The sequence below is a fragment of the Cryptomeria japonica genome, chromosome 2 (assembly GCF_030272615.1).
Source record: "Cryptomeria japonica chromosome 2, Sugi_1.0, whole genome shotgun sequence".
Classification (NCBI taxonomy): domain Eukaryota; kingdom Viridiplantae; phylum Streptophyta; class Pinopsida; order Cupressales; family Cupressaceae; genus Cryptomeria; species Cryptomeria japonica.
In genome coordinates this window covers 542052615-542629330 of record NC_081406.1, presented here as the reverse complement: position 1 = coordinate 542629330, position 576716 = coordinate 542052615, and the positions used below count along the sequence as shown (strand labels likewise).

The 576716-nt window shown below is 36.8% G+C and overlaps 3 protein-coding genes across 6 annotated transcripts; 1 reads left to right on the top strand and 2 right to left on the bottom strand.

Annotated features, from left to right (window-relative positions):
- The first annotated feature begins 3796 nt into the window (after positions 1-3796).
- On the top strand, positions 3797-18458 carry LOC131066760 (uncharacterized). Its single transcript, XM_058001593.2, has 2 exons — positions 3797-4834; positions 17976-18458. The coding sequence occupies exons 1-2, from the start codon at positions 3897-3899 to the stop codon at positions 18259-18261; spliced, it is 1224 nt and encodes a 407-aa protein (XP_057857576.2). The 5' UTR covers positions 3797-3896; the 3' UTR covers positions 18262-18458.
- Positions 18459-219321: 200863 nt separating this feature from the next.
- Positions 219322-223660, bottom strand: LOC131066785 (probable protein phosphatase 2C 9). Of its 3 annotated transcripts, none has more exons than XM_058001635.2 (5): positions 223546-223660; positions 220862-221114; positions 220191-220463; positions 219828-219982; positions 219322-219723 (listed from the first exon to the last, which is right to left on the bottom strand). In XM_058001635.2, the coding sequence occupies exons 2-5, from the start codon at positions 221112-221114 to the stop codon at positions 219577-219579; spliced, it is 828 nt and encodes a 275-aa protein (XP_057857618.1). In that variant the 5' UTR covers positions 223546-223660; the 3' UTR covers positions 219322-219576. The 3 variants fall into 3 exon arrangements, with proteins under 3 accessions (XP_057857618.1, XP_057857617.1, XP_057857619.1); XM_058001634.2 differs by lacking the exon at positions 223546-223660 and adding an exon at positions 222815-223496; XM_058001636.2 differs by lacking the exon at positions 223546-223660 and adding an exon at positions 222592-222613.
- Positions 223661-281346: 57686 nt separating this feature from the next.
- Positions 281347-544313, bottom strand: LOC131066784 (uncharacterized). Of its 2 annotated transcripts, XM_058001632.2 has the most exons (26): positions 543878-544312; positions 512943-513023; positions 485186-485323; positions 481994-482104; positions 481841-481891; positions 481583-481683; positions 462640-462727; positions 458260-458397; positions 457858-458130; positions 457396-457474; positions 457191-457288; positions 456967-457050; positions 437791-437865; positions 437649-437696; positions 412532-412627; positions 412141-412370; positions 407759-411420; positions 403466-403557; positions 403245-403328; positions 372559-372630; positions 372312-372420; positions 372122-372182; positions 325021-325149; positions 324688-324805; positions 283875-283957; positions 283215-283793 (listed from the first exon to the last, which is right to left on the bottom strand). In XM_058001632.2, the coding sequence occupies exons 1-26, from the start codon at positions 544040-544042 to the stop codon at positions 283322-283324; spliced, it is 6738 nt and encodes a 2245-aa protein (XP_057857615.1). In that variant the 5' UTR covers positions 544043-544312; the 3' UTR covers positions 283215-283321. The 2 variants fall into 2 exon arrangements, with proteins under 2 accessions (XP_057857616.1, XP_057857615.1); XM_058001633.2 differs by lacking the exons at positions 283215-283793; positions 283875-283957 and adding an exon at positions 281347-281817 and having other exon boundaries at positions 543878-544313.
- Between the last annotated feature and the right edge of the window lie 32403 nt (positions 544314-576716).

Below are 576716 nucleotides of genomic sequence, written 5' to 3'. Positions count from 1 at the left end.
GTCCTTGGTCAATAATTAAATGAGCCTTTACTTAAGACATAGGGTTACTCCATTGAACACTTCAACTAGGTCGTGTGCATGACATACCACACCAACTTAATGGATATAGTGGAGACTAGTCAGGGTCTTTAGTTCTTGAATATTTTTTGGGAGATAAATTGGATAGAGCGGGGGTGGTCAAGACTAACTTAACCCTACAACACAATATCTTAAATTAGATCTTCATTGATAACTATATGCTCAAGGCTAAGCTACATTCTCTTCAACCTTGCATGACCATGGAATATCCTATATTAAATTTTGAGTCAGAGTAGTGGGACTTAGTTACTGAGGTTTGTAAAATCAAAGGAGAGAATAAAATGTGTACATAATAAGAAGATTGTTAGGATTTATAAAAAGTTGGGCAATATAAAGTGGGATTTGAAGAAGGTTTAATATTTGAATAGAAGCACAATAAAAAATGTGCAACAATTTTTAGAAAGACCACAATAAAAAATGTGCAACAATAAAAAATGTGCAAGAATTCACATGCTTTAGGAAAGGATGGTGTGGAAAAAGTAAAGGATGATTTTTAGAAAGACCATTTGTAATTCTTGGGGTAAGAGTGGGAGGTTATTAGAAATCTCCAAGTCCCTCCTCCACTAAGTGATATGTGTCTAGTTGTTCTTATGCCATGTTGGTGTTGGTTGGTTCCATGTTTGTTATTTTCTTTAAAAAAATTCCTAGTTTTATTTTTCCATGCTTTGGAACCCTTTTGATGTAAGTTCCTTGATTTTGGGGCTCCTATCTTGCTTCAATCTCATGTAAAAGTGTTTGGTCCCATTCAAAATCTAATATTTACTATTTTAATGAAAAGACATAATACAAATTAAAATGATTTGTACCTACATTGTTATGCTCCAAAACTATATTAGATGTAATAAAAAAATGCAAAAGCTAAGTATCCCTATGAAAAAACCAACTAGATCTGATATTATTCAAATGCAAACAAGATGATAACAACATTCTAATATCTATATTGAAGGTATGCAAAACAAACAAAACGAACTACAATATATACATTATAAGATGCACAATTCAAGGTAATATGTGTCAAGGAGATTAATGAAATATCTTAAGATGAGGGAGAGATGTGAACTAACTATCATTTGTCAAGGAGATTAATGAAATAGAGACGGAAAATAATCCCATCAATCATGGGAGTCAACATGTGCTCTTATTTTCTAATTTACCTACATAAATTAAATGAATTACTAAGTAAAAACATTGTGAGGTGCAATTACATAATTAGACCAACACATGAGACTTAGAACTCCTCATAGATTTGGACCTTCTGTTATTTTTCTTATCTTCACTCTCCTTTGAATTGATTGCTAATCGATAATGTATATTTGATGGGATCCAAAGTTTTCTATCCAACTCCTCAAGCTAAATCTTTGTGTTAATACTATTGATCACCATAACCAAGTTATCCCTCAAATTTAACTCAGAGCATAACAATGTAATACATTGATCCTCATCATCCATTTTCATGCATTGGAATTGGAATTGAATCACAATAATATTAAATGCATTCATGTACTCTACCACAAAGTCTTCATCACTCATCTTCAAAAACTACAACTTCTTTTATAGGAAAAAGTTATTCACTAGCGACTTAGCTTAATAATGGTTTTTAAAATTCTTCCCTAAGATAGTGCAAATTCTAACAAGCTCATGTCTTTTTGGCCCAACAATACTCATTCTTCATCCTTCACACTTGAATATTTTGACTAGATATTGTAGCCCATAGATCTCTATCATTGAGTGAGTCCTTCATTTAAAATTTGATAACTCAAATTTGTGTTGCTAAAACTATCGATTTCCACTTGTGATATACTCACTATCTTTCACCTAAAATAAGATCACTCCTTCACAAATCTCACACTTAAACCAAGGTTAATAGAAAGAAACCTTTTTTTCTAGCTATGAATCGGCTAGAATCTAATACCAAATGAAAGGAAACTAGAAATTACTAAACATATTCCTAGTTCACCCTAAGAGAAGAATAGATATAAATCTAGTAATTTTAGAAAGTAATACATAAACATGCAACACAAAGCAAGAAGGAAGACCCTTCCAAGAAAGAAATAATAATATAGTAGCACTTAATGTATCATCACAATCCTTGTATTTCACTGCACTATTAGAGAATCCACTCCTTCAATACAAATACAAGTGCGTCACCATCTACAACCCAAGAATGTCTTAAATAGATTGAACCCAAAAATCACTATTAGAGAATCCACTCCTTCAATACAAATACAAGTGCGTCACCATCTACAACCCAAGAATGTCTTAAATAGATTGAACCCAAAAATAGAAATCACAAATGGTTTCCAAAATCATTCTAATAAGGAATATAACTGTAATGTAATAACTCCAGCTATCAAATGAGATGCTCTATTTCAGACATGTTCTTCATTTACAAAGATTCATTTTTAAATGAAGAACATAAGTGGTAAAAGATTTTTGTGACTTTTAAAATCCACTTTATAACTCTTTACATACTTCAATGTTTCATATAATCTCTTATGCATTTCATAATGTCCTACATACTCTTATACATCTAACATGATGTCGATTATCTTTCATGATGCCATATTAAATTATAGACCAAATAATAAAATTAACTTTAGAAATTGCAAGATGTACAACACCTATCCTAACAAAAAATAATAGTTGGAGAAATAATGATGACATGAGATATTGAAAGTAGATGCAAGATTTTTTTTTTCTCAGATATAATGAATAAAATTATATAAAATAAAAATATAATGATATAAACATTAATTTAACAGTTTTTAGTTTTTTAAGTTTTTTATTATAATGATGGCATAACAGATTGAAAGTAGATGTTAAGAAAATCCATTTTTTCCTCAAAGGTAAAAGATAATTATTAAAATTATATAAAATAAAAATATAATGATATAATAATAATAATTTAATTTAATAATTTTTTGCTTTTATTATTTATAAGGAAATTAGTATAATAGTATTATTTTTTTGCTTTTGTAAATAGTTTAATAAGAAATATAGAATATTAAAGAATAATATAATAAATAAGATATTTTAATATTGATTACTACATAATAATTTAATAATAATATAGTCTTAATTTTTGTTTTCTTTTATAAAGAATTCAATATCAATATTTATGCAAATATAGTCATTTTCATTTTAATATAAAGAGTTTATTATTAAAATATGATTATATTATTATGTTTTAATATATTATTATTTTTTATATTACCAAATTATTATTACTATATTTTTATTTTATCTTTCTTCTTTATCTTAATTCTAGAGAAAAAAGTGGACTCGTGTAGCGAACTGATTGCATGACAAATTGATTGATCATTAAACTAGGAGTTAAATAATTAAAAACTAGATAATTGACTACATAGACGAGAAAACCAATACCTTCCTCGTAATAATTATATAATAATCATAATTATAATAATTTAATATTAATTATAATAATTAAAATAATAGTTTTTCAAATAGAATAATAGACAAATATAATTGTCTTCACAATGCCATCTTTAAACCTATTTTACATTAATTTTTTTAATAAATAAATATATAAATTTAATTTTTTATAATAATAATTAAAAATAAATTTATATTTCCATTATTGGAAAACTTTACTTAGATGATAAGCATTATCTTCCCACAAACTACTTATCCTTGTTTTTTGGATAAAAAAGTTCTTCTCCTCTTAAATTTAGAGGCTATCCATAAAACACAATAAAAAGGTCTCAAATAAATTGCATCCTTTATTGTTCTGGAGTGCCCAAGCTTTTTTAATGGAGTAATCTGAAGCTGTTCAATCGCTTTTGTTCAGGATTTGTAACATGGGTAACTGTTTGATCAGGTTTTGTAACATGGGTAACCGTTTACCACATGATCACAACAAAAATAACAATAATAATAATAATGAGGAAGGTTATGAATATAGCAGTGACAGTGATAATAATGGAGTTTTAACATCTCCAATAAATGGAGAGAATATAGTTGGGGGGACTGATACAGAAACCAGAAAAATCAAAAGGAATTCAATTACAGAAGAAACTGATATTAATATTCATGGGGCTTTAATACCTCTAACAAATGGAGAGAATACAGTTGTGGAGACTGATACAGAAACCAGAGAAATCAAAAGGAATTCAACTACAGAAGAAACTGAGGATAATATTTATGGGGCTTTAATATCTGTAACAGATGGAGAGAATGCAATTGGAGAGACATCTGCAACAAATGGAGAGAATACAGAGACTGATACAGAAACCAAAGAAATCAAAAGTAATTCAGTTACAGAAGAAACTGATGATAATAGTTATGGGACTTCAACATCTGCAACAGATGGGGAGAATACAGTTGGGAAGACTTATCATCATTATGGGACTTCAATATCTGTAACAGATGGAGAGAATGCAATTGGAGAGACATCTGCAACAAATGGAGAGAATACAGAGACTAATACAGAAAACAGAGAAATGAAAAGTAATTCAATTACAGAAGAAACTGATGATAATAGTTATGGGACTTCAATATCTGCAACAGATGGGGAGAATAGAGTTGGGGAAGAAATAGTTTTAGAGGAAGACGAAGAGGAAGAGTGCCCCATTTGTCTGAATGGCTATGAAGTGGAGAATCCAAGAACAAATACTCCATGTGATCACTGTTTCCATTTTCAATGCATTATTGAGTGGTCACAATGGAGTCATTTATGTCCTGTTTGTGCTACAGGCATTGTTTTCAATGAGGAGGGCCAGCTGGTGAAACTTGATGGGTAAGATTTATTTTTGGGCTGTTTCTCATAGCTAAATTGTTTCTTTTTGTTGGGCTTAATTACTGAATTCAATATTACTCAGAATGGGATTTGATCACTTAATAGTGAATAAAATAAAATTTGATTTTTGAATGTCTATTTTATCTTTGGCTTTGTATGATGGATGATCAATTCAGAATTTAAGTTTTTATATAAGCATCTTATGGTATCTCACTGGAATCATTATTGAATAAGATGGAGCTTAATCAGTACTGAACTCATTATTAAGAAAGATGGGGTTTGATCACTGAACTTGTACTGAATAAGATAGGATTTGATCTCTGAACTTCTATTCATTTATTGGCTTTGTATGATAGTTTTCTAACCAGCACTGATGTTTTTAATTTGAAACCACCAGAAGCTTCTATGTCTGGTTGCTGCTTATGACTATTTAAGAAATATTCAAATTTGCTCCCAGTGTCCCCATCTAGGAATTAAGTTCAGAGATTTGTAGTCATTGAGCTGAAATATGTCTCCAAAAAAAGCCACTTGTATCCATTGATCCAAATTCAGCGCCGGGTTGGCAGCTCGCGGGCTTCAAGTCCTTGCTGGGCTGTAGTGCTCGCAGGTCTGGACCTCCATACAAAAAAATAAAAATTCAGCCTGATTGAACTTGATTCTAAATCTCAGGCAGAATCCATAATCTCTAAATTTAGCTCAAAAACTGGCTAAATTTAGGATTAAAGTAACAAGCTCAGTAGGGAAAAGGCTGGCCAATGGATTAACTACCATCTTTGTATGATAGTCAAATTTCAGAAATTACAACACCTAGTTCTAACAAATAGTAATATTTGGAGAAGGTATGAGAGATGGAAATAGATGTTAAGAATTTTTTTTTCTCTAGATAATGATTAAAATTACATAAAATATAATGATATAATAATAATTTAATTCAATAGTTTTTAGTTTGTTTTTTAATAATGATAGTACGAGAGATTGAAAGTAGATGTTAAGAAAATCTATTTTTTTATTTCAAAGATAAAGGATAATGATTAAAATTCTATAAGATAAAAATAATGATATAATAATAATTTGATTTAATAGTTTTTTGTTTTTTATTATTTATAAAGAGATTAATCTAATAGTATTATTATTTTTTTTGGTAAAGAGTTTAATAAGAAATATTAAATATAAAAGAATAATAAAAAATAATAGAGATGGCTAGGACACTATGTTAGTTTATGAGATGAAGGATGGGTACCAATGGAGAAGGATTGAGGAGAACCAGGTTGCCTTTGAACATGCCCTTTCCAAGCTACCGAAGGAGATAAAGAGCAACATAGGACTCTCCTATGCTCATGTGGAGATGCTGTTGCAGCTTCAGGTCTGCAAGAAGATGTCTCATGATGAGATCCTTCAATGAGCTATTTTTGCTACAACACTATATCTTTTCTGATTATGTATGATACCTATGGATATTTGTGGTATAGCAGAGGTAAGTGTGTGATGTAACTATTTTGGTTCGGGCTTAACACTCTGACTCTCTTTTTTGGTTGAGGCTTGGCCTCCCCGGATGTACTTTTTGCTTTAACTAACAATTTTTAATACAAAAAAATAATAATAATATAATAATATAATCATGTAATAATCATAATTAAAATATTTTAATAAATTAATTAAGTTACATAATAATATGATAATAATTTAGTTTTACCTTTTGTTTTCTTTTATAAAGAGTTTAATATGAATACAAAAATATGCAAATATAATCATATTCGTTTTAATATAAAGAGTTTATTATTAAGATATGATTATAATATTATTTTTATATTACCAAATAATAATAATAATAATTATATTATTATTATATAAAACTTTTTATCTTTATTCGGAGAAAAAAGGACTTATGTAGGGACACTTTCATTACCTAGTGTGAACTAATTGCATGAAATTAAATTAAAAAATAATTTTTTTTTTTTTTTTGCATGCTTCTAATTTTTAGTATGGAACGTTTTTGCATTCAATAATCATAATTACAATAATTTAATAATTATTATAATAAATAATATAATATTTTTTATGTAGAATAATAGACAAATATAATTGTCTTCACAATGCTATCTTTAAACCCATCTTACATAGAATTTTAAAAACAAAAATATACTAATTTAATAATAATAATTAAAATAAATAATATTATATTTCCATTATTGGAAAACTTTATTGGATGCACAAACAAATCCCTATTTTTTGGATCTAAATAAGTTCTTTATTGAAATAAATCCTAGGAGCTTAAAAAATTGGTCTTAAATTTAGAGCTCTCAAATAAATTGCATGCTTTATTCTTCTAGAATGCTTAAGCAACCACTCTTGAGTCACTCCTATAGTAACCCAACTCAAAGACTAACTTAACTCTACAATACAATATCTTAAATTAGATCTTCATTGATAATTATAGGCTCAAGGTTAGCCTAGATTCTCTTCAACCTTCCATGACCGTGGAATGTCCTATATTGAATTTTAAGTTAGAGTAGCACAAGACTTAGTTATTGAGGTTTGTAAAATCAAAGAAGAGAAAAAAAAATACATAATAAGAAGATTTTTAGGATTTATAATGAGTTGGAAAATATAAAGGGGATTTGAAGAAGGTTTTATATTTGAATAGAACCACGATAAAAAAATATGTAACAAGAATTCACATGCTTTGGGAAGGGATGGTGTAGAAAAAAATTAAAAATGATTTTTAGAAAGGGAGTTTGTAATTCTTGGAGTAAGAGTGGGAGGTTATTAGAAATCCCCAAGTCCCTCCTCCACTAAGTGATATGTCTCTTGTTGTACTAATGCCATGTTGATGTTGGTTGGTTCCATATTTTTTATTTTCTTTACAAAATTTTCTTAGTTTTACTTTTCTATGCTTTAGAACCTTTTTGACATAAATTCCTCAATTTTGAGTCTCCCATCTTGCTTCAATCTCATGTAAAAGTGTTTAGACCCATTCAAAATCTAATATTTACCATTTAATGAAAAGACATAATACAAATTAAAATGATTTGTACCTACATTGTTATGCTCCCAAAAAAGCAATAACTAAGTCTCCCTATGAAAAAACCAACTAGATGATTATTATTTGAATGCAAACAAGATGATGACAACACTCTAATATCTATATTCAAGGTATGCAAACCAAATAAAATAGACTACAATATATACATTATAAAGTTCACATATCAAGGAGATTAATAAAATAGAGGTGGAAAAGAATCCCATCAATCACGCGAGTTAGCATGTGCTCTTATTTTCTAATTTACTTACATAAATAAAATGAATTTCTGAAATAATTTTTTTGAGGTGCAATTACATGTCCATTTGGTCCTACCCGCACATCATGAGACTTATCTCCTTGAAGATTTGGACCTTCTATCATTTTTTTTTGGTCAATAATTAATATTGTATATTAATTCATCAAAAAAAAACTACATATGTTTGTAGAGATTTAAAGTTCAGAGTTATCTATCCAAAAATTCAAAACCTAACTTCCCTAGCCTTCCTATCCATCTTACCACCCTATACTTCTGTATGATATGTGCAACAAAGGTTCATCCAAATAGATTACAAAAGATGATAATAAAGTTTCAAAAACATTCTTCAGCATTCAATTATTCTGCAATCACGATTTCCTTGCCTCTATTTTGGGAAGGTGCCTTTTGCTCTCTGGTTTGAGAAGGTCCCACAGTTGCATGATTATCTAGAGGAAATCCAATCCAAATTGTCCTTGCCTTCTTCTTCGATCCTTTTGGCCGTCCACGTCTTCGTTGAGAGGTAGCAACTTCCAACGCTTTAGGTGAGTGCTCACTATAAGGTCCCCACTTCTGCACTTCCCAGCGGAGATACTTTTCTTCCTCACTCTTCAAAAATATCTTCACCCCAGTCATACCAATTTGCGTTGAAGTCCTTCGTGCCTCCTTATCACTAGTAGTACTCCATATGAGAAAGGGATGTAGTGGGGGAGTAAATTCGCTCACTTGGAGCCACACACCCTTAGTGTATATGAAACCTTTCAGCTCTAGAGCCATGACCATTAGGGATTCAAATCCACCTCGCCATTCCTCTCTTATGCATCTCTCCACCAACCACCTAAGATTCTCCTTAGTTTCCAATTTGAAGCACCAGGCGGCGAAGATAGATGCACGATGTTTGCATTGCATCTATATTTGAAAGGACCAAACATTCATCCGATATCTCCCCCCAGTAAGTCATCATCGGCTTGGCTGCTGTTAATGAGAAGTTTGCCTCCATTTTAGACTTGGAAGAAATGCGCCTACTCACAGTGCCTTGAGGGTTAATGTTTTGAACAAGCTATACCGAATGTCGCTTCTTATGGACGCTAGCTACGACGTACACTTCTCTAGTTGAAATTAATGCAAGCCTGTAGAGCTTAAATCCGGACGCAGCTATTGTGGCTCCAAAATGTTAGCGCCGTATCAATGGCATGCATAACATACATGCATACCCATGATCAGTTGCAGGTAGGCCCCTGCATGGCCTGTGACAATGTGGACATAGCGGGACATCGCGTGGGCTGGGGCTGTGACGATATAGACTCGCTGGAAAGGACGTCCATAGAGCACGTTATGTCGCCAGCTTTGGAGGGGCATATAACACGCAATCGGTCAAACCGCCAGGAGACCGCATAGTGCTTTGTTGGGCAGGCAGGAAAGTAGTGGGAGACAACTATCTCCCACAACTGATATCGTACTATAACACGCAGGTAATTAACTTAGAGAGTTAGGTCAGGTCAATAACAACGCATTTAATATATCTCTTCATATGTTGTGGCCAATAACATGCCAAGCCATCAACTTGGAACACAAGAAAGAGCAGTCATATATTTGTGGTCAATAACATGCAAAGCCATTAACTTGCAAGGCAAGGAAGAGAAAAACAGGAGCAGAGCAGATATCTGGGAAGGTTAAACGTGCGTTATACGATCGTGATTAGCAACAACAATGTGGGTGAGGGCTTGGATGTTGTTGAAGCTACCAGGTATGCTAAGAGAATTGTTCACAAGATTTTCCTTTTCCTTATGTGTTCATACGATTTTCCTTTGCAACTTATGTTCATATGTTTTTCCTTTGCAACTTATGTTCATATGTTTTTCTTGCAGAGGGTTGGAAATCGAAGACTAGATGCATGTTATAGGAGCAACGAGAGCAGCTGAGGGGGAGGGTTTGAAGAGGAAGTTAAAAGCGTCGATTATATGAGCGACGATACTAGTGCGGGCTAAGGTTACATTGGATCTGTGAAAGGTATTTATTCTCATGGTCGGCTCTAGTTTTTATCTATTCTTGGTTGAATTTTTGGTAGAAAAATGGCTAAAGTCCCATACTCCTATTGTCCGCACTACTGCAACAGTAACACTATTGTATTTTACCTAGAGGATTTTCCTATAACATGTATCATTACAGGGTGGATATACTTTTAAAAAATACCACTAATACTAGCCAAAAGTCCGAATTCCTCATCTCGACCTACATGAAATAGTTGTACCCCACCCCAATAAACCTCAGGTTAATTTAATGAGGCCACATCTTTCAAAGTTTGATATGGAGCAGGTTTTGGTGATAAATATAAAAAAATTAAAGTGTTGTGATTAGCTTCTTCACGACTGTTCAAGTTTCTTTCCATGGCCATGGCTAAACTGGCTCGAAAATGGGGTTATGAAACTCGTGTTATTGACTTTTTTGAACTTCAATAACATGAGTTTCATAACCCCATTTTGGAGCCAGTTTAGACGTGTCCGCAATTAACAGGCATTGTTTATGTTGCGTACAACTTGGATTAGACAGTGTGTGTTTTGACGTATTTATCTTATAATTTGTTAAAATTAAGTTTTTTTTTTGAAGGTAAGTGCTATCTTTAATGGGGATAGCTCCCTGTATTACTTCATAAAAACTTACATATAGATTTTCACTCTCTTTACATATAATAGCAACATCCCAAAAAGCTGCAGACTCTCTAACCTTCCTAAGATCCGACTCAGCAAACTATCTTCCCATACAATAACAACATCCTTATCCCAAAATAGGCCTGACACAATTTACAATCAACATGCCAACAACAAATAAAACCACCATCATTACCCATTCATCAAAAAGTGTAGCAATTGAGAAGCCAATTCTCCCAGATTGAATAGGTTATCAGAGGATGCCTCTGACAACCACCAATCTTTAGAGTTCTTGAGTTGCCTGAAATCAGTCAAATCACCATTCCCCACCCCATCTCTCAAGATCGACCATGCCTTCATGACAAAATCCCTCTTCCTCCTCTTCGCAGCTCTTCTCATCCTTTCCTCCCTTTCCTCATCGCTGCCATTCAAAGTTTGTGCGTTGGAATCCATATTACCCAATCGATCCTCATCTGCCTCTGTTTGGTCCTCGTTCGCTTTCGACTCCTCTTCTAAATATGAGGAATAGTAGTTCGATGGGTTGAAGTAAACCTTCAGGATACTGTCCTTGACTCCATCTTGCAGTTTGCACAGAGCGTCAGCCACCGCGTTCCCATTTTCTTTCTTCACAAAATCCCCCAGCATTTTGACACACCTCTCCATTGATACCAAAATATCGACCAATGACACTAACATAGCCTCATAGATGAACCCATCACACCAGTGTCTCTCCAAATTCAATGATATATCAACCATTTCCAAAATCACCTCATGTATATATCCTCTTGTGCATTAAAAAGGACTATACATTGACTCTCCAATGTCTCTTTGCAGTTCATGCAAACTATACTTGCAAACGACGCCATTATCTCGGCTCTTATGTTTTCTTTCTCTAGAAATTGCCTAAATCTATCTAACAAGTCTCCAAATATAGTCTCGTGCTGCTTCTAGATCCTACTAAAACGGTCTCCAATAATCAATAGCATGTCAAATCGCGTATCTAAAGAATCTTGATCAAATCTTACATAGAATCTCGTTTATCTGCTATCTCTGCATCTGCTGCCATCCTTGAGTTGTCTTATCTTCCTAGAAACCGCCACCTCAATCTCCAAATCCATGTCTCTGCCTCCTCATAGCATGGTTTGTCGTGATAGTTTTTTTTACTTGGTATTCATCATTGTTCTGTTCCCATGTTTGCGAATCTTTCCCGGGTTTCTGATTTCCAAGTACACTTAAGAGTCCTTTTGAAAAGATGCGCTGGTCACCTCACCTGACACATACAAGATTCTACCACTACTATTAAAATTAAGTTAATAGGTTGGTATTAACATAAAATAATTGAATGATCATTGATTTCAAAAGCCAGTCATCACACCATTCTTGCAAGAAACGCGTTTGGATCATTGAAACAAACGAACAACTACCAAAAGTACTAGAGCACCGATTGCCATTAACCAAATTCCCGTCTTCCATTTGGTTAATGGCATTATAAAAAAAAAACAAGAAGATGTCAATAGAGAAATGAATGCAATAACACGAAATACACTCAAATTCAATAACACGAAATAACATGCAAAGTCAATAGCATGAAATACACGCAAATTCAATAACACGAAATAACACGCAAAGTGGCTCCAAAAAGGTATGTCCATAACATGCAAAGTCAATAACACGAAATACATGCAAAGTCAATAACTATAATTTTTTCAAAAATTACAGATTGTGATAAAAATCAAAGCCACAGCTAAATTTGATGGTCATGATCAACAATCTGTAATTTTAGAAAAATTTCATGTTATTGACTTTGCGTGTTATTGACACACCTTTTGGGAACCACTTTAGCTACAACCCAGATTTAGTTGCCGATGTGATTTTTTGATTTTTTTTGGTAAACTCAATAACACGTGTTTTATAACACCTTTTTGAATTGCATATTATTGACCGAAATCAAAGCGGATTACTTGTTGTGATTATTGATCATAATGTTTTTTATACCCAACGTGAACATCTGCTTTCTAATATGTTAATGTTTGTTTGTTATCACCGATTATACATAATCGATAGTATTTGCTTTCCGGTTTGTTCGTTTATATTCAAGTCGGTTCATGAACAACTAAATATGATTTGTTAATATCCGTTATGAAACTGATTGTATTAATAATCGATTATTATGGCACGATTGATTTAGTTTATCAGTTCTACATAACCGATCATATTGTTTTCGTTTTTCTTATAATACAATTTGTTTTATGAATTGGTTTGTGACCAATTAAGGTTAAAAGACACCTTTCAGTTATCTAGAGTCACGTTGTATACTTTGCTATTGGTTGTTGTATATTAGCAATGTACATTTCCCTTGGTAGGTTGATAAGTAATAGTGATAATATAGGAAATTTATATATAGCAATCTGTGTAGAAGCAATCCATAATTATTACGAACTGGGAGGGATTGGCAAGTATATACAACAATCGGTAGATATAATAAGATAGAGAAAAATATACTATAGTTCGTGCACATATAGCAGTTAGTTGATTACCACAAACTTGGAGGAAGTCAATTAAATACAGTGGTCTGTCTTAATGAAGAAGTCATGGACATACATGAACTTTGCAGATTGGATCATCTATGTATTCCGTGGCATACTGAATAAACATACAACAGTTCATTATATACACTCATTGTGAATTCAATATACACACTGCAGATTGAATTCATGCCTCTCATAATTGAATTAATATCTAACTTATATCTAAGTGAAAATAGTGAAATAAAAAATTTAAATTATATGCTTACCCTAATCTGATCCTAAAATTCAACAATTTCCAATTATCTCATTCAGAGTTATACTAATAGAAGCATAAATCAAGAGAAAATTGTGCTTTTTTTTTACGATATTGTCCATCGTGCTGTATCCCCCAAGCCTCTTATAAACTGAAAGACTTTGCATGAATTATTTGTGTATTAATGGTTTGTGATTAGTCACAAACACAATGATGTCGACATCAAAATTCAATATTATTTTGAGAGGTTTTTGTTTGCATTGTATGTGCATCCCTATTGTATGTTGCCATGGACCGAATTTGGTTCTTTACAATTGTTACGGTGTCTATGACTCTATTTATGAACCGACTATTTGTATGCTCTGTGTACTTGTAATTATTGGCAATTGGTGTGTAATTCAATGATATTGGCTGATATGTAGTTCACTAGGATGCCGATTCACCGAAAATGGCAGCTGATGTTGGGATTGGAAGTGCACGATGGTGGTGAAAGTCTCCATCACTTCTCTTCATGAGATATTTGGTGGACTGAAATTTGTGTTGACGATGATTTGAGTGAAGACTTTTGTGTGGTGATTCCATTTGCTAGATTGGATGCATTCCTCAAGGGGGAATCGTTGGTTGAAGGTTTTGAAACCAAGTTTGTCCGAAAGAGGCATACTGAAGATGATAATAGTAGTGTGCACGACAACCATATGACAAAGATGTACAACTAGTTAGTAGTCACATTCTTTGGTATGCTTTGTCTATGTTTAATGACATATCGACTCTTGCTGAAAATATGATAGTTTTTATGTTTAAGGTATTGGTTTTCTTACAGACCAAAAGACAATAGGAATAAGCCGTCGCCTTTGAAGCGAAATCGTGTGTATCAGAAAAAGAGAGGTTGTACATGCCATTTCATTTTCAAGGTATTATATGGTAGGGCAGACATGGCCATCTTGATATACAAGCAGCCGTTGCATGTAGACAACAATGGTGCATTTTGTCATGGTGTGCATGATACCAACAACGAATTGCGCTTGCAATTTGCACCAAATCTGTCTGATGAATGCAAAGCGTATATAGAGAGCTTGTTGGCGATGGACGTCAATGTAGATGCTATAATGGACAAAGACCTTAATGATCTTGTTTTTTGTAGCATGTTGAGGAAGAGAGATTCATTCCTAACATGGAAGGACATTATGAACGTAGCGGAAAGGGTCTGCTCCATTCCATCATGAAAGCATGCGAACGATGCCACAAGCATCTTAAAATGGAAAAAACAAGATGAGGGTAATTTTTTATTTTTTATTTCCAGCAGCCAGAAGGTCTCGACACACCTTTCATTATGGGAATACAAACGCCTTGGATGCTAGATATGATGGTTTGACACTCACATGAGTCAATCATCTTGATGGATTCCACATTTGCAACAAATAAATATGGGGCAAGTCTCCTTAAACTCCTTGTAATGAGTCTTCCTCATATTTTGAAGTTGCCCATTGCATTTAATTGCAGATAGAAATAATTATCGCGTTTGTTGCTAAAAAAGATACCAATTGTATTTGTTGCTCATGTTTGATGAGGGGCAATTAGGGGTGCTTGTTGCATGGGCAGTGACATCGAGGACCTTGAGGTGTGGTTGGTGGAGTTGCAGAGATGAGCAAAGGGAAAAAGGTCTGATTGGAGGATCAATGCATTCATCACAGATGATGCGAGTGCAGAGATTCAAGAGATATAGTATGTGCATCTTTCAATTGTTAGTCTACTTCAGATCAAACAATAAGATATGTTTCTTTACCATTTTTTGTATATTCATCAGACACGATTAATCATTGACTTCGAAACATGACCGTTTTTCAATGTCGTGTGATAATTTGTATCTGGCACGTGTGGCGAGCATGGTTGAAGAATGTCTACAAGTATGTGACAAAGGAAAGAGCAATGGACATTTTTCGCCATTTAGGGCAGATAATGATGGCAATGCATGAAAGTGAAGAGTGCACTATTTAGCAAGTGCACAAATTCTTTGTTGAATTCGCTGATCAACAACGTTTTCTAGAGTATTTCTACAACACATGGTATCGAGATGGCTGCATTGGTGAGTTTTGTGTTACCGTAGATTTTCCCTCCCCAACTTGTTAAGTCTTTCATTGGGACAGTTGTCACATTCGTTTGTTCATTGACATCTTCCTTTTGTTTTCATCTTTTGGGTAGCAATGTGGGTGAACAACTTTAGGAATTTCCCTCACGCTAACCAGGACACAAATAATGCCATTGAATCATACCATAGAAAATTGAAGGTGCTGCACCTAAGAGACAATAAGAAGATGTGCACAAGGAGGATGGACAATCTGTATCACAAGCTTGCCTATAAAGTGGAACCATTCTACAAGAAAAAGCAATTGTTGCAACATTATGGATTCATTAAAAACTATAGGTTGTCACATTTGAGAACTAGCATGGAGAGGGCAAAGGAAATTCTTGATGCTGATTTTGTTCCAGATGACACAAATCTTGGTTTGGACTGGGTGAAAAGTCAGTCCTCTTGCAATTGGTACGTGGTTACAAAATGCGGTGATCACTTGTAGATATGTGACTATCAGTGGAGTTTGTAAGGAAACACATGCAAGCATGATTTGAAGGTTGCTGCAATGGTCGACAACTCATTTAATGATTCACATCTCCTAGGTAAGTTGATGTCAAGTGCAACCCAAATTCTTTGGTTCGTCAATGTTTATGTATGGTGATTTAAAAACATAACCTATTCCTATGTCAACTCCAATATCTAATAACGTTAATGAACACCCAACACCTCTGTCGGTTGTTCATACCATTTCCAGTGTAGAAGCACATATAGAGGATGCTGACATCTTAATGTGGAATGAAGGGAGCACAAAGTTGAAGATGGTGTTGCAAACAATGTCACAATCACGTGAAAAAATAATGACATTTGTAGGTTGTGTGGAGAGGTTCATGGTTGATCTTGACAATTCTAGTGCCATGGCATTTGATTTCAGTCCCCATATCGATCCAACCGCTGCAAGTACTGTTGGAATGCAACCTTGGTTGAGTGCAAGTAGGGATCATGGTCAGATTTGGAGGCAACCTAAGTAGAATACGAGCACTGAGATCTTTGATGATGTTATGCACCTTGAGGCCTTTGAGTTCCCCTCAGAGACTACTAGGAGGCGTAAGGGCAAGAGGCTATTCGACGAAGCACTTAAATCACACGTCCTTGCCACAGGTTCTATTGTAGTATCTAATATAGGTTGGTACACAACTATGTTACGTTTAAGTGGTTTCCAAACATGTCAATAATCTGCCATGTGTAAGACAAAATGGTCAATAATATGCCATGTTGAAGACAAAAAAGGTCAATAATCGACCATGTTTAATACGAAAATGGTCAATAATCTGCCACAAAATTGTCAATAATATGCCATGTTTAAGACAAAAAAGTTCAATAATCTACTATGTTAAAGACAAAATGGTCAATAATCTGCCATGTTTAAGACAAAATGGTCAATACAGGTTGGTACACAAGCGTGTCATGTTTAAGTGGTTTACAAACATGTCAATGGTGTGTGTGCTTACTTAGTAGTTATGTTTCGCAGTTGGTGAAAGTGGACCACAAACATACGTGACAATGTTCACTACACCCTTAACATCTGGGCAGAGGAGTCCTTGCTGACGATTGGCTTTTGACTTTGCTCAATCCGGACAAGGATCACATAATTTCCCTCGCTAACACAACATTGGTATTATATGTTAAGATTTGGATATGCACTGTTTATGTACCTTCCATATCTGCGGATGACTACATGACGTTTTCATATTCGTGTCAACAACTAAGATGTGCTATAGAGGTCACTCGATATTTTTTTTTGTAACGAATAACATGTTGCGTTATGCTGCTTTGACCGTGAAATTTTTTGTTTCGCTTTGCATGGGAGGTGGTGATCACTATTTTATCTGTATCATATTTTAAACCATGTGTCAGTCATTACCTTCGTACTACATTTTTCTTAGCTCCATGTTTAGCTTTTTATCTTTCAACATGTTTAGTAATATGGATTGGATTTGTTTGTTGCAATATTGTTGTAATACTTTGTATTATTGTCCCCAATGTTTTTACAAACCGTATCTTTCTCAACAAGTGCCTTTTAGATATTTGTTCACCTTCTATAAAGAAATGCCAACCACGCAAACCAACGACGACAGGAGGAGTTTGTAATTTTGATTCAACCACTTTATTTTTTCAAGTATTGCACCTTTATGTATCACATTTATGGAATGCTATGGTTAAATAAGTAAGACTCTTATTGTATGAATATGTCTTACAATTATTGAATGGTTTAGTTAAATAACTGACATGCTTATTTTAGGAATATTTGTTGCATTTATTGAATGCCATTGTTAAATAACAAGCACTCTTGTTGGATGAATGTGCAGGTTACATCAACATATGGAAGAGCACAAACAAGAGGCTGCACGATTGAGGACACATTCTCGCCTCAGAGTTGGATGGCGGGTCGACGTACATGAAAATGGCAATGGCCAGACATACTGTACTATCCACATAACAAACCTATTCTTTTCGTTTCGTCTTTGGAGACAGACCAAAATATATAGGGTGCTATGGCCCTTTTTCAGACCCTTTGACAACCAGCCCAAGGTTCTCCTGAGGGTGCACATAATGTGCACCATCAGCCGAGATTCAGATCCACAGAGGGGGTAGGTCCGATTGCCACACTCTGATGATGACGTTGCTGTTGCCAGTGCCATTTTTCCCACCAATCTGGTGGTTTTGGATTATACGCACCTCTTCACGAGACAAAATAGTCCCCGCCCACCGATGAGGTTTGAGAGGATTGAAAGAAGATTATCATCACGGAGGAGGTCTCTCCCATAAAATTGTATTATCTTTCTTGGCTGTATGACTATTGTTTTTAATAAAACCATTGAAATTTATGTTTACAGAGGGACATGATGGTATATTTTCGTGGACAAAATTTATATTTTTGGTATCCTCCTACAACTTTTGTGAATGAATATTTATTTATAGTGAGATTGGTCCATTTTTATTTTGTTTTCTTGCATGTGCAACCTACATGTCAAACTTCAATGTTTCTTGCATTATTAATAAGAATTTAAAAATCACTCCATGTATATAAAAAATAATATCAATAGAGAGACCACACAACTGGTCCCTATATTTTATACATCAGAGTAACACGATACTGTATATTACATACATTACACTAACATGATACGCTAAATTACATAAATCACAATAATGTGACATGCTATATTATTTGTTTCTATCTTTCCTTTACAACATGTTATAATGAAAATTTTGAGGAAGTGTGGTGTCGTTAACAAACTTGATGTGACATTGATGTCCTTGAAATAAGATTTTATGTATGTGATACAATGCCATTACTAATGCATATTAATTGATAAAAATGAGGATGTCTTGTTCTTAAAAAATTGAATGTCCGCTTACTTGCAAAGCACATTCATTGTAACCATAACAATACTCATTGAAAAGGTCAGATGTTACATGTATGAATCCATAAGACTATGACTTCTTCTTGGGAGGATATTGGGTTTCAGACAAAGGAACATTAAACTCATACATAGAGATGGAAAAGTTAATTAAATATAGAAGTAATAATCATTTTCTTATACAATTGATATTGCAACAACAATTAAGTGTTAAAACAATTCAATTTATCAATAGAATGATCAATTAACTCATACACTTTATGTTACTATGTTATTGACAAAATTTGGTTCATTTGCTGCAAATGAAACCCATCAACACACATATATTTTTATTTGAAAAGACAAGTTGAAAATGCTATAAGTAGATGAAACTCATATAACATATGGACAACAAAATGAGATGAGAACAAAAAATGATATCTTTTATTGATCTTCAATAAATTGAGTGTTGGTACTCAAATCAACAGGTTCCCACACTCTAGAGAAATAACCACTAACTCATGGTTAAGTGGTAGGAGTACTGGATTTAGGTTTTAATCCCCCGGAGATCTTTGAACATAAATGCCTTTCATAAACATTCAACTCAAGAAACAAAACCTTAACTCCATCTCACACTAGTTCACCCTATGTTGCAGTATTTTTTCATAGAATTTAATTCATTTGTTGCAAATGCAACCCATCAAATCATACACATAATCATTTAGAATAGACAAGTTTAGAACACTCTAAGAATTTGAAACTAATACAACACTTGAACACAATAGGAAACTAGAAGAGAGAATGTATTCTTTATTGATCTTCAAGTCGAAACAAGTACATTCACAGAATTGTGGTGCAATACTCTTGTAGAACTATGTCCTTTTATTACTTGTAAGCCTTTCTTTAGTACATGATCACAAATTTTTTGGAATAGTACTTAAGGCCCTAAATTCCCTTTTATGACACAAGGTAGCAAAACAAGCTTCAGGCCAATGAGCATAGATGTCAAAAAACCCTAACTAGGAAGAAGTACATCAAAAGATGTCCTTGTTGATAGCGTGGTACCCTCCTTGTTAATCATTCATTCCTTGCTAGTTGAGAAGTCACTAACTGGTGTAGCAGGCCTGCAAGGAAGGGAGACAAAATGACAAAAATAGAGACTAGTCCTCTTCTTTTTCTTCTAAGACTTGTTGGAGGACAACACAGTACTTGATGTACCACTCCTCCATCTTGTCAATTGGCCATTCAAAAGCTTTTAGGCCTTCCAGCCTATTCATAGCTGTCCTAGTTGCCTGTGCTGGTACCCCTACTGCTTCCACAACAAACTTGTGGTACAACCCCTCAACATCCATGATTCTATCCAAAACTATACTGTATGAGGCCTCCTAGTTTGGATCTGATTCCAAGGCTTCTAGAACCCCTAAAATAGCCTTTTTAAATTTTGCATGCGAGGAGACCAAGTCTTTAATGTGTTGCATGGGTGTCAAAATTGAAGGGATATCCCATCACTGCAATCCTTTGAATGATTCAAATCTATCATTCATTGCTTTCTTCTCTTTCTCAATGTCAGAGAGATCTTTGATTAATGTATTATAATTCTTCCATGTGACTTGTATTTCTTTAGCTTCACTCCCTTTCCTTTGTGAAGCAACCAAGAGAACCTCCTTTAGTTGCTGCCCTTTAAGAATCCAAGTAGCTTTAATGGGCAAAAAGAATGAAAGAATGGAATCTAAATCAATGTCAATTTTTGCTAGGGAGGAATAACTGGCATGGAACTCCTCTAATCTATCCATGACTTTTCCAGATACCTTCAAAATTGTATCTCTCCCGATTTTAAAATATGTCCTGGAGGCTTATTCCTTAGCCTCCTGAAGCTCTGTGGTAGCCCTTTCCAATTCCTCAGGTCTTATTCCCCTAGGGTCCCTGCCTCTGCTTTATTCAATTTCTCCTTTAGTTTACAATTCTCAATGAATAACAAATTATAATCATGATACTACTTGGACAAACTATCCCTCAAAGCATTATGTTTTTCTTCTAAGTCTTGGACTACCAACTGAGAAAATTGTGTTGCATGGGAAGTTAGAGAAACAACCTCTCTTGTTGTGGTGTCACTGGTTGTCATTAAGATTTCTTCTCCCCACTAGTGCTCTAGCCCAAAAGAAAGAATTGACCTATTTACACTTGATCCCCTTGCCCAAACAACAAAGGCTTTGATATTTACATTAACTCCAGACCCATAGTTTTCATATTCTTTCACATACCTTGGGTCATTCTGCCTAACAACTTGGTCTAACAAAAATAGTTTCATGTGATCCCATCCAAGAACTAGAATTATGCCACTATTGGTCACCATTTCTATGGATTCCTCAAGAGTGCATTGAATTTTATTGGGGTCAATATTTACTTCTTCCCTAGAAGCTGGATTTCTTAGTTTTTCTTTAAGCCAAAAAGACATAAACTCCTGGGAATTCACAAAATTGTCATCTCACATGAATTCCCTTGCATCAACCGCCCTTTCATCATCCACTTCCTCAGCTAGAATAACACCTGGTACCAGAGCTCTGTCATTTTCATCCAATTTCTCGACGGGTGCCTCTTCATGGAAAAAATCCTTTGGAGGGGAAGGAGGGGGCACATTTGGATCACCGGTCTCAGTGATATCAACAAAATATGAGATCCTAGTTTTACCTTTCTCCACCCTTCTGATCTCTCCCACCATTAGTCCTTTACCCTTGGTGCTTGACCTTGAAGCCTCTGGCTACCCCTCTAGCTTCTGTCCATGTTCTCCCACCATCGACCCTTTACCCTTAGCTGTTGTCTTTGAAGACTCAGGTTGCACCTCTTCCGTGATGACCACCCCCTTCTTGGAAAATATGGGGATGTGTGCAATAGGATTATCTTCAAATTTATGCCCTTTTTCTTTGGTCTCTCTCCTTTCAATTTCATCTTCGATGATCTTATCTATAGACCAGAGAAGGATAATCATCCTTGCAATATCAAATTGGAACTCTTTTCTGAGTAGCCCTGTGTAGTTCTTATCTTCTTCCATCCTCTCCCTTTGAATTTTCTTCAGCATGTCCCATTTTTTCTTACTTTGGATGACTTCCCTGGGAAGAGCATTCCTCAACAAATCTTCAATTTCATAGAATTCATGATGATAGTTCCTCTCCTTTAACTTATTTAAACTTAAGTAACCTATATACCCCTTAGGGTCATAATTCCTAGCACTTCTTACCTTGAATCTATAGTTTGTGACCAAAAAATCTTGGATCTTTTCCAAGTTATCACAACCAATTTCAAATTATCCGAATACAATGGCTTTAGGGAGATGCCTCCCCTTCCTCTTTGGGATTTGATCCTTGTCAACCCACATCATTTTCCACATGAATAATAAGAATGCAACCCTAGGAGAAACAAATATGGGCAACCCGTGGGGAGCCTTTTCAAAACCATAGCACCTAATGATGGTGTAGTCCTGATAGAAAAACAAGTCTCCAAAATTATGGCTAAATGCCCCCTCTACATATTGTACATTTGGATCTCTGCATGCCTAAATTATCAACACTTTAACTATATGCCTAGGTAGCCTTGGCAATTCAACACTCAACATATCCAAAATTTTCTTGACAAAATAATCAGAGAATAAACAATACTCTCCAAGATGAGAGCCCTTGTCCCACACTTGTATCCATCTTTGAACCAGCCATGGCAACCCTATCTATGGATCCAACATCTTGATATTCAGCTTTGGGGACCAGTCTGACCTGTTCTGATACAAAAGGAGATGGCACACCAAAGAATAGTGCTTGAAATTCAGTGCAGTCTTTTCATCTTTTTCTTTAACCAGGCTCTCACATAACTTGGTCTGAAGAATGGTTGCAAAGTCATAAAGCACATTGGTAGCCATGTGCTAAATGAATACTACTAGCATCATGTAATCTACTAGAAATAATGTAAGCCCACAATCTTGTCCCAAGACCTGGCACAAGGCATAATATGTTCTTATAAAATATGTCTCAAATTTGTCCAGTGCAAATGGCTCTGTCTTAGATCGCAAAATGTAGCTGGGGGTAAACTTGGAGATCTTTTTGTTGGCATTATGGATGAATTAATTATGTGTTGCATTGATGTTTTGTCATTGATGTCAACACTAGTTGTTATGGTTAGTTACCGATAGACAGGTTTTGGTTACCGGTAGAAGAGACTATTTGTTGGACACTTTCGACATGTTTGGATCTATGGAATGTGATTGGTTACATGTGGTACGTGCTTCTGGAGCACGTCTTGGCCAGATGGTATTGACTTGGTAATCAGATGCTATCATACACTCTGGTAAACCCTTACCGACATTGGTTTGAGGCTCTATCGACAGAGCGCTCACTGAGGAATCTTGACAGGATGCATAATTGGTGTTGGTGCAACTTCTAGATAGATTTCAAGATGCTGAAGATGTTCTTTGATCGTGCTTCAACTGCTTGAAGGCATTCCTTTGGCGTGGTGGACCCAGAATAGGTCTGGTACCTATCTAGGTTATGGACCAGTATCATGTTAACGTGTACTCTACACATTATTGGGATGTTTTGGGATGATCTATGGATTTATTATTGTTGTTTTGGTCTTAAGCCGACATGACATATCATTGTAATATGGATCTATGTAATGATCTTATTGTAATATCTTTTAGGTGGCCGACCTAATTGGTTGAGGCCTTAGGGTTTGTATAAAATGATGTAAGATCTCATTGTAGATTGTGGCATGTGTGGTATGGGAATGGAATAAGTGTTTGTGGTCTTGAAATGCAATATCATATGTGAAGGAGACTTGGTCGATCATAGGTGATCGAATTGGGATTAAGAAAGAGGCCAAAGGCTTTCGGTATTGAGCTTAACATGGACTGTAATCAGGCATGGTAGATGTTATTTCTAGCAGTTCTTTATTCTGGATTATTCACTGATTATCCTAACAATTGGTATCAGAGCTTTGGCCCTCTTGTGTAGAATCTTAACCGCTTGAGGTAGATCCTATGGTAGCTAACACTTCTAATCCACTGACAACTATTTTCAGAAGAGAAATCCCTAAGCTTGATGGAACAAATTATGGGATATGGAAAATTCGAATGGAGACTCATCTTAGATGTCTTGGCAAGGATATTTGGGAGATCACTGAGAAAGGATACACACCTTATGTTTCAACATCTAGCAATCTTTCTCCTCCAGACTTGGACAAGAATATTGAAAATGATTGCAGAGCTAGAGATGCCCTCTTATGTGCACTTACTGATCAACAGATCATGGGATTGACTGATAAATCATTGGCTAAGGTTATGTGGGATAAATTGCAAACTTTGAATGAAGGTGATCCTACTATCAGAATTGCTAAACTTGATGGTTACCGGGTAAGATATGAAAACTTGAAGATGAAAGATAATGAAAGAATTGTTGTGTTTATGGAAAGCGTAAATGATATTGTTATGGGAATTAAATGTTGTGGAGGATTTTTGAGTGAAGATGAAATAGTTTCCAAAGTCTTGAGAGCCCTTCCATCGGCTTACAAGATGAAGGCAACTGCAATTAATGAGTTGAGAACAATTACTAATTCTTCTAGTTAACAGAGACATTCTGATTGGGAAATTATCTGCTTTTGAGCTTGAAGAATTTGGATCTTCTAGAGTTGTAAAGTCTGAACCTGCTTTTCATGCATCATCATCATCATCTACCGGCAAAAGTGATTGGAAAGTCTTATATGCAAAAGAATTGGAAGACATGAGGAAAGAAGATGAAGAATTTGAGCAACTTGAAGCCTTATTTGCTAGAAGAGTACTTAAAGGTTCGACAAGAAGTAAGTATGAAGGAAAAACACCTTTTAAATGTTTTTCATGTAATAAGATTGGTCCAGAAGGCAATAACTGATGAATCTGGAGATGAATCGACAAAAGACCCTACTAGTGGATCTAGCAATGGAAAGGAATGGGTGTTCTATGCTTTAAAGGAAGATGAACCAAAACCGGCAGTGGAAATGATCATTAACTAAATGGGCAATGCCTCAACCGGTACAGGAAACTGAGATAGTTACATCAACACAATCATAAAATTCAACTGTGACTGATGATCAGAGCAGTGAACCTGAAGTTCAGAAGACACCAAGGTATGTAAGATTAAATAATTTTGAAGATCAAATCATTGGAGATAGGAACAAGAGAGTTATGACAAGAAGAAGATTGGCAAATGAAGAGGTATGTCTTATTTCTCAATTTGAACCAGCATCTATTATTGAAGCTTGTAAGGATGAACATTGGTTAAAGGCTATGAAAGATGAATTAGATCAGATAGAAAAGAATGAAACTTGGTCTTTAGTTCCCTGACCTAAAAACAAGAATGTTATTGGAACTAAATGGGTTTTTAGGAATAAACTGAATGAGGATGGTCAAGTTGTAAGAAACAAGGCTAGATTGGTTTGTAAAGGATATTCTCAAATGGAAGGAATTGATTATGGTGAGACATTTGGACCTGTAGCTAGAATTGAACCTGTTAGACTATTTCTTGCCTATGCAGCTTATAAGAACTATAAGGTTTATCAAATGCATGTTAAATGTGCATTTTTTAATGGTGAACTTGAAGAAGAAGTATACATTGAGCAACCTGACGGATTTTCACTAACACATGATAAAGATATGGTTTGCAGATTGAAGAAAGCTTTATATGGATTGAAACAGGCTCCTAGAGCTTGGTATGCAAAGTTGGATAAATATCTTTTGAAGCTTGGTTTCACTAAAGGTAGTGGTGATAGTAATTTATATTATAAGATCATTGGTAATGATATTTTGATTATTGAAGTACTTTTTGATGATATCACTTTTGGAGGAGAAGATAAATTGTGCATGGAATTTGCTAACAATATGAAGAATGAATTTGAAATGTCCATGATTGGTGAGATGAGATTGTTCTTAGGTTTGCAGATTACTCAAACTGACAAAGGGATTTTTATTTGTCAAACTAAGCATTTGAGGGAATTGTTGAAGAAGTTTGGTATGGATATTTTCCAAATCGGTAAGTACTCCTATGGTGACAAGTGAGAAATTATCTATCAAGGATACTTCTACACTAGTAAATCCAACAAGGTATAAGTCTATGATTGGTGGTTTGTTATATTTAACTCAGACTAGACCAGATATTATGAATGTAGTAAGTATTGTTTCTAGATATCAAAGTAATCCTAAAGAAAATCATGAATGTGCAGTAAAGAGGATATTCCAGTATTTGCAAGGAACAATAGAATATGGTTTATGGTATTCTAAAAATGATGATTTCACTTTATGTGCATATAGTGACTCATATTGGGCAGGACATACTGATGACATGAAGAGCACTTCTGGGGAGCTTTCTTTCTTGGAAAGAAACTAGTTTCATTGATCAACAAAAAACAATCATGCATTTCTTTATCTACTGCAAAAGCTGAGTATGTTGCAGCAGCAACTAATTGCACTCAAGTCTTTTGGATGAAGAAAATGTTGAAGGATATCAAGCTAAATTGTAGTGAACTGGTAGTTATGTATTGTGATAACTCTGCAGCTATTGACATGTCTAAGAATCCGATATTTCACTCTAAGACTAAGCATATATCAATAAAGTATAACTTTCTGAAGGACACGATAGAAGCAAAGGAAGTCAAACTGGTTTATGTGAACACTAAAGAATTGATTGCAAATGTATTCACTAAACCGCTATCTAAGGAATCATTTGAGTATTTGAGAGACAGGTTAGGGGTTTCTGCCCCTCTGGTAGAGACTTGATTGATTCAGTTTGTCATCAGTTCGACATGCATTACCAGAGACATTATTCATTCTGACACTAATGAGTGGTGCTACTACTCAGGGGGAGTAGTCAGCTTTGAGATACAAAGGTTTATATTCTTGCTTTGATATTTTTGTCAGATTTCTGGCATTGATGTCAAAGGGAGAGAGATAGTGATGTGAAAAAAAAAATTCAGAACTTTATAGAGATATCATTCACGGGGGGAGAGTTATTGATATTCAGGAGATTATTGGTTGTCTTCCATAGGGGGAGACTTGTTTGGCATTTTTTGGTACTTAGATGTTTTTCACATCTAGTGTTGCCATCAATGCCAAAGGGGGAGATTGTTGGTATTATGGATGAATTGATTATGTGTTGCATTGATGTTTTGTCATTGATGTCAACACTAGCTATTATGGTTGGTTACTGACAGACAGGTTTTGGTTACTTGTAGAAGATCTAGTGTTACCGACAGAAGAGACTATCTGTTGGACACTTCCAACATGTTTGGATCTATGGAATGTGATTGGTTACATATGGTACGTGCTTCTGGAGCATGTCTTGGTCAGATGGTATTGACTTGGTAATCATATGCTATCATACACTTTGGTAAACCCTTACCGACATTGGTTTAAGGCTCTACCGGTAGAGCTCTCATCGAGGAATCTTGACATGATGCATAATTGGTGTTGGTGTAGCTTGTAGATGGATTCCAGGATGTTGAAGATGTTCTTTTATCATGCTTCAACTACTTGAAGACATTACTTTGGCGTGGTGGACCCAAAATAGGTCTGGTACCTATCTAGGTTATGGACCGGTATCATGTTAACGTGTACTCTACACGTTACCAGGATGTTTTGGGATGATCTATGGATTTATTATTGTTGTTTTGGTCTTAAGCTGATATGGCATATCATTGTAATATGGATCTATGTAATGATCTTATTGTAATATCTTTTCGGTGGTTGACCTAATTGGTTTAGGCCTTAGGGTTTGTATAAAATGATGTAAGATCTCATTGTAGATTGTGGTATGTGTGGTATGGGAATGAAATAAGTGTTCGTGGTCTTGAAATGCAATATCATATGCGAAGGAGACTTGGTCGATAATAGGTGATCAAATTGGGATTAAGGAAGAGGTCAAAGGCCTCTAGTATTGAGCTTAACTGAGACTATAATCAAGCATGGTAGATGCTATTTCTGGTAGTTCTTTATTTTGGATTGTTGTCCATTTATCTTGAGATGGTTGTAGCCTCTCTGTAGTCAGTGAGACTCTTTTATAACGAGCAGTATGCTCTAGGTAGTGTGCCTTCCTGCATGTGCAAGCCCCTCATTATATCACATACTTTCCACAGAAGTATCATCTAATTGTGGGTAGGCTTCCCACTATGGTTTTTCCCTTTCTGGGTTTTCCACGTACAAATCATGGTGTTATGTGGTATGGTTGCTTTGCATTCATTAGCTGTTTAATTGTTAAGTTGCATTGTTTACCGGTATCTATTTCTGCTTTATCAGTACTTAATCATGTTAAAGGTTATTAAGTGGATTAAATGTTATAATCTGTTAACAACTGATTCACCCCCCCTCCCAGTTGTTCACCGGTTATCCTAACACTTTCTTAAAAATATTGGTAGATATTCTCTTCTTATCCTTCCCTTATTCTTTTCATACATTTTCAACAAGGCTTGCTTGTTGATCCCCTTGATGGTTGTCCCATCCATCCCAAAACATTCTGTGATAGCTTTCTGAGATATGTCCAAAATAACTTGCCCCTGGAGGTTTGTGACATAGAGGCTGTTGGCATATGCACACTCAAATGAGACATTGTAGGTGATTGAAGGTTTTATCATTGATGACAACCTTACAATCCTATGGCACCGACAAGGCATTTTATCGGCACTAGCAAGATCGGACTCTACATCGACACTCAGACCACTGACACTGGCAGAGAAAGGAAGCATACCGACATAGAGACCGACATGATTTTTGTTATATTATATTTTGTTTATTATTGTAAAATATTTGTAAGCCGACTTGGCATCATTGTAAAATGACTCTTATATAAGAGAGATCATTGTAGAACATTTAATAGTAAGGAAGAAGATTGTATTTAGGTGAAATAAGGCAGACCTATTATGCAAATTATAGGTTAAGGGTTTATGTAAGAAGCAGAGAAGAAACCAGTATTGGATCTGGCATTATAGATGTTATTTTGAAGCAATACAAGATACTAGATTTATATAATCCATCATTGTAAGTCAGTGAGACTTCCCATTGAGCAGTGAGCTCTAGGTAGTTGGCCTTCCTGCATGTGCAGGCCCCTCTTGTAGCAATAATATTCTCTTATTGGCCAGTAAGTGAATATTGTGGGTCACAAATCCCATCGAGGTTTTTCCCACACTAGTTTTCCTCATTAAATCATTGTGTTATGGTGTGTTTTTCATGTGGTTGCTTTTAATTCTGTTTATTGCATTATTTATTGTATACCGGTACACTGTTATAATATGTTCTACATGTTTTAAGTTAAGAAATTCAATTCACCGGTTAGATACTGATTCACCCCCCCCTCTCAGTATCTGTGGGAATCCTAACAATTGGTATCAGAGCTTGGTCCTCTATTTTCAGAAGCCTAACAACTTGAGGAAGATCGACACTGGTAGATATGGAAAATCTGATGAAGCAACTAGAAGCAGCTCTTTCAGACTATGATGCAGAGAAACTGAAAAATATCAAACTAGAAGATGATCTAAAGGCACCCCATGATATCATTCAAGCACTTCAAGAAAATCTTACCATTTCAAGAAACAAGAGAAGATAACTTTGTGAAAAGATGCAAAATGAGAATGATGAAAAAGAAACTATTAATGATATGTTAAACAAGCCAAAACAAGAGAACATGCCAACAAAGAATGAGATGCAGGATATGACTATGAGAGTTTGTAAAGAAATTGAAGATAGAAAGAAGAATGAAGAAGATTTGACCAGAAGACTAAGTGATGCTGCAAATGAAAACACAAGAATTAGTTATGAAAATGATTTGTTGAAGACAGATTTGATGCACACTCAGAATGACTCCAATGAACTGATGAGGTAGAAAGAAGTCTTAGAAAGATAACTAGATACTGCAAATCAACATAAATACAAATTCAAGAAAAGCTCAGAGGAACTTGGTAACTTGCTGAAGAATCAAAAACCTAAAGGTGACACTTCTGGAATTGGCTTTGAAGCTGGTGAAAGCTTCGGTACTGCAAATACATAGGATCATAGCAAACCGGTAAGAAAACCTAATGCTTATAAATTCAATGGAAAATGCTTTAATTGTAATAAGTATGGTCATAGAGAAAATGAATGTAGATCTAGAAATTATCAGAATATCAACACACCCACTGGTCAATGTTCAAAATGCAACAAAGTTGGTCACAACTCTGAAAATTGCAGAAAGAATGTGAGATGTTATGTTTGTGGAAGATTTGGGCACCTATATAATCAATGCAGAACACAAACCAGAATAGGTTATGAGAAAGCTATTCAGAATAATAATGTGACTTGTTATGCATGTAACAAGATTGGGCATATTGCAAAATTCTTTAGAAGTAAAGGATCACCGGCAGACAACAAAAGTTCTAGCTTGAAAGGTAAAGAAAAAGTTGAAGAGGTTAAGCAAGAATTCTCAAAACAATGGATTAGAAAGTCAGACCTAAATATTGTTGGGAATACTCCTCCACCGGTAGAACCAATCAACACTTCACCGGCAGGACAGAGTGATGCTTCACCGGCAGGACTGAGTAATACTCCATCGGTAGGAAGCTCTTCATTAAATTGAAGAAAAATTTCTTGAGGGTTTGGAAATCAATGAGACATATGCTATAATTCCCTCAGTTAATGGTGAGAAGTTGGAAATTACTTCTATACCAACAGACAATGTTAAGTGACTACTTAACTGACATACTTTAAATGTGGTAGATGGCAAATAAACATTATAAATTTGTGGTTTTGGCTCCATTTCACTTCACCGAGATTTCAAACATTCAAAGAGCGTGAAATTTGCAGAGCTAAGGGATTTCGAGCAAAGAGGCAAAGCACTTCAGCAATCAATCCATCCAAAGGCAGAAAAAGGTATTTATCATCATGGCATCCTCCTCTGCACCTGAATTCATAGAAAACCCTACAGTAGTCGAGGTTATAAAATGCCCTAGGCCCGTATTTCAGCTAGTTCCTGAGGTAGCTAAGAAAGATGACAATGTAGGTGCTTTTTCCCAAATTCCAAAGGGAGTTGTTTTCGCATAAGATCCCCGAATATATATTCATTGCAACATAGAGGAATTAGGAGATGAAGGAATTAAAAGCATGTATAAGACTGTTATATGTGACAATTCCGGTAATGTAAAACCAAAACATAAAATTGTTGAAACCCTAGGATTCACTGAAATCCTCTGCATTCCTGAATTTCCCAAGGAGGTGATTAAGATAGTTTTAAGTAGGGTACATGGTTCATTCTTTTGGCTTGATTCAGTACACAAAATAACAAAGGAAGATGTGAAAGCAGTAACAGGGTTACCTTCCACCGGTAACAGACCAGACAAGACTAAGAAGGTCTCCAATGACCTAGTAATGAACTTAACTGGTGCAACATCAGACAGAAGGTCTCTGAGGGTTAATGATGTGACTGATATAAATGTGAGATTTGTTAGCATGATTTTAGGGTACAAAGCAACTCATGCAAATAGACTTAACTCAGTTTCTAGTTTATGCATTAAAAGTGCTTATGACATGGTTAAAGACAATGTGAAAATTGATGTATGTGAATGGTTAAAAGATGAGTTGATTGATAACTTAGGCAAAATCAAGAAGGATAAGAAAGGAACATTTAGATTTGGAAATCTACTTGTATGTTTGATGCTACACATAACTAAATAGGTTCCTGGTATTGGCCATAAGAACTTTGGATTTGATATATCGGTAGGAAAACAGTTAACAGACCTATTCAACAACATGGGTGAGAACAAAGAAAAGAACATTCATGACTATTTTCAAGCACTAAAGGTTAGGATGAACAAAAGAATCAGAATATCACAGAAAATTGTCAACAAATACAAAGATGATATATGTTTTGTAATAAAAAAGGATGAGATCTGGATGGAAGCAGTCATCCCAAGAACAATTTGGGTAACAAAGATGGGTTATAAGACTGATGATCATATAATTGAAACTTATGCTAAAGCACTTTTGGAAGAACCAAATGAACCAAAGGAAGAAGTATTTGGTAGTGCTGAGACCATAGAAAAACAAATTCAATCTAAGAAGAGAGTGAAAAAGGTTGAAGCAGTTGTGAGAAGAGGTTCTAGACAAGCTAAGGCTATTAAAGAAGATGTATTAAAACAAATCGGTATCACTGAGGATGAGTTAGGAACTCTATAGCCTGAGACTCACCTATCATCGGTAGCTACTTCTTTGGAGAGTGACATGCCTACAACTTTCAAAAGAGTTTTAAGGAAAAGGGATCCTTCACCAACATCCACACCTTCACCTAGAAGGACAAGACAAAAACAACAGGTAGTGAGGTCTCCGGTTAGAAAGACAACACCAAAGAAGAAGTAGACTAAACAAAACATGGCCCCTCTTGACAAATTGCTATATGAAATCATAGAGGAAGGGAAACTCAAAAACATAGGAAAGGTCTATGATACATTGTCAGCAGATGACAAAGAACAAGTTGAAAACAGTGTTTTTTGACACATTGACATCTATAAGAAGTTCTTAATGGAAGTAATAGATGATCTACCAGATGAATTGTTCAAAAGACTAGAAGAAAGAAGACAACCTGTTGTAGAGCTTGATAAGAAAATCAAAATTGAAAAGTTACTTGCTGTTTACCCAGTAAACTCACCTAAGGAGATAGATGACTTAATTGCAGAAGCCAACAATTCAGTATTCTCTACTGCACACTGACATACTGCATTAATGGTTGGAAGAGTGAATAAAGTAACATAGGAAACAAAAAATGCATGGGACATATTTCTTGTTGAGAAAGAAAAATAGGAAGAGTACAGGAACCCCAAACCAATAAAGGTATACCGAAAGGAGAGAGACAAAGGAAAAGGAAAGGTTGGTGGACCTCCGAGCATCAAAGTAAAAGATAACTTATCCCCACCACCTTGAATTACATCACCGGTAACAACTACTGAAGATCAACCGACAGATGAGAGTATGGACATAGAGGATACAAATCCTAATCCCGAGGTACTATACATAGTTGATCTTGATACAAAAAAGGTCAACATTGTGATAGACAAAGAATCAACTAGCAAGACAGATATGACTAGTGAGCCACCGGCAACTGACGACATTGACAATACTGAAAGGAAAGTTGAAGTTGATAACATGGAGCAAAAGGTAGAGACTTAGACTGAGACTAAAATAGAGCAACAGGCTCCGGAATAGGAACAGGTTCACATGGAAACAATGCCATTGGCAACAGGAGAAGATCAAAAACCATTGCTTACAGAAATGGAAACACAGACTGACCTACCAGAGGTCATTGCAAGCTTGGTTACTTCCTCCACCGGCAGAATTTAGAATGTTGGTTCCTCCTCAACAGGTTACAAATCAAAAAATGTAACTGAAGTACTTTTGGACTCCATCAAAAAGATAATAGATTGTAGTTCATAGGCTTATAAATCTATAGATGACACAATCCCAATTTTGAAGGTAATAGCTCCTAACTGTAACATAGACAATAAGGTTTCTTTAAGACAACTTGATACTTTATGTAAATACATCACTGAGAACATAGTGACTATTGAGAAAATAAAGGAAGAGACATTGAAGGGTAAGGTAGAAATTGAAAAGCAAAAATTCTTTGAAGATCAGATAAAGAAGTGTACTAGGGAATTTGACACACTTCTACCGGAACTATGTAACTTATTAAAGGAATTTAAAACTCTGTACAAAGATACTTGCAAGACAAACTTTTTGACAATAGACATAGATAAGAAAATGAGCAAGGTACAGGATGAAATCAATAAACTTGCAGACAATTTTTTTAACTCACTTGATACATTATCAATTTTTGAGCAAAGGATAACAAGTTTTGAGGAAGAATTACTTAAGTTAGAAAGAGAAAAGGAGAGAATAGTAAATAAGGCAAAACATTTGAGACTAAGACTGAGTCCAAGATTGGACTATCTAGCATCATTATGGAAGGAAATATCTGAGGCACTAGTACAGGGACAGAGAAAACCGGCAGAGCATATTCAACACCTCACCGGTACAGTTAAAAGAACAAAGATGACAATAAAGGACAACAAGAAGTTTATGGAAAGTATAAACTTGATTTTGGCAGATCTTTTTCAAATTGTAACCACCCAGTTACAAGGTTGAGTGAGACTATAACTCTACTAACATCTTGGCAACCTTTGTCATTGATGCCAAAGGGGGAGTAGTAGTATGAGAAAATAATCAACAGAAGACTTATCTGCTCAGGGGAAGCTCTTATATTTTTTGGTAGCATATTTCTGGAAACATTTTTGGATAACAAGTTTTGGATACACTTTTGAATTTTCTCATGAGTGTTGCCATCAATGCCAAAGGGGGAGATTGTTGGCATATGCACACTCCAATGAGACATTGTAAGTGATTGAAGGTTTTGTCATTGATGGCAACCTTACAATCTTATGGCACCGACAAGGCATTACACCAGCACTAGCAAGATTAGACTCTACACCGGCACTCAGACCACCGACACCAATAGAGAAAGGAAGCATACCGGCATAGAGCCCGACATGATTTTTGTTATTTTATATTTTGTTTATTATTGTAAAATCTTTGTAAGCCGACTTGGCATCATTGTAAAATGACTCTTATATAAGAGAGATCATTATAGAACATTTAATAGTAAGGAAGAAGATTGTATTTAGGCAAAATAAGGCAGACCTATTATGTGAATTATAGGTTAAGGGTTTATGTAATAAGCAGAGCAGAAATCGGTACTAGATCTGGCATTATAGATGCTATTTTGAAGTAGTACAAGATACTGGATTTATATAATCCATCATAATAAGTGAGCGAGACTTCCCATTGAGTAGTGAGCTCTAGGCAGTTGGCCTTCCTGCATGTGCAGGCCCCTCTTGTAGCAGTAATATTCTCTTATTGGCCAGTAAGTGAATATTGTGGGTCACAAATCCCACTAAGGTTTTTCCCACATCGGGTTTCCTCGTTAAATCATTGTGTTATTGTGTGTTTTTCATGTGGTTGATTTTAATTCTATTTATTGCATTATTTCTTGCATACCGGTACACTGTTATAATATGTTCTACATGTTTTAAGTTAAGAAATTCAATTCACTGGTTAGATACTGATTCACCCCCCCCTCTCAGTATCTGTGGGAATCCTAATAGAGGCTTGGGGTGTCAAACTTCTTGGCCAGTTCCCTAATCATCATTGACTCCACAAACACATTTGGGACCACCAACTTCCCTATGTTTAGCTTCCATGGGTTGCAAATTGGGCTTGGTTGGTCTCTATTTCCATAGAAGGCATGAAAAATATCCCACCCCCTGTGCCCTATGATGGAATATCTCCACCAAGCCTCCTTGTCTCCCAATCTTATCTTTGTCAACTCTAATGTGCTCGAGCCGGGGAACAACTCTAGCAAATCTTGGCTTAGGACCTGGGTTGCTTTGGTTTGCTTCCAGGCTAATTCCTCTAATCTTATCACAGTTTCCCTCTCAACCTCAACAGCTATTTTGGGAGATTCAGATGAGGCAACTATTTCTTCATGTGACTATGGGGTTTCTTCTACAATAGAGGTAGACTCGGCCTTGTTTTTGGGAGGGGTCTTGATGTAGAGTCTTGGAGCTTGGTTCAATACACCTTCTTGAGTGGCTTGTCCTACTCAACCTAGCAAGTACATAATTCCTTTCGATGGCATTTAGCAGTGGTTAAGATAATGAGACCTCCAAGGTCTGAACCTTCTTGACTTGCCTCCTAGTTATAGCCAATGGTTTATGGACAATCAACTCTACTCCTTGAGGTTGCCGCCTCAATGACAGACACACTCCTCTGTTGGGCTCCAACCACTCCTGCAAGGATCTTAACACACAACCACTTCCTATGGTTTCCCAATGCATCTAGTAGGTTTCTTTAATGTATTTTGAGGCTTAAGGCTCACCAAACCCATCGCTCTAGCTTCCTAGCCCTTCTAGGTCCATACCGACACAAAATAGGCCTAATTGCATTAGCCCTCCCTAGGCGGTTTTAGGGTCTTAGTTTGCAAAAGTCCCAAACAAGCATAGAAATAAATCATGGATTCAAGTACTCTTTTTGAAGTTATAGACAATAATAGAAAAGTGCATTTGGGTTATCCGTACAAGTGGGTTTTCCAATGCTGCACTATTTTGAAGGGTTTAAGCCTCACCAGTGACTTGGCAAGTTGGGACTAAAACTCTTCACCAGTCAAATATCCTGGTCCAAAAAATTTGGGAATCTTCAAGGGAACTCAAAGGTATTTCCATTCATGTATCACTTGGTCCTGCACTAAACCCCATGTGCTCATAAAACATACCTTTCTTGCTGTCCTAACTCACCTACTCCTAGCGGTGAGCCTAGGGCTTCATTGTTTCTCCCCCTTTTGGACCTACAACACCACACACCCTATTCTAAAGCTATTTACAAACCCTAACCTAGTATTCTTAGTGATTTGAATAGGTTCCATCAAATAATTCATAGGTTAGAGCCATTTTCTTGCTCTTAAACCCTACTTGCAAGGGTTTTGCTCCTAGTTGCAAAGAATGGAAGAAATTTCTACAACTTAGGACAATCAAACCTGCAAATCAACCTTAAATAAGAAAAATAAAATGAACACTCATAATTGCAATGAATTAAACCATCTAGTTTGTACTGGACCATACAAGCAATGAAAACAAGAGTAAAACTGTTAAAAACCGGTGGAAACAAGGTTGCTTCACAAACCAAAAACTTGCTCTTGCATTTCCAATCCTCCAACCCATACAATGAAGTGAATTTTGGATTTTATGCTCTTGTTTCAGTCAGTTCAACCAACTTTTTAATGCCTATAGCCAAAAATGCAACTTTTGCAAGAAATTGCAAAATGTTGCTCAACAACTTTTTACAACTTTTGGCTCCAAGATGCAATTTTGAATTCTAATGCATTTTAAGACTCTTGAAGTTCCTAAAACACCATAGAAGACCTAAAAACAACTAAATTGACCCCTAATACATGAATACATTCATCTGGAGTACTTTACTTGTGAGCTACCTAAGCAACTCACTTCTCAAGCTGTCAACATCTTGAAACAATTGACTCAAATCAAAACTTGGACAACTCAACCATGGCTCTACTAAGTCCTTAATGGTTGGTCCATTATTACATAAAAAATATAACACACAAACATAAAAGAAAACAAAAATTTCATACTTGGAGTGTTAGGTGCCCTGCACCATACTCCCCTGGGACAAAGAACCCAAGTCTCTTGAGTTATAAGGTCTGAAATATCCACTCCATGCTGAAGTATATTTGCCTCTGACATCCACATGGCATCTGAATCAAGTAACCCTTTCCACTTGACAAGATAGTGTTTGTATACTCCATTCCTTATCTTCTTTACTATCTTGGTATCCAAGATACTATCTAATTCAACTGGTTGACTAGGTGGCAAATTCTTTATCTAGTCTTCATGAACTGGTGATGGCATGTCTATCTGATTTGTTGATGACTCTCCCTTGTATGGATGGAGATCACATAGATTAAAAATAGGAGATATCCCCAAGGTAGGAGGAAGTTCCACCTCATATGCATTATGCCCATACTTGTGCGCCACCTTGAGAGGCCCAATTTTCTTCATCATCAGCTTGATAGGCTGTCCTTTTGGAAGAATCTCCTTCCTAAGGTATGCCAACACTAAGTCTCTCACTTTAAATTGTACTTTCATCCTTGTTTTATCAGCTTGAACCTTATACTGTTCATATTTTTGTTGTAAGGACTGCCTTACCTTATCATGCACCTCTTTAATACCTTCTGCAAAGTTTTCCCCTTGTGCACTCTTGGGTGCCATTAAAATAAGATCTTTGAGCTCTAATATGCCCCTAGGATGGAATCCATACACTATCTCAAAAGGACTTTTACCTATTCTACGTTTCACTGAGTCATTATATGCATATTCTGCCTGTCCAAGTATTAGATCCCAAGTTTGCCCATGTCGTTTTGGAAGACATCTTAGCAAATTACCCAATGACCGGTTGAATACCTCTATCTGTCCATCTGATTGAGGATGATAGGAAGATGAAAAAGATAACTTGGTTCCCAACTTCCTCCAAAGTGTCCTCCAAAAGTGGCTCAAAAATGTCACATCTCTATCACTAACAATGTTGATTGGAAGACCATAAATTCTGACTATCTCCTTGAAGAAGAGGCCTGCAATATAGGTGGCATCATTGGTGCTCTTGCAAGGTATGAAATGTGCCATTTTGCTGAACCTATCTACCACCACATACACACTATCAAATCCTCTTGGAGTCCTAGGCAAGCCTAACACAAAATCCATGCTCAAACATTCCCAAGGCCTCTGAGGTATGACCAAGGGTTGATATAGACCCACATTACTTGAGGTTCCTTTTTCTCTTTGGAAGATGGTACATTTCTCTACAAACCTTCTCACTTCTGATTGCAACTTGGGCCAATAATAAAACCTACCAACCTGCTCCAAAGTCTTATCAATGCCAAAATGACCTCCTAGACCTCCTTGATGCTTCTCTTGGACAATATTTTGCCTCATAGAAAATTGAGGTATGCAAAGAAGATGACCTTTGAATAGAAAATCCTCTTGTATCATGTATTCTGAATAAGAGACATGTGAGGTATTAGAAAAATCAGTACAAACATTATATATCTCTGCAAAATCCTTATCATCCTTGTAGAGGTCTTTTAACTCACTCAAACCCACATTTTGCAATTGTACCTCCTGCATAGTCATGACTTTCCTACTTAGTGTATCAGCTACTTTGTTGGCTATCCCTTTCTTGTGTTTGATAGTGAATGTATAGGATTGTAAGTACTCAACCCACTTTAGGTGTCTTTGGTTCAACTTCTCTTGCCCACTGAGGAAACCAAGGGCATGGTTGTTAGTGAAGACTACAAATTCTTTGGGCAGTAGGTAGTGATGCTATTTTTTCAATTCTTGAACCATTGCATACAACTCCAAGTCATATGTGGAGTACCTTTTCTTAGCTTCATTTAAATTTTCTGAGAAGAAAGATCCCTCTTGGCTTAAAACAACCTCCATTGCCCTTTGGCTTGCATCACATTCTACTGTAAACAACTGATTGAAATCAGGAAATCTAAGGGTTGGCAACTTTGCTATCTTGGTTTTCAATATTTCAAACCTTTTATTGGCTTCCTCTGTCCACTTAAAGTGACACTTATTCCCTCCTTTAATGATATTGAGAATAGGAGCACAAGCATGGCTAAAGTTCCTCACAAATTTCCTATAAAAAGATGCCATTCCATGAAAGCTTCTAACTTCACTTATACCCCTAGGGATAGGCCAATTAAGTATTGCTTCTACCTTACTTGGATCCATCTTTAAACATCCATGAGAAATAAAAAAACCAAGGTATACAAGCTCTGTTTTCAAAAACTCACATTTTTCAAGGCTATTCTTGAGTTGAGACTCCTTCAACTTCTTCAAAACCATCTCCATATGCTTGAGGTGTTCCTCCTTTGACCCGCTGTAGGTCAAAATTTCATCAAGATACACAATAATGAATCTACCAATAAACTCAACTAAGACTTCATTCATGAGCCTTTGGAAGGTACTAGGTGCATTGGTGAGGCCAAATGGCATCACCAACCACTCATATAGGCTTACATTGGTTCTAAAGGCTATCTTCCATTCATCTGCAGGTTTGATTCTGCTATGATGATAACCATACTTCAAGTCCACCTTTGTGAAGTAGATTGCACCTCCTAGATTGTCTAATAGGTCCTCAATCCTTGGCATAGGGAACCAATACCTTATAGTAATCTTGTTGATTTCTCTGGAGTCCATGCACATTCTCCATTTGCCTCCTTTTTTAGGCACTAAAATAGTAGGAACAACACATGGAATCAAAGTCTTCTTGATAAACCCTTTGTCTAAGAGTTCTTGCACTTATTTGGCGATCTCTTCATTTTGACTAGGTGTCATTTTGTAGGCAGCTTTGTTTGGCAAATTGGCCCCTGGTATTAAGTCTATTTGATGATTCACATCTCTCATTAGAGGCAAAGAATCAGGTATGTCATCCCCTATCACTTCTGCATATTGTTTGAGTAGACCTTGCACCTCTTGAGGCATTTCACTCATTGGACCTGCCTTAGCTTCATCTCTAGGCTTCAACACTATAGCATGGCCTTGATGACCTTCTTGTTTCAACACTTTGAGAAACTCTTTACCTCTCATCAACATCACACTGGAGCCTATTTTCTTTTCTTCCTTTGGATCAGGTAGTGGATCCATTTGATACTTGTTCCCACTCTTGGTGATAAGATAGTTGTTCTTTTATCCATTATGAGTAGCTCTCACATCATATTGCCATGGATGACCCAACAACAAATGGCAAGCATCCATAGGCAATATGTCACATAGCAATATGTCCTTGTACTCACCAATTTCAAAATCCACCCATTCTTGTTCATCAACTAATACATGTTGACCCTGGTTGAGCCATGATACCTTGTAAGGAGTGAGATGAGGTAGTCTTTTTAGTTTGAGTTTGTCCACCATTTCAACTAAGACAATATTCTTAGTGAAACCTGAATCTAAAATCACTTTACAAATCTTCCCATGTGATCTACAAGTGGTCCTAAACAAACTTTTCCTTTGTGGTGGCTCTTGAGCATTGTTCTCCTCATCATCAAGTTTTCTCCATCTGTCACTGGCCCTGCCTTGCTGATTGAAGAAGTTACACTTTGAGTGTCCTCCTCTTGCAAAAATTGAGTTCTTCTTTCCCCCATGTATGAGATTTTTGAGTTTGAGGCTTTTCCTGGGCACTTACTCATGGTATGCCCAACTTGATTGCAATGATAACACCTATTGGTGAAGACTGTGTTTCCTCTTCTTGAGTTTCCAAACCTGCCCCTAAAATTGCTCCTTCCTCTATAGGATACTCTAAGTGCTCCTCTCTGAGAGTCCCCACTGCCTTCTTGGCCTTGCTACTCTTCATTTCTTGGTGATTGCTGCCCTCTGCCAAAGTTTCCTCTACCTCTGAAATTCTTACCACCCCTATGTTTCTAATTTTGTTCACTCCTCCTTTTGATCTTCTCTTCTGCCCTTAGGGCCAACTGAAAACACTTATGGATAGTGTCTAGTGTGAGGATACTTATCTCATCTTGAATATTCTATCTAAGGCCATTCATGTACCTGACCAACTTCTCCACTTCATTCTCATGCTTCCTAGCCCTCAAACTGAGTTTGTGGAATTCTTCAGTGTATGCATTGACATCTAACTCCCTTTGTTTCAGATTTTGCAGTCTCTTATGGATTTGAACTTCATAATCTCCCGGAAGGAATTGTGCCTTAAGTCTGATCTTCATACGCTCCCAAGAAGTTATCTTCTTTTTGCCTTCTTATATCCTTTCCTCTGGCATCATATTCCACCAAACCAATGCTGATCCTCTCAATATTGATTTGGCCACATGGACTCTTTTCTCTTTTGCTACCTCTTTGTAATCAAAGTGATTATTGAGAGCCTCTATCCAATTGAGCAACTCTTCTCCATTGAGGTTTCCTCCATAGGTGGGTAATCCATCCAAGTTGTCTTTAGAAATGGATTTGATTGCATCCAAGAATAGTTTTTAGTCTTGAGGCATGGCTACTGCTGCTGGTTCCTCTCTATCTTCCACTTCTTTGTCAGTCTCATCACCCCATTCTATCTTAACCTTCCCCTTCTCCTTCTTAACTGGTTCCTCTACTTCCTTCTACATCCTTCAATCCTTCTATCATCTCTACCACCAACTGCCAGATGGCTTCTAGAGTCATTGCCTTTGGAGGCATTGAACTTGCTTCTGATTCTTCACAATCTGACATACACCAAATATTTAAAAGAATGGCTTTGATACCACTCTGATGCAGAGAGTCTTGGAGCTTGGTTCAATACACCTTCTTGAGTGGCTTGTCCTACTCAACCCAAGAACTACTCAAGTCCTTCCTATGGCACTTAGTAGGGGTTACGATAATGAGACCTCCAAGGTCTGAACCTTCTTGACTTGCCTCCTACGTATAGCCAATGGTTTCTGGATAATCAACTCCACTCCTTGAGGTTACTACCTTAATCACACACACACACACACACACTCCTCTCCTGAGCTCCAACCACTCCTGCAAGGATCTTAACACATAGCCACTTCCTATTGTTTCCCAATGCATCTACCAGGTGTCTTTAATGTATTTTGAGGCTTAAGGCTCATCAAACCCATTTCTCTAGCTTCCTAACCCTTCTAGGTCCATATCGACACAAAATAGGCCTAATTGCATTAGCCCTCCCTAGGCGGTTTTAGGGTCTTAGTTTGCAAAATTCCCAAACAAGAATAGAAATAAATCATGGATTCAAGTACCCTTTTGGAAGTTATAGACAATATTGGAAAAGTGCATATGGGTTATTTGTACAAGTGGGGTTTCCAATGCTGCACTATTTTGAAGGGTTTAAGCCTCACCGGTGACTTGGCAAGTTGGGACTAAAACTCTTCACCAGTCAAATATCTTGCTCCAAAAAATTTGGAAATATTCAAGGGAACTCAAAGGGATTTCCATTCATGTGTCACTTGGTCCTTCACCAATCCCCATGTGCTCATAAAAAACACTTTCTTGTTGTCCTAACTCACCTACTCCCAGCGATGAGCCTAGGGATTCATTGTTTCTCCTCCTTCTGGAATTGCAACACCACACACCCTATTATAAAGCTATGTATAGACCCTAACCTATCATTATTAGTGATTTCAATAGGTGCCATCAAAGAATGCCCACGTTAGAGCCATTTTCTTGCTATTAAACCCTACTTGCAAGGGTTTTGCTCCTAGTTGCAAAGAATGGAAGAAATTTCTACAACTTAAGACAATCAAACCTACAAATCAACCTTAAATAAGAAAAATAAAATGAACACTCATAATTGCAATGAATTAAACCATCTACTCTGTACTAGACCATACAAGTAATGAAAACAAGAGTAAAACTGTCAAAAACAGGTGGAAACAAGGTTGCTTCACAAACCAAAAATTTTCTCTTACATTTTAAATCCTCCAACCCATAAAATGAAGTGAATTTTGGCTTTTATGCTCTTGTTTTAGTCAGTTCAACCAATTTTTTAATGCCTATAGCCAAAAATGCAACTTTTGCAAGAAATTGCAAAATGTTGCTCAACAACTTTTGGCTCCAAGATGCAATTTTGCATTCTAATGCATTTTAAGAATCCTGAAGGTCCTCAAACACCCTAGAAGACCTAAACACAACTCAATTGATCCCTAATACATGAATACATTCATCTGGAGTACTTTACCTGTGAACTACCTAAGCAACTCACTTCTTAGGTTGTCAGCATCTTGAACACAATTGACTCAAATCAAAACTAGGACAACTCAACTATGGCTCTACTAAGTCCTCAATGGTTGGTCAATTATTACATCACAAATATAACACAAAAAATTAAAAGAAAACAAAAAATTTCATACTTGGAGTGTTAGGTGCCCTGCACCAGGTCTTCTTCTTCACCTCCTTTCTCTTTGGTGTTTCTTTTTCCTTCTCCTCCACCTCAATTGGCTTCTTTGCAACTTCCTCCTTCTCAGTCACTGGAGCCTTTGCCTCACCATATTTATTTGATTTTATTTTCTTGGGAGTTATATTTCTTGCCTTTGGGGCTGGGGTTTCCTTTGCAACAAAGGTAGACTCTGCCTTCTTTTTGGGAGGGGTCTTCTTCTTCACATCCTTTTTATTTGATGTTTCCTCCTCTAATGCCTTTGACACCTCAATTATCACCTTCCTTGAACCCCTCTTCCTTTTGGATTGCTTTGGGGGAGCACTAGCCTCACCCTTCTCAGTTTGGGTAGGAGCTGCTTTAGGGTTGGGCTTAGGGTTTGATTCTACAACGGGGGTATCTTGCATCTCTTGCAATGGGGCAACCATGCTTATAGGAAAAGGCGCAGTAATTTTTGGGTCACTAGAACTGGCTTCAGCTTCCTAGGATTTCTTAGTAATGGGACTAGTGGCTTTCCTAATTGGGGAGGCCATGACTAAACTTGTAGAGAGCAAAAAATAAAACCTAGGGCTCTGAAAAACACTTGCAATTCCTACGGGCACTTCAACTAAAAACACACAAAAAAATATTGAATTTTACTTACTAGTTTGCTGCTCGTGATTGGACACCTTTGAACTAGTTGAATTCACCCTCTGCTTTCTCTGCAAATTCTCTTTGATCGCCTGAATGCTTCGCGAAGAAGAATGCGACATAGTTCTTTCTTCTATTGCGGTGCCATTTAATTCCTCCCTGCGAAGCAAAGTGGTCGTTAGCTTAGAAGTTTGCATTTCCACCGTTGATGATCATTCAAACAACAACGATCATCCCTTGACTCCCTCTAGACCGCAAAGTTTCCCCTATCCTCTTTCACCACCTTTTCATGTCATTTCAATCACCACGTGAGGCAATAAAAGCCTTGAAATCACCATGTTTACTTATCCCGTGCGATCTTTTGCAAGTTTATTCACTACTCCAGGATAAAATTTTACTATCTTCGGCTTTATTTTTTTTTAATCTTGAGGCTATTCTCTCTATCTTTCACATCTCTTCAGGATAAAATTTACATTGAGTTTCATTCTTTTCTTATCCTGGAGCAGAGCTTTGTCTTTCTTTTATTTATTCTCATTGAAACCCAAAATCCCGTCGCAACTACACCTTGTGCCTCCCTGGATAACTTTTCACTTTGCCTTCATTTGTTATTTTTATCCTGGAGCTTCTCAGGAAGCCTTTCTCTGCCCCCTGAGATAAGCCTTCTTTTGTATTTCTCTTCACTTCTTTATCCCGGGCCATCTTTCTTTGATCTATGCTACCCTCCAGGATAAAGATTTCACTGCTTATTTACTAACTCTCTTATCTCAGAGCCCCAATTGCCATATGCATATTCTCATTGAAATCCAAATTCTGGCTCCGTGTATTCTCTCTTCCTCTAGGACAACTTTTTTTGGTTTTCCTTTATATTATTATCCTGGGTCCATGAGAAATGCTTTACTAACTGCCCTGGGATAAAATTCTCTTTGTCTCTCACTTTACATTTTTTTACCTCGGGCCCCACTTTCTTTTCCTCTGGAACCTTCTGGGATAATCTTTTCCCTTTATATTTTCTTATCCTGGGGCACAATCTTTATCCTTGAAAAGTCACCCGGGGTAAGGAAAGCACTCCACATCTCTTTGTAAAAATTGACGTATCAATAACATGGCGTGTCAATAACTCGACGAGTCAATATAATGACAAGTCAATAACATGAGCCAGGTCAATAACATGATGTGTCAAAAACATGATGACTCAAAAACATGATGTGTCCATAGCTCGACGAGTCAATAACATGTCGGTCCAATAACATGACGTGTCTATAACTCGATGAGTAACATGATGAGTCAATAATATGACGAGTCAATAACATGATGGGTCAATAACATGACATGTCAATAACATTACGAGTCAATAACATGACTTGTCCATAGCTCGATGAGTCAATAACATGACAAGTAAATAACATGACAGGTCAATAACATGACGTGTCAATAACTTGATGAGTCAATAACATGATGGGTCAATAGCATGACATGTCAATAACATGATGTGTCCATAACTCGATGAGTAGCATGACGAGTCAATAACATGATGGGTCAATGACATGACATGTCAATAACTGTTGGCCATTTGGTGGAATTGATTATGTGTTGCATTGATGTTTTGTCATTGATGTCAACACTAGTTGTTTGGATGCTTTACCGACACCCTTTTGGTCTCAGTAGGTTGAGTAGTCTTTAGTTAACTTGGATCTGGCATGATCTGGTTGACTCTGGTATAATCTGGTGATGGAATTGGTTTGTTCATGACACTTATACTCATATTTGGTCAGTTGGTTTTTGTCTGGTGATTGGATGATATCTTGCTTGCTATGAAGATTGGTTTCTGGTTCCGATGAGGGTTTCACCAGTAGAGCTTTTGGTGGAGATCTTTGATGCATTGCATAATTGGTGTTGGTACAGTTTCTGATGGAGTTTCAGGATGTTGTTGGTGATCATGTTTGAGACTTGGCATTTGGAGATCATTGCTGAAGCATGTGGACCTATACTTGGTCCCGGTTGATCTAGGTTATGGACCGACATTGATGTAACGTGTGGATAGGACCTATTGTTGTAGTTTCAGGATGTCTTATGTGTTGGATATTATTTGTTTTGGTCTAAGGCTGACATGGTTTGTAATTATGTAATTGGTTTATTGTTTGGTAGCCGACCTGATTGTTTATGGTCAAGGGTTTGTATAAATAAGATGTAAGATCTCATTGTAGATCATCATGGTTACTGTAAGAGGTCATGGTCAAGGAATGTAATGTGTGAATAATGTAATATCATTCAGGCATAGGAGATGCTATCTTTTGCAGTTCTTCACTTCTTCAAATTGTAGTCTAGATTTGTATGTAGTCAGTGAGACTCCTTTTGTGATAAGCAATGTGCTCTAGGTTGTTGGCCTTCCTGCAAGTGCAAGCCCCTTCATTGTAAATTCACATACTTACTGCAAAAGTATTATCCGAGTGTGGGTAGGCTTCCCACAATGGTTTTTCCCTTTACCAAGTTTTCCACGTACAAATCTTGGTCTTGTGTGGATGGCTTTTATTCTGTGATTATTGTTTATTCTTAATGGGATTAGTTTTTATTCCGGTATTTTTGTTTTAAATTTCTAATGCTTCTGGTAATCTGTGACAACTGATTCACCCCCCCTCTCAGTTGTCTTTCGGTTATTTGAACTATCTAACAATTGGTATTAGAGATTTGGTCTTTTTTGCAAAAATCTTAACTAATTGAGGAAGATGCTATGGTGACTAACAGTTCAAGTTCATCCAGTTCTTCTAGAGCTATTTTTTGAAGGGATATATCGAGGCTTTAAGGAACAAATTATACAGTATGGAAGATTCGGATGGAGACTCATTTGAGATGTCTTGGCAAGGAGATTTGGGATATCACACAAAATGGTGTCACACCCTATAATCCAAGATTTGGCAATCCTCCTCCAACTAACCTGGACAAGGTGCTGGAGAATGATTGTAGAGCAAGAGAAGCCCTCTTGTGTGCACTTTTTGATTAGCAAATAATGGGATTAACCGACAAATTATCTGGAAAGGCTATATGGGATAAGTTGCAGACTCTAAATGAAGGTGACCCTACAATGAAGATTGCTAAACTTGATGGTTGCCAGGTGAGATATGAAAACCTGAAGATGGAAGAATATGAAATGATTACTGCGTTCATGGAAAGGGTAAATGAGATTGTTATGGGAATTCAATGTTGTGGTGGAACTCTGAGCAAAAATGAAATTGTTTCTAAAGTCCTGAGAGCCCTACCACCAGATTACAAAATGAAGGCTACTTCAATTAATGAGTTGAGAACAATGGCTAATACATCTATCAACATAGATACTTTGGTTGGGAAACTATCTGCTTTTGAGCTCGAGGAATTTGAACCTTTTGGAGCTATGAAAACTGAACTTGCTTTTCATGCATCTACATCTACAACTGGTAAGCAAGATTGGAGAGCTTTATATGCAAAATAATTAGAATATATGAAGAGAGAAGATGATGAGTTTGAGCAACTTGAAGCACTATTTTCCAGAAGAGTACCAAAAGGATCAATAGGAAGTAAGTATGAAGGAAAAGCATCTTTTAAATATTTTGCATGCAATAAGATTGGTCATTTTGCATCTAGATGTCCTGAAAGGAATTCAAGATTTGAAGAAAGAGTTAAGAGATCATTTAAACCTAACCCTAGATATCTGAACAAGTATAGATTCAAGAAAAACAAAGACAAATCATGCTACATAGTGGATGAGGAAGGAATTACTTATTTAGATGATGAACCAACAGAAGAATCTGCTAGTGGATCCAACAATGGGAAAAAATGGGTATTCTTGGCTATCAAGGAAGATGATCTGGTACTGGAAGAGAATGTCTAGAACATCTTCCAGAACCTCTTCCTGAGGCATAAGTAGTATCATCATGAATTTTGCCTACCCCTAAGGCATCTGCCTTAGTTACCGGATGAGCTTCCTGCTGATGCAGGAGCAACATCCTATGTCAGTTGAGTAATCAGAGCATTCCCATCTATTGATTGATCTTCTGACTTCCTGACCCATTCTTTATATGATCTTTCCAGATTTGAATAACCTTCTCTTTTCCTTTCTCTTTTGATCCTTCATTGTTAATTGATGGATTTCTACTTCTACAAAACTTAGCTATGTGTCCAACCTCATTGCATGCATAACATGTAACATTATTCTTTTGAATTGCTTTGCTAAAACCGGTATAATTGCTTGACCTGCACTAATTAGCCATATGTCCAAATTTTCCACATGCATAACATTTAACATTCATTCTGCAATCTTTTGTCTTATGACCATACTTATTGCATTTAGAACATTGACCAGGAGCAGAGTTATAGTTCTGATTTGCTCTATTTCTACATTGCCTAGCCATATGACCAAATTTATTACAAACAAAGCACATACCATTGAATTTATAAGCATTAAATTGTCTTACCAGTGCCTTATAGTTTTGATCTTCATTTGCAGTCGCGGAACTCTGAGCTTGTTCATATCCAAGTCCACTAGAATCTCCATTTTATCTTTGACTTTTCAATTACTCATCAAGTTGTGCTGAACTAACCTTGAATTTTTTTTATACTCACGTGTAGTAGTCAAATCATCTCTCAAAATTATTATTTGTCTTTCAAGTTCTTGTTCATTACTTGGGAATTGTACTAAGTCTATTCTAAACATCTCATTCTCATGAACCAACCTACCACATTCCTCAAATTTGTCTTTCAAAGATATAGCAAGATTTTCTTCCTTCTTCTTAGGGTCCTCAATCTCCTTTGACATCCTCATAGTTAAGGCTTGCATTTCATTCCTTATGACTATATTCTCTTGACTTATATTTTGACATCTCTCATTAAGGGCATCTTTCTCTTGATTATCCTTACTCTACAAAAGTTCCTTCCTCCTAGCCTGAACAAATGGCAAACTCTCTTGTAGGACAATAATGAATTCCTGAGCAGAATTCAATTCATCATGTAAGCTCAAGTTCTTCATCCTTTCAGCATCATAATCTTCAAGTGCAACTCAGAGATTACTTTAGTGGCAAATATTCGCCAATGGCAAATTTTTCACGTCGGTGACTTGGGAAATGGCGAATATTTTGTACCGAATGGGGGTGTCTATGTCGCCAGAACATTATCAATTTCCATCAAATTCGTGGCCTGATTGCCATATGTTTTATGTAATTAAATGTTTCTATGTGAGGATTTCGCCAATAAAATATATGGTGGACACATGGTAACTTTAATTTTTTCGCCTACACTCTTTGAGGTTGCCTTAATTAATTCACCTATAGGCATACAAAGATTTGTTAGACAGGAGGACCCAATTCGCCCAACATTTTTCTGATGCATGTCTCCATTCACCCCAACTTTCACTAACTATATTGTATTTGCCAATTATTTGGATGACCCATAATCACCTCGAAAATTACATGTTGTGTTATAATTACGTGGGATTCGCCAAATATTTGTATACCATATAAAATTCCCACGGAATTTGCCATATAAGGATTGGCATAAATACATTCAAAAATTAGATCTATCTCTACACAATTCGGTCGGTTCTAGCCTATGAATTCGGATCAATAGCAAAGTTTCAGACCAAAGAAAATCATTGTTGTTGACTGCATTGGTGACTGTTAGTGACCTAAAGGTGAGCGATCATATTTTTGAAGTGTTATAATATTATTTTGAATTTATCTATATATGTTTGCACTATTGAGTTCATTCTTATTCAGTGGGGACCCGTTAGTGCCAAGTGGTCATCTGGGAGATTCAGACCTCAAACATCTAGATTATAGGTCGCAGGGCCAATGAAACATAGATTATACTTTATAATCTATTATTGCTTCTTCAACAAATTGATTTTTTTTTTTTGCAGCCTTTATTTTGTTGGAGATGTCGAAAAGGAAAAAGGGTAGGAAAACTGAATGTGGGGAAGGCCATGAGAGGCCAACAAAACACAGAACATTGTCTTCGTACTTTGGCTTTGGAAAAGATTGTGGTGAAAATCAGGAAGGTACATCATCACAAGTACAAGTACAAAATTCACAACCTACACTGCATGTTGAAGATGGCAGCGAACCTGATATCTCAGATTAGGATGATCTTGAAGAAGATTATTTGGTATATGCCCAAGTTAGCCAGAATGATATAATCGACTTAGGTGATAATGCCATTGATGATAATGCACAAAAGGGGAAAAGAAAAGCCAGATCAAAAAAGGATCAACTATTGGCCATTTGGTGGAATTGATTATGTGTTGCATTGAATTTTTGCCATTGATGTCAACACTATCTGTTTGGATGCTTTATCGGTGCCTTTCTGGTCCCCATACGTTGAGTGGTTTTTGGTTAACTTGGATCCAACATGATCTGGTTGACTCTAGTATAATTTGGTGATGGAATTGACTTGTTCATAATGCACATACTCATATTTGGTTAGTTGGTTTTGGTATGGCGAATCGATGCTATCCTGCTTTCTATGGAGATTGGTTTCTGGTTCTGGTGAGGGTTTCACCGATAGAGCTTTTGGTGAAGATCTTTTGATGCATTGCATAATTGGTGTTGGTGCAGCTTCTAATGGAGTTTGAGGATGTTGTTGGTTATGAACCGGCATTGATGTAACATGTGGATAGGACCTATTATTGTATTTTTGGGATATCTTATGTGTGGATATTATTTGTTTTGGTCTAAGGCCGACATGGTTTGTAATTATGTGATTGATTTATTGTCTGGTAGTCGACCTGATTGTTTATGGTCGAGGGTTTTCATAAATAAGATGTAAGATCTCATTGTAGATCATCATGGTTATTGTAAGAGGTCATGGTGAAGGAATGTAATGTAAAAATAATGTAATATCATTCAGGCAGAGGAGTTGGTCGATCATTGGAGATCGAATTGGGTTTGTAAGAGTATTTAGTCCTCTGATATTGAGCTTAACTAGATCTATACTCAGGCATAGGAGATTCTATCTTTTGCAGTTCAAGACTTCTCCGGATTGTAGTTTGGATTTGCATGTAGTCAGTTGTCTTTTGGTTATTTAAACTGTCTAACAATTGGCATCAGAGTCTTGGTCCTCTCTACAGAAAGCTTAACCGCTTGAGGAAGATCCTATGGCGACTAACAGTTCAAGTTCATCCAGTTCTTCTGGAGCTAACTTTCGAAGGGATATACCGAGGCTTGAAGGAACAAGCTATACAATATGGAAGATTCAGATGGAGACTCATCTAAGATGCCTTGGCTAGAAGATTTAGGAGATCTCATAGAATGGTGTCACACCCTATAATCCGGGATCTGGCAATCCTCCTCTAGTAAACCTGGACAAGGAGCTTGAGAATGATTGTAGAGCAAGAGAAGCCCTCTTGTGTGCACTTTCTAATCAGAAAATTATGGGATTAACCAGCAAATCATCTGGAAAAGCTATATGGGATAAGTTGTAGACTCTTAATCAAGGTGACCCTATAGTGAAGATTCCTAAACTTGATGGTTACCAGGTGAGATATGAAAACCTGAAGATGGAAGAAGATGAAAGGATTACTGCATTCATGGAAAGGGTAAATGAGATTGTTATGGTAATTCAATGTTGTGGTGGAACTTTGAGCGAAGATGAAATTGTTTCTAAAGTCCCGAGAGCCCTACCACCAGCTTACAAAATGAAGGCTATTGCTATTAATGAGTTGAGAACAATGGCTAATACATATGTCAATAGATATAGTTTGGTTGGGAAACTATCTGCTTCTGAGCTTGAGGAATTTGGACCTTCTGGAGCTGTGAAAACTGAACCTTCTTTTCATGCATCTACATCTACAACTGGTAAGCAAGATTGGAGAGATTTATATGCAAAGGAATTAGAAGATATGAAGAGAGAATATGATGAGTTTGAGCAACTTGAAGCACTATTTGCTAGAATATTATCTAAAGGACCGATAGGAAGTAAGTATGAAGGAAAAACACCTTTTAAATGTTTTACATGTATTAAGATTGGTCATTTGGCATCTAGATGTCCTTAAAGAAATTCAAGATTTGAAGAAAGAGTTAAAAGATCATTTAAGCCTAACCCTGGATATCAGAACAAATATAGATTCAAGAAAAATAGAGACAAATCATGCTACATAGTGGATGAGGAAGGCATTATTAATTTAGATGATGAACTGACAGAAGATTCTGCTAGTGGATCCGACAATGGGAAAGAATGGGTATTCTTGGATATCAAGGAAGATGATCTGACACTGGAAGAGAATGTACCTAAGGAGAAGGCACTTGCTGCTAAAATTGAGGATAAGGATGAATGGGTAATTGACAGTAGTTGTTCACATCATATGACTGGAGATAAAGGGAAGTTTCTTTCTTTGCAAGAAATTGATGGTGGACTAGTTAGATTTGGAGATGACAAGGCATGTATGATTAAAGGAAAAGGAACTATATCATTGGATGATAAGAACAATACTAACAATGTTTATTATGTTGAAGGTTTGAAGCATAATCTTTTGAGTGTAGGACAATTGGTAGATAAGGGATTTCAATTACAGTTCAAGGATGGAAAATATAAAGTCATTAACAGATCTGGCTTGGAGATTGCAATCGGTATGCAGACAAAAGGTAACATATTTCATTTGAACTCTGGTGATAAGACATGTTTGATTACATAGATTGAGGAGAGTTGGTTATGGCATAAAAGGTTGTGTCATGTAAATTTTGATTGCATTGTGAATATCAGTTCAACTAAGGCTGTTAGAGATATACCTAAGATTATGAATCCCTATAATCCGGTATGTAAAGAATGTCAAATGGGTAAATATGTTAGAACCTCTTTTAGGAGTATACAAGATAAATCAAATGATGTTCTTAATTTTATTCATATTGATTTGTGTGGCCCTGCTAGAGTTAAAAGTTTTCATGGTGATTGATATTTCATGCTAATCATTGATGATTATTCTAGAATGATGTGGGTTACTTTTTTAGAGAAAAATTTGAAGCATTTGAAAAGTTTAAAATCTTTAAGGCTAAAGTGGAAATTGAGACAGGATTGAAGATTAAATGTTTGAGATCAAATCATGGTGGAGAATTCACATCCAGTGAGTTTAATAACTTTTGTGACAAGCATGGTATAAGAAGACAATTTTCTGCTCCCCGGACACCTCAGCAAAATGAAGTTCTAGAAAGGAAAAACAGAACTATCTTGGATGCTTCTAGAACAATGATGATGGAAGCTAATATACCCTATATCTATTGGAGAGAAGCAGTTAGTACAACGGTTTACACATTCAACATAGTACATATCAAAGGAGAAACTAGTAAGACACCTTATGAATTATGGTTTGACAATACACCTACAGTTAAGTATTTCAGAATTTTTGGTAGTAAATGCTATATTAGGTGAGATGATACTATTGGGAAATTTGATCCTAGAAGTGATGAAGGCATATTTCTTGGTTATTCTAATAAAAGCAAAGCATATAGATGTTATAACAAGAGATTGCAGAAAATAGTGGAGAGTGCTAATGTCAAAGTAGATGAGCTGAGAAAAAGTCAAATTAGAATTTATGAGAAGGAACTGGTAGTGGAAATGATTATATCTGAACCGGTAGCACCTTTACCAGAACATAGAGTTGAACCAGTTACTCTGGAAACATCAGAGAATTCTACAGTAACTAAAGAACAGAGAAGAGGAACAAAGAGTCTGAAGACTCCTAGGTATGTGAGATTGAATCATTCTGAAGATCAAAACATTGGGGATAAGAGAAATGGAGAGATGACAAGAAGAAGACTGACAACTAATGAGGCATATTTAATTTCACAAGTTGAACCGGTATCAATAATTGAAGCATGTAAAGATGAATTTTGGTTAAAAGCTATGGAAGAAGAATTAGATTAGATTGAGAAAAATAACACATGGACTTTGGTTCCCCGGACTAAAAATAAAAATGTTATTGGAACTAAATGGGTTTTTAGGAATAAATTGAATGAGGATGGTCAAGTTATAAGGAATAAGGCTAGATTGGTTTGTAAAAGATATTCTCAGAAGGAAGGAATTGATTATGGAGAGAATTTTGTGCCGGTAGCTATGATTGAAGCTGTAAGACTATTTCTTGCCAATGTTGCGTATAAAAACTACAAGGTTTATCAGATGGACGTTAAATGTGCATTCTTGAATGGGGATCTTGATGAGGAAGTTTATATTGAGCAACCTGACGGGTTTTCACTATCAGATGATACTGATATGGTTTGTAGGTTAAGGAAAGTTTTTTATGGATTGAAACAAGCACCTAGAGCTTGGTATGCAAGGTTGGATAAATATCTTTTGAAGCTTGGTTTTACTAAGGGCAGTACTGACAGTAATTTATATTATAAAATCACTGATGATGATATACTGATTGTTGAAGTATTTGTTGATGACATTACTTTTTGGAGGTGAAGATAAATTATGCATATAATTTTCTAGGAATATGGAGAAAGAATTTGAGATGTCTATGATTGGTGAGATGAAATTTTTCTTAGGTCTGTAGATTACTCAGACTGACAAAGGTATTTTTATCTGTCAAACTAAGTATGCTAAGGAATTGTTGAAGAAATTTGGTATGGGAGATTATGAACCAGTAAGCACACCTGTGGTTACGAGTGAGAAATTGACAAGGAAAGATGTTTATGCACCGATAAATACTACAAGATACAAATCTATGATTGGAGGTCTACTTTATTTGACTCAGACTAGGCCTGACATTATGAATGTTTTTTGTATTGTTTCAAGATTTCAGAGTGATCCTAGAGAAAATCATGAGATGGCGGTGAAAAGTATTTTAAGATACTTGCAAGGTACATTAGAATATGGTTTGTGGTATCCTAAGGATGATAACTTTACTTTATGTGCATATATAGATGCTGATTGGGTTGGAGATGTTGATGACCGGAAAAGTACTTCCGGTGGAGCTTTATTTCTTGGAAAGAAGTCGGTTTCATGGATCAACAAGAAACAGTCATGTACTTCTTTATCTACTGTTGAAGTGAGTATGTTGTTGTTGCTACTAATTGTACACAATTTTAATGGATGAAGAAAATGTTGAAGGATATAAAGGTGGATTGTGATGCGCCGGTAGTTATTCATTGTGATAACTTTGCTGCTATTGATATATCAAATAATCCGGTATTTCACTCTAAGACAAATCACATATCTATCAAGTATAACTTTTTGAAGGAGAAGGTGGAAGCAAATGAAGTTAAACTAGTTTATGTGAACACTAAAGAATAGATTGCAGATATTTTCACTAAACCCTTCTCTAAGGAATCATTTGAGTACTTGCAAGACATATTGAGGGTTTCTACCCATCCGACAGAGACTTGATTGGTGCGGTTTGGCATCAGTCTGGTATGCATTATCAGATATACTATTCATTCTGACACTGATGTGGGATGCTACTACTCAGGGGGAGTAGTCATCTTTGAGATTCAGAGGCTTATGTTTTTTCTTTCATATTTCTGGCATTAATGTCAAAGGGGAAGAGATAGTGATGTGAAAAATAAATTGAGAACTTTACAAAGATATTATTCACAGGGGAAGAGACATTGATATTCAGAGCTATATGTAGGAGATTGTTGGTTGTCTTCCACAGGGGGAGACTTATTTGGCATTTCTTGGTACTTAGATGTTTTTCACATCTAGTGTTGCCATCAATGACAAAGGGGGAGATTGTTGGCCATTTGGTGGAATTGATAATGTGTTGCATTGATGTTTTATCATTGATGTCAACACTAGCTATTTGGATGCTTTATTGACACCCTTCCAGTCTCGGTAGGTTGAGTAGTCTTTGTTTAACTTGGATCCGACATGATCCAGTTGACTCTGATATAATTTGGCGATGGAATTGGTTTGTTCATGACACTTATACTCATATTTGGTCAGTTGGTTTGGGTCTGGTGATTGGATGATATCCTGCTTGCTATGAAGATTGGTTTCTGGTTCCAGCGAGGGTTTCACCAGCAAAGCTTTTGGTGGAGATCTTTGATGCATTGTATAATTGGTGTTGGTGAAACTTCTGATGGAGTTTTAGGATGTTGTTGGTGATCATGTTTGAGACTTGGCATTTGGAGATCATTGCTAAAGCGTGTGGACCTATACTTGGTCTCGGTTGATCTAGGTTATGGATTGACATTGATGTAACGTGTGGATAGGACATATTGTTGTATTTTTGAGATGTCTTATGTGTTGGATATTATTTTTTTTGGTCTAAGGCTGACATGGTTTGTAATTATGTAATTGGTTTATTTTCTGGTAGCCGACCTGATTGTTTATGGTCAAGGGTTTGTATAAATAAGATGTAAGATCTCATTGTGGATCATCATGGTTATTGTAAGAGGTCATGGTCAAGGAATGTAATGTGCGAATAATATAATAGCATTCAGGCAAAGGAGTTGGTCGGTCATTGGAGATCGAATTGGGTTTGTAAGAGGATTTAGTCCTCCGGTATTGAGCTTAACCAGAACTGTATTCAGGCATAGGAGATGCTATCTTTTGCAGTTCAACACTTCTCTAGATTGTAGTCTGGATTTGTATGTAGTCAGTGAGACTCCTTTTGTGATGGGTATTGTGCTCTAGGCTATTGGCGTTCCTGCAAGTGCAAGCCCCTTCATTGTAAATTCACATACTTACTGTAGAAGTATTATCCGACTGTGGGTAGGCTTCCCACCATGGTTTTTCCCTTTACCGGGTTTTCCACGTACAAATATTGGTTTATATGGATGGATTTTATTTTGTGATTATTGTTTATGCTTAATTGGATTAACTGTTATTCCAGTATTGTTGTTTTAAATTGCTAATGCTTCTAGTAATCTGTGAAAATTGATTCACCCCCCCTCTCAGTTGTCTTCTGGTTATCTAAACTGCCTAACAATAACATGACGTGTCAATAACATGATGTGTCCATAACTCGACGAGTAACATAACAAGTCAATAACATGATGGGTCAATAACATGATGTGTCAATAACATAAACAATGGAGACAAAGGATGAAGAGTTATCGCAAGAAGCACAAGGCAACATCCAAAGGCCGCTCGGGATAACTCTTAACAAAGAGTTGGAAGGGGATAATGTTCTATCTCGAGGTAAATTATGTAGAGTAAAATCACTATAGAAAAGTTGCCCCGAGGAGGTTTCAAGTTGGCTTTGAAGGGCCCTGGGATAATTTTATTAAGAAATAGAGAGGGCTTTCTTTGCCCCAGGTGACTTATCAAGAATAAAGGTTGGGTCTCGAGATAAGAATATAAGGCAATGGACAAAAACAATATTATCCCGCGGTGGTTAGCGAAGCATCTCTTGTGGTCCTGGGATAAGGAAGTGGGATGGCACAAAGAAAAAGTTATCCCAGAGGAATAGAGGACATATACAGAGCAATACTTTGGGTTTCAGTGAGAATATGCACATAGACACTTGGGCTCCAGAATAAGAATATTATTAAATGAGCAATGAAATCTTTATCCCGGAGAATCACGAAGGTAAAAGAAAAGATGCCTGAGATAAGAAGACAAGAAGAATTTCAAAGTAATTCTTATCTCAAAGAGATAAAATAATCAGACAAATGAGCCCCGGGATAAGAAACAAAGCCGAAGGTGGTGAAAAATTTAACCCCGAGCGGTAAGTAAAGTTACAAGATGACGCCCAGGGAAAGAGAATACAATGAATATGGAATTTATTAGAAAGGTGGCCAAAGAGGAAATACAAGGGGGCCAACTCAGTGGTCATACAAAGTCAAGGGTTGATTGTGGCCATTCAGTTGATCATCTACGGTGGAAATACAAATTTTTGAAGCCAACGACAACTTTGCCTTCCATGAAGGAATTAATGGGGTCACAATAAAAGAAGAAACTCTGTTACGTTCATCTTCACCAAGCTTTCAAGCGATTGAAGAGCAGTTGTAGAACAAAAAGAAAGTGATTTCAAGCAATCTAAAGGCGTCTAAACACAAGCAGCAACACAGTAAGTAAAATGCAAGTGCCCTTTGTATAAATTTGGTTGAATTGCCCATGTAAAGTTGTAGGTGTTTCAGATCCCTAGGTTTTTTATTTCCTACTCTTCATAAATTAGCCATGGCCTCCCCCATTGAGTAAACCACAATCCTTGCTATTGAGAAAACCCAAAAAACTGAAACTAGCTCAGGTGCCCCTAGTGTTACCCATGCCATCTCTTTGAGAATGGTAGCCCCATTACAAGAATTACAAGATGCCCCCACTATTGAGCCAAGCCCTGAATTAGCTCCTGCACAAACTAAGGAGGTTGAAGCCAGTGTTCCCCCCAAGCAAATAAAGAGGAAGAGGGAAGCAAAGAAGGTTGCAACTATGGTTTCAGAGGAGAAAATAGAGGAGGAAGCCCTGGCCCCAAACACAAGGAATCCCACTCCTAAGAAAATAAAATCAAAGAAGGATGGAGAGGCTGGAGCTTCCACGGAAGAAATACCTGCCCAACAGACCCCTCTTGTGATTGAATTGGAAGTAGTTGTAGAGAAGGTAGAGGAGCCACCAAAAAAGAGGGAAGCAAAGAAGAGAACCCCTCCTAAAAGGAAGGTTGGATCTTCCTCCATTGTAGAGGAATACCCATAACCTTAAGAGAAAACAATAGCACCAGCTGAGCCTCCCAAGACAGTTGCTGAAGTGGTAAGGAAAACAATGATTAAATTGAAAGAATTGGCTAGGAGGTAGACAGAGAAACCCGGGTCTTCAGCCAGGATTTGCTAGACCTATTCCCTGGATCAAGCTCATTGGAGTCGACCACGAAAGTGCGGGACGACACAAAGGCGGGATGCCATCATGAGACATAGGGGGTGGGATGTCTTCCATGCCTTTTATGGAAATATGGACCAACCTAGGCCAATATCCAACCCCTAGAAATTAAACTTAGGAAGGATAGTGGTCCCAAATGTATTTATTGAACCAATGCTGATTAGGGAATTGGCCAAGAAATTTGACCCCCCAAGCTTTGTTGTCAGAGACCTTCAAGGACAGGTTATTTTGGATATCTCTCAGAAGGCTATTAATCAATTCTTTAGGCTGGATGGGTAAGCCATTAAGGGGATCAACAAGAAGGCCTTGTTGAGGATGTATGAAAAGAACAAGATGAAAATCAGGAGGGACTATCTGCCCATGTTTTTGAAAAATCTCTCCAAGTTTTCCCCAAGCTATATCCAGATTCCAACCCATCCTACCCTCCGAGACTAAGCCTTTTGCATTAGATAAGTTTGAGACTTATTTTATAAGGACATACTATGCTCTATGCCAAGTCTTAGGAGAATATTGTGGGTGTAATTTGTTTCCAGTAGTTTACATGATGCTGGCAATATCCATTCAACACCCTACCACCAATGAAACTTTTGATTTTGCTACAATTCTCCAAGCCAAGTTACAAGAGAGCCTAATAAAGGGAAATGACTGTATATGGTGAAAATGGATAACAATAATAATGATATTGAAATGCTAAATGAATTCAACCACAAAACCCTAGCCTAACAACAACAAAGATCCACCATAACATATGAAGATTACCTAAGATAATGCAAATCAAATGAAATCACAAAGATTATACCATCACATGTCCAATAGGGTTTGGATCTCCATTCTTCCTATCTCCATTGATCTTGCTTGATATATTTGCTCTCAGATTTTATGTGCACAAGAGCTCAACAAAGAACAAAATGTGGTTGCAAGTAGGATCGCATATGCCAAGTAGTCAATTGATCAAGTGGTTAGGGTTTGATAATGAAGGAAGCATCTCCTTATATAGAAGACACTATATGAAATGGAGGGATAAGATTGAGAGGTGTAAAAGGAGGTCGGCTATGATTAGAGGGTAGGTAAAAGAAATAATAAAATAATGAAAGGGGTAGGTAGTGTATGAATTAAGAGATGAATGACATGTGTCATGGGTAGAAAAGGTTAATGACTTAATTAAATAAATAAAGATTTATATAATTAATAGAAGAAGTGGGATAATTAAAATAAGGCTAGAAGAGGATAAATGAATTAATTAAATAAATAAAGATTTATTTAATTAATAGAAGAATTAAGCTTAGATAATTAAATAAATAAAATATTTATTTAATTAGACTGGACAATTTTGGGTGTCTACAATGACAAAAGAACTCCATTGGATTTCAAGCACTATTATTTGGTGTGCCATCTCATTTTGTATTAGAATAGGTCAACATGGTCACCATAGCTAAACATCAGAATGCTAGATCCACGGATAGGGTTATCATGGCCTATTCAGAGATGGACACAAGTATGGGATAAGGGATCTCACTTTGGGGCTTATTGTTTATTATTTGATTATTTTGTCAAAAGGGTTTTTGATATGTTGGGTGTAGTGATAAGAAGGCTGCTTCCACATATAATTAAGGTATTAAGAATAAAAGCCTGCATAGCTCCAGATGTATAGTATGTAGAGGGGGCTTTTAGCCATAATTTTGGAGACTTCTCCTTTTATGATGACTACACAATTATAAGGTGCTATGATTTTGAGAAGGCTCCTCATAGGCTACCAATTTTAGTATCTCCTAGGCTTGCATTCTTGGAATTCATGTGGCAAATGATGTGGGTAGATAAGGACCAAATCCTAGAAAGAAAGGGTAAGCATCTCCCCAAAGCCACTAGCTTCAAAGAATTCACCATTGGATGTGATAATTTGGAAAAGATCCAGGATATTTTGATCAAAAAATACAAGTTTAAGGTGTCTATAGCCATAAATTATGATCCTGAGGGGTACATAGGAGACTTAAGGCTAAATAAGCTCAAAGAAAGAAGCTACCACCATCAATTCTATGAGATAGAAGACCTTCTGAGAAATGCTCTGCCAGGTGAAGCCATCCAAAGGAAGAAGAAGTGATAACTGCTAAAAAATATAGAGCAAGAGAGAATGGTAGAAGACAAAGACTACAAAGGGCTTCTCAGAGAGGAATTTCAATCTGACTTTGCCAGAATGTTTTGGCATTATTGGATGAATTGATCATGTGTTGCATTGATGTTTTTTCATTGATGTCAACACTAGCTGTTATGGTTGGTTACTAGTAGAAGATCAAGTGTTACCAATAGAAGAGACTATCTATTGGACACTTCCGACATGTTTGGATCTATGAAATGTGATTGGTTACATGTGGTATGTGCCTCTAGAGCATGTCTTGGTCAGATGGTATTGACTTGGTAATCAGATGCTATCATACACTTTGGTAAACCCTTACTGGCACTAGTTTAAGGCTTTACTGACAAAGCTCTCACTGAGGAATCTTGACAGGATTTCAGGATGCTGAAGATGTTCTTTGATCGTGCTTCAACTACTTGAAGACATTGCTTTGGCATGGTGGACCCATAATAGGTCCGGTACCTATCTAGGTTATGAATTAGTATCATGTTAACATGTACTCTACATGTTACTAGGATTTTTCGAAATGATTTATGGATTTATTATTGTTGTTTTGGTCTTAAGCCGACATGGTATATCATTGTAATATGAATTTATGTAATGATCTTATTGTAATATCTTTTAGGTGGCTGACCTAACTAGTTTAGGCCTTAGGGTTTGTATAAAATGATGTAAGATATCATTGTAGATCATGGCATAGGAATGGAATAAGTGTTTGTGGTCTTGAAATGCAATATCATATGTGAAGGAGATTTGGTCAATCATAGGTGATCGAATTGGGATTAAGAAAGAGGTCAAAGGCCTCCAATATTGAGCTTAACTGAGATTATAATCAAGCATGATAGATGCTATTTCTGGTAGTTCACTCTATTGGATTGTTGTCCATTTATCTTGAGATGGTTGTAGCCTCTTTATAGTCAGTGATAATCTTTTGTAATGAGCAGTACGCTCTAGGCAGTGTGCCTTCCTGCATGTGCAGGCCCCTCATTGTATCACATACTTTCTGCAGAAGTATCATTTGACTGTGGGTAGGCTTCCCACTGTGGTTTTTCCCTTTCTAGGTTTTCCACATACAAATCATGGTGTTAGGTGATATGGTTTCTTTGCATCGATTATCTATTTAATTGTTAAGTTGTATTGTTTACCGGTATCTATTTCTGCTTTACTGGTACTTAATCAGGTTAAAGGTTATTAAGTGGATTAAATGTTATAATCTGTTAACAACTGATTCAACCCCCTCCTCTCAGTTGTTCACCGGTTATCCTAACAAAATGATCATTATCCTCCAGAATGCCGATGATATAATCAAGAACAACATTCAGAGGAAGGAAGCTAGGGATAAGGGAGAAAAATTTAAGGAGTAACTTGTTGTTGATATCCCCACATTCTCCAAAAAAGGGGTGATTATCATAGAAGAAGGGGAACCCGAGTCTTCCAAATTAGTATCCAAAGATAAAGGGCCAGTGGTGGGAGAAATAAAAAGGGCGGAGAGAGGAAAAACAAAGATATTAGATTTTGTAGACATCCCTGAGACTGATGACCCCAATGCGCTCCCTCATTCCCCTCCTAGAGATTTGTTCAGTGAGGTTGAAGCAACAGAGCAACTGGATGACATGGATAGAGTTTTGGTTCCTAGTGTCATCCCTACACATGAGGTGGATGATGAAAGAATGGATTTCTCAAGGGAGTTCATGTCTGATGACAATTTTGTGAACTCCTCTTAATTCAAATCTTTTTGGCTCAAAGAGAAATTGAGAAATGTGGCTGAGGGGGAAGAAATAAATGTAGACCCCGATAATATTCAATGTAACGCTGAGGAGGAGAGAGAAATGATTTCCAAAAGTGGCATGCTTCTAGTCCCAGGATGGGACCATAGACAAATATTTTTGTTAGACCAAGTAATCAAACAAAATGACCCGAGATATGTTAAAGAATATGAAAACTATGGGTCCAAGATAAATGTCGATACCAAAGCCTTTGCAATTTGGGATAGAGGATAAAATGTCAACCGACCAATTTTTCCATTTGGATTGGAAGAACAAAGGGGGGAATCAATTTTGATGACATCCACTGACACCACTACAGGAGAGGTTGTCTCTTTGACTTTCCATTCAGCCCAATTTGCTCAGATAGTGGTACATGATTTAGAAGCAATGCACATTACTCTCAGGGACAATTTGTCCTAGCTTAATCATAGTTATCATTTATTATTCATTGAAAATTTCAAATTGAAAGAAAAATTGATTAAAGATAAGACAGGGACCTCAGAAGGAATAAGGCCTGAAGAATTAGAAAAGGCCACTAAGGAGGTACAAGAAGCCAAAGAGGAAGCTTCAAAGATTTACTATGAGATCAGAAAGGCTTCAAATTTTGAAGGTAGTTGGTAGAGTGATGGACAAATTAGAGGAGGTCCATGCTAATTTTTCTTCTCTAACCAAAATCGATAGTGATTTGGATTCTATTTTTTCATTCTTTCAACCTATTAGGGCCACTTGGTTTCCAAATGGGCAACAATTGAAGGAGATTCTTTTGGCATCTGAAAACAAAGGGAGTGAGGCAAAAGAAATTGAAATAACATGGAAAAATTATAATCAATTGATTAAGGATCTCCCAAACATTGAGAAGGAAAATAAAGCAATTAGTGATAGGTTTGAGTCACTCAAGGGGCTAAAATGGTGGGACATCCCATCAATTTTGACACTGATGCAACACATTAAGGACTTGAACTCTTGGCATGCATATTTTGAAAAGGCTATAGCAAGAGTCCTTAAAGAATTAGAATATGATCCAAATCAGGAAGCTTCGTATGGTACAATTTTGGATAGGATCATGGATGTAGATGCGTAGTATTATAAATTTGTTGTGGATGCAGTAGGGGTCCTACCTCAAGCGACTAGGACTACAATGAATAGGTTGCAAGGCCTAAAATATTTTGATTGGCCAATTAGCAAGATGGATGGATGGTACAGTAAGTTTTGTGTCATCCTCCAACAAGGATTAGAGGAAGAGGAAGAGGAAGACTATTCTCTATTTTTACCTTTTTGTCCCCCTCCAATTTTGGAATGACAGTGTTATTTTTTGGAAGGCTACTAACAAATTTCACCTGCCATCATCCCAGTTTCCAAGATATTAGTAGCCAAAACCCTCAACCCACTTTTTGGACCTAAAAGGATACAACACACAAGGATCACAGGGAATAGTCATCTGTAGGCCTGCAACCTCAGATAAGGACTTCTCAACAATAAGGAATGAATGACTCAACAAGAGAAGGACATGCCTACAAGGACAATTTTTGATTGTACTTCTTCCTAGTTAGGGTTTCATTTTTGTCTACTCATTGGCCTGAATCTTGTTTTGCTCCCTTGTGTTATAAAAGGGAATTCAGGGCCTTGAGAATTGTTTTGAAATTTTTGTGATCATATGTACTAGGAGAAGAGCTTAATAGAAAGACAAAGTTATCGTAGAAAGTTGAACTATAATTTTGTGAATGTACTTATTTTACTTTGAAGATCAATAAGAATACATTTTCTATTCCGATCTCATACTATTAGTTCATGTGTTATATGAGTTTTAAAAACTAAGAGTGTTTTAAGCTTGTCTTGTCAAAGTGAGAATGTGTATGTTTTGATAGGTTTCATTTGCAGCAAATGAATTAAATTCTATCAGGAATAGAGTAACATAGTATGAGTTGGTATGAGATGAGTTGAGAGTGTGTTTTTTAGGTTCAATGTTTATGTAAGACATTTATGTTCAAAGATCTAAATCTTAAAAGCTAAAGAGCACATTGTTGTGAGTGTAGTGACCTTTCTCTGACTCTGTAATCCCTAAGAGATAAGCACTGGTCATGTTTCCCAAGTTTCAAAATCAATCATTAAAATCTATTTGCTTTCAGTATAAGGATTAGTTTAGGAGTAGCATAGATTAGAACCAGTCTCAATGTACCAAAAGATGACATAAGCTAAGGTCTGAGCGAAGAGCATGAGTTTTTTCATTCTTTCCTTGGTATATTTTCATTAAAACATCTTCTTAAAGTACAATGTCTTGTCAAAAGAGTGAGAATATCAAAGCAACACTATTATAGGGATACCCACCTAGGTTTTGCAGGGCCTAAAGAGTAGAAAGTTGTATTTAGGGTGCTACACTTTGTTCATTGGCCAAATCTAGTCCTATTGCTTAACCATGAGTCAGTGGCTATTTCTCTAGAGTATAGGAACCTGTTGATTTCAACACCAACACACATGACGTATCAATAAATCGATGAGTCAATAACATGACTGGTCAATAACTCATCAAGTCAAAAACATGATGAGTCAATAACATGATGTGTCGATAACTTGATGAGTCAATAAAATGATGAGTCAATAACATGACAGGTCAATAACATGATGTGTCAATAACTCGACGAATCAATAACATGATGAGTCAATAACATTGCAGGGGTGTTACAAACAGATTGCACATGGGTTTGAAGAGATTTGATGATTGTTGTGTCTCTCAGTCAGAGAAAGAGTAGTGTTGAGAGGGTTTGGTGTCAACGTGTGTGTCAGATGATCATTGTGTGTGGATTCTGGGCATCATGATGTAATATAAAAAGGAAGTAAAAATATCCATGAAAGATGTTTAAATTCCTTGAATACGATAAAACATTCAAAATGTATAAATCAACTCAATCTGATGCATTGAATATTGTAACCGTTCAAGGTGTTTAAATGAACTCAACCATATTTGTAACTAGTGAAGATGTGTAAATATAATCTATCATATTTTTTTTTAATAACAATTAAAAAATGTTCAAATCAAAACAATCTGTTTTATTGAAAATAAGCATACATAAAACTAGTTAAGGAGTTCAAAAGAACTCAATATGATTTATTCAAAATTATCGTTGAATATGTTTGAATGAAATCAATCCGTGATGTTCAAAATAACCATTCAATTTGTTTAAATTAACTTCAATGTGATTTACATATAAAACCATACATGATACAATAAACATGGGATTCATTAAAATATAATTCCCATTTCAATTCAAAATGTCTTTTTATTTTTTGGCAAATAGTTTGCATCATTTCTGACGTCTTATTGAAGAGAAGCCAGCCATATAATCTAGATAAGTTTTATAGTATAACAAGCCTCTTATAAAGGAAAACAACAACTAATTAATAATTTTTTTTAGTCCCCCACTCCTCGCCATAATAGGAGGAACACCCTTTTCATCAACTTCATCACTTGCCAGACCAACTGCCTCCTTTAACCTCCATTTCCAGTGTTCAATGTTTGTCTCACATGCATCAAACATGTTATTAAACTAGTCAAATAAAAAATTGTTTTATTTTATTATCACCTCACGCGCTACCTCCACTTTCTCCATCAACATCTGGTGTTTACATACTTCCATCTCCAACTCGACATTCCTATCAGTCAACTCCATGATATTCTTTGTGAGTTCATTGAATCTCCTTTCCAGATCAGTAACTAGTTTTTTCAGCCTTTCACTTTCAGTCTCGATAATTTGAACCTTGTCCATTAGTAGTTGTACATGTAGGGCATCAAACTTCAGATTGGCCATGCAATGAGGGCTCGAACGATCCTTTGACTCTGGCAAGTGGGGTGTTGCTTTTGTTGCTGTCTTCCCTTTCTCATCAGAGGTGCAAACATCTGAGGCCCCAAGCTTGGTGAACTCTTTGCAGGATTTCCATCCACCTCAAGATGTGTTTTAGTGACCTTTCTTTTTGCTGCCCCTGCTTTTCCCATTGTCGTCCTTGCAAACATTAACAAAATAAAGCATATTAGTAGACAACAAAGGAAGAAAATGTAAAAGACAATGAAAGATGCATGAAAGAAAAGTATGGATAAACATGAAATGACCAAGTTTGTCTTCCATTTTTGTCTAAAAAATGAGAAACTACAATTCTAAACTAAATATGTGATGCTCAATGGCCCAACAATCAGGGTTGTAGTGACTCTGCCTCCAAAATCTTAAAATCGTACATCGTGTTATTGCCATTTTGCAAAATCACATCACTTACACACAAAATCAATTGGAAATAACATGTGAAAAGGTCTATAACATGATGTACGATTGTAACATTTTGGATGCAAAATAGTTGTCAAGGGGAGGGGGTAGTTGGTGCGATGGTACCTTGGAATTGGGAGTGCACTTCTACGGAAACTGACTCCATCACTCACTATTCCTCCATCTGCTATTTTCAATTGAATCATTAAACATATTTTTCATGAAAGTTTTATGTTGGTCTCATAATTTCGTGTGTTTATATTGTTAATTTAAATTATTAATTCGTTTCACATGGTATGTTTAAAAAATAGTCAATAAGAAAATTTTATTCAACTGTCATAACTTACAATGGAAACAAGACATGTTCAACAATTACAACAAACAAATTCAGCATACACTTGGACAAAAGAAGAGACATGGAAAACATGGCAGTAACATATATGAAAACAGATTATAGCAACACAGAGAAATTTGTCAAGTACGATAAATTAAGAAAAAGGCTATGTTGCATTATATTACAAGGTAGATTAGGATGTTGCACCACAGCATCCCCTGGGATGCATTACAATGTACACACAAATAAAGAAAAAATGCACAAATAATTATTCACATGTACACACAAACAAAGAATAAATGCAAAAATAATTGTTCACAAATACACACAATGTTTAAACAAATTTCAGCTTCCAAGCAGCTGAGATAGGGTGCAAATGGTTTATGAAGAGTATTCTTCCACTAGAGTATCTGGCTATAATTATTACTATCTACTATCTGAGCTTTCAAGCTTCTATTTTGAGTCCCATAAGGGGGACATACACAACAAAAATATATTTATTGCCTCCTCTGCCTATTTTGCGCAATGAAGTTGACACCAGAGTAGAAGACTTGACGCTTCTTCGGGTTCTTATGTAACTCAAGAGGGGTGATGCCAAGTGTTCGTAGCCTCACACTTGTCTGTCTGATCGCAGGATTGCATTTAATATCCTGATTTTCTGGCTCAACAATTTCAACAACTATAACCTACCACATAAAAGTGACATCAAATGATTGCTACCAATATTGTTGCATTCAAAAAAGTTAAATGGTTGCATGAGAGAACAGAGGAAAGGATATTGCAATATTACCATAGATGGGACACATACAAGGTCTTTGATATCCCACACCTCCCACGACTTAAGGGAGTCCGATAATGACTCGGAGAAGGAATGCGGATAAAGTAGCGAGGCATTGCCATCAAAGACATCCATGATTCAGACTTTAGCACAACCTTGCTGGAGCGGATTTCCATGACATCACAAACCCCTCCCAACCCCATCAACAATACCTTTACCAACAACTTTCCCATCGAGTTGAAGGTGCACTTCATCTCCAACAGCAAGAGTGTGCTCATCTTCATCGATACAGTCTTCCTCGTCTTGCACAATTGGCTACATGAGTAACATATCCATGTGCTAACATAAATGACATTTTTGTATAGTTGTCCATCAACATAACTAAATCAATTCATTTCAACACAATAGAACAATACCAAAATAGGTGGCTGACACACATTATCCCCTTCATCCCCATCACAGTCTACAGTTGCAAAGTCACTGCCGTTTCCTATGGAACATTTCTTCCCATCAACATTTCCTTCTGTCACAATATGCTACAAAAGAGCACACATTCAAAAGGAGTGTAACTAAAGAATTAAACCATAGGAACCCATATGAGGGAAATCTAGTTGCAAAACTGCTCGTCAAGAACACGAAAAATTCAAAAACATGATTTTTTTCAAAAATTAGAGATCCTTGATCGAGATGGGCAGATTTAATAGCGACCTTTTTTTTGGAAATTTTTTGGAAAAGTGAATAACAAGAGATTTATAACTCCTTTTGCAATTGGTTTAGCCATGTAAAACTACATGTATTACTTGTTGATGTTTGCTAGCATCCTCCAACGTCTGCCCCACATCAAGAGACTTCCCTGCATTCTTCTTGTCTCTGGGTGCACTCAACTTTTTGTTCATTGTCTCCTTCTGCCGCTTCTTCCTAATGGATGTTCAAGGTTTGTGGGATACTTTTTCTAGTCCACTATATATAGTGTCAACCGGAGCTTTGGACAACTACGAGCTCCCTCCACTAACCCCATCAACATCAACCTAACATCACAAGGATGGAATAATCAACGTAGAAGCCTATGGAGTAGAAAGAATAATATGCAATGCAAACACATATATGAACATACATTCACCTTTGATAACAAATATTTGACCTCAATAGAAGTCAGCCTTTTTTTCATGGCAGCCTTCATCTTCTTTTGCCTACCTAACGAAGAAGGTGCATGGTCATTGAGTTGCACATTTTTTGTAGGTAGTGCATACAATCCCATATTCACTTCAATATCACCTCTGCTATTACAAACCACTTGCCCAATAGCCTAGGATAGCTCAATTATGCATACTTTGGAAAATTGCATCCATTATAGTGAAGTATAAAATAAAACAATCACTTGGAATTAACTCTCTTCCAAGTTTCTTTCTTTCCATTAACTGTAAAACCTTCTTCAATCTCTCCTCCCTCAATGGACTGCTATTGTACACCTACATTGCTTCGTTTATCTCTTCCTTCCCTTTGGTAGGAAGCTCATCAAATGTTTCTGTCCCATAATCTTTGCACACCCGATTAATGACACACTTTTTTTTGCATATTATATCGTACTGTCATATGGTACTCAACATCACCCACCTACTTATTCATGTATCTCTGTGTTGTCTCTATGCGATGCCAGTTGCATTTATTGGTAGCGCGTATTGCACGACTACATCTTAGGGCCTCCAATAATGGGAGGTTGTGCATTGACAATCTATGTAGGTTCAATCTCCCCAGATCCCAAAATCTACGACCTCCATTATACGAACATTCACCAAAGAGACAAAAGTAGAACAACCTGCCATTGGCATATTCTCTTTTGTGGTCGGACTTTTGTTGCACAAATCATACACGACAAAACATTGCGTTCAATTTTGATGGAATAAAGTATTATAGAGATGATACGAAATGTAATAACAAATAGTACACCTCAATACTTCACCCTCGTTGTCCCTATTCGTGACCATCAACACCCTGCCCTTCATTGTCCGTGGTCGTAGCCTCGTAATCGCTACAAACGTCCTCTTTTTCACTATGACCATGATCCTCAACCATATTCTTGCACTCCTCTACATTCCCAATGGCCTCATCATCCTCACCAATAGATATGTTATCATGTTGCTATTGAATAAAAAAGCAGACATCAACAATGCTTTTAACTCCATAAAGTAGTCTATTTTTTCCACTTATGAAGCCCTACTTCCAATAATCACATCAGACACATGTGGAAATAAATTGTAATACAAACAAGAGACATGATTACTGATATGTTTGTGCAGTCAGTTTGAAAACCACCCGTTGATGGCTTCAAAATTGAATGACCATCAAACGTCTACTTCAGATTTGAAGCCCTAGCTCCCTCCTGAGTATACAAATTCGACCTCCCAATCACAAGAATTAAAAAGTGTGACAAAATCAAGAAAAAATACATGTTGTCTCATTAATTGAATCTGTTGCACTTACATGCAAGAAAGTGTCATGTGGCACAAATAATCGAGCAACACGACCAACTCTTGGTGTGTCATTCAGTTCGGAGAGAGGTGAAGCAGTAGCAATAACTTCTTTGAACATAGCTTTGAACACATGTGACATCTTTGATTTGAAAAAGGAACAAAGATCCAATTTATATCAAAAGACACTATCAATTGTAGACGAATAAGAATGCCATGTTCATATAAATAAATATTTTATTTATTTAATTATTATATCCTAAGTGTTGTAATAATCATAAATTTTAAATGGCTTGTCCTTTTAGCTATTTTAAAGAAATGAGGTTGCATTTATTGGTTTGTCTTGTCAGAGCTGAGTTGAAAACACATAGATGGTTCAAAATATGTTGGAATTCTAAGCCCGACTCACATATAATATTATAATCAAGTGCTTTAGATTTGGGAATAGATTTTCAAAGCTTCAGATAGATAGTTGTAGAGATTTTTCCTGGATTCCCGGTATGTTCTAGATATTCATCAGCCTTATATAGAGAACAAGTTGGAGAGGATGGGAGCATACAAGTTTTTTATAGTGTAGAAGCCAAAGAGAGGGAATAGAAGATGGTGAACTTTGTAGGGCTTAGTTGCTAGAATTGTGAGAAGCTTCTGCAAGTCCAGATCAGAGACCTTTTTGTCACAAAAGAATATATGATGCAATCCGTGGCATGATGGAAGTCTCTTTGAACCTAGATAGGCATTGGTGTGATGGGTTTATATATGAGGCTGTGTTGGTTCCTCTGGTGGACATATTAGAATCAAGGGAAAGGTGTTTTGAGCTAATGGATGGATTTGTGAAAGGAGTTAATGGAGATGTTGTGGCGGAAGCCATTTTTGAGTTGTAGGAAGGTGTTAAAGAGAGTGTACTGAAAGTATACTTCAACCCTGAAAATTGTTTCTCCTCGGATTCAGATGAAGGTAGTGAATCAGGTGGGTTTGAAGAAGGCAATGAGGAGGATTCAAAGGATAGCGAGAAAGAGAGGGTAAGAAGAGAGAAGAGGGAAAGGGAGGCTAAGAAATTTTGGGGAGGAGGCGTGGGAAGTGTTCAGATGTGCAATGATGAATGACAACCTAGCTCCTTTTCATAGGCTTGGGAACTCAGAGGATTGGTGGATTTCGAAGGTATCTACAAAAAAATCTCTTCAATTTGGGTGAGTATGCAGCGCTGATCCTCCAATTCATGAGAGGTTAGGAACTATTTGAATGCAAATGTTCATGTGGGCTTTAAAATGTAGCGGCTAAAGCCTGAATGCAGAGTATTGATGATATGATTTGTAAAACATGTTATGTAAGTGTGTCTTGGAAGGTTGTGTAGTGAATGATAGTGAGGTTGATTGTCTGTTTAAGTATGTTTGTTTTTGGTTAGGGAAGGATGGCAGGTATTTCAAACTGCTAGTATGAGTCAAGTTGAAATATGTAATCTCTTTTTTGAAGCAATATAGGGAGCTATCCCTATTATAGATAGCACTTATCTCAAAAAAATAAAAAAAAATAAAAAATAATTTATATAATTAATTCATTTTTCCTCTTCTAAGACTTTCATCATTCAAATAAATATTTTATTTTATTTCAATCATCATTTCTGTAAATGAAATAAATATTTTATTTATTAAATTGCTCCCACTTCCTCTATTAAATAAATAAATGTTTATTTGGACAATTAAATCATTTAGTTTTCAGTCTATGACACATGAAATTTATCTCTTAATCTTTGTCTGCCCAACCTCTTCATTATTTTATTATTTCTTCCACATGCTAACTTATTATTTAATCATTTTGTATACGTACCCTTTAATCCTAGTCAACCATCTTAATTCTATCCCTCCATTTTCTAAAAGGTCTTGTATATAACAAGATTATTTCATCTTCGTCAATCCTAATCCACAATTTAGCAATCTGCCAATCTAGCATTGGAGCCTACTCTATGCATTCCAACATATTTATTTTGCATTCGTCATATCTCATAGATTCATTGACCATACATTCTTGTGCATGTGCTTTTCAGAGCATCATTTTTTGAACACAAGGTCCTCGTTGATACAAGTGCAATGGAGTAGATTTTACTATATGCGTGTATTGCTTAATTCATTTGGCTTTGCATTGTGTGGGTATTGCAGGTTCTCTATGGACAATGATCAAGTAAGTCCATATCATGTCTCCTAAATTTTCATATATATTTATCTCTATACACCTCAATAACACTACAAATTGAAGACAAAGGTCAGAATGGCGGACCCAGAATGGCAACACAACTGGTTATTCACACATTGCAAAATGAGGCCTGCAGATGCCAATATTATATACGACTAGCAAGTGGTGACCCTCCTAATTAGTATTTGTATGCCTACCACTCGAGATCATCATTAACAGTAATAAGGAATGGTTTCATTATATTTGCAACAAATAATGGATTATGATCCATCGAGCATCTTCTCAAAAAGGGTGCATGTGATGTCCCCATCCAAATTATAATATAGTCACTATACTTCGTTAACGATCGATAAAAAAGAATACAAAACACTGATAAGCATTCCATCACAATCTACTGCGTAGCAATTCAGTTCCTCCCTCTTTGACGCTAATTTTTTTTAGTTGATAAATAGATGGATAGGCCAACACCTTGTATTGATGTGTAGGAAAAATTTACAAGAATTAGAGATGTCTATATGTTGTTAAAACCTCTATCAAAGCAAAAATGCCCACAAACTCCTCATGCAGGCTGTATCCTATAGATTATAAACTTTTAGCAAAGGTGTCTATGTACCGTTATCCCCCTATCACATACAAGATAAAACAAACATCAAGAAATCATAGCATTTTGCCTGCTCAAAGTGAGAATAGGGAACAAAAAGAGAGCCAGTATGCTCCATATCTACTATTAACTGCTTAAAGTCCAAAGATTACAAAAAAAATTCTAAAACCAAACAACAAGAAACAATAATAGATCTAAACACATGGAAAGAGAGGGCCAACATCATTCCTCATTGTCGGAGGACTCAGATATAGCTTCATGTACCATCTATGCAGCATGAGCTTTCGCGATCATCGGGCAATCCATTCCACAATTAACATGGGTCAGACCAGCAAAAATTTCTTCAATGACCCTCATGTCCTCCGACATCCATATTTCACCTAGGCCCAAACCCCAATTGTTTCCCTCCTCAATCTGACCATACTCGGTCACACCAATATCTTGCCTCCCTTGAATATTTTTATCATGAACAAACTACCCCATGTCAAGGAAATCCAGGTGCGTCATACAATCTACCACATAAAGAAGGAAATTCAAATTGCATTATCTTTCTAGCTTGTTCTGGTTGAAATCCTCCAATTCCATGGTCTGAATTAACTCAAACTTCCTAACTTCATTCACTCCCTCACACAACATGTAATACTGATTAGCCATGGGGATACATTTTCTGATCATCAATGTTGTCCAACACCGAGTCAATTTCCCCAAAAAAATAGTGGCGAAAAAGCTTCAGACACACTAGCTTCGTTTTGGGTTTCCCAACACCCATTTCGATGCACATAGCCAAAAACATAGAGGTGATATTCTTCTTTACTTGGTATCTATGATTGGCACAAAGAAATTCTTGCCCTAGCACCTTTTTGAAGACATGAAGAACCAAAGGATGATTTGACTCTAGAACCATCAAAAAATGCTTGTTCAAAATATTCCCAAGAAAAGACATTTTTTGCTTTGTGGATTCCAATAGAACAAGAGTGTCCATCGTGACAATGTCGAAACTCAGAAAACACTCTTTGATGCTAATTAATGTGAATAAAGAGTACCAATTTATTATTGGAAAGACATTTCTCTTTCAAAATAAGTATATATTCTAAAGATTCTATCTCTTACTTGCTATGGGGATATTATTAATAACCTGGTGTGAATGATTCAATGTAGAAAAATGGAGAACAAGGGTGATAGACAGATGAGGAGGGCTCGATCATGGATCTCCATCACTGCAACAACATGCATAAGATATCCCCTCATCTCCCACCGCACTCCACATATCATTTCAAATTGGTATTGGATTGTCAAAAACACATGATACTCTTCCATTGAGGAACATTACTAATCTATATTTATGCAAAAAGTTAGATGAATGTAACCTCTCTTATCCAGATGAATATCATATATATGGAACAACTGTTACAATTCACCCATCATCTATAGGAATTCAAATATAAGGTTCATGTAACTAACATTAGTTTCATGAGGCCAAATTCCATAAATAACATTTCTATGGATTTCAAAACGGGGAATAATATCTTATTATCTAAGATGCACACGTGCAAAAAAGACTATAAGGCAACACACAACTACATTGATCATTTTCTTCTTTCACTAACGCATTAAGCTAAGGACCATCAACATTACTTGATAAAATACATGAATTTTATTCAAACGTTTCTATCGAATGAAATAATAATATGCATCAATATATATATATATATATATATATATATCCTCTTCTAAGAAATTACACAAGCCTTGAACATTATTAATAAGGAGATAGTACAGTGCAAGTAATATCAAAGCACGTAGAGGGAGCAAAAACTTGGAAATTTTGGATGTTTCAGTGGACTTCTCAATTGTCCTTCTAAATGAACAACCTACGTGGATAACTAGTGTTAGTGGTAGTCTACAGTGGGAAGTAAATGCAATTCAAGACACATAGAATGACCCTATACGTTCAAATCTGAAATTGCATTTAACATTCAATATAAACTAACACTAAGTAATGCATATCGCCAAAACTATATGTGTCAGTTAGCCATAGTGCCAAAGCTATGACGAAGATAGCGTACAAATGCGTTTTGTATAAGTGCTTAAAACATAATACAAATCTAATGTGTCCTAATAAGATAGCAGTGAAAAAGACAAATATTATTAGTCCATGAACAATGAATACAACAAATAATAAAAAAAGTAAACAAACATAACAAGACCACAACTGTCTCTATGCAACTCATCTTGGGTTTTCCTTCCCCACTTGCAATGCAACCATTCCTTTACTCCTACAATCATGCAAGCTTGTGCATTGACAATCTATCCACATTCAGCTTCACTAGATCCCATAATTTATAGACTCCTCAATTTCTGGTCCCAACCCTAATAGTTTGCAAAAGATCGATTGTGTGTTATATGCACCCAAAAATCTGACGACCTAACATACGGTGTGGACATTTTTTATGCCGACTCCACGTCATTAGGTCCCACACAATGTCAACATCATCACTGTCCATGCGATGGACATTCTTGCCTTCCAAGTTAATGGCTTTGCATGTTATTGACCACATAACATGAAGAGAAAAACATTAAATGGGTTGTTATTGAACTAACCCTAACAAAGTCAAGTCTCCAAGTTATTGTCCCCAATTACCTGCATGTTATAGTACGATATCAGCCATGGAAGACAACTGTCTCTCACTACTTTCCCACTCGCCCAACAAAGCACTCTGTGGTCTCTTGGTGGTTTGACCAATTGCATGTTATACGCCCCTCCAAACCAAGCAACATGACGTGTTGTGTGGACGCCCTTTCCAGTGAGTCCACGTCATCACAACTCGTGCATGGGCCCCTCCTGCAACTGGGCATGGGTGTGCATGTATGTTATGCCTACCATCGATACGACACTAACATTTTGAAGCCCGGATAGCTGGGTAGTCCAGGGCTAAAGTGGCTCCAAAACCGCACATCAATAACACAAAAAAAATAATAATGCACAAATTTTGAAAAAGTACAGATCGTTAATTGTGATTGGAAAAATTAGCTGTGACTTTGATTTTTAAAATAATTTCAAAAAACTCAATAACATGAGTTTTATAACACCATTTTCGACCTAATTATGCTGATCAGAATCAACCATCTCAAATCTTTTGACAAATTTTACGTTATTGACTCTTCCTACCTTTTTCAGGCCAGTTTAGCCGAGGAGTGCCTGGAATAAGTGGTAAGAAACTTTGTGTTATTGAATTTTCTAAAAATCTCAAATAGTTGTTTGTGATAGGCAGAACAAGATATTTTTAATGTTTCTAGTCATCCAATGATGCATATGTCTATGTGTCTGTGTTTGTGTTTGTATCATTCTCCATATCTATTACATGCAACATATAATTGCCTATGTATATATGTATGTTAATGTTTGTGCATGTCCATGTGCATGACATATAGAGAGAGAATGACATATGCATAATTGGCTGAGTAGAGAAACAAAACACTAAAAATACGAGTACCAATGGATTGAATAGGAAGGTTAGTCAGTTATTTTGGAGCACATAGGTAATGGCAAACACACATTATATGAGCATCAGTGACAACAAGGGCAAACACACATTATACGAGCAATGATGACAGCAAGGGTAGACACGGGTGTGTGCATGATATATATAGACAGAGACTGAAAGACATACAATCACACAAATATACACACATACATATGCATAATTGTATGACTATAGAAATAAAACACTAAATCACATGACACATTACAACAAGGTTACTAGGTAGACTGAATCATTTTTCGTGTCAAGCTTTAGGGTTTACTAAGTAGGCTATTAATATGAGAGTTACTTGTCTGTACCGATGAGGGATTCTTTTGCATAGGTCAGGAGGATGTCAAAAGGTTTGATATTTATGTGTATATATGCATTTTTATGTGTGTGTGAGTGCATGATATATAGAGAGAAAGAATTGCAGACACATAAACATATATACACACAGACATATGCATCAACATGATTTTTTCTATGGTATTTTGTTTCTTAAGTAGCAAAAATTAAAGAACATAAATTTTGTAACCAACATAGGGATTGAAGACGAATGTTTCATTTGTGTATATATGTATGTTTATGTGTGTGTGCATGATATATAGAGAGAGAATGACAGACACAAACATATATAAACAAACATATGCATAGTTGGTTGGCTAGAGGAACATAACACTTACAAAAATGAGGCATTGCAACAATTTCAAAGTTATACAAAGCCAATATAACAAATAAAACAACACATTGGGCCCTATCATCCAACCTTTTGAAAAATAAAACAACATTGTTATGTTTGGTTGGCACAAGGAAACAACAAACACTTTAAAAAAAATTCAATTTTAACATACATAAAATGAAAAAAATGGCATTTCATCTTTCACAGCTCCGCTCACTATGGAAAGCTGGCACATGTGATTAGGAAAATATACGCACCTTTATACTCTTCTTCACCTAGACACTAGACAAACATGCACGCTTGGCTTCCTCACACCTCCACTTCAATGCTGCAAATTACAAACAAAATTCACAATGAACAAAGTAAATTTTAGAAAACAAAAGAATGTCATGTTATCCATTAGGGTTTCAACTACTTTCACTGAACATGAAATTTACTGTGAACATGGTAAGGTAAATGTTAAAAAATAAAAAAAATGTCGTGTTGTCTAATGGTTTAAACTATTTTTGCACAACTTGAGTGTTACTTGAAAAGATTTTGCACAACTTGAGTAATACTCATGTTATATGTAAGGGTTTGAACTTACTGCTATCACCAAACCCAAATCCCTGATCTCAACACCTCCTACCCAGACTTGCGCTACAATACCTCCTCCTTGCACATGAAAAACATGCGTGTTAGCAGGTGATAACAATAATCGCATACAACCCGCCTTATTGTTGTGGCCGACTTTGTCCTCACCTTCGCAAATATCTCCACTAGATATGTAGGTCCCTCGCTCCATGATTCAATGACTTCCTAATTCAATTAGGGACATTCAACCTAAACGATCGAGATGATCTCAAAATCCCTTGCAAAACACTGTTTGCGTCGTGGATGCAACATGCATATGAAAAGTAATCCGAAAATTTCAAATGACCGGGTTATTGACTCTTTCTATTGGTTGGACATTATATTTTTTAAAATATATTTTTTCAGCATACATGATGTAGTGCCCATAACCGCGAGAGCGGCGAGGTTTAAATTTTAGTTGCGTGCCTGTAACTGCGAGAAGGGTCAGCGAAGTGGTACCCATGTGGAAGCTTTTCTGTTGAAATAAAATGACAACATCGTCCACGTCATGGGAACCCAAGTTTTGTCCACGTCAATGGTGGATCCCGAGTACTAGGCTTATGAGATTATGTCCGGATGACTATGATGTACTATTGTATCATGCAGGGGCATAACATTTTGGAGCCCAAGGAGCTACAACCCTTAAATCCAGCTTAGACACCATCTTCAAGTCTTTACAAGCTTGATGCCATTTAATTGACAAGACCATTTGCAACATGTCTCAAAAGCATTATTTGTCCACTAACCACCCCATGAGATGCTTCATGCCACCCAAGAATTATATTGCCCGAGTCTCTTGGAAGGAGGGCTCTTAATGTTCACACACATATCATCATACTTGTGCAAGATATATGCATTTCACAAAGTCGTCTACCACCCTCTATGCATTAATGTCTCTATCCATTTCAAACCACTATAGTCACTTCATGGAGGGAGCCATTGATTTGGGTACCAAAAAAGTATCAATACTCTCAAATTGACATCAAAACATATCGGTCATCTAGCTGTTGGGGCCAAATAGAATAATTTGAGTTTTTCTTTCTTGTAGGTGGTCTAAAGCAATATTGGCACATCATTTGCATCTCGGTTACCTTATCTTTTGATATGAGATACTTTGAAAGGAAGAAATTAGTAATCTAATATTCTGGATGTCTCGATCTGTAGCGTCCTAAAATTGTGACACTTGCAATTTTGACTGCATTTGGGTCTTCACGATGGCGATGCAACACGGAACCTGAATGGAGACCCCGAAACTTGCTCATGACATCAAAAACTGCATTTTTCCAGCACCCTGGCCTGATCCTCCTTGCACCCTGCTGTCTCGGGAGGTGGGACCAGAGCGCCCAGCGCCCTGGTCCCCCAGGACCATGGCGCCCAGCGCCCTGGTCCCTGGCCCTATTTTGGGCCCGGTCTCCTATGGGACTTCGGGCCTTTTTGTTTGCAAATTGGAAAATAACATTTCCTGGTCGGCCTAAGGTCGGGAAAATCAGTCTTTTAACCCTAATTGACAAGTATATAAACTACATTTTCCTCTCCCATTGGGGGAGATAAAAAAAGAGGAAGGACATATGTGTACAAGACGTGGAAACTCTATTCAAACATTCAAGCATTCAAGCATTCAAGCATTCTTTCAAGCAATTGATCATTCTAAGTCTCCATTCAAGGCTAAGTGTTGCATTCAAGACAAGGATTCAACCATTGAAGAGGGGATCACATATTACAACATACAACATACAACGTACAACAACATCTATACCTTCGCATATAAGGATACAAACATCCTTACAACAAGGTATTAGTACTTGTTTTACATTACATTTACAACATTTCTCATTTCTTGGTTAATTCCAAAACTGGGGTTTGACCTAAAGGCAAACCCCTCATCCCTAACCCCCCAATCGTCCTCTCTTTTCTGTGTGTAGGTTGCAGGTACACAGCTGTAATTGAAGATCTAGAATCCTTGTGCAGAGATGAACAGATCCCCCTTCGTTTCGTGGATTTTTCGGAGGACCGTGTGCACGCCGGGCGCCATCGTCCTGTCAACTTTTGCTCAAATTTGCAGGACAATGCCGTATCGACACTTTACTGCTAATTCCAGGTCCGCAGCTTCATATCATATCCCTATCTCTATTTATAAGTAAATCTTTCTGGCTTCTACATGCATTCCTAGTTCAATCTTTCTATCTACATTCTTTACAAAAGAGGGTATCCTTGATGTCTTATCCCTTGAAACTCATATAGAATCCAATCTTGCATTGCGTGGGATTGGATCTTGTGGGTTTCAACCCCTCTTTTGAATGTAAAGTCCCTCCTAAGTGAAAACCATCAACCCTAGTGACTCCCCCTTCTCTCTCCTCGGAGTTGGGGAGGGGAGAACGACTAGGGTTGAATTCTTCCGCTTTACATTTTGGTGAACCCGACGTGAATCTTATTATTGCTTTCTCTTGCATTACATTTGTTAGATCTAAATCTAGATTTAGCGTGTTTCATTTAAGTTTCATTTTCATAGAAAAAAAAGAAAAAAAAAGAAAAAAAAAAAAGGGGGAGTGTGTTTTGGTTTCTTTGCATTGTGTGTTTAAGTTTTATGCAATCTTTATTTCAAAATGTCAGATTTTTATTTGCAAGATGTTCATATTTGTGATGATTATGAGTTAGATGAAGCTTTAGATGAGTTTTTGAAACCTAAAGATACCAAACCTTCATTTTACCAAAAACTCATAAACATTGTTACTATGCCATTTCATTGTGATGAGAAAGATAAGTCGAATGATTCCTCTCAAGGGTACATTCCTATCAGCTCTTCCACTAAATCTAGTAACATGGTTGTTTTCAATGATCCCCTCTATGAAGAGATATCTCCTTTTGAATCAAAAGATAAACCTTTTAATAGATATGATCATGCTTTGTTGAATGATGCCCTTGATGCCTTTGTGTCTCCTAAAAAACACTCCCTTCATGAGGATCCTTTTGTGCAAGAAGATGACATTATCCCTACATTTCCTAGTGATGGCCTTTCCTTTTCCAACAAAATTCCTACTAGAGATGATGAATTAATGATAAATGCTTACCCTTCTCCTAAAGTTGGTCTTACCCATAAGCATCCCTTAGAGAAAGAAGATGAAATAATAAGCAATTTCTTTAATTCTCTCTCCCCTATTGAACATACTTTGAGGAAAGAGGATGAGTTTAACACATCTATTGATGCTCTCCCTCCTAAGGATGGAGAATTAATAAACAATGTTATCTCCTCTCCCGAAATTGACAACACTTCAAACATTCCTTTCAACAACTTCACTATTTGGGATGAACCATTAGAAGAAGGTATAGATTATTCTCTACCCCTAGCCAAAGGGGATGAAATCAAGATTGAAAACTCCCTTGATAGTTTCTCACCTTCCTTGAATCTCAATTATTATCCCTCTCCTCAACTTGGTTCTACTCATAAGGATACCCTAGTTCAAAGCAAGATGGTTAACATCTCTTTCAAAGATCTCCCTCTCAAAAGTGAGACTTTAGAGAGTAATGTTGATCCTTCTCCTAGAGAGTTTATTCCCCATGTAGATCCTTTGATGATAGAGGATGATATGACCTTTCCTAGTATTACTTTTCCTACTAGAACATCAATGCCTACCCCTTGTCTCTCTCCTAAAATTGATTTAATCCGTGATAAGATTTTAGTGCAAGAGAAGACTATCAATAATTCTTCCAACACTTTTGTCCATTCCTCTAAACCATCCTCAATCAATTTGGTACATGTGAATGAAACATCTAACAAACCTCTCTTCACTGTCCAAGGTGCTTGTCCTTCTCAAAATTCTCAACCTTTAAATAAGCCTATCTTAGTGGTTCAAGGTGGTTATGCTAATGATTCTTTTTGCACTCCTAAGAAACCTGTTATTACTGTGCAAGGAGGTTATTCCTCTAAGAGCCCTTATGAGTATGCTAAGCAATTGACTAGAGAGAGTTATCATGCGGTTGCCCATACTTATAATACTAGAAACAATAGGCAACCTAATCCTCCTCCAGTTATCCCAACTTCACTTCCTCCTTCCCAACCTATTCTTCCCCAAGCTCCATGTATTTCACAAGTTCTTGGTAAGGAATATGATCTCATAGAACAACTTAAAACTACTCCTGCTAAGATATCCCTTTGGGATTTGATCCAAACTTCTTCCGCTCATCATGGAATGTTACAAGATGCCTTGAAAGATTTGAATGTTCCTCCACCTAATACATCTAGTAATATAGTGTCTTTGGTTAACTCTGTGATGAATCCTAAAACTCAAATTGTGTTTACTCAAGATGAGTTGCCTACTAGTGAAATTCAACATCAATATGATCCCTTGATGATTGTGGTTATCATAAATGACACTGCTATAAGACGAACACTGGTAGATAATGGCTCTGGCCTTAATGTGTGTAGCATTAATCTATTACATAAGATGAATGTGGATACATCCCTTATTGAGCCCGACTCTCGTCCCATTCGAGGCTTTGATAATGTGGCTAAGTCTTCATTAGGTATTATCACCTTACCCATCACACTGGGACCCGTTACTTTTCCTACTCCTATCCATGTTATGTCAGGAAATCTAACATACAACTTGTTATTAGGGAGACCTTGGATTCACGGTATGCAAGCTGTCCCCTCTATATTGCATAGACAAGTTAAATTTATTTATAATAATAAGACATATACCTTGATAGGTGATACTAATTTTCAAACTTGTTTGCATACATCTACTTCCAAAGGGAGTTCTTCTAAGCCTTCCTCTTCTAGTGATGACTCGTTAAACAAGATACCTATGGATGAATCCTTACCCTCTGATAATCAAAATTCTTTGGATGAGTTTGAAGCTCCTGAAGAAGATCCTTCTCGACTTGAATATACGCATAAAAAGGCTTTTGATCCTGAGAAGGTTCTCGCAGATGACGATTGGGGATCTCTTGACTTTAATCCCACCTTTGTAGGTGAGTATAGGGTTCCTCCTAGAGAGTTTAAAGTTAAAAAGAAGTAAGAAACTAAAAATCAATCAATCTTACCTGAACCTATGAGCAATAATTTTGTGGCCGCTTCTCAAACTTCTCCTCCTCACACCTCTAATTATGAAGAGTTTGATTCTTTGTCTTATGAAAAACCACCTTCTCTTCCTGAAATGGCTGGTCGTTATGGTCGTAGTTTTCGCATTTTTGCTAAGCATGGGTATCATGGAAATGGTTGTGGCGCTCATGAACAAGGGATAAAAGTTCCTCTAGAGACTAATTTTCACAATTATGCCTTTGGACTCGGCTATAATCCCTGCAAACGTACCAAAGCATCTAAAAGACCATCTCTCAATGTGAATGCTATATTTAGTAGTGATGATGATCTCACTTCAACTAAATCATCTTCTACTTCTATCAACTCTCATTCCCCTCATAAGGAAATCTTGGCAATGAACAAATCTCTTTATGAATCCCCTCAAATTTCTAAATCCACTTATGAATCTTTATCTCCTATTCATCATAAAGTCCTTTCCTCTAGGGATAAGGCTCTAATAAATTACACTCATCCCTCTTCTAAGATTTCATGTGACTTTTCTTCTTCAATCTTTATCATTTTATACATGTTCTTGATCTCACTTATAGTTGAGCATTTAACATGTCATATTCAAATACCTCATTTAGTCTATCATGTCTTTAAATAACATTAATGGCTATTATGTTGCTCATCATTATGTGACATTGGTAGCTCATTTACTGGGGGCTCATTGTCATTCATGATGGTACAATTTCAAGTGCAATCATATTTTTTGAAGCAACATAATAGCCTAATTTTCTTGTTCCTATGGGGACAAGAATGATTTCATACATCTCTTCTTTTGCTTATGTCCAAATCTCTCCCTAGAAGATTGTGTAAGTCCTTCTCATTGTCCTTATCCTTGGGAGGCAATGATCTTTCCTTATTTTTATCTAAGGATCCACTTTTTCCTATTTCGTGGATGGTGTGAACTTTATTATTTGATGTTATTCCTTGTATGCATTTGTTGTTGTTTGTTCAAGGATTCTCTCTTACAAGAGGTGTAAGTCCTTGAATACAACCTCTTTTGCACTTGGTAAAATACATCCATAATGAATTCACTCTCCCAATTGGGTTAAAAAGAGCGTCATCCTTCATTAAGAATCACTTTCACCTCACAAAAGAAGGAAGTATTGCATTCTTATTCTCTTCTTTGTGTTATTCTAGAAGATGTTATATTTGTCTAAGACAATTCCTCTCGGGGATAGGTGTCTTTTGTACAAAGATCTCTTCTCCTCTAAGGATCTCCTTTACACATACTACAAGAAATCCCTTTTCAACTATCTTATCCTTGCTTAAAGAGTGCAAAACTCTCTTGCTTGGATCTATGACATTGTTGCATTTTTGGGGTATCTTCTTTTGTGATGAAGGTAGGTATCCTTGTTCTACTTTTCTTATGACATAAACATTACACTTTTTGAGCAATGGGTCATTCTCGGAACCAGAGCACAGACTCTTAGAGCGAGATGTCTCCATTTTTCTTTTAGGCAAGGTGATTATTCTCGGAACCAAAGCACAGACTCTTAGAGCGAGATGTCACACTTTTGTACTATACATATATAGGTTGTAGCATACTCGGGCATAGACTCCTATGAGGTGCTTCTAACCTCCTTACACACACATGCACGAGGTTGAGTGGAACTAGCGGCATAAGGCTAGACTTTCTCACTCTCCCCCCTTACATGGATCACCTAGACAGACTCTAGGGGCTAGTTTTCCATGTCCTTTTTCCCATGGATCACCTAGACAAGATCTAGGGGCGAGAAGTCCATGTTCTCTCTCTCTCACTATTCTTCTCATGGATCACCAATGTGTGTATTCATGGTTTTTTCCTTTCTTTTCTTCTCTTTGCATTTTGTTTCCATTTACATCCTTCATCTTGTGTTAGAGAACTCTCAAACCCTCGCACTCTTTGTTGTGTTGGAATTGAGATTTAGTCCTCTTTCTTACCAAATGATTCTCCATTAGTTTTTGATCTCATATCAAATCTTCTTGTGAGCATTTGTCATCAATATTCTTTAACAATTCGAAGTGGTAAACATGATACCCTGTTTCAACTCACTAAAATTAGCAAGCCGAAATAGGGGGGGGCATATAGCTACCCTCGAATTTTCATCACCTTCCTTAGTAAGCATTAGGTGATTTTGTGATCTAACGTGTGTTTTGTAGGGTGTGGTTCCTAACTGTGTACTGCAGATACCGCTGGGGGCTTCGTTTGACAGACTTATGGATATATCCTTTTTCAAATAATGTTTACTTTTCTATACTTTAGCTTGCATATGCACGTAGTGTTCATATGACCGCTAAAGTGGGGGCTAAATGTAGCGTCGTAAATTGTACGCACTTGCTAGGGTGGTACAATTTCACACCTAGTTTAGCACCCGCCTTGGCGCATTTTGTATTTTGCATTGCATTTCCCCTTTAGCACTTAATTAATTAAATTAATTAGGTCTAAGGTTCTATTTCATCATCTTCCACATCATAAAGTTGGGCCCTTTCATTAAAGTGTGCCCTTTTCATTTTATTCCTCCAATACATCATTTAATCAAAAACCCTAATTAGGTCCTATTTTGAACTTGGGGGCTTGATTTCGGGGGTCAAAACATCTCGAAATCAGTTGTAACTTTGGGATTCTCTCTAAAATCATCATATCCGATGGCCCTAAAAATTTGGTGAAAAGTTGTCGGGACCATGGCGCCCGGAGAGGACCATGGCGCTCGGAGTGCACATGGTCCCGGACATTTTTCCCAAAATTTTAGGAGCGCGATCCAATCATAAAATAAAGCTTAACCCCAAGAAATTGGCGGGATATTCAATCTCTAGGTCGGCCAAAAGTTGAAATTAAGACCTAGGGTTTCATATATAAGAGCTCTCTTTCTTCATTTGAAAGGAGGGGAATTTTGGGCTTTTGAGGACCTTCTGTAGTCACATAAATTTGTCCACTTAATTAAATGAATACTTAGTATTTATTTGATTATTTAACCATCAATTAATAATTAATTAAATTAATATTTAATTAATTCATCTTAACCCTATTCTCCTATTAATTAAATAAATTATTCAATTTATTTGATTTAATTCACTTAACCAAATTCAGACCATTAATTAAATAAATAAATCATATTTATTTAATTAAATCTTCTCTCACATTTAAATAAATTAATATTTATTTAAAACCCCCAAAATCCCACCTCTCACATTTAAATAAATAAATCATTTATTTAAATCACCTTTATCCTCCACCCACTTGCATTTTCCTACAAATGCAAGTTGCACAATTATTTTAAATAAATAATTTATTTAAATCACCTTTATCCTCCACCCACTTGCATTTTCCTACAAATGCAAGTTGCACAATTATTTTAAATAAATAATTTATTTAAATCACCTTTATCCTCCACCCACTTGTATTTTCCTACAAAAGCAAGTTGCACAACTATTTTAAATAAATTATTTATTTAAAATCCTATTTATCCTCACCCACTTGAAACCTTTAATGGTTTCCCTTAAAGTATTCAAACTTGATGGCTTTAAAGTCTTCAAACTTGATGGCTTCCTTCTATAATCTTCTTAAGACTTTAATGGTTTTCCTTAAAGTCTTCAAGCCTTTAATGGTTTCCCTCAAAATCTTCAAGCATTTTAAATGCTTTATCTTCATTTTTCTCATTTAAATAAATTAATATTTATTTGAATATTTATCCAAATGCAAATTACACCATTTAATTGAAATAAATGATTTTATTTTAATTGAAAATACCAAAATTTCTCCCACTTGCATTTTCCTACAAAATCCACTTGCATGCCTAAACCCCTTCTAAATTCTTCTAAACCCTTCCTAATTAGCCTAATCCATCCCCTAAATATTGTCACATTCCTAAGCAAATTGGAGTCACTTCTCAAAGACTCCAAAGTCTTTGAAAAGCAATTAATGCTTTGTGTGTTCAACAAATTAACCCTCAAAGTCTTGGATAACCTTTGAAAGCTTCCAACCTTCAACCACTAAATGGCTCAAAGTCTTTGATAACCATTGAAGGCTTTCAACCTTCAACCACTTAATCCCCAAAGTCTCCAATAACCATTAATGGTTACCTCAAACCCTCCCACATGGTTAAAACATTTGTTTTGACTCAACCTCTACCCAACCCAAAGGTCTCATCAGGCCATTAATGCTTTGACCATGATTATCTCTTAAACATTTGCACAAAGGTTTATCCTTGGATTAACTATTAATCCAGTGGGTAATCTTAATTTAGACTTGACCCTTGCCTTCTAGATAACCATGAGGTCTTCTCAGGCCTTTAATGCCTCCAACCTCTTCTCTCAACCCAATCCTATGTTGAAACTTGTCACCATTTTATTGGTGCCAATTGTGCACATGGATCCCCAACTTTCAATCCTAACCCTTGTTAAGATTGCTCAATCTTAACCCTTCATTTCCCTATTTCTTCTATAAATAGAACCCTTCTCCTCAAGCAAAAGAGAAGCATTTTAGAGTATTGTTGTTATACTGGCATTAGCATAGAGCTTTTTCATAGCATCACTATCTACTCTTGCATAGTATTTGCTTATCATATTCAACCATCTTGAATCTCCATATGGCATCCATGGCTAGTGCTAAAAGCTGAGAGCTACACTCATTTGGGACTTGGAGAGGAGAGAAACAAGGGAGAAGCATCAAAAGGCATCATGGAAGCATCTTAGGGAGGCTCTTCTCCTTTCTTTTATTTTGTTAAACTTCTTTCATGCTTTTTGAAATCTCTCTTGATATGTTTGGAATGGTTTTTAGTTCTTTGTTTTGTTTTTATGGTTGAAACTAACTTATTAACATTGAACTTTGTTGTTGCCTTGTCCCCATTTCCATGACATCACCTTCTATGCAGCGAAAGAGTAGATCTTTGAAGACTTCAATAACATTCAACATCCATCCATCAAGCATTCATCAATTTCATTCATTTAGGGCTTGGGAGACATTGAAGAACAATAGGAGATTACCGACTGAAGATTGGCTTGTACTCCTCCCTTAAGGGTTGGGTATGATTTCATGTTGTTTTCATGTCTTTGCATAAGCTTCAATATATCCTTTATTCATGCTTCATATCACTTTGCATCTTGATTTAGAGCATTTACATTATCATTTATGAGCAATTAGGGTTTACTTTCTAGGTTGCTCTAGTTTGCTTACTTGCATCTTAGGACCTTGCACACACACTAGGTCTGCACACACAATACATTTTACAATACAACTTGGCTATTTGTGGAGGTGGAAATCACCGAAGCGGGGGTTTGACTAAGGCAAAACCCTATATAGCCGCCCAAACATCTTTTCAGATATAAGTGCAGGTTTCGGGACTCGGACGACGTCGCAGGTTGCAGATCCGGGAATAGCAGGTCGAGACAACACTCCGCACCAAATTTCAAAGCAAAAGACCAGGACAGGGGCGTGGGGCACCCTGGTCCTGCCAGGACAGGGGCACTGGGTGCCCTGGTCCCTGGGACAGGGGCGCTGGGTGCCCTGGTCCTCCTGACAGACAGCATTTTCAGCATTTTTGACAGCTTTTCCAGAGTGCAAAAACAGTAGTTTTCGGAGCAGTTTCAGGGGCAGAATTAGGACAGTGGCGCCCGCGCCCCCGTCCCGAACATTTTCACTCAGATTTTGACTCCAGGTATGCATTTGCATTCTTTCCTTGTCCTTGTGTTTACAACTTTCCATTGTTTAAGTTCAATTCTGCAATCTTGTTTAAGAATTATATTGCCCGAGTCTCTTGGAAGGAGGGCTCTTAATGTTCACACACATATCATCATACTTGTGCAAGATATATGCATTTCACAAAGTCGTCTACCACCCTCTATGCATTAATGTGTCTATCCATTTCAAACCACTATAGTCACTTCATGGAGGGAGCCATTGATTTGGGTACCAAAAAAGTATCAATACTCTCAAATTGACATCAAAACATATCGGTCATCTAGCTGTTGGGGCCAAATAGAATAATTTGAGTTTTTCTTTCTTGTAGGTGGTCTAAAGCAATATTGGCACATCATTTGCATCTCGGTTACCTTATCTTTTGATATGAGATACTTTGAAAGGAAGAAATTAGTAATCTAATATTCTGGATGTCTCGATCAATGATCCAATTGTCCACATTACCCTTTGCAATCGAATGGATGATAATATGGGAGTCTCTCTCCGAATGTAAATTGGCCACCTTCAGCCTTTAAGCCAATTGTACCACTAAGAGTGTTTCTTTGACTTCTGCCATGTTGTTTGTGTTCTCACCTATATTATGCATGCCTTTAGCCAATATATATCCCTTCTCATCTCGTGCAATACATCACGCGCTTGCAGGACCAGGGTTGCTGGAAGCTGCACCATCAAAGTTTAACTTGATCCAATTTGGCTCTATAGGGGACCATGATGTTGTTTGAGTTTGTAAGCATGAAGGATTAACCCTTGAAAGCCCATTAATGGGATTCAATTTGAAGAGGGGCCATTGTGCTTGCATTTTACTATCAAATTTATTGTAAGGATGTCTTGCAATGTTGGTCTTCAAAGCATCTTAGCTAACCAATTCTGAGATATAATTCTCAATTTTTCTCCAAAGATGATTTCTATTCTCCTCGATTTCTTGAAATATGCATCTATTGCATTCTTTCTAGATTTCCCATATGAGAACAAAGGGTTCAATTTGTCATATACTAGAAAACACTGATTTTTGAACCTTTTTCCTCCAATTTTGAAACCAAGACAATAAGTCAATTAACAAACGGATGCTCTATTCTAATTTGTTAAGCAAGTTTTTCCAACACTTCCACACTATGGGGCAGTGAAGGAGGAGTTTATCGACCACTTCCATGTCATCTTTGCACATGATACATCTAAAGAGGCCCCTAATACCCAATCTAACCAATCGGTCTCTTGTAAGAATTCTTCCTTTTAGTGCCAGCCTTGGGAAGACAATTTCCATCCCAGCAAAGGTGTGTTGCAATTTTCCAGCTCAATATCAGATGCAAGTAAATTGTATCCAATTTTGAAAAAGTACCTACCACTTTTAGAGCCACACCAAATTAGTTTGTCATCTTCCTTTGCAAGGGAGATAGGTCTAGTCTTAAGCAGATCTCTTAACTGATCCTCTTGCTCCTTTGATAAATTAAGCAACCCTGGATCATTCCATCTCCATCTCACAATACCCTAGTGCTCATCTTTCTGCACAATGTCCTCCACTTTCTCTCCCCAAGCTCTTGTCATTATGTTCCTGATATCTTCCCAATATATATCTTCATCTAAATTTGGATGGCCATCCCACGTCTCCTTCCAAAATTTATCTCTTCTTCCATTCCCAATTCGCCATGTGAGGTGGTTGACAATAACTTTCTTGCAATCAGGGCCTAGTGCATTGTCTCCCTCCATAGATAATATTGTCATTTTGACTTCCTCCATAGAAACCTTTTGCATCAGCATGTCGATTTGCTTTTGTGTCACTAAGCTTGGGATAAAATCCACCTCATCTAGATCTCTTTCCCAAGTCATGGTTGGCCCCTCTATCAACAAGTTTTGAAAGTATGAAATTTCCTCATTATTGATGTCTTCTGCCTCAGATAATTCCAAACCTTTCTTGTTTCTAATATAATTAATCTTGTTCAATCTTCTTCTGGCCTTTGTAGATGTATAGAATTTTTTTGTGTTTTGGTTCCCCTCTTTTAGCCAGCACTCCAGAGACTTATGTCTCCGAAATACTTATTCTCTTTCCAGTAACTTTAAAAGTTGTTTTTGAATATGTTTCTATTCCTGGTATTCCAAGCTAGACATCCCATCTTTTATGATTTTTTCATTTATCTTTGCTAGCCTTGGCTTTGAGCCTCTCTACAAAGATGTTTCCAAAGTGGATCATGTTCCACTCCTTGAGTTTACCTTTAATGTATTGCAATTTCTTAGCCACTATAATTGCCTTTGTTTCCCTACAAATTAGAGTTTCATTCCACCATTTACCAATAAGGTTGTGTATTCTTTCATCCCTGTAGCATCCTAAAATTGCGACACTTGCAATTTCGACTGCATTTGGGTCTTCACGATGGCGATGCAACATGGAACCTGAATGGAGACCCCGAAACTTGTTCATGACATCAAAAACTGCATTTTTCAGCACCCTGGCCTGATCCTCCTTGCACCCTACTGTCCCGGGAGGTGGGACCATGGCGCCCAGTGCCCTGGTCCCCCAGGACCATGGCGTCCAGTGCCCTGGTCCCTGGCCCTATTTTGGGCCCAGTCTCTTATGGGGCTTCGGGTCTTTAAGTTTGCAAATTGGAAAATAATCTTCCTAGGTCGGCCTAAGGTCGAGAAAATCAGTCTTTCAACCCTAATTGGCAAGTATATAAACTACATTTCCTCTCCCATTTTGGTAGATGGAAAAGAGGAGGCGAAAGCAATATTCAAACATTTAAGCATTCAAGCATTCCAGCATTCCTTCAAGCAATTGATCATTCTAAGTCTCCATTCAAGGCTAAGTGTTGCATTCAAGACAAGGATTCAACCATTGAAGAGGAGATCACTTACAACACATTACATACAACAACATTTACACCTTCGCATGTAAGAATACAAGCATTCTTACAACAAGGTATCAATACTTGTTTACATTACAAACATTTACATTTATAGCATTCTCATTTCTTGGTTAATTCCAAAACCAGGGTTTGACCTAAAGGCAAACCCCTCATCCCTAACCCCCCAATCGTCCTCTCTTTTCTATGTGTAGGTTGCAGGTACGCGACTGTAATTGAAGATCTGGAATCCTTGTGCAGAGACGAACAGATCCACCTTCGTTTCGCAGATTTTTCGGAGGACCGTGTGCACGCCGGGCGCCATCGTCCCGTCAACTTTCGCTCAAATTTGCAGAACAACACTGTCTTGACATTTTACTGCTAATTCCAGGTCCGCAGCTTCATCCTATATTCCTATCTCTGTTTATAAGTGAATCTTTCTCACTTTTCATGCATTCCTAGCTTAATCTTTCTATCCACATTTCTTTACAAAAGAGGGTATCCTTGATGTCCTAACCCTTGAAACTCATTTAGAATCCAATCTTGCATTGTGTGGGATTGGATCTTGTGGGTTTCAACCCCTCTTTTGAATGTAAAGTCTCTCCTAAGTGAAAACCATCAACCCTAGTGACTCTCCCTTCTCTCTCCTTGGAGTTGGGGAGGGGAGAATGACTAGGGTTCGATTTTTCCGCTTTACATTTTGGTGAACCCGACGTGAACATCCTCATTTTGATTATTCATGGTTAGATCTGAAAATTTTGCTTTCCTAATTATATTTCCATGTTTGATCTTTTGCAAATTTTAGAGGTTGATTGCATAAAAACCCTAAAATTTTCTTTTAAGTAATTAAACTTGTGAAATGTTTAATTGTTAATGCTTGTTTCAGATCTACCCTTCTATTGCAAATTGTCAATTCATATTTGTGCTTTAATTCTGAAAATTAAGTGGTTAAATGTCAAAACCCTAATTTTTAAAACCTTCTTGATTCAACCTTTGACTGATAATTTCACTAATCAAAACACCTCCAAATCGGCTATAACTTTGGATTCCGCAATAAAATCACAATATCTTTCATCCCTGAAAATTTGGAAAAAAGTTGCGAGGACCATGTGCACCCCGAGCGCCATCGTCCCCGACATTTTTTCCGAAATTTCAGGAGCTAGATCTTACTGTATTTTTCTGCTAAAATCCAGAATTTTGGCTGATTTTATCAATTTTAACACTTTCAAAATTACAGTCAAAGTTGGTCTAGCGATTGCTTGGATTGAGGCTTTTAATCATTCAAAAATTGTTGAAATTAAAATTCATATCAAAATTGTGTTTCTTACTGTCCTAAATCTGAAAAGTGTGTTGGCATTCATTCGAAATTTCAGTGCTTTATTCAAATTTTTGCAATTTGTGACTTTTGAAATTAAGTGTTTAATTGCGACAACCTTGATTTCCACTTTCAAAATTGAATTTTGCATGAAATCAAGTCAACTTTTAAATTTCAAAGCCTGCATTGCTTTTAGTATTCCCTCTAAAATCATAAAATTCAAAATTTCAGTTTCCCCCTCTTTTTCAAAATTCAAATTTTACGTTTTTCAACAATCTTGGTAGGGTTCAATTTTGAGATTGCAACTTTAATTTGGCCTATCTATAGATCGTAAAATCACTCAATTTTTTCAGATTAGCTTTAAAATCATCATAACTTTCATCCCTGAAAATTTCAAAAAAATTTGCGAGGACCGTGTGCACTCCGTTCGCCATGGTCCCGGACATTTTTTCCGAAATTTCGGGAGATTGTCCTGATTGCATTTAACAGCTTAAATCTAGGAGATTGGCTGATTTTATTGAAATTTGCTACCTCTAAAATTCAAAATCTTCTCTCTCTCTTTAGTGCATGAGTTTTACAACAATAAGTCCTACTTACACTATTCCTATTAGACGAAGCCTTCGAATTAAGTCTTTCCAAGGTGTAATTACCGAGGAGAAGGAACCTAATTTGAATGGCCTTTTTAACGAGGACATGGGTAATTCCTCTAATCCTCTTAATGATGAAGAAGCTCTCCATGAGGTTTTTGTAGAACAACTTTCAAAATTGGATAACCAATTTGATGATTTTCGACAATGGATGTCTCAAGAATACCCCGATAGTGAAGCTCTTTCATTAATTGAGGGTCTAAAACGTATGGTTCAAAGTGATAAGAATGGAATTGATATTTTGCGTGGTATTGCACACATTGTGGATTCGAATGTGATGCCTATGAAAAGTTGTGCCGAAACCTTAGGTTATACACAACCTCCTACTCAAGTTAATCATTCTATTTCTTTGACAACTCCTATTGCTAGTATACCTACTTTTACATCAAACATAATGACTACTTCAATACAAGACATTCCTCCTATGATCACCAGTCATGGGGGCAATCCTTCTTCTTCAATCAACCCTCTTCCTTCATTCAATCTGACTTCTTCATTCATTCCTTCAATGAGTGTTCCTATTATATCTCCACAAATAAACATGACACAAGGGGGCAATTCATTTAACCCTTCCATTCCTCCTTGTAGTGTTCCTCCTTTCCAATCATCTCCTATGACTAACTATCATAGTGTCCCACCACCTTACTCTCTACCTTCTTTCAATAACATAACACCTCCATCACAATCTAACACATCTAATATGAACTCTTCGACTGAAGCGACCATTAACAATCTTGCACAAATTGTCTCTTCTTTACAGCAACAAATTGCCTCTATGAACCAATCTAAGTTTAGTGTGCCCACATTTGATGTTGCGAGCCCACTTTCTCTTGACATTGTTAGAGCTATCCCCCCTAAACATTTTGAAATTCCGCATTTGGAGCTTTATAATGGTAAGGGTGATCCTCTAACACATGTTAAGACCTTTCAAACAATATGTACTGATTTTGCTTATGACCAAAGGTTTCTTGCAAAACTGTTTACTAGAACATTAAGAGATAAAGACCTACAATGGTATTGCTCGTTGCCTTCTTATTCTATTACTTCTTTCGAACAACTTGCAAATCCTTTTATTCAACAATTTCAAAACAATATAAGTCCTAAAGTTACTTTGATTGATTTAATGCATTGTAAACAAGGTGTTAAAGAAAAAGTGACTGATTTCATTGGTAGATATAAGTATTTGTATGCTCAAATTTCTTTTCCCGTACCTGACAATGATATTCAAAGAATCTTTATTTCTAATTTACAAAAAGATATTAGAGAAAAACTTCTATTTTCTGAGTTTACTTCTTTCCAATAGTTGTGCGCAACTCTTCACAATTATCAACTGACTGTGAGTCAAATGGAACAAGCAAATCCTATGGCTCCGAGTGATAAGGGTGATAGTAGTCAACAACCATTTGGGAAGTTTAAACCGAACAAAGAGTCCATTAAATTTAATGAAAACATCATCAATAACAATGTGAATGCGGCATCGTCCAAGGGGTTGAGCTTAACTGGTTAAAACACTGGGTTCTCACTGTGGAGACCCAAGTTCAATTCCCAATAGGGACATCTGAAGTGGAATTCTAAGTTGTGACTCTTGGCCTTCCATAGGATGGGTAAGGTCTTGGGGTCAATCTAATCAAACATAATAATAATAATAATAATTCAAAGATATGTAATGGGGATGGGGCCCCCTACTGTGTCCCCACTGGTTCATAGCTCCAGTCAAAAGCTATTCAGGCTTCGGCCAATTATCGATCGAAAAAAAAACAATGTGAATGCGGCATCAGGTGTGCCTCCTATTTCTAAGTTTTTCAAGAGAGAAAGAAAGTTTACTCCTTTGAATGAATCATTGCATAGTATTATGAATAAGTTATTGGAACAAAATGTGATTACTCTTCCTCCTATAAGGCAAATAGATCCTGCAAATATTAATTCACCCTATTTTGATAACAAATCTTTTTGTCAATTTCATCGTCATCCTAGGCATGATACTGAAAAATGTTTTGCTTTAAAGTGTAAAATTCAAGATTTGATTGATAATAATACTATCTCTGTTTCTGGTGTGAATGATAAAGGCAACACATCTGTAGCTCCTCCTAACCAAAATCTTCAGATTTTTACTGATCCATTGCCTTCTCATACCTCTAATGCGATTGATACTACTGACTCCTCTGTCTCACCTGATGATCTTGTGTCTATGACTCCGAATGTGATTAAATTTGTGGAGTAGTAGAAAATCCCTAAAGAACCTTCCATCACATTTGATTCCAGTGAAACTATCAGGGCACCTGATGGTCCTTTATATATAGTTGCAAAAGTCAAGAATACACCTTGCCGTGGAGTGCTTATTGATCCTTCTTGTATGGTTAATGTCATTACTAAAGAATTTCTTTTTACTTTGCAATTGAATCAAGTGATCTATGACGAAACAAATGTGGTTGTGAAACTATTTGATGCATTTTCTTCTCCTGCAATTGGTTCTATTACATTACCTATTGAGGTCCATAACAAATCCCTTGATGTGGACTTTGCTATTATTCCATCGTCCGAACAATTTCGTGTGAAGCTAGGCTATCCTTGGCTATCTTCCATGAAAGCTATTGCTTCTCCTATTCACAAGTGTTTGAAATTTCCCCATAATGGTGAAATTTTTACTGTCAATCATAGTCTCTTTAAACCAGCTGAAAGAATTTCTAGCGTTCCTATTGATTATTTTTCGCCTAAACAATTCCAATCTCTTCCACCGCGAAGTGATCATCTTTTCAAATCTTATCAAAAGTGGAAAAAAGATATGATCCTATCTCTAAGTGAACCTAGAACACCCAAACTTGACATTCCTATCATTCTTGAGAAGGAAGTTCTTCCTTTGAAAGATAAAACTAATGTCTTTCCTCAAGAAGATTCCCAACCCATTCCTATGAATGTGACTATGCCTATGTCTAATAAAATTTCTAAAGGTAGACCTATACCTCCTCGTCATGATGGGCTTGGTCTCCTTCCTAAACCAAATATTCCTCCTTTATATGGAGCAGTTCCTCCTCCTTCCTCTTATGGAGAGAAGAGACCTTCCTCTTCTCCTATTATTCAACCTAGGAGACCACAACCTAAACACCCAAGTGATAAGGATGAGAACATTCCTCCTCCTCAATCTTCTCAACTTCCTACTAAGACTAGACGAAATCGTTCTGCACGTGAACACCGACGAAAGCGTCATCTTAGAGCTCAGGCAGCTGCTTCTCAAACTTTGCAATCCCCAAAAACACCTTCAGCCAGTATTATTCCATTTTCTCCTCAGTTGATGATTGAGCCGAAATCTCCTAAACATAAGATGCATGATGGTCTTGATCCTGTGCGAGTTAAAGATCCTATTTTTATAAATCTTGATGATGATATAGATGAAAATGTTATTCATGATGAAAATGTTACTCCTATTCATTCTGATAGTGAATATGAATATGTTGATGTTGATAACCATCTATCTAACAAATTTTCTAAGGCACTTATCCTAGCTCCTAGACAAGAACAACGTGGCTCGGAACATGAACATAGCCCTTGTTTGGATCTTGTGATAGCTCCATCTGCTGTGTTGGATGTTCCTCCTCTAGCGTGTTTCCTACCTTCCCGAAATATTGATCAGCAAGATCGAGGGGTAGATGACGTGCTAGACTAGTTTCATTAGCATAGCAGACTCTCTCCTCCTCTCTTGATCTCTTTTATTACTTCTTCTATGTGTTATTCTCATTCTTCCATTTGTTGTCCTTAGTGTTGTCTACTTGAGGACGATGCAAAGCATTGAGATCTCTTGGTCTCTCTCATGTTGACTCAAAAGACACATGTGTTCCCTTCTTCTAGGTGACCTTCCTTGATTGGGGAATGAAGAACAATTATGCATACATACATATGATATACATGAATTATCATACAACATACTGACCCCGAGGAAAGCGAAGTCACCTTGTGCTTTGTGTTTTGTGTCTATTATCGTTGGGCTTATCTCACACTTGGGGGCTAAATCCTTGTGATAACGTGCTCCTTTCCCTTCTCATTTCTTATATGTATCACTACCTTAAAGCAATCACCCCCGCTGAGGCGTGTGCGATTGCTTTAACGTAGGGGGGCATACATCCTGTTCATATCTTTTCAAGATACTTGAAAATTTCTTGACAAATTTAGCTTTGCCTTGAAAATTTTTGATATCTTTCTTGCATGACTCATAGTGAGGGAACCTTACTACTGACAGTCATGGTTCTCCCTCGTGATCTTCCCTTTTACTTTGTCAATCAAAGTCGTAAGATCCTTAGTCCACTGGGGGCTTTGTGTATCTTGCCTCCTTGACATGGTGAAAGTTTTTCAATGTTGTTTTAATTGTACTTTACCGGAAGTATGAGCGTACGCTTATACTCCCGCTAAAGTGGGGGCTAAATGTAGTGTCCTAAAATTGTGACACTTGCAATTTCGACTGCATTTGGGTCTTCATGATGGCGATGCAACACGAAACCTGAATGGAGACCCCGAAACTTGTTCATGACATCAAAAACTGCATTTTTCAGCACCCTGGCCTGATCCTCCTTGCACCCTGCTGTCCCGGGAGGTGGAACCATGGTGCCCAGCGCCCTGGTCCTTCAGGACTAGGGCACCCAGCGCCCTGGTCCCTGGCCCTATTTTGGGCCCAGTCTCTTATGGGGCTTCGGGTCTTTAAGTTTGCAAATTGGAAAATAATCTTCCTAGGTCGGCCTAAGGTTGGGAAAAGCAGTCTTTCAACCCTAATTGGCAAGTATATAAACTACATTTCCTCTCCCATTTTGGTAGATGGAAAAGAGGAGGTGAAAGCAATATTCAAACATTCAAGCATTCAAGCATTCCTTCAAGCAATTGATCATTCTAAGTCTCCATTCAAGGCTAAGTGTTGCATTCAAGACAAGGATTCAACCATTGAAGAGGAGATCACTTACAACACATTACATACAACAACATTTACACCTTCGCATGTAAGAATACAAACATTCTTACAACAAGGTATCAGTACTTGTTTACATTACAAACAGTTACATTTACAGCATTCTCATTTCTTGGTTAATTCCAAAACCGGGGTTTGACCTAAAGGCAAACCCCTCATCCCTAACCCCCCAATCGTCCTCTCTTTTCTGTGTGTAGGTTGCAGGTACACAGCTGTAATTGAAGATCTGGAATCCTTGTGCAGAGACGAATAGATCCACCTTCGTTTTGCGGATTTTTCGGAGGACCGTGTGCACGCCGGGCGCCATCATCCCGTCAACTTTCGCTCAAATTTGTAGAACAGCACCATCTCGACATTTTACTACTAATTCCTGGTCCGCAGCTTCATCCTATATTCCTATCTCTGTTTATAAGTGAATCTTTCTCACTTTTCATGCATTCCTAGCTTAATCTTTCTATCCACATTTCTTTACAAAAGAGGGTATCCTTGATGTCCTAACCCTTGAAACTCATTTAGAATCCAATCTTGCATTGTGTGGGATTGGATCTTGTGGGTTTCAACCCCTCTTTTGAATGTAAAGTCTCTCCTAAGTGAAAACCATCAACCCTAGTGACTCTCCCTTCTCTCTCCTTGGAGTTGGGGAGGGGAGAACGACTAGGGTTCGATTTTTCCGCTTTACAATCCCTCAGCCACATCTTTTCAAAATTTGAAAGGACATCTGATTGGTGCAGAATCTCCATTAATGATTAGAGATATAGGGAAATGATATGAACCAGATATGGGTAATATTGAAGCTTCCTGAATATTTTGACTATTATTCCAACCCTTTGATAATAGGAAATGATCAAGTCTTTGAGCAATCCTATTACTACCAAACTGTTTATTAGTCCATGTAAATTTGTCGTTTCTTGGAGCTGGATAGATGAGATCATTACCAGTAATAAAATCTTGGAAATCTTGTTGGGCTCTACTTATCCCCTCCACCCCTCCATATTTCTCAGAGGGGAGTTGAATGGCATTGAAATCTCCCCCTAAAATAACTAAACTATTTTCCAAAGATTGTAAGATAGTGGATATTTAGGACATACCTCAACTTTGTCTCTTGCAAGCATTGGCCCATAGACATTGATTAAGACAATTTCCATATTCTCTACGTAAACATATATTTTGGTTGCCAACCAAGATTTTTCTTTACTAATCATCTCTCCTCTGACAAGATGTGTCTTCCATATTATTCCAAGGGCCCCCAAAGCTCGTTTAGCCTCAAGAAATGATCACTGCCAACTTTGCCACTTTATCATAAAAACATTATGTCCTTTTTTAGTTTTGTTCCTTGGAGTAGTACTACCTTCGGAAGCATTTGATCAACACCTATTTTGACCAAACGTCTCTTGTTAGGGGCATTGCAGCTCTTGACATTCCATGAGAGGATCTTCATGGCCCTCTAGGAAGGGTTGTTCCCTTCCTGAATCTTAACTTCCTTTGACCTTTCGCAATTCTTGCCAAGGCCAGGAGATCACTCTTAACTTCTTTCCCCTTTTCTTAAGTTCTCCTCCCTTAGGATTGAATAAAGTACTCTCTATTTGTTCAATAGATCTTATTTATGTTATGTCTTCTTCATCTTCCAAGTCAAAAGGGTCATCTTACTCATGCTCTGTATAATTTGTGTTTCCAAAGCTAAGTCTCCTTGGGAGATATCGCACACACACTACTATTTAAGATACTCTTTGGCATCTAGGAAAGAACATGTGCTGAGAGGGCCTTCTCAAGTTCTGCTTCAAATTTGCTGCGCTTGAGAGGAGATTTTCTATGATAGACTTTATTTTTTACAAGTTAGGGAGACTATATTACTTTGCATCTCTCCTGGAGTTGAATTGGACTCCAGGCTCATCCTATCATGGACCCATCAATCATCATTCCCATTCCATTGGTCTGTTCAAGCCTCTAAAGCTCTCTGATCGGAAACAAATTGATTTTGACCTCCATTGAATGATGTACCCTGAAATCCTCTAGAGTTTCTGCTACCAGATTTTCCTATGCACATTCTATTCTCGTTCCTACAGGGGTGTTAGAAAATTATTTCCATGGTTCCACCTCCTTAGTGGAATTCCCCCTTGACATGGCTTCATTCTCTAAAGTTTTGGGACTATCGCTACCCATAGGCTGCATGACCATGATTCCTCCATGCCTCCCAAGCCAACACATTATACTTCCTCTCCCATTTTTTGCTTTCCTTTGCTATTTTTCAAGAATTCATTTGTTGTGTGACCTTGTTGTTTACATTGATTGCAACTATCCTTTATGTATTCCACCTATATTTTCTGAACCCAAATCCCTTCATTTGCAATCAGTTTGATTTCATGAGGGAGAAGGGGTAATGGTCACCACATGATGCATATCCTCATATATACACTCGAATCCCATTTCTCCACTGCTTTATCAAATTTTATATATCCACCCAATTTGTTCCCTATTTGTTGCAAAGTTTCTTCTTCCTAATATTCTCTGGGCAAGCTTCAGAGTGATCCAAATGGGAACCTCCTCATTTATTGCTTTAAGGGGGTTGAAGTCCAGTTCCTAGTTTTTGATGAAAGCCTCCATACCAACCATCATATAAGGTCCACCTTGTAGTATCTCCTCTTTGAGTTTGTCATCTTTGCAAACTACCAAAAAGAATCCATTCGGTAGAGATTTTATAATGCACCTAGTTCCCCAAACGTCCTTGCACCATCTCCTCACTTTTGGTATTGTCGACCAATCACCAACCCATTTAATGAAGATGCCTCTCTCCCATAGCATTTGGACAAATTCTCCCCAACCCACTTCTTCCACTTGTAGGGAGATGCACCTCTTTTGAGAGAGAAGGATCTTTTTGTATTTCCCTCATTGTTCTGAATGGGCATTTTCAGCTTCCACATTTTATTGGCTATCTTCCCAAAACTGTTAGGGTGACCCAAAAGGATCCCAACATTGTTAGGATGAAGAAATGAATTTAAACAACAGATAAAACATAATTATAAACACACAACACAGACAAATGAGACACATAGATTTATTGTGGTTCGGCAACTGCCTACGTCCACACTTGAAGCAGGAGAATCAATAGATTAATAACCAATTTGGTTTACACACATACATAGTTGCAAGAAGCTCTAGAATATGCTCTACAAATGAAATACAATCAACTCTAAAAGAGCTTGCAAGGAGAAGTTGAATAGCCAAGAGTTTTGGCGGCAAGAGGAAGGAGTCTGTTGGAATTCACTTCCAACAATCTCCCACTGAAGGCCAACAAACTGCTGCAACAAGTAGATTCCCCCACTCAGTCCTACTATCAGTTATTGGAAAGGTCGAGAGAAGCTCAACAGAAATTGAACTTCTCCCACTTAACCAATTTAGTGAGCACATCAGCCGGATTCTTGTCGGTATGAATTTTATCTACATGAAACTTGCCTTCTTCGACCATATGACGAAAATAATGACTGTGAACATCAACTTGTTTTGACCAAGGCTGAGATGTCTAATGTTTAGTCATAAAGATGGCACTACTATTATCACAAAACAAAGCGAAATATAATTGCTTCAAACCCAACTTGCTGAACAAGAGTTGTAACCATACCATCTCTTTTGCTCCCTCGGACAAAGCTATGTATTCAGCCTCCGCAGTCAATTGAGCAACTCTATATTGTAATTTTGAAGCCCAAATAATCACTGCCTCGATGTATGTGAAAGCATAACTTGAAGTAGACTTTCTTTTGTCTAAATCTCCGACAAAATCAGAATCAGTAAACCCTTGCAAAATTGCCTTGTCCTTTCCAAACCATAAACAAAAATCAGAAGTACCCTTGAGATACCGCAAGATATACTTGACCACCTCCCAATGTGATTTGCCTAGATTAGCCATAAATCTCCTCACCACTCCCATGAAATGAGCAATGTCTAGACAAGTAGACGCCATAGCATACATAAGGCTGCCAACTGCAGATTTGTATGGAATTTTGTCCATAAACTCCTTATCTTCTTGTGTTTTTGGACACAATTGAGAAGACAACTGAAAATGAGAGGCTAAGGGTATGCAAACGGACTTAGCATATGCCATACCAAATCTGTCCAATACTTTTATAATGTAATCTTGCTGAGATAGTTTGAGTTCTCTCTTTTTCCTATCCCGAAAAATAGTCAGTCCTAGAATCTTCTTTGCTGCCCCTAAATCTTTCATGGCAAATTCCTTTGCTAAGTGAGTTTTAAGTTCACTCACAATCTTCATGCTTGTGTTGACCACTAGCATATCATCCACATAAAGGAGAAGTATGATAAATTCACCATTAGGAAGATTTTTAAAGTAGATACAAGGATCAAACTCGCTGCGAGTAAACTTGTGATCAATCATGAATTTGTCAAATTTAAGATAACATTGCCAGGGGGCTTGCTTAAGCCCATACAAACTGTGTTTCAATCTGCAATAGAGGTGTTCCTACCCCTTTTTAATGAACCCTTCTGACTGATGCATAAATAGTTCCTCATCAAGATTGCCATGGAGAAATGTCATCTTCACATCCAGTTGTTCAAGTTCAAGATCCTAGGCTGCAACTAAGCCCAATACTACTCAGATGGTAGTCATTTTTATTACTGGCAATAAAATTTCTTTGAAATCAAGGTCTTGCTGTTGAGCATATCCCTTTACAACTAGTCTTGCTCGAAATCTTTTGTAACCACCGGCTTCATCTTTGAGTTTATACACCCATTTATTTCTTAATGCCTTTCTATCAAGCGGAAGTGGCACCAAATCCCATGTCTGATTTCACAATAGTGCATCCATTTCTTCGCACATTGCAGCGTACTGGTTATCACAGTCTGCAATTTTACAAGATTCTTTGTATTTTGCAGGCTCTATTTGATTAGAGATTAGCAAGGTAGGTTTAGCTTCTTCACAAAACAATAAATCATAATTGAAAAACTTTGCAGTAGGTCGCCTCTGTCTGGTAGATTTCCTCAATTGACTCTCTATTTCGGTAGTAGAATCATTCAATTTATGTGATCCATGTTTATGAAAATTGATATCTCTCCCAATGTTAATTTGCCTAGTAGTTTTATTGTTAATTTCCTTGTTTGTAGGGCAATCAGCGACCTGTGGATTTTTGTCCATGTTGAATGTAGGCAAGTCACGAGAGGAGGAATCCGCAGTTATATTTTGCATTGCCTATGTTCTACGAGTGTGTAGGGAGATGGGTGCCAAGGCGACATCTTCGACGACCTAGGGTTTTCAGGAGTGCAGGGAGTGGGGAGTCGTGGTGGCATCCTCCATGGTCTGCACGGGAGGGTGACTCCATGGTTTGACTACGGAGGTGGAGCTTGTAGGGAGCCTGTGGAGAAGATTGCAGGGAGCCCACGGGGGAGGTGAGCAAGCTGCAGGGTGTGGGGACAACTGCCGTGGAGATGGAGGTGGGTGTGCTACGTGGTTTGAAAACTTCGTCGCATTTTGTGGGGGGGTGAAACAAAACTTGCAGGATACGATGGAGATTCAGACCACCATGAAGAATGCCCAACCAAATGGTGATGATATGAGCCAAAATTCTCACCTTATGGGTGTTCCTCCATATTTTATGTGCCATGAGTGTTAGGGTGAAGAGGATGTGCTTTGTTCTACAGACCCCCAATTTCAGAATTAAATGGAGAGCAAACATTGTCAACACTCACTTCTTCATTCTCAGTCTGAGAATTGTATTCAACTAAGGTAGATGTCATAGGGGCTCCCACTGAATGAGAGACCGAAGGCAAAGCGCTGGTAGTCAAATTCTAAAACAAAGACATAGGGACATATTCTTTGTCTAATTTATTTGAATCTTGTAGCGCAGGGAAGGAGGTTTCATGGAAAATTACATCCCTACTGCGAACAATCTTTTTGTGACCTAGATCCCACAATCTGAAACCAAATTGCTCTTTGCCATACCCAACAAAAATACATTTCAGCGACTTTGGATCCAATTTGGTTCGCTTCTCCTTGGGTATATGCGAGAAGGCTTCGCATCCAAACACATGAAGATGTGAGTTTGAAATCCTCATCCCTTGCCATTCCTCTTCAGGAATACCAAAATCCAATATAGATGAGGGACTTCAGTTGATTAAATACACTATCATGTTACACACTTCTACCCAAAATTCCTTGCCTAAACCTGCATTAGACAACATACATCGTGCCTTTTCAAGAATTGTTCTATTCATCCTCTCAGCTACACCATTTTCTTGAGGAGTGAAAGGAATGACCTTGATTCTTCTAATCCCATTATCAGCACAAAAATCATCAAATTCATGTGAACAAAATTCTCCACCATTATCGGTTTGTAAACATTTAATCTTATGCCCAATCTGATTTTCAACTAAAGCCTTGAAAATTTTAAATTTTGAAAAGACTTCAAATTTCCTAGAAAGCATATAAATCCATACTTTTCTTGTACAATTGTCAAGAAAGGTTACAAAATATTTATCTCCTCCAATGGAGATTACCTCGGTAGGCCCAAAAACATCCGAGTATACAAGCTCCAACAATGTTGTCTTTGTGTCACGCCAACCTTTCAAAAAATTGACTCTCTTTTGTTTTCCATAAAGGCAATGTTCACAAAAGGCTAAGTCGACAAGTTTGAGGCCTGGAAGCTAATTTCTTGTATGAATAGCATGGAGACCTTTCTTGCTAATGTGCCCAAGTCTTTGATTCCAAAGATCCGCTTTACTGTCCTCAATATCCATTGCAACTCCCACTTCACCATGAGTTTTAAATATGTATAAACTACCCACTTTATTACCATTTGCATTCAGCATGGTACCATGAGTCACCTTCCATGTATCGGGAAGAAAATTTACATTAAGACCTTGATCAAAGAGATTTCCAATAGATATCAAATTCCACTTCAATTTTGGGACATGGTGAACATCTTTGAGAAGCCATGTTTTACCACCTTCTAATGGCAGCAATACATCCCCTTTGCCTGTAATTTCACAAGCTTTGTTATCTCCCAAAAAAACATTTCCAAAATGACCTTCATGGTAGTTAATGAACGCTTCAAGACATGAGGTAGCATGATGGGAGGCACTGGAATCAAGCACCCATGAATCCAGAGTAGTGTCGGTTGTTGAAAGGATTAGTACACTATCATCTTTATCGTAGACTGTATTTGCTTCACTGTCCCGCACCCTCTCTTGTGCCCTTTTGAAGTTTCTACAATATTTCTTTAGATGACCAACTTTGCCACAAAACCAACATTCACCATTTCTGTTTCTAGACTTCGATCTCCTTGTTGATTTCGAACATGTATGGTAATTATTTATGCCTCTATTATGACTTCTACCTCTATTTTCGGTGCTGACCACCGTTAAGGCTTCATCAGATGAAGGTTCATCATTCTTTCTTCTCAAATCCTCGCTGAGAAGAGTAGCTACTACATCATTAAAAACCAACTTATTTTTACCGGATATAGATGTTCTAACTACTGTTACAATGCCATCCCAGCTGCTTGGCAAAGAACATAATAAGAGAACAACCTTTCTCTCATCATCTTGTGTCATCCCCATTGAAGTCACTTGACTAATCAATGTATTAAATTCATTGATGTGGTTTACCATAGCACAACCTTCCTTCATTTTCAGTTTGTACAAGCACTTCATGATAAACACTTTATTTATAGTTGATGCCATTTCATACATGGTCGTGAGTCTATCCCATACATCTTTTGTTATTGCATCACCTATGACATTGAAGAGAACATTGTTGGACAACGAGAGAAAAATTGTTGCTCTTGACTTCTTGTCTAATTTTTCCCATTCTTCATCAGCCATCACAATTGGCTTCTTTGCTTTCCCTTCAAGCGCGAGTGAAAGGTCTTTCTTTATCAGCAAAGACTCCATCCGCACCTTCCATAACCCGAAGCTTTGTTTGGAGAACTTCTCTATCTTTGCTTCTTCCATGATTCTGGAATTTCAACCACCAAAATCTTAATAGCGATGTAACCTCACTCAAATACCAATTGTTAGGATGAAGAAATGAATTTAAACAACAAATATAACATAATTATAAACACACAACACAGACAAATGAGACACTCAGATTTATCGTGGTTTGACAATTGCCTACATCCACACTTGAAGTAGGGGAATCAATAGATTAATAACCAATATAGTTTACACACATTCATAGCTGCAAGCAACTCTAGAATTAACCTCTACAAATGAAATACAATCAACTCTTAAAGAGCTTGCAAGGAGAAGTTGAATAGCCAAGAGTTTTGGCGGCAAGAGGAAGGAGTCCGTTGGACTTCACTTCCAACAAACATAACCCCATGAATTTGGTGGAGATAGGTGTTTCTTTTGAATTTCCGGTCACATTCTACTGGAATCTTCAAACCCATGTCACAGATGTTGTTCCTCCCAAGCCTTCTTCGGTGAGCCCCATGGGAGATCACGTCTTTTTTGCAAACGTTGCCCACGACCCTGCAAATTCGACCATTTGAACCTTCGACTCTCCATTTTCATAATATTTTCTTGTTTTCACTCTCCTTTGAATTGATCCCTAATGGATAATGTATATTTGATGGAATCCAAAGTTTTCCATCCAACTCCTCTAAGAGTAATGAAACCGCAAACTCCTCAAGCTAAATCTTTGTGTTAATACTATTGATCACCATAACCAAGATATCCCTCAAACTTAAATCGAAGCATAACAATGTAATATAATAATCCTCATCATCTATTTCCATGCATATGAATTGGAATTGAATCACAATAATATTGAATGCATTCATGTACTCTACCACAAAGTCTTCATCTTGAAAAATTACAACTTCTTTTGTAGGAAAAACTTATTTAGAGTGACTTAGCTTAATAATGGTTTCTAAATGTCTTCCCTAGGAGAGTGCAAATTCTAATAAGCTTATATATTTTTGGTCCAACGCTACTCAGTCTTCACCCTTCATACTTGAATATTTTGACTAGATATTATAGTCCATAGATCTTTATCACCGAGTGAGTCCATTTAAAATTTTGATAACTCAAATTTGTGTTACTAAAACTATCGATTTCCAATTGTGATATACTCTCTATATTTCACCTAGAATAAGATCACCCCTACACAAATCTCACACTTAAACCAAGGTTAATAGAAAGTTTTTTTTTTTTAAGCTATGAGTTTGCTAGAATCTGATACCAAATTAAAGGAAACTTGAAATCACCTAGAAATCACTAAACAAATTCTTACTTAATTGTGAGAGAAAAATAGATATAAATCTAGTAATTTTAGAAAGTAATACATAAACATGGAACACAAAGAAAGAAGGAAAAGCATTCCCAGAAAATAATGATAATATAAAAGCACTTAATGTATTATCACTATCATCGTATTTCAATACACTATTAGAGAATCCACTCCTTCAATACAAATACAAGGGCATCACCATCTACAACCCAAAGACATGTATTAAATAGATCAAACCAAAAAATAGAAATCACAAATGGTTTCCAAACTCATGTGCATATACTATGGACACATATGACACCCAAATCCTAGGGCATAAATTCTAATGCCCAAATTAGGATGGGTTAACAATCCTAATAAGGAATCTAACTATAATGTAACAACTCTACCAAACGAGATGTTCTATTTTAGACATGTTCCTCATTTAAAAAGTTTCCTTTAGGCATCATAAGTTGGTAAAAAATCTTATATGACTTTTTAAATCCACTTTGTAACTCCTTATATGTTTTTATGTTTCATATAATCTCTTATGCATTTCAAGATGCCATACATACTCTTACACATCTAACATGACATAGCTTATCTTTCGTGATACCATATTATATTTTGCAAGTGGCATAGAGTTCCACTCCAAGTAGAACACCAATTTTTCATGTGGTCATATCAAATTATAGACCAAATAATGAAATAACTTTAGAAATTACAAGATGTACAACACCAAGTCCTAATGAATAGTAATAGTTCGAGAAATAATGATGGCATGAGAGATTGAAAGTAGATGTTAAGAAAATTTATTTATTTTCTTAAAGATAAAGGATAGTGATTACAATTATATAAAATAAAAATTTAATGATATAATAATAATTTAATTTAATAGTTTTTAATTTTTTATTATTATAATGATGACATGAGAGTGTGAAAGTAGATTTTAAGAAAATCCATTTTTTCTCAAAGATAAAGGATAATGATTAAAATTATATAAAATAAAAATATAATGATATAGTAATAATTTAATCTAATATTTTTTTGCTTTTTATTATTTATAAGGAGATTAATCTAATAGCATTATTTTTTGTTTTTGTATAGAGTTTAATAATAAATATTAAATATAAAGGAATAATAAAAACTAGTATACCTATATTTTTTAGAAATCTAAGTAAAACGCCGAGAGATATCAAGTTTCAAAATATGGAATATTTATATATTCAATGATAAAGTATGAGGTGCAATTAAATTCAATGATTGATGATGTTTTTAATTTAATTTTGGTTAAATTTGAATTAATGATAATTAAAATGAGATAAAGGCAATATCATACTTTTTAGAGGTATAATAACAATATTTGTAAAATATTATGCAAATTAAAAATTTAGAATCATTTATCTAGATGATATTTACAAAAGGGAAAAAAATTCACTTGACTAATCATTCAGGGAGTAGTAATGACTATTAAACAAGATGTATACTATATTATAATCATTGAATTTAGTCATAGATACTGCTAGGACCCGGAGGCAACTGAGAGGGGGAGGGGGGGGGTGAATCAGTTGTCTATTAATTTCAACCCAAATATATGTGTAGGTCGACTCACTAAGAATATTACAATAAAATCAATTAAAAATGAATCAATATGTGATGCATCATGTCGACTCAATGCATTTACAATAATAACCAATCAATAAATCATCTCCATAACGTGTCGTGCTGATCTGGAATAGATAACGCATGCCGGTCCATAACCTAGACCAATTTGCTAGTGACAACAAATATGCCAACTCGATTAGACCAATAACCAAATCACCAAAACCAAGTGTCCAAACCATGTCTTCGACATAACCAAGTAACCTCCAGATGATAACAAGTCATCCTCTATGCCGGTGAACAATATAACTTGTTGGTGAACCAGATACCGGTGACTGTGCATAAGTCACTGAACATTCCGGTGAACATAATGTGCCGGTTCAACATAACCAAAGATCTCCAAAAAGATAAGTGTTGATAAGTGTTGACATCAATGACAAAACCAATGCAACACATCCATAATACCAACAATCTCTCCCTTTGGCATTGATGGCAACACAAGATGGAAAAACCATCTAAGTGCCAATAAACCAAAAACCAACAATCTACAGAAGAGATCAATTACCAGAAATCAAAATATAGATGCAGAGAGTAACAATCTCTCCCCCTATGAATAATCTCTCCCCAAAAGATAATGTGTTTTTTCATAGATATCTCTCCCCCTTTGACATCAAATGCCAAAGCAATACAAAAACCAGATACAACCAGTTCATAGAACTAATTACAAATACCAACTACTTCCCCTGAGAAGTAGCTCTCCTTCATCAAAGCCGGGAAAAGGTTTCTCTGTGAATTCTGTCGGTCTGATGTCATTCTCCAACTGTCTAAGTCTCTACCGATGAGGGTATTACCCCAAGCTGCTCTATGAGATATTCAAAGGTTTCCTTAGGCAAAGGCTTAGTAAAGATATCTACAATCTACTCTTTAGTATTCACATAAACCAGTTTCACTTCTTTTGCTTCAACATTCTCTTTCAGAAAATTGAATTTGATAGAAACATGTTTAGTTTTAGAGTGAAATACCGGATTCTTAGATATATCAATTGTTGTCATATTATCACAGTAAATAATTATAGGCTCTTTGCATTTTACCTTTATATCCTTCAACATTAGTTTAATCCATAATACCTGAGTACAATTAGTTGCTGCTGCAACATATTTTGATTCTATTGTTGATAATGATGTACAACTCTATTTCTTGCTCAACCATGAAATCAATCTACTACCAAGAAAGAATTCTCTGTCGGTTGTGCTCTTTCTATCATCAACATCTCCTACCCAATTAGCATCAGTGTATGCACATAAATCAAAATTTTCATCTTTAGGATACCATAAACCAAGATTTGTTGTGCCTTGTAGATATCGAAAAATCCTTTTTACTGTTGATTCATGATTTTCCTTAGGATTACTCTAAAATCTTGAAACAATACATAATGCATTCATAATATCAGGTCTTATTTGTGTCAAATACAGTAAACCTCCAATCATAGATTTATATCTTGTCAGATTAACAGGTGCCGAATCATCCTTCAATGATAGTTTATCGATTGTAGTCATAGGAGTACTTACTGGTTTAGAGTTTTCCATACCAAATTTCTTTAGTAGTTCCTATTAGCATTTCACAAAGGGAGATTGTTGGCATTCCAGTAAGTTTGTTTGTATGAGGATATTGAGAAGGTTGTTGAAGATTGTGGATATAACTGAGAAAGGATGATTACTGTCTTAATAATATTATTTTGTCATTGATGTCAAGCAATTGATTTTCTGATTTAGTATGATGTTGCCATATCTTAATGAGTATGTTTTCATAAGTATAAAGATGTTGGTAAGTGACACAGAAAGAATGAAAATGAAGGGGAGTAATAAGTTATTCAATGGGAAACTATTACTGAGTTAGACAATGATGAGATTTTGTTGTTTTGATTATTTTGATATCCTATATATATATGAGTATTCTAGGAACGAGAAAAGATTTCATTCATTAGATGAGTTAAGGTTTGATATTGTTCTATGTTACTGAGCATGAAGCTAGTCGGTAAACACTAAGGTTATCGATATCGGTTAAAGAAGGCAGAATATCTACTGAGTAAAGGTTCAGTATTTACCAAGTAACAACTGAGTAATAATAGAATGCATTGGATGGATAAAAGCATTATTAAATGAAGAATTCCAATCAGTTGGAGATGTATAGATGTTTGGTATGTCGTGAAAGAAGTTTGTTGAAGATCTACAACAATGAAATTACAAGAGTTAGATCTATAGCACAGATTGAACGGTCATAACCTAGCACAAGTTCCAAGGAAGGAATACAAGTTCCAAGGCGAGATAAAACATTTTTCATATTGAAGGATACAATGAACCTAGTCAAGTTTGAAGATCTGATGGCTAAGATTAAGCATGGGAAATGTGATCAAGGAGATTAAGCGGTTAGGAATTGTTTATAAATAAGAAATTATTGATGAACAATAGGAGCGAGCAAATAGAAGAATAGTGATACTACAATAGTGATCATCGAGCACAAAAGATTGAATATCTGATTAAAGAACAGATTGAGAAGCCCAGCAAGGAGCACGATAAGTCTTATGACAAGATTATTTTGAGCACATAGAGTTTGCTTTAGCATTTCAGATGTGAAGTTGCAGATATATTTTATACTATTATTTATTTTGTAAGTGACATGAAATCTCTTAACTGAGTGGACCTAACAGTCTTATTTGTAAATCCTCTAGCAAGGCAACATTCTGAATGAGTGTTTGAAATCCTTTGACAAGGTCACTTCTAACAAAGTGCAAGATTCTAACAAGTCGGAGGGAAATCCCTTAACCGGGTCACATCTAGCAATGTGTTTATGTAATCTGGAACAGGATTGGCTTTTAACTAAGCATACTCTAGAAGGGTATATTTCTTAGTGGGTCTGAAATCCCACAGTGGTATTTCCCTATTTAGGTTTCCACGTTAAATTTGGTGTTAAATGTGTTATGATGTTTTAAGTGTATCTGATTATGAGTTTGAATGATTTACAGTCATAGTTGCAAATCGGTAAAGGCTACCGAGGTTGAATTTGATGAATACATTGATTATTGAGTTTTTATGATTCACCCCCCCTCCTCTCATCTTACTAACAATTGGTATTAGAGATTTGGACTCCGGAAGAAAAGTTTAAAGGTACTTGAGGCAAGATCCGAAGATGTATAAAAGGGATGCACCAAAGCTGAACAAGTCTAGTTTCTCCACATGGCAGAAAAGGATGAAGATGCACTTATCAGGAATTGGAGAATATGCAATATATTATCTGGAGAATGATTACATTGCACCTAGCACCTACTCGATGATAATGGAAGAGATAAAGGCAAAGCAAGAGCATATTCAAGCAATGATTGAGATAACATCAGCATAACCGACTCAGGGTTTAATGATCTAGAAGGTTGCACTGATGCCAAAGCAATGTGGAACAAGCTTATATCTGTGTATGGTGGTGATGAACATTTTCAGAGATCAAAAGTAGACAATCTAAGAGGTCAACTTGAATCCATGAGAATGAATGAAGATGAGAACATAACCCAATACAGTACAAGGTTAAAAGAAAATGTCAATCAAGTCAAAGGAGCAGGAGGAACTATTGAAGAAAAGGATGTAACAAGTAAGTTGCTCAGAACACTTCTACCTGCTTATGCCATTCGAGTCTCTGCAATCAATGAATTAAGGTCTGTACCAAACATGCCAGTCTCTTTGGATGCTACTATCGATAAGCTACATGCATTTGAGTTAAGTAATTTTGATAATAGTGGGTCTTCAGTAAATAAAGTTGAATCTGCACTTGGTTCTTTTCATCTTGGTGAATCTGATGATTACAATGATAGAATGTATAAGTATACTAAAGGAAATCACAGTGGAGAAAGTGAGAGATTTCGCAAAAACATGGAAGAGGTACACAAACTATATGAGGAGATCAGAAAGCAAGAGGAGTTCGAAGCATTATTAGCTAGAAGGTTACCAAGAGGCAAAGGTAAGTATAAAGGAAAGTTACCTTTAAAATGTTTTAACTGTGATAGAATAGGACATATGGCTTCTAACTGTCCTGACAAAGAATCTAGTGAAAAGAGAGAATACCAAGATAACAGATAAAAAGACAACCAATACAAAGGACATTGAGACTTCAGAAGGAGAGATAGAAATGCATGCCTAGTAGCTATTGAGGAATCCAATGATGACAAATCTGATGAGACTGAGATAGAGGAAGTTGTATATGTGGCTATCAAAGATGGATCAGATGAAGAAAGGTATGAGGAAAAAGCCTTGATATCTCACATAAATAAAAATGATTCTTGGATCATAGATAGTGGATGCTCACATCACATGACAGGTGATAAACACAAGTTTGTTAAATTAGAAGACTATGATGGAGGTTATGTAAGATTTGGTAATGATGCACCATGTCCGGTGAAAGGTAAAGGTTCTATCACACTTCTTGACAATGCTAAATGTGATGATGTATATTGGGTTGAAGGTTTGAAATACAATTTGTTGAGTGTAGCACAACTAAACAATACAGGATACCGAATAGAATTTCAGAAAGGAAGTGTCAAAGTTCTTGACAAACAAGGAAAGCTGGCTGCTACAAGGACACAAACAAAAGACAATACATTTCATATTGACTCAACTCAGAACAATTGTCTGTATGCTAAAATAGAAGATACCTAGTTATGGCATAAAAGGTTTTGTCATATAAATTTTGATAACTTGATCAATTAAATAAGTAAGAAGCACCGAGTAAGAGGTCTACCGAGCTTGGAAAAACCTGAGAATGCAATATGCCAAGGATGTCAGATGGGTAAGATGAAAAAGTCAAGCTTTACAAGTAAGTCCTACACTTCTAAAGGAATTTTAGATCTTGTGCACACTGATCTCCATGGTCCTATGAAAGTTCAAAGTTATTATGGTGATAAATACTTTACATTATTTGTGGATGATTACTCAAGGATGATGTTAGTTATGTTTTTAAAAGAGAAATCAGAAGCCTTTCAAATTTTCAAATGGTACAAGGCTAGAGTGGAAAAAGAAATAGGAAGACAGTTGAAACTTCTAAGATCTGACAGAGGAGGAGAATTCATTTATGATGAATTTAACTTATTTTGCAATGATCATGGTATAAAGAGACAAGTATCTACACCGAGAACACCTTAGCAAAATGGGATAGCTGAAAGAAGAAATAGATCAATTGTAGATTGCGCCAGAACACTGATGATAGAAAAGAGGGTACCTCAAACATTTTGGAGAGAAGCGATTAGCACTGCAATTTACACCCTGAACCGAGTACAACTGAAGAAAGGAACTTTGAAGACACCGTATGAAATCTGGTATGACAAGAAATCTAATGTAAGTTACTTAAAAATATTTGGAAGTAGATGTTTTGTTCACAAAGATGATAGAAATGGAAAGTTTGATTAGAAAAGCGAGGAAGGAACATTTCTTAGTTATTCTTCTAGAAGTAAAGCATTTAAATGTCTTATCAAATCATCTAACAAAATAGTGGAAAGTGCAAATGTGAAAATTGATGAATTTGCAGAAAGAAATGATGAAGGAAATTCCAAAGAACCAGAAGATTATGAAGAGTTTGTATATGCTCAACCGAGAAGTCCTACTAAGAAATTTGATGAAGAAAATGAAGAAAATACCCAGTTACTGAGTGATGAAGAAGATCATACAAAGCCTACCGAGCCTATATTAGCCAAGTATGTCAGAAGAAATCATGCATCGAGTCAAATTATAGGAGATAAGGATGATCCAGTGATGACAAGGAACAAACAGAGACAAAACACATGTCTGATATCTGAATTTGAACCGAGAATAGTAAAAGAGGTAGTTAGTAATGAAGATTGGGTAAATGCTATGACAAAAGAGATTGAACAAATCAAGAAGAATGAAACATAGACACTAGTCCCAAGACCAAAAGAGAAAAATGTGATCGATACAAAGTGGATTTTCAGAAACAAGCTAAATGAAAAAGGAGAGGTCATTCGGAATAAAGCAAGACTAGTTTGCAAAGGTTATGCTCAAGAAGAAGGAATAGATTATGGTGAGACTTTTGCACCTGTGGCAAGACTTGAAGGAGTGAGAACATTGTTGGCATATATTGCTTACAAAATTTTTAAGGTATATCAAATGGATGTTAAATCTGCATTTTAAATGGTATACTAGAAGAAGAAGTTTATATTGAACAACCTGAAGGATTTATTGAAGACAAGAATAAAGATCAGGTATGTAAGTTGAACAAAGCTTTATATGGTCTAAAGCAAACACCTAGAGCATGGTATGAAAGACTGCACTCTTACTTAATCAAGATTAGATTTATAAGGACAAGTGAAAACAACATGTATATGAAGAATGATGAAGACAATGGAATACTGCTTTCAGTCATATTTGTTGATGACATTATTTTTTGTGGAAATGACTCTTTATGCAAGAACTTTGGAAATGAAATGTGCAAAGAATTTGAGATGTCATTAATTAGTGAAATAAAGTATTTTATAGGTTTACAGATACTGCAAATGAAAAATGAGATTTTCATTACTCAATCCAAGTATATAAAGGAAATCTTGAAGAAATTTGGAATGGAGGATTCTAAACCTGTAAGTACTCCTATGACTACCAATTGTAAACTATCAAAGAGTGATGAATCTGCATCTGTTGATGAGACACTTTATTGATCTATGATTGGAAAGTTGCAATATGTGGTTCACAACAGGCCAGATATAACAAATGCAGTAGGTATAGTTGCAAGATTTCTTGCAAATCCCAAAGAAACCCATATAACAGCAATCAAGAGAATTTTCAGATACTTAAGAGGCACTGAAGATTATGGTTTAGTGTATAAAAAGAGGAATAATTTTGATTGAAAAGTTTACACTGATGCTGATTGGGCAGGGAACATTGATGATAGGAAAAGCACAAGCGGTGAAGCTTTCTTTCTGGGAAACAAACTAGTAAGTTGGCTTAGCAAGAAACCATGATGCATTTCATAGTCAACAGCTGAAGCTGAATATGTCATTGCAACATTGAATTGTACCAATATAGCATGGATCAAACAACTGTTGGAAGGTATGAATGAGAAAGTTACCGAGCCAGTAACTATACTCTGTGATAATACTAGTGCCATTAACATTTCAAAGAATTTGGTAATGCATTCTAAGACAAAGCATATCTCTATAAAGTATCATTATCTCAGAGAAGAAGTTCAAGAGAAGAAAGTTGCACTGGAATATATTAGTTCAAAGGAACAAATAGCAGACATTTTCACAAAGCCACTGCCAAAGGACACATTTGAGTATCTCAGAAGTAAGTTAGGGGTCCTACCCCTATCTAGTACTCACTGACAGAGTTCGGTGAAAGCATCAATTCTATGAATCTACAGATTAACTATTTATGAGTTGATGCTGATTTACACACTTTAGGAGGTTACCTAAAGTTGTGGAGGCAATAGTGATTGAAGACAAGTTGCTCTGACCGAGACTGAGATGATACATTAGTATTTGCAGCAAGCAAATTACTTCACAACATAAGGAATCATGAATTAGTTTTACTTTTTGGCATTGTTGTCAAAGGGGGAGAAGACTAATTAGTGAAGATTAATAGGTGAAGATGGGAGAAGACTAATGACTGGGGGAGAATTCAAGGATAACAACAAGAGAATATTAACAACAATCTGAATCTGAATCAATTGAAATAAAATCAAGTTAGGTATTGCCATTAAAAGTTGGTTTTTCCATCAATGCCAAAGGGGGAGATTGTTAGCATTTCACAAACGAAGATTGTTGGCATTCCAGTAAGTTTGTTGGTATGAGGATATTGAGAAGGTTGTTGAAGATTGTGGATATAAATGAGAAAGGATGATTACTGTCTTAATAATATTATTTTGTCATTGATGTCAAGCAATTGATTTTCTGATTCAGTATGATGTTGCCATATCTTAATGAGTATGTTTTGATAAGTATAAAGATGTCGGTAAGTGACACAAAAAGAATGAAAATGAAGGGGAGTAATAAGTTATTCAATGGGCAACTATTACCGAGTTAGACAATGATGAGATTTTGTTGTTTTGATTATTTTGATATCCTATATATATATGAGTATTCTAAGAATGAGAAAAGATTTCATTCATTAGATGAGTTAAGGTTTGATATTGTTCTATGTTACCGAGCATGAAGCTAGTTGGTAAACACTAAGGTTATTGATATTGGTTAAAGAAGGCAGAATATCTACCAAGTAAAGGTTCAGTATTTATCGAGTAACAATCGAGTAATAACAAAATGCATTGGATGGATAAAAGCATTATTAAATGAAGAATTCCAATGAGTTGGAGATGTATAGATGTTTGGTATGTCGTGAAAGAAGTTTGTTGAAGATCTACGACAACGAAATTATAGGAGTTAGATCTACAACATAGATTGAACGGTCATAACCTAGCACAAGTTCCAAGGAAGGAATAAAAGTTCCAAGGTGAGATAAAACATTTTCAGATTGAAGGATACAGTGAACCTAGTCAAGTTTGAAGATCTGATGGCTAAGATTGATCATGGGAAATGTGATCAAGGAGATTAAGTGGTTAGGAATTGTTTATAAATAAGAAATTATTGATGAATAATAGGAGTGGGAAGATAGAAGAACAGTGATACTACAGTAGTGATCACTGAGCACAGAAGATTGAATATCTGATTAAAGAACAGATTGAGAAGCTCAGCAAGGAGCAAGATAAGTCTTATGACAAGATTATTTTGAGCACATAGAGTCTGCTTTAGCATTTCAGATGTGAAGTTGCAGATATATTTTATAATGTTATTTATTTTGTAAGAGACAGGAAATCTCTTAACCAAGTGGACCTAACAATCTTATTTGTAAATCCTCTAGCAAGGTAACATTCTGAATGAGTGTTTGAAATCCTTTGACAAGGTCACTTCTAACAAAGTGCAAGATTCTAACAAGTCTGAGGGAAATCCCTTAACCGGGCCACATCTAGCAATGTGTTTATGTAATCTGTAACAGGATTGGCTTTTAACCAAGCATACTCTAAGTGGGTCTGAAATCCCACAGTGGTTTTTCCCTATTTGGATTTCCACGTTAAATCTGGTGTTAAATGTGTTATGATGTTTTAAGTGTATTTGATTATGAGTTTGAATGATTTACAGTCATAGTTTCATATCAGTAAAGGCTACCGAGGTTGAATCTGATGAATACATTGATTATTGAGTTTTTATGATTCACCCCCCCTCTCATCTTACTAATAGTTCCTTCAAGTACTTTGATTGACATATGAATATACCTTTATTAGTCTGTGCAATCTGCAATCCTAAAAAGAATTTCATCTCCCCAATCATAGACATTTCAAATTCATCCTGCATCTTATTAGAAAAGTCTTTATACAATCCATCTTCTCCTCCAAAAATGATATCATCAACAAAAACTTCAATAACCAAGATGTCATCATTAGTCACTTTGAAATATAAGTTGTTGTTAGCATTAGCTTTAGTGTAACCAAGCTTCAAAAGATATTTGTTCAATCTAGCATACCAAGCTCTAGGAGCTTGCTTCAATCCATATAAAGCTTTCCTTTGTTGGCATTATGTGAACCGACATGAAGACATAATGATATTGTATGTTGTCATTGATGTCAATATGAGACATGGTGTGAACCAGCACATGTGATAGGTGAAGAGAGAGAGGAACCAACATATGTATGCACCAGTTTATATGCCAAAGTGAAGCGGCATATTTGTTCAAGGTGAACTGGCATGTAGTTATGGGAACCGACACATGGAAGCATTGTATGACTACCGGTTGGTAGGTAGCTTCCACTTCAGGATTTCCGGTTGGAGTACCTCAAGTCTATGTGACTCAATCGGTGATCTCTGTGTGATGAGTTAGTAGTATGATGGAGGACAGATCATGTTGCCACGTAAGCTCTATGTGCATGAAGGATCTTGCATGAAGAAGACTATTCTTGTCTACCTCGGGAATGTGCGAAGTCTGTCAAACGGTGATAACGCGTGATGAGTTATCAACCGCCAAGAAATTCGTGGATAATGGATGATGGAGAATGTCTTGAGATCGATTCAAGATTGTTGCATTTAATGCAGTATGATTCAACAGTCATGATTGAACCGCTTGAATTGCTTAACCTAACAGGTTTAGGGTTTAGAGTTTTTGCTACCGACCTATATGTTTCCTATAAGGTTGATGTTGTGTTTCTTTCTAAGGTTGTTGGAAAAAGTTGTGAGTGTGTATCAAAGGGAAGTGATACATAATTCTTTCCAGACCAAAGGAGAGAATAGATACCTACAAAGTGAATGTGTAGAAAGAAAAGAGGAGCCTAAACGGATCTGCATTAGCATTGAGTGTTGTTAATAGATCATTGTAATACCTGTTGATCTCTAACCACTTCAACAATTGTAAAATCCCCTAATAGGGTAGCCTTAACTGGCTTGATTCAAAATCCCTTAAATCGGGTAGTCTTAACCGACTTGATTCAAATCCCTTAACTGGGTAACTTGAGGCTAATGAGTTCTGAGAAGCTAGAGAGCTTAGGAGATCCTTGCAGCTATTGAGTTCTTGAAATCCTCTAACAAGGAGACCCTACTAGGTTTAACCCTTAATTGGGTATCCCTTAACCGGGTGATCCCTAACAGGATCGGTTCCTACCAGAACCTATTGTAATGTCCTTAACAGGATAGGGCTCCTAACAGAGCAGACTTCTAAAGAGTTCAAAAAGAAGCTTGTGGGTATTCATCCCCACCGTGGTTTTTCCCAGTTGGGTTTCCACGTGAAAAAATATGTGTGTCATGTGAAATGCTTTTGTCTTGTGATGCTTTGTTTTACCTGTTAAGCACATGAAGGTTCTATGTTTTATGCCCGTCTATAAAACATATTGAACTCACTTTTGTGAAGATCTGATGGTTAAGTTTACTTGTTTATGCATGAGAATATAATGATACTGTAGTATTGAGCTAAGAGGAAAGCTTATTGAGTGACCAGTTCATGACTGATTGAGCTGTACTGAATGTTACCAGTTGCACTCTGTTTTACTGGTATCCCTATTTATCAGTCATTTGGAGTATTTGTTGTCAAACTAGTTTTGGACTGATGTTGTGTTGGTACTAATTCACCCCCCCTCTCAGTACGAGTTTGGTACTAGTGGTTCATCATTGAGTTATCATCCTTAACCTGCAAACCATATCTTTGTCATTTGTCAAAGAAAATCCATCAGGTTGTTCAATGTAAACTTCCTCTCCAAGATCACCATTTAGAAATGCACATTTAACATCCATTTGATATACTTTATAGTTCTTGTGTGCTGCAAATGCTTGGAATAGTTTAACTGCCTCAATTCTAGCTACCGGTGCAAAGGTTTCATTGTAATCAATTCCTTCTTTCTGTGAATATCCCTTACACACTAATCTTGCTTTATTTTTGATTACCTTGCCATCTTCATTAAGTTTATTTCTAAATACCCATTTAGTTCCAATTACATTTTTGTTTTTAGGTTGGGGAACCAATGTCCATGTGTTATTCTTTTCAATTTGTTCCAATTCGTCTTCCATGGCCTTAATCCAATGTTTATCTTCACATGCTTCATTAACTAATGCTGGTTCAATTTGAGAAATTAAACATACCTCTTCATTTGCTAGTCTTCCTATTGTCATAACTCCTTGATACTTATTCCCAATTATCTGACTTTCAGAGTGATTCAATCTTACATGCCTGGGTGTATTCACTTGCTATTGTTCTTCAGTCACTGTGGAATTCTCTGATGATGTTGGTGTGATTGGATCAACATTATGTATCAGTGCATTCTATATAGGTTCATTTGTGATTATCTCAATTGTCGGTTCAGAGTCCATAGACCTTGAATCTCTTCTAAAGTGTTCATCAATCTTCACATGACAAAGTCTCTTATGCCATAACCAACTTTCATCAATATGTGCAATCAAGCATGTTTTCTCATTGTTATTCAAGTGAAAGATATTACCTCTAGTCTGATTACCGGTTGCAATTTCCAAACTAGTTCTATTCATGATTTTCCATTTACCATTCTTGAATTGTAACTGAAATCATTTTTCAACTAATTGACCAACACTCAAAAGATTATGCTTCAAACCTTCAACATAATAAATATTGTCAGTATTGTGCTTACCATCAAAAGATATAGTGCCTTTTCCTTTGATCAAACAAGCTTTATCATCCCCAAATCTTACTAGACCTCCATTGTATTCCTGAAAAGTTAAGAATTTACTTTTATCACCAGTCATATGATGTGAACATCCAGAATCAATGATCCATTCATCCTTTTCTTCAATTTTAGCTACCAGGGCCTGCTTTACCAGTTGTATAGTAGGTGTCGGTTGATCTTCTATTATTGCAACAAAATCCCATCCATTGTCTGCCGATTCCTCATCAGAATCATCAGTAACTCCTTCATCAACATATTAACATGATTTGTCTCTATTCTTATTAAATTTGTATCTCTGATATTCAGGGTTAGGCTTATATGTTCTTTTAGCTTCTTCTCTCAATATTACATGTCTATCAGGACATATAGATTCCATATGACCAATTTTATTGCAGTTCAAACATTTAAATGGTGCTTTACCTTCATACTTACTTCCAATTGGACCTTTAGGCATTTTCCTTGCAAATAGTGCTTCAAGCTCTTCAAGTTCTTCATTTTCTCTTCTGATGTCTTCAAGTTCTTTTGCATAAAGTGCTTTCCAATCAAATTTCTCAGATGATGATGATGCTTTGAAGGCTAAATCTGTCTTAACTGTAGCAATAGGACCAAATTCCTCAAGCTCAAAAGCTGAAATTTTTTCCAACCAAAGTATCTCTAGATACTGATGTATTAGGCATTGTTCTTAATTCATTAATAGCAGTTACTTTCATTTTGTATGCCAGTGGCAATGCTCTTAAAACTTTAGAAACAATCTCATCTTCACTTAGGGATCCTCCACAACATTGTATACCCAAAACAATTTCATTAACTCTTTCCATAAAAGTATAAATTCTTTCATCTTCTTCCATTTTCAGATTTTCATACCTGACCCGGAAGCATTCCAGTTTTGCAATTTTGACAGTGGTATCACCTTCATTCAAAGTCTCCAATTTATTCCAAATAGCTTTAGCAGTGGATTGGTCTGATAATAGCATGATTTGTTGATCTGACAATGCGCTCAAAAGTGCTTCTCTTGCTTTGCAATCATTCTCCTGATCTTTAGCCAAGTTTGGTGGATTAGGTTGACTATGTGTAGGACCAACATAGCCATTCTTTGTAACATCCCATATGTCTCTTCCAATGCAATTCAGATGTTTCTCCATTCTGACCTTCCCTATACCATAGTTAGTTCCATCAAGTTTCAGACTGTCCTTCCTGAAATAGTTAGTTGCCATAGAATCTCCTCAAGCTGTTAAACTTCTACAAAAAGAGGACTTAGCTCTAATACCAATTGTTAGGACCTGAAGGCAATCGAGAGGGGGGGGGGGGGTGAATCAGTTGTTTATTAATTTCAACCCAAATATAACTTAATCAAACTTGATGCATAATACTGGTAAACCAAACTTAATGCCAGTTGGCAATTTAACAATTAATAACAATATCGGTGAAGTTTAATGCATGAAACAAAAAGAGAAATATCATCCACAACACATAACACAGATATTTGTACATGGAAACCCTATAAGGGGAAAAACCACAGTGGGAAACCTTACCCACAATTAGATGATACTACTGCAGAGAGTATGTGTGTACAAATGGCGTCTGCACATGCATAAAGGCTGACTGCCTAGAGCTCACTGCTCAATCACAAAATGAGAGTCACACTGACTACAATAGGATAGTTAAATCCTAGATAATGTACTGCTCAAAATAGCATCTTCATATGTTGGATTCAGTACCAGTTAGGCTTAGATTATCTCCTTTATACCTTCCTTGAATCATCAAATCATGTCTGCGGGAGTAGCTCTGCTTATATTCACATATACCTTATGTCATTCCTTTCCCATATCATGTTAATCTCATAAATGAGATCTTACATATATACCAAAACCTAAGACCAAATGTGTAGGTCAGCTCACTAAGAATATTACAATAAAATCAATTACAAATGAATCAATATGTGATGCATCATGTCGGCTCAATGCATTTACAATAATAACCAATCAATAAATCATCTCCATAACGTGTCGTGCTGATCTGGAATGGATAACGCATGCCAGTCCATAACCTAGACCAATTTACCGGTAACAACAAATATGCCAACTTGATTAGACCAATAACCAAATCACCAAAACCAAGTGTCCAAACCATGTCTTCGACATAACCAAGTAACCTCCAGATGATAACAATTCATCCTCTATGCCAGTGAACAATATAACCTGTCGTGAACTAGATACCGATAACTGTGCATAAGTCACTGAACATGTCGGTGAACATAATGTGCCGGTTCAACATAACCAAAGATCTCCAAAAAGATAAGTGCTGATAAGTGTTGACATCAATGACAAAACCAATGCAACACATCCATAATACCAACAGATACAATGTGTAAATAGGTTTTCAAAATTTGTATCAAGTTTTACTTTGTTAACCATTTATGCACTGGTAATATCTCTTCATTTTCAATATCATGAAGAAGAGCACAAACTTTGATTGTTATGTTGGACTTCATAGCATATAATGTAGGTATCCCATAGTGAGCATCTAACAACCTGAATGATAGCATGACTTGGTGTACTGTGAATTTGATTGAATAATTAAACTTAAGAGTAGCAAGTAACCATTCTTCAAGTGGTCCTATGTGAAAACTAATTTGTGATTGTTCCTTAATAAATCTCATGAACTTCATATTGAGTTGTTCAAATAGGTTGTGGTTTTTGATTGTCACTATTGGCCTAATAGACCTTCCACATACATCCAACAAGGCAAAGGTCTCAAAGCTTATAGTATTGAGAAATTGGCTAGTCACATAAATTTATAATCTCAATTTGTAGATTATAAAATTTTACATCTAAGTTCATTTTCACCTTGGAACCATAGATAAAGTTAAAGTATAAAGCATAATTATTGATTTTTTTTTTTTAATTCTTTGGTCCTTTTTTGTCCATTCTATTGATCATTTTTTCTCTCAACTAGTAGCAGACACTTAATTCCTCTATACGAAGGATGGCATTGAGTGGAAGATGGTAGTGGTACTTTTTCAACCAATTGGACGCCCATGCACCTGTATTATGTGACGTTTTGCTCACCTGCAAGGAAATTATTTAGCTTTTAAATCAATATTGGATAGTAGAAGATAAATATTTTAAACTTAAAGCCAATTTATGTTAAGGTGAGGTAATTAGATAAATTAATAGAAATTTCTTCATTTGAAGTAAATGTATGTTGTTAAATAGGAAATAAAGTAGAGCAACATATATCTAGCATTTCTCTTATCATAACAAAAAAAATGATACTTTAATATTAAATTATTATTATTAAGATATTAATTAAACTGTATATATTTATCAATATCAAATTATTGTTGAAATATTACTATACTTTTGTATTTTTAAATTTTTATATTTGTATTAAACTCTTCACCATTCAAAAAAAAATCTATTAAGACTAATTATTATTATATTATTATATATTTATATTACTATATTACTCATAGTAAGAATGTGTAAATAGGTTTGTAAAAAATACAAATGAAGAAGCGATACAATGATGTTAGCAATTATTATCATGGTTGAAAATCACACATTTATTAATGATAACTTATTTAATATTATTTGAAGAAATATATTACATCAATTATCTTCTAAATATTTTAATTTATTTTCTTTAGTCTTTCGCTTTCCAAGTTGTCTACCTTTTTCATTTTTTCATAATGATCAAATGAGAATGTTGGTATTATTCTGAGACCTTCCAAAGACTTTGCACAAGACACTACCACAAATGTTAATCCTATTCTTTCTTGTTGTCCTATATCAATTGTGACTTTTGATAGAGTCAACCCTTGAGATTTATGTATTGTTAATACCCATGCCAATCTTAATAGTAATTGAAGTGTTCTGCCCTTTTGTATTGCTATTATTGGAATTATATCTGGATGATGATTGCCAAATGTATTCCTGAATAATTGTCAAATTCAACCATGACATATGTTGGTGGTTCAGGTGTAGAACTTCCTGGTTTATAGATAATATTTTGAATATATCCTAGAGCTCCATTTACAAGTCCTACTTGTATCCAAAGAATTGAAGTCAACATCACTCTTGAATTCTCACTGATTAAAATCTATAGATCAAGTTCATCATTATAAAAATCTTTTGGTTGATTTACGCTTCCTACTTTTGTTGCAAGGATCCATGCAACATGACATTTCAATGAATATAACATTTTTTTTATATGATTATGGACATTTTCATTTGTGGAGAACAAGTGGATGGCATTGTCAAACTCATCATTACTTGCAACATCTATGCTACTTGGGGTTCTCATCATAAACAACCTCTAGTCATCTATTTTTGGGGTTGCATCTCCTAGATTTGTCAAAAGTTGACAAAATCTTTGTTGTTGGTTATTTTCTCCATCTTGTATTGAATATTTTATCCAATGTAACCACAGTTTTGAAATCATTCCATAATAAATTTGCTTATCGGTTGCGGCGATATGTCAGTCTATCTTTGACTGGAAGTAATTGACTCAAATCTCCAACCAAAATCATAGATTTACCCAAAAGATGGTTGACAAACTGTATTTTAAAATTATGGAGTGATATCATATAAACGTTATAGATATGAATTATATTAAATATAATATCAAATAATTATCTTCATTATTCATAATAAAAGGTCTACCTGCAAAACTTATGTGTGCATTTTGTGGGAATTCTTGTGGAAGGCGAGAATCTATGTTTTCTAACATTTTTTGACCAATAAAGCTCATTTCATCAATCAAAATGTATTTAATATGTACTATATCTTCTTGAAAACTTTAAGTCTTGTTCCTTCTAGCTGAACAAAATCTCATATTGGGATTCTGAAATTTGTAAGGACTGTAGAGGCCCCTATATTGAATGTTGCAACTCCTGTTGGTGCAAGTAGTAGAAGGGGAGAATGACATGGCATTGTTGTATTTTCAAGAGCTTGACTAATGACACCAATTAGATATAACTTTCCTATTCATATTGCTACTTGTATTATCATGAATAAAGGCTCTCCATCTTGATGTGTATGTTAGTGTGCCATAATTATGTCGATTGCATTTATTTGTTTATCACTAAGGGTTGTGTAGTTGATGCACTCTGGTATATCATCATGTATGAGACATCCATGATCTCTCTTATTTCTTATGAAATTGATTGCTTGAACTGTGTACTCTTCACCTTGATATTCGTGAGACCAATCTGTATGTCTATCAATGTCTCTTCTGCCCAACATATCTGCTTCAAAAACATGTATATTTTGGCCTTGATGCAATCTAGATAAAATTTCCCGTTCATGATTTGTGGTATTTCTTTGAACAGGTTCATTGTCTTCAATTTCAGAGTCATTGGTATTTTCAACATTTTTTACTATTGTTATTCATTGCACATGCCAAGGAGTATAGTTGAGTGACACCCACATTTCTATTATGGAGTTATTATCATGACCAATATCTCTTTCTATGTCATGAAATGGTTTGTACAATAATAACTATGAGAAACAAAAGTCAATCCATTTATTCGAGTCTCATGGATGAATAGATACAAACCTAGGGATAACTCTGATGACAGATTTACTTTGCCTTGGCTCCTATTTCTTGTCTCTTTTTTGTTTAGGATTATATATCCATGATCTGACCACATCAAGCAATGAGGCACCTTTCATAGAAGGAGGCTTTGTTTTATATCCATCAATGAGAGATATTGTTTTATCTTCATTGTTCTCTTTAGTATGCATGGCTACACGTTTGAAAAACTTGCCTGAAACATTTAGATTAACAAATTTTCTACTGCTCTCAACTAATGGAAGTTCTAATAGCACATGGCATGTTTCTTGAGCTCCAATGTCTCTTTCTATATTTGTCTCAACTAGAATCCTTCTATATGCTCGTGCAACTAAATCATCAAGGTTTTCAATGTTTGAAAGGTGCATCAACATTAGGCTATATGTTTCTGATCTTTTTTCTGCTTTTGCTACATACTTTGCAATATATTTGATTACAACATGCTTGGAAAGAACAGGTTGCCAATCTGTATTTTCTCTCCACAATCACAATATGTGGTGATTATGTGAATTCACTATTTCATCATTCCTTGTTGGTTAAATTTTTTTGTCTCCTGTCTCTATGTCTCCATATAATTTAGACCCTCCCAAATTCAATGGCCAGGGGGCTTTATATCTAGAATGAAGATAAAATTATATATTTTATTAGTTGGCATTATTTTATATATATTAATTGTTAAAATATTTTGAGTAATTAAATAGTCACCTACAAACCATCCTTCCTCTTTTTTTTCATAGGCATGCACCCTCCCTACACACTGTGCGTCATTCCACAAAGTTTAGTATCTCTTCATAGTCACGTTCAACATCTATCTCTGCAAGTTGCGTTATATTTTTTAAACATGGATGTTGGTGAAAATTTTGGAATGCCTACAATTGTAAACAAAAATTAATGTATTAGTTTTTTGATCTACTATAAGTACTTCATTTGAGATATTAGATGTTTATGAAAAAATATTTATGTATATGCCTGTATATTTTGCCGATGTGGATCTTGTGTAGGATTCCATGCATGGACAATGGAATGAAAATAACTCTCAACATTTTTCTTTTGCTCCTTATTTGACCAATCGATGTTGTCCATATTTGGTGCTCCATGCATCTAGATGAACCCATGCACATGTGGTGACCCCCTATGTTGCCACTCATATCTAGTCCAGTAATATTTAACTTTCATTCCTTTTTGTAGAATTTATTTCCTGAATATTGAATGTATTAATTACATGTATTGCTCAACAATATGAGGATAATCTATAACATTTTGTTTACACCAATTTTGAGCTTCACGTGGAGTGGGCAGTGGTGATCTTTGCATTAATGCATGCAAATCAGGCCAATGCATGTCTGCAACACTCAATGTAAAGAATATTGTAGGAGTGCTAATTTGATGAAGCATATTTGTCGATTATGCATGACATTGAGCCCAATAAGCCCTTGTACCCCTTAATTTTTATTTATATATATATAGAGTAATATAATAAAAAATTTAAATATTTAATTTGAGAACTCTTATTAGAACTGGTTGACTAGATTAAGGTTATTTAAAGTTTTTTTTTTTGGCTCGCTAATGATATTTTTTTTATTAATATTCAAAAAGAAGTACAAGAGTCTAAAGTTCAAAAGACCACTCTCCATCACATCAAAACTGACTCCACAACATAATCCCGTTCTAACCACCTATCCATAAATGACATATACATCATAAAAAACTATAGAATTCATATCAAAATTTATCCCTCGGATCAGAAAATATAATGATCATAACTATTTTACATGAAAGGTGGACAAAAACATCATGATAAAAAATCACTAAAAGTCAAAAAAGCAACTAAACCATATGACATTATTGCTTCCTCGAGGAGCTTGCTTTACCACCCAACCTGGAACATGCACTCGGCTTCCTCGGACACAGAACCCTCCTCCCTGCTCCCTCTTTCTCGGCCTTTGCTCTTTCGATTATTTCATCCAATTCCTTTATATGTACTAGAAGCTTTAGGGCTTCCCATCCACGTCGAGCCTCCATTCTGTGGTGATACTTGCATTGCCTCAGCGACCACCTCACAAATGGGATTATGACTTCTTTAATCCCCTGTCCATTGTGCTCCACACCTTCACCTATGTCAAATCCCTCTCTGAGTACCGCCCATTCCAACAAGGATTCCATTTCTCCCAGGTATTCATTTGAAACCAGAGCCTCCATTACCCACCTCACCGTTCCAATATCATCTCCACATTCCATACCACACGCCATTACCAAGGAATACACATCCATTCTCATTTTGTATCTATGTTTTACTCCTTCAAACACCTTACCAACAATGAGGAGTATACATGGTGCTAGATGTTCATCCCAAAACTTGAAAAAACTATGCACTCTCCTCAAAGTTAACTTCTCGTGAAAGGGGCATAATTGTTTTTGAGTTCGCAGGGTAAAATTGGCCTCCATGTCGCCACCCTGCACACCGCAACCACCATCTCGCCACCGCTTCACCACCACTACACTTTTGCAGAGCTCTGTTTCCACACTTCTCTGCCTTCATCTCTATCTTAAGTACAAATGAAAAAAGGATGTGAAGTATCTAGCAATTAAAACCAACTCTTCTTGGCTCTCTTTCCTTCATTAATGAGCCTGCTCAACATTTTTACCTGTCGTCACCAAAAAACCTCACACTTGCTTTGGTTGTACTCATCAAGTACCCATTAAATGATTCTTAATCTTAAAAAAGTTTCATTAAATTAACAATCAATACTAAATCTCCTCCATGCTTATTTGCCGCATGTCCTCGAATCTCAATTTACCTATCTCTTTAAAAGTTAAAGCCCATATAGACAAGATGTCTGCCTCCACATTTCCTGGCCTTCTAACATGACTCACTTTGAAGTCATCAAATTTATTTAACTCTTCCACAATACTGAAGATTGATTTCTATAAATGTCAAGCCTCAATCAACCCCTTCATTATTCCCTGAATTATAATCAAAGAGTCCCCCTCTAAATGCAATTTCCTAACTCCAATCTTCCTACAAAATCTTATTGCAATCAATGCAACAGAAACTTCAACAACATTATTTGTCCCTGGTTCAAGTTTTTGTGCTCCCAAAGCCATCACACTCCCTTTCCAATCTTGGACAATGAATCTTGCACCCGACGGTCTAGGATTGCCTTTAGAGTCTCCATCAAAGTTAATTTTCAACCACCCCTCCGAAGGTCTCTTCCAAATCTCCTTAAGTTGAGAAGTAGAGCTAGATTGAACCCAGCCACGCCCATTAACGTGCATTATTTAAAGCATTTTTATTACAATACTACACATGCAATTTATTTTAATTTAAGTTATTTAATTTAGTTTTATTTATATTATTTAATTTCATGCATTAATAACTGGATAGAGTTGAATACAATTAAATATTAAACCAATTCTAACTTGTTACAATACTAAATATACAATTTATTTTAATTTAAGTTATTTAATTTATTTTCATGTAAGTTATTTATTTTAACTTAGTATATTTATTTTAATGTAAGTTATTTGATTTATTTAGTTTGATTTAAATTATTTAATTTCATTAAAGCTATTTAATTTATTGGGGATCTCCTTGTAGCGCAACAATTATTGCGAAGCCCTGTTGATAGGGCAATACAGGTTCAAATCCTTGTAGGTCGAGCACAAAGAATGGTGTTTCAGTGAGGCCCACACCTTGGTGACTTTGTCCTTTGTAGACGTCCAGATTGTTGATGAAGCAAGGAGGTGCAAGTGAAAGGCAAGGAGGAAGGTGTCAGGGGTCGTATCCCTGATGTTGGAAATGATGTATGGCATGTAGATCAAAAATTGTTGGGGTGTTAATACCCACCAAATGGAGACATAGGCATGGTGCAGGGTGTTGGAGCTTAGAGGATAGAGTTGCGTAGAGCGATAAGGGTGGGAGGTATAAGGAGATATGTGGAGAGATAAGGAGCAATATGGAGAGATAAGGGCAACAAAGGGAGAAAGGAGGTGCTTGGGATAGGTGGTTGCACTAAAAATATAAGTTCTGAAGGTGTTAATACCTCATAAGAATGTAACCATGGGGAGGGGGTCCCCCAATTGTGACTCTCAGTGGTTAGAAACTCCAATATAAAAAAAGAAATTACCAATAAAAATAAAAAGCTATTTAATTTATTTTCATTTAAGTTATTAAATTTAATTTAGATTATTTTAAATTTTTTAATTTAATTTATTATTTTATATTTTTACATTAATTTGAAATAAAATTTAATTTAGACTAATTTAAATTGTTTAATTTAATTTATTATTTTATTTTATTTACATTAATTTGAAATCAAATCTAGTAAATATTTTATTAATTTCTATTTATATAGAGACAGATTTAATTTATTTTCATTTAAGTCATTTAATTAATTAATTTAATATACATTAATTTGAAATAAAATCTAAAATGTATTTTATTAAATTCTATTTATACTTTATAATGAAAATTTTAAATATTTAATTTGAGAACTCTTATTATAACTAGTTGACTGGATTAAAAAATATTTAAATTATTTTATTTTTTGTTAATTTTATTTGTATTATTACTGTTAAATATTAAATTAATTCTAACTTTTTTTTTATCGATAATAAGAGTTTATTTTATTGAAGATAATTTTTTTTACATACTTGCAAGTTTAGTGTCTATCCAGAAAACACATACCACCCATCCTCAAAATCAACTAAAACTATTGACTAAAACCACTTGACAAAACACCCTACTAGAGCACTAAAACCATTGTATTGAGCTCCAAAAAAATGCTCAAAAAACCACTTTTTTGTCCATCTAAGCTACGAGAGACATCTAAACAAATTACTAAACAACTTAATAGTCTGCAGTGAAAGATGAAAAACCCAAATTCAACCCCCGAGAGAATTATACACAAAGAAGAAACAAGAATACTAAACAAGCTACCCATGCTTTTCTCCAACTTCAATGGCTGCCACCTTCCTCTTTCTCTATTGTCAAACTCTGGATTTTGCATGCCCGCTTCCTTCTTCGCCCTTTGCAATTTGGCCTCAATCTCCATTAGCCTCACAAACATTTTTAGCGCCTCCCATCCCTGGTAGGCCTCCTCTCTACAACGAGCTTAAAATGGTCCCTTTGGCGACCTCACAAATGTAATGCTTCTTTCAAACAATTCATGATTCAAATTTTCAATGCCCTCCCGAACATCGAAAGCAACACGAGGGATTGCCCATTTCAAGGTTGACTCCATACCTTCCAAGTAGTCACGGTGCACAATTGCTATCATAACCCCTCTCACGACCTCCACTGAATCACCCAAATCCAGCCCCCATGCCATTATCAGGGAGTAAACATCCATATTTTTTTGATACCTATGTCTTAAGTCACCAAACAAGCCTCCAAAAATCAATTGCACACATTTAATCAACCTCTCATCCTTGAACAAGAACATTCCATTCAATCTTCTTTCTGAAATAGAGCCAAGAAATGGGCATAATTGTTTCCTTGATTTAAGTGTGAAATTTGCTTCCATCTCTCTGCAACTACGGTGGCACCACCTCATGCAATCTCTCCCAATCACTTTTCTTCCATCATTTTCTCTACTCAAGCATCAAGAAAAGGAAATAAAAGGATTACACCTACCTTCCATCGCACAATCAATTAATTTCATAAATGCTCAATACAAATTTTGTGTCATCACACTTCATGAGAGTCCATTCTCCAAGCACATTGCAATTAATTCAATAGCAAGTACACTCTCATCAGTTTCACAAACATTAAAGGCAATAACTACATATGCTAACTAAGATGACCAAAGTACTTCCTCATCGGCTCTACCCCACCATCAGGTTACAAAAGGGTCCAGCTCACATGCCACATTGGACAAAAAATCCGCCACTCCATTCCCTATCCTTTTGATATGTGAAATTCAGAAATCTTGGAAAGAGAGTAATTTTGAGCAGATGATTGAAATGAATTCACTTATCCACCAACATGGAGAGGAACCCTTCAAAATTGCATCAACTATAATTTTGGAGTCTCCTTCTAAGTGTAACTTCAGAATTTTAAGGTTGCAAGCCAACTCGATTGCAAGCAATGTTGCTTCTGCCTCCACGTCATTGTTAGTACCATCTTGCAATATTTGAGCTCCTTTAATTAAAACATTTCCTTCTGCATCACAGGCCACATATCCTACACCTGAAATTTCTAGATTTCCTCTCGAAGCTGATAGTTCTAATACTTAATATAAGTACAGATCCAATAGCCAACAAGATGAGAGGGAGGGTGGCGGGGGTGAATCATACAAACTTAATCATCCCTAAAAACATCAGATTCAACCTCGGTAACATGTATATCAGTAATATAACCAAAACTATCATCAAACATGCAAACTCAAAAGCATATGAACATCATAAACCTCATAACACCAGATTTAACGTGGAAACCCAAAAAGGAAAAAACCACTGTAGGATTTTGGACCCACTAAGAAATATACTCTTCTAGAGTATGCTCAGTTAAAAGAAAATCCCGTTAAAGATTACAAACACATTGCTAGATGTGACCCAGTTAAGGGATTTCCCTCAGATTTGTTAGGATCTTCACTTTGTTAGAAGTGACCTTGTTAAAGGATTTCAAACATTCAATCAGAATGTCACCTTGCTAGAGGGTTTTACAAATAAGACTGTTAAGTCCACTCGGTTAAGAGATTTTCTGTCACTTTCACAAAATAACAGTAATAAAATTTATCTGCAACTTCACATCTAAAATGCTAAAGTAGATTCCTATTTGTTCAATACAATCTAGACATAGAACTAATCTTGTCTATCTGCTGGGCTTCTATACTTTGTTATTCTAACATGTCTTCAAGCTTCTGTGCTCAGTAATCACTATGTAGCATCCCTGTGCATACACTTTCCCGCATACATTGTTTATCAACAGTTTCCTATTTATAAACAATTACGTAACCGCTTAATCTCCTTGATCACATTTCCCATGATCAATCATAGCCATCAGATCTTCAATCTTGTCTAGGTTCAATGCATCTTCCGATCTAAAAATGTTCTACCCCACCTTGGAACTTGTGCCAGGGTATTGCGGTTCAATCTGAGCTGTAGATCTTCATGCCAACTTTTCATTGCCTTAGATTCGTTAACAAACTTCATTCACGACTCACCAATCATTGATCAGTTCCATCTCATCAGCTTCCTTCATTAAATATCGCATGTAAACATTTAATGCATTCTGTTATAGCTCGGTTACAACTCGGTAACAACTTGGTGAATACTATCACTCGGTAGACATTCCATCTTCATTAACCGATAGCGATAACCTTAGGGTTTACCGACTAGGTTCTTTGCTTGATAACATAGTATAGTATTAACCTTTACATTTACAACATATGTATGATGTTAAAACAATCTAAAACATCATGATCTCATCATTGTCTGACTTGGTACTAGTTGCCCATTGAATACCTTATTCTTCTCAAGATATGGCAACATCATATTGAATTAGAAAATCAATTTCTTGACATCAATGACAAAATAATAATATCAAGACAGTAAACATCTTTAATTAGTTATATCCATAATCATCAACAACCTTCTCAATATCCTTATTGAAATGCCAACAATCTTTCATTGTCTGTTATAAAGCTATGTTACCAACAATCTCCCCCTTTGACATTGATGGTAAAACCAATTGATTTGACCTTAAAAGATTTGGATTGTTGTGATTCTGAAATGCTGAAATTCTCTCCCCCATACATTAGACTTCTCCTGGTTTTAGTCTTCTTTCTAATATGTAGTCTGCTCAGTTTTCTTTTAGTTTTCTCCCCTGATAGGTCTTCTTCCTCTATATTAGTCTTCTCCCCTTTATAGTAGTTTTCTCCCCCTTTGACAACATTGCCAAAAAGTAAAGAACTAAAACATAATTACTTTCTGTAAGAAGTTATTTTGTTGTGTATCAACTGAGTCTCGGTCATAGCATTTGTCTTCAGTTCCTATTCCCTGTAATATTTCCTATATACCTTTAGAAAACATCCTAAAGTGTATAAATCTGCATCAACTCCCAAAAGATATTCATTAGAGTCATTGGATTGATGCTTTCACCAAACTCGGTCAGTGAGTAGAAGATAGGGGTAGGACCCCTAACCTACTTCTGAGATATTCAAAAGTGTCCCTTGGTAGTGGCTTGGTGAAGATAACTGCTATTTGTTCCTTTGTGCTAACATACTCCAACACCACTTTCTTCTCTTGAGCTTCTCCTCTAAGATAATGATATTTGATAGATATGTGCTTTGTCTTAGAGTGCATAACATGATTTTTTGAAATGTTAATGGCACTAGTATTGTCATAGAATATAGTTACTGGCTCGGTAAATTTCTCATTTATACCTTCCAACAGTTGTTTGATCCATGCAATGTTGGTACAATTCAATGCTGTAGCAACGTATTCAGCTTATGTTGTTGACTGTGAAACACATCCTTGTTTCTTGCTAAGCCAACTCACTAGTCTTTCTCCTAAAAAGAAAGCTCCTCCACTTGTTCTTTTTTTGTTATCAATGTTGCTTGCCCAATCAGCATCAGTATAAACTTTTAAACCAAAATCATTTCCTTTCTGATATACTAAGCCATAATCCTTTGTGCCTTTCAAGTATCTAAAAATTCTTATGATTGTTGTCATGTGTGTTTCCTTAGGATCTGCAGAGAATCTTACAACTATACCTACTACATGTGCTATGTCTAGTATGCTGTGAACAACATATTGTAGCTTTCCAATCATGGATCGGTAAAGTGTCTCATCAATAGATGCAGATTCATCATTCTTTGATAATTTATAGTTGGTAGTCATAGGAGTACTTACTGGTTTTGAATCCTCCATTCCAAATTTCTTCAAGATTTCCTTTATGTACTTGGATTGAGTAATGAAAATCTCATTTTTCAGTTGCAATATCTGTAAACCTATAAAATACTTTATCTCACCAATTAATGACATCTCAAATTCTTTGCTCATTTCATTTCCAAAGTTCTTGCATAAAGAGTCATTTCCACAAAATATAATAGCATCAACAAATATGGCTGAGATCAGTATTCCATTTTCATCATTCTTAATGTACATGCTCTTGGTGCTTGTTTCAAACCATATAAAGCTTTGTTCAATTTACATACCTGATCTTTATTATTGTCTTCAACAAATCCTTCAGGTTGTTCAATGAAAACTTCTTCTTCTAATATTCCATTCAGAAATACAGATTTGACATCCATTTGATATACCTTGAAATTTTTGAAAGCAGCATAGGCCAACAATGTTCTTACTCCTTCAAGTCTAGCAATAGGTGCAAAAGTTTCACCATAATCAATTCCTTCTTCTTGAGCATAACCTTTGCAAACTAGTCTTGACTTGTTTTGAATGACCTCTCCTTTTTCATTTAGCTTGTTTCTAAAAATCCACTTTGTATCGATCACATTTTGGTCCTTCGGTCTTGGGATTAGTGTCCATGTGTCATTCTTCTTGATTTGATCAATCTCTTCTGTCATAGCATTTATCCAATCTTCACTGTTAAATGCCTCTTTCACTATTCTCGGTTCAAATTCAGATATCAAACATGTGTTCTATCTCAGTTTGTTCCTTGTCATCACTGGATCATCCTTATCTCCTATAATCTGACTTGGTGCATGATGTCTTCTGACATACTTGGCTAATACATTCTCAGTAGGCTCTGTATGATCTTCTTCATCACTCGATAACTGGATATTCTCCTCATTTTCTTCAACAGTCTTCTCGATAGGACTTCTGGGTTGAACATAGATAAATTCATCATAGTCTTCTGGTTCCTTGGAATTTCCTTCATCATTTCTTTCTACAAATTCATCAATTTTCACATTTGCACTTTCTACCATTTTGTTAGATGATTTGATCAGACATTTAAATGCTTTGCTTCTAGAAGAATAACCTAGAAACGTTCCTTCTTCACTTTTCTGATCAAATTTGCCATTTCTATCATCTTTATGAACATAGAATCTACTTCCAAAGATTTTAAAATAACTAACATTAGGTTTCTTATCGTACTAGATTTCATATGGTGTCTTCAAAGTACCTTTATTCAATTGAACTCGGTTCAGGGTGTAAACTGTTGTGCTTATTGCTTCTCTCCAAAATGTTTGTGGCACCTTCTTTTCAATCATCAGTGTTCTAGCACAATCCACAATAGATCTGTTTCTTCTCTCAGCTATTCCATTATGATGTGGAGTTCTTGGTGTAGAGACTTATCTTTTAATACCATGATCATTGCAAAATAAGTTGAACTCATCAGATGTGAACTCTCCTCCTCTATCTGATCTAAGACATTTTAGTTGTCTTCCTGTTTCATTTTCAACTCTTGCCTTGTACCATTTAAACATTTGAAAAGCTTCTAATTTTTCTTTTAAAAACATTACTGACATCATCCTTGAATAGTCATCCACAAATAATATGAAATATTTATCACCATAATAACTTTGAACTTTCATAGGACCACAAAGATCAGTGTGCACTAGATCTAAAATTCCCTTAGAAGTGTAAGACTTACTTGTAAAGCTTGATCTTGTCATCTTACCCATCTAGCATCCTCGACACATAGAATTCTTAGGTTTTTCAAGACTCAGTAGACCTCTTACTTTGTGCTTCTTACTTATTTTGATCAAATTATCAAAATTGACATGACAAAACCTTTTATGCCATAACCAGGTATCATCTAACTTTGCATGCAAACACTTATTCCGAGTTGAGTCAAGGTGAAATGTGTTACCTTTTGTTTGTGTCCTGGTAGCAGCTAACTTTCCATTCTTGTCATGAACTTAGACAATTCCCTTATGAAATTCTATTCAGTAACCTATGTTGTTTAGTTGTGCTACACTCAACAAATTGTATTTCAAACCTTCAACCCTATAAACATCATTGCATCTTGCATTATCAAGAAGTGTTATAGATCCTTTACCTCTCACTAGACATGGTGCATCATTACCAAATCTAACATAGCCTCCATAATAATCTTCTAACATAACAAACTTGTGTTTATCTCCTGTCATATGATGTGAGCATCCACTATCTATAATCCACGAATCATTAGTGTTTATGTGAGATATTAGGGCTTTTTCTTCATACCTTTCTTCATCTAATCCATCCTTGATAGCCACATAAACTACTTCCTTTGTATTAGTATCATCTGATTTGTCATCATTGGATTCCTCATCAGCTATTAGGCATGTCTTTCTATCTCTTCTTCTGAAGTCTCAGTGTCCTCTGTGATAGTTATCTTTCTGTCTGTCATCTCGATAATCTCTCTTTTCAGTAGAATCTTTGTTAGGATAGTTAGAAGCCATATATCCTATCTTATCACAATTGAAACATTTCAAAGGTAGTTTTCCTTTATACTTACCTTTGCCTCTCAGTAACCTTTTGGCTAATAGTGCTTCAAACTCTTCTTGCTTTTTGATTTCCTCATACAGTTTGTGTACTGCCTCCATGTTCTTACGAAATCTTTCACTTGCTCCACTGTGATCTCCTTCAGAGTACATGTACTTTCTTTCATTGAAATCATTAGATTCATCAAGATGAAAAGAACTAAATGCAAATTCAACTTTATTTACCTAAGATCCACTGTTATCAAAATTACTTAACTCAAATGCATGTAGCTTACAAATAGTAGCATCTAAAGAAACTAGCATATTAGGTACAGACCTCAATTCATTGATTGCAGAGACTCAGATTGCATAAGCTGGTAGAAGGGTTCTTAACAACTTACTTGTTATATCCTTTTCTTCAATAGTTCCACCTGCTCCTTTGATTTGATTGACAATCTCCTTTAGTCTTGTATTGTACAGAGTTATGTTCTCACCTTCATTCATCCTCATAGATTCAAGTTGTCCTCTTAGACTATCTACTTTTTCTCTTTGAACATGTTCATCTCCTCCATATACTGATATGAGCTTATCCCACATTGCCTTTGCATCATTGTAGCCTTCTAGATCATTAAACTCGAAATCAGTCAATGCAGATGTTATTTCAATCATTGCTTGAATATGTTCTTGCTTTGCCTTTATCTCTTCCATAGTCAATGGATAGGTGCTCGGTGTGACAAAATCATTCTCCAAATAGTATACAACATATTCTCCAACTCCTAATAGATGTAGCTTCATCCTTTTCTGCCATGTAGAGAAACTTGACTTGTTCAACTTCAGTGCATCCCTCTTATACATATTTGGATCTTTAACTCAAGTGCCTTTAAACTTTCCTTCCAGAGTCCACAGCTCTAATACCAATTGATAGTTCTGATACTTAATATAAGTACAGATCCAATAGCCAACAAGATGAGAGGGGGGGGGGTGAATCATACAAACTTAATCATCCCTAAAAACATCAGATTCAACCTCGGTAACATGTATATCAGTAATATAACCAAAACTATCAAACATGCAAACTCAAAAGCATATGAACATCATAAACCTCATAACACCAGATTTAACGTGGAAACCCAAATAGGGAAAAACCACTATGGGATTTCGGACCCACTAAGAAATATACTCTTCTAGAGTATGCTCGGTTAAAAGCAAATCCTATTAAAGATTATAAACACATTGCTAGATGTGACCCGGTTAAGGGATTTCCCTCAGATTTGTTAGGATCTTCACTTTGTTAGAAGTGACCTTGTTAAAGGATTTCAAACATTCAATCAGAATGTCACCTTGCTAGAGGGTTTTACAAATAAGACTGTTAAGTCCACTCGGTTAAGAGATTTTCTGTCACTTTCACAAAATAACAGTAATAAAATTTATTTGCAACTTCACATCTAAAATGCTAAAGCAGATTCCTATTTGTTCAATACAATCTAGACATAGAACTAATCTTGTCTATTTGCTGGGCTTCTATACTCTGTTATTCTAACAGGTCTTCAAGCTTCTGTGCTCGGCAATCACTATGTAGCATCCCTATGCATACACTTGCCCGCATACATTGTTTATCAACAGTTTCCTATTTATAAACAATTAGGTAACCGCTTAATCTCCTTGATCAAATTTCCCATGATCAATCATAGCCATCAGATCTTCAATCTTGTCTAGGTTCAATGCATCTTCCGATCTGAAAACATTTTACCCTGCCTTGGAACTTGCATATTAGTCTTGGAACTTGTGCCAGGGTATTGCGGTTCAATCTGAGCTGTAGATCTTCATGTCGACTTTTCATTGCCTTAGATTCGTTAACAAACTTCATTCACGACTCACCAATCATTGATCAGTTCTAGCTCATTAGCTTCCTTCATTAAATACTGCATGTAAACATTTAATGCATTCTGTTATAGCTCAGTTACAACTCGGTAACAACTCAGTGAATACTAAACTTCACTCGGTAGACATTCTGTCTTCATTAACCGATAGCGATAACCTTAGGGTTTACCGACTAGGTTCTTTGCTTGATAACATAGTATAGTATTAACCTTTACATTTTACAACATATGTATGATGTTAAAACAATCTAAAACATCATGATCTCATCATTGTCTGGCTCAGTACTAGTTGCCCCTTGAATACCTTATTCTTCTCAAGATATGGCAACATCATACTAAATTAGAAAATCAATTTCTTGACATCAATGACAAAATAATAATATCAAGACAGTAAACATCTTTAATTAGTTATATCCATAATCATCAACAACCTTCTCAATATCCTTATTGAAATGCCAACAATCTTTCATTGTCTATTATAAAGCTATGTTGCCAACAGAAGCCCCATCAATGTTAACTTTAACCAATCCCTGCTTCGACTTGACCCAAACATTGTCTGAGTCCCCTCCACCACTAAGATTAACCCTAGAAATCCCATGAATGGGTCTAAACTGATTTTAACTTGTTACAATACTACATGTGCAATTATTTTAATTTAGTTTATTTAAAGTTATTTAAATTATTTGTATTTAAGTAATAGTAAAATTAATTGTAATTATGACGAGTGTCAATTTTAATCATAGGGAATTTTTAATCACCGATATCTATCAATCCATTATGTGTATTAATACACCTCTTGGCGTAAATAATATAATAATTTAATCACATGATAATCATAATTAAAATATTTTAATATTAATTCCTACATAATAATATAATAATAATTTAGTCTTAATTTTTGTTTTCATTTATAAAGAGGTTAATATGAATATAAAAATATGCAAATATAATCGTATTTGTTTTAATATAAAGAGTTTACTATTAAGATATGATTATAGTATTATGTTTTAATATATTATTATTTCTATATTACTAAATTATTATTATTATATTTTTATTTTATATTCCTTCTTACCTTTATTCTGGAGAAAAAAGTGGACTTATGCAGGGACACTTTCAATATGTGATAGCTTGATCAAGATAGACAAATTGATTGATCATTAAACTAGGAATTAAATAATTAAAAATTAGATAATTGACTACATAGAGAGAAAATTAATAAAATTAAATTAAAAAAAAAAATGATTTTTTTTTTGCATGCTTCTAATTTTTATTAAGGAATGTTTTTTCATTTAAACCTTCCCTGTAATAATCATATTATAATAACCAACATTATAATAATTTAATATTAATTATAATAAATTATATATTATATTTTAATTAGAATATAGACAAATATAATTGTCTTCACAATGCTATCTTTAAACCTATTTTACATAAAATTTTAGAAATATAACTATACTAGAATAATATTTATAGTAATAATTAAAAATAAATGATATTATATTTTCATTATTGGAAAACTTTACTGCATGATAAGCATTATCTTCCACATGAACAAATGTCTGTTTTTTGGATAAAAAAAGTTCTTTATTGAAATAAAGCCTAGGAGCTTAAAAAACTCTGGTCTTAAATTTAGAGTTCTCATATAAAATGCATGCTTTATTCTTATGCTTAATCTTTTTTTAATAGAGTAATTTGAAGCTATATCACTTGTTCAATCATTCTTGCTCATGTTTGATTAGATTTTGTGATATAGGTAATTGTTTCCCACATGATCACAACAAAAATAACAACAAAAATAATGTAGGAGGTCATGAATATGGTAGTGGCAGTGATAATAATGGAGTGCAAGAAGAAACTAATGATAATATTCCTGAGGGTTTAATATTTGCAACAAATGGAGAGAATACATTTTGGGAGACTGATACAAGAACCAAAGAAATCAAAAGGAATTCAATTACAAAAGAAATTAATGATAATATATATGGGTCTTTAATATCTGCTATAGATGGGGAGAATACATTTGGGGAGATTTATACAGAAACCAGAGAAATCAAAAGGAATTCAACTACAAAAGAAACGGTTTTAGATGAAGAGGAAGAGTGCCCCATTTGTTTGGATGGCTATGAAGTGGAGAATCCAAGAACAAATACTCCATGTGATCATTGTTTCCATTTTCAATGCATTATAAGTGGTCACAATGGAGTCATTTATGTCTTGTTTGTACTAAAAGAATTGTTAACAATGACGAGGGCCAGCTGGTGAAACTTGATGGGTAAGATTTTTTTGGTTGCCTCTGGATTTTTAGTGGCTAAATTGTTTCTTCTTGTTTTCTTTAGATTGCAGGCATCAGGTATCTCTTCCTATAAACTGTTGTGTGCCTGATAAAACTTTTTAACATGACTGGTGAAATAGTTTCTTCTTGTTGAACTTAATCACTGAACTCATTAGTCAAATAGGATTTGATCACTTACTCAATAGTCAATAAGATGGGATTTGATATCTTAACTTATATTCTTTTTTGGGCTTTGTATAATATGTTTTCTTACTTGATCAATTCAAAAAAGTTGGAGTTTGTTAAGTTATTTATATGAGCATCTTGTGGTACCTCACCCAAATCATTGTTGGATAAGATGGGGCTTAATCACTAAACTCACTACTAAGATGTGGTTTGATCACTTAGATCAAATTTTTCTTTTTGGCTTTATATGATATGTTTTCTAACTTGATCAATTAATTCAAAAAAGTTGTTGTTTGTTAAGTTTTCATATGAGCGTCACTGTGGTATCTTACCAATATTATTATTGAATAAGATGGGGCTTAATCATTGAACTCATTACTAAGTAAGACGGGGTTTGATCATTGAACTTAGTATTGAATAAGATGAGATTTTTTAATTTATGATTTTATGCATTTTTAAGCTTTATATGATATATTGTTTTGCTTGATCGATTCAAAAAAGTTGAAGTTTGTTAAGTTTTTATATGAAGTTCCTATGGTTTCTTGAATCGACAGTTCAAAGTTCATATTATAGACCTAAAGCAACCTAACAAATGAAATTAATTCTTAAAGAAACCCAAGTACTGAGATATGAATTATATTGCTATTTTCTTTTTGTTAAGGTGAAATTGGTAAAATGATGTCAATTTTTATTTGGTTATGTATTTAGTGTAATCATATATCAATAAATGTCCTACTTTTGGGCGAAGTCATTTTTTTCCATGTCTATTTTATTCCTATTAAATCTATTATCATCAATTTATCTCCTTTAGTGGGTGAATAAACTAAAACCCTAATAGGGGAAGCCTCAGGGGTTAATAAAGAAAATTTAGATGCTTCTTCCTCACCTCCTCGAAACCCTAGTGAGCATAAAGAAGAAAACATAGAACATGGAAACACTAGTGACAGTGAGTTGGCATCTTTACTCGCAACATCATTGAACACACCTACAATTTCTGAAAAAATTACCTCCTCATCATCAAAACAAAAATATTTTGCAAGGAAGAGAAAAAAATCTCTTCCTCTACCTCAAAACAAAACGGGTCGAGGGTTGAGCTGTCAAGTGAGAAACACGTGACAAATATATAGAAAGCTATAGAGGATTCTTGAAAAATGTCCACAAAAAAGGTAGAGAAGAAGAAGTCTTAGGAAGAATGTGAAACTTCAAAGCTTGTAAAATAGTCTAAGCAACCAAAATTGAAGAATAAGGGGATTCAAGTGAAAAAAGATTCAAGGAGACGTTCTACCCATATCAATAAAAAGAAAACCTCATTTAATCAAGAAACCCCAACATAAGATACTGTACATGTGGACATTTGATACTAATTTTGAGAGGGAAAATTTGTTCAATAATAGAGGAAATAAGGGTAGAGATGCAGGGGGGCCTGAAATAGGGATTGTGAGGGAGGAAGATCAAAGGGGACCTAGTTAATATGATTCTAACCAAGGAATGAAGGATGAAGATTATTTCGACCCAAGGAAAATACCTGCAAGAGAATCTAGTCTTGTGGAACAAGGGATCATTCCCCCTATGGAAGAACTTAATGATGATGGTCAAATGGAATTAGGAATTAATATCTCTATTGTTCCTGAGTATAGTTTGGAAGGAAAAAAAGTAGACCTACAAGTAGCTCAAGAGAAAATATATAAATTTTTGGAATAACAACTGATTGAATATAGAGAAAGAAAGATTAGATTGAAAGACAAGGTGTTAGAATTGGAGACACGGTTGACCATGCAACAATAGGAAGGGGTTGGATTGTTAGATTTAGCTAGCATGGTTATCATAGAATTATAGGAAAGGATACATTTGCACTATTGACTATAGTTAAACTTGGGAATGCTTTATGGAAGCAACATTTGAAGTTTGAATGGCACATGACACAATGGGAAAAAGAAAAATAATTGCTTCAAGAAAGGTATGAGGCGGAGTTAGAAGAGAAGAATGATAGGTCAAGAATTTGACCCTTAATCTAACATAGATGGCTGACCTAGCCAATCAATTAAGAAGTTGCTACCCTCCTGCCTAGGTATATGTCTTACATTTACATGAAATTTTTTTATTTTTCTGAATTACTCAATTGCTAAGTCATTTACCAATCTCTATTATATCTCCAAGGTCATTTCTAATTTCTTATTCCAAGGCTAATTTAGACACAAAAGATGAGATATGTGATTTTTATCTACACAATCTAGTTGTTCCCTATAATACTACATGAAATTCCTTATATTATGTGGGGATCTACTATAGGAAGCACTCACATCCTATCTTAGGAATAAGAAAGAGTGAGGAGAAATATATTAGTAGTATTAGGAATATGAATAGTTACATCCATTGAAAATAAGGGTTGAGTGTGAAGAACCAAATATTATTGTAGTGGAATGATTTAAAATGATTAACAAGTTGAAGGCTGTAGAAAAATTTATGAGCTTAGGAGATAGACTATCAGAGGTTCAGAACATTTGTGCATGGACAACAAAATAAAAGACTTTGGGATATTGTTAGCACAAAAGGATGGAATTGCCTTAGGAGCTTAGAAGAAGGGAACCACATTCCCTACACAACTTTATTGCCCTAAAGCTTAGAGCCCAAAGGTACATGAAAGCCACAAAGGACATGGGAATACCATGGATACCACTCAAGTTCCATCCTCAAATCCTTCTCTACCTAATGCCACATTGGACGGGGCATCACATGATCAATGCAAATAGAGAAAGGGAGTGCTTGAATAGGATCACTACAGATAAAGGCTTCTACTCAAATCAAACTTCTAGAGTGACCTAGAATATAGATTATAGACAAGATATTTTAGGACTTAATCTTAGCGGACATTGAGATGTTATTGCATTATGGAGATTGATGGATTTGTGCATCATTAATCCTAAATTAATGAATTAACCATGTTCCCAATTTCATGTTACTACTCAATAAAAGAGTTTTGAAACAGACACATGTAGGCTTAGTTTGTTGTTTTTGTTTTCCCTCTTAGAATAAGTTGTCTTAGTGCTAGGGAGAAACAATATTTTGTTAGAATCAGTTGGAAGGATTTAATGGTGTACTTTATCTGAATGCTTTAAAAAGGGAAAGTGTCATTCTAGTTGTGTGAGTAAAAATGTGAGTGCAAATATAACCAGATTGAAATATCAAAGATAACAACCTAGAAAACATAAATTAATCAGACACTCAAGATAAGGACACTAAAACGATATCAAGAAAGAAAATGATAACAATAAATTAGCAAACTCTCTTTGAAATCCTTGATTTGGTTGTCCTTCGTGTTGGCAACAATGCAACAAACTAAGAGGGGGGGTGAATAAGTTTGAAAAAAAATTGACTACAACTTAAACCACAAAACTGATCAGATAATTAACAGTTAAAGCATGAAACAATACCACATCAATAACACAAATAAAACCAAGATTTTTGACATGCAAAACTCGATTAAGGGAAAAACCATGGTGGGAACCTACCCACACTGGGATAATACCTTTTAGGAGTAAATGTGAATATTACAATGGGAATGCACATGCATTTAGGCACACTGCCTAGAGCTCACTGCTCAAAATAAGAAACCCAAAAAGGATACAACCTTAAGGTAAGGCTCACTGCCTTATAGGAAGTCTCACTGACTTACAAAAACATTCATACTACAATCCGAATCATATGAACTATGAAAATAACATCTCCATATGCTTGAGTATAGTTCTGGTTAAGCACGCAGTCTTCTCTACAACACTTCCCTTCTCCACACTTCTGAAAGATTGAATCATGTGTTCGCACATCCAAATCGATCATTCACTCGCATATATAATGCAAACACTTGCAAACATACATCTTACATGATTATTACATATATTTATACAAACCCTCAACCTATATTTCAAGGCTAGCCAAACTCTTAATACAAATTATAAAATAATATCCTCACGTTCTACAACAATAAATGTGGACCAAAACAATGTAAGCTAAGTCATAGTCTGAACCCAAATCAATAATGCAAATAAGAAACACCTCAAACAATTATTCCTCGATCATCTGCAACACGCTACAACCACCAAGAATGCCGTATAACTTGAAGAACATCAAAGGACAAGGAAAATATTCAACAACACACACAATAATCAATGCAGCCCACCAATACACGTAGAACATGATCTAAAGACATTCACAAGCAACGTTAATTACATCACAACAATTGCAATAACCCAGATCACTAGAATCATCATCATCTCTCTATCAGAGCTCAAGAACATCAACATAATTGACTATCAACCTGAAATATTCACTTGTGGATATCCAAATCATGAACCAAACTAACTAAGGACAAACATCAACATCCAGAACACATTCCACACATCCACAACCAAAGATATAGCATTTCTGGAGCAATACGGAGCACAAACCAGAATACCGAACAACTACATAACATCCCAATACCGGATCTCATAACTCGATCAAATCATCATGCAAAATTTTGTAAATGGGAATGAACCATCTACAAACAACATACCAAAAACCCTTTAAACTGCATCATCTCATTTGCAATACACAAGCTAAACCAACTCATCCACTCAAACTACAACACTAATTTCCTCATCAACAATCTCCACATATGTTGACATCAATGACAACATATTAGCCAATATCCAACAATCTCCCCCTTTGGCATTGATGGCAACATATGAATGTGAAAATCAATGCAAAGAAAGAAATCAACTCATAACAATCTCCCTCAAAATCACAAGGATCAGCTCCCCCTTTGACAAACAACTCAAAATACTTCAAGGTTTTCCACATGCTTCTCTCCCCTTTGAATTAGCTTCACAAATATGAACATCTGAACCATCAAAACTGACATTGAATACTCCCCCTGAGTAGCAGCCACACTCATCAATCTGGAGTATAAAATATCTCTGTGAAGTTCATCAGACTGATGCAAATCCATGCACTTTAGTTCTCATCAAGAGGGGTAATTACCCCTAACTTCTCTCTGGGATACTCAAAAGTATCTTTAGGCAAAGGCTTCATAAAGATATCTGCAATTTGTTCCTTTGTAGATACATACTCCAGTCTGATTTCTTTCTCATTCACCTTCTCTCTCAAGAAATGAAATGATATATGCTTTGTCTTGGAATGCAACACCGGATTCTTTGAAATATTGATAGCACTTGAATTGTCATAGTATATAGCAATAGGATCTTCATGAATAACTCCTATATCCTTCAACATATGCTTCATCCAAATTACCTGAGTACAATTTCTTGTAGCAATAATGTATTCATCTTCTACAGTAGATAAGAAAATAACATTATGCTTCTTACTTGCCCAAGAAACCAACTTTTTTCCCAAAAATAATGCACCACCAGTAGTACTTTTCCAGTCATCAACATCACTTTCCCAATTAGCATCTGTAAAAGCACTCAAAGTAAAGTCATCATTCTTAGAATACCACAAACCAAAATCAACCATTCCTTTCAAATATCTGAATATCCTTTTTATAGCAGTAACATGAGATTCGTTAGGATCATCGTGAAATCCAGCAATATGACACAACATTCAGTATATCAGGTGTATTCATGATCAAATACAACAAACCACCAATCATAGATCTATATCTGGTCCAATTAGCTTTCAGAGAGTCACCATCCTTTGTCAGCTTACATCTGGTCACCATAGGTGTACCAATAGGTTTAGAGTCCTCAAAACCAAATTTCTTCAACAATTCCTTCACATACTTAGACTAAGATATGAAAATACCTTTGTCCAATTGAGTAATTTTCAATCCCAAAAATAATTTCATTTCACCAATCATAGACATCTCAAATTCATTCTGCATCTCTTTAGCAAAATTCTTACATAGACTATCATTTCCTTGAAAGATAATGTCATCAACAAAAATTTCAACAATTAAGATATTATTCTAATCAAATTTGAAATAAAGATTACTGTCAGCAAAACCTTTATTGAATCCAAGCTTAATCAAATACTATCCAATCTGGCATACCAGGCTCTAGGGGCTTGCTTCAATCCATACAATGCTTTCTTCAATTGAAAAACCATGTCCTTTTCATTTGTTAGTTGAAATCCATTCGGTTGCTCAATGTAGACTTCTTCTTCCAATTCTCCATTAAGAAAGGCTAATTTGACATCCATCTGATAAACCTTGAAATATTTGTGAGCAGCATAGGCAAGAAATAATCTAACAACTTCAATTCTAGCCACCGGAACAAAAGTTTCCTCATAATCAATTCCTTCCATCTGTGAATAACCTTTACAAACCATTCTAGCTTTATTTTAGACAACTTCACCATGTTCATTCAACTTATTCTGTAATACCCATTTAGTTGCAATTACAAATTTATCCTTAGGTCTAGGAACAAGAATCCATGTATTATTTTTCTCAATCTGATTCAATTCTTCTTCCATAGCTTTAATCCAATTTTCATCTTTGCATGCTTCATCAACATTCTTAGGCTCAATCAAAAACATTCTTAGGCTCAATCTTAAAAATCAAACAAATTTCTTTAGCAAGTCTTCTTCTAGTCATCACACCTTTATTCTTATCACCAATAATCTGATTTTTTGAATGATTCAACCTTACATACCTGGGATTTTTAGGATTTTCTTGAATTTCAGGTTCTTGAACTCTTTCTTTTGCGTTAACATCTGCAACTTCTCCTTGATTCTTTTCTAGATCAACTTGAACTTGATTTTGGGTCTGCATTGGCTTTCCTTTATCTGAACTGGCATCTTGATCATCAGAATCATATCCGCAAGATCTATTATGTCTTATATTTCCTTCATCAACCTTCACATTAGCACTTTCAACCATCTTTCTCAATCTTTTATTATAACACCAGTAGGCCTTACTTTTAGTAGAATAACCAAGAAAGATTCCTTCATCACTTCTAGCATCAAACTTTCCAAAATCTTCATATCTTTTGATATAGCATTTACTACCAAAGATTCTAAAATATTTAATAGTAGGAGCATGACCAAACCAAACTCATAAGGAGTCTTACCAGTATCACCTTTGACATTTACCTGGTTAAGAGTGTATATTGTAGTACTCACAGCTTCTCTCTAAAATACATGCAGAACATTTCCTTCAATCATCATGGTGCTAGTAGCTTCTTGAACTGTTCTATTCTTCCTCTCCATAACACCATTCTGCTGTGGTGTCTTAGGAGCAAATAACTATCTCTTAACTCCATCCTCTTCACAGTATGCATTAAACTCACTGAAAGTGAATTCTCCACCTCTATCAGATCTTAGACACTTCAACTTCATTTCAGTCTCAGTTTCAACTCTAGCTTTGAAAATCTTTAACTTCTCCAATGCTTCAGACTTATCCCTTAAGAAGGTAACCCACATCATCCTTGAGTAGTCATCAATCAATAGCATGAAATACATGTCACCCTAAAAGCTTCTCACTATAGAAGGACCACACAGATTAGTATGCACAAGATCCAACAACCCATTAGAATTATATTATTTTCTCTTATAAGTAACTCTTGTCTGCTTCCCTAATTGACATTCCTTACATACCGGACTAGAAGGCTTTATTAACTGTAGTAGATCTCTTACTGCCTAATTAGAACTTATCTTAACCATGCAATCGAAATTTACATTACACATCCTTTTATGCCATAACCAACTTTTACCAATCTGAGCAATCAGATAACTTTTACCACGAGCATTCAAGTGAAAGATATTACCTTTAGTCTTTGACCTGATGCAATCTCAGTTCTGGAGCTCACTGCTCACTATTAAGAGTAAATGTGAGTACTATTCTAGTTAAGTACACAGTCTGCTTTGCAACACTTCTCTTCCCCACACTTCCAAAAGATCAAATCACTCGTTTGCACATCCAACTCGACCATTCACTCACATATACAATGCAAACACTCGCAAACATACATCTTACATGATTATTATATATATTTATAGAAACCCTCAATCTATATTTCAAGGTTAGCCAAACTCTCAATACAAATTACAAAATAATATCCTCACATGATACAACAATACATGCGGACAAAAATAATGATGGCTGAGACATAGTCTGGACCCAAATCAATACCGCAAATAAGAAACACCTCCAACAATTACACCTCGATCATCTGCAACATGCTACAACCACCAAGAATGTTGCATAACACGAAGAACATCATCGAACAAGGAAAATATTCAATAGCATGCACAATAATCAATGCGGACCTCCAATATGCATAGAACATGATCTAAAGACATTCGCAAGCAACGTGAATTGCATCACAACAACCACAATAACTTGGATCACCAAAATCATCATCATCTCTCTACCGAAGCTCAAGAATATCAACATAACTGACTGTCAACCTGAAAGATTCACTTGTGATATCCAAATGATGAACCAAACTAATTGAAAGAAACACATCAATATCCAGAGCACATTCCACACATCCGCAACCAAAGATATAGCGATTCCAGAGCAATATAGAGCACAAACCAGAATATTGAACAACTACATAACATCCCAATACTGGATCTCATAACTCGATCAAATCGTCATGCCGAATTCTGTAAATGGGAATGAACCATCTACAGACAACATACTAGAAACCCTTTAAACCGCATCAACTCATGTACAATACATAGGCTAAACCAACTCATCCAATCAAACTATAACACTAATGTTCTCATCAACAATCTCCATATATGTTGACATCAATGGTGACACATCAATGATAAGATATCAACCAATATCCAACACTTCAATTTGATGTGTGCTCAATTTGGTGCTTCCAAGGGTGCTAGATGTGCTCCATGATGATGAATATGTGAATTAAGCTAATATGAATGAAAATGATGGATTGATGAGGTTGCAAATGAAAATGATTCAGGTGGTTAATTTGACATTATGATGGTATGATTGTGAAAAAGTGGGTGAATTGCAAAATAATTGGAGGGATTAAATAGGCCAAGATGGGAGATGAGAGGATTTGAAAATAAGACACTTGCCCTCAAAGAGGTCAAGTGACAATCTCCAAAATGCCATGTGGAATGGGACTCCACAAAGAGGACAAGTGGCTCAACCGAGGAGGACAAGTGTCCTCATGAGGGACAAATGTCTTGGGGAGGAATGTCATGTGTCCATAAGGGCACATGTTCATTTGGGAGATAAACACTTAAATAAACAAGATTCCCAAATATTAAAGATATTAGGAATGTGCACACACATGTGAGAGGGAGGTTAGAAAGGATAGGATTGGTTGAAGGGATAAGGTTGGTTACAACCCAAGGGTTAAGTAGTGGGTTAGGGTTAGATGAAGGGTTTAGGTTAGGAGACATGTGGAGAAATAAGATTAATTAATTCTAAAATTTGAGGAAAAGGACAAAAAGTGAATTAAATAAATCAAATTATATTTTTAATTTATTTAATAAAAGAAGGGGCCTCGTTTAATTAATTAAATGATTTGTGGTCATCAAATAATTGATTAAGGGGACTATAACGTAATTAATAAAATTAACTAGCTAGAAGAGGGGTGAACACCAATTGATTAAATAATGTGTAATTATTTAATTTAGAAGCATTTGGGATATTGAAATCTGATTAATTAAATTAATCAGATTTAGGTGTCTACACTAGTTAAGATCTTCTCTAACTTTTAGAGAATTAATCGACTTTTGTACTTACTAGTTAGATACGCAATGCAAAGAATACATCTTATGTTTATTGCTAGATCTTCTACGTAATTATCATCTGATTGTTCTGAGCATGAATTAATAATGTTGAATGATTATTATTCTTTGAGTTAAAGCCTACCATTATTTTTCACAGAGTTTACATTCCTCAAGCTAGGGCCACTTGAGGTAATGTGAGCCTTTGACATTCTTTTTGTTATTTAGTTTCATGATTACAGTAGATAGTTATTGTTAATCTTCAATTGTTATTTCATGGTTAGTAATGTTGTTGTAGTTATAGTTAAGTGTGTTGGTTGCAACCAACTTCTAATTTGTTTAGTTCTATTGTTAGTTGTACCCACAAGCACTACTGAGTCACTCCTAGAGTAACCCGCAACAACTGTTGTGTTAGTTAGTGTCTAGTTTCAACATTGTTTATGTTTTCAGTAGATTAGTATATTTAATTAACACAACAATAAAAATATTAGGAATTTGTTGTTGCACATATAGTGTTAGTGCCATATTTGAAGATACGTCCCTGGTTGATAATTAAATGGGCCTTCACTTATGACATAGGGTTACTCCATTGAACACTTCAACCGAGTTGTGTGCATGACATACTACACCAAATAAATGGATATATAACAAGGGAAAAACCATGAACTCTCAAGGATAACTGTCTATGTGGAAAACCCAACAAGGGAAAAACCACAGAGAGGGTTAACTCTCAAGATCTAATATAACTAGTTATATGGGATTACAAAAAAGGCTCATTGTTGGAGGGACCACTGCTTAGAGAGCTTAGTGCTTTGATACAACGGCTTACTACCAAAATGAAGTGAACTAAGAAAATTGCATCTACACATGCATGGAATCAGTTCCAATAAAAGCTTTGTCAATACACTGACTACTTGCAATAGATTCTGTTAGGAACCTCTGGAAAATGCTTCACTATTTGATTGCACCAATTGGCTCACACTAAATCAACTTTCTTGCACTGTCGCCTACCACCTTATCCTTCGTTCATGCTTACTGTCTCCTTCACAATATATCCTTCTCATACTCTCTTATTCACTCACTACATAGATATGTATATATGTATATTACAATCAAGAGTCCTACATTTATGTGTGTGAATAAGAATTATACATTAGGTCGGCCTCAAAAAGAAATCTCCAAAGGAACATTTCAACGATCAAGATACATGTTGTAATCACCAGACCAAAACATCAACTTTCAATGTCAGCCAAGCCCAAAATAAACATATCCTCAAAGTACCAAAACAACACACTAATCGAGTGCTGCAATCACTAGAGCACAAGGTAGAATATCTAGGAAAACAAACCAAGATAGAGCATAGCTAAGACTAGAGGCAATAATCTTGATCTAGGTCAACATTGCAAGATTCAAGACAAGACTAACAAACCATCAAACGAGTATCACCAGAAATCAAAAGAACCAAAGGGAACCAGAGCACCATAATATGCTCATTATTGTATACTTTGAACATACAACTAGAGCACAACATTAAGACAATGACTTCGGAGCACAGAATCAAATGCCACGACCAACACCATAACTCTCACATCCAGATACATATATTCTCATGTTGCTAATACACACTTCTGGACCAATAAAAGACTACAACATCAACAACAACATCCATAGCAACATACATAGCTATCTTCCACTATCTACAACATACATACCTATCTTCCACTATCCGGAACATAACATGCCTATCTATCTTCTACTTCAATACATATTGTTCTTCACCATATCTAAAGCAATCAGGATTACTGAGATTGAAATTAATGACAACTTAGATAAGTATTTCTAACAATAAGAAGATTGTTAGGATTTATAACGAGTTGGACAATATAAAGGGAGATTTGAAGAGGGTTTTGTATTTGAATAGGACCATGATAAAAAATTATGCAATATTAATTCCCATGCTTGGGGAAGGGATGGTGTATAAAAATGTAGAGCTGCAAGTAGCTCTAGAGAAAATAATGTTTTTTGAACAACTGGCTGAATACATAGAAAGATAGATTAGATTAAAAGACAAGGTGCAAGAATTGGAGACAGAGTTGACCATTCAACAACATGAAAGGGTTTGGATTATAAAATTTAGCTAATGTAGCTATCATAGAATCAGATGAAAGGATACCCTCCTATTACAACCAAGCATAGATTTGCACCAGTGATTGTAGTTACACATGGGCATGCTTTATGGAAGCAACATTTGAAATTTGAATGACATATGACATAGGACACAATGGGAAAAGGAAAAACAATTGCTTTGATAAATGCATGAGGCGGAGTTAGAAGAGAAGAATGCAGAGGTCCAATAATAAAAAAAGGTTAATAATAATATTATTTTTAAAAATAATAATAAAATGTTTTTTTTGCATACTTCTAATTTTTATTAAGGAATGTTTTGCATTCAAACCTTCCCCGTAATAATCATAAAATATAAATAGAAATGACATCTTCACAATGCTATCTTTAAACCTATTTTACCTAAAATATTAAAAATATAAATGCACTAATTTAATATTTATAATAATAATAAAAAATAAATAATATTATATTTCCATTATTGGAAAACTTTACTTGATGATAAGCATTATCTTTCACACAAACAAATCTCTGTTTTTTGGATTAAAAAAGTTCTTTATTGAAATAAAGCCTAGGACCTTAAAAAAATCTTGTCTTAAATTTAGAGTCTACCTATAAATATATAATAAAAAGTTCTCTTAAACAAATTGAATGCTTTATTGTTGTGTAATGCTTAAGCTTTTTTAATGGATTAATTTGAAGCTGTATCACCTATTTAATCTTTCTTGCTCATATTTGATTAAGTTTTGTAATATGGGTAACTGTTTCCCACATGATCACAACAAAAATAACAATAACAATAATGAGGAAGGTCATGAATATTGTAGTGAAAGTGATAATAATGGAGTGGAAGAAGAATTGATGATAATATTCATGAGGTTTTGATATCTACACAAATAGAGTGAATACAATAGGGGAGACTAATACAGAAACTAGAGAAATCAAAAGGAACTCAACTATAGAAGAAACTGATGATAATGTTTATGTGGCTTTAATACATGCCACAAATGGAGAGAATGTAGTTTGGGAGACCAGTATAGAAATGAGATAAATCAAAAGGAATTCAACTACACAAGAAACTGATGATTATGTTTATGGGGCTTTAATACCTGCAACAAAAAGAGAGAATATAGTTGGGGAGACTGATATAGAAACTAGAGAATTCGAGAAATTCGAAGGATTTCAACTACACAAGAAATGGTTTTAGAGGAAGAGGAAGAGTGCCCCATTTGTTTGGATGGCTATGAAGTGGAGAATCAAAGAACAAATACTCCATGTGATCAATGTTTCCATTTTCAATGCATTATTGAGTGGTCACGATGGAGTCATTTATGTCCTATTTGTGCTACATAAATTGTTTTCAATGAGGAGGGCTAGTTGGTGAAACTTCATGGGTAAGATTTTCTTGGGTTGCCTCCTTAGTAGCATAATCATGTAATAATCATATAATAAACATAATTACAATTATTTAAATTTTTTTAAAAGGGTGGTAAAAATTTATTAATCAAGAATTCATTACAAAGCAAGAAGAGAACATCGACTCATAACTTACAAAACACCAATCAAATCTCAGCTCTTAAGAAAATTCTCATGTCATCTATAATAAGCTCCTCTAGCATATGTGAATATTCTAAAGAAAAGAAGCCCCAATCCTCAATATTTCAGCTCCCCAACTAATCCAATGTCCACTTAGCCAGACAATCTGCCACCTTGTTTCATTCACGAGGGGGTGATCCCACAATACTGGGTTACACTTTTTTGTACATCCTGATTTTTGCTAAAATCATAATTTTTTAAAGCATAATGATTTAAGCCTTGATTAGGTACAATTTGAAGTAATTAATTGAAGAGAGTTAGACCAAAACCTCTTAAATCAAAATCTATTAGATAGAATCTCTCTACTCTTAAATCATACCTACAATGGAGTCTCCTTCACACCTATCAAAATGTTGATAAAAAACCACCTTTACATTAGCTTTTGGGGGGTCATATGAATTCATTTAAACATTTTTAAAAAAAAGTATCTAGTCCTTAATAGTATAATTTTTAATATATTTATGTTTTTATTTCTTTTTAATGTAGGTTTTTCATCAAAAATTTAGGATTGTGTTTCACACATGTGGAAAAACTGAAAAATAGAGATTTTTTTTTGTAAAAAATATATTTTCCTTAGGTATTGATATCTTCATTTCAACACAAATTTTTTTTAACTCAAATGCATTAAAAAAAGTTATGCATTATGGAATACACCTTTGTCCAAATTAATATTACTCTGAATTCAAAAATTAACTTAAAAATATATTTAGCAAAAAATCATGAAAAAATATCCATCCACTAGATATTGGTGTGACAAATCTATATTTTAAAAATTAGAATTCCCTTCTTGTTATAAATAATGTTATGCATTACAAAATAAATGCCACTTCTAAAAAATGTTGATTACTATAATCATTAATTTATTAAAAGTTACATAACAATATGAACAATTCATTTCTAATTATTTTAAAAAAATATATATTTAGAATCTATATGAAAAATCTCACAAATCAATACTTTACTTCATCTTCAAATGCTTAATGGTTTAGCAGCTATAAGTATTAGAAAGTAAAGATCTAGTGCAAAATGTGATTTCAATGTCAAATTTGGCCTAAAAGTATAACCCAGTATTGTGGGATCACCCAGGGAATATGAAAAAGGTGACGTTATCCAAGGAGATACACAACTTCCAAATTTGAGTAATCACCACAGCCAAATGCCAGTCCATTCCCTCCACCTATCCCTTATTTAGCAAATCAATCACAAATTGTGAGTTTGGTTCATAGATAATCTCTCTCTAGCCAAGAGCACAACCCTTCTCCAAAGCATGAATAATGGAATAGGCTTCCATAATATTATTAGTGTGTCACCCTCTAGTATACACACAAAACAAGAATTGGACCACTCCATATCAATTCCTGCCAACCCCACCAATCCCAACATGCTTAGGATTACCTCTAGAAGAACCATTAGTATTTATCTTAAGAACCCCTAGTTTGGGGGGTGACCAACAACCATCTCACCAAACCTTGCTCTTATAATTTGGAGCCATATTGACCCTAGGGGGCCTTAAACGCCAATCCTCTAGTCCCAACCTTTAAAGAACAACAACATCACATGGGTCCACCAGGGTAGACACTTCATCATTAGCAAGAAAGGTCTCCTATAAAGTACTAATAATTCTCATCCATAATTAGTGACTCAACATCCTTTTGTCCTGAAAGATTTTCAAGTTTCGCTCTAACCACAATTGCCACAGAATAAAAGTAGGGCCAATTTCCAAGCAATGTGCAATACCGAAGACTTGATAGGAGAGCACAACAATTCACCCCCATAACCCCCACTAGCAGTGCCAAAATTATCTAGCATAGGGAAACTGAAAGAAAATATGAGAAGAACATTCCTCACTACTATTACATAAGGTACAGATAGATGGATCATGTAACCCCCTCTTTCTCAAATTATCCCAGGTGAGACATCTATTTTGAACAACCAACCACATGATGAAATTGCATATTCATCATGCATAACTACTCCACACCTACTTCCACCAAGGAACTTTCATTAGACCAAAGTTTTGTCTAACTAACTCCTGATACCCAGACACCATAGAGAATTTACCTTTTGGATTAGGGCTCCAGGCTAGAATATCACTCTCCTCTAAAAAATTACATTCTCTAGTAGCCAGAATCTTATCAAGCTCTTTATGATCCTCCTTAGAGTCCCCAGGGGGGGATTCATTAAAATCCTTCCACCTAAAAACTTTGGCCTAACCCACAAACCTAAAAGTCTTAAAATCCTCCATCTTGTTCCACCCAGCCTCCTAAAAAATGGAGCATAAATTTTGAAGATGAGGGAACAAAAAAATAATGGGACAAAAACCATCCCAAGAGTCAAGCCAAAACAAAGCCTCTAAGCCATTATTCCAAATCCAAAAAGACCCTACTTCATAAATTTAGAACCTCTTTTGAGAGTACTCCAAATCATAGAACCTCTTCCCTCAAGGTTACACCGGGTAATATCCTTACTCTCAACACCTTCTAAATACTTCAAGGATAATATTATAGCTCAATCTTGATCTCGATGGCAACACCACCTCCAATAAAGTTTAGTTGCCAAAGCCTACCCAATCAACTCTGTGTAACAAAGACCCAACCCACCAACTTGCCTCAGCCTAAAACCAAATCCCACTTAACCAAGCTCCATTTCTTGGATGATAAATTGCCTACCCATAAAAACTATTGAGAAAGGGCATCAAACTCATGAGAGAAGCTAGAGGGGGCACCCTGAACAAAAATTCTATGGAGAAGAAGAGCTTGAATGATCGACTTTGAAAGATCACCCTTCTAGTAGATGAAAGCCACCTATAGGTCCAATGAGTAACTTTCTTATGAAACTTCTCAAGAATGTCTTGGAAATTTTTTCTAGACAAAGGACCAATAGCAATAGGAATCCCAAGGTACATCAAAGGAAGTGTCCCAATTTGGAATCTAAGAATATGAGTAATCCTATTTTGAATAGGCTATGGAGTGTTGAAGAAAAAAAATAGAAGACTTATTCTCATTAATCCTTTTCCCAGAGGCAGACAAGTAAATATCTAACAACCTCCTAAAATTGGTAGCTTTAGTAACTCTATCTAACCCCATCAAAGCAATATCATCCACAAACTACAAATGCAAGTGAAGAGTAATAATGTCACCCCAATTCCAACCCTGAATCAAGCCTTGCCTAACCCAAGATTTAATAAATCTCCCAAAACCTTCAGCCATTATAATAAATAAATACAGAGATAAGGGGTCCCCTTGGCGAAGCCCTCGAGAGGAATTAAAAATCTCTAAAGCTTCACCATTAAAAAGGACCGAGTAAGGGGGAGAAGTAACACAACTCAAAACCCACATAATCCACTCATTGCTAAACCCAAAAGCTTTCAAAACCTTGTACAAAAATGACCATTTGACACAATCATAAGCATTAGTCATGTCGAACTTAAAAAACATAGCCTTCTCTTTGGATGAATCTATAGAATGAATATCCTTTGTAGTCACCACAAGCCCATCTAAGATTTGCCTTCCTACAAAAAAATCCCCCTAATCCTTTGAAACTAAAGCACCCAACCATGGACTCAACCTTTCAACAATCAACTTTGCTATAACCTTATAGACCACATTGCACAAGGCTATAGGCTAAAAGAGATCCAAAGAATCAGCTCCTTTTCTTTTTAGAATGAGAGCCAAGAAAGTAGCATTTATTGCTTTCAACATCTCTTTATTTCTTCGAGATTCCAAAACCACCTCCAAGAGATCCAACTTGACAATCTCCTAGAATGCCTGATAAAACACTATTGGAAAACCATCTAGACTTAGAGATTTCCCTTTTTTTCATTTGGAACACAATCCCTTCCAACTCTTCCAAAGTAATAGCTTTATTAAGAGAGGAAACCATTTCATTAGTTACCAAAAAAGGAATACAATTCAGAATGAGATCCTCCTCCTATAGGGCTAAAGGAGTATCCTTCGTAAACATCCTAGAAAAGTATTGAGTGATCTCCCTAGAAAAAAACCGAGTAGAGGAAAGTTGATTCCCATGTAAAGACCTAAGAGAGGAAATAGAGTTACCTTGCCTCATGTCCTTCAGAAAGTTATGAAAAAAGATCATGTTTCTTGTTAGAATTCAAGATTGATGAATTCCCACAAGCCCAGATAATCATCTGCAAGAATACCTATTACATACAAAGGAGAAATTGCACAACAAACATGAATATTGAAGACAATAATAATAATTGAATGCTTGATTGAAAATTGCTTGATTTATAATGAAGGATATGTTACCCTTATAAAGAAATCTAATTCTAAAGATAGAAACCTTAAAAAGAAATTAATAACTAATAATGAATTAATTATTAATATACCTAAGGGATGCATGCATATTAAATGAATATTAAATGCCTAAAAAGCTTCCTAAATTTAGCTTAAGTGCAAAAAGAAAAAGGTGACTTAATTAATTAATCAATATGATTAAATTAATTAAGTAAATAAAACCTTTTACTATAACACCCCCCCTTAAGATGAATTTAGGGAGAAGCTAAAAAGCTAAGTGCATGAATGCAACAAAGGCAACTACATGAAAATTTGGGTCCCGACAACAAGGCCTGATGAGGTACCCAATCACAACATGAAAATCTTCGTAAAGTGGAGAAAAGGAGAAAACCTAGTGGGAACAAAACTCCTCTCCAAAAAAAGACAAAGGAAGACCATGAAGCCCTCCAAAAATGTAGAATCTCTTGTAAATGTTCCTCCATAGGAAGAATGAGAACTAATGTTGCACCAAAAACATCAAAGAGTGACAAAACCAAGTACTAATGTCGATGACGATGAATCACTCACCGTAGATGATAAAGATTAGGGATGCAGACTAGGTATGGGAACCATCGGTTACACAAACATACTGGCATGCTCAATAGAGGAGACAACTCAAAGGTCTGATATCAAATTCCTAATCTACAATACAGAAGGATTGCATAATATGTGTCATCAAAAGACGAAGGACAAAGAGGTGTGGCACTTTATGATAGTGTGTGTACAACATAGCTCAAAGAAGAAGATGCAACATGAAATCAAAGTGTGCAAAACTAGAAAATATATAGATGAGGTTGCCACCAAATGATGCCCTATAGAAATATGTGCAGATGATATGCCCTCTGGTCAGAATATAGCCAAGGGTGAAATTAAGGAAGCCAAAACTCCCCCCCGCCCCCCAAGGTTGTCAGTTGGAGAACATTGCATGGAGGTTAGGTGAAAATAAAATGTGTTCCCAATTTTTCTTATTAGGGTAAAATTAGTTTTATTTATTAAAAAAATGCCCCCCCAAAAAAAACAATCTAAAAAAAAGAAAAAAAACAATTTGTTTTTTTATTTAAAAAATGCATGCAAAAAAATTGATTAAAAAACCAAAAAGGCACATCCAAAAAACATTTTGAAAAAAGAAAAAAATAATTTTTTTTTTTATTATTTAAAAAAATGCATGCATAAAAAAAATGATTTAAAAAATCAAAAAACGCACACAATCAAAGAAGTTTTTTTATATATAAAAAAACTAATAAAAAAAAGTTTTTCATTAAAAAAAACAAAAAAAAATTAAGTTTTTTTGATTGAAAAAACTTTTTATAAAAAAAAAGTAAAAATAAATAAATTAAAACCCCTTGTGGGGTGGGGTCTGCAAACATGCGGAGCCCATAGTGCCTGTAGTGTATCTGTAGGCCCTGCGAGGCCGCAGATCGCCTGTAGTACCTGCAGGTACGACGGGCGGGGGTCGCAGGGAATATTCCCTATGGCTCCCCCAAAAAAATTCATTGTTTTTAAAAAAAAAAACAATAAACAAAAACTCACACCCCTTTTTTCGATTTAAAAAAAAATCAAAAAAATCAAAATTTCCCTGTACTATACATGCGTCCGTACAGCTAGCCAAGGAGGGCAATTTTTTTCTCCAAAGCAAACGATGTCCGATCTAAGTGAATGAATAGGTGATCTTGGGGTTTTTGGACATTTTGAGTCCAATGGCAGTGTTGGTTTGAGCCCAAAGTGCTCCGATTGTTGGAAATTGCGAATATCTCCTAAAAAGGCAAATAGGGTCTTTAGATTTGGAGCTCTGATACCATGTTAGAATTCAAGATTGATGAATTCCCACAAGCACAAGTAATCATCTACAAGAATACCTATTACATACAAAGGAGAAATTGTACAACAAACAAGAATATTGAAGACAATAACAAGAACTTAATCCCTAATTGAATATTGCTTGATTTACAATGAAGGATATGTTATCCTTATAAAGAAATCTAATTCTAAAGATAGAAACCCTAAAAAGCAATTAATAATGAATAATGAATTAATTATTAATATACCTAAGGGATGCATGCATATTAAATAAAAAATTAAATGCCTAAAAAAGCTTCCTGAATTTATCTTAAGTGAAAAAAGGAAAAGGTGACTTAATTAATTAATCAATATGATTAAATTAATTAAGTAAATAAAACCTTTTACTCTAACATTTCTATCTCTAGCCTACAACTAGTCAAAATGGGACTTTTACTTCCAAAAGATCTTCTCCCTCAACTCTCATTCTTCAAAGTCTTTGACAACAACTGCTTCTAATTTGAACAATCCTCAGTTAAACCATGCTCTCTAATATGGCCAGTAATAACATTCAAACGAGACAAAGCCACTTACTTGACCCTGAAGACATTGCCAAAGGAATGCCAAATCTACTTCTTCAGCTTGTACTTGACAAATTGGAGATGCTTGGAAAAAGAATTCATTGTAGTCCCAAACGTAGGAATCCCCAAGGCGCACCATTCAACAACCAAGTTATGCAAAGAAGAATCACAAAGCCACATGAAATGAAATTTGAACAATGGATTTTTGGAGGTCCCAAAGAGAGAAGTAGAAAGTTTGATTGGCCAATGATCTGAACCCCTCCAGTCCAAAACCTCAATGCTAGTGTTCCAACTATCTCTAATCCAAAAATTAGACACCAAAAACCTATCAAGCCTTTTAGAAATAGCATTAGAGCCCTACCTCCTATTTTTTCAAGTAAAAAATTGATTAGATGATCTTATGTCCACAAGATTTAGAAAGTACATTCTCATTGAACAACTCAGAAGATTGATCAAGTCTAGAAATTCCTCCCCTTTTCTCATCCATGATTAAAACATTAAAGTCACCAATCAAAATCCAAGGAAGATAAGGATCATGGGATCTAACCATCCTAATATGGGACCAAAGTAAAGACTTCCCTTGAAGATTAGTAAGAGAATACACATTAATAAGCAAAATAATTTCACCTAATTCCAAACTTGAGGTCAGAAAAGACAAAGAGGATCTACTAGAAACCTACCACATAGGAACAACTTTTCTCAAGTTCCAAAGACAAGCCACACCTCCTGAATTGCCCTTATCCCCAATACACTAGCACTGGTTTCTAGCCCAAATCCTAGGAGCCAAACTCATTATTCCCTCAATAGACAACTTAGTCTCCTAGATGAAAATAATATTTAGAGAATAAGCATGAATAAAATCTCGAATAGCCTTTTGTTTAGGTATGCTATTCATACCCCTTACATTCCACAAGAGAATATCATTTCTAGGATTGGGAAAAGTGTGAATCAATGGGCTTCACTGGTCCAGACTCAACCAAAGTCTCTCCTTCCAGTTTCACTTTTTCTTGATCTTTCTTTCTACCTCCCTTAGAGGGCTTCTCAGGAGCTCCATTCTTGATTCTTTTTGGAGTAACCCCAAGGCAAGTGGGATACTTCTTCCTTTGCCAGTTTCCTGAGACTCTTTCTCTAGAGTATCCATAGAGCAACCTCCTCCTATACCATTTGAATTTTCCTTACAACTTACCATTGCCATTCCATCCAGAGATGGAGGATATATATATATATATAAAAGAAGCAAGTCCTTCAACCAAAGGATCCTTAGGAAGAGAGGAGTCCTTCCCATCATCTGTAAGATCCAAGCTCATAGGAATTTGACTAGAAGGCAAATCAGCTAGGGGCACATCAAATTGATCTGATTCCTCCAAGGCATCAAATGTGTTGAAAAATTTATCAGATTGTCTATCTTTCAGAGTTCTTTTATGCCCTCTTCCCTTGCCCTGAGGCTTGAATAGAGTAAAACCCTCTTTGTCTTCCACTATGGGAGTCTTTCCATTATCCTATTTAGGAGGAGGCCGAGAAGATTCTTTACTAGTAGGACTTGCATTGTTAGTCTTAGGATACATTTATTGCAAATGACCATATTCATGACAAATTTAATAGAAAAATGGAAGGGTTTCATAATCTAATTGTTGGATCCAAGAGGTGGCACCCATCTGAATTTCCATAGATTTTGGCATATGCTTACTCAAATCAATCTCAATATAGATTTGGGAATGAGTGATTACCTTTTTCTCCATAGTTTGTGTCGATGGGCTCACTGGTTTTTCGAGAAGCAGTGCCACCGAGTGAAAAATGTCATGCCTCTAGAATTCCAATAGGAACCACGACAATTGCACCCAAACTAGAACTCTTGACGACAATTCCTCTATGGGGTTAAAGCCAACATGCCAAGGCTTAATAAATAAACCCACGATTAAAAAAGTATGACCCCCCCTTCAAAGGCCTTATTCCTATCAGAGATACAAGGAAAAACCACCAGAAAATAGTTGTTGGCAGTCAACATTACTTCCATCTCCCCCTCTGGATTCCAAGTTTGATGAGCCCATGATTCCAAGAAAGGTAGAGATAACCTTATCCACATCAATTTACAAATTAGAGCATGATTAGAAAGATAATCAACATTGTCCTCCACCATCCCAAGCGAAATTACCAGCACAAGCTCGTACTCACTCCTAGGAAGACACCCATTGACCCTTTGAAAGTGGAATTCTCCATTATGAGAAGACCCTACCTCAAAACCATTCTTATTTTCCCCAAAACCCAAAATTTGCAGTCTAAGTAGAAGGCAATTCACCCCTATGCACAACTTCATTGAAAGGAATCATCTTCAATAAGGAATCTCCACCATGCATAGTCATGCAAGGCCTAGCACAGAAAAAAACAAAACCCACAAAAGAAAACACTTCAGAACAAAGACAAGGGGGCACACACCAACTAAAGCACAACCCTCCACAACTAGGAAACAAACAACCCAAAACGCCAACAAAAAAGCTACAATGAGAAAGAAGACCCTAAAATGTTGTACGAACCCCAAAACACCATCTTTGTCCTCCAACACAACACTCTCCCAGCCAGATCACTCATAGATGCCCCTCCTCTCCATGACACAACCAAATCCCAACATGGAAAAATTGTGGCTAGGGTTTGAAACCCTAGCCTGCAATGAACAAAGCTCCACCAACCATTTTTTTATATTCAACCACTTTCATATCACAATTATTTAATATTAAATATAATAAATAATATAATATTTTTCATGTAGAATAATAGACAAATATAATTGTCTTCATGATACTATCTTTAAACCTATTTTACATAAAATTTTAAAAATATAAATACCCTAATTTAATATTTATAATAATAATTAAAAATAAATAATATTATATTTCAATTATTGCAAAACTTTACTAGATGATAAGCATTATCTTCCGCATAAACAAATCATTGTTTTTGGATAAAAAAGTTCTTTATTGAAATAATGCCTAGGAGCTTTAAAAACTCGTCTTAAATATATAATAAAAAGGTCTCTTAAACAACTTGAATGTTTTATTGTTGTGTAATGCTTAAGCTTTTTAAATGGAGTAATTTGAAGCTATATCACCTATTCAATCTTTCTTGCTCATGTTTGATTAAGTTTTGTAATATAGGTAATTGTTTCCCACATGATCACAACAAAAATAACAGTATCAATAATCAGGAAGATCATGAATATTGTAGTGACAATGATAATAATCGAGTGCAAGAAGAAATCGATGGTAATATTCATGGGGTTTTTATATCTTCCCAAATGGAGAGAATAAAGTTGGGGAGACTAATACAAAACTAGAGAAATCAAAAGGAATTTAACTACAAAAGAAATTGATGATAATGTTTATGGAGCTTTAATGCCCACAACAAATGAAGAGAATGTAGTTGGGGAGACTAATACATAAACCAGAGAAATAAAAGGAATTGACTATAGAAGAAATTGATGATTATGTTTATGGGGCTTTAATACCCGCAACAAATGGAGACAGTATAGTTGGGGAGACTAATACAAAAACCAGAGAAATTAGAAGGAATTCAACTACACAAGAAATGGTTTTAGAGGAAGAGGAAGAGGAAGAGTGCCCCTTTGTTTGGATGGATATGAAGTAGAGAATCCAAGAATAAATATTCCATGTGATCATTGTTTCCATTTTCAATACATTATTAAGAGGTCATAGTGGATTCATTTATGTCATGTTTGTGCTATAGGCATTGCTTTCAATGAGGAGGGTCGATTGGTGAAACCTGATGGGTGATTTTTTGGGCTGCCTTTGGATTGTTAGTAGCATAATCATGTAGTAGTCATATAATAATCATAATTAAAAATAATTTAATATTAATTATAATAAATAATATAATATTATTTCATGAGAATGTGTGCGGTTCTTCTATTCCAACAAATGATGTCATTTATCCCCATTCTTTACATAATTCTCATGATGAGGGTGAATCACTAACTAGGGTATCCATTGACCAATTGGAGAAGATTGATAATATATTTGAAAATATTTAACAATGGACGAGTCAACAATACTTGGAAAGTGAGGCCATCCCATTGATTGAAGGATTATAAATAATGGTTCAAAGTGATAAAATTGGTGTTGATTTGTTGTTTGGCCTTGCTCATATTGTTGACACTAATATCATGCCTTTTAAAAGTTATGTTAAAGCCCTTGGTTACACTCAACCTCCTACTGAATTTAATCATTCTATTCCCATGCCTACTTCTATTCCTAGTGTGCCTACTTTCACATCCAACATCATGGCTACTTCCACACAAAATGTTATTCCTACACATGTTTTTCAAGAGGGCAATCTTAATAATCAAAACTCTTTCATTCCTCCTTCCATGAGCCTTCAATTTGTTACCCAATCATATCCCATACCTACCTATCATAGTGTCCCACCTCCTTATTCTCAACCTCCTCCTTCATTTAGCGATGTTACTCCTCCATCCCAATCAAACATGTCCAATTTCAACCCATCCACCAAAGCAACCATTAATAGCCTAGCTCAAACTGTGTCATCCTTGCAACAACAAATAGCTTCTATGAACCAATCAAAGTATAATGTGCCCACATTTGATGTAGGAAGTCCATTATCTAATGATATTGTTCATTTTTTCCCCCATAAACATGTAGAAGTCCCTCAATTGGAGATTTATAATGGAAAAGGCGATGCTATGACTCATGTGAAAACATTTCAAACTTTGTGTAGTGATTTTGCCTATGATCAAAGACTTTTGGCTAAATTGTTTACTGGAGCGTTTAGAGATAAAGCTTTGCAATGGTATTGTTCTTTACCTCCTTATTCTATTACATCATTTGGGTAAGTGCACCAAGATGGAGTGCAAAAAGGGGGGTATAAGTGGACACTTTTTTTCTAAAATCAGGTAAACCTGAACTTGGAGGAGAAAGTTGAGAACCATCCACTCAAGATATGAAGATATTCAAAGAACAAAGATTGTAGTAATTTGAATCTAGTTTCCAAACTACTAATTTTTTTCAAAATTGGATAATATTAAGGGGGTCAAATCCTTTGCACACAGAAAATAGACCCTTATTTTTATATGAAAAACATAACATAGTGTCTGACGTGCGAATCAAAAAAGTCATAGTTAGATTTAGTATTTTGACAAATCCTTTGGCAGAAAGATAGGTAAGAGTGAGCACTAGAATTTGTGTATTATTTTGTAATTTTTTGTTGACTATTTTTTATTTTTTATGATTCTTTCGATCGAGCACATCTTGAAAATCAAGTACTTGTTCATGCACAAAGCATAACTCGCACCAAAACAATCGAAATGAAAAAAAAATTAAATTGTAAAGAATCAAGTACACTACAATAATATATAATTTTTTTAAAATTTGGATAAGTAGATCAAAAGTTATTAAAAAAATGGTACACGTATGTCTCTGAGAACTATGGAGACACTAGTAAAACAAATTCAATAATAATATGTTATTGTTGTTCAAATTTAAAGAAAAATTATATGGTTAGAAAGCTCAGAAGATGAGTGAAAATATGGTGGCAATTTTAGAAATACCCACTTGATGAAGTGTAAACCTGATGATGAAAAAGTCGAGAAACCAAGTTCATAAAAAAAAACACGTCAAAAAGGAGGGAAATGGAGGGAAATCAAACTTCCAAACCGTAGCTTTGTCATCCAAGCCTATTTGCAAGCCTAAATAGACAAGAGCGCGTACGAGGTTTCTTTTGAATAAGAACCGCATACGGGGTTTTATTTGAATAAGTAGCGCATACACGGTTCTTCCTGTGATACTATAACATAAAGAAATTAATGTGTATGTTTAAAATGTGTGTGTGTACATACATATATGTATATGTATATAATATATGTATGGTGTATGTATACATATATGTATGTTTATAATATATACATGTATAATATATATATAATATATAATATATATATATATATATATAATATGAATGTATGTGTATTATCTTTTGATATTTTATGTGTATTATATGTATATGTGTATGTAAATGTATATGTATATTGATATATATTGTCTTTTGATATCTTATTGTACATTATATTCCTCTCTCTCTCTCTCTCTCAGGATCCCACATAACACCTAATGACATCATGTAAGGTCCCTTAGCACACATATGACCCCTTAATATCATATGATGTCCTAAGGGGTCATATGATGTTCTAACACGTGTGACCCCATTATGACCCTACATGACCCCCAATGATTCCATATGACCCCTTCAGACCATGTATGATATCTTAAGGGTTCATATGGTGTTGTAACATATGTGTGGCTCAATTATGACCCCACATGACCCTTAATGACATCATGTGACATCTCTTCCTCTCCCCCCATCTCCCTCCCTCCCTTTTGTATTCCTCTCTCTCTCTCTCTCTCTCTCTCTCTCTCTCTCTCTCTCTCCTCACCTAACACCACATGACCCTTTAGGAGCATATGATGTTCTAAGGGGTCAAGATGGCAAGAAGGAATTACGGTGTCGTAAGGTGGAAAGATGAACCATTATTACAATATAAAAATTAGTACCAATACTACTTACAAGAATAAAAAACTAGCATGCTCCCCCTCTCTCCCTTCCTCCATACCCCATCCCTCTCTCTCTCTTCTTCTCTCCCTCCCCTCTTTCTCTCTCCCTACCCCCTTTATCTCCCTTACTCTCCCATCCCCCCCCCTCTCTCTCTCTCCCTTAGGACCCCACATAACACCTAATGACATCATGTGACCCCTTAGCACACCACGTGACCCTTTAGGAGCATATGATGTCCTAAGGGGTCATATGGTGTCCTAAGGTGGCAAGATGAACCATTATTACAATATAAAAAGAAGTACCAATACTGCTTACAAAATTAACAAACTAGCATGTTCCCCCTCTCTCCCTTCCTCCATACCCCATCCATACACAAATTCAACTTGGTAAACAACTTCTTTATCTGAAAATTGGTTGCAAGCCTTGCAAGTTATTTATAATTGGAAAAAATTTCATTATCACCCACTTTTCTTGTGTAGAGAAAATTCAGAAGCACTTTCAAGCTTTCTCCTCCTACCTCCTCCACTATCACTTCTACTCTTCCATTCTCCATGAAACCTGCAACCTGAAACACAATACTTTCTCCTCCTACCTCTTTCATCACTATATTCTCTTTACCCATCTTTTAATATACCACTTGGAACATAATCTTATCTCCCACCTCCTTTATCACAATCACTCCTTTCTTTTGAACCATCAGATCCCCTTCAAACATGGCCCAAAAAGCATCTGACTTATTCACCTGCCAATATATTATAAAATAAACGACAATGGAATGTCCTTAATCTAAGCTATCTCTCTCTCTCTCTCTCTCTCTCTCTCTCTCTCTCTCTCTCCCATCCATCTCTCTCTCCCTCCCTCTATCTCCCTCCTCTCTCTCTTCCTATATCTCTCCATGCTCTCTCTCTCTCTCTCTCTCTCTCTCTCTCTCTCTCTCTCTCTCTCTCTCTCTCTCTCTCTCTCTCTCTCTCTCTCTCTCTCTCTCTCTCCTTCTCTCCTTCTGCCTCTCCCTCTCTCTCCCTCTCCCCCTTTCTCTCCCTCTCCCTCTCCCTCTCCATCCTCTCTCTCTCTCCCTCCCTCTCCCTCCCTCCCTCCCTCCCTTTTCCTTCACATTTTCTTTACTGCAAGTAACACGTACTAGGTTTCAATAAGTTAAAAGCGTGTACGAGGTATTGGGAATATGGATGTTGGCCTGCTGAGAATTTCTAGGGACTAATAGCACGCACGGGGTTACTGAACATACCACATATGTGGTTCTTGAACATACTTTTAGTTGCCCAACAACCTCAACGGCCTCAAAAGAATTTTTTGAGGTCGTTGAAGGCCCCACTATAACTATTATTGCGCTTCTGTGATAGTTTTATATGTAGAAGTAAGTGAATTTTTTGTTTTGCATGATTTCAAATGATTGAATTGTTGTTCTTGTTAGTTTGGTCAATGTTATTGTGATTGTTTAATAGTTTTGATTTACATATATATGTAAAATGATTTTATTTAGGAAAACAGGTATTAACGATGGGAAAGAACTAGCGAGGAACAGTTGAACAACGAGAGGCTGAAAAGGAATGACAAAGGCAATGTATGAAGAAATTACATGACATAAGAGAAATGAGACAAGAAGGCGCCTCATCCTCAACATCTCAATTCGATTTACCAAATGAACATAATGCAATTGAAGAAGATATCACAATGAATATTCAAACAAACGATGAAGATGCACCAATAACATTTGATTTACCGTATGAAGCTAATGCAATGAATGTACCTAATCCATGCAATGATGAACATACACCGGCTCTATTTGATGTGATGAATATACCTAATGCACCAATATTAACACCTCCTAGAATCATTCATAGGAAACCAAAGTATCTAATTGACATCGATGAGAATATTTTAAAGCCAATGCCCGATAAAATGAATGAACGAACTTGTAGGAGAATGGTTAAAAGAATATGGCAAAACTATTTTAAGAACTTAAATCAAACTGCAAGATGCCAATTAATTTTTGAAATGATTAAAATTTTAAATTTTAGAGAGAGAATGAAAATTCTAGGCCTAAGATCATCCAAAAGTAATAGCGAAAGAACTATTGTGAGAAATCAATTTGATGTATATCAAGCTATTGGTTCAAAATCATGTACTAAAGATTCTAATGTTACTAGATGTGTTATTACATCAATCATAATGAGAAAGAAAATGAAAAAAAGATCATTTGATAAGAAAAACAAGTCATTAAACATAAGTAGAAAAACATTGCGTAAAGCATTAGATAGGCAGGAGAAAATAGAGGACCCTAACAATAATTCTCTTTGGGTGTTCTTGGATAGACTACCATGCAAAGACAAGGTTTTTGTTGATGCATTAAGAACATTAATTGAAACTTTTGGCATGACAACACAAGGGTTTTGCCTAACCAAAGAGATGTTGTTAGAAGGAGAATTGGATCTAGAAATCGTGAGCCACATGCCAAACACTATTTGGATATGACTCAAAACAAGATTTTATGAAAGATTCCTTCAAAAGTTTCCTCAAATAAGAATTAGTCAAAGATTTTTTGAAATGGAAAAACTTTTTTATGTTAAGATTAATCATGTATGCACCACGTGTTGTTGTAGGATGCATATTGAATTTTTCATGTGCTATGATATTTATCATCATATATGTTGTACTTTGCACACTAACGATGTTTTGCAGGATGCAATATACAACCACCTCCTAAGTCACCAAGAGAATTTATTTCAAGTGTGTTATGTAAAAGAGATGATGGTTGCATTTATTATAAGATGATGTGTTTGAAAGGTTCTTGTGCTACATGTGGTGGTTTGCAACATTTGCCAAGATGTCTACATTTGGATAGAACACATGAAATTGGTAAGAAACTAGTATCTTTTGGAAAGTACAAGACACATATGGGGTTAAAGATGGAAAAGAATTGAAGAGATGTGAGTTAGTGAAAAGCGATATATGTGTAGTTGATTTTATGAGAACATTTAATGAGAAACTAGTTTATGAGTACATGACGCATACACATGGAGCTTGGTGGTTAGATGAGGAATTCAAGTTATGCAAGGACACATTTCCTCTTGGTACCATTATCTCTATAGTTGACTTTTTTGAAAATTATACACTACAACCTCAAAATGGAGTGCAATCTATGTATTACCATTCTATGTAAGTTTCTTTTTTTGTAAACATAGCATTCATGCATGCAGATGATAGCACATAAGTGATGATCGTACACATTCATCAGAGTTTGTGCAAGGATGCTTTAAATTTATCTATGATAGTTTAAGAGAAAGGAACATACAATACAAGAAATATATAATATGGTCAAATAATTGCACCTCGCAATTCAAAAATGCAAGGATGTTCTATTGGTTGAGTAGGATGCATGTGACAAGTGGTGTATAACATTTTTGGAATTTCACTGAGGCTAGACATGGAAAGGGAGAGCACGATGGTGCAGAAGCATGCATAAAAAGAGCCCTAGCTAGAGAAGAATTGAAGTACGAAGGTGGTGCTGAGTTGATAGATGCAACAACAATTGTGTGATGGTGTAACTCTACAATGGGACTAGGTAATACAGGTATGGCAATGGTTCATAGATATTTTTGGTTGATCACTGAATCTGACATTGAAAACTATCAAGATTGTTGTATAGTTGCAGGATCCAGTTGTTGGCAATAACGACAAGGTATAAGTCTATGATTAGTGGTTTACTATATCTAACTCAAACTAGACCGGACATTATGAATGCAGTAAGTATTGTTTCAAGATATCAAAGTAATCCTAAAGAAATCATGAATGTACAATAAAAATGATATTTCGGTATTTGCAAGGAACAATAGAATATGTCTTATGGTATTCTAGAGATGATGACTTCACTTTATGTGCATATACTGATTCAGATTGGGCAGGAGATACTGATGACAGGAAGAGCACTTCTAGTGGAGCTTTCTTTCTTGGAAAGAAATTAGTTTCATGGATCAGCAAAAAAACAGTCATGCATTTCTTTATCTACTGCAGAGGCTGAGTATGTTGCAACAACAACTAATTGCACTCAAGTCTTGTGGATGAAGCAAATGTTGAAGGATATCAAGGTAAATTGTAGTGAACCGGTAGTTATCTACTGTGATAACTCTGCAGCTATTGACATGTCTAAGAATCCGATATTTCACTCTAAGACTAAGCATATATCAATAAAGTATAACTTTCTGAAGGACAAGGTAGAAAAAAAAGAAGTCAAATTGGTTTATGTGAACACTAAAGAGTAGATTGCAGATATATTCACTAAACCGTTGTCTAAGGAATCATTTGATTATTTGAGAGACAGGTTAGGGGTTTCTGCCCCTCCGACATAGACTTGATTGGTGCAGTTTGTCATCAGTCCAACATGCATTATCAGGGATATTATTCATTCTGACACTGATGAGTGGTGCTACTACTCAGGGTGATTAGTCAGCTTTGAGATTCAGAGGTTTATTCTTTCTTTGATATTTTTGTCATATTTTTGGCATTGATGTCAAAGGGGGAGAGATAGTGATGTGAAAAAAAATATCCAGAGATATTATTCACAGGGGGAGAGTTATTGATATTTGGGAGATTGTTGGTTGTCTTCCATAGGGGGAGACTTGTTTGGCATTTTTTTGGTACTTAGATGTTTTTCACATCTAGTGTTGCCATCAATGCCAAAGGGGGAGATTGTTGACAATATGGAAGAATTGATTATGTGCTGCATTGATGTTTTTTCATTGATGTCAACACTAGCTAATATGGTTTTGGTTACCGGTAGAAGATCTAGTGTTACCGGCAAAAAGACTATCTGTTGGACACTTCTGACATGTTTAGATCAATGGAGTATGTTTGATTTTATGTCTTACATGTTTCTAAAGCATGATTTGGTTAGTTGTTATTGACTTGTTAATCGGATTCTATCACACACTCTTGTAAACCCTTACCGGCATGGGTTTAAGGTTTAACTGACAGAGCTTTCACTAAGAAATATTGACAGGATGCATAAGTGGTGTTGGTGCAACTTCTAGATTGATTTTAGGATGTTGAATATGTTCTTTGATCATGCCTCAACTGATTGAAGACATTTCTTTGGCATGGTGAACCCAGATTAGGTCTGGTACCTATCTAGGTTATGGACCGGTATCATGTTAACATGTTCTCTACACATTACCGAGGTGGTTTATGGATTGGTTATTGTTTTTTTGGTCTCAAGATGACATGGCATATCATTGTAATATGGATGTATGTAATGATCTTATTGTAATATCTTTTAGGTGGCCGACCTAATTGGTTTGGTCCTTAGGGTTGGTATAAATTGATGTAAGATCTCATTGTAGACCATGAATAGGCATGGAATGTGGATGAAAATGTAATATCATATGCGAAGGAGATTTGGTCGATCATAGGTGATAGAATTGGGATTAAGGAAGAGGTCAAAGGCCTCTGGTATTGAGCTTAACCGGGACTGTAATCAGGAATGATACATGCTATCTCTGCCAATTCATTATTCTGGATTGTTGTCCATTTATCTTGAGGTGGTTATAACCTCTCTATAGTCAGTGAGACTCTTTTGTAATGAGCAGTATGCTCTAGGTAGTGTGCCTTCCTGCATGTGCAGGCCCCTCATTGTATCACATACTTTCTACAGAAGTATCATCTGACTGTGGGTAGGCTTCCCACCATGGTTTTTCCCTTTTCGGTTTTTCCACGTACAAATCATGGTGTTATGTGGTATGGTTACATTGTGTTGGTTATTTATTTTATTGCTTACCGGTATCTGTTTCTTCTATTCCAGTACTTAATGTTTATGTGATCTGGTTAAAGGTTATTAAGTGGTTTGGTTGATATAATCTATTAACAACTGATTCAAACCCCAATCTTAGTTGTTCACTAGCTATACTAACACCAGTGACATGCACTCATTTCAAAGTTCAAATGCAAGTTCACCTGTATTTTATACTAGACAGATTGTATGTTTTTGCTCTTCATGTATGTATTTTTTGTGGGAAGAATGTGGATCACAAGAGTGGGTTGGCAAATGGTCTTGTAGACTGTTGCTTCCCATTGATACCTATCAAATTCCCAGAGCATTGCAATTGAACTAGATGGAAGCATCAGTTGATTTCGATCATGTATCCGACCTAGTGGAACCAGGTGATTTTTTGGGTAAATTTTTTGGCAGTTGTTGCAGAAGAGAACAATGAAGAAGGAACATATTACTTTTTGTGTCATTATATTGAGCCTAAGAGAAAATTGACAACCACAATCATTGATGGAGAGGGTATTGAGTATCTAGTAGGATCTGTTGTTGTGACAAGCACATGGATTAGGAGATACCCTATCAAGAATTTTGATGTTTTGTTGTTCAAGGACTTTGAAACACACAGACATATTCTTTATTTCTCCAACCTTGTTGTTGCAACGAATATTCATTTGATTAAGTATCATGGTAGACCTCATAACAAGATTTTATGGAAAGTTCGTGAATCTGACCACGAGACAATACTTGACACAATACGGGTTAGAGCCGATCTAGAAGGCTCACTTGATTGATTATACAGTTCAGGGTAGAATGATTTTGAGAATTTTGTATATATCATCGGCGAATAGTTCTATATTCATTTTTTTGTATATATAAATGCCCATGAGCTGATTTGTACATATTTAGGGGCATAATTTTATATATTTAAATGACCATGAGCTGATTTGTACATATTTAAATTGCAAAATTTGTATAATTAAATGGCGATGAGCTGATTTGCACATATTTAAATGCCAAATTTTGTAGAAAAGCCCATGAGATGATTTGTAAAACATTTTTTGAATATATGACCATGAAGATAACTGAGATAGGTCATTGTAGATGAGCCTCACGTGACCTTATAGGTTCAAACGGATCGATCATATGCATTTTTTGGACTCAGGGCACTTGAGAGATCGCGACAGTAGGGTATGGATCTCGATGTTTCGATGTATTGGGAGGCACAACAAGAGAATGCCTAGATTAAAACTACCCACCTGAACGTGCTCATGATGTTGGTTTATGCCCACGGTGAATAGAATCAAATCTAGCCTATCTTGCAACTTTGGATTGCATGCCATTGACGATTTTTTGCAGCAGGTGAAAAACCGCTACCATTTGAAAATGGATTTGAGTCATCATAAACAAAGATAGGTCATTGTAGACAAGACTCACGTGACCCTATAGGTTCAAATGGATTGATCGTATGCATCCTAGATTGCGAGAAACTGTCCATCAAATTTTGATAATTTTTTGGACTCAGGGCACTTGAGAGATCGCACTGGTAGGGTATGGCTCTTGACATTCTAGCGCATTGGGAGGCACAACAGGAGCATTCCTAGCATAGAAATTCCCATGCAGACATGCTCATGATGTTGGTTTGTTCCCACGACAAACAAAATCAAATCCATCCTATCTTGCAACTTTGCATTGCATGCCACTAACGATTTTTGCAACAAGTGAAAAAATGCTACCATTTGAAAATGGCTTGGAGTCATAAAAAATTGAGATAGGTAATTGTAGATGAGCCTCACGTGACCCTATAGGTTCAAATATATTGATCGTATGCATCCTGGATTGCGAGAAACTATCCATCAAAGTTTGACAATTTTTTGGACTCAAGGCAGTTGAGAGATCGCGTCGGTAGGGTATGGCTCTCGACGTCCCAATGCATTGGGAGGCACAACAAGAGCATTCCTAGCATAAAATTGCCCACCCTGATGCGCTCGTGATGTTGTTTTGTGCCCATGACAAATGGAATCAAATCTAGCCTATCTTGCAACTTTGCATTGCATGCCATTAATGATTTTTGCAGCAGGTGAAAAATGCTACCATTTGAAAATGGCTCTGAGTCATCAGAAATTGAGATAGGTCATTGTAGACAAGCCTCACATAACCCTATAGGTTCAAATGGATCGATCGTATGCATCCTAGATTATGAGAAACTATTTGTCAAAGTTTGACCTTTTTTTGGACTCAGGGCACTTCAGAGATCGCACCGGTAGGGTATGGCTCTTGATGTTTCGGTGCGTTAGGAGGCATAATAAGAGAATTCATAGTGTAAACCTACCCACTTGGACCTGCTCATTATGTTGGTTTGTGCCCATGATGAAACTTTGACAACATTGACAACTTTGATAATTGAGCAACTTTTACATCTTTTATCCAAATGAGCCCAAACTTTCACAAATGACTTCAAATGATCATTAATGGTCCCAAATCACCTTATTTAGATAGAACAAATGGAAAACAAGACAAAAAAAAATTTGATGAAAGGAATAAAAAGCATCTAGTGATCATTACCACAGATCAAATCTGACCATTGTTGTTGAATTTCATTTTGATTGAGACAAGGAGTTTTGTAGGGTTAATTCAATATTTTACAAAGCTTATCAAATCATATTCCACAATTTCAATGCTTTATATCATAGATTTTTGTTGTTTATATTCATATTGTTGATTACATAGGTAAATATTCATTTAACTTTATAAAAGGGTAGCCACCAAATACACCAAACAAATTATTTATAAATAATCATTTATATATATCAAAATGCACATGTAATGGCCACCCCTATTTTCATTTTGAAAGAGACTTGCAAACTACTATATGATATCAATTAAACTGCTTAATAATCAACATGGCATTTTATCAAACACATGACAAACATACAACAATATATGCAAAACCCAAAACTTCTTATTTGTTGTTAAATACTGATTTGCAATATAAATGTGAACATTCAACTGCCTTATGGGCTGTGACAATTATTCAGGTTTGTATTCAACAATTACAATGCTTAGTTATGAAAATATGATAGAAAAAACATGGAATTGAATGTTGTAGTGGTTTGTAGATGTAATGGTAGCCTTCCAAACTTCTAATCAGCAAGAAAAACAAGTAAACTTCATACCAACATTGTTCATGCACTATAGCAGCACTATTCATGGCACTGTAGCATTTTTACTATTCATGCTTACTGTAGCAAAACACTATTCATGTGACACTGTAGCAAAAACACTATTCACATGGCATTGTAGCAAAAACACTATTCACATGGTAACGTAACAAAAACACTATTCATGCAGCACTGTAGCAAAAACACTATTCACGTGTTATTGTAGCAAAACACTATTCACGCAGTACTGTAGCAAAATCACTATCTTCAAATCTGCACTTTCAAACCCCTGTAAAAACTTCATGTGAGAGCACCATATGAAGCCCAATGTGTTTCCTGAATGAAAACACCATTAATCCTCCTGACTATGTCTTTCAACAGCGAAGAGAATGCTAACAAAGAGGGATTCCGTCCTCCAAGCCCAATAATCAGATCTCTAAGAAATCCAATAGCATGACATTAATCTCATCCAAGCATACCCCAAAAGAGAGCTCTTAACCTCAATTTATATCTTCTTCCTGGATGCAAACACTTCGTTTCCTAAATGTGGGATAATACATTTTACAATAAAATATTATTTCCCACAATGCACACATTAAAGGGAACTTTTAATATTTTAAACATTACTTTATATTCCCAACCTTATAATATAACGATAAAGTTAAATATTTAATTTAACTTAACACTTTATCGTTAAATATTAAAACATTGTTGATAATCCCTTTAAATCATTGTCGCCTTCAAATATTTTTTTACTGATAATTATGCCAACCAGGGAAACACTAAAAATTTCAAGTGACTGCTTGGAGACCAACTTACTATAAATAGTAAGTGTCTAGAAACCCTTTCAGAGCAGCACCGATTGGCCTGAAACTGAAAACACCTAGGCCAAAACACCTCAGGATCCCACCAATGTCCTTGTTAGCCTTCGGGACCGTGGCAGAATAGGCTAACGACACCCTATATCATGTTGCGCTAAAAAGGGGACATTACAACACATTAAACAACACAATGAACAAATTTTGTATGTATCAAATATTCCTATCAATATCAACAAAATGCATAATAATGAACACAATACACATTTACTGGATCGAATATCAACATTTATATATATCAAAAAAGTCATATATGCCAAGTCAATACAAGTTTTACAAAAATGTGGCATATGCCTGTCCAAATCAATATACAATAAAAATGTAGAATATATCTACATGATTTGGTCATTCAATGACCACAATTAACTCTATGTGATCCTATACTTATGGTGGATCATCAAAATCGAGCCTCTTTGACGTGTTATGTGGCTCTATAGATGGCTACACAACCACAATTCAAAAGCCAAGTTAGAATCCCTTTGTAGAAAATAGTTCACAATTATCAACATAACTATGCATTTAACCATAATTTCTTTGCAATTAAAATGTAGACTACCTCATATGCTAATCTAGGATGTATTTTCTTCTTTCTCTTCTCCTTGTCAGTCTTAGGAGTTTTCTTGAACACAAACTTGAAAGGATCCAAGTTATGGCCGAACCGCGTAGGGGCCTATTGTAGATTAAAAATAAATAATACAATGTACTAACATATATAGATCAAAAACACTAAAAATATACAATATAGAGAACAAAAGTGTACTGAAGCCTCAGATGCTTCTCCAGTAGTCTGAGGAGTGCTCGCCATTGATAGAGCAGTTGTGGCTATTACCCATACGAAACACGATTAAAGATTAAATGCAATTAATTTTAATGATAAGTATTGTAGGTTAAATACAATTAATGCAATATATAAAATAAAAGTGTACTAGAGCCTAAGATGCTTCTCCAGTACACAAAGGAGGGCTTGCCATTGATGAAGTGGCTATGGATATTTTCTATATGAAAAATGATAAGATTATAATTTATCACAAGTTCACATGTACACGTGCATATAATCATCAAATCAAGAAAATAAAGTAGAGATACATACCTCTGCCCTCTCTCGATCCTCGGGCGTATTAGGTGCATTCAACAAATCTACAAAGCCCAATGGCCGTTGTATATAAAAAACACGAAAAATACTAATCAATCTACAAATTCCAACTAAGACAATTTCAACCTTTTCAAACAATTGTACATTTAAAAATGCTTTCAATTACCTTCTTCCCACATTTAAGTGTTGTCGAGGATTTCTTTTGTTGAGGACGAGGCCTAGACACGGAGGGGGTACCCTAAAACAAACAAAATTAACACAAGAGATATTAGTAGATACTATTAAACATAATTTAATAAATCTAAAATTAAATGACTTACATATTCCATCAAAAGAATGCATAAAATAAGGTGTACAAAATATGATACCACATAGCTTTGTAGGCCAAAATCGATTGCTGAGAGTGTGACATCATCAATGTGGGACATATGGTCCCCTGTCAACACCTACAAAACAAAAAATTGTCAAGAATTAAAGAGGGTTAGTATATCTTATAATTTTTTTAAAATTCAAAGTACTATTCTATTTAACATGTTACAAAATTTATACCCCAGGCGTCGAAGTTGTAGCAGCAATAACTACGGGAGGAATATTAGATGGTGTATTAACACCCACTACTGCATCCCGAAATGCATATTGTTTGTATCTATTTAAATCAATCTATAAATAAAAATTCATTTACAATTACAAATTTTAAGTGACTAATAAATAAAATGTTATGAATTCAAATTAACACACATGTGTCTACGATTGACTAGCAAACAACATGTCCATCAATTCATTTGTTAGCGCCAAATCCTCAGTCGTGTGGGTCTGACATCTACTCCTGCAAATCGTGCATAGATGGGACATGGAACCATCTACACTAGTCTCGACATCCATCCCTATGCATATGCTTGAGCAAGTGGGACACGCATGCTCAATGGGCTGACTAGCATTAGTTGCCTAATCTAATGGATCATCATCTGGGCCAAGAGGGTGTGCTAACTGTGTCCCATGTTGGATGATCGTGTCAGTCAATGTTGTGGCCACCTGAAGAGTCTGTAGCTCCATCAAATCTTTCAAGTCTACTAGGACCGTTGCATGCACCTTGGGTTTGGGTGCTAGGGGGCGACGACTCTATGGGTCTAATACCCTATGGGCTCTAGGTCTATCTTGGGCTGAGCCACCACCTCTACCATGGAACTCTCTCACATCAAAATAATTAGGCCACTCATTAAGGACAAACTCACAATATATTTTCCTTAAAAAATATAATGAAACCTCAAAATTATTACAAGGTGGTTCGTCAAAGACCATCCACCACCCATTCCAAAAAAGATTCTTCATCTACACATTGGTACACCAATGTGTGGGAAACCTCTTTGCATTAAGTGGTAAGGACTCACTAGTTCTAGGATAAAAAAGAAAAAGAGCACATATTTGTGCTTTACTTATGTTTTTATTTTTCACTGCATCATATGATAACCCATCAACATAATAAGTGCGACATCTATCCCTATAGTTTCCCCATTTTGTAATCTAACTCGAAACTGTAGTGGCACCACTAGGCAATGTTTCTAGGATAGTGGCAAGGGATAAATGATGCTCAAGCTCAGATGTTTTCAATCTATTAATCAGTCTAGTTATTTTAGCAGTGTTTTGCCCTAACTGATTAAGCAATTCCTCCTGTGTAGCTGATGTATGGTCTAAAGGAGGAGTAAGAGGTGTATCTTGAGGGTTTTATTATGGGTTTTGAGATGCATCTTGTTGTGGTTCTTGATTTCCAGAATCTGATATTAGTAACAAAAAATTAAAAAACTAATCAAAATCAACGAATTTAAATTGAAAACAAATAAAATTTATCAAATGTGTAAGAAAAACAAAAAAAATGCATAACTAACCTCTTTCCATGGTGATTGGGTGTGAATAAATGGAGTTCATGTGTGGTTTCGAGGGTAAAACACGCCCAAACTCACTCTCGACCGTGGGGTAAAAAAGTTAGAGTCGACAGTTAAAAAAATAATTTATTAGCAGGGACCGCGTACGCTATCCTTTAGGAACTAAGACAGTGTACAGGGTCCTAGTTCCTAAAGGACCATGTACACGGTCTTATTTCCCAAAGGACCCCATACGTGGTTTTGGCCCTTTAGGCTCGACCACAATGAACCTAATCGCGTATGGGGTATTTTGAAATGTTTAAACCGCGAACGCGGTTACTATTTTTTCAAGTTTTTTTTTCGGGTGTGTCCACTTTTTGGCACACCATCTTGGTGCACACACCCATTTCAACAATTTTCTAATGCTTTCATTCAATAATTTCACAATAATATTTCTCCTAAGATTATTTGATTGATTTAATGCATTGTAAGCAAGGTGTTAAATAAAAAGTGACTGATTTTATTGGTAGATATAAGTATTTGTATTCTCAAATTTGTTATCATATACCTGATCAAGATGTTCAAATAATTTTTATTTTTAATTTGCAAAAATTCATTAGGGATAAGCTTCTCTTTTTTGAGTTTACTTCCTTTATGTAGTTGTGCGCAATACTTCACAATTATCAACTTCAAGTGACTCAATTTGAATCATCCCCTTCAATGGCTCTGGTTGATAAGAATGAAAGTGCTCAACAACCTTTTGTGAAGTTTATAACGAACAAAGGATACATCAAGTTCAATGGAAACAACAATACCTAGGTAGCAACCGCGACAATAGGTGTGCCTTCTTTATCCAAGTATTTTAGAAAATAATTTACTCTTAAAGAATATTTGCATAGCATTATGACATAGTTGTTGAGCAAAAATGCATTGAAATTTCCTCCCATCAAACCAATCGATACAACTAAACCTTTGCCACCTCATTATGATGTCAATTCCTTTTTCCAATATCATCGTCAACCTGGTCATGACACTGAAAATTTTTATTCCCTAAAAAGTAAGATCCAAGACCTTATTTATAACAATACCATATTTGTAGCTGGTGTGAATGACAAAGGAATCAAATTTGTATCTCCTCTAAATCAAAATCTCCAAATCTTTACCAATCCTTTGCCTTCTCATTCTACTAATGTGATTGAGTCCAAACATCTTTCCTTTTCTCCTAATGATCTTGGCCTTGAGTCTAATAATATAGTGAATCTTATTGATAAACCTACACCTCATAAGGACCTATGTATTACCTTTGATCCTAGTGAGATTATTGAAGTACCTGATGGCCCTTTATACATCACTATGAGGATCAAAAAATGATTTCACGAGGTGTGTTCATTGATCCCGCGTACATGGTGAATGTCATAACTGAAGAGTGTCTTTATACCTTACAATTGTATTGTGACATATGCTAAATCTGATGTGATAATTAAGATCTTTGATGGTTTCTCTTGTCCCTCTATTGGCTCTATTACCCTTCCTATTGAGGTTGGTACAAAATCTTTAGATGTTAATTTTTCTATTATTCCTACATTGGAACAATTTCCTATGAAGTTGGGACATCCTTTGCTCTCATCCATGAAAGTGATCCCTTCTACTATTCATAAGTGTTTGAAATTCCCTCTTGATGAAAAAATTGTAACAATTAATCATAGCATGTGCCAACCCACAATTAGGTTAGGAGATGTTAATCTTGATTAATTTTGGTCTAAACAATTCTAACCTCTTAAGCCTCGAAGTGAAGCTCTTTTTCAATCTTATCAAAGATGGAAGAATGAGATGATCCTATCCTTGAGCAAGCCTAGAGATCCTAATCCCATTCCTCTTCTTCATAATAGACCTATTCCTCCTCATGATGGACCCGGTCTTCTTCCTACACCTTCTACTCCTCCTTTATATGTTGTGGTTCTATCTCCTACATCATACAAAGGAAAGTGTCCAACATCTCCTATCTTTCAACCTAAAAAACCTTCTCTTTTGCGTCCTTCTTTAAATGAAGAGAAGAATCCTATGCCTATTGATCCCAAACCTTCACAACCTTCAGCTAAAACTAAAATAAATCATTGTGCGAGAGAATTCCTATGAAGATGTTGCACTAGAGCTCGTGATCTTGCTTCTCAACCAATTTCCTCCCCGAAGACTCCAAATGTTGATATGATCCCATTTGTCTTGCCTTCGCCTAACCCTAGGGAGGAAGTTCAACCTAAATCTCCAAGACATAAAATGCTTAAGAAAAATGATGATTCATGCTCTATTCCAATTAAAGACCCTATTTTTATTAATCTTGATGAAGAGATGGATAGAAATGATTCTCATGCTAGCAATGTTGATTCAAGTAATGAATATGAATATGTTGATGTTGACAATGATTTATCTAAAAAAAATTCACAAACATTAATCCTAGCTCCTAGTAACAAAACAAAGTGATGCATCAGTAGAGCATGGTCCTTGTTTGGAACTTGTGATAGATCAATCTATTGTGCTCGATGTTGATCCTCTTGCATACTATCCACCTTTTGAAAATAATGTTCAGGAAGATGGTGAGGTGGATGAGTTGCTTGATTAGCTTCATTTGTGCCATAGATTCTCTCTCTCTCTCTCTCTCTCTCTCTCTCTCTCTCTCTCTCTCTCTCTCTCTCTCTCTCTCTCTCTCTCTCTCTCTCTCTCTCTCTCTCTCTCTCTTGTTCGCAACCTTCTTCTATTTGTTTCTCATCAAAGCGTTGAGATCTCTTTTGGTCTCTCCCATGTTGACTCAAAAGACACATGTGCCCTTCTTCCATAGTGCTTCTACTTTCTTTAGGGGATGAGAAAGATTCAATGCAAACATATACATGATATACATTATTTATCATAAGAGCATGCTGACCCCAGAATTAAGTAGAACCCTTATGTGTTTTGTGTTCATTATCCTTTGATTTGTATCCTTCTTGGGGGCATATCATTACGATAATGTGCTTCTCTTTTGGATGAATGTACACTACCTTAAAGCAATTTCTCCTAATAAGGTGCGTGCAATCACTTTAACATGAAGGCATACAGTCTTCTCAATGTTTCTCTCTTTGCATATCTCGATACTCAAGTTACTTAGCAAACTTAGCCTTTTATTTGTAATTTTGTTATTTTTCTTTTCATGAGTCATGGTAAGTGAACCTTACTAGGCTTATAGTCAGGGTTCTATTTCTCTTTCTTATGATGTCCCTTTTATCTTGATCTTTAAGTCGTAAGATACCTAAAGTCAACTAGGGGCTTGGTGTGTCTTGCCTCTGTAGCATCTTGATGAAAGTCTTTCAATGTGAACCTTTGTACTATACTGAGAGTATGATTAACCTCATACTCCTGTTAAAGTGGGGGCTAAATGTAGTGCCCTAAATTTTACTCCCTTACAATTTTGACTGTATTTGGGTCCTCACTTAGCGTTTGCACCCCTAGGCTCGATGAGGACCTGATTTTGCTCATGTCATGCAAATTTGACTTCATATTGACCTTATACATTGTTTAAACCCTTTGTCCCAGCCCCTAAATTGGGTAGGACCAGGGAATGGTGCCCTCATCCCCAATAGGACTAGGGCGCCATGCCTTGGTCCTCCCAATTAGAGCCTTACTTTGGGCCCCTTGGCCATTTCAAAAATTGAGCAATAAATCCAGCCCTGTGTTGGTTCATGTTACAAAATTAATATTTTTTTTTACTGACAAGTATAAAAGGGGGCTTTCCCTTGTCATTTGAAGGGACACAAACATGAAATTCAATTCAACATCAATAAATAAAAAATTCAAGTCAAGTGAGCAAGAAATTAGTCTTCCTTCAAGCATTGGAGTTGACATTCATGTTCCATATTGTTGAAGACTTCATAAAACCCTAATTCAATGTGGAGACAAATAAAACTTCACAAGGAGGTATATCATTTGTGTTTTCAATCATTATTTAGTATCTCCCTCAAAATAAAAACATTTCTATTACTGCAATTCAATTATCTTTCATTTCTATTTCATGGTTAATTCCAAAACCAAGGTTTGACTTAGGCAAACCCATATTCCCAACCTATTTCCCCTTCTTTTTGTGTGTAGGAAATAGGTACGGAGTTGTAATCTTCAAAATAAGTATTATTTATAGTGATGAATCAATCCCCCATTGGCATGTGAAAAGTTCAGAGGACCATGGTGACCACCACCATGGTCCTGACATTTTAGGAGCTCAATCTGGGAACAGGTCTCAATCTACTTACATTTCTCAAATCCAAGTTCGTCACTTAATCCCACAGTCATAGCTTACTGTTTATGCATTTCTTACTTCAATTTCCAACACTTTTACCCTAATTTCAGCAATTCAACTTACAAAAGAGGGTTTATCCACTCACACCAACCCTCCACCAATCCAATCAAATTTTTGAATCCTAATCCTTGTTGGTTTGTGACTGGATCTATTGGATTGGGATCCTCTTTTGAATGTAATATTCTTTAGGTCATAAAATTTGTGGTTTCTTCCTTCTATGGTGAAAACCCTAATTTTTCACCATTACAGATATGTTTTCTTACTTTAGCAATTCAAAAAAGTTTGAGATTGTTAAATTTTTTATATGAAGATCTTGTGGTATCTCACCGAGATCATTACTAAATACAATAGGGCTTAATCACTGAACTCATTACTAAGATTTGGTTTGATCACTGAATTCATTGCTGAATAAGATCGACCTTTTCTTTTTAGCTTTGTATGATATATTTTACCAATATCAAAACTAAATAAGATGGGGCTTAATCACTTAACTCATTACTGAGTAAGATGGGGTATAATCATTGAACTTAGTACTGAATAAGATGGGATTTTTAAATCTTTGAACTTATGCTTTTTTTAGCTTTGTATGATATATTTTTTAGTCGAATCATTCAAAAAAGTTGGAGTTTATTAAGTTTTTATATGAGGTTCATGTGGTTTCTTGAATTGATTGTCCAAAGTTCATAGTATCAACCTAAAGCAACCTTACAACTGAAATTAACGCTTAGAGCAACCCAAGTACTGAGATATGAACTATATTGCTATTTTCTTTCTATTAAGGCAAAATTTATATTTTGATGTCAATTTTTATTTGGTTATGTATTTAATATAATCATATATCAATAAATGGCCTACTTTTGAGCCAAGCCATTTTTTTTCATGTCTATTTTATTCCTATTAAATCTATTACCATCAATTTATCCCCTTTATCCATATAGACACATAGTTTGATAAATTAGTCTAGATTATTCATCTATCACTTGCTTAGAACCGCATACTTATTCCTTAATATTCTCTTACCACCTTTAATCTAGCATTTTTTAAATTTTCGTTTGATCTTGTGAGTGTGGGATTGATGCCCACCTATTAATCTAACAATTGAGATTTCAAAATTCAATTCAAATAGTTTTTTCTATATTTTGATTTACTTTTATTGTTGTCTTCATACTCCTCAAATACTAATGTATTGCTTTTACTTTATATTTCATGGTCCATTTATCCAAAATTGAAAAAAGTATAATATTAGTCTATGTGTCATTCTATTTACACATTCAAAATGTTATTTTATATTGTTTTGGTGGAAGTTATGTGATGTGCATATTTGTGCATCCACTTTGCAAAATCACAAAAAAAAAATGACAAATACTAGCTCTTAGCTATCTTTCCACCAATTGGTTTTGAAAAATATTTAATATAAAAGGGGGTAACATCGAATAATATATATTATATTTTAGTGATAAAATGGGAACGCTTGTGTATTCTCAATGTTTGACCCTCATAATATTATCTACTTTTTAAATGTCATGGTAATTTAAAAATTAGATTCTTTTTAAATGTCATGGTAATTTAAAAATTAGATTCAAAGTAGTATAATTATTGTTGTAATCAAATCACCGAATAATGAGTTAAGAATCTCAAATTATATATCCAAATTTAGGTTCATTTGATATCAAGAAAAAGTAACCACTTTTGACCCTAAAGTTTATAAGAGGGAATTGATGTCTCCAATGAGTTGGTGCTCAAAATTTTTATAAGAGGGGATTGGTTTCTCTAGTGGGTTAGTGTTCACATAGTTTACAAGAGGGGATTGTTTTCTCCAATAGGTTGGTGCTCACAAAGTTTATAAAAGGGGATTGGTGTCTCCAATGATTTGGTGCTCATAAAGTTTTATAACAGGTAATTGGTTTCTCTAGTGGGTTGGTGTTCACAAATTTTATCTGAGGGGATTGGTGTCTCCCATTGGTTGGTACTTACAAAGATTGTAAGAGATTTATATATATAAAAGCATTATTATGTCATGGTTTTCTCTTGAAAGGGTTTCCACATAAATCTTGTGTGGTGGTTGTGATTGATATCATTGTGATTCTTAAGTCTTGAAAAAGTATAAGATCACATTATATGAATTCACCTCCCCCCCTCTTAATATAATCATGTGCTCTTCAATTTCATTAAAGTTTTCAATATCTGACTAAGATGAGTATATAGCCATGGATTCTACACAAATCTAAAAAATAAATTCAACCATAACTCCCTCTATAGCTCAAAAAACCTTTACACTTCCACCCAAGAAACAAAGCTAGCCAGACTCTGATACCAAATGTTAGAAATAAAGGTGAACAACTATAAAATGAAAATCTAATTTCAACTATAAATTATATTTTATCCAATCACAACCAAATGGATATTGAAAGAAAATAAATGTACAACATAGATAAATATGGAATTGAAGATCAAACACATAGCATCATATTTACATGAAGAAACCCCTTAAGGAAACAACTCCACAAAGAAGAGAGGCCCAAGTCTGTACATTATCTCCAATGATAAAGGTTATGTTCAATCCTTCCTTTCTTTTATTTAGTCTTCATTCCTTCAACACATGCAAATATTTTTTTCACACTAATTCATAATTTTTACGTTCTACCACCATAATCCTTGTTTATATAGCATTTTCACCCTCTAAATATGGCAACCAAGTTGGTTATCACATCCCAATTCCTCCCTGGGGTAAATTCAATCATTTAATTTATAAAACAATATTGGTTGTAACTCCATTACTCACCTCTTACACATGGACAACTAATTTGTCCTTATGAACACCTAATTTTTCCAATCTTGCAATGTAGTTATTGTTTTCATGTGAAAGTGTTATAACCATCCAAAACAACATCAAACGTGTTCAAAAAAACTTGATGGGGAGTTGGGCATACATGACAATGTTAACCTTCAATATTCTGTTTTGATAAATATTAACTTCATGCTAGCAAATAATTAGTTATCAACTCCTAGTGAAAATTAATTATCATACCAATAAGTAATGATGGCAAAAAACATATACAATTGATGGTGAATTCCTCATCCCTCTGGATTATTTACAAACAATGTTATGAGTAATTATATACATAGGATTTAGAAGTTTGGTGGTTTGATATTGTACAGGTCCATCATGGTTAATGTGTTCTACATTATAAGGAAAGTATTTCACAAATTTATCTATTGAGCCTTAGAATGTGGTAATGGACCCTTTGGGGAGGTGTAGAAACCATTCAAGTGCATGGAATGCCAACTTTAAGAAAATAGCCTAAGTAGATGTTATCATAAGTGACCTCTTGCCATGTCATATAAAATTCTTTAACATTCTCTATTTGATCTATCATCCCTTTGTACTTCTCAAATTTGGGTATTTTAAAGGAGGGAGGAAAGGGGATATTTTATATGGTTTGATGTAGGGGTAAGGACATGGTTATTCATATTTATATGTTTTGTGTTGATTGTCTGTCTCTACTTATAACCTTTAAATGGAATCCTTCATGGCCTACCACTCCTAGCCAAATGGGTTGTCGAGAGGCTGTGATGATGGGATGAAATTTGAAAGTTGTGGTTGAAAATTTTGAGTGAATGAATAGCTTTTGTGTTGTTGTTGATTGGGTTTCAATTGATTATTTAAAGTGTTTTAATTTTGATAGTTTTTTCAATAACTTGTATTAAGTTGATTGTGTTGATAAGTTGGATATTTTTATATGTTGTCTTGTCTGGATAGATTGGGTTTTGTTGGTTGATTGTAATTTATACTTCTTGGAGTTGGCTGATTTGATTGATGATTGTAATTGTTTGATTTATTTTGGTTAGATTGGTTTGATTGATAAGGTTACCATAATAGTTTGGGTGATGATGGTTGTGGCCGTTTTTGAATTTTAGAATCATGTGATAAGGTATTTTTTAATGATGGATTAAATTGTAAGGTTGTGGTTGAAAATTTTGAGTGAATGGATAGCTTTGATGTTGTTGTTGGTTGGGTTTGAATTGATTATTTAAAGTGTTTTAATTTTAATGGTTTTTTCAATAACTTGTATTAAGTTGATTGTGTTGATAAGTTGGATATTTTTATATGTTGTGTTGTTTGGATAGATTGGGTTTGGTTGATAGGTTTCATTTCTTGACTTTGATTTATTGTAATTTATATGGCTTGGAGTTGGCTGATTTGATTGATGATTGTAATTGTTTGATTTATTTTGGTTAGATTGGTTTGATTGATAAGGTTACCACAATAGTTTGGGTGATGATGGTTGTGGCCTTTTTTGAATTTTAGAATCATGTGATAAGGTTTTGTTGTTAATGACAAAATGTACTTTTAGGTTTTCATCATTATTTTTAAATAGATGGTTATTGAAGTTATCATGGTGTTTCCTTGAGGGTTCTTACTTTGTATGGTCATTAGTGTGGTCATGGTCTTTTTATGGTTCAATATGCACTATGTTGTTAAGGTTTTCAAGGTCATAGTTAGCCTCCAATTCAATTAGGTGATTAACTATGACATTTTTGTTTAGTTTTGCAAGGAAGCACCATTGCCTAGAATCAAAAAATATACTATAGCCATAGGAGTACTCACTTTGGTAGGGAGACCATAACTATCACTATACTATAATGTATTCTTAGGTGAGAAGGTTCTCCAACAAACATAGTTTGAGAAAATGGTTTTCCAAGGAGGAAGGAATTGTGTTCACAACATTACATGTTCAATTTAACTTGACAACTAGTGATAGGTGGCATAAAAGTGTGTCTTGGGATTGTTGGCCCTTGGTTGACTTTAAGATTTTTTATTGAAAGTGCTTTATTTTGATATGGATTCCAAACAAAACAATACAAGGGAGACATAATAAGAACTTATACAATTTAAGTAGGGATTGTATGGCTTGTGAGCTCAAAAATATACTTGACCTAGTCATATATGTATTTCCCAATATCTCAAAGCACTAACTATGGAGGATTAGGACTATACCTATAGAATTCTATTTCAGTATAGCTTGAGTAACTTCTTGGGCTAATTGCTTATCGATGCATCACAAGTGACAAATGCCTAATAATTTTCTCATGCTGGATTTAAAAAGGTTCTTCTGGGGATTCCTTATTATACTTGAATGTATGTGAGGCCCAAATCAATGGAATTAGGGAATTTAACTAACTTGTGTGATTGGAGTAAAGTCCCTCCTCACTTTTCTCTATCCTTTTGGATTAGAGCTACACCAAAAATGATTATTCCTACCCTGAGGGATAGTGAATAAGGCTCATACATTGGTGGATGAAACTCACTTCATGGCATGCTTAAAACAAATGATTGTTTAGTTAAGAATGATAATTCCCCTCTCAATTTTTTATGCACCATGAGAAAGTGGGATTTGTCTTAGTTCTTTGAATGTCACTTCCAAAGGTCACTAAGCTCTTAGTAAAGGAAAATAAAAAGGAGAAAATCTTTTTAATTTCTAGGTGTGGAGGGGAAAAAGCGAGATCGGGTAACTAGGACCTAAACCCACCTTAGCCAACACATTGGGAATACGAAAGATCCTAGGGAGATAACTCACTTTGGCTACTTCTTGTGGGAAACAGAGAGCCAAGGATTATCTCTTAGGGTTTCTATTCCTCTTGTTGTAAATGAAGGTAAGATATGACAGATTGATCAACTAGACTACTAGGAGATGAACAATGAAGGGTACATAAACTGAAATTGCAGAAACTTGTAGAACTAGAACTGAGATACTTGAAAGTAGATAAGGGGAAATAATTTGAATGTGTACCTAGTGTTGAAAAATGATTCAAAGAAAATTGCAACTGAAGACCTTTAAATCTGATGTTCTAATCTTCCACGCTGCTAAATTTCACTTGAAACTGGGTGGACCAAGGCGCATGAACAGGGCGCCCAAAGAGAACTAGGGCACCCAGACAAAACCAGGGCACTCAGGGAGGACCAGGTCATAGGACTAGGGTGCCACACCCCTGTCCTGATGATCTCTGCTTAAATTTAATCTTCAGAACTATGTTTGTATGCTCGACCGAACCTAAAATTTGCAGCGACGATCAGATCCTGTACCTGCACCTGCAACTGAAAATAGGGTTTTGGGTGGCTATATAGGGTTTTTACTTAGTCAAACCTTTGTGTTGGTGATTTCCACCTTCACAAATAGCTGATTTGTATAGTAACATAGTGTGTGTAGGAATCTTGTGTGTGTGCAAGACCCTAAAATGAAAGCAAATAATCTAGAGCAACCCTAAAGAGTAAACCCTAACTTCTTATAATTGACAAAGTAAATTCTCTAAATCAATGATGCAAAGTGATCTAAAGCATGAATTTAAATATTTAAATTGATGTAATGAAGCTCATGAAAATAACATGAAACCATACCCAACCCCTAAGGGAGGGGTACAAGCCAATCGTCAGATGGTGATCTCCTATTATTCTTCAATGTCTTCAAGGCTCCTAATTGATGATGAATTCTTGATGAAATATTGTTGAATGTTGTTGAATTTTGTTGAAGACTCCACATAGGCTTCTCTTTAACTACACAGAAGGCTCCTTGTGCTCCAAAAACCCACTCTTAGATTATTAGATCCGATAGATAGATAAATCTTAGTTGCCTTCAAATGAAGAAATAGAGCTCTTATGTATGAAACCCTAGATCTTAATTTCATCTTTAGGCCGACTTAGAGATTGAATTCCCCACCAATTTCTTGGGATTAAACATTATAATATCATAGGATTATGCTTTCAAAATTTCGGGAAAAAAGCCGAGGACCATGTGCACTTTCAACATGGCCCAACCAACTTTTCACCAATTTTTCGTGGCCATTAGATATGATGATATTAGAGAGAATCCCAAAGTTACAGCTGATTTCAAGGTGTTTTGATATGCAAAATCGGGCCTTAAAGGTCAAAATAAGACATAATTAGGGTTTATGATTTAATGATTTATTGGAGGAATAAAATAAAAAGGGGCACACTTAGGGTAAAGGGCCCAATTTAATGATGTATGAAGTGATGAAATATAAATTTAGATTTAATTAAATTAATTAATTAAATGCTTAAAGGAAAATTACAATGCAAGATGCAAACACACTAAGGTGGGTGCTAGACTAAGTGTGAAATTCTACCACCCTAGCAAGGGTGTACAATTTATGACACTACATTTAGCCCCCACTTTAGCGGTCATATGACACTATGTGCATATGCAAGCTAAAGTAAAGAAAAGTAAACGTTCATGAAAAAGGATATATCCACGAGCTATCAGACAAAGCCCCCAATGGTATCTGTAGTACACAATTAGGAAACGCACCCTACAAAACCACATGTTAGATAAAATCACAAAATCACCTAAATGCTTACTAGGGAAGGTGACGAAAATTTGAGGGTAGCTATATGCCCCCCCTGTTTCGGCTTGCCAATTTAGTGAGTTGAAACAGGGTATCATGTTTACCACATCGAATTGTAAAAGAAGATTGATGACAAATACTCACAAGAAGATTTGATGCAAGATAAAAAACTAATGGAGAATGATTTGGTAAGAAAGAGGACTAAACCTCAATTCCAACACAACAAAGAGTGTGAGGATTTGAGATCTCTCTAACACAAGATGAGAGATTTAAATAGAAACAAATGACAAAGATATAATCCAAAAATGCAACTCCATAAAGGAAATTGGAAAAGAATGGAGGATTGAAATGACATCAAAGAGATTATTTATAGCAACACTCTTCTAAAAGAAGACAAGAGATCCTCATCAGGGACATACACATTCACAAAATAGAAGGGTTTATTATAAAAGATACTACTCAATGAAGAAAAGAAATTGATGAGAGATCAAAGACTTCCAACACCAAGGAGGAGGTCCCAATTAAGGATATGTACTTAAGATCCCCATTAGGGATGCTTGTTCCAATATGAGAGAAGGAATTCAAATATGAATACACCTCTACAATCAATAAGAAATCCTTATAGAAGACACTACTTCACAAAGGGGAAATTTTAATCTTAAGAACGGGAGATGTTTGAAATCACTCTTGCCCCCATATATATAGGGAGAAGAGATGAGATAGAAATAGGCTATTATGTTGCTTCCAAAAGTATGATTGCATGTGAAATTTTACCATCATGAATGACAATGAGCCCCCAGTAAGTGAGCTACCAATGTCACATAATGATGAGAAACATATTAGCCATGGTTATTTAAAGACATGATAGATTGAATGAGGTATTTGAATATGACATGTTAAATTCTCTACTATAAGTGAGATTAAAAACATGTATAAGATGATGAATGTTAAAATGTCTTTAGAAAGAAAAACATGTATAGGAGAAGAATAGGCCACTAAGTCATACTTTTCGTGGACACAAGAAATCTTAGGAGAGGGATAAGTATAATGCATTAGAGCCTTATTCCTAGAAGAAGGGATTTTAGAATGAGTAGAAGATAAAGTTTCATAAGTGGGATTAGAAATCTCTTGAGGAGATTCATAAAGAGATTTGTTCATCACCAAGATTTCCTTATGAGGAGGATGAGTGTTGAAAGAAGTAGAAGATGATTTAATTGAGGTAAGGTCATCATTACTACTAAATATAGATTTCACATTGAGAGATGGTATGTCAGATGCTTTGGTGTGCTTAGAAGGATTATATCCAAGTCCAAATGAAGCTTCATGTGTGTTATGTTCTAAAGGAACTTTAATTCCTTGCTCATTTGCACCACAACCATTGCCATCATATCCACTAGTCTTAGCTAAAATGTGAATACTAGGACCATAAAGGGATGCCAAATCAAAAAGAGATGGTGATGCCTCATAGGTCTCAGTGCTATATGAATTAGAGGAAGGATTTGAAGACTCATTTGAATAAGAAGCACTCACAAAGTGGTTACTTAGTTGTTTAGACAAAGTGGGTTGCTCTTTAGGTTCCTCCTTAGATTTCTCCTTCTCAGTCTTAAATTCTTTCCAAGATACTCTATACTCTCCTGCAAAAGTAGAGTTAAAGTCTAGATATCCCCAATCATCATCTAAGAGCACTCCTTTGGGAGAAAAGATATCCTTGGGAGGAGATTCCGGTTGAGTAGAAGAAATAGGATTACTAGAAGGAACAAGATCATTAAAGGAAATAGATGTATTTGAAAAAGTGGGAATATTTAGAGAAGAATGGGAAGTAGTTGAACAAGAAGATCTAGATTTTAATGGTTCTTGAGGTTTGTCAACTAACAAGGTATATGTCTTATTGTTATAAATGAACTTGAATTGCCTATGCAAAGTTGAGGGGACAACTTGCATGCTATGAATCCACGGTCTCCCTAATAGAAGGTTATATGTCAAATTGTCAGGCATGACATGAATAGGTGTAGGTAACATAACGAGACCTACCTTAACAGGAAAGGTTATGATACCTAAACATTGTTTAGCAAAATTATCAAAGCCTTGAATAGAAAGAGAAGTTGGTTCGATGAGAGAATGATCCACATTAATCTTATCCAATAAGTCCACACCACAAACATTAAAGCCAGATCCATTATCCACAAGGGTTTGTCTTATAGCACTATCATTGATAATAACCACAATCATAAGAGGATCATATTGATGTTGGATTTCATGAGAAGGTAACTCATCTTGTGTGAATACAATTTGAGCTTTGGGTTTGTTTGCAGGATCAATCAAAGAATCCATGTTATTAGGTGTCACTGCAGGTGGGACATCTAAGTTTTTCAAAGCATCTTGTAACATCCCATGGTAAGCAGGTGAAGTTTGAACCAAATCCCAAATAGAAATCTTGGCAAGAGTAGCTTTAAGTTGTTCAATGAGATCATACTCCTTACTAAGAGTTTGTAATATACGAGGTGCTTGTGGAAGAGTAGGTTGAGAGGGAGGAAGTGAAGTTGGGGTAACTGGAAGGGGATTAGGTTGCCTATTGTTTCTTGTTTTGTAGGTATGAGCAACCATATGACGACTCTCTTCAGTGATTTTCTTAGCATACTCATAAGGGCTCTTAGTAGGATAACCTCCTTGTACAGTAATAATAGGTTTCTTAGGAGTGCAAAAAGAATCATTTGCATAACCACCTTGAACCACTAAGATAGGCTTACATTGAGGACTTTGAGAAGGACAAGGACCTTGAAATGTGAAGAGGGATTTATTAGGTGTTTCATTCACATGTATCAAATTGATTGAATATGGTTTAGGAATATCAAAGGTGTGCTTATGAATTTTAGAAAAAGAATGAACAAGATTGTTGGAAGAATTATCAATTTTAGGAGGTAGATTAGAAGTAGGCATTAATGTTTTAGCAGGAAGAATATTATTAGGAAGGGTCATATCATCCTCTATTATCAAAGGATCTACATGGGAAATAAACTCTCTAGGAGAAGAATCAACATTACTCTCCAAAATTTCACATTTGAGAGAGAGATCTTTGAAAGAGATGTTAACAATCTCTTCTTGAACTAAGGTATCCTTATGAGTAGAACCTAGTTGGCAAGAAGGAGATGCCCTACCTTCAAAGGGAGAATGATTGAGATTCATGGAAGGTGAGATACTATCAAGGGAGTTATCAATCATGATTTCATCCCCTTTGGCTAGGGTTCTCTCATGGGGTAGAGAATAATCAACACCTTCTTCTAATGGTTCATCCCAAATAGTTGTTGGCATTGCACACTCCAATGAGAAATTGTCATTGATGGCAACCTTGCAATCCTATGGCATCAACAGGCACCGACACCGACAGACTCTACACCGGCACCGACAGACTCTACACCGATAGATAGTTTACCGGCAGTGGCAAAGATGATTACTGGCACCCCAGCCGACAAGATTTTGATTATTGTATTTTGTATTGTGATTGAAGGTATTGTCATTGATGGCAACCTTGCAATCCTATGGCATCGGTAGGCACCGACACCGACAGACTCTACACTGGCACTGACAGACTCTACATCGGCACTGACAGACTCTACATCAGTAGATAGTTTACCGACAGTGGCAAAGATGATTACCGGCACCCCAGCCGACAAGATTTTGATTATTGTATTTTGTATTTAATTGTAATATCTTTTTGTAAGCCAACAAGGCGTATTGTAATAAGACTCATATATAAGTATGAGATCTTGTAGATCATTTAAGATGCGAACATGAGAAGATTATTGCAAAAGTAATGTGTGAATATTAAGGCAGATTTTGGAGTAAGGTTTATGGTTATTGTATGAGCTTAAACCGGCATTGAACCTAGCATAGAAGATGTTGAACTAAAGTAATACATTATATTGGATTTGTATAATCCATTTTGTAAGTCAGTGAAACTTCCTTTTGTGATTAAGCAGTGAGCTTTAGGCAGTTGGCCTTCCTGCATGTGTAGGCCCCTATTGTAAGTAATATCCATTCATTGGCCAGTGACTGAATATTGTGGGTCACAAATCCCATTGAGGTTTTTTCCACACCGAGTTTCCTCATTAAAAATCTTGTGTTATGGTGTGCTTTCTATGTTATGTTTATTGTTCATATTTACTGCATTAATTCTTGTTTACCGGCACACTGTTTTGGAATGCAATTTATTTAATAAGGTCAGAAAATCTATTAACTGGGAAGATACTAATCCACCCCCCCCCCCCCTCTCAGTATCTTTGGGAATCCTAACAATTGGTATCAGAGCCTGGTCCTCTATTTTCAAAAGCCTAACAACTTGAGGGAGACTTTGACACCGGTACAAATGGAAAACTTGAGAAAGCAATTGGAAACAACTCTTGCAGATTATGATGCAGAAAAGTTGAAAAATATCAAAATTGAAGATGATTTGAAGGCTGCACAGGAAATCATTCAAGGACTTCAAGAGAATCTTACTATTGCTAGAAACAAAAGAAGAGAACTTCATGAGAAGATACAGAATGATGATGATGAAAAGGAAACTCTTAATGATCTTATAAGCAAGATGAAGCAAGAAAACATGACCTTGAGGAATGAGATGCAAGCTATGACTATGATATTTTGTAAAGACATTGAAGATAGAAAGAAGAATGAAGATGACTTGACTAGAAGACTCAATGATGCTAGAACTCAAAATCTAAGACTCAGTCATGAAAATGATATGTTAAAGACAGATCTGATTCACTTGGAACAAGATAAAACTAAACTCATGAGACAAAAGGATTTCTTGGAAAATGAGTTGGCTACTGCAAATCAACACAAAGAAAAATTCGAGAAAAGTTCAGAAGAACTTGATGACATGCTGAAAAATCAGAAACCTAATGGAGACACTAATGGTCTTGGCTTTGAAGTTGGTGAAATCTCTGGTACTGCAAACAATCATGATCATAGTAAACCGGTAAGACAGCCTAACGCCTACAAATTTAATGGGAAATGCTTTAACTGTAACAAGTATGGTCATAGAGCAAATCAGTGCAGATCTAGAAACTATCAGAACACTAATGCACCCACCGGTCAATGTTCTAAATGCAACAAAATTGGTCATAATTCAGAAAACTACAAAATGAATATAAGATGTTATGTTTGTGGAAGATTTGGACACTTATCTAATCAATGCAGAACACATACTGGCATAAGATATGGAAAAGCTATTCAGAAAAATAATGTGACTTGTTATGCTTGTAACAAGATTGGACATATTGCAAAATTCTTTAGAAGTAAGACATCATTGCCAAATAACAAAGGACCCAGCTTGAAAGGTAAAGAGAAGGTTGAAGAGGTAAAGCAAGAATTTTCAAAACAATGGATTAGAAAGAGAGATCAGAATGTTGATGAGACTATTCCTTCACCGGTAGAATAGAGTATTACTCCACTGGTAGGAGATTCTTCATCTAACTGAGAAGAAACTTTTTGGGGTATGGCAACTAATTGAAAATCATGCTAGTTTACCCTTGGTTAATGGTAAGAAGATGAAATGCTTCTTGACCAGTAGATGAGTTAAGTTTCACTTAACCGATAGGCATTTATTGTGGCAGTTGAAGGAAATGACATTATAAAGCAAGTGTTTTTCACTCTTTTTCACTCACTGAGCATTCAAATTTCCTAGAGTGCGAAAAACCCAAGCGAAGGCATCCATAGCGAGAAGTGAAGCAAAATCTTTCAAGCATTCAAACCTAAAGGAAGATTAAGGTATTTATCAAATGGCTTCCTCCTCTGCACCTGAATTCATTGCAAATCCTACTGTTGTTGAAGTGGTTAAATGCCCTATGCCCGTATTTAAAATCATACCCGAAGTAGTGAAGCAGGATGATATCCTAGGTGCATTCTCTAAAATCCCTAAAATAGTTGCATATGTAGAAGACCCTAGGATATACATACATTGTCATATTAAGGAACTAGGTGTTGATGAAATTATGAACATGTATAGGACTATAATCTGTGATGAGAATGGTTTTGTGAAACCAGAACATAAGATCATAGAAACCCTAGGTTTTGTGGAAATACTTGATATTCCGGATTTTCCTTAGGAAGTTGTGAGAATTGTATTCAGTAGAGTTCATGGAGAATTCTTTTGGCTTGATTCCATCCATAAGATCACTAGAGAAGAAGTAAAGGCAATGGCTAGCTTACCTTCCACCGGTAGCAGGCCTGACAAAACTAAGAAAGTTCCAAACAACACTGTGATGACACTAACTGGTGCAACCCACGATAGCAGATCCTTGAGATTCAATGATGTGAAAGATATAAATGTTAGATTCATTAGCATGATACTAGGATACAAAAATACACATGCTAACAAATTGAACTTTATTTCTAATTTATGTATCAAGAGTGCTTATGACATGGTGAACAATAACACTAAGATTGACATATGTGAATGGCTAAAGGATGAATTGATTGATAATCTGAAAAAAATTAAAGGTGATAAGAAAGGTACTTTCAAATTTGGTAATCTACTTGTGTGCCTAATATTATACATTACTAAGGAAGTTCCAGGTATAGGCAGGAAAGAATTTGGTTTTGACATACCAGTAGGTAAACATCTTTTGGATATCTTTACCAACATGGGAGATGACAAGGAAAACAACATAATTGAACACTTCCAAGCATTTAAGGCTAGAATGAAAACAAGGGAAAGACTATCTCAAAGCATAGTTGACAAATATCAAAAAGAGATATGTTTTGTTATAAAGAAAGATGAAATCTGGATGGAGACAGTGTTTCCTACAACTGTTTGGGTGACAGAAATGGGTTATGAGGTAGATGAAAACATAATTGAGACATATGCTAAAGCCCTACTTGAAGCCCCTAGAGAACCTAAAGAGGAAATATTTGGTAGTGCTGAAACCATTGAGAGCAAAGTGCAAACACTAAAATGAAGGAAGAAAAGAGAGCAAACTATCCAAAAAAGCAACAAAACAGGCCAAAGAGATCAAGGAAAACATATTGAATATCACCGATATTAAGGAAAGTGACTTGGAAGGGTTACAACCAGAAGCTCACCTCTCACCAGTTGGAACTTCATCTGACAGTGAAATCCCAACTAAACTTATAAGAGTAGAAAGGAAAAGAAAACCTTCACCAACACCCTCTCCTACACCAAAGAGAACCAAAAGGAAACAACAGGCAGTAAGGCCCCCAGTAAAGAAAATGACACCAAGGAAGAAGAAGGAAAAATAGGTTATTCCTCCTTTAGATAATCTTTAAAATGAAATAACATATGAAGGAAACTTGTCTAATGTCAGTAAATTGTATGATACTTTTACAAATGAAGAAAAGGAAAGCATAGAAAATAGTATCATTCTACAAACAGACATTTACAAGAAATTTTTGATAGAAGTTGTCGATGATTTACCGAGTGACTTGTATAGGAGACTTGATGCAAAAAGACAAGCTATCATGGAATTGGATAAGAAGATAAAGATAGAAAAATTACTTGCAGTTCATCTAGTTAAATCAGTAGAAGAAATTGATGAATTGATAAGTGAGGCAAATAGGACAATATTTTCCACTGGTCACCGGCATGTAGCTTTAATGGCTAGCATAGTGAATGAAATATCTGAAGAGACAACAAATAAATGGGATATCTTCTTTGTGGAGAAAGAAAAGCAAGAAGAACTTAAACGACCCAAATCTTTTAGAGTTTACCAAAAGGATAAGGACAAAGTTAAAGGCAAGGTAGGTGGACCTCCAATCATAAAAGTAACAGATAATTTGCCCCCACCTTCTTTTGATACTCCACCGATTGAGACTGTTGACACTCCACTGGCTTTTGCTAATGTTGAGTTGGAATCAACACACGAGGACACCAATCCTGATTCTGAAGTGTTATATACAATGAACATTGATACATAAGAGGTAAACATTGTGGTTGATAAGGAAACCACTGGAAAGAAAGATGTGGCTACTGAGCCACCGGCTGAGAATATTGCAGTGGAAACACATATTGAGCATACAGTTGCAAATATTGAAATTGGGGTTGAGACACAAACTAAACAATCAATTGATCCCCTGGCTTCTGGAATGGTGACTAATACCAATGGTGCACACATTGAAAAACCCACTGAGTTAGAAAAACTGGCAGTGGATTGTTCAGAGGTGCATACTGAGAAACTGACAGTGAATACTGAGACAACATCAAAGAAATCGGTAGTAGAAAGCACAGAGAAACAAACTGAGGTACACACTGAGAAATAGGAAGAGAAAAAGGTTGAGACTGAGACAGTGCCACTGACAATAGCTCAGAAACCCAAGCCTTTTCTAGTTGAGATGTAGACACAAACTGACCTATCAAAGGTCAACACAAGCAAAGAGGTTACTCACACCAGTGAAATGTAGATTATTAAGGTGGTTGGACAATCATCTGGTTCTTCCATGACAGAATTCAAACCAACTAATGTAATAGAGGTATTATTGTGATGAATAAATGATGAACAGTTAGTACCAAACCGGTACTAAGAGGGGGGGGGGTGAATTAGTACAGGCAAAAACACTTTTCCTGAACTAGTTTGACTGCAAACAGTGCACTTTGACTAGCAAGCAATAACACCAGTCTAAATCAAATTACTACTGGTAAAACACAGTGAGAATGTGAAAGACATAAACCGGTAACCCTTAGCTTTCCATGCAACCTAATACCTCATTTCCACTTCACCCTTATGGATAAACAAGTAATCTATCATAAAAAATATAATGATTGCTAGTTCAACATATTTTACCAGTTTGACATAAAGCACTAAACCATCACATGAAAGGCATCACACATGACAGACTGATTTTTCACGTGGAAACCCAACTAGGAAAAACCACGGTGGGGATGAATACCCATAAGATGTTCTTGAACTCTTTTGAAGTCCGCTCTGTTAGGAGCCTAGTCCGGTTAAAGACTATTACAATAGGTTCTACTAGGAACTGGTCTTGCTAGGGATCACCCAGTTAAGGGATGGCTAAATACTCGGTTAAAGGTTAGAACCCTGTTAAAGGTTACCTCGCAAGAGGATTTGAAGAACTCATTGAATTGAGTCACCATGTTAAAGGATTTACACAAAAGCTTGTTAAAGCTACTTGGTTAAGGGATTTTCCAACTACTGAAATGGTTAGAAGTCAACAGGTAATACACTAATCTGATAACAACACTCAATGCCAAGGCAGATCCACTTTAGCTCCTTTTCTTCTGCAATCACACTCTGCAGGTATCAACACACTTCTCCGGTCTAGAAAGAATCAAGTATCACTCACTGGGATACACACATACCATTTGCCAACAACTTCAAAATGAAAAACATCATCGACCTTTTGGAAACAGATAGGTCGGTAGCATAAACCCTAAACCCTAAACATTTAGGTTTTACAATCCAGTCAGTTCAATCCTGACTGTTGATCACACTGCATCGAATACAACAGTCTTGAACATATCTCAAGATGTTCTCCAACATTCATTCTTTGCCACTTCAGGAAGGTGATAACTCATCATGTGCTCTCCACCGTTTACAAAGACTTCGAACATTCTTGAGGTAGATAGGATCAATATCCATGCATTATCCTCAAGGAAATCCTTCACGCGCACAAGGCTGATGTGGCAACACTTGTCTGGTCTTCATTACAATACTAACTCATCACAAGATGTCATTAGTTGAATCACACAATCTTGGAATGCATCAACCGGAAACCCTGAAGTTGAGACTACCAACCGGTAGTCATGCCAAATGAAACCCTGATACAAAACTTCCATATACCAATTCTCATTCCAACATACCGGTTCACCTTGAACAAACATACCACTTCACTTTTTCACAAATATTGGTTTACATCATCATACCGGTTCTCTTGCCAGTTTACTTACTACAACATATCGGTTCATACTTCAGCATATTGACATCAATGACAACATACAATATCATCATGTCATCATGCTCTGCACATATGCCAACAATCTCCCCCTTTGGCATTGATGGCAATATACAAAGATATCTTTCTGCTTCTACTTCACATCTTCTCCCCAATATGGCAGATATGTTTTCCGCTTCACATCTTCTCCCCCTTTGACGACAATGCCAAAGTGGAGGCATACACATCTATGTTCTACTTATGATGCTCCCCCTAAGGAGTAGCATCCTTCAACACCAATCCTGAAAAAGATATCAATGTAAGACCTGACTAATGTGGAGCACACACCTTTAGTTCACCTCTTGAAGGGGCAACACCCATAATTCACCTCTCAAATGGGTAAAGGTATCCTTTGGTAGAGGCTTGGTGAATATATCTGCTTATTTGCTCCTTACTGGAAACATGTTCCAGTACAACCTCTTTGTTCTGAACCTTCTCCCTCAAGAAATGATACTTGAGCTTGAAGTGCTTGGTTCTAGCATGTAAAACTGGATTCTTGGAGATGTTAATTGCACTTGTGTTGTCATAAAATATACTTACCAATTCAGATACAAGAACTTTGAAGCCATTTAATACATGCTTCATCCAAATTGTCTGGGTGCAGTTCATAAATGCTGCAACATACTCCGCTTATGTTGTAGACTGAGAGATACAACTCCGTTTCTTACTCATCCATGAGACTAGTCTACCACCAAGAAAGAATGCACCATCAGTTGTGCTCTTCCGGTCGTCCACATTACCAGCCCAATCAGCATCTGTAAACACTTTCAGGTTGAAATCATTACTATATGGATACCATAATCCATAGTCAATAGTTCCCTTCAAATATCTAAGAATCCGCTTGACTGCTACCAAATGGGATTCTCTTGGGCTTTTCTGGAACCGTGCAGTAATGCCCACTACATGTGCAATGTCCGGTCTACTATGTACTACATAGTGCAATTTACCAATCATTGATCAGTATTCCTTCTCATTTACCAACACTGAGTCATCCTCTTTTGATAATTTACAACCGGTCACCATCGGTGTACCAACCAGTTTGTTGTCTTCCATGTCGAAGGTCTTCAACACCTCTTTGACATACTTGGACTGAGTGATAAAGATTCCATCTTTCATTTGTTGAATCTGTAGTCCAATGAAGAACTTAATCTCCCCTATAAGTGACATCTCAAATTCCTTTTTCATCTCATCTACAAAATAATGACTCATCTTGTAATCTCCTTCAAAAATTATGTCATCAACAAATACTTCATAGATCAGAATCTGATCTCCTTCTGATTTCAAGTAGATATTGCTATCTTCACTTGTTCTTTCAAATCCAATCTTCACAAGATGGGAGTGCAAGCATTCATACCATGCCCTAGGTGCCTGCTTTAGTCCATACATGGCTTTATGTAGCCTACACACCATGTCACTGTCTTCTGATAAGGCAAGCCCATTTGGTTGCTCTATATACACCTCCTCTTCTAGTATTCCATTCAGGAATGCAGATTTTACATCCATTTGATATACTTTGAATCCCTTGAAGGCTGCATATGCAAGAAGCATATGAACTCCTTCCAATCTGGCTACTGGAGCAAAGGTTTCTCCATAGTCTTCTCCTTCTTCTTAAGCATATCCTTTACACACTAGTCTGGCTTTGTTTCTTACCACTATGCCATCTTCATTCAGCTTATTTCTGAAAACCCATTTGGTGCCTATGACATTTTTATGCTCAGGTCTGGGTACCAAAGACAATGTACCATTCTTTTCTATCTGGTCAAGTTCCTCTTCCATTGCCTTGATCCAGTCTTCATCTTTATGTGCCTCTTTGAATGTTTTAGGCTCAAGTTCAGAGATCATGCAAGAGTTTTCTCTGACCTTTCTTCTTGTAAGAATTCCTGCATCCTTATCTCTTATGATCTACTTTGGATCATGATTCAGCTATACATACCTAGGAATGATCTTAGTTGTTTCTTCTTGCTTTTCTTCTTCATCCTCATCTTCATCAGCATCAACGTCTACCGATGTAGGAGCACTATTACTGGTGCTAGGTTGTTTTGCAACCGGTTCCCAGAAGGTTACTATCGATTCATCTCCTACTTGCTCACTGTTGGTTTCCTCAGGTTTCTCAAAGGTTTCATCAACTCTAACATTGATGCTTTCAACAATTCTCTGAGTCCTATTGTTGAAACATTTAAGATCTTTACTCTTGGTGGAATATCCTAGGAATATTCCTTCATCACATTTTGCATCAAACTTGCTCTAATGTTCGCTCCTCTTGATATAACATTTGCTACCAAACACTCTAAAGTAGCTTACCACAAGGGTTTTACTGGTCCAACACTCATAAGGTGTTTTATCCTTACCCTTTTTAATGAGTACCCGATTCATTGTGTAGACTGCAATGCTCACTACTTCTCTCCAAAAGGTGTGAGCAACTTTTCCTTGGATCAACATTGTTCTGGCTACTTCAACTAATGTCCGATTGTTTCTCTCTGCTAGGCCATTTGTTGTGGAGTCCGGGGGGCAGAAAGTTGCCTCTTGATGTCATTCTCTTCACAGTACTTGTTGAATTCACCAGAAGTGAATTCTCCTCCTTGATCAGTTCTTAGGCACTTAATCCTCTTACCGCTTTCTTTTTCAACCAGTGCTCTGAAGGATTTGAACTTTCCAAAGGCTTCAGACTTGTCCTTCAAGAATGTGACCCACATCATTCTTGAGAAATCATCAGTAAGAATCATAAAATACCTATCTCCCTGCACACTCCTAGTTTTCATAGGACCACACAAATTAGTATGCACAAGATCAAGTAAATTGTCTGTAGTGAAAGATTTACCTTTGAAGGTTTAGGAAGACATTTCCCCAGTTGACACTCTCTGCACAAAGGATTCTCCGGTTTGCTCAGCATAGGAAATCCTCTAACTGCCTTGATCTTACTGGCCTTCACAATATTATCAAAGTTTACATGGCAAAGTCTCTTATGCCATATCCAGCTATCATCAAACTTAGCCATTAGACATGTACTGATGTTTGCATTCAGCTGAAATAGGTTACCTTTAGTATGCATACCGGTGGCCATCAGTTCACCACTCTTACCTTTTATTTTACACACTCCATCTCCGAATTCTAGAGTGAGTCCATTATCATTCAGCTGGGCAACACTCAAAAGGTTGTGTCTGAGACCTTCTACCCAATACACATTATCAACACTGCTTTTTCCATTCAGAGAGATGGACCCTCTGCCTTTTACCACACATGGTGCATCATTACCAAAATGAACCACACCACCATCATACACTTCTAGAGATAGAAACTTACTCTGGTCACCAGTCATATGGTGAGAACAGCCACTGTCAATGATCCACTCATTGGAATTATCAAAGTGGGAGACAAGAGCCTTCTTGTCTGACACATCTTCCTTAACTGCTACAAACACAATGTCTTCACTTTCTTCATCTTCTGATTCCTCATCAGTGACACCTTCATCAACTGCTACAAAATAGTTTCTCCTGTTTCCTCCTTTGAACTTCTTGAACTTCTTTGGTTTGTCCTTGTTATCACCAATAGGACAGTTTACAACAATGTATCCTATCTTATTGCAAGAAAAGAATTTCAAAGGGAGCTTACCTCTATATTTACCAGTTCCCTTAGGAAGTCTCTTGGCAAGAAGAGCTTCAAACTCCATCAGGATCTCCTCATCATCCATTTCTCTGCTTTGTCTTGGTTCACCACTGATACTAGCTCCTTTGCCCTTTCTAGATGGTGCAGTAGATGCTCTAAAGGCTGATTCAGTCCTCTGAATACTGCCATCATAATTATTTAGCTCATAAGTTGTCAACTTAGCAATGATGGAATCTAGGGATACCTTTGTCTTGTTTATAGACCTCAACTCCTAAATAGCAGCAACCCCTATTGCATAGACTGGTAATAAGGATCTCAAGACTTTGCTAATGACAGTGGAATCATCTATTATACCACCTGCACTCTTGATGTCTCCAACAACAGTTTTGATTCGTATTCCTTATTGTTGAATGGTCTCTCCTTCAACCATCTACATGTCTTCAAACTTTCTCCTAAGGCTCTCTTCCTTAGCTTGTTTCACATGCTCATCACCACCATAGATATTCTCAAGAGCATCCCATACTGCTTTGGGATTGTCTTTATCTTGAACATCAATAAACTCAATGTCAGAGAGACTGTTGTTAGGGCTTCCATGACTTGCCCATTCTCCTGAATCTCTCTCTTTTGATCATCAGTTAGAGTATCGATAGGGATAACATAAGCATTCTCAACATAGCTCTAGTGTTGAGCACCCATGCTTCTGATGTATATCTTCATTCTGTCCTTCCATATTTTAAAGTTGTCTCTCTTGAACTTTAGACCTTCCCTCTTCATCATTAGAGTAGGATATTTTCCTCAAACGGTTAAGCATACAACACAGAGGACCTGGAGGACGCTCTGATACCAATTGATGAATAGTTAGTACCAAACTGGTACTGAGAGGGGGGGTGAATCAGTATAGGAAAAAACACTTTTCTTGAACCGGTTTGATTGCAAACAATGCACTTTGACTGGAAAGCAACAACACTGGTCTAAATCAGATTACTACCGATAAAGCATAGTGAGAATGTGAAAGACATAAACCGGTAACCCTTAGCTTTCCATACAATCTAATACCTCATTTCCACTTCACCCTTATGCATAAACAAGTAATCTATCATAAAAAATATAATGACTGCTAGTTCAACATATTTTACCAGTTTGACATAAAGCACTAAACCATCACATGAAAGGCATCACACATGACACACTGATTTTTCACATGGAAACCCAACTGGGAAAAACCATGGTGGGGATGAATACCCACAAGCTATTCTTGAACTCTTTTGAAGTCCACTCTGTTAGGGGCCTAGTCCGGTTAAAGACTATTACAATAGGTTATGCTAGGAACCGATCCTGCTAGAGATCACTTGGTTAAGGGATGGCTAAATACCCGGTTAAAGGTTAGAACCCTGTTAAAGGTTACCTAGCAAGAGGATTTGAAGAACTCATTGAATTGAGTCACCTTGTTAAAGGATTTACACAAAAGCCTGTTAAAGCTACCCGGTTAAGGGATTTTCCAACTGCTGAAATGGTTAGAAGTCAACAGGTAATACACCTGATCTGATAACGACACTCAATGCCAAGGCAGATCCACTTTAGCTCCTTTTCTTCTATAATCACACTCTACAGGTATCAACACACTTCTCTGGTCTGGCAAGAATCAAGTATCACTCATTGGGATACACACATACCATTTGTCAACAACTTCAAAATGAAAAACATCATTGACCTTATAGGAAACAGATAGGTCGGTAGCATAAACCCTAAACCCTAAACATTTAGGTTTTACAATCCAGACAATTCAATCCTAGCCGTTGATCACACTACATCGAATACAACAGTCTTGAACAAATCTCAAGACATTCTCCAACGTTCATTCTTTGCCACTTCAAGAAGCTGATAACTCATCACGCGCTCTCCATTGTTTATAGAGACTTCGCACATTCTTGAGGTAGATAGGATCAATCTCTATGCAAGATCCTCAAGGAAATCCTTCACACACACAAGGTTGATGTGGCAACACTTATCTATTCTTCATTACAATGCTAACTCATCACAAGATGTCATCGGTTGAATTGCACAATCTTGGAATGCATCAACCGGAAACCCTAAAGTTGAGACTACTAACCGGTAGTCATGCCAAATGAAACCCCGATACAAAACTTCCATATACCGGTTCTCATTCCAACATACCGGTTCACCTTGAACAAACTTACTGCTTCACTTTTTCACAAATATCGATTTACATCATCATACCAGTTCTCTTGCCAGTTTTCTTACTACAACATATCGGTTCATACTTCAGCATATTGACATCAATGACAACATACAATATCATCATGTCATCATGCTCTGCACATATGCCAACATATTGGATTTGATTAAGAAAATCATAGAATTTAATGCTCTAGCATATAAGGCTATTCATGATAACATCCCTATTCTGAAATTGATTGCACCCAAGTGCAATGTGGAAAATAAAGACTCTTTAAGTCAATTAGACACATTGTCTAAATATATCACCGACAGCCTATTAACATTTGATCAGATTAATGAGGAGACATTCAGTGAGAAAATGAATAAGGAAAAAGATAAATTCTTTGATGAGACAATAAAGAAGTGCATGGAACACATTGGCACACTCCTACCGGCACTAAGAAAAACCATAATGGAATTTGAGGAGTTGTATAGATACACATGTAAGACTGATACTTTGACAGTGGATATAGACAAGAAGATCAGTATTGTGCAAAAATAAATAAATGATATAGCTGATAATATCATCAATTCATCAGAACCCATATCGATTATAGAGTAGGAAATAGCAGGTTTTGAGGAGAAAATTGAAATATTTGAAAAAGAAAAGGAAAGAATAAAGTTCAAGGCAAAAGAGCTTAAATGTAGACTTGGTCCTAAACTTGACAACCTCATCTCTTTGAGAAAAGAGATCTCAGAGGCACTTGTTCCAGGACTAAAGACATAGGAAGAGAAAATGCACATCCTCACCGGTACAATTCAAAGGACTGAAGCAACATTGAAGGATAGTGAAAGGTTCACTCAGAGCCTAAATTTTGCATTGGCAGATATATTTCAGATTGTAACCAACTAGTTACAGGGTTCAGTTGACATTTCTGATAGCCTTTGTCATTGATGTCAAACGGGGAGTGGTAGAGATGAGAAAAATAATGGACAGAAGAGATCATTTGCTCAGGGGGAGCACACAATTTTGGCACATTTTTTGGTAAGATTTTTGGACTTCAATTTTGGATACATTTTTGGATTTTTCTCATGGGTGTTTCCATCAATGCCAAAGGAGGAGATTGTTGCCATTGCACACTCCAATGAGAAATTGTAGGTGATTGAAGGTATTGTCATTGATGGAAACCTTGCAATCCTATGGCACCCGTAGGCACTGACACCGACAGACTCTACACTGACAAATAGTTTACCGGCACCGGCAAAGATGATTACCGACACCCCAGTCGACGAGATTTTGCTTATTGTATTTTGTATTTAATTGTAATATATTTTTGTAAGCCGACAAGGCGTATTGTAATAAGACTCATATATAAGTATGGGATCTTGTAGATCATTTAAGATGCAAACATGAGAAGATTATTGCAGAAGTAATGTGCGAATATTAAGGCAGATTTTGGAGTAAGGTTTATGGTTATTGTATGAGCTTAAACCGGTACTGAACCTGGCATAGCAGATGTTGAACTAAAGCAGTACATTATATTGGATTTGTATAATCCATTTTGTAAGTCAGTGAGACTTCCTTTTGTAATTAAGCAGTGAGCTTTAGGCAGTTGGCCTTCCTGCATGTGCAGGCCCCTATTGTAAGTAATATCCATTCATTGGCTAGTGAGTGAATATTGTGGGTCACAAATCCCACCGAGGTTTTTCCCACATTGGGTTTCCTCATTAAAAATATTGTGTTATGGTGTGCTTTCTATGTTGTGTTTATTGTTCATATTTACTGCATTAATTCTTGTTTACCAGCACACTATTTTGGAATGCAATTTATTTAATAAGGTCAGAAAATCTATTAACCGGCAAGATATTGATTCAACCCCCACGCCCCCCCCCCCCTCTCAGTATCTTTGGGAATCCTAACAATAGTGATTTATTTGAAAAAAGTATTAGAAATATCTTGTACAAAGATGTCCTTATTATTATTGCCAATTTTGGGAGAAGGGATAACATTGTTCATTAATTCTTCATCCTTAGGAGGGAGAGCATCACTACATGTGTTTAAATCATCCTCTTGCCTCAAAATGGGTTCAATAGGATCTTTAGGGGAGAGAGAATTAAGGAAATTGATTATGATTTCATCTTCTTTTTCTAAGGCATCTTCGGGGCAAGGAGAAGCATTTCTCATTAATGCATCATCTCTAGCGGGAATTTTATTGAAGTCAAAAGAGGAAATGCCATCACTAGGAAAAGTAGGGACACTACCATCTTATTCCACAAAATTATTCTCGTGAGGGGAGTATTCTTTAGGAGGGAGATGAACATCTTTCTCCAAAGATTCATGCTTAGGAAGGAGATCTTTGAAATAAGTGCCCATAACCTCTTGTTGCACTAACATGCCCCTATTGGTAAGACCAAATTTAGGAGAAGATAAGTCAATGTCCATTGATACCTTTTCACTTAGAGAGGTATCATGTAGGGAAGGTAAGGTAACATTAAGAAAGGTGTTTATGATATCATCCTCTTCCTCTAAGATAGCTAGATGGGAAGGGCACATTTTAGGAGAATTGACAAGATCACTCTTCAAATCTTCATCCTTAAAGCATGGAAGAGTTTTGAAAGGGTTGGTAACAACTCTTTTAGGCACTAAGATGTTGTCATAGATAGGAGGAGGTTCTTTAAGATGGAAAAATTGAAGCAAGGGAAGCCAACCCATTATCACATTTATGAAATGAAAGCATCATGACCACAATTTTCCTCTTTCAAATGATAACATATGCAAAATAGAAGGAAATGTTCAATTTTAACCAATTCAAGCACTCTAAATGTTGATTTAGAAAATGAAATTTATGAGTAAAATGTGTACCTAAATCAGATCTGAACTTAATGATCCAAATCAAGCTATCCACAAGTTCAATTTTGAATTAAAAAATTAGGGTTTTAACAAAAATTGACCTCTAAATTTTTTAAATTTGCAAGGAATTGAAACTTGTAAATGTAAATTTGAATTTGAAATAGCAAAAAGACTCAGATATGAGAACATAAATCAGAATTAAAGAAGATTGGATTCACGTCGGGCTCACCAAAATATGGAGGGGAAAAAGTGAGACCGGGTAACTAGGACCTAATCCCACGTTAGCCAACACATTGGGAATACGAAAGAGCCTAGGGAGATAACTCACTTTGGCTACTTCTTGTGAGAAAGAGAGAGCCAAGGATTATCTCTCAGGGTTTCTATTTCTCTTATTGTAAATGAAGGTAAGATATGAAAGATTGATCAACTAGACTAGGAGATGAACAATGAAGGGTACATAAACTGAAATTGCGAAAACTTGTAGAACTAGAATTGAGATACTTGAAAGAAGAGAAGGGGAAAGAATTTGAATGTGTACCTGGTGTTGAAAAATGAGTCAAAGAAAGCTACAACTGAAGACCTGCAAATCTGATGTTCTGAGCTTCCACCCTCCCAAATTTCACCTGAAACTGGGTGGACCAGGGCGCCCAGAGAGGACCAAGGTGCTCAGGGAGGACCAGGTCGTAGGACTAGGGCGCCACACCCCTATCCCGATGATTTCTGCTCAAATTTAATCTTCGTAACTGTGTCTGTGTGATCCACCGGACCTGAAATTTGTAGCGATGATCGGATCCCGTACTTGCACCTGCAATTGAAAATAGGGTTTTGGGTGGCTATATAGGGTTTTGCCTTATTCAAACCCCTATTTTGGTGATTTCCACCTTCACAAATAGTCGATTTGTATAGTAAAATAGTGTGTGCAGGAATCTTGTGTGTGTGCAAGACCCTAAAATGAAATCAAACAATCTAGAGCAACTCTAAAGAGTAAACCCTAATTGCTTATAATTGACAAAGTAAATGCTCTAAATCAATGATGCAAAGTGATCTAAAGCATGAATGTAAATATGTAAATTGATGTAATGAAGCTCATGAAAATAACATGAAACCATACCCAACCCCTAAGGGAGGAGTACAAGCCAATCATCAGTTATCTCCTATTATTCTTCAATGTCTTGAAGGCTCTAGTTGATGATGAATTCTTTATGAAATGTTGTTGAATTTTGTTGAATGTTGTTGAATACTCTACATAGGCTTCTCTTTCACTACATAGAAGGCTCCTTGTGCTCCAAAAACCTGCTCTTAGATTCTTAGATATGATAGATAGATAGATCTCAGTTGCCTTCAAATGAAGAAATAGAGATCTTATGTATGAAACCCTAGATCTTAATTTCATCTTTAGGCCAACTTAGAGATTGAATTTCCCATCAATTTCTTGGGGTTAAGCATTATAATATCATAGGATTATGCTCCCGAAATTTTTTAAAAAAAAGCCGAGGACAATATGCACTTTCAACATGGTCCGACCAACTTTTCACCAAATTTTTGGGGCCGTTAGATATGATGATATTAGAGTGAATACCAAAGTTACAGCTGATTTCAAGGTGTTTTGATATGCGAAATTGGGCCTTAAAGATTGAAATAGGACATAATTAGGGTTTATGATTTAATGATTTATTGGAGGAATAAAATAAAAAGGGGCACACTTAGGGTAAAGGGCCCAATTTTATGATGTATGAAGTGATGAAATTGAATTTGGATTTAATTAAATTAATTAATTAAATGTTTAAAGGGAAATTACAATGCAAGATGCAAACACACTAAGGCGGGTGCTAAATTAAGTGTGGAATTGTAGCACCCTAGCAAGGGTGTACAATTTACGACACTACACTAGGATCACAATAATGTGCAAGGGAAGGGAATGGACACCTTTATTTGAGTTCAACAAGTGAAGGTAACACTTCCGATCCTCAAGATTTCTATAAGGCATGTGAGGGTATGTGTAGCCTAATCATAAAGGCACAAAAATATAAGAAATCAAGTAAAGTTGTTTTCGATTTTAAAGATCATCCTAGGGTGAAAGAAGAGAGCATACACAAATTGCTTGCACAAACACAAAAAAATAATATTGAAATAAAGGTTAGTTCTTCTTAAGAAAAATTAAATATGTGATTAATATTAGGGAATCAAACTTTGATAAATAGTCCTTAAAAAACACAATGTTAATACTTTGCAATATTTAAGGCATGGACAAATAAACCTACAAGAAATAGGGTTAAAATATTAGAGAAAGTCTAATATAATAAAACAAACAAAGATTAGAGGGTTAGAACTAAAAAAACTAAAAAATAGTAGAAAAAAATAAAAATGCTAAAATATAGAGTAGAAATGCTAAACATTATATATATATATATATATATATATATATATTCTTATGCATAGAGAAAAAATATTGACACAAAACATAAAAAGTTAAAAAGTAGAATCATTGGTGATTGGGTAGAAAAGATAAAGATTTGACATAAATGCTCCTAAATAAAGCACAACTGCTAATCAATAAAATAGTGTGATGAAAGCAAAAACATTGATAATTTGATGGAAGTATTTTGGATGGAACATACACATTGCATAATAAAATGGAAACACAATTATTCTATAAAAGAAGAATTAGAAGGAAAAGGAAAAAATAAAACCCTATAAAATTTAATTAGGAAACCAATCTACAAACAATTACAAAGCCTACAACAAACTAATTGGTTATAAAGTTACATCTAACCTTACAAAAGTTGATTGAGATGACAAACACCTAGAAAAAGATTAGTGAAAATGTCAAAGTTGATATGCAAACACCTAGAACTAGAGAAAAAATATCATTCCAAAAGCCTACAAAGTTGAAAGACATAAATACCAATTATTGAGCATAAATGATAATTATTGAATGGAAACACTCATTCATAGAGAATATACATTTTTTTAGGAAACACATATAAGAATATAGAAATACATGCAAAAGTAAATATTATATTGGGACAAGGGTCCTATCGGGCATGGCAAAATGTGAGGTAAAATCTAGCATAAAAACCTAGAAGATGGAGACAAAATAAAATCCAGTAGTATTTATGTAACCTACACCTCTGTTATAACAAAAATAACATAAAACAATGAAGAAACAAACAAGTATCTTTCCTCTCCCAAGCCCTTTGATTATTTGGATATGCTCACGATGATTGTGATTCTATGTGTGTGATTGGGACAAGGGTCATATCGCGCATATCAAAATGTGAGATAAAATCTAGCATAAAAACATGGAAGATGGAGACAAAATAAACTCCAATAGTATATCTAACCTACACCTCTAGTTGAGAAAGAGGAACATAAAACACTAAAGAAACAAACAAGTATCTTGCCTCTCTCAAGAGATTTTCTAATTTGGTAGTGCGTACTTGAACTTCTGTGTAGTGCGTAAAATATCCTTAAGAGATGGTTTTTATATATTTTTTAGGGATGATTGTGAATGGTTGAGATTAGATCATGGATTGGATGGTTATGATGAATTAGTATGTGAGGAAGGGATGAGATGGATGCAAGTGTTCAACAATGGGATGAAACCAAATGAATGAAAAGTTAGGTTTGCCTTAGTTTGCACGTGGAGATGAGATGTAAACAAGGTGGAATCTTGGGGTGAGTGCAACTAGATGAGAGAGATTGAGTGCAACTAGATGGGAGAGACTAAATCATGCGATGGATGGCCAAGCTTGCCTTAACTAGAACGAATGAAGGGTAGATGTAGAATATTGTTTTGTCTGCTTTGTTAATTGTTACCTTTATGCCCTTAATAACATTTATTAATTTGCCTTTATTAATTAGCTAAATTAGTCTCTTTCATTGTTGGATGGATACCCTTATTTTCTAAGTCAATCATATCAAATACCATTGTTACCACCTCAACTCACTATATATGTTTTCTATATGCCATCATATACAAGGGTTATTTGAGCCACTTTAGACAATTCAACTACAACCACCACTCTATATGTATATTTCATTAACTTTCTTAATGTTTTAGGTCAACTATAAATAATTTAAATGTTTTGTTAAAATAGGCATTCAAGGTATTTGGTGCCCTAATTCCTCCCATTTGTAATGTCCTTATCCTCAAAAAATCAGAAATATAATTCAAATCTAGAAATTATATTTATAACAACAAACCAAACTATGCCAAACAATGCTACCAATCTACTCAAAACTTCTCCAACTGTAATAGATTCTTCATCAACTAAAAATAACAATAAATAGTACTAATTACAAACTCAATAAGAGTGGCATACTACTATAATATGTTCATAAACTCACAATAGAAAAATCACAAAACTATGCTTCAAAAGCACTCTGAAGAACACCCGCAATAAACTTGGAAACTAGAGAAGAAGCAACAACAATCCACCAAATTTCCTTCAACCCAAATACAATCTCAAAGTGAGAATGCCCTCTATGAACACAATTTTTTGTCCTTTGATTGTACAATGCTCATGGGTTTCCGTCCACAAGCTCTCTCCTTCAACGGGGTTCCATCCATTGAAGAAGCTTCATACAAATCTGCAAATGTAGAGAAGAAAATGATAACCAATAACCCTCAAAATTACCAAAATCCCAATATTTGTATTCATCATGTATGCAAGATTTGGGTGCCCAAATTCAAACTACCTCCTTTGGAATTCCTACTAATTTAATTATGTCTCTTGCCAAAAGTTGTCATTGAGTTATTAAAGATTCACCTCCACTTGTAACAACAAAAACTTTCTAAAAATCATCCCGCAACAACTTTTCCAAAATGACACAAATTCAAATTCAAACTCCCTCCTTTGGAATTCTTGATAGTTGCCAAAAGTTGTCATTGATCCACTTGTAACATCAGAAACTTTCTAAAATTCATCTTGCGACAACTTTCCCAAAATAACACAAATTCCAATACCCTACTAAAAATTTCTAAAAATTTAATTTAATATTTAAATGTCCTTTTGATATTGAAAATATTTGAACATTTCTAAATATTAAATTAATTATTCTCCCCAAAGCTTATCCAATCAACCCATGGAAGAACAAATAGATTAATAAATGCCAAAATTAAACTTTAAATAAAAGGCCTTCAATTTTCTATCAGTACATCCCTTGCACTTCCTAAAATTGCAAGTGGTGCTTTGTATGAAGTTTTGCAAAATAGAATTATCATCACATGTTTTTACATGTTTTTGTCTCCTTTTTTCAAAGTATTCGTCTTGCTAAAACTTACATACTATATTTGTAATAGAAGCACGGTCCGACAATGACTAAATCAGATCCCGACTTACCCCATGTCCACAGAACGCCATAGACAAACTTAAATAACTAATTTAATTCCCAACATCTCCATGGATGCCACTTACCAATATTCCATTTCAGAGATTTAAAATAGAGAGGCAACTTTCCATACTATCCATACATACTAAATCATGCACACAGAAAGAGTACATTTTTACTTGCTTGCATGCAACACCATCACAAAGGGCTTTTCCTCGATCAACCAGAGTTAGCCATTGACTCTTCTGATCAATGACTTTAGCCATCTTCACTAACACAACCGAGTAGTCCCCAAACTGCATTGGCCATTGTTGGCATCACGGGTATAGTAATATTTTTTCTTGTTTGATGAAAATGATTGCTTTCACATAAAAGTAGGCAAGAAGGAAATCTATCATGTCATAGTGTGCCATGGAACTGAGCGCACTGCAAACCATTGCAAAGCATCTAATTTTTTTATATCTTTTAAGTGACAATGAAGTTTGAGACACAAGCATGGTATGGCATTAGATAGTTAAAATATACTAAATATTTCTTGAGATTATTGGGTTTTAAAATTTGTTTTCGGACATGTAGTGTCACGGTTAAAACACTTCGTTGGTGAAGTGGCCACCAAGGTTCAAACTCCTGCTAGACCATTGTGCTCGCAGGCCTTGTGTCTTTGCTGGGTCGTTGTGCTCGCGGGTTTGAACAGGTGAAGTGTGGGGATGAGGTCCTCAATTGTGGCTTCACCGGTTCATAGCTCCGGGTCAAAAACGTTTCACATGGAGCCGGAGGGCATGTCATGCCAGCGTCGCCGGTCACGTTAAAAAGTTTACCGGGCATGGAAAAAAAAAATTTAGAAAAGTCAAAAATAAAATTTGTGTGGACTTCTTTAAGAAAAGCCATTAAATTTTTTTGTCTTACAGGAGTTCCAGTAAGCTTAAACCTAAAACAGCTACTCCCCTTCCATAAACTACTACGTGTTTAAGCATTGAACTAGCTTTACACAATGAAAAAATGTGATATATGAATTTGTTTTGGCTGTAAGGTTTTTGGTTTGATGCCTGGTGATGAAAAGGGAAATCCAAAATAAATGCATGCCTCAGACAAACAACATTCAAATTTTAGTCCAATAACAGCAAATTTAGCTCATGGAATAACCTGATGAATCTCGTTTACAGATAGAACACCATGACATCCATTAAAAAAACCATTAGAAAATAAACATTGATTAAACATAATTTCACCACTTGTTACATAGATATGCAATACCACATTCATGAAAATTTGCCAAAATATATGAGCCCCTCTCAACCTGGATTGCAGAAAACATTGGGTTTTGTAGGGATATTTTTACAATTATTTCATATTTTATACAGATGTCTTGAGCAGAAGCTATTATAATACAGAAAAAGCCAATTCAACTACAGGTGCCCTTAGGCAAGCTGTAAAGCAATCATCTTAAGTTTCTGAACTGCACTACAATACAAGATATATCATCCTTGCTTTCTCGTTTCAAGGCTTCTGAAGTTAATTGCTTTGCTGCCATTTGTGGATCCTTGATTTTGCTAACAAAATTGGTGGCTTCCTCATTATCCATTACCTGTATAAAATGAATATTATGTTACAAATCAGAGTACAAAGATATGAAACTCTTGATACAGTTTCCAACCCTATGATAGACTATTATAAACTAAGAGAACTGACCTTCCATAAGCCATCACTGGCAAGAATTAGAAACTCTGTGTCTGAATCAATGTCCCATTCTCTCACATCAGGATCTGACCGTAGATGTGACTTGAGACTCCTATCTCCAAAAGCTCGGGAAACTGCAAGTTGACCATTCACTCTTGGAACATCCCCTGCAACAACAATGATATTCATAAGGTTGCATTTCAGGTAGCAATGTTGCATTTGTTTCAGATAAAGCTTAGAGTTACCAGGCATACACTTTTTGGAAGTTAAATTACATAGGATTGAATTGACACCAACTTTTTCCAAAAGATTGAACCTTCCTACACCCAAATACCAGTATTCAAAAAAAAAATACCATACAAATAAACCAACCACCTGGAAAATTTGAGACGAAGCCGCCCTTATCTTCAATGCTTACACGTTCAGTACTAGGCTCATGATCAGTGGAGAGCTGAATAGCTCTTCCTCTTTGGCACACAACTGCTCTAGAGTCACCGACATTTGCAACCAAAAGTTTTACGCCATCTATCAAGATGACTGTGACAGCAGTTGAACCTCCTCGAGCAAAGTCAGGAGTGTGTCTAAGAATGGCCTTATCTGTCTTATCATAGGCTTTCATTATGGCCCTAATGGGGTGAACCCAGAAATCTTCCTGGAACAAAACATAACCTAATCAGAGGCAGTTGACCCTAGCCTCATTTACTCTGGAAAAAAATATTATCAACCAGAGTGCATAAGAAAGTCCTCTTCATTCTTAAAATATGTAAATGCAGACAAAAATACATCAGACTCAGTACTGATATCTCCATTACGAAACAACATCCCAGCCCTAAATCAAGGGACTACTCAGATTGCAATTTGAAAATCATATGTTAGAGCCCTACATTAGATTGAAATTAAATGACAAGAATGTTTCGAGGCATGTTCCTAACAAACAGGATGGAACATTATCTTGCAAATTTGACTAGCAATCAAAAGCAGAATATAGACAAAAATAGCTTCTCTCCAACATCTTTAATAGCTCCTTTAGTAAGAAATTTAATCACTTGCCTCACTAAGAATATTTTGAAATAAATTCTTCTGTAGGTATGAAGGCACATTGTCACCCAAATGACCATCAAAGATGGCATATAAACCCAATTCATGGCCATTGATTTGAGTGAATTCTGCAACATGATAATCCTCCATGGGATGACTAGCTTTTCCTTCGACTAAACTGAATCCATAAACAATTTTATTGGGACTAAGGTGGCTCTTCCCTTTCCCAGAACTGCAAGAAGAATTCCCTCCTGCCACCATCTACACAGAAATAAACAAATCTTAGGTATAATAGAAACAAACAAAATCCCAATAACAATTCTGCATATATCTAAGCTCGAGAATGAAAGACAGAGAGATAATGAATTAAAGTGCAAAATAACAAAAAAGTTTTTTAACAATAAGTTTTCATCTCTTGCATAAGAAGGAACTACCAATCAGTTTAAAAGTCTCCAAAATAATGTGGAGGAATAATATCTAATTCACCTTGTATAAATTGAACTGATTTTTCCATCCAAGCAATTACTTTTGTTGTTTTTCAGTTTTTATTTGATTTTTCAACCTAATGCCAATAACGGGGCACATCTTGAGATTGAATCAGCATTCCACAAATGAAAGGGTACACACAATTTTCACGACCAGAAAAGTTCTCCTTCATTAAGCTTCCAGCTAATTATACATCATGCACTGTGTACAACTAAGCATATGAAATAATGCATTTGATGGACAATTCATAACCTTCTTGCACACAGCATCCTGAATCTTAACAAAAAATGCACTGATCACTAAAATTAGGACAAATACATATGACCTTCAAATTAGAAAAAAGAGATAGGTCTCAGTTTGGATTGAAAGATATCCATTATGCAAATAAGGTGACATCAAAGAGTAAGACAGACTTACTGCAAAGAGCCATGCAGAAATGATTGTGTTCAGAATAATCAAAGCATGTTCTGATGCAAAGGATCCCTTGGAATCCTATCAATGAAAGGTACACGAAAAACCTCTTCAAAGATTTGTGAAAATCAGACAAATGCAATAGTGAAACAATCCTCAAACTCAAGTACAATATATCCCCATTGTTTACTAGAACTTAAAAGCTAAACAAGATCATACATCTGTTGCTTTTCAACAAATTTTGGTAACTTCCTTTGCCAAATAAAAAGGAGGTGCTCTAAACTACAATGACCTCTGCTCTTATGTATTAAAGCTACAATGTTTATGATAATTTGTGCACTCATGCAACTGAGACAGGAGCCCTAGAAAGCAAGTACATATCAAAGAAAGATGTACACATGAAGCTTTCAGAAGAAGTGTAAAGAGATACAAATCTGTGTGCGACATATCAGAATATACAATAGAATCCATACGCCCATTTGATTGTTTCATTATTGAGCCTAAAAAATTGCAGAAGCATTCAATAAACACATGAATCAACCATTGTTTGATGTTGGCAAAAAAATTTAAAGATACTGTGCACACATAAGCCTAAAAAGTTGCAGAAGTATTTAATAAACAGATGAATAAACTAACTCTGCTCTTTGCTGCTGGAAAAAGAATCGACGAGACTGCCTACACACAAACACATACACCAGACATATATGTTGCATGCAACGACAGAAATTGAAGATTTTTCAAACCTCCAAAATGATTATTTCATAATATTTGAAACAGCAATCTAAATTGCCCCTCTAATTGAAAAACGCCCATCTTAAAAATTAAAGGAAATTTCACATACCCAACATTGAAAACCCAAATTTTTATATCAACCAGTCTTAGCAATAGCAAATTTTCAGATACCCAAGTACCAGTTCGGAGTTTACAAATTTAAAACAAACTTTTAAAAGAAAAAGAGGCTCCAAAACATCCCCAAGAGATGAGATATATTTAACTTTTTTATTTTTTTTGGAAAAAACCCATCTAACAGAATCAAATCTGCAGGCTCCAAAAAGTGAGCTGACCTTGGAATAAACAATGTGAAAGCAGTTCAGACCATTCATACACATCTTAAAAAGCTTCTCCTGCTGCTACTTAGCATTTAACATATCAAGGAGTAGAGCTCGCAGCCTCCAGTTTATATGATATGCGTCTCACAAGCAACTGCCACCGAATATTGCATCAAATCCTAGCTTTGAAGAAAAGGGGAAAATTCCTAGAGGAAAAAATAATCAGAGAGCCCAATCATGAAATAATTCTGGAAGTCCCAAAAACTGAAAATCCGTGCCCAAGGTTAGGTGTCTAGGTCACCAAAGCCTTCCCTGGTCAGAACTGACCAAGTCATGTCTTGTCCAAAACACTCCTCTCGTTTTCTATGGCTGGCGAGAATCTAAGCCCATAATTTTTTAACCTCCCAAATCATGATTTGACCAAGTGACTTGCATAAACAATTTTTGTAGCCAATAAAACTTGGAATTGAAGGCATTTTCCTGTTCACAGGATTGACCACCAGTAGGAATAGGAAAGTTCCTCTTGTCTATCCACTATGGTAGTGTGTATGGAGTTTTGGAGACAAATCTTAGCAAATGTTCTTTCAATTGTAACTTGCAGTGGATGCCAATATTTCTAATTAGCAATGGGGTTACTATTAATTATTGTATAAGGCTTTGAACCCTAACAAAAAGAGTATGAAAAGAACCACTTTTTCTACCACTTTGACATTTTCCTGGTTATGGATATGATTAGCATGTGATACCTTCCAACACAGCACTTCAATTATACTAATTTTACAGCACCATTGAAGATTGAATCAGAAAACTCCATACTGGGACCCTGCAGTTGACTTTAGTGAGGATTTTAGTATTTTAATTTTTATGGGGCTCTGTATAGCTAATGTTTGAGGGCATCGGATAAAGTCAGGAATCCCATCGTGTGTGTATTTGGGTCGATGTCTACAACGTCTTTGAAAACTTTCACCTTGACTAGTCTCTTTCACATGAGATATTAAACACGTATTCAGTTAGCCATTTAGCAAATTGTAAAAAGATTCTTTTATAGTTTACTATATCCAGCTGTCTGTGTACGAGTCAGATGGTTAATAATATGAGACTATTCTGTATTTTTTGAAGGAGGTAGTATCTAACTGTATTACAAATGAGGTATATATATATAATATAGAAATAAAAAAATAATATGAGATTATTTTGTACTCTTTGAAGGAGGTATCTAACTGTATTACAAATGAGGTATACATATAATGGAGAAATAAAAAAAAATAAGTGCAAGAAAAATTCAAAAAAAAAATGTGGGCAGGTCAAATAGGGATGAAAAAGGAATACTACATCAAATATTTCAATCCCACACATGACCACACTTGAAAGAACTACATAGGAATTGACATAAAATGGAAGGCAAAAATGCTAATTGTTGAGATAAGGACCAACTCACATCAACTTAGATGTGAAACAAGGTGGTGGATGATACCCAAAGAGGAATGGGAAGATAGAAGATGTAGATATTGCACTCAAGGGGTGGTGGAGACAAAATGGCATTATATCATGCAGTTTTCAACATATGATGATATCCGGATCAACTATGTTGAGACACTAAATATAAACACCTTGAGTAACCTATTTGACAAAGAAAAGATAACAAGAGTTGCAGATTTCCTAATCAAGATACACAACAAAAGATCTAAGATGCAAAAGGAAAAGGAGGTTTAGCAACCACGTTATTTTGTTTGGGTTTTGCATGCTTCCTTTGCTAGCTATATGTGGGTCTCATACGTTGTTTGTCATCGTGGATATTATTAAAAACATTCATTCATTCATACCTTACACCCCCTTGGAATAATGCCTTTTTACTTAAATCTAGGCTAATTGAATAAACATAAACAAATAAGTATACAATTATTTTATATTTAGTTAGGACCTCAGTTGGTTAGGAGGATAGGTGCATTTAGTTTTGAAAATAATAGTGAAGAATTATTGTTGATGTTATCTCAAAAACATTCACTTTAGGAACAAAAATTGATGATTTTAGTTTGGGAGATGTTTTCTATTTTGTATAGGCTTAGAGTTCAATGTGATTCACACCTAAGTCGTTTGGATTTGAACCTAAGTATCCTAACCTTATATTGATGAATATGAATGAACTAAGAGAATGTGTGCTTAGAGCTTTGTTTGCCTTTGCCTTCACCTTCCTTGTGTTTGAATCTATATGGTAGTGGTTATAGACACTTTAGGGGAGATTATTGAAACAATAGGGTCAAATTCTCTTGAGTCAACCCCTTATACAAATAAGCTTTACAACTTTAATTGAATGATTAAAAACAATATGTGTAGACATGTAGATGGCCTATATAAATTTTATAATGTGATGGGTTCCCTTTAATCTCCAAACCGAAATGTTCCTAAGATAATTGAACCTTGTTTTTCTTCTATCCAAAATCCATATTCACATATGAATTAATAGCATAAATGGATGTCTTTAAATATCAAAACATTGCTATAAGCTGCACAAATGCATGTGTCAAGTCAATTCACAACAGTTAGTGAAAAGGGAGAAATTTTTGGAATTAGAATTTGAGGTTCAATTTCCGCATGTATTGGAATTGAACTGGGTCAATCTTGAGTGGAGCAAACGTGAAGTAGATGGGCAAAGAGATTAAATTGAGGTAAGGAGAAAATATATGGAAGTGCATGAGAATAGGGATAGATAAATGGGCAACAAATGAGAATATGTGAGAATTTATGTGTAAAGAGGATGATAAGGATAGGGAAATGTTTCAAGTTGTGAGTGAAACTTATAAGACATTCCATCAAAATGAACCCAATATCAAATGGGATTCAACATCAGCATGCTACTTTCACCATTACATTTTTCTCCCACTTTAAGGGTTGAAAATCCAACATGACCATGTATTTCAAAGAATATGTACATTCTTAGCTAGCCTAAAAAGTAAATATCCAAACATTTTAAAAGAATATTTGGTCCAAGTAAAATGAACCATTCATGAAATCTTCTTGTAATCCTCTCCTTAGCATAAAAAATCTATAGGAACCTACAAAATAGAGATAATATATGCAATAATCAAATGAAATAGGAAAAATAATAAATAGTTTTAATTATTTAGGAAAAATGAAAAGTAGAGGAGAGAAGGATAAGAGATTCTACTTGTATGGAAAGTGATGTGTTAATACTCTACTCAATGTATTTATATAATCAATATTTCAACCATAAGAACATGTTAAACACACCATAGGAGTAAGAGAGGGGGGGAGGGAGGGGGTGAATCAGTCTGAACCTTAAAACAACTTCCTTATAATCTTCTAAACTTCAAATCACAATTAACTTATCTCTGCAATTATGAGACATGAAACCATAAAGCACAATACACACAAGAACTCCAAAGTTATGTGGAAAACCCAATAAGGGAAGAGCCATAGTGAGAATCACACTCACAATATGAATAACTAATTACAATGTTCTAGACTCAAGGCCAAGGTAGCTCATTGCACCTAATATGGACTTGCAAGATCGAGGTCCACAACCTCAGGGAAAGATACAAGGGACTTGCATTACTGAGACACAATTTTTGGACAAGATACAAAGGACTTGCATTACTAAAGAGCACTTCTCTTGGGCAAGATACAAATACAGCTGCCAAAGGGACTCAAATTGTCTTCCAATAGGTACAAGGAAATGATGAATTGAAATGAACAAGATCTCTCGATCATGAAACTGTCCTTGAACCATTGTGTCAAATGAACAATACCATGGCAAACATATCTCACTTCATTCACTATCTCAAAATATTATCATAAGATATGATTATCAAAGCTCATCATAAACTAAAATTTGCACATATGCTTCTTCACATACACTTGCATATCATTCACATCCAATTCACAACAATCCACATGCAAATTCACATATCCGCACTTCCATTTATACTAGGTTATTCATTAAAACCTCAACTAGGCCAGCCACAGACAAAATATACATAAATTGCATAAAGTCGACCGCCACAAATAACTATGCGGAATGCAATCCACTTTAGGATGTAAAGGGGGCCCAAATACATCATAACACATATTTCTAAGTTGATTCCAATGAGCCACACATGTTAGAACATCCTCCAAAATTGGCATCAATATAACGTGTAGGAAATCAATAAGGCTCGTTAAATAATCTACCCAAAATCAATCTTTCAAGGCAAATTACTCAATGTAGAACTACACACGCTGCAGTAAGATCCATACCAATCTTCTAGCTTAACCTCCAATGTATATCCAGACCAAAAAGAGTGATCCAAATTAGATAAACTAACCGAGTCAGTCAAAGACCAACACAATTGAACATGTTGAACCACATATCGACATAAGTTCACTTGCAGATCAAACCAACACATGGAATTTTAACTATAACACTACATGAACCATATGAACATGTCCTCCAAGCCACAACACTTGAACCAAGACATCAGAGCAATGCAGAACATTCTCTGGACCAATCCTAACAGACAACCCCACTGTCAACAAAGCACCACAACCAACTTCACCATTTGAGCAATTGAGGACCTAAAGACATGATAGTACAACATCCATATAATGTATACAATATATCCATCATCAAGAACTAGAGGAATGCAAAACATTCTTCCATTGGGACACTAATTACTCTTTCTTGCATATTGTGACTTCCACTACTGTAGCCTTCTAGAAACACCTCATACTTACTCAAAATTACCACTATACAACATAACAACATTTGAACACTCATTTTCAGATCATATACTACATCCAAATAGTTGAATAACTTCATTTTCCTCTTCACTTCTTCTTCATTAACACACACTATGACATTAATGACAACACCAGACAAGTTTGACATCAATGACAATACAAGACAAGTTTGACATCAATGACAACACAACTCAAGTTTCTAAGAGAACATTAGTAAAATATATGCCCTCCTCCAATTGATTACATACATAGTGTGGAAGGAATTGGAAGAGATTAGAAATGATCTGTAATGAAACATGAGGAAAAATATACTAATTACCATTGTGCAAGAATCAAATAATAGTCATATAAGCACACAAAATATTTCATCTTGTTAAAAACACTTAAGAACATAGGTTAGTGATGATTATCAAGGAAATGTATGCTCCTATGTATGCCAATCATATAGGAAAAGATGACCCTAAAGGCTAGATAAAAATCGTAAAAGCATATCAAAATATAATCAAGTTGAATAGTAGTCATATATGATGAAATAGATTTGATAATCGACATACAACTGAGAGGGGGGGGGGGGGGGTGAATTAGCTGTCTCACAAATTTACACAAATCAACTTACTCTCAGATCTGATAGTAAAGCATGAAAGCATAAATCAACAACACATCAAGAGCACACATAACACCAAGGTTTTTGACGTGGAAAACCCAGTCAAGGGAAAAACCATGGTGGGAACCTACCCACAATATGAGATACTCTGTTAGAAGTATATGAAATATTACAATGGGGAATGCACATGCATTCAGGCACATTGCCTAGAGCTCACTGCTCAAAAACAACAAGGGCTACAACCCTGGGGAAGACTCATTGTCTTACAAACAAATTCAGATTACATCTGGAAGATCATGAACTAATAGAATAACAACTCCTAATGCCTGGTTATAGTTCCAGTTAAGTGCAACTTTCTTCTCTCACACTTATTCTCAATCTTCGAAAGATGTATACATTCAGTGCACATACATGTTCTGATTCTCATCTATACACTCTTTTGCACACTCAATTGCAAATATATTACATTTATTTATACATGACATCAACCTTAACAAGGTCGGCTCAACACACAACACCTAATTACAAAAATATAATTATGCATGCTACAATATCATATGCGGACCATGCAATGTTGGTTAAGACATAGCAGAGACCCAAACCAGTCACCACGAACATGCTACATCTCCAAGAATTACGCCTTGATCATCTGCAACACGCTATAAGCATTTGATCAGCCAAGAACTGAATAACACGAACATATTGAAGAAAATCATCAATTACGCACACAATGATCAATGCGGACCACCAACACAAAAGGCACATGATCCAAAAACATCCACAAGCATCATGAATTACCACTGCAACATCCGCAACAACTCAAATTACTAAAATCATATCATCATCATACTGAACTTCAAGAATGCTAATTGAAATGACTGACAACCTGGAAAAATCACTTGTGGAGCTCCAAACCATGAACCAATCGAATTGAAGATACACATCAATGTTCCAAACACATTCTCCAGATCCGCAAATCAAGATATTACAATGTGGAGCAATACAAATCAAAATACCAAACACTGCCATTACTGAACAATAGAAAAACTAACTACACCATAGATACTCATAACTCACTCAAATCTTCATGCGGACCTCTGAAAATCATATTGAATCATCTATACACAATCCTCTACAAACCCTTTAATCTACAAACTCTGATCATCAACATGCAGAACAAATCAACTTACTAAACTCACAACATCATTGCCACAAACAGAGAAATATGTTGACATCAATGACAACACATCTCTCAAATATCATTCAAGCACATATTTGTAGCAATCTCACCACACATCCAACAATATAACTACAAATAACTAAGATGCCCATATAAGAGGACATGTGATGGTACATTATTGAAATAAGATAAGACTCATAAATGTAACATAAATTTAACTATTACTTATTAGGCTGGATAGTCTTGCCAGTCGAGAACTTAAGTTTTAATGATTATCATGATACTTTCTATATCGGCTTGGAGATCCTTTGTAATGAATTCCAGTTATGTGTGGCATGTGAAGGACACCCCTTGGGAGATTAGCATTAATTACTTTTCTAGAGCCTTCCTTTCGCACGTTTTCTGGGTGCGAGTGGGATTAAACGGTGCACAAACATTTTGGGTCCATTTTCTTGCATGAAGAGATACAGAGTCTGGGCAGTTTGTAGACAAGTTTTTGGGCACGGTAGTTTTGATAGAATGGGGGGGCACTTGAATCAAGTGAAGCCCATGGATTGTACAGGGATGAAGAATAACACTACTATTTGGAGAATCCTGGAAAAAGGTGGTTTTACCACCTATATTGAGAGATTACATGGAGGCAAAGCCAAGGTTACAAGTACCTTTGTTAGAAATTACAGTAAAGGCTTTGTTTCTCTTTTCTGCAGAGAATTCACTATCAATGAGGACCTCATTGCTCAAATTATTGGTCTCTCTACGGAAGGTGCTAAGTTCCACAAAGATAGGAAGTTCTCTAAGAATGTTGTGAAGCTTTTCCCCAAAGACGAGAAGGAGAAGCATGCCTTAGTTAGAGAGGGGTCGACAAGCTATAATACGACGAAGATCAAGACTATATGGGGTGATGTTCTTAAGGTTTTAATGGATTATGTCACTCTTGACGAAAAATATAATGGGGCTTTTGCCTATCATTTTTCTCTCCTAAACCATTTCAGGCACAAGGTGAGAATTTCCTTCCCCTTTTTTTCTAGCAAGCTCTTTAAACGATTGCTTAGCTAGATGTAAAAAGGACCCGGTAAAGTACCCTATTTTACATTCTGGTCTCGTCCTTTTGATTTTGGAACATGCCAAATCCTTGTCATTTGTGTCGTCCTCTCCCCTTGAGGTTAATACTGATTCAGAGAATACTCAGTCTCAAGAGGATGATTACCACACAGAGTCCGATGATAAGGATTTTTCCCCTCACATGGCTTCCACTAAAAGCAAGGGGAAAGCCATTGCAACTTAAAGCCCTAAACCTAAAATTGGCCCTAACCCTATTGTTGTTCCTAGTGCTAATACTCAGATTTAGGGAAAGATTCACTCTTCCTCAACCTCTTGTGACTCTCCTCCCATTCAAAACCCTGAGAGCCGCCAACCCTTTCCCAGCAATCTTGATCCTTCTCCAAACTTGCTCAACTTTAAGAAGGAAATTGTTACGGATGTTTTGGCTTTGGCTAGGGATGGGGTTGTTGACACTTTTAAGATCTTTAAATGGATCTTTCATTAAATTAAGGATATTCAGTTAAAACAAAGGGTTAATAGTAGCAATTTAGAGATGGTCAAAGACAAATTCAAGCAGATGGAGAAGTTGCAGGTGACTGATGAGATTAGCCCTAGGTCATTGAAAGATAAGGCTTTGGTCATAGATTGTATTAAATCCACTATGAGTCTTTTGATGACTTCAAAAAGGGTTATGAAGCTAGGATGGCCACTCAGGAAGACCAAATGGATAAAATCAAGAATGCAATCAAGGTGGTTGTAAAAACAAGTCATGGGGTGTTGAGTGACACTGTGGATAGTTTCAAAAATATGATCAGCAGTCTCGAGGAGCAATTCCAACTGAAGGACATTGTGGATGTAGATATAAGCATTGAGCAGGATACTAATTTTGGACCAAGTAAAAGGACTAGAGGAACGGTGAAGAGAAAGGTTGTCGCTCCTCCTCCCAATTTTCAAAAGCTCAAGAAAATCACCACCACTATGATGGAAATTGAAAAAGATATGGAGCAGTCCATGAGACTATTGGATTAGTGCTAGATCAGTGTTGCTTTTGTGTTGGTTCTCTGCTGGTGTTTTATTCTCTGACTTTCTGTCTATTTCTGTGTCTTGTATCTGCTATTTTTGTTATGCCCCTATTATGTAATGTTGCTTATGGTTTGTGTGGGGCCTTTTTGATCTACTTGGTGTTTTTAGGCTTAACACCTCGTTAAGTCATCTCTTCTCTCTTTTGTTAAAGGGTTTTGGGTCCCTTCAAAACTATTTTCGCTCTATTATATTAATTAATGTTGGATGAGAATGTGTGATGTATAATAGATATTTTTCTATAAAAAATAAAGAGCTTGGACTTGAACATTGAAGCTAACTAGTCAAGATGCTTGTGCAACATACTATAGTCTATATAACTACCACAATTGTGGACACTGTAAAACATATTTTTTCTCCTTGAATATCACAACCAACCTATATACAAAATGAGAAACACACAAAATAACTACTCCAACTATGGTAGAAAATTAAACAAATTAATTTGACCTATAGACATGATAAATAAAATGAAAGAGGAAAATGAAAGAAGAGTGCAAAGCCTAATTTTATGAAGAGCTCCAAATAAAAACCAATAGGCTGAGAAAGGAGAAATGTTTAGGGCCACTAAGGATCTTGCCATGAATTATCACACCTATTTCAATTTTTTAACCTCCATGGGCAACTAAGATGAAATAAAATAGCTTATACTTTTATTATTAGTGTGTTTATGAAGGTAAAAGTAGTGACAAAGCTAGGAATACAACATCTAGTTCTACAAGGACTGTAAACTAGTGAAAGAGAGAGAATAACAAGGATATGGAGATCCTAAGGTATTAAGTGCAACAACAAATGATTCAATAGTAATCAAGGAAATACATGAGAATCCAAGAGCACAATAAATAGTAATATATCACATCAAGAGCTTAAAGGAGCCAAGGGAGAAAAGAATATTATAAAATGTTGCTAAAACCTTCAAGGAGACTGTTGAAACAATGAAAGAGGGCTCACATGAGAGTAGCAATGCTAAACAATAATGTAGGAAGATAGAAATATTGGTAAAACCTTAAAATTTGTGAAATATGGATAGATTGAGAGTGTGAATGACATATAAGAATTCAAAATGAGTGATAAGGGAAGGGAAATAAGTGAGTCTATGGGCTAGAGAGTTGCTCAAATTTTTTCCAAGGCCACTAACTTGAACAAGTAGCAAGTGGTAAAACACTAAAAAATAACTATTGAATAACAAACAATTATGCTCAATGTTATTATGTTGCAAAGATTTTTTATGTGTTGTGCTAGCATCTAGCTAATTTCAACTCTTGGAAAGGAAAAAAACACTAGGAAATTACAGGGCTAACACATCTGAAATGTGATTTTTCACAAAAAGACCATAAGAGGAATGATCTTATCACCATTGATAGAAAAAAGGTTAAGGAAAAGGCCAAATGAACCTAAAAATATGCTAGGGGAGTTGGATGCCAAAGTGGGTCCTAAAAGTAATGTGAAATTATAAATGTAGACACTAAAAATTATCCAACGCCTATGAATGGCATTTTCATTAAGTAGGCCTCTAATTAATTAAATATTTTTATTATTTAATTAAGCTAATATTTTCTCTAGTAAATTAAATGATTTAATTATTTAATCAGTCAAATGTTTCTTCTAAATAATTAAATAAATTTGAAATTATTTAATTGTTTCAAAAATTAACATTCACTCCACTTTTCCACATTTATTGAATAATTTTGAATTATTATATATAATTACTAATTACCATTTTCTTCCAGATAATCAAACAAATTTAATTATTTTCATATACAATAATTAAATAATTTTAAAATTATTTAATAAAAATATGTCCTTAAATTTGAAAATACAAACAAATATCTTTATTTGTTTTAAAATTACTAGTTACTATTTTATTCTAGATAATTTAATAAATTTAATTATGTATTTAACTATTTTCCTATGCATTAATTAAATAATTCTTGAAATTATTTGATTAAAAATTGATCATCAAATTGAAAAATAGAAACATCTTATTTATTTTATTAATTTCTCAAAAAAGGCAACTCTACCAACTTACTTCCTTTCCAATTTCAAAAAAGGAAGCAACTATATTTATTTATTTCTATTGATTTTCAAGATTAATCACTTTTGCAACTTATCTCTTTTATTAATTTCAAAATGAAAAGAAAGATATACTTCCTTTCCAATTTCAAAAAAGGAATCAAATATATATTTTTGTTTCTATTGATTTTCAAAATTAATCACTTTTGCAACTATCTTCTTTTCTCAATTTCAAAATGAAAAGAAAGATATACACATCTGAAAATCGTAAACTTTCTATCTTTTCCCTCAATGAAAGCTGTCATTTTTTATTCTTCTTATCTTCACCTTCTCATCTTCAAGAATCTATGAGTTCAATCCTTCTTCCTCATTTCAGGCTAACCAGGCTCTTCAAAACTTTAGTAATGGTAATAATCATCATCTTTGAGCTTTTTATGTTTTTGTGCACATTCAAAATATGGGAGCCAAGCCTAGAATTTGACGGTCACCCCTACCTGTCACATGAGTTTTTTATGATGGTCACGCCTTTCATTTGATGTTTTTAGAAAATATTAATTGGCAAAAATACATAAAAAATAAATATAAAATTAGAAAACAATAATAAATTAATGGTAAATGCAAAAATATTAAATTAACAAAAATTATTCCAAATAATCGTATTTATAATCATATTCTATTTTGAAAAGATTCTAAATTAATATAACTTTATAATACATTATAGAATCATATATTATATATTAAAGTTAAATGATAATTAATTAATAATTATTAATAATAAATGCCAAATTTAAATTTTATCTATTATGACAAGTTTCTAAATTCATATCTAAAACAATCTTGTTAAAAATATTATTAGAATTAAATTTACTAAGTTTTTAAATTCAAATAAAAAATAGTAACTATTTTAAAAATTTATATTAAAATATGTTAAAAATTAGAAACAATTATATTTTGTCTTTTTAAAAAATTGTAAATTAGTTTTTATCTTTATAATAAATATTATAAAATAATATATTAATATTATAAATAAGGATATTATATTGTTTTTATTTATAACAATTTTTTATGGTTTATTCATAACTTAAAGTGTCATATATACGATTTCCTTAGAATATAGCATGTCAATTCATATGCTCTAATACATTTTTAAGTTGTCATATATGTCCAAAAGTGAAAAACGACCATTTAGACCATCAAATTCATGGCTCACTAGGAGCAACAACACTATAATTTTAGGAAGTGGAGAAGAACAATGGAGGTGATTTGAAAGGATGTAGTTTTTGGTATAATCTTGTGTTTAGTTTCATAATTGATTGCATGCTATTTAATTCTTCATTGCATAAGATTTAATTGTAGCATTTAAATTTGAGGTTTGTGGTTGCCTTTTTTAGGATTTATTGTATGTTCCTAATTTATCTCCTCACAATAAGAGTATGCAGCTTTTGATATTACATTTTCCCCCAACATTAGCAATATTATGATATTAAGTGATATGCTATGATAAATTACATAAATAAAATGTTTTAAGTAACATCATGAACATTCCAAAAATGATATCTTAGAGTGTTGGATCCTAAAATAAATTCTAGAACATGATTTCACTTTCAAGGCCAAGGGTTGCCATAATGAAAGTAAAACCAAGGTCAATCTATAGATTATGCATGATCAAATACCAATAAATGAGAATGAATAAGGTCTCTTGCACTTTGGGCTCAACTTAAACCGAAGAGGGTATTCCTAGAGGCAATTTTTAATAGAATCGGAAGTGTTGAAATGTAGAAATATAAAATAGCTTTACAATTGTATCAAAGGAAAATTCAACCCCAAAAGTTATCACTAGATTAAAGACTAGCCAATTGTACATATATATATTATATATATACAATAACATCATCATAGGACATGCAAGATGATGATATAAGGACATTATCAATGAAGTATTTTATTTGTAAGGCTCATTGATAGTATTTTCCCTACTTATTATAACTAAATCATGAATTGCAAAGATATGAAAACTAACTTTAAACGACTAGGTAATGATTTTGTTTCTTTACAAGCATAATTGAATAATTTATCTTAGGATTAGTGCCTGTTCAAATGGGTAACAGAGTCGCAATTTACAATAAGGGAAAATTATGAAATGAAACATAGAAGGGTGATCTAAACATAAATGCATTAGAGAGTAGACATCAAACATAAAACATATTTAATTATCAAAATTTATTATGCACAAATCCATATGCAAGAAAATAAATGATCAATGCAAGGTTTACAATATTTAAAAGAAAGTTGACAATCAAATTAAGGGCATGTGTAGGGAAATTGGAGACTAAAACAGGGTCTTAAGTGCCCACTTTTTTTTCTAAAATCAAGAAATATTAATATTGGATGAGAAATTGATGATGCAACAAAAACAAGAGTCACAGTTCCCTAAAATCTACTATCTAAACTGCTATTTTGTTTTTAAAATAGTGGAGATTAAGAGATTCAAATAGGGGCACCACAAAAACTGCTTGTAATTTTATCAAAAAACATAACATAATTCGGTGAGAAATTAGCTAACACTACGTAATTTATACCCAATTTTTCTACTAATTTTTAATGAATGTTAATTTTTTACTAATTTTCAAAGTAGACACATCCTAAAAAATAGAACATTGAGCATTTTCTCCCATAAAAGTTTTGAAAACTAATGGAAAATAAAAAAATTTAATGTGTAGAATAGAGCCTAGTTTCTAAAAATGTAATTTGTTTAAAATTTTGATGAACGGGTAAAAAATGAAACCAAAAACATTGTACATAGGTTTTTGACAAAAAAATGGGGATACTAGAAAAAAATTAAAGATCAACACCTTAACACATTTGAAATGTGAATAGAATTTATTCTCGGAAAGATATGAGAGTGCTCTACATAACTATGTCATTTTTTTACTTACACTGAAATATGTGCAAACCTAATGGATAGCATGCTCGACATTATGTCATTTAAAAAAAATGCAAAACCACATCTATAAACATTGACATATAAGTTTGACCCTTTGGGTTAGATGTCCAAGGCAAACCCAATCTTAAGGGTTGGAAATACCCAAAGAAGATAATAATGTGAGTGTGTTATAATGTGCCCACCTTTTGAAGAACTCTCTCTCTCTCTCTCTCTCTCTCTCTCTCTCTCTCTCTCTCTCTCTCTCTCTCTCTCTCTCTCAAATTGTATACATGAAATATAAAATTTAAGTATAAATGAAATTTCAATATTGTTTTTTTTTGGTAGATAAATAATTGAAGGGGCAACACTCACATATTATTAAGGAAAAATTTCATAAAATATAGCTGACCACCATGCCATATGTTGGACAATATATGCAAATTTCTACCCCAAAATGATCATATCCTACCAATAATATGCCCATCCCCAAAACTTTCCTACATGACTCAAAATTAGAGGCATATACATTTATAGCCAACCACCTTATATCAAAATGGTGATAGAAACAACATACTAGCTAACTATAGACTTTCTTATCATAGACTAATGAAAAACAAAATTCAAAATCGGGGTAGAAAATGCCAAAAAACTAGAGCAGGTTGTCCACGACTTGTTCGATTATTCATCATCCTTCATCTTTTTCATTGCTAGGGCTCTGACTACCACTATATACTCAAGCTTGCATGCATCATGGGCCGCAATGTTGGCCATCTCTAGGGGGTTGCACATATTATTCTCCACCCATTCTTCTTCTTCACTAATAGTCCCAAAATTCAGCTCCAAATTTAGCTCAAGTTCATCCTCTTTCAGCAAACCTTCTTGCACCATGTATTCCTTAATCTGCTCGTCCTCCATGACCATGAGAATCCCCATCAACCTCTATAGAAAGACAATTCTTTTGAAAACCTTCGTCCCACACCTTTTAAGGACATCTGGTTCCAGTGTATAGATGAGGGGGGATTTCTTCACCATACCACCACGATCATGCTGCATATAGTAGTTTTGGGGCAATGGGATGCAAAAATTTGCATCCATGTTGTCCAAAACAACATCAATTTCCCTCAAAAAGGCATCCTTTGTAACCTTTTGATATAATGTCTTAGAATCAGCCTTCGTCTCACCCATAATTAGGACAAAAAACTAGGGACATGACAAACACATCTATGTTCACCCTATATTAGTGGTAAGCCATGAGGAATTCCTCCCAGTATGACCTTGACTACGTGAATAACCAGGGAATGGCCCATGGTCAGTATGGCCAGTAGTCTTTTATCAAAGATCTCCCCCAAGAAAGGTATTTGTTGCTTTGTGGACTCTAACAATATTGGCATGTCCATAGCTCCTTCCTTATGATCTCAAAAAATGACACAACAATGTGATGTATAAGCCATCACACCCACTCCTTTTATAGTCATCTATCTTGTGTCAATATCATGATGCCACACTGCCTTTCACATTAATCATCTTGGTCATCCTTGCTATCTTAATCACTCCAATAAACAATCTAGGAGGTTGACATCTAGCTTGTCCAACACATTTCTCCTAGAATTCGTAGCATGTGGATGCTAGATATCTAATGCCACATCACTTTAGGCAGTACCCTTTATGCGTGACACCATGCTCACATTCCCAATAGTTTAACTAAAGTTCAAAATGTTCTCCACCATATGATCTCTTGCTTCAATCATCACCCCGTCCTTAGTAGGATTGCTAAAATCATTAGACCTCCTTCGTCGCCACCCCATGATTTCTCATAGCTGTTTTTTTCTAAAATTTCATCTGCTAAGGTATTCCCTTCTCTCTATATATGTGTGATTTTAAAATCCAGGAACCTCCGTATCAATGTTTTGATTGGCACCAACCATCTGTTAAGCTTCCGATTTGGACATTTTTCCAAATAATGTTGATGGTGATTTACAAGTCACCCTCAAGGTGTAAGTTTTCAGCATTTAATTTTTTCCCCACATCAAGACTGAGCAGAGGCACGCAAAATTCTGCCAAATTGTTGGTGGTCACCCCACATGATCCTAATCTTACCCCCAATATTCACTCTTCATGGTCTCTAGCCACAAATCCAACGCCACTTGGGTTCAGATTAACCATTGATGCACCATCAAAATTAGCTTTCATCCATCCAATCTCGGGGGCAATCCACTGAATGCCACTCCTATAATTGTCAAGAAGATCAACCTTCCTAACCCCATTAATGAGAAATTTCAATATGTGTTTTTATTTAAGTTATATTTCATGTATATATTTGCAAGATGCTTGAAAATGGTTTCATATCTATAGGAGTTATAATGCAAATTCTATATCTTAAAATATCTTAAAAATTGTCAAACTTAATCAAATTTAAATACCTCTCTCTCTCTCTCTCTCTCTCTCTCTCTCTCTCTCTCTCTCTCTCTCTCTCTCTCTCTCATATATATATATATATATTTCTCTCCATCTCCCCCAATCTCTCTACCTCTCTATCTCACTCTCTCCCCCAAGATCTAGACCTATCTCTCTCCCTATTACTCTCTATTTCCCCCCATATTTGTACCTCTCTATCTCACCCTCTCCCCCAAGATCTAGACCTATATCTCTACTTCTCTCTCTCTCTCTCACTCTTAACTCTTTACTCTCTATCTCCCCTCTCCCTCTCTCCTTCACTCTCTACTTATCTCTATCTCATATATCCCTCTCTCCATCGATATCCCCCCCCCCTCTCTCTCTCTCTCTCTCTCTCTCTCCCCCTTCTTCCCTCCCTAATTCTCTCCATTTCAACTCTCTTGCACCCATCTCTACCTCACTAGATATATCTCCTTCACTCTCTACTTATCTTTATCTCCTCTCTCCCTCTCTACATACCTCTCTCTACCTCTCTCCCTCTCTCTCTCCTTTCCTCTCCACTTTTCTCTCTCACACTCTCTCCCTCTCTACTTATCTTTATCTCCCATCTCCCTCTCCCCACCCTCCTTCCTTCTCTACTTCTCTCTATTTCATAGATAGAGGGAGGGAGAGGTGAGATATAGATAAGTAGAGAGGGAATTATAGATACAAATAGAGAGATATGTGAGGTAGATATAAGTGGAGAGGGAAGGAGAGAGGGAGGGAGATAGGGATAAGTAGTGAGGGAAGGAGAGAGAGGTATGGATAGAGAGATATATAGGTAAAGAGAGGTAGAGTGACAAAGGGATAGAGGGGTGGGGAGAGAGAGAGAGGGGGGGGGGGGAGAGGTATGCAGAGAGAGAGGGAGGGAGGGTGAGGGAGAGATAAGTAGAGAGAAAAGTAGGGAGGGAGAGAGATAAGTAAAGAGAGAGAGGTATATAGAGGGAAGGATATGGGAGATAGAGATAACTAGGAAGGTAGAGAAAGAGAGAGTCTTCTAAAATCAAATTTTCATTATAATTTCTAGAGATTTGAAACCATTCTCAAACAACTTGCTAATATATACAAAAAAATATAACAAAGTATAAGAAGTAAAAAAATAAATTGAAATGTCACTTAAATGTTATAATTCATATATAGTTTGATGAAGAGAAAGAGTGTGAGATGTAAGGAACCAAAGAGAGATGTGAGAAGAGAGAGAGAGAGAGAGAGAGAGAGAGAGAGAGAGAGAGAGAGAGAGAGAGAGAGAGAGAGAGAGAGAGAGAGAGAGAGAGAGAGAGAGAGAGAGAGAGAGAGAGAGAGAGAGAGAGAGAGAGAGAGAGAGAGAGAGAGAGAGAGAGAGAGAGAGAGAGAGAGAGAGAGAGAGAGAGAGAGAGAGAGAGAGAGAGAGAGAGAGAGAGAGAGAGAAGATTCATTTGTTCTTCAAAATGTGAGTGTATTATAATGCTCAAAATGTGAGTGTATTATAATGCATTTGCATTATGCCTTGGATGGGATCAACAAGTGGTGTGGCCACTTTTTTGTGCCCCATCTTTTTGCACTTACCCTAAAATATTCTTTATGTATTCACACCAATAAATATGATAAGAGAAATTATATAAACTATTATAAATTACCCTAAAGACATACATATAACCCTAGAGACACTATATACTAGACAACCACAATAGTTTTTGACCTTCAGATTATTTAAAAGGCAAGTAGACCCACAATAGTGCATCCCACTTGTGGGACATTTCAAATGTGCATAGTTAGGGAGAAAAAATTAGCAAACACCTTCAATTGAAGTTTTTCTTTAAATGAAGGTAGACCTTTGTTCATAGATCTTTCAAGATTTTAATATTTTAATAATTTGTTATGTTATGAAAAGGACCTTATCTTGGATACCTTGGAATGACTTCAAATGAAGATACTTGGAAGGGCCTTTACATATTCTTGGTCCTCAAATTTTCTAATTTTATTCATATTTTTTTTCAAACTTTGGGCTATTAACTAGCAAATAGAATCAACATAACATTATAATTTTTAGGTCATAATGCTTGGAGTAAGCTTTCTAAAAAGTATAGTTTTAAATATATTTATTTTTATTACTATAATTATTTCATTAATTTCTAGTGAACATAGGCTTTCACTGAGCATCAAAGTCTTTATTCCACACAAAGGAAAAAATATAAAAATAGAGAGATTTTTTATAAAAATATTTCCTAACTATTGATTTCCTTGTTTATATATATATAATGCATTATCGGGTTGACCTCGTGGTGTGATGGTGAAAAAGTGGAATTGCTAATGGTGCCACAAAGGTTCAAACCCCACAAAGGATGAAGAGAGAAGGAAGAAGAAGAGGAGGAGGACAATGCGAACAAGGAAGGAAAATGAGGATGTGATGATGAAGGACAATATTAATGCCAAAGAGGAGAAGGAAGGTGACCAAGTGTTAATGTCGTGAGGAGATCCCTTGTTTGAGGCCTCACTTGGATCAAGGGATAAGCTAAAAATCCTTAGAAACTTGAGTTGTTGTGTTATGTTGTCATTGATGTCAACCTATTTGGTGTTGTCATCAATGTCATTGTGTGTTGTAGTGGTCCAAAAATGCATGTTCGGATGTTATTGAGTAGTTTGGTAGTGAAATTGAGAAAGTTTGAGGTGTTTCTGAAAGAGTGGTGTAGTGGAAGTTTCAATATGTAGGAGACAATATTTATGCAAGAAAGAGTTTTTAATATCGTAGTGGAAGAATGGTTTGCATTCCTCCGGTATGTGAATATTATGGAGTGTGGTTGTGGATATAATTTTTATGATTTGTGTTTGTTGTACTATCAAGTTTATAGGTCCTTTGTTGCTTAAATGGTTGAGTTGTTTCTAAAAGTAGGGTGTTTATCATAATTGGTCTAGAGAATGCTTGGCATTTCTTTGATATGTGGTTGTTTGTGTATCGGATTTAAGGACATTTTCATTTGGTTTATACAATGTTCCAATTCAATTTAATAGTAATGCTTTGATTGACAAGCGAAGTTATGTTGTTCTGAGTTTAGTATTGTTTGTTGGGTTGGTTTCTGATAGATTGTGGTTGTGTAACCTATCTGGATCATGTTCCTTTAGTCTGGATATGCTTTGGTGATTGATTTAAGATGTTGATATGGGTCTAATCATGGCGTATGTAGATCCACATTCAGTTTTGTGCATTAGAGAAAGGTTTTGGGACCACTAGTTGGCATGCTACATTGTTTATCTACATGTTTCATTTGATGCCAACTTTGGAGGATGTGTTAGCATGTGTGTTTCATTGGAATCATTTAGAAAGGACATGTTGTAATGTCTTTGGGTCTCCTTTATCTCTTGGAGCAGACTACAATAGATGTTATAGGTTTGAGTGGCCGAATTTATGTAATATTGTATATTTTGTCTATGGTCGACCTAGTTGAGAGTTTCAATGAATTATCTTGTATATATAGGAAATCAGATGTATGAGTTGAGTATGGGATGCATGTGAATTGATTTGGAGTGGATATGAATGATGCACAAGCAGATTTGGTGTAGTAGAAGTAGGAAAGACAATTTATGAAGAGCTTTGAGAAAATGTTTGTTGTCAGATGTGTTTGCCATTGTATTGGTCGCTTGACATAGTGGTTCAAGGATAATTTCATGATTGGGATATCTTGTTCATTTCAATTCATTTGATCCTTTGCACTTGTTGAAAGAAGGTGTATTCCTTTTAGTAGTTTGTGCATCTCTTTGTATCTTACCCTAAGGTTGTGTGCCTTAGTTTTGCAAGTTCTCCAGTGGCAGTGAGCTCCTTGGCCTTAGGCCTAAACATTGTAATCAATTATTCATATTGTGAGTGTGATTCTCACCGTGGTTTTTTCATGTTTGGGGTTTTCCATATAAATCGGGTGCTCATGTGATTGTTGTGGTGTTTACTTTCATGTTTCATAATTATAATAATAAGTTATTTTTTGTTTGTTTGATTGATCATAAGTAAAGTATTTTGAGGTCTAGACTGATTCAACCCCCCTCTTAGTCCTATGTTGTGCTCAACAATTGGTATCAAAGTTTGGTTCCTCGTAGAAAAACTTAATCACTTGAGGAAGATCCAAAATGGTGTAGGAAGTTAATTTCAAAGCATCGAACTTTGATTACATGAGCTACTCTTATTGGAAGCAAATAATGGAATGTCATTTGGAATCTCTACATATTGGAATATGGGAGAGTATCCAGAAGGGGTATACTGCTCTAACAAATGGTCCTCAAACTCCATATGAGATTAAGGCACATGAGAACAATGTGAAGGATAAAGTTGCACTTATCAACTATTTAAGAGATTCAATATTTACTAAAATTATAGGGTTGAAGTCAGCTAAAGAGATTTGGGAAAAGTTGAGTAGTGTATATGAAGGTGATCAGAAGACAAAGCAATCCAAGTTGACAAACCTAAAGCACAAGTTTGAGAATTTGAGAATGTTTGATTATGAGAACATTGAAAGCTATATATACTGAGTAAATGAGATTATGAGTGCAATTAAGGGTATTTGTGGTAAATTTGAGGAAAGTGAACTTGTGAGAAAAGTAATGTTGACACTTCCTAAATGCTACAAACCTAAGAAGTATGCTATTGAAGAAAGTCATGATATGGAAAAATACACCTTGGATCAGTTGTATGGTTCACTCTCTTCCTTTGAGATTGTTGAGCTAGATGATTTACGGAAAGAGAAGAAAGAATCAACATTCAAAGCTATCAAGAAGATTGAAGATGAACCTAAGCAAGCAATGACATGGATGAGATTGAAGCAAAATTTATGAAAAGACTAAAGAAATGATCCATAAAGTACAAAAATAAGTTACCCTTCAAGTGTTTCAATTATTGAAGAATTGGTAAAAGGAAAATTCATTGATTTTTAGAAATATGATGGTAGAAGGCCCGATGATGATAACAAGGGAAGAGATAATCATAGATAGAATAATAGAAATAGGAGAATAGATGACAGAGACAAATCTAAGAATAATTTTTATTTAATGGAGACTTATTCATCTAAAGAGAAAGATGGTGATGAATGGAATGAAGAATTATTATTTATAGCTATAGAGGAGAAGAGTGATGAAGGGTCCGGTAATCTAGAAGATGTGAAAAATAGTGAATGTGAATATTGCACTACATATGGAAGTAGAGCCTAAGGCATGGATAATCGACTCCAAATGTTCAAGTCATATGATAGGTGATAAATGAAAGTTCATTGATTTTGAGACTTATGATGGCAAATTAGTAAAAATTGCAGGCAAGGAAGCTGCACCTATTTGTAGTAAAGGTACTATTTTGATTGATTGTAAGGATAAGTTTGATGATTTTTATTATGTTAAGGGTTTGAGACATAATCTTTTGACTATGAGTCAGATGTGTAGTAAGGGCTATAAACTCATATTTAATGGATTCAGATGTGAGATCAGAAAAGAAGTTCTGGAAGATTAGTTGCAGAAGGCATAAGGACTAATGATAATGTCTACTATGTGAAGGATAATAAAGGAAGAAGCTATATGATGGCACAAAGCAGTGAATGTTGGCTATGACACAGAAGGATGGGACATATCAAATTTGATAATATGGTGAAGATTAGTTCTACTCATGTTGTGAGGGATTTACCTTAGATTATCAAACCTATTGATACTATGTGTAGGGAATGTTAGTTGGGAAAGCAAACAAAGAGGAGATTCAAGAACAAGGAATATTTAACTTCAAAGCCTTTGGAGCTGGTGCATATAGATCTATTTGGACCTAAAAGGACAAGATGATTGAATTGTGAAAGTTATTTTATGTTGCTTATTGAGGATTATTCTAGAATGACATGGGTTACTTTCTTGAGAGAAAAAATTGAAGCATTAGGATAGTTTAAAATATTAAAGTCTATGGTTGAGAATCAAGTTGATGCTAAGATCAATGTAAGAGTTTACTTCAAATGAATTTGATAGATTCTACGAGGAGTATGGTATTAGAAGACACATTTATGCTCCTAAGACCCCTGCATAGAATCAAGTTGTTGAAAGAAAGCATATGACTATTGTTGAAATGGCTAGAACTATGATGAAAGATGCTAACCTACCTAATGTGTATTGGAAAGAGGTTAAGGATACTGCTATTTACTTTCTCAAAAGGGTTAAGATAAGAGTGAATCACACAAAGACACCTTATGAGTTATGAAATGGAAGACTTCCTACAATCAAGTATTTCAAAATCTTTGGAAGCAAGTTCTACATAAGGAGAGATGAGGAAGATATAGGAAATTTTGATGCAAGATCATATGAAGGCATATATTTGGGATATTCTACAAGGAGTAAATCATACTAGTGTTACAGCTAGAGGTTAAACAAGAATTAAATTAAACTGAGATTCTACATGAATCTAAGACTGAGGTAGAAGTTATTTCAGTGGTTGTAGAAGAGAAGACTGTTCTAGAAGAGAAAGAACAAACAAGTGCAAAAGAAAAGGAATTTGAGTAGAATCCTAATACACCAACAAAGTATGTGCAGAAGAATCACTTAGAGGAACAAATCATTGGAGAAAAGAATAAAGGAGTACATAAAAGAAGAAGACTTGCAGAAACCAATGAACAAGAAAACTATTGTTTCTTATCTCAAGTGGAACCAAAGACCTATGCGGAAGCTAACAAGGATGAAGGTTGGATTAAGACAATAGAAGAGGATTTGAATCAAATAGAGAAGAATAAAACATGAGAACTGATACCTCGATCGATGGATTAAAATGTTATAGGAACTAAGTGGGTGTTCTGGATTAAGCTGAATGAAGATGGAAAAGTTACAAGGAACATGACAAGATTTGTATGTAAGGGCTATTCACAAGTTGAAGGCATAGACTTTGAGGAGAGTTTTTCTCCAATTTCAATAATGGAGACTATAAGGATGTTTATTTGCATTTGCTGCTCATAAGAACTTTAAAGTTTATCAGATGGATGCCAAGTCAACATTCTTGAATGCAAAACTTGAAGAAGTATACATTGAACAACCTAAAGGATTCAAGTTATCAGAAGATCTGGGTATGGTTTGTAGACTCAAGAAGGCACTTTATGAATTGAAGAAAGCTCGTAGAGATTGGTATGCAAGGTTGGATAAGTATTTGTTGCAATGAAATTTTAAAAAAGGTACTACATATAGCAATATTTATTTCAAAGTGGAAGGTGATAAATTATTGATTGATTGTTGTCTATGTTGATGATATCATATTTAGAGGAGATAATAATGTTTGTAGGAAGTTTGGAGAAGATATTCAAAAAGAATTTGAGATGTCTATGATATGTGAGCTATCATTTTTCCTTTGTCTTCAAGTTAGTCAAATACAAAAAAGGCATTTTCATTTCTCAAACCAAGTACATCAAGGAGATGTTAAAGAAATTTGGGATGAAGAACTCTCAACCAATTGCAACCCCTATGACTATTGGTTTGCAAGTTAAGAAAGGATGATGGATCTCTAGATGTTGATTAGAAATAATATAGATCTATGATTAGGGGATTATTGCATTTGACTACTTCAAGATCAAATATTATGCAAGTTGTTTGTTTGGTTTCCAGATATCAAGCTAATCTTAATCAATCTCATGATCAAGCAGTGAATAATATATTCAGATACTTGAAAGGGACTCTAGATTATGGATTATGGTATAAGAAGGATGAATATTTCACTTTGAAAGCATATACAGATGTTGATTGGGCCGGATGTGCTAATGACATGAGAAGTACAAGTGGTAGTATTTTTTCTTGGGAGACAAATTGGTCTCTTGGTTGAGTAAGAAATAGGATTCAATGTCATTATTTTGTATAAGCAAAATACATTGTAGCAACATCTTTCTATACTTAGGTTATATGGATAAAGAAAACTCTTAGTGATATTAAGGTGAAGTATGATGAGACAATTCTTATTATGTGTGATAATACAAGTGCTATCAAAATTTTAAAGAATCAGGTAATGCATTTAAGGACTAAACACATTGCAATCTAGTATTGTTTCTTAAGAGAAAAGGTTGTAGAGAAGGAAGTAATATTGGAGTATGTACCTACTAAAGAACATATGGTAGATATCTTTAGTAAGGATTCGGAGAAGGATACCTTTTAGTATCTTCGATAGAAGTTGGGGGTTATCACCCCTCCTTTAAACTAGATGCATTTAGATGGTGAATCTATCTAGGGGGAGTTCTAAAGTTCATCTTTTTCTCCTAGATTGATGTGGTGGCTACTCTTAGAGGGAGAGGTGAGTGTTGTAGTTATCAAAGCTTATCAGTAAGGGGGAGAGAGTTTAGAAATGTACCCATTGGCCTTGATGTCAAAGGGAGAGAGAAATATAGATTGGGAGATAGATCAGTTGTCTTTGTTGTTGGTGGTACACACGTGTTATCATCAATGACAAAGGGGGAGAATATTGGAAACTTGAGTTGTTGTGTTATGTTGTCATTGATCTCACCTTATTTGTTGTTGTTATTGAAGTAATTGTGCATTGCAATGGTCTATAAATGAATGTTCTAATGTTGTTGAGTATTCTGGTAGTGATATTGAGCAAGTTTGAGGTGTTTCCAGAAGAGTGGCGTCGTGGAAGTTTCAATATGTTGGAAATGGTATTTATGCATGAAAGAGTTTTTAATGTCCACGTGGAAGAATTCTTTACATTCCTTTGGTATGTGAACATTATGGAGTGTGGTTTTGGATATAATGTTTATGATGTGTCTATGTTGTACTATCAAGTTTACAGGTCCTCTGTTTCTTAGATGATTGAGTTAGTTATTGGTGTTTCTAATAGTAGGGTGTCTATCAAAATTGGTTTTGAGAATACTTAGAGGTTCACTAATATGTGGTTTTATATGTTGCAACTTGAAGGAAATGTTCATTTGGTTTGCACAGTGTTGTAATTTAGTTCTATATTAATAGTTTAATTGACAAGTGAAGTTATGGTGTTATGAGTTCAGTATTGTCAATTGGGTTGGTTATTGACTGACTATGGTTGTGTATCCTATTTGGATCATGTTCCTTTGGTCCAAAAATTCTTTAGTGATCGAGTTTAAATGTTGATATTGGTCTCACCATGGTGTGTGTAGATCCACATTAAGTTTTGTGCATTGGAGAATGGTTTCGAGCCGACTGGTTGGCGTGCTTACATTGCTTATCTACATGTTTTAAATTTGATGTCGATATTGGAGGATGTGTTAGCATGTGCATTTCATTGGAATCATTAGGAAAGGATGTGTTGTTGTTTTTGGGCCCCCTTTTATCACTTGGAGTGGACTGCAATAGATATTATAAGTCTAGGAGGCCGAATTTATGTAATATTGTTTATTTTTTTTGTGGTCGATCTAGTTGAAAGTTTTAATGAATTATCTTGTATATATAATAAATTAGATGTATGAGTTGAGTATGGGATGTATGATAATTTATGTGGAGTGGATATGAATGATGCACATGTGTAGCAGAAGTGGGAAAGATAGTTTGTGGAGAGCTTTGAGATAGTGGTCGTTGTCAAATGTGTTTCTCATGATATTGGTCGCTTGACATAATGATTCAAGGAAAATTTCATGATCAGGAGATCTTGTTTATTTCAATTCATTTGATGCTTTGCACTTTCTAGAATAAGGTGTTCTCCTTTTGGCAGTTTGTGTAACCCTTTGTATCTTTCCCTAAGGTTGTGCACCTTGGTTTTGCAATTCCTTCAAGGGCATTGAGCTCCTTGGTCTTGAGCCTAAAAATTGTAATTAGTTATTCATATTGTGAGTGTGTCTTTCATCATGTTTTTTCCCTGTTTAGGGTTTTCCATGTAATTTTGGTGTCCACGTGATTGTTGTGTTGTGTGCTTTCATGTTTTATAAGTGTAGTAATAAGTTAATTGTTTTTTAAGGTTTGATTGTTAAGAAGTAAAGTATTTTGAGGTCTAGATTGATTCACCCCCCCTCTCAATCCTATGGTGTGTTCAACATATAATGCATTATGGAATAAAGGTGTGTATAAATTATAATTATTCTCACATAAAAAATTAATAACATATAAATATACAACAAAAACTTATTAAAAAAATCTACACACTAGATATTTCTTGCTTTGTAATAAGTGATTTTATTGATAAAAAAGTAGTACAAAAGATAAGTTCTGCTAGTGAGGTAGACAAGCCCAATTCATCTCCTACCCACAAAAGCAAGCCATAGAGGCCAAATGATTGCACACCCAAATTAGGGGTACAATAAAAATCTAATCTACCCATCCCTCCTGCACCTAAATAAGGGACTACATTCTCTAAAGCAACACTTATGGCTATACGTTATCATTCCATATTTTTACCCTTCTTGGAGGATCTTAATAGCATTTCATGCTATGAGTTATGATTCCTCATCTTCAATTGATCATTTGGATTACTTCCCTCTCCTTCATTTAGTGCACTCCTGATGTGTACTTATCAAGACAATTGTCTTTTGCAAATGAGGGGGAACTGCCATATTGCCCATCTTTGGGCAAACTCCAATAGGTGATGATTGAGCATTAAGAGAAGCTAGTGTACCAACCATTTTATCACCTAAAGAAGATAGAAGTTATTCAATATCCATGAGTGTATTGGGCGAAATGACACAATGTTGAGGCTCAGCCCCAATCCACCAAGATGGTTTTTCTAAGGCCAAATTCCCCAATCTCATTGTTTCTAGAATTGAGACGTAGAATGTTCCATGGAGAAACATTTCCTACACATGAAATCAAATTTTTCATAATCAACTGATTGCCTCCTACCTTTATTCCCCATCTTTAGAAAAATTTCTACACGAAAGCCAATGGATAAATCCATTTCTACACAAATTTGAGCATAATTTGAGTTCTAGTAGTTGATATTTTCCTTGGAGGAGAAATTATACTTCCCTAAGACATTCCCAATGGCCCTCAAGTAGTTTAGTTCCTAGAACTGAATGGGAGGCTATGGCAACCATACCGATAGGAAGAAAAATGTAAAGTTTTTTGTACACGAATTGAAATCCAAAAACCAGAGTTTCATACAAAAAAATCTACTTAGAATATCTAGGGATCAGTTTCCATCACCACATCCTTGTTTATGAGAATCAAATTATAGGATGAAAACCCCTTTGCACAAGGGTAAATACTTATTTCCCCCTCCATGTATTCTCTCCATTTCTCTAAGACCCATGGATGCAGGTCACATAATTTTGGCCAGGTCTTCGTGAACTGGCATATCAGGGCATTGTCCTAAAAATCCTTCCTATTCTTAGCTAGTTCATCCAAGCTAACCTCAAGGATTGTTGAGGATGGATGGATAGAAAAATGAGAGCCCTCCCAAGTAGTCACTCCATTTTCGGGAATACTTTATGAAGAAAGGAATCCCTTATGACCCTCGTCTACCATTTTTCCCCCCAATAGTAGATCCTTCTTGAAATTATTTAGCTTGCAAGATAGAATCTTCCAAAAAAGAACTAGGGTTTGATAATTTAGGTTGGTCAGAAATCACCCTGTGCACCCAATGGCAATCCCTTTCCGAAGAAACTCTAACCTTTAGTTTGGACTTCATCACACAAACTTCTTCACATACTACAAGCATAGAGCATCCAATGCATGACAAAAAGAAAAGCCGAAGGAGGAGGAACATGCAATAGGAGCGATGCGATCCATATAGAGAATTTTTTAAACTAGCACACTAGATATTAGTGTTATCATTCTATGTTTATGTAGCATCGTAAATTGTCACCAGACCAATTTATACCTCATGTTTATGCCCCTACTTTAGCGCGTCTCCCCCTCATCTCCTATCCAGGTTTTTTTAGTGCCTTAACTCCAATTTTTTATGCCATATGCACTTACCAAATGATTCTCTGGAGGGGTGTCCTCTCCGGGCCTTAATTTTGGTCCCTGATTGAGCATGACTGGAGCGTTAGTGCCCTGGTCCCCCTCAATGGGGTCCAATTTTCAAGAGAGGGATGAAACCTATCTCTCTAATGGGAAATGAAATCAGTGGCTCTATATGACTGTTGGAGGTCAGCCTAATCAATAAATTGACCTAGGATCTCATATATAAAGGCATTTGATCAAATTAATTTCATCCCAACAATCTATCCATTCAAGAGTTCAACCTAAAGCATTCAAACATTGAAGAATTCATCATCAAGCATTTTTAGAGATCTTCAAGGCTACATTTCCTTCATTCAACCATTATGGAGCGAAATTACATCATTCATATGCAAGCATGTGTGTGTGATTAGGGTTTTGTCATGTTCATGTCATTTCATACAACATATGTGATTACATTCAAGAAGCAAAACATCATTATTAGTCATTGTAGATCTAAGGTATATCTTTCCATTGTTTATTTCAGTATTTACAATATTTTATTCAAGGTTAATTCCTAAACCAGGGTTTGAATTAGTCAAACCCCTTTTTCCAACCTATTTCCCCTTCTTTGTGTGTGTAATAATCAAGTATGGAGCTATGATATTCAAGATAAGATTTATTTATAGAGATGAACAGGTTCCCCTTTAGACGACAAAAAGTGTGGAGGATTGATGCGACAGGCATACTGGTCTCGACATTTTAGGAGCTCCTTCTGGGAACAGATCCAAATACATTTACATTCCTCAGACATTCCTCAGATCTAGGTTTGTGGCTCGATCCGACAACTGTAGCTCACTATTAACACATAATTACTTCAATTCCAACATATTTACCGTAATTTCAACATTTCCACAATTCAACTTAATAGAGGGCAATCAATCCAAACCCAGTAAACCCAATAGAATTCTTAGCCCTATCCTTGTTGATTTGTGGCTAGATCTATTAGATTTACACCTCTTTTAATGTAATGTTCCCTAAGTAAAAATTAGTGGTTTTCATATATCTAATTGTGGAAACCCTAATTTCTCACCATTACAGTTTATAATTTTACTCTTTTTTTTGTTAATTTTTTTAAATTATGGAATAAGTGTCACTTTTTAAAAATACTACTAACTATAAAAAAAATTAAAATTACATAAAAAAAATTATGTTATTTTAAATTTTATTTTAAAATATACTTTTAGAATTTATACAGAAAACACAAAAGTCACAAGTTCATATTATCTTCAAATCCTTAATAGTTTATCTGATATAGATGATAAAAGGTGAAAATTTGGTTAAAATTATTGATTTCAATGTCTCACTTTGACCAAGAAGTGGGGCACACTATTGTGGGATCACCCTCCATTGTACTCCTGAAAACTTGACATTCAACAATTAGAACCCTAAAAATGATTTCACACTCATAAAATTTATGAGAAATTACAATGACCAATCCCCCAAATGAAATAAGAACTTCCACATATAAAAAATGGGAAAGTGAGCACTTAAAAGACCACAAAAATCTATAATACATTTTGCAATTCAAACCAACCAACTACATTAATTGTAGTCTGCATTAGAATTCAACAAAGCAATAAAAATCTATCTACAATATTTTTTGTTCCATCAGATCTCTTTTATTTGGTTGAGAAATATAGATTTGAAATGGAACAATTCAAATTAGACCATAATTGTGAACTTGTCAATTGTAGTATTTGGATGTATACATAGTCATCCACTGTGGAGATAAATAGCATATTTTTCTTGTAAGAGCACTACATAAGTACTAAATGCCTACAATAAGGAAGAATTAAGAAAATAAACAATTAACATGGACATACATTGGTGAATAAGACAAGGGGCCAACAGAACCATCACCCCCAAGGGAGTTAACTATAAAACTTAAGTGATTACACCAAACAAACTAGACAATGTGAGATTAGAACAAATACACCAAAAATATACAAAAGGTAAAAAATCAAAGCTTTTTGGGTTTTAGAAAAAGACATAAGAAAAAACCCAACGACCTGCATAGAAAATTGAATGATCCAAAAATGATGGCTCTAGTGGGGGACTTGTGTCTCCTGCAAGGACATTGATAATCTAGAAGAATTCTTCAAGAGAAGACCATAAAAAAGAACGAAAAGACAAAGGGTCATGACAAAACACCTCATTATGAAAAATAAGTGCCATGACTACACAAGGGGAAAATATGAGCAAAAAATTAAAAAGATGTAACTTGTATTCAACGATCAAAAGCCACATTACTTATAAAAAGTTTTGCTTAAGATATTAACCATGCACTGATAGCTCCTCAAATTCTAAAAATAAGTTCTTGAGATGGTATATATTAGCAATCTCATATGGACCTATCCATAAAGGATCAAACTTCTTGTGGTTTCCCTCATCTTCCAATTCGGTATTCCACCAAAAAACCACATTACTAATTTGGAAGTTTCTTTATAGAGTCTTCTTGTCAAAGAGATGTTTTTTTTTTCTTGTAACAAAATCTTTTCAAGTGCAACTCTTCTACTTCCATCTAGCTCTGTCAATTCAAGTATTCTTTGAGAAACCACACCATCTCAATCTTCAATATCAAATAGTAGCTGGTATACAAGTATCTTTAAACTAGTTTCAATTTTGACTTTTAGTCCATAGACTAAGTCAAATGGTCTCTTTCTAATAGCCTACCTAAAAGTTATTTTATTATCCCAAATTGCATACCTCAACTTATCATCTCGCCTCTTCTTATTCATATTCAAATTTCTTCTTATGATCTTCATGAGGCTTTAGTTGCTAGATTTAGCCTATCCAATACTTTGAAGATGGTAAGCAAATGAATATATCGGATTAATTCCAAAATTAGAACATGTATTCAACATATCCCAGGATTTAAACACAAAATAATGAGCAATAATCCTTGAGGGGGACATAAAAAATTGTTATTATATTTTTGATCAAGAAGTCTATCACCATCTTAGATATAACATTGTTAGTTGGAATTTCTACAACCCACTCGGTGAAGTAGTCAATAGTTATAAGAATTTTCTTATAACTATTGGTTGAATTTTCTTGAATTTCTCCAATAAAGTCTACTCCCCATTGTTGAAAATGAGAACCAAATATGATGATTATAAGGGGAAGAGCACCTATAAACTTCAACTTACCAAAAAAATATTAAGCAAGCATCACATTTTCTTACCATCTCAACCACATCCTTAACGAGGTGGACCACTAATATCTTACCCTTATAATTTTATGAGCAATGTCCTTAGCTTTAAAGTGCCCTCTACAAACACCTTCATGATGCTTAATAATTATATTTGTTTGATTGCTCTTGGTCGAGGAGTTTCAGAAACAACCCGTCATGATTTCTCTATAGCAAATCATTATGTATCATCAGTACATAACTCTATGACTACAACTTTAGTATTCTTTATTTATTTTCATTCATCTTAAGAGGGAAATTCACGCTTTCCAAATAAAATATTATACTTTGATACCATGAGTTATCTTTTAGATGAGAAGAGATAGAAGCATTGTTGAATTCTATCTCATTTATCTCTTTTACTTCTAAATCAACATACACCATCAGTTTGGCTAGGCATTGACCCCTAACCAATTTTGTATCTTGCACTTCCATGTTATCAACTTGGATATTGTTGATCGAACTACATCTTAATAAAGATGTTATTCATTGTTGAATTAGGAATCTAAACAATTACCTTTGCACCTATTGAATTAATTATCATTGATGTCAATGTACATGAATGCCATTGATGTCAAGATGGAAAATGTTGGTCCAAGAAGAAAATTGCTAATGAAGATTGAAACACCAAAGGCCATTACTCACTATCAATGGGAAGACTTTATCTACACTAAGGCAACACCCAAACAATTTGAAAGGAACAAATTTATAATGAGCCAAATTTTCCTTAATGTGGGAAACAATGAAATGGAACTAAACTCATTTGTATTAATGATGATTGATCGCCTTTGTTAGCCTCCAAATGAAGGAAGCAATTATAAATTAAAGTTTACAATTAAATTATTTATAATAGAGTGCTAGTCGAATATGTGTGGAGCATTTATTATATTTGAATTTGAATTGTTTTGCTGGCTGACCATTCTCATGTAATCGTCCACTTTTGGATTTAAAAGTAAATAATTATATTGCAAGTGTGGGTGACCCCTCTTCGATGGGTCATCTCTTTTAGGTGAAGGGGTATATTGAAAGGTATATATGCAAGATAAGTTTGAGATGTGATATGCAAGCAATTAATGAGTTTTCTTTCAAAATTAGAGCAAAACTATATTCTCCATTAATAGATCTATAGCAAACCTTTCAAGGAGATTTATAGTATACTTTTGGAGGCAATTTATGACAGATTTAGAGTAGACCTGAGAGTAGATTTGGAGCAGACCTAAGAACAGATTTATAATAGACATAAGAATTTTTTTTAGTAAAATTAAGAGTATATTTACAACAAACTTAAGAGTAGATTTATAGAAAATTTTATCAAGCAGACTCTTATGCTTTGAAGAAGGAATATCGAGAAGATGAAAGTGTTGCTATGCTAGAGATTGGCGCTTCTCTATAAAAGAGATTGGTGTCTCTTATTGGGTTGGTGGTCAATAGTAGGGATTGGTGTCTCTAGTGGGTTCGTGCCTACAAAGTTTGTAAAGATAAGTTTAAAATAAGAAAATTTTGTCACGGTTTTTTCCTAAAAGGCTTTCCATGTAAATATTTTGTCCTTGTGTTTCTAATTGCTGATATTATTATGATTATTAATTTAAAAAAATAAAAGATTACCTTTACTGATTCACCCCCTCTTAGTATATATGTGTGTGCTCATCAACACCAACAAGATAGGGTTTAGAATTCTTTGTCTTTTACAAGGGCATAGATGCTCTTCTCCATAGTTGACTATATCAACTCAACACCTTGTAATGGTTTTCTAAATAAGACAATGGGTTATTCACACCCCTCTATTTTCTTTTGAAGTAAGATAATTAAAACAACTATAATGGTTTAGAATAATTTGGGCTTATTATAATAGGTGCCTCCTTAAAAGTTGATTTTATACCTTTAAATGTTTTAGCTTGTTCATCACTCCATACAACTCATTGCCCTTTATTCAATATTTTGGAGATGGCCTTAGTATTCAAAGAAAAGATAGGAGTAAACCTTGTAACAAAGTCTATTTTCCCAAGGAAGGAGTACACTCCCTTGATTGATTTCAACCAAGGGATAATACAAATTGTCTTATCTTTCTTGGGTCTATCCTCACCCCCTCTTTTGACACAAAGTGTCCTAGCAATTTACCTTCTTTGATACCAAATATGCATTTTTGGGGATTGAAAGAAATTTCTTATTCTATACATCTCTTGAAAATCAGCTCTAGGTGTTTACAATGACCACCATTTTCTTTTGAAAATGCAGTGAGATCATCTTGGTATACGACCATGCTCTCATCAATAAGACAAACAAAGGAAAAATATATTAACCTTTTGCTACACCCTTAATCTTAGATTTTGCATAAAGTTATGAGTAGTCAACTTGTGGCTACCTTAACTCTAAATTAAGTCATATTATCATTATTATATTCTTATTTAGTTATTTAGGTCGATCTAGGGATTATTTATTGTTTTTGATAAAAAAAGGTAGCGTTAACAAGGGCGCTGACCCTTAACAAAGAGACCTCAATCCCTCTACAATTAGCGTTAACTATTACTAATTGTTTTTGAAACAAAGCAGCGTTAAGAAGGGCACTGACCCATCACAGAGCCAAAGGCTATCAAAATTTAAAGACCAAGCAGGGGTGCAAACTCCAAAAGGACAAAGTCGGACCAGCCAAACCAACCAGTTAAACCATCAACACCCAAACCAAATCAAGAGTGGGGAGAAAACCCCGACTCTTGAGAAAGGAGGGCTTGGGAAAGGTGGTTAGAATTTCCTTTCCGCCTACGACAAACCACCATCCAAGCAACACTATCAGTAGGAACTTTTGCAGAAGAAACAAGCGGGGAATACCCTGCAGAGTCACTGCAAGACTGTTGTAGTGGAGCAACAACAAGAGAAGGAACGCCAGGAGCAGAGATATGTTGTTATCTATGTTAGCTTGGGTGATATCCTAAGCATAAGTAGGGTAGATATAGGAAGTAGTGATTTTGATTTGATGATTTGATTGTGAAATATGTTTTCATTGGAGATATTTAGAGGTTTCCCCCCTCAAATTGGCTTGCTATTCTTAATTATTATCAAGTATTTTCATAATATTTCATATCATATTACTCTTTTGTGCAAGTTATTTAATTACAAGTGGTATTAGAGCATTACCTTGACATCATGAAGGAAAGAAGTTTTTTTCAATTTTGGAGGTTATTTTGTTAAGCACACATCTTCCAGATTTTGTTGATTTTTTTATTTATTTTTTTTGTAAATTTTGGATTGTTTTTTAAATATATATTGAGGTGTCTATAGTAAAATTTTTAGGGAATCTTGATCCAATTAAGTGATTCATTATAGATTTAAGGTTTCTACCAAGTTTATTTGGGAAGTGTATATCTCTTTATTTTTTGTAAATGTTTTATTAAATTTTAGAGGATTGTTCAAGAATACATTGAAGCATCTGCAGTCCAAATTTTAGAGACATTAGAGCAAAAGTATGAAATTTATTAATTTTTTCTATTGATATATTTTATCTCCTTTGAAGTCAAAAGATCATTTGGAGCCTCCAATCTCATTACTTTATGTTTCAATATCCATTTTTGTGATTCTTACAATGTTGGAAAGGTATTTCAAAACCTTTTTTTGTTATCCATGCACTTCTCTAGAATTTTCTCCATGTATTTTTTATGTAGTTTATTGTTATTTTACATTTTGGTTGATTACTTGGACATCCTGACATCTAAATCTATTTTGTTTACTTGAGATGCCTTTATTTCAACTAACCTATATGTATTGAGATTATTGGACTTTGAGTTTATTTGAGATGTACACAAGAAGCACAATTACTATGCTTTAACTGCATAACCTGTTGACCCATTGTAATCCCAAAAAAATCTTCCCAACCTAGAAAAAAAATGAAATATGAGGATGAGTGCAATGCTAATCAAGTTAATCAATCTCTTTCTAATATGCCTAAAGTTGAAAGATGGTTTAAAAAGGAAAGTACTAGGCTTGGGCGTGTCTAATTTGTAGGCTCTATGATACACTTGGATAGTACATAAATATAAAATTGAACCCATATTCCATGGTTGTAACTATAGAGGATTCTACCTTCTTGTACCTACATCATATCATCTTCAAGATTAAAAAAGATAACTTTATAATGCTAATCACTAACCAACGTATTATCTATCCCCATTAACTAAAAATATGTTGATTTTTAAATATTTCTTAGGTGTTGCTAAATAATGTTATAAGAGTAATAAATTTGTAATAAAGGCTAATATTTTATTACATATTTGTGGCCATAGTTTTGGAGGAAAGTTTGACTAGGTGGATCAAATTTGAATTTAGCACATTTTAGTTCAAACCTGGAATATACCTTTTTGGGTGTGATCTCTTGGGAGTTACCATTTTGGATCATTCATATTCTTCCTTCTAAGTGATATTTATTCAAAATGGATGCCAAGAATGAGTTACTGATTATTTTCTAGGTTGGGAGTCATGTTGAGTGGAGTGGGTGGCCTAGTTGATTGATAGTATTGGCACGTTTGGAGGTGAAGTTGGAAATGGATCTATTGTCATTTAATAAAACTTATAAATCATAAATAAGCTTCCCTCTTTTTTTGGCATAATATTCTAGGAGGTTACCAAAGTATAGTTGGAGGTAGCTCAGGTGGAGTTTAGCAACTTCAACACCCATTCTTTCATTTCCAAACTTAGAGATTTGAAGGGTTGAAGCTATAGAAGCAAGAAACGAAGGAAAAACCAAATTTGAGAGGGTATTTCCTATGGTAGTTCCTTCTTGTAGGTTATGAAGACTTTGTAATCAGATTTTCATGTATTAGATGTAAAGCCAATAGGCTCAGAGATTGATATCAACTTATGTTTCTATTTTTCAATCAAAATTTTATGTTTTGTCTTGCATATTTTAGACCAATTGTCTTTTGATTTTGTCGATTATTTCAATAGAGGTTTGAAGGGAGGCAATCCCTTTTCATAAATTTAAGTCATGTTATCATTATCATATTCTTATTTGGTTATTTAGGTTGATGTAGGGATTATAGGTTGTTATCCATGTTATCTCAGGTGATATATTAGGCATAAGTAGGGTATATATAGGAGGTAGTGAGTCTCATTTAATGATTTGATTGTGAATTGTGCTTTCATTGGAGATATTTAGAAGTTTTTCCCTCAAAGTGGCTTGTTATTCTTACTTTTTGATAAAGGGTAAAATCATTTTTGAGGGGACCCAAAACCCCTTACAATAGGTTTTTATGGGGCCTGAAACCTAGTACACAAGCAAAACATTGCCAAAAGATTACACACAAACAACCAACAACCCAAACACAATAGACCATCAAGATAAGAACATCAGAAATATGTCTACATAAGAGAGAAGGCTAAAGCCATCAACTAGATAAAATGATAAAACCATCAAATAGTAGAGCTTAGAAATAAGGCTCCCATAACAAGAAACCATGGGTTTTAACAAGGCTCCCATAACCTTAAGGCCTAGAGAATTAGACACATAACACATAAAGAACATTTAGGTGGCTAGGTTTTGAAAAGGCTCCCATAACGTTCAAACTAATAACATCACCAACTCCTCCCAGGTAGTTGAGAGTGATGAGTACTAAGAGGTGGGGGTGAATTAGTATGCCAAAAATCTTTGCACTTAAACACTTTGCAAGACTGACAGTAAACCGGTAAAATAATTTAGCAGACAAACCGGTTAACAAACATGAAAACCAAATAGCTAATAATGCATTCACCCATAGAAGCACAAACACCATAACACAAGATATTTTGACGTGGAAACCCAAATGGAAAAAACCACGGTGAGATGGAACTCACAAGTAACTATCTGCAGAATAGAAACCAGACTGGTTAAGGTCTTACAATGTTCTTCACCAGAACAGATCCTGTTAGGAATCTCAATCTCTGTTAGGAGATAAGTCCGATTAAAGACTACCTTGCTAGAGGATTTTAGATCCACAGATGTGAACCACCTTGTTAGAGGATTTACAAGAGGCTTTTGGGCTTACCCGGTTAAGGGCTACAGACTTGTCAAAGATGTGAGTAATCAACAAGTGAGTGATCTAGCAAATAGCACAGATTGCTTGGTTAGATCCTTGATAGATCAATCTTAATGCATTACATCATTACTTCAGTCTTCTACACATTCATACTCTCTCTAACTCTTTAGCTACCTTGAACCCTAGTAACAACATCAACCTCAACAACAACCCTAGAACCCTAGACATGATGTCCTTATAAAGGAGTCTGATTTCATGTCGGTCCAATAGGATTACAATACAATTTCCTAGGTTCAATGCATCTGGACATATCTGGTAACACGACACAAAAAGCACCGCCAGAGAGTTGGCACCGTCAAAAGATAGATGGATGGTAACTCATCATAGAATGCTGGTTGGTAACTCATCACAGAGTATTACCGGTTCATACAAAATACATGTTGCCGGTTTGTCAAAATGAAGACTGGTAAAAATGTGTTATGTCGCTTTAATCCCTCGTACCACTTGGTATCCACGAACCGCTTGGGATCGACATGCCGCTTCAGACCGGTAAACACATTCTGCAAAACATCAATAGTCTAAAGACTATAATACAACATACTGGTTGGAACAAATATCGGTTGTGCTCTAACTCACACATATAAAGAGGATCTTAATTCAAGTGTGTGTCCATCAATGACAATCACAACATGAACATAAAAAATGCCAACAATCTCCCCCTTTGGCATTGATGGCAACACTTAGGAAAATAAAATTTTGACATCTAAGTGTTTTACAACAAAAACATGCCATTAGCAAAATTGCTCCCCCTAAGCATATACACTATCCCTTTAACAATATGATGTATAACAATTTTGCATATAGAGCATAAACATTGAGATATCAGGGCATATATCAAAGCATATAGCAAAATTTTTAATCCAGATACTTCTCCCCTATACTTCTCCAAAATAGATAGAGTACTTCTCCCCCTTTGCCAACAATGACAAAGTACCGCTGAACAACCCTATTTCCATTTGATATTAAAATAATAGAAGTTTATGACAACAAGGAATAATACTTGTCAAAAACAGATTTATAGCCCTACAAGAATTGTTTCATCGATAGAGACCAGGACTCAAGTAGGGAGGTGGCTACTTCTTTCTCTGTTTGCATCTGGGAGACCTGTTCTTCCATGGCATCAACTATGCTCATCTCTTGTGTAACTATCAAGGCATCCAGGTTTAGATAACACTTTTGAAGAATTTGTAGACGTGGGAGTAGAACCATTTGTAGCTCCTGCAAATCTCTAGACCGTGTGCTGATCTCTTGCTCCATTTTGGCTGACTGGATGTGAAACCGGGGAACGGTTTGCCCATAAGTTGCAAACGAATCATAAGGCATCTTGAATGTGCTCTTGTAGGACTGTAAGTTTGTTTGAAGCTTTTGCTTCTGAGCTAGCACATCATCATTGAACATATGGGGTTGACAGATTTTGCTAAGTAGCAAATTCCCCTCATCTAGAGCATCCCTTATATCCTTTTGTTTTTTCTTCAGTTCAGTCCGAAGCTCATTCAACTTCTTCACTAGAGCTATATTAAGAGCTTTTTGATGCTCCTTCTTGGCATTAGCCTCTGCTGCCTCTTCAAGGCTCTGCACCTGATCATCTACTACTGTTCATAGGAGCTTAAGTCTAGCTAGTGATGAATCGGTGTTTGGAAGATTTGTACCGGGTATCAAACCGGTAAGCGTATCCACAGCTGCTTGGATTACATCCTTCTCCTTCTTTCGTCCAATGATTTCAAGGCGCTCTTGAGCTACCTTGATGCTCTGCATTAGCTCCATTTCACTTGCAGACTGGAGATCTATAGGACTGGTGAGATCAGCTGGTTTAGCTTGACTCCCGGTTGCCTTCAGAGTCTCCATCTAGGTGCTCTTCGCCGCTTCTCCTGCATTGTCCTCTTCCGTTTTCTTCTTCTCCGCTTCTCTCCTCTTCTCTGCTTCCTTGTCTTCCTCAACCTTTTTCTTTTATGCTTCCTTTTTCTTCTCTTGTTCCTTATCTTCTTCTTCCTTCTTTTTCCTCTCTGCTTCCTTCTTCTTCTTCTCCTCTTCATCTTTCTTCTTTTTCTCCTCTTCATCCTTTTTCTTCTTTTCTTCTTCTTCCTTCTTCTTCTTCTTCTTCTCCTCTTCATCTTTCTTCTTTTTCTCCTCTTCATCCTTTAACTTATTTTCTTCTTCTTCCTTCTTCTTCTTCTCCTCTTCATCTTTCTTCTTCTGTTCAGCCTGATGCTCCTATCCTGTTGCCTCAGATGGTGTTTCCTGAGTAACATCTTCTTCATCCAGGGCATCAACATCAATAGTGTCGACCGGTTCAACAACTAGATTTCCTTCGTCATCAAATGCTTCATCCGGTTTGGATATAACCAGTTCTTCCTCAGCTTGTCGGTTGGCTAGACGCGCTTTGTGAGTCTGGACAACAGTTACCATATACTGATGAGTGTCCTTTTCGACATCATCAACTCTTCCTTCTAACAGCCAGAGTCTTCTTCTTCTAGTGAAGAAGAGTCCTTTATTTTGGTCAATAACATCAAATAATTTAGAATTTGACAAATCGGGAAAGCACCGAGCAAAAACTTTCTCCTTAATTTCCTGTTCCTTTTCTATGGCAATGCGCCATTTATTATCTAATGCCTTATACAAAGAATCCGGTGTCTGAGATTTAATCTATGATGGCGATCGGTCATTTGTACACAAATAAACAATAATCTCCTGTAGCACTTCTTCTTTCTCCTCATCACTAAAATCATCATAGTAGTCTACTAAATCATGTAGTAATTTTCTCCTAATATTCTTTATTGCTCTTTGACAATGTGTCAAAGGTTTTTGTTGAGGAGATATCAATATTTACCGGTGCAGATGATGCCGGGTCATTCTTTGTTTTCTTTCTTGTCTGTCTCACCTTCTTTAGTTGCTCCTCAGACACAGTCTCTCCAGAGTCCAGTGTATTGCTCTTTGTCTTCCTTTTCCTCTCGAAGACTTTAGCCGGTGCTACTTCCGGTTTCTTTTTGGCTGGTGACCGCTTGGTCACTTTTGGAGTTGCAGTAGTAATCGGTGCTGATGCTGTAGACACTGCCTTTGCCTTCTTTACTGTAGGTTCTTTTCCTTTCTTTGCAGAGGGTTCCTCAACTGGTGTAACCCTTTCCAGATAGGTTCTGATCCTCTTTGACTTAGGATCAAGAGGTGAGGCAATAAGGGTAGAGGCATACCCTTCCAACATATCATACATCACCTCATAGCCCATTGGCTCCACTTCTTCCATTGTAGGCTCAACAGCCTCCATTATGCATTTGTCCACCTGAATGGTGAAACAGATGTCATCTTCATATTTCTTGACGATATCACCTGAGATCCTCATCCTTTGGCTCATTTTTTGTCTAAACTCATCAAAATACTTGTTCAGAACATCAGGGTAACCGGTTCCAATTGCTTGAATACTCTCCTTGATTTGCTTGGTTACCGGTTGGTCAAGAGACCACTGGACATCTCCTACTCCTGGAAAGTATCCTTGAAAGTAAAAGAACAACCCAACCAGTAGTTGTCCGAACTTAAACCTTTGTGCATTATCCTGTTTGATCAACTTCAGATTTGACAGGAGTTGCCTCTGCATACCGGTGCACAGGTCAAATGATGCGTCCTCCTTAATCATCTGGTAAGCGGCATTTACCACTGCAATAGATACAGAGTTAATTCTGCTAGCAGAGAATGTCCAGTAGCCTATCACCATGCAGGCATACTTAACCAAATCATCCTTGATGGAGTTCACTGTCATGCCTTGTGAGTCACTCACTGAACCGGTGAGCCTTGTCATTTCAGTTTTGCTTATTGTCCTTAGGGCTGGCACTTCCCCTGTGTTGCAGAAATCGATGACTACATGAATTTCCTACGCCGTGATATCATGCGTCCTCTCCAGGTACATCTTGTCACCGTGGACTCTTCTCAAAATGATCCTTATGTGATCTTCTGTAAAATCTTCCAGGAAGTAGACAACATTGTGGAGTTTCTTCTTCTCTAAGATATTATACTCTAGTTTGATTTTCTTATCCTTGCCACAAAACAAACCTAACTGGGAGTGGATAGCTAGAGACCCTAGGTCTTCAATCTTGCAGTCTATGTAGTCAGAAATTCCCTCTTCTACTATCACACCAGCTGGAACTTGTGATAGAGCATTATACTTGGACTTTCGTTGAATAAAACTTTCAGACTCAATGGATGCACTAGAACTGGTATGAGATGCGGAAGCCATGATAGAAACTTTAAGAACTTCAAGAAATACCTCTTTAAAACATGTGAATTTAGGGCTTTTCGATTCTCCTTCACTCCACCCTCCGTCGGTTGCTGAATCACCGCTTTGTGTTCTCCACTTGACCGTTTGCAGTTTGAATTTGAATCTCCTTCGTGGTTTGTCAATTTCTCAAGATCTCAGCTCAAATCCCCTTTTCATCGCTCTGCTCTTTGAAAATCTTTTCTTCGCTCGAAAACAGATAGTGAGAAATGATTTAAAAAATGCCTTTAAACATATCTCTCACCTACTGCCATTAATGGTCCTCTATTAGGGCGTAAACCCTAATTTGCCTTTTTACCGTTTCTGGTCTTCTGCCAAGCGATAGGTATCACATACTGGTTAAGGTCTTTTACCAGTGTAAACTGGGGGTTTGAAACATTTTGTTGTTTGCTCCCCCTAATCTTTTCTGAAGCTTAGTTTGTTGGTTTCGTGATTTCCACACTAGGTGCAGAAACCGGTTCCTCTTGTAACATCGATGGTTTCTTCTTCCAAGTTTTGTTCATATCCACTTGAACGGTGTCAACATCAATGTCTCCTTCTAGAGTGACCGGTATATCATTAGATATGTCCTTTCTTGATCTACAAAATCTGGCAATGTGACTCGGTTTGTTGCAGTGATAGTAGACCAATCCAGGTTCTCTCCAAGGTCCATTGTTCATGTTTCCATTCTTCCTTCTGCATGTTGCAGCAGTGTGACCATGACCATGATAGATCATACAATTTTCTCTCCATCCGGTTGCCGCTTGATAGCCACAGCTTCTTGGCTGATGATTGAAGACATTAAACCGGTTGTGATTCTAGTTCACAAAAGGTTCAGGACCAACTCCTTGAGTCCTCTGAGGATATCTTCCAGTGTCATTCATGACTGACCTGCATTCAAATGCTCTATGCCCATACTTGTTGCATGCATAAAAGTTACCATTGAATCTATAGGATCTAGGCTTATCATTTAGGAAATAAGGAAAATTGTTGTAAGCCTTACTCCTACACACATTTGCAGTATGTCCTTCTTTAAGACAGTTAAAGCAAACAGGTTTAAACTTTTGCTTACCTTTATCCTTTGATGTCGGTTGTTTCTTTGATGTTCCAGCATTTGTACCAGAGGTCTCACCTTCCTCATGACCGGAATAACCAAGTCCATTGGTATTCTTGACCGGTTTGGCAGATTCAAGCTTTTGCTCTAGCTTGACAGTACTCTTGTTGAACTTAGCAAGTATTTCCTTTGACTCAGAGAGTTCTTTGGAAATAGCAGCATTTGTTTCCAACAGGTTTTCATTCTCCGAGATGGTAGTGTTCAGTTCTCCTTGCATGTCTTCCTTTTCCACCTTGCTTGCATGGAGTTGAGCATTTAGGGCACTCATCTCTTGTTTCAACTTGGAGATCTCAAGATCTCTTTCTTTCACTAGGTCTTCAGCTTTTCTCTAGTTCTCAAGCTCTTGACACATCCGGATAGTCAGTCCTTCAACTTGTTTACTTCTGCAATTAGGGCTTCCATGTCTGCTTCATCTGTAGAACTATTTTTAGATAGCTCCATAAGCTTTTCTGCATGTTCTCTCCTTTTTTTCTTGAGATGCCTTGTATTTGACCATAAGATCATCATAGGCTTGCTCAGACTAAGTGAGCCGTTGAGTAAGTTCCCTCAAGGTGTATTCCCCCATATCTCTTTCCAAGTGGTTAAACTTATAGAAAGGTAGGCTCTGATACTAATTGACGAATACTAAGAGGGGGGGGGGGGTGAATTAGTATGCCAAAAATCTTTGCACTTAAACACTTTGTAAGACTGACAGTAAACCGATAAAACAATTTAGCAGACAAACCGGTTAACAAACATGAAAACCAAATAGCTAATAATGCATTCACCCACAGAAGCACAAACACCATAACACAAGAGATTTTGACGTGGAAACCCAAATGGGAAAAACCATGGTGAGATGAAACTCACAAGTAACTATCTGCAGAATAGAAACCAAACCGGTTAAGGTCAGATCGGTTAAGGTCAGACCGGTTAAGGTCTTACAACGTTCTTCACCAGAACAAATCCTGTTAGGAATCTCAATCTCTGTTAGGAGATAAGTCTGATTAAAGACTACCTTGCTAGAGGATTTTAGATCCATAGATGTGAATGACCTTGTTAGAGGATTTACAAAAGGCTTTTGGGCTTACCCGGTTAAGGGCTACAGACTTGTCAAAGATGTGAGTAATCAACAACTTAGTGATCTAGCAAATAGCACAGATTGCTTGGTTAGATCCTTGATAGCTCGATCTTAATGCATTACAGCATTACTTCAGTCTTCTACACATTCATACTCTCTCTAACTCTTCAGCTACCTTGAACCCTAGTAACAACATCAACCTCAACAACAACCCTAGAACCCTAGACATGATGTCCTTATAAAGGAGTCTAATTTCATGTCGGTCCAATAGGATTACAATACAATTTCCTAGGTTCAATGCATCTGGACATATCTAGTAACACAACACAAAAAGCACTGCCAGAGAGTCGGCACCGTTAAATGATTGGTGGATGGTAACTCATCACAGAGTATTACCGGTTCATACAAAATACCGGTTGCTGGTTTGTCAAAATGAAGACTGGTAAAAATGTGTTATGCCGCTTTAATCCCTCGTACCGCTTGGTATCCACGAACCGCTTGGGATCGAAAAGCCGCTTCAGACCGGTAAACACATTCTACAAAACATCAATAGTCTAAAGACTATAATACAACATATCGGTTGGAACAAATACCGGTTGTGCTCTAACTCACACATATAAAGAGGATCTTAATGCAAGTGTGTGTCCATCAATGACAATCACAACATGAACATCAAAAATGCCAACATAGAGCTTGATAAAGATAAGTTACAACAAAAGGTTTTGACAAGCTCCCCAAACTTGCATAAAGGGTTTTGGAATGGCTCCCATAACCATCAGGAAAAAATCAACAAAGCCCCCCAAACAACTAGTCCTCACCTTTCCTACAAAGACCATCTCCACCTTGATAGAACATGACCCAACTTCCATAAGAATAGCAGAGGAAGAAACCAACCATAAAAAGATCCATAACCGAGTCACTCCCACACACAAAATCCAATGCCCAAAACAAGAGAAGCAAAAGCCTCTAAATATAAAAATCTAACCTCACCCACAACGCCATACTCCATCTCAATAGGAGACACCTCCACCTCAATAGGAGAAATGAATGAGGAAGAATGAAGCTAATAAAACCAACCCCTAGCGCAATCCATAAGGAGGTTCTCCACCTCAATAGGAGAAGACCCCATTGCCATAAAAATGACATAGAAGAGGACCAAACAAGGAGCATCCTGATCCCACAAAAGGAAATCACAAACCTAAAACCACTATGCTATAACAAAACTCACCAAGCCAAACACCTCCTCAAAACCAGATAAAACCCTGAAACCAAAAAGTAGAACAACAAAAATGGTTCCCAAAAAAAGAGAAGCCAACAACTCCAACATAGAGAAAATAAAAATGATCCCTCCAAGAGAAACACAGATGGGTATGAAAAGAGATGAACAAAAATAGATCATACCCCCAAAAAAGAGCAGGTGACAAACCCTAGAAGGGACAAAATATGCCTCAACCATGCAAGCCAAAGACAAAAACCTAACACAAAAAAACTAAGGATCTACAAAAATATAGAGAACCCACCAACAATCCCTTAGCCAAAAGCATATATCCACTAACAAGACAACCAAAGGCCAAAGAAGAAACAAAACAAGACACCAAGTCAACAACCCCTCTATAGAGACGGGCCCAAGAGGATCTTAAAGAATCAAAGCCAAAACTCATAATATACACTTCCATAACTAGGCTAGAGATCCCTAAAAGAACAATAGGACCCATCACACTTGCAAAGGAAAAACACATTCAAAACATGGTAGATATGGACAAGACAAGGGAAAAACAAAAGACCCAAACCCTTGACACCAACAAAGCTCCTCCCAATGTAGCAGAGACACCCTTAAAAGAAGCATCAAAGCCAACCCCTACAGACAGGCAAAGTAGAAAACTCGTAGAAGCCCCATCATCTCACCATCAAAACGTATAGCAACACAAGGAGGAACTAATAGAAAAGAAACATTAGTTATGAGCCCTTCATCATCCCCATCACCATCTTTAGCCTCTTCCCCAACACTAGAAACCCTACTACTTCCTCTGGTGCCTCCTCCCACACGCTCTATTTCTCCAATAAGGTTACTCTATTATTCTTAATTATTATCAAGTATTCTCATTATATTCATATCATATTCCTATTCTATGCAAGTCATTTCATTACAAGTGGAATCAAAGCATGATCTTGACATCATGAAGGCAGGATTTTTTGTTTCAAAGCTAGGAGGTCATTTTGTGAAGCACACATCTCTCAAATTTTGTTGATTCTTTTTTGTAAATTTTGGATGGTTTTTCAAATATATATTGATGTGTCTATAGTAAATTTTTAGGGAAATTAGAGCCAATTAAGTGATATATTATAGATTTAATATTTCTACCAAGTTTATTCCGTAAGCATATATCTCTCTATTTTTTGCAAATATTTTCTTAAATTTTTGAGGGTTGTTCACGAACACATTGAAGCATCTACAATCCAAATTTTAGAGAGATTAGAGAAAAAATAAGAAATTTATTGATATTTCTATTAGTATATTTTATCTCCTTTGAAGTTAAATCATCATTTTGAGCTTCCAAGGTCATAATTCTATGTTTCAATATCCAATTATTGTGATTCTTACAATGTTGTAAATGTATTTCAAAAATCTTTTTAGCTATTGTTATCCTCAATTTGCAGTTGGCTCAAATCGTGGGATAGCCCCTACCAAAAATGTCTGTTTTATAGCCCATGGACTCTAAGCACACTTTACAGGGTGATTTTAGTCTCTGTCATGCATGGTCTAATCCCCTCAAAAGTCCCTTTGATTAGATTAGACACCAGTCTTTCTTTTTTGTTACTCTTTAGTTTTGAAAGTTAGTCATTTTTGTGCTTTTTGTAATTTTGGGGTTCAATCCCAAAATTAGATCTTTTAATTTCAATAATATATATTTTGGGTTTCAAAACCCGAAATGTAGTCCTTATGTCACATGCATAGTAATAAATGTGTTCCTTAGTTATGTTTTTAACCTTTTAAACCTTTCTTATGCTCATTTTAGTTCACTCTCGCCATCATTCTAGCTCCCCTATTCTTGTGTGATAATCTTCAATGTCGGGTTGAGTAATTTCTTCGCTTTTCCTTTTACCTTTGTAGGTATTTTTTGGTTATTTTCCTTTTTCTAGGGTTTCGTTTCATTTCTTTTGTTTTCTTTGGAGAGGGAGGGGTTCTTCCCCAACCCTTTTCTCAAATTTATGTACCCATGTTGGGTGGAGTTTGGGTTGAGAAATTTGAACTACACTCGTGTTTGAGTGCAATCTAGATTTCCCAACCTAGATTCCATTGGATCTTTATTTGTTTTAGGGCACAACACAACAGTGTTGGTTGGGCTTCATAGCCCGACCAACATGTGATACCTCATGTTGACTGGGCTATAAAACCCAACCAACACTCCCTAACAACCTTTGCACTACTTTTGTTTATGTAGTCTTGATCGAGTTATGTCTCGACTAACCTAACACATAAACCACCTTCTGCAATATTGATAAGGGTTTGAAACCCAATCAACACATATTTTGTGTTGATCGGGTTTCAAGCCCCAATCAACACTTAACTAATTTTCTGATGTGATGAACATATGTTCATTGGGTTTCAAACCTGATGAACATATGTTCATTGGGTTTCAAACCTAATGAACACATAAAGTTTTCCTGAATTGTTCATCAAGTTTTGAAACCTGATTAGTATGTATAAGTCAATTTAAGTTGCAAATCAGGTTTTGAAACTTGATTTGTATGCTTTGCACGTTTTGATCTATACTATGTGTATAAATCGGATTTTAAAACCCGATTTACAAATTTTACCAAAATACTTGATTTTTCTAACTCTAGGAGGTATTGTTAAATAGACTTGTAGTTCTCTTCTAAATGTCAAAACCATCTCCAAGTCAGAAAATGAAATTCAAGTATCAGAGTGTGTTTCCAGAAAGTTTGGTACCTTCTAATGTCATCAATAACAAAGACACAAAAATTAGACATGTCAATATTTTTTAATTCTTGGAGCAAACATAAAAGCAACCACAAAGCTTTAACATACAAGCAATTGTCAAGAGTGGCATCCATTTTGCTGCATGTTTACCAGTAGCAGTTCATGATCCCAAATTTGTCTTGGCAATAGCTACACATTTTGATAAGGAGACAAGGAGTGTAAAGGACACAAATGGGAAAGTAATAATCAGACTTGATGTGCAGAATTATTTAAAAGGATCTTTAAGTGTCCCAAGGTAGAAGAACATGCAAACATTACCATGGAGACAACCCAAGACCACTATGATAAAGTTACTGATAAATATAAGAGGAACATAAGTTGTAATTTTCTCGAAACATCTAGGCCAACAATCACAAGGTGGCCAAAGACTTTTTACTAAAGTGATTTCAAGGAGGAGATCAAAGATATGATAACTCTCCTTGGTAGGATTAAAGGTTTGCTAGTTTTTAATGTCTTTCAAGAATGGATGTATTAGTACATCTAGGCCAACAATCACAAGGTGGCCAAAGAATTTTTACTAAAGTGATTTCAAGGAGGAGATCAAAGATATGATAACTCTCCTTAGTAGGATTAAAGGTTTGCTAGTTTTTAATGTCTTTCAAGAATGGATGTATTAGTACATCTGGGTAATTAGAAAAGGAAAGCATAAGATCTATTAGGGAGAGAAAATTAGTGATGCAATCTGAAAATAGTTGTCTTAGGTAACAACTACCTTGAATTTTTATATGACCTCTTAATTAGTATATGCTAAAGCCTCAATGAGACATTTTCTAGGTCTCACATCAGAATGAGACAAGAAGCATGTTCCCGTTTATAAATACTATCCTCAATTGACCCTCAAGAAAATCATGAATCATTTAAGAAGGGTGAACAATACATTTTTTCGTGTGCTCATGTGTTCTCTTGACAAAGGGTTAGAGAAAAGAAGAGTATCAAAGGACACATGGAATACTGTCAAAAAGTATAGCTGTATGTTCCTACAGTTCCCCACATTTTCATATATTAGGATTGGTTGTTATGAGGGATATCCCTTTATGCTCCCAAGATATCCGAGTGACAAGATTGTGCTTATGGAGTTGTGCCCCAAATAATGATTGTTCATAGTCAATAGTTAGAAGCACATAAAGTTGGGTTCATATTTTATCTGTCTGTTGGTAGATACTTAGTGAGCACATCATATAAAGCTAAATACATGGAAATTGAAATGTTGCGGGTCATAATGAAAAGGTTTAAAAAAAGAGAAGGCTTTGACTATAGAAGAATGGAAGATAGACTAAAAAAGAGCTATACACATGTACACCAGATAAAGGACATATGGGCTAAATGTAGGACTGAGGAAGACATAAGGAATATAGATTACAATTGGCTCACATTGGAGAAGATTGAGAATCTTGAGCTTGCAGATATTCCTGATACCATGGAAATTGATGAAGACATCATGGACCCTGAGTACAAACAGAACAAGATTGTTGATACTCCTCTCCCATCGATCCAATGGTCCAAAGAGGAGTCAACTTCCACAAGGGAAAATTTCAATTGGTTCTTGCAAATACCAATGTTTGGTTGTAGAAAAAGGGATCAAGTTATAGCCTTTCCAAATAGGATTAGAACAAGACACTGCAAAACCTACTAGAAAGAAATCAGAGCTAAGGACAAATAATAAGGAGGATTCTCTTACTCCGAATAAAGCACCTAAGTACAAATTTATAGTAGGGAAGGATAAGATGAAAGATAAAGGACAAATATTCGTTCAAGCTCAAAATCAGGTTTATGAGCAAGTTCAAGAACAAGTGGATGAGCAAGAAGAGGAAGGACAAGAAGAGGAATATCAAGAGGGGGACCTTCCAAAACCTCCAACTACAATAGAGCAAGAGTGTACCCTATAAGTGGCTCCAAATGTCTCCACCTCAGTTTCTACCACGGTCACTTCCCTTATCACCAATGTGCAATCTCTCTCTTATGCTTCTATTGTATCTACTATACAATTTTTACATACTATTTTTGTTGTTGCATCCGTACCCGTTGTATCTATAGTCCCTATTTTCATACTAACAATTTCTATTCATTCCTCCACCACAAGTGAATCAATTCTTGATAATTGCTAAGATAATGTAGGAAATATTTTTGGTTCACTTCCCTAATTTCCCAATTTGTCAGAGGTGTCCACCACCATGCTTGATACTGCTTTCATTGATTTTGACAAGTTCATGTTCGATGCTTTTCCAAGTATGTTAGCTATAGAAATACCATTTATAGTTATGACCAACACTATACCCATTGTAACTACCACTTCTCAGATAACAATTGAAAGTGTAGAAGTGGATCCTACCCTTCCTCCTTGGCTACAATCAGCGACACCCAAAAGAAAGAAACAAGTCATCTCCCTAGATAACATTGATTTTGGTAAGCTCATTTCTATAAAGCCAAAGGCTATAAAGAAGGCCAAAACTATTTCAAGGGTTAAAATAGACCAAGCGAGAAATAAATATGCAGAAGTGGTCGTACCCCAACCTAATAAAACAATTAAGGAACTCCAGGCTTCTGCCTATGTACTAAGTAGGATTGAACTCAGGAAATAGATCCATAAGAGCACAAAAGAGGATGCACAAGTTGCACTTAAAGCATTGATTGAGAGGTACGATAGAGATAAGGTCATCAAAGATAAAATCAAGCTTCAGGTGGAACAACTCATTGTTGTGCTGATCAAAATCAATCAGTCTTCTTAAGTGATTGAACCAGTGGGGTCATCAGTTGATGAAGAGGCCATTAGACAAGCTAAGTGGATTGGTTCATAGGGAAGAGTTGTCAGTGCATGGATTGACAAAATGATGTCACAAGGAACACGCCTCTTGAGTTCTTCAATTCAGTTGTTGGACAAATTGGAAAGTGTGAAGTTTGAATTGGGCCAAACACTTGACGTTCTCACACAGGAAATGCAAATACAAGAGAAAGAACTTGAGACTTGGACAAAGCTTAAGGATTTCAAGTTACAAATACTAGTGGACAACGAAGTAATTTCCACCAAGAGAATGTCCATTCAACAGAGGGAAGCGATGATACATCATATAGACATTCTTGAACAATTGATAAAGGATTTGCAAGAAGCACAGGAAGAATGCAAAGACAAAGCACTTGACATTACCACCAAGACTTCGGAACTCACTTGTAACCTGTTGAATGAGGATCAAAAAAATCTTCCCATTGACATTGTTGTTTATGATTTTAGTGCACTGAAGAAGGTGAGTGGATTTCCAGGTGAGCTTGGATAATTTGGAAACAATCCTGAAAAAGCACAAAAAGGATATATTAGCATAGAAGATTCAATCTCATGGGTTCTTTGTCATAACCCCTCTTTGGACATTGGATTATTGTGATTAAATAAATACGATAATTAAAACATTTATTAATTAACATTTAATAATATTGGAAAAACGTCTCATTTATGAGACTTCATGATTTTCCTCTAAAGTGAGAGGGTTATCATAACCCCACATCCTGGTGATGTAATTAATAATAGATTTTGTGATTCTTAATCATAATAATAAATTATCATTTATTAGGTAATTAATTATTGATGTTAATAGTAATATTAATCATTCATTAATATAAAAATAATATTAATCATATCAATATTAAATATTATTTTAATACAATATCATACCCAAGAATGTCCAAAATTATTAAATGAATAACGGATTAGGGTATTAGAAGCAGTGTGAATATGACAAGGTGGAAGTGGACAATAATCAAGGAACGAATGTGAAGGACACCTAAAAGTGGGTGGAGTATTCATAGGAGTTAATTATGTTGTCTTTGACGCAAAGGAACAACTTCATGAAGTCTCTTAAAGAGACGAAGTTGTAGAAGAGACAACCGAATACACAGTCATACCATGTGACAGTGATAATATACCTATTCCTCTAGCACGAGCACCATCGATAATAGTATGCCATGGGGGAATCGGCAGATACATATACCATTCGTGGGTTAAATACACAGTCTTCATGTCGGACTGGGACAGACAATTACGGAGAATATGTTGCCATTGAAACAATAAGTATTGATTACTGATTTCCATCTAAGGATGAAATCGAGCATGGTTAAGGATTGACCACACCGATTGCATTAACTAATGACAATAATCGATTAGTTTATTGGATAGATGTGATGGTTGTAATTAATTCCTACCATTATTGTAACCTAATCTGAGATGACTTCTTGTTTTATTTTAATGTAACGTTCATATTTCAATTATTAATATTAACTATTAAAGAAGCTTTACCATAAAATATTATTAATTAAATAAACATAAAATAGATATATTGATATATAATATAATATTACATTTACCATATAACGTGTTATTTAATAAATATAAAATATAACATAAATTGTCAAAATACATTATAATTATTATTTGGAATAATATCATATTAATACGATATCATTAATAGAACCGATATACAATATAAATTATTTATGATACTACAATTAACGCTCTCCTTAATGACACTAAGGAAGAGCGTATCACTTCTAAACGAAAGCATTAAATAAAATGCGATGAAGACTAGTCTAAGGCGCCGAGAGGAAGTGCGGGTCAAACAGGGAGCGGTGACTCCAACAATCACCACCGCTCACCATTCCTTCAGCGGCCACGACCCTTGGATGGGTCCACTCCAATATGTTCCCCCCCCCACAGGTATTAAAGGGCACACCGTGACGAGGAAAGGGGGGTGTGAAGGATAGCGACAAAGGAAAAAGCGGCAAGGGACGCAGGTAAGACACTTACCCGCCTTTGTTTATTTTGGCAGTAGGGTTTCATAAATCAGTAGGATTTACATAAATCAGTAGGGTTACATACATATAGATAGATATTCAATCAATTCATTAGTACACAAATATATGTAGTTATTAATTCAATACGTTTGCATATACATAGATGTGGCAAAAATACATTTATATATAAATGGAGATTAATATAATGGATATTAATATAATACATTAACACATAATATATATATATATATATATATATATATATATATATATATATATATATATATATGGGTATACAATGTGTATGAACGAATCTCCATATGCTCAATTAACTAATGAATGAATCACAACTACAAATTGAGAATAAATGGCATTGTTCGATTAAGGACTCGTAGGAATGGATTAAGATATTATCATGATGACGAATGAGGCAATTGCATATCCAAAACCCAGTGAGATTTATGAAGAATAGAGCAACAAGGATAGCAGGAACTAGGCCTCTGTCAGGTAGGCCACCCACTGCAGATGACTAAAGGTTTGCCGTCAGTTGGGCCAAGGGGGAGTGTACCGCTCTTAGGCCTGACAAGCGCTACAGGCATCCTATTGCATCTAGTCCTCTTGATCTCATTAGGAACTAAATATGGAATTGACTTATTGATAACAAGTAACCATTAGAGAATTTGCTAACTACACTTTAGATCAATCATTCATATCGCAAACAAATGTGGAATTGTATTGTTTATATGTTTTTTTTATAGACTGCAAATTTGGGACATTACATTCTTGCCATCTCAAGTCATACTGCAGGGCTCAATGAATCTGAGATGCACACTACCATTCAAAGATTCGAGGAGTTCATGAAAAAGAATGAAGTTGAAGATGAAGTTATGCATCTAGGCACTTAATCATTCTTTATGCTTTCTAGTTTTGAAGTTGTAGTTTTGTTATCAACATTTTACATGCCTTTTTGTATACATGAAATTACATGTAAAAATAATACAAGTCCTAAATCAAATCCGACTGTACTATTGAATAAGTCAAAGCAGTTGTAGAATTCCTACTTTTGCTCAATGCTTCACTCTATACAAAGAGGAAGCTTCATTGTAAATAACGATCTTTATTTTATGCATCAAAACTCTGCTAGTTTGAGGAACACTTTGAGACTTTGTGCTTAAGTTGTAAATCAAGATTTTAGTCAATATAGAAAGAAAATTGGCATCCAACCTTTGTTTTGGATTCAATGTGTTGATGAAGTGAGATTGTTCTTATGTCCTTCTCATTACATTATCTTATATTGATTGAAATGTGTGTTGTGGAGAAGATATTTGTTTAAAGATAGTCAGATTTGATTTTGTAGACTTTGTGCTACATCATTGAATTTGAAGTTCTTGATATCTGTAAATCAATAACAGTTTGGAGACTTTGTGCTGTAATTTGTTATACATTTAGAGTAATCGTATTGTGATACATGCGAAAGACATTGAGCTACTCGTTTATTACCAATTTATTCTTGTGATTGGTTTGGAGAAGCTACGTAAGACTTGCGCTTATGTGGGTTTTCTTGTTAGTTAGGAATCACTGGTACATTCTCGGTTATTCTTTTGTATAACCCAATTTTATATTGGCTATTATTGCTTTAGTTAGTGTCTTTTGCAATCATATATTTTGTAATCTGCTTAAGATTGTGTTATAAGTTCTATTGTGAGGAAAGGAAAATGTACCTAAAAGAAGAGGATATGTTGGATGTAACACCCTAGATATAAATTAATGTATATAGTTTAGTTTAGATACTAGCTAAAAATAGTTAGCAATAAGAATGTAGCCTCCCCTTTGCGAGGAGAGATACAATCTCATCACAACTGTGGTTGAATCTACCATTTCATAATCAATCACTTGATTACAAAATATCCACCCAACAACTATCCATGCACTTTTCTAGAATCTTATCCATCTATTTTTATGTAGTTTATTGCTATTTCACATTTTGGTTGATTACTTGGCCATCTTGACACATAAAACTATTTTGTTTACATGAGATGCCTTTATTTCAACTAATCTATATATCCAGAGAGTATTGGTCTTTGAGTTTACATGAGATGCACACAAGAAGCACAATTCCTATTTTTGAATTTCATAACCCATTGACCCATTGTAATCCCAAACAAATCTTCTCAATCGAAGAAAACTTGAACTGGGGATAGGTACAATGTTAATCAACTTAATCAATCTTTGTCCAATATATCTAAATTTGAAAGAGGGTTTATAAAGGAAACTACTAGGCTTAGGTGTGCTTGGTTTGTAGGCTCTATGATACACTTGGATTGTACGTAAATAGTAAATTGAACCCATATTTCACAATTGTAATGATAGAGGATTCTTCATTCTTGTATCTACACTATAACATCTTTGATATACAAAAAGATAACTTCAAAATTATCATCACTAACCAATGTATTACAGATTACAATTTATCAATGTCTTCTTATGGTGATATTTCGTCTAATCTTATAGGGTCTTTTAATATACTAAAAGGACTACGCAAGCTCAAGTTTGTCTATAATTGTTATATGAGGCCTAGGTTAGAGTTGCAAAAACCCATTGCAATATACCTTTAATGGGAAATCCACCTTATCTAAAAACAACTCTCTACAATATTCCAAAACCTTAGGAATATGGTTTCTGATCTAAACAACTACTTCAAAAAAATAAAAATAAAAATAGAATTAAAGAAACAATTTTAGTACCCCATTGCTTTCACCACTTTTTGATCACTATGATCTTTTAAGGGCAAGGTAAGAGTGTACATCAGATGGTTGTAATAGAAAACCATTTTTATTGTTGTTCTAGTGTAATGTGACATTGGTTAGATTGTAATACCATGTTATGATCTCACCTATAAGATATTAAGAAACAAAATAATATGCAAAAAAAAGTAAAATACTATTTTTTTTTACAAATATATACTTATATTGATAACAAGAATTGCAAGCCTCTTTTAAGTGGATGACATTTTTATAGCAAAGCTCTATTGCAATATATAATTCTACTATAATATTTGATTTTGTTGCATAAATATAAAGTACTTATAAATAGTGAATTATGAGGTTCAACCAATGTTGGATAAATCCACACAATGTAATATTAACCAAACTATACTAAGTCTAATAAAATGCTTATAATAGTGAGAAAACAAGGGCCCTAATGTTTGTGCTCTTTCTTTGAATCCGCCTTACATTATTCCATCTTTTCTATGCACATTTCTCTTTAATATCATTTTGCAAATAGTCTCTTATTTAGCCTTGTCCTTATATCCACCCTTAATATGACGAGTGATCTTAAATAATGCAGAAATCTTATTAAATAATTGTTCTTGCACGTTGATTTTGTTAGTTCCATGACTGCCAAATCAATGATATCGAAGAAAAATAAACAAACCATACATAAGAATGACAAAAAATTAAGTGCAAAATACATTTGTCAAACAAATTAATTTTCCCAATATATATATGTTTAGCAAAGTTATTGTCAACAAAATTAAACCTACAAATTGGGATTATAAAGAGCATGGTCTCCTTTTGAAGATATCCTTCTACATGTTTTAGCTGGAAATAGTTTCCATTTTTTTCCATCAAAGATCAAAGTTCCCTCCTTTCTTTTGCCATTTGAACTATATTTGATTATGTGTATCTTTAATTGTCAACTATCTATTGAACTTATGATCTATGCTTAATCTACTCTTCACCCAATCGTCTATTCATTGTGTTTCTCTTCAAATATATACAAAGCCTATCTTTATTTATTAACTTAGTTTGTATATTTAATCCATTTTTAGCAAAAACAAATCCCACATTCTTGGTTGGCTAAAAGGTCTTGATCCACTTCACCCCAACCCAAAAATACACCTTTGTAGTAAATGAAATATTTCCAACAAAATGAAGCTTCCCAATCAAAGTTATTGGTGAACTTTCCCATCAATAAACTTGTGACAATTTTGTTGAAATGCACAACACCATCCTCTAAAATCAATATCGTCAGGACCTTGAGAAAGTATATCTCCAACGGATTTCCATTCCTATTATAATTTGCAAACATTTTGGTAGTAAATCTTATAATTTCATTCATAGTGCAACAAGAAATCCAACATTTAGTTAATCAAATTCCAAGATATGAAGATTTTCCATTTTTCCCTTTTTATTTAAATTGCAGTTGAATTGACAATATTTCAACCATTCCAAATGGTCAATAATGTAAGGTTGCTACTCCATTAATACTACCCTAATTCTTGTGTATGGCCATTTGTTGAAAAGTGATGGAAGTAAACTTTTTAATGAGAAACAATTACTTCAATATGTTTTAATAGAATAGTTGGAGCTTTTAGTATTTTTAATTAAATAATTCATTAAAATGATTTTGAATCTGAAAAGAAAAGAAAAATTCTCACTTTGTTCTAATTATGTTTTGATATCACTTGTTTTAAGAAATAAATATCCAATATAAAGAATAATGTTGGATTGATGACTCCTTTTTTCTGATATTAAGGAAAGGGAGCTACCCCTTACGATAGCAATTTGCTTAATAAAAAAATGATGAACGATAATAAAATTGCAAAACATAAGATGTAAGGTGGGCTCGCGTTACTCAACCTTTAATAGTCTTAGAAATAGCCTTCAAATGGGGTTATGTCATAGAACATTCTAAGGTATCATTCAAATATATTTTCTATTATAAAAAGCTAATCAATTACATAAATTTGTTTTTGGTAATTAATACAGCTGATCTATAATTAATGATATGAACTTGTATCCAAATATTCTTGTAGTGATTCAAACCTAAGTCTTCATTGTGATAAAGCTCAACCTTTACCATTTAGTCCTACCCACTAGATAATAATGTAGGATAAATTTTAGGGCAAATATCAAACAATAATTAGGGTTGGAGTTGGGTCTATAATATTTGAAATTACCAGAGTTGGTTTAGAATAATAAATTTGATACTTACTCTAAGTGTACCCATGTTTACTTTGAGGTAACTAGGAACTTTTGTAGATTTAAGCTTAGTCGATTGCGTGAAGCTCATCAATTCTCACTATTTTTTGGATTTGCCGAACAAATTTTAAGTTGTTTAAATGAATATATGAAAGGACAAAAAGTTTACACTCTACAATATTAAAACACGAACAAAACTAATAACCCCACCTTACTCCTAATAGAATTTCAAAATTTGCTCCTATAAATAAGATTGTAATATCACATTGCCCCTTTCTCCATACCCTCACCAAATAAATTTATTCTTCAATAAGTTTAGAAATAATTCCAGAGATTCTTGTATGCACAACTTGACCTTTTTTTTAACAATGTAGTTATTATCAAATCAGACACTTCCCTCTCATACATACAAACAATCCACTAACTTCATAATGTTGCTCTAATCAACGTGACTAAAAAGATAGGACCTTTACAATAGATAAATGCAATTTTCAACTGCAAACGTTCAGATCAAACATGATGTAGCAAATACTTAAAAATAAGCTCTTAACGAAAGCAAAGTATAATTTTCAACCTGAAATGTTCGATCAAACGTGATATTCCAATACCAAAGCATATACTGATTCTGAAGCATTGCTGTCATATCATAAAGAAATGCACATGATTTTACAATTGCAATCAAACTATAACAATACAAAAGTGAGAGCATAGAAATAAGATCTACTTTAGCGTTTCAACCCGAAGCTGCATACATTTCTAGCATTCTTATGCCATCATGTTAATGTGATTCTATCTTGTACTAGAAATTGCAATTGCTATTCCCTCAAGGTTTATACATTATAAGCCTGCATTCCCAATTTATTTAAGCATGCATTTTAAATCCAGGTACCGAGATTGATTAACATATGAAATCAAGGCTAAATACAAACTCAAAAAAAATCCTATTAGATGGTGTTTTATCCTTGGTATATCACAAACAACAAAACCTTTGAAGTGGATTATAAATCTCTATCAGTATAGCTGATGCAAACATTCTTAATAATATAGAACAAAGTTCACTGAATATTTGCTTGCAACACTGTTACTTTGATTAAGTGAATAAGTTGACGTGCTTCTATAAGTAGTTTTATTTTCCTTTTTACAACTTTCCATTTTGCATGAATTTGAGTTGTCTTCCTTTAAGGACTTTTTGATACGGAAGTCACTCTGTATCAAAGAAATCGCAGTCTGCTTTAAAAAGCCAATAAATGAAAGGGGTGACCTATATCTTTCCCCTTAAGAAAGGAAATGAAAAACATTTTAAGTTTTGATTTCCATGTCAGTAACCGCTAATATCTCATAGTCTAGATATGTGTTTATAGTATATACGAACAAAGAAGTTTCTAATAAAATACAACAAAAAATGGAAATTATAAGCAAAAGGAACCAGCATTATCTTCTTCAATCCTGCTATATTACTGAGCAACAATCTCAGGTCTATACGAAGATGCCTCCTAATTTTATTTCTTGAAGAATGTGAATCGATTCCAATTTTTAAAAAATCACTGTATTGAATTGATTTTACAAAGAAGGTCCAAAATAGAACAAGGACCAAGCACGATCTGAATAGAAAGTGGATCTGGGGACTTATCATGGATGTAAAAGGCTGATGCTCATCTGCTTCTAGCACCATATGCACTGTGTTTAGTAATTGCAAGTTGGCCTTTTCCCAATGTCTGAAAAATAGTAATTAGCAAACTAATCAGATGGGAGACGGACTTATAAACATTACTCTTTTAAAATTGAGCCACATAGCTACTGTCGGAATTTTTTAATTCCAAAGCCAAGAAATCAGAAGACAAATTATGGAACTGATTAAAAGAAAATATCCAACTAAGTCCTGTTGCCTTAAAAGTCTAAACAAACACCAAAATTTCAAACAAGACTTTAACAAGGACAAGTGACACGTATTAAGAAAGCAAACATTTGGCAAACTGGAATAAACCATATGATGTCACATCAAGTGACTTATTTACGTCCATTACAAGAATCAGCATATCCTTGTTAGAAGGGAAATTTACTCTACCATTATTGACTTGAAACAGTATGCAGAGTTCTTTCAAGTATTGTTATCGTGAGATTTTTAATAAAATCTATTACCTTGTTAAATTTAGCTTGTTTCTCCAAAACAAGAGTTGGCACCTCGATTTTTGTAATATACAGTTTGTTTACCACATCTTTCAGACTGAAGAGGATGGCGAAAACTCATCCAAAGAATGGCCAAATCATATCTTTTAATAACTTGAGATGAACAGATCTATGCATATCTCTGTAAAGCAAGAGAGATGAAAGTCTAAGAGTGATTAAGATTTAAGTCTGGTTCTATTTAATCTTCAGAAAGTACAACTTTAAACACATAATAAAATTCCAACATACAAGTTTGAGCAGATGTATTGAACTGTAAGTAGGAATTCAATTTCCTTTTGATTTTCATTTAAATTAGTCCCTCCTAGGATTAAAGTTGAGCCATCTTTTAGGGAATATGTTGTATATTTTGCATTCATTCCAATATTGGATTAACATTCAGGAGTCTGAAATTTTATACTAATCAAGCAGCAACAAGTTCTATCTTCTTCCTCCTTCCTTGCGAGGATCAAAATACCAGGAGTGAATATCATAACTAGCTTTTTGACTCAAGTCAGTTCGGTGTTGTTCGTGGCCTTGAAAGTTTTTCCCGTATGTCGGACATCTTTCCATACACTTTGTATTTTTTGAACACAAAAACAACCTTTGAACAACTCCATTGTGTTTGGATTTATTTCTTTGGGTTTTGCATCTAAACGTAAAGAACGGATTTTCAGCTTATAAAATAAGTAGTCCAATTGACTCGAGAAAATTAATTTAAGAGCACAGAACTGGATGCAGCTTTGTTGCATCCCTATAATAATTGCATTCCAATCAGCTTATTTTTCTTTCTTACTCTCATCTTTGAATTTATAGTTATACAGACCTGCAGCTAGAAAAATGGTGTACTTATGAGTCTCAACTAGAAAGAAATCACTGATATCAATTTAATCATATTTTTATGCTGTAAAATTATGGCATCTTGTACTTAACGCAGAACAAAGGAAGATGAAAATCTGACAGCATAAGAGAGCCACAGATAAAAATTATTATTTCATAAAAATGGATTCCTAATCACGCATGTACAATGCTTGAATACACTGTAAATAGTTTGTCTTAACATTGTTTTCTTTCCCATTTTCCCTCTCGCCTTCCATCTCTTTCCCTACGCTCTACTACTGGTCTAGGTTTGGTACCACGAGAACCTTGTCTATGGGGAACACCAAAGCCTCCTGAAGCCATCATATCCATGGTTGATGCAGTCTCTGGATCACCAATGCTACAAGCATCACCACTCTCTCTTATGCCATCAAAGCTATCATCATATCCTCGTTCATCACCACGGTCTCGGGCATGTGAGAATGCTGATATCTGTACTGGGTAAACTCTGGAACTGTTAGTGACAATTGTAGGTGTAGATGATATTGCACCAATGCTGGTGACAGATGCATTTGAAACACTTGCAGTTGGTGTTGCAGGAGGTGTTGTACCATTTTCACGCACACCACTTCCAGAACTACCAGGCCTTAAGCTACCCTCCTGAGAAGGCCTGCCACCCTCTCTCTCTCGATATCTCTCCCTTGGGCGGCTGCAAAGTTCATGAATAAATGTAGTTAACAGAGTCAGAGATATATTTTTATGTAATTCCTTCCGCTAACACCATACTAACCTGCCGGGAGTGGAAGTAGAGAACTCCCTGCGAGATGATCTGAGCCCTGATTCTCTCTGCTCTAACTCTCTCTGAATTTCTCTCTGTCATCAAGATGTATTTGTCTGAGCAACAATGTGCATAAATTGGAACATAATAAAAAATGTTCGAAAAAACTTTAAGGAAACAACGTCCTATTCATCTTTAGACTTGTGTTAAAAAATCTCGAGTTCGAGGCTGCTCGTTTCTCTAACACAGCAGACCAAGGTGCCTAATTATTTGATATGTGCCCATATGCCAAACATACTATGACCAACAACAAAATTAGAAGAAATGTAATATAAATTTATTTATCTACATAAAGAAAAATAAAATGGAAGAGAACCAATCCAAAATAAGAAACAAAGCATTAAGGTGGAGAATGATCATCACTGTAAACAGATCACCTCATAAGCTAGAAGGACCATATGAACATCTATTACATTTAGGAATTGCAACAAGAACTGTTTATAATGCTCAAAAAGGAGTGAAAGGAAAAAATGATTAGATGTGACAAGGATCAAAAAAACCTATCAAGAAACATCACAGCCACTGTAAGAGTTAATTGGTTCTTAAGTCAAGAAACGGGAAAGCAGATGTAGGAATTGAATACAAGTGAGTTCAACCATGCTCCGATCTCTTTGGAATCAAAACCAAAATACAAAGAGGTGATACAAACTTTAACCTTCTGTAATGGTGGCTTGATAGCTGCATTTGCTACAGAAATTGGTATTCTGTATTCATATTAAAAGAATCTCTTCTACATGATTGACTTGCCATAATATAGAAGTAAAAGAAGGCAGAATTCTTTTTATAGAAAACATGTTTCTTTCAAAGAAAACTCCAATTAATTTTGAAATATTTAGCTAGAATTCAGATACTCAAAATTTTAGCCACACATTTTAAATAGAACAATGAAAAAATCACTCATAGGAGGATTTGGCTATCAATTTTATGGAAGGCAAATGTTTACAAACAAGAGAAGAGGAAAGGGACATAGGTTTCCAAACCTTAGGTTGATTTAGCGGAACAGTCAAGAAAGTTGCTAATACATCAATTATCAAGTCATCACAAGCATTGGTGTCCTCTTCGCTTCAAATTGTATAGTAGTCTATCATTTTAGTTTTTACCAATCACTCAGCAACTCTTAACTACCTTTGTTGTAACTGGTATTCAATCAAAAACTTGATTGTTATGTATGAAATTTTGTTATCAAATTGCTATTTGTCTGTTGAATTATTTGTCAAAATCTCAAATAGTCACATTCTAGCTACGTTGCAGGTTATGTTAGAATCCAAACTGTTGAATTGCCAAGTGTTTGCGATTTGTCCATCAAGTTTGATTTTAAATATTAATTAGTAATTGATAATTTATTGACGATTGTTCATTAAAATTGTTGTTTAATTAAGAACCTATTATTAATTATTTATTAATATTTTATGGTTATTTGTTAGTAACTTAGTATATTTAAAAATTATTAAATATTTTTAATGCAATCATTATTGTCTACAATTTATAAAAAAATTAAAAATCAGAATTTTTTTTTATAACTATAAATATTGATAATTATTATTTTTGAAAAGCTTAAGATATTATAATTAATAATGGAAAAACAAAACTAAATAATCAAAAGTCAAAATTAAAAAAATCAAAAGCAGCATTCATTGTTTTGTTTTTAATATATATATATATATATATAACGAAGGCGGAGCAGCAGGTATTCAGGTTTAAGTCATCAAGAAGATTGTTGGAATCTCAGAATTTCAAAGGATTTGCCAGGTTCACAAAACTTCATCAACAATGTGAAAATCAGCACGAAAATGTTTGGTTTTAGAATAACAATTTCAATGCTTCATCGAGGGCTTTAGATGAGAGTCACCAAGGTTCATCAAATAATCAATTTTTTAGAACTCACATTGGAATTTACAAAATTTATCAAAAAGTTTCACCAGACTTCATCAAAATAAAGGAAATATCGTTAAATCAGAATCATCCAGAGCCACCTTCCTTTAGTATCTCATCATCATTTTTGAGAACATGAAAATGTTCCACAAAAAGCTATTTTTAGTTCGATCTTGCTAGTTATAGCTTTCCACTATTTTAGTGTTCTCTATTTTTAGCTAGGAGTCTATCGCATCATGCAAGAGATGAGAGCTTTTAAGGGATAATAAAGTATTTTAATTTTCAGTTGAATTAACAATTGCATGATGTCAAATATGAATTAGTGGACCAGGTAATTTGTAATAGAGCTTTCTATCATGAAGCAATTGTAGTTAGAGTAGAAATAGTAGTTAATTTATTCCTTTATTTTCATGCAGCTTTGTAAATAGCACATATAAGTGCATTTTTTGCAATTAGAAAAAGATGAATAATAATTCTCATACCTGAATATTGCTCAAATCATTGTTCATCAAGTATTTGTGATCATTAATCCAAAGTTCAATATCTATTAAGTTCAATAGATATTATTATGCCTATCTTGCTTCTAAGAATCTATTGACATGTTTTTATCTGATGAGGTATATTAAATAACTTATACCCAATTTGTGAGCTTTGTATTGCATTTTTTTTCAAAGTTCGATATTGTGGCTTTGTATGGTGTCCTTCATTTACTTACCAAAGCCATCATGTTTTTATGCATTAGCTCATTCAATTCATGTGTACTTGCCTTGCTGAATCTCTGTGTTTAGTTATAGTCTTATAGAATTTAAAGAATAAAATCCCTTGTCTTTGTATTGACAAACATTTCAGCCTTTTACACTAGGCAAACCCAAAAAGATATATCTAAAGTTTATTTAGGATAACATGGAATCACCCCCAAAAAAACTATAAAGTTTGCAAATTCAAAGTACATATTGTTCATAATAGGCTACCGCTAAGTTTTATTATATATTGAAGTTCCCCTTCTAATTTGAAGAGTGGTTCTACCACACGCATGTTCTATTTTGTATTGCATTGTGTCATGTCCCCTCCTTGACCATTATATATATATCTTAAATGAGACAATTATTATTATTAATTTAATATATAATTTACCAAAAAAAGATGATTTGAGATCTATTTATTTATTAAATAATATTTATTACTAATATTCTGAAATGTTCAAAAATAAATAAACTAATATTATATTATAATTCATATATTATAGATTATAAACATAATTTATATATTAACACACATATATATATGTGGAGCTTATTAGAGCAAATGTGCAAAGCTTCTATTTACAAAGATTGAGGTTTTTCATTTAGTACGGAATATTATTATTGATCAAAACGTTGAGAACTTGAGACCATCATAAGATACGAATAGTAAAGACGTTATGGAAGATATCGATCATTACAAGATATCTGATCGAAACATATGCATTATGGTAAGGAGCAAGAGATTGTTATCGGGAAAAAGTGTATAGTTAGTAATGTTAATTATCAATAGTTAGTTAGCCGACGGGTAGGTAGTTGGAGTCGCGACGGTTGGGTCGCACCCCTTCGGCAATCATATATTGTATCACCTCCGGGTGTTGTGGTGTAATGTTAGTCGTGTCAGATGTAATGTTGACGACAGATATAATATGAACATCCTTTGACATTAATGGAAAGCTTATTCTGGTACTTCTTTTATATTTGCATTGTACATTGCTGTTCGATTTCTGTATTTTTCCTGTTTACCCAGTGAGGTAAACATTTGGCGCCGTTGCCTAGACGAACTCAGGAATGGAAGACACGGATGGCGCACAGACACAATGGGCCTACCCGTTGGTGAAGTAAACCCGGAGAACCGACGACAGCAAATTTTACGAGAATTTCATGAGCGCCAGGATGACGGACGTAGGGAAGACCGACAAAGGACAAATAATCCTTAAATTGTGAAAGGAGAGAAATAAAGAACACTGTTAGAAGCAGAAGAATTATGTTGATTGTATACAAAAGAATGAATTAATAAAGACGTGTTGTGTTTCGATTTATGTGTTGAGAAACATGAAATTGTACCACAATTAATGCCCAATTTACTGAATAAAGACAGAAATAAGAAATTAGAAACCGACGAGTGGGAGGCTGCGCAGAAGGCTTTGATTCTGGAACAACGTGTAGAACGTAGACGGAGGCTGAGGCAACTTGCCGAAGGACGACCTGCCGAAGGGTTGCCCGAAGGGAACCAAGGAGGTGTCACGGAAGGTGCAGAAGCCGAGGGGAATTTCTACGCGTCGCCAGACTACGGTAGAGCGAGAAGCCTTGAAGAGTTTCTGGAGGAAACTAGGTTACGGAGAGAACTAGTTGAAGAGACTCGAGATCGGTTCAAAAACTTATCTCTCACGCCACAAAGGGAGGATCACCGAAGGGAGCCGGGCACGGGTGACGACGAAGTGCCACAAAGGGAGGATCACCGAAGGGAGCCTGGCACGGGTGACGACGAAGGGGAAGTTAACCGCACGGTAGGTATAAGGCAGAACACCGTACCTTTGGTCACCACCACAGGAGGCATCAGCGGCATCGAAGGGAGCAGCACCGGAGGGCAGACACAGCCACAACCACCTCCAAGTAGACGATTTCCATCAATGGCGACCAAACAGAAGTTACCCAAATTCAACGGGGATAGCAAAGATGATCCCGCACGGCATTGCCGTACATGAGAAACCATCTGGACAGCCAACGGGGTGACTGACCAGGATGAATGGATGAAGCAGTTCCCCGCCACACTGAGAGGAGTGGCTATTGATTGGTATGCAGACTTGGATAAAACCAGTGTAACTACGTGGGATGAATTGAAGAAGGCATTCGAGAAGGAATTCCGGCTTCTCCGGGATGATAACGAGATAGTTTCCGAAATCTACGGAACAAAGCAAGGAAAGAAGGAGACCGTACGGGCGTACGGGCGCCGACTAAAAGAGTTAGTCGGGAAAATGGAAAGCCAACCGGCCGATGGCTTGAAGAAGAGGTGGTTTGTCGAGGGTTTGAACCCTAAGCTACGACGGAAGATGAAAATTGTGCCTCCAACATCCTACGACGATGCATACAACCGGGCCATGGACCTGGAAAGTGAAAATAAGACGGCCAAAAAGAAGAAGAATAGATCTTCATCATCATCTGAAGATGATGACACATCGGAAGAAGAGAGTAGTAGTGACGAGAAGCCGAGGAAGAAAGTCACAGCCCTTCAAAAAGATATGGAAAGGATGTTAAAAGAATTTAAGACAATGAAGGGGACTACAAGTAAGGACGATGAACTATGGTGCACGGAGTGTAAGGAGAGCGGCCACACGAAAGGTGCCTGTCCCAAGAAGGCATTCTGCGACATCTGCCAGATTATGGGGCATTCTACGAAGGAATGTCCATACAATCTGAAGGCACGTAACCAGCAAGTGCTCTTTGCGCAGGAGCAGCCATCCACATCGGAGGCAAACAATAATGCATCATCTGGAGGATACTGGGACAACAGACGCGGCGGCGGAAGGAATAGCAACAATACCAATAACGGAAGCCGTATCCAGTATGACGCCAAGGGCCGGCCAATTATCCAATGTAGGGCCTGTAATCAGTGGGGGCACTTCGCCCGTGATTGCACGAAGGAAGCCACCCCTCAGCACCTCTGCCGTTGGTGTGGGCCAGGCGACCATGAGGACGCAAATTGCCCGCAGGCAGGGGTTAATCTCCTCAACATTGAGAAGGCTGAGAAGACTCGTGAGAAAGAAGTACTGGCTATCACCCACGCCCAGACGAAAAAAGCCACTTATCCCGACCCCCGTACGGAGAAGGAGAGATTACGGGAGGCAAAGGTCAATATTGAACGTGAGATGACGACCGAACGACGGGACAACGAGGTGGCGAGTACATCATTCCGTACGGAAGCGGAAAATAACATCATTGGGCAAATATTGCAGATGGAGGTGTCGATAAAGGTAAAAGACCTTCTAGACTCTATGCCACAATTGAGGACTGCCATCCTCACCAATGTGCAAAGCACTGCATCGTCGAGTGCACCACAGGTAGGGGTTCCCGCCACCGCTACGAAGAGTACACCACAGGTGGAGGTTTCCGTCAGCCCTTCGACTGACCCGATGTTACTAGCCTTGAGCAGTGGTAGACACCCAGCTGTGGTAGAAATTGGTATCTGTGGGACCATTCTGAAGGACACCATTGTGGACGGTGGATCTGGGGTGAATGTACTACCAGAAGAAACATGGAAGCGGCTGGGGAAGCCCACCCTGTGGCCACCCACATTCAACCTGGTGGGAGTGGACCAACACGGCATTAAGCCACTCGGCCTGTTGATGGCCCAGCAAGTGACAATTGGTACGCAACCATTCTTGTTAGATTTCGTGGTCATTCCCTCGAAGAAGAAAGGCTATGACGCCATCCTGGGGAGAGTGTGGTTGATCAACGCAAGGGTAAACCACAACTGGAAGAAAAATACACTTTCCATGGAGAAGGGAGGGCGAAAATATACCATTGACCTACACACCCAAAAGGTCGGCGAAGAGCTCGCCTCTTCCGACTCGGAGGACTCTAATAAAGGGGAAGGGGGTCCCGATGAAAGTAAGGGCAAGAACGCGATGGAGCCGAACAGTGAAGGGGTGCTAGAATTGGAGGGATGTTCTGAAGATGAGAGATGCTCACTTAACGGGCTCTTCCATTGGCAGATGGAAGATTACGAAATGTTCCAAAGCTACAGGCTCGAAGTAGAGGAACCAGAGCAACCAACAGAGGTGTACCTGCCGGAATACAAAGAATATTGGAAGGGAGACGCCCCAAACCCTGGCGACGTAAATAATCCGAAGAGTGTCGGCACCGATTGGAACCCTGTGTGGAAGGCCGCAGCCTTCAAAATCTTTATTATCCTTCTTCTTCTTATGTACGAGAAGGAGGTCGTGGTCCCTGTAGAATTTGTGGTTCCAGGTCTTTCAATGACCAGTGAAAATAGATTGGCCACCAACGGGTACAAATTGAAACCTTACCACGCGAAGCGCGCAGGGGACCCGAGAGGCCAGACAGACACTCGAGAGTCCGGAGGGGGACCCGAGAGGATGGAAGGAGACTCCAGAGGCCGGGCAGGCGACTCGCCAGGTATAGGACCAAAATAGGAGACTGTCGAGCGAGGAAAACCGAGAAGGATGAAGGGCAATCCCAGAGACACGGGACCCGAACAGACGACTTTCTAAGACATCTAAATTAGGAGAGGAGGGAAGAAAAAAAAAAAAAAAACCGTACGGTTGTATGACAGGCGACCGTACGGTCAAAAAAATAATTAGAAAAAAAAAAAAAAAAAAGAAAGAAAGAAAGAAAGAAAAACGAAGGAAAAGAGACCACCGTACGGTGGCACCACCAACGATGGACACCACCGTGCGGTGGCACCACCGAAGGTGGAACCCACCGTGCGGTGGAACCCACCGTGCGGTGGACACCACCGAAGGTGGAACCCACCGTGCGGTGGCACCACCGAAGGTGGAGCCCATCGTGCGGTGGAAGCCGCGAAGGGCCGCGTGGGCATAAAGCCGCCTACCGAAGGGAAAACCGCCGAAGGAGATAAAAAGCTACCGAAGGGAAAGCCGCACATGCCGAAGGAAGAAAAGCAGCCGAAGGGAAGACAATCACCGCACAAATGCAGAAAGAACCAATTACACCGCACGATTGGAGGTGGTATGGCAGGACATTACAGTGCTTTAAAAAAAAAAAAAAAAAAAAAAAACGACGACGGATTGAAAAATGATTCGATGACATCTGGAGCCTGGACACTGAAAATATTGGAGTGTAGAAGAAGGGTTTTTGACATCATAAAATATCACAGAAATGCAGTGCTGCCCCTCGACCCCGCTGGGGCGCTGCCCCAGACCCCGCGGGGGCGCTGCCCCTCGACCCCGCTGGGGGCGTTGCCCCCAGACCCCCAGTTTATTTTGAGCTATAGAAGACCACGGGAAGTGTTGTGGTTGTCCGTATTGTGAGAAAGAAGCCTGTAGCTAAGCATTGGCGGGAATGCCATAAGCCGTAGAGGGAGACGGATTTGGAGGTTGGGAACAAACAGAGTTTGACGGAAGGCATTGCAGGTCCGCACAGTTGTATGACACCAGGGAGTTATTCAGTTCAGTTTTTAGCCTTTGGGGAGTGTGATGGAGGATTTGAGGTGTCTCCTAGCATTTGTGCCAGCGGATTGTGGTCACCTCCAGGCATGACTGGTACGCTTTGAGGAACTCGGAGGATGTCTCGGCGGGACGTGAGGTTGCCGTGGTGGATGCATAGAGGGCTCGGGAGGAGCTGACCACCAGGTTGGAGGCAATAGTCGCGTGAGACTTAGTTCAGCGTACCCAGGAGTTGGATGCCGGGAGAGCAGCACGGGTGGCTATCGAGGACAAATTGGCTAGGGAGACCATATCAATTGAGTAGCAGTGGGTGGAAGCTGAGACTGAAAAACGTGTTTTGCAGACAAGTTTGGGTTAGGCACAGGAGGATTGTGATGGCCAAGGAAGCCATATTGGTGAAATCCGCACTTGAGCATTGGCTGGTAGCAGAAAAGGTTTTCAGGCGAGGACGCAGCAAGTGTATAAGATCTGGGCCCGACTAGCGTCAGTAGTTCCTGCCATTCATCTCTATTTTGTATTAAGTCGTCGGAGTCGACTTCTTTTCTTGGGGGGGATGATGTTATCGGGAAAAAGTGTATAGTTAGTAATGTTAATTAGCCGACGGGTAGGTAGTTGGAGTCGCGACGGTTGGGTCGCACCCCTTCGGCAATCATATATTGTATCACCTCCGGGTGTTGTGGTGTAATGTTAGTCGTGTCAGATGTAATGTTGACGACAGATATAATATGAACATCCTTTGACATTAATGGAAAGCTTATTCTGGTACTTCTTTTATATTTGCATTGTACATTGCTGTTCGATTTCTGTATTTTTCCTGTTTACCCAGTGAGGTAAACAGAGATCAACGGAGAAGTCTGAACACAGATGGCATCCAAGTGTCGATGATCAATAGCAACCAATAAACCACCGGTAGTAGCAGTATTTCAAGGCACTGAATATAATCGGCAAAGGCAAAGAGATTAGGCTCGATAAGCAAAATATACACATATCAACAATAGCGATCTGTATATACGGAATTCTTTGTGATTATTGAGCATGAAGTAGCAAGTATTCATTATCGCCACCAACGAAGTATATCAAACAAACGTTAACTAATCAGCAATTAAATATGGCCGATTCATATAAAGTCAGCCTCCTAATAATCGATTAATATCTTTAACAAACATAGCTATGAAGTATTTAATGGAAGGCAACGATAAAGATTAGTAAACGAAAGGGGAGCAATGAAGATTATCGAAGGAGAGGTGCGATTGCCATAGAAGAATTCTAGTCATACAAGGAAGAGATACGACCATTCGTCTTTTAGGCATATAAATGAGACATTAGTGACACTCCGATTAGGGGAACATGGTGGAGACAATTTTTAATGAGGGAATATAAAATAAAAGAGAATAGGGGAGAGGGGAGATATCATCTACAACATGGAATAGACCATTGAACAGAATAAAACAGAACTGTTATTAAGTTACAGGCAGTAATATCTGTGTTATTGGTGGTATGCGTGGGATGTGCTTAATGTGTATGCTTAATGTAAGAAGCTTGGTAATATTCTTACGCAGAATTTAGTAGTAATATTATTAATCAATATAGACTGCAATAATGTATGACAGTCATACTTAATTTTATATACATCAATAATAATTGAAAGACGAATATATTCAGGGTCTAAGTACTTAATCAACTCTAACCCTATTCCCCAAGGGAGATGGGTGCTGCTAGGGAAGGGCAGAGTAAAACCATCCAAGCCCCAAGGGTGAAAGACGACTCCTGAAATCTAGGCTGCAGGCCCCAAGGGTGAATGGACTGAGTTCCGTGGGGTCAGATTGGTTCAGGTTTTAGGCATGGTTTAATAGCATTATAAGTTATGTTACAAAGAGTTAGTTAGTTATGCTCAATTAAGAGTGATAGTAGGTAGTTACATAGATGTTGCCCTTGGGAATTGACAGCCTACAAATAGGGCACATTACACATTGAAAGGTGTGAACTAAAATGTTAACACCATGATGAATAGAAACTCAAGCCAAGTTGGCCTTATTCTACATATTGCTAATTACATCTTAGAAGTTCCCTCTCTGCATCTTTGTATATAACTGCAAGAAGTACATAAGTTACTAACGTCAGACTATATGTTGTGCTCTGAACAGCACACCCCATCCTTGACGGAGACCCCCGGTTTGCCCGAGTAGGAGAGAGAGGCTCCTCTAGTGGTCTAGCATCTAAAATCCTGAGTTTATAAATTGCACAAAAGTCTTCACTTGCCCGAAAACTTTTCCAGAGTCCAAATCGCGCATTTTGCTTCAGCATCCCAAATCTGGCAATGAAGGGGGGCGTCTGAGATAAAGTCGTGCATTCTCATTGAAGCCCAAAATCGCGAAACCCTAAGTAGGCCGAAATGCTAGAAGGAGTCATAATCACGCAAAAAGGTCTTTTAGGCCAAAAAAATCCAAGTTCGCGAGATAAACTCAACTTGCCCGAAAAGACCAAAGGCTCGAAAGATCGCGCAAACAAGCCAGTAAGCCGAAAATCACCAAAACTTAGGAGAATGAAAATTGTGCATTTCTTCTGAACGGGTCGAGTTTCCAAGATTCAAATCACGCCATTCGCCCATAGGCTTAAGTTTGACAGAAGATGAATAAAATGTTAAAAACTCACAAAATAACCCAAGAGGCCAAAGTCTTCTTCACAGGCCGAAATTCACAAAACGGCCTCTAAGGCCGAAAACTCAACAAGCTCTCAAATTCGGCCTTTAAGCCAAAAATTAGAAAGCAAAGTAAAGCTCACAAGTCAGCTTAGATGCCGAAATTCAAAGTAAAAATCGCGCAGTAGGAGAAAATACTCGAAAGATTTGAAACTTAAGGCTTTTGCTTTCCAAATCAAGCAATATACGTATTTGGCCCATAAACTTAAGTCAGGTGAAAGAGATAACAAGATCGTGAAAATAGCTAATAGGCTGAAATTCATCACACGAAATCCACCAAGCACCCGAAAAAGTAAAGAAAACCAACTTACAAAATCGGCTTAAAATGCCTAAACGCGAAGTTCAAAAGCTTACATAAGGCTTCAAAGAGCTGAATTTCCTCACATCGCACAAAATCATGCCATGAAGCTAAAGTTGGAAGTCAAGTAAAAGCTCACAACTCGCAAAAGCGGCCTCTAAGCCGAAAATAACAAAAAAGAAAAATCGCGTGAGAAAGCGAAAAGGGAGAATAAAATTCAAAATTGTCATTAAACTTCATTCCGCCGAAATCGGCTAGAGTGAGGAAAGATGCCCAATATCATTCTTTGGGCCGAAAACAAACTTGAAGGACAAAAATCTCTCAAATCACCTTGCAAAGCCAAATAACATTGCAACTTCTCTCAAAACCCCTCCTGAGCCGAAAATGAAAGCTTCAAGGTCGCATTTCAGGCTTTTTAGCCAAGAAAACAAGTAAAAACTTCAAAACCGGCCCATAAGCCGAAAATGGTAAAAAGAACAAGTTAGGTGTTTTAATCCAAAAAGACCAAATTGCACATTTCGGCTCTATAGCCCGATTTTTTTAAAAAAAAGGGTCATTGAGAGGCAAATAAAATCACCCATTCCTATCCAAAACGCCCAAAGTTTTTGAAAACTTAAGGTGATATAACTTGAGAATGAAAATTGTACAAAAGGCTTCAAAGAGCAGAAATTCACCAAAGTCGCACAATTCACAAAATCAGTTTATGAGTCGAAGAAGTTAAAAGAGTTAAAATCAGCATTATTTGGTCATTTTGAAAGCAAGTCAGTAAGCCAAGAAGCTTCAGTGGATCCAAATCACCCGACTGTCATAAAGGATTGGATTTCACGTTTGAAGAGAAACATTTAAAAGATACATCTCACAAAGAGCTTCTCAAACCTGAACTTCACCAAGACAAATCCTGATACATCTCACAAAGATGCATTTCAGGTTCATACCATTGGGGGCTTGCTGATTGTAGGCTACTGTGCATGGTTAGTCTGAACCTTACTGTGCTTAGTTCAACTGCAGGTGTTTGTCTTAGGCTGCGCCAGAATTGGGTTCCTAAATGAATGTCTCCAGTCTGAAAATCTTTCATCCCTTGGAGATTGTACTGTTCTTGTCTAGTTGTGAGGGTGTCTCTAGCGAAACAAGAATTTGTTAATGGAAATCTGTCTACCCGCTACACTAGTCATTCTTATCGTTGTCCTTAGGTTTCCTATCCCTTTTCTTTTGCTTTTATTTCCCAGTTCGAGAATCAGATGCTGACTAGCTTGTTGTAAAACGTAAGGCCCCTTGTGCTCCTAGCAAAACACATCGACCATTGAGTTATCTCGCAGTCAAGAACTGAAATTTGGAAACTTGAGGTTGTCCCCTTTGATCGATTAAAAGCAGCATTAGGGCTTCCTTATACAAGAGAGGATAGGATACTCGGCAAGATCATTCTATTCTACGTTGGCTGGATAGAGTTGTAGCGATGCGACTTTAGCCACGTCAATAGAATTGGCGCTAGAAGGAGGGCTGGTATGATTAATATCTAAACAGCTAAATCCAGATCATATCAGTCTATATTTGCGAGGAGTAATCTTATAGCTTTTTTACCCTCCTCCGCGCTCAACAGAATTAGCGCTAGAAGGAGGGCCCCTGTCAGGTTCCTTGCAGCAAGTTAGTCCATTGAGCCAATTTAAATGCTATATTTGGGATATGCAAGATCCCTGTTAAAACAGAAAAGCCAAAAAATCTTAAAATCTTAAAATACCAAAAAATTATGAGTAAAAATGTATGGTCAGTCACTTCGTGAAGGCTGCTCACAGTCCGACATTTTCCAAATCCAGCAAAGGCCGAGTCTGCAATTGTATCCAAAGCAGTTATCCGAATTCACATCAACAAGTCAATGCAGGATCCACAACACAACGAAGCATGATGAGTTGAATTGCTTGACGTTTCTGTCAAGAATTGAGTTAGGACTGCAGGGACAGATATTCTTTTGGGATATCCCCAAACCAGAGGAGTTCATAGAGCCGGATAACCCCAGTCCTCTATCCAGCATTGAGGAGTTTACACAATTTAAAGACTGGGTTGAGAACCAGTTTGGTCTCGAAGAACTATGCTTGGAGAGCATGCTGTCACCTTGGTGGTGAAGAATTCACCGCACCCCACATTCGGAATTCACTTGCTCATTATGCATGGAGGCAGTTAGTCAAGTCAAAGCTCAATATGGACTGCCGAAAGAACCAAAGGAGAGCAGCACCAGAAAAGTGTGGAGTGCTTACTGTTGTCATTTTATGACACCCTTGGTCCATCAGTGAGAACCGATCAAAGATATGTTCCATGGACTAGCACTGCCCCAGTTGACCAAAGAGAGAAGAATCATGAAGTGTGAAGTGTTGCCTTGACCGGAGGAAATTCCTCCCTTGGCCTTTTCTTCTTCCCCGGAACTCCGTAACCTCGAGGTTCCGAAGTTCTTTCTCTTTCCTTTCTCTCACTTTTCCTTCTCCGGAACCCCAACGTTCCGAAATTCAACTCCTTCTCTCCCGGAACTCCAGAACCCCGAGGTTCCAAAGTTCCTTTCATTTTCCCTTCCTCGGAACTTCAAAACCCCCTCCCTTCCCTTGCCTTCCCCGGAACTCCGGAACCCCGAGGTTCCAAAGTTCCCTCCTAGCCCTTCTTCCTTCTTTTCTTCGAAACTCCGGAACCCCGAGGCTCTGAAGTTCTCTTCCTCGCTTCCCCTTCTTCTCTCCGGAACCCCGAGGTTCCAAAGTTCCTTCCCCTTTGCCTTCTCTCTCTAGTTCCTTTTCTTCTCTTCCTCTCTATATCCCGAAACTCCAGAAACCCGAGGTTCTGAAGTTCTTTCCTTAGCCTTTTGAAGTTCTCTAGAATTCTGGAACCCCAAGGTTCCGAAGTTCCTTGGTCCTTCCCTTGTCTTCCTTACTTGGGGAGTCCGAGCTTCCGAAGTCTCCGAACTTCCTTTCGACTGGCGACACTTCCGGATGGCGTGATCGACACTCAAGGCTTTAAATGCTCCGACAGTTTTGGTGACTTGTGCACTTTCTTTTGTGGAGCCACAAGGGTGCATTAAATGTTTTGGCAGGATTTCCATCAAGGGAGGTACGGGGCCATGCTTGGTGACTTATGTCATGTCTTACTTTGGAAGGTTAGTCAATCCACCTTCTCAAGGTTGCCCTTTGTGGTATGGCTAGGTTGTTGGCATGTACAAGTCAAGTGCATGCACTTCCCTACACTTCCAGACTGACATGCAGGGGTCATGATCACCCTTGTAACCTTTTTTTCTATATAAAGGTTGTTAAGCCTCATTATAAAGGGTTCTCTCCCTGCTGGCTTGAACTATTCTATGCTCTCCCACTTTTCTTGTATTTATCTTGCATTTATGCAACTGTAAGTTTGGCCATTGGCCTTACAATTAATTGAAAATCACCATTCTTGCCTTCTTTCAACCTATGTTGTGTATGTTTTCTTACCTTCATTATAGGTGTATGTCTTGTGGATTCTCTCTCCATATATGCTTTGTTAACTTGTTTTCTAAGTGTGACTTGCGGGAATCCTTCTCCCCTCTTGACAGTTAGCGAATTCTAACTTCCATACATGCATTGGAGTCACTCATGCAACTGAATTTTGTGCATCTCCTGAGTGTTTCAGTTAATTCTTTGTGTCATCTCGATGGGGTGAGGAACTATTTCTTCTTGGTGCATCACCTCCTATTTTCAGCATTCTCTCTTACCTTTACCTTTGCAAGTTGTTTAAGTCAGCCTTCTCTGGAGCTTCAACCCCTTGCGCAAGGTCCCACACTTCAGGGTTGTTTCCATGTTTCACAAAGTTGCTGAGTTGATAGCTTAGCAAGGGTGCAACCTTTTGTGATAATAGTTTTTGGCATGCCCGGTGGGACTTCATTTGATTTACATACTAAGGATTCAATGCTATTCTTAGTATCTCAGCATTTAGAGGCAGTCATCTTCAAGCACTTGGCGACTCTGCTTACTTGCCGGAGCCCGGAACTCCGAGCTTTCCGTTACTAGTCGCTGAACTACGGACCCCCGGACCCCCGAGTTCCTAAGTTCTCGCAACCTTGCAACTTCGGAACCCCCAGGTTCCGAACTCCCGAACTTCCTCACTCCGGAACCCCGAGGTGCCGAAGTGGTCATACTCCGCAACTCCGGACCTCCGAACTTTTGGGGTCGGTTGCGGATTTCATGCCTAGAATTCACACAAGGGTGTCTTCTAGAGGTAGTTTCCAATTCATAGAGCTCCCATCTGCAGGCCCTAGAAGGTGGAGAGGTAGACCTTCATTATCACCAGTCAGGGGTGTCAAGGTTGTAAACACTATATCTCCCAAGTCTCGGTCTACTCCTCCATTTACAAGACCATTACTATCAAGGGCTCCCACCACTCATATCAATAGATCATTGTTTCACATGGCAAGAAATCAGGTTTTTGTTACCGTCAATGGAGGGAAACCCCTTATTTTGACTCAATGGAGTGACATACTAGTGGCTGCGTTGAAGAGTATACCATACTTCACTGGTGAGACAACTACTATGCCCATTGAGCACATTCAAGACATTGCAAACATCTGCTCCATCCATAATATCACTCAAGATGATGTCGCTGTCAGACTCTTAGCCACATCTTTGAAAGGCAAAGCTTTGCAGTGGTATAGAGGGTTGTCATCTAGCTCCATTCACAATTGGGATGAATTGGGGGAGAGGTTGTGCAACCATTTCGAAGACAAAAGTGACCACCTATCACTTGTGGATCAGTTGACTACGATCAAGATGGCACCCCACAAGTTCAGGGGAGATTTCAATTTCAGATTTCATAAGACATGGAATAGAATTCCTGCTCTAGTGAAGCCATCTCCAAATCATGCCTTCTTGTATTATCTTAGAGCTCTCAACAGCGAAATAGCTGTCATGGTACAATCAATGGGTGGAGCCTCTCTACCGGGTGCATATGACATAGCCATAAGAGCAGAAAATTGTTTGATTCAAGCTGCGAAGATAGCTCCAAGGCCTCCAATGCTTCTCTTCCTAGAAGCTCCTACTCAACAACCCACCTTGGCTCCTATCCCCATGGCTCCCGCAGGACAATCATCCACACCCTTTGAATCCTCCAATGAGCTCCATGAGGTCAAGGCTCTACTGCAAAACTTTGGCAATGAATTGGTGGCACTAAAAAGACAGGAAACTCGGTATAGCAAACCTTACCAAGCACAAAATCAAAACTATCAGCAGAATAGGCCACCCTTTCAAGGGCAAAACCAATGGAGCAATGCCAGGCCATTGAATAGTGTGAACCCCACAACCGCAAGCAACTCAAAGGCAATAGTTCCAATGCAAAATAACCTCGCCCAAGAGCAAGATTGGTGTCAACCATGCAATCAGCCACACAACCAAAGTGCATGCCAAAATGGAGGGTTTGTCAAAACTTTAGTAGTGCAAGATGAGCCGACCACTTCTAGCCAGCAATATCACCCAAATCAGCCTAGAGTTGGCACTCAGGCTCACTTACAAGGGGATTCTACCTTTGTCAATTGGCAGAAGGTAGAATTCTGTGGTTTGAACCAAACAAATGGTGAGTCCATGCTGCAGTATGCAAGATCAAAGAAGAGAGCCATGGAGGCTGCCTCACCTTCAACATCAACCCAAGCTCCAACACCCAATGTAGCCGTCCATGATACAAGCCAAAATACCATGCAAGGGAGCAAGAGGCAGGAGGAGGCCCAAGTCATCCAAAGAGAAAAGGCAGACCTTGTAGCCTCAAAAGTCAGCTGGTGTTCCTTTCAACATAGTTGATTAGATGAAGAAGGCCAACCTCAATGTCACTATGTGGGAGGCCCTTTCAGTCCCATCTCAAAGGGATTTGCTTAAAGAGGAACTAAAGGATGTCAATCAGTCAGGTGATGAGGCAACAGTCAAAGAAAAGGCAGTCTCCACCAGTTTGGTGCAACCTATGGAGGAGGAAGATTCAAGCAAGATAGCTTGGTTCACAATTGCATGATAGATTCAGGACCTAGTAGCTCAGTCATGCCTAAGAAGGTAGCTGATCTTCTTGGCATAGAATACGAACCTGTGACCAAAGGGGTGGTCCAGTTAGATGACACTTCTATTAAGACAGTAGGGGTGGCAAACAATTTGATGATAACCTTGCATGCATGCCTTGGTTGCATTGTCTTGCAAGACGTATCAATTATCAACCTCCCTGTTTTCTTTGCCATCTGCCTGTCTAGAGACTTCACAGCCAAGATAGGTGGGTACCTGTCTTCTGATTGGTCCCATATGCTATTTCGAACAAGGTATGGTACCAAGGTCACCATAAGGGCAGAACCCATTGCCCAAAGCCACATTGAGCCCTACACCCCTAGCCCTATAAACATGAATTGCACTTTGCATGAAGAAGGGGAGGAGTGTACTGTCCGTGAGCCTGCTACTCTTTTGCAAGAGGTCCTTGATTGCTTGCTGGACAAATGGGCCAATGCTTTTCAATTTGATCCATTAAATGAGACTGAAGAGATCGAGCTTGGCACCTATTGTATCCATGAGATACTCCTATCCCTAACCTCATCAAGACACAAGGAGACTCGGAGGGGCTATGGAACATGTTTTTTGATGGTTCAAGAAACAAGAATGGTGCAGGTGCCGGCGTGATGCTTGTTTCTCCTGAGCAGGAGAAATATTTCTTCTCTTTTAGGCTTCAATTTGGTTGCACTGACAATGTCGCTGAGTATGAAGCTTTGATCCAAGGTCTCCAACTTGCACAAAGCAAAAAAAATCAGATCTTTGCAAGTATTTGGAGATAGTGAGTCAGTTGTTAATCACATCCGAGCCCAAAGTGTAGCAAAAAACAGCCTACTCAAATCATATAAACACAGGGTTTGGGATTTGATTGAAGGATTCGAGGCCTTCAATATCCAAAGCATTCCTAGGGGTCAGAACAAGCATGCTAATAGGCTTGCAGCAGTTGGTGCTCAATTCGACAAACCAACGCATGTTGCAAGTGAGAAAGAGCAACACATCGGGCTTGTTGTGAAACCTGCTGTCCCAGACAATCAAGTAAATTGGCAAGTATTCGAAACCGAGCAGCAGATCGTCAACTTCTTGCAAAATGAAGCAAAATTTTCTGTTAAAAATCAATCTAAGTTGCAAAACCAGTATGGAGATCAAATCATGCAACTCAACTCCAACAAGTTGCCTAAAGGTCTAGTTACCTTGGAGGGCATTTTCAACTCAGATGATCAGTTGAAGAAGAGGATGAACTTGGCTGCAAAAAGGGGTGATTATAAGTCAGTTGTTGTTGCTGAGGGTAGGTCCTTGAACTTGGGCAAGGTGTGTTCCTCAACCGAGCAAGAGGCCTTTGTTGAACTTTGCCAACAATATGATGACATAGTTGCTTGGACCTATGAAGACTTGAAGGGTTTTGACCCTAGCTTAGGCCAGCATACCATACAGCTAAACCCGGATGCAAAGCCAATTAGACAAAAGAAAAAGCCAATAAATCCTAAAATTGAGCCACTAAAGGATCACTATCCCCTTTCCTCTATGGAGCAAATTCTCCAAAAGGTCAGTGGCTCAGAAAGATTTTCATTCTTGGATGGGTATTTAGGCTACAATCAGATCTTGGTCCAAGAATCAGACCAATACAAGACTGCATTTACTACAAACTGGGGTACCTATGCTTATTATAAAATGCCCTTTGGGCTAACCAATGCAGGTGCCACGTTCCAAAGAGCAATGGACATGGCTTTCAAGGGTGTATTAGCAAAGTTTGTGCTTGTATACCTTGATGACATCTGTTTATTCGAAGCATGCAGTTGACCATCTTGGTCAGCTTGAGCAGGTGTTCATGAAATGCAGGGAGCATGGTGTGTCCTTGAACCCTAGCAAATGTGTATTTGCTATTGATCAAGGAAAATTGCTAGGACACATCGTATCCAAGGAGGGTTTGACCATTGATCCAGAGTGAGTGGAGGCTATTCTTACTCTTCCACCCCCCAGTCACAAGAAAGGATTGCAAAGTTTCCTTGGTAGGATCAACCTTGTGAGGAGGTTCATTCCCAACCTTGCCACCATGGTAAAACCCCTCACTTCCATGTTGAAGAAAAACTTGGCTTTCAGTTGGACCAAGGAGGGAAGGGCCGGTTTCGAAGAAATCAAACAAGCAATTGCTCAGGCCCCTACCCTTGTCAATCCTGATTACGAAAAGGATTTTATCCTTTATAACTTCGGAGGAGAATCCAACATCTCAGCTGTCCTAACACAGCTGAATAATGACAATTTGGAGCAACCTATTGCTTTCTTTAGTGAGGGGCGAAAGGACTATGAGCTTAAGTATAGCTATGTAGAAAAGCAAGTCCTCACTGTTGTAAGGGCATTAAAAAAGTTCAGTCACATGTTGTCCAACAACAGGATCCAGCTCTTAGTTCCGCATGCAAGTGTCAAGGATTTCCTTCTAAATCAAGATATCAGTGAGAAGAGGGCTAGGTGGATAACCAAGGTCATGGAATATGACATCAACATCAAGATCACCAAGCTTGTAAGAGGCAGAGGCCTATGTGAACAGCTTGTCTCATCTTCTGAGACTACTTCAGAGGTCGCCCTTGTGTTACAACAGGATCAACCAACTGGCAACAACACTCAATTCAGTTGAGTAGGTGACATGACCACCTTAATGGAAGGTAGATACCCCCAAGGTCTGGACCGAACCAAAAGAAGACACTTCAGGTTGCAGTCCATTCCCTATTACTTAGTGAATGGCACTCTTTTTCGAAAAGACTCTAATGGAGTCTTACTAAGATGCATCGAGCAAAACCAAGTCAGCAAACTGTTAGAGGAATTTCATGATGGCTCTTCAGGGGGCCACTTCTCTGCAAGGACTACGGCTATCAAAATAATGAGGGCTGGTTATTACTGGCCATCCTTATTCAGTGACTCACATAGATGGGTGAAGAATTTCACGAAATGTGCTCTCTTCTCTGGGAAGCAAAGACTAGTTGCCTTACCTCTTCATCCCATCCAAGCAAATCAACCATTCGCCCAATGGGGTTTGGACTTCATTGGCATGATAAATCCACCTTGCATTGCTGGCCATAAGTGGATCTTGGTCGCAACAGATTACTTCACTAGGTGGACAGAGGCAGTTGCATTGAGGGATGCCACTGACGCCTCAGTGTTGGAATTCCTTGAGGGAATTGTGACAAGATTCGGTGTCCCCTCTACCATCATATCAGACAACGCTAGGGCATTTGTTGGAACCCAAATCAATTCTTGGGCAGTTAAGCATGGTGTATACTTGAAGACATCATCCAACTATTACCCTCAGAGTAACGGCTTAGCTGAATCTTCCAACAAGAACCTCATCAGGATAGTTGAAAGGACAATTGAAGACAACCAGAGGGCATGGCATATTAAGTTGAAGACAGCCTTATGGGCTGACAAGATCACACCTAAGAGGGCGATTGGTAACACCCCTTTCATGCTAGTATATGGGAAGGAAGCAAGACTCCCAACTTCCCTAGAGTTACCCTCTCTTGAACTAGCACATCAGCTGGAATTAACAGAGAATGATGCCATGACAGTAAGGCTAGCGGAGCTAATGGAGCTAGAGGAGGTTAGAAGTCAGGCTATGCATACACTTAAGACTCATCAAGAGTAGGTCAAGAAAGTTTTTGACAAAAAGGCGACTAATAGGGTCTTCAAAGAGGGAGATCTAGTTCTCAAATAGGATGCAGACAGAGCCAAAGTTGGGCGACACTCCAAATTTGATGCTATCTGGAGTGGTCCATATGTCATCACTAGTTGCAAGGAGGCCAATGCATTTCATCTCTCTAGGCTTGATGGCGAAGTTCTTCCAATCCTAGTGAATGGGATTCATCTCAAGCCCTGCTTCTGAAGAGGGTGTTGATAACTATGTAAATATTAGACTCGAAGTTGTTTTGCTTTCATAAGTGCTTATGCACATGCCGTTCTCCTTAAGAGGGTGTGCGCTCTAGTTCCTAGTTTTCCTCCAAGTGATGGCACACACATGTTTGGGTCTTTCGATAACTCAGTGCCCAATGGATGCTCAAGGCTTCTGGACTTCATGCTTAGCAGGCAAGCATCCCGCAAAAATCGCCAAAAAAGTTATTTTATGACACCCTTGGTCCATCAGTGAGAACCAATCAAAGATATGTTCCATGGACCAGCGCTGCCCCAGTTGATCAAGGAGAGAAGAATCATGAAGTGTGAAGTGTTGCCTTGACCGGAGGAAGTTCCTCCCTTGGCCTTTTCTTCTTCCCCGGAACTCCGTAACCCCGAGGTTCTGAAGTTCTTTCTCTTTCCCTTCTCTCGCTTTTCCTTCTCCAGAACCCCGAGGTTCCAAAGTTCCTCTCCTTCTCTCCCTTTCTTTTCTTCTCTCCCGAAACTCCGGAACCTCGAGGTTCCGAAATTCCTTCTTTTTCCCTTCCCCAGAACTCCGAAACCCCCAGGTTCCGAAGTTCCCTTCCCTTGCCTTCCCCAGAACTCCGAAACCCCGAGGTTCGAAAGTTCCCTCCTAGCCCTCTTCTTTTCTTTGGAACTCTGGAACCCCAAGGTTCTGAAGTTCCTTCCCCTTTGCCTTCTCTCTCTAGTTCCTTTGGAACTCCGAAACCCGGAGGTTCCGAAGTTCTTTCCTTAGCCTTTTGAAGTTCTCCGGAACCTCGAGGTTCCGAAGTTCCTTGCTCCTTCCCTTGTCTTCCTCACTTCGGGAGTCTGAGCTTCCGAAGTCTCCAAACTTCCTTCCGACTGGCGACACTTCTGGATGGTGCAATCGACACTCAAGGCTTTAAATGCTCCGACAGTTTTGGTGACTTGTGCACTTTCTTTTGTGGAGCCACAAGGGTGCATTAAATGTTTTGGCAGGATTTCCATCAAGGGAGGTACGTGGCCATGCTTGGTGACTTATGTCATGTCTGACTTTGGAAGGTTAGTCAATCCACCTTCTCGGGGTTGCCCTTTGTGGTATGGCTAGGTTGCTTGCATGTACAAGCCAAGTGCATGCACTTCCCTGCACTTCTAGACTGACATGCAGGGGTCATGATCACCCTTATAACCTTTTTTTTCTATATAAAGGCTGTTAAGCCTCATTATAAAGGGTTCTCTCCCTACTGGCTTGAGCTATTCCATGCTCTCCCACTTCTCTTGTATTTATCTTACATTTATGCAACTGTAAGTTTGGCCATTGGCCTTATAATTAATTGAAAATCACCATTATTGCCTTCTTTCAACCTATGTATGTTGTGTATGTTTTCTTACCTTCATTATAGGTGTATGTCTTGTGGCTTTTCTCTCCATATATGTTGTGTTAACTTGTTTTTTGAGTGTGACTTGTGGGAATCCTTCTCCCCTCTTGAGACTTAGCGAATTCTAATCTCCATACATGTATTGGACTCACTCATGCAACTAAATTTTGTGCATCTCCTGGGTATTTCAGTTAATTCTTTGTGTTATCTTGGTGGGGAGAGGAACTATCTCTTCTTGGTGCATCACCTCCTCCTATTTTCAGCATTCTCTCTTCCCTTTACCTCTACAAGTTGTTTAGGTAGGCTTAGGAATTAGCTTTAAAGTGTTGAGTTGGTTCAGCGCCTGCACCTAATTGAAGAAGGATGCCGGCCTTCTCCGGAGATTCAACCCCTTGCGCAAGGTCCCACACTTCGGGGTTGTTTCCATGTTTCACAAGGTTGCTGAGTTGATAGCTTAGCAAGGGTGCAAGCATTTGTGATAACACTTACCTTGCTGCAGACGAGTATAGACGGACGCAAAATCAATACAACGCCGCACTCCCCAATGATGTTGAGATGGAGTTGCCAATTGCTGAACAAGATGAACTAGTCAATCAGACTGTGGCAGCGAATGACTTTGCTGTCCTTGTTGCAAAGGAAGATGTGACAAAGAATGACTGTGTTGTCTCTGCACTTGATGAAGCCAAGGCTGAAGATAATGAGCAGTTGAGCTTTGTGGATCAGCCACAAGTTGAAGAGCAGTTTGCAGTAGCCCTGCCAATGGACGGTGCAGTCCAAAAGTCCGTTAAGGATGTTTTTGAGAATCATGCTATCGAAGAGTCCCTGTTGTTTTAAGACGTGTTGACAGAGGTGCATAATGCTGCATGGTTCATGCAATTTGAATATGCACCAGCAGATGATGCATTCCACTTTCTTGAGTTCGAGTTCGGTTTTGAGATCAATTTTCAGCCTGCGCAACACGATGAAAAATTTGATGCTGATTTGCGCGAACCAGACGTGAGCAGGATGTTGCACCACCAGTGGCGACCTCCTGATACAGTTGTTGAAGATTTTCCACTCCACGACACCCCGCACGACTCAGAAACTTGCCAGGTTGTTTCTTTCCCTCTTGCTGTTAATTTTGAAAATTTTAGTTTAATTTTGAATATTTTGGGAAGACAACCTATAAATGGATTGACCACGGACCTAATGAACTTCCTCAACTGATAATCCTGCCCGATTTCCTAGTTAAACCCAAGAGTGGCCAACTGAAAATTTTCTTTTCAGAATACAAAGACAAACAAGCCAGACTTAGAACTGTTCCCGGTGCCCTGTTACTTCTACACGTATTGAGAAATCACCCTAGGTCAGGAATGCATGCATATAGTCTGCATTTTGTACAGTCAATTTCTCCTTGTACATAGCGAGTTTAGGTTTTGCTTTCCGTTTTAGAGTAGTTTTCTTTTCTATTCTAGCTTAGTTTCCCTATTTTCTGCTTTAGTTTGTTTGCTTTGCTGCAATGTAGGTGTCCTTTCGGAAGGGGTTGTCTCCCTATTAGTTTTTGTAGGGGTATGTTTGCTTTTCTCAGCATTGGTGTACGAAGTTAGGAAGTTTTTCCGGCTCATTTCTTAGATGCCGACTTTGGTAGAGCACCTAATTGACGATTGCCTCCGTAGTCAGTTCATTTGGTTTAAGGCTTAGTCATTCTAAAAATTTAGTTGCTTATTGCGTTTTGTCGCCAACGTTGTGATCACTGTACGTTAAACGCTTAAAATTACCTAAGCATGTTGTTTTATAAAGGGAAATCATTGCAAGTAAAAATTTTGAAGCTCTGCTTCAACAAACACTGTAACGCTCAATCCCACGTAGGCTTCATTGCCTACCAGCTTAGGTGAAAAAGTGAAAATAAAAGAAAAATCAAAAGAAAAGAAATTGAAAAGCAAAGAAATATCAAAAATGCTTGGCTTTGGGAGTACAGACACCTCTGCTGGTACTCAAAGAAAAATCTATCGGAAACAAAGCAATCTCTGTGAGCTTACAGGCGATAACCTTGTCGGGGCTATGAACGTTCGCTGGCAGCGAGGCAATATCAAGGTTGCTTTTGAAGTACGATTCGTCCTACATAACTTGTCTTGACTGAAAAATGAAATTCCAACCTCCTTTAAGCCGGAATGAACTTCACTACACACACTAGATTTTCAAGGTTGGTGACTTGATTTAGTTTGCGACCTCATTTTTACTTTGAATCTGTCTTTTGTCATTTGGGTTTTTTTGTGGGGTATATATCAAAGATTCTAAGGTTCGATCCAGATAGTCATCCTTAAAATGTTCAGGAACATTTCCCAGCCGAGTCGCCATTTGTTGTGCTCTGCACAGCCCACCTCGTCCTTGACGGAGACCCCCGTTTTGCTCGAGTAGGAGAGAGAGGCTCCTCCAGTGGTCTAGCATCTAGAATCTCGAGTTTATAAATCGCACAAAAGTCTTCATTTGCTCGAAAACTTTTCCAGAATCCAAATGGCACATTCTGCTTCAGCATCCCTAATCTGACAATTAAGTATTGAAGCCCAAAATCGCGAAACCCTAAGTAGGCCGAAATGCTAGGAGTCTTAATCACTTAAAAAGGTCTTTTAGGCCGAAAAAACCCAAGTTCGCAAGATAACCTCAACTTGCCTGAAAAGACCAAAGGCTCAAAAGATCGCGCAAACAAGCTAGAGAGCCGAAAATCACCAAAACTTAGGAGAATGAAAATCGCGCAAACAAACCAAAGAGCCGAAAATCACCAAAACTTAGGAGAATGAAAATTGCGCAATTCTTCTGAACGGGCCGAGTTTCCAAGATTCAAATCGCGCCATTCACCCATAGGCCTAATTTTGACAGAAGATGAATAAAACGTTAAAAACTCACAAAATAACCCAAGAGGCTGAAGTCTTCCTCATAGGCCAAAATTCACAAAACGGCCTCTAAGGCCGAAAACTCAACAAGCTCTCAAATTCAGCCTTTAAGCCGAAAATTAGAAAGCAAAGTAAAGCTCACAAGTCAGCTTAGACACCGAAATATTCAAAGTAAAAATCACGCAACAGGAGAAAATACCGAAAGATTTGAAACTTAAGGCTTTTGCTTTCCAATTCACGCAATATACGTATTTGGCCCGATAAACTTAAGTCAGGTGAAAGAGATAACAAGTTCGCGAAAATAGCTAATAGGCCGAAATTCATCATGCAAAATCCACCAAGCACCTGAAAAAGTAAAGAAAACCAACTTACAAAATTGGCTTAAAATACCTAAACACGAAGTTCAAAAGCTTACATAAGGCTTCAAAGAGCTGAATTTCCTCAAATCGCACAAAATCGTGCCATGAAGCCGAAGTTGGAAGTCAAGTAAAAGCTCACAACTCGCAAAATCGGCCTCTAAGACGAAAATAACAAAAAAAGAAAAATCGCGTGAGAAAGCGAAAAGGGAGAATAAAATTCAAAATCCTCATTAAACTTCATTCCGCCGAAATTGGCTAGAGTGAGGAAAGATACCTAATATATTTCTTTGGGCCGAAAACAAACTTGAAAGACAACAATCTCTCAAACCACCTTGCAAAGCCGAATAACATTGCAACTTCTCTCAAAACCCCTCCTGAGCCGAAAATGAAAGCTTCAAGGTTGCATTTCAGGCTTTTTAGCCGAGAAAACAAGTAAAAACTTCAAAACCAGCCCATAAGCCGAAAAGGGGAAACAGAACAAGTTTCAAGTTCGTAAAGTAACCAATTTGGCCCAAGTTCACAAAATCACATTTGCAAATCAAGTTAGGTGTTTTAATCCAAAGACCAAATTGCACATTTCGGCTCTATAGCCCGAATTTATTTTTAAAAAAAGGTCATTGAGAGGCAAATAAAATCGCCCATTTCTATCCAAAAGGCCCGAAGTTTTTAAAAACTTAAGGCGATCTAACTTGAGAATTGAAAATCGTGCAGAAGGCTTCAAACAGCCGAAATTCACCAAAGTTACAAAATTCGCAAAATCGGCTTATGAGTTGAAGAAGTTAAAAGAGTTAAAATCGGCATTATTTGGTCATTTTGAAAGCAAGTCAATAAGCCAAGAAGCTTCAGTGGATCCAAATCACCCAAACATCATAAGGGATCGGATTTCACATTTGAAGAGAAACATTTAAAAGATACATCTCACAAAGAGCTTCTCAAACCCGAACTTCACCAGGACAAATCCTGACGTCATTTAAAATTTGATATATTTGTCGAATTAATTTAATTAATTTTTCAAATTGATTGTTCGCAAGGAAAGGACACCAGGAGAAAGCCTGAAACGCAAGTCGAAGAAGGATTGTGATCAAAGCCAGGCGCTTGAAGCTGGAGGAGAAAAAGATGCAGAAGCGCAAGATCAGAACCAAGCATTGGGAAGTGCGCCACCAGACCACTAAATTGAAGTCTACCACCGAGACCAAAGACAAAGAACATAGAACGCTACCTGAATTACGCATTCTTGAGAAATGCACAGCTAGATTTAATTCCAGAAATTCAGTTTTAAAACTAAAATTGTTTAATGTAAGGCTACCTATGGGTCCCGCTCAAGATATTTTAAAACAAAGTGGAACACAGGTCAGCTATTTCAAACTACCGGATAGACCCAAATTGCATCCAAACAGTTGTAGGTAGTTGAGATAGTGGTTGGGTCGATAGCTGAGAATTGAGTGGGCATGGATTAAAGCTGCCAGCTTCTGGAAGGCAGATTGCAGCCCCTGGATGCAGTCAATCCTGCCCATGGATTCATATTGTAAATTCTATAAAAGGCAGGAGCCTTTCTTTTGTAAAGGGTTAGACTCTAGTTAGATTATTGTTAGATTTTTAGGTAGTTAGACTGTTGGATTTCAGTTTTCAGATTAGGAGTAGAGTAGAACTACTACAGAAATTGTTGTAATGGCAGCTGAAGCAAATATATGAATGTTGAAATATGGTGTTTATTGTCTTTGCTTTCTTCTGTTTGCATGGTTTCTTTCAGCTAGTTAGAATTAGAGTGCAGAGATTTTAATGGTCAAGTATGGAAGGGTATTTGATGCATTTCTGGTTCATACCATTGGGGGCTTGTTGATTGTAGGCCACTATGCATGGTTAGTCTGAACCTTACTGTGCTTAGTTCAACTGCAGGTGTTCGTCTTAGACTATCCGAGAATTGGGTGCCTAAATGAATGTCTCCGGTCTGAAAATCTTTCATCCCTTGGAGATTGCACTGTTCTTGTCTAGTTGTGAGGGTGTCTCTAGCGAAACAAGAATTTGTTAATGGAAATCTGTCTACCCGCTACACTAGTCATTCTTATTGTTGTCCTTAGGTTTCCTATCCCTTCTCTTTTGCTTTTATTTCCTAGTTTGAGAATCAAATACGGACTAGTTTGTTGTAAAACGTAAGGCCCCTTGTGCTCACAGCAAAACACATCAATCGTTGAGTTATCCCGCAGTCAAGAACTGACATTTGGAACCTTGAGGTTGTCCCCTTTGATCGACTAAAAGCAACATTAGGGCTTCCTTATACAAGAGAAGATAGGATACTCGGCGAGATCATTCTATTCTGCATTGGCCGGATAGGATTGCAGCAATGCGACTTTAGCCACGTCAATACTATACTATACCAAAAATGTACCAAAGCCTATGAAGTTCTGACCAGATATAAATACAAAGTCAGCATTTCAGGTATGACATCTATGGCTCAAATATACTTTTAAAGTTCAGAACATAGTCAGAGTATTAATAGGGTGTGCTCTTCCAGATTGTGTATTTACTATTAATGCTTACAACAAAATTGTGAGATATTTCATCAACATATGGCCCAGTGGTAGGCTATATTAAGCTTGTCATCCTGACAGTAATGATATGAACTCTTGGTTCCCAGGAAAAAGGTACAACATATTTACATACTCTTTTTGAATGAACCAGTTTAGGCTATTAGAAAAATACAGATGACATTATGCCTATTGTTAACTTTAATTCAAGATGAAACTGGTTGGGCAATTTCCTTGTACACAAGCCAAAATGCTTTGAAAATTACAGACTTTCAACAAACAATAAGAAACTACGGGCAGAATGATTTTTATACTACTACCAGAAGTTGATGCTTTAATATATATTCATAACACAGATGACCAAAAGAGCAATTCTTTAGTGACCTAAACAACTTAATTAGGTGACAAAATATTTATCAAACAAGCTGCTGCTAGTCAAATCCCATTAATAGGAGATGGCTGTCAAGGTCTTTACTTTGAAATTGCCATTAAGATAGAAAACTGAAAAATAGAGATAGCAATTTGCTTCAAATTCCCAAAAAACGAACTGCATATTGGACTCTTTAAAACATTCTAGCTTGATCTCTGAATTCAAAATGGAAAATTCCAAACATAAAAGCTAATTTTGTAGAAAATCACCACCTCCTATGGTGCTACTCTGAACACAAATTGTACAATCCACCTTACAATTATAATCTCTTTGAAACTAGAAGAGTTTTAATTATTTGGATGAAGCTGATTTGTGGCCATAATTGTAATACTAATGCGACGAAACCCAGGAGGAAGATTCTCATTCTAGGATCCACATTATCAATTATCTTATTTCTTCTTGACCCATCTCTCTTTTGTGAGCATTGCAATGCATATGAGAACTGACAATAATTTGAGATGTTAAAAATTAAGCTTAACAATAATGGCAAACTTAAGTAAAAATAATAAAAATAACGTATAGCCCCTGAGCATAGGCTAGGACAGTTGGCTGATTTCTATGGTGTCCTGCATATCTGGAGTCCAAAACTCAATTCAAATTGTGAGGTGGGTGGGACATCCCAGCCAAGCCTGGTAGTTATAGTGGCTCACCCTGCATATCAGCACCTTCTAAGTATGCACCAAGTTGCTGGGCTACTGATTCCCCCAGTTAACAAAAATAATAATATATTCACCATATCAAGGGTACTACATCTCCGATTTAATTAAAAAGATCATCAAATTTATATGCAACAAATTAAGGCCTGTATTTCTGTACAAACAGGTTGTTTTTAGTTATATAAAAGTTAAAACTATATAGATAAATTGTGCCCTTCGATACAAATCAACGCCTCAAATTTCTGTTTGAAAAATGCATCTTTCCGATTATCAACCTTTGCTTTAGAATCAAAATTTCAATTCTGAATGTTATAACAAATTTTGCAATCCTATGAGTTTGTTTTACTTCCTATAGGATACTAAATTGATATTTAATAGATTAATCCCAAACAAGCTAATATTTTATGAACTCACTGGAATATTTTAATATATTGTAAATTCCTTTAAATTTAACTTTTCAAAAAAAATGACCAGACAAACAACAGCTTCAGGAGTACAAACAATTTCAATGTTTATATAGGCCATTGGCCTTCCCTTCCCTATTTTGATCTTCAATCTCAATTTTTGTACCACTTCTCTCTCCAATTCTCCAACCCTCCAACCATTGCATTTTATCCCTTTTATGCCTTGGAGTGTGTAAGTTCAACTGCTTCCAAAATGGTTCAATGATCATTTGCCACGTGTCTTTATATGATTCCCCTTCTCAAGATGCTTGCAGGCCTGCCTATTCACTTTATCTTCAATTTTTAGGGGTTCGCTTTTCGTTGAGGTTCAGAACTAGACTGTCCATCAACGTCCAAGACTCCTTTCAATCACTGTGTTACTTTCTTCTAGCTTGGTAGGGGTTTCGAGGATCTTTAGGAACCCATGCCTTCTCTCCACAATTGTTGGGGGTAAGAACATTGTTGAGAACCCAACGCATATCTACGCTTGTTGAGGTTCTTTAGAAACTCGTGTAAATTCATTGCTTTGGTCATCAATCTCATGAACTTCCCTAAGATCTCAAACACTTAGTCATCCAGGTAAATCTTGTATTCTTAATTGTATGGATCCATTGTGTTCACTATTATTGTGGTTGTTAAATTTTAAATAAGTAAAGCTTGTTCCCCCTCCACCTCTCCCCCCCAACTCCTCTCTCAGTATAAGTGTGTTATCATCAAGACAGATCTAGATTGCACAAAGGATATATATTGATCAAAGATAAGTAGTTTAACAAAAAAAATCAATATTTTTTTTGAAAAAAAAATAAATTAAAGGATTTTTCAAAAAAAAAAATAGTTTTTTTTCTTTAACTTTAATTGGTTTATACATATTGTAGGGTTGCATTTTTTATTTATTTAAAATTTGTAAGTTCTTATAACACTAATCTATCTAGAATGACCACTAGTTCAAGTTCGGTGATGTTGATGTGTAGCTAGGTCGGATCCTTGTAGGGCCGACCTAGTACACTTGATGGCTAATTGGCCTGTCGGCCTTAGTCATATTAATGGTTCAATTTGACATATAAATCTTGGTTGAGTCTGGCCCTAAATGGGCTGCAACATGTAACTTGTAATTGTATCTTGCTATGAATATTGGGCAAGACCTATATATAATGTAACTTGTTGATAGGACAGGCCCTATATATAAATGTAACATGTAAATGATTATTGGTCTGACCCTATATTGGGCGCCAACCTTAGATTATTATGAATTCAATTAGCAAGGCTGACCTAAGGCTTCTAGGTTAGTTTGTCACATATATATACAAAGTCATTTACAAGCATCATATACACAGTCAGAAAATCATCCTCTCATGATCAGTGAATTACTTCTGCTCATCCACAGCGAATTTGTTCTTCTAATCAGCGAACTCATTCAAGGTTTCATCTAGGGCTGGCGAATACATCTCTGAGATCAGTGAACTGCTGCTAGGGCTGGCAAATACATCTCTGAGATCAGCGAACTGCTGCTAGGGCAGGCAAATCCACACACAAGGCAGCAAACTTGTTCTAAGGGCTGTGTGTCACCTTCAAACCTAGTGAATATTCTGCATCAGATTATGAATTTCTCAGTTAAGTGTTGTTCATTCTGCTGTGTGCTTGTTGTGACGTATTCACACATCGCCCCATTGCAAATGGGGACCCCTACTTTTTTGCTTTCTACTTTTTTGCTTTCTGGGGTTTGCTTTCTAGGTTTTTAGGGTTTGTCTGTTAGCCTTTGCATGCTGGGTGTTATCACTAGGATGGCAGGCTCTGTTTGAGCCAGGGTGAGTCCACGGGGCCCCAGAATTAGGGTTTCTTTGAAAGTCTTCCTTAGGGCCTGGTTTTGCTCTTGTTGCTATTTGTGACTTGCTCAGTGAGTGAGTATCATCCTTGAAGGTTTGAGCTAGGTCAAGTTGGTGAGTGATGAAGTCTGGAATGTCATCCTGATCTTCAAATGCCCTGAAATTTGTCTAAGTCTGGAGTGTCTTCCTGAACCTGAAATTTGACTAAGTCTAGAAAACTGAAGAATCCTCCAAAAACTAGATTTTGAATTATAACTCTTGGAGGTCCAAAACCACTCTCAAACATCCTGAAAGTATATATGGAATATAACTTAAAGTATAAGAACATCTTTCTTCTTTCTTATACTTAAATGTTATATTCCATACATGAATCCTGACGAAGAGACCAAAATGTCAAATTTCGCTCCTGGCCCTTCCAAAGGGTCCAAAGCGAATTTCGCTCCTGACCCTTCCAAAGGGTCCAGAGCGAAATTCTCCATAAGAGCGAAATTCTCCATAAGACATTCTACATTGCCCAAAGTCATGAACTAGCTCATTCCCAGGCATTTGTGAAGGCAAAACACTTATTTGGAGTGAAGAAATGTGAAAATGAAGTCAGGATTTGAGCCCAAGGATGATTTTCGCTCCTGACCCTTCCAAAGGGTCCAGTGCGAAATTCCAAGAAGACACCTATTCTTCACCTTGTTTGCACTAAAAGTCTTGTTCCTTAGACATGTGGTGAAGGTTTTGATATGTTCTTGCCTAAGAAGTGTTTGAAAGCATTAAAGGATGAAGATTATGACCCAAGACATGAATTTCGCTCCTGACCCTTCCAAAGGGTCCAGAGCGAAATCCACTTTTCCTCCACTTTGCTCAAGGATATGACCAAGATTGTTGACTTTTGAGGCATAGTTGATAAAGTTTTGATGCATGTTTGCCTTAGAGAGGAGGTTGGGAATTTGAAATGGCGAAAATACACCTGGGAGGAGAGTTTCGCTCCTAACCCTTCCAAAGGGTCCAGAGCAAAATCCTCCATTTAGCCTTCTTTTGGCCTTAAAAACCTAGTTTGACCTTGCCTAGACCCAATTGGGTGATGGATTGTTTTGATTGCGATGGAAGGAAGTTGAATTGATCAAGTTTGAGCGAAAATGAAATGAACCTAGGTGAGAAACTAGCCAAGGATAGGGATTTTGCTCCTGACCCTTCCAAAGGGTCCAGAGCGAAAATCCCCTTAAAACTCAATTTCTCACTTATCAAGGCCAGGTTCATAGCTTCTAAGGCATGTATGGAAGTGTTTGACTTGTTCTAGCCCTAGGGAGTGACTTGAGGTGGAGGAGATGAAGGATTTTAGCCAAGAAAGTGAATTTCGCTCCTGGCCCTTCCAAAGGGTCCAGAGCGAAATTCTTGAAAACACTCATTTTCCCCTTAGCCGAAGTCAGGACCAAGATGGAGATGAAAGGAGAGTGGTCTATGTTTTCTCCCAAAACAAGATTGAAGTTTGAAAAATGAACTATCAAGCCCAAATCATGATTTTCGCTCCTGACCCTTCCAAAGGGTCCAGAGCAAAAATCTACCTAGACCTCATTCCCTTCCTTGTTTGACCAAATTTTGATTTGCAAGGCATGTTGAAAGGAAGAATGGACATATTTTTGCCTTTGGAAATGTTTGAAAGCAGTGGAAAGTGAGGATTTTGACCAAGAATGGAAATTTCGCTCCTGACCCTTCCAAAGGGTCCAGAGCGAAATTTCCCATAAACCTCATTTCCTTCTTTGTTTGGACCTACATTCTAGTATTGAAGTGATGGGATGTGAGAATATGAAGGATTTTAGCCAAGAAGGTGAATTTCGCTCCTGACCCTTCCAAAGGGTCCAGAGCGAAATTCCTTGCAAACCTATTCTTTTAACCTTGCTTGGGCTTAAAACTTTGTTCCTTAGGCGAGAAATGATGAAATTTTTCTTGTAAGGGAGAATGAGATTGAAAAGATGAAGGATCAAGTCAAGAATGAGAAATTCGCTCCTGACCCTTCCAAAGGGTCCAGAGCGAATTTTCTCAAAACCACCTTTTTTCCCAATTTTTGTGCCAAGCCTAGTGCAGACTAAGGTGAATTCAAGAAGGATAAGTCCTTAGGAATGACTTCAAATTGCCAATGATTATCAAATTTGAAGGAATTGAGCCAAATAGTGAATTTCGCTCCTAACCCTTCCAAAGGGCCAGAGCGAAATTCCTAAAATCACTTATTTTCCTTGCAAAATCAAGTCAAACTTGGGTTTTTATAGCTTGGATGAGTGAGGAGAAGTGTTTTCTTGCCTTTTGAGGTTGATTCAAGTTGAAATGATGGAGGAAGAAGACTAAAAAGTGATTTTCGCTCCTGACCCTTCCAAAGGGTCCAAAGCGAAAACCCTAAAAACCACCTTTTTTTCCAAAATTTGAGTGAAGTCAGGCCTAGACAAGGGTAAGAGAATCCATTTGGATTGCCTTGGAAAGACTCTTGATCACCAAAAATGCAAATTTTGAGCTAAAACTTGAATTTCGCTCCTGACCCTTCCATAGGTCCAGAGCAAAATTTTGGATAGGTCCTGTCCCTGGATAGGTTTTTGAGCGAATTTTCCTTTTCAAGCCCTTTTGAAGATCAAGCGAATGTTGCCAAGTTGAGAGATGGATTCAAAATGAGGGAGTCTAGAGGAAACAAAGTGAAGAGAATGGAATTGAGTGTGTATAAGCAAGCAAAAGGTGAATTTCGCTCCTGACCCTTCCAAAGGGTCCAAAGTGAAATTCTTCAAATCCACTATTTCCTCCTTGTGTCAAGTTAGGATTTTGATTCCTAGGGTGTGGTTGAGATTGGACTAAGGTTATTTAGCCTTGCAAGATGAGTTGAAGTGAAGAAGATGAAGAATTAAGCCTAAAAGGTGAATTTCGCTCCTGACCCTTCCAAAGGGTCTAGAGCGAAATTCACAAAATGTCATGTTTTCTTCAAGATAGTGTTGAGCCAAGTTAGTGATCAAGGTGAATGAACCTTAGAGATTTCCTTAGAAGAGATTGTCAATGAAAAAAAGGTGAGTTTTGACCTAAAGAAGGAATTTCGCTCCTGACCCTTCCAAAGGGTCCAGAGCGAAATTCTCATCATCACCTAATTTGCCCATGTTAGAAGCTAAAGAATTGAATCCCTAGGCTTTGTTGAACTAAAACTAGCATATGCTCACCTTTAAGAGGATTTTGGAGTGAAAAAATGAGGCAATTAAGACAAAATCAAGGAAATCGCTCCTGACCCTTCTAAAGGGTCCAGGGCGAAATCCTTGGAAACTCCTATTTTTCACCTTGTTTGGGCCAGGCAAAGAGCTAGTTGTGAGATAATGTTGAAAAGAGGTCTAAATTGGGCAAAATAGCAAATTTCGCTCCTGACCCTTCCAAAGGGTCCAGGGCGAAATTCTTATAGGGCCTGTCCCTGGGAAGGATTTTGAGCGAACTTTATTTGAAGTCTTCTTGTTGATGATTTAAGGTGGAAAATGCTTTGTTGAAATGAACATGTCATATGTACTTAATCACCTTTTGGTTTATTTTGCAGATGGAGAAAACCAGGCCAGGGCAAGGACGACCTCTTCCAGTCCAACATCATCAAGGATGACCTCTTCCAATCCAGCATCATCGAGGACGACCACTTCCAGTCCATCATCGTCAAGGACATTCCACAGGCAAAAGGGAAGACTCAAGGTGTTCAAGGAATTGCCAGCTACCTCCAGAATCTTCACTAAGGAACCACAAGATGACAATGAAAGGTGTTGCCAGCATTTCAAGGAGAGGTACTCCATTCATCAAACACATCAAAGACAGAGGAGAATCAACCAAGGTCGGTACCTGGGTCCGTTGAAGAAGCAGATAGTTTCAGAAGAGTTAATTAAAGTTATCTTCTCAACATCATCAAATTCAACATCAACCAAGTTACAAGTGTCAGACAAGGTGGCATCCCAATCATCATTCCTCCAGTCGGATTGGTCCACCTCAGCGTGTCCAGATTCAATGTACCTGACTCATCGGGGACGGCACAAACTTCGAGGCACCTACCCCTGCTTCCTATTGGTCCTCACCCTTGGAATGTAATTTTCTAGTTGGCTAAGGAAGTTTGTTGTAACAAACCCTAATTAGGGTTTCTATCTTGTAATCCTAGCCATTGATTCTAAATCAATCAGAGCCGTCTATTTGTAAAGGGTTTCTCTATATAAGCCCTGGCTCCTCATTTGTAAAAGGTTAATAGTGGGTTGATAGAGAATAGCTAGTTAATAGTTAATAGTTGGTTAATAGAGAATAGATAGTAGTGAATAGTCAAAGAGTAGGAAATAGTTAGAGTAGAATAGAAAGAGAAGGCCAAGATTGTTGCCAAGATGTTGTTGTAAAGGACTTGTAAACTTCATTGAAGAAATGGTGAATTCTATGAGTCGATTCAACAATTTGCATGGTCTCTATACTTCTCAAATTTGATTTCATGTTATTAGATGAGTGGAAGAAATGTCTATGATCGATGGTGAAATATGTATATCCATACTACTAGCAGTTTGTTGATTGCAGACTTGCCTTGTGTAGTCAACTGGAATCATTCAACTTAAGCTTAACTTCAATTGTCGCTTCTTCATTGATATGCATCAGCCTGATGGTGTCCATGCTTGTAGCAGTGATCTGAACATCATAAAGCTTTCCTTAGAAGATCGCACTAACCTTGTGGAGATGGTCCTGGGATGTCAAAGCAAGACTTGGTTAGAATTTCATCAAAGGTCATTCATTGCTCTTACATTCTTAGTATTAGAAATAGATCCCGTTTCAACCTTTCTCCTTTTTCCTTTTTTTTTTCAAAATCAACGGCCAGTAAAATCTCACATTCCAGCAATATACAAAGCAAATCAGACGTTCAGGCAGTCAAACGTAAGTCCCCTTGTGATTCCAGCAAAATCACATCATACCACGAGAAGCTTATCAACACGTAGAAAACCTACATACAAGAACCTTGGAGTTGCCTCGATTGATCCTTCGGCGAAATCTTCAGCAATCAGGAAACTTTGTTCAAGAGAGGATAAGGTACCTTTAGGTATTTTATTCTGTGTTCGTATGTGTACAAAAGACACATCAACAGTGCCCTAATTCGGGTTATCTGCTGATTATACCACTTTATGTGTGAAGTGAAGTTGTAAGACTTATACCGATGTCTGAGTTAATACAAATTTAGACTTTGTTGCTGGGTTTTTCACCTCCAAGAGGGAGGTTTTCCCAGGGTACTGCTGCGTTATGTGTGTTTCATTTCTTATTTTCTGCTTACTGTTATCAGTCTGATCTTAAAATTAATAGGTGGGACTTGAGGCAAACAAGCAATTTAAATATGATCAACTGTCTCCTCTATGGAAATATGTTACGAACTTACAAGTCATGATGCTCAAACATCTTGTAGGAGGTGGGGCTTTTTTTGGAATTATAATTATTGTGGGGTCCAATTTGAATGAATGAATGGAAGATTTTAATAACATCCATGAGGTCAAAGCAGCCAATGGGACCCACAGACAACACACACCCAAAAAGATAGGGCACCAAGTCCTTAGACAATATGTAACCTCTTCTCTAGGTTTTCTCTTCTGCAGTGAATTTTGATCAATAGGTTTGCTGTTTTTTCAAGTTTTGTATCTTCAAACAAAGAGTTTAAGTTGTCCGTTTTCAAAATGTCTTCATAAATGGCATGGATTGTAATGTCCCCTTTTGTTAATTACCCTAGTTTTGCCCTAGATCACTATTCTTAGTTAATAAGGGAGGGTTAGAGAGAGGGTACCTTTATCTTCTTAACGGGAAGACCTCCAACAAGTTAGAAAACAACCTACAGGCATAATACATAAAGTAAATAACATTTACAAATTAAACTATAAATGTAGAGATCATGAACAAAAATCGCAACTTGCTATTTAATTGGTGGGCTTGTGTGGACTGTCTTGAGTTTCACCAAATCTATCATGAAAATAATTAGATTTGCTAATACAGATTGACCATGTTTGGGGGAAATCTATAATGGCATTGACCGTATGATAGAAAAAATAAAGGTAATAATAGCATAGGAGAATGACCTTGAAGAAACATTTTTCCAAAGTGGGAAAAAAACAAAATGAACACACCCTTGCATCTCCTTGGATATGCATTATCCCCCAAATATTGTAGCACAAAGATACTTTCTTTGCTAGGGAGAACACCACCATATGGAAATAGTGAAGTTCCTAATGGGTGCAAGCTAGCATTCTAAAGAATATTCTCAAATCCAAAAGGGATGGATAATGTTAAGAACGAGTTTGGCAAGTTCATTTTAGAACAAGATCATAGTATTTGTGCTCTTTGAGACCAATACAAAGAAGACACTCGTACATGGTGGTACCTCCATGAGCAAGATTATTGGGTCCTCTAGCCTCTTGCAATCAGAATTCTATCACAAGTAAGCATTATTTATTTTATAACATTCTTAATATTTACCACTCTTTTGCATTTTTTATTTTTTAAGATGAATTGAGTTCCCAATTGTTGAGTACATGGTTATACTGAGAAGGGGAAGGTGAATCAGTATAACAAAAAAATTTAACATTTTCAACTTAATGTCACAAGCATATAACTTAGTCTCAAAGACATATTCATTGCATATTATCATTCACATAAGATCTAACTCTCATGCATCACAAATAGAACACAAGATATACATGGAAACCCTAAAGGGAGAAAACTGCAGAAAATTAATGCTTGTATATAAATTCTTCTTTTACCAATCTAATAGAGGCACCAAACCCTCATTCAATTTGTGAGAACCTTTCCCACTAGAGGCACCAACCCCTCATTCTTTTAGAGGCACCAACACCTCATTCAAATTTCCACCTTGTCAATGTTGCTTATTCGATAGATGATGGATCACAATTTTATTATAAATCTCTTCCAAAATCTGCTATAAAGTCTTCTAAAATTTGATCATAAGAGTGTCATAAAGTATCCACAATCTCTTCTCAAAAGTCTAACAAATTCTTCATATACTTCACCTGAAATCTGACACGATCTTCATATAATTCTCTCTCTTAATCTGGCATATATATTATATACTTGATTGTCTTCTTCACACATAATACACACGCTTCATCTAATCATTCCAATCTCTATTTATAACTGCATTCTATCAAGAGGACATGTCGTTTCACTTTTCATCACACCTCTTATTTAATATCATACCTCTTATAAAATCGCACCATTTGGAATAACAAAAATACATCTATATTAATTAAATTGGGCCTTTTGAGGAATGTTTTTCTCTTAACAAAATATGAGTCAATTCACACCTCTTCATTAAATCGCACCTTTTTGCCAAATATTCCCTTTGCAACTTAGAATCGCATATCTTCATTATGTGACTTTTCCTTAACAAATCGCATCTTGCTCCTTAGCCAAATTTGCCTTGCTTATTATGCAATCACTGGATGAAATCGCTGGCACATTAATTGCGAATCAAATCACATCTGTTGGAAAACAAACTGCCGCAATATATAACATAGTCGCTAATCACCATGGGTCAACTATAATAATTAATCACCACTTCTAAGCACATGCATACATTTCATTATATTTTATTTATTAATTATATTTGCTTCATTAAGTGCTACCACTTCCTTTAGTATGGATTACTTTTATTACTTGGATTACTATCTTTATAAATTGCTGTTATCCTCGAATTGATTCCCACAATGGATGCCGCTCTATTCTCATGATTCCTGCCCTTTAAGTAGTCAACACTCTATTAACAGTGATTGAATTGAATGAATGTTGGCACAGTGTGTTGCTCATTGATATTACGCTATTATATGCTACTGACCTTGGATTTTCATCTTGCGGAAGCTGCAGATTGATGGCATTAAAACAGATGCAAAAGACCCCACAACAATATAGAAATGATCATCTTAACCACCCTATTGATTAACAATATCTCTTGCACCATCTTGAATATTTTTCATTCATATAACATTTGACATTATATTAATCAATTCATGTATGGTGGTGCCACAACTTTATTATCCTATTTATTCCTTTCAGCTGCTTCATCCATGCCTCATCATTTGTCATAAAATCCATGTTGTTTGGAGTCTTTGAACTGCCTATGGACAATCAAACTATATATAATCTATGTCATGTCTTGCATCTTTATAATATACATCCTCAATTATTTGCTTGGTTAGTTCAGGTGACTCTAGCTGAATTCTAGTATCATCCAATGGATCTATAACATGGTTCCTTGAAGCTGCTTGTCTAGTTTATCCTCCTTCTGAACTTAAATCATTTCTCCTCTTCACAAGTCATCTTCCCTTTCTCTTCTTCACAAGTCATCTTCTCTATTACTGTCACCACTGCTTAGGCATCGACTTTTCATATCCAAATTTAGTATGCATCTTTGCAGCATTACCCAATGTATACTTACAAGGAGTGCATCTTATATTTTTTATTAAATTGCATTTGTAGTTCGTAGATACTTCATCCAAGACACAATTTAAAGACTTCATTGCTTGGAGACTTTGGGACCAAGACAGGATCATTTAGTCAAGGCACACATTGAACATATTAACTATGTTATTATTATAATATATTGGATGTTCATCATTATCCAGATATAATATAAAAAAATTATTTTGGGAACGATTTTGGTGCATATATATTTTATATTTTTGCATGGCTAGAAAATCACTTCCTGTCCTTCTCAAAAGAGGGGCACTCTAACTTAGCAAGTTACAGGCTAAAAAGTACTAGCTACATGAAGCTCTGAATAAGTATGAATGCTAATAAGAGAGACATCTCCTTCATTACAAATGGAATAGGGAAACCACAAGAATTTAGAGAAGGTTGATTGGCTAAGGACTTCTAACCAAATGCAGTATTGAGGGAGGCTTAGGACATTTATATATGACGGATGTTAATTTCCTTGACAGATTGATCTAATATTTACCATTTGTCCTTTGTTGTTTGTCTCTTTCTTTGTTGATGTACTATATTACACCTGATATATTTTCTATATCCAACAGTTTTTTCTAGTTATTCACAAAAACAAATGTATTATTTTATTTTTCAGACTATCATAGGTTGCTGATAGTATAAGATGATTGCTGGAAGAAGAATTACTTAAGATGAAACCAGAGGAAAAGAAAAATATCTTGTTTACTTACGACCTAAAGTCATTTTAAGCTAGCTATGCCAACCAAATTTAGTCCTTGTGTCAACATTGATAAAAACCATGGCCAGTTCTTTACCCTAGCCATTTTGATTTCAATACTCATCACTGTAGTACTCTCTGCTTTGCCTTACAAATCAAGGTTTAATAATTACTATTTGGGCTGGCATCAGAAAGAGAATGGACAAACCTGTGTGCGCCTTTCAGTTTCCAAATCAAGACTATGTCGTAACTCTCTAGTCTTTGCACGCTCTTTCTCTAGTACTTTTTGTCTCTCAACCTCACGCTCCACTTCAGCAATTCTTTCCCTACGTTATACCCAAAGAAATTATATAATCATCACTGATGCTCAGGAGTAGTACACATAAACTCATGTACACCACTGTTAGATTAAGCAAAAATATAAACCTTACAATTAAGTTACCATTGGTCATAAAATAGAACTCCAAGAATTATTTAAATTTATTTTCATCCTAAAGAGTCTTAAAATTTCAAATAATTGGTAATGTAGTAAGATAAAAACCTATCAAGATCTTGGAGAAGCTCTATTTCTCGCAGGGCTGTCTCTTCCAAAGTCATCTGGCGAGTGCGCCGTGCAATACGTTCTCTTTCTCTCCGAGCTGCTATTTCAGCTCGAATTTCAGAATGCTCCCTGATAAGCATGAAAGCAACTCCATGTATCAAAGAAGAAATAATTGATATCTGAGATATGCATTAAGAATACAATATATTATGCGCTTTAAACACATTAAAAGATACAAGCATATTTACCTATACTATTTTATTAGAATCAACCTTTGTGGATATCAAAAACATCTACCCACCCTTGGGTCAAACCCACCAGTCCATTCTATTTATTGTAGAAGCCAATCTCAAAAAGTCAAAATGGTATTCAAAGCATTGAGTCAACCACTACTAGCAATTTGAATTTTGTAGAAAGTCATATCTATAATCAAATTATCAAACTCAACATATTCATAATGAGATTGAATAAAGACAAGAACTATTTATTATTGTATTATAGTGCCTGGCTGACTTGAAATACGGTTCTGCATAATCGTGCGATTCGTGCCATTATCAAAATCAAAATGCTTTCAGTTTTAGATACTATAGTTAACAAAGCAATATCTTAATGTAAAATAGCACAATAATAAAACATATAAATATGTGAAATGTGTCATTAAATTCTTAAATAACAGTAAAGATTCAATACAAAAATGCAAACGCTCCATAGATGATGTATCTTTGGATAGAGAGAGGTTATCTTCCATAACCATTTTCTTGTGTGACTTCGTCTCTCTTATACTCCATATAGTTCATAGATTTGTCGTACATGCGCCTAAAGACAGTAATCATAAAAAAATGCTTCCCATACAGCATGGTTATGGTTTTTATCTGTGAATCATTATTTATTTTCAATTATAGATGTGCCAGACGCATAGTTTGTCCTAAAGTATGTTTCTGTTGTTAACTCCATTGCTAACATTGGGTTTCAACTTTGGGGATGAATAGTTTTGTAGACTGATTCATGTACTTAAATCATTTGGAAATTCTTTGCATTGTATATCAGGAAAGCTTTAGGATATTGTGTTTTGTTTATATTTATCAACATATTTTCTTAAATACTAAAAGCATGTCCAAGGGGTTGAGCTTAATTGGTTAAAATGTTGGATTTTCATTATATAGACCCAAGTTCAAATCCCATAGGGACATCTAAAATGAAATTCTAAGTTGTGACCTTGGTCTTCCATAGGTGATTTGTAGTGTGCTTGCTTGTAAAGAGCTTGTATCGGTCTCATGTTGATGCTCACATGAGCAGAATATTTGTAAACAATATACAATAAAAATAATAATAATGATAATTAAAGCAAGTGACTCGATAAAGGAGTGTCATAATAGTGTGTGATGCATTCCCCATTTATACCACTAATCTGGAGCTTATGATCAATCTAGACGGAAACTTGTTAAATAGCTAACTCAAATTGGATTGAATCTTGAATTGAAAAACAACAATAGTATTTGGGAGTTAAATAACAAATTTCAAAACTTGGCAAATATTTCCTGAATCTTTGGTGATTGTTTTTCACTTATGTGCCGTTAGGGGGTTTTTTTCCTCATCCAATTCCCAAAATCCAAGTTTTCACAATGCTGCATTCAAAGAAAAGATCAGCCCGAGTCTTAAGTTCTGTAATTCCACCTCCATGCTCACAAAACCATTCATAAACTTCCTTTCCTGTTCACAAGGAAAGCATTTGTTACATCAAAACGGATCCTTCTCCCAAAGTACATTTCCCAATTGAACAAATGGGAAATAGACCATGGTCACTCAAACAAAAAGCACTTATTGTAGGGTCGTGGGCATCTACCCAAGACCCAAGACACACAAAGCTTTGGAAATGGATTAGTAAAAACCAATTACATTTATTTTGTGGCTATCTGCATCACTACTGAAGAAATAGAGAATATCTTCTAGGAAGGACTATGGTTATGGGAAAACTAGTTCTCCTAATGAAGTGTTGAATCCAATCTTTCAATCCCACTAATAATCTTCAAAGCAGAGTACTATTGTGGGTACATCTACCCCTATTGCAAAGTTAGTTATAGGATGTACACTCCCTCTATGGGATTGGAAAATCCACTGGAGAATATATCGCAGAATCAAATTTTAATCTTCAATGAAGTATCCTAAACCATGTTTGAATAAGCAAATATACAAACCAAGAGAAACCACTCCCTAATTGGCTTCACTTAGATTTGGGAGGGATTGACTAGAGACAACCTACAGATTATGAAAACAAACCATTTTGTTCACATTATACCACAAACATAGTCATTTGTCTAGTGTTCGTCAAATGTCACTTTCAAAGGAATCATTAGAGACAAATTGATAGGAAAGGTGTGAAACTCACAACCTTGAGAAACTATTCAAAAGGAGAAGCCATAACACACTCCTAACGTAGACAAATGAAAAACTATTGCTTACCTCACATCATCAAGCAAATTCCAATTTCAACCCAAACAACAAAAGCTCCATCAAAGGTTTATTTGCATAGGCAATATCCTCATAGGGATTATGTGAGTGAGATATTCACCTCAAATCCCATTACTCCACAATGAAAATCCTATGCCCATGAAAGACATTCAATTATCAAAATCCAAGTTCGTGATTTAGATTGCTTTCGATACAAAATTTTCTTGAGTCTTTTTGACAAAAATACTCTCACAATTTTCTACCAAAAGCAAACTAAATAATCCTATGCCCAATTCATATTGTTATAATTCTACTCTCTTGTACCTCTATTCTATAGGATAAAAGAATCCAACAAATGGTGCAAATGATTTTCACCCACCCACTCTTTTCTCTCATAATCCACTCATTGCTCCCATTGTCTCACACGTTTGAAGAATTAGATGCATGCTGGAAGAGGATTACTAGAGAAGAAATTACGAATTCAGCACACAATAGAGAAGCTTACTGCATCCAGCATCTCCCTCAACAAATCCATGCAAATCATCATTTCTTCATAATTTCACTTATGAGTATATTAGTGAAGATCATATCTTGTAATCGCAAGGTATTCCCCTTCATGGTATAAGAATACAATGACCTGGTTTATTTTTTATCCAAGAAATCAAATTTGATTTCCCTAGATTCACTCACAAAAAGATTTCTCCTTGGGGACCCTTCATTTCATGTTCTCATAATGGCACAAATCAGTCCAAAGGGACAACTATTATTTGCCAACTAAGCAAATATCATAGTTACATAAATTAGCACAAATTGTTGAAACTTCCCAAGTCCCAAGGTGAACAAGTCTAGTTAAGGCTATACTCAAGAACCACGTAAACAATGAGTTTAAGCAGATTCATCAAGTTTGGCAAAACACGTCAAACCTAATAAGTCCCACTATAAGGACTTGGCCATGTAGCCAAATGTTAAAATGAGACAAAAAGGAAAAAAGAAGCAAAACAAAGACACTCAAATGTCTAACACTTGAATGACCTATGACACTCAAAAGACATTCACTTCATTTGCAACCACAAGAAGAAGGAAAAAAAGAGCATTGGAGCAAAACACAATCCATTGAAACAAAAGTTAGCTCACAACATTAGCAACAAACCTTGATTGAATGCAGCTTAAATGTTTGTAGCAGCCCTTACAGCATCTAAAGAAGCCTACTGTGCATTTGGAAAAGCCCATGTTGATTTGAAACAGCCCACCACCAAGTTGGAGCTAATTTGAAGAAGCATTTTCCTATTTTGAATCTTTTTCTTCCTCTTTTTTTCCCATTTTGCATGTCTTCTACATTTGTTTTCTTTACATTTTAGATTTATGGCATAAGAAATAAATGCAAGAAAAATGCAGAGAACTCATTTTTCCCTTTTTTTTCTCTTGTTCATTGTGGATTTTTTTCTTTTTATCTCTTTTTATGAACAAACCCTACTATTTTTTCTAATTTTATTTATTTTCTAGCTGCAAATCCTAACTATTATATTTTTTTTTCTGATTTTTTAATCTTAGTTTATCTAGAAACCTTAAATGTTAATTTCATTTTTTCAATTACTTGTTACTGCAAATTATTTCAATAGATTATTGTAATGTTGGGGCCAATTAAAAAGGACCCTTCTTGGAAAAATGTCATCCCAGGGACAAAGAAATGGGAGTTTATTTGCAAACATTGTACTTGTGAATTCTGACCATTCCTTTGCAATAAACCTCCCTCCTTGCTTCAAATTATATTCTCTCGATCCCTTAGCAGCAACAATATTGAATAGAAGAGATCTCAAATTGGTTAGCCCAACACCTAAATTCCCTTGTCATACTGGGAGGAATTTCAATCTCATCAAATATGTCAATTAAAAGACAAATGGTCATCTCATTAACCAGAAAGGAACATAACCACTCGATGACCTGGTGGACATGGATGATTTGATCAATCTCAAGTTAACAATTGGAGACTTTACCCAATGTAATAAGGGTATAAGATGTGTTGTTGAAAAATTGGACTATGAATTCCAAATAAAAACTCACAAAATCTCTTCCAGATTATGAACTCCACTTGTTTAGAGTACTGGCCAATTATCATGCAAATTTCTAATGCATCTTTGAAGCAAGTGATACAGCTGAATTATGAGAATTATTGCACACATGATTTGCAGAAAGCATGCCAATATGGTGGAAGCAAACTTCAAAAACTTGAAGATTTTCAATGTATCATTTTAAGGGTAAGCTCATATTTCTCAAGAGAAAACTACAACAACACACTACCAAGGTCTTCAGAATATTTTGACTAACTCGAGCATGTTCACACCAAACTGGAACTAGAAGCCATAACTAGGGACACTGATTTCACCAATCAGCAATACCCATTCTAGTAGAAATTGATTTCACAACCATCAGGTGAACACCAAAATCATTTTTTTCTATAAATCAGATGTACACCACTTACAGAAAAATCAGGTGTCTATATTCACCTACCAAGTGGGAGAGTTCTAGAATCACAAACCTAGATGCTTGAGCACATAACCAAGGTTTTTCCAAAATACCCTCACAAGGCCTCTTAAAGAAAATACATCTTGCCAAAACAGCATATTAGAGCAAATATCAACTATTGACAATAAGGCCTATTTTTAAAACAATTTTGGAGAGGAAAGTTTGACTTCTCTAGACAGGCCAATGAGATCCCTCTAGTACCTTTGGAAAACATCTTTATTTCCTGCATACTAAATAATCTTAGAGGAAAATATCAACCAGTATTTAATAAAAAAAATTAGATAACATAACAAAAAATACATCAACATAAAATGTCCCACTAGCTAATAATATAATTCTTACCAAAAGTTGTCCAAGTGGGCAAGGAAAAATTCTAGATAAATTCAGCTAAAGGACATTTAAAAAAATGATGAATGACACTCTTCAAAACTACAAAACTAGACAAGGACTAAACTGAGAAAATTTACAAATAGATCCAATAGTTAGTCTTTGATGAATATAACGCCACTTAAAAAAATCTATGTTCCACCAAGTTTCTGAGATGCCAATACATTTTAGGGACGGGATTTTTTGAGGCCATTTTTGGGGATAGTAGGGGATGTGTAGTGTCACATTATGTTATTACTTAGGGAGTAAGAGAACAATTGACTTGTAAATCAATTGTAAGAGACCTCTTTCCAAAAATCTCTTATAATGATCATAATTGATATTAATACAAGAATGATAGATTATAATTCACAATTGTTATTACTTACAATATATGATATAAGAACAAATATCTCTGCTATCTCTGATTCAACAATTAGATGTATGCAAGATGATCTTGATCTATATATCTGATACTGAATTGTGCAATCAATATAGCGTATCTCTGCTGTCCCTGATATTGTTGATGATAATTGTGCAAGGATGATCTCTGATCTGCACTGGTAATATGATACAATCTGCAATATGGAACAAAGAAACGGGACTCGGACTCGGCAAGGCCGACTCGAACTCGGACTTGGGACTCGGCGTCAAACTCGGCTCCAAACTCGGCTGGACTCGGGAAAGTGAAAAACTCAAGAAATTTAGAGATTTTTAAAGATTTAAAACTTGTTTCAGGCACCCTTTATTGAATACACCTTAAAGACACAATAACATCATCAAACTCGGCTCATTTGATTAAATACACAGGTATACATCAATCACATAAGCATAAATGCAAATTGTAGCTGAAGGAAATAACAAACACATATAAATATTGTCAAATGTATATAATATTACAAAACTCATGGAATAAAAAATCCATGTCATCATATGATCATCATCAAATGTTTCATACAAATACCAAAGGTAAATACAACTACAAGCCTATGGCTCGGAGGGGCATGCACCCTCCGGTCCCAGCCCCCTGCGAAGGCGTCTAAGGTAGGTCTTGGATGATTTGACAGCCATAGCCGCTCCCCGTGACACCATGCCATGCTCACCAACATCAGGAACATCCGTGTCACTATCTGCCTCTGAATCTCTTGTCTGTGCTCATGCTCTTCGCTCCTCCTCTACCATGGCTACAATCTCAGCCTCTATATCTACCTGGTCGATCCAATCAGTGTCAGACTCGGAGCTTAAATTTTCCCTACTTCTATCGACGCAATTTCCCCCCATATTTTTTGACGGGGGGTTGGGGGCAGCGCCCCCAAGGTGGGGTCAAGGGGCAGCGCCCCTTGCACGCTCCCTGTCGTGATACAGGGCGGGGTCGAGGGGCAGCGCCCCGCGAGGCCAAAAAAACTTATTATTTAATAAAGGTGTCGGGTGTTATTTTTCTATTGGCTGACATGTTGTAACCCTAATTTTTTTCATTCTTAGGCGAAGGTTGTAGTGAACAAAGACGATACCATTCATTTAAAAAAAACTTTTTAAAATGTATTTTTTTTGTCATTTTACTAACCCAGCTAGTAGCCGAGTTTGGGGCTCGGGACTCGCCGAGTTTGGCGAGTTTGAGCCAAACTCGCCAACTAGGTGAGTCGGGTCCGAGTCCGAGTCCCACAAACTCGGCGAGCATGACTCAGACTCGGACTCGCCGAGTTTAGGCGAGTCCGAGCGAGTCCCGTTTTTCTGCTTTTTCTAATATATCGATATGATGCTTGTTGTGATCCTCCTTATCGATGATAGCAAAGCTGCTATATTGCTGTATCTGATTTGGTCTGTATAAACATGCAAATATGAGGTGCTGTTTATGATTTATCACTGGAAGTATGCAACCGATTTGATGCCCAAGGGTTGATGCTCAATAGAGCCGATCCAATCTGGATACAAGGAATAAGAGACAAATCCGATGATTTCTTTCTTTCCTCCTTCAATCTTCTATATGTATCATTTTATTAGGTCATGTCTATTCATAACTGAAGAGTCACACACCTTCCAAAACATAATTACTTCTTTGCTTTGCTAATCAAACCTTTTGAGAGATAGTTACTATCATTTGGAAATATTAATTACTCTTCCTATAATTGGTATTGCTGAAATAAACTGCCACTTAGGTATGTATTGTATTTATCTTAATCAATATGTTTTTCCTTAAACATTTATCGCTGTCTTATGATGGGGGTCGACCAGCATGATAAGATCACTTTAACTTTGTTGTCCATGATTTCCTAATCCCTGTCAAACATCATTATACATCACTTCTTTTCATGGGTGATTATATTCATCCACTCATAGCACTGTCTGTATCACATAGTCAGCCAAGAACCGAGTAGAGCTTTCCTTAAATTTGTTAGTCATCAATGCTTAATGAATATTGGTCTCTGCTATTGATAGGTGCATATTCTCCTTATCGGGCCTAATCTCTTTGCCACCTCTACTCATAGTGAGAGTGCTCACCAGCTAGGCAATGAAGATTATATACCAATTAGTGTATCTGCGATAGTTATTTTATCCTGCTGGTTTGGATTAGATAGGAACATGGATAACGATTTCTGTCTTTAGATCATGAGGCGGTTATTGGTTTATCCTTTGAATGGGACTTAACATATCAAATCTCGTCTTCACTATTATATCTTGTTCTCTATGTTTTACTTAGATCCTTGATGGGAAAATTGTGAGGTCTTAAGATGGGGACATCACAGTCTCCCCTTCTTGGAGATGCTTGCCCACAAGCATTCTTAAATTGTCATGTTGATAGCAGGGTCCCCAATAAGTATATAGAATACTCCAGCACTTATTCTTTGTGTCATGCTGTCATCATTGAACTCACCAAGTGTATTAATCCAGATTACACTATGCAACAATCTACTGCCATGATCTTTGTTTACCAAAGTAATTCCCAGATCCCAAGGTTTGTGGTACCATCTACTCAAAACGTAGTTAGGTTGAAAACCTGTAACAGTGATCTTTGGATAACCACAAATAAGATGAGTGATCTGATGTTGCACTAACTCCTTAGAAGATGGTCCTTGGAGAAACTCTAACCTTGATATCATAGGACTAGGCTTCTGAAAATCATCATAAGTTAATTCATTTCCAACAGTTGTTAGTTTTGGAAACGAAACAACACATTGATGCTGAGTCAATCCGATTTCCACAATCTGATCCTTAATTTCATTATTTCCTCCTTTGTTCATTTGTTCTTTCAAGTGTCTAGTTACTACACTTTGATTTTCTGTTTGTAAGATTTTACGAGCATCTATCACTTATCCAATTTCTTGCTTATTTTGATCTAGGGTCTCATGATATCTAGCTACTGATTTATCTTTGCTTACTATTTTTGGTAGCTCATCTTTCAACATCACATTTCTTTTTTTATCTTCCTCAAGGTGATTAGATTGGAGTCATTGGACACATGATGTAACTTCTGATTCACGGTCATTAGAATTGTTACTCTTATCATCCTCGGTCATTGGTTTGTTAGTGGATGTCATATACTCTTCAAGATGTGAAAGGGAATCTTAGGCAACATCCTTATTACTAAGCAACTTCACATAATATGAATTATGTTTCTTAGATTCAATCTCTACCATGTCGGTGTCAATGCATGACCAATCAACTGCTTCTATTTCCTTTCCTTGTATCTGTGGCTCCTTGAAATGTTTGCTGACTATATTCTGATTTTCTTGTAGTGCTTGATGATCATTTCTTGTTTTAGCCTTTTCTAAGGTTTCATGACTTGCCGGTATCAAACTTTTTACACTATCTTTTGATTTACTTTTGTTAGAGGGAGTACTCCCTTTGTCAATAATTATTGATTGATTAGAGGAGGTCGTGTCTTTTTCCAAGGGTGCAAGAGACCTTTAACCTAATTTATCTTCAATAGACTTGACCTCTTTAATGGTAAAAGTGGAATTAGAATCACAAAGATCATTTCCTTCCACCCTTTGAATCCAAGCTCATGTTGTAGATTTTCCCAAACCATCAAAGTAGGGTAATTCTAGCTTTTCAATCTTTCTCCTTAGGTCAAGGTGATGATCTTTATCTCTTTTAGACAGGTACATCGTCCTTAGATCTATGTGATTGCTTAGAGGCATATCATTTTGTAATCCTCCAGTCATCCAATCTTGTCGAAATTGATATCAACGTGGGTTCATCTACCCTAGATGGGAATGTTGGTATTATTATCTTCAAACTTACTGGAGATTGACTGTAAATGGATTGATTTCCATTTCCTATATTGCTTCCCTTGTTGCCATTATTGTTTACATGTGTAAGCATGCCCAACAATTGAGTCAGTCTCTCTTGAGTGTTTCTATATTGTGCCATGGAAGGATTCATTTTACCATTGAGTTTGTACTAACCCTTGAGTTGGCCTCATCTTCTGCTCATCTGAAATGTTTTCTCACTGGCTGGCAAGACCATTAGCTCTGATACCAAACATGTTATGTCCCCTTATGTTATTACTTAGGGAATAAGGGAACAATTGACTTATACATCAATTGCAAGAGACTTCTTTCCAAAAATCTCTTAAAATGATCATAATCGATATTAATGCAAGAATGATAGATTATAACTCACAATTGTTATTACTTATAATATGATGATATAAGAACAAATATCTCTGCTATCTCCGATTCAACAATCAGATGTATGCAAGATGATCTTGATCTATATATCTGATATTGAATTGTGCAATCAATATAGAGTATCTCCACTGTTCCTAATACGTATTTCTCGGAGTCATCTTCCCCTTTAGTCTTTCCTGTTTTGACAAATGTAGCATGTTTCTTGGTTCTTTCCAGGTACTTTGCAACAAAGTGTCCGAAATGATCACATCTGTAACATTGAATGTGAGATAAGTCCTTCTTTGAAGTATTCTTGCCTTGACGACCTTTTCTCTTTCTAAACTGCCTTTTCTTGTTTTGCTTGGTGGAGTTGGTGTTTAGAACTTGTAGATCTTCATCTATATTCTTATGTTTCATTCCCATCTTGTTCAATCTTGATTCTTCTTGGAGACAATCATCCCTTAATCTTTCAAACTTGGGATATTCGGACCTTGCACTGATGCCTTGGACGAATGTGCTCCATCCACTAGGCAACCCATCTAAAGCAATGAGTGTTAACTCTTTGCTTTGGATCTCGTAGTCCAGAGTTGCTAGTTCATCTTTTAGAACTAATATCCGCATAAAGTAGGCGTTGATTGTCTCCCCTTTGTTCATGGTGATATGATTTATTTCTCGTTTTAATGCTAGAGTTCGACTTGCATTTGATATCTCAAATGTGCTTTCAAGAGCTTTGAACATTTTATAGGCTGTCTGATGTTTTCTTATGATGGGCATTATGTTGTTTCTCACCCCATCAACTATTATTTTTATTGCCTTTTCATTTCCCTCAATCCATGCTGTTTTGTCAGGTTCATTTTCGGGTTGATCATTTTTAGTTTGAACAAACGAATCCACTTTGTTCTCCTTTAAGATCATTTGAATTCTGAATTTCCAGGCTGAAAAATCATCGCCACCTCCGAGTCTGTCTTCGAATCTGATAGCACTGGCCATTTGAAGAAATGTGATGTAGTATATAAACTTGTTCTTAAATTTGTTTCACGAAATTGAATAGCCTCAAGTTCGATCAACTTGGCTCTGATACCATGTAAAAGTATTGCAATTTCCAATTTAATGGACAAGTTATATGTAGGATGGTGTATTTTCGGTTTGATATTATGATTATGACACTAATATTGTTATATTTCTTTTACTGCATGTAATGAGGATGAACATTTATCGATTTCAATGTCATCTCCTTTAATTTGGATGATGTATAAATAGTAAGACAGCCACGATCAAGTGGCACCTTGATCGGACATGTCTTTAGACATGTCCGGCCAAGATGTCACTTGGTCGTGACTCTTACAACCATCAACCGATCCATAATGATAACTAATCGATGCTATAAGCATACCCGATAATGAATCGGTATCATTGTTAATGGTAACAGATCTATAAGCATACCCGATAATGAATCGGTATCAAAGCAAATGATAATGGATCAATATAAACACACCGATAATGAATCGGTTAAAGTAAACAATAACAATAACTGTTAGCATTATATGCTATCGGGTTAATACCCTGATAGTATGCTATCGGGTTAATAGCCCGATAGCATTTAGATTGACGCTTAACATAGTTAAGTAGGTCGTCAATCTAATCCATCATTATTCAATATCAATATCATAATTATGATCAATGTTATAGTCTGATAAACATAAAGCATGAATGAGTAAACTAATAACAGAATAGAGGAGATTAATGAGTTAGGAGAGTCTTATCTTGCAGAAGCTACTAATGCATTAACAAAAGTAACCACTCCAATCCAAAAGTCTAATCAAAACTCTTAAGCCCTATCGAAAACACAAACTTCGCAAAATACCCTTTAATAAAAGCAAGAGGTTTATCATTGAATATGAGATGCAATCAAATGGATCTAAAGGGTTGAAAAGGCCCTCCAACACCTAAGCAAGCACCATGCCCTCTAGAAAATTCTCAAGTCAATTCCCAAGCCTTCCGAATTGAGTAAAAAATGGGGAAGCCTCTAGATCTAACTTAGGAAGAGTCAAAGAGGATATTTTTTTTAAAGATTGCTAGAGATAATATTGTGCCTGACAAGCAGCTCCCAAAGCTCCTCACTAACTAAAGCTCTAAAGAGCCACTTAATAGCTAGAGAGACTCCTTGGAAAAGAGACTAACCAACCTCTCCACCATTTGTAACCTTTACTAATCTTGTTCGTTTGGTTAATGTGAGAGGAACAAGCTTACCAATAACATGGATAATAAATAGTGAATATGAATAAGGATGAGACCACCTAACAAACCTAAAATCTCCATACAAGTTAGAGGGGGTTTCCCTGCCTTTTGGAAACTTTATTAGCAACTTTATTACCTAGATCCACATCTACTTAAATGATGGAAGTAGGGCAAAGGGGACCCCAAGATACCTAATAATCTTAGAAGGAGCACCACACTCCTATCACTTCTCAACAATTCAATCAAGAGGGAGTTTAACTAGTCTACTATAGTACACTTGTGCAAGGTAATTTTACATCAAAAGGCGAGACAATAAGGATAGCTTGTGGCATGGTTCCTGTAAAAAGAATAGCCTATTAGTTCCCAAATCTCTAGCATCAAATTTAATTACTTGTAGATCTAGTCTCTAAATTTTAATTGATAGTTTAATAAATTCCCCAATTCAAGCCATAAACTAATTCAGCTAATTGTTCACCCAAGAGCTCCACGACCAACAATACAAGAAAGGACATTCTAATTCCAACCTATGCATCAAATGACAAGAAAATTCCAATTATTGATCAAACCATGTTGAGAATCATTAAATCATCTACATGTCCAAGCTTGTCACATTCAATTCCTATTGTCATCAAGGAAATAGGTGATTGTCCTTTGCCTTTGCCACAATCTCAATAGGATCCCCACAATGCTAAGCATGAGGCACCTTACACTCTTCAAATGGTTCACTACATGACCCAAAATAGAGATCACAATTGGAAAACTTGGATGCAACAACCCAAAATTTGACAATAGACTTGAGACTCAATAAAAATTTGCCAAAAACCCTTCTTCTCCACTCTGAATTTCCAGTGTCCTGGCTTCAAACTCTAGACTTGAGACTCAATAAAAATTTGCCAAAATAAATTAATGCATTTTGAGAACACACAAGTCTATTCAAATCATCAATTTGTTATAATTCAAATATTATAAGGTTCCTACCCTAAAAAAAATTACCAAGACTAATTTTCACAATTTTATAATTCAAGCATTTCATCAAACAGTAAGAAGAATGAATGATTGTGTAGCGTCCTAAATTGTACTCACCTACAATTTTGTCCTCACTTTGGCGTTCCATCCTCCAAGGCTTGATTGCAACATTGATTCTACTCACACCACTCATTTACCTCACATTTTCACCAAATTTCCAACGTATTCACCAATTTGGAGTCCCGATTTACATGACCAGGATGTACCATGCCTAGGTCCCAAATCAAGACCAGGACGTACCACGCCTTGGTCCTAAATCAGGACCAAGGTATATGCGTCATTGGCCTCTTAAACTGGCCCCAAATTGCCCCCCTCTTACGGTCACCTTTGATGGCTAGGAAATCTAGCCACATGTCGGCCTATTGCAGAAATTCAATCGGATTTTCAACAAGCAAGTATAAAAGAAGTTCAACTATATCGAATTCAATTCCTACTCTCAATTACACTCTAGCAAATGCAAGTAAGAAAGCAATCAGTCTTCTATCAAGCATTGGAGCAAAAGTGAAGTCAAGATTCAAGCATTCGAGTTGACATTCATGTTCTATGTTTTATGAAGACAACTTACATGAAACCCTAATTCCTTAGTGGACAAATAAAACTTCATTAAAGATATACCATTAGTGTTTCAGTCATTTTCAGCCTTTTCCTCAAAAGGAAAGTATTTTATTGCACCCTTTCATTTACATTGTCAATTCAATTTCGTGGCTAATTCCAAAACCGGGGTTTGACCTAAGGCAAACCCCTATTCCCAACATATTTCCCCTTTTCACTATGTGCAGGAATAGGTATTGAGCTACATTCAAGAAGATCGATAGGATTCACAAAGATGAATAGGTTCAGCTTTCGACGGTCAGAAATTCAGCGGACCATGGCGAATTGATACTACCTGGTCCCGAAAAATCAGGCTAAACATCTAGGAATAGATCCGAAACATCTTCTACTCAAATCCAAGTTGTGGCTCCATACGACATCCCTAGCTCACTGTCTCTATCAGATTGCTTCAATAGTTCACTACCTTGCCCTAATCTTCGACAATTCAATTCAACTCAACTCAAGGAGGATAGAGCCCTATCAAAGGTGCCTAGAATTTGATCAAAATCTTGGTCTATCAAGGCTAGATCTATTGGATTCCTCTCCACTTTAATGTAATCGGTTAATTAGGACATTTAGTGGTTTTATTATCTTAATTTAACCCTAACCCTAATTTTTCCACGAATACAAATTGAACAATAAAAAGTTTAAGAATCATAATTGTTGCCAATTTTCTTCAATAATAAAGATTACTACAATATTTAAATAACGAAACCAATTTCCTGCATTGGAGCTCACTTCAAGATTCATCGATTACATTCAATACAAACACATTTGTCATATACTTTGCAGATTTGAACCAACTTAAAGAAAATAGCCAAATAAATGAATGTCCAAGTGTTGTTACACTCCTTGGAGCTCCATGTCCCTCTTTAGGCACTCTAACAAAATCCAACGATACCATTTTTTGAGTCTAGACAGTCAAGTAAGGAATGGCAGTGACGACTATAAGGGAACCAACCACTTTTCTGCTCTTATAACCTTCCACAACCTCCCTAAAGACTATGCAAAGGCTCAATCAAAGTTAGCGGAACCAAGACAACACCCTTATCATGTATGGAAAGCTAGAAATAATCCCCATGCCCTTCTTTTTACTCTTGCGACTTCCCTTTTCAATGAATTGATCTTGTAACAATTCTCAAAAGAAATCTCAAGGTGGTAGAAAGCATCAACACCCAAGTTGGCAACGAGGTTAGTCACCAATAAATATATAAATTCAATTCCAAAGAACTCACAAAATGGCTACCAGTATTCATCTCATCAAAGCTCTGTAAAATTTAGCGACTAGTCTAACCAAGCATAAAATGTGAAATATAACCATCAACTCGAATGGCAAGTAACCCCTCTTACAAATTTATATTTACCTCCAAACCTCTATAATTTTGTACCTATGAATCTCCTATATTCGAAAGAAAATTCACATCAATTCAATCCCTCACTTTGTGAACATTCAACACCAATGTGAATCCCATATAAACCCATCTCTAATTTGACTAGAAAGAAATGTTTCATCTCTAAAGACAAATTACATTTAGGGGTTTTGTCCTAGGGTTTTGAGTTGAACATGCAAGCCAAACTTCACAATGAGAAAATATGAAAAATGACCAAAGATGATCTTTTTCCATTTTATATCTTGCATGCAAACTTTTGAGAACTTTTTAATTTTAAATTCACTTTCGATCCTTGAAAAGTCCTTTTAACACTCGTGGTCATCTTTTACATAAAATAATTAATTCAACTAAAGTTGTCCAAAAACTAATACTATAAGACAACTTAAATTTAATTTATTATATTCCCTCTCCATGCCCCCAAATTAGCCTACATGAATGAAATAAGCTAAGCAATCATTCTCAACTGCCTAGGTTGAAAAAGGGGAGATTACAATCCTCTCTCCTTGAAATTGCTTGTCCTCAAGCAATTGCAAATTTGTGTGCTCTGCTATCAACAATAACTAAAAGGATGTAACATCATACCCATACAAGGCCCTAAAAGATGTCATGCCTATACTCGTAATGAGTGGTGTTGTAGCAATGTTTTCCCAAATACAACCATTTGACCCAAGCCTTCTAATGACTTGTCACATAGTTCCTTAGGTATCCTTCAACCCACTTGTTAACTATTTCTAGTTGTCCATATTTCTATCAGTGATAACTTGCGCTCAATGTCAACTTTGTACTTGCCAATTTGAAGAGTTTCTACCAAAACACATTGAAGAACTTGCTGTCCCAATCATTAACAATGTTTTTAGGCAACCCATGGTGCCTAAACACCTCTCTGAAGAATAAATCTACAAATTATGGTCCCTTATACTCGGAAGATTAGCATAGAAGTGAGCATACTTGGTCAACGTGTCCACCACAAGATAAATACAATCCTTGCCTTGCACTTGGGTAGACCTACGAATAAATCCATTGATATAATCTGCCATTTTTTGTAATGTCCCCTTAAGTTAACACTTAGGAAATTGGGACAATTAACTTGCAAAATCAATTGCAAGAGACTTCTTTCCTCGAAGTCTTACTTAACACTAAGAATAACGATCTATAATACCACTTATGAATGTTTTATATTATATATTTGATGACAATATCACTGCTATCTCTAATATGACAATTGGATATATGCAAGGTGATTAAGTCTATATATATAGATAATAGTAATACTATGATTATCTTGATAATATGCATAATCCAAGGTCACCAGGAGACGAGGAGACTGGTACCAGTATTGGTACAACTAATTTTCAAAAATAGAAGGGGGTATCTACTTTGAGATGCCAAATTTTTTTTAATATAATTTAATAATTCCAAATTATATCATAACAATGTAACATAGAACTTTGAAAACAAGAACAATGGTAAAGTAGTGGTTAACTAAGAACTTTATTTTTAGATTTTTTTATAGAAAAATCAAAATGTCAAATCTGAAATCACTAATTAGTACACAAATGGCATTGTATCATATATATCATAGAGTCAAAGAGTTCAAAACACACACTACATATCTGATATCTCATATAGATTATCATTAGATTCATTACATATTGATAATGTCAAATTGAAATTCAAAAATATTGATAGTCTGATGCTGATATGTAAACAAAAAACAAAAGTCAGAAATCTATCATCTACTCTTCAATGTTTTGATCATCCATATCAAGGTCCTCAGCTATGATACTCTCTAGATAATCATCGCTCTCCAATTCAAGTTCCTTTGATGGTAGTAGAATAGGAGGTAATTCATTAAGGCCATCTAGTTCAACTGATTCATCCACCATGGCTGTAGCTTTTCCATCAATTGCAATTTGGTCCCATTTTGCTTAAGGACCCTCCATGTTCTCTGCTATGAATGTACACCAAGTTCTCTACTTTCTTTGACCCTAATCAGTTCCTCTTCAATGAATGAATAAAACCATAAGTACTCCAATTCCGCTCACAAGATGAAGAGTGAGCTACTTGTGAGAGCAATCTTATGAGTTGGACTACTTGCCGAAAACTCGACGAGTAGTTTAAAACTCGTGAGTTTTTACGACTTTTACTCGCCATAAAAACTCGCCGAGTTCTTGGGAAAAACTCGGCGAGTTTCTATTAAAAACTCGGCTGCATTAAAAAAAAGAGGCCCAAACATGTCAAAAAACTATCTATTTTTATTTTTTTCAGGTTAGTGTCATTCTCTTCATCAGAATATATACATGAAATATAACATTTAAGTATACTTTAAGTTATATTTCATGTATATATTGGCAGGATGATTGAGAGTGGTTTCAAATCTCTAGGAGTTATAGTGCAAATTCTAGGTTTTAGAGGATCTTTTAAATTTTCAAACTTAGTCAAATTTCAGTAATCAATATGCTCCTATCAACATTCTCTTGCTCTCTCGATCTCACTCACTTTATCTGCCCCTAATTTTAGACCTATCTATCTCCCTATCACTCTTCCTCTATCGCCCTCTCTACCACTCTCCATCTCACTCTCTCCTCTCTCCCCTCTCCCTGAAGATCTAGACCTATCTCTCTACCCCTCTTTCTCACCCTCAAACCCCCGCAAGGGGTGCTACCCTCAACCTAATTTCATTTTGCAGATCCTTGGTGGCAAAGTTGGGCTTGTAAATACCCCAAATCTCAAAAAAATTGCCCTCAAAAATTATGTTAACCTTGTAGTTCATCCAGTTGTGAGCGCAATCGGAGCTTGTTTGAGGCCATCCACACAAAGAAGAGGAGCAAGTTAGCTCAAAAACGCCTCAATGACCTTGTCTTTGTGCAATATAATCTTCAGTTCCGCATAATGTAGGTAGACGAAGCATCAGTTGGTCCAATTGATTTGGATGATATAGATCCTTACAATGATTAGACATCGCAGGAGCAACCTCCATTGTTTACAGAGGATGACATCAATGATTTGGAGAGGCAGGCTATGAAGGAGGAGGGGGCTAGATTTGATTTCACACTAGATGACATTGAGAAGGATGAGGAGGATAAGGAGTCATTGCCACTGCCAGGGTGCAGCTAGAGGCAAAGCTACATCTAGGATGGAGGATGAGCCACAACCTGAGCCAGTCATATCAAGCAAGGAGGCACAATAACGCTCACAGCAAACTTCTAGGACTAGACCCTCTAGTTCTACCTCCCCCCTAGTTTTTACTAGAGTTGGGAAGAGGAAAATGTAATTGTATTGATTTATTTACTTTTAGTTCTACAAAAACTATTTACTATTTTGCTTCCAGCCATCAACATTCCTCATGAGGATGTGATTTTGTACCCACTTTGCGTTTAAATATATCTAGATTCAGCTTGTTTCTTTTGTGTTCCCATTTATTGACTCATGGGATGCATCTTCTCATTGAATATTGCAAAAAAAAAAGCATTTCTAATTAGATTAAAGCAATTTTTTAAGTTATCAACTTTTTTGCTGAGTTTTTGTTGAGTATTGGCCGAGTTTTTCTCAAGTTTTTTTCAGGGCTTGGCAAGTTTTTGGTTTTGGCGAGTAGTTCAACTATGCTTATTACAAATGATTGCAATTTAGGAGTTTCATCTCCCTGGTTCCACCACCACTCTGTAGGGTCTTTCTTTGCTCGCATATCATATAAAGCTTCCACTGAAGCAAAATCACCATGCCCACGTGAAAACTTATTCCATTGACTTGTTCATTTGTGTTTTATGCACATGCGAATACAGAATAAAATACCAAGGTATCTTATCCTCTCTTGAATAAAGTCTCTCAAATGCTATGCTTCACGATCAAATGAGACAACTCCAAGGTTATGAAATATCAAGTCTTGACGTGTGGATAAGTTCAGTGATTTGATGTGATAATGCTAGAATCACAAGGGGAATTACGTTGTACATGAATGCTCAATCTTATCATGGATTAGGATGGGTATGCCGATGACTTAGGATTTTGCACTGAAATTCTTGATTTAGTTCTAACAAAACTTTCTAAAAAAGGGAAAAAGGGGAATAGGGTTCAAGAATTCTATTCTAAAGCCTAGAATGCAAGAAGTGATGAACAAATTCAGTGGAATCAAACTAGGCAAGGTCTCACCATCAAGTCGAACAAATTTTGACACGAGCTTAGTGCAATCATCTAAGGTGTATCTCATAGATTTTAAAATTACTACCATCAAACATTGAGACCATCCAAGTTGATGCATAACAATGGACGTATAATAATTGGAGTTAAGCTTGCATAAATTTCCAGTTGACCATGCACGACGCACTTACAATCGGCAAGAGGCTAGTGGTATGGATAAATGGATTCCACACAAATACATTCAACGAATTTTTTCATTCAATCTAACAAACTTGAAAGCAAATAACTAGGCAAGGTCTCAACATCAAGTCAAACAAATTTTGACACAAGCTTAGTGCAATCATCCAAGGTGTATCTCATAGATTTTAAAATTACTACCATCAAACATTGAGACCATCCAAGTTGATGCATAACAATGGACGTATAATAATTGGAGTTAAGCTTGCATAAATTTCCAATTGACCATGCACAACGCACTTACAATCGGCAAGAGGCTAGTGGTATGGATAAATGGATTCCACACAAATACATTCAACGAATTCTTTCATTCAATCTAACAAACTTGAAAGCAAATTCTAATCTAACTTGGAGGAATTGAGAACCTTGAATGCAAGACAACACTTAAACAAAAATCACCATAAGGTCGAACAATGATTTATATTCAAATCTGCAGCATCTACCAACAATTCTCAAAAATCTCTCTTACAAATGAGAGGCATTGGGTTATATATAGAGCCTCAAAAGAAATGAATGGCTCAGATTGATTCAAGATCAACAACCAAGATTACAAAATAAAACCCTAATTAGGGTTTGTTACAACCACCATTACATTGGCCAATGAGAAACGAGGGTAAGTAAGATAAATGATATTCGATGTAGCGCCATGTGTCACTTATTCCCTTCTTGAATGAACGTTGACTTCGTACCCTTTGATTAAATGGATGGTGACTAGGATGCCACCTCAACCTGCCTTGTACATCGTTGCCCCCATATTTGGCCTACATAAAATTTGAACTTCAAATCGGTCTCAGTGTCAAGTAAAGATCCAATAGCTGTTTTTGCGTAAATAGTGAACACGCAATCCAAGGTCCTTACTAGTCAGAATATGAAAAATGAAAGAATTTTGAAAATTATCACAAATTTAGGGAAATCACTTGACAGTCAAGACCTAAACATCATTTTGTATCACATGTCCAACTTTCACCTGAACCCAGTTCATACTTTGTCATATTTTAAACTTTCAATTTTTGGTGTTTGTTGCTCCCAAATGATTAAAATATCTCATTTAAGGCTTCGTCATGAGGTGTAAATAATTGTGTGGACCTTTTTCCCTTCCATTAACGCGAGTTTCTAATTTTAGGACCTAACTCCCTACCGTTTGAAAGTTATGCCATTTTTCTCCAGCCAAAGCATTATATTTAAAATATTTAAATTATTTCTCAAATGATAATTTAATATTTTAAATTATTTCATTATGTTTGGTCATTTGCGATAAGAAAATCGTCTTCCGTCATCGGTGGCATTCTTCCTCGATTCATTCTCAATGAAAAATGGTTTCCAAGGTGTAAAGGATAGCTCGTTAGCACAAGGTTAGAAATGCTCAAAAAGTGAGCATTCTTAACCTCATTTCTTAACGTTTTGCCAAGAAGGTTACAAATGCTCACTTTTTGAGCATTTCTAACCTTTCACAAAAGGTAACCTCATATCTTAACCTTGCGGGTCCCGCTTTGTCAAAGAAGGTTAGAAAAGCTCAAAAAGTGAGCATTCCTAACCTTTTTGAATAAGAGCTTTTAAAAACAAAAAAAAGAGAGCTTCAAGTAGCAGGTTATGAACATTCATCAATGTACTAAAAGAAGCACGGACATACCGGAAATGGAATATGGATGTGAAGTCTGGAAGGCGTAGATTGTCAGAATGAATGAATGCCTTTAGCTGAGGTTGAGTTAATCTACCGCGATATTTATCATAGCATAGAGGATCAAAGAACTTTGTCAGGCGTGGAGTTCCAGCTACTTGGTATGATTGATATGCAAAATATAGGGGCATAGCTACTGTTTTGAGAAAATGTACATAAACTGTTTTGGGAGATCACCACAGTCCACGTGATAATGCAACCATAGACCAAAGCATTTACTCTTTGACAAGTAATCACAAAGGAGGAGTATGTCACCGGCGAATGCAAACCATGGCAGCCCAGACAACGCATGTGAACCGTTTGACCAAATCACATGGCAGCTTTGAAGGCATCGTGGGAGTATAGACCACACATGTAAACTGTTTGATAGAATCTCTCAAAGAAACATGGTCTCATGTAAATAACGCATGACCACGCATCTAAACTGTTTGATAGAAGTTAATTCTAGCAATGTGGTCTCATGACATAGTGAATGCATAGGCAACGCATGTAAACCGTTTGTCAGATTCCCTCAAAGAAATGTGGTCTCATGGCATGGAAATGAGTAAGGTCGATTTTCATGATGCTTGGAATTCCTTATGATAGTTTGCATTTCATCCTTATGTTAAGGAATTCCATGAATTGTTCTCCCTTATGTTTGGAAAATTTTCCCGATCTTGGAATCTTGAAATATTTCCTTCCTTGGTGCTCTTTGATGTTGAAATTCCTTGATGTAGTTCTAGATTTCATAATGTGGAATCCTTTGTGCTCATGTCTTGAACTTGCTTTCCTTCATTTGTTCGCCATCAAGGTGAAGTCTTCTTTGAGATAGATCTAGTCTTCATCTTCACCTTCTGGAATCTCTATCCTGAAATCCTCATCCAATCTTTGAAGTATTGATCTTCATCATCCGCATTGCGTGCATCCTCCTCCACCTCAAGCCTTGATCCTCATGCTTCCCTTCCTCATAGCAATCCTACAAAACAAACAAGTATCGAATCAAACACCTATGGGATAAACTTTATTTCAACCTTGGTGGGAAATCCATCCGCATACGGATGGATCCGCTCTCAAAACATCCGCATTATCCTTATCCATTCTTTCACTTGGTGGAAATCTGATGTCTATCTGGACAACTTCCTTCCTTTGTAATTCCACCCTTCAGTGGAAATCCGATCTTCATCCGGACTCATTGTCCTTGAAGATTTTGTGTTGATTTGATCACCATTCGATGGAGTGGACATTCGGACACCATCAAAACTTTGTTCTTGACATTTGTCCCAACTTGTTCGGATGATCTTAGGTTCCGATTAGAAAATTGTAACACCAATTCCAAAAATGTGAAGGTCTGGATTGAAATCTAGAAAATTCTCCTCAAGAAAACCTGGTTTTCAGACTTAGGATAAGTCTGATCACAATTGCTAAGTTTGAAGACACCCATGTAAACTCGGAAAATCAAGCATTTGGAGCCCAAAATTGAATGTCCAGGTCCGGAAATATCACTTGGAGGTCTGAGAACACTCAGAAAGTGACTGATTTTTAATATCAAAGTTGTAATATAAGTCTGAATTTTTTAGGACAAAGTCTGAATACGCCCTCCAAGGTCTGAAAATACTCATAAAACGGTCTATTCAAGTCTGATTTTCTGATTCTTAAGTCTGAATACACCCTCTGGAAGTCTGAAAATGGCTCCAAAAAGTCTGAAGACACACTGAAGATGATGAAAATCACTGGCTGGAAGTCGTCACAGCCCTGTCACATGCTTGCACTTAAGTTGTTTCACCTTTCTAAGCTCAAAAATGGCCATGCTAGGGCATATGTATGTGGTTGGAAATGAAGTTTCAGTCTGAAGACAACCTTGTATACTCAGTAAAATGTCAAGAATGGGGTCCGGAAGTATACCACAATGCTTGGAAAAGGGTGTCGAAAAGTCTGATTTTTAGTTCTTAAAGTCTGAAGACAACCTGCAACTTCAATAAAACAATCATTTAAACTTGTTGCAGTTATAGGAAACACCTGTATTTGATGGATTTTACCTTCCCAAAGTGAAGATTGTCAAATCTAGGCACAAAGAAAGGGCTGGTAATGAATATCTACGTCTGCAGACAAATCTGAAATTGAAGTTTCAGACTTAGATCAGCAATGGAGTACTTAGAAAATGCTCCCAAAACTCACTCAAAATGATGCACAATGAAAATCGCCTAAGTGTGGAGGTAGCTAGAAATGAAAATTAGTCTGAAGACACCTGCAACTATGGACTTTCCGACTGTAACAACAATGGTGTACCTCAGAAAATGCCTCCAAATCACTCCAAAATGACTTTCCAATGAAATCGCCTAAGTGTGTGATGGCTGGAAGTGAAAAGTTAAAAGTGTGTGATGACTGGAAATGAAAAGTTGAATCTGGAAATGAACAATCCAGCCAACAATGGTGTCCAAATCACTTCCAGCAATGGCATCAAACTCTGATCTGAGAGTAATGGAAGCCTCCCAGCAACAATGGAGCTCAATAGAATCACAAAAATTCCCCAAAATGAAGGGCAATCTGCCTCACCAACAAAATCGCAGCCCCTCCAATCATGGTGCCATCTCCCAAAATCGCTATGTGGCTTAATCAGCCATTAAACATGTTGTAGCTCCTCTCCAATGGTGGCGCCGAAGTCTGATTGGGAAAACTCTTCCTTCAAATCTGCAACTTCAACTCCAACAATGGTGTCAACTTGACACTTGGGCAAAAATCGCCCAGCTGGGACCTCCAATCTGCCTTCAATCATTCTTCAAATTGTCACATCAGCACACCTATAATGTTATTTTAATGCTGGACAGGCATACTTTAACACATTTTCACCTTGAAACTTCACCACACAAGTAATGTGGGGCCATCGGCGGTGGATGCCACCGTGCGGTGGTCACCGCACACTGCCAACTGCCAACCGCCAAAAACAAGAAAGTGGGCCCACCGTGCGGTGGGGCCACCGGCGGTGGATGCCACCGTGCGGTGGTCACCGCACACCGCCAATAAAACCCCGCCCGCACACTTGTGCCTAACACTTCCACAACCCGCACAACTCCGAAGCCGCACACTCCCGCAACCCACAGCCCGCAGCCGCACAGCCACAACGCAGAGCCGCACAGCGCGAAGCCACACAACCACGCAGTCGCTTCGTCGTCAGTGGTCACTGTACGGTTGAACTGCGTTGGGCGTGCGGAAGGAGGACCGTACAGTGAGCACAGTTGAGCATGTTGTCCGTACGGTAAGGAGGGTGTCGATCGCATGGGAAGGTGGCCGCACGATTGGAGGTGTCAATGCTGTTGTTGACCGTACGGGGAGGTTGTAATTAAAAAAAAAAACGACGACGACCAGATTTAAAATGATTCGTTGCCCCTCGACACCACTGGGGCGCTACCCCAGACCCCGCTAGAGGCGCTGCCCCCAGACCCCCAATTTATTTTTTGAGCTACAATACACTTTTTCGAGTTGGGCGAAGGGAATCTGAGAAGTCATGGTAGGTGTGGGTTGTTCCGTACGGTGAGAAAGAAGCCTGACGCTAAGCATTGGCGGGAAGCCATAAGCCGTAGAGGGAGACGGATTTGGAGGGTGCGACCAAACAGAGTTGCCGGAAGGCATTGTAGAATCCGCGCAGTCGTACAACAACAGGGAGTTATTCAGTTCAGTTATTAGCCTTTGGGGAGTGTGATGGAGGATTTGAGGTGTCTCCTAGCCTTTGTGCTAGCGGGTTGTGGCCACCTCCAGGCAGGAATGGTATGCTTTGAGGAACTTGGAGTATGTCTTGGCTGGACGTGAGCTTGCCTTGGTGGATGCATAGAGGGCTCGGGAGGAGCTGACCACCAGGTTGGAGGCAATACTAGCATGAGACTTAGCTCAGCATACCCAGAAGTTGGATGCCGAGAGGGCAACGTCGGTGGCTATCGAGGACAAATTGGCTAGGGAGACAGTATCATTTGAGTAGCAGTTGGAGGAGGCTAAGACTAAAAAGCATGTTTTGCAGACAAGTTTGGTTTAGGCACAGGAGGGTTGTGATGTCAAAGGAAGCACTAATGGTGAAATCCGCACTTGAGCATCGGATGGTAGCAGAAAAGGGTTTTCAAGCGAGGACGCAGCAAGTGTATAAGTTTCGGGCTCGACTGGCATCAGCAGTTCTATTTAATGTCATTTCTATTTTGTATTAAGTCGTCCGGAGACGACTTCTTTTCTTTTGGGGGGGATGATGTTGGCGGCAATATTGTACACGGAAATAAAACTAGTTAATTAAGTTGTAATTGTGTTGGTTAGTTGGCAACCGAGGGGTGGCAGTTGCGGTGCGACGGTTGGCGCTAGCACCCCCTCGGTATCTTTATATACTTCCGAATGTAACTTATGAAGAATGAACAATTAGGACTGGAATAACATCTCTTATATTACATCTGATATCTATGGCATTATTGTTCTGCACTCCTACAGTCGATACACCTATTGTCACATCGACACACCTATAATGTTATTTTAATGCTGGACAGGCATACTTTAACACATTTTCACCTTGAAACTTCACCACACAAGTAATGTGGGGCCATCGGCGGTGGATGCCACCGTGCGGTGGTCACCGCACACCGCCAACCACCAACCGCCAAAAACAAGAAAGTGGGCCCACCGTACGGTGGAACCACCGTGCGGTGGGGCCACCGACGGTGGATGCCATCGTGCAGTGGTCACCACACACCACCAACCGCCAATAAAACCCCACCCGCACACTTGCGCCGAACACTTCCACAACCCGCACAACTCCGAAGCTGCACACTCCCACAGCCGCACAGTGCGCAGCCCACAACCGCACAGCCGCGCAGCGCGCAACCGCGAAGCCGCACAGCCACAGCGCGCAGCCGCACAGCGCGAAGCCGCACAACCACGCAGCCGCACAAACACACGCAGCCGCTTCGTCGTCAATGGTCACTGTACGGTTGAACTGCGTTGGGCGTGCGGAAGGAGGACAAATGTGGGATAAAAATTTGCCGTTATAGCCTACTTGGGAAAATTGATTTGCATTAGAAAAATAATTAATTATTAAATGATCATTGCAAATCATTAAATAATTGTTTTTGATTATTTGTCAACACTTGTAAAAACAATTAAATTTGGGTCAATTTATATAAAAGATTTTAAAATTTGGATCAAAATTGACCTCTGGGGAAAAATCGCCCCATATTGGGATAAAAATCCCAATAAAAAAACTTGTTAAAATCTTTAAAATTCCATCTGAGGAAAAATTGCCCCCTATTGCGATAAAAATCCCAATTAAATTTCATCACATATGCATGAAAAAACGTCCAAGGGAAAATTGACCCATGTCTGGATAGTTTCCAGATCCAAAAATCATCAAAGTCATCACTGGTGGAAATTTGCCTCATGTTAGGAATCATTATCCGCATTAAAATCCTTGAAATCTCGTCATAAAAAGCTCTGATGGAAAATCGATTGGCATCAAGAATCGTCATTCCGGTCATCATCAAATTCATCCACAATCTTGGTGGAAAAACGTGGGTCATCGGGAAGAATTCCCACACTTAGTCAATTTTTTACCTTTCTGGTTGAAAATCACCTCATGTCTGGAAAATGAGTGGGGGAAAAATTAGGTCAATCAGGAATCCAGGGGAAATTCACCTCCCATCAGAATTTTGAGTGGGGGAAAATCATGGGTCATCGGAAATGTGGGGGGAAAAGCACCTCCCATCAGAAATTTTGACATTTTGACTCTTAGAACATGGATTTTCATCAAAAATTTAACAATTTAACCACTCAAAATCATCTAGACACTTAGAATTTCAATGGAATAAAGTGCAAATTTGACTTGAATAAATTCCTAGGAGTGAGAAAATAACCCCTAAAGGACCTCTTAATGCATAGGCACAAAAATATCATTGACTTGCAACACGTAGCAAATTTATACTCAAATTTAAAACTCGTTGCAACCCCTAGACATAGGCAAAACTCAGGATCACTCTAACATTTTGACATTTTAAACACATGATCCTATTCAAAATTCAAAACCCTCTCATAAGCAAAGGCAAACACTAGGGAACTGGGCAAACTATCTACTCTAAAAAGCGAAAAGTGGGCGTCCCCATTTGCAATGGGGCGATGTGTGAAGACGTCACAACATGACTCCTCATAACAGAAGCCTCCTCACCTCAACCATAAATCTTTTTTACTGCAGCCCAAAACCACTTCATTACCTCTCTATCCTCATATGGAGCCCCTTATTGGTCTCTTGTGTATTATGCCATTTAGGATTTAAGGCATAGGCAGCACAATGGAGGGGTGCATTCAGCTTGTTCCATCTTCCATGTAACTTTTCTTCTATCAAAGGATTTAAAGAAAGATCTCTAGCATCTGTTGTTTTCTTGATTCTTTCACACATGGAATCTATTTATTCATAAATTTCTCCCAAACATTGGCTTGTTTGGGTCTACAAATTTAATCATCCCACATATAGGCCTAATAAAGTCTACAACAAATCTAATATCAGCCCAAAAACGGTTATCAAGGACCAAACCTCTCACCTCAACTGCAATATCTGATGTTGATTGTCTCCAAGCTGCCCATGCATCACTAACTACGGTGGACCACAAAAGCTCCTTTTGACTTCACAAAGGTGGTCAAGGAGAATAAAATAATATGCAAACCTTGTGTCAGCAGGTATCAAAAGTTCCACCTTGGCAAATTTTCGATAAGTGGCCTGTGTGTGGTAATGGTTACATATGAACATTTCTAATTTTCTGCCCTTCCCTAGTTCTGAAATCCACTAGAATGCAGCTGGTTATGAAGAAATTCCACATTTTTTTCTTGCCCTAAACACTCGATTGCCTTCAAAAAATAAGACCCTTTGCTGCATGTTACTATGAAATTAATTAGTGGACGGTTTCTAGTGTCTATCCACCCATCCATCACTATACTACATCCTTTTGTAGCCCACACTCTTTTGATTGGTGTTGTTTGTTGCTCTAATCAAAGTTTTTCTTTATCAATTATAGTAGTGATAAGTTTTTCAGATCCAAGTGGCTTATACCCAGCTAGTACACTATTAATAGCTTGGACCGTCTCTCCAAAAAAAGGTGAGCGAGCAACATTAAATGGTAGTACATTTGCATAAAGAAACATTCAACTACTTCTTAACCTTGCACATCAAAAAGATTTTAAATGGGGTTTGAGTTGCCAATGTACGGTCTCTTGTGAGAATGTTGTGGCGTTACATCTCTAGAGGACACATCTATTGTTTGCTCTCTCGGGTGAATAACTTAGAACATAAAGCACGTAATGCAGAATGATAACGCCATAGATATCAGACAAGTATAAGAGATGTTATTCCATTCATAATTGTCTGTTGCAAGTTACATTCCGAAGTATATAAAGATACCGAGGGGGTGCGAGCGCCAACCGTCGCACTGCAACGACCACCCCTCGATTGCCAACTAACCAAAACAATTACACATAATTAACTAGTCTTATGTTCGTGTGCCACTAACATCTATCTCTGTGGTCCCTCTACTCTGATTATGAGTTGTAGCAGTTGTCCTTATTGTTGAAGCATGAGAGGAGCTAACATTATGTACTTTCCCATCAACTCTCTCTTGATCCCTCATAGCATCATGACGTTCTACCTCATTTGTATAAGGTTCAACACCTTTCCCAAGGATGTGAAGGAAATGAACCCTCACTCTCATGTAAGTATCTTGCCATTGCATTGGACAAAGCTTACATTTGATTGTGACTGTTCCACCTGTACCTTTTTGCCCTAGAACACAATCACAATACTTCCACAATGGATACAAGGCTTGTCTTCCTCCACCTAACATTCTACACGAAAAAATTAAAAATATCAGAACCATTTGACAAATCAGACGGTTTTAGATTCGGCTTTTTCTTTTTTTAAATTTTCTCTTTTTCTTTTTGCACTCTAATTCTAAGCCAAGGGAATAAAATACATCGATTTCTGAATGCTTGTACTGTTGCACTTTTTGCATACATGTCTAACTAAACACTTCACTAAAAAGTTTTATGATTTTAATTTTCATCAGTTCCAGACTACCACTACTGAAAATAAACTGAATGCAATCACAATATCAAAATATGTAACCTAGAAACAAATCAGAATATGCAAATAAATCTTTAAAAAACTACGAATTAAGAAACAAATCAGAAATTCAAATTACTAATTAGTTTCTATGTTATTCGGTATTAAGAAACAAATCAGAATTTCAATATGTATTATACTATTATGTAACCTAGGCGTATCAAAAACTGGAATAAAAATAAAAACAGAGATAAGTGTATTTAAAAATATTAAATAAGTTACATTTTGCATACATGTCTTACTAAACACTTGACTAACAAGTTTTATGATTTTAATTTTCATCAGTTCCAGACTACCACTACTGAAAATAAACTGAATGCAATCAAAATATCAAAATATGTATCCTAGAAACAAATCAGATTATGCAAATAAATCTTAAAAAAACTAAGAATTAAGAAACAAATCAGAAATTCAAATTACTAATTAGTTTCTATGTTATTCAATATTAAGAAACAAATCAGAATTTCAATATGTATTATACTATTATGTAACCTAGGCATATCAAAAACTGGAATAAAAATAAAAAACAGAGACTAGTGTATTTAAAAATATTAAATTAGTTTTCATTAAGAAAACTGGAATAGAAATTAAAAATCAAAATGAAAATCTTTAAAAAAAAAAGAAATTTTTTGAAACCCTCATTACCCACCTGAATCTAGGCTCATTTTTTTCTTCAATGGCGATTTCTACCAGTCTTTTTGCTTGTTCTCTCCTGTTTCCTGCATTCACAGCTTCTAAAGGCTCATACAAATTCATAATGTAGACTTTAGGGCTCGAAAAAACACTTTTACACCTGACAAATTGTGAGAGACACGCAGGAGACACAAGGGTACATCGGGACAGCACGTTTTTTAGACAGAGACATTGGAGACATCAGGAGACAGTGCAGTCAAGACTCCTACAAATCTAGAGGTCTCTGGAGACGGTGCCAGTAGCGGAGAGGTGTCTCAAGGGGTTGGAGATGCATCTCCTGGTTTCATTGGTATAATCTGCAAATGGCAATATTTAGATTGATATTAGATCACTGTTGTATCTTATATGACTTTAGGGATCATGCAAAGTTAAGATATTCCAATCTACAGATATATAGAGATCTCTGCTCTTCCTGGTATATCGATGAAGTTATGCAATTAATCTCCTTCTGACTTGTTGAAGCAAGAATGATATATTGCTGTGTCTGATTAGTCTTTGAGAATATGCAACGGTGTTTGGTGCTGTTTTTGAATATCACCTTGGAATTATGCAACTTGATTATGCCAAGGGAAAAATGCTCTAATGAGCAGATCCAAATAGGAAACAAGAATAGACAAAGACAAAGACAAATTCGATGATTGTTGAAGCGAGGTCAAATGCCTCCTTATATCTTGTAAGTTAGATTGATTGGTTGTGTTCCTAAGACATGTCTAATGTCTATTCATCATTGCCTCCTTTCATTTATACTAATCGCACCATTTCACATACGATCGGTTAGTTATCTCATGACTATTGATTAGTCTTCTTACTAATCGTTGTCTTCATGATAATAGATTGCTGCCCCTAATCCTCTTTATAACAATAGTTTGTCATTGATTGGACTTCCTTCTTAATCCTGTTCAAGATCGATGTCTAATTATCATAAATTGCTGTCCAAAGAATTCTTAATATCATGCCTCTTCATAACCGATATCAATTAGTGGATGGTTATCATCCTTGTCTTAATTGACATTGTAATAGTTAGCATTAATTGACATTATTAATCATTGTACAAGCCACTGTTGCTTTATTTGAATCCTTCACTTATCGATCTCTTAATATGCTGTTGTTACTGATGACTAATCCTTTGTCTTCTCCTTAGATCGATATTATAAATCTCCATATAACATCTCATGATGACTGTTGTCATGATATGCACATTCTTCAGGTGTGATGGATGCATGGTTGTATCATCTTAATGGCACTAGAAAAATCGTCTTATTTATAAGACTTCATGATTTTCCTCTAATATACTTTATGAAATCAACTATCTACTTCCTATGCACGACTCGCTACTAACTACCTTCTAATTAACTGTTGATGCTCAAGGTCTGCTACTCCTTGACCACATAAGGGTTTATTGCTATCATATTATAATTGCAAAGATGGGGACATCACAATCTCTGCTCCTTGAAAATGCTTGCCCACAAGCATTCTTAAAAATCAGTTTTCTGGGATCCCAAACTTTCAAAACACAATCTTGTTGAGTAGTCTCTTGGAATCTATCAAGGGGTAGATCATTCCCATTGTTACATCCCACTTGTGCCCTAGTTGATTTTGTGCAGTATTTACGTCCTGATACATGTTAACCCTAGTGCATTTTGATATACTCGTATGATGTATAATGTGCCTAGTTTTATGCTTTAAATGATGGATTTGTTCAGATGATTATACATATGTGAATAATGATAATTATGTTTTCTATGCAAATTTGATGTACTTTGATTTAGTAAATTGAGGAATTTCAGTTAGCAATATGATATCATGTTTCACTTTTATTATGATTTATTAATTGTCAGAACAAGACAAGATTGGATCTAACCGATTTCCGTGGGCCAAGTGTGTGCAGGAGACCGTCGTCCTCCACAAAAGGAGGGAAAGTATCATCAGGTCGGGAGGTGAAAGGATGGAAGAACTCAATGCCGTTTGGAAACCCTAGCCTAAGCCAGGTAAACATATGTTGATCCTGTCAGACCTTGTTAGCCAATGCGCTAGGTAACCTGGTAGGTCAGTACGGAGAACCTAGGGTTGTCGCTTCTCGCGATAATCATAATTTTAATATTAATTGATTATTTTAATAATTATAAATTTGGTTGGCCGGACTAATGTTACTTTTATTATATATACATATATAAGTTATATATATGTATATATACGTAACTTATATATCCTATACGAGTACCTGGGTACGGTAGCACGTACACCTGATCATATACGTACTACCGCAGTGAGGTATTCGTAGGGAGTATAGGTCGCATATATATAAATATAAATAAATATGTATTATTAAATTTAATTAAAATTTACTGGCAGGGTGTTATATTGATTAAATAAATTATTTTTATTTGCCAACTTTAATTGGCAACTCAATAATTAAGTAAATGTAATTATTTTCTTTCATACTGTTGAAGGAAATAAGACTTAAATAAAACTTTTTTTTAAATCTTATTAATGTTAGCCCATTACATAATTTTTATTTAATGAGCAAGCCTTAATATTTTATCGGGCTAGTTGGAAGTTAATAAGAGCAAAAAAAATAATGTAATGTAAAACCATGTATATCGCCATCCTTCATTCTTGAGTTATCGGGCATTGAAGGAAATGAAGCAAATAGGTTAAAAACATTACACATCATTATATATCAATATGGAAAGATATTTTTGCCTTTTTATTTTGGAGGGCTTTTGATTGAAGCTAAATGCAGTCACGGGAAACGCAAGCAGGCCTGTGTGACTCATTGGGCAGTATGGAAAATCTTGCCTGGTATTAGGGCATGGGATTGAGACTACGTTGGTATATAAAACCAAAAGGATAAGAGAGGAGGGAAGATATTTTACGGCTGGCTTTTGGAAAACGGCAGAGGGTAAGGGTTGTTGTGCATTTTTCTGCCATTATCAGCACTGTTATTTCACACTTCTGAGGGTCTTCGGCTGGGTTACATCTTTTCTCAGGTCATTCTATCTCCCTGACCTGTGATTTCCTCTTCCTCTTACAGTTATTTGGTTTCTCAGATAGAAATTAGAAGGAAGAAATGCATATATGCGTTTGTGGTTGTAAAGTGCAGAAAGTCTGAAAATATTTCATGGAATTCTTACGGGTTAGAAACCCTTATGCATTGTTAAGAAACATAATGTTGTTATTTCAGTCCTCAGTAAATGATTTTCAGTTCGAAATTAGTCCATAGAATTTTGAAAGGGGTTTCAAGTAGCTGAAAATGAAATATGTAAGGAGGTATTTTTGCATACATATTTGTGTATATAAATGGGAATATATACACAAATATGTATGTAAGGAAGCCTGCAAGTCTGGAACTTGATATTATGCCCTTTAAAACATGTTTGAATAGAGAGGAAAAGAATTAAAAACTCATACCTCTGTTGGGTGAGGGTTTAACTTGTATAAAAGAAATTTCAGGCCGATTCTCTGCTGAACCTTTATATTAAACAGATTTGTTCACTGTTTGGAATATTAAGGAAGGAATAATGTCATTACTGTTATATATGTTGTAAGTAGAAGCATGACCTTGAGAGAGCAATTTATTTTGAGAAGGCAAGATATTTCTATTATGATAATCCTGTTGTTATCTTCCTAGAACAAGGAAATTAAATCTTCAGCAACCTCGATAGAACAACTGAAACTAAACAGCAAACTGTAAATAAAATTTATAGACTCACTTGTAAATCACAGTTAAACTACAGTTTGGAATAAATCTTACCTGCAGAATTCTCTGCTCTTCATGAAATTTTAAGTCGGTATAACACAAAGGATAAGGCCATTGTTAATTTATGACTAAAGTAAACTAGCCTTAAACCTTAGACACCTAGAATACTCTGTGTCTGCTACACATATGTACCATACTTGGGCATATACTGGCAAGTATGTACTAGTGTGTTAATAACTGGTAATACTTGTCGTATACACAAAGGTAATTGTACTCACGTGCCCGTGTATATGTATCTTGGCATACACTGGTAAGTGTTTACCGACATAACGGTGAAGATTTGTATCATTCCAAGGAAGAGAGTTATTTTCCGAGTCAACCTAAAGAAGATTTTGACCTCTAACCAAGCTTCCAAAATTTCTTAAACTAAGAGAATAAGTCAGCACTTAGATAATCTTATTTTTATTAAAAGCAACCTCTCTACTGTTAGGAAATTTATCCATACCCTAGCCTAGGAAGGTAGTGGGTGGAAGAGCGCGATTGTACATGATGCAGTAGCATCATCATCGGGAGGTTACTCCCAAGTGACCGGACAGCAGAGACATGTCCGACAGGTTAAATCCATACTTAGGATTTGAACGTACAATTGGCGACTCCTATGCCCGTATTTCCTAAGCCAGGGGTTCAGTTGAAACCTGTTGAAAACATAGTAGTTGTGCGAGGAAGAAATGGTTGATAACACTTGAAATACTTATACTATAACTATTGAACGTTAATCCCAAGATGGTCCTTAGACTTACTTTCGAGTTCAGCTGAACTCCTTAACCCAGACTTTGCCGAGAAGGGTGAGATCATTGATAGCGCGAAAACTCGTGCTTACATTGTAAAACCTTGGCCAAGGTGGTGTTGCGTAATGCATGCACTAGTCTGATCTTTAGCACCAAATACACCCTTAGTCAAAGCATCATACTAGTAGGGAGTTACTCTTAGTGTATGACCGACTAAGTGTGTAGGTCCTAATACCAAGTCTCAGATGGCATTGAGTTCTCGTATTCCTTTACCTCCCTGTGAAGGGTCGAGCCAGTCCAGAAGGATATGGCATGGGGGACTAGATAGTCCGTGGTTGGGCAAAAAAGCGCCCTAATGATACTTTCCCTCCTCACCAGTATCACAACAAAGTTTGAAGTTCAAAATTTAGCATCAGTTGAAAAGTACTCTCTAAACCCTATCTCTCTTTTATTTCATGCAAGTTAATTAGTTCTTAAATATTGCATGTATGCTTAATTTTTAGTTCAATGTACTTAATCTTCAGTTATCATTATTCATGTTCCTGTTTGAAATTTAAAAAATATCTATATATATATCCATCTTGCTATGCTTATGTTAACGGCTATTTTTGCAACGGTTAGATTATTTGAATGGTTATTTCTTTTAAAAATTTTAGCATGTTACACCCATGCTGCATACGTTCATTAGAGGATTGCCTTCTGGACACCTCCACTCTCAATATTGTAAGAGCAATTTTACCATACTCTTCATAGGTCATCTTGATTCTAGAGTTCCAAATACATCTTGGGAATGGAACATAACGCTGATGCTGCGCTACTCTGATTACAATAATCTGATTTTGCAATTGCTTCTCTTCGAATCTTACTATGTGTTTGTCTAACTTCCAGCTGCAATAGATATCATCCTTGATCAATGTAGAAGAAGCTTCGCTCAACCTTCGAATCAAAGTCTTATCATATTCCTTTAAGGTGTCAAAAAAACAATAATTCCCCCAATTTGAATGTAGGTGAAAATCACTGTCCATGGAGATGGAGTAAAGCTGATTGGCACTTGTAGGATCTCTTAGAAATGGTTTAATAGCCATTTGATCATTAGTTGAAATGTCACTCGGTTCCTTGAAGTGCTTATTTACTATGCCTTGATTTCTCTTCTATATTTTTCAACTTATCCTTTTCTTTATAATGATTTAGGATTTCATGATCCCTAGATGTTCACTATCTTTTGTATCTCATCTCTCCATACCCTCAATGTTATGTTCCCTCATTCATCTATCTCAAGGTGATTAGATTGGATACAAGAAGTAACTTCTGATTTTCTTGTACTAGAAGCATTACTCATCTCCTTCACAACCATGGATGTTAAGTCTTCTTCAGGAGGTGAAAGAGAACTTTGGTTGATATCTTTATCACAAAGCAATTCCGCAAAACCTAAAATTGTGATTCCAAGGTTCAATCTTTGCTATGTCATCCTCCGTGCATGATCCTTGAGATGGTGTAAGGTCAGACTCACAATCCTCATGAGTCCATGTACTTCGTTGTCTTGTGATAGAGGAAACACATGAAGAGTGAACTGCTTCTATCTCGATAAAAGTGTTGAAAACTATTTCTTCTTCTGGTATCTTTAACTCCTTGGAATGCTCAGTGATCATGTTCTAATTTTCTGCTTTTTGTTGTGCTTGATGATCCTCTCATTCTGACCTGTCCTAAGGTTTCATGTCTTGCAGTTGTCAAACACTTTGTATTTCCTTCCTTTGGTGTAACCACTCCCAAGGCCGCTAATAACATTTGTTGTGAGAGTGTATGGGTGAATCTCTTGATGCAGCTTTTGGATCACAATCATCCATTCTCTATACTTTAAAGTGTTTATTCTTCCCATTGTCCCTTCTTAAGTCCAGGTGATGACTTCTATGTCCCTTACGCAGGTACTTCATCCGTAGATCAATGTAGTCCTTCAGAGACATATCCTGTTGAAGACCTCCATTTAAAAATCTTGTCAAAATTGCTCATGTAGATCCACCAATGTTGGTTCACTGCTTTCACGTTCGACTCTAGATGGGAATGTTGGTGTAAGTGATTTTGAACTTGTTTAAGGCATATGCTTCTTTGGAGTTTGATTGTTGATGGATTGGTTCCAACTGCCTCTGTTGTTGTTCATGGTTGGTGTTAACATTCCCAATAATTGGGTCAATTTTTCTTGACAAATTTTTTGACCTTCCATGAATTGATTCATGTGTCCATTTTCTCCCATACTTGTGCCTTCTTATTTGTTGCCCTTTGATGAAGCTTCAATTCCAACACTAGTTTCTTAATTGTTTTCATCATCCATTAGTTTGAAATGTTTTTCCCACACGCTGGCAGGTTAATTAGCTCTGATACCACTTGTAATGTCCCCTTAACTTGACACTTAGGAAATAGGAACAATTAACTTGCAAAATCAATTGCAAGGGACTTCTTTCCTTAAAGTCTCACTTAACACTAAGAATGACGATCTATGAGAACACTTATGAATGTTTATATAATATATTTGATGACAATGTCATTGCTATCTCTAATATTACAATTGGATATATGCAAGGTGATTAAGTCTATACATATAGATAATACTAAGATTATCTTCAGCAAATGTATAATCTGCAAATGACATATTTAGATTGGATATTAGATCACTGCTGTATCTGATATGACTTTAGGGACTATGCAAAGTTAAGCTAATCCAATCTGCAGATATATAGAGATCTCTCCTCTTCCTGGTATATTGATGAAGTTATGCAAAGAATCTACTTCTGACTTGCTTAAGCAAGAATGCTATATTGCTGTGTCTGATTGGTTTTTGAGAATATGCAATGGTGTTTGGTGTTGTTTCTGAATATCACCTTTGAATTATGCAACCTGATTATGCCAAGGGCAAAATGCTCTAATGAGAAGATCCAAATAGGATACAAGAATAAACAAAGACAAATTCGATGATTGGTGAAGTGAGGTTGAATGCCTCCTTATATCTTGTAAGTCAGATTGATTGGTTGCATTCCTAAGACATGTCTAATGTCTATTCATCATCACCTCCTTTCCTTTATACTAATCGCACCATTTCACATACGATCGGTTAGTTATCTCATGACTACTGATTATTCTTCTTACTAATCATTGCCTTCATGATAATAGATCGCTGCCCCTAATCCTCTTCATAACAATTGTTTGTCATTGATTAGACTGCCTTCTTAATCCTCTTCAAGATCGATGTCTAATTAGCATTCCTTAATTGACAATCATTGTACAAGCAGTTGTTGCTTTATTTGAATCCTTCACTTGTCGATCTCCTAATATGCTGTTATTACCGATGACTAATCCTTTGTCTTATCCTTAGATTGATACTATGAATCTCCAAATAACATGTCATGATGATTGTTGTCATGATATGCACATTCTTCAGGTGTGATGGATGCATGGTTGTATCAACTTAGTGTCATTAGGAAAATTGTCTTATTTATAAGACTTCACGATTTTCCCCTGATATACTTTATTAAATCAACTATCTACCTGCTATGCACGACTCACTGCTAACTAGCTTCTAATTAACTGTTGGTGCTCAAGGTCTACTACTCCTTGACCACATAAGGGTTTATTGCTATCACATCATAATTGCAAAGATGGGGACATCACATTTCTAATCAAGAATAGGCAGAGGTTGCAATTATGAACTGTTGTGACGTTTTTGCACATGCCCCATTCCAGATGGGGACCCCCTACTTTTTAGGCCCTCTTGGTTTTTTGTTTTGGTTTTTGGGGTCTTTTGGTGGCAGTCTCTCCAGTCTCTTTGCTTTGCAGGTGTCTGGGGGGTTGAATTGGTCGAGTCTGCTTTTCCTTTGAGTGATTTTGGTGAAGTCTAGGGCCTATTTCGCCAATTTTATGGTACATACTCTGCAACTTTATCGACATTTGAAAATACCATTTTTTTTTTATATTCTTAAAAAACACATTTACACCCTAATGTTTAAACAATTCCTAGCTATATTACTAATTTTCTTACATTTCTAAATGGTGCATTATTAGGAATCAAGATTATCTTAAATTCTTAATATTTCTACAATATATATTTAATTTAATCTACATTTTTTTTACATAAATTGTTCTTATTATTTATATTCTTTTTAATAGATTGTTTTTTATATATAAATGTAAAATACAACAATTTATTAAAAAAAAAAATTACATTGTTCTATAACTATTATTAAAAAGAATATAGATTATTGTATAATTGTATTTGATATCGCAATGTGTCTGGGCATGAAACTTGTTAATATCGCCTATAGAAATTTTCCCTTCTCGATATTTTGTGAATTTAGCCTAAAATAACATATACAAATCTGAAATGTACACAAAACGATGAGCCCATAAACCATGCATTTTTGTTAAACATGTAGCAAGTAATATGCGAAAGCTATGAACTCTACAAATCCTAAAGCGCTAATGGAAACTAACTGAAATTTTACAGTGGGAAAGAGTTTAACTTTTAATATAGATCAATAAAAATTTGTTTGAAATCTATTGGAAATCAATTAAAACTATTCGCGTCAGCTACGGTGCAAATCCTATTGTCGTGCCCTATTCATGTTGTCGTGCCCTATTCGAATCGGCGATAGTGCAAATCCTTTCCTCGTCACGACAAAAGACAAAATATGAAATCAAAATTAGGTTTTCAACAATTTTAGTAACCTTCATTACTTTTTAGCACCGAATTTTCCCATGAGTTTTTGCGATTTTTGGCAATTTTCTGGGGTTCTACTAGATGCCGAGTTTAACCGCGAGTGACTCGCAGCCAACTAGGGCTCGCGAGTACTCGCAAGTCTTTTAAAAAAGCGTAGAGTTTTTCATAACTGGTTTATAGTAATTTCTATTTTTAGTAAGTTTCTATTTATAGTAAGTCATTCCTGTGTCCTGTTTTGGGGTCTATCGTTGACGTTCTGAAAATTTCTATTTTTGGAAAGTTTATTTTGGGCAGGACCATTCTGGCAAGGTGATGAAGATCAAGCATCCACGACTACTTCTAATTCCGGAAAGTCAAAAAGCAGACAAGATAAATGTAATGTCCCCTTCTCATCGATGACCTTCCAAAGGTCCATTAGCCTATCCCTGAGACCTGTAGGCTAGGTGGAATGAAGAATGAAGGGTCCAGCATTGATGAAACGAGAACTTACTATTTTTAGTAAGTCAAGGGATGGCTATTTTGGTGACACGGTCCTACTGAGCTCTCCATGCTCTATCTCTGGGCGCGAAGATCATGCTTTTCGGAGCATTAGTTCTTGACTTACTAATTTTAGTAAGTGGCAGTATGGCATAATTCTATTTTTGGCAATGGATAGGGTCCTGATTCTGCAGCAGTTCAGTGGTCATCCTGGTTTTGACAGTTATTAGTACGGGAGTCATATGTGACAAATTAAATATTATTTCCTTATCATAAGGTTTAATATTTAATTAATCTGATTAATTGCTACTAATTTATTGAATTTGGGATTAATGCTTATTTTTATCCTAAATTTTTGGCGAAATTCTAATAAGGGATGTCGAATTTATTTGGAGGGATATTCTTTTATCTTACATCTCTATTATTTGCCAAGTAATTAACGTGGGTCCATGCCTTCTTGGCGTGAGGTTTGACTTAGGGGAATGGCGCTACACATGGGTCCACGTAAGGTGAAATGAAATGCTAATGAAGGAAGTGGAGTTTGGGGGAAATTTGCATTTGAATTTGGTTGATGAGAAGTTATAAATAAGAGCCTTGGGCTCTCATTTGGGGCATCTTGAAAAATTGCAATGTTATGCTGCCGGTTTGGCGATAAAACTTGAGGCTTCGGAGTGCGTCTCCCTAGTGCTACCCGGTTTCGTACTTGAAATACAGTACCTAGCTGTGCATCGTGTTCTCCTACATTCTCAGAGTTTGCTATAGACATTTTTGATGGAAGTGATTCTGGAGACATTTTCGATCACACCTTTCTGCTGGAGCGACCGACGGTTATGGGTATCAGCTCTATCCTCCTTCCTAGCCATGGCGATACATTGTGTGAGTTTTTAGCAATTTTAATTAAGCAATGAATTTCCTAGACAAAATCGAACTTCCTAGGCATAGCGTGGGTTTTTGTACTTGCATTGAGATGTGTGCCAAATAAATATTGAGTTGTTTGGGTTGTAGTTTGGATTGGTTGTTGTTGTGAGTGATATATTGTGGGTTTGGGACTGATTTGAGTTGATTTGGGTGAAAAATGAGGGAGTTATGAGCATTTTGGTGTTTCCATAGGTTGTTGATTTGTACTTTCAGCCTGCAGATTGGTTGTAACAGAAATTTATATTCTTGCTGTAGAAATCTGCATTACTCTTCTCATCTTATCTCTATTTTGTAAGGTTGTTTCAGTAGTACTGATCAACCATTCTTGCTGTTCTTATTTGTAATCCTCACTGCATAAGTGGAAGAGGCTAGCTTGCCGCCTTCTTGCTTTGTAATTCAGTTTATGTACTCAGTCCTCCCACTGAATAAGAGGTCGAGTGATAAGTTTAATACAATGGTCCTCCCGCTGAAATATGCGGTAGAGTGATAGCTTAATGTAATGTCCTCCCGCTGAAATATGCGGTAGAGTGATTGAGTTTCAATTTCTTGTTATTTTCCCTTGGCTGGTTTACCGCCAAGAGTTTGGTTTCTATCCTGCTGGATAATTAGAAGGGGCTGGCTTGCCACCCAGGCATTGTAATTTTCAGTTTGTTTTATGGTGCTAACAATCCTCGGAACACCGTATGCTCTCACCCTCCCAGATTGGGCTCTCGGTGAACAAAAGGTGGAAGAGTTCCCTTTCAGCAGTTTGGATTATTTCTCTAACCTAACGGGTTGTTGTGTTTGCTTGTAACTCTTACTATTAAAAAACAAAAAAAAAATTACTGGGATATTACAATCAGTCAAAATGGCTAAGTGTTGGCATCAAGTTCAAAGAATCATCCAAGTCTGGAAAGCAGCTTGAAAATCCTTCAGCAGATCAATTTGACATCCAAGTGAAGGAGTCTGGCATCAAGGAAGGAAGAAATGATGAATTTCCTTCCCTTAGGCAATCCAGCGCCCAACTAAAGATGAAGGTGCCAAAATGCTCACACCATGGAATTTAAGGAAAATTGTGAATTCCTCCTTCATGAAGAATTAGCACCCAAGAAGTCATGGCACCAAACTAAGGGCCTCAAGGAAAATGAACAAGGCATGAAATTCCACAATAAAGTCAAAATTCCACCCTAAGACAAGGAAGGGTGCCAAAGTGCCCATGCCATGGAGAAAACCAAAATCATGAGTTCCAGCCTTAGTGAAAAATCCGCGCAAGCCAAAGGGCGCCAAAACAAGGGAATCAAGGAAGAACTCCAAAGTGTGAAATTCCTCCTTCAATACAAAATTCTGCCCTAGGAGTTGGAAAGGCGTCAAAGTCAAAAGGTCATGGAGAATGTGGAAAACCAAGAATTCCTCTTTCATGGTCAAAATCCACCCAAAGCCAGGCGAGGGCACCAAAATGAAGTCTCTATGGATAGCATGGAAATTGCAAAATTCCTCCTCACCACCGAAAATCCGCCCAAGAAGGTCAAAGGGCGCCAAAATGAAGTCAACATGGAAAATTTAAAATTGTGAATTCATTCACCTCAGTCAAATTCCGCCCTACTCCTCAAGAGGGCACTAAATAAGAGAAAGCATGGAAGGAAGGACAAATAGAGAATTCCATGACAAGGTCAAAAATCCGCCCAAGAAGGTCATAGGGAGCCAAATTCAAGGGATGGTGGATAATTCAAGCAAAGTATGAATTCCTCCTTCAGTGTGAAATTCCGCCCTAGCACTATGTAGGGCACCAAAATGGAATCAGCAGGGAAAATTTGGAATTCATTGAATTCCTTGACCAAAGGGAAAGGACACCCTAGGGAATAGTAGGGCACCAAATGGAGGGGATGAAGGAAAATGCTAAAATTCATGAAATTCCTTCTTCAATGAAGAATGGCACCCATGCTTTACCAAGGGTGCTCAAAGGGACATTCCATGGAGAGCATGGAAAGTGGAAGATTTTGTGATACATGCCAAAATGCGCCCAAGAAGGTCAAAGGGCGCCAAAATGAAGTCAACATGGAAAATTTAAAATTGTGAATTCATTCACCTCAATCAAATTCCGCCCTACTCCTCAGGAGGGCGCTAAATAGGAGAAAGCATGGAAGGAAGGACAAATAGAAATTTCCATGACAAGGTCAAAAATGCGCACAAGAAGGTCATAGGGCGCCAAATTCAAGGGATGGTGGATAATTCAAGCAAAGTATGAATTCCTCCTTGAGTGTGAAATTCCGCCCTAGCACTGTGGAGGGCGCCAAAATGGAGTCAGCAAGGAAAATTTGGAATTCATTGAATTCCTTGACCAAAGGGAAATAACGCCCTAGGGAATAGTAGGGCACCAAATGGAGGGGATGAAGGAAAATGTTAAAATTCATGAAATTCCTTCTTCAATGAAGAAGGGCACAAAGGCTTTACCAAGGGTGCTCAAAGGGACATTCCATGGAGGGCATGGAAAGTGGAAGATTTTGTGATACATGCCAAAATGCGCCCAAGGATTCATTAGGGTGCCAAAGGAGGGTAGGCTTGGAGAAGATGGAAAATCCTATATGCCTTCGCACAAATGCACAAGTTCAAAAATTCCTTGATGAGTTGAGACAGCGCCAAGGAAGAGATAGAAGAAGCCAAGGTAACTAGGGCATGGAATAAGTGCAAAGTAATGAAATTCCACCATGCAAAGTGAATTCTACGCCCAAATTCAGGATGAAGATTTTCCGAGGCAAAGGGAAATTTGGGGGTCAGAAATGGAATGGAAAAGCAAAAAAATTCCCCTCAATTCAAATTTGAAAAAATCCATTTTCAGGGCTCAAATGACGTCCAAATTTAGAAATTTTTGAAGATATGGATTTGTGAGAGAATTCTCTCTCTCCTGGACCAAAACCCTAAAATTGTGGAAATTCCTAAAAAATAGGAGATGGTGGAAAATTGTTGAAAATCTCCTCCAAAGCAAGGAAAGTTCGAGAAACTTCAAGAAAATTCTTCATGGATCAAATTCTTCTCTCCTGAAGTTTTCCCTCTCCAAGGTTTTCTCGCCAAGTGGCAGCCGAGTCAATGCACGCTGAATTAATGAAGCATCTCTTTGCATGCAGCCGTCACATTTATGGCATTATGGCAGATTGCTTTTGCATGCGGCTGTCACGTTTAGGAGATGATGGTGCATTTATGGCATCATGGGCGATTTTTGCATGAGGGTACATTCATTGCATAGTGGGCACTTTTTGAATGTAATGGTTAATTAATGCTTTATGGGTGAAATTTTTGGCAAGATTGTAATTAATTGTTTATGGGCTTTATGGGGTATTTATTGTTGATTCCCACCTTGGTGCATCATGTGTGGGGAATCTTTTAGGGAGAAACCCTAATTAGGGTTTTGCATGTAGCCATGGCTTGAGGCCTATATAAAGGGGTGACCCCCCTCATTTGTAAGGAGGGAGACTTGTATGAAATTGTTGTGATAAGTTTTGAGATAATAACAGTGAAACATTGTTCTCTGATGGTGTCCACTTAAGTTATTTTTTCAAAACTTGCATGGTTTCACCTTCCTCACTTAGAGTAGAAGTAATATAGTGCTTTGATTTCAATGGAGAATGTAATCGTGTTTGATGAATTTCCATGGTTCATACTTTTTGCATCTTGCTGATTGTAAGTTGCAGTGTAAAGTTAGCCTGAACCCCCTAAATTTGTGCTAAGTTCGATTGTGGATGGCCATTTAGATTGCGTCGTTTTTGGGTATTCAAATGTACTTTCTCGATTTGAAAATCCTCTAGCATCCCCAGATGATTGCACCGGTTCTTGTGGAGTTGTAGTTGATCTTGGCGAAGCAGAGCTTGGTTTATTTGGAATTTGTCCACCAAAGCATTAACTGTTGATATCACTGCCCTTAGGAGTAGATTTAGATCCATCTAAACCCCTTTTCCCCTTTATTTTCAGTTCATTTTAGTCCGTTCGAAGCAACATCATCGCAGAATTCCCATATCCGATGATGGAGTTCCAGGCTTCCAGCCACAACAAAGAAATGAAAGAATGATTCAAAAGTAAGGCCCCTTGGATTACCAGCAATCACATCAGCCAACTGAGTCACGTCCATAGCATAAAGGAACCTTGGAGTCGATTGTTTGAACTTCTTGCAATCTTAGCATGCAATTGCACTATGATCAAGAGAGAGTGAAGTGATCGTTAGGCAACTTTATTCTGTGTTCGACGCTGTCATAAAAAACACGTCAACACAAACCTTGCCAATTTCCAACTCTAAATTATGTTGTTGCAAGTTTTAGTTAAAATTTGCAACTTAAGGTAATATTAGAGTTGCACAATAGAACCTAATTATACCACAAGGAGGATCTAAGGATTAAAAATCTCCAAGGGTTGGTTTTGGGATCATTACATTGCAACAATTTGGTTAACAAAATTAAAATTGCCATTGCTTGAGGACAAGCAATCTTGGGAAAAGCGGATTGTCATATCCCCTACACATTGGCACCCACCCTGCCAAGTATGGGATCCGCTAGACAATACAACTTGACAAAGAAGTCCACCACAAGTTGCAATGCCAATGTACATGTGTCAAGGCGGCTGCCAATGTGCCAAGGTGGGTGCCAGGGTGGGTGCCAGGGTGCCAAGGTGGGTGCCAAGGTGGGTGCCAGGGTGTGTGCCAGTGTACGAGATCGCAGCCCTTGTAAGATAAAATTGCAGACTTCAAAAACTCAAATTGTAGTCTTTATAGCAATTAAGCTAGGACCAATTGAGATTAAAGAATAACAATTGAATTATGGTCGACTAGTTAAAATAAATCATACTAACATTTCATTGTTAGAGGCCAACTAAGATCCAAGGTTATAACCTTTTATTAAAGGTTGACAAGGTGCACAAAATTAAATAAGGAGGCCGACTAATATTAATATTTAGGCAGCAGTCATCTAAAAGCATGAAAACTAAAATAAATGACAGCGCTCCATTATGAAGAAGTGTGACTATTTGCAAAGAGATTGGTGGAAAGAGGATCAAAGAGGCGACAATTCATGTTGCAATTCATCATATATTCATCAAACGAATAAAAATAGATACACCACAGCCCCCGAAGTTTGAATGGTTCGTTTTATAATATCAATCAGGAGCTTCAAAATGTTCCCAAGTATGGGATCTGCCAGACAATACAACTTCACAAAGAAATCCACCACAAATTGCAATGCCAATGTACAAGTGTCAAAAATCCAAGTGTTTTCACCAATTATATCTACTTTCTAAATCATTTGACCATTTCCACAGAAGCATTACTTGAAATCAGCATTGCCTCACCAAACAAAAAGTATAAATGGAATTCAATTACTAGAGATTTAATCCAGCATAGCCCAAAACATTTTTTACATTTTATTCTTTTAAATCGGAGTGGTGATATGGGGGCAGTAAGGATCTTCATGGCACATGCACCCTTTTATTTGTTTTTTCATTTCTTTTTCTGCTAGATGATTTTTTTAATAGTCTGCAAGGACTTCCTCTCTTCCTTTTGGCAATTGCAATAGAGCATGGGTTAGTGTATATATAAGTTTTTAGTGTAGGGGGCCTTGGTGATCACCCCTTTTAGGTTTAGGTTTAGCTTTTAATTTTTTTAAAGCAACATGACTGTTATTTTAAAATATCTGGGGGATGTCCTGTTGCTTGAGAAGGTTAAGGAAAGTCTGCATGTCCCCCATCTGCCAGGGGTGTTGCAAGGCATTCCCCTAGAGGGGAACCTATCCAGGGTAGCTTCATCCTTGTCCCACCACTCATGAGATGTTCTCCATTCCTAGAAACAGGTTAAAGACCACATGGATGCACCCCTGGAGAACTTTAGTTTAGTGTTAGGGTTACAAAGTTTAGCTTTTACTTCAAATGCATTTACATTTGAAGTTAAATTTTAGACTTTGTTGAGGGTTTTTTCCTTTTTAATTTATACCCTAATGAGAGTTTACTTTTTTTAAAACACAGGGCTACCACTAAAACTGTAGGTTATGCTTCATGTCAACACAGCCTACTTTTTGAGGGCCAGCCCTTAATTTTTTTTTAAATATGATGTAATTTTAACTTCACTCTTCTTTTTGTGATTCACATTTTTTATGAATTGTGTTCATTTCCATCTCTGCACACTATATTTGACATATAATAAACTCAGGCTTTTTTTAATTTAACAAATATTACATCGTTTTTAATTCACTGAACTTTTCTTGTTTTATACGAGAGCTAGTATATTACATGTATACTTTTTTGAAATCATGTCAATACTGTGCAAATGAATTGCTACCATGGGTAAACCTATTTATATATTATAATCACCTATATCTCATACTATCAAGTTATACTTTTAATTCAGATGCATGGAGCAAAAACAAAAAAAAATAGACATTACTTTTCATTGTTCAAGCATACAAGAGACAAAATAACCATTTTTACCAGCTTCGCCTTAAATACATCACCACTTACATGTCACGTATTTGTGTCCTCAATTCCTGAAGTCGTTGATGAGTAGACTTCATAGGTGGTCCTATTAACAAAAAACATTTGTTTTTGTTTTTAAAACATGTATTGCCTGATATAAAACTACTCTAAACATCACAATCAGAGGCTAACAAACCATAAAGCTCGCTGTTTACTGCAGAGTAGCATTTCTTACTTGATGAGCTTCTTATTGTTTGATGAATTTGGCTACTATTTTTCAATCCTTCTTGAAGTGTTTTCTCTTCCTGCATGAGTTCCAATTCAATTTCTGCCTCTTCCAGTTCCTAAGCCATGATATAGAAATATAGTCAGATTTATAATTGATAAGGAAGTTTACTTTTAATAACCAAATGTAACAGTGGATTAGAAAATTGGGAAGACTATGTCTTCTCGACACAATCATTGGGCTAGAAAACATATACCTTAGCTTCTTTCTCAGCAAATTCTGTGAAGCCATCTGATTTAGATCGAATGGAATTGAGCCTTGCCAGAACCTGTGGACAATATATGCATCAGTCATATTTTGACAGTTGAATTATTATAACAGAATCAAGTCATCAAACCATGAGAAATTCCTTAAATAATGGACCAACAAAAAGAGAAAGGATAAATCCTCCATTTCCATACTCTTTGCCACTTTGAATTCGGCATAATTAAAAAGAGACTGTTTGTAAGGAAAATGAGAAGGCTGTGTTACTGCTACTGCAAATGAAAGTGCTATAAGAATCATTGTATATTCAACATACAAGCCAAAGCAACAAATAAATATGCATGCTTGCATGTCTTATTTTGAATCCCTCAAAGTTGCCATCATATTATCTACTGCTCTTGGTAACAATCCTCACTGGAAAGAAGACTTATATCCATGCTATTAAACTTGGTAAAACTGAGAAAGATTGAAAGCATGCCTAAAACAGTAGATCAATTAAACACATTGTTTAATTGTTTAGGAATATTTGCAGAAAAATAAGAATATATTGTTTCCCTTTAACATACATTCTTCTTCCCTCTAACATACTCTATATCAAAATCATATGCTTTTAATTTGCTAACCCACTTCTATTGTCTTTCATTTAAATCTTTTGAATCATGAAGTATTTAATGCTGTTATGGTCAGTTAACACTACAATCTTCCCTCCTACCGAGTAGTGTTCAACATACATTCTTCTTCCCTCTAACATACTCTATATCAAAATCATATGCTTTTAATTTGCTAACCCACTTCTATTGTCTTTCATTTAAATCTTTTGAATCATGAAGTATTTAATGCTGTTATGGTCAGTTAACACTACAATCTTCCCTCCTACCAAGTAGTGTTCAAATTTAGCCAAGGCATGCATTATGGTTAACATTTCCTGATCAAAAGTAGAAAATCTTTTCTCTAGCTATTTGAGTTTCCTGCTCTCAAATGCAATAGGATGCTTGCTGTGCATAAGGACTGCTCCAATGCCGTCACCTGAAGCATCACATTCCAACATGAAAGACAGAAAAATCTGGCAGAGTTAAAACTAGACAAGTGCTCATCACCTCCTTTAGTTTGTCAAATGTTTGTTGTGCTGCATCTATCCAAGTGAATGAACGCTTCTTGATCAAATCTGTCAAAGGTGCTGCCAGCTATGAAAATCCCTCAACAAGCCTCCTGTAGTAATTGCATAAACCCAAGAATCCTCTCAACTGAGACTGTCTTGGGTGGTGGCCAGTCCCAAATTGCTCTAATCTTCTCCATACCAATCTTGACCCCCTCTATTGTTAGAATTTGTTGTCATTGATGTCATCAAAGGAAACCACTGAAAGAATCTACGAATTTTGTGCCAAATTTATGTCACTCATTTTGGTGAATTCATCCATTCACATCACCCCACCTTGGTGACATTTCTATAGTAAAATAAAGTTATATTTAATTAATTTATGAACAGTCCCTATATGAAGTAGCTGCCCACCAAGAAGAAAAATTAATGTTAAATAAAATTTATCGTTGCTAAGGGCTGATCCCTCATTTAGTGTTTTAAAAATGAAAATAAATATTGTTTATCGGACTGACCAAATACTCATGATGACAGTAGTGGCACCTAAAAACTATTTTATGGATATCATCTTCTCTGACTTTAATTTGGCAATACCCCAATCATAGATCAATCTTTGAGAAGTAAACTGCCACATGAAGTTCATCAATCAGTTTGTCGATCTTGGAAATGGGGTACCTATTCTTAACAATTTTCTTGTAAATTCCTTGTAATCAATGAACATGTGCATAGTTCTGTCTTTTTGATCAACACCACTAAGAAGCAAACTTGTTGAAACTATATTAGATATTCCCCATATCAAGGAGTCCTTCGATTGCCTTTTCAATCTCCTCATTATGCCTTTTTGGATGGCGATAAGGAGTACTAAAAACAGGTTCAGCACCCTCCTCAATCTCGATCACATGCTCAAACCCTCTATCCAACGGCCTACCGAGAGGAATATCACCAAACACTATATTGTACTTATCCAATAGTGACTCTATATCAACATGATATTGTTTTTCACCATCGATGAAAGTCTTGGTGGAAATAAAGCATTGGGCTGCACATTCAGCCTCACCATGTCTAAAAATGGCCTCCATCTTTTTCGCTGAAACTACTTTTGGTAATCCATCAAACATGCCTCAAAGAACCACTTGCTATCCATCCACTTTTGGGTGCTTCATCAAACATGAAAGTTATATAACTATTTCCCCAACAAAATGTAGCCATTGGACCCCCAAAACAACACATGTTTCACCAATTCCAACTACATAAAAGTCATCAATCAATCTAGGATTACGCAACATGAGCTTTGTTGGTTAACAGATTTGTCATTCTTAAATACCTTTCAAACATGACTCACAAATGTCCAAATTGAAAGACAAAAAAAAAAAACAGTTGAGCCCCTTGCAATGCTAAGTGCAAGTGCTCTCTGAATTTTCATATGAAGGTACAGCTTCCTTCGTTGGATAAAATGTATGTTTTTTGAATATGCTTTTAACCAGAAAGCAATAAAGGCAAACTAACATCTACCCATAACCATGAAAGTAGATGTGAAAAACTGATTTAAAATGAAGTGAATGAAAATAAGTAAAACACAGTTTACTTACCCACACCCACGAAAATACCTTTTCCAATAGAATCAAAATGCCCTGGACTCTGATCGAGTCTATCTCATGCCTCAAAGACAAGGGGGATCAGAATGCCCAGGCAAAGAGCTAACAGCATTTCTTTCCAATATACAAGTCATTTCTGAAATCAAAGTTTCAAAATCAAATTCATATACACAGTTTGTATTTTAGAATATTTAATTATATTTTAGTCACCTATATTTAGTTCCTTGTTTAATGGTCATTTAGCTTTTTAGTTAATTAGCTTTTAAGCTTTATTTAGCATTTAGCTTTTTCTTTTTAGTTAATTAGCTTTTAAGATTTATTTAGCGTTTAGCTTTTTAGTAGTTCACTTCAAACGACTTGTTCTTAATTTAGAACGCCATCCTTGTAATCTCTTTATATACACTTGTATATTGTTGAATAGATTATCCGATTATTGAATCATTCATTCAATTTATTTTTCATGGTATCAGAGCGGGTCGATGGGATTCTTTAAAGTTTGGCGATTTTTTTAAATTCATGGCCTTCTTTCTGGAATATTTTCCAGATTTTTTTAATTGTTTTTAATTAAAAAAAACAATTTTGCTTTTTTGAAGGTTTTTTGAGGGTTTCAAGGGTTTCTGGTTCGTGGGCGAATTTTTGTGCTGGGCAACAGTTCAGTTTTTTTTTTAAGGGTTCTGGAGATTTTTGTGCCTGCAACCTGGAGGTTTTTTTTGCAGATTGAAAATTTTCCTAAGGTTTCTGCAATTTTCGACTAGGGTTTTGACCCTTCAATTCAAATCGAAATTTTATTTTGGTTGCAAATTCTTGGTGGGTTTTTCGAGACCTCATATGAGTTGTCGTCAGATTTTTTGGGGTGCATCGTTTTTTGTACCTCGATTTTTGAGCCGTCAGATCTGCATTCTGATTTTCAGATTCTTAGTGGGTTTTTCGAGAGCTTTTTTGGGTTGGTCTCCTATTTTTTTGGGTGCCTCGCTTTCCGTGACTCAAATTTTGTGCCTTCAGAGGGTTGACCAGAGTTGACCTCAATTTCCAGAATGGCGTCTTTGACCAATGTTATGTTGGAGAGCAGTCAAAAGTTCAATGGGCAGAACTATAGTACCTGGAAGCAGCAGATGCTCTCAATTTTAGAGTATCGTTGTCTTGATCAAATTGTTTTAGGCAACGAATCTCTTCCTACAACAGCAGGTGATGATCAAGACAAACATGATGTGAAGAATCGAGAGGTTGTCATGCTTATCAAGTTATCAATCACAGATGATCAACTCCCTCAGGTGCCTTTAGGTAAAACAGCTAAAGAGATCTGGGATCTCTTAAAGAATCTTCATGAAACGTCCGACAAGAGCCGAGCTTTCTTCTTGAAGAATATGTTGTTTTCTATCATGATGGATGACAAGACATATATCCAGGCACATCTTACGAAGATCAAGGAGATCCGTGACCAGTTGGAAGCTATTGGTCGTACCATGGTGGAAGAGGATATGGTAGTGATCACGCTGAAAAGTATTCCCCTCTCTTACGAGCATTTCATTGACACGCTCAATATCTCTTCTACTAGTGCTGATTTGAAGTTTCCCGATCTTTGCACCAAGCTTCTACAACAAGATAGATGGAAGCAACAGTTTGGTAGTAACAGTGTCAGTGCGGAACAAGCTTTTACCGCCAAGGAAAAGGGCAAAGGTGATTACTCACAACAGAAAGGGCAGCACAACTCTAACGAGGGGTTCACGCAGAGATTCACATCTCACTATTCTAGTAGATCTAGGCATATCCAGAAGTTCTGCAGAAAGAGGTTGGCTGATCAAAAGTCCAACCAGGGAGGGTATCAGGAGCAGGTACAGGGTCATGTTGCAGATCATTCTGAAGAGAAGGAGTCAGCCTTCTATGCTTTTTGATTTTGTCATTGGTTGGGTTTTCTGATTTTTCACCATAAAAAATCATGGGAGGGTTTTGCTTGATTTTTTCCTCAAAAATCAACGTTTTACCATGTGATGTCTTGTATTTTACCACGTGATGTTGTCTGGTGTTTTCCCGCGTGATGTCTAATGTTTTACCACGTGATGTTTGGTGTCCTATCACATGATGTTTTGGGTCTTGCCATGCGAAGTTTCAGGGTTTTGTTCGATTTTTTCCTCAAAAATTGATTTAGGGTTTTTTACCATTTTTTCCACAAAAATGATGATTTGTATTCAATTTTGGAGGGTTTGCCGATTTTCCTCAAAATCATGGTTTCAGGTTTCAGTTTGGTTACCCAATGTCAGGTTGGATGGATTCTGGTATTCTTGGTCATTAACACTTTTCAGATCCAAGGAGGGTCTCCACCACGACAGAGTGTTATTTTCATTTGTGATCAAAAGATCCGCAGTGTCTTTTGTAGGGTAGTTAGTAGATAGAATGACCATTAAGGGAGGGTATTAGAATATTTAATTATATTTTAGTCACCTATATTTAGTTCCTTGTTTAATGGTCATTTAGCTTTTTAGTTAATCAGCTTTTAAGCTTTATTTAGCATTTAGCTTTTTCTTTTTAGTTACTTAGCTTTTAAGCTTTATTTAGCATTTAGCTTTTTAGTAACTCACTTTAAACGACTTGTTCTTAACTTAGAACGTCATCCTTGTAATCTCTTTATATACGCTTGTATATTGTTGAATATATTATCCGATTATTGCATCATTCATTAAATTTATTTTTCAGTTTAATGTAACAAAAAAGGCAATGAAAGGTAATTACAAGAGAAACAAATCTCAAGGTAATCAAAAGAAAATATTAACAGATGCTCAAATCAGCAAAAATCTTCATTATTTTATCAATGCCAAAATGTAGGCTCACAGACTCAACACCTCTGTAAAATAAAACTTTGCAGTCCAGAAAACTACGCTGCCCTCTTTTTTTTAGCAGCAGAAAAGGAAAAGGATCCAGGCTCTTTCTTTTCATTACATATATATAGCCTCATGTTTTTTAAGAGACTTTCAGTTATCAATAATTGATTCTTGAAAAGATTATTTATTTCCTTCTCACTTAACATTCCCGCGAATACAATTCTCGCCTTTAGGGAAATAAAGCTCAAATATTTTAATACATTATTGCCCTTGCTAGCCTCGGTGAATACTTTTTCACTTATAGGTGAAATACTTGCCCACTTTCCTTAATGTTTGAGTTTATATGAGTAAAAACTCAAGTATCTCCCAATTAATGTGACTGACATTGACAGTTTTGACAGTGTTGTGCTCTGTTATACATATCTTACAAACCAAACATAATCTTGGAAATTGCTCCGATCAAGATTTAGAAAACTAGGTTTTCTAAAACATATCAAAAATTCATCGGGATCCAACGATTGAATTGAGAGTTATTCCCCCCGCACAAAGACTGATTTTTCTGTCTTAAAAAAAAAACTCAGAAAATTTGTGGTTATAGGTTGCATTGAAAACTACAAACAGTATACATGCCAAGACTTACACATGGATCACCATTTTGAGCTATCATTTGAAGGAATGAGCTCTATTTTAAGACACAGATCTCTTTAGAATAGATGAGGATTGTAACTCTTTAGATTTTTTGTAATACTGTGTTGCTGAAACAATTCTTTGAAAACGTTATCAGCTACTATCCTCTGTTATCAACATATGGATTCATAACTAAATTCAACTTTTAAGAAGCCGAATCTTCCTTTGTAACATGAAGGTTGGACTTTGTATTTGTTAGTTTGGCTATCTCGAAAGTCATCCAAACACTTTTACTCTCGGCTCGGTGATCATTTTTAAAAACATCCCTACTATTAAAACTGACATTAATCAGCTCCAAGAGCACCTCCAAAATGCATCGAGCCTTAGACAAATCACCATTATCAGCTTGTTTGGTAAACCAACATGTTATACTACTTTAAAACATCGAACAACTCATGCCAATGTTATTGGATTATTAAAATCGCTGAATTTTGAACTCACACACTCTGAACCTGCATCTGTTTAATCTGATGAATCTCTGAACTCTAAATTTGAACCTCTAAAATTGAACTTTGAACTTTGAACCCGAACCTTGAACTTTGAGCTTTGAACTTTGAACCCGAACCTTGAACTTTGAACCCGAACCTTGAACTTTGAACCCAAACCTTGAACTTTTTGAAAAGGTTCAATAGTTCAAGTTCAATGACAATTGTTACAAAGACCTTTAACTCTTTTAAAAACAAGGCCGTGATACAACATACTCCACTTGAACTTGAACCTTGAAGTTGATGAGGTTCAAGTGAGGTTCAATTCAAGAAAAACTTCAACAAAACAAAAACTAAGACTTATACAAGCCTAGACTAAATAAAACACTCCTTATTTATTTAATAACGTGAGAACAAAATGCCTCAGGAAAATGAGGGTAACATCGGCTCTGACTAGGGACCAAGACTGTAAAGGACTAGGGAGGAATTCAGAATCTCTGGTTGACACCAATGCTTTATCCATTGGGCAATAGAGTCAAATAAATTGCAGGAATAAAGGGCGTTGTTTTGCAGAGGGGTGGAGGGGAACAGGGCAAGAACTAAAAACTAACAAGCCAAAACTGACCAAGTCAAAACCACTAAAGCCTACAACAAACCAAAAACTTTACTTGCAAATATGTATAGGGGTGGAAAAACCCCTTTACCTCAAGAAAACTCCAGGCTGCTCATGCAAAACCATTAATTGGCTGGGAGAAATATGAGCTAGTGCGGAAAAGTGGCCGGTAAGAAAGAAGCATCATTCCCAACTGCCAGCCTGCAACCACCGTGAGAAGAGACCCAACAACAATGTATTGTAAAATATTTCAAATAAAATATTGGGTCCAAAAAGCCACTCTACATTATACATTTCTGAAGCCAACTCAGATGTCTTGACATTATGTTGTACATGTTGATTTAAATTTGAAACAGAATGTTGTGCCAGATTGTCTAAATAATTAACCAGACTTTGAATTGGGCAGCCTCTATAAATATTTTGAAAGCAACACGCATCCTCATGTGCTGGTTTCTGAGACAGAGATGATATGACATCATTCTCAAAATAAAAAGACTCCAGCATTGGGTAACTGCTTGACTCTTCTAGGCACAATCTATTTTCAAAACTCTCATCACCAAATCTGAATGTTTTGAACTCTGGTTGCATATTAGATATTGTATCAGCAATAGATAATTCATTGTCTTTCACTTGTTTTCTGACACTCATAATTTCTCAAACACTCAGTCTGCGAGTGTCCTTCGCTATAGCTACAAGTGAATTGAAAAGAATCATAATCCATTTGCATAGCAACCTCCAGCTGTCTACAACTATCTATTTCTTTCCCATGTTGGTCCTTTATGCTTGCATGACCATTTGCTGAAACTACATCAAAAATTTTAAATGTGAAAGATTAAAAATCAGAAGAGGGAAAAATTTCTAGAAAACTTTTGCTTAATTCCTCATTATTCATGTCATCAAACGTTTGTTTAATAGCAGGTGTGGCTGGGCAAGCTGTCAATTCTTTTGGTTGAATGACATGATCATCTGCATCTCCAGAAGAATCAAATCCTTTAGCATGGAAATAATAAATTCTTGCAAAATTAGAAGTGTCATTCTCAGTCTCAGAAGATGCCCGAAAATCTTTTTCATTAAAAATTGTCAAGTTTTGACAATAAGAATTAGATGACACTGGCTTCACTTCTTTCATGACAAGATTATTTTGCAAAGGCTTCCTTCTTGGGTAAAAGTTCTGATTATGAAAGTAAATTTCAGATTCTGGAACTTTCACAGCACATTTACTCATGCATTTCATTCCACTCAAAATCATAGCATCCTCTATCTCAATAGCTTCATTCTACGCATTTTCTAGATTTTGCACCTTCTTACATTTCAACAAAAACTTAATCTGAAGACGTAATGCAGCAATAAATACACAATTGATTATTTCCAGTTGGTTGAGACCCATGGGGAATCTTTCCAACACACCGATTAAATCTTTCAATGAAACTTCTAATGGCTCATCTTCTTTCTTTCGTATTTGAAAGAAATTAAGCAACAAATCATACATATGAATCACAGTTTTGAATCTTTTAAGAAATTTTACCTTTAAATCATTCCAGCTGGTAATGCATCCATATTCTAAATTTTGAAACCATTCTGCAACATTTCCGGTGAGGCTTTCAACAAACAATCTCACAAACACATCTTCTTCTTGCACTCCAAGAATTCCACAGGCAACAGTAACTGCTTTAATATGATCATCTAGATATTGAATCTTATCTCCAGCAAACTTTGGAAAGCATTCACTTGATCTTTTAGGCAGGGTTGAATATTGTGGTAGAGCAAATGGACCAAAATAAGTTCCCCATGACTATATTATAGCCAAAGCCATGAGTTCAGACTGGAATTCTTCAACCAGGCATAAACAGAATCGCCAATATCCTTTCACACGGAGATGTCTTTAAAACATGGAAAAGAAAAACCCCAACAAAATCGCCAAAAATTTGTTGGTTAACAGATTTGCCCTTCTTAAATACCTTTCAAACATGACTCACAAATGCCCAAATTGAAAGACAAAAAAAAGAACCAACAGTTGAGTCCCTTGCAATGGTAAGTGCAAGTGCTCTCTGAATTTTCATATGAAGGTACAGCTCCCTTCTTTGGATAAAATGTATGTTTTCTAAAAAAGCTTTTAACCAGAAAGCAATAAAGGCAAACTAACATCTACCCATAACCATGAAAGTAGATGTGAAAGATAAGTAAAACATAATTTACTTACCCACACCCACGAAAATACCTTTTCCAATAGAATAAAAATGCCCTGGACTCTAATCAAGTCTCTCTCATGCCTCAAAGGACAAGGGGGGTCAAAATGCCCAAGCAAAGAGCTAACAGCACATTTCTTTCCAGTATACAAGTCATTTATGAAATCAAAATTTCAGAATCAAATGCATATACACAGTTTGATGTAACAGAAAAGGCAATAAAAGGTAATTACAAGAGAAACAAAGCTCATGGTAATCAAAAGAAAATATTAACAGATGCTCAGATCAGCAAAAATCTTCTTTATTTTATCAATGCCAAAATATGTGCTCACAGACTCAACACCCCTGTAAAATAAAACTGTGCAGTCCAAAAAACTACGCTGCCCTCTTGATTTTTAACAGCAGAAAAAGAAAAGGATCCAGGCTCTTTCCTTTCATTACATATATATAGCCTCTTTTTTTTTTAAGAGACTTTCAATTATCAATAACTGATTCTTGAAAAGATTATTTATTTCCTTCTCACTTAACATTCACGTGAATACAAGTCTCACCTTTAGGGAAATAAAGCTCAAATATTTTAATACATAATTGCCCTTGCTAGCCTCAATGAATACTTTTTCACTTATAGGTGAAAATACTTGCCCACTTTCCTTAGTGTTTGAGTTTATATGAGTAAAAACTCAAGTATCTCCAAATTAATATGACTGTGAGTTTGACAGTATTGTGCTATGTTATCCATATCTTACGAACCAGACATAATCTTGGAAATAACACCGGTGAGAATTTAGAAAACTAGGTTTTCTAAAACAGATCAAAAATTCATCAAGATCTAATGGTTGAATTGAGAGTTATTCCCCCCACACAGAGACTGATTTTTCTGTCTAAAAAAAAAGACTCAGAAAATTCGTGGTTACAGGTTGCATTGAAAACTACAAACAGTATACATGCCAAGACTTACACATGGATCACCACTTTGAGCTGCCATTTGAAGGAATGAGCTCTATTTTAAGATAAAGCTCTCTTTAGAATAGATGAGGATTGTAACTCTTTAGATTGTTTGTAATACTGTGTTGCTGAAACAATTCTTTGAAAACGTTATCAGCTGCTATCCTCTGTTATCAACATATGGATTCATAACTAAATTCAACTTTTAAGAAGCCGAATCTTCCTTTGTAACATGAAGTTTGGACTTTGTATTTGTTAGTTTCGCTATCTCGAAACTCATCCAAACACTTTTACTCTCAGCTCAATGATCATTTTTAAAAACATCCCTGCTATTAAAACTGACATTAATCAGCTCCAGGAGCACCTCCGAAATACATCGAGCCTTAGACAAATCACCATTATCAGCTTGTTTGGTAAACCAACATGTTATACTACTTTTGTAAAACATCGAACAACTCATGCCAGTGTTATTGGATTATTAAACTCGCTGAATTTTGAACTCACACACTTTGAACCTGCATCTGTTTAATCTGATGAATCTTTGAACTCTAAATTTGAACCTCTGAAATTGAACTTTGAACTTTGAACCCAAACCTTGAACTTTGAACGTTGAACCCAAACCTTGAACTTTTTGAAAAGGTTTAATAGTTCAAGTTCAATGACAATTGTTACAAAGACCTTTGACTCTTTTAAAAACAAGGTCGTGATACAACATACTCCGCTTGAACTTGAACCTTGAAATTAGATGAGGTTCAAGTGAGAGGTTCAGTTCAAGAAAAACTTCAACAAAACAAAAACCAAGACTTATACAATCCCAGACTAAATAAAACACTCATTTTTTTAATAATGTGAGAACAAAATGCCTGAGGAAAATGAGGAGGGTAACAAGCTTCATCTGAGATATTTTTTTCGTGCAACTCATGGCGAAACCTTATGCAACCATAACATTGGATCACTCAAATATAATGACCTATCCCAATTTCTATACCAAAATTTTGCTCTTTTCCCAATTTTTCAATGCATTGGCATTTCATCAAACAGTTTGTTCTGTAATAGACTCAATTTATTTGTTTTTGTTTGTTTGAGGATACATGTTGGACTAAATGATAATGTACATGTTTGAACATATAAAAACTAATAACTCATTCACACAAATCAGATCAAATGTCAAGGCGGAAACAATTGTTCATTATTGAATTTGCTATAATTTTTCATTCAGTACAATAACACAAAGACTTGCTTGAATACAATATTATGACATGCGTAAGATAAACTTCTAACCTAGGTAAGGTTATATTGCTGATGAAATCCTCAACCAAAAAAGGAATCGAATTCTCTGTTTGTGGTTTTATCCTCCCCAAATGTCACCAATCCATTTGAAATCGTGTCCCTTCTTGTAATGCAGATTTGTATATGGTAGAGGAATCTAAAATCATATGCTCTCTCAATCATTTCAAATCTTTTGCAAACTTATTTCGATACCTAGATAATGGTTGAATAAAATTGACATAAATTTTGATTTTCATCCCATCCCAAAGCCTTCAATATAAATCGCGATTCATAGTTGCTCCTTCCTAGTAGCCCATGCTTAAAATAATGGTATTTACTAGTGAAAGGGCTTCCACGATGGCATGAGAAGAATTAGGCACAAATTTGACCCCGACCTATCATCAAATCTCCTTCATTTTTAATGTGTTGTGACATTGTGACTTTTAGAAGGTTCTAAATGACATCGACATATCCTCACAACCAATCACATTCCACAACTTACCCTAGGAACTCTCACACCCAACTTTTCTCTATTAATGGTGGCCAGTATTAGTAATGTCAATCCACCAAAGCTGCCTTGAACTTCTATGCCCAACAACTAGGAGATTCATGCCCTGCTATAGGGAACTTTTGCCCAAGAAACAATAATATTCGCTTCGATCAACAATGTGTATGGCGCCTAGCCAATGATAATACACGAGCATAACCATGAATCTCAAAAGATTATTTTTTGCTAACAAAACTTCAATTGTTTTCTTCCAAAAAATGTCTCCAAGAAGATAAATTCCTCAATAAAACCAATCCTTCAATTACCATCTTTCAATACAATGACGACTCCTGGATGAAATCGCTCAAATGGAATTTGAGGGCTTTCATCCCCAAATCCCAAACCTTTAGCACACCATCAATCCCTGGTTGGAATTGCATTGCCTTCTAGATTTTCATTTGTTAGGAAACTATTGGGGTTTTCATCCCATTAGTAGAAATCTAGCCACAAGGACAAATCTCAAAAAAATAAAATTATAAAACTCATAATGAATCCCTTCCTTCACATCATCTCATTTTATAACCCAAATAGGAACTTTCTGAAATTTTAAATCATTGAATCACCATCTAAAATTTTTTAAAAAAACATTTTAACTCCCTTAAAGTGACTCTATACAGGAGTTCCCAAACTCGTCGTGAGCCAGGCGAGTTCGCCGAGTTGGTGAGTCGAGCCAAGCTCGGCTAGTTTTGTTGACTCGGGACTCGGACTCGGCGAGTTTTGACCATAACTCGCCTGACTCGCGAGTCAAGTGAGTTATGGCAAAACTCGCCGAGTCCAAGCTCCAAGACTCGGCCACAACAGGTCAATGTTTTGACTTGTTTGACAAGTTAGTCTCTCCGCCAGGATTCATATATGGAATATAACATTTAAGTATAAGTGACATTTCCTTATGTCTTTTCTCTTTCTTATACTTTAAGTTATATTCCATATATATTGTCAGGATGTTTGAGAGTGGTTTCGGACCTCCATGAGTTATAATGCAAAATCTAGTTTTTGGAGGATCCTTCAAATTTCCAGACAATTAAATTTCAGGCCATTTCAGGATCAGGATGACATTCCAGACTTTTAAGGCAAGTTCACTCTGACCTTGATGTAAGGGACGGGACCTAGGAGGACACTATGCATTCAACCAAGGTTTGATTTAGCAACTTGAAGCATGACCAAATAGTACACAAAAACCCTAGGAATGATCTAAATAACCCCTAATCACTCAACTGACCTAACCTTCTTCACTCCACCTTGAGGAGATCCACCTGATTTGATGACCTTTGAGAAACTCAATCCCTTCAATGCAAAGGCTAAGACACTAAAACGACCAACAACAAAACTAAAAGAGCTAACCCTAGAAAGCAAAAAGTGGGGGTCTTCATTTGCAATGGGGCGATGTGTGAGTACCTCACAACAGGGATGTTTCTTAAAATTTTGAAAAAAGGGGGTGAGTTGGGGACATTTCCTACCTGTCCCCACATCCCAAAAAATCCCCCCATGGGGTAAAAGGTTATTTTTGGCAAGGGACATGTCTCTGAGGAGCATATTTTCAAACCCTTCTGGCCTCACAATTCCCCCTTCCATCCAACATATATATAGCCTAAAAACTAAGAGGTCCAAGAAAGACCAAGGTCAACTATAGTCCCAAGGTAAAACCTAAGTTCAACAAGCACACTATTTAATGCTACCATACACATGCACTCCTTACAGTTTCCAAGTGAAGATGTTCATGATGTCTCATGTTGGTGCTCCCAAAATTTCAATTTGGCCAAAGAAGATACTAAACAGAAGCCCCAAACCAGTAGATACTCTACCAACATGCCTTTCATGGCATAACAACCTAGCACACATTATAATTGGGCTTTATTCAATAATGGGTGCATGAAACAAGTTTTAAATTGTTAAAAATCTCTTAATTTCAAGGGTTTTTTTATTTTGCCGAGTCATAGCCGAGTCACGAAGCGAATCGGCCTTGCCGAGTCCGAGTCTGGGAACTTTGCTTTATACAATTTATTTTTTTCTTATCAATTTCAACAAAGTCACTTCAAAATATTCAGGTTCAAAACATTAATAATTAAGTTATTTTCTTTCCATAAGATTGGCCAAAAAAAATGGGGACACTACATTCAAATCCTCAACATCCAAGCCCCTCTTAGACACTAAACCTTCATCAACGAAATTGTGAGTTGCCCCACTATCAATCAGACCAATAACTCATTGTCCTCATAAAACTCCCCTATCTCTGAATGAGTGATATCTGGGTATACTTGATAAAGTAACAACGGTTGTTCCTCTTGAAGTTCCTCCACAAAATTGTTCCTTTAGATTAGCTCTTTCCTCCTATTCACTTCCTAAGTCCTCCCCTTTCTCTCCACCATCTAAAACAACCTCAACATAGTGCACTTTACCTAAGCAGTTGTGCCCTAGCTCCAAAGTCTCTTTCCATGAAAAACATAAAAAAAATTCTACATAGCTCTCATATTTTGCCTCATCTAACATACTTGTTTTCTTAGGCCACTCCTTTTGAAAGGGCTTTTTATCTTTCTTGGGTGGGAATGTCTTACGATGGAATTTACTTTTACTTACAAAGAATTCCACATTCCTCGCTCTCTTGATAGCATCCTATAGTGTAAGAGGATCAAAAGCTTTCACCCATCCATGAAGAGGTTCTACCAATCCTTCAATAAAAAGAATAAGCCTTATTTTTAAGACATCGACAATGATCACTGATATCTTTGAAATTTTGATACATAGTTGTCCATTGAACAACTTTGCTTCAGTTGTGCCAACTCCTTAAAATATAGCTCTGGATCATTTTTAATTTTATCAAATCTATCCATCAACCTCTTAGTGAAATTAGTATAGGAATGAATGAGATCACGATCCAAGGTGACTGTCCTGTGGTGCCACCATTTGGAAGCCTCTCCATCCAAATGAAGAGTAGCATATTCAATTGCTTAATTCTCAATCATAAGATTGATTTGTAAGCCTCTTTCTCTTCTAGGTCTATTTCTCATCTTCAGTCAGGAAAAGTCAGCCAATGACATGGTAGAGTGAAACTCATTCCCCAAAAATTGGTATTCATGCAAATAATCCACAAAACCTTTGTTTTCATTATTTTGTCTCTCATTACCAAACTATTGTTCATCCAAAACATTAATGGTCTTAAAGACACACCACTAGCTGCTCTAGCATTGGGAAATTTGTTGTTTCAATTATTTCCAATGTCACTAACCTCCCCATGATTACAATATTCTTCTACTCAATTCTTTTCATGTTCATATTTTGCATCATGCGTGTTAGCAATTGAGTCATCTACTACTACCCTCTAGCCAAATCATTCAAAATCTGTTACATGTTGTTACCTTCAAGAGAATCTTGTTTCTTTGCCATGACTTCTCCAACTTGTCCCTAAACTAGAAAATCAGTAGGAACTCCTCCTATGTTTCCTAGATGATTTAGAGGTCTTATTCTCAAATAATACCTGCTGAAGCATTCACCTGTTTGCACAAGAATTATTTGCTGACATGAAGTTGTTTAATTCCCCCACAAGCTAGCAAGAAATGTGGCTCTGATAGCACTGTAATGGCCCAGACTAAAAACTTTCTTTGTTTTGTATAGATGTTTGGGAAACTGCTGGAATTGAAGTTCAGATTTCTTGATGAAATTGAGAGTATTTGACAAAACTTGTGATTGAAATAACTTAATTAACAAGAACCTTTCTTAAGTAAAAATGTAGCAAAAAATTTAGATTTTTATATGACTGAAACAATAGATTGCAGCATTCAATAGTTTCAAGAACTAAAAGTAAAATTTCCTTATACAATTATTAATGGGAGATAATTCTAACCTTTGGTATCTGTTGACATGGCTAAAATCGTTTTGCTACAACTCTCTCCGGCCAACGCAGAATAGAATGTTCTAGCTGAGTATCCTATCCTCTCTTGTATAAGGAATCCCTAATGCTGTTTTAGTTGATCAAGGGGGACAACCTCAAGGTTCCAAATTGTTTGCCCTCTCGGGTAAACGGTTCCGCCCTCCCTTCTCCATGGAAAGTGTATTTTTCTTCCAGTTGTGGTTTACCCTCGCATTGATCAACCACACTCTCCCCAGGATGGCATCATAGCCTTTCTTCTTCGAGGGAATAACCACGAAATCTAACAAGAATGGTTGCATACCAATTGTCACTTGCTGGGCCATCAACAGGCCAAGTGGCTTAATGCCGTGTTGGTCCGCTCCCACCAGGTTGAATGTGGGTGGCCATAGGGTGGGCTTCCCCAGCCGCTTCCATGTTTCTTCTGGTAGTACATTCACCCCAGATCCCCCGTCCACAATGGTGTCCTTCAGAATGGTCCCACGAATACCCATTTCTACCACAGCTGGGTGTCTACCACTGCTCAAGGCTAGTAACATCGGGTCAGTCGAAGGGCTAATGGAAACCTCCACCTATGGTGTACTCTTCAAAGCGGTGGCGAGAACCCCTACCTGTGGTGCACTCGACGATGCAGCGGCGAGAACTCGTACCTGTGGTGCACTCGACGATGCGGTGGCGGGAACCCATACCTGTGGTGCACTCGACGATGCGGTGCTTTGCACATTGGTGAGGATGGCAGTCCTCAATTGTGGCATAGAGTCTAGAAGGTCTTTTACCTTTATCGGCACCTCTATCTGCAAGATTTGCCCAATGATGTTATTTTCCGCTTCCGTACGGGATGATGTACTCGCCACCTCGTTGTCCCGTCGTTCGGTCGTCATCTCACATTCAATATTGGCCTTTGCCTCCCGTAATCTCTCCTTCTCCGTACGGAGGTCGGGATAAGTGGCTTTTTTCGTCTGGGCGCGGGTGATCGCCAGTACTTCTTTCTCACCAGTCTTCTCAGCCTTCTCAATGTTGAGGAGATTAACCCCTGCCTGCGGGCAATTTGCGTCCTCATGGTCGCCTGGCCCACACCAACGGCAGAGGTGCTAAGGGGTGGCTTCCTTCATGCAATCACGGGCGAAGTGCTCCCACTGATTACAGGCCCTACATTGGATAATTGGCCGGCCCTTGGCGTCATACTGGATACGGCTTCCGTTATTGTTATTGTTGCTATTCCTTCCGCCGCCGCGTCTGTTGTCCCGGTATCCTCCAGATGATGCCATTGTGTTAGTATGTTGGCCGGTACCCGCTGGTGCGGATGTTGTGGCCTGCTCCGTGAACAACACCTGGTTCATTTGCGTTCCTCGGGTTTTCATGTTGTATGGGCACTCCTTGGTGGAGTGTCCCATCACTTGGCAAATCTCGCAGAATGCCTTCTTTTCGCAAGTACCCTTTGTGTGCCCTTCTTCTTTGCACTCAGTGCACCATATGTCCCCTTCGTTCCGACCAGTGCTTCTCATTATTTTGAATTCCTTTCTCATTCGCTCCATGTCTTTCTGGAGCGCTTGCACCCGTTTGCCAGCCTTGTCGTCGCTGCTGCTTTCCTGTGAAGAGTCATCGTCCTCGGATGAGGATTTATTACTTTTCTTCTTCTTTGATGTTTTGTGTTCGCTCTCCAGGTCCATCACCCTATTATAAGCATCGTCATATGACGTCGGGGGTACAATTTTCATCTTCCTCCGTAGGGAGGATTTCAACCCTTCAACGAACCATCGTTTCTTCAATCCATCTGCGGGTTGGCTTTCCATTTTACCCAAGAGTTCTTTCAGCCTCCGACTGTATGCCCGTACTGTCTCCCTGGTACCTTGTTTGGTACTGTATATCTCCGTTACAATTTCATTGTCATCCCAGAGCAACCGAAACTCCCCCGTGAATTCCTTCTGTAGATTGGCCCACGTGGCCACTTTTTGCTTGTCCACATCGGAGTACCAATCTATGGCAACTCCTCGTAACGTGGCTGGGAACTGCTGTACCCAGTCATCCTGGTCTGTTACTCCGTTGGCGGACCAAATGGTTTCACATGTACGGCAGTGTCGTAAGGGGTCTTCCTTGCCCTCCCCTGTGAACTTTGGCAATTTTTGTTTACTCGCCATCCCACCGCTGGGTCTCGCTCCTCTAATTCCTTGTGTGCTTGTACCTGGCGATCCTCCGCCTCCTGCAACTGAACCTCCACTCGTGGGTCCTCCGGAAAAAGTTGCTGACACCGAACCAAACAAATTGCCTCCCGTATGGTACCCTTGTGCTCCCTCGGCACCTTCGGTCGTACCGTCACCTTCCGTTGTCTCCCTCCGGTTGTCCTCTGAAATGGACAAATTCTTTAGCAAGTCTCTGGTAGCGTCGATCAGGTTTAGACTTCGCCTTGTTTGTTCCACCAACTCTTCGCGGCTTCTTACCATACGGTGGTATTCTGGTGAACTGTAGAGTTCTCCTTCGGCACCCTCCGTGACTCCTTCTGGCAGCCCTACAACAGTGTAGACAGTGTAGTTCTCTCCGTCTATCTCTGCCTCCACAACCTCCGTGACACCTCCTGGGTTCCCTTCGGGCAACCCCTCGGCTGGTCCTCCCTCGGCAAGCTGCCTTAGCCTACGCCTTCGTTCTATCTGCTGACTGAGATTCAACGTGGTTTGTGCCACTTCCCATTCGTCACTCTATATCTTTTTATTTTTGTCCTTATTTAGTCTATTGGGCATAAGTCACTTCCATACACAGCAAACACACGCCATGTACACAAAAAAACTTTTATTATTTTTATTTTTGTTTTGCCTTTCGGCCACAATTTATATCAGCAGTGTGTCGGGATTATTACAAGGTTCAATTTCCTCCTGGCCTGGCGCCATCTCATTCCGTTTCTCGTCGGTTGTTCTCTTCGTAGCGTTGCAGGATTTGTTGTCGTCGCTCTTCCTGGGGAATCTCCTCCAGGCGGGCCTGTTGTGCCAACAATGCCTGTGCAAGCAACCGGGGGAGGTGGTTCATCAACCGGTTTATTGTCGGGCTAACCTCCAGCGCTATCCACACGGCACTTGGTGGGATTTCTGCCTCTTCCCCCTCTCGTCGGACGTAGGTCTGAATGGCTACCTGGAGCAAAATTGAAAATTCTCACGTTGCTGTGTCTTCTCCTGTGTAAAGTTTTGTTCGGGCGTCGTCGGCCTTTGGGTTTATTTCACCAACGGGTAGGCCCATTGTGTCTGTGCGCCATCCGTGTCTTCCGTTCCCGAGTACATCTAGGCAGTGGTGCCAAATGTTTGCCCTCTCGGGTAAACGGTTAAATGCAGAAAGTAAATGCACAGAACATAATGGAAATACATTAAATAACCAGTCTCTATGTTAATTCAACAGTCCATGTACATCAAGTGCTTATAACATTACATTTGACACGACTATCCTGATCCTACTTCAAAGAAAAGGTACACAATATATAATACCCGAAGGGGTACGACACAACCGTCGCGACTCCAACTACCTACCCGTCGGCTAACTAACTGACCGCCATAACTCATTATTACCGACGACAACATAAACATAATATAACAACATAACATAATGATTATTCCCGGCAACACAAATGTCAGTTCTTGACTACGGGATAACTCAACGGTTGATGACTGCGGGATAACTCAATGGTTGATGTCTTTTACTGGGAGCACAAGGGGCCTTACGTTTTGCAACAAGCTGGTCTGCTGCGATTCTCAAACTGCGAAATAAAAGCAAAAGAGAAGGGTTAAGAGACCTAAATTAACAAGGCTCGTGTGCGAGTAGACAGATCCAACATAACCAATTCCTGCTTGGCCAGGATAACTCACAACTTCACAAGAACGGTGCAATCTTCAAGGGGACTTAGAAGATTTTGAGACTGCGGGTGCATGCCTAAGCACCCAATTCTGGTGCAGCTCAAACAGACACTTGCAATTGAACTAAACACAATTTTTATGGCTCAAACTAACCGTACACAAGGATACACAATCAACATGTCCCCAATGGTATGAACCCAAATCCATCAAATACCTACACACCAAAAAGGATCTATCTAAACCTACTGAAGGAAACCATGCAAACAGAAGAAAACCAAGATAACAAACGCCATACTTCAATGTTCATATATTGATTTTGGCTGTCATTACAACAATTTCTGCAGCAGTTCTACTCTATTCCTAACTACTAAAATCTAACTAGAATCTAACAATCTAACCCTAAAAAAATCTAACCCTTTACAAGAGAAAGGCCTCCTGCCTTTTATAGATTTTACAATTTGAATCGAGGGTCAGGATTGACTGCATCCAAGGGCCCTGATCTGCCTTCTAGAAGCCTGGCAACTTTAACCCATGCCTACTCAATTCTCAATTATCCCCCCAACCATATTCTCAACTACCTACAACTGTTTGGCTTTAATCTGGTCAATCAGGTAGTTGGACATAACTGGTTTGTGTCCCTTTGTTTTGAATACATTAGGTAGGGCCCACAGGCAGTTGTTTACATTAAACAAGTTCAATTTTCAGAAACTGAATTTCTGGAGTTAAATCCAGCTGTGTATCCTTCTAAGAATGCATATTTTGTAGCATTCGAAGTGATCTTTGTCTTCGACATTGCTGGGTGGACTTCCCCATGCTTGGTTTTGATCCTCTACAACACGCTCTTCAATCTTGCTTCCTAGCGTCGCTCGTGATCGTGTCTCCAATTTGCGCTTCAGGTTGATGCTCTAGCTCTTCCTGATGTCGTCCTGTAAACAATGAATTCCACTTTGGATTAATCATTTTGAAAAATTAAATAAATTAATTTAACAGATTTAAATCTATTTACGTAATGTCGGGCTCTGTAGTTCAAACGCCTCCTCTTTATCAGTGAAATTCGGCCATTAACTTGGAATGAGTGAACTTTGTTTCCTTTCCCCCAAAATACAATTAAAGGCCAAAATTTTGTTTTGAATGCCCTTTGTCTCTTAACATGAAAGTTGGTCCGTGATGTATTTTGTGCGATTTTGCCTTTCTTCTTGCAAAACGTATAAAATTGCCAACTTTTCGTTGTGATTCGATTTTAATATTACCCTTGGCATTTTTTTATTATTTTGGCTTTGACCTGACTTTGTATTATGCGATGGTTATTTCGGTATTTTCGGCTCGTGAGAATTTTCGGCCTATTTGGATGACTCGCGATTTTCGGGGGGTTTTGTGTGATTTTTCTTTGAGTTTGCAAACTTCGGCATTTTAAGCCGATTTGGGAGCTTTTACGTTTTTCGGCCTTAGAAGCCGATTTGAGAGTTTTTTTCGACCTTAAAGGCCGAATCACGCGACTTTAGTTTTAACTTTAAAAGTCCCCTATGTCTTTGTCATGAAATTCGGCCAAATGGAGAAAAATTTGCGATTTTGTCTTCCTACTTTTTCGGCCTAGGAAGTAACTTTACGCGAATTTGGAGATTTTCGGTTGAATTGGGCTATGGCGCGACGTTAATGTCTTTGGTCACCTTCGGCTTACAAAGCCTTAGTGCGTGAATTTGGAGATTGGTCTCATATTCAGCCAAATTGACTAAAATGTGCAACTTTAGTTCATCATTTTCGGCTAAATGAAGTAGATTGTGCGTATTTAACCTTTTCAGCCTATGAGGGAGGTTTGGGCGATTTAAACTCTTCATTATTTTCGGCTTATAAGCCGATATTGCGTGATTTTGAAGCTTGCTTTTCATTTTTGGGTCAATGAGGTAGTTTTGTGGGATTTTACACTTTCCTTAGTTTTTCGGCTTTTATGGTCATTATGCGTGAACTTTGGTTTTTCTTTCTACTCTACAAATTCAGATTTTCAGCTTGGAATGGGCGACCTTAAACTTAGATGTTTTGAATGCCCGACCCATGTTACTTCGGCACTTTGAGAGATTCTGCGCGATTTGGCGCGATTTGGAATACACAACTTACCTTTTACCCTAAACGCCCTTCCCTTCTGATAAAATATCAAACTTTCAAGCTTCAACACGCGAATTTGGTTTTTGTATTGGAGAATTTCCTGATTTTAGGGCTTTAATTCCAAACGCCCTACCTGCCTAAGTTAGCAATTCAAGGTTTCACGGGATTACACAGAAAACGAATGACGCACGAAAGATCTGAACTTTCCTATGGCCCTCCCTCTCTCACTTGGGTAGACAAAAAGATGGGGGTTCCCTAAAACAAGGGCGTGTGTGCAACTTGCACAACAGTATCCACTACGATTTTTAAAGGTCACTATAAGCAACAATATGATTGATAAAAAGTTATTGATACTGCCTTAGAAATCTGCACTAAGCCAACAACTAGCAAGGATTGCAACTTCCAATAGTTTAATTTCTCTCTTTTTTTGTTTAACTCACATCCTCCTTCGCTTGATGTGTATTTATCTATACTCAGAGTTGTTGTTGGTAGGGTTCAAAAGCCTGTTCCCAAACTCCACATCACCTGTTTCAATATACCTACACATCCTCCTTGGCATACCCCAAATCTCTGGAGATGGCAAGACCACTGTAAATTGTGTGAAGCTTCAAAGTTGTGGCCTATTATGTAGTGCCTCACGTCTCCTTGCTTCCACAAACTGCATTCTCTTTCCATCAAAGGCGATAAAAAATAAACTCGACCATAGTATTATTCCATGCTCTTTCTATTTGGATGATACATATTTTAAATAAAAAAAATCTTCTATTCATTCCCATGCAATTGTTGTTCTTCCAAAGCGGCTGGCTTCATACACAACAAACTTCCACCTTCAAATTAATCTTTGATATCATTCCATGGCAACCTTATCTTCAAGCATAGAAATGCATAAATCTAGCAACCAACAAATTTAAATCAAGTTCTTACAAATTTATTATTTGTTTGCTAAACTTCTATAAATTTGTAAACTGTCAACTCTACAAACCTAGAAAGATAAATCACTTTGATTCAATCTCATACTCCACCAGCTTTCAACACGATTGTGAATCCTATCTAAATCCACCGCTAAATGTGTCAAATAGAATTTCTTCTCTGAAGCCAATTAAGCTTAGGGTTTTCATCCTAGAGATCTCAGCTAAACAAATTGTCCAAACTCACAAAAAAATGGAATCACCCAAAAGATTTTTTTTTCTCTTTGAATTTGATTTTTACATCTCCTTTTTCCAAACTTTTGAGACCCCTTTTAATTTTTAATTCACTTTTGGGCCAATATAAGTCGCTTTATAATTAAATGTTGCCAAGAAATGGTTAAACATTTCGAGAATAAGATCCTCACAATCAAGATCTAACAAAATAACACAAGATCTGAGTTTTGCAATCATTTCCAAAAAAATTTACCCTCTTAGCAAAAGACGGATTCATTGTATCACTCAAACTTCAATAACTTTCCATAATCAGTTGAAATACCTCTTTCATAATATTGTTGTCATAAGGAACCTGAGGAGCTATTATTCTCATAATTTCATCAACACAGAAAATAACTGCAAGTATCACCTCCTCATTTGGATGTCTCAAGAACTTCATCTTAACCAAAGAATTAACATATCTTTATCTCCATAGAATCAACATATCTATCTTTGAAAATCAACTCTCCATTGCATCCAAAATGCATGGTAATTGAAAAATAAAGATAAAAAGGAAAAGGGATTAGAGAGACTACACTACTCCTAAGATCAATGATGACGATGAATGTTACTTAGATAGACAAACTCCCTCAAATCAAGCCTTGCTTCACCATGATGACAACAAATACACAAGACTAATGCAATCTTCTAAGGAAATGGAAGATTTTCACACTACAAATACATCACTCAAATACCCAATGTAGGAGCAACTTGAACAAGTATCCACAATCGAACTTAGCATAATAATGAGGTTCAGGCTGACTTTGCATTGTGACTTACAATCAGCAAACCACAAAAAGTATGAACCAAGGAATTCATCACAATATTTTCATAAGCATCTACCATGATCAAAGAATTTTATCTAATTTTGAGGATGTGTAGAAGAAACACCATTATCAACCATAAATTCAATGAAAAGTATGTTTATTTACATGCCTTGGCAACAATTTCTGCCTTCTCCTCCTAGTCTACCTCTAGCTACCTAGTGTCTATTGATCTACCATTATTGATCTACTGTTATTTATTAACCATTACAAATGACAGCAAGCCTTATATAGACTTCCCTTTACAAATGAATGGCCAAGATCAAATCCAAATCAATGGCCAAGATTACATGAGAAAACCCTAATTAGGTTACTTACAACGAACTTTGCATTACATTTAATGCTTTATGAATGATAAAATTACATTTTAGGGCACATGTCCAACATTGAATTCTAACCAATCGGAATCGAGTTTAGGTAAGATAAACAATATTTGATGAAGTGACATGTGTCACTTGCTCCACTCTTGGATGCATTAGGTTCAATGTATCTGGATGTGTTGACCTTGATTGATGAATGAAGGTGAGTTGTCGCCACTTCAACTTACTCCTTGTAACTCAACAAGTAAGGTTGAGCAATATCTCTTGACACTCAACATTTCCAATTGCTCCTTGATGAATGAGATGATGGTGGGAGATATTCCCAAATTGCATCATCTTCATTTTATCTTGTTCATCCATCCTCATTGGAATTTTTTTATTCCGAGTTTCACAAAATGCTTGATCCTTGATCAATGTCTCATACTTGTAGTCCTTGAGTTCCTTCCTTCTTGCATTTCACTTGCACCTATTGTCATCTTGGAGCTGATCCTCATTCTCTATGCTGGTGAATCTTAACCACTTGATCATCTTGCTGAGTCTGTTGACTTGGTGGTCAGCACCTCCTTTGGGGTTCGCGACATGGCTTAACACATCTCGTGGATCTGGGTAAGTCTAGCGTTTGTAGCGGGTGTTGATAGCTCGATCTTTTGGCGCAACAACAAACATACCTACAATTGGTATCAAAGACTTGGGTCACGGGTTCGAATCCCGGGAGGTCTCCTTCATTTCGTTGGTGCGGAACCCTCAGTCAGTGTTGAGGGGGAGATTGTTGACTTGGTGGTCAGCACCTCCTTCAGGGTTCGCGACATGGCTTAACCGCCTCCCGTGGATCTGGGTAAGTCTGGCATTTGTAGTGGGCGTTGATAGCTCGAACTTTTGGCGCAACGGCAAACATACCTACAGAGTCTTGCATCCTATCATGAGTTGCACCTCTTCATTGACTACGCTGATATCCTTCCTTGAACCTTGACCTCCGCAAGCTGCTGAGATGCCCTTATTCACCACCATTCAATCATCATGTGCTTCTATCCTTGCAATCTGCTGTTTGCTGATGAAGTTATCTCTAGATGTTCCTCCTCTGCCTTGCTGGTTATCATCCCTATGCATTGCTTGACTCTTTCACTTGCTTCCACCACCATTCCATGCATTGGCTTTTGCATCAGACCTGATAGACAGAGAAAACACCTAATTATGATTGTGAATGGATTACAAACACATAAATTTATCCCTGCTTCCATAAAAGTGAATGTTAACTGGTATCTTAAGTCCGATTTAGCTTGTTATCAGATTGGTTATGATGGAACTCATCTCAGGTTGCCACAAATCACCTTAAAACTTGATAAAAATCACCCTCAATATCAGATAAAACACTGTTCCAGGTCTGATTTATCTTCTTTTATGTCTGGTTCTCCTTGATTTGATTCTGATTTGAATTGCTTCCTTGCTGGTATTCACTTCATCATTGCTCTGACTTCTGTTGCTATTGTTTGTATTGCCAAACAACTTGCTTTCCTTTATAGCTCGCTTCTTATCTTGATGTGAAACCCCTGGATGTTGATCAACCTGCTGGTGTAATTCACTTCAAATCAGGATGTCCTCTCAATGAATAGAGATTGAATGTCTCTCTCACAGTGCATTTATATGAGTTGCAATTATTTATCAAGGAGGTCAGCCTTATTTGTATTGATTTCCCACGTTTTGATCTTGAATTTCCCTTATTTTATGTTTCACTTTGATTCTTCACACGTTTCATTTAGGTTTAGGCTTGATTCATACGCTTGCTTTATGATTCCACACACTTCAAATTCAGCGCACACCTTATGACTTAGGTCCACCTTCATATATTTGCTCTTTCAATGTAGGTCATCTTCATTATGCTTTAATCTTGTCTACACATCTGATTTAGGACCACTGTTCCAGGTCTGATTTATCTTCTTTTATGACTGATTCTCATTGATTTGATTCTGATTTGAATTGCTTCCTTGCTGGTATTCACTTTGAGTTTTCACACGTTTCATTTAGGTCCAGGCTTGATTCATACACTTGCTTTATGATTCCACACACTTCAAATTGAGCCCACAACTTATGACTTAGGTTCACCTTCATATATTTGCTCTTTCAATGTAGGTCATCTTCATTATGCTTTAATCCTGTCTACACATCTGATTTAGGACCACCTTCATGCTTGAGTCCACACAGTTGATGCTTAAGTCCATATGCCACCTTTAGGTCTACATCACAAGTTTTGTGAGGACTTATTTTAATTCGACCAGGACCTATCTTGTATCTTGCCACACGTTTCAAGTTTAGGTGAGGACCTATTCCCTTACACGTTTCACTTCAGTCCACATTCACATGTTTTGACTTGCCTTCTACCCCAATTAGGTCCTAGAAAGGCGTGATTTCATGAGTCATGGATTTTTGCAAGCAGGGGACAAACTTGATGCTATCCACCCTCAAGTCATGGATTTAAGAGGGTCGTGGATTTTTGTGAGTCATGGACAAACTTGATAATGCCACCTCCAAATCATGGATTTAGCAAGGTCGTGGATTCTAGCAACTCATGGACAAGTTCAATCACTTCCACCTCAAGTTGCCTTTGTTCCTACTTGCTCAAGTTGATCGTCTAAGACATGCTTGCAAACTCGAAAGATTCTAAGGATTTGAAAGACTTATGGAGCGAAGGTGGCACTAAATGAATTCATCCTTAGAATCTTTCAAGTTTGCAAGCATAAGTCTTAGATGATCAACTTGAGCAAGTAATAACGAAGACAACTTGAGGTGAAAGTGATTGAGCTTGTCCATGAGTTGCTAGAATCCACGACTTGGAGGTGGCATTATCAAGTTTGTCCATGACTCACAATAATCCACAGCCCTCTTAAATCCACGACTTGAGGGTGGATAGCATCAAATTTGTCCTCCACTTGCAAAAATCAACGACTCATGAAATCCACGCCTTTCTAGGACCCGATTGGGATAAAAGGCAAGTCAAAACATGTGAATGTGGACTGAAGTGAAACGTGTAAGGGAAGAGGTCCTTGATTTCTGCTCATCCTCTAAGGATTGTGGAAGAACTGCCAAGTTCAATCCAACAGCATAACAATATCAAGAAATAGCTTATCCCCAAATGATTCCCCTCAACCTCTTTATATAGCTTTAGGAGGGAAAAATACCCAGTTTGAAACTATAAAACAATTCACTTTTTTCACCAAAAAGACCTATTAAAAGATTAATAAACTTTTTCATGTGTAAAGGCCCTTTATTTCTCCTAGGCATCCACTTTGAGGGACATAAACACCTTTTTGAAAAGGTTATTACACTTAAGTCATCAATTTAATAATAAACATTAGAAACTTAAGTGAATAATTAAAATATGTAACCCAAGCGGCAAAAAGCACTGCAACAACATTGAAATACAATTCTAACCACACATTGAAGAAACTAAGCAGTGGGATGATGATGGGAGCCAACTCGGAAACTTCTATGGGCGTACTCTCGAAAAAGTTTGGAGAACATCCCAAGAGATAGAAAACACTTTTGAAAGTCCATACTACCAACTGAGCTCATTGGCATAAATAGAAATGCTAAAATATCAAACCTACATCCTCCAAGAACTTTGGAGTCCCCATTCCCTTACCAGTCAACCAACGGGAACTCAAGACTTGAATTAAAAGCTCACATACCAATTCTGCTCAAATTGGGGACATTACATAATAATATATTGAAATATTAGTATTTACATATTAATATATGAAATAATATTATAATAATTATTAATAATATCTACAAATTCCTACTACACCAAACCAAATCTTGGATCTGATTCAAACTAGACCTGAATCTAACAGATTGGGCCACAAATCCGATAACTTAGGGTTAAACCATAGTTGGAAAATGGGCTTGGCAGTTACTCAGTTAAAAAACTCACCACTCAACAGAAACTCAAGGGAAACCTCTACAATAACTTAGCAAATCTATCAAACGTTTAAAAAACATACATATTATTGAATTTACGGAAAATATTACTGATTTTCTCACATCCATTGAACTATGGAGCATAGTGCTAATTTTCTTCATATATCAATCAAATTCAAAGTTCAATACACATCATAGACCAAAAAACAAGTTCAAATTTTCAAAACACGTGAACTTCAAGTTTCAATATCAATAAAAATTACAAATCATAAATTTCTCCTACAACTAAAGCTTCGAAAAGTTTATTGCCAATGTGTGGGTATCAACAAACTAGATGGTCTAGCTAAAGCATCCTCAACAAGAGCCAAAAGGAGCCTTACAAATAGGATCAAGTTATGTATGTGATGAACCAACCCTTAGTGACTTGCCAACCTTGCCTTCTACCTACTCGTATGCTGTCACATCTACTTGCCATTCAACTCAATCCCTTTCCAAATCAGCCATCTCATCAATAATAAGCAATGGATCTTCATACTCAACAACCTAATCCAAATATGAATCAATGTCATCGTGGTCAAGTGCATGATATATATCCTACCCCTCTTAACTTTTTTTCATGTAACTAAAGGTTGTAACACACAAAGACAAGGTCATTTGTGTGCCTTTGAGTAAACCAATCGCAATTGTCTATGTGTATGCTCTAAAGAAAACACTTGTGCTCACAACCAAAAGCACTATAGGACTGAGATAAAATGTGGATGACAAAGTTTTTACAGATTCAATGTTGTGGTGCCAAAATATTCCCACCACAAATTTTTACAAGGACAACATTTATACTTCTGTAAAGATTTTAGTAAATGCAAAAGTAAAATAAATGGTAAACTTGGAAGCCCAATCCCCACACCCTATAGCATCAAGTATCTCTAAAACTTGATCCCAATTGTCCCACCACTTTGTCCATCCGGCCCTATCAACCTTTGCATCCCCTTGCGTTCTGACATCCTTGAATCCCATTCACTAAACCCCAAACTCTGGATCTTGAAAGAACATAATGTTGGCAAACTAAATGGAAATACAACAAAGTAGCATCTCGACTCCTATTCCTCAATCCCTTTTTCCATTGCAACTTTCAAGTATGTTTTTCCCCTTGCCTTCAAGCATGCCTTTTCTCAGACCCTCACCATTCAAACAAAGGGTTTCACCTATCATCATGGCCAACCAAGGATGCCATTAATGGCCTCAGTTTAAATGTGATAAAATGTTGGAAAACTTTCAAATGCCTATTTAACATGTGTGGGCCCATGTTAGGCCTTCAACCTCTATATAAGGTGTGCACTTTCATAAATTTGCATCTTTCAGCCATTTCATTAAATCTCAACTCTAATTTGAGCACTTGTGTTCACCTAATAAATATGAAGATGAAAACACTTAGGTTCTAGAGATTAACGGACCAAACCCCATTGGTTTCTAAGAGTTAAGAGGACAAAATCCTTTTTGATTCCTAAGGGCAGCTTCACATGGAGGTTGCATCTACACTTCAAGTTTAGAGGATTCCGTTGTTATGGGCATTTCAGCATTCTAAATATATTTCAAAGATATTGTAATGGTTGTAGATGCAAATCCTTCTAATCATTTGCAGAAAAAATGTATTTGAAAGAAATATCTAGTCCCAGCCAGTGTTATGTGTAAATCTACATTATGTGTTTTGGGCATTTCATGTTCTTACTGTTTCTACGATTCTATTGCCAAATTATTTTGGTAGCTATTTCAGATCTAAGTGTTGTACATAAAAATGTAGCTAAGGACATTACAACTATTGATATCAGTCTCAACATAGGCCTAATATTCTAGTAGGGAAAATCTATTTCGATGTTGAGTAGAAGACTTGCCTTCTTGAAGTCAAAAACATCTCCAAGTGCTTGCTAAAATGGTATAGCTAAATTGAATTCACTGATTAGTAATAAAAATAGATATTTAAACTTGAAATGAGAATAGAAGCTCTCTTTTTAGATGACATTTCATCTGTGTTTGTTGAGATCCTTATTTGCTTATTTTTCGTTGGTGTATCACACAAGCATGTACAACATGAAATTGCATACTTCAGAATCATTTCACTTAAAGTTAAAACAGCTACAGGCAACTTAAGAATGGATGAAAAGAGTCAGAATTTGTTCGTCTGGATCTCATCTTAGTTTCAAATATTACAAAGATGGTTAACAGTACTTTCTGATTCCTTGCTTACTTTTTACTTCTTATTTAATCTTAGAAACTTATTTTAGTTTACTGACAAGATTTACTTTCCTTCTTCCTTTCTATTTATTATAATTATGACCATGGGTTCTTTCTTTCACCCTTCTGAAACTTTACCAATGCTCTGATGTGATTAATCCTCAAACGCATTTCACATGTCCATGTGTGGGGAGAAAAAAAACAAAAGTAATGAAAACCAGCAAAAAGCACAAACCTGAAGTACTGATTCACGTACATCTGCAAGATCTGGATTTACTTGTGTATCTTCTGAGCTCCTTCCCAATGCTGCCTTCAAAATCTTGATATTCAACAAAGTAAATGTTGAGTAAACACAAGGAAACAATACATAAATGAAAAAACACTTATACATCTGTACTAAAGTCTCAGTTCATAAAAAATTTCATATAATATTAATAAATGTGAGATGTAACAAACCTCTTTGGCTTCCTCCCCATGCTCCTTAAGCTGAAGCAGAGCATGACAAACAGCTTTCTCGGCGTGAATGAATGCAGCTACTGGTATTATTTCTGGATGAGATAACAAATAAATATAAAATATAAGGTCATTCCCTCTAAATCTCAATGACCTAGAGTAGAGAGATTTGATTCACCATGTAAACTGTGAAGGATGCCATAGCCAAATTCTAGTCCTAGCAGGAGCAATAGATAAATCAATTACTATTCAAAAGGGGGCGAAAAAAACTTACAAAAACAGCAGGAAAAAACCTAACTTACAACATCACCTCACATATCCCTTCTTGATTTGCCAATAAAATACTAAAATTAATACAACTCACAAATCATCTGCCATGGTCAGAATATGTGTTAATATAAAGTAATGTTGATGAATGATATCAAGTGACTAGGTAAGTGAGAAACTTATTTTCATTAAAGAGTGGTTCCTGGAGTAGTTTGTATTCCAGTCACAAACTTACAAAGTTAAATTACCAGAATCAATACCAATTGTACCAATAAAAAAGTATGGAATATATCACGTACTTTTCCCTCCTTTGTCTGAATATAATCTAGAGTTGTGTTTTATTCTAGAAATATGATATCAGAGTGCAAAGCAATAGGTGTATGGGTTTAGGGTTTGATCTGAGAAGCAAGAAGACTTGATATTAGCACAAATGTTTGGGATCTCTATAGGAGAATCAATTTAGAAAGAGGAAACGTAAACAAGATTAATGAGGGAACAGTCTTCATTTACTATTCCTGTATGGAGTAAGATTGCAGCAGTCACATTAAATGCTGATAGATGATAAATATTGAATACGAAAACAGACAAAATATTTTGAAACAGACAAGAACAGAAATAACAGTTCTATAAGAAAATAGATTTATCTGTTCAAGTACAAGGCAAATGGTTTAGTGTAAGACTTCTGATGAACAAAGAATTAGACAGACAGCTTTCACCTGTTTCAGAGCAGATGTTCTAAAGGACTGTACATCCATCATGAATGCTGTCAAAGAAGGAAGAATAGATGCTCAAGATGCATGATGTACAAGAGAAGCCTTGCTTATAAAGGCAAGGTGAGACCTAGGAAAGCATAGGATTAAGACGAGTGTCACAATCATATGATATGAGACACAAAGAGATAAGTATCCTATGTCTACCCTAAAAGTGACCTAAGTCAACTTAAGAACTAGGTGTGAATAGGTCCTAGAAGGAAACTAATTAGAGAATAACCCTTTTCACACCGACAGAGAAATCTGAGAGAGAACAAAGGAACCTTCTCAAGAGGTTCTGTAAATTGATGATATCCGTTAAAGATGCCCTTATCCCTTTGACCAGTTTACTCACCTATCACAATCTTTTTGAATCATGCAATCTCTTAGTCCAGGAGGATCTATCATTTTCACCATCTTGCTGTACAACTACAATGGCAGCATTCCATGGGACATGACATCTACACCACAAGCTACAATATCATCCCCACTACAGGTGATAGTGCTGCAAAGCTCTAACTCTCACACATGCTGAACAGTTTCAATAGTGTGAGCCCTATTCAACACAGTTCAAGTATTTGCCAAAGAAAGATGGCACATGGAGAGCTTGCATCAACCACAAAGCCTTGAAAAGGATTGTTGTGAAGAACCACCACAGATACAAGATTTGTTAGACCAGCTGTATGATGCAAAGTTCTTTACAAAGATAGACCTCAAGATCATCTAATACCAGAGTTACCCGGGGACGCGTCCCTGACCTGAAAACCCCTGTCCCCGTCCCAGGGACGTTTCAGGGACTTGGGGACGGCCAGGGGACGTTTCCCCCCGTCCCCAAATTGCCCTGTATTTTGAGGGGACGTCCCCGAAACGGGGGGATGCCTGCCCTAGCTCTAGGGGACGTCCGTACGTCCCGGGGACGGCTGGGGACGGCTGGGACGTCCCCAATCCGTCCCGGTGACGGCTAGATGTCCCCCATATCTAAGGCCCTTAAAAAATATGGGGGGAAACTGCATCGATAGAAGTAGGGAAAATTTAACCTTCGAGTCTATTGATATGCATATTGACAATGTGAATGAATTGAAATTCTGATTTATGAATGCATAATTGCATATTGTCTATTGAGTATTAACAATGTTGTATGTTCAGAATTTACATTCTAAAATGTTTTCAACTTTTCATAGTATCATACACGTGCTATATCCATGTTTTATTGTTTTCATATGAATATAATGTATGCATGCATGCTTTATCCATGTTTTCATATGAACATTTAGAATTTTGAAATTTTCCTATATATTTTAAATTTTTCCTATATTTTATATAGCCGTCCCCTTTGCCATCCCCCACCATCCCCAAATTTGGCAAAAAAATTTGCCGTCCCGAAAACGCGTCCCGCCGTCCCCTGCCGTCCCCGTCCCGGAAACTCGGGGTAACTTTGTCTAATACATATTGAACCCTTAAAATACTTTCATGATATCCTTCAACCATTTACCACTTCATTGTTTTGTATCTTGATGGCATATTCTTCATCAAAAATTAAAAAACATGCAAAGAAAACCTATGTCAGGTCTAGCAAGTTTCCAGCACTTTGTGGAATCAAAGTTTGTATGTGAATTCGGAGAGATGTTCTTTCACCATTTACAAGATCAATCATCTTGCATAAATCATTGACAAATATGGAGTACATATAGATCCAGCCAGTATATACATCCATTCAAGAGTGGCTTACATGAAGGCACTAATGGTCTCATAGAACTTCACAATTTCTTAGACTAGGAAATTTCTATAGAAAGTTTGTAGTTAGTTTCTCGAATATTACTTGGCAATTGAATCAAGTTACCAAGGGTAGAGGCAAAGAAATTTTTCACCACCTTAACCACACAAAGAAAGAAGAAAATAAATAAATAAAGAACTATAATCCTGAGTTCGACATACAACAAAGCATGCATTACCTAACTTTTAGCAACTATTCACTGCTTCAATCATTATTTTCTAGCCTGATGGCATGCTCACCATCAACAAAACATGTGAATAACATTTCCATCACATTCAAAAAGTTTCTAAATATATGCAGTCACAAACTATATGCATTGGACACCGTATCCATGTGTGCCCAAAAAACACTAACTTTCCAGCCATGTTGAATACCATCTGATTTTATTTTTAAAATTTTTGTGTGAACCTTCCTAAACTTAATTTAAAAAACTTCATTCATGCAGTTTTTATTTTACTTTTCTGTTTTTGTGAGTTTTTATTTTGAAGTTTAGGTTATTATTGTTTATTAGTTCTTTTTTTTATTTTAATATTTTTAATTTATATTTAAAATTTACTTAATTTTAAATTAGATTAAAATGAAATTATTGATAATTGATATATAAGTCATGGTTTGTAGATTTTTGTGTATATTGTAAATTGGTAAATTGACATAATTATTTATGTGGCAATGATGTCTCTATGTTGCTTTTAAAGTAGTGAAAACCTACTCTAATAGCTTAGAAAATTGTGTTAAATAAGTGTGTATGTGTTCTTTATGAGTGTCATATCCAGCAGTATCCATATTAGGGGTCTTAAAAAATGGCCGTATTCATATCCGATACCATACCCATATCTGTATCTGTATCCGTGTCCATGGAACTTTGCTTTCTTTTCTCTGTTTCTTGCTGTCTTTTTTCTATTTAACTTTTCTTTTTTATTTCTAGTAACAATTTGGTTAACCAAAAATTATATAAAGTGTGCCATGAAGAAAGATATGAAACAAACCATGTATTGTTCCCATTTTTATCTCTACAGTAAGCGGTGTTGTTTATTTTACCAATATTCCTGTCCACCATTTCTATAAACATTCCCCAAATCCGCTAGATTTCCCCTGTTTCTTCATCCCTCCCCACGACCACTTTCTGTTCAAAGAATTTTTTTCTAAACCCTGTTTGCATTGATTTTACTTCCTACCAATACCCAATGTTCAAACTCTGTTTATTCATCAGTACCTCCCGAAATTTGTTGAGAACCAAACCCTTCCATTTTTCTTCCAGACCTCCATCATTAAATCAATTCAAAGCAGTTGTTTTGGCCAGTTTTACATGGTTTTACATCCTACCTATATCTCTGAGATTCAAATTTTATTTTTATGTCAGTTACTGTAAGTTCAGATTTGATCTTTATGGTAGCCAGCTGACAAAATCTAGATCATGTATATTATCTGTATTTAATATGCTTTTTGAAATTATAATCCCGAAAGACATGGCAATTCATTTGTTTTAAAAGTGCAGGGAGCATATACCATTCTTAGACTTTGCCAAAAGCTCCAGGTTGTCCCATACACTTGGAGATATAATATCGATATCATCAGCTTCAGAGTAGAGACAGGCACGAGCAAGAACTGATAACCCGAGAACTGTAAGTGGTCCATCTTGCATTGAATAAGATGGCATACATAGACCTGGTAGTATAGTATCAACAGAACTAAAAAATGAACGCAATTGATAGCGTTCAGAAAATGGAATGAATCTTTCTAACAACTCCATGGCTTCCTTTCTTAAGGTCATAGATGGCTCACATGCTGCTAGAGATGCTATTCTGTCCCAGGTATTTGCAACCAGTGCTGAAACAACTCCACGTTGGCTCACTCTCTTCACAGTCATAACCATATTCATATGTGTACTTGAGCTTCCTGATATAGATGAAGATGTAAGCTTCCCAAGTTCTTCATGTTCAACAATCCTACCTAGATGCTGAAGAGCTATATATCTTTGCTCTGGTTCAGAATGCTCAAGCATTGTGCAAAATAAATCAACTAAAGACGATGTAGAACTTGAAAAATCCAGACAATCTCTTTGAAACAATTTTGACAACCACTTTCCAGTCTGCAACCTCCATGTAACTTTGGGTGCATGACAGCATACAAACAGAAGTGCTGAACATATAGGACCCAATACACCATCCAAAGAAAAAGAACTTGGCAAAGACAAAAGATATTCAAGAAGCACAGCTGCTACTTGCCAACAATGATTCTGCTGCAAAGTCAAAACAGCTTGACCTAGACCTTGAAGAGAGTTTTGCCATACAAACAGATTTTGCTCACTTTCAGATACAAATTGGGAGGATTCATTTTTCTCAATAGATTTGTTTGAATGAATTGATTGGTAATTTGACAATAAGAATCCAGAGTATAATAAACAAGCTGCTCCTGTCTGTGACAGTTTGCGTGTCATTTGCGAGTGAAATTTCCAGCAAATTTCAATTGTAGGGCTTAACATAAAAATCAGAGCCTCTAAGCTTTTTGTGAAATCTTCAACATCTGAAATACATGAAAAGTGTTGCAAAGCATTACTACCAGCTCGCTTTGTTCCATGTTCAATGATATCGCCATCACCTGTATTTGTCTGATCTTTCACTTGAAACGAGTCTGCCACCATAGATCTTTCTTCTTGTTGTTGAACTCCATAAAGGTCTAGGGTTTTCCTTCCCCTGTCACAAAGTTCTAATACTGACAGTTCCTTGCAAATGAAATCAATTGAATCCTTTTTAGAACAAGGATGTTCATTCATCAAGGAAGCACCGAGGTCTCTTAAAGTTTCTTGTACCAGAGAATTGCAACCTTCTAGAACCTTTCGAAATGCACACAGGTAATTATAGTAAGTAGTTGTTGCTTGGAATCCAGTAAATTTTGCCCACTGTAACAATGACTGCATAAGTTGCCTCCTTCTGGAAATAGATAGATCAGAAAGAAGAGATCCAGCAAGAAAAATCAACAATGCACCTTGTGAAGTGTTAACCATTGTGCCTTTCTTCTGTTCAGGACCAGATTCAAGCTGATTTATAAGAGCATCAAAGCACAAAGACTCAAAATTCATGCTTGAGGGATCATCCTCTACAAATTTCTCTGAAGCAGATGCTGTTGCAACAGTATAAGAGATCAGAGGCTTTAACGCACTTAGTACTGAATCCAATAAAGGCACATCACAATAGGAACTGCTACACAAGGACAGCAAGACCTGAATAACCCTTGGTATCTCAGGGATAATAGCTTCCATGTGTTCCAAAACAATTACTTCCAATATGTGCAGTAAAATGCACTTGACATTAGAAACCACCACACCTTTCAAAATGTCATCACTGGCATCAACATGTGCATATTGATCTCTATCTAAATCTAAGAAAGGATTGGAGCACAACTCTGAAAACCAGCTTAATATATCTGGAATAGAACAAGGTGGCATTGCCTTTACTTGCAAACAAACAGCTTCTAGCATAATCTCAGCATATGTAAAGAAATGCTTTCTCAGTTCTGGGAAGACTACATCCATTTCAGGATAAAATGCATGGACAACACCATCACTATCTAATGAATCTAAAGGACTATTTATGGTAACAGGTTTCTCAAGTCTCCCAACATTGAATTCCAGAAAGCAGGCATCTTGCAATCCTTCATTTTCTTTCCCTTTAAATGAACTTTTTACAGATATCAGTTCATCTGAAAAGATAGACAGCAAGCCAGTCAGTTGTCGCATGTCTTGGGTGAGAAGCAAACCTCTTTTCTTGTGTTCGGTTGCATAACGGGCTAGTCCCATCCATCCTATATATCTAACCAAAGGCAGTGGTGAGGATGAAAATTTTGATATTCTATCCATCCATGATGAAACTGGAATCAAATCCCTGTACCAACAGCCTCTTCTGATATGCATGTAGCCGTCCTCCATTATGCCATTGCCACTAGCCACAAACACTATTCTTTGAAGAAGAGCCCACTGCCGCCTGACTCGATGTATTTTTGCAGGTTCTACAGGAGGACTGGTTTCCTTTTGTTCCTGATGAAGAGAAAATAGCAATCTATTCAATCTCTCAGCAGACTGCAAAATTACATCAACAACATTCTCTGAATGACAAGATACATGTGTTGCTGAATACAGGAAAAACAGAAGACCATGCAAAAGAACTTCATACATGTTATGCTGCTCCCTTTGTAATTGCCTAACTAAAAATCCACAGAGTAGAGACTGATGCTGGCGCACTAGTGTAACAGCATCAGCAGACTGTACATCATCAGGGAAAATTTTAATACCATATGGCCTTTCTTCAAAGTCATAATCTATTGATTTATCCTCAAATGACCTTTCGTTCAAAGTTGCATTATGAATTCTGCTGTCCCATTGTGCAGCTTGAAGAAGAATGTCAATTACAGTCTTGTCTCTCATTCCCTCCAGTTGAGCAATTATTTTCGCTCCTGATTTTCCAACACCCACGGAAGGCTCATCCACAATGATCTCATTAACATGTAATGATGTAGAGTCTTTATTAGCAAAAATTATGTTTGTGAGCTGTTCATTTTCACTGGAACCCATCATAAAATATGGGTTCAGATGACACTCTGCTGCTAAAAGTAATGCATCAATTGCAGCATCATGACTTTCCAAGTTTATTTCAGATTGTGCATGCAATTCCTCTGCAAAACGTCTGAACTCTGAGGCCCTTAACTCACGGTCCTGATGATTCACTAGTTGTAAATACTCTCTTTGCAAATCAAAGTATTCATTTGCACAACCAATATCCAGAGTTAACTTTTTCTTTGATATATTGTCTTTTTCCTTGAATAGTTTTCCATCAACATTCAAATTTGCTTGACCAAAGCCCTGAGTTTCAGAAAAATTTCCCTCAAAAGGGGTAGAGAACTTCCTAAGTGATATGTTTTTCAACTCGGCAGGAGCAAAAAGAAGACTGCCATCTTCAGTTGCATCATTCCTTGAATTTCCATCTACCATGTCAGATTTTCCATCCACATCTTCCTCTATACTACTGATTTTACCTATTGTCGTTGATGGGTGAGCAGAAGAAACAGGTGAAAATGTAGATGCCTCATGCTCTGCACCTTTAGTCATTGAACTTTTACACAGATTGATTCCAGGTGGCAATGGCACATGAGGAGCCAAAATGGAGAGAAGCACACTACATCACATTTACAAAAGTAAGTGGTATGTACATGTACAGAGAAATGCTATCAAAATTTAGACAAATCATAAATAACGACAGTAAAACCAACCAATGACTCACAATCTGTATCTGAATTCTATGTACTACTGGAATGTTGAATAAAGCAGCAAATGCACCATGCATAATGGCTATATTAAACAAATACAAGGTGAGCAAGGAATATATTACTAAACAGCAGTCTAATGCACAAGAATTCTAGTGATATTTGGGGAAAGGGAAAACTGACAACTCTTTGTAAATTTACACATTAAATTATTTATGTGAAGGCTATGAGAGTTTTGTCATTGACACAAGTTAGTCACTAGACACAAGGAAACCCATATCTGAACCCTAAACACTACCATCCAACCAGGCAACAAGAGGAAAGAATGACTTTGTGCTAGTTTTTTGGTGCCACAAAAGAACATCATTATAGAAAGTAGGTAATCCAAGTAGGAAGAGGCAAGTGAGCTTTTAGACAGTTTCTGTGACAACACTCAAGGGAAGAAGCATCTTATACCTATATGATGTTATAGCCTGTTTTATAAACCTTATTAAGTGCTTCAATCTCTTCTAATTGCTGTCATATTTCATTATTAATGGTTGCATAAAGTTGACTCTCACACATGTTTCATCCCACAATGATGATTACAAAATGGTTTCTCATTTGATATTTCAAAGCTTTGGATGAAATACCTTGGTTCCACAACCCCTCGTCTCCATTCATTCTCAAGAGCTGGTAGGACTGCAGGTCTTTGTACTGCAGTACAAAGAAGGTCCAGCGCTATGGCACAAATCTTTTCCTGCTTCTCCAAGAAGACAGTAGAGACATCTCCGAAAGCAATAGTATTCTTTATTGTCGTGATTGCTGGTACTAAAAAGGGCTCTAACATTTCAATAAGAAAAAGTATACTGTGCTTTGCATCCTGCCAAATCAAATGAGAAAAGAAACTGCATTTACATTCATATTATGGATCCAAATGTATATTAATAGACTGAGTTTTGCCTGCCTTTGTCAAAACAGCACGTGAGATAATAGAATGGCCAGCAAACAATCATAAATCTTTAGAAGATAGCTCAGATAAACCTTAAACTTTGGAAGAAGGTCATCCATATGCCCAGACAAGGCTAGCATTATGTAAATCAAAGCTGCACGAGCATGTGCAATAGCGTGTTGAGCATTCTGCAAAATTGTAAAGAGACAGCCTGTTAAGGTTTTTATCAAAAAAAAAACTGTGGAAAAATAAAGTGAAAAAATTATGTAGAGGATGCAGACAATAAACACATTTTCTTGTTCCCCTAGTCATTTTCAGGTCCAACAGTAGAAGCATCCATTTTTAAAGCACTTTTCTTACTACAAAAGTAAAACGATGCCCTTTTCTTCAAAAATGGGCAAGCGTTTGCTTTCTGACTTGACTTGATTTTGTCTACATGAGAATATAGAATAAAGAAGTGGAAATCGCTACATGTTTAGCTAAGCCAAGGGAAATCTTAGCTCAGATTCTTGAATTGGTTAAATGGATCCAACAAGTCATCTTCAACCAAAACAACTCAAGCCACTCCATTGTATAACTAGAATAAGTATCTACCAGTAAACAAAAACCAAATAGCTATACATATCCTACTAGCAAAAGGGCGAAGAAAATATTGCTAATATGGCAAGTACGTAAGAGTAGCAAAAAGGCCTGATAACTAGATCAAAGAAGCTCATAATGATAAAACTTCTTCCTCATCATCTTCCAGAATAAAGGTTTCCAGGTCATTGCCATGATTGCTAACATTTGAATTGACAGCACCATTTCTTCGAAGTCCCAAGAAATTGTGTCTGTAGAATTTATACAGTAATACCAGATTCTTGACTTCACATTTGTTTGTTATTTAGCTGACTTTTTAAATACAAACCAATAGTAGTTCTTAATCCAGTGCCTGAGTTTTATCCTTAGAAAGAAAATTAATAGGGTTGGCATACAGTTGAAAGGATAAACATCCCAATCTGAATTTTACATTCAAGAAAATATAAAGGTAAATGTGGCTTTCAGTACATTGTCATGTGAGACACAAATCCACTGTACCAGACCCCCTTATGCAAGCATTCCACAAGGGTATTGTTTTACAAGGCCTACAGCCCTAAATTTTCCAGATTCAAACCTAAGCAATACATCAGGTCAACTCATAATAACCTTTGAAAACAAAGAAAAAGTAAAATGATAAAGGGCCTTTGATGTGGTTTATTCAACCAAATAGATGAACCAAAAAAACAATTCTACGGAGGAATTAATAAATATTTTTCTGAAAAAGAGTCTCTTTTAATCTTTGCATTTCGGTACAATGCTAGCATTACCACGGGGGGCAAGGTGTATATGGATGTTAGCACCCACAAACACATCATAACATGAATGTATAATATTACTTTAAAAATTAAAATATTATTCTATCCTCTTAGACTTTTTTACCACAAGTTTTTAGATGTTTCATTCCAGTCTCCCTCAATAGCAGCTAGCAGGGCCATTTTCTAAAGTACTTGCCTATTTCAGTTTCCTAGTGTATGCCTTTCTTTTTCTCTCTATCATTGACAATTAGTCAGCATTGATAGAAGAGCTCTCATAGGAATATCTTGATTCCTTCTAGGATTGTCCAGCAAGGTCCCCCTAGCCCAAGACATCCTCCTTCGGCATTTTCAGATTATGTATTGGTCTAGTTGTGGTGGATGGCATAGTATCAAAACTCATAAAATTTGAGAAGCTGAAAGGTTTGCTAAAGATCAGAATGTTAAAATAGTAAAGAGGTTTGAAGCTATTTAACACTAAAAAATATGCATAATCACAAATATAGACTAATGTGTGACAAAAATAAATGTTTCGGGGCACATTCATATATTTTAAATTTGGATACATCACACTACCATACAGTATTTAAAAGGTAGCACGCACTGTCATGTTTCTATAGTCTAGGCCCCAGGGCCACTAGGCTCTAAAAGGACAATTTAGACCATCTTCAAAATAAAAAACATTCTACATGATCATTAGTCCAATTATTGCCAACACCCTGACCCAAAGCATACACACTACCACTAAAATATTTACTATGTCCATCATGGATTTCAAAAGCACTAATGATGTGAAATAGAGTTTATGTGACAAAATTGAGGTTTGATATCACAGTCAATTTGTTGAGATTGGAAGACTTTAGCCTCAGAAACTTCAGGTTTTAGTGGAAATCCTTAAGTTTCAGTCAAATCTTCTACCATGTTGGTGGATACCAATGCAGATGGTTACTCTTCTACCATGTGCATTGTAAAAAAATTGTTCTCCAAGCCTTTCAGCCCCAACTACTCATTGCCGTGCTTACATGGCAATTTTATATTGAATAATGTGGCTAGAGTTACCAACTTTGAGTTTACCTCCATTTTTGTTTTTATTGTTTTCTTCTAAAATTCTAGTGGACATAATATAGGGTATCAACAATGCTTTTGCACAAACTACTTAAAATCCAATGTGCAGATAAACCATATTGAACTCTCCAAAAAATATGTGTTACTTCTAACTCTTGTCGAACCATTGGCATGTCATCAATGTTTGTTGATATATTTGGATATTTTCAACACAATGATCTAGCTAAACGATTTGTTGCCAAGAAGACCTGAGTCCCAATCCAGCTCAAACCGGACTCACCATTCTAGTACGGTCCGTTGTGGGTTCGTACAATGTCCCACCAAACGACTGTGGGTTTGGTCCTATTGAACCCAAGCGGACCCAAGACGAATTTGCGCCACGAAAGTCATCGTCAAATGAACTTGGGCATTATTTGCATTTTTTTTTAAAGTCTTTTCTTTTTGCAAAAAATGGAAAACAACCCCCCAACCCTAAATTCGCCTATTCAAATCAACAAAAAGGCAAAGCCTACTTCATTTATGCTATTGTGAATGAAAAAGAAAACCATTTTACTCCATTGTTGAACTAATATTTTTACTTGCCATTGCACAAAGAGAGTTGAAGATTGATCGTTGAATGTTCCAAGCTAGTGTTGTGCTTCTCCTACACATTTGCAATTGTTGATTTGTTCTCAAAGAGTTTACAAAGGAAGATTTCTTCAAAAGAGGTAGGTTTTTTGTTGTTTTTTGTTTTTTGTTTTTTATTTTTTCCTCCATCTTTTTTACAAATGAACACTAGTTTTGTTTTGAAGTTTTCTTTGTTTTGGTTTGTGCCTATCCATGTTGTTTATAGAACGTGTTGTGCTAGATTGCCACCATAGGGTCCAATTAGGGCTGATTAGCATGTTAGGTGGTTCCTATCCATGTTGTTTACAGAACGTGTTGTGTTACTTGTGAGGGTTCATGAGGCACCACATAACATGCTATTCAGCCCTAATTGGACCCTATGGAGGCAATCTAGCACTACAAACACAGAAAACATTAAGAAAATGATCCTAGATGACATTTGATGGGATTGTGTTGAGTATCTCCTCGATTTCATTGAGCCTAAATTGAGCATGATCCGTTATACTGATGTGAACAGGCCTTGTTTGGGTGAGGTATATGATGGCATCAACTCAATGATTGAGAAGATGAAAGTCATCATAAATGCAAGAGAGCAAGATCCCAAAGAAAAATTCTTCAATGAACTACACCAAATCGTGGTAGAGAGATGGAACAAAATGACCACTTCATTGCATCTTATTGCCTTTGCATTGAGTCCCAAATATTATAGTTATCCACTCCTAACTAGTGGCAATGGCACAAGGGTTGCTCCTTACTAGTTAATTTTAAGTTGCTCAAGGGTACAAGGCAGCACTTCCTAAACTCTTTGGTAATCGTGAGATACAGGATGCAATGAGGGCTGAGTTCATGATTTTTGCAAGCACAAATGATTGTGGTCTTGATGCTCTTCATGATAAGTATATGGCTGATGCTCATTGTTGGTGGTACTTCCTGGAGAATCATACCCACAACTACAACCACTTGCCATCAAAATTTTATCACAAGTATTATAAAAAAATCTTCTACCTTTAAAGTTTTATTTATATTTAATTGTATTTACAACTCTTTAACTCTCTAATTTTGTCTTGATAGGTTGCTAATTCATCTTCATCTGAGAGGAATTGGTGCACATACTCCTTCATCAAATCATTAAAGCCCAATAGACTACACTCCAAAAAGGCAGAGGGCTTGGTGTTTGTGCATTCTAACTTGTGGCTCCTTACACACAAAGAAAATGACTACAAAGAAGGGGAGACAAAGTGGGATATCCGGCCAGACCATACTAATTTGGATGCTTCAATTTCCCACCGTGCTGCACTTGGAGTTGATGATGACAATGAGCCACCTAGTAAGCATTAGAGTGCTTGTGCTAGTGCTAGTGCCAATGCCAATGCCAGTGCCATTGTTTGTGGTTCTTCTAATTTACCATAGCATATGGAGGAGGTTGATGATATTTTTGACAACCCATATGATATTTGATCGACAAAGGCTGATTGTTGACACTTGACATTATTATTGAACTAATATTTAACATATATCATGACAATCGAGTTTTGACTATTAATATGGTTGCGTATTTTGCTATGTTATTTGAATATTAGTATAGCTGTGTATTTTGAACTCGATTACTGCTACAAATATGTATATATTTTTTATTTTTATATGTTTTTGTATGGACGAACCCAACCCCCACAAAAATATGGCCAAACATGCAAACCAAACCCTAGAGCCTGAACCTGAGCCCGAACTAGAACCGACAAGCTAGAAAATGATCTATGATAGTGGGACTCCTATAGTTCTTAACCTTGGGCACTCCAAAGTTTTGTGTTTTAGTGAACACTATATCGACTACCATTTTCCCATTGTATATGTTTGCCATTTAAACATTGATCCAAGAGGATCTACCAAACAAGTTTCATGCAGTAACACCAAGACTATCCTCATTGCTTGCAGTACATATAGTAACACTTATCACCTCCTAGACTAAGTTGTCGGTCCCGGTTCAGATTTGGATTCTGGTTTGAGATTTGGGTTCACAAGTTCGTTCAATTGTTTTTGGGGGTGGGTTTGAATTTGCTTTGGGCTATCCATACAAAAACATATAAAATTAAAAAATAAAAAATATATACATATATGCAGCAGCAAATAAATTCATAATACACCACTGTCAAGTGTCAACTATGCTAATAGACTAATAGTAAAGTAACATAGCAAAATACACCACCATATCAATGTTTCAGTTCAAAAATAATAATGTCAACATGCCATCACTGATCAAATGCACAAATGAGATATGTTTTACCTTTTTGGCCCTTTTAGTGGTCTATTTTAGGGTTGGAGGGTCAAGTTGACCAAAATAGGCAATAAAAAAAAAAAATTAAAATTAAAAAAGCGTGTTTAGCGCCCAAATTTGGCCCGGATTCTACTGCTGAATTTGAAATTCGCTGCAAATTTCCCAAAATTTTCCCTAGGTCCTTCTCAGGGAACCCACAGGGCAAATTCAGGACCCTGGAAGAATTTGCAGCGAATTTGTAGAGGACAAAAATTTTTGCAGAACCGAATATTTTGGAAGAAACAGGCAACTTAGCTCCTAGATGCTCATGGTAACACAAGGACCCTTAGTCTATCTCCAGAAACTACCATGCATACTCTAGCAAGTGTTGTACATGCTCAACAACTGCTGCAAACATTTTTGCATTAGTAATACCTTCACCAAACCTTCCACAGTTTCTAGCAGAGCTTCAAGAGGATCCAAAACACCTCCAAGCAAAATCATCACACTACAAGCATTGACTAGTACAGTTAACACAATTAGCATGTAGCACTCACAAGGCTTGCACCATGCCGAGTCGTTGGCCAACACCTTGGGAAACTAGTAGCAAACAGTTCAACACCACACAATCGTCAAAGGATAAGGAGTCATACATGGAAGCGGTTCCACTTCCATACCATAGGAACAACTCAATTTCCCTAGCAACTCTAGGCCTTCACAGTTTGTAATCTATATACAATGTACACATGTAAAATTAACAAATGAACATAAATTATGCTAACATAGAAGTAAGATGGGGCATAGAAGATAGCAGTCATACATCTCTGTCAAGAGTATGTCGTGTACAAGATGAACAAATAAATAACAACACAATTTATTGGTGCAAGTCTTTCTCTTCAACATGAATATGCACACATAGAAGCAAGACAGGAGATAGAAGATAGCAATCATTCATCTTTCTCAAGAATATACCATGTACATGATGAACAGATTAAATAATAATATATTCACTATTTCATCTCCCTCCCTCCATCCCTAGTCCACCCCACTTGTTTTCCTCCTCTTCCCTCTCTCTCTCACTCTCATCACTGATGTTATAAAGCTTCTGCATAACACCCATAACTTCATCTAGATCCTCACTAGAGAGTTGTACACTGGGCTTCACACTAGGGCCCAGATTAAGCATTCGATAAGATATCATATGCAGAGCAATTCCATTATCTAGTATTAGAGTAGGCCAACAAAGATTCAAGATGGAGGAAAACAAAGTGCTTTGAGCGTTCCTCTAGTAGTGCAAGCTTCAAGTAGCACCAGCTATTTAAACATGAGGCATAGGGAAGCCAAAATCAAACCCCAAATTGGATTCTTGCAAGCGGCATGACTACAAGAATGCACAAGAAGAGATTCATTGAAATAAACATGGACATGGCAGTTTTTGATGCAGGTATTCGTGCATTCTGAGGCATTTATTCCTCCATCATGTAGCATTCATTTTGGATGTGAGCATTGCAGAAATATATGGTGATCAGTAGCATTGTATAAATTTCATTGACTTTTCCTAGCAAGATTATACAGGAGATTGGATTGAACTATTTTTCCTGCAACACCACCACCTGCAGAGATATATGTTCAAAGTGAGTAACTGAAAGTGCATAGCAGATATAAGTGTTCACATAAAGAGTATAAGACAAAAAAATCAAAAAACACTAAAGGAGTGTATGTGTGAGGATTTTATATTAAATCTTAAAATGTGCATGATTTTTTTTTAGGTTAAAAAGCAAATGAATGAATATAAATCCATAAATGGTGGAATTTTGTTTGATATCAAATAAGTTATTTTGCAAACCCATATTCTAAGCTAGAATTCTACATTTGTTCTCTGAGAAGTTCTAAGAATGAAGGAGGAAAACCATCTAAGCCAAGGACCTTATAAGCTCTAAAGGAGAAGACATCAGCACATGCTTCTTCCTTAGTGATATCTTTAACCATTTCATCATTATCCCTCACTTTAACACATTCGGAATCACATCAAAAATTTCATGCTAACAACATATATCCTCAAAATTATTTTGAAGGGTCTCTTGAAATAAGGAAACAACAGCATCACCACTCTCCTCATCTATATTTAAAGTGCTATTGTCCGAGATAACCAGACATCTGATGGTATTTCCCTTCAATGCTTAAGGGTGGGTTAATGAAAGAACTTAGCGTTCTTGTCTCCTCCTATAAACCATTGAATTTGTGACTTTTTCTTCCAGAAGATTTCTTCTACTATCATGGGTCTATGCCATTCCTCTCCGATTTCAATATCAAATTCTTGGATAATGGCGACCCACTTTCCTCTTCTTTCTCCTAGTTCATTCTGCATGAGAAGAGTCTTGACTGCTGCATCTGGTACTATTGCATAAATTTTGGCCCTTAGTAGGTAATGTCTAAATTTCTTAACAGCCTTTACCAGTGCGTATACTTGTTTTTCGATGTTGGGATATCGGAGTTCTGCATCTTTCAGCGGGGTGCTCATGAATGCAATTGGATTTTCATCTCTTTCTTCACTTCTCTGGGTCAGAATAGCGGCACAAGTGTAGTCAGAAGCGAAGGAATATAAATAAAAGGGCTTGAGATAATCTGGACTGATCAATACTGGTGCTTCTGTGATGGCCATCTTTATCTCCTCGAATGCCCTTTTGGCTTGTGGAGACCATTCAATCTTTGCGTCTTTCTTCAACATCTCGTTCAGGGGTCTGACTATCTCAGCAAATCCGGTGATGAATTTTCTGACGAAGTTGATCTTGCCGAAAAATGATTTGAGTTCTTTCTTGCTAGCCGGCAAATTGATAGTGGATATGGCTTTTACCCTTTCAGGATCAATGGAGATTCCTCTTTCTGAAATGACATGTCCTAAAAGTTTTCCTTTTGTTACTCCAAATATACACTTCTTTGGATTGAGAGAGACACCATATCTTCTGCACCTTTGGAAGACTCTTCTTAAGTCATCCACATGATCTTCTCTTTGTCTGGAGAAAACTGTGATATCATCCATATATATAATAATGCATTTTCCAATTAAGTCCCTGAAAGCGATATCCATAGCTCTCTGAAATGTGGCCCCGACATTGATGAGTCCAAAAGGCATTCTCTTGTACGCAAATGTTCCCCACTTGGTGGTAAAAGCAGTCTTTAGTCGATCTTCGGGCTCGACCAGAACTTGGTTATATCCTGAATATCCATCTAGAAAGGACATCATCTGCGACCCGTTGACAATCTGTAACACCTCATCTAGCGATGGTAGAGGATAATTATCCTTTTCTGATGCTCGGTTGAGATTTCTGAAATCAACACACAATCTGATCTCTCCATTTTTCTTTCTGACAGGTACCAGGTTGGCAACCCACGTCGAGTGTCTTACTGGGAAGATGATCTTGGCTGAGAGCAGCTTCTTGACTTCTTGGTATATCAATGGTTCCAATAAAGGATTAACCGGCCTTTGTCTCTGCCTGAATGGCTTGCTTCCTGGCTTCAACGGGATTGTGTGGGTGATAATTGCAGTGTCGTAGGTTTTGAGATCTTCATAACTCCATGCAATAACATCCGGGAAATCTCTCATGTTTTTCAGGATTCCATTCCTTTCAGTTGGTGTGCAGGACTTTCCAATAAATACATTCTTAGCTTGTATATTATCACCTAGATTAATTGTGTCGCACATGTTTCCTTCCATGCTGTGGTTCTTCTTTTCTTTCAATTTGTCAGGATCAAAAATTCTCTCCAATTCTACCATTCCTCTTGGAATAGTGTTTGTCTTTAAGTTCAAGACACCTTCGGCATCAAATTCGGCTTCTCCCACTTCTTCTTCATCAATGATCTGGGTTAGGAAGACATCTGTGTTGGTTAAGAAATCCAATATGTGCTTGTTGTCCTCAAAAACTTGAAAATTTGTGATGTTATCCGGGACCGAAGGGACTGATGTCAACTCAACCGTGAATTTCTTCAATCCTTCCATTGCTAATGGTATCAAAGAACTGGCGGCTTGTGCGAGGGAATTAGCCACTTGATTCTGATGTCTGTATATAGAATTGATATTGAAGGCTTCAAAACTTTCAATGAGATCCCAGACTCGATTTCTGTATCTGGTCAATCTTTTATCATGGCACACATACTGCTTCCTGATTTGCCTTATAGCAATTTCTGAATCTCCATATACTTGTAGTATTTTTGCCTTCTTTTTGATAGCCATCAGTAACCCATGAATCAAAGATTCATATTCAGCCACATTGTTGGTGCAAGGAAATTGTAATCTGTGAGCGGCGAGGTAGGTTTCTCCTGTCGGGCTAATTAATTCATAACCTGCTCCAGATCCTTGTTTAGATTTAGACCCATCAAATCTTAATGTCCATATCGCATTTTCTCGATTTCCCGTCTCCTGGTCTTCCTGACTTTCGGATGATGTGTCTGATAAAGTTTCATCTCTTGAGGAGCTTTCCGCTTCCGAATCTTGAATCTCTTCAATGATCAGTGTCTGCGGGGCTCTTTTGTATACTTGTTCTAATGCAGTCTGACATAAAGCACAAGATAGTTCTGAATGGACGGCATTGTGTATTCTACACCAATTTGGAAGAAGCAGATCTCGGACGGATGTTAAGCTACCAAGTTGCACACTTTGCTGTATGTTTCTATGTACGAATCTCCTGAAATTTTCGAACATACCATCATCTTCTTGGTCGGACCCTTGATCACTCTCGATGACCATTTCTGTAGATTCCATTGCTTCTTGTTGAGCATCTTCATCTTGTACCTTTTGTATCATCAAGATTTCTTCTACTTTAGGCTTGTATGTCCCCAAGTCGGATTCTAAAAACAGAACTTCGTTGTCTTCCCCATATTCAGTTATCATAAGTCTCAATCTCGGAGTGCTGTCAATCTTGATTTGATTCGGGACTCCTCTCCATGGTAGCCACATGTGTGCAAAGTCAGTCGACACATACCCATTCAATTTTCGTGACCAATCTCTACTCAGGAGCATCCCATATGAATCAGGAATATCCACCACTGATATATCTATGAAATTTTGAACTCTCGGGTCTGCGGCCAATTGCATGTGAATGTTGTTCAATTCGCCCATAACTGGAACTTCTGTCTTGTCTAGCTGGGTGACCTTTCTTTTGGTAAATGCAGGAGTTATTCCTAGTCTTTGACAGACGGCCAGGGGCATCACGTTACTGGAAGCTCCTGAATCATAGAGGCAATTGTGCAATAATTTTCCAAAAATTCTGACTGATAACAGGAACGGGGCCGGTTCGTCTTTTCCTTGAGAAGGGGCTGAAGAATCCCCCCTGTGTTCTTGATGTTTTACTTCATTGACTTTTGGATAATCGTCTTTTGCTAGACTCTCCTCTTTTGAGTGATCGGTTTTGTTTGAAGATTTTGCTTTCTTGACCACATCTTTCTTAATTGCAACTTCCTTTTCTGGAAGAACCTGGCTAGTGGCGAGGCCTTCTTTGATGGTAGGCTGAGTCTTCTTAGTTTCGCCTCTTTTGAGTAATACCTTTCCTTCCAACATATCTTCCTTTTTAACTGGGAAGGTTATGGTCTGGACCATGCATTCATTTTGTTCGGATTGTCCTTGGTCATAGGCTTCTTCTTGGGTCATATTGATGGTAGCTTGGGTCTTGTTGGTTGAGTCCTGAACATTTGACCTGACTGTACTAGACTCACTTAGGCTATTGATCACTGCATCTTTGATTTCTGAAACCTTGAGCAACTCGTAGAGTGGTAGACTTACTTTGACTTTCTTGAGTTCATCTAACACCAATACTGCCAATCTTTTCATTTCATTGCCTACAGGGGGTGCAATATTCCTCTGTCTGTACTCTTGTGTGTTTTGTGGATATTCTGGATTATTGCTGGCTTGGGGATCCGGCGGAGTAGAGAAATTGTTCGGAGGAATTGATGTAGTCAAGGGTTCTTGAGTCCTTTGATTTCTGTGATAAACCCTTTGGTTCACACCTCCTGATGATTGGTGAAATACCTCTTTTATCCCTTCGACCAAGACACTGTTGTTCAATGGTGGAAAATAATACTCTGAATCTTCTATAGGTCCATTCGCAGATGTAGGTGGGAACTGGGATCCTGGAGGTACCTTTGGTCCATTAGCAGATTCTGGTGGAAATCTCCCATTTCGTGCTTGACTAACCTCCTCTTGTGGATACTTGCAGCTTTCAACAATCATGGCTTGACCGTATTGGGTGGTTGGGACCATTTCATATCCTGTCGTGGGCGGATTTTCAGGTGGATCAATGCTACGCATCTCTTGTTGGAAAATGTCAGTCGCAATCTTGAATTCAGGACACTGCAACTCGGAATGTTGGTTTGTATTGTGGAGTCTACACCAACTGGACAAGGCCGCCTCTGCTAGAAACACTTTGCTTGTAGGAGGATTTTCTTGACTCTGTGAATTTGGTGGGTTATCTAGTGGCGTCACCACATTTCCGTTATTGGGAGCTGTATTCCATGGTCTCCTCTGGAAGCCTTGGTTATTATTTCCTTGATAATTATTTCTGAAACCTTGGTTGTTATTTCCTTGGAAATTTTGATTGTTCGCATGTTGGCCATGGTTGGCCCTCTGCATACTTTGGAGTTGATTATTCTGGTTTCTCAGGTGAGTTACCTCGGTTGATAGTTTCTTGACTTGTTCAATCAACTCTTTCATTTCGTCCTTCTCTTCTTGTGTCCTTGACGAGCTTGTGGCATTTTGCAGGTACACAGGTTGTACGGGTGGAGCTTGTGAAATCGGGACTCCAGGGTGGAGGACTAATTGATTTGACGGCTGTACATTCGGATATGTTGCTTGTGGAACCGGATTCATGACTGGAGTTTGGTTAGCCAATGCCATTCCAACTGACTGCATCTGATTTGGTGCTACGACCCGGTCCCATGTGTAATAGTGGCCCAGTGATATTCTGTCCCATGTGCTTACTAACTTCAATAGCTTTTGCATATGCTGCGTTTAGATCATTCGGGGTTGGATGCGTCCTTACAAACATAGCAGTGAGATGATCTAAAGCTCCATAGTAAATTTCCCTTGGCTCCGCAATGAGATAAGGATGTCGTAGCATCGTGTATGCGCGGTGAAACCTGTTGTTGAAAGAAGTGATGGGCTCATGTTCTCTCCTTCGAACTTCAACAAATTGTCCATACAACTCCGCTGGTGTAGTTGGTATACCAAATTTTGCAATAAATGCATCTTTCATTGCGTCCCAAGTCCTGATTGACCCTGTAGGCAAGTGGACGAACCAAAAATATGCCTCCTCCCAATGAATAGGGAAAAAACCTACATGCTACATCTCCATATTCGATTTGTCTGTTACGAAGATGATCTTCGAACATCTTGATATGATCTTCTGTTGTGCGATGGAAATCACTGACATTGAACTTGGAACAAAAATGTTCTGGATTCTTCGGCATATCATGATAAACTGCAAATTCCAATGGTGACAGGTTGTTGATTAGCCAAGTCGCTCCATTAAGTACATGAGGAGGAGGAGGAGGGGGCGGAGCCCGTTGAGCCAACGTACTCTTCGAGGCTTGAGAGTTTGAAGTAGGACTTGATGAACTAGTTTGGCCCTTTGTTTGAGAAATTGCTTGGATACTTGATTGGATCGCCGCTTGCACTTGTTCTTGAAGAACTTGTGATGACTCAGGAGATTCTTCCAATCTTAATTCAAATTCTTTGGGAGTGTCCTCTCTTTTGACTCGCTTCGCCTTTGAGGTAAACTGAAGTTCACTAAGGTTCTTGACGCCTGGTGTTGACCTTAATAATCTTTGATGTTTTTCTGGCGAGAAAGAACCAATGCGATCTAGCGTGAAGTCTTGCGAAGATTATTGTGGGTTCCTCTGATTACGAAGCTCTCTAGCTGCGGCCCTTCGGTGTTCTTCTGCTCTGTCTTCTTCTTGTTCCAAGATGATTCTGACTCTGCTATACTCAACTTCACTTCTCCTTACGTTCCACGCTACCTGACTCAATCCTGAAATGATATCCTCTTGAGTGTTGCCTATCTGCAAATTTGGTTGCAAAACTTGATTCAATCCTTCATGTGGCAACACCATCGTGATTCATGATCATGTTTTGAAATGTACTCTTCTTCAAAAAAAAATTTGACTTCGGGTACTCAGCCCTCCTTCTAGCGCCAATTCTGTTGACGTGTATTTTGTACACAATCATTCACACAATAAAATACCCAAAGGCATCTTATCCTCTCTTGAATAAAGTCGCTAACTGCTGAAGATATCGCAAGAAGGATCAGTTAGGATGACTCCAATGTTCTTGTAAGTAGGGTCTCTACGTGTGGATAAGCACCAATGGTCGTTGTGATTTGCTGTGTCCTCAAGGGGCCTTACGTTGCCGAAGATTTTGCTGAACTAAACAAACTTTTACAAAAAATAACAAAAGGATAGGGTTCTACAAGAGGTCTAATTTAGTCTAACCCTAAGAATGACTTCATGTGGACAAGACTTGGCAAGATTCAACCAACTTCAATTTTGCCATAAAATAACAACTCAATTGAAATTGATGCGATCTTCTAAGGTAACGAATGGTTCTTCAACACATCAAAGATCAAAGACACTACCACGAAGGTACATATCCAAGATACAATAACGATTGAAGGTTAAGTGATTCAAATATCTCCAGTCGACCACGCAAGGCGTTCCTACAATCAGCAAGAAGCTAGTGGTTTGGAAAACGACTCCTACCAAAAATCAAGTCCAACACTTTGTCCTTCAAATTAACACACTACTTTGATTGAGAATGTTTCAAGAAAAATGAACAACCATGAAGATAACCAAGAGAATTGCAACAAAACACCATAACTTCAATATTTCATTGACTCCAAAGCCATCATGTACAACAATTGTTTGAATTCTTTCCTCAAAACTCAATCTTGCTACAAAAGTAAATTGCTTCTAAACTCTAATCTCTCTAATACATCAATAATCTAATCTTCTTCTCACATCTAACTTATGAAAATGAAATAAAATGAGGGTATAAATAGCATCCTCAATTACAATGAATGGTCCAGATCAAAAGTAGATCAATGGTCAAGATCATGACACCTAAACCCTAATTAGGGTTTTACTACAAAACTTCCCCTTTTATTGCACAACATTAAATGCATAGCCAATTATAAATTTGGCACGAAAATCTAGGAGACATAGACCAATGACAATTAAGGTGCCATGTCATCTATAACAACCTCTCATCTAGAATCTTATTCCCTTTCCAATGCTCCTTTTTAGCATATGCAATGAATCTTGATACGATTCCCTCGATCTCAGCAATTGGAATCTCGGGAAGATTCTTCATTCTTTCTTCCAAGTGGATGACCCGATCAAATGCATCTAGAAGAGCTGCGTCGCATGTAAGTTCAAGTTCCTTAGTCTTTTCAATCAGGAGCATGGTAGCAAACATCTGGTCCTGTTGCTCATCTGTGATATTGGCGTCCTTGCAAAAGATGACCTTAATCCTATCCTCCAATTCCTGCAAATCCACATCTGTCTCAACTTCGATCCTCCTGCCAAGAATGGTACGTAGTACCTCAAATACTCTGTCCTGGATCGGGTTGATCACCTCCTCAACATGACTGCATCTAGTACTGATGTCCTCAAAGAGAACTTCCTTCATCTGGAGTAAGGTGGACCACTGAAGTAAACTGTGAGGTCCTCCATCCATAATCTTTTCCTGCGCTAAGACCTTCCTCGATGTTTGTCTAATTACTTTCAAGACAGGAATGATAACGTCCTTGGTATGAGCAAAAGCGGCTACCGTTATCATCAAATTGTGGATGATCTCAAGAACCTGAATAGCACTATGAATAGTCTTCATCATCCTTGTTGCAAATTCTACGACAACTGTATGAGATTTATCTATCCAAGTACTCATACGCTGGACCATACTCCTGAATCTCTCTGCCTCACCAATTGATTGAAGGGGAAGTGCCTGTATGGGTGATCTTGCTGGATCCTGACGCCCTAAAGGCCGATTGAGATGGCTAAAATATGTTCTCCATGCACCGACCTCCCTCTCAAGCTTTCTACTCTTCTCCATTTCTTCTCTAAGCTTGTCCTTCAATGCCTCAAAGGAATCTGTGGCATCATCTAGTGTCTGCTCAGCTGTGGATGGACCTAGCTCAAATGTCTCTACATCATATTCCTCTGCTAGGATCTCACCTTCATACTTGTCTACTGCCGGTGTAGCTATCTGTAATTTTCTGGATCCAGTCTCATCTCTAATCATCTTGGACATCTTGGTAGCCTTTCTCTTCTCTGTCACTTCCTGGGAATGTCCAACAAGGCTCTCTAAATCAATCACATTGTCTTCGTCCTCGATCACAATCACCCTCGTTAATCTTTCCTTCAACCAATCTGGGATGGCTGATCTTGTCTCTTTGACCTGTATTTCCTTATGCAATATTTCTTCTTCTCTGTGAGGAGATGTTACTTCGTCATTATTCTTGTCTTCATGTAACTCATAATCTTGGAGAGATCCACTTGGCGACCCCTGAGGTACCTGTCCTTCTTTATCATTCTGAACCATCGACTCCATAGACTCCTCCACTTCAAGTGTCCTTTTCTCTTGTCGAGAAGATGTACCGGATGAACGATCTCGGCTGGCCTCTTGTTTCTTCTTGGAAGATTCTCTCTTTCCAGGTCTCTCTTTCCTCTTCGAGCCTCTTGGATGGAGATCGCCTTCACTTGCACTTCGAAGGTTGCCTTCATTTGCATTTCTGGGATTAGGATTACCTTCGCTCACACTAGCTCCACCTTCGGCTGGCTTCTCTTCCAAAGTGAAAGTCATAGCTATGCCTTGCTCTCTCAACTTCTGATGCTGCACATCAACCCATCTGCGAGTACAAGACAAGACTGGAGCCATCAAAGCATTTAGATCCACAACCTCGGGCTCATTCCCATCTAACCTTACTGATTTACTTTCTCGATCATAGGATGACTGGAGATGTCTGCCACTGTCCTGAGCTTGGTCGGCCACTCTGTAAATCTTGCACTTCCTGATGAAATCCAAAGGCAATCTAGAATGCATCTTTCTTTTCACTTCAAGATCGTCTAAGAGATTCATCATAAAATCTTCCGTCTGAAACTCATGCTTAAACTTCCTACCGACTGTCTCCTCTATATATCCATGTGGATCAAAGCTCTCCCTCAAAGCAAAGAATGAAAAAGAATACAAAGCTAACTCCTTCTCTGCGTCATCCATGGCTAAAGCATTAGGACATACCTCAACTGAATTGCCCAATATGATAGGTACAGGAACTCCATTTCCATGTCTGTGTCTGAATGCCTTCGCATAAGCTGCCAACTGTCTTGTTACCTCAAGTAACACAATTCTGTCTGTTGGATATCTCGGCAACATGTATGGAGGTGAAGGACATCCATGAACTCTGATATAAGTAAACTTCGGAAATTGGATAAACCAAGCACCGTACCTCTTTACTAGTTCCTGTGCATCCTGAGATAATCTGTTGTGAATCCCGCCTTGCAACGTCCTTGTGATGTTCATAGTGAAGGTATCATTAACTAACTTGTAGTTGCTTCCTGGCGGATGATGCAAGTGAACATAGGAATCACAAACTTTGACCTCGCCGGGTCCTCTTCCAATCACTCCTCTGTGAGGTAGTCCTGCGTACTCAAAGCTCCTGATCAAGGCATAGATGACGTATGAACTCATGTGGAAGGACTTGGTAGCTTTGAGTCTCCTCAACTGTACGTCCAAGCAATGGCTAATCATTCTAGCCCAATGAATTGTTCCTTTTCCCTGAACTATCACCTGGATGAAGTAGAACATCCACTTCTCAAAGTAGAAGGCCTGAGGGGCTCCTGTGACTCGGTTGAGCATTGTAATCAAATCTCTGTACTCCTCCTGGAAATCAATCCTGTGTGGTGTGTTCGGTACCTTGCTCAGGCGAGGACGACTCTTGAGTAACCAGTTCTTGTTAATGATGCTTAGGCAAGCATCTGGATCATCTTCGTACATGGACCTGGCTCCTTCTATGCTTTTGTAAATCATATCTCTGTGCTCTGGAAGATGGAAAGCCTCACTTATAGCTTCCTCTGAAAGATAAGCTAAAGTGTTTCCTTCCTTGGACACGATCGTTCTGGATTGAGGATCATAATGACGAGCACACTCGATCATCAACTCATGGCACTGTACTGCTGGAGGGAAGCCGGCCGCCTTAATGATACCACTTTCAATTATCCTCCGGGCGACAGGTGATGGCTTGCCAATGTAAGGGACCTCTCGAAATTTCTTTGTGCTGAAGTTGCCCAAGTTGGTATCTCCAATGTTGCTCCATTTAGACACGATCTTGGTCTCCACTTCTTCGGTCTTTTGATCTTCCTTCATGAGAGCAGGACGACTGGTGGATGCTCCCGCCTTCGGGGTCGCCATACCTACACAACATTTCATAATAAGAACTAGATTTTGCAATGCATAACATAGATTAGATTAAAGATTAATTTTAGGAAACCTCATGATAAGCCTTTGAGTTATCATTTCCTAAAAAAAAACGATTGAGCTAATGGAATTCAAAATTTCAAAATTCAAAATTTAAGCTATGACGATCAACGTTCAAAATCAAAACAATAAATCAATATCGCCATACCTTTCTTGAGAGCTAACACTAAAATGCAAAATGAAGAAAATCGCCTAGGCAAAATTTGAAATTAGATGGCTTCAACGTGATCTCCTTCAAATGAACGTCCTCTTTATCAATTCGCCACCCTTGGGGATGTCTTTGGCGTGATCTTCAATGTCCTTGGCAAGTTCGCTCAATATGGAAACTAAGGTTCGCACCTCCTTTGATGATACTCGCGCCTTCCTTTGCTAAATTCGCACTTCTCCTTCCAAGATCGCATGTGAAATGATAAAATGATAATGTGAAAATGAAAATTTTCACCCTCCTTTTATAAGCGCTCACCTCATATTCACTTTAAGGCCGACTTGGTAATTAAAAGCAAATTTTAAATAAAATAACAAGGCCGACTTTTGTAAAATAAACCCAAGCGCTCCATTTTTTATTAAAAATAATAATAATTAATTAATTAATTGCCATCGTTTTTTAATTAATAAACTCGATTTTTTAAAAGGCAAAAATCAATTAATTAATGTCCAAGCGCAATTTTTAAATGCTATTTAATTGAATTTTTAATTTTATCGATTTTTAGCATTTAATGAAAATTTAAAAAATGTTTGTTATCGCCAAAATTTGAAGGTGGAAAAGTACGAACCTCATCGCCCTGGTCCCTGACTGAGGGACAGGAGCGACCTACCATTTTAGCCTGGAATCTCGTGTTTTTGACGTTCAAAATCTCCATCCTTACGTTGAAATTGGCACTTTTGTTGGGAAATTCGAGCTTGATTGACTTGCTTGTGCGAATGAGTGCCTCTTGAGGTGATATCGCCCTGGTCCCTTGGAGACGGACAGGAGCGATCTTGGTGTTTTCTCCTTGATCTTGCTTGTTCGATCTTCAATCTTCACTATATGGCAAGTAACAACATTATTTCTTCATTCTACCTTTACTTCACTTGGTCTTTACAAGGCACTTTGATGTTTAAATAGATTATCGCCCTGGTCCCTTGGAGAGGGACAGGAGCGATCCTGAAGTTCTAGCCTAAATTGGTAATATTTTGACGTTCACTTCTCTTGCATCGCCTTCCAAATGATATCCTTGATCTTATGTACCTTGGCTTTGACGTGACCTTGAAGGAAAAGAGTGATTAATGAAAAATCGCCCTGGTCCCTGACTGAGGGACAGGAGCGATATAGCTTCCTTGTTCAAATTGATCACCCTTTGACGCTTAATTTCTTTGCATATCATCATCTTAAGATACCTTTGATATTTTGTGACCTCGCATAACCTTGTCTTGGCATGATTTTTGAATGAATTGGCAAATATAGTAAATATCGCCCTGGTCCCTGACTAAGGGACAGGAGCGAACTTCAATGTCCTGGGCTCATGCTTGCTTTCATCAACTTGCCATTGCTTTCATCGCGTAAAATGAAGTCCCTTGATCCCTCTTGGCCACTTGATACTTGATAAACCTTTGAAAATCTAAGCCTTTGTGAAGATTTCGCTCTGGTCCCTGGGAGAGGGACAGGAGCTATACTGAATTTCGCCCTGGTCCTTGACTGAAGGACAGGAGCGAACTTGGGTTTTTAGTGCAAGAATCTTCATCATATTAACTTGCAATTGTCTTCAAAGTGCAAAACAATGTCTTTTACTCCCTTTCAAACATTTAAAATGTGAATGGCAACTTAAACTTGGCCTCATTTGAACACTTTCGCTCTGGTCCCTGCCTGAGGGACAGGAGCGAATTTAGGCGTTTTAGTGCAAATCCTTTATTTTGGCGATCTTCATAACTTCATCCTTCGTTGAGACGCTTCAAAATGTCCTTGCCACCCTTCACCTTGACTTGGAGTGGTTTGAACTTGGAGGAAAGGCATCATAACTAACATATCGCCCTGGTCCCTGGCTGAGGGACAGGAGCGAATTTAGACTTGTAGGCTCCATCATACTTTGCCAACTTCCAATTTTATCTTCAACGGTCTTGTAATGCATCCTTTCATTCATTCATGGCTTGGAATTCATTCGAACTTGGCAGGAAATTGACCTAAGGCAAAAATCGCTCTGGTCCCTGACTGAGGGACAGGAGCGCCTAGGCCAATTTGAGTCTCCTATTGATGTCTTGTAATCTTCAATTTGTATTTAACAGGTTCATTTCACCCTCCTTTCTCGTCTCCAAACTCAAAACTTACTTGCTTTTGCCTGAATTTTCTCCTATGAAGAATTTCGCTCTGGTCCCTGGGAGAGGGACGGGAGCTACATTGAATTTCGCCCTGGTCCCTGACTGAGGGACAGGAGCGATTTTGGCATTTTGGTCCATTTCCCTTCACGAAGGCACTTCAAATTATATTCAATTGATAAAACATATCTCCTTTGATCTCTTCAAATCGTCAAGTTGCTTAAATCCTGCAAGGACAAGGCAATGTTTGGTTTTGAGCTCCGGTCCTCCACTGAGGGACAGGAGCGATTTTCACTCCTGGGGCATTTTTGTGCTTATGAACTTCTTCAAATTATATTCAATGGAAAGATCATGCCTCCCTTTACCACTTCCACTCGAAAAATCATCTTGATCCTGCAGGGACAGTAAGATTTTTGAAAACGAGCTCCGGTCCTTCACTGAGGGACAGGAGCGATTTTGCTCCTACAGGCCAAAATATCATGATTTCGGGATTTTGATCACTTCACAAGGTAAAAACAAGTCATTTCCAATGCCCGGGATCAAATATCAAAATTTTCAAAATTTGGTCAAAATCACTCAATTGGATAAAATTCGCAATTTCATCATTCATGCTTAGACAAATTTAGACTCTTCATTCAAAATTCCAATTGAAAATAGACCAACTCACTTAGCCTCTGGCGAATTCACTTTATTCAAAATTGCATCCTACGAGAGGAAGCTCAAAAAAGCTCTCAAGACTGACTGGACTCTGGCCTGAAAACGTCAAAACGGGAACCCTAAGGCTTGACCCTAAATCCAGACAACTGACAAACTACCAAAACCCTAAAAAGCAGAGCGAAAGGCGAGCAACAACGAGCAAAAAGAGGGGGTCCCCATTTAAGTGGGGCGATGTGTGAAATGGTCACAACAGTATGCAAAAATTCCATTTTCTATTCATTTATTTTGAAAGTTTTACAATTTCTTCCAAAATCTTTTGTATGTTTGTAAATTTATTATGTTTTATTGCAGCAAACTTCACTTTATTATTTTCCTCAACTTCAAGTTTCACAAAACTATCCTACAATGTCTACTTCAACTTCAAGACACCGCATTAGAAAAGACCCTGCTTGGAAATATCATGAGGATTTTCCAGGGCAAGGAAAGGGGCAAACAAAATGTACATTTTGCAAAACAATATTCCATGGAGGTATATATAGACTGAAATACCATATTTCTGGTGTGCGTGGACATGATGCCAAACCATGCCTAAAAGCACTCCCTGAGGCCGTACGTGATTGTTATGTAATGGTTGAGGAACTTGAAAGGAAAAAGAAACAAAAGGAGGATCGAGCAGCCATTGGCAGAGAGGCAGCTTTAGGAAGAGGGACACAGTTAGGTTGTGTTGGAGGCCCTTCTTCCTTACCTCCATATCGTCCCACTCAGTTTGCTACTGCTGGTGCTTCCGCTTCTCCTTCTATAAGTGGTAGTGCCACCGCCACTTCTCATGTTCCTAGCACTAGTAGTTATAGTGGGAGTGTTAGCATTGGACCTAGGATTCGTAAATCTAGGTTGGATACTTTCTTTGTGCCTCGCACTACTCCTGGGTCACAACAGTCACTTGAGGGCATGGGTTGGAACAAGGAGGTCCATGATGCCGCTAAAATGGCAGTTGGCAGGTTTTGGGTCTACAGCAGTATTCCATTCTTTACAGCTGGGTGAATGTTTTATAACTTTTATGTTTGATTGTTTTAATTTTTATACTTTGATTCTCTTCGTTTTATTTTTTCTCGTACATACTACATAGTACATAGATGATAGAACATACTTAACTATCTCATTGAATTTATTTCTGACAGGTCTCCTTATTGGCAAGAAATGGTTGATGCCCTTACCATTTGCGGCGCGGGGTTCAAAGCCCCTACTGAGAGTGATTTGAGGGGACCCATTTTGTCTCAATTGGTGAATGATGTGAAGAAGGAATTAGATGAACAAAGCCAGATATGGAGCACTAAAGGTTGCACCATCATATCTGATGGTTGGACGGATAGGAGAAATAGAACTCTCCTTAATTTTCTTGTTTCTTCCGCAGGTGATTGATTAATTTTAGTTTCATATAGTCTTTAATTTTTTAGTTTTTATTTAATGGTTTATTGAATGATCATTGACCTAGCTTTATTTTTTTATTTCAGGGGGCACCGTTTTCATCAAGTCCATTGATGCCTCCGCCCATTGCAAGAATGCCACCTACCTATGTGAGCAAATAGAGGAGGTGATTGATGAGGTGGGTAAGGAGAACGTGGTACAGGTGGTGACCAACAATGCAGCAAATTATGTTGCTGCGGGTAAACTTTTGATTACAAACTAATTTTGTTTGCAAATTAATTACTATTTTGTACCTCCATTAATTACAATTTACAATACAACAAATTATGTTGTTGTAGGTAGACTATTGATGGAGAGGCACCCATCTATAGTTTGGACTCCATGTGTTGCCCATTGCATTGACCTCATGTTGGAGGATATCGGAAAACTCCCATGGGTCAAGAGATGTGTAGAAAGGGCGAGAAATGTGTGCAAATTTGTATATAATCATTCATGGGTGTTGGCTCTTATGAGACAATACACAGAGCAGAATGAGTTGCATCGTCCAGGAATCACAAGATTTGTCACAAACTTCATCACATTGCAGTCCATGCTTAGCTCTGAGTCGGCCTTGAGACGTATGATTGTTGGTGAGGAGTGGTCTTCCTCATCCTATGTTGCCACCCCTACAGGGAAAGATATGGTAGACTGCATTTTTTATGAGCGAGACTTTTGGGTCCCATGTGATGAGATAGTGAAGGTAAATTTTTTATAAATTCTACAATTTAACTTTTTGTTTTATAACTTATTATATGTATTAAATTTCTCTTATTTGCTCATTTTTTTAAATTACACAATATTTTCAATTTTGCAGTTTGTTAAGCCCTTGGTGGTTTTGTTGCGAGTTGCGGATGGAGAAAAGCCCGCAAAGGGCTATATATATGAGGGCATGGATAGTGCAAAGGAGGGCATCAAATCCGTCTATGGAGGAGATGAGAGCAAGTATGGTCCCATTTGGGAGATCACTGATAGGAGATGGCATCATCAGCTTCATGGGTCCATCCATGCACTAGCCTATTATCTGAATCTGGCATTCCATTTTATCCCTTCTTTCAAAGCTGATGTGGAGGTCCTTAATGGGCTATACTCGATCATGGAGAAGATGGCACCTGCTGGTACTACTTAGATAGAGCTTGCTCGAGGGCTACAGTTGTTCTTAGATGCACAAGGGGAGACCTTCTCTCATCCCGTCGCCAAAGACGGTAGGACAACTATGATGCCAGGTAAAAATAAATTGTAAGCCTTAATTTTAGTTTTATTGTATATTGTAACTTGTTAAATGAGTTCATGAGTGAGACTGATTTTATTTATTTTTCTCATTTCAAACTCAGATCATTGGTGGAGCTTTTTTGGCCCAATGACACCAAATATTCAGAAGTTGGCCATTCACATCTTGAGCCAGCCATGCAGCGCATCTAGTTGTGAGCGCAATTGGAGTATGTTTGAGCACATACACTCCAAGAGGCGTAATAGATTATCTGTGGAGAAGATGAATGATCTCGTCTTTGTTCACTACAACCTCTGCCTGAGAATGAGAAAGAATGCATTAGTTGACATCTCTCCTATCATTCTAGATGAGGTTGAACTTGAAGCAAAGTGGGCCAATGAGAGTCAGACAAATCCTGCGATTCCTACGGCTGTCTTTAGTGATGATGACACTGATTGGATCGACCAGGTAGATATAGAGGTTGAGGCGTAGCCATGGCAGAGGAGGAGCAGAGAGCACGAGCAAAGACAGGAGATACTAAGAGTGACACAGTTGTTCCTGATGTTGGTGAGCATGGCATGGTGTCACGGGGAGCGACTATGGTTGTTGAATCATCCAAGACCTAGCTTAAACGCCTTCGCAAGGGGCCAGGGCGAGAGCGTGCATGCTCCTCTGAGCCATAGGCTTCTAGTTGTATTTACCTTTGGTATTTGTGTGGAACATTTGATGATGATCATATGATGACATGGATTTTTTATTCCATGAGTTTTGTAATATTGTATACATTTGACAATATTTATATATTTATGTTTGGTATTTCCTTCAGCTACAATTTGCGTTTAACTTTATGCTTATGTGATTGATGTATACTTGTGTATGTAATCAAATGAGCCGAGTTTGATGATGTTATTGTGTCTTTAAGGTGTATTCAATAAAGGGTGCATGAAACAAGTTTTAAATCTTTAAAAATCTCTAAATTTCTTGAGTTTTTCACTTTCCCAAGTCCAGTCGAGTCTCGAGTCCAAGTCCGATTCGGCCTTGCCGAGTCCGAGTCTCGTCTTTGATTCTAACGCTCTCCTTTATTGAATCCTCAATACTTACTTCAAAAGGCTTAAGATTCTATCAGAAATGCTTCTTTTGCATGGGTTTATCAGTATTATCTCTCTTCATGAAATACATAAGACATTTTCCACTGCAAGTCCAAAAGCAATTTTAGATAGAGAAGAAAATCAAGCAATTCTTGCAAGCCACCTATACATTACACACTCGCTTCCTACTTTCGTTTGTTTCTAGTGTTTAGCATTTCTTAAACTCAAATGTGTATTCTCTTTGAACTGCATTCATTGAAATTCAGTAATCCCTCAAAAAAGTCAATATAATTTGGTTGTCATATTTATTTGCAGCAAAGACTCAACACTTTTTTTATATTGCTAACATACGAGCATCAACATGAGACCAAGAGAAACTCCTGCAAGAACAACCATGAAGCTAATATTATCTCCTTTCAAGAAAACACATTAGAAACCACCTATAGAAGACCAAGTGTCAACTTATAAATCCATTTATTTAGAAACCATCTCCACATTATAAGCCAACTATGGAAGACCGAGAGTCACAACTTAGAACTCCATCTTCGATGTCCCATTGGGATTAGAACGTGTCTCCACATTGAGAACTCGATGCTTTAACGAATTAAGCTCAACCCCTTGGACCCATACACTTTTCAATATAGCATCCATCAATTTATTACATAGAACACACACCATGTATTCTAAAGCTAATCTCAACTGCTTAAGGAAATAAATGGTAGAGAGAAACTAACTTGAATTACACCCAAAAGATCCTCAAGTAGCTCAATTGTGAGATCAACCTGCATTAGAACAATATATTTACATAAGTACAGATAAAACAATTACAATACACTAAAACACTCTGATATAAAAATATCGAAAAGAAAAACCCACCTTAGCTATCACCATAGGTAACCATGGAGCAAGTGGACCTGAACAGAGATCTAGCAATACGCATGCTGCTCTAGCCTGTTAAACGTCAATCAAGACAAATGAATTTTTCAATATATAGTTAATACTGAGAAGAAAAGAACTGTATGATATATGGTTCATTAAAAACAGGTTACATTTGATGTTCACAAAAAATATACCTAATTTCAATAATTCAATTGTTCACATCAATACCACAATAGGTGTCTATACATATAATGACATGCCTGTAATTATCCCATATAATTTTTTTTTTAAATATAACAAACCCTAGCTTTAATTAGTCACAACCTTACAAGGAAATAAAAATGGACATCTGCAACATGAACCCTTATTTATTGACAATATGTACTGCAATTACAGTTCGTTTCCATCCAGAATGCTTTTATATTTATTTCTGAAGTATAAGGGTTACAACAGAAAACTCTAATATACTATCAGCACTTGAACTTATGCCAGAAATCCTTGATGTTATTTCAATTTAACTTTGATTTGAATATTTATCAAAATCAGAAATTGTGCAAATTTCTTCCAAAAATGCATTTTTTCCAACAAAATGTGGTAAAGGTATGCTAGGAAGATGGTGATCCAACAGCAGGTGAAACAATAAATGTAGTTTCATGCTCCACATGGAATAGAAATCAAAACAATAAAATGTCACCTTCTCCTTGCTTGACTTCCCTTAATTGGCTTTCTCCCAAGAGTCATAACTCTTCAAATGTCCTTTGTAAGCTTTAATTCTAATTTCTTTTTATAGTATAAATTAGCCCTTAATTTTGGAAGACTTATCTTAGGCTGCGATGGTATTACTATTAATCCTTCAACATCCTACAATCCTGAGCTTTATTGTTTATAATGTATATATTCTCTTTAGAAAATGTAAAGAAGTTAATGAACTTTCAAAGTTGATAAATATTATATAGCAAAATCAGCCAAGGCAATTCAGATTTCTGTGACAGATTGTCTCATTTAGAGCATGAAATATGTAATATGGGTTCCACCAAACTAATTCAGACTTAATTTCTCTTTTTTTCCAGTTTAATATAGAAGAAGGGACATCACGGTACCCTTAATCATATAGTGTGCATAGGGTTGTGACTCATGAGCAGTTAGCTACCTCAACTCTTAGTTAATTAATTCTAGTTAATTTATATGATCATTAATATAGTCTTATATACGTAGTTAAGTCGGCCTGAGTGGTATCGAAGGCATAAGTAGAGTGGATATAGGAGCTTGTGGTTTATTTTAAAATCATCATATTGTGAATTATATTCTCGCTGAAGATATTTGGAGGTTTGCTCCCTCAAAGTGGCTTATCGCATTATTAAGTTTTTACAGCATATTTCTTATTATATTATTCTCTTGTGGAAGTTATTTCATTAAAAGTGGTATAAGAGCATGATCTTGGCACCCAAAAGAAAAGAAACGAGGCATTTATTTTTCAATTCAAAAGATTTGAAAGAGTTATTGCAAATTCAGGATTTCCACCAAATTTGCTCCTAGAACTGCAAATAAATGAACTTTCTTCTGAATTATAGAGGGCTGTATAGGGTGCATTGGTCCATGTACAAGCCTGAATTGAAGGCATTTAGAGCCGTTTTGAGTACGTTATTGCAATTTTAGGGTTTTCATAAATTCACTCTATGGAGTGCAATCTTTGGAATTTTTCAAATTTGTTTGCACCTTTGGAAATCTTGAAGAAAATCAAGTCTGCCCTTTAAAATTTTAATTTTGAGGCTGAAAAACTTCTAATATCATTCAATCAAGATTTGGTCAAGAAAAAAAAAGAGGAGATGGATACCATATCCATGGAAGAGGTAAGGGAAGAAACTAACAAGATGAAGGAGGATATGCAACACTTGCAAGGAAACTTAGATTCCATGCAAGGAGATATATATAGCATCCATAGCACATTGCCATTCATCACTACTTATATCTCAAATTGACAAGCTCACAACCAAATGTTTCAAGCAACCAAGGTAGGTTATCCAAGTTAGCCAATCTAGATTCAAATTTCAACACTCATATAGAACCTCGAAATCCCCTTCCAAAGGTGGATATGCACAAGCTTGATGTGAATGATCCACTAAATTGGATAAATCAAATAAATAAAAAATGATGTACATTGAATTCCAAATGGGCAAAAAGTGATAATGGCTTCCTTATATCTTGAAATAGGGCAATCATTTGGTTCAGGTGGCTTTGTGTTAAGAAGAATTAGGGTCCTAATGTCAATTGGCCAGTTTTCATTGATGAATTACAGTCACACTATTGTGATAGCCTAGGAAAGAATTACTTTAGCCATTTAGCAAATTGTGCCAAACAAGATTTGTCAAGGATTAAATACAACAATTACTGAATGTATCATTATGAGTGAAAACAATCACAGATGAAAGTTTGAATGATTTACTTCTTGGTGGGCTCAAGGATCACACACAACATGAGGTGTGCATGTTTAAACCAAGTCATCTACCTAAGTCTTTTATCAAAGCATGTAGATAGAGGAAATGTTTTTAATTCTTAGAAGGGGGGAGTTCACTAGCAACAAAGATGGGAAAACCCCTCCACTAACATCCCTTCAATCTTCATGGTTGACTCCTCAATAAATTGAACAAAAGAGGACAAAGGAGATATTTAAATTGCGATGGTAAAGATAGAAGAAGAAATAAGTGTGTTGAGAAGTTATACTACATTGTTGGCACCAATGATGAAAAAAGGATGAAGAAGAGGTAGTCCAACCAACTAACTCTTGTCATGCACCACCAAGTATGACTACCTCACAAATGCTCAAGGTAAGGGATTTCAATAAACAACAAAAGTTAATAGTATTGATTGACTCAAAATGTACTCATAACATCATCAATAATATGTTGGCAACACAAATGAACTGTTTCATTTAACCACCCCAAGAATTTCAAGTCATGATAGTACATGGAGAAACAATTAGTTGTTCAAGGAAATGTCACAACATTAACTCACCATGGAAAATTACATGCTTGATTGCCCTATGTTATCTGCACAACTAGAGCAAACATTGCTTCAGGTGTCCAATGGCTCACTACCATAGCAACAATTGAATTGAACTTCAAAGAGCTATTCATGAAGTTTCACATTGAGCATAAAAAGATCAAACTAAGGCAATTACATGCAAAAATAGCACCCACTTTATTTTCACAAAACAATAAGACATTTAACTTTTGTGCTGCACCATGTTCCATGTGTGAGTATCTATAGGCATGCCACTATATTTATAGACACACTAGTATAGGAAGCTACTAAGCAATATTAATATACAGCGGTTAAAAAAACATGGGCCAATAAACCACCTATATGAACCAAAAATTTATAGTGCCTCTCATTTTCGAAACCCCTCATGAGGGGTTGCTACCTACCATAACCCCCTACCAAGGAAATACCCCAAACTGCATTGTTGTGGCAATTTGTACAATCTATAACAAGTATAAAAGAAGCAAAGTATAAAACGCATTTCCTATAATGTCCCCAAATTATAAAGACCCAAATTTTGCCCTAATTCTTAATTGAAACAAGGTAGGGTTAGATATACCTTTCAATTTGATTAAGATCCTGCAAACAAGTTAGGAATCATAATTCATATATAGATCTATTAATTAGAGAGCAGCACGTGTATAGAGTGCCCTAGAGATCCTCACCCTAATCACAAGATTGCTTAAATCATTTGGAGAAAGCTTAACCATAAAAGGGCTAAGATAGGGCAACTCAATAGGGTGTCCTAGAGATCCTCACCCTAGGCCCAAAGGCGGACCTTATCCCCTTGGACTCATGTAACCCGTGCCATCCATATGAGGTGGAATACCTAGTGAGATGTCCTACAACCATTCCCCTCAATCTTGTCATCCCTATCCTACTTCTTATGTTTGAGCATTCTTAATGCATTCATTTACCATGATAGAGAGCATGAGGAGCATTCACAATAGGGTGCCTTGGAAGTTCATCCTTTCTAAGCCCAAAAGCAGTATCCCTTTGTCCTCATGGGTCCCCCAAGTCATGTACCATGAGGTGGAATACTGTAATGTCCCCATTTTGAAATAGGAATTAATAATAAAAAATAACAGACATAAAATATTAAAAATATAATATAATTAAATTAAAATGTAAGTAAGTTAATGAAGGTCAAAAGGCATGGAATGAAGAGTTGTGGCTCTCTGAAACATGAGATATAAGAGAGAGAAGAGAAGATTTGAAAAGGGATGAGGAGAGAAAAAATGAATGGAAGCATGTGAACCAAGGAAGGATTAATGGAAGAAGAAAGGAATGGAAAGTAGAAAGGCTGTGTCTCTTTCAAAGGGCAAAAACTATGAAGAGTTGTACTATTTTAAAGGGTGAAAATTGTGAAAGGTTGTGTCTCTTGCCAAAGGGTGGGCATGATGAAGACATGTGACCTCTCCCTCACATGGGAAGATATAAAGGGAAGAAGGTTCATTCGAGGAAGAGATGGAAGGGAGATCAATTTGGAGAATAATTTATTATTCTCAAAGGTAGTAATGAAAGGTGGTAACTCAATTCTAATGAAGGGTGGTGACTCAAGTCTTATGATGGTGACCATTTCACCAATGAAGTATAAAAGAGATAATTCCAATCATTAAAGGATAACTTATCAATCATAATTCCAATCATTCAAATCAAGCAAATCATTCTATCAAATCAACAAACACTTAATCATCACTCACAAATAACTCAAATCATCAAATCAAAGGAATTCATTCAATCAATCAATCAATCATCAAAGGTATCCAAATCTGATATTTCTTAAGGCATTAATCCTCAAGCAATCCATCTGATTATTGTAGTGTGGTATGGATTTTCTGTGAACACATTAAGTGCTGTGACAATGTTTATATTATCTATTTCTGCATATCAATATCTATATATCTATTTCTTCATATTTATGATTAACCTTATAATGCCGATATGATTATTCATATATGTCATGGTAAATATATATCAGACTAGTGTACTCAGAAGTTACCTTATATTCAATGTATATCTTCATATGTTCTGAGTGTTTTCCAGCCATGAAAGAGGGAGAGAGGATTACAAGTAGGGGAACGGTGTTGGGTTTATCTTCTAGCTATGCCACCTCATGATATATGACTGGGGAGTCCCGTGAGACCAAAGACGTACAAAGGTATTGCCTTTGGGCTTATAAAGGATGAACTTCTAGGGCACCCCATTGTGAATGCCCCTCATGCTCTCTATCATGCTAAATGAATGCATTAAGAATGCTCAAATATGAGAAGTAGGATAGGGATGACAAGATTGAGGCCAGGGGGGATAATATTTGCCCTTGGGCCTAGGGTAGAGGATCTCTAAGACACCCTATCGAGTCACCTTATATAAGCCCTTCTATGGTTGAGCCTTCTCCAAATGATTTAAGAAATCTTGTGATTAGATCTGTACTTTAATAAATGTACTTGCTGCTTTCTAATTAATAGATCTATTTATGAATTATGATTATGAGTGATTCCTAACTTGTTTGCAGGATCGCAATCATAGTGAAAGGCATATCTAACATTACCTTGTTTCAATTAAGAATTAGGCAGAATTTGAATATTTATAATTTGGGAACATTACAAGTGGTATTAGAGCATGATCCAGCCAGCTTGCAGGGAAAAGCTAAAACAATGAAATGCATTCTATTCAAAACCAATTCGAAGGTCTAAGAAAGGGATCTATAAACTTAGTCGAAAAATAAAATCAAGTAGGCCAACATTGCAATTCTATATATGTATGCCTTTAACTACTTCATGACTAGTGCGTGCTAAGCATGCTTATTCCATGTATATTTGTTATATGTGCTTTTCTCATTAATGCCTTGTGTTTGCTTCATGTCCGATGTGTTTTCAGCATGTATGCCTTGTGTCTTATGTGCAGGTATGTGTTGCTTCATGACTCATGTATGTCCACTCCATGAGTGCCTTTCTTATATATGCTTTGTACCTTACAAGTATTTATGTATTGCTTCGTGCCTTACATGTGTGCTTCATGCCCCCGTGTATTTATCTGTATTACTTCATGTGCTACATGTTTTATGTGTATGCTTCATGCCTTGTGCGTATTCATGTGTATGATTCATACGTTACATGTATTCATGTGTATAATTCATGCCTTACATGTATTCGTGTGTGTACTTTATGCTTTACATTGTAATGTACCCTATTGGCTATGAAGGATTGTTGGGACTGTTACTATGTCAAGTGAATGTGATTTAAGCAAGTAATGGGAGTTAAATGAAAATATATGTGATCTCTGATATGTACTCAATGGATAAACACATGTATCCTGCCAGTTATCGGATAATTATAATGTCTGATATGTGGTCATGATGCAAACAATATGGTTTTATACAGCAATTGTGATGTCTGAGGTGTAATGGACCTATACAATAGGAACGGTGAATTCTATCACTTGCAGTGATAGATCGATAATGTTGTTCTCTGATTTAAAATGCAATTGGCAACCATTAATACTATAAGATATCAGATGTATTAAAGTTACTATGCAGTGGAAAGTAATTGCTCGAAATAATTGATGTTATAACTGGTTATCAATGAATACTTGCACTCTATGGGATAGTTGTATCTGGTATATAATATGAACTGTGTGATCCTTAAGACACCGCTTCTGATATATGCTGTTCGTCCTAGCACCAGTAAAGCCGATAGGCTGTTGGCCCTAAACAAAGTGTTTTCCCAAGATGAGAGGAGAGGAGATCATAGGTATTCGATGATTCCCTGAGGGATTGTGAACTCCCCTCTTATATTTGGATTAGAAGTCACTTTGCCAATGGTCATGCCTTATGGCCTTTCATTATCAATACTCCATCTCGTTAATATGATAATTATCGGTTAAACCACATATTTTAGTATGCTTAATCGCCCCATACAGAATCAATCATGGCACTAATGAGTATTGACTGGTCGTCCTTAAGTCATCTCCGTTGGATGAGTTTGCCAGAAAATGATATCTCAGTCATGCTCGGCAGCCATGAAGTCTCCTTAGTATCGATTTGTTTTACTACCATCGACACTAATCAAAGAATCTGCTAAAGACTCTGTATGTTTTGCCAATCAATTCAGTTACATCATCTAAGATTTGAGTGCAATAATTGGAGGTTATCAATATTGGCGGTGGAAATATTGACTTCGACTTCCGCCCAGGAGTCTCTGAACTTCTATTGGTGTCCGTGTACTCAGGATGAACTTCACAGCGGCAGAAGATTAAAGACCTCAAGTCTAGCACTTGAATACGATAATGTGATGATATATATAATCTGGTTTATCGCTATTATTCTCTCCGTAGTTAGATTGGAAATCCTTATTTTAGGGATTTTAGTTTTCTCAAAAATTATTATTAATTGATATTACTTATGAAATTAATATATTAAATGTTGTTTATTATTTATTGAGATTTTATTTATTTCATTCTATTTATTTGGATATATAATATATAATATATATACATTTTAATTGTATTATTATTTGTTGCCAAATTCTATTTTAGAGAGGGCATTAGATGGGGGACATCACAGTCTCCCCTCCTTGAATTTGCTTACCCTCAAGCAATATCATAATCCCGATTATTGTATCTGCAATCACATTTAAACAATACATGGAAATATACATATATACATCTTATATCTTTCTAGTTATTCATATATCGAGTATGAATCAAACACAGAGCATACACATGAAAACACAAAATATACACATGAATACACGGAGTATACACACTTACTTAAAACATATGTATGAATATATGGAAGCACAAAGCATACAAACAAATACACCTGTTGTCAAACCTTGTCTGAAATCCTGCAATATGTTAGGAAACCATTGGAACTAATAATATAAATCCCTAAAGAAAGATAATTAAGCATAAATTAACTTAACTAGGGTCTGGTTCAACTCCCTATAGGAGTTCAATAATAAGAAAATGGGAGTAAGAGGAATGATGAGGTGTCCAAGAGACCCTCTACCCTAGGCCCAAGGGTGGAGTGAAAGCCAGAGCCCCCTTGACCTCATGGGACCACCAGTCAACTACCATGAGGTGGGCTACCTAGTGAGGTATCCTATCACCGTTCCATTTCATCACTTCCATCCTTATTTCCTTGTTGATAATCAATTATAATAGAGAGGGTGTCCTGAATGTCCTTCCCCTCTAAGCCCAAGGGCGGTGGACTCCGGCTTACACCCCCTTGGCCTCATGGGACCATCAGTCAATTACCATGAGGTGGGTTACCTAGAGGAGGACCTCATCACCGTTCTCCCATCTTGTACTTCCTTATATTCATGACAATTTGCTCAATAGCTCTTTATGGATTTCTTATACATTTCATAGTTGTGTAAATTTAAGACAGTTTTCTCTCTTCCTTTCTCACTCATTGTTGTTGGAGCTCGCTAGGTGTAAGTACTCATGATCACTAAATCTGTTTTCCACAAAACTCCATTGGTTTGTTGACTCATCCTTTTTTTGATTGAAGCAATTTAAGATTTCCCCCATCATATCTTTTTTTTTGGGATGTTCCCCTTCATGAGGTATAACTTCTATATGATAGGCTTCACCTTTTCTTTCGCACTTATGTCCTAGCTCCCAATTTTCTTTGCATCGATAGCACAAGCTTCTATTCTTACGATTACTTCGGCTGCAAGCATGCCCATGCCCTTCCTCCCAGGGATCTTTACACTTGTAACACAACTTTTCCTCTTGATGTCCTTTATTACAAACATGCCCATGCTTCCAAGAGTCTTCACATTTAAAGCACAGTCTTTTCTTTCTAAGTTCTTCTCAAGTGGCTTGAGAAAGAAATACTCCCTCATGCCTGTCCTCCTTATGGAAATACTTAGATGTAATATTTTTAGACCTTTCTTTTAATGATGGGGTGTCAAATTTTTGGGCCTTATGAATGGCTTCTTCCAGGTTTGTTGGTTCCATGGAACTTACTATGTTTCTAATTGTTTCCTTTAATCCTTCCACAAAGAGGTAAGTGAGTCTCTCTTGAGATATTTCTAGGACCATGACTACCAAATTTTGAAATTCGGATGCAAACTCTTCTACTGACCCTTGTTGCCTTACTTGAGTTAGTTCTTTGAAGTACCATTGTGGATGCCTTTGATCAAACCTTTTGATGAGTGTTTGTGTAAACTCCTCATAAGTGCTTATGTGTTGATGGCCTTGGGTGATGAGACATGATGCCACCAATCATGGGCTGTTCCTGTTAATTGTAGCACTGCAAATTTAATTGCATTCTCCTCCATCATGGGGCTTAGTGATAGATAAGTATCTAACTTCTGGACCCATGAACGTGCTGTAAATTTTCCAGATCCATCAAAACAAGGAAGGGTTATTTTTCTTATTCTATCTTTAAGATCCTAGTTAGATTGTTTTTTCCTCTTCATATTAGGGATGGCCCTCATTTTGCAATCACAGTAATCTCTAAAAGACACATTCCCCTTTAATTTGAGATCAAGTTTAGAATATGCTTCTAGGATTGCATCAACATTATCCACAGGTTGGGTGTTTGCTTCTTCTCCTTCTTCCTCCTGGACTTCATTTGGTAGGAAGGAGAGTCTAGTTGATCTCATATTGGGAGTATTGTTATGATTATTTTCTGAATGGTTGGAATTGGTGTCCCTTCCATTACTCTGGTGGGGTCTAGCCTGATTGTTACTGATTGATTGTATAGCTTGAAGGAAGAGTTGATTAGTTCTCTCATTTGGTTTCATCAATTCAATGGTGGTTTGAGTTGTTTGCTCCATAAAGGCTCTTAAATCATTGCTTAATTGCTCACTCATCTTGTTTCCCCTTCTGGTATAAGTTTGCATGTGCTATCTTCCACAGGTTGGCAGAAAAGATGCTCTGATACCACTTGTAATGTCCCCTATTGGCTATGAAGGATTGTTGGGACTGTTACTATGTCAAGTGAATGTGATTTAAGCAAGTAATGGGAGTTAAATGAAAATATATATGATCTCTGATATGTACTCAATGGATAAACAAATGTATCCTGCCAGTTATCGGATAATTATAATGTCTGATATGTGGTCATGATGCATACAATATGGTTTTATACAGCAATTGTGATGTCTGAGGTGTAATGGACCTATACAATAGGAACGGTGAATTCTATCACTTGCAGTGATAGATCGATAATGTTGTTCTCTGATTTACAATGCAATTGGTAACTATTAATACTATAAGATATCAGATGTATTAAAGTTACTATGCAGTGGAAAGTAATTGCTCGAAATAATTGATGTTATAACTGGTTATCAATGAATACTTGCACTCTGTGGGATGGTTGTATCTGGTATATAATATGAACTGTGTGATCCTTAGACACCGTTTCTGACATATGTTGTTCGTACTAGCACCAGTCAAGCCGATAGGCTGTTGGCCCTAAAGGGAGTATTTTACTATTTTCCCAAGATGAGAGGAGAGGAAATCATAGGTATTCAATGATTCCCTGAAGGATTGTGAACTCCCCTCTTATATTTGGATTAGAAGTCACTTTATCAATGGTCATGCCTTATGGCCTTTCATTATCAATACTCCATCTCGTTAATATGATAATTATCAATTAAACCACATATTTTATTATGCTTAATCGCCCCATACAGAATCGATCATGGCACTATTGATTGGTCGTCCTTAAGTCATCTCCATTGGACGAGTTTGCCGGAAAATGATATCTCAGTCATGCTCAGCAGCCACGAAGTCTCCTTAGTATCGATTTGTTTTACTACCATCGACACTAACCATAGAATCTGCTAAAGACTGGGTACGTTTTGCCAATCGATTCAGTTACATCATCTAAGATTTCAGTGCAATAATTGGGGTTTATCAATATTGCGGTGGAAATATTGAATTCAACTTATGCCGAGGAGTCTCTGAACTTCTTTTGGTGTCCATGTACTCAAGACGAACTTCAGAGCGGCGGAAGATTAAGGGCCTCAAGTCTAGCACTTGAATACGATAATGTGATGATATATATAATCTGTTATATATATATATATATATATATATATATATATGTATATATATATATATATATATATATATGTATATATATATATATATATATTTTAATTGTATTATTATTTATTGCTAAATTCTATTTTAGAGAGGGCATTAGATGGGGGACATCACATACGTATATGCTTAATGTCTTACATGTATTCATGTGTATACATCATGCTTTACGCCTTGCATGTATTTGTGTGTATGATTCATGCCTTATGTGTATTCATGTGTATACCTCATACTTTATGTGTTTGCTTCATACCAAATGTGTTTCAGCATGTTTACTCCATGGGTGTTTTATATGCGTACCCTTCTCATGTAGGTTTGGTGTCTTGTATATATGCTTCATATCTTACGTGCATTTGTGTGTTTTCCTCATGCCTATCATGGTGTGTGTGTCTTCCTAATGTATGCCTTATGTCTTGAATATTCTTTGCATCATGTTTCATGTGTTTTCAACAAGTTTATTCCATGTGTATTTGCAAAGCAATTTCATATTGGGAATCATCTTGACCACTCCATGATCATTGCTTGAGGACAAGCAATCTTGAGAGGGGGCATGTTAAGTTTTGATCAGATTTGAATAGCTGGGAAATTTAACTTTAACTTTCTATGACTGTAAGTGTAACCTTTTAAGTGCTATCAATCTGATACTATATGTACTCGATACAATATGTGATTGCCACGATATGAACAGTTGTAGTCTGTCACCGATTGCTGTTCACTCGATCTGAGACAATGATGTTGTTCACCGTCTGCTGTATTATATATATATATTCGATATGCTATTGGTATTCTGGATCGACAGAATATAATCGAACACAAATTGCTATTATCTCTCTGTACACTGAGTGTATGTTCAATCTGCTAGCAACACAAATAATTTGGTTGCCACTGAGTTTATTCACTGCAAGCTATCGATTTCATATATTCACCATATATACTATCACCGTTTCTTTGCAGTCGTATTCAGTCTGATGCTATTTGTTGAGTATGCCAGCCATCTACCAATCGTATCTACCTTTGATCTGCACTTAGTTCAATATTATTCGAAGTCTTTTTCTATGTCTTTTGTATCTCCCGCTCCAATGGAAATGTATCATCCTAATATATGATATTCGTAGTCTACTTAAGGAGTCGTGCCTCTTCACAAGGAGACCATAGACTATTTGAATGCAGCCCGATTCATAAATGAATCGATACTAATATAATCAGTTACAACCAATCATAACCAGTTATCGATAACAACCAACATTAACAGCTACGATACAAAATGGAGTAAACCGATTATTACAAAAAGTCAATAAAGTAATGCAAGTGGATAATGGGAATATAGTAATCATAGCGATTAGTAATATGATAAAATAGTAATTACTAGAATACTAACTGATCTGTAAAATAAATATAATAGAAACAAGTAAATCGAAAAACACAAATGTCTAAGGCCGATAGGCCAATTAGACATTTTAATTAGCTAGATTGGTCAGAGGAATCCGACCACAGCTATAATATCTTCAACATGGTGGACTATAATGTCCCATTTTGAAATAGGATTTAATAATAAATAATAATAGACATAAAATAGTAAAATAATAATATAATATAATTAAAATGTAATTAACTTAATGAATGGTCAAAAGGCATGCAATGAAGAGTTGTGACTGTCTCAAACATGAGATATAAAAGAGAGAAGAGATTATTTGAAAAGGGATAAGGAGGGGGGAAGAAATGAATGGAAGCATGTGAACCAAGGAAGGATTAATGGAAGAAGAAAGGAATGGGAAGTAGAAAGGTTGTGTCTCTTGCCAAAGGGTGGGCATGATGAAGACATGTGACCTCTCCCTCACATGGGAAGATATAAAGGGAAGAAGGTTTATTTGAGGAAGAGATGGAAGGGAGATCAATTTGAGGAATAATTTATTATTCTCAAAGGTAGTAATGAAGGGTGGTGACTCAATTCTAATGAAGGAAGGTGACTTGATTCTAATGAAGGATGGTTACTCAAGTCTTATGGAAGGTGGTGACCATTTCACCAATTAAGTATAAAAGAGATCATTTCAATCATTCAAGGATCACTTATCAATCATCATTCCAATCATTCAAATCAAGCAAACAATCAATCAGCGAATCATTCTATCAAATCAACAAACACTTAATCATTACTCACCAATACCTCAAATCACCAAATCAAAGGAATTCATTCATTCAATCAATTAATCATTGAAGGAATCCAAATCTGATATTCTGAAGACATTAATCCTTAGGCAATCCGTCTGATTATTACAGTGTGGTATGGATTTTCTGTGCAAACACATTAAGTGCTGTGACAAAGTTTATGTTATCTCTTTCTGCATATCAATATCTATATATCTATTTCTTCATATTTATGATTAACCCTATACTGCTGATATGATTATTCATATATATCATAGTAAATATAAATCAGACTAGTGTACTCGGCAGTTACCTTATATAAAATGTATATCTTCATATCTTCTGAGTGTTTTTTCAGCCATGAAAGAGAATGAGAAGATTACAAGTAGTGGAACAATGTTGGGGTTATCTTCTAGGCATACCACCTCATGATATAAGACCGGGGAGTCCCATGAGGCCAAAGAGGTACAGAGGGTACTGCCTGTGGGCTTAGAAAGGATGAACTTCCAGGGAACCCTATTGTGAATGCCCCTAATGCTCTCTATCATGGTAAATGAATGCATTGAGAATTCTCAAACATGAGAAGTAGGATAGGGATGACAAGATTGGGGGGAAAGGTTATAACTTATAGGACACCTCACTAGGTATTCCACCTCATATGGATGGCACAAGCAACATAAGGCCAAGGTGGATAAGGTTCGCCCTTGGGCCTAGGGTAGAGGATCTCTACGGCACCTTATCAAATCTCCCTATCTTAGCCCTTCTATGGTTGAGCCTTCTCCAATAGAATTGAGCAATCTTGTGATTAGATCTATAATATATATATACTTTCTACTTTCTAATTAATAGATCTATTTATTAATTATGATTATGAGTGTTTCCTAACTTGTTTGCAATATCTCAATCAAAGTGAAAGGTATATCTAACCCTACCTTAAGAATTAGGGCAAAATTTGGGTATTTATAGTTTGGGGAGATTACATTTCCAACACCCTAGCTCTTACTACCCTAGACACCGATTTTCCAATAAGAGAATCCCTTCTACTATTCCCCTCCTTGTTTTCATTGATCATCACTAATTTGCACTTAACAATTTGAAAACTCATATTTAAGTTACATTTATATTTGAAATATATTAAGCTTTACATTATTATGATTGTGTACTTCTATTTTGTAAGGGATTTTCTTTAACATTTCTTTTTTTTTCTTACTTTGTTGAATTTCCCATTGTATATCAAGAAAGTACCTCAATTTAATTAGAGTTGCCATGAAATGGGGTTGCAAGAAGTCACCTGTAGGCTACTTTTAGAGGACAAGTCCCATAGAATAAGGGGGATTATCTTTTTTAATAGACATCATGATACATAACATAGGAAAAATCTCCTCTACATAAAGTAGTGTACACATCTTGATTTCACCAAAGGGATTTGTGTTGTACATTCTACAACCTATGCTGAATTGAAGCCATAGAAGCACCAGTATAGACAACTTGATGGGATAAATGAGTGTTGCTTTAAATTGTGATCTTGCTACTCCTCTTTCCTATTTAGCCAAATGCTTTGAGGGATACAATGTTGGTGTGAATAAGGTATTTTACCTAACTAGTTCACTAGTAGGTCCTATTCACATGTTAAGTTAACGTAGGCCCTAGGAATCTTCCTAGAAGGTCTTAGTTGTCAATTAAATTTTATCTTATCCTTTGGCATTTACTTCTTGTGTCCTTGGTAACTTAATATTTATCATGTTAGTTGTCTCATTGTATAAGATTAAGACACATGTCATGATCTTGTCTAATCCTATATCTCAATGTTTTCTATATAAGCAAGGCATCTTATGTACATTTTGTAATGTAGTATCTAATTCAATCTAATCCATTGTGCCCATAATTAGGAATTATTTTTCTTTTGATGTTCTCTTGTGGAATGAATCTTTTTGGTTTTGTAGGTAATCGTGGAAGATTGAGTCCATTGATTACTCAAGCATGGTATCAAAACTTCAAATTTGCAAGCCCCTTTTCAGATCTAGGATTTGTTGGGTGCACTTTGGTTAAATTAGACCTCACCATTGGGGGTTCTTTTTTGTGGCTTTGTATTGCAGGTTCGTTTTGGAGCATGTTGGCGCAAATCTAAGCTTACCGTTGAGATTGGAGTGTTCAGAAAAGTCAGATCTGACTTTAATTTCACTCAAGTTGGCCAATTTATGAAATAGTTGCAAATTGGGGTTTGAAGCTCAGATCTGATGAAATACTTTTACTGGAGCACTTTAGCCCAAACGGATGCTACCATTGCATTCAGAAGGCCCCAAAACTCCTATTTTCATATAATTTGTCCTTTTTATATGAATTTGATTTTTGGGAAAGTGTAGTTCTAATCAAATCGCTTCATTTCATCCCCATTTGAAGTATTGGCCTTTGATTTAATCATTTGAGTGTATCATTGTCGTAATTATGGGTTAAGCAACTCATCTTTTTGTAATCATTCTAACTAAGGACAATCACGAATCTTGGCAAAAAGCCATCCTGACAAATTGCAAGTGGCTCAATCTTTTGCCTCATATTTATAGACTCGTCCCTAAGCTAGAGACACAAAGGAAGAAATTAGTTTGCGCTAATAAAAATGATCACATTATAAGATTGATTGGTACAACTATTAGTGCAAGCATCTTTAGAGAGACCTACAATCAAAGCTCAGGAATCAGATGCCCATGCACAATTTGGACCAAAATTTTCAAGAACTATGGCGATCCACATAATACTCCATTCCCAAAAGATCCTACATCAGATTGCCCCATTCCACTTGATGATGTTGAAAATATACCCTTTGATGATGATACATTAGAGGAGCTTGGATATGATGCAGCACTTGGGTATCTTGATGATCAAGAGACCTCTCTTATAGCTCCCACTTTTCAATTGAGATCACACATCAGTCTTTTTTGTCAATTCATTGAGAGCTTCTAGTGATTCTGGAATATACCAAACGAAAGCTTGCAGTCCTAAACAGTCAATTCAGCTACAACAATAATATCAATACTCAGATTTCATCAAGAAACATCAATCAAATCATGAACACACAAACTGCTCACATAGGCTCCAATTTACAAATAACTCAATAGGTCTATCATAAGAATGGAGGATTATCTTCTCCAGATTAGCATCTGGTATACAGTTTATCAAAACAATTTATCACAAAGAGAAACAGAAATCCATACAGTTGTTGTTCCAGCTAGCATGTTGATGCTAAGGAATTCGATGGGAGTCTATGTGGATTGGTGTAGTCATCTCTATCAACAAACACTTCGGATAACTCCTCCTAAGCTTGATGCTAAAGCAATATCCCTAGATCCTTGGAACGGTTGACTCTCAGAAATGTGTCCGTGTAGATGATTCACTTGACTGATCCGATAACCAGATAGTTGCTCAAACTGGTTGTATCCTTTATGGTCTGGCTGCTCCTTCCATGATTTCTCCTTTGCTTTGTTGATGTTGGATGACATATAGCAAAGGAAGGTGATTACTGCCCACAGGTGCGCATGCCAAAGAAGACTTAATGGCAGTCCACGGTTTGACTTCTCTCATCCTCCTATCTTCTTCAATTCTCCAAGATGAGGAATTCAGCGTGGTTGAAGAGAGAAATAATAAGCTATGAAGAATGTATAGGCAGGGCTATCGTCCCACCTATTGTGATTGCCAAGATTTTCACCCCAGCAACATAAGCATTTGTTTAATGCCAATATCATAAAAAACTTCCATGCCACCAACTACAACAAAGACCAGTATAGATACTTGTGCCATCAAGGTCGGCCATAGGAAGGAAACTGCAACATGCGAAAGAGAGTCGGCCTAAAGCATCGTTTTAAGAATATTTAATAATTTCATTTACTAAAATTTTATTTATTAGTGATTTAATATTTTATTTATTGATATAAAAGAGGGTGTTAATAAACAACACCACACATTGGTTGGCCGACCCAACCTCAAATCAAGCTCATCACAGATTCTTTGCAGTAGGTAAATCATAGTCTTTTAGATTCTATCCTGTGGGATGATTACTTGACAGGTATTTCAAACTTCTTTGTGGAGTCTCACATTTTAGATTTGAAATACCGATTTGCGGGTTTATCTCTTCTATTTGATGACAGTCATGGCAAAACTGTAGTCAAATTGTCTTTGTCTTTTGATCTAGTTAAACATCAGTTAGCACTTGATCCTCATTTGTCGCCTTCTATTTTGATTAGGCATGTACTTGATTTGATTGCAGCATCCTCATCTACCAAAGACTTGGTGACACATGAGTAGATTTCAAAGACACAATCTTCATACATTCAAATTCTTCATCCTACCAATTCGTCCATGTATTGGTGTCTCTTTTGGTATAGTTGTTTTTTATATTTATGTTGAATGGAGCTATCACATTTTCATTTCAGATTTAGTTTCAAATTTGACATCACTTAAGATAGCTAATATTGCAAGCTTTCTTCACCTTGTTTTTCAACATCTTCTTCCTAAAGGGAGAAGTGTTGTTTGTAGGCATTGGATCATGCTTTGTCTTCAAGCATTCAACATTTCTACAAGAGATTATATAGTCTTCTTTGTGGGGGAGGCTATATAGTCTCTCTATTTCCTTCCTATGGAGGAATAATTCATTGTATATTTGCGCTGGATGTAATCCTTCAGGGGTATCATTGAGTCCTCCATCTTTCGTCACTTGTTTATATCTTTTCTCTCTTTTGAAAAGGGTTTTTGTCCCACTGGATTTCTCCTTTTCTCTGTTTATGAGATATTGCATTGTAAATGGGTACTGAACATGGCCTAGTTGTTGGGACCGATAATCATCACCTTTGCATCATTTGCATAGTAATCTTCTACTCTCTAAGTTGCACTTGGGGGGTGTAGGTGTGAATAAGGTATTTTACCTAACTAGCTCACTATTAGGTCCTATTCACATTTGAAGTTGACTTAGATTCTAGGAATATTTCTAGAAGTTTAGTTGTCAATTAGATCTTATCTTATCTTTTTGCATTTACTTCTTGTGTCCTAGGTCATTTAATATTTATCATATTAGTTGTCTCATTGTATAGAATTAAGACACACATCATGATCTTGTCTAATCCTATCCCTCAACATTTCCTATATAAGCAAGGCATCTTATGTACATTTTGTAATGTAGCATTCAATTCACTCTAATCAATTGTTCCCATAATCAGGCATTATATTTCTATTGCTGCTCTCTTGTGAAAGAAATATTTTTGATTTAGCAGGTGACCTGGAGGATTGAGTCCATCAATGACTCTAACATACAATAGCACACATACATATTTATAGAAATTATCTAGCCTAACTCTTTAGCTTCCAAGCTGTTTTTAGCAGGGGTTTTCTGTTCGGATCTTTGGGAGCTTACAAGTGTAGATGTCAATTGATTTTAAGCATATATTTCAAGGTTGACTAACAAGAACTTTCCAAGGTTGTGATTCCTTCCTAGCATTTATAGTCAAATCTTAAGTTCCAAGTCACCAGCAGCACTATGCTTTCAATTTTCACCATCCATAACTCTAGTTTTTAATAGTAAACAGTTGCTTACGAAGATATCTTTTACAGAAGTCAAGATAGCTTATGATTAGTATTTTCTTTCCAAAGAACCACAAGATTGAAGAGCCATCAATGATACAATTAAGTTGAACTAGTTCATCATACTGTCCATAACCTGTTTTGATATCAACAGTTTCAAAAAAGTTTTGTAATGGGGAACCCTATTATTATTTACTTAGTTACGTCTAATACTGATATGATCGATAGGAATCAATTTGTTTGCAGATTTGTGCTGCATTTAATTTTAAATTTTATTTCTATTTCAGCATAAAAGAACATCAAAATCCAAGCTAAACAGCAGTCATGAGATTTTAGGATGAGATGAGTGAATGTACAAACATGTGCGGGTGAATAGGACGATAAATAGCCTGCACAAGCATCAAGTAGAGGCTGATATGATGATGAGGATGAAACCGCTGCAATCTGGCCAATGAACACATTCATAGAAAAGTTAATGGGACTTCATTTTTTTATTAAGAATATCCACTATTTTATTTTGTATTAATTTTACTTCCATAATTCTAAGAAGTCTAAGATAACAATTGCATGGTACTATTACATACCTGTGTTAGAGAATGCTGCACCAAAGGATTTTGCCACTGCCAAAAAGTCTCATCAACTTGATCTGAATTAGAGGCACTTCCAACAGCAGGGCGAAGGGCTGCAAGCATAACATTTCAAGAATCTTATTCAACTTTCAGAAAGGTCAACACTTCAAGTATCATAATAGCTAAATATTGAACACATAACATGATCAAATTTTTATACCTGGAAGCATTGCTTGAATCAAAGGCAATGCAGGTAAGAGGTCTGTCTTAGAGTCACCCAACCTGCGACATATAATAGGCTGAAATGTTTTAAGACAACAAGTTAGTTTGCTTAGCCAACAACAAAATCACGACACTAAAAGTAACTGTGGACTGTCAAAAACAGTAACTTAACAATGAAAGAGAGAGCAAAACTATATTAATGTCGACATGTGACTAAAAAAAGTTAGGACATAAAAAGTGCATAATATACAACAGAGACATACCCAGGTAAAAAGACCCTATGTAAAGAAAAATTACTAATTATTAACATCAACTGAGTAGATTCCAAAAATTACTAATTATTAACATCAAATGAGTAAATTCAAGGATCAACAGTGCACAGACTATAATCTGGAACTGATCAGTAAGTCAAATTTAACCACTAATCATGATAATTTATTTATTAGAAAGTTACACAAACCTGTGAGGAACAAGCATAAAGCATGTGAAGTAGTCCCTCTTCTACAGCAGCAACATCTAAAACATTTGAGATATTGACATCATACATGTCCTCCTCAAAGATTTTAAATTCTTCACCAAACAGATGTGAATAGTCTGTTATTGGAGTTTGACCAGCCAATTCTACTTTAGCTGTCACATCCTCAGATCCAGACAATGGCACTGACTCAGTAAGAGGCTGGGACACTTCCGATGAACATCCAGGTGCTGTAAGTTTTCGTAATAGTCTAGCAACCTGATAGATTGCTAAAGACCTTAGACATTACAGTGAATACACGCTACATTGAGAAATTATTGTGAAACAGGATCGACAATATTGCAACAAACAAATAGAAATACACAAAATAAAACTTCTTATCCATACTGATCGGCAAACATTTCCAAGGTGGTTATCCTTGTAAGCTTTTCTGAGCAACAGGAGAACTGCATCTGGACGGAAAACCAACGAGCTTGCAGATTGTTGAGTATTAGGTACTGGAGCACGTAGTCTCCTTGGCTGGGCCTGAAAATAAGAAAAGAATGAATACAATCTTTTTTATTACAATTATTTATAAATGGAATGTAATTCAGATTTTAAACATATGTAAAACATTAGCAACAGTAGCATAATAAATAAATTTTATGATTATAGAAAAGCCACAGAAACTAGACAGTACTTGCTTTGAAAAAACAAAAATAAAGTAAGATGAGGTTGTGATACGAGTATTAGTTCAACAACTGAACAAGCGTAAAAAATAGTGCAGAGAGAATTATTTCCCCATTGTCTTCTCTCTTCACTTCAATTAGAAACAATATTTCTCAATTCCCTAAATGGGTAATGATTTTACCCTAAATTATTGCATGGGTCTTAGTGTCTTTACATTTGCCAAGCAGAAGGATGAATGACATCAGATAGCCACTCAGGGATACTTTGAACACCGGACTTTTAACTGTTTCTTGTGGAGAATGCCAAGTAGTTAATTTTTCCCTTTAATAAATTATAAATTCATGATAAAGCATTTGTTGAAAAGTATTCCTAAAAATGTATGACAGAGTTATATAAGGAGATACAGAGAACAATGTGTAAATCCATCGATTATTCAATTCTAAATGGATAAGACAAACATATTGTATCATCTAAATATTCAGTAGATTACAAGAATACCATGCCATGTGCACATCACCTTGTCCTATTCTTCACATAAACACCTGTGCTAATGACTTAACATGGTATTCTGTTGACTAATCCCCCAGTTGCAGGAAATATCAGGTAAGGATCAGATTTCAATGTTTCACATTTCTGAAACAGGAATGTGGGCTCAGAATATCTCGGAAATGACCACAAAATACATGAAATTTTGTAGACGTTTCAGGGGCCCTACATTCCTTTAATAAAAGTGTAACTGTAGATGCTCTCAGATGTGAACGATATAATCCAGTTGATTTGTTCTAGTCTCTGACTTTCTAGAATGTGAAACAATGTATGATTTTAATTCGTATTTTCAGATAGTGAACTATGTTTTAATTTCAAAGGTTTAAAATCATCACAATCTACTTTTAAATTTTCATAAATACAATGTTTTCAATGTGTTCAATTATTTGTTCACTAACAACAGAAATTGCTTTTCTTTTTGGGGAGGTTGATGTTTACATTATTTTAACATATGTTTCCATTTTATTCCTCTTCCAGGGTCCTCAGAAATTCAGTGTTTCCTGGTAACCTCGAATATACCTAGTTTCATTTTGAAAAAGGGTCAAATATATTAATAAATGGGAAAGAGTAATACATCACCAACCAGAACAAGGTTTACAAGTGCAAAAACTGGTGAAAACAGTGCTGGAGAAAATGTTCACATAATCTGTACAACAGTTCAAATAGCAAATAAGGAAAGGAAAAAAAAATCACAACCAACGAGAATGTACATGTCCAACCATAAGGAATTAGTTTTCAAATATCTAAAAGTTTTAGAAAACAACTCATCTCTAAAAACTCTCTCAATCAAAATTATTTTCCTTCCAACCAGCTTCCTGTGATCAAAATTGGCATCATTAAACTTATCGTGTTTTGAAGTTTTGGTTTTGTTTCTTGGTGTCAAAGTAGTATTCTTTGCCTAATGATTCAAAATATAAACCACAAATATAGAAAATTGTTTGAATACCCCTCCCTCCACTTGGAAAATAGTTAATTAAAGTGACCCCCAAAACATTGAGAGTTGATGTAATCCTTTTGAAACACTTGTCCCTAATAACAAGCGCTTTCCATTGTATCCTGACTCCAAGTTTAGCCTGCATCACATGTCTGGGGATGGAAAAGACTGATAATCTGGATAACTCCTTGTATAGCTCCAGAAGCTTTCTGGCTAGAGCAAACAGCAAGGCTGAGGTTGGAGAGACTGAAAGATGCCAACTACTGATTGGCACAATCTGACAGATTTGTTTAAATAAAATTCTTTGACCAGCGTGTAGATGTTTTGGGTTTTGAAGAGTTTTGAGGTTTGCTTGCATGCTGTTGACTTTTGAATGTTGCACAATGAAAGAAATATGCAAAATACAACTAATCTAATACTGAAAATTGAATTCAGGCTTCTGATTTCTACAACAGCAATGTAATAAATCAAGAATAACTTTTATTTCCACTTAATGAGCAAATTTGCATACCAAGTATCTTGAGCCTGCCTGGTTGAGACTCCTTATTTGACTGAAATTCAATATATGATGAAATAGGAGCTTCCTAAATGTGCTGACAGCTCCAATTGACTTTATTGACCTTAGGATGAATTACTAAAAACAATTGATGAAGAAATATGCAGACCCAGATGGAATTCTAACTCCTTGCCAGGCGAGGCCCTCCAGGAATGAAGAATTTCCCTGTATTATTGAATATACTGATCACATATGACCTTATCTATCCAAAATAACTTCTTATTTGTTCATCCTAATTGCCAACAATGAATTTTAGCGCAATTGGTTGAGTTAAAACTCTTGTAATTATTTTCTACAAACTCCAGGCAAGAATTCAATGTATGGCTCAGCTGGGAATGGCACGATCTGCTGGAATAATGTCTGAATTGCTGGTAAGATCATCCAGATATGCTCAAACCTGATGTAAAAGCCCTGTAATTGCTGTCTAACCCTACAAACTTCCAAGTTTTGGCCCCCAATGGCCTGAAATGAAGTTCTTTGTGTGTCCGAACGCTGAATTAGTGAAGGGGCTACGTCCTGTCACCAAAGATGGAGGTTTCCGTCTCCAATCTGCTCTCAGATCTCTGTCGACCTGCTGATGAAAAGTAATCTCCAAAAAAATGAATAACAATAATGCCAAAAAACTTCCCGTGAAGCCTCTTTTCTTCCCAAATTCCCACGCCCAAGTTAGGGCTCCAAGATTCTATGATTCTAAATGGAATATTCCTCCTTGAGCGCTCATCCTTGAGGGATTTATAATATGAGCTTTATAATAATGGCCTCTTTATTCAATTAAGCTTTATTAAACTCTTGCCTAGGTAGGCGTGCAAGTTGGGGGGTCACTTTATGATTTTAAGTTGTACTTTATAAACATCTTTTATAAAGTCACTTTTAATGTAATATTGCCACTTAAGGTAAAAGAAACTTTACAATATAATATTACCATTAGTTCACCCTCCTTATAAAGTCACTTTATAAAATATTTCTATTTTTAGAATTAAGGTAACTTTATAACATTTTAATATAAACTTCACTCTAATTAGAGCGACCAAGGCCAAAATTAGCTAAGTATAGGGCCTCCTTGCACTCTCCATCACCTCCTAACCACTGGATTCACCTGCGGAGGTGGCTAATAGGTGAATGACGTCCTAAAAATTGGGGACATTACAGAGACTCTCAGCTCTTAGAAGTTCTTATAGAGAGATATAGTTCCATTAATGACTGCCTAGACCAAAAACCCTGCATTGATATCATGAAGCATGCAAATAAAATACGAAACCCCCTCATTCTATGTCCAAATTAACTTAAGCATATGTGGAATTCAAGTTCAAACATAACAAGCAGGTATATTGTGGTTGCTCTTATTATAACATCCAGAGGAAAAATGCAAGCAACGTAACTATTTTTCCAGGTAAACTAACAATCTAATAGAGTGCTTCGCAGACATAATATCAAGTATCAACCATATTGAAAATGAGCACATGAATACATGGTTTATAGATCACTTATGCCATTTGACCAAAGCAGGAATAGAAGCTAGAAACAATCGTACAATAAACACAGCTCAAAAATAAGAAATAATATAATTTCAAAATGCATTTCAATTTTTCAAAATTTTCAACAGTTGAGATTGTTCATTCAGAGTTAAATTTTGATCATGAATATATTTGTTGGTTATCAAACCTTAAACACCATTGAATTAGCAAGTCTCAATATAAGTATGGTCCATATCACTATCATTTCAATCATTTGTGCTTCAAGAAGATGATGAAAACAAATATCTTTCAATCATGAATTAACCGTCAATACTTTGAGCTAATTCTGAAGATAAACATTGTTAAAACTAAACATCATTTCACTAAACTTAGAATTAACCAGGAAAGTTAATAAAACAAAATTCACCAAGTTGTGTTAAAATAATTTTTTCTTTCCCTACATTTGATGCAATACCATGGTAAGCAACAACATTTTTCATTGAAATTTCCACTCAAGGATATCCTACCAGGGTAACAATATCTTAAATATAAAGCAAGAAAAGAGACTCTCTGATTGGAAAAACATGGTCCTCTCAATAAAGAATCACCTGGAAATTCGAAGATATAGTAAGAATGCCTTGGTTGCTTCTCACTGGATCCATATCAAGCATTCCACCTGTAACCTTTGCGCTTTCCCTGAAATTTCAACACAACAACTCATTCCCCTAATTCAAAAGTATCACACAAAAAATAGCAGAAGGCTCTACTAATAAATGTTTAGTGTTAATATAAAAATATTTCATTTACAAATTTCACAAAGAGAAGACAGGAGTGCTTAAGGCTTCTCAAATTAGAGATAAAATAATAAAACAGAGGAACCAAAAACATCCCAAACCATGTTAAAATGGTTGGGACATTTTGTCCTGCCATATCATGGTAATACCAAGGAAACATAATCTAAAATAAAAAAGAAGAAGAACCTTTCGTTGGACAAAACATACTCCTCTCTACAAATAATTCTCTATTAAAAAAAACTCACAGGAGAATATTTCATTTACAAATATAATGAAGACAAAAAGCATCAAATATTTGGAAATATGATAAAAAAATAGAGAAACATACAAGAGACTTTATAAAACATGTACATTCTATGAACAACCAAATTTGTTTGCTTATCTCTATGAATAGTAAATTTCCAATTTTAATGTCCAAGTGATTGTGGTGTAATGGTAACGGAGGGTACTCATAGATTGTGAATCAAATAGGATTCTTTTGTTAAGTTCAAAAATACATGTTAAGTGTGGATCTAATCTTGTTACTATATGTTTCAGAATGCTAGAATCCGATGCTGTAATGCAAAAGAAAGGGCAAAGGATACTAAAACATAACCAAATAAAAAATAACCACAAACCTTAACAACAATAAAGCATAATTAGATAGAAGGGCCCATAAGAACATTAGGTTGTTGAAACCCATCAAAACTCTAAAGACTTAAACCAAGAGTAGAGGAGCACTTCCAAAGCATTGATAACAACTGCTAAAAGTCTGCAGAGTTATTACATAGAAGCATATAAGCGAAAAATAGCTAAACAAATGACAATTTGCAAAAACCCATCATCTACTAGAAATTGAGAGTGACCATGCCAAAACAATATGCACTACAATGTAAAATGAAGGAAATTGAAGCCCAAACACTTTGCGTTAGACTCACTGTATTTAGGCATCACGCCAACTAAAAATTTACAATATTATGTCTGAAATGACAATGAAGCAAAAAGCTTGTATTTTGTTTAAATTATGAAGCCTCATCTAAAGCAACAAATGGTAGGTTAAGAAACAGTAAACAGAAAGAGAGAGACCATATATACTTCATGAAGCTGTAACCAGAAATTTTAGGAGATTGCCCTTTCATGAAAGAGCTATTTCAAAATAAGGAAAGGACACACAAACCATTAGTGAAAACAAGGACAAAAGACTATTTTCAAAATGTTCTTGACTCAAAATGTTTCCCTTATAAAAGATTTTTCTCAATCACAGGAAGCACCAAATAATCCTATCGGGAAAGAAAACGGTGTTGTACTGTTGTGCCCCAAAAATCATAGCAATATTAATTATTAGGGAGAGCAAACAAGTTTTAAAAAGTCACTAGCAGCATAATTTCATTCAGTTTACACCATTGTAATGTCCATTCCAACAGGTTTATTATTATATTATAAACTAGCATCAAGTTCACAAACCAAGTGAAACCACAAGATAAGACTAGAAGTCATAGTGTAACAATAGTAAGAATAGAAGTCATAGTGTAACAATAATATTGAATAAGAAAGAATTCAACTTGCAGCAATTTATTCCAAAGACAAATTTTACAAAACATACAAATACATGTATACCTATTTCACATTACTATTTGGCATTTGCTCATTACCAACTTTTGAATATGCTTCAGTAAATAGAAGAGAAACGTTCAAGTTTCAAACTATTTCTCTCTGATCACCCAACTTTTCTCTAAGTCCAAAGTATGGAATGTAAACAAATCAAAAGACCTAAACATTTTCTACTTAAGCCAACAAAATTAAACTCTTTTTGACTTATGTACGAAAGACTCCAAATGTGTAGTCTATTACATACCCGGAGACTAAGAGGGGGGGAGGGTGAATCAGTCTTAATTTTAAACTTTAAACAATTTCACTTGCAACTTAAACATCAAATCATAATAACCAAATGAAGAATTGATGAAAGGAAAGCATGCACCACAACAATCACATAAGGACACCAATCTCTTTACATGGAAAACCCAATAAGGGAAAAACCACAATAAGAGTTATCTCACAATATATATGAATAAGTTTTATAATTTGTTTTAAGGCTCACTACCTAAGGAAGCACACTGCTCCTTGAATGGACTTGCTACAGAGGATCACTTCCTTACAACAAGATACAAAGACCTGCTAAGGAGACTCACTATCTCAAAGTAGGATACATGAATTTACAACGAGAAAACATGAACTAAACTGCAATAATAATGCATGCGTCATATGCGGATGTGGCAATCCCCTTTTTCACACACTTACTCCATCTTACTTGCTTGACAGCATCACAACCAATTTGATCTTCAATATATGCCCTTTGCATCATCTCAAAACACAAATTAGATCGGCTCAAAAAAGACCTTTAGATGAAACGTGTGATACCACATAGGTTGGCTCCAAACACATGCATAATGAAATAGAATGAGATGTGGATCAACCCAAGGCATAATTGGGCCCAATCACATTACACCACATCCTCCAAAGCAAATATACTAGGTCAAGATCAAACCGCACACAAAGGAAACCAAACTGTCGGCCCAAACAACAACACCACCAAAACTGCCAACTATATACCTTTGCACCATCAGGGAGAGACCAAAACACCATGTGGACCAAGATGAGAACAATGTAGACCATCCATAGCATCCCTACAACCATCTCTTGAAGTATCGGATCATTGTGTACTAGCGAAAGTAGAGAAACACATTGAACTGATGACAACAGAGCATCCTGGATATACTGTGACATTTCAACACTTTGGATATTGTACTACGGTGCACCAAATCAACTGAAACTCACATAAATAAACCCTTATATCTCACTGATCATATCCACAAGTCCACACGAGCATATCTATCCATCTGAAGGAATTTAGAGCATTCTCATGAACTGCTTAACATTGTTCTAGTGCACTTCGGAGAAAAGTCAATTCTAAATCTTACTGTAGAAATGTTTGACATGAAATCCTCAAAATAAACTCCTTGAAGACTACCAAACTTAACTCCAAAACCGCACATCTAGATCATGCAATGCAAAGGAATGCAGACTGAAATACAGAGACACGGTAACGAGGATGATATACTATTTAACCTTAGAAAAATTTTCCTTACCGGTACAAGTAAAAGGAAAAACAGAACTGACCTTCATCTAACTCCTTGAAACATGAAGAAACCAAACAAAGTGATTGCATTCCTCATCCAAAGCATAAACAATGTGCAACTATCTTAACCAAGTACATACTATGCTTCCAAACTATCATGCTGTTATGGATACATCTGCTGTTCTTATAGACTGTCATGCTCATCCTCAATCATGCCGATCCCATATCACCAACTGTGTTAAACTTAAACCATCTCTCTCAACTATGCTGCTCACAAACCATTACTCTGCTGCTTCAATTACACCAACCATCACTTTACATGTCTTCTCTCCCAAGGTAGGTAAGTTGACATCAATGAGAACACAAACTACACATATTGCCAACACAGTCGGGTGCTTCAAAAGAGTAGTTTGTATTAGAGAGGATGTTACCTGATATTTCACACACTGGAATTCCAACATGAGGCATGTGTTCATGCTATTTTCTTGATGATAACTAACCTTAGTATGTTACCTTCATTGCTAATTTGCTACCATTTGTTTAGGGGTTCAGTAATGAATTTCAACTATCATAATCCTTTAAATGCACAAGTATATATTAATGGTTTCTAATCAATATGTATGCCTATAAGTACAAGGGATGCAACTGTAGCAAGTGCATAAGGAGAAACCCACTTCAAAGGTGCCTCCTAACGAAAACAAATAAAAAGCCTTCCCAAAAAATAACCATTGAGATTTGCTAATGATTTCAGATTGTATTGATAGAGAAGAGTCTGCCATTTTGATTGAAAATATACATATGAGATAGAATGGTAAATTAAATAGATAGGCAATTTTGGGATGGGCAAGTAATTCAAACCCCTATGACTTTTCAGTGTAATGATGGTAAAACTGAATTCAAAAACATGAAGATTGGAAAGAGTTCTATTATTTTTGCATAAACATGGTTGTGGAACATCTTCGAAGAGAAGGTTGGCTTAGTGCTTTCTTAAAGAACTGAATAAAAGAAACTTTATTAATTTCTACAAATGACCAAATTACTTGGGACTCAAAAGTACAATCAACGACAAGAGCAAGGATTAGTCAGAAACGCACTCTATCATATAAACAAAAAAGTGGTTCAACGTAAAAGAAACAAAACCAAATTCAAATATCCATTTGATGAAATGTACATTTTATTCATTAGAAGAAAGGCTCACACCATATGGGTGCATGAAATATTAGGTACTCAATAAGGCATCCATAAATGACAGGTACTTGATATCAGAATCTGCGGATATTAGATACTAAACTCTCCAAGTTAGAATGTAGAAGTATATGTTATCATGTTCTAGACCACAAAAAGGATGTCAAAAATGTCAATGAAAACTAACCACCTGGCATGAAGGCCAATCTTTTTATAATACCCTTTGGATAAACTAATGAATCTGCTACATCAATGACACATTAACAAGAAAATATCTTAAGCCAAACTTCTATTGATGACCCTTGAAAGTAGTTCATTGCGCTTTCATTGACGGTAAAATTTTAAGCAATCCCGAACTGAAGCACTTGTTAGCAGTACTTAGTGTCCAAGGGGAAAGTTTAATTAAGCCAGACTCTTCATATCCATTTTTCACAAGGAAGAGGTCAAGTACCCAAGCTATGATGGTCTGACCGAATGTAAATTTCTTCGACTGAAAAATATCAAACTAGTGCTTGCATACAAAACACTTATTCAAATACATAAGATGATAATCCTTTTTGGTTTTGAAAAATTCCACCACAGAGAAGTTATTAATTCTTTGAAATATTTGTCACCTTTAGTAGGAATATCAAATAGATTCAGGGACAATAAAACATCAATCCATATTGGATTCAGTAGAAGCACAAATTCCAACCTTGGCAAACCAATCCAAATCACATACTATCTGTACTAACGCAGGTTGGTCACATGAATTTCAAGACATTTTCAAGACAAAGACAAAGTCATTTCCCTTATTATGAATGCGAAACACAAATATCATTCTTTCTTGCTGAACTTTCATTCTTGCTTGCCATTGCACAAATAAAGTTGAAGATTGATTGGTGAAGGTTCCCAAATGGTTGCTTTGTTATTCCTACGCATTTGCAAGAGCGCATTTGTTGCAAAGGAGATCTTAGAGGAACATTTTGCCAAACTTGTTTTGTTTTGCATTTCTTATTCTGTTTTCATTATGTTGTGCATCTATAGCGCATGCTTAATTTTTTTATAAGAGTTAAGTTGTACATATAATTTTTTGTTTTCATTTGTTTCAATTCTTCAAATGTGTTGTTTATTGAACTTGTTGTCATTGGGATTACAAGGGCAATTGATTCTAGCTCCATGGACCAACCCCCTACAAAAGAAAACAAAACAAAATTCCTCCCTTTGGAAATAATTTGATATAGTAAACCAGTTTCTAGCTGGTGGGGTTTATATTTGCATTTGGAGTGTGTAATGTCCCCAATTTAGAGATACCCATTTTTTGCCCTGACTGAGGTAGAGATACCTATTACTTTGACTGAAACTCTGCAAGTAAGTTAAAAATATGCAATAATGATATTTCATTAAATAGATCTATTAATTAGGAAACACCAATCATATATATGCAAGACATAGTCCTAATTACAAGATTAAATTATGCTTGAGAATCCAATCATAGAAGGCATAGAAGAGGGTGACTAGATAGGGTGCCCTAAAGACCCTCTACCCTAGGCCCAAGGGCAGATCTCATTCCCCCTTGGCCTCGTGTGGCCCATACCATATGAGGTGGAATACCTAGTGAGGTATCCTATCACCATTTTCCTTAATCTCGTCATCCCTTATCCTATGTCTCGTGATTAACACATTTATTCATCATGATAGAGAGCATGAGGGCTGTCACAGTAGGGTGCCTAGGAAGTCTATCCTTCATAGGCCCAAAGGCAGCACATTCTGTACCCCTTTGGCCTCATGGGACTCCCTGGTCTTATACCATGAGGTGGCGTGCCTAGAAGGTGACCCCAACACCATTTTCCTCTGTAACTTCTCTCTCTCTATCATGACTAGTAAGTTAGTAACACTCAGAATAAACCAACAATAATATCTCATAATTCATATCTATTATAGCAGATATGACCATAAAGTATGTCTAATAGGGTATCCAGAATATCAGCAGTATCCATTATAAATATGCAGAATATCGATATGATGAACATGCAGAAATATACAGGTACTCTTATGCAGAAATAGTCACAAATATTGCTACAGTATTAAATGTATGTGCACAGGAAACTCATGCCAACTAGGGTATTAAACTGATTTTCTGAGAGAGATGTTTAATATTCTTGTAAAATCGGAATCCTTCAATGATTGAATGATTGATGAATAATTGATTGATTGAATGAGTTCCTTTGATTGTATGATTTGAGGTATTGGTGAGTAATAATGTAATGAAGGCTGGTCTGATATATTAATGATTGAATGTATGCTGATTTAATAGAATGATTTTCTGCTTGATTGTTGCTTTATTTGAATGATTGGAATGTTGATTGATAAGTGGTCATTGAATAATTGGAATGATCTCTTTTATACTTCACTGGTATAAGGGTCACCACTTTTCATAAGACTTGGGTCACCACACTTCATTGCTACCTTCTAAATATTATATTATTTCCCAATAGTTCTCTCTTCCTCCCCTCCTCAAATGAGACCTTCTTCCCTTTATATCTTCCATGGTGAGGGAGAAGTCACACCCCTTATGCAAGCCTACCCTTCAAAAGAGTCACAACCTTTCACAATCACCACATTTCATAATTTCTGCCCTTTGGAAGAGTCACTTCCTTATTTACTTCTCATTCCTTCCTTCATCCATTGACTCTTCCTTGATTCACATGCTCCCTTCTTTCTTTTCTCCTCCCTCTCCCCTCTCAAATGAGGTTCTCTTCTTCCTTTTATATCTCATGTTTGAGGGAGTCACAACTTTTCATTTCATGCCTTTTGACCATTCATTAACTTAGTTAGATTTTAATTATATTTAATTTTATATTTTAATTTAAATGTTTTTTTTATTCTTTTGTATTTTAATTTTATTAGTATAATATATTGTTAAATCCTATTTCAAAATGGAAACATTACAGAGTGGGTGTGGTGTTTGGTATTCAAGCTCATACAATCAAGTTAAAATTTCATGTGTGCCATATCCCTAGGTTAGGCATCAAAGTTTGCTTAGAAAAAATTGGTATAACTATTCTAGAAGCAAAAATCATAGCATATATTAATGAGCAAGAAAAAGCAAATCAAGCAGCAAGCCACAAGACAAATCATCCTTTGTTAAAGAACGGGTCTCGAGGAATGATGCCTCCTTCATCGCCTTCTAATTTTCAACCTATAGAGAGCCACGCATTTCTAGCCATAAATTGAAATTGGAGCACATACTCCTTCATCCACTCAATATAGCACAATTGGCTACACTCGAAAAAAGGAAAAGAACTTAGTGTATGCACATTCAAAGCTACATCTCCTTTCACTTAAACAGTATGGCTACAAAGAAGATGGCACAAGAAAGTGGGATATCAAGCCAAAGCATACTAACTTGGAGGCTTCCACTTCCCACCTTGATGCACTTGATGTTGAAAATGTTAAATGAGCATGAGAGTGTCGGTGCTAGTGCTAGAGCCAATGCTAATGCCAATGCCAATTGCATTATTTGTGGTTCTTCTAATAAACCAATACCAACATCATTTTGAGGCCCCACTTCTTCAATGGTCCCCATGAGAATGGTAGTAATAAATGCACAATATTGAAAAGTATTGCCTCTTTAAAAGAAACTGCAATGACATTGATCAATGACTAATTTTTTGCATCCCTCCATCCACCCCTAAGGGCTTCAATGAATTCTCCACAAACTACACTCAATTTTGCAATAAGGTGCTATAGACGTCAAAACCTAACCCCTTGTACTTTTTTGAAGCCTAATTAATTGCTTTGACCATGTCTTGCCACTACAATGATCAAATAACATTGCAAGCCAATCAATTTGCATATACACACAAGCAATATTTGGTCAACAATAAATTGAGACTCATTGTGAAATATTTTTTTTAATGTTCCCTTTAATCTCTTGTGTGTAAAGGCCAAAAAATGAGTGGTTCTCTATAGGTTGAAGATTAGATGGGTGAGGAGGTGGCCTCGTTCCTTTAGATTCTTTCTTTAACAAAGAATTATTTGATTTGTGGCCTACTGCTCAATCTAATTTCTCCTGCATAGTAAAATATGCATGACTTGCTATAAAGGAATGGATGCACCATCCCTTCCTAGGCAAGCTTTGATGCCTTGTCCAAGGATGCCACACAATTGGGCTTTCACCTAGCTATACGAGCTTGAATACCTAACACCACAACTATTGCAAATCCAAATATAACTCCCACCACCTAGAACCTACTATACAATATCAAGATATTTCCAAAAGGAAGAATTTGGATCTATTTTGAAGTAGAGTCAACCCATGGAGCTAGAATTGCTTGCCATGGTAATCCTTATGGCAACAAATTCAATAAACAACAAAATTGAAACAAATGAAAACAAAAAATTACATATAGAACCTAACTAATTTTTTAATATGAAGCATATGCCATAGAATCATAGAAGAACGAAAACAATACAAAAAATTTAAAAAACAAAAGAGTTCATTGGTAACAAATGGGCTCTTGCACATGCATAGGAACAGAAAACGAAGAACTTGAAGGAAAAAACTACCTCGTTTTACAAAAATATTCCTCTGCAATCTCTTTGGCAACAAATGGGCTCTTGCACATGCATAAGAGCAGCAAACCAATCACTTTGGAACCTCCACCTATCAATTTTCAACACTGCATCAGTTATTTTCAGAGTTTAGCCTATTATCTTTGGTCCCGTAGGCTAATGGAGTGTTTAGGGGACCTTTTGTGGGTGTTTCGGGGCTTTCCAGCTGACCCTCGGGTTGTTTGTTTCAGTACTCTCCATCTCAGAGATTCAGTTATTTGGTGGTTTGCCTTCCAGAGGTCTTTCAGGCTCCATTTGAACATACTATTTTTAGTAAGTCTCTTGAGCATTTAAGTCCCATATTATTTATAGTAAGTCACTTAGACAATTGGAGACTACCCTGACTATTAAAGGGCAGTTGGAAGAATTAAATAAATGTCCCAATATTAGCACTTATTACAGTAAGTGATTAATATTAAATTATTAAAGTATTCAATTTAATTATATTAATCAAATTAATGACTTTATATTATTAGGGGATATAAGGGGTCAATTTAAATTATTAAGTCTAATTGGGACGCCAACTTTATTAAATGCCATTAAGTGAAATTAAATGTAATTTATTAAAAGTATTTTAAGTGGAGGCTTATAAAAGGTTAATTGAAGTTTTTTTTGCATTCATTCACTTATTCATTTTGGAGAAAATAGATGGAAATTGAAGAGCAAGGGTTTTGCTGAAGCTCCAAGCTTTTTGGGAACGAAAACTCTCCAAGGGGACAATACCTACAGGTGTGAGATACCATCCAAGGGTATTCAATGGATAATCTCATCCAGAGATTATTCTTGTGCATTGGATTCTGATTTATAGAGTTGAAAAAGGGCATTTAGAGGAGCAGATTGAAGATCAATTATTTTGCAGATTTAGGCAGTTTAAGGGCTTATAAATCCAGCCATTCCTTCTTCCAATCAAGCTATACTCTCTCAAGGGCTTGCCGTATATATTCTAAGGCTGCATGGGGTTTTTTAAAGAGAGTTTTCAGATCTGCTGTGGACTCCAATAATCAGCAAATATCATCATTCAAGGAGGCATTGGAATTTATGTATCTGATTTGTACTTTCAGCATCAATAATATTATTAGTAGCTGATAAGGGTATGTAATGTTAATTTATTAAATGCAATATAGAATTAAGGGTTTGAAGAAATTATTGTTAAATTATCTGAAATTATTATTTTAATTTCATACCATTATTTCCAAGCATTTATATTTCAGTATTTAATATTTATATATCAAATACCAAAAACTCAGAAAATTGCAACAAAACACAAAAAATTGAAAACTCGGAAAAACAGAAAAAGCAGAAAAAAGCAAAGAGACGAAATATTCCAAAACACAAATTCAAAAGTATAGAATAAGGTAGGATATTTCACACTATTTGTGCAAAAGCAATAATGAATGAATGTTCGGCAAGGTTGAATGATATTTTTGTTTTGCATTCACAAAGAGGGAAAGTAACTTACTTTTGTCTTCCAAGTGCCTTGGAATCCACGGTTTAGGGTTAGAGAGGTATTTTTTAGGCATATAAGTCAAAGTCAAATGCAAAACAGAATTAAAAAAGCAGAAAAAATCACAAAAATGTGGCAGGTTCATTGCAGCAGCAGAGGAAGATGGCATATTTGGAAAGGTTCACCTGGGTTTGTCCCACAAGGAAATAACAGAACCCTGTTTGCACTCTGTTGTGACCATTTCACACATCGCCCCATTTAAAATGGGGACCCCCTCTTTTTGCTCGTTTTTGCTCGCCTTTCGATTTGCTTTTTAGGGTTTTGGTAGTTCGTCAGTTGTCTGGATTTAGGGTCAAGCCTTAGGGTTTCCGTTACTGTCTTTTCAGGCCAGAGTCCAGTCAGTCTTGAGAGCTTTTTAAGCTTCCTTTTGTAGGATGCAATTTTGAATGGAATGAATTCGCCAGAATGGTCTATTTTCAATTGGAATTTTGGGTGCAGAGTCTTAATTTGTCTAAGTGTTGATGATGAAAATGTGAATTTTGTCCAAATGAGTAATTTTGACCAAATTTTGAGTTTTTTGATATTTGATCCCGGGCATTGGAAATGATTTGTTTTTGCCTTCAGAAGTGATTAAACTTGTGAAATCATGATATTTTGGCCTGTAGGAGCAAAATCGCTCCTGTCCCTCAGTGAAGGACTGGAGCTCGTTTTCAAAAATCTTACTGTTCCTGCAGGGTCAAGATGAATTTCGAATTGGAAGTGATAGAGAAAGGCGTGATCTTTCCGTTGAATATAAATTGAAGAATTTCACAAACACGGAAATGCCTCAGGAAGCAAAATCACTCCTGTCCCTCAGTGAAGGACCGGAGCTCAAAATCAAATATTGCTTTGTCCTTGCAGGATTTTAACAACTTGACGATTTGAAAAGGTCCAAGGAGATGCATTTTATCAATTGAATATAATTTGAAGGCACAAACATGAAGAAAGTGGACCAAATTGCAAAAATCGCTCCTGTCCCTCAGTCAGGGACCAGGGCGAAATCCATTGTAGCTCCCGTCCCTCTCCCAGGGACCAGAGCGAAATTCTTCATAGGGCATGTACTGGGCAAAGATCAAGCAAGTTTTAGGATTGAAGGCAAGAAAGGAGGTGAATTGAACCCGTTGAAGATAAATTGAAGATTACAAAACATCAACAAGGGATCCAAATGCCCAAGTTCGCTCCTGTCCCTCAGTCAGGGACCAGAGCGATTGTTGTCTTAGATGATTTTCTTGCCAAGTTACAACGAATTCCAAGGCATGGATGAGTGAAACGAAGTATAACAAGACCGTTGAAGATAAATTTTGAGGTTAGCAAAGCGAGATGAAGCCTACAAGACTAAGTTCGCTCCTGTCCCTCAGCCAGGGACCAGGGCGATATGATGATTATGTTGCCTTTTCACTAAGTTCAAACCTCTCCAAGTCAATGTAAAGGGTGGTAAGGACGTTTTAAGGCATCTCAATGAAGAACAAAGCATCAAAGGTCACCAGTATTGAAAGATTTGCATCAAATGTTCAAGTTCGCTCCTGTCCCTCAGGAAGGGACCAAAGCGAAATCCTCATGAAGGCCTAGATTTCGAAAAGTTTATCAAGTATTAAGTGATTAGGAAGGATCAAGGGACTTCATCTTACATTATGAAAGTAATTACAAGTCAATAGAAGCAAAGACAAGCTCAAAACCTTGAAGTTCGCTCCTGTCCCTCAGGCAGGGACCAGAGCGATATTGACTACATTGGCCAAATCTCTCAAAAATCACGTTAAGTCAAGGTTATGCGAGATGATAAAAGGTCCAAGGTGTCTTTTGAAGATGATATACAAAGGTTTTAAACGTCAAATGAATACCAATTTGAACAAGGAAGCTATATCGCTCCTGTCCTTTGGACAAGGACTAAAGCGATTTTTATTAAAAAGTTCATTTTTCCTCAAAATCAAGACAAGGCAGGATCGCACAAGATCAAGATAGTCGTTTGGAAGGCAATGAGCGAGAAGTTAAAGGTTAACTACAAAGAATGTTGATTAGAGCACAAGGATCGCTCCTGTCCCTCACCAAGGGACCAGGGCGATAATCCTCCTAACATCAAATACGCCTTGTAGAAGTCAAGTGAGACAAGCGTGGAATGAAGAAATAACATTATTGTTCGCCTTATGATGGAGATTTGAGATTTAAAAAGCAAGATCAAGGAGAAACTATGAAGTTCGCTCCTGTCCCTCTCCAAGGAACCAGGGCGATATCACATCTAGAGGCACTCCTTCGCACAAGCAAGTCACTCAAGTTTGAAAATCCTAGCAAAAATGCCAACTTCAACGTAGGGATGAAGATTTTGAACGTCAAAAGCACAAGGATCGAGACCAAGTTGCTAGATCGCTCCTGTCCCTCAGTCAGGGACCAGGGCGATGAGGTTTGCATTTCTCCATTTTCAAATTTTGGCGCTAAACAAACATTTTGAATTTATTTTAAATGCTAAATTCGATGGGTTTTGAAAATTCAATTAAATGGCATTTAAAATTTGCGCTTGATATTAATTAATTAATTGTTTTTTGCCTTGTAAAAAAAAAAAAAATCGAATTTACTAATTAATAAACGATGGCATTTAATAATTAATTATTAATTATTAATTTAAAATCAAATAGAGCGCTTGGTTTATGGAAGTCGGCCTTGTTATTTATTTAAAAAATCATTTTTAATTGCCTAATTTTACCAAGGTCGGCCTAGTAGTAATTGAGGTGTGAGCGCTTATAAAGGTTGGTGAAGATTTTCATTTTCACATTATCATTTTATCATCCACATTCAAGTGCGATTTGAGGAAGACAAAGGAAAGTGCGAATTGTGTTTAGAGAGAGCGAATTTCGTTTCAAGCAAGGTGGTGTGAAGTATCATCAAAGGGGGTGCGAATCTAAAATTTCATATTGTGCGAACTTGCCAAGGATATTGGAAGATCACGTCAAAGACTTGAAAGGTGGCGAAGTTGCTAATTTGAAGAGGAGATCACGTTGAAGCCATCTAATATCAATTTTGCCTAGGCGAATTCCTCTATTTTGCATTTTAGAGTTAGCTCTCAAGGGAGGTATGGCGATATTGGTTTTATTGTTTTAAATTTTGAATCGTTGATCGTCATAGCTTAAATTTTGAATTTTGAATTTTGAATTCCCCTAGCTCAATCGTTATTTAGGAAATGATAACTCAAAGACTTATCATGATGTTTCCTAAAATTTACTCTCTAATTTATGATATATATTGCAATATCCAGTTACTTATTGTGAAATGTTGTGTAGGTATGGCGACCCCTAAGGCGGGAGCATCCACCAGTCGTCCAGCTCTCATGAAGGAAGATCAAAAGACCGAAGAAGTGGAGACCAAGATCGTGTCGAAGTGGAGCAACATTGGAGATACTAACTTGGGCAACTTCAACACAAAGAAATTTCGAGATGTCCCTTACATTGGCAAGCCATCACCTGTCGCCTGGAGGATAATTGAAAGTGGCATCATTAAGGCGGCCGGCTTCCCTCCAGCAGTACAATGTCATGAGTTGATAATCGAGTGTGCTCGTCATTATGATCCTCAATCCAGAACGATCGTGTCCAAGGAAGGAAACACTTTGGCGTATCTTTCAGAGGGAGCTATAAGTGAGGCTTTCCATCTTCCAGAGCACAGAGATATGGTCTACAAGAGCATAGAATGAGCCAGGTCAATGTACGAAGATGATCCATATGCTTGCCTAAGCATCATTAACAAGAACTGGTTACTCAAGAGTCGTCCTCGCCTGAGCAAGGTACCGAACACACCACACAGGATTGATTTCCAGGAGGAGTACAGAGATTTGATTACAATGCTCAACCGAGTCACAGGAGCCCCTCAGGCTTTTTATTTTGAAAAGTGGATGTTCTACTTCATCCAGGTGATAGTTCAGGGTAAAGGAACAATTCATTGGGCTAGAATGATTAGCCATTGCTTGGACGTACAGTTGAGGAGACTCAAAGCTACCAAGTCCTTCCACATGAGTTCATACGTCATCTATGCCTTGATCAGGAGCTTCGAGTACGCAGGACTACCTCACAGAGGAGTGATTGGAAGAGGACCCGGCAAGGTCAGAGTTTGTGAATCCTATGTCCACTTGCATCATCCGCCAGGAAGCAACTACAAGTTAGTTAATGATACCTTCACGATGAACATCACAAGGACGTTGCAAGGTGGGATCCACAACAGATTATCTCAAGATGCACAGGAACTAGTAAAGAGGTACGGTGCTTGGTTTATCCAATTTCCGAAGTTTACTTATATCAGAGTTCATGGATGTCCTTCACCTCCATACATGTTGCCAAGATATCCGACAGACAGAATAGTGTTACTTGAAGTAACAAGACAATTGGCAGCTTATGCGAAGGCATTCAGACACAGACATGGAAATGGAGCTCCGGTACCTATCATATTGGGCAATTCAGTTGAGGTATGCCCTAATGCTTTAGCCATGGATGACGCAGAGAAGGAGTTAGCTTTGTATTCTTTTTCATTCTTTGCTTTGAGAGAAAGCTTTGATCCACATGGATATATAGAGGAGACAGTTGGTAGGAAGTTTAAGCATGAGTTTCAGATTGAAGATTTTATGATGAATCTCTTAGACGATCTTGAAGTGAAAAGAAAGATGCATTCTAGATTGCCTTTGGATTTCATCAGGAAATGCAAGATTTACAGAGTGGCCGACCAAGCACAGGACAGTGGCAGACATCCCCAGTCATCCTATGATCGAGAAAGCAAATCAGTAAGGTTAGATTGGAATGAGCCCGAGGTCATGGATCTAGATGCTTTGATGGCTCCAGTCTTGTCTTGTACTCGCAGATGGGTTGATGTGCAGCATCAGAAGTTGAGAGAGCAAGGCATAGCTATGACTTTCACTTTGGAAGAGAAGCCAGCCGAAGGTGGAGCTAGTGTAAGCGAAGGTAATCCTAATCCCAGAAATGCAAATGAAGGCAATCTTCGAAGTGCAAGTGAAGGCGATCTCCATCCAAGAGGCTCGAAGAGGAAAGAGAGACCTGGAAAGAGAGAATCTTCCAAGAAGAAACAAGAGGCCAGCCGAGATCGTTCATCCGGTACATCTTCTCGACAAGAGAAAAGGACACTTGAAGTGGAAGAGTCTATGGAGTCGATGGTTCAGAATGATAAAGAAGGACAGGTACCTCAAGGGTCGCCAAGTGGATCTCTCCAAGATTATGAGCTACATGAAGACAAGAACAATGACGAGGTAACATCTCCTCACAGAGAAGAAGAAATATTGCATAAGGAGATACAGGTTAGAGAGACAAGATCAGCCATCCCAGATTGGTTGAAGGAAAGATTGACGAAGGTAATTGTGATCGAGGACGAAGACAATGTGATTGATTTAGAGAGCCTTGTTGGACATTCCCAGGAAGTGACAGAGAAGAGAAAGGCTACCAAGATGTCCAAGATGATTAGAGATGAGACTGGATCCAGAAAATTACAGATAGCTACACCGGCAGTAGATAAATATGAGGGTGAGATCCTAGCAGAGGAATATGATATAGAGACATTTGAGCTAGGTCCATCCACAGCCGAGCAGACACTAGATGATGCCACCGATTCCTTTGAGGCATTGAAGGACAAGCTTAGAGAAGAAATGGAGAAGAGTAGAAAGCTCGAGAGAGAGGTCGGTGCATGGAGAACATATTTCAGCCATCTCAATCAGCCTTTAGGACGTCAGGATCCAGCAAGATCACCTATACAAGCACTTCCCCTTCAATCAATTGGTGAGGCAGAGAGATTCAGGAGTATGGTCCAGCGTATGAGTACTTGGATGGATAAATCTCATACAGTTGCCTTAGAATTTGCAACAAGGATGATGAAGACTATTCATAGGGCTATTCAGGTTCTTGAGATTATCCACAATTTGATGATAACAGTGGCCGCTTTTGCTCATACCAAGGATGTTATCATTCCTGTCTCGAAAGTAATTAGACAAACGTCGAGGAAGGTCTTAGCGCAGGAAAAGATTATGGATGGAGGACCTCACAGTTTACTTCAGTGGTCAACCTTACTCCAGATGAAGGAAGTTCTCTTTGAGGACATCAGTACTAGGTGCAGTCATGTTGAGGAGGTGATCAATCCGATCCAGGACAGAGTATTTGAGGTACTACGTACCATTCTTGGCAGGAGGATCGAAGTTGAGACAGATGTGGATTTGCAAGAATTGGAATATAGAATCAAGGTCATCTTTTGCAAGGACGTCAATATCACAGATGAGCAACAGGACCAGATGTTTGCTACCATGCTCCTGATTGAAAAGACTAAAGAACTTGAACTTACATGGGACGCAGCTCTTCTAGATGCATTTGATCAGGTCATCCACTTGGAAGAAAGAATGAAGAATCTTCCTGAGATTCCAATTGCTGAGATCGAGGGAATCGTGTCAAGATTCATTGCATATGCTAAAAAGGAGCATTGGAAAGGGAATAAGATTCTAGATGAGAGGTTGTTATAGATGACATGGCACCTTAATTGTCATTGGTCTATGTCTCCTAGATTTTCGTGCCAAATTTATAATTGGCTATGCATTTAATGTTGTGCAATAAAAGGGGAACTATTTGTAACAAACCCTAATTAGGGTTTAGGTGTCATGATCTTGACCGTTGATCTGCTTTCAATCTGGACCATTCATTGTAATTGAGGATGCTATTTATACCCTCATTTTCATTTCATTTGTAATAGAGATAGTTAAGAGATTAGAGAGAAAGTTTGATGTATTAGAGAGATTAGAAGCAATTTTACTTTTGTTGCAAGATTGAGTTTGAGGAAAGGAATTCAAGCAATTGTTGTATATGATGACTTTGAAATCAATGAAATATTGAAGTTATGGTGTTTTGTTGCAGCTTTCTTGGTTATCTTCATGGTTGTTCAATTTACTTGAATCATGCTCAATCAAAGTAGTGTGTTAATTTGAAGGACATAGTGTGAGACTCGATCTTTGGTAGGATTCATAATCCAAACCACTAGCTTCTTGCTGATTGTAGGAACGCCTTGCGTGGTCAACTAGAGATATTTGAATCACTTAACCTTCAATCATTATTGTATCTTGGATATGTACCTATGTGGTAGTATCTTTGATCTTTGATGCGTTGAAAATCATTTGTTACCTTAGAAGATCGCATCAATTTCAATTAAGTTGTTATTTTATGGCGAAATTGAAGTTGGTAGAATCTTGCCAAGTCTTGTCCACATGAAGTCATTCTTAGGGTTAGATTAGATTAGACCTCTTGCAAACCCTATCCTTTTGTTATTTTTTGAAAACCTTCTTTAGTTTAGTAAGACTTTCGGAGTGTAAGGCCCCTTGAGGACACAACAAATCACATCATACCGCTGGTGCTTATCCACACGTAGAGACCCTACTAACCAGAACATTGGAGTCATCCTAACTGATCCTTCATGCGAATCTTCAGCAGTTAGAGACTTTATTCAAGAGAGGATAAGATGCCTTTAGGTATTTTATTCTGTGTATGATGGTGTACAAAATACACGTCAACACACTCCCCCATTGAACCAAACCTGGATCTTGATCCAAGCTGAATTAGACCCAAACCAGCAGGTCCAGAAGGGCAAACCAATTAGTTAAATTAAAAACTTATCTATGAGATGCAACCCCTTCCTTAATTTCAAAATAGGATAGGATTGGACAGAAATAATTGATATTATAGACATACTAAACATTCTCCCAGCAGCAAACCAACATAAATATCTGAGCTAAATCACCAATATTATCAAGAACAAACAATCTTTCCAAACCTACAAGTTCTGCCTGCAACCATCTGCAATAACAGTATTTCCAAGAACCATCTTTTCAACAGCTTCATAGCCAACTGGACGACGATTTAAACCAAAAACTACTGTAACATCATCTAAAAGCAATGTGTGTGGCATAACCTTGCTAAACAAATTGGATACACAATAAAAGTGATTCGTTAAAGTCAAGTATCTGTTACTATTTAACTTTGCAAGATCACTTCTAGCATAAAATGAAAATGTTGCATACCTCTTAAGTAAACTAGATCTAACCAACCTTTCCCCATCAATACATAGACTAGGATAAAATAGCCCAGCCAGCATTGCTAGAAAACAGATTTAGATTCCACAGCTTCAGAAATTTGATAATTCAGACTGCAATACATGCTAGAAAATTTGACCGTATTTCGAGGAACCATCTTTTGAACAGCTTTTAGACAACAGTACTGCAATTTGAACCAAAACTTACAGTAGCACCATATCATAGTGATTTATGTGGCCTAACCTTGCTAAACTTTTCAATACATGACAAAAGAGATTCATTCAAGTATGTGTACCATGCAAGATACCTTCTCGCATAAATTAGATTAACCAACCTTTCCCCAACAATACATAGAATAGGATAAAATGGCGCAGCCAACATTGCTAGAAAACGGATATTAGATTCCACAGCTTCAGCAAAATTTGATAGTTCTGACTGCAATATATGCAAGACAAAAGAATGAGAGTGATTTGAACCAAATGTATTACAACTGGGCAACTTATAAGTGATGCTAAATATTAATAAATGCTTAAGCATTTTCAATGTTCCTTGCAAAATCCTATTAACATGTTTGATAGTTTGCAATACATACCTCTAGTTGAGGAAGAAACGGAGATAAGCGACACGTAACATCTTGTAGTAACTGCAAAACAACCCACGGTAAGCAATTTAGACTCTAAAGCTCCACTATACTTTTACTCACATAGGTATGAAATCGCATTATAGTAACAAACATAGAACACACCTGAAGGTATATGTCATGAGTATCTTGCTTATGCAAGACAATGTGTGGCAGCAAGTAGTCAACAACAGGTTGAAACTCTTGCTCAAGTCCAGGCACAGGGACTCCAATCAACTGTTTAAATAAAACGAACACTATTAATGTCCTGGAAAAAACCACCCATGAGAATAAATATTCAATTTTCAAATTTATACTAAATGATAATTATTAACTGCATAGGGTCTACCACTATTGACCAGGCAAGTGAAATTCAATATGTTCAGGGAAACCAAGGTTTTATTATTTCTAATAACAAGTACAGCAGATTGCTAAGCATCCTCAGTGAGATTCCAGGGTACTCCAATTACTCTCTAGGCAGATATGCTATCTTTCCCTGCATTCTCTCATGTTTGTACATCCAACAGGCAAAGTGAGTGTATCCCATATAAAGAAGACAACTGCACAAACTCCCAACAAATACCCAATTAATCAACATGATCTATCATTTTGCATTTACAAGAATTGTGTAATGTCCCCATTTTTCTAGTGATATCTCAAGAATCTAGATTTGCCTGTTAGTCATCTCCGCAGACAAATGATGGGGTTAGGAGATGTTGGATTCACCAGGAGGAGCTATACTTAGTCAATTATTGGAGCCTGGTGAAGAATTATTTAATAAAGTTTATATTATAAGCTAATAAAAGCTTATAAAAGATTATAAGTTACTTTTTCTATAAATAGAAAATATTAATAAAAGTAACTTATTTAAGTCACAACTTAATTTCACCCCTTTGTTCGATTCCCTAGGCAAATAATATAACTTAAAAGGTGGTAACTTTTATCATGATGAATTCACCCTCCTAGCTAGGCGCTAGTTTGAGAGAGAGAGTTTCCAATGGAATCTTTGGGAGATGCCTTTGTGATACGTTTAGGGTAAAGGTGAATAAAGGAGGAAGTCGTGGGTTTTTGGAGATACCTTTTGATTCTATTACATTTTTGAAGTCTAATTTCTGGTTTAGCACAATTTGCAGCAGAGAATTCAGGTTTGGGAGCCTGAAGAGGGCGAAAATCCTCCATTGGTGGAAGGTGGGACGTTACCCCCTCACTTCCAGCATTCCCACGTAGCACACAAGGTTCGAATCTGACCAACAGAGGTTAGAATCAATGAAAACTCTCCTCCATTGGCATCGGCAGACCTAAGACAGCAGATCTGGGCAGGTTGCAGGTTATTTCCATCAGTTTTGATGCCATTAAATGCAGGCTGTACTGCTCCAGCTGTGCCTTGCCTGGGAAGCACAAGAAAATAATCTCAGGGTCTTTGGAACTTGAATTTTGCTCAGAACTCATCACTGGGGATCAGCAACAGCATTTCAATCAACTCCTTGGTAATTACTTCAACAGAGAGAGCGAATCGATTATTGTTGGAAGTAAGGGTTTTTACCTGGTAAAGTTCTAAAGAATGCTTGGTAGTACGAGGTCTTCTCTCAAATTGTTTCAGTAATACTTTGTTAACATAATTAAGCTGTTTGGAGTCCTAATTGCCTTGAGAAGGATCCTTCATCAGCCATTCCTTGATTTCAGTGCAATAAGAAGGCCCATCGGTTGAGCTTGGACCCTTGGTAGACCAATTCTGGCTTCTAATGTCTCCATATTTGATTCTAGATAAATGCTGTCATTAAATCAGATATCTAATTCTTATTTCAGTGTTAATTCTTTTCTATATTGCCATTATATTTTATGTGACTCTAATATTCAAGCAAGAGAACTTCAAAAAAAGTATAAACGTCAGAATTGACAAAAAACCCCAAACAAGTCATGCTGTCAAAGATTCAAAATTCAAACAAACCTATCAGAATTGTGCTCAGTCCTAAACGGCATCTTTCAAATTGCCATATTTTTGTTAAAGGATGCTATTAAAAGATGTTTGGGTGTTCCATTGATCTATAAACCAATCGCATGGGAGGAATGCATCCACTATATGCTCTGGAAGACCCAAGGCTTTTGACTTGTTGAAAGTGAAAAAAAGCATAAACTTAAAACCATCTTTCAAGACATCAACAACTATCTTCCCATTCAATTGTATTGCCTTCCAAGTTCCAACTATTGTGTACCTCTAGCATTTATTAACCTACAGTACCAGTGTAAAAGAGTCCAGGAGTAAGCAATGATTACAATTACAAGAAAGAAATCTTACAATTATTGCATTTACAAGATATGATGAACTCCCCTACTCATCTGGGAATTATGGAGAACTGATATGAGTTATCATCCAGATGTGTAAAATCTCCCACCACTAACAGGTTTAAAACAAACTGATAAGTAGTTGCAAATCTATTGGACAGTTTTAAGACAGATGATAAATGGTGATTTATCAAAGATAAAAACAGAGTTATTGTATTCACAGGTAGTTTGATATTCAGAGTTATTGTTATTGATAAAATTAGAAAATAAAAGAGGAAGTAGTTTGGTTGATGTTGATTATAAGAATTCTTAGATGCTCCTGCATCAGACTCTTCATTGGGCTTTCAAGAAACTCCTTGGACCGGTCATTCTGAACTCATTGATTGATAATCTCTTCCTTCCCTTAATGTCAAATTGTTTATGATTGGCAGCTGTATCAGAGCTGCAACGTTACTCCCTTACTCTTCTAAATTACACACATCATCTGACAGTTTTATTTGTTGGTTACGAGAAGACAAATAGGTTTCATGGACATAGACAAACAATCCAAGAAATAGCCACAAACTTTGTAGTACCTAACTTATAGGCTCAAGGCTCTGCATGATATAAAATGTTCAAAGTATTTCCATAAGGAACTTTATTTAATCTTTCAAAACTTAAATTCATTACTTTCAATTTCAGATCATCTATAAGATTAAATTATCCATGTGAAATTGTTTACTAGTCTTCTATATTTGTTGACCATTAGTGCACTTTAATTGTAACAAACCAATAGTTTGGAAAATGGATTAATATTTGAAATTCACAAATTTTAAATTTGACAAGAGGAAAAAAATACTTTTTAAAAGAATTTACTGCAATTTAAATGAATTTTATGTAGATACATAAGGGATAGGTCTCATGAGAGTTGGTTTTCGGAGAAATTTATGGCTTTGATTTTCATGGTCAAAGCAAGTTCTATATGGAATCGAACAATCATAGAGCCTAATCATTAAAAGAAAGAATAGTAATGGACAAATAAAAGCAAGACCTTACCTGCACAAAAAATATTGCAATTGGATTCCCGCGCAAACAGGAGATGCGGACAAAGCGACACGGCATGTAATTAATTGGATACACCATATCACGCCTTGGTGCTTCACAACGAGGTCGTACTTTTAAAAACATATCAGGCTGCAAAATGAAAACCACCATGAATAATTCATCAAAATGCAGCAAGAAGTATTTGCTCAACAATGATCTTTTAACCATTATGTTTTTGTTTATACTGACTGTAGACAGAATTCATGGGAATTAAGTATAACCACAATATAATTCAATCAATGACCAACCACAATCTCTACAACTTTACAATAGATGTAGTTTAAGTTGGAGAAATTTCTAGATAAGCACAGTTTTGTTCTACTCAATTGTGGAATACTTAACTATGGATATATCTAGGGGTACGAAGAAATCTATTGATTTATTACACATAAAGATGTTTAAACATCCCAATCCAAGCACAGAAGTGAAGAATCAAAATACCAAATCTAGAATAAGCATTAATTAGCATTCCCTTCAATCATCCATCAATTATGTACATTTATCAATACATGTATATTCTATCATAACCAAGAGCCATTAGATGTTTAACTCAAGTCGTTAAAAAATTCACAATTTACATAAGAATAATAAATCATGAATGTATATAGATGACCTAAGGAATACTTTCTTTGAATACCTTAAAGTTTAAACAATGGTAGCTGTCATTCATTAAAGCAAGTATAATGTCTCCTTCTCAAGCATAATCAATTTGAAAACAACTAGCCTATTTTCCAAATTTTTCCATAGGGTAATTAGTGTGCAAGAGAGAACTCCAACTTTCTTGGAGAGCACAAGATTGATCAAGCAATAGTTTTGTTCATGGCAGTGAGTTCAAGTGATCGTGGTAAGCCTCATGATACTTTTAGAATGTTTTGTCCTTTTGGGAGCTCTCCAAACTTCTTGAAAAAGCAAACTATTTCTAGATTGATGCCCAGTTGCTAAAGTTCATCATTCTAAGTCCTCTGAAACATTACGGTATGGTCAGAAATTGAAATTTATCTCTTTTTGATGCTTTCACAACTTGGGTGAGTAGCCAAATAGTTATAAGTTAACTTGTCCTATGGAGGATAAATCAACAAGGCAACTAAGGTATAATTATGTAATGTCCTCGACTCTAAATTTAATATTACTTTCAGATCTGGAAAATAGATTCACAAATATTATACCAAGGTTTCTCAAAATTCACCCAATTTTTCCATAGGGTAATTGGTGTGCAAGAGAGAACTCTAACTTTCTTGGAGAGCACAAGATTTATCAAGCAATAGTTTTGTTCATGCCAGTGAGTTCAAGTGAACGTGGTAAGCCTCATGATACTTTTACAATGTTTTGTCCTTTTGGGAGCTCTCCAAACTTCTTGAAGAAGCAAACTATTTCTAGATTGATGCCCAGTTGCTAAAGTTCATCTTTCTAAGCCCTCTGAAACATTATGGTATGGTCAGAAATTGATATTTATCTCTTTTTGACGCTTTCACAACTTGGGTGAATAAGTAAATAGTTAAAAGTTAAGTTTTCCTATGAAGGATAAATCAATAAGGCAACTAAGGTATAATTATGTAATGTCCTCAACTCTAAATTTAATATTACTTTGAGATCTGGAAAATAGATTCACAAATATTATACCAAACTTCCCCAAAATTCACCAAAACTAGTCAGCTAGTCTTGGATAAAAGGGCATTAAATTGAATGAAACTTCATAGAACACCACTGAAATGTATTTTATGATATCCAAAAGCATATTATCAAGTCTGAAACCTGATTTACACCGGCAGTAAAGTAAATATCTTCAAACTCCAATTTATAACAAAGTTATGGAAACAGCACCCCCTCAACTATTCAAGTATTTATTATGTTATTTAATGGTCATTTAGTTAATTAGTTAGTTTAGCTAGATAGTTTCTAATTTTGTCTTCTTATTTTGATTGTTTTGTTTAGAAACATTGTAATGTAAATTGCCTATATGTATTCCGTTTCTCTTCATTTATAGATTATGCAATTACCATTTCATGGTATCAGATCCAGTGAAGATTTTTTTGGCAAATTTTTTTGAAAAACAAAATTCATGGTTTATTCCTAAAAATTTTGGTAAAATTTTTACATGTTTTTATTACTCAATGTTTTTTAAAATAAAAAATCATAATTCTGAAAAGACAAATCAGGGTTTTTCGAATTCGTGATTCGTGGACGTTTTTCTTGAGCATCACAAAGTGTTTTTTGTGAGGATCTTGGGGTCATCTGAGAAATCGTGGGCCTAATATTTGTAATTTCACGAATTTCTTTTATGCAAGTAAAATCATGTGTTGTGCTGAAAATCGCGGAGGTTTTTGTGTTGAAAAATCGTGTTGGGTACGTGAAAAATCACACTGCCTTGCTGAAGATCGCGTCATTTTTTGTTTTTACATAATTCTTCAAATCGCGATAGGTTTTTTGGTGACGGATTTTTTCTCTAACACCAGCTCCTTTGAAAATCACAACGCCTCTCTTTGCAAACCGCGCAACTTTGCTCTTCTTCTCACACGAATTCTAGAGTTTTTAACGATTTTTACTAAAAATCGTGGCTTTTAATCCGCAACTAGGGTTTTTGTTCTGATTTTTTTTCTATTTTCCCGCACACCTAAGGTTTTTCGTGTGGCACAGGATTTGGTTTGCTATAGATGGATTGTGGATTATTTTTTACTTGCAGAAATTTTTACCGATTTTTGGATAAAACTGAGCTTTTTTGGCGGTTTTTTTAAAAATCGTGTCTGTTTTCTGCGTCGGGCTTCATTCTTTTTTCACGATTTTCAGAAGAATAGTGGGTCATTTGCATTCGACCTAGGGTTTGCCATTTTTAGCAAAAGGTTTTTTAATATTTCAGGATTTTTTGACTGAATTTTTATATAAAAATCAAGGGTTTTTTTATGAGTACCTCAGAATTTTTGCCTTTAGATTTGTGCCTCACAGTTCGTGCAAGGGTTTTGACTAATTTTTTACCACAATAAAAAATAGACTTCATTGAGATGCTCAACATTACATCAATGAATGTTGTCCTAAAAGTTTCTAGATTGTGCAACAAGCTTCTGCAGCAAGATAGGTGGAAACAACAGTTTGGGAGCGGCAATGAATCATCACCAACAAAACAAGCCTTCACTACCAAACACAAGGACAAAGGAAAAGGTAAAGGCAAGTCCTTTCAACCAAAAGGACAGAGTAAACCTAGAGCAACTCCAAGAAGGTTATCACATGTCACTACTGTGGTAAGCTTGGCCACATTAAGAAGCAATGTCGCAAACGGTTGGCTGACGAGCAATCCAACCAAGGAGGGTCTCAACAGAAGGCCCATGTTGCAAAGAACAATGAGCAGGAGTCTACCTTTTATGCTTTTATGGCCAAAAGACCAGTAAACCGAGTGAAATCATCTACCTAGTACATTGATTCAAGAGCTTGTCGACATTTCACGCACAGAAGAGATTGGTTCACGAAGTACACGGCTTGCTTTGATTCAGTGATCTTTGGAGGAGGTGAAGAGTATATGGTTGTCAACAAGGACAAATTTAGATTACATTCGGTGGGATGAATCTCATATTCCTCAACGTATACTATGTTTCGAGCATGGAGTTGAATCTGCTTTCTATCAATCAGATGATGCGACACTATCTGAAGTTGGATGTTGTCTTTAGTACACACAAGTGCCACATTATTGATAAGGAGTCAAAGAAGACAATTGTCGTTGGCCTGAAGGATCATGGATTTTGCAGGCTGATTGATACTAGGGAGTCTCAAGGCATTGCAACGGCTATGAAGAGTTCTTCCATAAGCACTCTTTGGCATTAGCGATATGGACATCTCAACCTATCATATCTCTCATAGTTGGCTCAAGAGAATTTGGTGGAAGGCTAACAAGAGATTCAACAACAGACACATGGTGTATGAGGAACTTGCCATACAGGGAAGCAACATCGAACTCCATTCTCCAATGGACAAGCTTGGAGAGCATCCAAGGTACTGCAACTGGTTCATGCAAATGTTTGTGGACCAATGAATACAGCAACGGTCATTAGTGCTAGGAATTGTCTTTTGTTTGTAGATGATTTCAGCAAAAAAATGTGGGTGTTTTTTCTCAAAGTAAAATCAGATGTCTTTAATGAATTTTAGAGGTTTAAAGCATTAGTTGAAAAAGAGTCAAGCCATCAGATCATAACTCTTAGGTCAAATAATGGGGATGAATTATGTTCTGCTGAATTCACAACCTGTTGTGCTAAACACAGCATCAAGCATCCATTTACCACACCTTGTACCCCTCAGCAAAATGGTGTTGTTGAGCACAGGAACCGTACCATAACAGAGATGGCTCGATGTATGATTGAAAACAACAATGTGCCTAAGAAATTTTGCGCTGAGGCAGTGTATACTATTGTATACCTTCTTAATTGGTCTCCCACATAGGCCGTTAAGAAGATGACTCCCAAGGAAGCTTGGTCAAGGAGGAAACCAAAAATCAGCCACATCAAGGTTTTTGGTTCGACTACATATAGTTGGCTTCTTGATGCCAAGAGAACAAAGCTAGAGTCCAAGAGTAAAAAGTCGATGCGTAGAAGCTACAGTGGCAATCATAAGGCCTATCGGCTGATTGATGTGGACACTGATTGTCTAACATTCAGCAGAGATGTGGTTTTCAATGAAGATAGTGAGCCCTTTCAGCTCACTTCTCCCATCCACTGTCCTGAAGATCAGCCTCTACAGAAAACAGATATAGGTGTTAGGCTTCCATTAGCTTCACTTGAAGGGAGTGATTTTGATGATTTTGAGCTTGAAGTTGTGGAATCTCCTAGGCATGATATTATTCCACTAGAAATCCCTCAAAAAAACCTGGATCAGCATCTAGATGAGTTTATTCCAAGCAGCCCAAGTCATGTTGATACATCTGATTTGGAAGTAGATGGTTCTGCTATCCATCCTAGGTGGTGGGAAAAGCTTATCAGTGATGTTCGTGATAATGAGCTTGTTGAGGGTAGATCTTCTAGAGGCAAGAGCAAGAAGAACATAGGTAATTTTGCTCTTATGGAAAACCTTCAAAGTGTTTATAATCCCCAGACTTATTCAGAGGCAAAAGGAATACCTAAATGGGAAAAGACTATGGAAGCAGAATATCATAGTCTTTTGAAGAAGAACACTTGGGTTCTATCAGATCTTCCACCTGGGAAGAAACCCATTGGCTGCAAATGGGTCTACAAAGTGAAGTACAAAGCTGATGGAACACAAGCTAAATACAAAGCTCGATTGGTAGCTAAAGGCTTCTCATAGAGAGGAGTTGATTACGAGGAAACCTTTGCTCCCACAGCAAAGATGAGCACCATCCAACTAGTTCTAGCCATAGCAGCACAATCTGGCTAGAAAGTCCATCAGATGGACGTGAAGAGTGCCTTCCTCAATGGTGATTTGGAGGAAGAGTTTACATAACGCAGCCTCAAGGTTTCAAGGTTGCAAACAAATAGCACTAGGTATGCAGACTAATGAAGGCTCTTTATGGCCTAAAATAAGCCCCTAGGGCATGGTATATCAAGATTGATCAATTCTTGCTGGTAATGACACCATTTTTCTTGTCATCTATGTTGATGATATCATCATTAATAGTAGTGGAGAACACTTGCTTGAGAAAATCAAACAAAACTTGTGTCAAGCATTTGATATGACAGATTTGGGACTTCTGCAATATTGTCTTGGTGTAGAGGTTTGGCAGACATAATAGCATTTTCATCTCTCACTAGATGCATGCCAGGAGTTTGTTAAATAAGTCTCGGATGCAAGATTGCAAACCTTCATCTACACCTATAGAGAAAGAGCTGAAACTATCAACCACATCAAATTCACCTATGGTGAATGAGTCGACATTCAAGCAACTAGTTCGCAACTCATCTATCTTACAGCCTCTAGACCTGATCTTAGTTATGTTGTGAGCTACATATCTCGTTTCATGACAGCCCCAAAAGCAAAATATTGGGTTGTAGCGAAGCGTATACTGAGATATGTGAAAGGGACACCTAACTTTGGCATTCTATACAGCAAATTGGGCAAGCTTTGTTGATGACATGAAGTCTACTTCTGGGCATGTTTTCAGTTTTGCAACGGGTGCATTCACATGGACCAATAAAAAGCAACAGGCAGTAGCTTTTTTCCTCGACAGAAGCAAAGTATCGGGGAATTGTTAAGGTAGCATGTGAGGCGGTTTGGCTTCGAAGGATGCTTTCTGACATGAAAATGTCTCAAGCAAGGCCTTCGCCCTTGTACACTAGCAATCAAGGGGTGTTGAAACTTGCCAAGAATCCAGTCTTCCACGAGCTAACCAAACATGTAGAGCTTCATAGTCACTTTATTCGAGAGCTTGTTGAAGATGGAACTATGGTCTTGCAGTATGTTCCATATGTGGACTAGACTACAGATATTCTCACCAAGTCTTTGAGCCCAGACAAGTTTGCAAAATTTAGGGGCCAACTTGGTGTAGTTGATAGGATGACCATTAAGGGAGGGTATTAAAGTATTTATTATGTTATTTAATGGTCATTTAGTTAGTTAGTTAGTTTAGTTAGATAGTTTATAATTTCATCTTTGTTTTCAATTGTTTCGTTTATAAACATCGTAATGTAAATTGCTTATATGTATTTTATCAACCTCTAGTAGGCGTATCGCTGTACTTTGTATGAATACAGAAACGACATGGAAGCGATACGACAGGAAAATGTTTCTCTTCATTTCAAGAAACTTGCCATTTTCTAAACCATGTCGAATTTAGCAAGAGCTGATTGCTAAATGTTGAGTTTTTGCGGTTTTTTCCTCTCTACATGGCGCACCCTTCTTCTTTCACTTGTGACCATAGGGAAATGTTAATAAAAAGATTGAAACTTTATTGCAATTTTATTTAATCGATTTACTACATAAATTTATTTCATCGATTTACTTTACAATGCATTTTAAATAATTAATTTATATTTAGTTTTTCTTTCTTTACTAATATTTTAAATTTATATTTAGTTTTGATTTATACTTAGATTTAAAATTTTATTTCATCAATTTACTTTACAATGTTTGCATTTTAAATTTTTAATTTAGTTTTAGTTTTTCTTTCTTTATTAATATTTTTAAATTATATTTAGATTTACATTTTATTTTATTGTTAACAGTAATTTTGCATTTTCAATTTTTAATTTTTATTTAATTTTTTCATTATTAATATTTTTAGTTGATATTTAGTTTTAATTTAGATTTAAATTTGACAATTATATATTTTTAGTTTGTAATTTGTATATTTTTGTAAAATTAAATTGTTTTTATTTATATTTAGATTTAAATTTTATTCATTCCATTTAATAGTAACTTTACATTTAAAAATTTTAATGTATATTTAATTTTAGCTTTATTAATATTTAGTTTTTTTAAATTTGACAATTATCGTGCATATAATTATAGATTTTTAATAACTTAAAAAACTTGTGTTAAATATATGTGTATGTGTTTTGTTTTTGTTTTTTGATTGATAACAGTATAATATATTGCTTAAAATAGAAAAGATTTACATCCAAAGAGCGGATAGACAATCTACCACAACATGGGGTCTCGCCCCTTCTACAAAAAGGAACCCGACTAGACACCACCCCAACAAGGCCAACAGCCACCAAAAAGGCCACTTGCAAACACAACCTCAACCAAGGAGGCCCCGATCGACCCAAAAAACCTATCTACTAAACCACCCCAAAGCCTCTTCCCTTGAGAAATTTGGGATAGCCCTGCTAGGCCCTGCCTCCTACGTCACGCTCCCTCCACCTGGCACCGTTCCTGGCCTGCTACCACACAGAGACCCACGCTCCACCACCTTCGTTTGCTTCTTTGGAAGCTGATGTTGAACCAAAGGCCTCCCATCCTCATCCATAGGGGCCTCAGACCGAATTGGGGTCACCTTCCCTCGAATTTTCACTCGCTCAGTCGGCCCTAATTTATGCACAAAATCCACAATCTCGCCCCAACCTTTCCTTGCGTCCTCCACCTGCAATGCTTGTCATGTCCCCTCTTTAGCTCTGTCTAGCAGAGACATGTGAGTCAGCTTATTATGGGGTCGTGTAGGCTGACAGGGTTGGACAGAGACCCGGTATGGTTATTCAGTGTTGGAGACTTGGTGTTCTAGCAGTTATTGATCAATTGGGAGACATTCCTTGTTTTTAGGAGGCAGTTCCTACTTTTTAGGAGGTTTGATCATGCCCAAGGTTGGGTCTCCATGAGATGCCTCTTTGGGTTCAGTTTCAGAGAGATTGGGCTTGTTTCCTAAATTTTAGGAGCATCCCTAGATTTTAGGGATGAGACTACCAGTGAATCCTTGATTTCCGACTTCAGTCACAGACAGGTGACAGGATGATTTTAGGGTTTGTAATGTCAGTTGGGCATTTTATGGCTATTTGGGTTATATTTTTAATATTTCCTAAGTTAGCGTTTAATAATTAAATAAGGCTAAGTTGTTAGCCATTTTGGAGTAATAAGGGGATTTTTGGCCTCATCTGGATGCGCACCCTATTGTGTGATAGCTCGTTGGAAAGATCTTGAAATTCTTTAAATCTTTCTCTTTGGTCTCAGGGCAATTCAGTGAGCGGATTTCTGTCTATGAGGAAAAAGGTCATTTTCTAGTAACATGACCACTTTAAAATAAGAAATTATAACATTTCCACTAGACCATGCCACTTGGAGATAATTAGGGTTCGATTTGCAATTGAGAGGGGTTATAAGGGGATAGGAGCTTCATTCTATGATCATCTTTTGCATATTTGACAACTTGTATGAATTTGCTCTGGAGAGCGATTTCTAGACTGGGACGCAAACCCCAGGATTAGGATTGGCTGGGACGTAGCCCTCAGCAATCTTTGGCACCAGACTTATAAGGCATTGTGCGTGGTGATTAAGGACAGAGGCATCAATTCTCAGTAGGGGTTCAGCGTAGCCTACCATCTTTCCAGTGGACACGTGGTTCATTGCAGCTGGAGGAATGCCATTTGCAGCAAATACACCACGTGGTGTATAGGGTATTGCTTGTATTCACTTCCAGTGTATGTGGGTTTGGAGAACATTCTTCATCTTCCAGTTTGACTTCGAATTTGTATGAGAGCTTGGGAAATACATTGGATTCATTGTTTGGCTTTGTAATTCAGACAAATCTGCCTGGTACGATTTGCAATAATTCTGACTTTTGCTGTATAACTCATTTATTTCAGTATGGCTTCATATTTGCTGTTATCTATTCCTTCCTATGCTATAAAACAATCAAAAACACAAAAGTAAACAACCCTTTCTGCACTTCTGTCTAGTTCTGTAAGAAAAACTTAAATAAACAGGAAAACAGAATTAAAAATAAAAAAATTACAGCAGGTTAACAGCAAAGATCTATCAGGGATCTTTCAGTGGTATCAGAGCCTACATCCTGCCAGCCTGTAGGGTTTATGAGAAATTATCACATTTGGGTACTGGATAAAAAGTTTTGATAATTCATTTCAGCATCTGGATACTGGATAAAAGGTTTTGATAATTCATATCAGCAACCGGGTAGTTGTCAGCCTACACATTTATGCTTACAGTCGACAGCTAGTAAGACAATACGTTGGCCAAAGTCCCAAAATTGTTGAGAACAAACTTTTATTTCGACTTTCAAGATCCGTTGGGATATTAGTTTAGTTACAGGTAAATACCATGGCTAGAACTAAAATTGGGCACTCAAAAGTTTCATCTTCTCCAGCACGTAAAAGAAGGATGCCTCCTGCCAAGATATTTAATGATACAGTTATGAGCAGCTATCATCAGTATTGTTCTCTTCCTAAGATGATACGTGAGCTCCTTTCCTTCACACAATTTATGGGTGTACCCGGAGCAGACGAAAATAACTTGGTAGCTACAAGTTCAGGTCAGTGGCAAAGAAGGAAAGAAGAATCAAGGGTGCAGGAATTAGGAATGGACAGAGAACTTTCATTTAGGGGTAATATACCTCTACATAAGAATGTTTTGGTGCCCTCAAGTTCCGATGAGTGGGACAAGAATTTATGTGATGATTTTGTTAGACATGTGGATTCAACTCAAGGAGACATTAGGACAGCTTTGGATAATGAATTGTCCTCACCTTCCATGCAGGGGATTTCCCAAGAGGCAACTGATTTAGAGGTTAGCAATTCTGATTTTTATGACAGCAGTGAGGTACCTTTGCATCAGCTTGAGGTATCAATGTCTACACTTGTGCAAGATGGTGCCAATGGGCTGTCACATGAAGGTATTCAAAATTCGGGTACCAATGATGCTTGGAATGTTGAGAACTCATATCATCATGATTCTGATTTTATAGATCAGACCTTAGAATCCAGCCCAGTATGTTCTCTTAGTAGCACTGGACCCCAGGATCGTGAGCCAGTGGGTTGTGCGGACACATGGGATGCAGAAGAGAGTGATGACAGTGCATTTTCAGCAGTATCATCATTGATAGATGTGGTGTTCTCAGAGGCACAGAGCAGCAGTACTTTGGATGAGGTTGTATCCATGGCCGAGTGCATACATGATGTTGACTACAGAGAGGTACAGGATACAGATACAAATTCTTTCCACAATGTAGATTTTGAGTTTGTACAGGTACAGGAGAGCCAACATTTTCGGACTCCTCATCACCTGATTGGACAACTCAAGGTTGATGACAGGCATATAGACACAGTTATTGAGCATTTCGATGTCACTCGCCAGTTGTTGGCTACACATAGTTGGAGCACCCTCATGATTGATGAGCAGGGCAGCAGTGATTTTTCCTTACCAGAGTTTCATGCTCTTTATGGAGCCATTGGGATATTGAAGCATGAGTATTTACAGTTAGTGGCTGACCGAGATTATCTCCTTCAGAGGGATTTTATTAGTTATGGTGCTTTGTTGAGGGAAGAGGAGGAAGTTGATATCCTCTCTCAGGAGCTTGAGGCGACTGTTGTTGCATGGGAGGATACCCAGTTGTCCCTTCAAGAAGCGAACTCCAGATTGGAGGAGCTTTCTGATAGATTGAGAGTGGCACAGACATCATCAGCGATAGATACAGTACAGTGTTCTATTGTGACACTACGAGATTCACCAAAGAGTTGTGATTTGACTCACGATATTACTCCATCATTGTTTTCACAGGCGACTAGCAATTTGTCAGCTGGTTGGGAGTATGATACTCCTGTTGACTTGTTTCCTTCTCTGGAAAGCAAATCTTCTTTTACACCTCTTACAGCTGACGAGGGAAACCAGTATGTTACACCGCAGAGCCACAGTGCTCAGTTGAGGTGTATTATCGATTTTGGATCTCAAACATATGAGTTGTCTTCGGATTCATGGTTTGAGAGCAGTGGGAGTGATGATGAGTTTGATGGACAAGATTATGACACAGAGCCATTGAGTGAGCCTACGAGAGTCCATTTAGATTACCTCGTGAGGAGTGCACTTCATTTCTCTTTTAGTCCGATTGTAGATGATTGGATGGCTCGCAGATGTGAGTTGGTTCGGGACTTATACTATCCGTGTTGCGATAGTGCTCTCCCATCTTCAGAGGATAGAGTTATTGATTGCAGGCACCTGATCCAGCAGTTTGGGATGGATTGTTTGCAGGATCAGCAAACAATCAACCGTTATGATGAGCAGCGACCGTCAGAGTTTTTCATCTCCTTGACACAGAGACTTCATCCAGGATCATGGGGGAAGGATGATGCATGGATTAGCAGGTGTGTTGTTGTGGATGGTTATCACAGGTGTGAGAGTTTCACAGTGGCTGTAGAGAGACACGGTATCGAGGATGCCTCTTACTATCATTGTCTCTTCATGACAAATGGATGTGGATTTAGTTTTATTTGGGATCCAGGTGTTGATTCATTTGATAAAACATCTTATAGGGATTATAGTATGTTGCTCCAAATATTAAGATTATATGGCACTTATATCAGAGGAGAGCAGCAGGAGCAGTTTATGTCCTACAGGTGGTTTGTGTGGGATCATGGTATAGACATGTGTAATACCTTTCTTTCGTGGATCCTACATGGGTTGCTTCACTTTAGATGTATAGATGTAGTCATGGGTGTACAGTGGTTGTTGACACTTGGACGGTATGTTCGGAATTTCATGAGGATGGAGCTGGAGTTTACCCACTATCCATCTCAGTTTATCGAGCAGAGTGGGACAACAATTGATCCACAGGTTGATTGTCATCAGATAGCTAACGTGGATGAGTTATGTGATGTTACTCCTAGTGAGTACTTTGAGCCAGTTGATGTGGCAGTTTCACCTGATTCTCTAGACAGGGTGATTGTTTCATTGCTGGTTGGTGATTACATATTTTTAGATGCCAGTCTGGACAGTGATGATTTTAGTCAGTATTATATATTGTTTAGTGAGTTGGCATTAGATCTTCCAGCACATCAGCAGCAGTGTGTGGCAGTTGTGTGTCACTTGTGTCAAATGGGGTCAGATCATAGAGGGTCTTCCATGGATTGGCATTCATTAGATATTATGACAGATGTTATGCATGTTGGTGATCACCGACACACTAGTGATCTTGGAATTTATGGATATTTGATCTATGGAGATGATATAGTTTTCCATTGCTCACTTGAGGTATTCAGCGGGAGCTATGCTTCGCTCTGGGACCCAAGCAGTGTTGATTTGACAGCACAGGTGCTTCAGCATTTTGAGGAGCCATTCCAGACCGAGGTATTGCATGTTGTTTATATCAGAGATGAGCAACAGTTACATGCAATGATTTGTTTACGTCTTATTTGGGATGGTGGAGGATTGGTGTTTCAGTTGCTTGTGGGCAAGCATCTCCAAGAGGGGAGGACTGTCATGTCCCCTCTTTAGCTCTGTCTAGCAGAGACATGTGAGTCAGCTTATTATGGGGTCGTGTAGGCTGACAGGGTTGGACAGAGACCCGGTATGGTTATTCAGTGTTGGAGACTTGGTGTTCTAGCAGTTATTGATCAATTGGGAGACATTCCTTGTTTTTAGGAGGCAGTTCCTACTTTTTAGGAGGTTTGATCATGCCCAAGGTTGGGTCTCCATGAGATGCCTCTTTGGGTTCAGTTTCAGAGAGATTGGGCTTGTTTCCTAAATTTTAGGAGCATCCCTAGATTTTAGGGATGAGACTACCAGTGAATCCTTGATTTCCGACTTCAGTCACAGACAGGTGACAGGATGATTTTAGGGTTTGTAATGTCAGTTGGGCATTTTATGGCTATTTGGGTTATATTTTTAATATTTCCTAAGTTAGCGTTTAATAATTAAATAAGGCTAAGTTGTTAGCCATTTTGGAGTAATAAGGGGATTTTTGGCCTCATCTGGATGCGCACCCTATTGTGTGATAGCTCGTTGGAAAGATCTTGAAATTCTTTAAATCTTTCTCTTTGGTCTCAGGGCAATTCAGTGAGTGGATTTCTGTCTATGAGGAAAAAGGTCATTTTCTAGTAACATGACCACTTTAAAATAAGAAATTATAACATTTCCACTAGACCATGCCACTTGGAGATAATTAGGGTTCGATTTGCAATTGAGAGGGGTTATAAGGGGATAGGAGCTTCATTCTATGATCATCTTTTGCATATTTGACAACTTGTATGAATTTGCTCTGGAGAGCGATTTCTAGACTGGGACGCAAACCCCAGGATTAGGATTGGCTGGGACGTAGCCCTCAGCAATCTTTGGCACCGGACTTATAAGGCATTGTGCGTGGTGATTAAGGACAGAGGCATCAATTCTCAGTAGGGGTTCAGCGTAGCCTACCATCTTTCCAGTGGAGACGTGGTTCATTGCAGCTGGAGGAATGCCATTTGCAGCAAATACACCACGTGGTGTATAGGGTATTGCTTGTATTCACTTCCAGTGTATGTGGGTTTGGAGAACATTCTTCATCTTCCAGTTTGACTTCGAATTTGTATGAGAGCTTGGGAAATACATTGGATTCATTGTTTGGCTTTGTAATTCAGACAAATCTGCCTGGTACGATTTGCAATAATTCTGACTTTTGCTGTATAACTCATTTATTTCAGTATGGCTTCATATTTGCTGTTATCTATTCCTTCCTATGCTATAAAACAATCAAAAACACAAAAGTAAACAACCCTTTCTGCACTTCTGTCTAGTTCTGTAAGAAAAACTTAAATAAACAGGAAAACAGAATTAAAAATAAAAAAATTACAGCAGGTTAACAGCAAAGATCTATCAGGGATCTTTCAATGCTACAGGCCGGGAAGCCGACCAAATGACAAACGGCTGCAGCGCCCCCACATCCACTCCAATCCTCCACCACGGACCTTCCATCAACTTCAGCCCCTCGCCAATGACGGCTCGAGCCACCACTTCCTGCAAACCACCCGCCCATTTGGGTCTCACCACCAAAGAGGTAACCAGTTGCACTTCCTCCACCGACTTACCCACCTGCAAGGCTAAGGCAGCGAAAAGCGATGAAATGTCAAGATTAGTTCTCGGCTGGCTGTCCAAAGTTAGGAATTCCTCCCCAAACAACAACCTCACTGCCCTCCAAAAATCTTCTCCATCCACTCAAAGACATTCGTCAATCTATTCCTCGAGATCAGGCCACGAAACGCAGGCATTTGCCCTTCCGACATCAAAGAAAAGTTTACTTCCATCCTGGCTCGCTACTGCTCCAAAACCTGAACACACCGCCTACCACCAAACAGCCACTACAAAATGCCAGGGAACGCAACACAAAGGCCACCACCATCACATGACATGATTACTCCACACACATCGCAGAAAACTAAGCATCATCGCCAGTCACTCACACCGATTGCCTCCATCATCATCCATCACCGATAGGCCACTTGCAATAATGTCGTAGATCACACACCACGAGGATCATAACTTCCCACAGGTCCATGGCTACAATTGGTCATTTCAATAACAAGCTCGAGTTCACTTTTCTAAGATAAGCCATCTAACCAAAATCAAAATCATGACGACTAAAATTTCTAAAGTCCTCGAACAATCTAAACTTATTTTCCAAGGAGCCATTCGCTCCCACATTTGAAAGTTTGTTCGCTTCCAAGTTTGCTTCCCGGAGGACATGAGTCACCTTAAAATCTTCAAAACGACCCAACAGAAGTTGCATTCTTCGAAGCTGCTTGTCTAAGTGCCACGCCTCCATTCGGCCTCGAGCTATCCCGTTCACCACAATCTGAGAGTCTCCCTCCAAATGGAGTTTCTTCACTCCCAATTTCTTAGCCATGAGGATGGCTTCTAACGCCACTTGACACTCAGCAACGTTGTTCGATCCATCCACCAATCTTTTAGCACCAATGGCCAAAGTATTGCCCCAATCATCTCGAGCAATTACCCGAACTCCAGAGACCCCTGGGTTGCCCCTCGAAGCGCCATCGAAATTTATCTTAATCCACCCCTTATCTGGCAGAATCCACTCTGGGATTGATTGACCCTTACTCTAAAGATTAACCCTCAACAGCCCATTAACAGGCCACGTGTATGTGTTTTTAACTTTTTTATGAATGTCGTATCCTGTTGTTTCCAAATGAGAGGTCTCAAAAAATAGTTGTATTCGTATCCGTATCCATATTCGTGCCCATGCAACTTTGATTTATAAGCAAAACCCATAAAAACTATTACAACTAAATACTGGCAATGGCATTGTAAACACCACAAACCTAGGTTACTCTATGTGAATAATGGAGATTCGTCCACTATCCACCTGAAACTCTTGGGTTTCCATCCACAAGCCTCCAATCTCCAATAGATTTCTGTCCACTAAAGAATTTTGAAGAACATGAAGTTCATAAAATGAGAAATTGAGAAGTCGAAATGGCATAAAGCTCAATTTTCCCAAATATGCTTTGTATTTATCTTGTCCTTGGCCAATTTGGTGGGAAAATAATTTATTAGATAAATTACAAATTTCCACTCCACTCTTACTTTCCAAATTTGCACCTAGTGGGAAAATCATTAATTAGAAATATTTTAATTTCCCACTCCACTCTTGCTTTCCATATTCTCTTGGTAAAAACATTAATTACAAATATTTCAATTTCCCACTCCACTATTGGTAGGAAAGTCATAATTAGAAATATTTCAAACTTTCCATTATGACACAAAATCCAACTCCCCACTAAGTGTTTCCAAATATTTAATTTAATATTTGAATGTCCTTTTGATATTGAGAATATTTGGACATTCATAAATATTAAATTAAGTATTCCCCTTAATCTTGTCTAATTAACCCATAGAAGAATAAAACGGGTTAATATTGACCAAAAACCAATTTTTAACAAAAGGGGACAAGACAAATCCTCCCTCCCAAAATTGCTTGTCCTCAAGCAAATACAAACATAGAGGTCCAAGGTCCTAATGCCACAATGTTTTTTCATGAAAGTTTGTATGCCAAACGTCAATCCTTTTTCTATGTGGTCTAGCATCTTACACCAAGAGACACTGCGCAAACTTGAAAGATCAAATTCTTGAATGACACTGTCATGAAACCAACAAAGATATCCATGCAAACCTTTAATACATTCACTCCAATTCCGAATCTGAACCACATCTTCCCAAAGAAATTTACCAAATGCCATTTCATCCATCTTCCTTCCTTTTGCAACTTGCTTTTCTAGTTGTGTATATGCACTAGCATGAAACAAGTATAACTCCTAGTAACTTCTCCCAATGATATATATCTGATTTTTGTTACTATTAGGATTGTTATAAGAATCAATATACTCTCTAATACAGAAAATATGAATTTCAGAAATAGCCACTTCTTTTTCCTCCACAGTGCTGATAGATGCATTACAGAAATTTACAACAATAGGCCCATACTCAACCTCAACTTGACAGATGTTACTTGCAACTTCAAGGAATGATCTATAATAGCAAGAATTCAGTAGAGTATAAAATAGCACCATACAACAGCAACATATGATCCACAACTCTCCAAAAACTGGACAAAAACTCCAAATCACACTTTTTGCCAATACTGCACTGCTCCAAACTGAACAGATAAACCCACAACTTCTGAAGCTGATATGAATTGAGAAATTATAAATAGGATATGGTCTATATTAGCATCAAAATGATATATACCATCAGCATAGTCCATAGTACACAGCACCCACAAATCTTCACACGATTTCACTAAAAACCTGCAGAAAACGCATACATTTTGCACTATTGGGACGGCCTCCTTGAATCTCCTCCAAATTAAAGTTATGATTGCTGAAGTATTTGACACTAACAAAGATGACCTTCTTCTAATATCATTATGCAATGAAATTATCGCCAAATGCAACAATATATAGCTGTTCAAAACTAAAGTCATCAAGATCAGCAACCTACAAATTATGTAAAAACTACAAAAATGGAAATCTTGTGTAATAACCATCAATGTGATAAATGTAAAATGGGTGGCCAGCCATGTAAAAAATAAAAATTATCTTTGAAAGCATCTGCATATTTCTCAAACCTTTCAAGATCGTCATCCTTGGAAATGCTTGTTCAATTGCATGTAGAGGATTGTAGTAGCCCAATATGAAGATAACATTATTACAGTTCGGAACTATGGTGAACTGATGTGCCTATGTAATTATCCAATGTTTGACACCTTTGCAATACATTACACCAAGATTATGCAGCTCTAATTCCATGCTATACTGATTACTTTCTTGAAATTTTCTTATGGTGCAATTCGCTTCCTCAATAGGACAAACATTTCCTGCATATCTCCTTCCTGATGCACCACATTCTATAACCAATGGTTGTGAGAACTTTGAAATGAAAATATGAAATATGCGATGACTAACTTCTGAAGCTTATCACGATCTTTGTGAGTTCTATCCATTCGTACAAAAGCCTCTTTATTTCTCATGTTGTCTAGAATATCCGTGATCAATTTTTGGTGTTTCAAATCATCCTCTTTTGCTTTGCTACACATCATAAAATCATCAAAATATATCAAAATAAATTGTTTCAGCTGATCACTATATACTTAATTCACCGTGGATGGAAAAGTGGTTGACCCATTAATCATATTAGATGGCATGAACACGAACTCAATGTATCCAATAAGGCATCTGAAGGTTATTTTCGGCCCATAACCCATGCAAACAAAGATTTCATGATAACTTAATTTCAAGATAGTCTTTGAGAAATAAAGAACAAGATTCACATGCTCACAACCAATTTCAGATATTATAGTATGCTCACATTCCCTACCTGACAATGATCTTGGGAACGTATTATTGAACACCATACCATGCTGATTTACAAGCATTTGAAAATCAAAATAAAGATTGTATTTCTCACCACAACCTGAAACGGTATGCATATTCTCCAAGACTAAGCAACTTGCTGCCCCAACAACTTGTCCCATGTACGAATACCTCTTATCCTTACAATCATCTAACGTCAAACCCCTCAATGTGACTATCTCCTGTTTGAAATCACCCATATTTTCTTCATCAATTGTGGTACTTGGTTCCCATGACTTATTTGTAAGACTCTTCACAAGGAAATTAGAATGCAGAATAAATCCCATAAGTTTTCTTTCACTCCAAATGTGAGAGATGAAGAACTTGAAAATCATATTGAGGTATTTAACTATTTATCCATTTTGAAGCTCAGAATATCACTAGGTTCCCATATGTAAAAACAATATTGAATTTGAATCAAAGAATCATCATGCCCCATATTGAGAGTTATAACCCTTAGACTATAACCCTTGTTAGCATGCTTTCCATGAGGACTAGAATTCTGCAGTGACATAAAAGGAAGAAATGAATATGAAATTTGAACATTATTTGCATACCTTAAGCTGCCAACAATGAGCTTTACCTCCTTTAATGAGGTAGGAATACCAACAACATGTATATCCTGATTCCTTGCAACTCAAAATATTTTCTTCAAATGCGTGTATATCCATAATAATACTATGGATCACCCTTTAAGAGTATAGAGGATAGGGTGCATTCCTTCATCTTGAACTCCCCAAATCTAACAATTAAATCTCTTTCTTCCTTGAATTTATGATTTATAACTATTTTGTTGACACGTGCCATTATTAAAAGTTAATAAAACTCTTCCTATTACCAAAGGATTTCTACCTAGAATCTGTATGTTGGGTGTAGCTGAAAAGCTAGGAAACCACGACATCAGCCATGAGATATTTTGAAGTTGAGAGAAAGTATTTCCCTTCCACTTTGCACCCTTCATCTTTTCTTCATTATTAGAATGCTTCTGATGATGATTAAGCATGTGTAATGATGAGGAACCAAGTTGATGTAATAACTCTTTATTATTATCTCCTTTATTTCTTGAAATATAATTAGAGAAACAATTGATGCTTTTACCTTCCATTGCTGACGTCAACATCCTCAAAAGATTTGTAGCAACACCCTCATCCCCAATATGAAATTTATAAATAAAGAAAGATTCAGCTAAATTCTCCTTAAGTTTGTTACCAAAATCAGCATACTCCTCTTCTAAAACCTCTGAAAAGTTCGCTTGAAAATCTTAGTGTTCTACCTTTTTTCATTTCCTACAATCTCAATCCTTGTTCCTTGGACACCATTAGAATTAATGGGAATAAGCTTTTCAATTTTGGGGACTTCATTTTCAACATGCAACCTTGATTTTGAATTAACTTCATCAAAAGAAACACAATCTTGCTGTGAAATCTTATCTACTGAAATACCTTCTTCTAGCAAAAATTCATTGCATTCAAGCTTTAGCTCTAATTCTTCATTTTTCTATAAAGACATTTTGTTTACTTCAAGATATTGGATCTCCTCCTTTTGGTTCTTCTCATGTATTTCTTTATCCCTTTTTAGCTGCTCTTCTTCCTCTCTAGCCCTCACAAAAGTACTTGTCAAAATATATTACCCTTTTGAAAGTTGCAAGCTTACCTTGGTACTCTTCAAAGATTCTAATAATATCGTCATCTTGGTGCATTGTCCTTCCCATCCATTCTAAATACTCTTGAAATGTTAGAAATTCTTTAATAACTAGGTATTCTACATACCAATCGAAAAAAATCTTGCATTGTCATTCTATCTCATTCTTTTAAACATTGATTCGAAGAAACCCATAATTCACATAAATCATCCAATACCCACTAGGCTGGCAAGACCATGCTCTGATACCACTGTAATGTCCTCAACTGAAAATTTAATATTACTTTCAGATCTGGAAATTAGATTCACAAATATTATATCAAATGTCCCAGGAAAACACCAAAACTAGTCTGCTAGTCTTGCATAAAAGTACATTTTTTAAATATAATGAAACTTCATAGAACACCACTAAAATTTATTTTATGATATCCAAAAGAATATTATCATGTCTTTAAATCCCACCCCAATTTGTGCCTAAATTGCCACCTTTTACACTGAATAATTTAGTCAAACAGTTTGCAGACTTTCTCATGTTCTGGAATAATGTTTGTATTGCCAAGAACTATCTTCATCATTTACAAAGAAAACATATAACTGAAACAGACTTCCTATTTACTTAATTTGCAGAATATAATTTTAATTCACAAAGTGAAATACAGAAATGAATCTGCAATTAATTCTCTAACCTGTTTGAGTAGCAAATTACCAACATTTGGTCTTTAATGAAGTTGAAATCCCATACCTTGGAACACCATTAAAGTTTCAGACTTATAAACCTCCCGGCAACACTTAGTTGTCTCAGACCAGATCCAATCCATTGATGAAATTCCACGATTTGGTACGAAGTTCCAAATTTAACATGCCTAACAATTATCTTTCTTATGTGCAGATTATAATTTTCAAACCAGACCCTGCAAACTGTTGTAGCAACACTATTCACGTCAATGTAAATAAACTTCCAACCCTAGCAGATATGATTTTCCTTCATAAACCTCCAAATCTGAATTCAAACAAGCACAAGTATAATCTCTGGATAAAATTATCAACTGATTACCCTTGGATGATGTCTCACACCTGCAGGCACTGTTCCTCTTGAGAATTTTCGTTCTCAAAATTCTGGATCTTCAGCAACAAACCCTTGCTCTCCAAAAAGCTTCAACACTTCGCAAATGATCAATAATACAAATGAATGCTTTTTTGGCCTTTTTATACCTCCACAAAAAACCACGATTTCCTTTGGCTTATTTATCATTTAATAACATTAAATAACATTTGCTTTTAATGTTATAATTTACTCCAAGGTTGGCGTCCCACAATTGGCTTTAATAAATGATTTTTATATCATTAAATGAATATATGCATAAAATGCCCTTATAACACCATTACCTATAAAGTTGCTTTTAATATTTAATATTATTACAGTCATTACTTTAATAATAATAAATAAATCATAAACTCCAATTAAAACCAATAAAAAAACAATTAATTAATACTTCCAACACCCCAAGGGTAACCACCATCCAGATTGTTTACTATAAATAGTAAGGTCCAACCCAACGTCCATATTATTTATTAAAGATAAAAAAAGAGTGTAAATAGTATTTACACTCATTTTCTATATTTAATGAGTAAATTATAGATGGAATACTCGCAGAGTACTCGGTGAGTTTTGAAAAACTCGAAAGTTTTTTTACTTGGCGAGTATTCGACAAAAAATCGGCTGCATAAAAAACAAAGGCCCAAACATGTCAAAAAATTATCTAAATTTTTTTTTTCAAGTCAGTCTCATTTTCTTCATCAGAATATTTACATGAAATCTAACAATTAAGTATAAGAAAGGAAAAAGACTTATACTTTAAGTTATATTTCATGTATATATTGGCAGGATGTTTGAGAGTGGTTTCAAATCTCTAGGAATTATAATGCAAATTCTAAGTTTTTAAAGATCTTATAAATTTTCAGACTTACGTCAAATTTCAATAATCAGTAGGCTCCTATCGGCATTCACTTTATCTGCCCAAATTTTAGACCTATCTATCTCCCTATCACTCTTTCTTTATCCCCTCTCTCCTCTCTCCCCCAAGATCTAGACCTATCTCTCTACCCCTCTCTCTCTCACCCTCAAACCCCCACGAGTGGTGCTACCCTCAACCTAATTTTGGCGAGGTGGAGAAGCCACGTCGAACTCCTAGGATTAGACCCTCTAGTTCTATCCCTCCCCTGGTTTTTACTAGAGCTAGGAAGAGGAAGATGTAAAATGCTTTGATTAGTATTTTCTTTTAGTTTTACAAGAGCAATTTGCTATTTCATTTTGTTTCAGTCTATCAGCCATCGGCATTCCACAAGAGGATGCCATTTTGTACCCAATTTGCATTTAATTCCACCAAATATATCTAGACTCAGCTTGTTTCATTTGTGTACTCATTAACTAACGCGTTGGATGCATCTCCTCATTGAATTTTGCAAAAAAAATGCATTTCTAATTAAATTTAAGCAATTTTTTAAGTTGCCGAGTTTTTTTTTTGGGGGGGGGGGGCTTGGCGAGTTTTTGCTTTTGGCGAGTAGTTCAACTATGGTAAATAGAGCCTGAATAACCCATGGAAGGTAAATCTCAAATATCTCAATGCACTGGAAAGAAAAACACAAGAAAATGAAACCCAAAGTGTCAGCTGAAGAACCCTGAATGGCCTCCAAATCAACTCATTAGCCTGCACTTGGTGGGAAAATCATTAATTAGAAATATTTTAATTTCCCACTCCACTCTTGCTTTCCACATTCGCTCTTGGTGGGAAAATAATTAATTAGAAATATTTCAATTCCCCACTTCACTCTTGGTAAGAAAGTCATAATTAGAAATATTTCAAACTTACCATTATGGGACAAAATCCATCTCCACTAATTGTTTCCAAATATTTAATTTAATATTTGAATGTCCTTTTAATATTGAAAAATATTTGGACATTCATAAATTTAAATCAATTATTCCGCTTAATCTTGTTTGATTAACCCATAGAAGAATAAAATAGGTCAATATTGACCAAAAACGAATTTTAAGCAAATGGGGACATGACAAATTATTTAATAAAAAGATTTTAAGTTGTGCCTTCAGGGGACGCTAGGCACAAGGGGGACTTTGCTCACATAAAAATTATTATTAATTTTGAAAAAAGAGAATTTGAAGGAAAAGAGTGAAATAATATTTTATTTCCTCTATTGTGTTATAAAAGGAGGTTCTGAGCTTTTGAAGGGAAAAGAGGAAAATAATATTTTATTTCCTCCAATGTGATATAAAAGAGGTGAGCTCACCGTTGAGGTTAGACATGATTATGATATTTGCTTCTGCAATTGACAGGACCTATGTTCATCTCTGATTTTCCTGAGGATGAAAACCCTCTTGAAAATAATGATTTTGGCGGATAAAAAACCCACTAACTAGTCTTAGTGATTTCATACAAAAGTCACAGATTTGCCTGCAAGTGAACCTTTTTCCAGTTTGTTACAAAAACAGAGACTATTGATGTATTTTGAATCTATATTTTGGATTGCTAATGTTGTGTCTGTGCGTACTCATTTTTGAGGAGTTTTGAGGTGTCTTGAAGGAGGTCATACCATTTACTCTAGTCATACCAATTTTGTTGACTGTACCTTCTACTTGGTCATACCATTTGGGAAACTTCATGTTGGATCTTTAATTCTATCTCCTGCTGTTTTAAATTGCTACTGATGATATTATTGCAGGTGATACAATTCTAAGGTGAGTAAAAAACCAAGAATAGAGGTCATACTAAGTACCAACAGGCCATACATGTTTAAATGATGCATGGGAAGCAAGGGGGTGAAATGTCTCTCTTTGGGTGCTTATTTCTCCTTGACTAAAGGCATCTTGCAATTACCTGGGGTTTCCAAGTCCTGGTTGGGTGGACAAATTATAGGTGAGATTGTGGTGAAAATGTACTTGTTGTACCTGTTGTACCAGCAACACAGTAAGCTGTTACAGACATCCTGTTGTATGATTTTAATTATCAGTTTGATAGATAATCTTTGCAGCGTGTTTGGTGTGATTTAGAGGAGGTTGAAGTGTGGTTTTTCGGATTTTCTCAGCTGGGTGGCATTAGGAATGCTTCTAGTCAATGTTCTTAGTGTGTCACAGAGATTTCAGTTCTGATTTATAAAGCCAATTGGCAGTTACAGAGTTCCATCAGTCCAATACCAGCCACTGTTTCATATATTAGAGGTACTCCGCAGTTGGTTTATATCAGCATATATTAAGCAATTATAGTTCCAAATCATGATTTGTAATGCATTTTATATTATCTTGTAAAACCCTGGATGATAGTACCACCCAATGGTCTTATATTTACATTTTAATGTTATTGCGCACTCTGCTGAATAGGTATAGATGAGAATAGCTTGGAGCCTTGTGTGCATGTATTATTTGTTGTAATTGCATACTCCACTGAATAAGTGTATAAGTGTTTCCTTGCAGTCTTTTGCATCAAGCACACTCCACTGAAGAAGTGAAGATTTGGCTAGGTCTACTGCCAAGTGTGTTTCCTTTCAGTTTCATGATCAAGCACACTCCACTGAAGAAGTGTAGACCTGGCTGGCCCTCCCACTTTGTGTGCTTTAGTAGATTAGATCACTTCATGTGCTGCTTTAGACAATTGGATGTGGTCATATACACTATATGATCTCACCTTGCCCATGTCAGGACCTAGGTGAGAAGAAAGTGTTAACGGCACTGCATTGTAGCTTTGTTTCAGTTAATAATTTCAAAAAAAATAAAAATGAAGTGGTTATTACAGAAAGTTTCTCTTAGTTCACTCTATAGCTTTCAATGAATTACTCTTTTGGCTTTTTAACATTTTTCAGAAAATTGTAAGAAAACTTAAGGTTCCAGAAAGGAAATATATGATAGATAGAGAGCAATTTTTTAAAGAAAGAGCACCACATTTGAGTTATTGGTGTAAGTGGAAAAATGAGAACATTCATTCAATGTTTTAATTCTGATTTTTTATGTGAACTAGTGCTGAGTACAAGTGGAGTATATTTATAGTGTTAACTACCATCAAAAAAGATAAAGGACCAAGGCAAGCAGATAGCAGTTAAAGGACCATTTGATTTAAAGTGTTGCAAGTAAATTTTGGAAAAACAATCATCACGAAAATTAAGGATATTACAGATAGTAAGGTGCAAGTGGCATTGGAATTTTTAGGTATCCGTTCCCCCTTTGAAGGATAGCTAGAAAAACTAACGTACACTGAACAACCTGTCCATGTGCAGATCCACATACAAAGATCTGAAAGATGTAGCATATTTTAGCCTTTTGATTATGAATTCAAGGAACAAGGATTAGACTTAAATAAAATCGTTGATGAAAAAAGAGGGCCAGAGAAACAGAGCAAACCTTAATAGCCAAAATGAAGAACTGAGACTGATATCAAAGGATATTCTAATTCATGCTTCTAAGGAAATCCAAATGATCACAATCCGAGAGAAAACTTTGGACCAAGTAACAGAGGAGTTGATTGATAAAGCTTTTAACTGTGTATTCATTACTACTGGTTTGTAATGCTGAGCACTCTTGGCATCCAGGGTTCTGCCGTTTTTTTTAGGGCACACTTATCCACCCTCTAACCTGACAACAACAGTTTTGGGTTTTTATAAAAGCTGCCACCTCTTTTATTATAATTGATATTTTATCCAAAAAAATGTAAATTGACTGGGGCCTGAACTGGCATAGAAAATCTAAAAGGATGAGTGGGTGCTAAATAGAAATTTTGTGGTTGCCCTGACATATTTTTACAAGCAAAGGGATTTTTTAAGTTAACATTCCAAAAGACTAAGTATAAGGAGCAAAGATTTATTTATAGTTGCCCAGTTTCACTAAACTGTTGCCTTGTATTTGAGGCGTTGTTTCATCAAATACTTACAAGTAACCCTCTTTATAAATAGGTATAGCAAAATATTGTGGAAAGATTTGGAGCATAAGCTCCATACAAGGCTAGCTTAAAGGATGAAAGGTGGTTGTTTCTAAACAGATGGATTCAGTTAATGCAAGCTCCAGGTTGTGCCCAGCATTTCTTATCACTCATCAAAGCACAAGTCTGGGTCATCAAAATGCACATAACCATCATGAAACCTTCCCCTGATAGAAAAATGACAAGCAAAGGATCTTCTTAATGAAGAGGAAGATGGTATATCAACCAAAGGATTGAGGGGCTAGCAACAGGGAGTGGGTCCCTTAAACTTTGCTCCTGGTGCTGATCTAGTCTGGCATTCCTTGAGAAATCAGAAAGACCTTGGAGGCAAAGTTTAATTAGTATCTAAACATTATTAATTAAATTAAAATTCTCACTTAGGATGATTGGATCAAGGGATCTTGTATATAGACCTTCCTAGATAAGAATAGAAATTTGGTTGAATCAATTAGTGATTTGGGATATAAGGAATGAAGCAGTTGCTCTGCCATGGTAGTACTCATGGTCTTCTTATGCAACCTTACTTGATGAAAAAGCTTAGGGGCTATATGCCAAAGTCCTTTGAATGAAATCCTACAGGCGCTAGGGAATAGAGAGAAAATGGAAACATGAAAATGGTTCTTTGACAGTCAAAGACATTGCCTTTGGCCCTTCATTTCCTCCAGCAAATATCTGTACAACAGATGCCTTCCTTTGGTTGGTATTTTGTAAGAAGTCTCTCACAGGAGGTAGACTTCAAAGGATTGGCTTTTGTGGCCTGTAGAAGGTGCCAGATGTGAAGATGCCAAGGAATCACCAAATCACCTCTTCATCCATTGCCCATGTTCTTGAGATTTTTGGACTTCATTTTTCAAGAAAATGGGCTTGTGTTGCATATGCCTAGGCAGCTAACAAACCCTTCTGACCTAACAGCAATTATGTCAAAACTAAAACAGGTTATAAATTTATGGAAAAATATTGAATTGTACCTGGTCTCTGTGCATCATAGTTATCAGGAAACGGGCGATGGTACTGGTGCGAGAGTTTTAGATGGTTACCGGTGGATAATTTTTTGAAAAATATAAGAGGGGTACCTCAAGACAGTAATAACAAAAAAATGTATTTTTAGACTTGTTAAGGAAAAAAATTAAATATAAAATGGCAATGTAACTTTATAGTACAAAAATCCCTATCACTGCTGTACCAACAATTTCACACTTCAAACTTCTGCAAACCTTGAAAAATTGAAATCCTTGTTTGAATTTAACTGTTGTTTTTTTACAGCTGCAAAAAAGGAAACCCTACTTGTTTTTCACAGTTGCAGTTGTTTTTCGCACTCCAGTAACCATCATTTTTCACAATAAGCCTTTCTTGTTTCAGGCCTTCTATAATACTCACTTTTTGTCCATGTTAATCTTTTGTCTTTTACATTTTATGGAGGAGACACAAATAGGTGGCCCCAATCACACTTAGATGTCTCCCTACCCATCTATAAAAAATACACATCCATGTCTCTGAGAAATAAGGAGCAGGGGGCGCATCTCCCTGCTATCATGCTTAGCATATTTTGATGGAAGGTACAACAAAGAGTTCAAATAGAAAGCCCTACGCTCAGACAAGTTCATTGTAAATTGCAATGCTTCTTCTCTGAAATTATTTTAAGCATCCTCAAATGTTAATCAACCTAACAATCCATGTTTTTGTCTAAAACAAGAATGCAGCCAAACAATTCTATTTGCAGGATCAACAAAGATTACATTTAGTATCAGTTGCAAAACAAATATCTAGGATTCAGCATTTAGACGCTAAAGTCAAATCAACAAAATGTTCAACTTTCACCTTAAAACGTAGACCAACAGCAATTTCCCACTCCAGTACTGACTTATTGTGGATCCTTATGTGAGATAACAGACATGTTTCCTGCATAAATAGAGCTCCAGTGTGAATTCATCTGAAAATTTATAGGAAATTGAATAACTTGAATCTATATTATACACTGTGACACAAAGCTAGGACAATGTTAGAGAATTCTATGAGTACCATATGAGAATCTAAACAACCCCAGAATTGCAGGAACAAATGCCTCTAGAAGCCATTAATATATAAAAGCAGACCATGTGTTTCCCAGGTTGGCAACATGTTTTCATAAACTTCAAGTTCTCAGAATCACAACTATAGAAGACATACGACAGTTCAATACGAGGAAAATTTGTAAAAGACAAAAGTAACATTGTTGATGTGGATTAAGGTTAAAAACTATAGAGAAAAAGATGTGAAATAGATCAAGCTACAGTCCCATTCCAATTACTTATCTTGTATTACCAGTCACCACTTTATGAGAACATAGGTCTCATATTAAGGTAATGGAATATTTGCATTTATGAATATTGAATTGTTTATGTAGTATTTGTTTTTTTAATAAGATAAAGGTGGGGGAGAGAGTATTTTAAAACAATAAAAAAGGAAAAATAAACATAAAATATCCCAGTTTCCATTCCTTTGGTATGAAGAAAATGGGAGCTTTGGGGGCACTGGGGGCCTTGGGCGGGAAAAACTATTTTGAAAATTCCCTGCACAGACCTCGCAGGAATTATCAGAGATCATGACAGGGATATGGCAGAAAGCAAGGTCAGCACCATGGACAAGGCTACGGCACCAACGTCAGCACAGTCAGAAGAGATCGGCGGGGTCAAGATTACCATTACCACTTCAACACGGGACCGAGAGGCAGATGGCAGACTACTTTCCGAGGGCACAACATTGAATCTTCATACGGGCTTCTACCTACCCCTCATACCACACATGACTATCTTCCCAAACATAGATTCAACAAACCTAAGAGGTTACCCTTCCATGCCCATCGCCCCTTGAATAGAAGCAAGAAATTTTTTATATCTGTCAGGATGACAGACCTTTCTAGGAAAATGATAATGAAAAACCCTACGAAACCCGGGGACGCGTCCCCTACCTGAAAATCCCCGTCCCAGTCCCAGGGACGTTTCGGGGACTTGGGGACGGCCAAGGGACGTCCCCCCCCGTCCCCAAATTGTCAGAATTTTGAGGGGACGTCCCCGAAACGGGGGGACGGCTGGGGACGGATTGGGGACGGCTAGACGTCCCCCACATCTAGAGCTAGGGAAAAATATTATAAAAAAAAAGTCGTATTTTCAATTTTTTTTTAATTTTTCTAACGTGGGCCCTCTATATTGAAAAAATTTTTAAAAACGACTATCAATTTTTTTTATTATTGAATTTGAATAGTTATGAAATCAAAATATGACTATCTATATTTTATTATTTTTCTAACATGGGCCCTCTATCAAAAATTAAAAGGCAACATTAAATTTATTAATTCATATCAAATATTTATAATTTTAAATTAATTCATATTATAAATTTTAAAATTTATAAATAGAAAATAAATTAAATAATAAAATATTAAATAATAAATATTATACTTTGCTTTTTAGTATTTACTTAGTACTATTTTGATTTCCATATCGCAATTGGCAATGAAACAATATGGCAGCAGTGTGGCCTTTGGGCATTTTGTATGTTATTTCTTTAATATCTATTATGATATGCATATTGACAATGTGAATGAATTGAAATTCTGAATTATGAGTGCATATTGAGTATTGAGTCTATTGATAATGTTGTATGTTCGATGCTTGCATTCTAAAATGTTTTCATAGTATCATACACATGCTATATCCATGTTTTCATATGAATATAATGTATAGATGCATGCTTTATCCATGTTTTCATATGAACATTTAGAATTTTCCTATATCTTTTAAATTTTCCCTATATTTTATATAGCCGTCCCCTTTGCCGCCCCCCCCCCCCCGTCCCCAAATTTGGCAAAAAAAATTACCGTCCCGGAAACTTGGGGTAACGTAGGAAAAACCTGAAGATTCATCTATTCCCACATTCCTTACTTACCCAAATACCATCCCGATAAGAGAAAAAGAACGCAAGCTTGATGAACATGAAGGAGTAAAGTAGAGTTTGTAGAAAGCACTTTTGTTCCCCAATAACATACCATTGGGATCTCTCTTCAAACCAAATAAACAGTACCTGAAGGGCTTTGGTCTTCCTACATCGTCTCATGCAAATCAGGGAAGAAACAAGTTGCAGAAATCAAGAGAAATACTTAAAACCTGGGTCAGAAAGACGAATAAGAACATTACTCAAACAGAGCCTCCTCCGAAACCTACCAATATCGGCAGAGGTAATGATGAAGGTGAGTATAAGATTGTAGTCCCGGAGGAGCATTTATCTTCCCATCGAAACTTTACACAAATGGGCATTCCAGGAATGGTCAGGGCTGCAAGATATTTTCTACATAGATCATGGTAAGGGCTTCTTTATCGCTTATTTTTCTACCCAAAAGGATCAAGATAGAGTGCATAAACATAAACACTGGTTTTGCAAAGGAATCGGTCTTTCCACTTTGCTCTGGATGCCTAACTTCAATCCCACAAAGGAGGTTATAAAGTTCTTCCCAATTTGGATCTCATTCCCTTCAATCCCTCTCGAATACAGAGACCCGGAGCTAATAGAATCATTTGCCAACCAGTTGGGTATCTTTATGCAGCATGACCTAGTCCCCTTTGGGCATACAGATAAATCAGTTCGAGTATGCATTCTTCTGGATACCTCAAAGCCCACTCCTCAGAAGATTATCATTGATTCGAGATTCGGCTCCTATGCTCAGAAAGTTGTAATAGATGGTCATGCTCAGAAAGTTGTAATAGATGGTCCTGAGACTGTAAGTCATCATATGCCTCATCTAGGTCACTTCTCCTCCCAATGTTCGAAGGAAGAGCAGGCATATATCAGTATCTGTGAGGATCTCTATTCAAATCCTCCAGACTGCAGCAGGTATTCAGAGACATCAAATTCTTTGCATTCCAAGGCACTTGAAGTGCTTTTCTTCTTTTACTCTGTATACTTGCTCCATTGTTTTAGCAAGTGTGAACACCATTCTTTTTTGCTTAAGCATGCAACATCAAATTTATCATTCTCCATTTCTCCCATTGTTATCTATACTGTTCTTACTGCGCCTAAAGGCCCTTATCCTCATTTGATTCAATTAGTACAACTCACCCCAAGGGGATCAATGCCATCTAGGTTGTTAAAGACATCAAGGATCTCTCCTATTTCTTCAAAAGAATCTAACTCAGTAAATGGTTCAGGATGGCATCCTTACTATCCCTTGGAAACAAGCTCATCGCATGATCATTCTGTTAACTACTTACGGGTCCTTCCTAGACCTAACCAACTTCATTCCTCTTTTGATGATTTCATGAGGAAGATAATGTTTGATAAACAAACCATGAATTTCAAGGTGAATCCCCAAAAGAAACTAAACAGCAAGATGGGAGTTCAAAACAAAAGCACACCTGATCTAAAGAAGATGACGAAAGAAGCTGGATTCAACTATATCCCAACTATTTGATGAAATTGCAGAACAGATTCTAAATGAGGATAATCAGGATATAAAGGCACAACACTCACCACATATGGACAAAGATTTGATGATTGCAGAGTCTGAAACAAAGGGTCCAATTGACAGGGAATCAAAGGACATCCTCACTGCCAAGTTAACTTCAACAGCCCAAATTAACAAAGTTTGCTCTGGACTATCTGAAGATGGCGAACTTATGTTCTTAAACCCCCCCCTCTTGACAAAAGGTCACACCTCACAACAGTTACCCATCATTAACTCAATAGAGTTAGCGCTAGACAATGGCCAACAAAATACCAATGAACAATCAACTGATTTGCTCTTTGATTACTCCCAAACTCTCTCCATCATTGCAGACCCCTTCCAAAACTCAGAATCCAAAGAAAACAAGAATGGGCAAAAAGTCTAATAAAACAAAAACAAAGGAGGAAATAGAGGCTGGCATAAAGACTACACTAGATGGGCAATTTTCTGCATCCAAAAGACCAAGGAGGGCATGTTGCCCTCCCAGACAATAATGAAGATCATTTTCTGGAATGTCAAACGCATCAATGCCTCTGACAAGAGAAAGAGAGTCAAGAAACAAATTGACTCATCAAGGGCAGATATAGCTATGTTACAAGAAACAAAACTTTCTCAAGAAACCAATCTTGAGACAGTTCCCAAATGGAACAAATGGAAATCAGCACATGTTCCATCAGCAGGAGCATCTGGTGGATTACTAACTATTATCACAAAAGCTTGCACCCTTGCTGAGCTATCAACTCAACAACCTTGTGAAAAATGGAAACAACCCTGAAGTGTGGGACCTTGCGCAAGGGGGGTTGAATCTTCGGAGAAGGCCGGCTTCCTTCAAAATCCAGGTGCAGGTGTGAACCAACTCAACACTTTAAAACTAATTCCTAAGCCTCTCCTAACAACTTGCAGAGGTAAAGGGAAGAGAGAATGCTTGAAATAGAAGGAGGTGATGCACCAAGAAGAGATTGTTCCTCTCCCCACCGAGATGACACAATGAATTAACTGAAACACCCAGGAGATGCACAAACTTCAGTTGCATGAGTGACTCCAATGCTAAATGGAGGTTAGAATTCGCTGAGTGTCAAGAGGGGAGAAGGATTCCCACAAGTCACACTCAGAAAACAAGTTAACACAGCATATATGGAGAAAAAAGCCACAAGACATACACCTATGATGAAGGTAAGAAAACATACACAGCATGCATAGGTTGAAAGAAGGCAAGAATGGTGATTTTCAATTAATTATAAGGCCAATGGCACAACTTACAGTTGCATAAATGCAAGATAAATACAAGAGAAGTAGGAGAGCATGGGATAGCTCAAGCCAGCAAGGAGAGAACCCTTTACAATGAGGCTTAACAGCCTTTATATAGAAAAAAAGGTTACAAGGGTCATCATGACCCTTGCATGTCAGTCTGGAAGTGCAGGGAACTGCATGCACTTGACTTGTACATGCAAGCAACCTAGCCATTCCCACAAAGGACAATCCTGAGAAGGTGGATTGACTAACCTCCCAAAGTCAAAGTATGCAGACATGACATAAGTCACCACAACAAGCATTTAATGCACCCTTGTGGCTCCACAAAAGAAAGTGCACAAGTCGCCAAAACTGTCGGAGCATTTAAAGCTTTGAGTGTTGATCACGCCATCTGGAAGTGTTGCCAGTAGGAAGGAAGTCTGAAGACTTCAAAAGCTCGGACTACCGAAGTGAGGAAGACAAGGGAAGGAGCAAATAACTTCGGAACCTCGGGGTTCGGGAGTTCTAGAGAACTTCAAAAGGCTAAGGAAAGAACTTCGGAACCTCGGGGTTCCGAAGTTCCGAAGGAAATAGAAAGAGAAGGCAAAAGGGGAAGGAACTTCGGAACCTCGAGGTTCCGGAGTTCCAAAGAAAAGAAGGAAAAAGGGCTAGGAGGGAACTTCGGAGCCTACGGGTTCCGAAGTTCCGGAGTTCCGGGGAACTGCACAAAGGAACTTCGAAACCTCGAGGTTTCGAGGTTCTGCGAAAGAAGAAAAGAAAGGGAGAGAAGGAGAGGAACTTCGGAACCTCGGGGTTCTCAAGTTTCGGGAAAAGAAAGGAGAGGCAGCAAGGGAAGGAACTTCGGAACCTCGGGGTTCCGGAGTTCTGGAGAAGAAAAAGCGAGAGAAGGGAAAGAGAAAGAACTTTGAAACCTTGGGGTTCTAGAGTTCCGGAGAAGGAGAACAGGAGAAGGCAAAGGGAAAAGAACTATGGAACCTCGGGGTTCCTGTGTAACGCGGAAAAAGAAAAGGCCAAGGGAGGAACTTCCTCCGGACAAGGCAACATTTCATGATTCTTCTCTCCTTGATCAACTGGGGCAGCGCTGGTCCATGGGACATATCTCTGATCGGTTCTCACTGATGGACCAAGGGTGTCATAAAATGACAACATTTTTGGCGATTTCTGCGGGATGCTTGCCTGCTAAGCATGAAGTCCAAAAGCCTTAAGCATCCATTGGGCACTGGGTCATTGAAAAGACCCAAATCATGTGTGTGCCATCACTTGGAGGAAAACTAGAAACTATAGCGCACACCCTCTTAAGGAGAACATGACATGTGCATAAGCACTTATGAAAGCAAAACAACTTCTAGTCTAATATTTACATCGTTATCAACACCCTCTTCAGAAAAAGGGCTTGAGATGAATCCCATTCACTGGGATTGGAAGGACTTCGCCATCTAGCCTGGAGAAATGAAATGCATTGGCCTCCTTGCAACTAGTGATGACATATGGACCACTCCAGAACATCAAATTTGGAGTGTCGCCCAGCTTTGGCTCTGTCTGCATTCCACTTGAGAACTAGATCTCCCTCTTTAAAAACCCTATTAGTCGCCTTTTTGTCAAAAACTTTCTTGACCTTCTCTTGATGAGTCTCAAGTGTATGCATAGCCTGACTTCTAACCTCCTCTAGCTCCATCAGCTCTGCTAGCCTTACTGTCATGGCATCATTCTCTGTTAATTCCAGCTAATGTGCTAGTTCAAGAGAGGGTAACTCCAGGGAAGTTGGGAGTCTTGCTTCCTTCCCATATACCAGCATGAAAGGGGAGTTATCAATCGCCCTCTTGGGTGTGATCCTATCAGCCCATAAGGCTGTCCTCAACTTACTGTGCCATAACCTCTAATTGTCTTCAATTTTCCTTTTAATTATCCTGATGAGGTTCTTGTTGGAAGGTTCGGCTAAGCCATTACCCTGAGGGTAATAGTTCGATGATGTCTTCAAGTATACACCATGCTTAACTGCCCAAGAACTGATTTGGGTTCCAACAAATACCTTGGCGTTGTCTGATATGATGGTGGAGGGGACACTGAATCTTGTCACAATTCCCTCAAGGAATTCCAACATTGAGGCCTCAATGGCATCCCTTAATGCAACTGCCTCTGTCCACCTAGTGAAGTAATCTGTTGCGGCCAAGATCCACTTATGGCCAGCACTAGAAGGTGGGTTGATCATGCCAATGAAGTCTAAACCCCATTAGGCGAACGGTTGATCTGCTTGGATGGGATGAAGAGGTAGGGCAGCTAGTCTTTGCTTCCCAGAGAAGAGAGCACATTTATTGCAATCCTTCACCCATCTATGTGAGTCACTGAATATGAAAGATCCCTGATGGATCTCCTTGCTGATCTGCTGTAGTTTTTAAATTAATAAACTATATTTTCCTGTGTTTCCTTTGATGGTTTTAGAGAATAGACAAAAGTTGCAGAAGGTTTGTTTATTTTTGTGTTTTTGATAGTTTTTCAGCAAGTAATAATTGAAGAACGAGTACATGAAAAGAGTACTGGAAATAAATGTTCATACACAGCCAAATCAGAATCGAACCATGCAGATTTCTAATTATTTGAATCAAATAATTATCCAAATAGTGATTCCAAACAATTCCAGGAAGATTACAATAACAATGAGTCCAACCTGGATGAAGAGTGAATACTGTAATCAAGGAGGCTGCAGCAAACATCCAAAGCTCTTACATAGCTTCACGTGGGAAGAGAAATGGTTGCAAAGTACAGTCGTACGACTATTAGGTGATGCCAAGCTGAAAACCCCAATCTCCACGTTGAACCCTAACTCTGTTCACTGAATCCTCCAGAAAAGATGTCGTACCAACTCTAAGGCACTGAAAACTGAATGCAAGAACCAAATAACCACTGTGCTGGGGGCTACGTCCCAGACAGGCAAGACCCTGGGGTTTTCGTCCCAGATGCTGAATCGCTCTCCAGAGCAAATTCTCCAAATCAAAGATGATAATGTGTAACAGATGGATGATAATTAGGTTACCATCTCCTTATAACTCCTCCCCTTTAGCTCGAACCCTAAAAGTGTATGAAAAGTGCGCTTAGGCTTATAAAGTCTTATTTCTCATTTTTAGTCGCCAAGTATAGAGAAAACGCCACTTTTTAAATATAAAAGAATTCCGCTCATCAAAAGGGTCCCTGACAAATGGGAAACGTTTAGAAAAGTTCAAGACCTTTCCAACGAGCTATAACACATGGGCATATGCATCTAGATGAAGCCAAAACCCCCTTATTACTCCAAAATGGCTATAAACATAGCCTTATTTAATTAATTAAATGCTAACTTAGGAAATATTTAAATATATTAAAAATATAACCCAAATAGCTACAGAAGGCTCAAATGACTCCAAAAGCCTGAAACGGAACCTGCCACCTGTCTATGACTGAAGTCGGAAATCATGGATCCACTGGCAATCTTATCCCTAAAATCTAGGGATGCTCCTAGAAACTAGGAAACATACCCAAATCTTCTGAAACTGAAACCAGGGAATAGTCTCATGGAAACCCAACCTTGGATACTGTCATAACCTCCTAAATAGTAGGAATAGCCTCCACAAATGTAGGAAACTTTGCAATCCTTTCTTGTGATTGGGGAGTGGAAGAGAAAGAATGGCCTCCACTCGCTCTCGATCAATGGTCAAACCCTCCTTGGATACGACGTGTCCTAGCAATCTTCCTTGATCAATAGCAAATACACTCTTGCTAGGGTTCAAGGACACACCATACTCCCTGAATTTCATGAACACTTGCTCAAGATGACCAAGATGGTAAACTGCATGCTTCGAATAAACAGTTATGTCATCAAGGTATACAAGCACAAACTTTGCTAATACACCCCTGAAAGCCATGTCCATTGCTCTTTGGAACGTGGCACCTGCATTGGTTAGCCCAATGGGCATTTTACAATAAGCATAGGTACCCCACTTAGTAGTAAATGCAGTCTTGTATTGGTCTGATTCTTGGACCAAGATCTGATTGTAGCCTGAATACCCATCCAAGAATGAAAATCTTTTTGAGCCACTGACCTTTTGGAGAATCTACTCCATAGAGGGAACGGGATAATGATCCTTGAGGGACGCTCTATTGAGGTCCCTACAGTCTACACATAGTCTGATTTCCCCATTCTTCTTCCTTATAGGGACAAGGTTGGCCACCCAGGAGGAGTGCTTGATAGGAAAGATAATATTGGCTTCTATGAGCTTGGTCAACTCCATCCTCATTAGTGGCTCAATCTTGGGGTTTATTGGTCTTTGCATTTGTCTCACTGGCTTTGCATCCAGGTTTAGCTCTATGGTATGCTGGGCTAGGCTAGGGTCCAAGCAACTATGTCATCATATTTTTGGCAAAGCTCAACAAAGGCCTCTTGCTCATTTGAGGAACACACCTTGCCCAAGTTTAAGGACCTACCCTCAGCAACAACAACTGGCTTATAATCACCCCTCTTTGCAGCCAAGTTCATCCTCTTCTTCAACTGATCATCTGAGTTGAAAATGCCCTCCAAGGTAACTAGACCTTTAGGCAACTTGTTGGAGTTGAGTTGCATGATTTGACCTCCATACTGGTCTTGCAACTTAGACTGATTTTTAGCAAAAAATTCAGCTTCATTTTGCAAGAAGTTGACGATCTGTTGATCACTTTCGAATACTTGCCAATTTACTTGATTGTCTAGGACAATAGGTCTCACAACAAGCCCGATGTGTTGCGCTTTCTCACTTGCAACATGCGCTGGTTTGTCGAATTGAGCACCAACCACTGCAAGCCTATCAGCATGCTTGTTCTCACCCCTAGGAATGCTCTGGATATTGGAGGCCTCAAATCCTTCAATCAAATCCCAAACCCTGTGTTTGTATGATTTGAGTAGGTTGTTCTTTGCTACACTTTGGGCTCGGATGTGTTTAACAACCAACTCACTATCTCCAAATACTTGCAGAGATCTGATCTTTCTGCTTTGTGCAAGTTGGAGACCTTGGATCAAGGCTTCATACTCAAGGACATTGTTAGTGCAACCAAAATGAAGCATAAAAGAGAAGAAATATTTCTCCTGCTCAGGAGAAACAAGCATTACCCCAGCACCTGCACCATTCTTGTTTCTTGAACCATCAAAAAACATGTTTCCTAACCCCTTTGAATCTCCTTGTGTCTTGATGAGGTTAGGGATAGGAGTATCCTCCTCATGGATACAATAGGTGCCAAGCCCAGTCTCTTCAGTCTCAACTAATGGATCAAACTGAAAAGCATTGGCCCATTCGTCCAGCAAGCAATCAGGGACCTCCTGCAAAAGAGTACCAGGCTCACGGACAGCACACTTCTCCCCCTCTTCATGCAAAGTGCAATTCATGTTTATAGGGTTGCAGGTGTAGGGCTCTATGTGGTTTTGGGCAATGGGTTATGCCCTTATGGTGACCTTGGTAACATACCTTGTTCGAAATAGCATGTGGGACCAATCAGAAGACAAGTACCCACCTATCTTGGCAGTGAAGTCCCTAGACAGGCAGATGGCAAAGAAGGCAAGGAGGTCGATAATTGATACGTCTTGCAAGACAGTGCAACTAGGGCATGCATGCAAGGTTAACTTCAAATTTTTCACCACCCCTACCACCTTAATAGAAGTGTCATCTAATTGGACCACCCCTTTGGTCACATGTTCGTATTTTATGCCAAGAAGATCAGCTACCTTCTTAGGCATGACTAAGCTACTAGCTCCTAAATCTATCATGCAGTTGTGAACCAAATTATCTCCTATGATTAAGGAGAGATAGAAGGGGGGAGGACTGCTTATCTTGCTTGAATCTTCCTCCTCCTTGGGTTGCACCAAACTGGTGGAGACTCCCTTTTCTCTTACTGCTACCTCATCACCTGACTGATTGACATCCTTCAGTGCCTCTTTAAGCAAATCCCTTTGAGATGGGATTGAAAGGGCTTCCCACATAGTGACGTTGAGGTTGGCCTTCTTCATCAGATCGACTATGTTGAAAGGAACACCAGCTGACTTTAGAGGCCCCTTTGAAGCTACAAGGTTTGCCTTTGCTCTTTGGACGACTTGGGCCTCCTCCTGCCTCTTGCTCCCTTGCATGGTATTTTGGCTAGTATCATGGACAACTACATTGGGTGTTGGAGCTTGGGCTGAAGTTGAAGGTGAGGCAACCTCCATGGCTCTCTTCTTTGACCTTGCATACTACAGCATGGACTCACCATTTGTTTGGTTCAAACCACAGAATTCTGCCTCTGCCAATTGACAAAGGTAGAATCCCCTTGTAAGTAAGTCTGAGTGCCAACACTAGGCTGATTTTGGTCATATTGTTGGCCAGAAGTGGTCGGCTCATTTTGCACTACTAAAGTTTGGACAAACCCTCCATTTTGGCATGCACCTTGGTGATTGCATGGTTGACACAAATCTTGCTATTGGGCAAGGTTATTTTGCATTGGAACTATCGCCTTTGAGTTGCTTGCGGTTGTGGGGTTCACACTATTCAATAGCCTAGCATTGCTCCATTGGTTTTGCCCTTGAAAGGGTGGCCTATTCTGCTGATAGGTCTGATTTTGTGCTTGGTAAGGTCTGTTATACTAAGTTTGTTACCTTTTTAGTGCCACCAATTCATTGCCAAAGTTTTGCAGTAGAGCCTTGACCTCATGGAGCTCATTGGAGGATGTAGAGGGTGTGGATGATTGTCCTGCGGGAGCCATGGGGATAGGAGCCAAGGTGGGTTGTTGAGTAGGAGCTTCTGGGAAGAGAGGCATTGGAGGCCTTGGAGCTATCTTCCCAGCCTGAATCAAACAATTTTCTGCTCTTATGGCTATGTCATATGCACCTGGTAGAGAGGCTTCACTCATTGATTGTACCATGACAGCTATATCGTTGTTGAGAGCTCTAAGATAATACAAGAAGGCATGATTTGGAGATGGCTTCACTAGAGCAGGAATTCTATTCCATGTCTTATGGAATCTGAAATTGAAATCTTCCATGAACTCGTGGGGTGCCCTCTTGATCGTAGTCAACTGCTCCACAAGTGATAGGTGATCACTTTTGTCTTCGAAAAGGTTGCACAACCTTTCCCCCAATTCATCCCAATTGTGAATGGAGCTAGACGACAACCCTCTATACCACTGCAAAGCTTTGCCTTTCAAAGATGTGGCTAAGAGTCTGACAGCAACATCATCCTGAGTGATATTATGGACGAAGCAAATGTTTGCAATGTCTTGAATGTGCTCAATGGGTGTAGTAGTTGTTTCACCAATGAAGTATGGTATACTCTTCAACGCAGCCACTGGTATGTCACTCCATTGAGTCAAAATAAGGGGACTCCATTGAAGGTAACAAAAACCTGATTTCTTGCCATGTGAAACAATGGTCTATTGATATGAGTGGTGCGAGCTCTTGATAGTAATGGTCTTGTAAATGGAGGAGTAGAACGAGACCTGGGAGATGGAGTGTTTACAACCTTGACACCCCTGATTGGTGACAGTGAAGGTCTACCTCTCCGCCTTCTAGAATCTGCAAATGGGAGCTCTACGAATTGGAAATTGCCTCTAGAAGATGCCCTTGTATGAATTTTGGGCATGAAATCAACAACCTACCTGAGCGAGAGATTGGACTGGCAAGAAGAGACCTCGGAACCTAGGGGTTCCCGACCTCCGAAGTAGCAGACCTCGTAACTTCGAAACCTGGGGGTTCCAGGGTTCTGGGGTTGAGATGGCTTCACTGACTTCCTTCCTGGAGACCTCGGGGTTCCAGAGTAAGGAACAAATTGTGTACAAGAGACCGGCCTTGTGACCCGAGTCGCCAAGTGCCTGAAGATGACAGTTGCATAAATGCAAGATAAATACAAGAGAAGTAGGAGAGCATGGGATAGCTCAAGCCAGCAGGTAGAGAACCCTTTACAATGAGGCTTAACAGCCCTTTATATAAAAAAAATGGTTACAAGGGTGATCATGACCCTGCATGTCAGTTTGGAAGTGCAGGGAAGTGCATGCACTTGACTTGTACATGCAAGCAACCTAGCCATACCCACAAAGGACAATCCTGAGAAGGTGGATTGACTAACCTTCCAAAGTCAGAGTATGCAGACATGACATAAGTCACCACAACAAGCATGGCCCCGTACCTCCCTTGATGGAAATCCTGCCAAAAACATTTAATACACCCTTGTGGCTCCACAAAAGAAAGTGCACAAGTCACCAAAACTGTCAGAGCATTTAAAGCCTTGAGTGTCGATCATGCCATCCGGAAGTGTCGCCAATCGGAAGAAAGTTCGGAGACTTCGGAAGCTCGGACTCCCGAAGTGAGGAAGACGAGGGAAGGAGCAAGGAACTTCAAAACCTCGGGGTTCCGGAGTTCCGGAGAACTTCAAAAGGCTAAGGAAAGAACTTTGGAACCTCGGGGTTCCGGAGTTCCAGAGAACTTCAAAAGGCTAAGGAAAGAACTTTGGAACCTCGGAGTTCCGAAGTTCCGGGATAGAGAGAGGAAGAGAAGAAAAGGAACTAGAGAGAGAAGGCAAAGGGGGAAGGAACTTTGGAACCTCGAGGTTCCGGAGTTCCAGAGAGGAGAAGGAGAATTGAGGAAGAGAACTTCGGAACCTCGGGGTTCCAGAGTTCCGGAGAAAAGAAGGAAGAAGGGCTAAGAGGGAGGTTCCGAAGTTCCAGGGAAGCCAAGGGAAGGGAACTTCGGAACCTCGGTGTTCCGAAGTTCCGAAGAGAAGAAGAGGAGGGAACTTCGGAACCTCGGGGTTCCGGAGTTCTGAGGAATTGCACAAAGGAACTTCGGAACCTCGGGGTTCCGGGAGAGAAGAAAAGAAAGGGAGAGAAGGAGAGGAACTTCGGAACCTCGGGGTCGCAGTTCCGAGAAAAGAAAGGAGAGGCAGCAAGGAAAGGAACTTCGGAACCTCAGGGTTCCGAAGTACCGGAGAAGAAAAAGCGAGAGAAGGGAAAGAGAAAGAACTTCGGAACCTCGGGGTTCCGAAGTTCTGGAGAAGGAGAAGGCAAAGGGAAAAGAACTTCGAAACCTCAGGGTTCCGGAGTTCCGAGGAAGAAGAAAAGGCCAAGGGAGGAACGTCCTCCGGACAAGGCAACACTTCACACTTCATGATTCTTCTCTCCTTGATCAACTGGGGCGGCGCTGGTCCATGGGACATATCTCTGATCGGTTCTCAGTGATGGACCAAGGGTGTCATAAAATGACAACACTAAAATTATGGAATCCACAAACAGTACTTGCAGAACCTCTACATGAAGGACACAATTGGCAAATTATTAGCATTCAAAAGTTTGATCTATCTTTTAAGTTGATTAATGTTTATGGACCAACTTCCACTCATGAAAAAACGAGATTATGGGATACCCTAACAAGCTTCATCCAGCAATATGCAAATCATAATATCATCCTAGGAGGAGACTTCAATGCAATAACTTCTAGCTAGGAAAAAAAGGGTGGTATCTGTCCTGCAGAAAAAACAATTCAAGATTTTGTTGCCTTCATTGCTGATAATGACCTGAAAGATGTAATTCCTACCAAAGGCCAAATTACTTGGACAAACAAAAGAAAGAACTTCCTTCAAATTGCAAAGCGACTTGATAGATTCCTCATTTCTCATCAATGGCCTCTTCAAAATGTCAATATGGTTTCTGATATACTGCCCCTTGTATGCTCCGATCATTTTGCCATCTCATTACAAATTATGAAGGGTCAATAGCCATGTTCACATCGTCCATCTTTCAAATTTGAAAAAATGTGGTTTAGGCATCCACATTTTCTCCCACTCGCGAGACAATGGTGGGTTAAGTGCTGCTCAACAAAAGGGTACCAAAATGTTCCAATTAGATAAGAAAATGCAATATGTTAAAAGCAGAATTAAAGTATGGAATGTTGAAGTCTTTACGAACATCTTTGCCGAAAAAAGTTCAGTAGAAAAGCAATTATCCGATATTCAAGAGCAAATAATCTCACATGGACTTGACTCAACCACATATGAGAAACAGAAACAGCTTCAAGAAACTTGGTAAGAATTGTGCAAGAGAGAGGAAATATATTGGAGGAATAAATCCAAGGAGTTATGGCTAAAAGAAGGGCACAAGAATACAAAGTTTTTTCATGTATCTGCTAAGTCTAGGCGAGCAGCCTCAACAATATTCACTATTAATGATATTAATACAGGATGTACATTAACGAATGCAGCAGACATCCAAAATGAAGGGGTTACTTTCTTCAAAATCTCCTAGCTCCAGCCAATACAACTTGCTCAATCCCTAATAAAGATGTAACAGAAATTTTGAATGACATTCCACAATTGATCACACGTCAAGATAATGCAGATCTAATGAAGCCTTTTACAATCAAAGAAGTTAAAAAATTAGTTTTCTCATTAGCTGCAGATAAAGCCCCAGGACCAAATGGCTTCACTACCCTATTCTCCCAAAAATGTTGGGATGTTTTAGGCTCGGACCTACTAGCAACAATTGAAGAGTCAAGGAAAAGCAAAGCAGTACTCAAAAACTTCAATACCATCAACATTGCCATTCTACCAAAAGTGAAGGAACCCAAAACATTTTCTGAATTCAGGCCTATCTCCTTGTGCAATACTATTTACAAAATCATCACCAAGGCCATCTACATGAGATTACAACATTTAATACCAAAAATTGTTTCTTCAGAACAAGGTGGTTTTGTACCCAGAAAGGAAACGGTTGAAGGTGCATTAATCGCACATGAGGTCCTACATTCAGTGAACACCTCAAATCTACCAGCTTTCATTGCTAAAATTGATATGATGAAAGCTTATGATAAAGTAAATTGGAGTTTCCTACTAAAGGTTTTAAATAAGTTTGGGTTCTCAAATAGCTGGTGCAAATGGATAAAAGCATGTATCTCAAGAGCTCACTTTTCAGTAATCATAAATGGAACTCCAGCAGGCTTCTTTGCAGCTACTCAAGGAGTGAGACAAGGAGATCCCCTATCTTTGTTCCTATTTATCATTATGGCAGAATCCTTCAGCAAGTTGATCAAATCCAATCATAACAAGGGTCTTTGGCAGGGGATACATCTACCAAACACACCCATTTGTGTAACACACTCTCTCTTTGCTGATGATACATTGTTGTATGCCAAATCTTCAGTCCAAGAAGCTAGCCAAATGAAGAAAGTTTTGGAGTTATACACATCAGTATCGAGGCAGCAGATAAACACACAAAAATCCACCTTATATTTTCTCAATACCAAGGCTCCCTTGAAGAGAAAAATCATTAAAATCCTTGGCTTCAAGACAGATGAGTTACCGAGTACATATCTGAGTATACCTCTCTTCATGGGAACTAATAGGATTTCTTACTGGACCAATGTGATTGAAAGAATCAAGAACAGCATATCCTCTTGGAAGGCTAGATGGTTGTCTTTTGCAGGTCGGATCCTACTTGTTAAATCTGTCTTAACCGCCATTCCCAACTACTACATTTCAGTCGTTAAAGCCCCTAAATCTGTTATTATACAAATTGAAAAGATCAATAGGTCCTTCCTCTGGAAAGGAAACCTATCTGAAGAAAATAAAATCCCATTGATTTCATTAAACAATATGGCAGCAGAGAAAAATCAGGGGGGGTGGGGCTGTGTTGTGACCATTTCACACATCGCCCCATAAAAATGGGGACCCCCTCTCTTTTTTGGGGGTCTTGCTTTCTCTTTGCTTAGCTTTTCTCTGCTTGTTAGGTGTTTTGAGTGAGTTAGTGGTGGCCTAGGTTTGGTAAGTTAGGGTTTTCTTCATAGGGCTTGCCTCGGGTTCCTTTTAGGGCCAAGTCTCGCCTAAGCTTGGGGAAGTCATTTTCTCTGCCTCGAACCCTAATTTAATTTTAGCGGGATCTTGCCTTAGAAAGTTGGAGAATGTCTATTTTGGAAGGAAGTCTTGAGGAGTTTGAGTCATGATGAGTCAAGGTTGTGAGTTGTTAGGCCAGAGTCTTGTCTTTTGTAGAGTCTGAGTTGTTATGATGAAGCAAGTGATCGAAGTGTAGGCACAAAAGACGAATGCTAGCATGGGCAAGCTTGGAAGGATGTAATTATAAGGATTTGGCTTGAAAATTTGAGAAAAGGTTAAGGATGTGAGCTCAAAGAAGAATTTCGCTCCTGACCCTTCCAAAGGGTCCAGAGCGAATTTCCTAGTATCTCCCTTCCTGGTCCTAATTTGCATAGAAAACCTTGTCCTTATGACATTATGCAGAAACAATTGATGTATGCAACGATGAGAAGTGATGAAAGGTCAAGAAATTGAGCATAATTGCAAATTTCGCTCCTGACCCTTCCAAAGGGTCCAGAGCGAAATTTTTCCAAGCTCTTGACCCTTCCAAAGGGTCCAGAGCAAAATTCCCAATAGGACCTGTCCTTCCAAGGATACACAAGCGAGTTTGCTCATAGTTGCCTTTGAACATCAGTATTTATGCAAGGAGATCTCCAAGATGTCTACCTAGCAAGCCTCAAGGGTAGATCAACATGGATGAAGGTGATGTAAAGTGTTTTAATGCTTGTCCAAGCCCAATACCCCTAGTTCGCTCTTGTCCCTTTCAAAGGTACAAGAGCGAATTTCTTCAGAACACTTTATTCCTCACCCAAATCGCTCATCAAACCTTATTTTGAGCAACTAGGGAAAATTCGCCTAATTCAAGCACTTATTAAATTCAAAACTTCATAAAATTTACCATTTGGCGCCAAAGCATTTTTTTTTAAATTTTTACAAAGTCGGCCAGCTCAAGAAGGTGGAATAATAACTTTTTCATATATATAACAGAGTCGGCCTTTTAGAGGAGGGGTGAAAGCGCCTATAAAAGAAGGTGGATTTTAAAATCATTAGTCATTCAATCAAACATTCTTCCTTGGAGCGAATTTAAAGAGCAGACTTGGAGAAGCGAATTACAGCAGATAGAAGGCGAATTTCAGGTTTAAGAAGGCAAAAAATCATATCATATAAAGGCAGATTCAACATTCTTAATCTCAGACCTGATCCTCTCAAGGAAAAATTAGAAGATCGGCAATCCTTCGAAGGTGAATTTAAGGTGCAGACCTGAAGCTTTTAGCAGAACAAACTTCTTTGAACAACATTTAAAAAGGAGGTAAATTCAATATCAAGGCATTATCTATCCCTCTTTTCAGGTTTATTCCTTTCAAAGCTCAAAAATCAAGATTGAGGTATGTTCAATGTCTAAATTTGAATGAGGATCTGATTCAGTTCAATAAAGATTATTTTGTAAAGTTAGGTCTTCATGATTTAGCTCGATTCATATGTGATATCAATTTGAAAATTCATAATTTTAAAGGGTTTATCATTTTCATTTTCAAATTGAAATTCAATTCTTCTTTCTAAGGCCTTGAATCGCCTATCTTTGTGACTATACGTAAAACCTAACTTAAACCCTTTTTTATAGGTAACAAATGGCGGACCCCAAGGCAAGTGGATCCTCTACACGGCAAGCCCTCATTAAAGAAGATCAAAAGAATGACGACTTGGAGACGAGGATCATATCCAAATGGAGCAATATTGGAGACACCAACTTAGGAAACTTCAATGTGAAGAAGTTTCGAGAAGCACCCAGCATCGGCAAGCCATCACCCATAGCCAAGAAGATAATTGTGAGTGGGATCATCAAGGCCGCAAGCTTCCCTCCCACAGTCAGATGTCATGAGCTAATGATTGAATGTGTCAGGCACTATGATTCGCATTCAGGGACAATTGTAGCTAAAGATGGGACTATCCTCGCCTATCTCTCAGAAGGAGCTATAAGTGAAGCTTTTCATCTTCCAGAACAGAGGGATATGATCTACAAGAGCCTAGAAGGAGCCAAGTCTATCTACGAAGATGATCCTGATACCTGTCTAAATTTCATCAATAAGAATTAGTTACTCAAGAGTAGGCCTCGCCTAAATAAGATACCCAATACACCTCACAGAATTGATTTCCAAGAAGAATTCAGGGACTTGATAACCATGCTTAATCGAATTGTAGGTGCCTCCCAAGCCTTCTTTTTCGACAGGTGGATGTTCTTCTTTATACAAGTGATCGTTCAAGGGAAAGGAATGTTCAACTGGGCCAGGATTATCAGTAACAACCTAGATGTGCAGTTGAGGAGGCTAGTCCCTACTAAGTCATTCCACATGAGTTCATATGTTATATATTCTTTAGCCAGATGCTTTGAATATGCAGGACTACCACACAGAGGAGTTGTTGGGAGAGGGCCCAGAGAGATAAGAGTATGTGATTCTTATGCTCAATTGCATCATCCGCCTAAGAATTACTACAAGCTAGTCAACGATACTTTCACAATGCATATCACCAAGACACTACAAGGAGGAATTCACCAAAGATTGTCTCCAGAAGCACAAGAGCTTGTGAAGAAACATGGTGCATGGTTCATTCAATTTCCTAAATTCACCTACATCAGGATCCATGGATGTCCTTCACCTCCTTATATGTTGCCGAGGTATCCTACGGATAGAGTAGTACTACTTGAAGTGACTAGACAGCTGGCAGCTTGTGCTAAGGCATAAAGACATAAACATGGGAATGGTATCCCTATACCTATTTCACTTGGAAATTCAATTGAAGTGTGTCCTAATTCTCAAGCAGCTGAAGATGCAGAGAAGGAGCTATCTCTCTACTCATTCACATCTTTTGCCTCAAGAGAAAATTTTGATCCTAATGGTCATATGGAAAAAACAGTTGGGAAGAAGTACAAGCATGTATTTCAACTAGAAGACTTCTGGATGAATGTTCAGGATGATGTAGAGGTAAAAAGGAAGATGCACTCTCAATTGCCCTTAGATCTTATCAGGAAATGCAAAGTTTATATAGTAGCAGATCAAGCACGGGACAGTGGCAGATATCTTCAATCTTCCTGTGAGAAAGAAGACAAAGAAGTGAAGATAGATTGGTACGAGCAAGAAGTCGCAGACCTAAGAGCATTGATGGATCCAGTCTTGAGTTGTACTCGCAGATGGGTGGATGTCCAACATCAAAAGTTGAAGGAACAAAACATAGCTATGACATTTAGCTTAGAAACAAGAACGAAGGAAGGAGAGATGAGTGCAAGCGAGAACACTTCTCATTCTAGGGGGTCAAAGAGAAAAGGAGGACCTGAAAAGAGAGAATCATTCAAGAAGAAACAAAACGTAAATCCTGATCATCCCTCGAGTGCTTCTTCTAGACATGAAAAGGATATAAGTCGTGGAGAGGATCAAAGAGAGAAGGTGTATGAGATAGATGAGTCTATGGAATCCACAGTACAGAATGACAAACAAGACAAAGGAAGGACACCTCAGCACTCATCAAGGCAGTCTCTTCCTCTCCAAGTTGATGTTAATGAGCAACAAATAGAAAGAAATGATGATGAAGCGACATCTCCTTTTAGAGGCGAGAAGCCATTGCCTGAGGAAGTGCAGGTAAGGGAAGGAAAGTCATCCATTCCAGATTGGCTTAGAGAAAGACTTACGAGGGTAGTTGTGGTTGAAGATGAGGAGCAAGTATTTGATTTGGAAAGCCTTCTAGGCAATTCTTAAGAGGAGATTGAAAGGAAGAAAGCTACAAAGATGTCAAAGGAGATCAGAGATGATACAGGATCCAGAAAGATACAAATAGCTACACCAGCAGTGGACAAGTACGATGATGAGATCATGGCAAAAGAATATGATTTAGAGACATTTGATCTTGGCCCACTTACCTCCAAGCAAGCCATGGAAGATGTGACTGATTCAGTGAGGGCAGTTAATGATAAACTAAAAGAAGAAATGGAAAAGAATAAAAGGTTGGAAAAGGAGATTAATGCTTGGAGGAATTATTTTAGCCACCTTAATCAGCCATTAAGGCGACAGGATCCAGTAGTCTCACCCTTGCAGGCACTCCCTCTTGAGTCAATAAATCAGGCAGAAAAGATGAAGAACTTAGCCCGGCTCATGGATACATGGATTGATAGATTCTACATGGTAGCTAAGGAATTTGTCGGAAGAATGATGAAAACAGTCCACAGGGCCATCCAAGTCCTTGAGATTATTCATAATCTAGTGGTAATTGTCGATGCATTCACTCACACTAGAGAAATTGTCATCCCAGTATTGCAAGTGGTAAGAAGGACATCAAGACAGGTTTTACCACAAGAAAGGATAATTGATGGAGGAACTCATAATCTCCTACAATGGTCAACTTTGCTCCAAATGAAGGAAGTTCTATTCAAGGCCATAAGTAGTAGGTGCAGCCGAGTTGAGGACACTATCCATCCTATTCAGGATAAGGTGTTTGATGTACTGTGTACAATCCTTGATAGAAGGATAGAGATTGAAACAGATATGGACGTCCAAGAATTGGAGGACAGGATCAAGGTCATATTTTGTAGAGAGGAAGACATAATCACAGAAGAGCAGCAAGATCAGCGAGATCAGATGTATACTACTATGTTCCTGATTGAGAAAACAAAAGAGTTGGAGCACGGATGGGAGATGACTCTTCTTGCGGCCTTTGATGAGGTCCTTCACTTGGAAGAGCGAATGAAGAACCTGCCTAAGATTCCCATTGCAGAGGTTGAAGGTATTACGTCCAGATTCATTGAATATGCCAAAAAGGAACAAGGAAAAGGGAACAAAATTCTACATGAGAAGTTGTTATGAAATGATGTGGCGATTCAATCGCTATTGGACGATGCTTCCTTGTTATTTGTGCCAATTTCTATTGGCTATGTTATGATAATGCTTATCTAATTAGGGTTATTTTTGTAACAAACCCTAATTAGGGTTTAGGTGTCAAAATCTCAGCCCTCAATCTTCTTTAAATCTGGGCCATTCATTGTATTTGAGAATGCTATATAAGCTCTCACTCATTTCATTTTAAAGGTTAAGAGGAATAGGTTTATTAGCAGCAGAGAAGAAGAGTAGTTATTTATAGAGAGTACAAATTTGGTGAAGAGAGAAAGTTGAACAATTGTTATATTTTGCTTTGAGATCAATGAAATATTGAAGTTATGGTGTTTTATTGCAATCTTTGTGGCTTTTTACATGGTTGTTCATCTTCTTGAATCACTCTTATTGAAGATAGTATTTAGATGTTAGAGTTAGATTGAATGATAAATGTTGTGTTTGATCTTTTAGTGAAGCTCATAGTCCAAACCACTAGTCTCTTACTGATTGTAAGTGTGCCCTATGTGGTAAACTGGAGATATTGAAATTGTTTAGGGTTCAATCATTACTTGAATACTGATATGTATCCTATTGATAGTATCTATGTTCATTAATGATTCGAAAATCTTTGAATTCCCTTAGAAGATCGCACCGATTCCAGTAGAGTTGTTGTTCTATGGCAATACTAAGATTGGTAGAGTTTCACTAAGATCGCCCTCCATTTAGTCATTCTTAGGCTTAGCTTAGCATAGCCCTCTCGAATCCCTTATCTTTTGCCTTTTTTGAAACATCGGTTAGTATTAGGAAAATCCAGTTCCTCATTGGTAAAGTAGTTGCAAGAACCAGCTTTCATAGAAAGTACGTAAGGCCACTCGATGAAACAACAAACACAACGAACACTGGTGTTTATCCACAAGTAGAGAACCTACATATTAGAACCTTGGAGTTGCCTCGATTGATCCTTAGGCAAAATCTTCAGCATTCGGGGAAGCTTTGTTCAAGAGAGGATAAGGTACCTTTGGGTATTTTATTATGTGTTTGATCGTGTATAAAAGACACATCAACAGGCTACATGATCTAGTTAAACGAAATAAAGCTTTTGGGGGAAAACTAGTGTAGAGTATGTATAAAAAGCCAGAGTCAAAATGGTGCCAAATCATGCAAGCAAAATACTTAGACTCAAGCAATCCACTCAGAATTTTCTCCATATCAAACCCACCCGAAGGTTCTGTAATGTGGAATTATCTGATATGCTCCAGGGATCTAGCGACAAAGTATATTTCTTGGCAAATTCATGATGGGGAATCAGCTGATTTTTGGTATGATTCATGGAATGGCTATCCTCCTCTAGCTCAGAACTTCCATTTACAACAGGTAATCCCAATCTTCAAGTAAGTTAAATGGGGACACAAGTTAATTAACTATGTAAGTGGAGCTACTCTTTACTTAGGGAAAATCATTTGGAAGGACATAAATGAAGTTGAAATTGAAGAGGAGCCAAAAAAGCTTCTCCACTCGATACTTGCACAAAAAATACATTCCTCTTTTTATATCCAAACTTACTTGCTTCAATTCACAGTTCTAGTTCAGCCTAGTATTTCACAAAAAGTGTTGTGAAGGATTCTGTAGAGACCACCACTTTTGAGAAATGGAGTATCTACCGCGAAACTACAAGATCAACCTTGGGGTTGCTAGCTAGGAAAAGCCATTTTCAAGCCAAATCTCGGATGATGACCTCGACCAGATCTTCATGGTGGCAAATGTGCAGGTACGAAGAAGCATTAAGAGGATAATTGGGGAAGAAGTCCTATTTCCTCAATCAAACAGAATCATCTTCCCCTCACAGCTAGTTTCTATCTTCCTATCAAATGCCCTAGATTTATTGCAATCACTGGATTTGCTAGAGGAAATTTCTCACAGAGTGCTTCGAGAAATCTACATACCAGGAAACAATTTGCTTAGGGCCGTCCAAAGCTATGATCTTTGGAATGGACATGCAGAAGTGGGGGGGTCTATTTGCAAGACAATTGTTGTTGAACGGCCATGCGTATGTATCATTGTATGACAACATCAAAGAAACACTGGAGAAAAGAAGCCGGCACTATCTTCAATTTGGTTGAAGCCCCAGTTGGTGCCCTGACTACTGAAGGAGAGCGTACTTCAAATGGCGACCAAGAACTCCAGCGCAATATAATTGGAGGTGTATTGTCCGAAATGCCAGAGGAAGGGGAAATCTTAATTATCCCATGGTCAATGGAAGAATGAAGGCCAAACAGTTTTGTGGGGGAGTTTTTTTGCAGTTTTCACATGATCGAAGGTAAACACGTATGTCAAACAGAATTTTGGGGGTTTTTGTGATCCGCACAGGAAAGAGCTCGAGTCTCTCCAAATCTTCAGCCTCTACTATCTCCTTTGACAAGTCCGTTCAAGGTCACTGCCTGGTTACCTTCGGCACTACAAGGCAGGTGGGACATTTTGTGGAGCCACCATTTCGAATTTCCCTCTTGTCGGGCACCTATTCCCTGTGGTTTTTGTCGACCATCAACAGTTCTTGGACAAGTATGCCTTTCCGAGAAACAGCAAACTTAAAAATATTATTTTTTGTTGCTATACATTGTAATATGTTAATTTAGCTTCTTATGCTAAATTAATATAATGGGTTATGGATCCACATATATGTAATTTCTAGTTTTATAGGCATCCTTTCAAAGATCTTATCTGATATCAAATGTACAAAGTACAATATGGAAGATGCTTGTAATTGCACTCATAAGTGGTTGATTAGGCCCTTTACCTAATCTTGTATTTTGTATTTGAGCTGAGAAGGGAGGTTTTCTTTACTGATTCTTTCCTCCTGGAGCTCTCGAATCAGTTTTTATATAAATATAATTTATTAGTGGCTTGCCACTTTCGCTAAAAAATAAAAAACATAAAATATCCCTGTCAGATAAATAAATAAAACAAAAAATGCAAAAGACTGGCTACCAAAATTCCAGAAATATGCCTCTAATTAAGAACTTGGTCTTTTTAATATATAGTTTTAATAAATGCAAAAGTGATTTATGTATTTCAAAGACTTCTACTTTCTTCAGTCTAATTGTTTCTTAGGCTAGTATTTCAAGACAAAACTAGATATAAACATTATAACTCCTATGACTTGTAGTTTATCATCTTCACACAAAAGAGAATGGAAATGATAAGCTTGCATCTTTGATGGCAGCACACAAATCAGCCTAGAACCAAATCTTAGTCAATAGGACTACAAACATTACTTGGGAATAAAATGAAGGCCAAGATCATTATTTATAGCCTGCTAGAAGGAGCCTTTCTATGGTAGGATGTGAAAGAACTTGCAGACATTCAGTGTAAGGACTGAACTCACACCAAAAAGAGAGGACATACCTAGTATGGATAATATACAGATTACAATTCATAACATAATATAAATGTCCTGCAATTTAATCAATGTATAATTTTGGATGATTAATCCCTTTGAATACACATCTAATTGCTAATTTCTAGTTACTATAATCACAAAGGGCCAACTCGGCAGGACTTACACAGACTTGCATGGACTCATGAGTTGAAACAGGTATGGGTGTACCAGACCTGGGGACGTGTCCCCAGGGAAAATAGCAAATTTCCCCATGATAATGATGAACAAATGTTGCAGCCAATACAATCTCATTATGATCATCTACATGAGTCAAAGATCAAACAGTGCTCCATGCACTACATAACATGACATGATCCAAAGATATTCTTTAGATTATTGGGCATCTTCCATAATAATTGCATGCCAACAAGAAGAAAAGCATCCACAAACAATTAATGCTATCTAAAAGAGCCTAGCACACAACCATTGCTCCAAGTCCCAGAAACTCACCAAGGGACGACACTAAAATTGTAAGAATCTACATAAATTATAAGCAAAAACAATATTTACAATGAGTCAAAAATAGCTCCCTTTAGTTTGTGGATTTTTATACTTGGCATACACTCAAAAGAGATATATGATTGTCTAATGCCTAGCTAGTCAAATCTATCAATCTGTCTTGTGACTATTTTTTTTTTGCTGATCAAAACTGATATAATAAATGCAAATAATAAGTTTACAAAGATGATGATCATATCAAGAACAATTACAAAATAGTTGGGTTTTAATTACGACTTTTACCTTCCTATAGGTGTAACAATTTGTCTCACAAGTAGATGTTAGGCTACAAGTAGGCTAACATGGAGTGATCCATGGAAACACTATTTAACATGATGCAAATGTCCAATCACAACGTGGCACGTGACATATTTAGAAGCTATTAGTGTTGTGAGAAAACTTTGGATGATCCAAACAAACCACGTATGGGCAAAGTTTTGCTAGATTGCATCAATCTTATAATGTGATGCCACAAATATAATGCATTTCAAGAGATGACACAACAACAAGAGGATTTGGCACAATGCAACATGGCATGGAACCATGTGGCATGTCTACCATTGCTACAGTCATGCAACTTGGAAACAATTGGTCAAACAATCATATGATAAATCACTATCAATGTGAATCAAACAATTGTGCTATTGAGAAAACTAAGCAATATAATATCCTTTTGTTAACTATATATAACATATTAAAAAAATGCTGAAAGTGAGACTTAGCACTTGTTTTTTGATCCATTTGGCCTCAAGATTTCTAAATCATCACTAAGCACCAGTGCACCTCTTCCCCTCGTTTTATATCTAACTCAACATCTTTGCCTTGTCCAATTCTACCTTAAAGGGACTAAACACATCATAAGTTCTTTAGTCTCATGAACTAAGAAGTATAGTCAATCATACCAACCTAACTAAACTTTGATGATTTTCATGATTGTTTTTTATCAAAAGTGCCAACCTGAATGTTCAAATATTCCAATATCTAATCTCAAATCTATCAGATTGTTGCATTTCTCATTTTTCCCATATAATATTGTCCATGTGTTTTTCACAACTTTTTAACCTCTCAAGTTTTTTTGTTTTTTTTTCTGATATAACTGCTATAAAAAAGGAGTGACCGACAAAAGTGTCAAACCTTCTTAGCATTCCTTTCAATGACTTAGTATATTGAGCGTCATATGTGTAACGTATGATGAATTGAAATACCTTTACCCACGAACCTACACTTTAGTTTGACTATTTTTACTTGGCAACAGTTGAACTACGTTCCTTGACTACAACATGCAGGATGGGTGTTTGTATGGACTCGCTCAACTTCAGATTCCTTCCATTTCACTCATCAACTTTTGCTGAAGAAGAAAACCTTCTATGGTGAGCATTTTGGGATGCATAATATCTTATATATTCAATACTATTTAACTTAACCTGTGCAAGAGCAACTTAAGAATTCCATCCATTGATGCTCTATTTCCAATCATGTTAAACCTTCAATTTCGAAACCTTGATTGTATCAGGTATACCAATCCTTTCACTGCCATGGAAATTCATCTCAACAAATTTCATTAGAAATCTCCCCAATACTTGACTGCAACATGAGTGTAGCTCTGTTGTCTCTCAATCCTCCAAGTTGGCCGTTTCCATGCCTTGCACCAAGTCAACTAATACTTCACAGCCTATAGACATGTCCTCAAGCATATGCAAAGGAATTCCAGTCCACCACCAACAGTCATTTTTCAATTGTAGTTTACAATTCTTAATCCTCTTTTGTTGATCATTATGTAAGTTATTTGATTGTCAATTTAGCTTCTTTGCCTCACTTCGTCTGCAAACTGAAGGCTAAACTAGGGTTGATTGAGCTGTGTTGCATCTTGGTAAATGCTCTACACATCTATGCTCAAATTAAAAAAAAAAGGAACAAATAACTTGATGTTTGTCGCTTGATGGATGCAATAGTCCATAAAGGAGGTCGTGTCATATTTTTGAAACCCTGTCATTGAGACCTATATAATTTATGCATATTGTGTAGCATAAACAGGTCATCATTAAGATGAATTTGAGTTAAACTTAAGGATAAATATACTACAAGGAGTCTGAGAAGATGAAAGAAAAAAAAAATCCCAAATCCTACAGCAGAAGCTTTTGAAATTCAATCTCAAAGTTGTGAATGTAATGTAAAGATAAGTAGAGATAATCTCCTAGGCTCCCCTCATAGCGTTGACCATCTTTATTAATCAATAATATGGTTAAAATGAACACTTAATGCCAAGGAAATCTTAGCCTTGACAATGATTTTGGGTTTAACACCATAAACCCTTGTGAATTTTCATAGTAAGAAAATAAAATGTTACAACATTTATTGTTAAATTTGTCAACCAAATGTTTTTAATTGATGACATACATAGAACTCAATAAATTCTACCCGATATTGATAATAAGTATATCAGTTTACAAATTCCTAAGACAAGCCTAAATGTTGTCATTTTGTTGTAACTTAAGGTGATCATAGTCTAGGCGATGATGTTGGATTACTTGTAATGTCCCCTATTAGGAGGCTGACTGTTTCCCAATAATTAACATAAATCATTAAATATTATTATGCCTTGAATCAAGTTATTCAGATTAGAGAACAACTAATTCTTCATAATATAATCAATATCCATTATGTTTAGGTTTTATCCTTACTACTTCCCTAACCCTAACAGAGGACGGGGAATTACTGTGCTGTGGCAGTTGGAAACCAATCTACAAGCAGGCTCCCTCAAGGTTTCAGGAACATGTGTCCATACCCCATCTTGGGACTTAACTGTCTTGTGAGGAATTACTCTGCCTCTCCCTACACAAACCAACCTATCCTCATGAAGGTATTAGGCCAAGGACTAGACTGTTTAATATATTGGTTTTTCATGTATTACGAATGAATAAGAAATTAAGTATAAATCTGATTCTATCAGCAATGCAGGCTATTGATGATATTTCTTAACTGTATTTATACCAAAAATAATTATCATATCTTATGTTACAAATATTTTATATTATCCCTAATAGGATTTCCATATAGCATTAGTGCATAAGTGCGATACAGCATACCAATCGGTTATCACAGGTAGTAATGCCCTGCTATCCTCTTCTATCCTCCTCGATGAGAGCAGATTTCCTGTAAATGACTTTCGATCCTTTTGATATCCTTTCCCCAAATGAACCCTTTTGATATCCTTTTCTCAAATGAACCTTCTTCCCTTTTATATCTCTCAATGTGAGGGAGAGGTCACACCTTTTCATCATAGATGCCCTTTGGCAAGAGACACAACCTTTCACCATTAGCACCCTTTGAAAGAGTGCAACTCTCTATTATTTAATTTATTTCTGCCCAACACAACGTTTCACAATCAGATCTGCACTTCTTATTTAAATCAGATCTGTACTTCTAATATTCTCCCCCATTATCTCCCTTCAAATGAAGTTCTCTTCTCCCTTGTATACCTCATATTTGAGGGTGTCACAACTTATCTTTTCATGCCTTTTGACATTCAAATTTTAATCAGATTTTAACTATGTTACCCCAAGTTTCCGGGACGGGGAAACGGGTTTCCAGGACGGATTTTTTTTTCTGAGACTAGGGGACGGCAGTGTGGACAGCTATAAAAATAGGGAAATTTTAAATATTCGTATAAAAACATGGATAAAGCATGCTTATATACATTATAAAACCTTAACATATAACATTTGTGTTAAATAATTTAAATTGAGAGTTTGCATGAGAGTGGAATTCAAACAAATAATCAAAATTCAATCATTAATTTTATGGGACAGCCAAAATACGGGTTTCCGAAAGTTTCCGAGACGTCCCCGTTTCCAGGACGGGTCAAATTATGCCGGAAATGCGTCCCCGGGTATTTTAATTATATTCGTTTATATTTTAATTTTTATTTTTTTTTGTTCTTTTGTATTTTAATTTTATTATTATTTATTATTAAATTATATTTCAAAGTGGGGACATTATGTTACTACAATTTTACTTGTTGGCTTCCATTTCACTTATATTAGGCTTTTAATGTTTGATTGTTCGCACTAGTTACTTCAGTTTACATAGGGTACACATAAGATACTTATCACTTCATGTCTCAAGTCATAAAATTAAGACATGTGTCATATCTTATGTAATCCTATGTCACCTTGGTCACATTACCAAGGGATCTTTGTATTCTCAATTTGATCATCATTGTATATTTGCATCATTTGATAAAATAGCATTATTCTTTCATTTAAATCTCTTGTGTGCTTTCACTGAAGCTCCTAGATCTTGGGTGGCTATATCTTCAGCCAAATCTTCCACAAGATAGAGCATTCTATAACGACTCTTACAAATAAACCTGTTGAATGATAAATACATTATTTCTATATAATATGCCCAATTTGATTATAGGCATACAAGTTTGCATCTATGTGTAAGGGTATACAATGTCATACCATTTTTGTTTCAACTGAGAGATTCCCAATCTTGTCAATCAGTACCACTATTACTGAATATGGAGGCCTTAACATCATTGTTTGTGTAAACATATATGTATTAATCAGATAATCAGTTTAGTATTTTCATATGATCTTTCTTGATATTGATAATGGGAATTAAATCTTACAGTTAAGTGCTAGGTGGAATAAGGATCAAAACGTCCGCAGGTCTCTGACCTAGTAGTTAGATGGAACATCTACCATGACAACGGCACAGCTTCAAAACCACGAGTTTGGTCCCCTGACGTATTATAATGCAAGGGTTCAGAGCAGGTGAGCAGCGGCATCACGCTAAGCCACGTGAGTGAGGTCCCAGATTCAAAACCGACTTGTGCATCCTCGTGCCCGGATTATGGAAAAATGGAGGTTACAATTGGTTATGATGCAAACCAGGGTGAAAGCGATTGCATTATATAATTGTAATGTATAACAGTGGCTTCTGTCTTCCTTCCCGGATTACAAAAGAGGGATACAATTCTGTAGTATAAAAACTACATGTTCATAGCTCTGGATAGAAAATCATTCACCGTATCAAAAAATAAATAATAAAGATATGTCACAGTCCAAAAAGTAATATGTAAAAGCAAAATGTGCTCTCCGCAATCAAAGAGAGGCTTGTCCAAAGAAGAAGAAAAAAAAGATAAACATCTTATAACAAAATAGAGGATTATTTTCAACTGAGAACCTCGAAAGAATCCTAGATAACATTAATACTTCTACCACTACAGAATGATCGAAGTGACTGACCTTGAAACATGTGTTTAGAAATAATAACCAATCATCCAGAAAATAATGCACAAGTTATAAAACCACCCATGGAATTGAAGGTGTGAGCATTGCATTGATGCACTTATAATACAACAGAAAAATTTTGTAGAAATGAGTAAAGAAGACAATGAATTATACCTCTAATTCAAGCAAAATCCACTCTTTAGTGTTGGTGGCGGTGGACCAATGCGTGCGGAGATCAGGGTCCAAAACGTGAACTGCCTTCTGCGTGGGGGATTCGCGGGACATGCCCCTGATCTTGTAGGGCAGTGCCTTCACTCGAGGTTCCAACTCCACCTCCATCTCTGCTGACACCAAGAATAAAAATATTACACTGAACGCTTTATTGCAACGCTTTAGAGTTCTCTCATAGCAGGTTAGCTCAAGGTGTCCTCCATCGGGATCTGAATTTTCAAATACGATTGTACTCTGGCATATCAATGGAGTCTTTCTCAGCTTCGCCCAGAAACAATGGTAAACCAAGGGTACAATTTATATGGATTACTGATTCGGACTCCTGTATTCAACTGGAGGTACAAGTTTCAGTTTAAAGACATTTTTATTTTTTAATTGAACGGGCCCTATATTTGATAGTCGTAGTGTTTAAAGATTTTAGACTGTATATTAATATATTCATTTTTTTTATTTTTTTTGTTTCTAAATTGTTTGATAGAAAATCTAAATTTTCAGTATTTAAAAGATGAATAGTAAATTTTTAATTTTTACTTTTATTTCAAATATTCTTAAGGTTTTTCATATGACAATTTCATATATAAATATTGATCTTTTTATATGCCTGGTATGTGTATATTTTTTAAGTAATTTATTAAATATTTTGTATGTTTTCTATGTTAAATGAATAGTACTATATAAATTTGGTTGTGATGCATTTGTACAAATAACAGAGATTTCAACATTGTAGAAAAAATTACTTCTATTAATCTTATTCAACAATAGCTCCTAGTTGGTGACTTGAACCCTACATATATTGGATAATTATTTGTTATTCTATTTTTTTTTTTAAATTTAACCCTTGTCCTTTTAACATTATAAACTATGTTAGAGAAATTGAACAATGTCAAACAAAGTAGAATAAATTTGTTTCAATGCTAAAAAGCTTTGTAGTTTGAGTAAGGAAAAAAAAAGATACCCTTATCTATTATTAGAGTTGTTTATGTCATAAATCTTGTGAGATCCATCTATGACTCTCAATGATTTCTCTAATGTTAATAATAAAGTTCATGCTTAGGATTTTCTAACATTTATAGAGAAATAAATGAATAGCATATTCATCTTAATTTGATGAGAGTTTAAAAATGTTGAGGGAAACACCTCAATTCACCAAGTTGTGAGAATCAAATGAGACTATATTGATAAGGTATTACACTTATTAATTAATATTTATCCACATCTTATTAGTATTTGCAATAACATAGAGGAATAAACCTTCTTGACAACATTGGCCAATGGTTACAATGCCCCATCAAAAGGACCAAGGTAAAACCTGACTGGACAAACTTTTCTTTTGAAATAACAACAACCACGAAGATGCGGCAACAACACGTTGCACTTGTAATGTGATGTAAAGAACATGCAACAACACAAAGGTGACAACAAAAGAATAATCTCACCCTTACATACACAAAGTGGCACCATTGGAAAAGAGTTTGTACATTCGTAAACCATTGGTTAGATAAATTGAACGCTTACTCGGGTTAAATATATTTTATCCTAGAAATGGATTCCCCATAAGAGTGCACCTTCATAAGGGGAGCTTGAACATATTTTACAGAGATGTAAAAGTTACTATTATTTAACTTAGCCAAGTCTAGATTAAGTAATTATGAACTTTCAACATGCATAATAAATGTTAGAGTTTTCTTGTCTCTAGAAAGAGTAGTATAGACTATAAGCATTGGATCTTTTAATTATCCTAACATGGAAAGGGTGAAAATGATGGTGTAGGAGCTTGCATTAAACGTGTTTTATGAAAACATCAAATTTATTATTCAAGAGATTGATAAATGATGCACATCACGTTGTTTCATGGTGCAATAATCACTTCATCTGTGAAGTTGACACAATTTTAGGGAGGAACCTACATCCATATAAAATGTTCTAAGAGACATCAGGTACATGAATAAATTAATTAAAAAATGTTAGACTTGTTCAATATTTGAGTTCATATTTACAATTTCGAATTTTATTATAAAATTTAATAATTGTAAACTTCAAATTTAATTTTATATATATATATACATGTATGTATGTATGTTGTAGTGTTCTAAATTGTACTCACCTACAATTTTGTCCTCATTTAGGCCTCACTTTGGTGTTCATCCTCTAAGACCTGATTAAAGCACTAATCCTGCTCACACCAAGTATCAAACACATTTCTTCACTATCTTTTCTAACTACCTAGATCATGGAGCCCTGATTTCCATGACCAAGGCGACCAACACCATGGTCCTCTCAAAAAGGGTCTATCTTTGGGCAGGGACCTGGATCCTGTGTCGGCCTGTGTCAAAAATTCAATTTGTTTTTCAACCAGCAAATATAAAAGAAGGTCTACCCATCTCATTTTGATATAGAACACTCATAATTCGAATTCGTCATCAACTAAAGAAAGCAAAATTGAGATCCCATATTCAAGTGAGCAAGCAATCAATCTTCTATCAAGCATTGGTGCATAAGTGAAGTCAAGATTCAAGCATTGGAGATGGCATTCATGTTGTATATTTTTATGAAGACTATCTACATGAAACCCTAATTCCTTGTCAAGATAAGATAGAGTGCAGAGTGCTATTGCTGAAATCAAAAGAGTAGTGAAAAGACAAGATAGAGTGTATAGAGTTATTGTTGATTCCACACCAAACCTCTTTTGAAACTCCCACCTCCTCAAGTTTGCATCTCCCTCTAATACCAGTTGATGTAATCAAGGTGCAGCCAAACATAGGATAAGATAATAGAGAGAGAGAGAGAGAGAGAGAGAGAGAGAGATAATAGGATAAGGAACGGGGGAGGGAGAGAGATTGGGAAAAGGAGAGGGGAAAAGGGAGAGGAAGGGATTATACGAAAAGGAGAGAGAGAGAGAGAGAGAGAGAGAGAGAGAGAGAGAGAGAGGGGGGCGGGGGGTTAGGAAGAGAGGGAGATTGATAAGGAGAGAGAGAGAGAGAGGGGGGGTTAGGAAGAGAGGGAGATTGATAAGGAAAGAGAGAGAGAGAGAGCGCTATGTTTCAGAGGATCAAAAAGATTCACAAAGACAAATAGGTTCACCTTTTGATGACAGAAAATTTGAAGGACTAGAGCAACCATCGCCAAGGTCTTGACAAATCAAACCGAACTTCTAGGAACAAATCCAAATAATCCTCTTCTGCTCAGATGTAGGTTTGTGGCTACATACGACGACTGTAGCTTACTGCTTTTATCATATTGCTTCTATAATTCACTATTTTACCCTAATCTTTAAATAATTCAAAATCAATTCAATCTTAGGGAAGGAAGAACCACATTTAGGAGACCTAGAAGCTGATCAGAATCTTGGTCTATTAGGCTTAGATCTATCAAATTTCATTCAACCCTAATGTAATGGTAAATTAAGCAAAGTTAGTGGTTTTATTACATTTTATGGTGAAACCATGATTTTCACCATTACATTTTGGTGGACCCAACTTCTTACACCTCAATTTATGATTTGTGATCTCATATTTTATTGTTTATGCATTTTCAAATTCAAATTTACACTTACATTTTTTATTTCCACTTGAATTACATAAAGGTAGAGGTTAAATTCACACAAACCCTCATTATAACTCTAAAATTGAACTTGTGGGTTGCCTAATTTGGATTCATTGTCTCAAATCTGATTGTTTATGCATTTTAATATCAAATTTGCACTCATAGATCTCATTTTCAATTGAATTACATAAATTTAGAGGTTAAATTCACAAGAACCCTAATTTATAATTTTTAAATTTACTTGTGGGTTACATAATTATTCAAATCCATTTTCAAATATGATATTTATGACATGTTAGAGGCATTTATCTTTCAAAATGATAAATTACATTGATTAATTAATTGGTTAATCAATCACAAAATTTTGCATTGTTTAATCACAATATTCAATTTGTGCATTCAAATTTCCCTCATTTGTGCATGAGTTTTCTAACCATTAGCCCTACCTACAATATTCCCTTGAGAAGAAGTTGTAGAATTAAGGCTTCCTAGGGTTTAATTACTTAGGATATGGAACATAATGTGGATAACTTGTTTCATGAGAATGTTGGTGGTTCCTCCAACCCAACAAATGATGTCATGTATCCCCATTCTTTTCATAATTCTCACGATGAGGATGAATCACTAACTAGGGTTACCATTGACCAATTGGAGAATGCTGATAATGAATTTGAAAATCAATGGATGAGTCAACAATGTCTTAAAAGTAAGGCAATCCCATTGATTGAAGGATTAAAAAGAATGGTACAAAGTGATAAAATTGGTGTTGATTTGTTGTGTCATCTTGCTCATATTGTTGACACCAATATCATGCCTATCAAAAGTTGTGCTAAAGTCCTTGATTACACTCAACCCACTACTCAAGTCAATCATTCTATTCCTATGCCTACATTCTTTCCTAGTGTGCCTACATTCACATCTTCTATCATGACTACTTCTACGCAAAATGTTAATCTGACACATGTTAGTTAAGGGGGCAACCTTGTTAATCAAAATTCTTATTTACCTCCTTCTGTGAGTCTTCCATTCGTGTCCCAATCATCTCCCATACCCACATATCATAGTGTTCCACCTCCTTATTCTCAACCTACACCTGCATACAACAATGTTACTCCTCCATCACAATACAATATGTCCAATTCCAATCCATCTACTAAAGCAACCATCAATAACTTAGCCCAAACCGTTTCATCCCTACAACAATAGCTGGCTTCCATTACCCAATCCATAATGTGCCCACATTTGATGTAGCGAGCCCATTATCTGATGACATTGTATGTGATGTGCCTGCTAAACATATGGAAATCCCTCAATTGGAGCCTTACAATGGAAAAAGTGATCCCTTGGCTCATGTGAAAATATTTCAAACTTTGTGCAGTGACTTTGCTCGTGATCAAAGACTTATGGCTAAATTGCTCATGATCAAAGAATTATGGCTAGCTTGTTTACTCGAACCTTTAGGGACAAATCTTTACAATGGTATTGTTTGTTTCCTCTTTGTTCTATTACATCATTTTAACAATTAGCTAATGCTTTCATTCAACAATTTCATAATAATATTGGTCCTAATATTACTCGATTGATTTGATTCGTTGTAAACAAGGAGTTAAAGAAAAAGTGACTAATTTTATTGGTATATATAAACATTTGTATTCTCAAATTGTTTATTCTATGCCTAATCATGACGTTCAAAGAATTTTTATTGATAATTTACAAAAATAAATTAAGGATAAGCTTCTCTTTTATGAGTTTACTTCCTTTATGCAGTTGTCCACGATGATTTTTAATTATCAGCTTCAAGTGATTCAATTTGAAACATCTCCTTCTGTGGCTCCGGATGATAAGAATGAGAGCCTCAACAATATTTTGTGAATTTTAAACCCAACAAGGGATACATCAAGATAAACGAAAAACATCAATACTCAAGTGGCAACCACAACATCTAGTGTGGCCCCTTTATCCAAATACTTTAGAAAATACTTTACTCCTTGTAGTCTAAATAATGTGAAAACCATTTAAACGTAACATAAATGAGACAAGTATTGAAATAGAAAGCAAATTAAGATTTAGAAATGCAAACTTTTCTCTCTTTGTAATGTCCCATCTTCCTCTAATCCCAAGGATTTTGAAGATCAATAGGTGTCACTCTCTGCAAGGATCATGCCCATCATAATGACTACCTAAGATGTGAGTAGCTACATGATTTATGATAGATACAAGATTGATGTGATGTGATACTAAGATGCTATGATATTCTTATGATAATTGATAATCTATTCAAATGATAATATGTAAAATGCAAGAGAGTAACAATGCAAAATTAAGCTAAGTGTCGGGTCTTGATTGATTGAGAATGGGATGCTTTTATAGGTTTTCCAAGGCCAAAGCTGAGGTGGCAGGAATTGATGGTTAGGATCTGATCTAGAGATATCAAGGGCTAAGGATGGAGAAGTTGGAAAAGAGGTTGGAAGGAGAGATACATATAATTCCTATGTTGACAAGTGTCCAATAATTTTCAACAAATTGCCCACAAGAAGGCAAGTGTCAAGGGATAAAAGACATGTGGCAAAGATGTTATGTGTCCTCAAGGTGGGCACTCCAGAGAGGTTGGAAAGAGGTTAAGATGAGGAAGTTAGAAAGGATAGGGTTAGTTAGACCCAAGGTTAGACTAAATGGGTTAGGTTGGAATATGGTTAGGATAAGTGGTTAAGATTAAGAGTCATGTGCTCATTTGAATTAAAAATCAAATAATTGGGAATGGATAATTAAATTCAACAAATGATTTAATTTGTTTATTTAATTATAGGAATAAGAGAAATGAATTTAATGGAGAGGAAATTAATTAATTGAGATTAATTAATCAAGGAGGATTATTGAAATGAACTATATAAATAAATCCTTAGATTTATTTACAAGTAGAAGAATAAAAGGGGAATTAATTAAATCACTTTGCATTTAATTAATTAGGAATGGTTTATTAATTAAATCATTGTGTATTTAATTAATTATCTCCAGACCGATTTTGAGTGTATACATTTTGCCCTTCTTTGAAGCGATGTGTGATGATGCATTGATTTAAAGAAAAATTTCGATGTGATGTTGATACAATTTCGATATGTTGCCCCAGACATTGATTGTCAAATGACGATACGAGGATGCCCCCTGTAGAGATGAATCGGATAAATTTGCGAATTGGCAATTTTTAGATTTGTTTTTTGGGGGGAATTTTTAGATTTTTATCCGATTAATCTCCCAATAATTTTTTTGAAACGATGCCCTGCCAATTGATAAAATTGATTTTTTTTTTTAGAAAATTAATGGGATAAAATATCCCACTTAAATGACCTTTTAACCCCTCTTTTAAGTTAAAAATTAAAAGTCGTTTTCACCACTTATTGTTATTTTCACACTTGGTTTTTGAAAATTTGAGCTCTGGAGAGAAAATGGTGCTCCTTCGACAAAATCGACGATTTTAGCGTGTCAGGTGATATAAGTGGCCTCCCGAATATGGTCCTCCGATAAGTACCCACAAAACCCTATTTTGTACGATTTTTGCAAATTTTAAATCAATTTTTAGTTAATTTCATGCGATTTTTTTCAATTTAGCACTCAAGGTTTTTATTTTAGCATTTTCGTTAGGCGTATTTGCATTTTAATTTTTATTGTTTTGATTTAGCGCTCTGGGTGCGTCACCTGGCATTCTAGGTAGGTTACCTTGCGTTTGAAACCTAGGGTTTCTAGTTTAGCATTTTGAGACATTTTGATAGAGTTTCAAATGTAGGGTTTTGTTTTTAGCATATTTGGTCCAATGTTTAGCGTTTTTGGTCTTTGATTTAGTGTTTTTTATTATTTAGCGATTTGGCCAAATCCTTTAGCGTTTTTGTTACGTCATTTAGCACTTTGGTGTCAAGTTGTAGTGCTTTATGCCTATCTTTCAACGCTTTGAAAAAAATAGCACTATGATGTTAAATATTGGCACTTTGAGTCCAAGTTTTAGCGCTTCTAAATTAAAGTGCTTTGTTGCCATTATTTAGCGCTTTAGTGGTGCAGGTTAGCACTTTAGCTAGTTTTGGTGTTTTTTGATGCCAAGTGTTAAGGTTTTGATGAGCTAGTCTAGCGTTTTGATATTAGATTGATTGAAATTTGATTTGAATTCTCCTGCTTGATTTGTTGTTGATCAGTTTCAATTATCTTGATTCTAGTGCTTGATAAGATATATGATGAAGATCTCATGATGAATGAGAGTCGATGATAATTGCTCAATGAGATTTGATAGAAACCTCACATGAGCGAGATAGATTGATAGATTGACTGATAGATAGATTGATAAAACAAATATTGACACTATGATATCATGTGCTTATAGGAGGACCTAGGTGTTCTATAGTCTCGGGAGAGATTCCCAAAGACTTGGAGTCTGATTCCTCGGCTTAGATAGCCTAAGCTTGACAACATTGACTTGCGGATTATCTTCATTTATCGATATGCCCTGATATACGATCAATCAGGGTTTCTTGACCGCGTTGGCTGAGAGATGGCACAACGATCATAACACCTTTCACCTACCGACTAGCAAGATGATAGTGATGTTAGGGGACATCTACAAGATTCTGCAGGTTCCTCTTGTTGGAGACCTTGTTTATTATGATTTGCCCGAGAAAAGTGGGATAGATGGACTCAGGTGAATATTCCATGATGATCATATTTACGGAGACGACATCCCTTAGCAGGAGATGCACAATTTAGTTGACTGATAGATATATTGATAAAATGAATATTAATACTATGATATGATGTGCTTATAGGAGGACCTAGGTGTTTTACAATCTCGGGAGAGATTCCCAAAGACTTGGAGTCTGATGCCTCGGCTTAGACAACATGAGATTGATAGCATTGATCGTTGTGGATTATCTTCATTGATCGATATGCCTCGGTATACGATCAATCGGGGTTTATTGATTGCACTGGCTGAGAGATGGCACAACGACCATAACACCTTTCACCTACCGACCAGCAAGATGATAGTGATGTTGGGGGACGTCTACAAGATTCTGTGGATTCCTCTTGTTGGAGACCTTGTTTATTATGATTTGGCCGAGCAGGGTGGGATAGATGCACTCAAGCGAATATTAACAGATATATCCCTTGGCAGGAGATGCTCGATTTAGGCTATGCTCCACTTCCTTTAGTTCTTGTTGGATTTGTTGGAGGATTCATTCATCCTGACCATAGGTCAAAGGGATTATCAAATGGCTGGGGTTGTCTATTAGAGTAGATGATCACACAGGACACACGGTTCGCCTAGGGCTCATGTATGTTGGCGCACCTATATCATGATCTACACAAAGTTGTGTATCTTGGAGCCACCAGTTTGTCAGCATGAGTTACATTGTTATAGATATGGTCTGGGAGCAGTTGGCCATTACATGCCCTTTGGCAGACAAGGATCGTCTAGCTGGGAGATCTTACGTCTATGGTTATATAGGTGTGGTTGTCCAGCGAAAGCTGGGAAAACTTGAGTACTGGCGGGCATTAGATGACCTAGATGGATTTATCTGTAGGTCATACCGAGACTATGAGCCATGGTCAGAGGATGGACGTGAGATTTCATATGCGTTTACATCTCAATATCTTATTAGATCCACTCCATATGTTATTGAGCATTGTATTATTACCCGATTACTAAGACAATATGGCAGAGTACAGGGACCTCCGTAGGGTACAACTCTTTATGCACGGAGATGGCAAGATGTGGTCAATTGGGGGCCTACCATTTTAGCTGAGGTAGCGCTTGCAAAGTATCTGTCACTTGGGGCATAGGATTGGGATTATCTATGAGGTACTATTGATGTAGGGATGACCATCGAGTATGCACAGTACTTTGCTACTCACTATTTCTCTCGATTGTCATGCCTTGATGAGCCAATGCCAGCTTTTGATGATGATGAGGCGAGACCACCATGTAGGGTTGTGAGACAGAGGAGAGATGGAGATGGTGGAGGAGGAGATGGAGGTGGAGATGGGGGAGATGGTGGTGGAGGTGGTGGAGTTGGTGGTGGAGATGGGGAAGATGGTGGTGGAGATGGCAGTTCGACAATAGGTACAACAGAAGGTTCAATGGGAGCTAGTAGCTCTAGGCCTTCTAAAGAGATGCCAAGTGATTGGGACACCCGAGTTGTCAAATAGAGGAGTTCAAGACAGGTAGTACATGTGTAATAGGTATCACAGTAGCGAGGTTTACAATAGCCAGCACAACTGCAAGGATCACAGGGACAGGAAGCGTAGGACATCGGCAAGCACCTTCATGACATATACTTATTAGAGTGAGATCCCAGCAGTAGAAGGTACAAATTAGTGGTCTACAGAGCCAGGTGCAACATTTATAGGCCTAGATTACATAGTTACAGGGTCAGCTGGCACAAACATAGGCTCAGATGGTACATGACCAAACTCAAATGCAGGTGCAAATTTCCACGGTAGAGAGAGATGCTGCCATACAGAGATATTGTCATGTTGAGGAGTTAGTTTAGAACATGCAATAGACAACTGCTTAGGGAGTGACTAGGGATGCTCTAAGGGATATCGCATATTATTCAGGATGAGCGGATTATTACAAGACCCTTTACTTCCAAGCTGTGCCCCTAGAGAAAGGAGCAAAGTCTTATGCGTAGAGCCCTAGGCATGGGGGATCTCATTGGGGTTCAGAGAGTCGGGGTGTTACGCGATCACTTCGTAGAGATCCCCAGCTGGGGACCCAAGGACAGGGCCATTAGGTGGTGGGGCTAGACCTACAACATCTGGAGAGACTTCTACACATTGTCCTAGTTGACCTACTGATATGAGACATTGATAGTTTGTATACACTTTTTGATGAGACATTAATGATTCTCGCGATAAATTTTTGTGAGGTATCTTAGATATTTTTGTGATATCATTGTACATTGGACCTCGATTCTTTTTATTATATATGAGATGTAGTCGAGATTATTGCACTATATGTTTCATGATGGATGCACTTATTTACATGGTTATGCATTTATTTTCTATATGGGAATGCATTTGCTTTATATGATGGGATGTATGCATTTATATATGATTATGTAGTTCATAACTTTTATTGATGATGATATGTGATGCATGATGGATCTACTTGAGATATTTATTGATGTTAATGAATCTATATGTATTATGTCCCTATGCTTATGATTGATGCAATGGTTCCTAATGGATGAATATGCAAAGACTCTATATGTGATGATATATGTATGCTTATGGTTAATGATTTTATATACCCTGTGATGCATATGCGATGAAATGATATGTTATCTATATGATATGCTTTATACATGATGCAATGTGATGATATGAGATGCCTATTGATATGACTTATTTTTATCGTTTTTATGATTTCCTCCATGTAATGGATCATGATGTGAAATGAAATGAATGCAATGAAAATGCTACTATGATAATGAAATGCAATATAAAATGTATGGACTAACTAAACCAATCAATGATTTATTGTATAATGATGAAAGGTGATGCAATGAAATGCCATGAATTGACCTAAAATGTCAGATGGATGAATTGTTTATTTTTGTTATTGTTAAATGTACTCAATCACTTAATAAGAGAGATAACACCTATTTGAAGCCTTTCGCCTTGGAAAAGTGAGCACATAGCATTCTTATGCAAAAATGAAATGCAATCTACTCTACATATGCAAATGCTTATCAAATACAATGTTGCAATCGGACCAGTCATGTGATCATTCTTTTTATCATCATTGAGCCTTTTAAAATGTGGCAAGCAAGCGCAAACATCAATGGTATAATTGAACCATGATGACATGAGCATTGTTTCCCTAGGTTTTCATGTTGCAAATTAGCACAAGCATCAAGGTATAATTAAACCAAGATGACCTGAGTGTTGCTTGCATAAAACAGACAAAAATTAACCATTTCTATGTGCAAATTGGAAATATCCTCGATGATGCCTTGCGAATCATATCTTGAGACAAACTTATACATTATTAATGATTAATTTATAGACAACAAACAAATAAAATATCACGTTCCTTTCTCTTTCCTCTAGTCTGAGACATCCTTGAGTCACTTAGGAAACACGATAATGAAAATCAAGAATACCACTATTGAACAATCGCGCTAAAGTATTTAAACCATTATTAAAAAGACATCATCCATTGGTGTTTGTTTTGCAATGTTGTGTTTGACAGTTGACGTGTTAAGCTTTTGATCTTGTGTTCAATGTTGGATGTCATAGTTTTTTCTATACATGCGTTGTCTCACTGGTGTTTTGCCTGGTTTCTTTTAGCTCAAAGTGGATTTTGCCCCTAGCTAGATTCAGGATTTTTATCCCAGTCTAGAAAAAAGTTTATTATGGATATATGTGATGATCCAAGCCATGGTGAGATGTCGATGCTCGAGTATGTGCAAAAGGCTTTATTATCGATATGTACAAATGCTCAAGATGGATGCAAAAAGAAAGTATGAACTCGTAGAAGGAAGAGCCAACTAATAGATAGCGCATGTTGCTAGGTTTTCACCATCTATTTTTATTGCACTTTTCTTATATTTGATTTTTTTTTCCATTATTTTCACTGTTTTTTGAATTTTTTGCTTTTTCACTATTTTGGGATTTTCTGTTTTCACTGTTTTGGGATTTTCTTGTTTTTCAAACATAGAACTTCTTCAGATGCATAGTATTGATGGTTTCATCGAACCAGTCACCTTCTGGTGTTGACAATTTATATGTGTCAGACCCATATGCAGCAACCACAACAAAAGGACCTAACCAATTTGGTTCAAATTTCCCCTTTTTCTCACGATCCTGTTGGTTGCGTTGATTTTCCCTTGATACTAACTCTCCTAGTTGGAAAACTCTAGATTTGACTTTGTGATTGTAACTCCTTGCCATCCTTTATTGATATGATTTTAAGTGATCAGAAGCATTCTGGACACTCTTGTAGCAACTCTAGTTCTTGCAACCTAGATATTCATTGTTCCTCATTCAGAATGAGCCCTTTGAGTGACACCCATAAAAAAGGTATTTCCACTTCGATCGGTAAGATTACTTCAGATTCATACATAAGAAAATATGGTGTTGCCCCAGTGGGTGTATGGATACTAGTGCGATAAGCCCATAAAGTAGGATTTAGCTAAACATGTGAGTCCCTACCAGCTTCATTAACTGTCTACTTTAGGATTTTCAAGATAGTTTTGTTGGATGCTTCAACTTGACCATTACCTTGAGGATAATAAGGCATGGAGAATCTATGTTGGATCTAGAATTTCTCACAAAGTTCTTGGACATCTTGATTCTTGAATAGTCTTCCATTATTAGTGATGATGGAGATGGGAATGTCGTAGTGACAGATAATGTAATTTAGGATAAAAGAAGAAATCTATTTCCTAGACTCTATTGTGAGAGGCATTGTTTCAATCCACTTGGTAAAATATTATGTTGCTATCAAGATGAACTTATGTTGGTTAGGAGAAGAAGGATGACTATTTCGTACCAGGTCCAAGCCCCACTGAGAAAAAGGCCACGAGCTCACCATAGGATGGAGCTCCTGTGGTGATGCGTGTATCAAATTGCTATGAATCTGACATTGTTTGCATATCTTAGCAAATTGAAATGAATTTTTCTCCATAGTAGGCCAATAATAACCCAATCGTAAGAGTTTCTTAGCCAACATGAGATCACTTGAGTGAGTGCCACAAATACCTTCATGGACTCCATGTAAGGCCTTCTCAAATTCATCACATTCGAGGCAACTGAGGAGAGTGCTATCCAGACCTCATCTATAAAGAGTGTCAACGATGATAGTGTAGTGGGCGGATTAACAGATAAAATTCCATTTTTGATTCGTTGAAAGGTCAAGAGGAATAATATTATCTTGTAAGTAGGTGTAAGTCTTGCCACAAAGGGAGGAATCAGATCTTGCTATATGACATACGATTTGGGTATCGGGAGAGTCATGGGCTAGATAAAACAGTTCTTCTACCAGGAATTTGTAACGATCTTGATTTTCTTGTGTTTGTAAGAGAGAAGCGATTGTAGCCATGACATTTGTTGTTTTGTTCTCATTCCTTGGAACTTGTGTAAAGGTGATCTCAATAAAGTACTTTTTGAAGTTGAAGGGGAGGAGATTTGTCCCCTCCAAGATGATGAATCTTAAAGGACAAATTAGTTCGCTGCTACCTATTCGAATTGGCGCTAAGATGAGCCAGGGGATAACAAATAACTAATCTAACTATGATATGGAAATAAATAACAGAATTATAATGTCGAAACCATAAAGTGTAGAAAAATAGATTTATAGAATAGTGCAGGATTAAAAGTAGAATATACCTCTGAGTCTAGGAGCCCTCAGGTTTTTGGACTTTAGCTTGTATGACCCGCGAATAGAAAGTTTTAAAAATGCTTCTATGTGTTCTTTTCGACATGCAAGACTTGTTCACCACCTATGCACACTGAGATAGAAAAAATATTGGGGGTTGTATAGGGGCATGCCTCAGTCAGACCCCCGTTTAGGTGTTTTCATCGCCATAAACAACCATATAGATATATTGGAAAAATAAATTGGAAACTTAGTAAATTAGAAAATTGGAAAGATGCAAATAGAAACTATACTCCGCTCCATGGAAGCAAACCCCTATTGCGCATAATGTAAAGATTGGTAAATTTGAAATATGAATGCACCTAGATAATAGATACAATCAAAATATGAAAAATGTATATTGCATGCAATGATAACATATAAAGAGAAGACAAGGCGTGTAGCCAAACCCCTCTTGTTTGAGATACGAGCATGACAAAGCCCTTGGTACGTGCTTGTTGGTAAGATTTGCTACAAGATAGTTGCAACTTAATGTTGGTAGAAGTGTGTCCAAGAGAATATAGAGAATAATATGAGAGAAAGAGTTCAATATGAGATCCACGAGCCAAAAACCAAGAAGGGAACCCCTCCAAATGAGCTAGGAAGGGTTTTGAAACCCAAAGGAGGCTTGGAGAGTCGTTACAGCAAAACACGAACCAAAGGAAAAACGTTTGCCAATGTTCGAGTCTATGCCAAATTCAAGATTCCACAGGTTTATCAGGATGTTAGTGCGGCATGAGGATGTCCACGCATCGTGCCTGCATCCAACCAAAGATAAGCCCAATGGGGTTTTTGAGGCGTACAAAGGCACTTTCTCTTTTGAGCCCATGACGTAAAAATGGTAGAATTTTGATCATGAGTTTGTCATTAATGCATCAAGTGCCATGCGTAGTGTCATAAATGCACTGGATGCAATTTAGGACACTCCATTTTGCCCCCACTTTAGTGGACTGATCAGCTCAAGGGATCAATCGCACTAAAGTAGTTTAGGATAATTCATTCATTAAGCCCATGTCATGCAATAAATATAGCAGGTGCAATAAATAATGCTATAGGGGTCGCAGAGGTCGAGTCGGAATCATGGGCGATGCCCCCAAATCTCCACGAGGAACCATAGTATTCCACGCGATGAATTCCATATTGCAAAAATTGAAAATTTGTCAGTATGAAAAAATGGAGAAAACTACTTCGGTGAGAAGAATGTTTAAGGAGCATTAGTGTAGAAAGAAAGGAAAAATATAATAAAGGCGATTATATGCCCCCTCATATTTGTCCCCTAGTGAGGTTGGGAAAACATGGAGGAAAACAAGTCAAAATCATCCCAAAAGGAGCAAGAAAAATTTTGGGCAAAATTTAGACTATATACTTGAAAGTGGGCCTCGACGAGGGTCATTTTCACTATTCATTGTGAGCATTTGAGCTAAGATTTGAATATTCTGAGAAAAAATTCCACACAAATAAGAGCACCGAGCTAGCAGGATCGAGGAGTTGCGGACCATGATCGAGTAGGATGACGAGCTTGACCAAGTACGGTTCGAAACACCCGTTAATTTGTCATTTTATGCATGTTTTGACCTTTTTTGTTCAAATGGTTTTGTAGGTGTCCAAGGGACGTGTTGCCATCCAAGAAATGCCCTATTGTCTCTAACAGGCGTGTTCGTCCGGACGATGCGCTAGCGTCCGATTGGGGCGCTTTCGTCCATAAGACACACTGACGTCTTATGGGCGCGCATGCGTCGACAGAGTAATAAAGATTGAGATTTATATAATTACTTTTCTATGTGCAGACATTGCTCAAGATGTGGGAGCACACTTTAGGGCATATGTTGCAGACTTTACATGGTTGAGCAGAGGAGCTGTCGGCGACTGATAGACAACTTCTTCAGAGAGTAGGTCTATGGTGGACGTTTGCTCTACCCGAGTTTCAGTTTTATGCCCTGATGCTACAAGCATTGATGGAGAGATGGGATGCAGACACCATGTCATTCCATCTGTCGATAGGGGAGATGATGATGACTTTGATTGACGTGTACCGCATCCTCTGACTTCCCATCTGGGGGAGCTGGTGTCACCAACCATACTATCCACCACAAAGTTGGTCACATAGCAGGGGTGGGCCCTGGGGCAGAGGATCAGTGCTTGTTCCCTTGGTACGATGCATTATGATAGCAACCTTTAAAAGGTGGGTGTTGACAGACGACTGAGGCTCAGAGCTGTCTACGGGGTTCGTGCCTCTAATATGAGAGATGGAGGAGAGGTAGATAGTGCACACGTGGGGTTGTAGCATGCTGGACCACCTCTACTATGAGCTCTCCTGGTACATGCATCACGAGTACCAGAGTCTCACAACGTGCACCCTCTTACAGGTCTAGGCCTTTGACCATATCACCTGTACCATCCAGTTGGATTTTCAGCGCCCATGTTGTTAAACATGCCATGAGCACATGCATACCCATTGCGGCCCGGTGGATGGGGTACAAGAGATCTTATGTTTTGGAGGGTCAGTCAAGATCAACTCAAGATTAGAGATGTTGTCTGGAATTCATTCCGAGACATGGGGTCTGGGTTACACACCGCACACAACTCCCTTGGATGCAGTGGGACCGCTTCTTACTCAGCCGCTACGATCATGTTGTGATGCCTTACTACTGGCAGTGATGCATGTGGTAGTTTGGACAGGTGGAGACTATCCCTCTCATCACACCCACATACGCACAATCAACTAGGAGCGCACTACAACTACAGGACCTGCCTCACCCTACCCTAGGAGATGTGTAGGTTAATCTTGAGGGTAGCGATGATGATGACATCGCGCCATCGATAGACATAGATGATGTTAGAGTCACACCAGGTTTTGCAGGCTGGTGGAGCAGAGTAGTTTCAACACCAATCTTCCCATTGGGCACAATAGGAGGACATGCCAGAGCTCTGAGAGGCGACAATGATGATCAGGCCTCCTTGAGCAATGAGGGCGAGAGGCCAGGGTGGAGGCAGCGGGTGGGGAGCCCGATCCCAAATAGACCCATTCCTACTGCCATGAGCCTCCCACCATCACCAATTGCACCACCTTTTGGACCACCTGCGTGACTAACAGCAACATCAGTGGTTGCGGAGGGATCCACCAATAGAGTGCCTTCGCGAGATCCAAACTGGTAGAGGGGCGATCCTGGTACGTGGTTTAATTTCAGTTGATGTACTTTAGTTTTTCTTCGTACATACATTTACGCACTTGTATAGATATATATATATATATATATTTTTTGATACTATGGATACTAATGTAGAAATGCTTTGTTTTTTCAAAGGGCATCACCGAGTGGCTTTTTATCCACCAAGCACTCACAGAGATTGTTCCCGATGTAAAAACCCGAGGTGTTGTACTGCACACCTATTGACCCCTCCAAACGACAGGGAGACATTCTTAGTTGCTCGATACTGTAGCATGACTGTGTACAACATACGAGGAGGATTGGGTGGAGTTGGTGCAAGGAGCAACGCAATTGACCACCATGATGGGGCAGCAGGACTGGGCCTTGTTCGAGGTTTGTGTTGTCCTCGGAGAGAGACCAAGCGATGACACAAGCTAAAAGTGTTGAGAGGGCACATGATTCTTTGTAGAGATAGGTCAATGACCTCCATCAACAGGTATATGTCACCTAGTAGGGTGTCATAGGTCACTTGGACCACCTTGAGTGCGTCAGTTGATGCCCGATCTAGAGGCATCGCGTTAGCGAGAGATGGTTGTACAAGAGGAGTTGATGACACAACGAGAGACCATAGCAGAGCTATAAGGGGAGCTGAGGGGAATGTGATTGTGGAACATCACTATCATGGGATCATAGTCCACCTTAGTGAGACATCCCCATCGCCGAGGTCAGGATCCTCCATCGCTAGCGACCTCAGGGAACCGCCCACCAGAGGGGTCATGAGACAATTTTTTTATCTATTCTATGTACAATATTTTTTGATGTATATACATATATGTATTTATGTATTTAAGAGATGCATATGATGACATCACATGTTTTTGTAGTGATGTGATACATGCACATTGATTTGGCATCATACATTACACACACACACACAAATATATATATATATATATATATATATATATATATATATATATATATATATATATATATATATATATATATATATATATACACATATATGAGATTCACCATTTTTGATATTGCGTTGTGTTATCATGGATGGATGTTCTTGCTATTTTATATGTTCATTATGTATGCTCATGTGATGGATGATTTAGATTAGATGTACATCATGACTTATTTTACATATTTTTATATGCATATGCATGATTAAACCAAAGTGAGAAATAATATTGTCTATAATAAAGCCACATATCATATCAGTGGTAGTCGATCTTAGTGGTATGGCTTTGACCCACTTTGTGAAATAATATATAGCAGTAATGATGAAGACATGACCCTTCGACAAAGGGGGAGATATTTTACTGATGATATCCAACCCCCATGTCTAGAAAGGCCACAAAGAAACTTGAATATGAAGCTCCTGCACAGGACCTTGAATCAAATTCCTGTGTTGTTGATATTGGGGGCACTTCTTGATAAAAGTAAAGGAAACTTGTTCCATTGTTTGCCAGTAGTACCCCATGTGGATTATTTTATGAATCAAAGATTTTCCTCTGAAATTTCCACCTCCAAAGCTGGATTGGGCCTCTTGAAGGGCAAGGGGTATTTAAACTTTTGTAGCAAGCAACCAACTTCCGAATCCACACACGTGAACTTTTCCTAGCGTCATTGGGAAATATTTCGGTCTTTAGGTAATTGAAAATGTGTGCAAACCATTCTCCTGAGTCAACATGGGCACACATGAGATTATTGAATTGGGTTTGATCAGATACAGTCGGAGAGCGAAGGACTTGTACCAGGAGTGGTATTCTTCCTTACCAAAGTCCGGGCCTACAAGGAAAGCGACGCTTGTTGTTGCATCCGCATGACAATTTTCTCTTCGTGAGATATTGTCAATCGTTTAAGTAGTGAAATGTTTAAGTATAGTTAATACCAAGTCCTTATACTAGGACAACTTCAACTGCTTAACACGATAAGCACCTGTAAACTAATTTACAATAAGTTCTGAATCTCCAGGGATGCTGATGTTTTTCACTCCCATGGCAATAGAAGCATGAAGCCTTGCAATCAAGACTTCATACTAAATGATGTTGTTGGTACAATGAAATGATAGTTCTGATACTTAATATAAGTACAGATCCGATAGCCAACAAGATGAGAGGGGGGGGGGTGAAACATACAAACTTAATCATCAATGAAAACCTCAGATTCAACCTCGGTAACGTATATCAGTCATAGAATAAAAACTGTCAAACATGCAAACTCAAAAGCATATGAACAATATAAACCTCATAACACCAGATTTAACGTGGAAACCCAAATAGGGAAAAACCACTATGGGATTTTAGACCCAATAAGAAATATACTCTTCTAGAGTATGCTTGGTTAAAAGCCAATCCTGTTAAAGATTACAAAACACATTGCTAGATGTGACCTGGTTAAGGGATTTCCCTCAGATCTGTTAGGATCTTCACTTTGTTAGAAGTGATCTTGTTAAAGGATTTCAAACACTCGTTTAGAATGTCACCTTGTTAGAGGATTTACTTATAAGACTGTTAAGTCCACTTGGTTAAGAGATTTCCTGTTACTTTCACAAGCTAACAGTAATACAATCTATGTGCAACTTTACATCTAAAATGCTAAAGCAGATTCTTATTTGTTCAACACAATCTAGACATAGAACTATTCTTGTCTATCTGTTGGGCATCAATACTCTATTATTCCAACAGGTCTTCAAGCTTCGGTGCTCGGTGATCACTATGTAGCTTCCCTGTGCATACACTTGCCCGCATACACTGTTTATCAATAGTTCCTTATTTATAAACAATCATCTAACCGCTTAATCTCCTTGATCACATTTCCCATGATCAATCATAGCCATCAGATCTTCAATCTTGTCTAGGTTCATTGTATCTTACGATTTGAAAAATGTTTTACCCTGCCTCGGGACTTGCACAATCATCTTGGAAATTGTGTTAGAGTAATGCGGTCAATCTGAGCTGTAGATCTTCTTGCTGACTTTCCATTGCCTTAGATTTGTTAACAAACTTCTTCCACGGCTTGCCAATCATTGATCCGCTCTAGCTCATCAGCTTCTTTCATTAAATATCACATGTAAACATTTAATGCATTTTGTTATAGCTCGGTTACAACTCGGTGAATACTAAACTTTACTCGGTAGACATTCTGTCTTCATTAACCAACTGCGATAACCTTAGGGTTTACCGACTAGGATCCTTAGGGTTTACCGACTAAGTTCTTTGCCTGATAACATAGTGTAGTATTAGCCTTTACATTTTACAACATATGTATGATGTTAAAACAATCTAAAACATCAAGATCTCATCATTGTCTGACTCGGTAGAGTTGCCCATTGAATAACTCATCCCTTTATTCATCATATTCTTTCCTGTGTCTTTACCGACTTCTTTATAATCTTCATATCATATTTCTTAAGATATGGCAACATCATACTGAATTAGAAAATCAATTTCTTGACATCAATGACAAAATAATAATATCAAGACAATAAAACATCTTTAATCAGTTATGTCCATAATCATCAACAACCTTTTCAATATCCTTGTTATATTGCCAACAATCTCCCCCTTTGGCATTGATGGCAAAACCAATTGATTTGATCGTTAAGAATTCGGATTGCTGTGATTCTGAAATGCTGAAATGCTCTCCCCAATACATCAGACTTCTCTTCTGGTTTTCTCTCAATCTTCTCAGGTCTTCTTCTCCTGGTAGTCTTCTCCTCCTTTAGTCTTCTCCCCCTTGGGTAGATCTTCTCCCCCTGGTAGTCTTCTCCCCCTTTGACAACAATGCCAAAAAGAAAAGAACTAAAACATAAGTTGTTTCTGTAAGAAGTTATTTCCTGCTGATGTGTATCAATTGAGTCTCAGTCAGAGCATTTGTTTACAATTCCTGTTCCTCGTATCATTTTCTGTATTATCCAATATTGTTCCAGTACACTTTCAGAAAAGCATTCTTAAAGTGTATCACTCCAGCATCAGCTCCCTAAAAGATATTCAATAGATTCATCGAAGTGATGCTTTCACCGAACTCGGTCAGTGAGTAAGAGATAGGGGTAGGACCCCTAACTTACTTCTGAGATATTCAAAAGTGTCCTTTGGTAGTGGATTGGTGAAGATATCAGCTATTTGTTCCTTTGTGTTAACATATTCCAACACCACTTTCTTTTCATGAGCTTCTTCTATAAGATAATGATATTTGATAGATATGTGCTTTGTCTTAGAGTGCATAACATGGTTCTTTGAAATATTAATGGCACTAGTATTGTCACAGAATATAGTTACTAGCTCGGTAACTTTCTCATGTATACCTTCCAACAATTGTTTGATCCATGCAATGTTGGTACAATTCAGTGCTGCAGCAACATATTTAGCTTCGGCTGTTGACTGAGAAACACATCCTTGTTTCTTGCTAAGCCAACTCACTAGTCTTTCTTCTAAGAAGAAAGCTCCTCCACTTGTGCTTTTCCTATCATCAATGTTGCCTGCCCAATCAACATCAGTATAGACTTTCAAATCAAAATCATTTCCTTTCTGATATGCTAAGCCATAATCTTCAGTGCCTTTCAAGTATCTGAAAATTCTTTTGATTGTTGTCATGTGTACTTCCTTAGGATCTGCAAAGAATCTTGCAACAATACCTACTGCATGTGCTATATCAGGCCTGCTGTGAACAACATATTGTAGTTTTCCAATCATGGATCGGTAGAGTGTCTCATCAACAGATGCAGATTCATCATTCTTTGATAGTTTGCAATTTGTAGTCATAAGAGTACTTACTGGCTTTGAATCCTCCATTCCAAATTTCTTCAAGATTTTCTTTATGTATTTGGATTGAGTAATGAAAATTTTATTTTTCATTTGCAGTATATGTAAGCCTATAAAATACTTTATCTCATCGATTAATGACATCTCAAATTCTTTGCTCATTTCATTACCAAAGTTCTTGCATAAAGAGTCATTTCCACAAAATATAATATCATCGACAAATATGGCTGACATTAGTATTCCATTTTCATCATTCTTCATGTACATGTTGTTGTTCTCACTTGTCCTTATAAAACCAATCTTAATCAAATAAGAGTGCAATCTTTCATACCATGCTTTAGGTGCTTGTTTCAGACCATATAAAGCTTTGTTCAATTTACATACCTGATCTTTATTATTGTCTTCAACAAATCCTTTAGGTTGTTCAATGAAAACTTCTTCTTCTAATATTCCATTCAGAAATGCAGATTTGACATCCATTTGATATACCTTGAAGTTTTTGAAAGCAGCATATGCCAACAATGTTCTAACTCCTTCAAGTCTGGCAACGGGTGCAAAAGTCTCACCATAATCAATTCCTTCTTCTTGGGCATAACCTTTGCAAACCAATCTTGCTTTGTTCCGAATGAACTCTCCTTTCTCATTTAGCTTGTTTCTGAAGATCCACTTTGTACCGATTACATTTTTGTCCTTAGGTCTTGGGACTAGTGTCCATGTGTCATTCTTCTTGATTTGATCAATCTCTTTAGTCATAGCATTTATCCAATCTTCACTGTTGAATGCCTCTTTTACTATTCTTGGTTCAAATTCAGATATCAAACATGTGTTCTGTCTCAGTTTGTTCCTTGTCATCACCAGATCATCCTTATATCCTATAATCTGACTTGGTGCATGATGTCTTCTGACATATTTGGCTAATACAGGCTCGGTAGGCTCTGTATGATCCCCTTCATCACTCGGTAACTAGATATCTTCCTCATTTCCTTCAACAGTTATCTCGGTAGGACTTTTTGGTTGCACATAGACAAATTCATCATAGTCTTCTGGTTCTTTGAAATTCCTGTCATCAGTTCTTTCTGCAAATTCATCAATTTTCACATTTGCACTTTCTACTATTTTGTTAGATGATTTGATCAGACATTTAAATGCTTTGCTTCTAGAAGAATATCCTAGAAATGTTCCTTCTTCACTTTTCTAATCAAACTTGCCATTTCTATCATCTTTATGAACATAGCATTTGCTTCCAAAGATCTTAAAATAGCTTACGTTAGGTTTCTTGCCATACCAGATTTCATAATGTGACTTCAAAGTACCTTTCTTCAATTGAACTCGGTTCAAGGTGTAAACAGCTATGCTTATTGCTTCCCTCCAAAATTTTTGTGGAACCTTCTTCTTAATCATCATTGTTCTAGCACAATCCACAATAGATCTGTTTCTTCTTTCAGCTATTCCATTCTGTTGTGGAGTCCTCGGTGCAGAGACTTGTCTTTTAATACCATGATCATTGCAAAATAGGTTGAACTCATCAGATGTGAACTCTCCTCCTCTATCTGATCTAAGACATTTCAGTTGTCTTCCTATTTCATTTTCAACTCTAGCCTTGTACCACTTAAACATTTGAAAAGCTTCTGATTTTTCTTTTAAAAACATTACTGACATCATCCTTGAATAATCATCCAAAAATAATATGAAATACTTATCACCATAATAACTTTGAACTTTCATAGGACCACAAAGATCAGTGTGTACAAGACCTAAAATTCCCTTAGAAGTGTAGGACTTACTTGTAAAGCTGGATCTTGTCATCTTGCCCATTTGGCATCCTCGGCACATAGCATTCTCAGGTTTTTCAAGACTCGGTAGACCTCTTACTTTGTGCTTCTTACTTATCTTGATCAGATTATCAAAATTAACATGACAAAACCTTTTATGCCATAACCAGGTGTTATCAATCTTTGCATGCAAGCACTTGTTGTGAGTAGAGTCAAGGTGAAATGTATTACCTTTTGTTTGTGTCCCGGTAGCAGCTAACTTTCCATTTTTGTCATGAACTTTGAAAATTCCTTTCTGAAATTCTATTCAGTAACCTGTGTTGTTTAGTTGTGCTACACTCAACAAATTATATTTCAAACCTTCAACCCAATAAACATCATTGCATCTTGCTTTATCAAGAAGTATTATGAATCCTTTACCTCTTACCAGACATGGTGCATCATTACCAAATCTAACATAGCCTCCATCATAATCTTCTAACATAACAAACTTGTGTTTATCTCCCGTCATATGATGTGAGCATCCACTATCTATAATCCAAGAATCATTAGTGTTTATGCGAGATATTAGGGCTTTTTCTTCATACCTTTCTTCATCTGATCCATCCTTGATAGCCACATAAACAACTTCCTCCGTATCAGTCTCATCTGATTTATCATCTTCAGATTCCTCATCAGCAATTAAGCAAGTCTTTCTATCTCTTCTTCTGAAGTCTCGATGACCTCTGTAATGATTATCTTTCTATCTGTCATCTTGGTAATCTCTCTTTTCAGTGAAATCTTTGTCAGGACAGTTAGAAGCCATATGTCCAATCTTATCACAATTGAAACATTTCAAGGGTAGTTTTCCCTTATACTTACCTTTGCCTCTTGGTAACCTTTTGGCCAATAGTGCTTCAAACTCTTCTTGCTTTCTGATTTCTTCACACAGTTTGTGTACCTCCTCCATGTTCTTCCAAAATCTTTCACTTGCTCCACTATGATCTCCTCCATAGTACTTATACTTTCTTTCATTGTAATCATTAGATTCATTCAGATGAAAAGAACTAAATGCAGATTCAACTTTATTTACCGATGACCCACTGTTATCAAAATTACTTAACTCAAATGCATGTATCTTACCAATAGTAGCATCCAAGGAAACTGGCATATTAGGTATAGACCTTAGTTCATTGATTGCAGAGACTCGGATTGCATAGGCAGGTAGAAGGGTTCTTAACAACTTACTTGTCACATCCTTTTCTTCAATAGTTCCTCCTGCTCCCTTGATTTGATTTACAATCTCCTTTAGTCTTGTACTGTACTGGGTTATGTTCTCACCTTCATTCATCCTCATAGATTCAAGTTGTCCTCTTAGACTATCAACTTTTGCTCTTTGAACATGTTCATCTCCTCCATATATAGATATGAGCTTAGTCCACATAGCCTTCGCATCATTGCAGCCTTCTAGACCATTAAACTCAGAATCGGTCAATGCAGATGTTATTTCAATCATTGCTTGAATGTGTTCTTGCTTAGCCTTTATCTCTTCCATAGTCAATGGATAGGTGCTCGGTGTAACAAAATCATTCTCTAGATAGTATATAGCATATTCTCCAACTCCTGATAGATGTAGCTTCATCCTTTTCTGCCATGTAGAGAAACTTGACTTATTCAGCTTAGGTGCATCCCTCTTATACATCTTTGGATCTTTAACTCAAGTGCCTTTAAACTTTCCTTTCGGAGTCCAAAGCTCTGATACCAATTGATAGTTCTGATACTTAATATAAGTACATATCCAATAGCCAACAAGATGAGAGGGGGGGGGGGTGAATCATACAAACTTAATCATCAATGAAAACATCAGATTCAACCTCGGTAACATATATCAGTCATAGAATAAAAACTGTCAAACATGCAAACTCAAAAGCATATGAACAATATAAACCTCATAACACCAGATTTAACGTGGAAACCCAAATAGGGAAAAACCACTGTGGGATTTCAGACCCACTAAGAAATATACTCTTCTAGAGTATGCTTGGTTAAAAGCCAATCCTATTAAAGATTACAAAACACATTGCTAGATGTGACCCGGTTAAGGGATTTCCCTCAGATTTGTTAGGATCTTCACTTTGTTAGAAGTGACCTTGTCAAAGGATTTCAAACACTCATTTAGAATTTCACCTTGTTAGAGGATTTACTTATAAGACTGTTAAGTCCACTCGATTAAGAGATTTCTTGTTACTTTCACAAGCTAACAGTAATACAATCTATCTACAACTTTACATCTAAAATGCTAAAGCAGATTCTTATTTGTTCAACACAATCTAGACATAGAACTATTCTTGTCTATCTGTTGGGCATCAATACTCTGTTATTCCAATAGGTCTTCAAGCTTCTGTGCTCGGTGATCACTATGTAGCTTCCCTGTGCATACACTTGCCTGCATACATTGTTTATCAACAGTTCCTTATTTATAAACAATCATCTAACCGCTTAATCTCCTTGATCACATTTCCCATGATCAATCATAGCCATCAGATCTTCAATCTTGTCTAGATTCATTGTATCTTACGATTTGAAAAATGTTTTACCCTGCCTCGGAACTTGCACAATCATCTTGGAAATTGTGTTAGGGTAATGCGGTTCAATCTGAGCTGTAGATCTTCTTGTCGACTTTCCATTGCCTTAGATTTGTTAACAAACTTCTTCCACGGTTTGCCAATCATTTATCCGCTGCAGCTCATCAGCTTCTTTCATTAAATATCACATGTAAAAATTTAATGCATTCTGTTATAGCTCGGTTACAACTCGGTGAATACTAAACTTTACTTGGTAGACATTCTGTCTTCATTAACCGACTGCAATAACCTTAGGGTTTACCGACTAGGTTCCTTAGGGTTTACCGACTAGGTTCTTTGCTTGATAACATAGTGTAGTATTAACCTCTACATTTTACAACATATGTATGATGTTAAAACAATCTAAAACATCAAGATCTCATCATTGTCTGACTCGATAGAGTTGCCCATTGAATAACTTATCCCTTTATTCATCATATTCTTTTCTATGTCTTTACCGACTTCTTTATAATCTTCATATCATATTTCTTAAGATATGGCAACATCATACTGAATTAGAAAATCAATTTCTTGACATCAATGATAAAATAATAATATCAAGACAATAAAACATCTTTAATCAGTTATGTCCATAATCATCAACAACCTTCTCAATATCCTTGTTATATTGCCAATATGAAATTCTAAATAAAATGAGAGAGGGAGTGGCTTTCCTTCAGGTGAAACAAAGACTACACCCCCTAATGAGCCAATCTGACACCTCGATCCATCAAATTACATGTCTGACACAATGTCGTGATCAACGACCAACACATCCTCATCAGGGAAGAGGTTCAAGGTAGGAAAGTATTTCTTTGAAGGGGTGTTGGCCAATTGATCAACGATGACTTTCCCTTTGATTGACTTCTGGGTTATGAACTTCAAGTCAAATTCAGAGAGCAACATCACCCACTTGGCCAGCCTTCTTGAGAGATTAGACTTTGTGAAGAGGTTCTTAAGGATATCATACTTAGCAATGACTCATATTTTGGCATGAAGGATGTAACATCTTAGCTTTTGAGTCGCAAAGACAAGAGCTAAACATTTATTTTCCATAGTGAAATATCGGGTTTCATACTCTATCAAAGTATGACTAATGTAATAGACTATTCTTTCCCGACCTTCATCATCGCACTGAGCTAACAAATCCACTAGAGCGCGAGATGAGGCATAAATATACAGGAAGAAAGGTCTATCAGACATAGTTGGCATCAGGGTGGGAGGATTAGCCAAGTAATCTTTGATGGAATTGAAAGATCTTTGACACTCTTCATTCCACTTGAAACGTATACCTTTCTTCAGTAGTTGCATAAAGGGGAGAGTACGATCAACCAATTGCACTACAAATCAGCGAATGGCCTGAATCTTTCCTTGCAAACTACGAAGATGAGAGAAATTCTCAGGTGGAGGCATGTTCACAATTGCATAGATTTTGTTTTTATCTATTTCAATCCCTTAGTGAGAGATAATGAATCCCAGATGTTTTCTGACATCCACACCGAAGACACACTTGAGGGGATTTAATCTCATCTTATATAGTCGAAGCCTTTCAAAGACCAGACGAAGATTTTTTATATGCATTTTATGCGCTAAAGACTTCACCAAGATATCATTGACATAATCTTTTAAGATCTTATAGATGAAATCATGGAATATCAAGGTCATGGCCCATTGATAGGTGGCTCCTGCATTTTTCAACCAGAACGACATGATGACATAGAAATAGGTTCCCTAGGGGGTTGTGAAAGCGGTTTTATACTTATCTCTTCTGGGTTGTGAAATGGATAACAACAATATTGAAAGGCTAAATGAATTCACCACAAAACCCTAGCCTAACAACAACAAAGATCCACCATAACATACGAAGATTACCTAAGACAATGCAAATCAAATGAAATCACAAAGATTATACCATCACATGTCCAATAGGGTTTGGATCTCCATTATTCCTATCTCCATTGATCTTGCTTGATATATTTGCTCTCAGATTTTATGTGTGCACAAGAGCTCAACAAAGAACGGAAATGTGGTTGCAAGTAGGCTCGATCGCATATGAAAATTCAAAAGCGTAGTTGGGAAGTCAACTGATCAGGGTTGATAATGAAGGAAGCATCTCCTTATATAGAAGACACCATAAGAAATGGAGGGATAAGATTAAGAGGTGTAAAAGATAAATGGTCAGCTATGATTAGAGGGTAGGTAGAGAAAATAAGAAAATAATGAGAGGGTAGGTAGTGTATGAATTAAGAGATGAATGACATGTGTCATAGGTATAAAAGGTTAATGAATTAATTAAATAAATAAAGATTTATTTAATTAATAGAAGAAGTGGGATCAATTAAATAAATAAGACATTTATTTAATTTAGGAAAAGGATAATTTAAATAAATAAAAGTTTATTTAAATGAGAAATAAGGCTAGAAGAGGATAAATGAATTAATTAAATAAATAAAGATTTATTCAATTAATAGAAGAATTAGGCTTAAATAATTAAATAAATAAAATATGTATTTAATTAGATAGGACAATTTTAGGTGTCTACATTTTGCCCCTCTCTGAGACAATGCAGCTTGTTGTGTTGTTTCAAAGAAGATAAGATGAACTGATACAGAGTTGCCCCAAGATGGGAATGATATGCCCCCTCGAGAGATTGGATGAAAATGTCTGAAAAGATCATAGACAATCTCTCGATAAGAAAGAAAGGCTAGAATGGACTGACCGGATAGGATAGAGTGACAGAGTCACGAGATAAAGAAGACTGACTTGGGAAATGAGGGCTAGGGCTAGGACTAGGGCTAGGGCAGTCTATAAGATAGACCATGAGGGGAAAAACATCCTCATTGTCATCCACACATCCAAGAGATCAGAGTGCAGAGAGAGAGTAGAGCAGTAGTAGTCAACAACGATGGCATTGGTTCATAGATTCGATCACGTTCGCCGATTTTAGAGGCCAGTAGATGCAGGAGAGCCGGTGAGTACCGCAAAACCTCCTTGTACTTTGTTGTAATAAATGTTGTCATTAATGCATGTTAGGTAGAGAAATAAATGCATGTTTAGGTATGTCAAACAAGGTGAAAAAATGCCAAGGCACGTCTGTGCTGGTGCCAGGCGCGTCTAGGTAAGCCAGGCGCGTCTGTGCAGGAAAAGGCATCTATGTCAAATGTGAGCGCGTCTGCGTTGGGCAGACGCGTTTGTGCTTTGTGGGCATGTCTGTGCAGAGCAGGCACATCTATGTAGAGCATAGGCATGTCTATGTATTTCAGACACGTCTGTGTAGAGCAGGCGCGTTTATGCAATATGTAAGCGCGTTTATGTCATGAAGGCGCGTTTATGTCAAAAATGTGCATTTATGTCTTCTAGGACAAATCGACAGTTCTATGATGAACATACGCTGTCGATTGAATAAATTGCTGAGAGAATACACTCAAGAAGGTCCTCTAGGGAAGACTAGAATATCAAATAGGGCTAGGATTGACAATTATGTGATAGAACATATGTTGCCAATTAGGAAACTATTTAAGAGGATACACTCAAGCAGAGGCCCTAGGATATGATAGATTGAGACACTTTGTGATGAACAATGAGTACCAATACATAGTACTTTGTGATGAACAAGGAGTACTAATATGAACAACACTTTGTGATGAACAGTGAGTGCAAATATGAGCAGCACTTTGTGATGAACATGGAGTACCACTAGGATAAAAAGCAACACTTTGTGATGAACAGTGAGTGTCACTAGGATAGAGCGCCATATGATAAATATAAGCACTTGGATAAAGAGCAGTATTTTGTGATGAACAGGGAATGCCACTATGACTGACATGATTGATTTGCTTGACTGCAGGGGTACCTACCTATGCTGGAGTCACAGGAGAGATTCCCATCGACTCAGAGGTTACGACCATAGCTGACATTTGAGGACACAGTAGCGATTGAGGTTATGGCCTTGCGCCATATTTTTTATGTGCCTGAGTTTCAGGCAAACATGGGGTTGCTGACTATGTTGGCTGAGAAATGGAACTTAGAGACTTGTAGTTTTCATTTATCGATGGGTGAGATGACAGTCACCTTGGAGGATGTATACAGGATACTGAGGATACCGATCGATGGGGAGTTAGTTCCTTACGATCGAGACGGAGACAGGGATGCACTGAGACAAGTGTTCCAGGATCCAGGACTGGAGATGAGGGATGGACACGTGGCATGGGACATGATGACATGGACTGGATTAGCCTTACCAACAGTACTAGCAGGAGTGATTAGTGGATTCCTTTGTCCGGGCAGGGCAACACAAGGGTTAGCAGTGGGATGGGGGAGGACTTTAGAGAGGCAGGCAGCAGAGGACACAGGGGCCAGATACGCCTATGTTATGCGGGTAGGGGAGGAGATATCCTAATGGAGAGACCTGTAATATGGAGCGGTGCCACCAAATCAGTGGGCTAGGAGCTTCCGGAGACCATCCAGGACTGCGATGACCACTAGAGGGAGAGACAAGAGACCAGTGTCTAGTGGTGGGGTTATGGGTCCTCCACCACCACTAGATAGAGGGGACAGGAGAGATGATCATGGGGCGGGTCCTTCCAGGGCTCAGACTCCATCGAGGCCAGGCGGCTCTGAGGGAGGGAGTTTATCATAACCTTAGAGGGCTCCCTATGTATCATTTTTGTATGATGACACCTTCGGGTGATTGTAGCCATATGATTTTGACATCTTTATATCATGACACTTATGATTATATATATATGAGATGATTCATCTTTGCGGCAGCTATATGTATGTGTACCTATGTCATGCTTCTATATGTCTTATGATGTATGTTTCTATGTGATGATTATGATATGGATGCAAATATGTATACGATGAAATGCAATGTTTTTGTTCTTTTATGTTTTTTATATGTTATGCATATGCAAATGTGAATGTATGAAATGCCAATGAATATGATAATGCAAATGACTTTTTACATGATAAAAAATGTAAGATGTGCTAACATGCGTTGTGTGCAGGGTGTGATGCAATTGTGATATCTACATGTATGTATGAAATGCTAATATGTGGTAATGCAGGTGCAACTACATGAAATGTAAATATTTTTGGTGTGTCATTATACTCAGTCATGTGATAGCGGGCTACACGGACTCAGGAAGGACAATGGAAGTCAATCAAGAAAGGGGAATGAAAGATAGAAGATATGAAAGTGAAAGAGCTTCTTGTGCGTTATCATCATTGAGCTTTATTATGGCAAAATAGGTTATGACAATCGAGGCATATGTTCGACCCAGAAAGTCATTGTACCTGTTTGCATGGAGATAAGACAGTCTCAAACAAGGAATGCCCTAGTTCATACTAGACTCATAGTGTCGTCGTATCCTTGGACAAGTCATAGCATTACTAAGAGACAATCCACAGATAGCAAAAGAAAAATAGGCGACGATACCCCATCCTCGCCTTTCTAGTCAAAGACATCCTGAAGATAGAATCTCTAGTCAGAGACATCCTGAAAAAGCTAAAAGACATGTCACTAGAAAGATAAAATCAAAAGAAAACCAAGACTTGACACCAACATCCACTGTAGTCCTCAAGTTTAGTGTCTCTTGTCACTTGTATAAGTCTATTTGATTGTGGGCACAATGTTTACTTTCACAAACGGATAGATAGCATTGAACCATAATGTTGTTTGAGTCTATTGAAAGAGTTTGATTTGTTGAAGCCCATTGTTGTTGTTATGTCTCATCTGAAACTGACTGAATCCATGAAAGTGATACTTTATTGCGAAGAAGATGAAACTTTATTGCGGATTGGCGATGCAAATGTTGCTTTATTGTGGATTGTGCGCGGATAGACTGAAGAAAGCTGGAAGAAACTGTACTCCTCATAATGTGTGATGCTCTCAGTTCCACACCCATCACTAGACATAGGATTTGCCTTAGCCACATATAAGAGTTGATTTATTATGGATGGGAAGGGTGAAAATGAAGGTTTTTTATGAATGGCTAACCAATCTTAAGTAGATCAATAACAAGCCATGATGGGAATGTGTATGTTTATTATGAGTGAATAGGTTGTGAGTGTGTGCAAAGTGAAAGATTAAATGGAATCCCGAAGGAGGGAGGATCAATGTCTCTACGCATGGCGCTGGTGACCCAGTTTTCACCATGGTACTTGCCCAGGGGGCCACCAAAGTGGTTTTCACTGTTGGACGAAATGTTTTTCTATTTTTCAGTTTTTTTGTGTCACAAGGCACCTGTTTGTTAGGTTTTCACCAAGTAACAATTTTTTATTTTTAGAATTTTTTTTTTGTATTTTTGATATTTTTTGAATTTTTTGATTTTTTTTGTATTTTTGAATTAGGATACTCTAAAGAGCTACGTGTAAAACCTGCGAAGGTGCATGCTAGTGATAGGATCCTCCAAAGGTTCACCCTCTATGGTTGAGAGTTGATATGCACCAGATCCATATGCTGCTGTGATGATGTAAGGACCAAGCCAGTTTGGTTCGAACTTGCCCTTTTTCTCTCTGTCTTGCTGATTTTTAG

Bases quoted from the DNA above. Each gene is read 5' to 3' on its own strand.
- LOC131066760 (XM_058001593.2), top strand. From the start codon at position 3,897: ATGGGTAACTGTTTGATCAGGTTTTGTAACATGGGTAACCGTTTACCA. The intron at 4,835-17,975 runs GTAAGATTTATT...ATGAATGTGCAG, and splicing joins CAGCTGGTGAAACTTGATGG to GTTACATCAACATATGGAAG.
- LOC131066785 (XM_058001634.2), bottom strand. From the start codon at position 222,859: ATGTGTATGAATGGTCTGAACTGCTTTCACATTGTTTATTCCAAG. The intron at 221,115-222,814 runs GTCAGCTCACTT...ATTTCTGTGTAG, and splicing joins TTCACATTGTTTATTCCAAG to ATGGTGGCAGGAGGGAATTC. The intron at 220,464-220,861 runs GTGATTAAATTT...TGTTCCAGGAAG, and splicing joins AAATATTCTTAGTGAGGCAA to ATTTCTGGGTTCACCCCATT.
- LOC131066784 (XM_058001632.2), bottom strand. From the start codon at position 544,042: ATGGAGGTGGAGTTGGAACCTCGAGTGAAGGCACTGCCCTACAAGATC. The intron at 457,051-457,190 runs GTATGTAATAGT...TTCATTGGCCAG, and splicing joins TGCAGCATTCTCTAACACAG to ATTGCAGCGGTTTCATCCTC. The intron at 372,421-372,558 runs GTATATGTTTTC...ATCATGGCTTAG, and splicing joins TTGCTGAGAAAGAAGCTAAG to GAACTGGAAGAGGCAGAAAT.